At 35.8% G+C, this 417,521-nt stretch overlaps 5 protein-coding genes across 13 annotated transcripts; 2 read left to right on the top strand and 3 right to left on the bottom strand.

The window, feature by feature from the left end:
• Positions 1 to 22,426: 22,426 nt before the first annotated feature.
• LOC106138038 (twitchin) lies at positions 22,427 to 135,412 on the bottom strand. Of its 9 annotated transcripts, XM_060951486.1 has the most exons (152): positions 135,218 to 135,412; positions 130,119 to 130,349; positions 128,694 to 128,833; positions 127,072 to 127,093; positions 126,301 to 126,463; positions 125,316 to 125,457; positions 124,173 to 124,308; positions 123,887 to 124,090; positions 123,501 to 123,802; positions 122,692 to 123,318; positions 122,443 to 122,615; positions 122,148 to 122,321; positions 121,733 to 121,987; positions 121,419 to 121,541; positions 120,929 to 121,342; positions 120,499 to 120,600; positions 120,253 to 120,372; positions 120,000 to 120,170; positions 119,811 to 119,918; positions 119,622 to 119,723; positions 119,385 to 119,483; positions 119,206 to 119,298; positions 118,729 to 118,821; positions 118,537 to 118,620; positions 118,332 to 118,448; positions 118,136 to 118,231; positions 117,585 to 117,698; positions 117,376 to 117,447; positions 117,004 to 117,123; positions 116,318 to 116,422; positions 115,556 to 115,588; positions 114,987 to 115,049; positions 114,360 to 114,452; positions 113,786 to 113,836; positions 113,412 to 113,501; positions 113,217 to 113,312; positions 113,022 to 113,129; positions 112,885 to 112,932; positions 112,745 to 112,810; positions 112,609 to 112,662; positions 112,429 to 112,530; positions 112,252 to 112,335; positions 112,014 to 112,106; positions 111,744 to 111,827; positions 110,564 to 110,740; positions 110,048 to 110,251; positions 109,412 to 109,456; positions 102,843 to 102,987; positions 102,375 to 102,611; positions 101,751 to 101,887; positions 99,563 to 99,640; positions 98,365 to 98,490; positions 97,697 to 98,126; positions 97,330 to 97,435; positions 96,820 to 96,980; positions 96,168 to 96,306; positions 95,777 to 95,991; positions 95,037 to 95,368; positions 94,617 to 94,800; positions 94,049 to 94,173; positions 93,523 to 93,700; positions 92,831 to 92,955; positions 92,334 to 92,360; positions 90,273 to 90,432; positions 89,911 to 90,044; positions 89,527 to 89,698; positions 88,930 to 89,232; positions 88,247 to 88,355; positions 87,578 to 87,774; positions 87,107 to 87,248; positions 86,620 to 86,768; positions 85,857 to 86,014; positions 85,283 to 85,424; positions 84,538 to 84,677; positions 83,938 to 84,172; positions 83,352 to 83,558; positions 82,654 to 82,817; positions 82,084 to 82,219; positions 81,255 to 81,536; positions 80,659 to 80,856; positions 79,596 to 79,855; positions 78,954 to 79,104; positions 78,418 to 78,537; positions 77,868 to 78,029; positions 77,353 to 77,493; positions 76,710 to 76,868; positions 76,159 to 76,297; positions 75,554 to 75,717; positions 74,995 to 75,128; positions 74,322 to 74,501; positions 73,551 to 73,818; positions 72,939 to 73,099; positions 71,770 to 71,911; positions 71,303 to 71,411; positions 70,520 to 70,724; positions 69,934 to 70,201; positions 69,315 to 69,475; positions 68,956 to 69,100; positions 68,378 to 68,530; positions 67,872 to 68,000; positions 67,198 to 67,388; positions 66,693 to 66,807; positions 66,136 to 66,331; positions 65,485 to 65,703; positions 64,967 to 65,168; positions 64,413 to 64,557; positions 64,027 to 64,158; positions 63,374 to 63,587; positions 62,822 to 62,975; positions 62,308 to 62,544; positions 61,836 to 62,050; positions 61,169 to 61,388; positions 60,311 to 60,493; positions 55,481 to 60,067; positions 54,988 to 55,206; positions 54,503 to 54,670; positions 53,877 to 54,179; positions 53,301 to 53,495; positions 52,633 to 52,837; positions 52,028 to 52,186; positions 51,002 to 51,199; positions 50,143 to 50,286; positions 49,163 to 49,372; positions 48,520 to 48,875; positions 48,077 to 48,197; positions 47,430 to 47,627; positions 47,096 to 47,215; positions 46,478 to 46,642; positions 45,673 to 45,843; positions 45,032 to 45,148; positions 44,462 to 44,627; positions 43,693 to 43,853; positions 42,932 to 43,090; positions 41,888 to 41,926; positions 40,481 to 40,688; positions 39,998 to 40,184; positions 39,378 to 39,532; positions 38,916 to 39,068; positions 38,363 to 38,492; positions 37,900 to 37,999; positions 37,181 to 37,346; positions 36,721 to 36,845; positions 29,516 to 29,711; positions 27,959 to 28,128; positions 27,414 to 27,532; positions 26,840 to 26,990; positions 26,218 to 26,384; positions 25,520 to 25,658; positions 25,087 to 25,204; positions 24,419 to 24,555; positions 23,825 to 23,994; positions 22,427 to 23,236 (listed from the first exon to the last, which is right to left on the bottom strand). In XM_060951486.1, exons 2-152 carry the CDS (start codon positions 130,289 to 130,291, stop codon positions 23,030 to 23,032), a joined length of 28,641 nt encoding a protein of 9,546 aa, XP_060807469.1. In that variant the 5' UTR covers positions 130,292 to 130,349; positions 135,218 to 135,412; the 3' UTR covers positions 22,427 to 23,029. The 9 variants fall into 9 exon arrangements, with proteins under 9 accessions (XP_060807469.1, XP_060807471.1, XP_060807470.1 ...); XM_060951488.1 differs by lacking the exon at positions 120,499 to 120,600; XM_060951487.1 differs by lacking the exon at positions 117,376 to 117,447.
• Positions 135,413 to 156,579: 21,167 nt separating this feature from the next.
• LOC106138032 (uncharacterized) lies at positions 156,580 to 157,299 on the top strand. Its single transcript, XM_013339012.1, has one exon. The coding sequence runs from the start codon at positions 156,580 to 156,582 to the stop codon at positions 157,297 to 157,299; it is 720 nt and encodes a 239-aa protein (XP_013194466.1).
• A 6,473-nt stretch (positions 157,300 to 163,772) lies between these two features.
• Positions 163,773 to 261,244, bottom strand: LOC106138050 (transcriptional activator cubitus interruptus). Its single transcript, XM_013339064.2, has 20 exons — positions 260,968 to 261,244; positions 231,953 to 231,986; positions 219,614 to 220,002; positions 194,780 to 194,904; positions 176,438 to 176,530; positions 176,070 to 176,273; positions 175,726 to 175,912; positions 175,162 to 175,453; positions 174,700 to 174,894; positions 174,232 to 174,396; positions 173,824 to 173,941; positions 173,370 to 173,545; positions 172,477 to 172,575; positions 171,608 to 171,770; positions 171,362 to 171,482; positions 170,135 to 170,275; positions 169,514 to 169,604; positions 169,014 to 169,184; positions 168,236 to 168,376; positions 163,773 to 167,764 (listed from the first exon to the last, which is right to left on the bottom strand). The coding sequence occupies exons 3-20, from the start codon at positions 219,775 to 219,777 to the stop codon at positions 165,581 to 165,583; spliced, it is 4,830 nt and encodes a 1,609-aa protein (XP_013194518.2). The 5' UTR covers positions 219,778 to 220,002; positions 231,953 to 231,986; positions 260,968 to 261,244; the 3' UTR covers positions 163,773 to 165,580.
• Positions 261,245 to 262,712: 1,468 nt separating this feature from the next.
• LOC132903370 (uncharacterized) lies at positions 262,713 to 281,269 on the bottom strand. Its single transcript, XM_060951449.1, has 2 exons — positions 281,084 to 281,269; positions 262,713 to 263,267 (listed from the first exon to the last, which is right to left on the bottom strand). The coding sequence occupies exons 1-2, from the start codon at positions 281,267 to 281,269 to the stop codon at positions 262,713 to 262,715; spliced, it is 741 nt and encodes a 246-aa protein (XP_060807432.1).
• LOC106138048 (IQ motif and SEC7 domain-containing protein 2) lies at positions 276,187 to 416,673 on the top strand. Its single transcript, XM_060951468.1, has 23 exons — positions 276,187 to 276,452; positions 299,601 to 299,623; positions 341,040 to 341,370; positions 396,378 to 396,556; positions 397,807 to 397,945; positions 398,946 to 399,035; positions 400,485 to 400,705; positions 401,297 to 401,417; positions 401,883 to 402,012; positions 402,647 to 402,743; positions 403,110 to 403,260; positions 403,770 to 403,917; positions 404,180 to 404,353; positions 405,442 to 405,659; positions 406,487 to 406,667; positions 407,206 to 407,415; positions 407,867 to 408,004; positions 408,719 to 408,845; positions 409,454 to 409,654; positions 410,443 to 410,521; positions 411,247 to 411,377; positions 411,608 to 411,748; positions 412,200 to 416,673. The coding sequence occupies exons 3-23, from the start codon at positions 341,222 to 341,224 to the stop codon at positions 412,301 to 412,303; spliced, it is 3,129 nt and encodes a 1,042-aa protein (XP_060807451.1). The 5' UTR covers positions 276,187 to 276,452; positions 299,601 to 299,623; positions 341,040 to 341,221; the 3' UTR covers positions 412,304 to 416,673.
• Positions 416,674 to 417,521: the final 848 nt, after the last annotated feature.

Below are 417,521 nucleotides of genomic sequence, written 5' to 3' on the forward strand. Positions count from 1 at the left end.
TTGACTTAAATCTAGTCTTTATGTTACAGATGTCAGCCGTTTGTTGTTTAGACGCGATTGGCCCTATCACTTTCGTCGCTATCGGTCCTAGTCTTCCTATTTCAAATACATACATACATACATATTATCACGCCTTCCGTTGCGGGGTAGACAGAGCCAACAGTCTTGCTAAGGCCAAAAGGCCACGTTCAGCTGTATGGCTTAATGACAGGGCGTTATGATAGGTTTACGTTTAAAATAGTGACTGATTGCTAGCCCATCGCCCACAAGACGAATCCTAATTTATTAGGCTGTCCTTCAGTCGCCTTTTACGTCATCCATGAGAAAGATATGGAGTGGTTCTAAAATACCGAGAACCACACGGATCACATAGACAAAACAGAAACCCACTGATCTCAGTCTTTCATCCAGCCAAACATTTGTCCAAACATTGTCCCGCTGAGTGACTGCGTGCAGAAATAACGTTGACATTTACGGGGAATCGAACCCCGGTACTCACTAACTAGGAAACAGAAATCACCCAGATTTATTGGCGCACTTTGGCGGCTAAACAATCGCTTTAATGTCAGCACTGGCATTTTAATGTCTTCACTTTTTGTCTATTATTTTGGCAAGGATCACAATCAGTGAGGTTTTTTTTTATTAACAAACGCGTTTACGTCTTTATTACTTACAGGGTAGATACAGCAAATTTTCAAGGGACTTCTTAGCCACGTTTAGTAAAGGGAACATTTGATATTTGCGGTCTTTTTACAAATGAAATATTTCCAAAGTATGGTAATGGTTGTCGAGGGTTATATTATACATACTTAATTGCTTTCTGCATTAAAATACTGAATACATGAAATCTGTTTTTTTATTGAACAGCTAAACGTGGCCTGTCAGTCTTGCAAGAGTACTGACTCTGTCAACCCTTCATGGGATATAGACGTGATTATATGAATGTATGAATTCTTTTCTTATAGAAGTCCACAAAAGTCCAATGGGTTCACGCCCTTTTGAAATAATAGCGAAACTAGAAAGTATCCAAAATATTGCCTTACAGTGACCTTTTAACCCTTCAACAGCACAGGACACCAAAATTTCCAAGTGAGCTAACCGCAGAGTCATACTAATATGACATAAACATTACCCATACAACTCAAGCAGAATATTAATCGCAATCGAACCCTCTTAAAATACCTTTTAAAAATACTCCCCATATTAACATTTAATAACAATAACCTTTTCATAATTTCAAAAACAGAACGATCGAACAACTGTCTGAATACCAATCGCCAATATGAATCCTATAAAAATATTGGCTGGAAAAACTAGGAATCCCTATATGCCATATACAGTATCATTTTCGAAGTACGAACGCGTTAAACAAGCCGGCATAATAATCCTGTGTATGTGTGTGTGAGTTCCCAATGATACTTTCCACACATGAGTTGTTGCTCGTGTTAACAATAAATCATATGAATGTCTTGTGATCGGACTGTTGGTAGAGTTGTGGATGTATTTTATCGATATCGATCCACCGGTGATAGATTTTGTTTCGTTAAGTGAACGTTGTAAGTAACCCTTTTTTTGGCTGGCTCACATTCCATGGTTTTTTTGCAACCAAACTAGTTTAACTGTCTTAATTATATAAGTGAAATCTTCTTTCAGTCTTTCAGGACAAGGGATATATACATGACTATATGTATGAAATATTCACCGATTTTTTTTTACCATCAAGTCTAGTGTACTGCCACTTCAGCCTGATGATTTCCAAATTCATTTTTAATCTATAACTTAATTGTCGAGTACGGAATCCCTTTTTTAAAAGTAATCTTATTTTATGTTCTTATCCTATATCTAATATTAAATCTTAAACTATGTATGTAATAATACAGCAATAACGTAAATCACGATATCGATGAATCTCTGTGAAAAAACTGTTCGGTCCCATCACTATTGACGTCGATGTGCGCTCGTGTGCACGCGCAGCGTCGACGTGTGCGTATCATGTTGCATTTCTTTCTCGTATTGTAATTTATTAGTCTGTAACGAAGTTAATTATTGCGATTTTTGTATTAAACGTTGGAAATTATTTTTAGCCTTGCAGATGCGAGACTTTTTTACCAAGAAACAGCTCTTCGCCGACGGTTTATCGATACATTATATAAAGGGAATTTTAAAGTGAACCTTATGAGTTATACTGTCGTTCTTGGAATCGCGTGTATCTTCGCTGACGACATTTAATCATTCCGAGTTATTATTCGGCTCTGTTAATAAAATTTCGGAATTTTGGAAAACGTTTATCGATTTTTATTTTGTTTTATAAACCCGAAAATATCGATTATTAGGGCTAAACACAAAAGTTTGCTTCGTGATACTTACCTAAGTAAATTACACTGAGTTAGTTACGATAAATTTCAAAATAAATGGGATTTATATTTTTATTGATTAGAATTGAATGAAATCCGAAAAACACAAAGGCCTTTTTAAAAAAATCCTCTAGAAATACTCTAAAAATAACGTGAAAGCATAATAAAATTATTAAATTTCATCTTCTCACAAGAAACTTTCCGGGATATACCTGCCGATAATCTATAACCCTAAATTGACAAAAAATACTTAAATTGAAAAAAAAAACGCAACCGGATCAGATTTCAAAACACGCGGGGTTAAACCTAGTTCACAATATCTCAACCTCATCACTCAATGGGGTCACATTTTTGCCTTTTTTAAGTTTTTTTTGTGCGAAAAAGATAAAAGTACCACTTTTAAATGATCTATATTATAAAGGAGATAGATTGGGGTGCGTCGTGGGAACTCCTAGTTTTTAAATTCGTGAAATTGGGGTCGAGATCAAAGGACTATGATAATCTGCATTAGTATTGTTTAAGCAAGATTTATTTATCTTTTTATTATTTTTGGTAGAATGCGTCCTACTTAAACTATTCAATTCTTAAGGCTTCAATACGTTAAGCGTAATATTTTTTCGTTTTTTAAATTGGGGTTATTTTGCTTTATATTCCATTACTTTAGCCGTAAAGTTTTCGATAAGATAGATACTCGTAAGAATAAACCAATCCATACATCATCTTTACTTGGGAATTGAGTCTCGGTTGGATCCTCTCCTCTCTGAAGAGCAGCCAGGGGTTACGCAGGCCTGATTGGGTTAGTCAGGTTAACACGATGAGACCTCCGTCTGATCTCCACAATGCTTACATGAATTTAATCCATGATTGATTATGGTTGACACATCCAGATTTATCAATGTGCTGGTTTCCTCGCGATGTTTCCTTCTCACATCAGTCATCATAATAGTACCGTAGCTTCTTGTCTTCAACCTTCACCTAAACCATGAAGTAGTCCACAAAAATGATTTTAAGAGGAGGCACTTTACCGTTGAATCATATCACCACCGGATAAGCTCTGCAGCTCGATAAAAATTCAATTCGAGAAATAAAATACCTATGATATAGGTATAGGTATTTATTCATACGAACATCAATAACTCAAAAGTATCAATTTTATCCAACAATTTAACTCATTAAAATACTTCAATAAAAAAATAAAATCTACCCGTAAAATCACACAATCATTTGATTTCTTTATTGAATAATTGACATTCTTAACCCTGCGGCTAGTGACAATGCTAGTTGGTTCGAATTGACCCGGGGTCACACACGTATCAAGTTACAATAAAAGAAACACATTTCTGGAATCACACCTTTCGCAAGCATATCAAATTCAATACACAACTGACCTCTTTTTGTAAAATAGACCGAAGAAATAGTGACCCCTTTAGCCCTGAATGGATCGACTCCTGACCCCGGCCGACCTTTTTTGCTGTTTTTTGCTCGAGATGGTCAAAAAGGGGCATCTTAGCCACGATTGTGTACCGCGGACAATGGAATCTGATTGCGCGATGTAGAAAAACAACAATGACGAAAGAGACGCCTCAAAAAAGTTCGATATGTGTACATTTTTGACCATTAATAACTAATCTTGTATTATAATATGATATTTATTACTGAATATAGTCAAATTATTAATATTGAAGGTCAGAGACGAGGTTAATGTCGACAGTGATGGGATAACTAGCCGTAATGGAACGCATTAAAATGTCCGAAAAGCCGTTACTATAAATTTTACAACTTTTCAAAAGAACCAGATGACACAGCGCCTTTGTGCAAAACCGTTAAAGGTCTCCTACAATATCCATAAGTCTCAAATTACTGCAAACAGTTATAAATCAAAACGAGAAAAATTGTAAAAAAAGTATTATCTCACGAATCCCGCTTCCTAAAAGGGGTGAATTCGTCGATTTTTTTTTTAATAAAAAGAACGGTACCCTCTAAACAGTTAGACGAGTAAAAAAATACGGAAGACTTCGGAAAGGGCGTTTAAAAAGCGTATCTAACTCTTTCCCATGGGTCTTAACCTCGTCGCAATTTTTTTTTTATAAAAATTGAGACACCTTTGGCATCTTTCCCGTTTTTTTTGTGCAATTGTCAGCGTTTTTTTATTGCGCGGATGATCACAGGGCGAGGGTCCTGGCCTTTCATTGTGCTCCGTATTGCGCGTATTAAGATTCTGCAGGTGGGTCACACAAGGCATTTTTGGGTTACAAGCAATTTTTTTAATGACTTAGATTTGTTTTTAACTCGTGTATCAATAATATACCTTTAATTTCATTTATTTCACCTTTATATAAAATTTTAAATAGGTTTATAAAAAAATATGTTTTTAAGTATGAGTAAATTGGAAAAACAGCTTCAAATAAAGGTCAAGTAATTTCGTTTTGTTTGTAGGTTACATATTAATCAAATCTTTATTTGTAATACTTTTATGAGTGACTGACTGACAGACAACGCATAGTCTAGGCTGCTCAGTGTAGAAATAAAAATTTGGTATGTAGGGTCCTTGTGTAGTCAAGGGGTGCATTCACTTAGAAAGGATTCCGCGGGAACGGAAATTAACGGTAGATTTGGCTATACGCGGGTGAAGCCGCGGGCGTCCTCTAGTCTAAAAAAATAGCATGATATTTAAATAAACATATATAAATATATCTAATGTAATTACCAAATGAGACAACATTACCAACAAAACCGTCGATGTTTGAAACCTACTTACAACAAAACATTAATTTTTAAGTAAAACGCACGCAATGCGAAACAAAAATATAATTTCAAAAATCGAATGTTAACATCAATAGCGCCGCCCAATCGCGTACCCGCGGCAATGTCCAGTATCCGTCTAAAAACAGAATACGATCAGAATAGGTATAATTACAGTTTGGCTAACGCGCGCGCGAATTTTCCGAAAATTACGGTGCGCAAAAACCGGGGGTTTCGGAAACCAGTCGGGACGAAGTAAGTAATAATTGGATTTAATTGGCTATCGATGTGTGAAGTTATTCATTTGGAAATCTTTTGTGTAGTCGGCTTTTGGTGACAAAATCTATAGACATTCTAGATTTAAAATAAAATGATAGAACAAAATAGAGTTAAAAATATAGAGTCAAGAATATTTTTGGAATTGGAAGCTGGTTAAAGGCGACCCGTTGTGTGAATGTTCTCTTTGGTTTTCTTACTAATTAATTTTAATTAATCACAGTGACTTATTTTTGAAAAAAATTTATAGGTACTAATTGTTCACCAAGCAGTTGAACAATTCGTAACATGTGCCTATGAAGCTTTACTTGTTTTATGTTTGTCGGGGAAAGCGAGCTAATATGATATTATATGGACTAATATGTGGAGTCTGTGGACTTTTAATAAACATACTTACTTAGAACTTTGTTTTATCTATTCAATTCCCAAAAAATGTCTGGCAATAATTATAAAGTCTGAGTACAACACAAATAGCATCAAACTGGTTTTATTTAAAATTAAATTTCAAGCCTTTATTTGATATAAATTCGTGAGTTTATTTGTTAGTGGACAACAAATACCATCTATTTAGCTATTGGATGTAAAACTAATGAAATCAAATGGAATGCACACGTTTTGATGTGAATAAATAAAGCCTTAAAGAAAAGAAATTGCTTGCGCTATACGTGTGTCCCGCGACACAATCTACATAATCGCTTGAATGGAAGAAATCGCACACCCGTCTCTTTCACAGCTATTCCAAATATGAAAATAATAAAAATTTTTGCCGCGCAAAATAACCGACATAGTTTAGGAACAGACAAAAGTCACTTTTGTTTATATTTCGAATTTTTGAATTTCGTAAATTATTAAACGGTCGCGCGTCACATTTTTGATTTGGACATTTTTTTGCCGAGCCACGCCACTTTGAGGGAAGTAAAAATGAAATTAGTAACTCGCTCGCAAAGGCATCTGTCATTGTTGTAGGGCTGTAGGCTTTTTGCCAAACACATTGTGTATTCTGCGGATTGAACGCTTGTCTGATACAGTTTTGTCAAATAAATTTAGTATATTATAACATAACATATAATCACGTCTATATCCCTTGCGGTGTAAACAGTCGTCCAAAGGCTGAAAGGCCACATTCAACGATAAAATTGAGATTCAAATAGTGATAGGTAGCTAGCCCATCAAAGAGGAAGCACAAGTATATAAGCCTATTCCTTAGGACTTTACGACATCCATGGGAAAGAGGTGGAGCAGTCCTATACATAGTATAGTATAGTATAGTATAGTATAGTATAGTATAGTATAGTATAGTATACATAGTATTATGTTTATGCTTAAAGTTGTTATGGTATTTAGTTTTCTTGGTTTTGCATTTTCATAAAAAAAATATACAACTAACACTTTAATAAGAACTTCTGCAAAAGTTACCTAAAATTACCTAATAAAATGTTTATGCCACCTATTATGATATAGTATTAGTAGTGATGGTTCTAGTGATCTTGGGGACATAATTAAATTCATTTTATTTCGAGTATAATTACTCAATCAGCCGTTGGAAGTAGACCCCTGAACATAGGCCTCCCCAAATTTACTCAATGTTCTTTAATATTATTGTTTGTTTGTAATATCATTATTGTACATACGAAAGTACACTACACTACATAAAAATATAGTAAATGATATTATTTTACTAAAATTATATCACTGAAAATATATATTTTTATGCTTATTATGTCAGCTTATTAAAATAAAAGCTGTGCCAACGTCGAAATAGATAAAATCTCACAAAGTTCACGATCAAATTCTATACATTACACAAGCCAAGAAATGTGTCTTTTTATTCTTTTTTTTATCCCGCACCGGGCTGTAACGTGATTCTGCAGTTTTGTCAAAATATTACTTCGTTGCTTACACTTTTTTTTCACGGGCCGAAACTACCCCTTTTCACATTCAAAGGGTTACATTGTGAACAAACAACTGATATTTTTTAGAAGATTTCAGATAACGGTAATCACAACTTTGGTTTGATACATTTTACAATTCAATGTTGAATATGACGTAAAAAAAAACGATTGAATAAAAATAATCTTAAAGTAAAATGCGTAATACTATTCACATACGTAAATATAATCACGACTATATACCCGGGGTAGGCAGAGTCAACAGTTGTGAAATGAATGGATAGGCCACGTTTCAGCTGTTTAATGATAGAATTGAGATTCAAATGACATATTATATATAAAATATTCACAACTTTCACTAATTACTGTCTAGAACCGTAAATATTAAAACAGACACATCGTTCTTTTAAAGTCAGATAATTGAAACTCAAATGTGTCTACCGAAATTCTAACCAAGCTTAAATTACCTATCGCAAAGTAACTTTAAGCTTTATGCGTGTTAATCAACCTCTACTTTGAATCTGTCGGTCCAAAACAATTTTCATATCTTTTCTAGACTATTCTACCAGTACATTATAATATTTGAATCTACCATAGAACAGTGATGGGTTGCGTAGGTATCTATTTTGTATTAATATCATTATTAATTCTTCAAATGCGATATACTTACTTACTTAATTATCATTGAGTCACAACCTAGTCTGTCTAGTATCCGCTAGACGTGATACGGTTTTAAACTATGGAAAGGCACGGTTAAAGTAAATTAATACATTTCACCCATTAGCACAATCGCGGATTGCATATTCCAATGATTTTATGTAAATGCAGCGCAAACCGGATTAAGAATTCCTTAAGCGGAAAGAAAAATGGTTGACAAACCTCTATTTTTAATTATTTTATTTGATTCGTATCGGTGAAAACTCAGAGCGCGTTAAAGACAAAACCTTGGTATACTTACTTATTTTTATATATGTATTTAGTTAATCAGAACATAAATAAAACTTATATACATCAATGAAGACTATCTTATGAATATTTAATTAAGAAACGTGCGAATAAGTACGTACTATCCTACTTCATAGCTGTTGACACACGTAGCATTTGCAAAGCGTTGGCAGTTACAGCCATAAAGTACTCCAGAGTGAAAATATAATTTTATTTATTCATCATACAACATCGGGTGACTAAAAAGGAACTAGTTAGCCCGTTACTCTAATCCACATTTCGAAGTTCTTTATACATTTTCGAACTGTTTCGAAATTCAAAAGAACTATTCTCATTCGCTTCGCGTCGTGTTCTAAATATAAAAACTCTTTTTTGTCAAATATGGAAGGGTTAAACTTAAAACATTCTATTTTCGAATTCTTAAAAAGTTTACGTTGTATGGAATACGTCAAAACGTTCGTAGACGTAGTATGTGGAAAATCTGATAATGTTTCAACTATTTCGTCATAGTACTTCTATTGAATGCTTTTATGTATCGAGATAAATTTTTATCTACTTTTTCTTTCGATTTCCAGACAAACTTTGCGGCATTATTTATGCGAGAACATTTTGATTGGCACCTGTTGCTTACTTTAATTTCCCTTTAGAGTTTAGACTTTCAATATTATCTTCGTGGCATAAGTGACGAAAATTCCTTCCGAAAGTTTAGAATAAGAACTCATCTATTTCCCATGAGTTTCGTGAAAGTAATATAACCTCGTATTCTTCTTTTAGGCGATGGGTGAGCCAACTGTCACCAGGTATTCGCATCTCAATTCCATAATTAAGCCAATACAGCTGATTGTGGTCTTTCGAGTCTTTGCAACACTGTTAGCTCTGTCCACCCCGCTTGAGATAAAGACGTGATTACGTAAGTATTTGAGTTAAGTACATATGTTAATTGAATTTTATTATAGCTCGTTGTTTATGGTAACTCAATTTATCTTAAAATAACACATATACTATCTACTCCTTTTTCAAATGATATGAAAGTCACAGGAAGCAAGAGTTTTTGTCACTTCCACATACAGTGATTACCATACCTCCGTCCTATTCTATCTCGACCGAAACCTTTTGAATCGACAGTGACAGCTATACTAGTGGCGTTCTCAGGTGTGTTGACAATACCAGATGTTCGGAAGATGGCGGGCATATTACACAATTATGTTACTGTTTAATTATATTTTTTTTTCTTCACGTAGGCGTCAGACTTAGACAATCCGTTTGCAAGTCATGCCGGGGCCGTTACTTGCCCAATTCGAGTTGTTTATTCATTCGCGTAAAGAGGTTTAATTTAAATAAAAATAATTTATACATACTCCCACGTCGCGTTAGTTGGGTCTATTATTATAAAATTAAGAATTTGACTTAACTGACAACTGACTCAACATTTTAAAAGTCAGGTTATTTAGTAGGTATAGGTATTTGTATTTGTTTTTAGTGACATTGATTTACCATTCTTATTTCTGACCACATTCGAAGGGATGGATGGATTGTATTCGTGATAATAGTTATAAAGAATTATGTTTTAAGAAATCGCATGCGCAGCCAAACTGCCTAAATCCAGCTACAAAGCCCAGTTTAATCTCTAGCAGATGCGTCGCGCTCTAGTTTATAAACTACACAGCAGACGCCACATCAAAATGATTTAAACCCGCGGTTCAATTTTAAAATTTCAACAAAAGACCGAAATACAATATCTCATTATGTTAAAAAATCAATGAGAAAATACGAGATTTGACCCAAAAAAATACACCCTCTTGCAAAGGGTTATAGAGCGAGACGGAAAACATTTGTATACCGCGAGAAAGAGAGGAGAATAGCATTCAACCCTTTCACTGCACCTGGACCGCTTTTTGTACTCGGGTTTTTGTGCCGAAATTTAAAAAAGTGCAAAATTTAGTTTTGTTTGGGGTCAATATTGATTTTTGGTTAGAAATAAATGTGCTGCACAATACAAGTTCGTTATCTGGAACGGTTTAAATGAGGCCATTAGTTTGTGACCTTATAATAGATGTCAGATGTCGGTGTCGCAATTGATGCAGCTTTTGTAGGCTCCATTAGTGCTATAGCAATAATCAGAGTTTACATTTTGTACAATACAATAAAGTCCCATTCCATCACTTTGCCGTTGATGCTGTAAGAGGTTTTAAAGAGGACAAGGACTTTTACAATAATACATACATAGCAATATTGTCACTATAATGTTAGAAATCCTAACTTTTCTATATAGCAATAACTAGGGTCATTCTGGATCGGCCCAGGCTTGACGTCAGGGGTTGGTCGATGACCAGACAAAGTAAAGAAAAACCGTCGGAAAGTGGACCCCCGGGCACCATACAGCCCTGAAGATGTAACCGGAAACGCTTAACACAAGCGACTCCCGTCTGACCTCCCCGACCATGACAGGGAAGATTGCACCAGATAAATGTTTCTAGTCCCTTAGTCGCCTTTTACGACTTGCGTAGAAAGGAAAAAATATATTTAATACAAAAAAGAGTTAAAAATTCTAAAGTGCATACCACACATGACTAAATGATAGAAATGGGTTTGAGATTCAAATTGCTAGCTTGTCATTTATTAAGAGTTTTAAAATTGACAGTGTAGTGGCAACGTTCTTCCAAAAATCTGAGAATTTAAAGTCATGGGTTCGATCCCCGATTAGATAATAATGATGATGATAAAATATTATTATATAATTATAAACTTGGGATCCTTATTTAAACCGATGGGCTAACAACTTGTCACTATTTGAATAATTCTATCTTTAAGCCAAACAGCTGACTACCCTGCAAGGGATATGTATGTATGTATGATGATGAGTGTTTTAGTATAATTTTAAGTGATTGTGTTCATTTATTAATTACCATTTAAAGTTGCTCAATTTATATTAAACGATATTTACATTCGAAATAACTAAATCACTGGTAGAATTCCCAAAAGCAAGGTAGCTACTTGTACCCATTGATTCGAAACGAAAGAATCCAATTTCCCGCCAAAAAGAAACAGAAACGACTCAAAAAATATAAATTATAAATGAAAACATCACAATGAGAAAGATCGCGGGGTTAATGCAAGTCTGAGACACACAAAACATAGAGTACACAGATACAATGCTAGATGATAATATTTTTTTAGAATAAAAATGTTCCTCCTTCAATCCTCAGCATCCATCACAACCATTTATAGATACCTACGTACCTATTCTTCGTTTTATATTAACGGATTCTTGCTTAAAAATGTCAAAAAATTTAGTAATATAGGTGGGGTGCTTTATAAAAATATATTAATAAACTAAAGTAAGTACCTCACCACCTCAACTGTAAACTCGTAAAAAGTATCGATATAGTAGTATGCAAGAGAAAAAAACAGGTTATTTTTTGCATTTCATATTTGAAACGAAAACTAAAGTAAATTACATCCGCGCATCGATTGTGTCTAAGTTCATATAAAAATCTCTGCCGTTAGTCTGTAGTCTATCGCCGTTTGGAGACTTGATATTTGGCTCGTAAGTTCTGTAATAAACAATAATAGGTTTATACTAAATTAAGTCATGTAAAGTATGTAAGTATTTAGAGTGAAAAGCTTTTTTAATTACAACACAATCAAAAGAGCCAGAACTAAGAGACTATTTCAGTAAGCGGGAAAAGACTTGTCAAAGATGTAGTTGGAATCAAATGTCTTAGTGATCCTATCTGATTTCATCACCACAAAATTTTATCTCAATACATTTCAATATCATCTTGTACGACAACAATCACCTTCACGTAAATATAAATCCCATCGAAGCTTTATTTCTGTACTCTACATTTATTTGTCCCGGAGAGTTCGAAAAAAAGCGCAAAAGCGAGACAATCAAATGAGGGACGTACAAAAACGGGGATAAAAGGACAAAAAGTAAAATGGCGGATTGTTTTTAATTATCAAGTATCGGCATAAATCGATGTGCGTCGCCGTGGGCTGGCGGCCGGCACAGCGCTGCGAGGGATGCGCACGCGCAGTTGTTTTCTTTGCAGAAATAACTAGTACTATTGTAACTTCTGTTACTAGTAGTTAGTTACTTCGGCTTTATTTTTTCAATAATGTGAAATTTTACTTTATTATTAGCCTAAACAATAACTTAGCTTAAGTTAGATCGTTGTAATTCGAATGAGTGGTTTTGAACGAATGTTGAGTTGAATGAATTTCAAAAAGCTACTAAAAATACTTACTTCTTAACTTAACTTCTTTGGGGTCTTCACTATATTTCTTTCAAATTTTAAACAAATCGTTCTAGCTATTTCGTGGCCAAAATGTCGCATAGAGACTTTCTCCTTAACACTAGACTTTGATGAGAGGCTTGACTTCTGTGAGAAATTCCAGAAATAAAACGCCCGTAAAGAAATTCTAGACTACCAGATTTTATTAAAATCTACAATCGAATGTGAATATATTTGTTCCAAACAAAAAAATCTTTTCTATTTATAAATATGATATTAGCATAAGGAATATATTTTTTTACAGTTTCTCTACGATCGCTACTCCACTACACTCGTATTCCCAATTCATAAAATTCATATGTACAGCTAAGGAATCGAATGCTCCATATAATTTATATTTTACTTATAAATAAGAACATTGTTTTGGAGTGCGTCTGCGCGTCTGTTGCACTTTTGTCAAGGTATAAATAACTACGACGCGTCCAAGAGATCTAGATGAACTAATTTACTAATAGAATAAGAATTATCACATTAGATATTATTATAAACGGGACTTACATACATATTACGTCTTATATCCCTTACGGGGCTGACAGAGCCAACAGCCTCGAAAACCCTTTAAAGCCACGTTTAGCTGTATGGCTTACTGATGGAATTGAGATTCAAATGGTGTCAGGATGCTAGTCCATCGCCTTAAAGAAAATTCGTAAGTTTATTAGCATTTGGTTTGTTAGACTATTTTGATATACGGGACTGTATTATTAATTCTTCTCTCTCTTTCATCTCTCACGTTTGATCGAATAATTTAGTGCAATTCTTCGGAGTCCCAACAAAATTTGAAATAGATAAAACGTTACTTTTATTTGACCTAAGGTCTGACATTTTTTACAGATTTAAAATATACCTATATTTAATTGAATTTGCAATTTAGTAAGTTAAGTTTCTTATGTGGTAGTTCTGTGATAACAATATGTGGTAAATAAATAAATAATGTGATGTTTACCCGGCACAAATATAAAAAAGAACAGGATCGTAAAAGGCGACTAAGGGATAGGCTTTTAAATTTGGGACTCTTCATTTAGGCGATGGGCTAGCAACCTGTCGCTATTTTAATCTCAATTCCGTCATTTAGCTAAACATCGGTACGTGGCCTTTTAGTTTTTCAAGACTATTGGCTCTGTCTACCCCGCAAGATATATAGACGTGACTATATGTATGAATGCTACGTATAATATTTTTAAAAATAAAATGTTTGATTCCTTTGTTCTTTATAAAAGAGTACATTCAGGACACGTATACCAGCCATGGTTTCCAAAACCAGTTCATTATTTCAATAACTCCATAATCTGACATTTCCTAACCCGTGCACACACTGGCGGGGAAAAAAAAAACAAAATAAAAAACCTAAACCCCGACTGGCCCTTTTCAACCCAAATTCAATTTGAACTGGAATTTGTAGTTTTTTGAAAAATGATCAATGACAGCCTTACAATGACGGAATATCGTGCTCTGTAGGGTGACCAGATATGATTTTTTTGATCGTACAATTATAATATTAAATTCTTATGAATATATTTTTTACTTATGGGTACTTCATGTCTTCTTCTGCTCGTGTATTTGACGTCTTTCTTCGCGGTTCCTTACACTTTAGAATAGGACTAATCCTTTCCCATGGATTTCTTAAAAGACGGCTAAGGGACTTAGGATTCTTCTTGTAGACGATGGGCTAGCCACCTGTCACTTTACAGCTGAACTCGACTTTTCAGTCTTGTGAAGACTGTTGGCTCTGTCGTGGTACGGGGAGAAAGACGTGATTATATCACAATTTATGTGATTTGTCAAAAATACATCACTTATGGTCACCCTACCAAATCTCCTCGCGAGAAACAATAGACGGGGTCATCGCTCGAGATTATAAAATTTGAAGAAAGATCCTTTTCAACCGACCCGCGAGTTACGAGTCCCATCGATTTATGCTAATTCCCATATCGATACATCGATTTCGAAGAGCAATCGATTCGCGACGACTAGACTCGATTTGTTTCGATTATTGTGTATCGATTTGTGGACGCTCCGCGACTGGTGACGGTAAATTTTATGATCTGCCTTTTCTATTATAATTTCTATGTTAACGTACATACATATAAACACGTATTTATCCCTTTCGGGGTAGACAGAGCCAATAGTCTCGCGAAGACTGAAAAACCACCATAGTTGTACATTACTTAGGTCATATTGATGGTATTGTGACAGATTGCCTACCGCCTTAAAAGTAGAATTCCAATGTTTATGTAATGTGTCCATTCATTCATATGATCACGTCTATATCCCCTGCGGGGTAGATATAGCTTTATAGGCTACGTTTAACTGATAGCTGCTTAGCCCATCGCCTAAAAGAAGAATCCCATGTTAATAAGCATATCCCTTAGTCGCCTTTTAGGACATCCGTGGACAAGAGATGGAGTGGTCCTATTTTTTTCATATTGGTGCCGAGAACCACACGGCACTAATATCATAATTGTAGTTTATAACTTGCACTGATTGATGACTTTCTATTTACTCATAGGAATGCCCAGTGAATCCGCCCGTACCTAAATGTTAAAAAGAAAAGGTGTGATATACCTACCAGTAAAGCGAAATTTTAGACTCACAAAATATTAACTTTCCTAAACATCTATTATCCCAATACGTAGGTGATTCGCACTTGTAGACTCTCTCAGGCACAACTAATAAATTTATTTATGAAAATCAATGAATAAAAACTGAATAATCAATAAATGAAAAAAAGCCCTCAACAAAACAATGCGAGGGCAATTTACTTTATCATTTACATCTATTCAAGACATTAAATTGTAGATATAAAACAAGTTTAAAAGGGCTATTTTATGCGGGACTTTCATCTTTATTTCGTGAATGTTAAGGTCGTTAAGTGTGTAACACACTATGCTGGTATTATTGGTACATATCTAGGCATGTGTAAGATCACAATGAACCAAGTCTGAGACACGTTTAAATCAGTACGGACCGATCGCGCAAATAAACGAACGCCGCGGACGACGTAATAAAGTATTGTAAGTGCCGGAACAGAGGCAGCTGTGGAGTAGACTTGTAAGTTATATAGAACTAGAGGCCGCCCGCGACTTCGTCCGCATGGAAATTCTGGGATAAAAAGTGGCCTATGTGTTATTCTGGATATTTAACTAATCACATACAAAATTTCATCGTAATCGGTTAAGTAGTTTTTGCGTGAACGAATAACAAACATCCATACTGACATACTCACAAACTTTCGCATTAATAATATTTGTAGGATTTGCAACAAATAAAACACTTAAAAACTTGATTAAAACAATTCGAAATTCTATTGAAAATTCTCGTGTAAACCAAGGAATATAAAATGTATATAAAAATTGATAAATAAAAATAAATAAGCAGGGTTCGTGGTAAGTATGGACTGATGTGGACTTAAACCCCGAGAAAGAGGTTTAGCTGTAAAATATATAATCTATGAAACCACACCAAAGTTGAAAGCAATAACTACATTTGTATTCTCATCTTTTCCTCCTTTTTTTTCTTTTATACTACTAACCCAGGTGAAACTCCAGCCCAAATTCAGCCCCTAAGATTTCGACTGATATTATTTTCAACGACTGATTAAAATTAAAAAGTTTCTGTGTATCATTTATCTCTTATCGAGATGTAACTGAGCAAACGTAGGTATATTTTTATAATACTTGAAATTATTATTACGATTATTTATTGCATAGCGTATCTCCAGATTTTTTAGTCCTACTCCGAGAATCAAATAAGATATGGAAAAATTAACCACAAGGTGTGTTTCGTGTTTGTGAAACTGAGGGTTCCATATATATTTAGAATATAGGGATAATTGTTTTATGTTAAGATACTATTCATAAGACATATGTCCACGTTTAGCTGGATGGCTTAGTGTTGGAATTGGGATTCAAAGATTCAGGTCGCCAGCCCATCTACTCACTAGGTCACTCTTCTGTCACTAGGTGACAGAGTGACGTACAACAAAATAGTCCCCACTCATGGGTTTAGTGATTTTAAGTTAGGTATGTGGTCTAGGGGTGTCTTAAAAGAGGATTTTCCAAAATATTCGCAAAATGAACTGTTTTAGCTATAAGGCAGACGGAGTCGCGGGTTTTTCTAGTTTGAATAGTATATTTGATATTAATTTTAGGCGTTTTGATATTAATGCATCTTCGTTTTTAGACGTTAGGTCTCTGTTGGCTCCATAAGTGTATGAAAGAATTGAAAATTAAAGAATTTAATTATATTTTTTAGGCTTCTTTGACTAGTTTTTCATATATATAATAAAGTAGGTAATACGCCCAATATTTTGGCTTGTTCTTTGCGATCCGTCAGTCAGCCAGTAACGTAAGATATAGTTAATATAAATAATTCCAAATACAGATCCCTAATAATCAAGAAATGATTTGAACTTGCAAAACTGAGTTAAACTCGTGTAGCCTACTCTAAAAGTGCAGATAAAATAATGCATTTTCTTAATTGATGATGCACAGACACGTATAGCTTTTTATTATTTTTGTTATAAAATTGCTTTTGCTTTATACTTAGTGAATATTTAAATTTCTTCGAATATACGGAGCCGTGTGGTTCCCGGTACCAATAGAAAAAAGGATAGGACTATTCCTTTTTTTCCCATGGATGTCGTAAAGCGACTAAGGGATAGGCTTATAAAGTTGGAATTCTTATTTTAGACGACAGGCTAGCACCCTGACACTATTTGAATCTCAATTCTATCAATAAGCCAAACAGCTGAGCGTGGCATAACATCTTCTATAATAATTTGAAACTTTTAAGCAAATAAAATGATTAGTATTATCATTAGTATTGACAACAATGTTTTGTTGTTAATACTAACACATATCATTTTCACCTAGTTTGTTTTTCCATACAAGTCTAGTATTGAAGATAAAACGTAGGGCTGCTTCTTTTCTCGCGCAAATTGTAAAAGTCAATCAAGTAAGAGACTTATTAACTTGGGATATTTTTTAGTCTTCGAGTCTTGTTAGAAGTAATGTATCCACAGTGGGTCAAAAATTCCCAAGGTATGAAAGAAGTTTCCATACATTGTTTTTAATTAATAATAAGGTTTAATCAAAGCATACAACAAAAGCGAAATTAGAAAACATAAATTTTTGGTTAGGTATTAATGTCACGAGCAATTTTATTAAATTTTACTCTAATAAGAACTTTGGGTAGGTACTCTAATAAGAACTTACCTACTCATCAGCGTATAAGTATAAAGACGATTGATCGAACTAGAAAGAAGGCTACCTAGAAAAAAAGAATGTCATTGATATAGTCAACAAAACAGATTTGCTAATCGCTAATGTGAAAATTAGGAGGGGGGAGAGGGGATAATAGCTTATATAATTATGCATATTTGTGATTTATCTGAAAATATGTTTATTATTTTTAAATTCACTACAGCCATCTTCCAATCTTTGAAAATCTCGAAACGAATTTCTTTTTAAAAATAATACATTCGACGGGCCGAACTCATTTATAATACCAAGCGGAATAAAACAAAACGCATCTTTTTGAATTTTGACCGAAAACGGGCGATCCTGCGATAAATATCGAAATATGGAATGAGATATGATACTTTTTGTTTCCCGCTCCGTCGGGATCGTTCCTGGCTTTTATTTTTGATTTTAAGGCCTATTTTACACTAAATAAAATAATTAATATTTCACGGAGACAGATTACTTACAAAGCTGTTATACTTATATTATGCGTGTGTTCAGTACATTTTAGTCTGAAGGTATTTTTTGCTACCGGGCTTGAATTCTCTAGATAAAGAGCCTTTGCTTTTAACTTATATCGTTGGGTCATCGTGGCGTACCGGAACCTTTCTGACTTACTTGCAAAAGCATGAAAATTTGTAAACAGTCTTTTGAAGTCGGCTCTGTTCCCCTTGTAAGGGATAAAGACGTTTTTATAAGTCTATGTATTTATTTAAAGTCTAATTTATGTCTCCACCGTTGTGGCCACCTTGGCCGCAGCAGTGTGTCACGGGCCTTATCGTAATGGCGTCCGGAGCCCGGCTAACTGCGGTGCCTAGCGTGCCCATGCGCTACCGTTTTATTGACTATCAAACTATTAAGATTTTGGGAATGTGTGATACACAAATTTTATGTGCGCCCCGTCGACACGTCTGTCTGTTCATCTTAATTGGTCCGTTATGTTTTATGTACGGCGTTTGGACTTTTAATATGAGTTTTGAGATAATTTGATGACTGTTTAACTTAACATTTGGGTGTAAATGTCCTGAGATGTAAATAAAGAAGCTGTTTGGTAACAAATGTTGCCGCTTTTGATTTTTAATTTAGGAGAAGTATCTAATAAAGTTAATTAGTTAAACTTTATGAGTACGTAAGTAAATGTTGATAGATAAATACGTTTAATGCTCTTTTTCATTAATTCGTTATATACCGATTACATTCAAAGTTAAGTTGTAAGTATTTTACTGTATGTGAGATGTTTTACTACAACAAAACATAAAAAAAAAACAGGAAAAAGGAGATTACAAGTTTGTCATATCTTATTAATGTATCTAACAAATAAATTAAGCGGAAAATCAAAGCACGAGGTAAGTACCTATTGTAAAAAGTTAAAGCCATCTGGCAAACAAGTTTGTAGGTACGACGAGGCGTGACTTGTGTGGTGTGACGTACAGAGTTAAACAACCTGATATAATCATATATCTTATGTAATAGAACACAAATGCCGTGTGGTTCCCGGCACCATTAGAAAAAAGAATAGGACCACTACATCTCGTTCCCATGGATGTCGTAAAAGGCGACTAAGGGATAGGCTTACAAATATGGGATTCTTCTTTTAGGCGACAGGCTAGTAACCTGCCACTATTTGAACCTCAATTCTATATCATTAAGCCAAACAGCTGAACGTGGCCTATCAGTCTTTTTAAGACTGTTGGCTCTGTCTTCCCCGCAAGGGATATAGATGTGATAACATGTACGTATGTATGTATAGAACACAAAATAAAAATAGTGGTAGTACCTAAAAGTACCCGGTTCAGTAGCAAAATGGCTAAAAAGAAACATTATACCTACGTAGGTACCTACGTAGGTATCTACTTGGTTTCGATTTGAACGAAATCGATCAAATAGGTGGTTTAAGATATAGTTATGACAAACTAGTCCACATGGAATCATCGGCAAATTCATAAAAAGAATTATTACATTAGGTATTGTATTTTCTTACGAACTAAAAGCTTTACTGTTTGGTGGTTTGTTTTCTATTTCAACATTTTTCTCTCCATTGGTTTTCGACATTCTCCTTCATGATCCTGGGTATGGGCGAGTCAGGTTTTTACACGAAGCGACATCCATGCGCCCCATGCAGTGAAATCTAACTCATATTGGATCATGGTTACACATCCAGTTGCCTACTGCCTAAAAACATATTTACAGTCAAATTGAAAACCACCACTTTTTAAAAGACTAAATAATAATAAGGGTCGCACCTAAATAACGGCGATGGTGTCCGCACCCCATCATGTCTCGTTCCCGGCGGGAGCAGTATGGGGTCTGCTGAAAGCCGCTTTGCGACGATAAGGTCAAGAATAGGTACTCGAAACCGCCGAGCTTGCATGAAGAGAGTTATGAATGTGGATGAAGCGAAGGAAGTATGCAGGAATCGTGGCAATTGGAAGGACGTAGTCTCTGCCTACCTCTCCTGGAAAAAGGCATGACTTTATGTAAGTATGTATGTAAAGAGGTGTGTGCTTGCCAGATTTAAAAAGAAGTATCAATACAACCTACACTAATAACCAGAGAAAGGCGATTTCATCCGCTTATTGTACTCTGTAACACATTAACCGCTTGTTGATTTCATTGTCACAATTTTAAGGTGTTTTCCAGTTGATTGACTGAGCACGCTTTCTATAAGGTACACGGTTATAAAACACTTTTGATGACGTGGGAATTTCGGGAAATACTCTTTTAAGACAACCATTACAAGCAAACTATACTTGTATGTCGAATTTCAAGTTTGTAGACCCACCGGTATATTCTGTGTGATTATTCGATTAAAATAAATGAAAATACCTACATTTTTCTACTGATCATTGTAAAATGTATTCAGGATAAAACTGTGGCGACATCTCTACGCCACTCGTCACAACATCAAATCAAACAACTAATGTCAATCATTGCGAAGAAATTGACGCGCTCAACCAATAGCAGCGAAGTATCTAGAACGCGATTTCAAAGATTTCACGGATTGGAGCTATATATACAACCTCCGACACAACACCGTCGGAGCCGCGGTTCCCCAGGCATAACACCTAGCCTGGCGGAAGATCTTCCCTTTGGTGGCGGTCGAGCCGAATCATCGCTCCCGCTACAAAACCAATCATACCAAATGTTGAATATTCAGGAGCGAAAGTCCAACTTTTCGATCTATTTTGAGTATTAATCAACATTTTAATCCTTAATCTACAATCTATTTGACGTAAAAATAAAAAGGCAAGTACACACTTCATGTTACAAAATAACGAGTGTATGAAAAAAACACATTATACAATAAAGTCACTTTGAATTTTTTATTAATTAAAGTATCATTTTTAGACATAAGATTCTTATTCTAGTATAAGAAAACAAACAATAAAATATTATTTTTATTTCTATCGCAGCAAATAAACCTCAGTTAATTATTACCAACCTAATTAATAAGTACTTAAGTACTTAATAAAGCTGATTTGGAAATTACCCTGATCATGACCGAATTAAATAAAATTTGTGTCGTGCTCTTTTAAAGTCTTCGTTAATGATGAAAATAAGATCTTACGGTTCCTGGGTTGAACGTTTACACCTTCCATATTGGTCAGCGCGGCGGTTTCCGCCGCGTCACTTCACTACTCATCGCCTCAAAAAAGTAAAAAAAAAACCATCGTAACTCGTTCCGAGGATTTCATATTTTAAAATAAGTATCTGTTTTGAATAAAACACAAGTGCATAGTCACGTTTCGTGCTCGTATAACGTTTTTTGATTACATTTTTACTGATGCTAGTTCTGCCGATGCATCGGAAATTCATCTTTTATTTGATGTGAGATGCGTCCGGCCGATGTTTTGTGTTAAATCCTATTTTTTCGTTTTGTATCTATCTATATGTTAAGTTTAAATGGATTGGTCTCTCTCCCGACTTAATTCTATTGCATTCTACAACGATGTTCCAAATTGTTTCATTACCTACTAAAATATTCTTTTTAATCTGATTAATACTATGATTAAAATCAAATCAGTGCATTTGTACTATTGTGCATGTTGGATCCCTTACGGAATCTCCTAAAAAAGAAATCACATGTTTATTTGTTTTTACTTTTATTAACTTTTACATTCTGCCATAGAGAGTGGCAGTTAGCTACACGCTATGTTCCTTTTCTCTTCGCTACCAGCCTTTCTTGTCCTTGTGACTTATGAGTACCATAACGACCTAGAAGTCTTTTTCTTCCATCTGGCTTTAGTCCCGGTTGCATCCTCACCACTCTGGAAGAGTCTGGAGTATGGCTTTGACCATAGATCTTGGATTGGGTTAGTCAGTACCATAACTACCTGTAGTAATAAGTACCGTTAGTTTGAAATTCCCTTCTTAGTGCACAAGTGTATGTTGTTAAAAGCACTAGAAGAATGTGCAAATACCCTTAGTCTTTTTTTACGACATCCGTGGGAAAGAGATGGAGACCTCTGTTCTAAAGTGCCAAGAACCACACTGAACATAGGTAGCGTCAGGCAGATACAAAATTTACGTATGCGTCTAAGTTACAGAGCAATTATATGCTGTCTTCAGGGAACACTAAGCTTTGGATCAATCAAATACTGTAAAAATATATGTCAAGGTATGGATGGGTCAATCAGGAAAAAGGTCGTCTCATAGCACGTCTAAAATGAAACAACACTGCATAATTTTTAAGGTATACATATTTATTTATAAATTACGCTGTCACATGATATAAATTAAATTATGTACAATTAAATAATATAGTTAAATTTATATAAAAATAATATTACAGATCTCGTTCGGGTCGTGGGGACCTTTTCGGCAATATTTCATGGTGGCGCCAAAAATATTACCGAGAGAGTCAGAAACCCGACCGGGGTCCGTGCAACATTGATAAACTCAAGCTTAATTGTAAGGAAGCTGCGATTAAGACTGTTAGGCCAGGACGATAAATAAAATTAAACAAAAATGAAAATAACAACGGATAAATTCGACAATAAATAAATTAACATTCAATAGTTAACAGTGACTAGAGAGCAAGGATTCGATCGTCCGACTTCTCATAGGCATTCGATAGGGTGTAACACTTAACGATACTTAACGAATTAATAAATAATTTATATTATAAAAAAAAACTCCTTTTCACGCTTAGACTCCGAATTGTATAAAAATTATCTATACGCAGTAATCGTATCATTATCCAGTTTAAAATAAATTTTGGTTGGGAGTACCCCAAGGGTGTGACTTGGGTCCCATGTCAGTCCATGTATTTTTTCACATCTTATTTAAATATCCGCGACGTTAAGATAGAATGCCGCCAACGAGTCTCCCTTGGAGCCGACGGCGCGTGCTTGGTACTGTCCACTGTCTTCGGGCGTGCACTTGACGATTTCGAATCTGTACCTGGAGGTGCCGTCCATAGTGAACCTGTACCTGGGCGACGTCTCGTCGACTGGCTTGCCGTCCTTCAACCATTGGAGCTGGAGTGGTGGCTGGACAACAAATTGTGAAATTATTTTAGGAATATTTTAAACGAATCTTACTACATTGTTGTCATATTAGTTGATAGTAGAGGGGTTAATATGGTGTTCGGTTCGAAAAATGTATGCGTTGTATGGTTCAAATCTAACCGCGGCCATGTATCAATGACTCTTTACCGAGTTACGAATATTAGTTTTAGTAGTAAACTATGTTCCTACATAAAGGAAAAGCTAGGAGACACCTGCACTTTGAGGAAACTTGATTTGTAACCGTAATAAAAGTTAGGTAAATTTAGGTCCTTCAGTAGGCTCGCGGAGATCAGACAGGAGTCGCTTCTTGTAATAACCTATTCCAGGATCGCGCTGACAGGTAGAAAGCTGGACTCAACTAGGATAATAATTTTGAAGAGTAGCACATTCATTTGTCTTGTCTTCGTCCATTGACTCGTATAAAAGTATAATCATTCTCGACGTCTTACCAGGATTTCTTTGTCGGTATGGCCAAACATTCCTAACCCAGATACCCCCCTGCAGGTTAACGCAAGACCTGACAGCCATCATAGGCTTTCAACACACTCTTTTATAATAGAGAATAGCTACCTTATCCAGCTCAGCAGTGAAGACGGCCGGCTCCCCGCTGCAGACGGTGGTGGCTGCGGGGAACGCGGTGTACTGCGGGGTGGTCGGAGCCTCGCCGGGCACGCGCACCACCAGCGAGCAGCACGAGAACGATTCGCCGGCGTCATTGAACGCCTCGCATGTGTACACGCCTGTTAACAAATAAATTCATTCTTGTACAAAGGAAATGGTTAAAATAATGTGGTTTGAGGCAAAAGAACAACTCAATATTAGTGTTATTTGAGTTTGTTTGCTGAATAACACCGTGAACTGAACTAATTTTTACTAATAAAAGTAAAATAAACTATTCAATATTAGAAATAGATTAGAAACACTAAGCCGTTTTATAGTTCTAATAATTTTTCAATCTAACAAAACTTCTTGCTTAAAACACTGACACAAACAAAACGATTGGATTTTGTACTGCATTTGAAAAAGTACAAGTTAACTAAATAAAGTATTTAGTTCATATAGTAGTTAATTAATAAAGTAATCGATCAGTTCTTCAAGGCGATCTTTCAATTATGGAGTTCCTCAAGGTAGTAACTTAGGTCCTTCACAAATAACAAAACTTACCGGCGTCCTCAGGGAATATCTCAGCAATGCTCAGTTTGTGGATGTTAGCCTCGTTGGAGTATTGGAAGTCCTTGGAAGGCTTGATCTCCTTGTTGTTGTGCAACCACACCACGTCGAAACGCTCGGCGCCCGTGATTCTGAAATAATGTGATTAATTTGCATAAATTCATCAATCATTAAGCCGAACGTGGACTTTGTCTTTTTGAGACTATTGGTTCTCTATGCGCTGTAAGGATAAAGATGCGATAAATTATGTATATATAAGAAACTTTAATAGTGAATTGCTGATTTTGTTATAAAGTATACAATATTCTGATCTGGCTACACCATCGCGATTTTGCATTGTCAGATTGTCACGACAAATTTATGCAATATAGTTTTTGCTCTTGAGTTATTCCAATAAAAAGGTCGTTGACACATACTTATACTGGATACATAAGGGGCAGGTTTGGTTATTACCATCAATATTAGTCTAATGAAAACCAGGTGAGACCGCGAGTTGGTCTAAATAACGAATTCTGTCACCAAGTAAATTATCACTTCGATTAAATGTTTCAAAAGCAACAACAAACAGATCAAATATTTTACTTGGCAACTGATGAATTATTTAGTTAAAATAGGTATCGGAATGGCATCCAATCAATAGAAAAGCTTTATCCATCATGTACCTGCACGAAAGTGTGACCATGTCGCCATCTGTGACGATCTGCGAGACGGCGTGGTCGACTATCTTTGGCGGCTTGTCGCCTGCCTTGTGTGTCCCAGGCGCCGCGCTGCTGTCCATAGCTGTGAGAAAATTTAGGTTTTAGCTACTGATTATTATAGCTACTTAATATTGGGCCCAAAATGGTAATGAAAAAAATAAGTGTAAAAACATTTTTTTCCCCAAGGCGATCTTTAAATTAGGGAGCTCCACTAGGACCTAACCTAGGTCCAATGAAAACTAACAAAATTTTGTGATGCCTCCAGGTAACAAGGAAAGTAATTTTTAACTTGATTTATGTTGAAATTGAGGCTAGGAAATCCAAAATCATTTTTCTTTCTAATACGATTTTTTAATATGATATATTCTTAATGTTTATTTAAAGGTCGTCTACTCACGTTTGACGGAGACCTTGCACTTGGTCTCGACCTGGCCCTGACTGTTGATGGCCCTCAGCGAGTACTCCGCCTCGTCCTCGGGGAACACCTCGTTGATAGCCAGGGAGGCAACGCCGTTTTTGTACTTAAGGTCCACAACCTGTAATGAGAAATTCAAGTTACAGCTGACAATTCAGGCTTTCCATACTAACATAATTGAAAGAATAGATTTGTATGATGCTTTTATACTGTATAATTTAATACTGGTTAGTCCCGGTTGTGTCCCCTACTCAGGAGAGGAGCTTAGGGTTCGCCTGTGATGACGACTTTGGTGTGAGTAACCGAGATTCAATCTAACCCAGTTTGAACCTAGATTTCGCAATACAGTTTCCTTCAAATTAGTAGATGTACACAAAATGTAGTGCCGTGTGGTTTCCGGCACCAATACAAAAAAAAGAATAGGACCACTCCATCTCTTTCCCATGGATGTCGTAAAAGGCGACTTAGGGATAGGCTTACAAGATTCTTTTTTATTCGATGGGCTAGCAACCTGTCACTATTTGAATCTCAATTCTATCATTAAGCCAAAATATCTGAACGTGGCCATTCAGTGTTTTCAAGACTGTTAGCTCTGTTTACCCCGCAAGGGATACAGACGTGACCATATGTATGTATATGTATGTATGTATATATATGGTAATTGTAAAGTAGAAAGTGACCTCGGAGGAGTGCAGCGGCTTCCCGTTCTTGAACCACTCGACCCTGGGGTCGGGGTCGCCGCGCACGGCGCAGGAGAGCAGCAGCGGCGCGCCGTCCCGCGCGGCCAGCACGTCGGGCAGCGCGCGCGCAAACGACGGCGCGCACATTGTGGCGTCCGACGCCGGCACTGGGGGCAGAATCAGATTTGTTAGCTAACACCGCTGATAATCATGTCTTAAGCTAAGTTTCCTTGTATTTTGGGATATTTATTTAGAGTCATATAACATCCAGAGAGTTCATAGGATCACGAAAATCAATAGACAAATACTTAACGCCAGATAATGGCAAAAACATGGCAAAAAATAAGAAGTTAATTTTAATACATGGTTTTTCTATCCGAGGGATTATTTTTCCACAAAATGTTCTTTCTATACACGGGATACAAATATCTAAAAGAAATTAATAGTGAAAAAATGACACAACTCTTCGCTTTTAATACTGAATTGTCGTGTGCTTTGTAATTCTTTTAAAATCTTAACATGACATGTAATTTTTTGACATATGATTGACTATGTTTTCATCATCCTTTTCTGCAAAAAATTTTGTCACTGTTCATAAATAAAAAAAAATGGGAGTACTTACAAACTAATTCCTTAGTGGCACTCCTCGACCTCGATGAAGTGTCGGAGTCCAACTTAGGTCCGTACTTCTTCTTGGCGTCCACCGACGACTGCGGTGAATACTTGGGTCTCGGCGCGGCCGTGTGAGTCTTCGCTGGCGGGTCTATTGTCACCTGGTAAGGAAAGATGGATGATTGTTATTAAGAAAGTATTGCTTTCATTGTAATGGCTGTTTTCAAAATTATTTTCATTTAAAAATGCTTTATTACGTACGTCAATCTATTAAAATACTCTCGTAAGACTATGGATAAGTTTTAAATCATTATTGTAGCAAAATCTTTAATATAAATAAAGGAATCGTTTAAACTAGGAGATTTCTAAAATTCATGCCTGCAAAGCAGATGGCTTCGGCTAAAAATGAAAGGTATTTTGAAGGAAAAGTCTTAAAGAAATTAAATTTTAAAATTAGAAGGCTCATTTTGATATTGAGGATTTAATAACAAGTGACTATTGCTCTTTATTCAATGGAAATCTCTCCTTATCTATTTAAAAATCAATCTTTAGAACAAACATAAAGACTTAGCAGAAAACCTTACCTTAGTCTTGGTGATGATGGGCGGCGGTGCTGGTTTGATAGGTTTCTCGATGTACCGCCTGTCTCCGGAGTACAAGAAGTTGTGTGCCAGCTGCGCCTGCTCGGGGGACACTACCTCGCCTGGAAGTTATTACGACGGTGAGAAACATTGCTTTTTAGTTGCCAAAGGCAAAGAGAGTGAGGCTGTGGAAGCTTTGAATTTTTGGCAATATGAGTGGGAAACAAATACGACGATGAGAAATTATGATGAGAAACATAGGTTTTTATTACGATATGAGTAAAAAATAAACATTTATAATGAGACAAAGTTATCGTGCCTGTAGAATTTAGGTTAGTTTTAATGCCTTTGTTAAAATCTTACTGTCACAATAATTATTAAATTACTTCAGTTTATGAAAGTTTTATGCATTAAATAATGTTTACTATCATTCTAATAATGGCTATTTATTGTAATACACAAAAAAAATGTTTCTCATGTTGAAGGGTATCTGAGCCACATGAAGGCCAAATTTCAGGTGAACAATGATGAAAGGTGATGTCACATACCTTCAACGATGACCACGCAAGAGGTCTCGTCAGTGCCATGGATGTTGGTGGCGATGCAGGTGTACTTCCCGCTGTCTCCCGGCTGGCAGTCGATGATCTCCATCGTGACAACTCCATCGGCGTGAGTCATCGCGTAGTCGAACTTGGACAGCTCCTTTCTATCCTTGTACCTGTGGACAGATAGACAGATGTTGTCATTATCTTTACTCGGAAGGCAGACCACTGCAACCGGTAATACGCAAAGATGAGAAAGAGTTATTATAAATTTATTGATAACAACAAAAAGCTACTCTGTTCATGAGTGTACCAAAAGATGATGGCAAAACAAAGGTCACTACTGTTCCAGACTGACGACCACGAGTACTTTGCCAGGAAAACAAAACTAAAACTAATATAAATCTGACAATAACTATAAAAGAAGTAGAGATGTAGCAATTCACCATTCGCCAAAGACGTGGTCTCGATGTGTTCCTGTCCTGAGTGGGTTATAACGAGGGGGCGGCGCGGACCTGCATGACTCTTGTAGAAGTATACCAGCAGCTGTAAGAGTGGGCTCACCATTTGACGGTGGGCGTGGGCTTCCCGCTGAGGCAGCAAAGCAGCTTGCAGGTGTCCCGGACCAGCATGACTCTTGTAGAAGTATACCAGCAGCTGTAAGAGTGGGCTCACCATTTGACGGTGGGCGTGGGCTTCCCGCTGAGGCAGCAAAGCAGCTTGCAGGTGTCGCGGATCAGCATGACTCTTGTAGAAGTATACCAGCAGCTGTAAGAGTGGGCTCACCATTTGACGGTGGGCGTGGGCTTCCCGCTGAGGCAGCAAAGCAGCTTGCAGGTGTCGCGGATCAGCATGACTCTTGTAGAAGTATACCAGCAGCTGTAAGAGTGGGCTCACCATTTGACGGTGGGCGTGGGCTTCCCGCTGAGGCAGCAAAGCAGCTTGCAGGTGTCCCGGACCAGCATGACTCTTGTAGAAGTATACCAGCAGCTGTAAGAGTGGGCTCACCATTTGACGGTGGGCGTGGGCTTCCCGCTGAGGCAGCAAAGCAGCTTGCAGGTGTCGCGGATCAGCATGACTCTTGTAGAAGTATACCAGCAGCTGTAAGAGTGGGCTCACCATTTGACGGTGGGCGTGGGCTTCCCGCTGAGGCAGCAAAGCAGCTTGCAGGTGTCCCGGACCAGCATGACTCTTGTAGAAGTATACCAGCAGCTGTAAGAGTGGGCTCACCATTTGACGGTGGGCGTGGGCTTCCCGCTGAGGCAGCAAAGCAGCTTGCAGGTGTCGCGGATCAGCATGACTCTTGTAGAAGTATACCAGCAGCTGTAAGAGTGGGCTCACCATTTGACGGTGGGCGTGGGCTTCCCGCTGAGGCAGCAAAGCAGCTTGCAGGTGTCGCGGATCAGCATGACTCTTGTAGAAGTATACCAGCAGCTGTAAGAGTGGGCTCACCATTTGACGGTGGGCGTGGGCTTCCCGCTGAGGCAGCAAAGCAGCTTGCAGGTGTCGCGGATCAGCATGACTCTTGTAGAAGTATACCAGCAGCTGTAAGAGCGGGCTCACCATTTGACGGTGGGCGTGGGCTTCCCGCTGAGGCAGCAGAGCAGCTTGCAGGTGTCGCGGGCCTGCATGACACGCGGCCGCAGCTGGAACGTGAACACGGGCGCCGTCTCGCTGGATTCCTGCCAGAACGTGTACGGTAGGGCTTCGCGCCGCCGCGGCGCTTCGGGCAGGTGTTGGCGTTGTACCTTTGGTACCGCTGGAAGAGAAATTTCAGGATAAATATCGCTTAAAGCCTTAGTATTATCGTCCTAGATGTTGGCGTTGGACTTTGGGTTCCGCTGGAAGAGATCGTTCATTGCTAAGTACTTAAAGACTTGACTTTAAACTCGTAAATTTATATACTGGCGTAGGTTCTTGGACCCCTGTCATCGTCATTGTCTTTATAAAGCTCTTTAATTTAGAAACTAGTAAAAAAAGCAAGCAGTTAAAAAAGTTTTTATATTGGTTATAGACTGATCCGTTATCATCTTAGGTTCTGACGTTATACTTTGGAAACCGCTTGAACAGGATTATAATAGCCCACATACAATTCTAAGTAATAGAACTAGACTTTAGGACCCAATGGAAGGAAATGTTCAGGAAAGACAAATTCAGATACTATTAAAGGTTGTCTTGAAGTGTCGCTTATTATTTTTGGGATTTGTAAAATAAAAATACGGAGCTGTTTTTGAATAAAATTTGACTATAATTCGTAAATGGAAAAGAAAAAAACAAAAAACAATCGGACGCGTGCATTGCGTCAATGCGACTCAAAAGAGGATGAATAGGAGCTTCAACATGCCCCCGGGCGTTGAAAGCTATAGGTTCGAGCTTTCAACCCATCAAAGAAAATACTGGTAATGGGCATATTTTGCTAAATGCCCTGCGGATCACACCAGCTGCTGTTCTTATATCGGCGACGTGCGCGAAGCCATCAAGTCCAGGGTGAATTGCCACGACTCGTCCTAATCTCCATTTTAGCGGCGGGAGGTTATCATCCTTCACTAAAGTGTTCAGCTTCAGATTATCCTGATTAGTACGCCACTTTGTCCTTTACTGAAGTTCAGCTATATATTCTTTGCTCCAACGAGCCCAAAAATGCTGGCGTAATTGCTCAATTCGTTGAAATCTAGTCAAGTGATCAAAGGACTTAGTTTGGTAATCATCTTGTGGTAAGGATGTAAGAGGACGTCCAATAAGAAAATGGCCTGGAGTCAACGGAGAGAGGTCAGTAGGATCCGATGAGAGCGGTGTAATCGGCCGGGAGTTTAATACAGCTTCAATTTGTGTGAGCGTAGTGTATAATTCTTCATAAGTAAAATTACAATTGCCCAACACTCTATGCAAATGATACTTAGTCGACTTTACACCCGCTTCCCAGAAACCCACAAAATGGGGCGCGTGCGCGGGTATAAAATGAAAGTGAATGGATTCAGAAGCTGCACTATCACTCAAAGAATTACAGTTCTTTTTCAGAAATTCAGAAATTCCTTTATAAGCTCCAGTAAACGAGGTACCATTTTCTGAATAAAGATCGGTAGGTTTACCTCTACGAGAAATAAATCGACGCAATGCGAGTAAAAAATTGTTACTTGTGAGGTCACCAACTAACTCCAAGTGGATAGCTTTGCTGGTAAAACAAACAAATAGTGCAATATACACTTTCACTAACCTACAGCCACGACCTTGACGACTAGCACACATGAGTGGACCGGCATAATCTACTCCAACACTTTGAAATGGATAACCGTCTGGAATGATGCGCTGCTGTGGTAAATTTCCCATCAAAGGTGTAACAATTTTACCCTTCATACGCGTAAACATAACACAATTATGATAACAAGCTTTTGCTAAATTTCGACCACCAATAGGCCAATAAGTCTCCCTGATAGACGATAATAATAATTGGGGACCAGCATGCAGAAGCCGTTTGTGTTTATAATGAAACATTAATTTGGTGAAGACATGAGTGGACTGTATAAGTATAGGGTGCTTTTTATCAATAGAAAAGAGTCAGAGTTATCAATACGACCTCCGACTCGCATGAATTATTTTCATCTAAATAAATATTAAATTTAATGAGTTCACTTTTCTTAGGCAAACTCTGCTTATTTAAAAGTAAATAATATTCAGGTTTACTCTTTAACCTACGCTCTAAAGATAGAAGACAGTGCTTTGCTCGTGATACTGAATCTCATAAAGATTCATGAGCACCCTTTAAAGGTATACGTACGCAAAACCTACCGTCTTCAAGACGAGATGTGTTCTCGATAAAGTGTTTCTCACACATGTGTTCTTCAGGCGAATAATTAGGTGACTTAGCACTTACTTCCTCTAACTGCCAAAAACGCATTAAATCATGTTGAATATCAACTGCAGATTGAGTAGTTTCAGAATCAACATGTATGAAGTTGCACTTGATATGACATGCTTGCGTACTACTAGTGATGTACTTATCATAAATAGGACCTGAGATAACCCAACCTAACTTTGTCTCACATATAACTGGCTTCCCCTTACCTAGCCGTAATTGTTGTGTACCTAATAAATCCCAAAATAGATCACAACCAATTAATATATCAACCTCGGCAGGTTTATACCACATAGGGTCGGCCAAACAAATGTTAGGCGGAATTTCAAAATTAAAAATATTTATTTCAGAACGCGGCACACTACTAGTTATCGTAGGCAAAACAAAACAATTAATTTCGGAAGAAAAACTATTATCTAATGATGTCATCAGCGTATGACACGTTTTATTTACTGTCGAAACAGAATTGTTTATGCCAATGATTGAGCCAGTAACCTGACTAGTCTGTAAGCTCAACTGTTGACACAGTTTTTCAGTCATAAGACTTGATGTACTTCCACTGTCTAACACTGCACGCACAATATGCTCACGATTATTGTTATCGTATAATTTAATTAAAACAGTAGACAGAAGTACCTCGCAATGCCCGTTACATACATTTGCTGACAACGCAACGTCATTCGTATCGTTAGACGCGGGCTGTGGTGGAGAGGCGGACGATGATGTCTCAGACGGAGAGCTATTTCCCCGACGTGCCTGCTGATTTACATGAATAAGTGTATTATGGCGTCGTTTGCATACCTTGCAACCTGGTTTCTTACACGAGTTGGCAAAGTGCCCTCTTCGGAAACAATTAAAACATACTTTATAGCCAGGTAGCAAGTTCAAACGGGCCTCAGCAGTCAAAGCCAGAAACTGAGAACAATTATATAAGAAATGATTACCCTTGCACATAGGACAAGTCCTTTGGGTTGTTTCAGCATTCGACTGCTGACTAGAGTTACCTGGTACCGCCACCATAGACTTAATTTTAGGTGTAGACTTATTATATGACTGGTTACCACGTGACAACTCCAGTGTTTCTAATAAATCAGCGCGACTGCGAATAAATGTTAAAAAATCATCGAAAGTAATGGACCTGTTCGGATCCATACGTCCCTTGTATTCCTCCCACTCGCGGTAGGTCTTTTGATCTAATTTATGAGTAATGATATGAATCAAAAGTGTATCCCATTGCCTAACAGGTTCGTTCAAGGACTCAAGAGCACACAGATTTTTATTGACTTGATCAATTAATCGCTTTAACATAACAGATGACTCTTTTGTGATAGATTCAATATTAAATAAAGCTGAGACGTGATTTTGTAGTAAAAGACGTTTGTTATCAAACCTATCACACAAAAGCTTCCATGCAACTGCATAGTTGCTTGCGGAAAATTGTACTGATTGGATCACCACAGCAGCGGACCCCTCTAGAGAAGTGCGTAAATAGTGAAATTTATTTATTTCATCAATATCATCGTTATCATGTATGAGGCTCGTGAAAGTGTCTCGAAATTCCAAATAATTATCGTAAGAGCCACTAAATTTTGGAAGCTGTATTGTAGGTAACTTCACAAGACGGCGACTTGCACGAGAACCTTCCTCGCTGCCTGCGCTCAACAGCGGCATTGAGTTTGTTTGCGCGTGCAATATACCTTGAGCCCTAGCTATTTCTCTATAATATTGAGACTCAAACTCCTGTCGCTCAATAAAGTGGGCTTCAGGATTATCAACTACACATTCTAATTGTAATTGTACCTCGTCATACTGTTCAAACAACGATTCCATCTTACCAATACGCAACTGTAATTCTCTGGCGATCGCATCATCCAAAGTAATGCTTCTAAGTGAATCCAAGTAATTTATAAATGAAGTCAAACGCCCTTTAAAGCTAGCTCGCTTTTTAATGAGTTCCTTCTCGTTCGACATTCTGGGAAACGAGTGTTGTGAACCTGGAATTTATACAATGCAAAAGGTAAATAAGATCACAAGTACACGTATACTAATCACTATACAGCTGCTAACAAATCACGTTATATAATACAAATTTACGAGAATATCTAATTATTATAATTAGTCATCAAGTAAAAATAGAAAACTGTATTATAAAACTGCAAACTGCACAATGTATGTACTTAGTAATCTGTATTATTACAAGGTAAATAGCAACTTAATATTACCTTTTATTAAAATTGAACAGTAAAATATTTTTTAATTTTTACATTTAATTTACCTTTGCGTGAGAGGCAATGAAATATGTTGACATTAAACACAAATTAAACAATATTAAAAAATAAAACAGCTGTAAGTAAGCGACACATAAAAAATAGACTGATTTGAAATTGGAACGGAATGCGAAAAAATATGAACCCACGCGCGAAAATTAAATGATGTGAACAAACAATTTAAATTATCAATATTTCGCAAATTTTATAACGAATTAAACTAAATAATGTTGCTTTTATGCACGCAATACTCATTCAAGTACAATTTAGTCTTAATTCAACGAAATAATTGTAGAACAAAGTTACTACAAAATTGATTTTTGTTCACAGCGTAATGGGTATTTGAATGAAATAAATTGACCTAAATAAGTTATATAATATTAATAGAAACTTATTCACTAACCTGCTGGATGGAAAATACCTTAAGAGTGTTGGGTTATACTACCAATATTAAATGAATACGCTCAACACCACACAAAATATTTTCTTGCAAATGACTCCGCAGATTGTATGTAATGGCCAATTTTTCCGTCCAAACTTCCAGTCTTGATGGAGATTTTTCCAATAAATATATAAATAGCTGATTCTTAAAATGATATCCGGCTACGATCCTGGACCATGTCTTGAAGTGTCGCTTATTATTTTTGGGATTTGTAAAATAAAAATACGGAGCTGTTTTTGAATAAAATTTGACTATAATTCGTAAATGGAAAAGAAAAAAACAAAAAACAATCGGACGCGTGCATTGCGTCAATGCGACTCAAAAGAGGATGAATAGGAGCTTCAACAAAGGTATCATTTGACCATGTCGTTTCCTGAAAAGTAGAATAAGACTTTTCTTATATAATCCTCTGGATATCGTAGGACGCGACTTGAAAATACTCATAATTAACGCTTTCCTACTTTAGATCAATCCATTTTCAGTATTTTTCTACACACTCCATACCAAATTAAATTGTCTTTGTTGTGAACACAAACCATTTCGCTCTTCTTTAAGACTCTTAGATTTGAAGTTAACGACTTAGTTAACAATCGGAAATACGCTTTGATGAGATGAGTACACAAATAAAGCAAAACTATAGATATATTTAACAATGAGTCACCTCAAGTAGGCACAAACAAGGAAGCGCGCAGTCACTACTTGCAGCAAAACTTTAGTTCAAACAACGCTAGTCAGAATACAGACAGACGGACACTGTACAGATGCGTTTTGTATGCATCAGACGGGTGCCAATGAACTAGTATTAAAATAGAATAGTCGTGACCTAATTAGTGCTCGATTGTTCTAATGATTCAAGATGTGATTTCAATGCTAATTGCGGTTTCAAAAGATGTTTTTGTGAATGTTGAGTTATCTTTTTGGTCTTTCATCTATTCCTCCATCCGTGCAAAGTTACCATTTCATTACAATTAATCTCGATATGATTTTTATAAACTTAAGTTATGATGAACTAAACTTATGATTATGACTCTATCACTTAAGTTAACTATGCATTGTCCATTTATTATGGAACAAAATCTTGTATATATAATTTGATGGAGACTTGAAACGCTAGTTTTCACATTTTAACCATGATTAAAACCAAAGTCATAATATATTTTCTGAGTCCCGGATCATGGTCATGGAATAATCCTGGCTTCCTCCCCAGGGAAGACCACAACCGGGATGGGCAAACGCCAAAACCGTAATGACTGAACGTAGTCTTATATATACAAAATACGTAGCATTCCCGGAAAGGTAGGCAGAGACTACATTATTCCACTTGCCACCGATCCCTTTATTCTCTTTATCGCGACTAAATTTCTACGCATCCTACCTTTGAAGTGATGTATTTATAATGCAATGTGCTTGATGTATGCACTTTGTAATGAGGATTAACTGATCAAGTTGATATACACGTCTCTGTTACTCATTATTTACTGTCTCTGTTATTTATGAGCGTTCCGTGTAATTATAAATAATGGATCGGACATTTGCTGTCTACAAAACAATGTTTGAAGGTGTAAGTGGCTATGACATAAATTGTATGTAAAGTTTCTTGAATTTATTGCATAATATTACGAACATTGAATGTGGTAATTAATTATGTTATAGAAGTGTTGTATCAAACTTAAATAATTAGTAGGCACCAGATGCAAGTATTCGAATACTCTCATAAATGATAACGCCCGTAAAATTATGAAGAGAACCATTATAAATATGGTGCCTATAAGCATTTTATTAATAACTAGAAAACGCGACATCGACTGCGTATAACGCTTAATGTGGTTAATAACCGTTTCTGCGTAGAATTTCGGGAAATCCCCCAACCTCTAATGCACCGCTAGAGTACAAAAGGAAGATTCCTTGCACATTTCAAATGTTTAAGCCCAGCGGTTTGAGCTCTTCGTTGATATTGTCAGTCAATCAAAATCCTCTTTTACATATACAACCGCTTATTTTATACGTGATACAATAAATAGAAATAAATTTATTTATTTCACATAAATTAGGAAAAATAAAGGAATTAATCACATAAAGGAAGTATGCAGAGATCGTGGCAAGTGGAAAGATGTAGTCTCCGCCTACCCCTCCGGGAAAGAGGCGTGATTTATGTATGTATGTATGTATGTTCACATAAATTTGAGATTGATTTAAATCTACTCACGTTGTACGTTTAGGAAGACGACTTCCTCTCTGAAGCCGTAGTGGTTCTCAGCCCTGATGATGTACTCTCCGCGATCTTCCAGCTTGGCGCGGTTGATGATGAAGTAGTAGTCGTCGCCCGCGTATCTGTACGATAAAATATGATGATGAAATAATCGATACAAAGGTACCTATAATAGTGGAAGTTTGACAAGGTGAAGATTGTAGCTGAACGAGGTGATGACGATAATCATTACTTTTTTTCTTTTCTTAGTAAAAGGATTTTCGTCGTCGTAGAAGTAACTGGGACAAATGACAGGTGTATTATATGTACTTTTTGTGATACATTTATTGTATTTAGGTATGTCATCATTTCTCACATCCATACTCGTATGTCAAGTGGTTCCTTTTTAAAAAAAAAATACAACTTATTTGACGTTATATTTCTATGCGACCCGCTGTACATTGTAAAACACACTGACCTCTTCATAAACTTGACAGACTGCCTCAGCTCGTGGTTGTTCCTGGACCAGGTGACCGTAGGAGTTGCGCACGCGATGATGCGGCAGTACAGCTTCACCGACTGGCCCTCGTAGCAGAAAGCTGATTGTGGCTTGATCACGAACCGTGGCGCCGCCTGGCGACGATCTAGGGGACAAAATTATTTCAATCATTGTGTCAAAATTACAAGTCAAAATTACTGAGTAACTTACGAGTATATTCTCCCTCTCGTCACGTGATACGCCGATTTATTAATTCGCAGTTTTATCTTCCAAATTCGAGGCGTGAGCTATTGGAGACTTCGCAAATTGTGAAATCGTAAATACCATATTTTGAATTGCATATTACGCTACAACATTAATTTAATAGTAAATTCTTCTCTTTAATTTTTTTTTGGTTTTAACGAAGACTGGATTTACTCCATATTAACTCCATTTTAGGGTACAACATAGTACAGTGTTTTCAAAACTTTTACTGTAAACTTTGGTTGCTTTGGCTATATGATTGAAACATATTAAGCGTGACTATATCGCTTCAATCCGCGTTCTTCTTCTTAAATTTAAGAAAAAATTCTTGTAGGTGGAGTTAAGTGGAGCTTCCTCTATTAACTTTTGAAAAGCAGGTAACATTGAAACAGGTGGATATTTCTTTTATAAACTGCTTATTGGATAAATAAGCACAACAAAAACAACTGACTCACCGAATTGTCCGTCGTATATCTTCCATTTCTCGATGAGCAACTTCCTCAGGGAACTGTACTCGCTCAGCCTGCCGATGGGCAGCGCGAACGATGACCAGTTCTGAAACATAGAGGCACGTTTAATATGTGATGTTATATAATCCTACGGTGAGGAATACCGTCGTGAAGAAACGTGCTCATTCAGACAGGTTCTCCTGTAAATATTACGTAGATTAGACGGTCTCTTTTGCGGAGGATGCAACCGAGACTAGCGTCAGAAAGATAACGATGGCTCTAATAAAGTTGAAGAATCCAGTGTTTCGTAATTATTGAACTGAAACTGAAATCATAACATTTCGCTTGCCAGAGTCTAGCAAACATCGCTTCGTGCCCTTTCAAACTCTCTTCATGCAAGCTCGTCAATTTAGGGGTACTTCTGACCAGATCTTTTCTCTTTCCAACATTGGATGTGAAAGGTTCTCACCTCGTACTTCTCCCGGAGCCTGTTCCTCATGGCCTCGTACCTCCTGGCCTCGATGGTGGCGGTCCTGCCCGCGGCCGCGTCTCCGGCCAGCCACTTGTGCATCAGACACTCGTGGGCGGTCATACGTTTCCTGGTCAATTCAAACAAGGTTATGTTATTTTATGTATGATTATATTCTTCATGAATTGATATTAAATCAGATGATTTGCATTTAAGTACCAGTTCGTTCCAGGGTTTTCAAAGTACAGGAATATTCGTGATGCGTAGAATTAATAAGCGATCAACAAAAGCTAAAAAGGAACTCATGATCCACGTGGAAAACCTGACCGCTGATGAGGTCACAACGCGTTAAGATAGTATCCTTTTGGTGTTCCAAGACTTACTTTTAACCGGCCAGCTTCCAATGATTGGGCGTGCAGATAAAAGTTATCTCAGAACTCAAAATAAATCTTTACTAAGAAGTCTTTGTTAGTCTGTTACATATTTATGTTCGTCTTTGACCATGAACCTTACTGACTTACTAATAAAATGTGCACTTTCAGCAACAACTTACTCCTTGTTCTTCACCAGCAGCCTTCTGATGAAGTCCTTGGCGTCGTCGGAGACGTGCTGGAAGGCTTCCTCGTCAAACTCCCAGTCGCATGCTTTCACATTCTTCAGTGTTTCGATGTCGTTGTTACCGGCGAACGGTGATAGGCCGGACAGTCTGACGGACAAATGGTTTGTTACTTAAGACTTATTAGTCGTGAAAGTTTAGCAGATACGTTTAATTCTATGTTTTTTTATCACTGGCTTTAGGTTCAGATTATTTTTAAAAATTAAATGAGTAATGATAACGAAAAGCGTTAGGTAGATTTTGGCGCTGCGGCCAAGTCAAATATGATGATACAGCCCTAAATATCGTACCGTAAGAGACAATTCACACAAGGTGACTATGTATACAGAAAATCCGGGGTAGATAGTTTATCTGCTAATATAAAGGATAAAAAAATATATTAGGCTAAAATATACTTACAATACGTATGACAACACTCCCACAGCCCACATATCGGTGTAAAAGCCGACCGGTTCGCGTTCCACAATCTCGGGCGCCGCGAACTCCGCCGTTCCAGTCGATATTTTCACCACTTCGTTGGGATCCAGCTTCGTGGCGAGACCGAAGTCTATGATCTGTGGAACAGAATATTATTTTAACGTTAACATCGGAATACTAGGTAGGATGGATTATAGATAACTTTTTAAAGGAAAATGAAATTCAACCTGTATATTTTTTTAAGACAAGTGGAGAGAAACTGTTTCTTCACACAAGTCTTTTGCTCAGATCTGTTGGGAGAAGGAAATACAATTTGTTGGAAATTATTGTGTACCTCATGACGTCTATCCTAATTCTGGTCTCTGACTTGAGATCGAAATTAAGACATTATTCTGAACCCCAGAAGGGACAACCGGGTTAGTTCTAGAAGGATCATATTAGCTTGCTATGGCTATTATGGTTTGGCCGTTTGGCAACGAGATTTCTCGCAGCCGGTTCTCGTACTGGGGACATGAGAAACGCAAGTTTCTCGGCAACAAGATCGGTCTAACAAAACCATGGCAACCGTTGCTATGGCGTACAAGAAGGTTGTCTACACATACCTTGACGTCTGTGCCACTTCTGGTCTGACACATGACATTCTCCGGCTTGAGATCAAGGTGGAGGATGTTCTGCTCGTGCATATGTCTCACGCCTTCGCAGATCTGCCTCATATAGTGCGCGGCCTCGGCTTCGCTCATGCTATATCCTGGTTCGGTGATACGCTCGAATAGCTCGCCGCCGGATAGGCTGTGAAGAATGGTAGAGGTTATTTATTGACTTTGAAGATTTTAACAATATTGAGTAGAATTCGTTTTGCTGTAAGATACCAACAAGGCGGATTCTTTTCTAATTTATTTTTAAAATTTAAAGTGAAGAATCATAGCTGGAGTAGCCGTAGGGGTTTCCGACAAAACTCCATGTATTTACAAATCAGCATCATCTCTTTCATTATGGTGTCCTTCTTCATCGCTCCAGATAATACAATGAAAGGCTAACTTTAAGTCTCAGGATCGGCTAAGTTGTTAAAAATTCAAAATACTCACAACTCGAATATGAGCACCATTTCGTCATCATCTTCAAACGCGTCGTGCAAATTGATCAACTTCCTGTGGTGCAGCTGGTTCATTATATCTATCTCTTTCTTAATAAGCTCCTTCTCCATAGCTCCGGAGACGGGAATGAACTTGGCGGCGAAGTAGTTGCCCGTGGATCGCTCCCGGCAGCGGTGCACGACGCCGAACGCGCCTGTGCCTACAACGGTACACGGTTACCTCATGGCTTGGTTTATAGGGAAACTAAAGTTTATGCAGTACACCTGCAAAACATTTGCTTTCAAAAAGTACGTATGCAGTTTTGCTGGTGACAGTACAAAACGGTAATAGTTTGTCTATAAATGTGTTGGGCTTGAAGAGTCTCTATAGTGAGTAATAACAATGCCTACAAAGATGGACCGGCGTAGAATATGTTAAAATTGACGTGAATCAGAGGTAAATTTCTCTATGAAGTTGATCTAGAATTAATTTCTCAAAGAAAATTAACTAAACTAACTAAAGTTAAGGACCAACTGGACAACGCGCCGAGAATAAGCTAACTTTACGTAAATTAAATTAATCAAATAAACGATATCAAAGCTCCTATTCGTAAGAGGCCCATTGGATTCTTATTTCTCGATTAGTTGTTTCTCATATTGAGATAATGGCGGACAACTTTAGTCATTAAACACATGGACAATAAACTATTGCCGTTTTGTGACAACATTGTGACAAGGAAATCAAATGATTTAATTCCCTTTGAGTAAATCTACAGTGCCAATCAATGTGTAAAGGTAGACACGCATTCCTGTTAGGTATATATGTCCTTATAATAATAAATACTTGTATACGAATATTCTCAGTACAGTAACGTAAGCGCCAATCCGTGCATTCTACCAAACTGTTATAATTAGAGATAAAATGGAAATTTATCTCTTTATTCATATGATATTTTTCTAATATATCATATCACTACATGTCGTGAACGTAAGAAGTAGAATTTTTTAATAAGAAATAGTTCAAGTACTAAATTATATAGAACAAAAAAACTGGGTTTTTTTTTTCATCTAATTGCTGGATTTCTGAATAACAATATTAATTTAAAATAATAATTTTAATTTCAATATAGCTTTATCTAAAGCAATTTTTGTGCAGTACAAAATGTGAGAGGCAGAAAAATAAATGACATTTTATAAGAATCATTATATCCATACACAAGAGGTAAATTCAATCAGAATACATCCTTCATCGTAATCAAGACAAAATTGTATTTCTTACGGCCACAACATTGCATCCTAAAGATTGTGAAATCTTTGTAATTCTCATGCGAATCAAAACTTTAAATATCATAAATATAATATTGTGTGAGACAGAGAGATGCAGAGAGAGATAGCACTACATCGATCTATTCACACAGACCTCCGGCGCGCCTCCGTTTAGAAGCTCTCACGAAGTCACCTGCGAAATTGATCATTGTTTGTACGGATTTAAGGCTCAAAAACTACTGTTAGTATCATCTATGTTAATGAAAACCTTGCATTTAATACCGTGGATTTTTCAGAAATGATAATTTGATTTTGTAAGTATATGATCAACATTTGTTCTAGGAATTCAGTTATGTATGACCTTAGAGCCAGAAATAACACTTTTCTTTTCAATGTACAAAAACATATAATGTATATATCTTGATAGATCATACAAATTTTCAATCATCATCATTTTAAAATATTACTTACCTATACTCGTGAAAAATTTGTAAAAAGTTATCAAATTATCTCTATATCTCGTGCTATCAATTTAATGATACAATCAAAAATAACATTAACACTTTTATTACTATTATCATTTCTGAATAGGATTTTTTCCCAAGGAACTTCGTGAGTCTTTTTTAAACTATGTTTCGATTTAATGACATGCTTTTGGATCGTTTATAGTTTTTTCATACGATAATTTAAAAAAAAATACGATTAATTTAATCTTAACGTAATAAACTGTACAATTTGCATGCGTGAACAGCAAGAAGGTTGCGCACGACATAAGAATTAAGAAATTTTTCTACAAGCACATTTCAAGAGAATTAAATTTCAGTTATAAATGTCAGGGTTTGAAACAATGGATCTTACTCTCAAGCACATTTATACTGAAGTTTTCTCATTATTATTATGAAAAGCATTATATTTAGAAAAAAAAAATAAGAAAAAGACACGTTTTTATATGTACATTCGTCCATAAAATATAGCTACGCGTATATTGAAACATCACAAATCATCAAAAGGTGAAGATTACAAGATTTGCATCGTTATCTTAAAAAGTACGCCTAGAAAAATTTTTACACCATTAATTAAACCTTTTGTACCGCTAACACAGTAAACATTCACTGACAAAGAAAACACAGTACAAAAGCATACTTCTTAACATCACCTTAAAGTCTAAAGTAACATACAAATATGTCCAAAAACTCACCAATCTCCTCCAGTATATCGTATTTGTCGTACACCGAACAAGTGTTGATGTCGACCGGCTGCGGCACGTACTTGCTGTAAATGTCGAACACGTAGCTGTCGTAGTCTTTCACGGGCCCGTGGTCCGCGTTCGTGCGGATACGTTTGCCTGTTTCGTCCACTAGGGATAGAAAGAGAGAGGTATATATTTAGTTGTTGTCTTTGAAAACGCGGCAGTACTTACTATAAGATGGTTTATTGTGATGGTGTGAATACATTTGCCTGTTTCGTTCACTAGGGATAGAAAGAGAAAGGTATATATTTAGTTGTCTTTGAAAAGGCGGCAGTACTTGCTATAAGAATTGTGATGGTGTGAATACATTTGCCTGTTTCGTCTACTGAGGGTAGAAGGATATAAGTCAATAATATTTTTTAACGTACTGATAAAGTTAAAAACTACGTAAAAGAGGTAAATTCTTTAAATTAAAGACAGACATAAAGATATCAATTAAATCTTTTGGCGTTGGTTCAGATCGCAGTCTTCTTGGGTGCTGCACAGTTTCAATCTGACTTACCTTTTGTTGGATCGTAGTCATAACCAGACCGCGAGGTCCAATCCAGCAACAGGGACAAACGAAGGGAAATTATCCTTTTTCATCAACTTCTTTCTTAAGTCTTTGTTTTTGTCAAAAAAAAAAAAGACGAAATCAAAAAGAAATTCTTAAGTTCTCCCTGGGTGCTGCTAAATTCTTAATCCTCAAGTTGTGTTATTATTGAGCATACCTGGGTATTCCTTCTTCTTGAACTCCTTCTTCACCACTGCCTTGGTCTGCACCAGCGACGTGGGCTCGCTAGGCTCTGACCGGCCGTAGATGTTCTCGGCGTACACTCGGAACTCGTACTGTTTGCCCGGCACTAGGCCTGTGATCGCCATTGTTGTGAATCTGGAAAGAGTTATTGTTTATGTGCATTATTATTTTACGAGCTTGCATGAAGGAAGTTATGAATGTGGACGAAGCGAAAGAAGTGTGCAGGGATCGGGGCAAGTGGAATGTTGTAGTCTCTGTCTAACTGTCCGGGAAAGAGGCGTAATTTTATGTACTTATGTTTATTTTTTTGGACAATACAGTAAGTATTACAAACATTACAAAGTTGTTATCAGCCTGCTTGGGAACCTGCAATGTTTGCCTTTTGCAAAACTCAGCCTTATTATTGCCAAGCATTCTCCCTTCCTTGACTACATGACGACCACGGTCATTCTATCAAGGGTGTATCGATGGAGAAGTTATAAGCTATGGTCATTTCTTATGACGACATGGTGACTTATGAGTGAGATGGGTTTACTTATATTATGTAAGATCTCGAGGTCCAACTGTCCAAAAAGGAAGAATTAAATTCAGTCCTTATTTATCACTTATAATCGTCGTTTCATTTTACCAACAATAACTATGATACAGGAGTTGTCAGGTCATTAACGCAGAATGACTCCCGTCTGACCTCCCTTTTACCTTCTCCCTTAATGAATTTTCTATTACAATCCAGTTACTCATACCTGGTATTCCCGACTCGGATCCAGCTGGACATGGGATGCTCCCTCTTCTCCACCAGATAGTTGGTGATGTCTGATCCGCCGTCCCATACTGGTGCCTTCCAGCTTAGAGCCAGAGAGTCCACGCCTATGTTGTCTGTGGCCGGGAATCTTGGCGGGTCGGGACGATCTGGGATAAAAAATTATTATGAATAAGTGATCAGTTATCAAAATATTGGTTTGAATAGCGTGAATAATGTTTTAATTAGATGACAAAATAAAGCTTAAATTAACGACAATTTTTTTTGTTTATCGCTAGCAAACTGAATCTTTCTTATAAGAAAGGTGAGTAAAGGCCTTGACTCAAAGTTATATTTATATCTCCAATCAATTAAAACTTAGATTACTGACGTTTATTCATCGTCAGCGCCATCTATTTGAAAAACTTTTCAATGTATAAACAATTTTATAGATTACTTTCTAACACTGCATTATAAAAGTATATTTTTTATTAAGATCGTAAATTCCAAACGATAGATTCGTACTAGTAAGGCCATAGCATTAAGTAATACAGTTATAGTTCAATCAACTTACCGCTAATCTCAACATTAATGATGGCGGAATCCTGACCCAGTTCGTTCTCGGCGGTGATGCGGTAAGGGCCAGAGTCCAGTTTGCTGGCGTCGCGGATCGTCAAGATCGCGTGGCGTTCTGAAAGTGAAGTAAAAATGTTTGTATTAAGTTGAAAAGTAAAAAATATGGAGGAAGACCATTTCTTTGCTGAGATCATGAGCATTAAAGGAATAGAATGTTAAAACTTATAGTGAAAGGAGTTTCAATCACTTGCATACAACTACTTTAGAGGACTTAATAATGTCAACATTGCTTATGAGGCTATTGGAGAGCATTACACATACGGTATCTTAGTAGGTAGAAGGGTAAAACAACCTTTAAGTATCACATCAAAGAGAGAAGAGTCCTTCCTCTCCACATGGTAATGGATTTCCGACTCAAAGTCTTCTCTCTCTGACCCACTTGATCTTGCGCAGGGGGTGGCCAGGGAAATCTTGATGACCAGCATAAACAATTGGAGGGATCTCAACGACCTCACCTTTCCTCTCTTCTTGGTGATTAAGACCAAATTTTCTGACCTCTCTTTTTAAACGACATTATTCTATTAATAGGAAAACCTTACCGCCATCGCATAACTATTGAAGGGGTCTTAAAAATCTCACCTTTCCTCTCCACGTGGTAATGAAGACCAGACTCAATGACCTCTCCTTCTCTGACCCACGTGATCTTGGGCACGGGGTGACCGGTGAATGGAATCTTGATGACCACGTTCTCTCCCTTGTCGAAGTACGCTGTGACGCGGAACCGTGGTGGCACGTTCAGTTTTGGTGCGGCTGTGGAGAGCAAAAAATATAATTAGAATTATAGAAAAGTGTTAAGCAATACACCTTTATGTAACTTTGTGACGAGAGGAATAATAAGTTCTTCAAACTTATAGACATAACATCATTTGCCCTAAAACTCAGCCAGCTCTTAACAACAAAAGATAAACAAAGAGAGGTGGGGATACCTATTGATTGAGCTTATATTTCTTAAAAGAGGACGCTCGCGGCTGCGCTTGAGTTTTAAGAAATATCACCATAATTTCCTAACCACAAAAATTTGTCACACGTCAAATTTCAGACCCAGCGGTTTGAGCTGTGCGTTGATACGTCAATCAGTCATTCACATTCTTCTTTTATATAACTTGATTAAATGACAGCAGGACTGCAGCTGTTTCACTTAAGAGTTGAGATTAAAACAGTAACAGGTTGCTAGCCCATCGCCTAAAAGAGGAAGAATTTTCTATCGGTGCCAGAAACCACACGGCTTAATGTGTAGACATGCTCTAACTCTATCATTAATTTCTATCATTCATCTTAATAGCAGAATGTGGCCATTCACTCGTTTCAAGACTGCTGGCTCCACCCCGCAAGGGATATATACGTGACCATATGTATGTATGTATGTATGTACGCTTCAACTCACTCATGATGAGCAGCTCAGCCCTGGTGCTCTTGACGCCTGCCCTGTTGACAGCTCGGCACACGTACTCGTCCGCATCCTCGCCGAACACGTCCATCACGGTGAGGAAGTGGTTGTCGCCTTCCGACCAAATACGATGGCGGGGGCCGTTGGTTATTTCCCGAGCACCTGGGTAGACATGCAGAGGATTATGAGATTTCATATTGACCGAGAGTAACCTCAGGAGGGTGAGAGAGACAGATGTATGTGACACCTAATCATTGCTCACACGAATAAATAAATTGTCAGACTGATACTGTAACTTATCTGTCATCAAAGCATAGATATACATAACTATAAGGATAGAATACCCTTCATTGCACATAAATTGTAACAAAAAAAAACTTAACTTCTGCTAAAATGATGTATAAATGACGGCCTTATTGCATCATTAAAATTAGATTCATTTGTTGTTCATCTTCCATGTTCCAACAAGAATTAAGACCCTTACTTAATACCTTATTAGTGGAATTAACCGTAATAACTCCACAGCTACTTATGTCAAGATCCAAGAGAAGCGCCTTATGTCACCAGTGATATTAGCCTCAAGAATTCCTGGAGATGACAATGACGATGACTCACCCTTGTACCAAGTGATGGTAGGCTTTGGTGAACCGGTGATGGTGCATTGGAACTTGGCGTTGTGGTACTGGATGCAGTTGGCGTTCTTCAGCGGCTTCACGATCTCTGGTGGCGTGGCGGCTAAAAACAGAAAAGGATTTCTCTATAACAATAACATAAGAAAAAAATACGTGACTTGTGTCATTCCATCAATTAAAGTATAATTTTGTGTAAACTTTGGGGTTTTTTCTTCTCTATAACATAAAACACGGCTTCGTTCTAATTCGTAAGCCGAAAATCTTGCAGACTACTTCTAAATCAAGTGTGGGTAGTTCGGTTAGTTTAGGTTACTCACCCTTGGGGTCGACGACCTTGACCTCCTGGGAAGCAGAGCTAGGCGGCGATAGTCCAGCCTCGTTCTGCGCCGTGACTCTGAACTCGTACTGGCGGCCCTCGATCAAATGCGGGCAGTTCAGTTGGTTGGGCAGACATAAGGCGACGTTCACACGTTGCCATGTTGACGTGCCCACTTCACGTTTGTCGACCCAGTAGCCTGCGAAATATAGTTAAATTATATTAAGTAAATATCACCGGTGAGTTAGAACCCATGTATTAGTTTAAGTACCAACTTAAACATTTATGGTAAGGGAAAACATCGTGAGGAAACCTGTATCTTTGGATATTGTATAACAGTGATCATATGAGTCAATATCATATCAAATATACATTCCCACTTTTAGGTTCCCACTGCTAAAGTTGCGGAGGTCAAATGGGAGTCGCTTCACGTAAAATTAGTCCAGGATCATAAAGGTTGGTTTCATAGAGGTGAAGATGTAATCAAGACAAACGCCAGCAAAGAGGGAAGAGATGAATATTGAATTTTGCCTGTACACACAGAGAACTGAATAAATAAATAACTATATTATGTCATAAGGTGTGTCATGTTGACAGTATCATGGAGGGCAGATTATGTATGCATTTGTGATATAAAATGCATAATACCTTGTATCCTAGCCTCACCATCGCTGGCGGGCTTCTCCCACTCGAGGTGCACGAAGTCTCCGCCCACCTCCAGGATCTTGGGGACGCCGGGGGCTGATGGCGGGTCGAACGGTGCTTTGGCCTATTGTTACAAATCAAACGTCAAATTACAATTAGTAGAGTTACTTTCCGGTTATTTTATTTTTGAACAAATGGAAAACAAATTTATCTTAAAATATTTTTTTTAGTATCTTAAAATATTTTTTTTTTTGTTGGAAAATATTATGTTTTAATATCTAAGGTAGCAAAATGTTTGAGTATTGTAAAAATTTTCCAAATGCTACTAATGAAATGACAAATAGTTTATACGGCATTCTCTGATTCACAAATATCTCAGTTCCCTCAATCATAATAACTAAATGGATCTACATATCTGAACGTAGATAAACAAAATAAATTCTCACCTTAATCGGATTAGCGCCTTCCAAAGCCGGTCCTATTCCGTTCTCATTAGCGGCGTGTATCCTGAAGTTGTACTCCTGTCCCTCGGTCAATCCTTGCACCGTGAACCTCGTATCCCTAACCGAGGAAGCTATCGTAATCCACGTGGTTCCTGATGTATCGATACGTTCCACCACGTAGTGGGTAACAGGTAGACCCCCGTCGTAAGTGGGAGGTTTCCACGATAGGGTACACGAGTGCTTGGTGATGTCAGTGGTCTCCAACGGGCCTTGCGGAGGTCCTGGAAGCCCTGTCACGGTGACGGAGAACGTGTCCGATGTTTCTCCCGAGTTGTTCTTGATCGAAACCTTGTAAGTTCCTGTGGGAATGGTATTGAGTATTTTATTTAAGTGCTCTATGAAACATAACATTGATACATACATACACATGGTCACGTCTATATCCCTTGCGGGGTAGACAGAGCCAACAGTCTTGAAAAGACTGAATAGCCACGTTCAGCCATATGGCTTAATGATAGAATTGAGATTCAAATAGTGACAGGTTGCTAGCCCATCGCCTAAAAGAAGAAACCCAAGTTTTTAAGCCTAGCCTTTTTAAGCCATAACATTGATCATCTCCATAAATAATATTTTAAAATAAACTTACCCATATCATCTTTAGAAATGTCCTTGATAAAGATGAGGATGTAGTCATCGAACACGGTGAACTTGAGGTGCGGCGAGTCGGTGACCTTGTGGCCGTCCTTGGTGAGCGTGACGTCAGCCGGCTGGTCTCCGCTGTACAGGATCTTGATCTTGGTGTTGTCGTGCTCTGGCAAGTGGAGGTCGCCCGGCATTCTCGTGATGCGCGGTGGGTCTGGAATACAGAGTTTGTTTTAGTAACTTGATGGTACCAGTGGTAGGATACTTATAAAATACTAGCTGTCCCGGCAAACGTTGTTTTGCCATATAAATATTTTATAAGTAATTTGTAGTAAAAAAAAAATTAAATGTGGACAACCCTTTACATTTAGGGGTATGAAAAATAGATGTTAGCCGATTATCAGAACTACTGAATATGCATGCAAAATTTGGTTAAAATCGGTAAACCCGTTTCGGAGAAGTACGGAGACAAACATTGTGACACGAGAATTTTATATATAAGATTTAAAAACGAAGCTTCTAGATAGATGGAAATATTAGACGATCTAAATGGTTATGGACAACTCAAGATAGATAGAAGTGTAAAATGGCACGTAAATTAGAAGAAAGTCGCTTTGTATAACCTTACCCACTTCTTATGGGTATTTTGTATATATTTAGACCCCGGATAAAACAATTGAAATAAATATTCATTGTTTGAACTATGGCAATTGAACAGGCCGAAGTCTGTTAGATCGTGTCTGAATAAAACAGAATTTTGGCTCTTCAAGGCGTCGTCTTATTGTCGTCTAGTCTAATTTTTTTGATTGTCCTTTTTGTCAGTTTTGGTCATCTAAAATGTCAAGTCAAAGAGTGTGTTGGTCCATGGAGGCTGAACGGCCGCTACATCAATTATTATATAGTTCTCAACATATATAGACAGGAGTATAACGTTATTCCTTGAAACAATAAAAATTATAGACACGGCATGGAAATTAAACTCACTGCCAATCTTAAGATGTCCCGTGCAGTAGATGAAGCCGATGTTGTTGACGGCCTCGCAAGTGTAGTCTCCCTCGTCGGCGTCCGTCGCCTCCAGGATGTTCAGGCTGAGAGTGCCTTCGCGGGACTCCGCGATGAATCTAGTTCCTGAAAATTTAAAAAAAAAACAAACAGGATGAAATCGTGGAATTCGTAGAAAATTTATCTTGTAGGTGGTTTTTTTGTCTCTGTGAAATGTGTGATTACATAATAACCACGGGCATTATTAAATACGCACTTTTATATTTTAATGCTTAATTATTTATTTCAAAATAATAATAACGCATATCTTAGGCGGTTAAAAGCAGTTAAATAATTCTGTTGGATGCCATTTTTACATTGATTCTTTGAGATTTTTGTTTGTTGATCATCTATACTAATATTATAAAGCTGAAGAGTTTGTTTTTTTGAACGCGCTAATATCAAGAACTACTGGTTCGAATTGAAAAATTATTTTTGTGTTGAATAGACCATTTATCAAGGAAGGTTTTAGGCTATATTACATCACGCTACAATTTTAGGAGCGAAGAAATAATGGAAAATGTTAAAAAAAAACTTTTTTTTTCATCCTAGAGGGCTTCAATGACGCACAAAATAACTATTTCACGCGGACGAAGTCGCTGGCACTGCTAGTATTAGGTAAATTGTATTGACATATCACCGACAGAACCCTCCCACCACAAAGCCTGGGTCTTGGATGTTTATCTGCATTAGTATTTATTATAAAATATAGTATCGTTGAGTTAGTATCTCGTAACACAAGTTTCGAACTTACTTCGAGGCTAACTCAATCTGTGTAATTTGTCCAAAAAAAAAGGCTCACCCAGAACAATCTCCCTGCCATTCCTGAGCCACCTGCCGGTGGGTACCGGGTTGCCCGTGGCCACGCACTCAATAGTGAAGGGGCGGCCGAGCGGGGCGCACATGTGGGGGGGGATCATCTTCACCCACTCGGGCCTGGTGCCGCCGATCTCCTCGCCGGTTCTAACCGGGGTGGTGCACGATGACGGCTCCGATTTGCCTGTGAGAGGTTGATTTGGTCAATTAATCTGAGCAGGATAGGTCTAGCTGATATCTTTTTGTAAGGATGGCACATAAATTCGTGACTTGGAAAAAGGAGCACAATTAGAAGTGTTATACAGATGTTTAACGAGTTAAGGTAGCGAATAGAGATTATAATAGCTGAAGATGTACCATGGTCTGGTATGAGATGCTAGGTTATAAGCTATAAAGGCTATAGAAAAACTTAAATTCCCCAACACAACAACAACACTTTACTATGTTTTTTTTTTTATTCGGCCGACTTGATTTTGCGAGTCACTGCAAAGATTTCTTTATGATTCGAAGTGATTGACCTCGTAATCCCCATTTCTCCGAAATTAATTGCAGTTATATTAAATGCCGTGCCGTGTTTCCCGTAGTTCCCGGCACCAATAGAAGAAAGAATAGGACCACTCCATCTCTCTCCTATGGATGTCGTAAGAGGCGACTAAGGGGTAGGCTTATAAACTTGGGATTCTTCTTTTAGGCGATGGGCTAGCAACCTGTCACTATTTGAATCTCAATTCTATCATTAAGCCAAAAAGCTGAACGTGGCCATTCAATCTTTTCAAGATTTTTGGCTCTGTCTACCCCGCAAGGGACACAGACGTGACCATATTAATGTATGTATGTAATTTGCGAGTCACTGCAAAGATTTCTTTATGATTCGAAGTGATTGACCTCGTAATCCCCATTTCTCCGAAATTAATTGCAGTTATATTAAACGATAGCTTGCAAAGCATTGCGGTTAGTGTAAAGGCAACTACTATATTTGTCCTTTTATGTCATGATAAAAAGTGATAATCACCCGCGGCATTGACAGCTATAATCCTGAACTCGTAATCGGCCTTCTCCCCCAGGTTCATAGCGGTGAAGGTGGTGTCCTGGACATTGTAGTCGTTGCACTTCACCCACACCGAGCCGCCGACGTCGCGGCGCTCGATGATGTAGCCGGTTACGCGGGAGCCTGTGCGTTAGAAACGTACGGTTTATTATGAGTATACATTAATCACGCCTCTTTCCCAGAGTAGTAGGCAGAGATCTTGCCACTTCCTGTATACTTCTTTACATTCATAGCTCACTTCATGCAAGCGCGTCGGTTTCGGATACTCTTGACTTGTTCTTTGAAATAATAAAAAAGTTTCTATAAATTCGTATCAGACTCAGTTCAGATTTATTGCCTCTCTTGCCACTATTCCTGCAGTCGTATTGGTCATAATCATAAGGTATTTCAACATTGTTTATTTATTTATTTGGAAGACCAACAACCGTTTACAAAAAATAGCGTCACATATGTAAAACAAATGGTCAATTATAGGTCCTCACAGATTAGTTTATTTTAGTACGAACTTTTGCCATCAAATGGCGCATCCGAGCTGAGACCTATATTAGAACAGTGATATTAGTCCATACCTCCGTCGCTAGAGGGCGGGTCCCAGCTGAGGTCCACGTAGTTCCTGCCGACGCGGGCCACGCGGGGCGCGCGGGGCGCCAGCGGGGGCCCGCAGCGCGGCCGCACGCGGAAGCCGGACGACGACGCCGAGTGCTTGCTCCAGCCCGCGGCGTTCTTCGCGCGCACGCGGAACTCGTACTCGTGGCCGGCTTCTAAGTTGTAAGCCTGAAGGAGGAAAAAATTTATTAGGGTTTAAGAACTTTAGTGGTGCGTTAAGCAATTTCTGAACTAAATGTGACGAAAAATCTATATATATTTAATAGAAAAACCGAACTCTATCGTACAAGAAGACAAAACAAAGAACCAATTAACTGTATCATAAGGGTCATTTTACAAAATAACTGAATCTCAATTCTATCATTTAGCTGAACGTAGGCCACGTTCAGCTAAAGTATCAAGTATGTCAAGACTGTTATTATATGTATATGTATGAAAAGCGACATAGTAAGTTACAATAAAAGAGAAATGAAAGTTGTACTACGCTACAGACTGCTAAATGAAGGTAAAACAGTTAGTACAATAATTATTGCGAGTAACAGAAGGATATAGTCACGCCTTTAGAATTGCGAAGATTTTATTTCTCCACAACTATTGCAAAGATTCTGTACCTTTTAGTTGATTTCCTCACCTGATAATTACAGTCCTTGACCAGATAATCGGCGCCATTCCAGATGCCGTCCTGCACGTCTCTGAATTCGAGCTTGTATCCCTGTATCCTGGCCCCACCATCGGATCTTGGTCTATCCCATACCACGGTGGCTGTGGAGCCGTCCCAGTCCGTGACCCGAGGGGTTCCCGGGGGATCGGGGATCGTGAAGGGGAACTGTAAAGGTTATTTAGTTATTCAACAATTATTTGACGTACAACAATTGTGCCGTAAAGTTCTCGGCATCATCCAAAAAGAATAGGAACTCCATCTCTTTCCCATGAACGTCGTAAAAGGCGACTAAGGGCTATCCCTTATATTATTTTATATAGCTTCTCTTTTTTTAGGCGATGGGCTAGCTACCTTTCACTATTTGAATCTCAATTCTATCATTAAGCCCAATAGCTGAACGTTGCCAATCAGTCTTTTCAAACTATTGGCTCTGTCTACCCAACAAGGGATACCATATGTATATATGTATTTATTTTGTCATTGATGAACAAAACTCACGCCTTTCCTCTGAAAATGTTAATTTTATAGATCTATTCTAATATTTACCTTAGCAGTGATAGAATCGTCCATGGTCAGAGGATCTGACACTCCGTACTGATTCTCCGCCCTAACCCTGAAGGTGTACTTCCTATTAGGCTCCAAGCCCATCACATTGTAATGGCAATTCCTGACGAAGGAAGATATCTTGGTCCACACTCCGCTTCCGTCCATCTTCTCCACCACGTAGTTGGTGATGGGGGAGCCGCCATCATCGAGGGGCGGTCTCCAGGATAACGTGCATGTGTCTGGGGTGATGTCGTAGGCATCGAGAGGACCCACTGGTGGAGAAGGCTTGTCTACCACTAGCACCTGGAAATTGAAGGTTTTGTTTGTAATTTGATCGGAAATCTGTATAGTATTCAAAGCGATTTCGAAGTAGAACATATACCTAAATGATATCGACATTATTACATAAAAAGATTTAGTTCTAATTATTTCAAATACGATATTTATTTAAAAAAAATATTTTTATAAACAAATTCTCTTTAATATATGCACAAATTCTTTTTTTTTAGCAAAGTACGATAGGCTCAACCAATAATACGAACATTAATCATGACACACCTACAACTGCAAAATAACCTCAAAATGAGTTGGAAATCGAACCCAGGACACTACTCAAAACTACTTACTCTGCAAGTGGCACTATCGGAGCCCTCGCTGTTGATCAGCTGTATAGTATAGGAGCCGGTGTCTGATCTCTTGGCGCACGAGTTGAGGAAGACGGTGTCAATGTCTGACGTCACGAAGCGAATCCGGGCGTCAGGGAATACTTCCTCGTTGTTCACCATCCAGGACACCTGAATAAATATGTATGTTAGTACAATATCAAAAAACAAATACATTAACCCTCTTTCGGGATGTAGACTGTAATAAAAGTATTTTCGTCGCGAATTAATGAGACTACCGAAACAACTGAACTTAAAATCTGAAAAGGCATTTAGATTCCTTTTTTAGTGTAGGAAATACTTTAAAAACATTAACTTAGGATAATAAAGAAAAAAAGTAATAGGTGTCTAAGATGGCATCTGATAACGTAACTTTTAGACTCAAATCGCTGATAATTCTCAATATATGTATAATATACAAATAAGTTGAGAAGAATTATCACAACTACCTTAGGCCTCGGGTTGCCTGTGAAGGGCACGGTGATCTTGATCTCCTCTCCAGCGATGACCGTGATGTCTCTCAGACTCAAGTCGCTGGTGATCCTGGGGCAGTTCGGTGGGGCACAGGCTCTGATGGCGTCTGACGACTGGGAGTATGGTCCTTGGCCGGCCGCGTTGATGGCGGCCACGCGGAACTCGTATTCATGGTTCTCGATTAGACCCGTCACCTTAAGAAATTAAGTTAAAGTTAAAGTAAGTAGACGCATTGAGTACATCAAAACAAAACTCATGAGTAACAGATGATTTTACGTACCCTTTTTTTGAAGTAAGGTACTCAGTAAAAACTAAATTACATGTAAGGCATTTGATCTCAATTGCTTTCACTAAATTGTAGTAAAAACGGCCAAAAACTTAGGGTACAATTGAACTAATATGACAATAATAAAAGCCATTAATATACGCGAAGGTTTAGCAAATAAAGTAACATAATATCATCCTTACCTTGTAAGTAGTGTCGGGTATATGCGCATGAGACGCCTTCGTCCATTTGTCTTCCGTGATCAGTCTCTTTTCTACGACGTAACCCGTGATAGGAGAGCCACCATCGTGCCTTGGCTTGGTCCAGGTGATGGTAATACTGGACTCCGTGGTCTCCACGGACCTTGGCGCTCCAGGGGCACCAGGCGCGTCGAATGGATGTCTCGCCTTAATAGGCTCAGTTGTCTGAACAGGGTCCGATTGACCGTATTGATTCTCAGCCATTACCCTGAACTCATAATCCCTTCCAACAGCCAAGTTCTTCACGCGTAAGAACGGAGTGGTTACGTATCCGGATACTTTAGTCCAGTTAGGCGTACGCGCTTCGCGTTTTTCAACCACGTAGTTGGTAATTTCACCACCACCATTGTCTTTCGGGGGGTTCCAGTACAACGTGAGAGCTTCACCCTCGAATTCGTCAGCGCGAAGGTTCTCTGGCTTGCCAGGTCTATCCAGCACTCGTACATTGATCGTAGCTGTATCGTAACCCGATGGATTGCGAAGTTGTAGCCTGTATTGTCCGCCATCAGAACGTTTGGCGTTCTTGACAACGAGTGACGCAGATTCTGGTGTAATCTTCTGCGTCATTCTTGAGTCTCCGTCGACATCAAGAGGATTATCTTCAGCGAACCAAGAAGCGGTCGGTTGCGGGAATCCTGTGTATGGCACGTGGATAGAGAAGTCTTCTCCAGCACGAACAGTAATATCCCTGACTCCACTGAGATCCATGCAAGGCTTATTAGGCTGTTCAGCAATTGTGATGTCTGATGTTGGCTTGCTTGGATCTGAGCGTCCAACGTCGTTGACTGCAATGACTCGGAATTGATATTCTTCACCCTCCTTGAGTTTAGGAATGGTATGCACAAGGCTCGGGATTGGAACATCGTTGACGTCCTTCCAGTCCTTGTCGCCCTTAGCCTTCTGTTGGATTATGTAACCCTTAATCTTAGCTCCGCCATCGCTCTTTGGCGGTCTCCATGATAATGTGACAGAATCCTTAGTAACTCTGTCAGGTTTAGGCGCCTCTGGAGCACTGGGCTTAAGGCGTTGAGTCTGGGCTGTAATCGGTTCGGTTGGTTTGCTGGGTTTACCAGGACCAGCTTCGTTAACTGCAATGACGCGGAATTCATATCGGTTTCCTTCGCGCAAGTCCGATACTGTGTAACACGTATTAGGTGTAGGGTAGTTGTTGACCTTGACCCAATCACCTCCGCGTTCTCTCTTCTCAACGTAATAACCAGTGATGGGCTTACCGCCGCAGTTCGCAGGTGGCTGCCATTCCAGAGAGCAGCTATTAGCGCTGTATCCGGTAATCTTAGGTGTGTCAGGCGCATCTGGAGGATCGAATGGAGACTTCGCAACAACAGGTTTGCTCTCCAAAGGATCGGAAACTCCGTACAAGTTCTCAGCGCGTACTCTGAACAGATATTTCTTGCCTTCAGTCAAGTTCTTGACAGTGAACGAGCACTTCGGACAGAAACCGGCGACTGTTCGCCAATCGTTGACACCAAATTCTGCCACTTCGACGACGTATCCGGTGATTTCGCTGCCGCCGTCGTCCGTCGGCGGGTTCCATGTGAGACTGATGGAGTCGTGTGTGACAGGAGTGCAAATAAGAGGTCCTTTAGGCACTCCTGGCTTGTCGACGACGATAACTTCAATATCGGCAGAATCTTTACCATGTGCATTGCTGGCTGTGATCGTGTATTTTCCAGCGTCGTCTCTTGTAGATTTTTCAATGGAGAATTTAGTCTCATCGTTCTTTGTCTCTGTCGAAAGTCTGTGCGATGGTACAAGCGGGATCGATCCCTTGGTCCAGGAGATGGTTGGTGTGGGAGCACCAGAAATTGGAATGTTAATATTAATAGGTTCGCCAGCACGGACTTTGACCTTACGCCCGATGAGATGGTCTAAGTGTAGTTTTGGTTTCTCCTTCATAGGCTTGGCGATGAACACATTTGAAGGATCCGAAGGTTGACCAGGGCCTGCAGCGTTAACTGCCGACACTCTATATTCGTATTGGTGGCCATCTTGAACTCGGTCGTCTTCATATTCGTTGAATTTGACAGGGTCCTTATTCAGTTTTATCCAGCGGCCACTTGCCTTATCTCGTCTCTCAACGTCGTAACCAAGTATGTTCGACCCACCGTTGGAAATAGGCGAAGACCATTTGATCTTAATGTGGTCTTTATCAGCGGACACCAACTCTGGTTTACCAGGCTTACCAGGTACTGTGTATTGGTTCTTAGCGACAACAGCCCTGTCTGTTACCAGAGGCTCAGAACGTCCTTGTAAATTCTCAGCGAATACTCTAAACTCATACTTAGTTCCCTCTTGAAGTCTGGGTACAGTAGCGTGGTTGAATTTAGGATTGATATACGTAACAGCCGGTACCCATCCACCGCCGTGGGTGAGATCTCTCTTTTCAATGACGTAAGCTGTCAGTTCACTACCGCCATTATCCTTAGGTGGTTTCCAAGATAATGTGACGGACTGAGCCGTGATTTCTTCGTATTCGAATGGTGGCTGTGGTGGAGCCGGTACATCCAGAACAATAAGGTCGAAACTGCCTTCGTCCGATCCAGAGTCGTTCTTCAACATTAAATGGTATTTGCCTGCATCTGATCGCTTGCAGTTCACCGTATGGATAATCGTGTGATGACCGACAGATGTGACTGTTGTCCTCTCATTTGATAGAACTGGTTTGCCATCGCAAGTCCATTTAACCTCAGGAGTAGGCTCTCCAATAAAGTCCACGTCCAAATGGAAGATAAGTCCGGCCTTGATGCGGATTTCTTTAAGTGGCGTAATGATCTTTGGCGCCACAAATCTATCTTTAGCTGTAATGATATCTGAAGGCTCGCTAGGCTCTGATTGGCCTGCTTGGTTAACTGCGATAACTCTAAATTCATAATCTTGGCCTTCAACCAAATCAGGTACCGTAGCCTTATTCTTATTGGCTGGGACGTGCACTGCGTTAACCCAATAGGGGCTTCCTTTCTCCTTCTTTTGAATGATGTAGCCAGTGATAGGCGAGCCGCCATCAGATTTAGGCGTCGTCCATTGTAAGTCCACGTGGTCTTTGGACCAGTCAGTCGCCTCGGGTTTGCCAGGCGCCGACGGTTCATCGAATTCATTCTTAGCCACAATCGCGCGGTCTAATTCTAATGGCTCAGATTGACCAATAGCGTTAACAGCGCTAACCCTAAATAGATATTCCTTCATGTGGATCAATCTGGTCACTTGGTGAGAGAGGAAAGTACTCATTCCGGCGTCAGACCAGGTTCCACGTGTCAAATCCATCTTTTCAATGACGTAATGCAAGATCGGTGATCCGCCGTCGTCCAAAGGTACCTTCCAAGTAAGTGAGCAAGAATCTTTCGTGACGTCTGAAACGACCAAAGGTTTTTCCGGCCTCGAAGGCTTGTCCAATACAGTGACTTGGGCAGCTCCTGAGCACACTCCAAGGTCGTTCTTGAGGGTCAGTTTGTAAACGCCTCCGTCAGCTCTGACAGAGAATGGAATGTCTAGAATGACCCTGTTGTGCATAACTTGGATATCGATATGATCGTTGGGATGAACGACCTTTCCGTTGATCTGCCATTCGACCGTCGGTTTCGGCGCGGCCTCAATAGGGATTTCGTACTGTATTCTTTGACCAGCTTTGACTGTCTTGTCAGCCAAAAGCATTTTGTCAAAGTGCGGTGCGCAGAATCTGGCCTTAGCGACTTGAGGTGTGGATGCGTCACTAGGCTCGCCATTTCCTGCCTTGTTAACGGCGATGATTCTGAACTCGTATTCTTCGCCTTCGGTCAAGCCGGGCACAGTGGCAGTGGTCTGGTTTCCTGGTACGGTAGCGGCGACTTCCCAAGGTCCGTAACGCTTCTTGGCCTCGACAATGTAACCAGTGATGGGTGATCCGCCATCCTTCTTCGGTGGCACCCATTCCAGGTCCATATGATCCTTGTCCCAGTCTTTAACGACCGGTGTTCCAGGTTTGTCTGGGGTTCCATAGGGATCTTTAGCCGTAACGGGTTCGTGGCCAATAAGAGGCTGCGATTCGCCTTGCTTGTTGACAGCGCGTACCCTGAAGTTGTAGTCGTGACCTTCGATGAGATGGTCGATTCTGATGCTGCAAGCTTGGACTTCGCCTGCCGGGATCCACCGCAAGTTCTCTTGATCCATTTTCTCGACGACATAGTGCGTGATTTCGCTTCCGCCGTCATCCTTGGGCGGTTTCCAGCGCAACGTGCAGCCGGATTTGGTGATGTCATCGGCTCTTAGTGGACCCTCTGGTGGTAAGGGTACATCCAGAACAACGACTTTAACAGTGGCAGTGTCTGTTCCATTGTGGTTTTTGGCTTTGAGTGTGTAAGATCCGGCATCAGCGCGTTTGGCGTCGATGACTCGGAACTTGGTAGTGTGCGCGTCGTTGGTGATCTTGACGCGGTCGGTGTTGATGACGATGTTGTCGCCGTGGGTCCATTCCTTTGTGGGGGTGGGTTCTCCCGCCACTGGGACGTCCAGCTCGAAGTTCTGGCCGGCCTTGACCTGAAAGACAAAGGTGAAAATTTATTTAATTTTTGAGTACAGAATTTACTGTATTTTTCAACGGCAAACGTATATCTCGTTTTAAAATAGCAGAAAGAAAATATAATAATCCGAATAAGGTTTAATAAAGTCAAAATTTTGAAATGTTCTTTTTAAAATTCCCGGACACGGCTTTATTCACGATTTATAACTCTAAACCGAGTGTTATAAACAGATCTCTCACTAATAGTGCGAGAAATATACCTTGATATCAAACATGAAGTTTCTGTCGATATGTGGAGCCAGGTTCTTGGGTCTGGCGAGGTGGGGGGCGGTACTGTCGCTGGGCACTCCCGGACCGGCTTTGTTGACGGCCCGGACACGGAACTCGTACGTGTTGCCTTCGATTAGGTCCGGAACTTTGCCGGATGTTACATCGCCTTCGATCTGTGAAAATATCGTATGTTAATTTATGGTTCATTTTAAGTTTTTGGAAATGTATGAAAAATCATGATAATGTATATCAACAATTTTTTATCTAATCTACAGGGTATCTTTTTTTTTTAAATGTCTTGACTTTTTGGTCTCCTGAATCAGTTAAATATATTATTTAATAAATATCTCATATTTTTAATTTAAGACGAATATTCTAGTGTAATTCCTGTAGCCAATTTTACCCAAGAAAAATAGACTATCTCGACACGTTAGGTCTCTTTACGAGAATGTCCATTTAGTTCCTAAAGTCCTTAAATTTCCCGTTCACTAAATATACTTTTCCCCGATTGTCCCTTTCTTCCAGTGATAGACGATTTCGACAAATTACGTCAGTATACATACATACATATGGTCACGTCTATATCCCTTGCGGGGTAGACAGAGCCACCAGTCTTGAAAAGACTGAATGGCCATGTTCATGGCTATTTGGCTTAATGATAGAATTGAGATTTAAAAAGTGACAGGTTGTTAGCCCATCGCCTAAAAAAGAATCCCAAGTTTGTAAGCCTATCCCTTAATCGCCTTTTACGACATCCATGGGAGAGAGACGGAGTGGTTCTATTCTTTTTTGTATTGGTGCCGGGAACCACACGGCACGGCACTATTATAAAGAATTGATTGCATTACCTTAGCACACTCCTCCCAGTCGGGCGAGAACCTGTCCTTCTTCTCCACGACGTAGCCGGTGATGGGCGCGCCGCCGTCGCTGTCGGGCCGCGCCCACTCCAGCTCCACGAAGTCCCGGTCGAAGTCCCGGACGCGCGGCGTGCCCGGCTTGCCCGCCACGTCGTACGGGTTCTTGGCCTCCGTCGCGTGCGGCGTCGTCAGAGGCTCGGATTTGCCTTGCCTGTCAATATTTCATTATTGAGATACGATGTTTGTAGGTGTGCCGTGTAATCACCGTCACTTTTGAGAAAGACAACATAATCTTTTTCGAGAATAAACCAACTAAGGCGCAACGCCCATTTACAATGGCATATATAAAGTTGTTTTACTTCTCCGTTATTTGATAAGAATTTAACAATGTATTTCATCATGAAGCTAAGAGAACACAAACTATGATAAGCAAAATCTTAACATGAACTTTGAATGTATGTACTTTTCTCTCATCTTTACGTGTTTCCAGTAAATCCATATGCAGTTTGTTTTTCAATATTTCTTAATCCGTATTACTAGCGCCATCTGTCGCCACAACACATACATGTTCACAGACCGGAATACATTTCTTATTGGTCTATTCGCTATTAGTAATGTCAAAGTCCAAAAGTAATATACGCCATTTAATGTCACATACCTGTTTACAGCGCGGACTCTGAACTTGTATTTATGTCCTGGCTGCAGTCCGTCTACAGCTAAGCTTGTCTCTGGTCCGTCGGTTTCCCCGGCGGTTACCCATCTTCCAGTGGCCTCGTCCATTCTCTCCACGATGTATTTCTCTATGGGCTGACCACCATTGTCGGCTGGCGGGTTCCATGATAACTTGGCGCCGTGGGCGTGAACGTCTGACACCTGGGGAAATGAGGTTTAGAATTGTAATTAGATCTTGTCGGATTTTAATCCTATCCTCGCCACCAGACTTAATTTTGTACTACCTAAGCCATAAATGGCTAGAGAAATTTAAGAAATCAGTCTGACAGTCACCTATTTTCTCTATACAATCTGTAAAATACTTATCTAAGTAAATTCCACCGCTGCCACTATGAAGTAAAATCCCACAGCTGCCACCAAAAAATAAATGATACTTTAAAATATATTGAAAAAATTACCTTAAGCGGTCCTCCTGGCGGGCTGGGCACACTAAGAACGATGACTTCCACTTCAGCCACGTCTTTTCCGTTTACGTTTTCTGCAGTAATAGTGTATCGGCCGCTGTCGGCTCTGGTGGCCGCCTTGCAGTTCAGCTTCGTGTTGTAGTCGGAATGCTGGACCTTCATCTCGCCGCCAGACTTCACCTCTTTCTTGGCGAGGAACCATTTCGTTTCGGGCATCGGTTCGCCAGTGACCTGGGAATTATATAAAAGTTGGTAAGTTACACAATAAAAGTTGATTTGTTTTCAGTAAGTAGCTTTACATGATGAAAAGATTTCGCAATGGCTTATCAAGCTGGCCGGAAAATAAAAATCACTATATTATAATTCCTTACTTTCAACTAGAACGTTTATCCATTACTAAATGGAGAACTGGATCGGTTTTAGTCGCATCATGCCAGCACTTATTTCAAATTCTTTGTTGTGAATACGTATTTTCACATGACATGTCATTTATTGAAGACAATCCTACCTTGACATCGAACCCGAACTTCTGTCCGACTTTAATCTTGATGTCCACTAAGTTAGTGCGGTCGATCTTAGGCGCGAGGTTGCGTGGTTTCGCCACTATCGGGTGAGTACTGTCGCTCGGTTCGCCGGGGCCCGCTTTGTTCACCGCACGGACTCTGTACAAACATAAATAACATTTAAACTTTATATTAATTTAATAAAAAACAGGAAATCTGTTTAAAATAATGCTTCTTCAATAAAATGTTAATACTTTTAATATGCAGAAGTTAGATTCGGCAAGCAACCACTGACATAACAACAGGTTGGATGTATGCTGCTTTCAAAGGGTCATGATTGAGACGTGAGAAAGAAGTGATTGTAATACCTGTCCCATTGGTTCAACAAAGAGAAAGTCGATGTGGAGTGGCTAAAATATTCAACATATTTTTGGAGCTCACATTCACAACTCTACTTCCCCATTTACAGAGGCACGACAAACATTACAAACACCATAATATATAACTCAGAGACAGAGGTGGAAAAGTGATAGTAGAAACTAATTTAATTCTCTAACCTAAACTCATAAGTCTGTCCTTCAACTAAATCAGGAACAGTGCAGTTGGTCTGATTGGCTGGCACTTCTAGAGCCTTCTCCCAGTTGCCGAACTTGTCCTTCTTCTCCACCACGTAGCCCTCGATGGGGGCGCCACCGTCGGTGGTGGGCGGCGTCCATTTGAGGTCCACGTGGTCCTTGTCCCAGTCTGTCACGCTTGGTGTGCCGGGCGCGCCTGTAAAATTGTTTAAAATCAGCTTAAAACAGCTCCAAACAGCGACTTCGTTTGCGCAGAATTTAAATCAAACCACCCTTAATATGCTCTACGAGTAAATCCCCCAAAAAAACAGAATCGCATATTACAAATTGCTACCACACCACAAATAGCTTTAATGGGACATTCAGTTTCTTCACAATGAAAAATATGCAATTATGAATGGGCTATTCACACGGATACGAGGCATGTAAATTGTAATATCCTGATTGTTTCATAAATAAATAAGTTAAAGAGTTACTTGAGTTTTACTTTACATTACTTCTTCCTATATTTAATATGTCAGCTCTTGTCGATACAGTTAAGCCGTCCGCCATTATTTCTTTTGTATGTCATTATTTTTTTCGGTATGTTTGTACTTAACATATGTATATATACACATTTGCAATGGTAAACTCACCAGGCTCATCAAACGGATTCTTAGCGACGATGCTCTGTTCAGAAGTGAGGGGTTCTGACTCTCCCTCTGAATTAACAGCAGACACTCGGAAACGGTATTCTTTGCCAGGGGTCAGGCCAGTAACGTCACATTCTGAAAAATTAAGCGTAAATTTATTTAAGTCTTAGCGGAGATCTGGTAAATCATGTCTGTAAAGAAAAAGACTTCCTAATCAAAGAAAAGAACAAGGGAATGTATTTTGTCTGTCTCTTTCTAGAACAAAAAATAATAATTAATAGAATGTCTTTCCAGCTACTAGTAAAACCTATGATGATGATGGTACTTCTTCAGAAATTATGTTTGCTTTAAATCTAACGAATTCCTAAACAAATTCAAAATATACATACTGGGCTCTTCAGATCTAGCACAAGGCACCCAGCATCCCGTCTCCGTGTCCAGCTTGTCGATCTGGTAGTACTCGATGGGCGCGCCACCGTCGTCCTTCGGCCGCTTCCATTTCAGTGTAGCGCCCTCTTTGTGTACGTCCGAAATCTGAGGAGAAAATATATAAAGTATCTTATTTATAAAATTCTCGTGTCACAATGTTTGTCTCCGTACTCCTAAACATAAACATTATTTATATGGCAAAACAACGTTTACCGGGATAGCTAGTATGTACATATATTTTTACACCTGTGGTAAAAATTGTGTAAAAAAATAGTTCGAAATATCTCGCTTAATATGTTCTCTATCCTCCTTGTTATAGTGATGGAAATGTTCAATTTTAAGAACACGTTTCTAATGATAAGAGCTATCTATTGTTTGTCTTGTTTTGTAATAAGTGTAGAAACCTTAGCATGTAGAGAATTAAACTTGAAAGAGCAGGTCAGAGGAGTAAGGTCAAAAATCTAAATGTTGCTAAGTACATACATAATGTACCAAGTTTTTTAACAAGACTTACTTGCAATGGCCCCTCAGGTTTCAAAGGCTTATCAGTGACCAACACATTGATGGTGACTGTGTCCTTGCCGCTAGAGTTGACGGCTATGACAGTGTACTCCCCGGAGTCGTCGCGTTTGACAGGCCTGACCACCACCTTGGTGAAGTAGTCGGGACTGTCAATCATGACAGCCTTGGATGGACGGAGAGGAACGTTCTGGAATCTGGAAAGAAATGGAATTTTTACCCTTTAAATTCACAATAATTATTTAAGGTATCTTTTCATAACAATTTGTGATCAGTATTGAACCGAAATATTGTGAAGTGGGAGAATTTATTTAAGAGTTGAAGTAAGCCGTTATCAGTGACCACAGTTAAAAAATAAGACTCAGACCGATTAGAAAAAAATATTTTTGACCTGATTGAGAACATTTTTCTCGGAGTTTATTAAGTCTTTATATCGCTGAGGTCTCCTAACGATATTTGACTAAAGAAATCTAGAAATATTGTCAAAATTTAGTAAGAATTGAGGAGGTTTACCTCCAATCGACTGCCGGAGCGGGTTCGCCGGTGATGGCCGCCTCCATCTTGAGGGTGGATCCGGCCGAGATGGTGACGTCACGGAGGTGTCTCCTGTCGATCTTGGGCGCCAGGAACCTGGGTTTGGCGATGAAGTTCTTGCTGGCGTCAGAAGGTTTACTCTGACCCGCCTTGTTGATGGCGATCACTCGGAACTGATATTCGTTGCCTTCGATTAAGCTGTGAAAAAAAAAAATGTTAAATAAGAGACGAGGTAACAAAATTTATTTTGAATAAAAAAGCTAGTTAAGGTATAAGAGAAGTCCTCCACAATATAGCTAATAAAGAGCAACAGAGAGAAATAAACCATTGAAAACAAAAAAATTGGAGATAAAATTTGTATTTTATCTCCAATTTTCTTGTGATAAAGAAAATTGGAGATAAAATACAAATTTCATCTACAAGTAGAGTAGCATATAAACGGAATCTGTCGGAGGTTCCTACTTAATATTCACGTGGGTATTTGAGTATTTTCTAACACCTGGGGAAACGAAACAGATTACCCCTCTTCTTAGTTACTTGCTTATCTTCTATCTCCATGGAGCGTAGCATTGAGAAACAAATCTCCTCAACTTTACCTAATATCTTTTATAAAAACGTATAACAACTTACCCATTAACAGTAGCAGTAGGCGACGGCGTATGCGTCTCTATCGCCTTCTCCCACAGTGGACTATACTTGTCCTTCTTCTCCACGATGTAGCCAATGATGGGAGACCCGCCGTCCGATAGGGGAGGTTCCCACTTGAGGTCCACGTGCGTGGCCGACCAGTCGTCTGGGACTGGCGCCGATGGGGCTTCCGGTACAGCTGAGGGGGTAAATAAATAATTTAACACGCTTATGTTAACCAAACAACTCATTTTAAACTTAAAATATTCTTCAGGGTACACGTTAAGTGGATTCGTTTCCTTGCATATATCTGGAGTGTCATTTAATAGATCTTTCTAAAATCTTAAGACTTTTTATTTATATTTAGACGACTTTATATATATAAACGTCAAGAGTCCCCTTCTGAAGGTACGAATGATAACAATTTTAAAGAAACGTATACGTAAAAATTAAAAAGTAAAACCACAATTGGCACAAAAAATTTGGAAGTTGTTAAAATGTTTTAGTGTGATGGAAACATATTGGCGCTTTACTATGATCGGAGAGGTTATCATACTTACTGAATGGATCCTTGGCGACGATGGCGCCGAAGGTCTCCAAAGGTTCGGATTCGCCCTCCTTGTTCAAAGCCTTCACTCGGAACTTGTACTCGTGGCCAGGGATCAACCCGTCGACCTGTATAGAACAAAATGATTTAGATACTTACACAAAATCATGACTATTTCCTGAAAGCACAGACAGACACTGCAACGTCACATGACATGATACCTGCATACTGCTTTCGTCTCAGCTATATTCATAACGCTCTTCTTTCTCACTCCCACATCGTGGTCGTAACGAAACTGAGGTTCTCTTTACAGAAAGGAAACATGATAATCGCCAGGAGGATAATAATCGATGTAAGCATCGATGACTTCTAAAAACATCTGTATGTCTTAGCGAAGACTGCACACATCATAAATTTCTGATACTACCAAATCAATGTTTCAGTTCAATGTATGCAATTTTCAATAAATTTTTTTTTTACTTTTAGGTAATAAAATTCACAAAATAACTCTAACACACCTCCATCTCAGGCACATTGCCCAAGGTCTTGCCCACGGGCACCCAGTTTCCTGTCTCGGTATCGTATTTCTCCACCAGGTAAGCCTCGATGGGTTCTCCACCATCGTCCTTGGGCCTCTTCCATTTAAGTGTGCAGCCATCTTTGTGGATATCTGACACTTCTAGTGGGCCTTCTGGCTTCTCTGGTTTCGCTGTTAGATAAAAATAGTTTAGTTAGTTTGACGGCCTCTAAGGCTCAGCGGTAGTACGCTTGTCTGTGACACCGGAGGTCCTGGGTTCGAATCCCGGTCAAGGCATGATGAGAAAAAAACTTTTTCTGATTGTCCTGGGTCTTGGATGTTTATCTATATAAGTATTTATTATAAAATATAGTATCGTTGAGTTAGTATCTCGTAACACAAGTTTCGAACTTACTTCGAGGCTAACTCAATCAGTGTAATTTGTCCCGTATATATTTATTTATATTTATATTTATTTATTTATAAAAATAGTTAGGTTAGAGTAACTCGTTTTTGAAAACAAGAAAATATTACACATTGATATGAGTAAAGATAAAATGAGAATAATAGTAGGTTTAATTTCGTAATTTCTTTTCTTTAAATCAAAAATAATTTATGATGCGAGAGAGATAGGAAGAAAAAATAGAGAGGTAAATAAATAAAGAGATAACTTACATGTAACAATGATCTCCAATTCGGCTGTGTCTTGGCCGTATTTGTTGACGGCCTGAATCTTGTAAGTTCCAGAGTCCTTCCTGCGCGGACTTGAATGTTGATACTTGCTGAGATATGGAATCTCAACCACTGTGAAATTTAAATACTTATCAATAAATATGCGACACTCAATGGTCCACATTATTTTAGCCAGCAATAGAAGCATACAGATAATGAAAAAATTTTTGTGAATTTTGTGATATTTGTAATGAGGATCTACTCTGCCATATATCGTGATATGACGCAAAATTAAAACGCGGGGGCTATACAAACACTGGTAATGTTTGACTGTAAGGATAGGCGAGATTAGGGTACATTTTTCCACTTGCCATGATCCATGCATGCTTCTTTTGTTTCAACATTCATAACTCTTCAGCCAAGCTTGGCGGTTTTGGGTACTCCTGTCCTGACCTTTCACCAGGACATCCAAATGAAGTTCATATAAAACCTGTATTGAGTGTACTCACGCTTGAGCCCGTTCCCGCTGGAGACGGTCTTCCCGGCCAGCGACCAGCTGACGGCGGGCGCGGGCTCGCCGGACACCTTCACGTCCAGGGCGATGGGCTCGCCCTCGTGCACCTTGATGGTGCGCAAGTTGCGGCGGTCGATCTTTGGCGCCACTGTCGAAAGAACGTTATTTTCAAATATTTTTTTTTTGATTTGCAGGTTAATGGTGATGCTAGAGCTGTTAAGTGAAATTTTTCATATGCTGAAAATGAAAATCATCGTCATCCTCCCGCCTCTATTAGATATGGCGCCCATCATGTAGCGAATTCTTTATTTTTCTTGACAGTTTTCTACTACTGGAAAAAAAACTCATTAGGTAGTCCCGTTATCAATTGCGAGGGGAAGCTAAATTCAAGCCAATCAAGGCGGAAATATCTGGACGTGTTTGACCTCTAGTGGAGTCCAGGAAGATGACATATGATGAAGACGATTTTTTGGTAATATTTTAAACGAGATCTTCTTTGAACTAGTGGACAAAACTAACCGCTACACATTAAATTTCTTAGTCATGACAATGTAAAACAAAACAATAACTCACGTCTCCTAGGCTTGCAGACGACAGACTTGCTGGCATCGGAAGGTTCTCCCGGACCAGCCTCGTTGACCGCCTTCACACGGAACTCGTACTCCGTACCCTCGTCCAGGTTGGGGACGGTCGCCTTCTCATTGTCGTTCGGTCCCACCTTCAAATAATTAAGTAATATTGTTATAAAGAATGAAGATGTTATTGAGCTATCTTCTCTCGAGGAGTTTTCTTCTCCGCATTAACACTGCCATTTCGCGGAGCTTTTGCGAGGAGAGCGCTGTCTCCTTTTCAGTCTAATCATTTGAGTTCTATCATTTTTTTAAACTCAATATTATCAAATTGATAGCGAGAGTGCAAGAGAAACTACTTACTTCGCAAGCTTTCACCCACTTCGGTGAACCGACTTCCCTCTTCTCGATGATGTAGCCGGTGATGGGCGCGCCGCCATCCTTGATCGGCTTCTCCCACTTGAGGTCCACGTGGTCGCGGTCCCAGTCCACAACTTCAGGAGTTCCAGGTTTGCCGGGCTCGTCTGGGAAAGACATGTCGATATAAGAATAACATTTTCAATAACATTAACAGGGCTACATTGGTTTTCCAAGACGAAGAGGTACATAGGACTCAATCCTACAGCACATGATTGGAACCTGTTTCAAAGCCTTCATCATTTGATCAGTGCTTGTGCTGCTGCTTGTGCTAACAAGCACTGATCTCCAGAAGGCTTTGAAACAGGCAGAAAGTCTTGCTGTCTAAAGAGCGTTTGCTTAAGAAAACACTATATGGTAACAAAGACCCAAAGTCATAAAGATACTACTTAGAAGACATGATATTAATGATATACCTAAAATACTATACTATAGCTCAGACTTCCTGCATAGTTAGAATAAAATAGAAGTCAAAGCAGTTATAGGAACTTTCGGTCTTCCAGGCCAACGTTGATTAGAAACTTACATCACAGAATGCAGGTTTCCTTATAAGAAACAAACTTACCGAATGGATTCTTAGCAATGATGGAGTGATCTGCCTCCAGAGGTTCAGATTGTCCCTCATTATTGACGGCAGACACCCTGAACTTGTACTCGTGTCCAGGCACCAAGTTCTCTATCTCAGCCTTGGGATCCTTGGTCTTCATGGCCGGCATCCATCTTCCGGTTTCCGTGTCGAGTTTCTCCACGAGGTAGTGGTCGATGGGGGCGCCACCGTCGTCTACCGGTGGGTTCCATTTGAGCGTGCAGCCTTCCTTGTGGACGTCCGAGATCTGGGAAAGGAATTTAAAGTATGAAAACTAGAAAGTAGATTTGAATAACAGGACAAATTGATTATACTGATATTGTCCTTCTATTTCAGAAGAACCGTCAGTTATCAGATTTGGTTTAGAATAGAGGCGTCAAACCTACGTTTAAATTCTGTTCATGCTTTAAAAAATTGCTATTGAAAATATGTTAGAAATATCTAGAAGTACCTATTTCGAGCGGTCTCTCAGGCTCTGCGAAAACCCCCATTCCTTCCACTGCTCCCAGCTTTTAAAACATGAGACCCATTGGATTTGCTCATTTACAAAAGAGGGATCTATTACCTTGAGTGGTCCCTCAGGTTTGGCAGGAACATCCAGCACAATAACGTTGATGCTGGCCTCATCCCTTCCACTACTGTTCTCAGCCTTCAGAACGTAAGTGCCGCTGTGTTTCCTCGCGGCCACTACTACTGATAACTTGATCTTGTAGTCTTCAGCGTCCACGGTCAGGTCATCGCGGGTGGATAACCTTTCCTTGTTGTGGAACCTGGGAAAGATAATTGTTAAATTGAGTTTTTCAATTAAGACTCCGCCATAAAAGGTTATTTACCTACGGCTTCTGAAGGCAGAGCCAGATTAAAACGCGCTAATAGGATGGAAATATACAAAGGTGGCAGTAACCGTTCCTCTTAGTTGTTAGAAGTTTCTACGGATTGGAGCCATTCCGTTTGGCAGAAGCTCTACCCTTTATAGCGGAACGCTAAAATTGCTATCGCTATACTTTAACTCGACGACATTATTATCAACCCGCATCCCTTAAGACATTCAAAAGGTGTATTATATTTAAAACTAGCGACCTGCCCCGGCTTCGCACGGGTGCAAAATTATAAATGTTATTATACATAAAAACCTTCCTCTTGAATCACTCTACCTGTTACAAAAAACCGCATCAAAATACGTTGTACGTAATTTTAAAGATTTAAGCATACAGACAAACAGACTAAAATAGCGACTTTGTTTTATACTATGTAGTAATGCAAGGCAACAACAAATCCTTGAGTGATTTTTTTAAACATTATTGTACACCATATAAGGAAGCAATTAAGTATTGGGTAAATAATTCACCAAGTCTTGGTCGGCGGCGGTTCGCCGGACACCTTGACGTCCAGCCTGATGTGCTGGCCGGCCTTGATGGTGATGTCGCGCATGTTGGTGCGGTCGATCTTCGGCGCGGCTGTAACATAAAACAATGAGGTATACAAAATTATTCTTTATCACTGACCACAGAAGCTTGAGGTTCTTTCGAATTCTTTTTAATGTTCTGTTTCCTTGTTCTTTTAAGAACTTTATTGACGTTTTCGTTAATTTAAGAAACATGACCTTTCCATTCCGTTCCGGATTGAGTACCTCAGATTAACTGGTTCATGCCTCTGAGTAAATACATATAATAATAATAACCACACCTCTTTTTGTGAGGAGAATGCAAGTACTACATTTATCCATCTGTCCATGATTCATTCGTATAGCTTTCAAATAATCCACTTCCATCCTGAGTTGATCTCACACCAGAATGTAACCTCATAACATCTTACCGAATCTATCTTTGGCGAGCAGATTCTCGCTGGCCGCCGAAGGTTTCCCAGGGCCGGCTTTGTTGACCGCCTTCACCCTGAACTGGTATGTCTTGCCTTCGATCAGATCCGGGACCTTGGCCTCGGTCTTGTTGCCAGGAACCTGGGGAAAACACACAATCGTTTAAAACTAATCTTCTTCTTAATGCTGAAAAGGAAAAAGTGGTAAAAATTTTGTGTGAATGCATAGCTCTAACGGTTCTAACCACTGAATGGAAATCGTTGAAATTTGGCAAATATGAACACACTTAGTATGACAAAGGTATCTAGTACCGATTGAAGGCTTGAGAAAAACTAAACTGGAATTAAAGTTTTGAGTAAAAAATTGCTGGCATGAAAACAACAGATGACAAAACAAAAGCGTCCCAAAAATTAAACCAATCGAATGATAGAACAAAAAGGGATTAAATTTCCTAACTAAAAATTATATCATCACTAGGGCAATAAAATATTCCAATTTACTTCTAGGCTAATTCGATCTATGTTAGTTGTTCCATATAAAACATAACATAACATATAATCACGTCTATATCCCATGCGGGGTAGACAGAGCAGACAGTCTTCAAAAGACTGAAAGGCCATGTTTAGCTGCTCGGCTAAATGAAAGAATTGAATGTTCCATATACAGGGTGACATTTAAAACAACTGCATCCTTTTAAACACAGACTATACCCATGCTTCTGAGCCGTTTGAGCCTATTTTTATTTAAATTAAACGTCATCATTTTCACATTTACAAAACCCTCAAAAACTACGTCACACGCTTTATTAAAGACCAATACTCCAAAAAGAAATTAAAACTAAACATGTAAATAAATGCCTGAAAAATAAATTATTTTTCTAGTATCAAGATCAAGTATAGTACAGAGTTGTCGAGATCGCTCATCTGAATGAATTGTGTCGTTGACCTCTGAATCTTACGCGTCGCTTTTCCGCCGGCCGGTGTCATATGACGTATTTAGGATCGTGGATTTTGATACTTTTATTTTTATTTCGTACTTTCTGAAATATGAACCGATATTTTTCTTTTAACGTTTTTAAATAGCCTTTAGATGAGTACACTTAACAGTTAAATTTATGCAGTTGAATTAAAAGTCACCCTGTATATTAATTGAATAATGTGAGAGTTACCTCAGCAGCCTTGACCCACTTGCCGGTGTCCCTGTCCTTCTTCTCCACGATGTAGCCGGTGATGGGCGCGCCGCCGTCGCTGGCGGGCTTCTCCCACTTCAGCTCCACGTGCTCCTTGCTCCAGTCCTTGAACTCGGGCTTGCCGGGGGCGTCGGGTTCGCCTGGAGTACAAATTTATTTTAATATTATTATAGATATGTATAATTATTGTTTATTTGTTGTAAGTTTTATAAATGTTCATTATAATTATTTTATTTTGTGTAGGTATAAATATATTAATTTGATTCGACTCCACATAAAGTTCTCTGTCAGATCCAATGGTTAACAGGTCGATAATGCTTTAAGCATTAAGTCTGACAATTGTGCTATACATTTGTATTTTGTACTATAAAGTTAAAATAAATAAATACATATAAATTACTGTTACAAGTTTGAACGTAAGTATATTTTCATAACAAAATCAGAACTATATTATATAGGGATTTTTTCAATCAATTTGACTGTGGATTAACTATATTTTCTTAAGATTACCTTAGTAATTGGCTTAGAATAACCTGGTAAGTCCCAACTTTAATGAGTATTTTTAGCCTGCTAAGTTTTCTAACCACTCACCGTAAGGATTCTTGGCCGTGGTAGCACTCTCCGTAACCAGAGGCTCGCTCTCTCCCTCGGGATTGACGGCCTTCACCCGGAACATGTAGTCCTTGCCCTCGTTGAGCCCCGTGACGTCAGCCTCCGGGGTCTTCGTCGTACAGACCGGGACCCATCTCCCTGATTCGGTGTCCATTCGCTCGACGACGTAACTCTCGACGGGTTCCCCGCCGTCGTCCTCTGGAGGCTCCCATTTGAGCTTGCAGCCGTCGGCTTTTACGTCTGACACCTGGGAATATACACGTTATTTAAGAAATAGTTATCACCATTCCGAGGGTATCACGTCGATCGTGTAACCAATTTGCGTAAAAGTAAAGAAAAAAAAGAATTTATTCATAAGACACCAGACAGGTAGTACGGTGTTCCCGAAAGGGTACCCCCACAGTATAATGTTGGCTGTAAACAATGCGTCCCGCCTAGATGACCATTTTCACGATCCAGAAAAAGGTAAACCAGGTAATTCACCCAGGCTCCGGCTCGGACCCTCCAAACAATGACTCCAGTTGGTGAAGCCTATATAGGATCCCAACCAAGCCTGAACCATAGTAACCCAGTAAGTTTCATTCATGAGCAGTTTTTCTCATGATGATTTCTTTAATTATAAGTTACAAAGGAAATAGTAATTTGTACTTGACCTCGCTTTGGTTGAACCGGCTACCTTCAAAAATTAATACGACCGTGAATCATTTCTCATGTTCTTCATTAACAAATATACTAAAAAATCTGGCTAACCTTCAAAGGCCCTTTAGGCTTAGCGGGTTTGCTGACGACCTGCACTTCGATCTCAACAGTGTCAGTTCCCGAGTCGTTCTTGGCCGTCACCACGTATTTACCACCGTCGGCCCTCGTCAACTTCTGTAGGGCGAACGAGGTGTGGTAGTCTTTGTTTTCGATCTTCAGCCTTTCTTGGGCCTGGAATTGAGGAAAATTATTAGTTAATTGAAGGCTTTTCTGAAACTTTAAGGGTTCATGATTGTATATACATGCGTTTGTAACGCTTTCTCTTGCGATAATGGTGAAAAGAGTACAGTCAGTAGTAAGTTCTAATTTATTTACACTTATAATAAACGTAACGAATAAACTCAAACACTACTGAATTATGATTTTCTGACTTATGATGACTGATTTTCACGAAATTTGGCACAGATATAGAATAGAACTTCGGAAGTAACATAAGCTTTATACTTTTTTCTGGAATTACTCATGGCAGCGAAGCTAGCATTTTATAACTAGAATGTTTATCTGCTATAGGTTAATATTTCTTTTCATGACCGCTTTATCTGCCATTGTGTGCTAAAAATACATTGACTTTGGTGTTCCCGATTGCATCCTCAATTGCATTGATACCGGCTTGGAGTCCGCTGTCTTTTTCCTGCCTTTCCTATTCTGCCTTCAAATACTTTACCTTGAGCACTTCTCCGTTGAAGGTCCAGGTGATGGCGGGCTCCGGTTCTCCCTTGACGTCGGCCTCCATCTTGAGCGGCTGCCCGACCTTGATCTTGCGTTTCTGCAGGTTCTTGCGGTCGATGTGTGGTGCCACTGAAGAAAAAGAAACCATAAAATCATCTTCATCACATTCTTGGTCTTAAACATTCGTCCTTAATAGATATAGAAGTTCCAAAAAAGGGGACGAAATAAAAAAAATCAGTAATATTGTTTCGGGCACAGGTCAGATAATTTTTCAAGTACCAGCTTTACACCACTGAAACTTCAATTACGAAGTAACAAGCCAGTACGTAGGTGAAGTGGGACTGAATGAAAAATTTTAGATAAAGATACACAGGATTTAGGATTTTTTATTCAAAGAGTATGTCTCAATGATGAGGTCAAGTCCAAGAGTCCCCTCATATCTCATGAGGGGTATGCAGAGACTACATCGTTCCACTTGCGAGATCTTATACTCAGACTTAACTTTCGCTTTGGGATCTGAAGGAAGACATGACTGATGATGAAAGATGACTTACAGAACCGTGGCTTGGCGATGACCGACTTGCTGGGGTCCGAGGGCTCCCCGGGGCCCGCCTTGTTGACGGCGAGCACGCGGAACTCGTACTCGTGCCCCTCCTCCACGTCCGTCACGCGGCCGGCCGGGCGGTCGCCACTCGTGCGCAGGCACTCTTGCCACGATCTGACGGTGAATAGGACAACATTCATCATCATATTTGCGGGTGTCCAACGATACAAAACCGATAATAGTTATCGATACAATAATAATTAATAATACAGTCATATACTTAAATCCCGGCTGTCCGACATTTCTTTTGAGCTTTCACACTGCGCAAGTCAACAAATGCCAACGAAGGTTGTCACATACGATGGCAAGCGTTAATCGTACGCCAAATTTAGCTAGATAACTTCGTAGACATTCATTGGCCCGGTTAACAGATTAGTAAGTCTCCTTCTTTGCAAGCTATTAGCAACTGTACTTAATACCATGGGTCTATCATGTACATAGGTTTAGCTAGATGGCGCCAGTGTGTTCGCGTGACAAAATTGTGTCTTATACAGACCGTTCATTAAGAGACTTCCATCATTAAGTAATATGTGAATAAATAAAAGATGTTCTCACCGTCCTCCCTTCTCCCTCTTCTGTATGATGTAGCCGGTGATGGGCGCGCCGCCATCTTCTTTGGGCGGAGACCACTCCAGCTCCACAAAGTCTTTGTCCCAGTTGCGAGGCTCTGGACGACCTGGTTTGCCAGGCTCATCTGGAAAATCGTACGATATATGGTTAAAACTCTAAACTAGTAAGTCAGTTAATTACACCAAGCCACTCCCGTCTGACCTACCATTATCAGCTTTGATCATAATTTTTCCCCAGTTAAAAATGTTTATTACTTCATTCAACTCTTACGCACCCACAGGCAAAAAGATGATGTTCCCAAGAAATCGAAATATTGCAAACGTCTTCTTGATACTATAGAAATTCCTGCGCCTACCTCTCTTCTATTGATGTGTCCAGCACTCACTAACCCCGTAAAATCGAGCAATGAAGCGAAGAAAGTATATAGAGATCGTGGCAAGTGGAAAGAGGTAGTCTCTGCCTACCCCTCCGGGAAAGAGGCGTGATTTTATGTATGTATGTATCAAGAGCCCCTTATACTTAAAAGTGAGACTTACCGTAAGGATTCTTAGCAATGATCGGCTTCTCAGTCTCCAACTCCTCAGACTCTCCCTCCTTGTTGACAGCCTTCACCCGGAACTTGTAAGGCTTGCCTTCCGAGAGGCCGGTGATGTTGGCCTTGCAGTCCTTGGCCGTGCCGCACGGTATCCATTGACCTATAGGAACGTGACATTAATTTTAAAAAATCTGACGTTTCGGTGATTTCATCTGTCCAGTATTAAAAAAATGTCGCTAAACTGCATGTTCAGTAGCCGTGGCCTTCATTTTAAATGTAAATTTAAGTTCCCTTTTATCACCGGACCACTTAAATTACTTAAAATAAGGTGAAGAGCCCGGCGGTTCACCAGTGACTTTGATCCAGGATAAGTCTGGTATCGACAGAGTAATCTAACCCGATGTGGATCATAGTTACACAAATCTGCAGGTTTACTCGCAATGTTTTTCCTCTAAAACTAATTAACATTACTCCAAATTAGTCACTGGTAGTTACATGACCTTGGTAGCTTTTGATCATTTTCTTTTCAGCTTCTTTTTTATTTCAATTTATTTTTTTATTACTTGTACTTGTGCATCACGGTTTTTTATTCGGATACCTTAAAAATACATGTCATCTTATAGTGAAAATGAAAGTAAACTTGCCAGTAAGCGGGTCCAGTTTCTCGATCTCGTAATACTCGATGGGAGAGCCGCCGTCGTCTTCCGGTTTCTTCCAGGTCAACGTGCAGCCGTTCTTGGTGACGTCTGACACGTCCAATGGCCCTTTGGGTTTGGTCGGCTTGCCTATAAACATAGAAAGTAGTTAGTGTATCGCGAATGAGTAGAAAATATATGTTTTGACCTTTATTAGAAGTTAAGTTTCATCAGGTCTGTGCTATAATATAATCGCCTTTTACGACATCCATAGGAAAGAGAAGGAGTGGTCATATTCTTTTTTCTGGAGTGGTCCTATTCTTTTTTCTATTAGTGCCGGGAGCCACACGGCCTCAATCTTGTCTTCCTAACCTTCGATGAAAAGTCCAAATTTTAGGATCAAACCATTTTTTTTTTTCGAAATCATCAATTTTTCATATGTTTCATAGTTTTGAAGAAAAATAAAACTCTTACAATAAAACTTATCACTTTTTTCATGTTTCCAGACTGTTACAATGTCTTACCGAGTATAGATATTTCGACCTCGGCCTCGTCCTCGCCGACCTCGTTCTTGGCCCTGATGACGTAGACGCCGGTGTTGGCGCGCTTGCTCTTCGTCATCAGGAACTTGGTGTTGTAGTCCACGTTCACGATCTCCAGGTTCTCACCGTTCTTTAGCTCTTCACCTGTGATGAAGAAACAAGAGATATTAAAAAATATCAATTTTAATTTGACATCATTCATGAAAACGGAAAAAACTATTGCTATTTCACTTTTTATTATGACGTCAAACGGGATAGAGATAGTTCGTCGTTCGCCGCTTATACCATACTGAGAGGGCGGGGTGTCTGTTATGTCGTTTTTTACCCTCGCGCTTAAAATACAGTATGAGTTAAGTAAGTATTTTTGATGTTGATACGTGATACATTGTAACTGACGCTGTCAAAGAAGACACAGTGTAGGCTTATTCGCTGGTTTTTCTAAACTTTTACTTCAAACACAAAAAATATATAGCATTTTTTGACCTTAACGGTACAATTTAGAGGAATAAAGAAACAGAATTTGAACACAAACCCTTGAAGTGCCAAGTGACAGTGGCCGGGGGCTCCCCGAACACCTTGACGTCCAGCGAGACCGGAAGACCGGCCTTCACCGTCACCGGCTTCAGGTTCGTGCGGTCGATCCTCGGTTTCACTGTGGAAGAAGGAAGTTACATCAAAATGTGCATATCATCATTCTTTTGGAGTTTATCCCAGTTTCGTTCTCCCTGGGGAAGAGGCCAGGGTTGCGGCCCACGAAATGGGTAAGTCAAACGAGGAAAGAAGGGAACCTAGCCGAATTAGGTCGATTACACATTCAGTTTGCCCGAATGAACCCGTTTTCTTAGGATGTTTTCCCGCACAGTATAAGAATTGGTTAGCATTCAAACTAATGTACGTAATTAGGGATAGAGTATAAATTGTTATATTTAAGTATGACGGACTAAGCTTAGTAAATTTTGAAATCAGAACAACAATTTAGACACGATCAAAGTCATGCCCAAATATTGAAGTCATCTAATATCAAAACTATTTAAGATAGTGGACAAAATTTCTGTGAATTATACTTACAGAATCTTGGCTTGGCCGTGTGCCAATTGGTGTTTTCCGAAGGTTCCGATTGTCCAGCTTTGTTGATGGCGCGGATCCTGAACTGGTACTGGTTGCCCTCCTCCAGTTTAGGCACCGTGCCTTGGCAAACGTTGCCTTGGATTTCCACCGCCTGAATTATATAATTTTAATAATATATAAATATAATTTTACTATAAAATTGTACCTTAATTTTATAGTAAAATTATATTTATGCATAAGGGATGAAATCCTATAGGATTCTTGCACGATAAGAAAATAACGATTATAACAGTAGTATATTTTTGTTTTTATTTAGCTTAATACTTGCCGAAAAAAATAAATAGGAGAGATTTTTTTTTAGAGTGCTAATTTTAGTTGAAACGATTAAGCTTGCATTGTCAAATCGAATCAAATCTGGTGCCTGGTACTAAGTAACTTAAAAAACATCAATCAATAACATCTTCGTCATCCTAACATTTGTCCCGGATCAGATTTTCACTGGGAAAAAGAGAAGTTCATTTTATTTTAGTTCTCAATCTTATATTTTCGTGTTCTTAACCGCTTCCCTAACTGTTTGGCTTCAGAGTCCTATTTCTTTTTTTTTTTTTCAACCTACCATCAAACTACATCAAGATCACTCACCTTAACAAACTCTCCTCTATCTCTGTCCATGACCTCGATCACGTATCCCGTGATCGGCGCCCCGTTGTCCCTGATCGGCGGCTCCCACTTCAGCTTGGCGCTCTTCTCGTCCCAGTCCACGATGTCGGGCAGCCCCGGGGGGCACGGCACGTCGTACGGGTTCTTCGCCAGGGTTCCGTGGTCGGTCTCCAAGGGCTCCGACTCGCCCTCCTCGTTCAGTGCCTTCACCCTGAACTGGTAAGTGTGGCCTTGCTCCAAACCTGAACAATATGATTTGAATTGAAAGAAAATAAAATGAAGGCCACATCAACATCTATTCTTCAAGACTTACTAGTGACGGTGGCTTCTGTAACATCAATTCGAGTCGGGTCGATGTGCCGTGTGGTTCCCGGCACCAATGAAAAAATGAATAGGAACTCCATCTCGATTCCATGGATGTCGTAAAAGGCGACTAAGTTTTAGGCTTACAAATTTGGGATTCTTCTTTTAGGTAATGGACTAGCAATCTGTCACTATTTGAATCTTCCTCTTCAAATAGTTGTCTTGGCTCTGTCTACGTGACTACAATGTATGTATGTATCGACCCGACCTGACCCATTTCCCGGTCACCGGTACCATCCGGGAACCCATTTCCCGGCCAAACTATTCATCTTCTCTATATAAGTACACACTGGCAGACCGCCAGTATATTTGGATTTCTAACAAAGCCAGACTACCTCCTACTCTTCACGACTTACCAGTGACAGTAGCTTCAGTAGTATCCGGATCGATGGTGCCCGCCGGGACCCATTTCCCGGTCAAGGTGTCCATCTTCTCCAGCACGTAGGCGCTCAATGGCAGACCACCGATATGTTTGGATTTCTAACAAAGCCAGACTACCTCCTACTCTTCAGGACTCACCAGTGACAGTAGCTTCAGTAGTATCCGGATCGATGGTGCCCGCCGGGACCCATTTCCCGGTCAAGGTGTCCATCTTCTCCAGCTCGTAGGCGCTCAATGGCAGACCGCCGGTATATTTGGATTTCTAACAAAGCCAGACTACCTCCTACTCTTCAGGACTTACCAGTGACAGTAGCTTCAGTAGTGTCCGGATCGATGGTGCCCGCCGGGACCCATTTCCCGGTCAAGGTGTCCATCTTCTCCAGCACGTAGGCGCTCAGTGGCAGACCGCCGGTGTGTTTGGGTTTGTTCCACTTGAGTTTGGCGTGGTCTGCGTGCACGTCTGACACTTCCAGCGGGCCTTCTGGTTTGCCGGGCTTGTCTGGAAGGGGAAGGTATTATATTGATAAATATATAAATGGAAATTTAATTTGAAGAATTGGTGTCTGAAAGAGCGGATCTTGAATACTATTTGAGTTGTACTAGTCTTAATTGAAGCAACATTGGATTGCATCTATAGTCATCTATTGGAGTAGTAATAGATGCACTATCTTTACTAGTTGTAAAGATAGTGCACTAGTGCATGTAGTTTACTATTTGTAAAGATAGTGCATCTATAAATACTCCAAAAAACTGAAAGCTTTACTTATAAATTGTTCAAATGTGATATTCGCCGTCCAGTTAGTGCCGGTTCACCAGAAATATCTAGGCGAATGTCCAGGTCTTGGTTGAGACCTTGACTAATTCAATTGATTTAGCTACAAATCCAAAACGACTTACCCAAAACAGTGACTTCTACTGTAGCCTCATCGACTCCCGAGTCATTCTCCGCCTTCAGAGTGTAAACTCCAGTGTTCTGCCAAGTGGCTTCGAAGATCTGGAGCTTGGTGTTATAATCCTCGTTATCCAGCTTGATGCCAGGTCCGTTCTCCAGGACCTTCTTGGCGAAGGTCCAGGTCTTGGTTGGCGGGGGTTCACCCTTGATGTCGACGTCCAGTTTGACGGTCTGCCCGGCGCGGATGCGGATCGCGTGCATTTTGTCCCGGTTGATCCAGGGCTTCACTGTGGATTATATTAATTTATAATTAAGTTTCATAGATTTCAATTTTTATTGTAAATTAAAACGGGAGCGACTAAAATATTGTGTTTATGTGGATTTGATGGATTGGAGAGTTGCAGACTATTTTTTTCTCAAGAGATCAGCCTATTTCATAATGAAAATAAACACTTTTGGCAACACCTGGTTTTCGCTAATAGATGGCGTTACCGTAACAAAAGAAATTTCCATGAAAAGGAGATGAACTTAATGGACCGAAGAGAATCAACGGCCACTTTTCCCCGCGAGAAATCATTTTATTGCCTATAAAGATGGCGTCACCAATACAAAAATGTCACGAAAATTAAATGTAAGCTATAGTATAAAGTACTGAAAATTGGTGTATTGCTTGGACATCAAGCAATATTGTCACTGAGTTGCTGCCATTTTGTATTGTTGCGTGTGGTATGCACGCATGAATAGTTTTATCTATTTAAGCCAAATTTGTATTTTGAGTTATAAATGTATGTTTTTTAGCTACAAATAAAAAAGTATATGTATGTATTGACTCACAGAATCTGGCCTTGGCGACGTGCGGCTGCGTGGGCTCCCCGGGCTCGCCGGGGCCCGCCTTGTTGACGGCGCGCACGCGGAACTGGTACGTGTTGCCCTCCTTCAGCTCCGGCACGCGGGCTTCGCACTTCGGCGTCTGTAATGGTGGTTCAGATTAACAATTCCACTAACCCCTCACTCGTAAATAGGTCCGTATTGGATTCCATAAAAACGTTATGCGACACGATAAAATTTAAATGGTCAATTCAATCGTCCACTAAATGAACTTGGTGAAAAATATTTCATCCCATTTTAAATAAAATAAATTTTGATGGGTCATCGTGCACTAAGAAATAAGAAAATTTTGAAAAGATATTTCTCCCATATTTGCATATTCATAGGCATATTATTATATATCATATATCCACTTGCCGCAATTCCTTCATAATTTGCTTCAAATCAATCAATCAATGTACACCAACTGAGTTTTATTACTATTTTATTAGGATAAAATATTTTTATACATTTTTCATTTAATTAAGTCTTTCCCCCTGGTCATCCCCAATTCGATTAGTGTTTCAGAATACTGACGTCGGTAACGAGCGCCTCCTGCCAGGAGCCGAACTTCTCCTTCTTCTCGATGACGTAGCCGGTGATGGGCGCGCCGCCGTTGTTCTTGGGCGCCTCCCACTTCAGGTCCACGCGGTCCACGTCCCAGTCCTCGATCGTGGGCACCGACGGCTTGCCCGGAATATCTGAATAGGTAATCAATTGTGTCATATCAAAACAGGAAGATAATTACTGCATTAAATGTGCCGTGTGGTTCCCGGCATCAATACAAAAAAGAATAGGACCACTCCATCTCTTTCCCATGGATGTCGTAAAAGGCGACTAAGGGATAGGCTTATAAAATTGCGATCCTTTGTTTTAGGCGATGGGCTTGCAACCTGTCACTATTTGGATCTCAATTCCATCATTAAGCCGAGCAGCTGAATGTGGCCTTTTAGCCTTTTCGGGACTATTGGCTTTGTCTACCCCGTAAGGGATATAGACGTGACTATATGTATGTATGTATGTAAATTTCCGGTCCGGTTCCCGTCGATAATTGAATTTCATTTACGAAAAGTGATTAATTATGATCATTCCATTCTATCATCCTCTCTTATTTGTCTTTTCTCATTAACCCCTCCTGCTCGTTTACAGACATCACTCTTAAACTACTCCTCCCCTTCTTTAAAACCCTCTCCATCTCTGTGTAGTCAGTCTTGTCAACTCTCGTCTTCTCTTACCGTAAGGGTTCTTAGCGATGATGGAGTGGTCCGTCTTCAGGGGCTCGGACTCTCCCTCCTCGTTGACGGCCTTCACTCGGAACTCGTACTCCTCTCCCTCTTGCAACCCCTTGATCTCCATCTCCGTGTCGTCAGTCTTGCCGACGGGGACCCATCTGCCGGTGGCCTTGTTGAGTTTCTCCACCACGTAGCCGGTGACGGGTTTGCCTGGTGAAAAAACAATGAACAATCAATTCTATGTGATAAATCGAAGATAGATAAGACACTATTTTGCCAAGGGAATTCAGACTTTAAGGTTAAACATACATACCTACATACATACATAAAATCATTTCCACTTGCCACGATCTCTGCATACTTCCTTCGCTTCATCCACATTCATAACTCTCTTCATGCAAGCTCGGCGGTGTCGGGTACTTTTGACCTGACCCTTTACCAGGACGTCCTTAATTTGATCAAGATACGTTCGCCTAGGCCTTCCCACTCCGACCTTTCCCTCCACATTCTTTTTAAGGTTAAAGGCGCTGTAAAATGCACGCGTACAGGTGGCCCCTAATACGCGCGGGCAAAAACTGAACCAACTTACCACCATCATCTTCCGGCTTCTTCCACGCCAGCTTGCAACCAGATTTAGTGACATCAGCGACCTTCAGCGGCCCACCAGGTTTGCCCGGGGCAGACAGTATAGTTATCTCCACGTCTGCCTCATCAGAGCCGTGCTGATTGGTGGCCAGGATGCGGTATGTGCCAGTCATGGCGCGCACAGCTTCTTTGATGTCCAGCTTCGTGTTGTAGTCTACGTTGATGACGTTTTCTTTGACCTGGAGTAGGAAAAAAGTTAATTTTGTATCAGTGTGGCGCTAGTTCTGATTGCGCACTTCTTAAGGCATCAAGGCCATCTCTTGATTATATATCTGGCTTGATTGACTTTCTTCTGACCTCCGCAACTTTGACAACAAGTACGGACACAAGAGAACACAGAATCTCACTGAGCGAATCGTGTATTTGTGAATCTCAATAACCACTTTTAACTGTTCCTTATCTACGACTATTATTTTTTATAGCTGATAGTTAAGAAGTCCGGATTCAGCCTTAAAACAGTCCCTTCTCTAGCCGCATTCAGGTTTGTGTAGTCAACACAAGATACCAAGTTCTCACTAAAAAAAGTGCTGAATAATGGACCTACCTCCTTCTCTTCTCCCTTCCACTTCTGGAACCACTGCACCTGGGGCGCGGGTTCACCCTTGACGTTGACGTCGAAGAAGATCGGCTTTCCAGCTCTTACAGCCAGCGCCTTTAAGTTTGTACGGTCGATGCGAGGTTTCACTGCAAAACATATACATATTTGATGTAGACGATTATACGAGTAAGGCAATTCATTTGAAATTCCGTCATTGTCCGCTGAGAATTTTATTTACCTTGTTCTTTTATAAGAAATATAAATATTTTATGAATCTACTAGATAATATTTATTTAGTTAAAACGCGATAGACGATGTTGGGTCGGAGGTTGTATTTATGGTCCTATTCGTGAAATCTTTGTGATCGCTATTTAGACTCTTCGCTGCTATTGGCTGAGCGCATCATTTTCTTCGTTATGATGACAGTTGTTGTGTGACATCAATGATGTCGCCACACAGTGTTTTAAATTTTGTTAATGACATGTCATAGATCGTTTTATGAGCATATACAAAAAGACAATGTCTTTGCATTGCTTATGATAGTACTTATCAGCAGTATGAACAATTTTACCCATGAGGCATAGTCTTGATACTCTTAAAGTGATGTATTGGTAATGAGGTACCGTAATATGAGATGACATCCTAGCTAGTAAATGCTCTCCGCTTCTAAGGGAGAAATCTAAGAGAAACTATATCCAACATTGGCTTTTACGTTGCTGAGATGATGATGAAACATAAGCATGATACTCACGGGCCTTGTGCCTGATCATGGTCATCTTGGTGGGGTCCGAGGGCTCCGATTGGCCGGCCTTGTTGACGGCGATCACCCGGAACTGGTACTCGCTGCCCTCCGGCAGCCCCTCCACCTTCGCCGAGGTCTGAGAACCTGGCACCTGTCACAAATCATTCATCAATCATTAATATGTATATTAAAACATTTTTTGTTTCTTTTAGTGTGACTGATACAATACAAATAATTGGAAGTGTTCGGAGAATGACAGCGAATTTTGGCAGGTCAGAAGAGTTATTAAAAAAATAATGTCCGTAGACGCAGCGGACGAAGAAGACTGAGCTACGGGCATCATCTACTAATTGATGCTCCAGGTGTTCATACACTTACGTTGACAAAGTATACGACTTCTCTCTCGGCTTTTATATAAAGAAAATATAAAAATTACATCCTCGGTTGCATATCAGCACGTCATCACTGTTCCTAGCAACAATCCAGGTAGCCGGCAGGTAGTATAAAAAAAAATTTAAAAAAAAGTTGAAATTTCAAATCTGTTCCATTTTTAAAATCTGCAAAAAACAAAAACAAAACGCACCTCGGCGGCGTTCTCCCAGTCGCCGCCCTTGGGCTTCTTCTGCACGATGTACTTGAGCACGGGGGCGCCGCCATCGGCCCGCGGCGGCTCCCACTTGATGTCCGCGCTCTGGTTGTCGTGGTCCGCCACTTGCACGTTGGCGGGCTTGTCCGACACGTCTGAGACCAGAAAAGAATAACATTTTTAAACTCCGACATAATATGTTTGTCGTATTTTATATATTGTTCTATCAAAGCCTTTTTATTTGAAACATATATTGAGGGAGTCATGATACAATATTGAGTGCGACTGTGAAGCGAGAAGAGCTTCGTGGCGGCGGACTGGCAAAACGTCGTCCCTTAGTCGCTTTTTACGACATCCATGAGAAAGAGATGGAGTGGTGCTATTCTTTTTTGTATTGGTGCCAGGAACCACACGGCACATTGGTGGAACATTGATAGAATATTGGAACATTGATGGAAGAAATTCCAAATCTTGGTTCAGAAGTAACGAATTGAGCTGCATTGGGTGGGGGGCGTCAACCATATATAGATGGAATCCCTGCCCACGCCATATCGTTTAATGATGGAAATATAAAGAGCATTATACTATACTTTGATTCATACTTAATTTAACTAGAAAAGAGGTGCTGATAGTACTCAAACTTTTACTTATGACCTAGCTCTAAACCTGTTACCTCCATCTCTAAATAAATGTATACGCGACAAATTACACAGATGGAGTCAGCCTTTAAAGCTTTAAAGTAACTGATATATAATCTCACCGAAGGGATTCTTCGCGAGGGTAGCTCGCTCAGTCTCCAGCGGCTCGGAGTCGCCCTCGTCGTTGCAAGCTGTCACTCGGAACTTGTACTGGTGACCTGGCTCCAGGCCCGTCACCTCCATCTCCAGGGGCTTCTTGTCTCCGGCGACTCTGAAATGAATAAAAACAATTTCACATCCATCCGGAGCAGTTCTCAGTTTTGTCCTCCTTGGGCAAAAGCCTGGGTTAGCCTTTGACCAAATTTAACAGTTAAGGGCCAGGTTAAATCACATGGAGCGATCAGTTGGGTCATAGTCAGTCAGTCAGTCATAGCCTGAATGTGCTGTTTTCTCAGGATGTTTTCTCTCACCATAAAAATTAAATATACACAATTAAGAAAATTTGTCTTTATGGGATTCCAATCCTCCTAACGTCTTGATACTTGTAATTCTATTTGTGTATTGAAAGCGTTATAAGCTTGCTTTTTTTACAAATAAATAAATACTGACCTGCCCACTCTGACCCACTTTCCAGTGGCCATGTCCATCTTCTCCAGCTCGTACTCCTTGACGGGGGAGCCGCCGTCATCTTCAGGCTTCTCCCACCGCACTTTGCAGCCTTCCGCGTGGACGTCTGATACTTCCAGTGGACCTGGAAATTATAACACATTGAATCTACTGTTTTAAAATAAGATAAATTGGACCTTAAACTGAATAGCTCAAATTTTTTTTATCAAAGCAATTACAAATTTTAAATTTATTTAAAATTATTATAAGACTTATTTGATGACTATAGGACTGATTCGAAAGTACATTTTCAAACGAAAAAGGGAAATTCCAGCCTTTGTAATATGTGTACTTTAATGCTGCTTTTTATGAACAACAAAGTATAAAACATTGATGCGGTTTTACATGTAAGAAAGCTATTATGTAAAATTGATAAACTCTTCTATTCTTTATTGAAATCTGTTGCAAACGAACCTTTAGGAGCAGACGGCTTGCTAAGTACAGTGAGCTCCACGGTCTCCTCATCAAATCCATTGCAGTTCTCAGCCCTCAACTTGTACTTGCCAGTGTCACGTCTCACCGCATTCACTATGGTGAAGTCGGTGTGGTAATCTACATTCTCGATCTTGATGCGTTCGGTGTTAACCAGCTTTATGTTCTCGCGCCATGACCTAGGGGACAATAATAAGGAGTTAAAATCAAACTTTAACTTTTTGGTTGTGTGACATAGACATGTGTGTATCTAGTGAAAGTTTCACATATGAGAAAAGTAAGGTGAACATTGGGGGCATAGACACAAGAACACTTTGAATGTACCCTGCCATTGTTGCCATGTCCAGCATGTAGCATGGCATGTGCAATGCCCTTTTTACCATGCGTGTGAATCAATCGCTGACCCATTTCGGCGCAGGCGCCACTGTTAGGGCGTGGGAATAAGGTAAGCTAAGCTAGGTAAGCTAAGCATCACTGAAAATTAGATGCATCTCAATGGACTTAAAACTGATGATGTTACAGTTTACAAAGAGGAGGAAAGGGAATTGTTTGAAAGCAAAATAATAAAAGGGGCAGAACCAGGAACATGTACAAAGAAATGCTTTGATCAGCTTTTTTATACAAAAAAAAATGATAAGATTCAAAACTTACCAAGAGCACTCTGGTGGTGGTTCACCGATGACATCCACAGACCACTTGTGAGTGCGCCCGGCCTTGATGATCACCGACTTGAATGTGCTGCGCTCGATGCGAGGTTTCACTGTAAATAAACATGGCAGTTAAATTTTGTTGACATTACTTCTCCAGCAAAGGCTAAACATTTATTGTATGAAAAATTCTTAAGTGTACATTTATCTTCTTTAAGTTTTTAATTATTCACAGTATGTATGCACTGAAGCAATTGCTTCAATGTGTTTATAACAAGTCTCTTGAAAATTTTATTTTTTAATCTTTTTTTATTATTGAAGACCTGTAATTGGTTCTTAAATGTATATTTTAAAAGCTAATGATTGTAAAACTTGCTGTTGGGCATCCAAATTATAAAATAAAATAAATTACTCCGATAGTGAATCAGTATGGATGGATTAGGAAGTTGTGAAGACTTACAAGAAATAAGTTTGAATTTCAATTATAAATCTTAAGGTAATTAAGTTACTAAATAATTAAAGAATTATAGGCTTCTCTCAAAGTTTTCAATTAATTTTAGAAAATGAAGTAACTTAAGAAGTGAAATTCAGTGCCATGTACATACTCCAAGTAACATTGCACACTTTTACTTAATCTAAATTACTAATACTAGCTGTTAGCCGTGAATACCAACAAATACAACTTACAGTTCTTATGCTTGCAGAGATGGTTGTCAGTGGGTTGTGAAGCGTCACCGACTCCAGCCTTATTGTAGGCCTTCACTCTGAACTGATAGACCATTTTTTCCTTGAGGCCCTCAACCTTGTATTCCGTCTTCGTGTCCTCGGTCTTCACCACCTCAATCCAGTCTGCGGTGAACTTGTCTTTCATTTCCACGACGTATCCCAGGATGGGTCGCCCGCCGTTGTCAGAAGGCGCCTCCCATTGCAAAGTAGCGGACATGTTGTCGTAGTCTATTATGACTGGCTTGCTTGGCGCCTTTGGCGGGTCTAGAAATCATTTTTGCGATGAATATGTAATAAAAGAAGACGTGAAGAAAACCTAAATATTTTTGTTTACCGCCGGTGATCACAGCCGGCGATGTTTGTAAACAACAATTTGACAATAACTGTCAAAACTAATATATATGTCAAAAGAAAAACCTTAAAACATAATCGCGTTTTGTTCATTGCGTTCTTACTTGTATTTACATACTTGTTTGAGCAAGATTAACGCAAGAAAAATATTTGGGTATTTTCAAGTTTCTAATTTTCCTTTCTAACCAATTAACTAAAATGAATTACCGTATGGATTCTTAGCAACGATGAATCCTTCGGTCTCCAAAGGTTCAGATTCGCCCTCCTTGTTGACGGCGCGCACTCTAAACTTGTACTTGTGATTGGGGGTCAGGCCTTTGACTTGGAACTCTGTAGGATCTGGTCCAGTTTCACCACACGGCACCCAATTGCCAGTGTCCTGAAAATATTTCATACAAATCGTAGAACGTAAGTACAAAGAATTAATGCGAGTCTCAAGTTTTACCCGATTATACCCAAGTCAATAGTGCATCACACAAGCGTAACACTAGTGACATTTCCACATCAAATACCAATAGACCATACTCAAAAGCTATGTAAATAATGTATCTAAATAATGTTTATTTTGCAAATACCCTGGAACTCTCTTACCATGTCCATTTTTTCCAGTGTGTACCCAGTGATGTCTGATCCTTGCCATTCATCTGGTTTCTTCCATTTGACTGTGGCTTTTTCGGCGCGAATATCCACAACTTCGATGGGACCATTTGGTCTGTTGGGTTTGTCTATAGGAAAGAAACAAATATAGTAAAAAAAGATACATACCTAGATCGACATTTTTTTTTATTCATATTAACTAAAGTAAAAGTTCGGGAAACTATGAAGGTTATAACCAGATTAAGGAAATTCGGGCAGGTCTTAAATGCGTATATACCAAAAGAAAATGTCTAATAGTTCAAACACTATATCCATGCCTATTATTACTCGTATAATAGTCAAAGAATAGCTCTCACCAAGCACCACCACGTCAGCTATGCTCTCGCAGGTACCAGACGAGTTGGTAAGCACAAGTTTGTACTTCCCGCTGTCTGGTCTGCTGGTCTTCCTGACAGTAAGAACAGTGTTTCTCTCATACTTGTCGATGGTGATGCGGTCACCGTCGTCGTGGATCTCCTAAAATTGGAAAGTAAATTAAATCAGCATTTGTTCGGGATGGGAGTGTCTGATCGAATGTAATAATTTTGGTTGTGAGTGGTGAAAATGAGTGAAATTTTAAATAAAAATATCCCGTATATTTATTTATATTTGTATCTTCGCAAAAAATAATACTAAGATACTAAAATAAGAAATTTTAATGTCTTACCGGTTACCGCCATCTAGTGGCAAAATATAAAAATAATCTATTTACTGCCATCTAGGGACGAGTAATATAACTAATTAAAAATTGTCAACGCCATCTAGTGGAAAAAATATAACAATATTTACTGCCATCTAGTGATGAGTAATATAACTAGCAATAATTTATACTGCCATCTAGTGATTGAAATATAGTATTTTTATGAGAGACATCTTTGGACAACGAAGATGCAACCTCACCAAATAGATGGCGTCACTAATGATATAAATTTGTTACAGTTTCTCAAAGTGCCGTGTGGTTCCCGGCACCAATACGAAAAAGAATAGGACCACTCCATCTCTTTCACGTGGATGTCGTAAAAGGCGACTAAGGGATAGGCTTATAAAATTGCGATCCTTTTTTTTAGGCGATGGGCTTGCAACCTGTCACTATTTGGATCTCAATTCCATCATTAAGCAGAGCAGCTGAATGTGGCCATTCAGTCTTTTCGGGACTATTGGCTCTGTCTACCCCGCAAGGGATATAGACGTGACTATATGTATGTATGTATGTATGTTTCTCAAAGTTTTATTTATACTTCGGATTTCGTTGTTTTCATGTTATTAGTCAAGAGTGGAATACTGTAAAGTACTGATGGATGATTGATCAGACACGTCCCTTAAAGTAAGTACCGCACCGGCTTCACACCGGACGTAGGTAGGTACTTAGTAAATTGTAGTATTACAATTAAATTGTTACTCGTAATGTGGTTTGTTTGTATCTTTATTCATATTAGCCAAATTTTTTATATACTTTTATGATATTGATAGCGGCTCTCATGATTTTACTGACATAAATTTATTTTATACCATTTTTTCACTAAAACATCGTTGCGCGCCCGATGCCTTAGTTAAAAAAGAAAAACTGAAAGCACCTTATATGATTAAAATAATATGAATAAAAATACAATAAATTATAATATTGTTGAGTGGGTGTTAACACAATAACTTCTAATAAAATAAGCATTTCACCTACATAACATTTTCTGTAGGTAGGTATATTATGTTGTAAAACAGAAAGTTTCCACAACTTCTGTTTTGTGTCGCTACATACTTAAATAATAAATAATTTATAGTGCTTTGTGCATTTCTACGTGAAAATGCGAATGTAAATGATAACAACAAATTGTTTTGTGAATAAATTGTTAAAACATATAAAGCTTAGGATCGCAATTTTTTGCGATAGTAGAGAAATCAAAGCGTATGCTACTTGATATGTATGTTTTGTTTTCTTGATGTACACGGTAGCTAGACCTTCCAATTCTAAAAATCTTTGAAACTTTAGGGATCATTAAAGTTTTATAGATCTAGTGAACAATAAAGCATTTACTTACTTACTTTATACAGATAATATATGTAGTTAGGTAGGTAGGTACTTTAGATAGTTATAGGAATCCCTTTTTTCCATTCAGCAATTTTGTACTATTTTCTTTCGCTGATATGCGTTCTTTTTTCTAATTGTATTTCGTATCTTTGAGACCAGATTATGTCATAAACAGAATCCAAAAAGAAACATACGCTTCAATTAAAAATACTTCGACATATACTTAAAGTACAAGTGTATTCGGCAGTAGTATTTGTGTGTAGTGGTGTTAGCACATATGTATAGAGATATAATAGTAAATTGAGTATAGTTTAGAACATATAATAAATGAGACAACATTCATTTCAATCCTGACCTTCTCCGTGTACGGCTTTCCACGTTTCTTTTTGGGGAAAAAAAGTGAAATTACAGTTAGTACCTTTCTGTTCTCCGTAGTTGCGTAAAATAATATTGAAATATCAAGTTCTATTCGAAAGAAATAAATTGATCAAGTTAGACATTCAATTACCATATTTTTGTATATAATACTAGAATTAATTGCTCAATAATTGTATTACTATCCCCATTGAAATTATAACTATCTTCTTCAATTATATTTTCACTTAGTACATGAAAAATTTGGAAAATACAAATTTGCTTGTCTTGTTTATATGGGTACATATAATTTGGTATTTTCTTCGGCTATTAAAGTACCAAATATTTAATAGCAAGAAAGGGAAGTTATTAAAGGACACTAATTTGCGATTCACGGTGTGTATTTTCACCCGAACGCAAATATTGAGTAAAAGTGTGAACAACCAAATAAAAGGGGCCTAAGATAAAGATAAAAGTGGGTTTGGTGATGACACATACCTCTTCTCCCTTCATCCACTTGACCTCCGGCTCGGGCTCGCCTCCGTACTTGATGTCGAAGGCGATGACCTGTCCCTTCTTGATGATCATGTTCTGGAGACCCTCGCCGATGATGTACGGTTTCACTGTAAAATAATTTAAATTCAAAATTTTTATTCATTATTGTAAGATACTTCATATCGCTTTATAATTGTCAAAATAAATTACTTAAAACTAAGTTTACTGCCGCTTCCAAGGCGTCAGTGCAGAAGAAGCGGTAACAAACCGCACTGCAACATTTTTTTCAACAACGTCAAGTTCACAATTCGTCAATTGTCGTGTAAACTAAAATTAGCTTTTAAATTGCTGAACGTTTGAGAGGATAGAAAGCCGACAATAGTTATTGGTATAAATAAACTAAATAGAAAGGTTTGTTTCTTGTAGGAATATGAATAGAAAATAATATCAACTGTATTTTATCTATCTGAACAATTGCGGGCACAAATATAGAATAATTACTTGTAACGAAAGATCATAGTAACTATGACAAGAAATAGAGACCACAAATCGAGTTAAAACAGCTTTGAGTGCAATAATTGTTTAGAAACAGAATTTCTATTCAACAAAACATTCTTATTCTTAACTTCAAATAGTTACACTGTAGATAACAAATTTAAAGAACCAAAATATAGTAAAGACATTAGCCAACTCACCGAATCTGCACTTGGCAACAATGGGTTTGGTGGTGTCGCTGGGTTCACCAGGGCCGGCCTTGTTGATGGCGCGAACCCTGAACTCATACGTGCAGCCTTCCTTCAGGCCGTCCTGAGTCGCAGCCAGGCAGTCGCCGGGCACTTCTTTGCCGGTCACCCAGTCTTTGCCGAACTTCTCCTGTTTAGAGATGCATGAGTTAATGACAGAATGATGATGTTATAATCTAAGATGACTTCAAAAAGATAAGGATGTTGGTTCATATGTTTTAAATGTAATTGCACTCTCTTTCTTGTGCAAGATTTTACAAATAAACGAACAAAATAAACAAACTATTGATACCACCAGCCATGCATCTCCACTCCAGAAAACGATGCCATGAATGTGCGAAGAAAATGAATAAATTAAGAAAAAAATTTAAATTAAATAAATACCTCATTTTATAAATTCAATAAAATTGATTATATGTATGTAGACGGCAAACTACCAGAATGTTTGGATGATGATGATGATGCAGAGACAGCTTACCTTGTATTCAATAACGTAGCCGGTGATGGGTGCTCCGCCATCGTTATCAGGCTTCTGCCACTTGAGGTCGGCATGGTCCTTGTCCCAATCCGCCAGTTCCACGTTCTTGGGCTTGGACGGCTCATCTGGAGAAAGTTAATAATTTGTTGGAAAAATACTGATAAAAACAAAATCGGGTTTATGTTATCTGACTAACATAAAATAAAATTCGATCCTATAGGACTAGGTCAGTTCTCAAATAGAATATAGTTTACAAGACACTTGTAAAATTAAGGTCACTCGATTTTTTTTTATTATGTTCATTATATGAAGATAATAAAATAAAATCCAGTTACCTCGATAGTAGTGTAAAATGATTAAACTACCAAGTATATATTCATGATAGTGACGGAACAAATTGGAGCTATAACATACTTTTGTATTACAATTACTATATCAAATGCTCCTATATGCTCTATAATTTTGTGTACAATAGTGTACATAAATGAAAAAAATAATACTGTGACCGGCACCACCTCTACTATGGGAAAAAGTAACAAAGAAGAGGACGTTGGACTTTAAAACCCACCCCATGGATCCTTGGCCAGCACAGGTTTCCCGAACAGCCCAGGCTCACTGGGGCCGATCTTGTTGACGGCTCGGATCCTGAACTTATACGTCTTCTTGGCGATGAGATCCTCGACTTTGTACTTGAGTGGTTGACCTTGAGGCACTTCACCCACGTTATCCCATCCAGCTTTCAGAGACAGGTCCTGTCAAAATTAAATTTATAGAGATTTAAAATCATATTGTTGTAGGTATGTAACTAAAAATATTTAAAGATTAACAACGCGGTTTGCACTTTGTATCAAATCAACCAACCAATACAAAATCAAATCAAGGAACTGTTTATAAAATAAAAACAATTGTGAAATTAAATTTTAAACTAATTCAATTATGAGTAATTACATCATGGCATATTATAAAAAAAAAAAAATCCCACACACACCTGTCTTTCAATGATGTATTTGACTAATGGGGCGCCACCGTCATCTTGCGGCGCCTTCCACGTGACCAAGCACGACGTTTGGAACACCTCGGCCACATTCACGTCTTGGGGCGGCGTTGGAACACTCTGCATGGTGATTGTGACATCCTTAGAATCCTCTCCCTGTGCGTTAGACAATTTGATCTGGTATTTGCCAGAACCTTCCCTCGTTGGTTTCTTGATCTTGAACAGGACCTTCTCCTGCTCGACCACGGCTTCTACTTCCTTGACTGGTAATGCTTTACCATCCTTCCATAATTTAGCTTCGATTGGCGTTTGTCGGGTGCCAGTAACTGGTAATGAAAACAATCATGAATTATTTGTTTCATCCAAATTAGCAGAAAAAGGAACACAATGATAGATAGAAAGATAAACTGTTTATTCGACAGTGTTACCAACACAAACAAATATAACAATAACAAATCCATAAATTTTAATGGAGATTATGAAGAATGATCAATTGTTTGAAGTAGTCGTACCAACAAACTACAATATTATACATTACTACTTGTCCCGGCAAACGTTGTTTTGCCATATAAATAATGTTAACTAATTCCTAGTTAAAAAAAATGTTAAGGGTTGTCAACCCCTATCACTAAGGGGTATGAAAAATAGATGTTGTCCGATACTCAGACCTACTCAAAATGCTCAAAATACAAAAAGTCATGAGAATCGGTCAAGTCCCAAGAATAAGATCTTACCTTTATAAGGCACCTCAATGACAAACGGCTGTCCTGCGGGCCCGTAGAAATCTTCCGGGCACTCTATCGCGGGCTTGGACTCCCCCTTCTTGACCGTCAGCTTACAGGACGAGCTCAGTTTGCCGGACTCGCACAGGATTTCACCGTCGTCTTCCATCTCCAGTTTGTTGAAGATCAACTGGTGTTTGCCTCCACCCAGGTTCTTGATTTCGATTCTGATAATTATAAAAATTTTGTTGTATAATTTGAGTTTAACAAGTGAAATGTAATTTTTGGCAACAACAGTTTAATTCGAGGTTAAATTTATTGGTGCCGGAAACCACACGGCACTAAAGAAATAATATATTTATTATTAATTAAGTACTTATTGTAAGAGATGAAGTTATCTCACCTGTCATTAGGAACAATTGGTTGTCCGTTGAATGACCAAACGGCTTCAGCGGTCTGGTCCTGGAGTTCCACTTCCAACACAACCTTATCCCTCTCAATTGCTTCTGTGTCCTTCAACTTCTTGTTGAAGCGATTAGAGTCTACAACAAACATTTTAGGTTTATTGTTATAGAAAAAATACTTTCATTAATAAAGTTACAGTTTCATTTATAAAGTTACAGTTTCATTAACAAAGTTATAGTTTCATTAATAAAGTTACTTTCCTAACAAAAACCTTCAAAAGATCAAGTTTATAAAAACACTGCGATTTTGTTCATCTATATTGCTTGAAAAGAAATTCGGTTGATTACAACATCTTCTAATATTTAAAATGACACACCTTCCGCGTTCTTAAGATATCTTGAGACTGTTCAAAATTTTGTGATCCGTTTCTAGGTTTAGACAATAGACCATAAACCTAGCCCAGTTTTTGCCGGTTCACTAGTTACCAAATGCATTGATTTATACATATGTAAACACGAAGACAATGTCATGTATTTTTGGATTTTGATAATATTATAAAAAACCACTGAATTTCAGGATTAAGTAAGAAGGTAGTATAACATAACCTAGTATTCTAGAAAATACATTACTAATTCTGATGCAATACTTACAATTGACGATCAACTCGCACGTGGTCTCGTCGGCGTTGCTGGTACACTTGAAGTTGCCAGCGTCAGTGACCTTGGCGTCCTTGATGACGACCTTGCGCTTGCGACCCTCCTTCACGATCGTCACGCGTTTGTCTGTCTTCAACGGCTCACCGTTCTTGAACCTGTTATTTTTTATTAGGAATTTTAGTGATTGTCTTGTGAAGATGAGGTCCAAGGACCACCTTGTGTTTATTATTAATAATGTTTTCCTAATTTTATCAAAATTCATTTCTCTGCTATTGATGATAGTGTCCTAATTTTATCAAAATTTCTACAAAGTGGTTTTTAATAGCAGCAATGCCAATATAGTTTGATTTCATGTCTTTGTCAAAGGCTATGTCAGAAAAATGCTCATCATAGGTAATTATATTTAAGTAACAAAGGCAATCTGAATATTCTGTTGGGTGAAAGAGAGAGGGATTTGTCCCAAGAGTTTACCCATGAATCAATCTTTACAAGAGGAAATCTTACCATTGTACATCACCACCAGCGTCATCAAGCTCGCAGAGTAAAGTAATGGTGTCTTTCTCAATCGCCTGTTGCGATTTAAGCACCTTAGTAAACTTGTATGGGTATTCTGGAAATGAACACAATTTATTGAGACTGCATCACAATTTCATTACCATACAAATATCAAGCTTTATACAGACTAGGAAATTTTATGTGATAAATTTCAATCAGAAAGACAATGTTCTTCTATCTTACTGTAGACTTCGTGTCTGCACAATTGAACCGTCCTTTTGGAGCCCTTTTTGTGTAGAGGGGGCCGGACCCTTTCAAGACATAATGTTAAATATTATAGGTACTATATTTTCAAAGGGCGATTATTTAGACTCACCTACAATCTTAACATCAGTCTCAGTCTTGTCAGGCTGCTTTTCGATTCTACACGAATATTTGCCTGCATCTTCCAATTTAGCACTCTTAATAACGAGCTTGCACACTCCAGATAGGTCTTTAGATATCTGGAAATCTTCACCGTCTTCAATCTTGGAGTCTCCCTTCCACCAGGAGACGATAGCAAGACTGTTAGATACAGCGCATTCTAAGACTACTTCGTGTTTCGTGTATCCACTCGTAGTCTTCTTAAGCGGTTTCGTGAAGGTGTACGTAGGGTCAGGTTCGTCGACTTGCAAGAACGCCGTGCACGTGATCCCGCCTATTTCAATGGTGATTTTACCAGTGTCTTCTACTTTGGGATTCATGATGATCAGCTTGTAAGAATCTTGTTCGTTCGTCATTTTGTACTTGGATCCCGGGAATAACTCCTATGAATGAGATTAATTAATTTTGTTACTAATGTTTACCTACGTAAATCAATAAGATATTAGGGATCTGAGTTGACGTTACTTCTTTTTTAAATAACTTTGTATTCTTTCTTGTAACTGTGTAAATTTCTGTGCAGTAAAGATATAACTAACAAACAAACTCGTATTTTGAAACAATCAGTCACTCATATATTAATAAATTTAGTTATTTTACAGTAAAAAAACAATTTAAACTTACATCCTTACGGAAGAACCATTTCGGCTTTGCATTCGGCTTAGTAAAGATGGCTTCGAAGACCACCTTCTTATCCTTGCCTTCCTTAGCAAATTGATCAACGAGAGGTTTCAAGAATGACTCTTGTTTCTGAAAGAAATCGTGTCTATTAATGTACCAGTCGTGCGTTAAAATAATCAGGTGCTTCACAAGGGTGCTAGTTACAAAGCTTTGGTGCTGACGAAGATTCGTTGACGGACTCCCATGGTGGTCAACGTGACTTTAATGCAGAAAACTAACGTGTAGTAACCGAGGCGTTAGCATCAGCCATTCTTTCCTCATCACTTTAAATCAAAATACATGCGTCTGTACAAAAATAGTGTTTCATTTCCGAAGGTTTGTGCAGTTCCTTTTCCTTTTGCTCTTTCCTATTTTGTTCTTATGTCATCCGAAAATGAAAAGTTTAACTACTTGAAATGTTTTTTTGGAAAGAAGTGACGTGAAAGTTATAACGATTATGACAAAAAAACTTCTCATTTTAGGAATGTCAACATCGTAAAGTACCGTTAGATACCTATTGTAGTGCACTGCTAGATTTTTTGTAGAAAATTTACATTTAGTGCTAAATATAGATTTTGTCGAAGAAGTGCATTTGCGATAAGATAAGAAGTAGAGTTGCAGAAAAATATCACGGTTGTGCTAACTATACATTGAATATAAAGTGATTTTGTCGCTATAGATAATGATCAGGTAAAACTGAGTAATTATTGTTTTGTTTGAATATCCAATGATGAAAAGTTATGTGTAATTTTAAATCTATTTAGAGCCAAATAATTTATTGTTTACCGATTTCTCTAAATCTTCATTTTCCTGGTTTATTTCTATTATCTTCATAATGAGTGCTCTGGTTATTGTAAATCTAAATGATAAAGAAATGAAGTGTATTTAAGGCATACATTTTGAAGGCGTTACCTTTCTTTAAAAGCAATAATAATTATTTCGTGGTACATTCAATATTGTTCTCAATATTTTAAATCTTTTTTCTATAATGAAAATAACAATAAATAATTAACCATCAATATTTCATACAAAACACTTGACAGTTTTACATAATCATCCAACTAAAGTGAGAATTACAGTGTTTGTGCGACAAGTACGTATTCCGGTGATACAACACAAGATGCGCGTGTCATCTGTGCATTTATATTTTTCGGCCTCAAACCTCGTCTCTTTTGAACGAGTGCAGCACCGGCCAATCAGGGATCAGCTCCGCGAGCGATCGCCTTCGGTTATGGTGTCTCTATAAAACAGCCATCATCCTTAATAAACTCTTAAACTTTACCTTGCAATCAATTGGACCCTAAAATTTGCACACGCCTTTTTCACAAACCTTATAGCTCTAACAAACTTACGCAATTTCTTACCAGACTGGATTTTAACTGCCAATTATAATGTTTAACAAAAGCGTAACAATCTCACAATGGTCACCAAACATTATTATTATCAATATTCTGTGCTTATTACCAACAAAAACACATGTAAATATATCACGAGATTATTAAAAATCCAACATCTGCAAAACACCGGATGCATCAGCTGAAATTAATAATGATGTCAATGAAGAAAGAGGTCTAAATTTGGATATTAATGACGTGATAGAAGCTCCTTAATCCGACGTCAAGAACCTGGAAATTCAAAGAACGGACAAATCCCAAAAGAAAAATCACGTAATCATCAAATTCATTCCACTTACATTCCCTGAAAATTATGTGTAAGTTAAGAAACGTGAAGTGGTAATACAAAAACTTGTGCAAGTTATTTTAAAATTCAGTTTTAATGCATTGTTTATTTAAATCGCTCAGAAATTACCAGCCTCATGTCTTACAAAGGTAAATCTGTGTACTTTATGGTCATGGAAATGGTCAGCATTAGGTGATCTACATGAGTGAGGAGGATAACCTCGGAGGATAATTTTAGTTTAGTTATTTTATCATTCATTTTATAATTCCATTTATTTAAAAGAGTGTTTATGTCCTCTTGAAATTCTGAATGTTAAAATTTGTTCAAACTGCACTTTTTGGTACATTTTTTTCCATTATCTTTGTCATTATTTCAAAAGGGCACAATGCTCCCAGTTTTATCGTATGCTTTTAAATTTCCTTTTTATCGAACCTTAACTTTTACAGTCTCCATCAAAGCGGGCCAATCAGGTATCATTTCTCTTAGAGACATTCGTCTCCGTATTTCAAAGATACCCTAGAACCGACAATAGATGTTACTTATAAAATTAAGGTCATTATTTACGTTGGTAAGAAAGCCTTGATGATTTAGAGCAAAAGTAAAATCAAGCGTGATCTGCATGATATGGAACGTATGATTTGTTTGGTTACTGATGTCTTGCGGTAAGTAAATAAAGAACTATATTTTAGACGCGAGTCTCTAAGTTAGTAGCTATTACTGCGACTTATTTAAAATTTGTAAAAAACTTTTAATTTTTGTTACAAAATCTATAAATATGTAGTTTTATTCGCTATTTTTAGAGTGTCTTGGAATTTAAATAAACTGTTGAAGCTTAGTATTTATTGAATGTACTTACACAAAAAATGGTAAACACCGTTTTCATTAGCCATTGAGCCATGCTGTTAGAATTTATTGACAATATTGTAAGAAAATAAGCTTCACATGTGTCCTTTACGTGCCCAATGTAAATATGCCAATCAGACTTATGTCATTTTTATGTATTAAGACCTTATGACTTATATTTTCCTGTGCACGTTTTATCTTTTTGTTAAGCATTATTGATTTAACTTTTTAATAAGCATGCAAATATATTTTTATCTGATTTATTTATTTAATTTTATTATTTAATTTAAAGAGAGTATTAAGTCGAAAAAGATAACGAAACGAAGTCGAAAGAAGAAGAATTTATAGAAGTGGAAATAGAAGTTGAAATGTAAGATGGAATGAACGGTGATGCTGCAGTTTAGAATACCGAGGACCTTAATCCATGACCAGTGTCCAGAGCTGAGCTTATCAGCTGGGAATCTATACATCTCGACCCCTTCGGAAACAACCACTATGAAGCCGTCTTCTTCAAAATATCCAGTTTCTAAGCCCTAGAGATGCATACGATGTTATACAAAATGTCAAATATAAAAAAAAATTGTAAAAAGAAAGCCTTATTATTATTTAATCTAACTACTGGCATATTATAATTTGACATTTAAAAAAAATTGTTTATAAAATGTATTTATCTTAACCACAGATTACCTACTTTTCTGTAAAATTATAATAGCCAAAATAATGCTGATTTTATTTACTTTACCAAAAGTTACATAAGTGAAAATGACTTTTTGAACAACCGGTCTTTTAAAAATTAAAAAATCACACAATTAAAAATTTCATCTTACCTTTTCTACTTTCTTTAGTGGCGGAATTGGCTTGTCCACTTCTTTGAGGTCTCCCCAATCCGGGTCTTCCTTCTTCTCGCCCCATTTGGCGTACTTCCTCTTCTTGAGCATGGCACGGAAGTCCATACCACTGGAGTCTAAAGGTTATCATTAACATTAAATGACGATAAAGTACATACGAACCTACACAAAAATATGAATCATATCTTAGGACTTTTTATCGTTGTGTAAAAGCTAGTTCGGCATAATCATAAATGTCTATGCATGATACATACATAAATCACGCCTCTTTCCCGGAGGGATAGGCAGAGACCAATCTTTCCACTTGTCACGATCCTTGCATACTATGTATGATAGAAATTGTAATATTCTTTAACAACGATGTCGGGCGGGTCGCGATTTCAGCATGACTCAAAGTTAATAAACTCAAAAGAAAAAAAATATTGCTTTGAATTTGGTAGCACAATATAGTGAAAGTATATTGCAATCAGAAATTTGAGTGCAAATATTAAAAAAAAACTATGTATGTAAACTCCTCGTACTATTGCTATTTGGCGATACGTAATCCTGAAATTAGTTTTAGTTATTAAGCATCAAGTTTTTAAATAAGACCTTCAGACTCACCAGACACGTAAAGTTGCATCTCAGCAGAGTCTTCACCATGGATGTTGCTGACCACGACCTTGTATTTACCCTCATCGTTGGGCTTCACCTTTCTCATGCACAGCGTGATCAGACCGGTTTCACCATCAGTGATGAATTTGAAGCGGCCACCCTCGATGATCTCCGTGACCCCCTTGTAGAATTTGAATGTGGGAGGCGGGTTGCCTTCCACTTGTACCGTGAGATAGCCAGTTTGATCTGAACGACGTAATATATGTTTTGAAATATACCATAAAGTTCATATCTCTAATAATCTAACTTTTGAGTGATTATTTTCTTTCGTTTATTAGAACTATGATAATAATTGGTCTTAATATATTTGTCGCAATTATTGAAATGTTTACATTAAGTAGGTATTTTTTTTTAAAAGATAACCAATTATTTGATTCGTAACTAAGTAACACAAGTACGAAGATTTTATATACCAACCTTCGACGGCTGAATAGCTCTCTTGCACGTCCACAATAACAGGAGGTCCTTCATTGCCGATTGGTTTCAGCGGAACTGAAGGCTTGTTAATGAGATCTTCCAGATCCTGAACCGACGGCCTCCTGGCGTCTCCGGATTTTCGTCGCTACATCATCAAAGAGATCGTTATGTAAGGCAGGTGTGAGTGTAGACAGACAACATGTTAATCACGGAAAATCGTTTTTTTTTAAAGATTTCTATAGTTTCAGTTATTCACGCCAAAAACTTGAAAACAACAAATTAGAATTTTCACCATCTTTGTGTAATAAACGAATTTAATTGCTTAATACTTAAATTTTTTAAACAGATAAAAATTTTTCAAGTTATTATTTCAATTTACAAAGGCGTTATTAAAAAATTGTATACAACAATACAGAATTAATAGATAAAATAAAGGACATCAAAACCGTATAGTTACAAAACACTTATTAAATTTAGACCGCAATTCTTGCACTAGTAACCAAATACACGGTACAAATGTGTTATGACAGATGTGTTACATTCAAAACGTTAGCCAAATGACCTGACAATGAAGATCTGGACTTCCTGACAAATGCGGCACAAGTGCTGTGATGATATTTATCAAATTATGACAATGATTATAATATTTTCCAATCTTAAGCATCGGAGCAGCAATGAAACATTAGCGCATAATTATTTCTTACAAATATGCTTGAAATTGAGGAAATGGTAAACTGTTTAACTTGTAGCGTATACTAATTTCAACCCTACAATCAAAATGCTATTATACTCAATTATATATATTTGGATTGAAAAATATATATGTTTTCAAGAATTTCATCACTTTGGATGTCTGAACCAGTTTCTTTCTCTATAATTTGAGCTCCTTGATTTGGCACCTTATTCAGGTTCAGGTATGTTGGAAATTCGAAATTTTACTTTAAACTTTGGATGAAATTCAAAATGACAAATTTGGAGTATTAGAATTAGTCAAGGCGTAAACTAATTATTGCAATTACTCCGTGCAGCCTATTTACGTCTGAGTAATTTATGACATACATATGTATGTTAGAAGTTATCACCTAATTTATTAGCGAATATTAATATGAGTATTATAATAACTAACCAGGTGCCACTGGGTGATTTGTCATCATAAGAGTTATTACATCTCAGTTTCCATCTGCTGTATGTATAATTTAATCTTCTTAAGTATTACCCAAACTCGTTAAAAAGTTCAGGTGTAGTGATGAAATGCCTAGATAAATATTTGTTTGTAGATAAACAAATCCATTTAAATTTAAAGAGCGGTTTTCTAGGTCTAATGTCAGTTATGAACACATTTAATTAAGAAACACGCTAAGATGATCGCAAAGGACGTCCTGGTAAAGGGTCAGGTCAAAAGTACCCGAAACCGCCGAGCTTGTATGAAGAGAGTTATGAATGTGGACGAAGCGAAAGAAGTATGCAGAGATCGTGGCAAGTGGAAAGAGGTAGTCTCTGCCTACCCCTCCGGGAAAGAGGCGTGATTTTATGTATGTATGTATGTATGTATGATCGCAAAGGAATCTAAATAATACAAGCCGATGATTATTAAATGTAGAGAAAAAGGATCCTTGGACCCGAAAGTAATAAAACTGAGAAAGTAACGCATAGGTGAGTGAGGAGAGGACATGATCGCAAAGCAAAATTCTTACTTAATGGTAAAAAATAATTAAAATATTCAGAGACTACGTCTTAATCGCTTTTGGGATGATACCTATGTTAAGAAATTAAACATATAATAATTCTAAGTTTTAATGAAAAAGTATACATTATTAACTGGATTTTGTGTTTGATGTCCTTTAATATCTCATTTAACAATTAACATTCAACATATAAAGCCTTATTATTCTTCTACTTACCGGATCGGCAGCGGCACCTGCCTTTGGTTTAAGCGGAGCTAGTGGTTTCTTAGCCACTGCCGCCATGATATTAGTCACATAAAACTAAGATGCCACAATACATCCAAAATGATTGTCTTTTCCAGAAAAGTCTATAATAATCACAGCTTCATTATAAAATCACACATATTGTTCACTAAAATCACTAATATATTTAAAAAGTATTCTAAAAGCATCCTCAGTTTTCTTAAAATTATCCATTTTAAATGAAAGTTTAAATATTAAATGCTCTATTTTTATACGATTTCTTATTTTACTATTTTTTATGGATTTAGATTTTTTTAAGTCGTCGTAATTGTCGATTGGATATATTTCGTTAGTATCGTTCCATCTAAAAATGGGCGCGAATGTCAAAAGACTGAAGAAGGGGTCGTGCAGACGTGGTCGCCTAGCCTCGGAGGGGCGAGAGGTGTGCGCGGGGCAAGTACTTCTATTTGTGCACAGCACAAATCAGCAGACCAATTCAATTAATTATCAGATTAAGGTGAGCCACCAGTGCAGTGTTTTCCTAGACGACTGGTACGTGTATGTAAAGTTGGTCAGAAGTCTGCTGATTCAACGAGTCCATTGGCGGCGCCTGTAGGAACTCCAGTGCATGTCCAGTCGAATAAATCTATCCCCCGCTACTGTTAATTTGGCTGTCAATTTAGATGCCAATGATATTCTCGTTCAAGTCGCCTTGTCTATACCTAATCGGTTTTTAGTCGCATCGTGTAGTTTAAAGACATATTGACATTAGAGCGATGGTCTACAGTTGGCAGCTAAAGTTTGATCGTATCGAAAAATTTGTTAAGGGACGCGTATCGTTCTTGCTTCATAAATTAGATGAGATTGATTGCGTAAGAAAATGAGATTGATTGGCATCACCGTAGCGGACGTTTATAATTCAAGCATTGTCATCGCTGGCAAGAGACGCAATGCCTGAAATATCTGCATAGCTACATAGTTAGCAAGGTGATAGATTTTGAGACGAGCATCAAGGAATTGCATCTATTTATAGGTTTAACTCGTCGATATTTTTATCTGTTTATACCTTTCTTCTATAAAATTAGAGGAGAGACTAAAAATCATCTTTTAGCTTGTGTCCTGCCTAGAATTTCAGACTTGTGACTCTCGTTTTGTTTCAGATAGCTGTTCAAAAAACAAATATATTGTGTGATTCACCTGCCGAAGCTGTGATCGATTTAGAGAACTGATGGCTAAGAGTGACTGCAGTCCTGCCAAATATGCTTGACATTGTTGTATTATCCAAATATGCATAACAACACTCGTACATCGTCTGCATAGATGCCCACGCGCATTTTTAGGTAATTTTAAAATAAAATGTGTTTTATTAGAGGCACGTTATTTTTGGACATTCATTGGATATTGTTTGTTGAATTTATGCATTGAACAGAGCAGTGTTTTTGTAGCTCAGTAATTATTATTTTTTAAATAATATTCGATGTGTTTAATTGTAGTACTTATGTAAACATTTTATAATTAGTGAAGTTTTTAGATTAAGTTATTATATTTGATCTAAAACTATAAGTAAATGAAATGAATGGATTAGATTTTTTTTAATTTACGTCACTCGCCAAAATATTTTAACTACACCCTAAAATGTTCGTAAGTCTATTTTTACCTCATTTTAAATAGCATCTATTCAACAGACCATCACACGGTGACAGCTGGCCACGAGGAAGACTTATGTCTTTTTAACAATAGTTCGGCGGACATAATTCACCGGGGCTGGCAGGCCGTCACAGTTAAGGGTGAGAACGTTTCAAGATCAGCTCATAACGCTCTTGGCCTAATTTCTGCACTCATATTTATAAGAATAACAATCAATCATAATGCATCAGCACTGGCTGCGTCTAGTTCATTAAGAGCATCGCGTCATTGGCGGAGACGTGAACAGGTGTGCATCATTTGCTTTGCGCTTGCTCGGAAAATATTTTTATTTGTATTGCCAATGAGCTTTATTTTATATTTTTTGGACCTCGCATTAGAAATATAGTTTATAATTTTTTAACTAATCTAAATATTCAAACCCCTCAGTTTTGACATTCGAAAGGCATGTAGATTCTTCTTGTACCTCGTAAATTCCTGTGGGGAGGGAATTAACAGGTATTTTAATTATACGCGGGCGAACCCCAAGGTGTACACCATCGTAACTATTAATGGAAGAAAATATAGAAGAGTGTTTCAAAATTGGCTCTTCATTTAGTTTTTTTTATCAACTTAATTGAAGTTTATGATACGTACAAGTATACTAATTGAAATTATCATATGATCTGCTTAGTCAACAATAAACAAATAAATTTTACTTATTTTATTTGCGTCATAGCTACAACATTTGGCCGTAGATCCAAATTATTTATTGTTAATTATAGAATCTTTGTTTAGCTTCCGCTTCTATATTCAATGTGTTTGATTTATAATTATTGCGTGTGACATATTTAGATTTCGGCATCGTCTTGCTATTCAAGTTATTTGTTTCGCAACCTTGCAGTTTGTATGTTCTGTGGCATCTTTATGTAAACGTCCTTGATCTTTAACTAAAGTTGCTATTCCACTGAAAATCAATAAATATGTTAAATGTATTTTCCTAAATTGTATAAAGTTTAACGCTTATATCATCAGATCATGGAAGTTGAACATTATGACTATATTTATTTGGTGCTAAAGCAGGTAATTTTATTGCACTGAAATATATCGAAGTATCTTATGGAATCAACGAATATAGCATTCTTGTGCCCTTGATTATCATTACTTTACTAACGTGCACGGATAGGATTATAACATGAATATTTTATATGAAACATGCGACCATTTTTCTAAATTATTATAATGGTTATTATTTGGTACATAGTGTTATGCGTCAGTTGTTAGTAGCTTGTTTACGTATATACAATTCTTTTTGGTCCAAAAATGAATATGATCTTTTTTGACGTAATCTCAATACCAATCATAAAATGTGTGGTCATCTTATAATTGAGTTTTTTTTTCATATGTTTTTATTTACTTCAAATTAATCACTTGGGAAAAATACTATGTTAGCCACGTATCTAAAAGAGATTTTTTCTATAACATATAATCTAAACATATATATTTCACACATTGTATACCTCTTCCGCGAGTTCACCGGGCCTGCTGCGTTTCTTTTTTGGAAAAAAATATTCGTTTTAGTAACTCATTCTCTGTTAATGTAGTGAATAAATTAAAACTTAAAAAGGTGTCCTGTGCTAAATCGAGTTATTGTTTAATTATTTATTATGTATGAGTAATAAAAGGTGTTTGTGAGATGTGTAATTCGTGTGAGTGGTCTATCTCAAACAAATACTCAAATGTGTGTTGGTTCATGTTAGTTTCATAGTCTTGTAAGTTTGTTTTCACTTGTGCGAGTGTAAAACTTATATCTATAATACACATTTTAATATCATGTGGCAACTAGAATTATTGATTAGTGGAAATTAAAACTAAAACCAGTTATCGGGTTTAAGGAAAACTAAAGCCATTCCTAAAGAAATCTAAAAAGCAGTTAACTTGAGGTCAAATTTTAATATGCTGTCGTCTTATAAAAAAGACAATGCCTAAATAAAATTAACCTCGCATTAACAAAAACCAAACAATTTTCCAGCTAGTTCGTCTAAAGTTCTGCTGGACGGCAAAGCGGCAACTACTATGGGATATAAGAACATCTAAAGGGGTCTAAAAGAATTGAAAGAGTATCATAGTCTCTAAAGGAGGAAAGATTGGAGATCGTAGTATTTTCAGTAATTTTATCAATTTTGATGTCTCCAGTAATTCGCAGAAAGGGCAAACTATTTACTATTTTTTGATAGTAAATGTTTAAAAATTAAGTGGTGTGGGTGTAATTTATCAGTAAAATATTTGTAGTTGGATAAGACAAAGTTGTCCGTGATGTCAATGTAAAAATAAAAAAAGATAAAAATATAACAGTAAATAAAATTCAAAATGCTTGGCAAAGCGAGCAGCGTCCACCTAAACTGGCCAGATCCATTCGATCTCACCTTTTTGTCGTCTAAAACTTCTCCTGGACGCAATTTGGTGACCTGTTGTTAAAAAATATTGATAATATCCCCTTATATATTTTGATAATGAAGTGCCTATCTCTGCCGCCGAACCTGAATCCTATGCACCTACCTAAACGCTTATTATTCAGTGCAAAGGAATACCAGCATGTGCAAGAGTTATTACGTTACGTTTTGCGTTTTGTTATACAAGTTTTACATTGTTAGTGGCTTTCGTGACAGCACGATGTGAGCCATTTTTAAAGTGTGCTGAATCATCTGTAACTTCCTAAACCACGACCAATACTTGACCGTTATTATGTGCGGACGTGCCAACAAGCTGTGCAATTCGTGTGCGCGTCTTCACAATAATGTGCTGTTTAGATTTGGTGCTATTGACGACAAAACGTTTAACAAATCCCTGGATAATAACATACTCTCATTCGACATTTTCATTGATAACGATGTCCAGATTTATGTGATTATCCAGATACGCAATTGTGTTGTAAACCGCGTCAGATGCAAACGCATTAATTTTGAACGTTAAATCTTTATCACGGCAATGTAACGGACAGCATTCAAGTATACTTTTAGCATTTTTTTTTGCTTTTACCTTCTTCTCTTCGACCACCTCACCAGGTCTTAGTTTTCTATTTTCCTGTGGATTACGTTTTGTACGGTGTTTAATATCTCTACAATAAACATCGTCAGAATATTTTTGCTAGTTTTTGCTACCGAGTGGCTCTATAGTTCTAGAAGCGGGGAGCAAAGGATTCTATGAATAAAACCATTAAACTATATATTTTTGCTACTAAAGCAGTTGAATTGTAAAGCTTCATCTTTTTATAGATGATTGTGGTACTGGCAAATTTTGGAATTAAGGTCAAACTAATGTTAAGGGTTCGGCTTGAGAGAATAGGGTATCTAAACTACATAGGGAGACTAAATGTATTCAAGTAGGAATAACAAATTAAAAATACCAAAATCACTTTGAATGAAAAAAAATATTAAAAATTGTGCCTTCGTTATTGAATTGACTTTTGAAGATTTTGGTATTTTTATTTTAGTAAACGGTTTCTATGCTACATTTGGACGTCACAATATATAAATGTAAATGGACAAAAATATGTTCTTTTATTTTTCATACCTTATCGTATGTTGCTATTTCAAAACGTTGAAACTTAAATTCGTTGTAAAATTTTAAAAGATAAGTATATAGGTTATAGTTATTATTGTTGGCAATATATACCTCGTCGCTGATGATAAGCGAAGGTCGTCTTCCCATTTCCTCTGGTGGAGGAATGAGAGAACCTCGCCTTCCGACGGGAGCTCCGGGCACCAGTGATGGTTTCCTTGGCATCTCGGGTTTGGGAGATTTCTCGCGTATCACCTCGATCTTAGGTGCAGCCAGTTTCTCATCCGGCGCCTTAATTTCAGGTACTTTAGGAATTGGCTGCAAAAAACGACGTGTAAGATATTTTTGACACATAAACTTCCAATTATTCAGGAAAGAAAAGCTCTTAATTTTGTAACAAATCTTGAGTCGCTGATATTTCAGATTTGTATCGAATTTCAAGATGGAAAGAAAATTACAGAACACCGTGTTTTTTTGTGTAACGAGCATATGTAATACATGCTACATAATTAATGTATTTTATGTGGCATTCAAATTGGTCTTATAAATAATTTGATTTTAAAACCCGCTTTTATTAGCAATTGATTAGTTATATTCTGACTCATAAATTATAATCTTTGATTGTAATACCTTGTCTTTTTCTAGTTTGTCCCTAGTTGAAGGTGTTGGAGATATCTTCTCATATTTCTCAAGGTCAGGCCTGTCATAGTCGGCAATCTCGGGCAGATCCTCGGCCTTCTTCTTGACTGATGTGACCTTTGCCTTCTTTGCTTCTTCTTGTACTGTCTCTTCTTTGACTGCCACTTTCTGTAAGCGATGTAGTTAATTAGCTGTTTGTAAATTTGGTTTTTTCTTATTGATTTTGTTTTGACTCAGTATATTTCCATTTTTTGATTTTAAGTCTTTTACTGTAAATGAAAAAGACACTACTTTCTACTTTCACGTGAATGATAATGATTATTATAATACCAAATTATGCAATATCTAAAATATTAAGTTCTAGCTGTGCCCGTGACTTCATCCGAATAGTTATGTTATGTTTTTGGCCATCATTACAGCCCTCAAGGATTAAAATTTTTCCCGTTTTTTTTTTTCAAATTTTTCATTATTTCTTTGCTCTTTATAGTTGCAATGTGATGTTATATAGCCTAAAGCCTTCCTCGATAAATGGTCTATTCGACGCAAAAAGATTTTTCAATTCGAACTAGTAGTTCATGAGATTAGCGCATTGCATTATATGCATTACGTCATAACATAAAAAAAAATATTTTGAATTTCCTTGCTATAGTTTGGTGAACATATAAATTAATAAACTATCGTACCCCTAATTTACCTGAAATGCAATAAATACTTACTTTCACATTTGCTGTATTTATAAAAACAAAATATACAGTACAATTAAACTAGATACAGTGCAATATTGGAGTTACGGATCGTTAAAAAGCAAAGCAAAGCAGGAAGTTTGTAATTAACAATAAAAGCGTAGTAAAAAAGAGAGTGAAGTAACAACTATGTGCAAATATGGCATATTTTGTTAAGGACATTGATCTACCTAATAAACATTTACCTTGATACATTTATACTTACTCTTAAGTGTAAACTACCTACAATCTAACTACTACTGGTGCAAAATTATACTGTTATTAATAACTAATTGTTATTGTTCAAATAAATTGTCATTAACATATTTTTTTGCTACAACAATTGTTTTCTACTCGGTGCGTGTGCGAGGTGCTGTATCACATCAGAAAACTATAGGTGCATGTGCTGAAAAAAATATTGTGCCGTTCACAATCCACCCGGCCTATACCTCCTCAGGTGTTTCTGGGCTGCTAAAAGCGAGCTGTGGTATTTCGAGTGTTGCTGCTATAGGCTCGTCCACTATCCAATCAGCCTACAGAGTAAATTATATTAATGGCGACCATACGAAATCATTTGCAAATGTTAAACCAATCGTGTGTGCTGAATGAATTTGTGTGAAAGCCAATAATGTTGTGTAAGTTAGAATTTTGATGAGAGTCAAGAATGCGTTTAGTTGAAAGTCATTTGCTTGATTAGATGAATTTATTTGTGTGTCTACCTGAGGAGACCATGGTCTTCTTCGTGTCATTGTATCAGAGGGTTCTAGTAATGTTGGTTTATATTTGTCTTCCAATTCTGGTGCTTGTTCGGCCTGAAGATGTTTATGTTGTTTTAATAAAGATAGTAATTTAGAATATCGTTTATATTTCAAGTGATTTCTCGTTTATATCCAATATGTTCTTAATTATTTCAATATATATATATTAAAAAATAATAGTGAAGTATGTTCTGTGTACCTGTGGTATTTCTGGTATGACGTTCCATGAAAATGGAACCTCATTTTGTACTTCTTGTTTACCAGGTGTGCCAAGTTTTGGAACCTATCAAAGTATAGCAAATATTTGAAATTTGGAGTAAAAGTGAAAGTGTTTACAATAATGTGATAAGTATTTATTTGGACCGTGAAATTTTACCTCTTCATCTTGGAAAGGCTTTTTCTTCCCAGGGAAAAACGGTGACTGTACTGGTTTTCCTAGAGTTTCTGGTTTGGATTCCTCTACAAATATTTCCGGCTCCTAGTAAAATGTATTGTACGTTAGAAATTATTGAATTGTTGTAAATATTTAACTTTTTGAAAAGCAGTTTTTTATTACCTTTAACAACGGACTCTCTGAATGAGACTCGCCGTTTATTTCAAACTCGGGTTCCTAGGAAATTATTATAGGTATTTAAGGCATAATGTAAAATTATAAATATATATCAATATTAGAAATTTAAGCAAAATTTTACCTCAACATACGATTTCTTTCTTAAATGGAAAGGAGATTGCTTGGGAGTTAGAGGTGCCTCCGGTTCCTAATAAAATACTTAAAATTTAATTTGAAAATGTTAAAAAAAATAACAAACAAATATAAGGAGTATTTATATACCTTTGGTTTTTCAGATTCTGTTTCCGTAATTTCCTCTTTTTGGGTAACCTGATTAACGAACATATTTTTTTAATATTATAGTATAGACAAAAATATTAATTAATCTTCAGAGTTGCCTTGTATGTTTTAAAATTTACCTCTAATTTGCTTGGCCGTCGAGGAGATTCTGGCTCTTTTGGTTTATCGCCAGTCACTTTGGTTCTAGTTTCCGATTTTTCAGTAATTTCCGTGACTTTCTCTGTTTCCTAAATAGTATGATATGGTTTTTATTAATATTTTGATACGACATAAACTTGAAAATTTTTATCGTTTATATAATGTATTGATACTACCTCAATAGTTTTGCTTGGTCGACGCCTTTCAGTTGGTCTATCTTCTGGACCTGATTTCACGTCAGTTGTTTTGGTCTGAACTACCTTTGACGGTTCCTGATGTAAATATTTTTCTTTATTAATATCTATCATATATTTTGATTTACGAATTTAATTTTTAAGTGTGTGATTTGTATAGTGTAATAGTGTATATACCTGTGTGTCAGTTTTCGTAGGTCGCCATAATTCTGAAGGCTTATCGAACGATTCTGGTGTTACCTTCTCCTCTATCGTCTTTGCGTCATCCTATTTACAAAAACATTTTGTTACATCTGGTGCTTTCTATCGTTGTGTATCACTTTTTTTTAACATAGATTAACCACAAAAATCTATAATACATTCGTTATTTACTTGACACACTTCATCAAATAAGGTTGTTTGAAATTGAAACATAGAGTATTATTTACAAAAAGAAAATAGAATAGTATGTTTTTTCTCATATTCTATTCGGAAGGACAGAAAAAGATAAAGTTTTACATTTAGATACAGTACAGTAATGTTTCATGCATTGTGGATTCCCAGGGTCTTACCTTAAGTTTGATTTGGTTCAGTTCGCCTGATTCTGGTTCCTTAATGATGGTCTAAAAAAAGTTATTAGGAGTAATTAAGCGTAATAGGGGTAGCGTGTTTTCATTTGGATAATAAATAGTAATGCGTGTGTTTTGATTAAGTTACAGTGGTAATTTCTAATCTAGTACAGTGATAGGGCTAGTCATTACAGTGTTCAACTAATAATGATCTAAATCAAAAGGCTTCCAAATATTTTCAATGGGGATATTTTTGATAGCTGTATCTTTGCTGGAGAAAATAAAGCAGATGTTTCTGTGTAAGGTTCAAGGGTTCATCAAACACTCTTTGAAGCTGCAGGGTTTTGCAACATCTATTTCTAGCGGTTTGCGGTATGTGCTTGAATATTTAACAAAAGTCAAAAAGAATAAACTAATTTTTTTATGAAATCCAGTCAGTCTAAATGTTTTTAAAAACTCTCTCATCTGTTTGTTTTAAATTTGACATTTTGCTTTTATGAATTTAACTTTTCTTTCCCAATATGAACTTTTTTTTCATTAAAAGTTTACTGCTTTTAAATTTTTTAACCATATTTACCTTTTGAGCAGATTTTTTAAGGGCTGTAGTTTGTTGTTGCTCTGCCACCGATGATATTGATGACTTTCTGCTTTCAGCTGTTTCCTTTGTTAGCTACAGTTGCAAGGGAGAAAGTATAATTTTTTAATCTTGACATTTGATATCAAATAATTATCGCTATCAACGTTATTCTATTTCGAGATAAACTTGTAAAGGAAATTTTTCAACTTAGTTTCGATTGAGATCACAAAATTTTGATTGTTTATAATTTTTTTTTTATTAATTTGCGTACCCATCCTTTTTTTGTTTTAAATTGGTTGAACCACTTAGGTCACTTTTTTTTTTGTTTAATATATTACATTACGGGACAAATTACACAGATTGAGTTAGCCTCGAAGTAAGTTCGAGACTTGTGTTACGAGATAACAACTCAACGATACTATATTTTATAATAAATACATAGATAGATAAACATCCAAGACTCAGACCAATCAGAGAAAGTTCGTTTCTCATCATGCCCTGACCGGGATTCGAACCCGGGACCTCCGGTGTCACAGACAAGCGTAGTACCGCTGCGCCACAGCAGCCGCCGGTCACTATAATTTTAATAACTAAACTTAGGTTTACACCTAATAATTATGTACTTGCCTTGACTGCTTGGTTCTCAATGACTGAGCTCTTCCGGCTCTGTGTAGTAACCTCTTCTTTGACCTATAAATTTAAAACATAGTTAAGATGGCCCTAAATTATGTCATGTAGTCTATTTGTGTGACTTAATTTCAATGTGCATTATTTATAAAGTAAATTTGGCTTGTCTTTGGAAATACTGAACCGATAGCAAAAATTCTTTCACCTTTAGAAAATAAATTATCTGCGAGTTATAAATGCTATATATATGTACCACGGGAAAAGCCATAGTGGGCCACTTGTATTAAATATAGGTATACTAAATCACACCTCTCTTTCTTATAATAGCATGGTAGAACTTTTGGCTTTGGCAATCCTGGCAACCAGAAAGCTAAATTTTCATATTTTTTATACACAGCCACGTATCTTACGGAGTAGATAAAGCTAACGGCCAGAAGTTTAAAGGCCACGTTAAGCTTTATATCTTAAAGATAGAAAAGAGGTTCAGTTATGGCCACAGGTCGAAAATTAAGAATTAAAAAAAAATATAAGGTGTCAGTTGGAAAAATATTTTGTAAATTCGTACTTACCTCATTTTGAACGGATGTTCTCCTGCTTTCAGTCTAAAAGGGACAACATATAAAACAATTGATTAGCATAAAGAACAAAATATAGGTATTAAATGACACAAGGTTTCTCTATATTTTGTTAGGGGTATTTACAAATGAACAACATTTGATGGGGACAGCACAGTGCAAAAATAACATAAACCAAAATCATAAAATTTCGAAAATGATTTGGTTGCGAATTTTGTTCATTTTCGTAACATCATAAATAGGGCTATAATTACAGGAATGACGGATGCTTTGTATCATCAAAGGACACGAATGTAGGGTCAAGCTGTTATTAGGGTTCACACTTAGGGTTTCATTTATACCTTCACTTCTATTCGTTGAGTTTGTTGAGCCATCATTGTAACCTGTTTTATTTCAGAATTTTAAAAACTATAACATTTGACATCTTGCTAAACTACATGCACCCTTTTATATGTAATTTCACCGTGAGTTAAAATCACTACATAGTATAAAACAAAGTCGCTATTTTAGTCTATTTGTCTGTATGCTTAAATCTTTAAAAATAGGCAACGGATTTTGATGCGGTTTTTTGTAACAGGTAGAGTGATTCAAGAGGAAGGTTTTTATGTATAATAACATTTATAATTTTGCGGGGGCGGGTCGCTAGTTAATATAAAAATATGTTTTTATTTTTAATTATTACTATGTTAAAGTCTGTTTGTCAACGTTGTGTGAAGTACTGGAGTTGTATTTAAGTTAACATATCGCTCTATTTACCTTTTGTTCCTTTTCTTTCTTTTCTCGAACTGTGGGTGTTGGAGTTATCTTTTCATATTTTTCAAGAACCGGCCTTTCATAATCATCGACAAAGTCGAGTTCCATCTGAAATTTTATATAAAAAGTGAGATAAGGCAAAAATGTTGGTTGCATTAGCACTAGATAAAAGTCAATAGAAATTGTTTCCATAGTCCTTTACTTCAGTTTGATCTGAATATTATTGAGAAAATTCTACTAAATTTGCTACACTAAAAGCAGGCGTGATTTAGAAAAATATAAATTTGTGTAAAAGTATATCGGCTATATTATACCCCTAGTCGGAATTAAGATTCCTACAGATTACACAATCAAATTGAATAAGTCAAATGAAATCAGTATTATACTTACCAATATTTTCATCGCCATTAAAAGTAACATACAACGAAGACACACAAAGCATGCGACGTGCGACTCGAACAAATTAACAACCACGAAGAAACTGTTGACTTCCAAAACTCAAAAATCCAGTTGCGACCAAATCTGACAGTGCCTTTGATTAAGGATGTAAAATTGAAAGTGTTAGTGCTGGAAAAGTCGTCAATACATGGTGCTCACTGTACAAAGTATAAACATGATCAGGTGTACCAGAATAGAGAGAAACAATAGATAGCACTATAGGAGAATAAACATTTTGAAATCGTGATTACCCCGTCGTCAGTGTCTTTAGTTCCAGCTTCAGCTTTATTAGCTTTGCTTGTTGGCTTCTTAACAACTGTTTTCTTTAGCTGTGGTTTTTCGAATTTACCATCTTGTACAGTCAGAGGAGCCTAAACAATAAAAGCAAAAACGATTAACTACAAAGCTTAATTGTAAATATTAAGGACGCTTGTCATGTACTAGTTGCAGTTTAGTAATGCGCTGTGAACAAAATTATAAATAATGTGTTTAAAATCACACTTTCTCAATTAGATTAATCTACCAAAATATTAGTAAAAAGTTTTTAGTTATCTCAGCTTTTACACTTTTTAGTCCTGACTATGGTCATATGAAGCGAAAGCACTAAAACTCTAGACTTCTACCTCTTCTTCGTCATCTCCTTTCTTAACGACAGCTGGTTTTTTTACTTTGAGCTGTGCTGCTTCCGATCCCTCCTATTGAAAATTAATTATTTTCTTATTAACACTTATAAAGTGTCAAGTTCGATGTTTCAAAGCTATGTATTTAAAATTGGTTTCTTTCTTGAATATAACAATAAAGCTGAGATAAATAAAAGTGAAATGGTCAGTACCGTTGGTTTTTTCTTGGCAGGTGTTTTTTGTGTAAGGGAGGCTTCTTCGGGAGCGGTGGTATTGGTTTTGGTGCGAGGCTTCGTGAGACTGACAGCTTCCTCAGTGTCCTCACCCTAGCCACAATCACAATATGTTAAATGTGTAGAAATAAAAAGAATAAAGAAAGGCCACAGTACTTTGTGGCTTTAAAATGTAATGGAATAAATTCACATTCTCATAATGCTTTTTATCAAAATAAAAGATTTATACAAGTCTAAGTAAGTGTAAAGGTACAGTGATTATACATTGAATCTGTGACTGTAGCTATTTTATTTAATTTTGTGCTTTGCTACTTTTTTGCTATTATATTTATATTTATGCTGATACCTTAACCAAAATAAAAAGTCTCTTCAAAACGGGCGGTGCAGTAAATGCAATATTATTGTCGACGTTCAGAACTTCTGTCTGCGAATAATTTTGTAATTTTTAACTTTTTTCATGTATATTTTTATGTCTTTTTTACTCTATCGGAATTTAAACGAAGCGCTTTATATTGAAGTTTTCATAGTACCTTTGTGCCCTTGTCTTTAGGTGATGGTCTCTTAAGAGTTTTTTCCTCGACGATCTCTGGTTTCTTGACATTGAGTTTAGCCTCAGCTTGGTCTTCCTAAAGTGGTTATAATGATTTGTTTAAATATATTTTGTCACTATAAATGAATATTATTATTTATACAACTATAAGAAGTTTTTATTGAAAGTGTACGAACCGTTGGTTTAATTTCTGCTGGTGTTTTATGTGTGAGAGATACGTCTTCAGGTTCCTTTCCTGGCTTGCCTGGAACCTTTGGTTTGGACAAACTGACGCTTTCGTCAACGTCCATTGGCTAAGGAAACATTTAATATGTTAAGTTTTCATATAGTTCATGTATTATTAATAATTATTTGTATGAGTATGTTGGGTATAAGTCGTACCTCAGGTTTGTCTTTATCCTTAACAGAGCGTCGTCTAGCAGTGGCGGTGGCTGATGGCACTTCTTCTTCAGGTGCTTTGTCATCCTAATAAATAAATTTGTGTTATTGCTGTATTTTTTGTTTTATTTCAGTAACTTTGCGAAGCAGTATGCGTTTGTGTAAGCAGCTATAAAAGCTAGTATAGTGGTATACCTTTTTCTTTTTCTCAAGTGGTGTCGGTGTAATTTTCTCATATTTTTCAAGAACCGGTCTCTCGTAATCATCGACAAACTCATCTACGACGACCTTTAAAAATATAGTGACATGAGTATTTGAAAAGAATTTAGGTAATCGTGTGTTGTCGCCAAAAAATTATCAACGATTATGGTCATCCTTCCTTTTGCTGAAAATTATAACATAGAAAAGCAAAGCATAATTTTAACAGCTTTTGCCATGCAAAACGTTAAAGCGAGAACTACATACTTACGTCTGCTGGTTTCTTTAAATAACAATAACTGAAATATGAAAAAAATGCACCGCGAAGAGATTTAAGGAGAAAATTGTAAGAAGTGTCAAGTAAAGCTGGAATTCTGTGAAATTTAGTGTAGTGTTAAAGAAACAGAGGTGTGGAAAGTAAAGAAGTGCAATCAATTTTTTGAAAAGTTGTGTATTGTGTTTGTAGTTTTGTACCTCTTTCTCTTTGGTGGTTCGTTTTTTAGGTTCAGAAACATCTTTCTTAATTGTTTTTACTTTTGGCTTTTCATCTGGTTTTTTCTCTTCCTCCTAGTGAAAAATTATGAAATTATTAAGATTCAAGCTCCTTAAAAGACGACGATATGTTTTTTTTATTTAAAATAAATATTATGTACCTTATCCTTGGTAACAGGCCGTTTTCTAAGAGTTGGCACTTCCGGTTCGGGTTCCTTGTCTTTGGGTTTAATTTTTCCTTTCATTATATCGGTCTCATCCTATACATAAAATAGTATCTTTAATTTTGTTCCTACATAAAATAGAAGCTTTTATTTTTGTAACTATTATGTCACTTTATACTCTACTTTGCTTTAAATAAAGTACATAACTACATTTATAACAACACTGATATGTACCTGTGTCTCACTAGAACGACGTTTATCTTTAGGTGTAGGAGCTACTTTTTCATATTTCTCTAGTTCCGGACGTTCATAATCATCAACTAATTCAGGTTCCGCCTACAAATTTACAGTTAATTTTATTTAAATTTTATGGTTATTTAAAACTTTACTTCAAATTAACAAAAGTACCTTTATGAAGTATACCTGAACTCCATTCTGCTTTTTGTTTTTGTCAGTTGGAGTAGGCGTCATTTTATCATACTTTTCGAGATCAGGTCTTTCGTAGTCATCCACGAAGTCTGACTCCTCGGGCTAAACATAACGGATTATCATTTTATTAATTATGCATGTTTATTATATTGATATTATCTTACTACAATCGTTATTTTTTACCTTTTTGGCAGATTTTTTTATTTTAGCGACCTGTGGCTCTTCGGTTTTGTCTTCCGTAGGTTTGATCGGTGCCTTGGACAATTTCACTTTAGAAAGTTCATCTACAGGCTCCTCTGGTTTCGGGACACCTTTTTTGATACTGGATCGTCGAGATTCTGGTTTTTCTAGGACCTATATTTTTGGAATATTATTTAATTAGACAAAGTGATGTAAATTGTTTATGTTTATTTTTAGAAATAAACCTATGTTATACCTTTTCATCTTCCTTTGGCTCCACTTTTGTTTTTTTCTCTGGCACTGGAGCGGCGACTGATGGTTCTTCCTCACTATCTTGTTCACTTCTTATACTTTCTGATACGGACGCGCGTTTTGGCTGCTCGAACGTAATGTTATTTTATTTGTGTGAATATTTATCATAAAAATATGACTAATTGAAAAAAAATACAGTTTAATTTTAATTCATTGTAATGAGTTTTGGAGTGTAATGTAGTGTGATTACCTTCTGTGTGTCCTTTGTTTTTTTGTCGAGTGGCGTTGGTGTAATCTTTTCGTATTTCTCCAGCACTGGTCGCTCGTAATCATCGACGAACTCGAATTCATCCTAAGTTCAAATCAATTTTAGCACATCTATTTGTTAACACAACACTCACAACAAAAAATTACAATTAATAAAGTTATCACAATATGGCTATCGCTAAATTTATTTACATCGTTCACGCTCTGGAAAATGTAACTATATAACTACTACATATATTATGTTTTCTACTTCATAATATATATTTTTTTAACGTATGAAATTCAAAATTCTATATTCAGTATTAAGAGTTCGTTTTTTTTTCTATATAAAAGTACATTCATATCTATAGACAATTTTTTACTATAAGCTTTGTATGCATTGCGTTTGGATACAAAAACATTAATTTACTTACCTCATCTTTCTTTGCCACGACTTTCTTTTTAACAACCTTTTTCTTTTCTTCGGTTTTTTCAGTCTTTTTGCTAACTTCTTTCTTTTCTTCGACTGGTTCTTCTTTAGGTTTGACTGGTTTAAGTTTTGGAATGCCTTCAATTTTAGCCTCTTCAGTTTCGACCTTCTTCTTTTCGATTTTTTCAAGAAGGGATTTCTTTTCTTCCTCCGATTTTGCAGTTTTCTTCTCAAGAACTTTTTTAGTTTCTTCAATTTCTTGTTCGGCTTTTTTAGTTTCTTCTTTTTTGACGACTTTTTTGGCTTCGACCTTAGATTCAGTCTTCTTGGCCTCAATTTCAACCTCGTCTTTCTTTTCTTCTATTTTGACTTCTTCCTTTTTGGATACCTTCTTTGCAGATAGTTTCTTTTCTTCCTCCTATAGCAAATACATTCTCATTGTAGATTTTGATATTTCAGTAAAACGAATTTATTAATTTTATCAAAAAACTTACCTTTTTCTTTTCTTCAATGTGGTTTTCTTCGATTACAGATTTTTCTTCTACGATTGACATTTCTTCTTCTGACTCTTCAATAACGGTCTTTTCTTCTTCTTCCTCCTCCTCTTTCTTCTTTTTCTGAAATATCAAGATCCGTCAAAGCTCAATCAAAGTTAATATTAACCTTATTTTTTATGTGTAAATGTTGCAACAGTGCAATATTGTAACAGTTAATATATTATCTTATTTTATTCTTTTTACTTTCAGAATGTTTACTACTGATTTAAGTTTTATTTCAAAAAATGTAAGTTGCTTCAAATTAAGCTTACCTTTTCCTCAACTAAGGTCAAGTCCGCACTCGACTCGTCTTCGCCGAATTCGTTCTTGATGACAACTCTATAGTTGGCAACGTGCTTAGAGGAAACTTTCCGAATAATTATTCTTGCATTGGTGCCGTCGAACGATGTGTTCACCTCAGAAGAGTCCCTGATTACCGAAGAGTTCTTGTACCAAGTACATCTGCATGATTGATCAGATGTCTTAAGGACTGCGACAAATTCGGCTTCCTCGTTTTCTTTCTTGGCCTGATGATAAAAAATAATTATGTAGTCAAAAGTTTGCTTGCATTATATGTTGAAATTTAAATGTTTTCAATTGAAGCCCTGAGGTTGAAGCCTGAAGTCAAATTATGCATATTTTATTTTAAATAATCTTATGAAACTAAAAATCAAAATAATAACTTACCAAACTTCTGAAATGTTTGATGATCTGAGGTTTTTCTCCTTTTTCTTCTGGTATTTCCGTGATTTCAACTTGTTGTGATGTTGCCTCACCCTTTTCATTCTTAGCAACAAGTTTGTATGATCCTTTGTCATGTTGCGAAACATTTGAAATTTCCAATTTGACCGTGAATTCACCCTGAAATAAGAAATAATTACAAACTTGAAAGTGTGATACTTGACTTGATATATTTTTAATGCATATATTTAAAATCATAATAATGATTGAGGATTCGAGCCAGGTACTTTTTTATACTTACTTCTCTAAGAGGCTCGATGAGCACTGTATGTCTCGAGTCTTCTTTGACAGCATTAGCTTCCTTGAACCATGTACACGCAGGCGCAAATTTACTTAATACTTTACATTCAACAATAACAGTCTTCTTTTTAACTATCTTAATGATCTTTGGTTTTTCTTTGATAACTGGAATGACTGCAAACATAAAAAATCATTATAAGTTAATCGTCAAAACAAAAAAAAATCACAGAAGGAAAGTAAAATTACTTACTTTCAATATTGAGCGTAAGATTTGCATTGAGCTCTCCAAGTTCATTTTTAATGTTGCATTTATACAGTCCGGAGTCTTCAATACCAGGATCGATGAGTTCTAATACAATGGTGTAAATATCTTCTTTGACCTCGACCCTGGTTTTGATCTTCGACGAGTCCCTGATTTCTTTGCCTTCGTGGTACCAGACTATCGTTGGTTTAGGACTAGCTTTTACTTTACACCCCATTATTACAAGTTTGCCATTATCCTTAGATTGAATTGTGGGTTTCTCAACAAACGTCGGCCCCTCCCCTTCTGGTTCGGGCTCAGCTTCAATATTAAGGTTCAAATTGGCATTACTTTCACCATATTCGTTTTTGACGTGACAGCGGTAGGCGCCACCATCCGCTGCTGTCGGGTTGGTCAAAAGCAATACCAATTCATAAATATCCTCTCCCATTTCTGATGATTTAATTTCAATTTTACTGCTAGCCTTGATGACAGTCGTGCCTCTGTACCACGTTACTTCAGCCGCCGGCTTGGCTTTGCAAACACAACGCATGGTAATAAGAGTGCCATCTTCGTTGGGAATGATTCGGGGTTTCTCCACGAATGACGGTGCGAAACCATTTTCATCATCCCCACCTACAGAATAAAACAAAGTTATTATCAAAAGAATGCATGAGCTTGTTAAAATATTGCTACATGCAGCTTATAAGCTTTAAGCTTGTCATGCCACTGCTACTGTATGCGTACTTTGATATTACGGGATATTTATTTATTTTACCTACTAAATTTGAAATACTCTTTAATGTTGTTTTATTTACCTTGGAAGTTGAGAGCAATATTGGCATTACTCTCGCCAAACACGTTAAAAGCATTACACCTATAGTTACCACCGTCTTCTCTAGTGGGACTTAAAATTTCTAAGGTTAAATTAAATGTATCTTTTCCTATAGCCTTTCTAGACATCTTCATTTTAGCTCCATCTTTGATTTCTTTGTCTCCGTGGAACCATGTTATATCTGGCAAGGGATATGCTTCTAAAACACATTCCATAATAAGGACATCCCCTTCTTGTCTAATTGTAGGCTTTTTAGGAAATCTTGGCGCTTTTCCATCGGGAATTCTGTTTAAAAAATAAAAATTTAATGAAAATACTTTTTTCCCGTGAAAAGACAAGTATTTTAAATTTAAATGAATTATGCCTTACTTTGGTTTATCTCCACCTTCAAAGTTTAGATTTATTTTTGCAACGCCTTCACCATGTTTGTTTTTTGCCAAAGCCCTGTATTCTCCTCTATCCGAATTTTCTACGCCTATGATTTCTAGTCGCGCCATGTGGTATAACGATTGGTCCTCATCTAGTGTTATTTTATATCGACTGCTTTCTTTTATTAATTTTTTACCATGGTACCTGTCCCATAAATTAATTAATTAAGTTACTCACATTCAGTGCATTTTTAATCAATTATGAGATTATTGTTCATTAGTCTTACCATGCAATGGTTGGTTTCGGTTTGCCAACACATCTACATTCGAATGTGATTTTTGTACCATCTTCCGATTGCCTGATGACTGGTCTCTCCGTAAACGTTGGTTTGATATAGTCTTCAGGCACGGGCGCTTCGTCGCCTATGCCAGCCATCAAAGTTTAGTATCAATGTAATATAATAATATTATGACAATTTGCAGCTTTTCTCTTTTATAAAAATTTAAGATGTTTTCTTTCTTGTATGTGATAATGATCGCAATTTGAATTTAGATACGTTATATAGATAGAGTTAATTGAGATATATATAAGAATATATACATAAATATTGTAATAGTAATTTGGATTATACGGGATTATATTGTGAGAAATCCTCATTCAACTAATTTAGGTCTTAACAAACAGTACGCAGTACAGTTGCCTCTGTTAATCGTGGATTATTGTGCATTTGCGTAAGCACAAAATTGCAAAGAGACTTCTGACTAGAAAATATATTCTTGCGGGGTAAGTCTATGTTAATTAAAGCATATTGCAAACTAAATAAAATGTCATAAATATAAAAAAGATCTAAGACACTACAGGTACGTGCTTGATGAAAAATAATGAATTATAGGATGTGTGTAATATGAAGAATATAAATATTATTTACAAGATGTAAGTGTTGAGTGTTTGTGTGTAATATTTGTGAAAAGCAGATTTTGACACTAAGAAAACATCTTAAATTAAACATAGAAACATAAACGACTAGTACAATATTCGTAGTGTATTATGTAGAGTAATAAATAGGTATTCTGAAGGAATTAGTTGATGATTATACAAGCTTCGCTGCAAAGTCTACGTATACAATGAAAATTATATTTTTTGTCGGGATAAAGGATTAGAATCACACAAATAGCTGCAAAATGTTATAGATAAAGCATAATTTAATCTAAGTTTAAATTGTATGGGAAAATTTACTGATTATATAATATGCAGTATAATAATGAATCATGAAATTTAAGAAATACTGCATAATTATGACGTAAATCGTAATAATTTCCCGCAGTTATAATAAAATGTATTCTAATTTTTTTTGCTGATAAATTGAAAAACTAATTGTCAGTCATTGAGATAACAGTATTGATGACTTTGACAGTGTCACAATACTTACTGTCGAAGTTTAAGCTGATAGTGGCGTTACTTTCGCCGAGTTCGTTCTTGGCCGTCACTCTGTACTTCCCTGCGTCCTCTACGGTCACATTGTTGATCTCTAAAGCGGCATAATATGATTTTCCATCTTTGTTCACTGTTAACTGGAATGCGATAATAATAAAAAATAATTAATTAACTCGTTCTAGTGAAAGGCCTTATTAAGAATACACTTAACCGATTCACTTTACATTAAAAGATTGCTAAAAAAGACCCACAGTCTAACACAAGAAGCAGGTGGTCAACTTGGTGGTCTCCAAGTGGAAAGATGAAGAATCTGCCTAACCTTTCAGGGAAGATACACTTTAGTATTAATAACAAAATAAAAAGAAATGTAAAAGTATTTGCAATAAAAAAATAACTCCATCAGTAACACAAAATTAATAGACAGATTTAGGATGAAAGGTCATCGCGCGAAGCAGAAGCACCTGGCTGCTATCCTCGCCAAGTAGATCGGGGTCAAGGCCATCTCTAAGTACTTTTAAAACTGGAGCATCTCTAATGTGCTTTCTTATTTTTATTTCTACAACAGAATGCCAGGTCTACGGCATTCGGGTATGACGACCGCCTGTTCAGTGTCTTTGCCAATTACATAACCTGCTTCAAGTACAGTTGCCTCATTAGTGTCTACAAATATAACTGTCGAGAGTCCTTTTTTATCTTCCTCATTATAAAATATACTAATTGTATAATATTTTTTTCATTTTTTTATACCTAAGTAAAGTATTAATTTGATCAAAAAAGTTTGCAGTGGTTTCTGTCACTTGATCTACCGATAGGAAATCTTTCTTTAGAGAAAGTTATTATAATAATTTGACTTATTAATTTAAAAAAATTGTAAGAAAGACTCAACAAAAATATCAACCATCAGCCACGAAATAGTCCACCGTGAAACTCTATCACATTATAGATGATATGATAATGATGTAGCCACAGACGACATTTACCTTATGCCTCGCGTCGGGTTTGACCTCGACGGTGTTGTGGAACCAGGACACGGAGGGCACGGGCTCGGCCTCGATGCGGCACTCGAATATGAGCCGCTTGCCATCATCCTCCTGCCTGATGGCAGGCTTGCGCGCGAACGTAGGCGCTTTACCGTCCACTTGTCTGGAAAATTTTAGAATTTTGAGCATGAATAACGATCTTGGTCAAAAAGAGAATTGGTATGGAGTCCAAGAATGGAGCGTTTTAGAAAGAACAAATATATGGTAACCGTCCACTTGTCTGGAAAATTTTGGAATTTTGAGCTTGAATAACGATCTTGGTCATAAAGAGAATTCGTATGGAGTCAAGAATGGAGCGTTTTAGTAAGAACAAATATGTTGTAGCGCTACCGTGGTTCGGCTCATAAAAGCGGAAGGTGTGACCGACCCAAAGAAACTTTCAGTTATACCCGTACGGGCGGAATTATGGAAGGGGTGCGATGCTGATAGATCTTGGTCATAAGAGAGATTACTACAAAATTTTTATCGTTGACCTAGGTTGGTGGTTGGTAAAAATAGAATAAGTAAAAAATAGATAATCATATAGTATGTGAAGTAATATACTTTTTCAAGAAACTAATAATTAACTGATGTAACTTGTGATCTTATTTTTGAAAGTGGTTTTTTAAACTTGTAGCCAAAATCAGGATTAAATTGAAGTTATTGTTGAATTTTTTCATCTGATAACGTAACTTAAAATAACTAAAATGTTTATTATAAAATGTAACTTACTTTTGTTTTTCTTCGTCAGCGGCTGAAAAATACAAGAGAATGATTATTCAACGAAAATTTTATTAAGCGTTTTAATGGTATTCCGGATAATTTGTGTTGGGTGGTGTGAAATTAAAAATAGCTCTGATCGGGAATAGAATCACAGCACATTTTGTTTACAATTCAGATTACATCTACCAGACGTTCGGGATCATATTGGTGGTAATTCTAGAAATACACCTGTTTCATTGATTTTGTAGTAACTAAAAGCATTTATTTCACCTTGAAATTTTTGTAATATTCACATTTTCTGGGGATAAAAATAGTACTTGTACCAAAGTTCTTAAACATTCCAAGGAAATCAAATTAAAATCAATTATAAGAGCGATATGAATGTTTAAAAAAATAGTTTACTTGAGTCTCATGAAAAAATACGACACCTTAACCATATACTATGGTGCAGTGCACACAATAACATTACAATCAGATCGCGGCGGCGCAGGAGCAAATTTGTTGTGTGTTACCAGTACACCTGTTTCTCTCAGGGCGGTAGGGCTATAATAAACCAATGTTGTGGCCCATCAGTAAATAAAGTTTAGTTAGGAAATTGGCTGACATTTTCAAGATCTGATATAATTTGTCATAATGTTTGCAATACAGAAAGTGTTATTTCATCAGTCCATCATGAGAATAACGAAGCGCCTCTGACAATTCTGCCAAAGTATGGACGCACGGGACACGCACTAGCTTGCCAAGGGGCGTGGGTTCTACTCTCAACGCTACATTTTTTGTCCACATTTATTTCAGACGATGACTAATACTGTTATTTGTGAAGGTATTTTTATTGACCAGTATTGGATTACGGCCGAATATTGTGACAAATGTTGGGTTGTTTGTGACAATGTTCAGGTCAGTTTTATTTGGCAAAGTCTGTATATTTAGGGCATTTTCTACGTCAGACGCGTATGTGGGATGAATCACAATACAGAAATGTTTTCGTTTCAGTTTTACGTGTCCACGCTAAATCGGGCACAAATCATATATTGCTATAGTATATGAGATATCACGTAATGAATGCTTCGCTTCGCTAGAAACTACGTATTATGAGCAAAATTGCATTCAACATAATGCATTACATTGAATTGTTTCACCATCAACACTACCTTAAGATTGTATCAACTAAAAATTTGTATGATCTATTATGAATACAATGTAGGTTTTCAAATAAAAGAATCAGTAATGAATTATCAAAGTTTATTTTGACCTATGTAGAGAGTTAATGTTTGCGAATATAACAAATGATTCCATGGATGACGTAAAAGGCGACTAAGGGATAGGCTTACAAAATTGGTATTCTTTTTAGGCGATGGGCTAGCAACCTGTCACTATTTGAATCTCAATTCTATCATTAAGCCAAACAGCTGAACGTGGCCTATCAATCTTTTCAAGACTGTTAGCTCTGTCTACCCCTCAAGGAATATAGATGTGACCATATGTATGTATGAAGTAGAATGCATGAAGAGAGTTATGAATATAGATGAAGCGAAGGAAGTATGCAGAGATCGTGGCAAGTGGAAAGAGGTAGTTTATGCCTACCCCTCCGGGAAAGAGGCTTGATTTTATGTATGTATGTATGAACTTACGACTGAAGTTAAGGTTGATGGAGGCGGCCACCTCACCCATCTTGTTCTTGGCCTTAACTTTGTACAGTCCCGCGTCTGTCTCGATCACGTCGTCCAGCTCGAGCACCACCAGGAACTTGTTGTTGGCGATGCTCTGGATCCTGGAGATAACACACATGATGATGAAACAGCAAAGGTATTATCAATACCTATGAACCTATAATAAAATAACAAAAATGAAATTTCTGTACATTGAATATGTAGTAGAGAAGGAAAATTCGAAAGAAATAAACTCGGTCTCTCTCTCTCTCTCAATCTCTCTGTCTTTGTCTGTTTATTTGTTTGTACACGCAAATATCTGGAATTACTGGACGAATTCTAATTAAACTTTGTTATATAGCTATTAGGCCCAGGCAATGTATAGGCTATAAATGAGTTTGAAAACTGGAATACTAAAATATTTAAGCTGGACTTAATAATTGTGACTTAACCGATCGATATTGACACTTAATCTTTTCCTGATTGAAGCCAAAGAAGACGACGAAAGAAGAAGAATGAAAGGAAGGATGGGTACTACGCCGGGTAACATTTTGGGACCAAATTAAAGAACTTCATAATATCCTATTTCAAGGTGAATCATGGAAATGATTATCGAACGTGATTGAAGTCATTAGAATACATAAGCCAGATACGTGATAATTGTGACAAAGGGATACAAAGTCTCTGCTTTCTTTGCAAGAAAACATGTGTCGTTTACATGCGTTCTAGCGCCGTTCTAAACCCCGAGCTTTGAATGCGACATTTGAGAATGTAGTCAGAAAAACGCTATGTAAGAGGTTATAAGAGAAAACAAAAGAAAAATTAACAAAAAAAATTAAACGGCAGCACCTCAATAATCATGACTCCAAATTTGAATCTAGATAGCCATCAGCTGTTCTGTTGACATAGACATATAGTTTTTCGATTGCGCGTGCGCGCGTGCCAAGTGTGTCGTCTGAATATTGTACATCAAAGGAAGCCGCCACAAACCACGGACCAAGGTGATCGTCGGATCGTTGACCTAAAATACTTTTGTTTTTGATCGTATATTAACATGACTGTCGGTTCTATACGAACAGCTTGCAGAATGTCCACGGTGAGAAGACATTCGTCCAGATTTAAGGTTTAGGCCTAAAAACTAAATCACGCCAATCACTTAAATGGTTCATCCTTTTTTGTTATCAAAGCAATTGTGCTGATTGGTATTGACGAAGCCAACCAATGACATTAAATTTTTACACTTTTTTTTCCATTATCTTCCTGTCGTGAGTCCCAGTTCCATCCCCACTTCAGTAGACAGCATTGCGTTTATGACCAGCCCCATCTCTCTGGAGGAGAGGTGTGCCTATGACACTAACCTGGATTAGATAAGTTATAATATTATTACAACGGAAACATTATACAAACTTGAATTGAGTCCTGTTATCTTCTTTGAGCAGTTCATCGCTGCGGTACCACCAGATCTCGGGCTTCGGCGAGGCCAGCAACTGGCACTCGAAGACCAGCTTGTTGCCATCGTCTTCTTGGCGGAGCTGCGGCTTCTGGGTGAAGCTTGGGGCTAAGTCGTCTACCACCCCCATGGTGCTAGCTGTGGCTCATTACCGCGGCAAAGGTGTCCGGTTACTGGACGAACTGTTCCTGGGGGGGGAAGGTAGGTAACTTTATAATAAGTCCGCTTGAGTTTTCAGTTGACAGTTAGGCAATCATAGAAATGGTGATAGTTAGCCGCTCATTGTACATTTATACATATATACACGTCTGTATCCCTAGCGGGGTAGACAGAGCCAACAGTCTTCTTGATAGGCGACGTCAGTTGATTCGCTCAATGATAAATAAATAAATATATACGGGACAAATTACACAGATTGAGTTAGCCTCGAAGTAAGTTCGAAACTTGTGCTAACTCAACGATACTATATTTTATAATAAATACGTTTATAGATAAACATCCAAGACCCAGGCCATTCAGAGAAGGTTCGTTTCTCATCATGCCCTGGCCGGGATTCGAACCCGGGACCTCCGGTGACACAGACAAGCGCACTACCGCTGCGCCACAGAGGCCGTCAAATGATAAAATTGAGATTTATATAGTGACAGGTTGCTAGCCCACCTCCTAACATCCGACTCTACGTAATATTTTTACTGCTGTATCCGTCTCAAAATTTGTCATTACCGCCAACTTTAAAAAAATTAGTTTCATAGCCTTAACTGCATATAAAAAGAGGTTTTTTTGTTTGTAAATCGTTCATCAGGTTTTATTTTAAACTGTTGATCGTAAAAAATAAAATGTATGTAGTATTTTTTTGGGTTTATCATTCCTTTATGTTTTCTGTGTATCCACAGAGATCATTTGGTAAATAAAAAGCTTACAAACTTGGGATTCTTTTTTTAAGGCGATCGACTAGCAACCTGTCACTATTTGAATCTCAATTTTATTATCAAGCCAAAAAGCTGAACGTGGCCTATCAGTATTTTCAAGACTGTTGGCTCCGTCTACGCCGCATGGGATATAGACGTGACTATATGTATATATGTAAATTAAAGGTACATTCTTGCTATCGGGCAAAAACGGGCAGTGAATAATTTAACCTAATTTTGCGGTCCCGACAAAACAAACGTTACTACTTTACTTAGAAAATGTTTCTATTATCCTTTAAATATTTCTTTTTTGCTTTGCCTACGAATAAATTGAATACTTTATAACCTCGTTAGACCTATTATAAAATATGATCAATATATTGTTTGTTTGTTTGTTTGTTTGTAAACTCTTTATTGCACACACACACTCTTGTTATGCCTATTTTTGAGTAATTTCATTTATCTATATATATAAAACTCTTCCGTTACTGAGTGACTGACTGACAGACAACGCACAGTCGAAACTACTGGTCGTAGACAGCTGAAATTTGGAATGTAGGTTCCTTGGGATATGTAGGGGAGCACTAAGAAAGGATTTTTGGAAATTCAACCCCCAAGGGGGGGAAAAGGGGTAAAAACGTTTCTATGAAAAATCTTATTCCTTGGGTTTATAAACTTGAAACTTGGCATGAACACGTACATAGGCAAGTAAATATGTTTGACATTATAAGTTTTTTCAAACTACCCTCCAATCGTGATTTAGGGGGTGCGATTGGGTGACTGATTTATTAACGCACAGCCGAAACCGCTCGGTATAGGAGTCTGAGATTTTGAACAGAGGTTCCTTTAGTAACATAAGTGAGCACTAAGAAGGGATTTTTGAAATGTCAACCCCCAAGGGGGGGAAACGGGATAAACTGAGCCGGGGCTGCGGGAAAGTTCTAACGAGATACCGTGGCCCCGGAACGCAAAGGGCAACTGAAGGAACGAGGTGGGTTTTAGTCAGTAAAGGTCTGACACTCCCTTCCGTTCCACCCAGAGCGGGAGAGGTCATTTGATGATTTCCCATCCTTAAAAAAAAAGACTTTGTATGACAACTTTCAGTCGTCTCTTTAACATACATAATAACATACATAATTATGTACATACATGCATAACATTAATAACATCACGCCTTTAAATCCCTATTTTGTGTTAACACTACCCATACAAACAGCTAAAAGGAAACAAGTGAAAAGACGAAATTTGTCCGCATCCATTTTCACCTAAATTCTTAACGTTAGTGAGATTTACTTTGTATTATCAGGTCAACCTAATAGCCTCACATGTACGTATAACTTCGTAAGAATTTTCTTTCAACTCCTAACCGTTGAGGAGTTGTACCTTCCATCATCAGCTCATTCACATGGGATGATGACTATCAGACGCAAATACTTAAACAGAAGGAAATCCTGTAAGGCCTCTTCGTCCTATAAATCCTGTTTTTTTTTCTTTTGAGACGATGATTTTGTCTCGCTTTACTTTTTCTATATAGATTTGTATGTATACTAATATTATAAAGAGGAACAATCTATTTTTTTATATGTTTGTTTGTTTACACATGTAATCGATAAACTCCGAAACTACTGAATCGATTTCAAACATTCACCATTAGAAAGCTACATCATCCCTGAGTAACACAGGCTATATTTAATTCCAGTTGTAACAAGATTTCAGCCTGTGGAAGAAAAAGCCCTGTCGAGATCATTAAAAAACGCTATATATAACCGAATTACACGTGGGCGAAGCCGCGGGCGGAAAGCTAGTTTCACATAAAAATAATCTAATCTAAACTTCCAAAATAATTAGCATAATCCGATATCTCAAGATCATTTATTTGGTTTCATTCCGTTCCATTAACCTAAATAAAATTGTACTGGTAAACAAGATTTAAGTCTTCATTTTTAAATGTAAAATTTACACAATTACCTTAATGTTTAGAAATTTGTTGCATTTACCGATGGACTGCCCACAATCTTCAAATCTACATTCTCTCCTGTCCACTATCTTCAAATCTCACACTCAGGCATTTAAGTAAACTTGGTTTTCGTAATCTACTTACGAATAAGTGCTATGTAAGAAAACTTTTTTTCTGTATTCTTGAAATCTAGTTTATAATAAGCTATAGATACGTAAACATCAGGTGTTAAATGATTACGTCTTTATCTCTTAAGAGGTAGACAGAGCCGACATTCTTGAAAATATTGAAAGGCGACGTTCTGCTGAGAGGTTTAATGATAAAATTTAGATTCAAATACTGACAGGTTGCTAGCCTGTTGCCTAAAATATGAACCCCAAGCCTTTCACTTAGTCACCCTTTACGACATCCACGGGAAAGATATGGAGTGGTCCTATTCTAAAGTGCTGAGAGCCACACGGCATAAAATAAGAAACCCAAGTTTATTCCCTTGATTGATTTTTACAATTTGAACGGGAAGAGAACCAGCTGCAACACACATATGTGTTTTCTTCGTTACCAAAGTAAAGTAATATTTATTTATTTTCTCCATACAAATATTGGTGTTTTCTTACAGCTAAGAAGTTTTATAGGTATTCTAAATGAACACGAACCAAGTCATGAGGAGACTGGAGTCTTCCAATCCAGTACAGACGTTATTATCATGAATTAGGTAACATCGACACTCTTAAGTAGTTACATATTGAATTTTTGACATGCTTTTGGAGGTACGAGTAGATAAACAAATGAAATTTTGTCATCCCGCTATATTATTTTTGTTGTTACTTGTATGATATTGTAACTTTGTTGTTTGATGGTAAGAGATAATTTCAAAATCATGAAAATTCTTTCACTGTTATGCTAATTAAAATTTTTAACTATAGTCGTAGAATTTGAATTCGCATAATACAGTAGGAGAGAAAGGGCACAGTTAAAAGAAATTTGAATGTTTGTACACGCTAATCTTTGACCATGGATCCTAGGTTGGAGTCAGGTTTTTACCCAAAGCGACTCCCATCTGACCTCCGCAACCTTTGCTGGTAACCTTTGCTACCTGTATTGGAGTCATGGTGACACATCCAATTGCCTGAATGTGCAGGTTTCCTCACGGTGTTCACCGTAAGACTATGGAGAACCACGATTGTATAGCTTACATATAACAAATAAAGTTACATGAAATGGACAATCAACAAAGGGAAAACCTGCATTTTTGTATGGTTGTAACTTTCAAACCGCTTGTTTTATTATGTAGAATTTTAAATGGTATCTAGGCTCTGTCAATAGAATTGTTAAGTTCAGGAGGCAACACAATCGGTTAAGTCTTGGTTGCGATATTTAGGATTTTGGAAAACCAAATATCTTCGCGACGTTCAATTTCGCGGCGAACCAATTTAATATGGAAGGTTTTAAATGGTCTCGTGAACTTCACTGCACTACAGAATTTACTATATGAACCAAATTTCAAGAAAGATCTCCACTATTTTTTATTATATATACTCAATTGCAATTAGACGCCACGTCCATAACATTAATTATATTAAATCAAAAACGAATTTCCATGAAGAAACTGTAAACCTCTTCTGAAGTGAACACGGCCCAGTTGGTGAAAAATTTAATATTTGAGTTACAAATCTAATTTAAGCGTGATAATTTTCCGAATTGTTCTACGATAAAAAAAAATTGATCAATATCGATGGCAGTCTCTCTCTAACTCATACGAGTACGTATTCATTATTCAACTCAATCCGTAACGACAGCTGAAAGCTCAGCGTGAGTCAGAGTCGGTGGTGGGTTGCAGCGGTCAGCGCCATCTGCGAGACAAGGTGAAGTGTAAGCGAGTAGGTGTCCATGTCTTGTTGAAATTCCCTCAAGTGTGAAACGAACGTCTCGGCTATTTCTGTACGCCGAAGGCCTCAGAAACTGGACGTTTCAGCGCAAAACTTTTATAACTGCACTGTCTCACTTCCCACGATTATCTAACTTTTCGCCGCTCTAAAAATTTTATGATCTACTTTTTTTTCAAAGAAAAAATGTTCTTAAAGCAATAGTCAATAATGAATAATTATTGATAAATGTAATAAATTATAATTTGATGTTAAGTCAACATGTGATAGAGTCAATGTCAATGATGATATGAGAAAACATAACGTACCAAGATCGCCAAACAAAAATCCAATAAAAGCACGTATCACTTATGTCAGTGCACTCACACTTGAAACTCTACTAAAAATAGATGGTACTGATAAACAAAATAAAATTTATGAAGTAGACCGAGTTATCGAAGAAGTAGAAAGTGGACTCGTTAGAGGATTCGGTACCGGCGGCGGGACGCGTCGGTTCGTTTTCGAAATCGTAACTAAACTATGAAAATTTTGGCGACCAGCCGAGGCGGGCGGTCCGGAATTTGCGTGGGAGACTGCAACCATTGGATAACGTCGACTCGTCACGTTGTGACGTGGCTGTGCAGAGGTGTTTTCCGTTGAAGATAGAAATGATCTAACGGATTATTTAGCCCTTACTTAATCTCATGTGACCGGCGATTTGAATGCAATTAATATTAGTCAGTTCAGACAGGAAATTGCTTGAATATATTAAATTGACGAAGGCGTGAGCATCAGATGATTCCTTGCTAAAATAGGCACATCCCCATTTTGAAGTAGAGACGTTTGAGAATATAATGTGCATAAATACGATAAATTTTATAATCGCCTCATAACTGGCACATCTAAAACACTCAATGCACTGAAAGCATAATAAAAACCGTAAACAATGTATTTTTTTTAAATATTTTTAACATATTGCTGTAAATGAATAAACATACTCAAGGTTTTAAAAAGATATATTATGTTATATGAAAATGATATATGATGAAATTGTTGACAGAGATAGAATACATATGTATTTCAAATCAAAGTTGCAATATTTATTTTGAATAATGTCAGTTTAAGAAATATCTTCATCACGTCAAAAGTGATGGGATTTCAAGACCAAGTTCAGGTAGTTACTCTTACTTTATATTTGAAATACATATATATAAAAGGAAGGATCAATATAAACTAAAATGTTATTGTTCTGAACTAAACAAAAAATCGTATAAACTGTAAAGAAGAGAAGAAAAAGGGAGATGCAGGGAACTTTATTGTTACTTCCTGATTCTTTTTAAGACGTCATGAAAGGCAACAAAATAAGAATACTATATACCTATGATGATACCAAAATATTTAACATGATGTATAATGATAGAATCGAAACACCACGAGGCATCAGAAATTATGATGATTCAATCCCACAGATAGACAATACCGACATTGTTTTGCATGCTTCAAATATAATTCTGTCTACATGATTGAAGCTGCAATCTGGACGAAATTAGCTCGCATGACCTACATGCCTTATTTATAGAACTATCAACGCAACCCGTCTCGGTAGATTCACTTTATAGTGCATTGGCTTCCGTTTTACTCTTTATAGGTGTGTGCTTTTGACTCTCATGTTAAAATTTACTGTTGTTGGTGTATTCATACGACATCTAATAGCTACAACTACAAATTGAATCAGTAGTACCATTCCTGTTACAGATATAAGTTATTAAATTACATTATCATAGCAGATTTTAAAATAAAATTGGGTATAGAGAATTTAAACATTTTCATAAAACGCCGGTGTTTCAATAAAAAGCTGAGAAATCAGGAATGTTTTATGTCATCATATTGTTTTAACAGTAATAATTGTCAATGATTTGAATTATAATATTTACAAATGTGAATCTGAATCAAGTTCTTATATCTCAAATATAATAAAATGTTGAGAATTCCTTTTAGTTCTCAAATTCAACAACTTATTTTTATAAGCTTTTTTTTCTAAGAGCTGACTTGTTATGTACAATAATTTCACTTGTTGAAAAAGAGCTCAGTCAAGTTATGAATACACGATTTTTATTCTTGTTATTTGAGTCGTAAATTTCTCGTGTTGGCAGTTAGATCAGGTGATCTGTAAATCATGAAGTAAATATGGGATGGTTTATTATACTAATGGACTGTTTGGACAATGATGTATGACCAGACTTGTCCAGAGCTGCTGATTTAAAAGACGCGGAGAGCGCTCAATGTCACAAATCAATGATGAAATGTCAAGATCAAGACTCTAAATAAGTAAATGCCTATTTATCAATATTATAAATGATATAATGATACAGATATATGGTGTAGCAGAAGAACCTACGATCGTTCTTACCATGATGAGACCAATACTTCTGTCTACATCAGTTATGTACGATGCTTCTTCTTCTTCTTGCGTCGTAAACCTCATTACTGAGGGTCGTGAACTCCCCGGAGACAAGTCAGTTTAGAGCGCACTACGTCTCTCCACCCTGCCCGGTCCTTAGCGGTGTGGAGCGCCTCATGTAGGTCCTTATCCAGAGTCGAACGTATTTGGTCAGTCCATCTAAGTGGGCTACGTCCCCTTGATCGTTTCCCCTCTACCTTGCCGGTGATCATCAGCTGTTCCAAATTGTCGCCATCTTTGCGGGCTATGTGGCCAAAAAATTCCAGGATTCTTCGTAAACAGATGGTGGAAAGCCTAGTTTGGATGTTGAGTTCACGAAGAATAGACCTGTTTGTGCGAAATGCAGTCCATGGAATCTGGAGCATCTTTCTCCAGCACCACATCTCGAAAGCATCAATGCGGTTACGATCTGCTTGTTTTATAGTCCATGTTTCGGAGCCATAGCTAAAGATGCTAAATACTAAAGTGGTCACTAGCGAGATCTTCGTCTTCCGAGATATGTTGCGATCCTTCCAGATTCTTTCCAGTTGAGACATTGCATTTTTGGCCATGCCAATGCGTCTCCTGATCTCTTTTTCACATGAGCCTGTGTTACTAATATTAGCACCCAAGTAGATGAAATTATCCACCGTTTCCAGACCCAGAGCACCAGTCAGATGGAGTGAGTTGGCGCGGTCAACTACCATGACTTTGGTTTTAGAGTGGTTGATTTTGAGGCCCAAGTCCATGCTGATCTTTTGCATTTTAGTAAGGAGGCTCATCATCTCGGCCTCGTTAGCTGCCAACAAGGTTGTGTCATCAGCGTACCGGAGGTTTGTGATTCTGGTGCCGCCGATCGTGACACCACCTTCCCAGTTTTCCAGAGTCCGTCTGATGATATACTCTCCGTAGATATTAAATAGAACAGGGGATAATATACAACCTTGCCTGACGCCTTTTTCAAACTTAAAAGGCTTGGAAGTAGTTTTTTCGACCTTTACCTCACCCTGGCTGTATGTACGATGCATATGGGGTAAAATCAAAACACAACTAATACTAAAAGATTGTGTTAGTGTTAAGAGTTCCATCATCAGAAAAATAAAGAATGTATTCAAATTTACCACCAACAATCACAATAAATAACAAATTTGGTGCAGTTTATCACCAGCCCACAGTCAGATCACAGGAAACTGATTTCAAACAGTAGAATTAGTTCGTAAACAAAATGCTGCCCACTCTTATGATATTTTAGGCTTTGTAGCAACATCCGGTTCTTGAGAATTGTGAATTTAGCTCAAAGTAGAAACGAAAACGGAACGTCCGAAGAGGCTTTGACTGCGTTTTGTATAGCGCCTAGATTTACCAACTCCTTAATTTCTTAATATACATATATAAGAATTTATAATATAATGAATACCCGAAACCGCCGAGCTTGCATGAAGAGAGTTATGAATGTGGATGAAGCGAAGGAAGTATGCAGAGATCGTGGCAAGTGGAAAGAGATAGTCTCTGCCTACCCCTCCGGGAAAGAGGCGTGATTTTATGTATATAAGAATTTATTTTTAAATGTGTCAAGACATTACTCTTGTTCCCTTTCAATACTTTCACTCTCGAATAACTCAGTATTTTAGTGGTGTGTATTACTGAAACTGTTAGGATAATGTTAAATATGGGTTCTGACTCTTAATCAATGACGAACTTTTTCTACACTGTTCCTGAACTTCAATCATGTCATTGATATTTCACATGCTCTATATAGGTACTAAGTTTAACATATTTCTTGGAAACAGATGCAGCATTATGTTGTTATGATATTTTGATGACGGATTCTTTGCCTGATACCGGATCTTATGATAAGAATCAGAACTTGGTTCTTCTTTTCTGTTCTTTATAACGTAGGGCAGTACCTTTATTGAACTATTAATGACACAAGATATTAATTCCTCTTCTTCAGATATTTACCAGTATGTACATTATAATCACGTCTATATCCCTCATGGTGTAGACAGAGCCAACAGTCTTGAAAAGACTGAAAAGCCACGTTTACCTGTATGGAATAATTTATTAATTGAGATTCCAATAGGGACAGGTTGCTAGGCTATCGCCTAAAAGAAGAATCCCAAGTTCATGAGCTTTTCCCTTAGTCGCCTTTAATGACGTCTAAAGTGACGGAAACCACACGCCCAAAATATAATGGCGCTAATATAACTTTTTAACATTAATTGTGATTTATTTATAAAGAGTAAAAATGACCACCTGTAAAATTTCAGCAGCATATCAATTCGCCCGCAGACAGCAACCTTATATCAGAGCTATTTTAATTGTAAATTAAAATTTCACAACTCAGACGGCTGTCACGGCTGAACGTGGCTGAAATATTATAGTCAGGCGCTTGTGGCTCTTCAAACATTGACTGACATCACAGAGCATTGAACGATCTTCGTTGCTCTGTTGAGTGTTAAGCTAAAGTCTATTTTATGAATGCCAGATCAATGGATTTTGTAGAGATTTAATAAAGGGTCGCTGTTAGTGAATCGAACTAAGAACAGCGTACCATGATTCGGGATGTATAACCGGAAGGTTGGTAAAATTGGGTGCGAGCGTCGATGGTCGAACTCTTAAGATGCCTGGTTAAAACGCGTGATGCGTGGAAAGTCACAGGTTTAAATCCCTTCTCGGCCATGTAGACAGAGCCAATAGTCTTGAAAAGACTGATAGGCCACGTTCAGCTATTTGGCTTAATGATAGAATTGAGGTTCAAATAGTGACAGTTTGCTAGCCCATCGCCTAAAAAAAGAATCCTTAGTTTGTAAGCCTATCCTTTAGTCGCCTTTTACGACATACATGGGAAAATGATGAAGTCGCTTTTTTCTTTTTTCTATTGGCGCCGAGAACTACACGGCAAGCGTGAACACGACACTGATAAATTTCTGAACTTTGTAAATGTAATTGGCATTTAGATAGTTATAATGACGTTAGCAGTAACGAAATAAATGTTGTTTGGTTATTCCAGCCAGTTAAATAAATAAATAAATATATACGGGACAAATTACACAGATTGAGTTAGCCTCGAAGTTAGCTCGAAACTTGTGGTACGAGATATTAACTTTATTTAAAATAAATACTTATATAGATAAACATCCAAGACCTAGGCCAATCAGGGAAAGTTCGTTCCTCAACATGCCCTGGCCGGGATTCGAACCCGGGACCTCCGGTGACACAGGCAAGCGCACTACCTGCGCCACGCCGTCAGGCATTTAAGCATTGCAGCAAAGGGTGCAACTAGGAACACGCAAGAATAAGAGAGAAAGAGAGGTAAGTCCTAAAAAACATCGGAATCTAATAGAAAGATCTTCTATTTATAAGATAAGCCTTAAGATGTTGACCGGTTAATCGGTTTGACCATAGCAGACTTCGGTACTTGGCATTGTATCAACGAAATCTATCGATCATAGACTGGTAATTACAAGTTACATACTATATATAGACGGATAAAATATATGAGTGCATTACCACTTCTGTAAATGCCTTTTTTTTGAGTTATCATTAATTTTAATAAAATTTGATTGGGAGCTCCATTAGGTAAAGCATCCTCGAATACGCATACTACAGAAACGTTGTTTGAATAATTCCCCAAAAAATATGTATTAAATTCAGATTTTACAAAATGACGTAAGTAGAGTTACAAAATATTATAATTTAGGGGTGTCTGGCAAGGGGTTGCAACCATAGTACGTGTCTGGCAATGAGTAACGCGAGTTTGTGTATTATTACGGATAAAATATCAAAAAATTGAGCTTTACAAATTAATGAATTTCAGGTTGAAAGAAGTATACCTTTATTACCTGCTACCTGCCAAAGCAACCACTGCCTGAGTATCATAGGTGGGGATCGTTCCTACCTGTACTAGAGGCATATTTACAGAAATTTGCAGCTTTTACAAAATAAGGTATGTCTGGCGTTCACGGGCTCTTGGACTATTATGTTTTAACGCAGGCAGAGCTGCGGGAAAGAGCTAGTTCTTTTATATTTAATAAATAAACTTTTTTTTATTAAATAAACTTGTTATTTCATAACACAGATCGCAAAATGATCTTGCCGACCGCTTGTTTACGAATAACGATAAACTCGACGCGGATTGGCCAGCCATTTTGTTTACCTAGTTAATAGTTAGACATCTTGTTTTTGGAATCTCACTGGTTTGCTAGTGATAGTGTTTATTTAGCTAATAGTTGTTTGATTCGGGATCGGCGTTGATTGGTGATCGGTGATTTAGTAGTTAATAATATTTACGTACTTAATAGCTGAATTTGTATGTGTTCCCCGATCAGGTCAGCGCTTCTGAATTAATTGGACATGTTGACATACATTTAAAAATCGATATAGGACATCATCATGTTTAACTTAACAAATGGTAAATATAGGGGAATTTGATCCTTAAATTTTCACGTCTATGGTCATATTTTACTCAGAAGTGTGCGAGAATTCTACAAAATTAATTTTCGCACTTTTTTCGTTCTGTATCGGAGACATTTAGTTTTTTACTTTATAAATCTTAATATACCGATAAATCACATTACGAGCTACGCTACGTGTTAAAATACGACACCTCGATTGAGTCTTCTACGAAGTACTACGGCGTTTGCGCACTGCTACGACGTAGTACCGCTACGATTTCGGCGTAGCCGGTCAATCAAAAAAAAGTTTCACTCACGCGCTGTTTTACTTACGAATACGATGACAACTATTCAAATTCAAAAATTTTGTCTTTTATATTTTACTTGTAATTTTCATTTATGTAATAACGACTAAGGGACTTTTTAACCGAGCTCCGTGAATATCCCGAGGTCAGTGTGACAAAATACATATTGAGATACATATATATTATTGAAAACGCTCAACTTCTTACAGAAATACATTACGTTGCCAGGCAAATTAAAAAAATATCTTCATATGAATTAATCACACATTTTATTTAGAAACCTCGTGATGTCTCACGTTTCTGTCGACATTATAAATGATCATTTTAGCTAATTGTGTGACTTGTTTACTGAAACTTTGACACCACTCGCGACAAAGTGGTCGCCTACGTCATATTTTTTAGCTCATTGACTTATCCTGAAATTGTTGTAGAAATACAAAGTAAATTTACACGCGACTTTGCTCGCGTAAAACGAAAATGAGTTCCAGGAAGAATTTCGAATTTCTAGAAATAGAAACCCTCTCTTCATTCTACACTATTCTAGGCTACATATGGAATCTTAATGACACAGTTCATGACGGCCTTTGTGGCGCAGCGGTAGTACGCTTGTCTGTGACACCAGAGGTCCCGGGTTCGAATCCCGGCCAGGGCATGATGAGAAAAGAACTTTTTCTGATTGGCCTGGGTCTTGGATATTTATCTACATATATAAGTATTTATTATAAAATATAGTATCGTTAAGTTAGTAGCTCGTAACACAAGTGTCGAACTTACTTCGAGGCTAACTTAATCAGTGTAATTTGTCCCGTATATATTTATTTATTATTTATTTACTTTTCCACCTTCACCTCTACAAACCTTCAATGACGGGAGGAGTAACACCCTACAAAATCTCTTTAATGTGCCTTTTGTTCTGTAAAATTCAGCTCATATCCTGAGGAGGGATGACAATACACGTTACGCCTAGCGCAGCCATTTTCATTACCGAATGATCGCTCTTATCTTTTATCCTGAAGACTTCCGGAATTTTTGTTTCAATATTTGTTTCGCAGACATTTTGCATGTTTCCACATTATGTGACAGTAATCATTGGCATACACATACATATTACATATGGTCACGTCTATATCCCTTAGATAACCAACAGTCTTGAAAAGACTGATAGACCACGCTCAGCTATTTGGCTTAATGATAGAATTGAGATTCAAATAGTGACAGGTTGCTAGCCCATCGCCTAAAAATAGAATCACAAGTTTGTAAGCCTATCCCTTAGTCGCCTTTCACGACATCCATGGGATAGAAATGGAGTGGTCCTATTCTTTTTTGTACTGGTGCCCGGAACCACACGGCACTATAATAATTGACACTCGCTTTTAATTTGTTACGGACCCGAATACTGATAATTATGAAAATAACTTGTACTACTGTATAATGGCTGAAAATGTATACAGCCAGTACCTATTTTGACGATCGTCAGTTGTCAGTGTTTTGCGTCAAACTGTTGTAAAGTGCACGTGTATTACGGTTTTCGGCCTTGCAGCAGGTTACGAGACGTCTGAGTAATGTTTGTAACAATAACAGTAGGTATTGTTATTACAGTCGAAATAAATAATTAGTTTTGTAAGCTGCTTCTGTTCTTCAACACTAAACATGAATAAAGGATTATACATGCATATAGTTACGTTTATATTCCTTACGGTGCAGACAGTGCCTACAGTCTTGAAAAGACTGAAAGGCCACGTTCAGATGTATGGCTTCATGATGGAATTGAGATTCAAATAGTGACAGGTAGCTAGCCCATCGCCTACAAGAGGGATCCCATTTATAAGTCAATCCCTTAGTCGCCTATTACGACATCAATGGGAAAGATATGGAGAGGTTCTATTCTTAATTGGCGGAAACCACACGGCATACTTTTTACCTATTTGTTTATTGCACTAAAAGTTTAGGGCCATGCGCCGCAGGTATGTGAATATAACTGCAGTCGTTAAAATAGCTGTAAATTCAGTTCTAAACCAAGTTTATTACTCTCGATTTGAAACCGGTGATTCTCAGTATTATTAAAGAATCAGCTTTTGCCGGCAGCTTCGCTCGCGCTTATTTAGCGCCACCTACATAATTTATTTATAATTAAGTAGATATTGTAAGATCTGCACGAGTGAAAGCTCCACCTACAAAAGAATAAAAAAAATAGTAATAATAATAAAGATATACGGGACAAATTACACTGATTGAGTTAGCCTCGAAGTAAGTTCGAGACTTGTGATACGAGATACTAACTCAACGATACTATATATTTTATAATAAATACTTATATAGATAAACATCCAAGACCCAGGCCAATCAGAAAAAGTTATTTTCTCATCATGCCCTGGCCGGGATTTGAAACCGGGACCTCTGGTGTAACAGACAAGCATACTACCGCTGCGCCACAGACGCCGTCGTCAAAGAATACAGGTTATTGGTGCCGTCTTTTGTCATTATAGTCATCTCTGTGGAGAGGAGCCCTAGGTTTGCCTGGATTGGGTAAGTCAGATTGCAGGCGTATTAGATGTGCTATGAAGAAATGCCTAGACGAATCAGGGGCGGGAATGATGAATAAGGATGAAGCGAAAGATATATGCAGTTCTTATTAAACTATCGCAAAGCAATTTCTTTTATATATCTGGACATCTTTTATATTATCTGGACAGTTGATTACATATTTTAGTACCACATGCCGATAGTAAATTATAGGATTATGTCTGCCTCGTTAAAGTACAAAATGCAACTTTTATTAAAATGATCTTCATAATTAGATTTCATATTTCGTAACTTGTGACGGCGGCTTGGCTGCCTGCCATGGGGAAAGAGACAGTGTTATGTTTTTGAGTCAAGTGCGAGAGGGACAGGTGATAATCTTGTGTGAAAAATATTTATGCTAAGGCCTTCTTACTATGATTCGTCTATGAATAGTAACGGTTGGTTCGCGCGATTATTTTTGTTTCACGGATTGAAGGTTACCGTTCAGTTGGGTTTCGGTTTTGCTCAAGAATTTCTGGTTAATCGACTTGTTTATTCGTTGAAACCGATGTTTCCTGTTATTATTTGTAATTTCTTATTTAATTACTCAAAGATTTGCACGTAAATATTTCATGCGTTCTGTGGAAATGAAGCGGGGAATTTTTAAACGTTTTGTAAACTTAAACAAAATGTAACAGTGATGGAGAGATATTAATTTCTGTGTAAAAAGTTTGCTATATAATTCAACAACATATTTTCATGATGTCATAGAAAATCTTAATATTTTTTCTGAAAAATAAATTAATAATCAAAGTAAAACTTAGTAGTTTAATGAGGCAAAAAATTATTTCAAAAATTTGCAAACACAAAATTATATAGATACATACTTACATTAAATGTAATTACGTCCTTAACCCTTGCGGGGTAGACAAACTACACAATCTTCCACCTGTATGGCTTAATGACTAAATTTAGATTCAAATTTGACAGGTTGCTAGCCTTTAAGAAGAATCGCAAGTGTATTAGCCTTTCCTTTGATTGACTCCTACAATCTTTACGGGAAGGGAAGCAGCTGGCAGACATTATGATTTTTCTTCTCGTCTAGACCACACGAGAACTGCTGTGAGGTTTCCAGCACCAATAAGAAGAATTGTCATCCCCATCTCATTTTCATGGATGTTGTAAAAGGCGACTAAGGGAAATGCTTATAAACTTGGGATGCTTCTTTTAGGCGTTGGGCTAGCCTAACCTGTCACTATTTGAATCCAAATTCTATCGTTAAGCCAAACAGTTGAATGTGGCCTATCAGTCCTTTCAAGATAGTTAGCTCTGTCTACCCCGCAAGGAATATAGACGTGATTATACGTATGCATGTACACGAGCAGAGTCACGAGCGTACTCTAGTAAAAGTATATATTGATGACACTGTCTCTCTGATGACTGTCTCAAAAGGGAGTGTACTGTGCAGGGTCGTGTCAAATGAGACGTTGACACGACAGGTGAAGGTGCGATGTTCTGAACTTTATTTTGGTGCCAAATTAGCGCAAGTACAGTGGAGCACATAGAAAAATATACCAATTATTATTATCATTCCCATCGTGCATGCCTCTGCGCAAGGGAAAGCAACGCCATTACTCAATATGAAGGACCAATATTTATTGACTCACAAAAATTATTTAATATGTGCCGTGTGGTTCCCGGCACCAATAGAAAAAAGAATAGGACCACTCCATCTCTTTGCCATGGATGTCGTAAAATGCGACTAAGGGATATGCTTATAAACTTGGGATTCTCCTTTTAGGCGATGGGCTCGCAACCTGTCACTGTTTGAATCTCAATTCTATCTTAAAGCCATATAGCTGAATATGGCCTATCAGTCTTTTCAAGACTGTTGGCTCTGTCTACCCCGCAAAGGATATAGAAGTGATTATATGTATGTATGTATGTAAATTATTTAATCTTTCGGGAAATTCTATCTTAGTCCACAACTAGAGCACATAAGAAATCTTCATGCCAAGTTTAAAAGCTAGAAGACTCAGCGGTTTGGAGTGGGTGCTTACGAGTATATGTCATCCATATGTACTTGAATGGCATCTGTTTAAACTTTATGGGGGGGCCCAGGTTTCGGCCTATTTTGGTGTCTCCAATGTTCTTTCAAAATAAGATTTTAGTTAAGTCAAATTGTTATGTCACTACATAGTATAAAACAAAGTCGCTTTCTCTGTATGCTTAAATCTTTAAAACTACGCACTGGATTTTGATGCGATTTTTTTTAATAGATAGATTTATTCAACAGGAAGGTTTATATGTATAATCACATCCATTAAATAGTGGAGAAATACTGTTATTTTTGAGGTTTCTAATGTGATGTTATTAATTATTATATTTTATTCCGCTTACTTTGCAAATGACCCTACGAGATTTATCAAAATAATGCACTAATTATTTGTACACATTGAAAAGGTCTACAGAAAACTCCGCGATGGTATATGTCTATCTCTCATGGATATCCCACAATAACATTTTTTTTCATTTACTTTATACGACAAATTTTGAAGCGATTTTAACCAATACAGCATTAATCCTTATCCAATTAAATAGCTCTAATATATTGTTGATTTAATATAGATCTATATGTTCCTTTACAGCACGAGATTTAAATGAATATTTTCGTAGATATTACAGATTTAAAATTGCGGGAAGTAGCGCTTGCGGCGGTACTGGTAGACCGGGGCGGCGGCAGCGTGCCTATAAAAAGCTGTGAACGTTTGTATAAAGACATTCTGCAATGTAATAATTGTTGTAAAAATAAAATAAATAGTCACAGATTTTCTGTAGTGTATTTAGTATCAGCATTGCACCTGTGCGAAGCCGGAGCGGGTCGCTAGTACATGTATGTATATGTAATGTAATGTAATGTTTTTCTCAAACTTGTGAAGTAAATAAATAAATAAAGAAATATATTTATGTCCCAATCAGTTTCCGTTTATATAAGTATTTAGATAACATAATATAAAAAGAAACATCCTTTCAGTATGAAGTAAGCCTACTAACCTTATATGTGACAAGAGTATTCTCAAACATGGTACCATATTACCAAAATAAACTTCCTTCAAAACTTCAGGAGTTGTATACGAAAGATTTTAAAAAGTCTCCATATCTTTCTTATAGATATCGTAAAAGGCGACTAAGGGAATTGCTAATGAAGTTGGGATTCTTCTTGTAGGTGATGGGTCAGCGACCTGTCACTATTTGAATCTCAATTCCATTATTGAGCCCTACAGCTGAACGTGGCGCTCGTGGCCTTTCAGTCTTTACGGGACTATTGGCTCTATCTACCTCGTAAGGGATTAAGTCGTGATTATATGAATGTATAATGAAAATTGTTCAAATCGAAGATGTTCTAGCAAAAGTTCTGGTCAAGAGTACCCGAAACCGACGAGCTTGCATGAAGAGAGTTATGAATGTGGATGAAGTGAAAGAAACGCGTGGCAAGTGGAAAGATGTGGTCTCTGCCTACCCCTCTGGGAAACAGGCGTGATTTATTTATGTCTGTATGTATGTTGAAAATTATAAGCCGTTACTTCTTGGTCTTACTTTTATGAACAAGTGGACATTTAATTGCTATCATAATGGTCTATCACATTAACCCTGGTGATGCAAATTTATCACAGGCCGTGCAAGAATCTTGGCCGTCCAACCCTATTATCGAGGTTCTAAGAAATTAAATGGTTTGTGCAGTTCATAATGGCCGCTATCACGATTGGCAGCCTCCCAGTGTTGTTATATGTGAGATGACACATTCATTACATACACGTTATCTTTAACGGGGCAAACAGAGTCAATATACTAATTCAAAGTCACATAAACCTAAAAGTATGATGGGTGAGCTTACGGGATAGACAGAGTCACAGAAAGCCCTGTTTAGCCGTTGAAATTCAGTTATAGGGATAATTTAGAAGCCATTTTTTCCTTAGAATCTGGGCGAAAAGAGATGCAGTTATCAGACTAATATGTTTTTCCTTCGTTAACAGTCTAGAAAGCTATGGAATCAGGTGAATTCTTATATATTCCTAGCGTTTTTTTTGGTAAATGATCGAGGAGTGAAGATTGGACAAGTAAGGTTAGAGCCAAGAAACGACTCTCATTTAATAAGTATGTTAATTGACCCTAAAGTAGGATAATGCTTATATTTCATGATGCACAAAGAATTTGCTTCTATAAATGTTTTTTTTTAATTACAAAAAAAAATGCTATCTATTATTCTTTTTAAATGTTTCACTAACCGTTTTAGTTGAAATGCCTAAATTTAAAGACAAAATATTTTTCACTGTTTTATAACAAAAATACAAAACACTGGAACGTTCAGTGGTATGGCTTAATGATGGAATTGCGATTCAAATAGTGATGTAGAGACAAGTTACTAGCCCATCGCCTACAAGAAGAATCCCAACTATGAGCCTTTCCGTTTGTCGCCTTTTACGACATCCATTGAAAAGATATGGAGTTGTCCTATTCTAAAGTGCCAGGAACCACACGGCACTGTATTATATGTATGGATGAAGGACTTTATATTAAACTAGCTGTGCCCTCGACTTTGTCCGCGTCGATTAGTTATTTTGGGCATCATTGAAGCCCTCAAGGATAAATAATTTACCCCGTTTTTTTTTCACATTTTCCATTATTTCTTCGCTCCTAATAGTTGCAGCGTGATGTTATATAGCCTAAAGCCATCCTCGATAATTGGTCTATTTAATACAAAAATAATTTTTCAATTCAAACCAATAGTTTCTGAGATTAGCTCGTTCAAACAAACAAACTCTTCAGCTTTATAATATTAGTATAGATCATGAATCTTACCCGGTGACATACGCACATAAGATATCTTCCACATTCATTATTCCCTTCACGCTAGCTCGTCAGTTAAGGACCTTCTTTTTGACCTAGGATTATTGAGCAATAACATTTATTATCTCGCAAATTTATCAGACAATGAATAAATCATGAGATGTCATATCACGACATAAATTATGACTGTGAAGCATAATTGCATTGTAATATTAATTATGTTGATAGCCCCCTCAAATAGACGACATTGTTAGTTTCCTTTGGCTTTCTCTGTATCATGAGTTTTTTTGGTGATTCAATCATTATGGCGTTTGTCCTGGGTGTAAAGAATACATACATATAGTCACGTCTATATCCCTTGCGGGGTAGACAGAGCCAAGAATCTTGAAAAACACTGAAAGGCCACGTTCAGCTGTAAGGTTTAACAGTGAAGATGTAACAAACAAATTAACTTTTGCATTCATAATATTACCTTGACCCAAATAGTGTACTATTCACAGAGACTGGTGTATGTCATTAAATTATGGTTTATTTTACTGTCTCTGGTAAACAAGGATAAACACGAATTTACGAGTGTCATACTAATACTTGCGAAATACGAAACTTACTGCGGTGGAAACCTTGATTTATAAAGGAACTATATACGTTGAAATTTTAAAATTTGTAAATACACATAATTAAGATTATATTTCACATAAATATTTTGCCGTGTGGTTCCCGACACCAGTACAAAAAAGAATAGGACCACTCCATCTAGCTGAACGTGGCCATTCACTCTTTTCAAGACTGTTGCCTCTGTCTATCCCACAAGAGGTATAGACGTGACCATATGTATGTATAATATGAAAGACTAGCATTCGCTTGTGGCTCTGCCCGCGTGAAAGCCTTTGTCCTTCGTACTCCACGCTTTTAGTATGCAAAATTCCATGGAGTTCGTTTTAGTGGTGTTTGACGTGAAATAGACACAAATATACTTTCATATTTGCAATATTAGTATGGATTTTTGTAGATTTGAGGGATAGGCTTATAAACTTAGGATTCCTCTTTTAGGCGATGGGCTAGCAACCTGTCACTATTTGAATCTCGGTTCTATCATTAAGCCAAATAGCTGAACGTGGCCATTCAGTCTTTTCAAGACTGTTGGCTCTGTCTACCCCGCAAGGGATATAGACGTGATCATATGTATGTATGTATTTTTGTAATGCCTGATTGTTTACTATTAATTCAGGTTTCCAGTTACATTCATAATGATGTAAGGGGTCTTAAGTAACCTAAACCGATTCGAGAAAGGGATGGAACGGTCAACAGAACATTATAGAAAAAAACTTGGAAGCCACAGAATTAGAAACTCTATTAGAAGCTCTATAGAATTGAGATTATAATGAACTAAGCATTCAGAAATTCTAGAAAATAGTCCTAACTTGAAGTTGCAGAACACAGTGAAGACACCACGTGCATTATAAATTAAATGTTATACAGCAAATTCAATTCTTTGTTAGTGTTTAAGTCTCAACAATGTTGGTGCTTAATTTTATTCCATTGATAACTTATCAACATAAAGGCTTGGATAAAGACAAGATAAAAATTGATACCGTGTGGTTCTCGGCACCGATAGAAAAAATAATAGGACTACTCTTTCTTTGTCCCATGGATATCGTAAAAGGCGACTAAAGGATAGGCTTATAAACTTGGGATTTTTCTTTTAGGCGATGCGCTAGCTAGTTGTCACTTTTTGAATCTCAATTCTATCACTAAGCTAAACGTGGTATATTGGTCTATTCAAGACTGTTGACTCTGTTTACCCGGCAAGGGATATAGACGTATGTATGTATCACTGCCTTATCAAAGTGTGTGATACTAAACTGATGAAAAATAACCGGTTGTAGAAATTTGCTCTACCCACTCTGAGCTTTAGTACCTTGGAAGAAGGTAGGTAACTGTTTTACAACTATTGTGCAATAATTCATGAATTAGAATTTTATAATTTCCCTTAGTGAAAATATTACTTGTTGAATGTTTTACTAAAGTTAGGTGGTAAGTAAGTAAGTTGGTCTAAATTGTGTAATGGTAAGTCCATCAATTTATCAATAAATTTTTAATTCATCTATAATGCCTTGTGGTGTCGGGCACTTTAGAATAGAACCACTTCATATCTTACCCATTGATGTCGTAAAAGGCGACTAAGGGAAATCTTTAAAAACTTAGGGCGACGGGTTAGTAAACTGTCACTATTTAAATCTCAATTCTATCATAAACCCAAACAGCTGAACGTAGCCATTCAGTCTTTTCATGACTGTTGCGTCTGTCTACCCCGAAAGGAGGTATACCTATAAGACTTGACTATATGTATGTTTGTATTTTTATTTCAAGGAAGAGAAATATCTTTATTTATTTAGAGTTGCTCAGGTAAATTTCATACGTTTTAATATGGCATAACGGAAAGGTCGTTGAAGGAAATATGAATGCCATCAAAAGCATCCCGTAAAAAAAAAACTAAGTCTCGCAGCTCAGTCTTTCTACCATAAAGAGATCCATGTAATACAAATAAAAATAAATAAATAAATAAATACCAAGTCAGTTAATCTATTTAGTCTCTACTTAAAGGACCTTCTGTCTTAAGTTATTACATAAGTTATTATCATGCCAATATTAAAAATATTTTACGTTTTAAACAAATAGATCGACTTGGACAGATGTGTCTCAAACTTCGTTTCTGTTCCGATAGCATTCTTACACATGATGATCAATTTTAACCACCACAACGTTGCGATGTGAAAAAATAGCGAACATGGATAGATGAAATGCCAATGATAAAAGTTCGTAAACGGTATTTAGTGCAAAAATAAAAAAAAAACCTCTATAAGTAACAAAAAACACACGTTTTATATTTTAAGTAATGAGTTTATACGGGATTTCGTACTTTCTAGGTTATCACGTGACATGACATCTGAAATTAACTATTTTCAAAGATTTAGGGACCTTCCACAAACCTTATCATTCTCGAATTTCTAATTAGATTATTTTCAATTTATCAAGCCATTTTTACATTTCTTAAATGTAATTTTTTATTGCGAAAATTCAAAGCTAAGCATGACTAATTTTCTTATTTTTAGTTCAAAAATACATATCGAGCCACCTCTTATTAACTAGAACCTAGCTAATATATCTCCTTCCAAAGTTATCATATCTGAAACACATAAAATATCAAGCCGCATGCAAAGCACAATTTATAAATCGCGGCTTTTCCCTTCCCATTTGAAAATTTCTCAAACATAATTTCGCCGATTTTTCCACACAAAAGAGGTTATAGAGGCGTTGAAAAGCCGCGTGCGCCCGCGCACCCATCCCCGACGCGGCCAGCGCCTGCGCGCGCCCGCGCAGAATTACGCTCCCGACGACCGGTCAAAAATAGTCCGCCGTTCGCGCTGCATACAAAACTGGCGAGCTCCTTCGACGGCTTATCAAATTTCCCAACCTACACCCGCCCACGCGCCCCGCTCATGCATTAGTGTGTTAGCACCAAAGCCTTCCACTGCACCACACAAGCACTATTAATCGATTAAGAAACCCACTTCCACTTACACTGCGAGGACACTACACTGGCTCACTAACGCGGGACGGTACGCTCGCTTTCGGCGCCGGCCACTGCTAAACTGCTGCCGACCCTACTGGCGAGCCGACGCTCCAAAAATACTCAACATTGTGTACACAACACTTATAATACCAAAGATTTGGTATAAATCTCGAAAAGTTGATGAAAGTTAGTGGTTGGTCGTCGGAGCGGCCGCGGTAACTGCGCGCAGGGCGGCGTGTGACCCGCTTGTGCTGGCGGCTGGGCCACTGGCTAAATGTCGATCTTGAATTACTGCACTGCGGCTGAAACACGATTTCACTTTTTATAAAGATGCATTAGTCTTAATACAGTAGATATTTAAATTCAGAATTATTGAGTGACTCCCGTCTGACCAACGTTCCGTTATCTTGGATAACCAGATAACATATGTTCTATTTAAAAGTACTTAAATTAAGATCTGCTTGCGACGATCTCAACATATGTACTTCTTACCATTGACAGATGCTATTATACACATTTAAAATTTCATCAAAATCAGCGGTCTAAAGCTGTCATGTTACAAGCAAGACGCACAACGTACGTACATACAAAAATATATATATTTTCGCCCCAAGTTGATTGGTCGCATCTTCCGAAGCCTGATCGTGCAGGCTTCTTTATAATTGAAAATAATTCACTCACCTTTCACAATTCAACCTCGTGGGCAATTCTATTTTAACAAATCTCTAAAATTATTGTCACTATATTGTTAGCGGCCGTCTTTCTACCATATTTCAATCATCAGCTGTTGACGATGATAATTTGGCATGAATGTTCAGAAAAATATGCTGTTGTTTCCGTGATCTGACGTGTATAAAGTGAACGTGCAAATATTGTAGCCCTGACTGCTGAGAATGTTAGATAAGTCAGGAGGTAAATACGAGTTAAATTTGACACAAGCTGTTATTCTAATTACATGGTTTTGTTTCAGTTTTGTAAAGTCGATGTTTAAATCCTCCATCTTAACCTGCGAATGTCTTTTTACGCGATAACCAAAATAAAAATATAAATATTTCGCTTCAGATTTTTAAGGAAACTATCAGACTCATTGACGCATAAGTTTGTAAAAAACTTATGTTGTATATTACTACTTACTTACTTTTTTAATTATTAGAAACCTTTTCTATGAATAAGTCGAAATCTAATTTTATTATGAAAAATGCGATACCAACAAGACGCGTTTTTTAAAATAAAATTAATATTAAAAAGTGTAAGTAAAAGTTTATTCATATCACGTCTTTATCCCTTATGGCTTATAACTTATAAAATTTTATTTTGCTATATTACATGTGCAATCAGCCTTATAATCAGACTAATTAGCTGTTAGGAATGATAAACGCTTTCATCTTGAATGTTGGTCTGTTTCAGTCACAATGATCCACCCACGCCACCATACGTCTCTTCTTTTCTCCTAATTAGAATTAAATATAAACAGGTTTATATAAAACTACAGTACGTTAATTGAAACATCTCGTTTATTTCAGTTTCCGTGAAAATTAACAGTAGATAGATACACGGGCTCTGCTCAAAAATACCAACAAACTTCGAAGGTCTCAAATTCGATCCCCGGGCAGGTGCATCTTTTGATTTGGGTATATGTTTGTTTTGTTAGCGCACTGGCAGTTTATAAAAAAAGTTAATTTTAAGAGATGAGAGTCAATTGTTTTTTTCTCACATTACACACACAAAGTTAGAATTCATTTATGTTTATTTCAATGTTTTATGTTTTGTTTTACAATTTATTAACTTTACAAATTTTTGTGAGTGTTTAATTAACCAGTATATTTATGCAGTTCTTACAAAATATGGTTTCTTTGAATACATAGTAACTTGATAGTACGTTTTACTTATTATTATTTATTTACATAGTGTCGTGTGGTTTTCGGCACCAATATAATGCAACTTCATCAAAATAATAAAAAAGGACACTGACTTACTGATTGACCGACATAAACGCACAACTCTTACCGCTGGGTGAACAAAGAATAATTTCCATAATTTCCGCGAGAACTGAATTGTGAAAATGAATTTCAGTTCCCGCGGAAATTAGGAAAATTCTCTTTTAGGGCACCTTTAGAGCTGTACGTCGATGCATCAGTCAAAAAGTGAGTCAGTGTTCTCTTTTATAAAATTTTGAAGAAGATGAAGCATAATAAAGCTTATTATATTGCTTTTAAATAACTGTTTAATTCCTGAAAATATATTAGAACAAATCACCCATATTTTACATACACGTACATACATATAATCACATCTATATCCCTTGCGGGATAGACAGATCCAATAGTTTTAAAAAAAACTGATAGGCCACGTTCAGCATGTAAAAAATTAAGTATTCAAATTCATATCATATATTGAAAGATACCATATTAAGTAAGAAATACGTAAAGGTAGCCAAATCAGAAAAAACACCTGCCCGGGGTTCGAACCTGAGGCTTTCCTAAATTTGTTGGTATTCTTAAGCATAGCCGGTGTATTTATCTACTGTAAGAATTCCTTGCAAATATATACAGCCGTAATTAAAACCGTAACAGATCCAATAAATAAATCGACTTTATTGGACAAAACACGTGTCTGATCCCGACTAATTTTACGGTCTTTTAATAGCTTCCGTCTCGCTTCTTCCGATGTCTGCCTATTAATACTAGGTAATAGAAGTTTATTTTGGATTTAGCGGCATAGCTTATATTTTTCGATTTTACAGTTTAACAGAATACATGATAGGAATATCATGTATTCTATTAAATTATAAAGCTTTTCAGTATTTTCAAGACTGTTGGCTCTGTCTACCCCGCAAGGGATATAAAATTTTAATTTTACAAGAAACCCTTTTTGGAATAAGAAACCGAGAATGCAAGAATGCGGAATCACAAAAGTAGGTAAATATGTATGTACTTCAGAAATAATCTATAAATAGGAAGAGGACGCCATTAAGCTATGCTTTTCATTTGACATCATCTTAAAATTGTGACTTGAAAGCTTACATGCTGGTCTATTTGAATCTCAATTCTATCTTAAAGCCAAATAGCTGAACGTGGCCTATAAGTGTTTTCAAGACTGTTGGTTCTGTCTACCCCGCAAGGGATATAGACGTGATTATATGTATGTATGCTGGTCTAGAAAAAAAATAATGAGTGTTGCTGCTGCTTTCTTTCCTCGCAGATTGTAAAATTTAATAAGAGGTAAGGCAGGTAAGGCTATAAACATGGGATTCTTTTTTGAGGTGATGGGCTAGCTACATGTCACTATATGAATCTCCATTCCATAAGCTATTTACCTGACCGTAAACTTCCAGTTTTTTGAGAATGTTGGCTCTGTCTATTCCATAAGGGTTTAAGTGATATAAGAATGCTACGTTCACAATATAAGAAGAAGTAAAGTAATTTATCTCACCTGTAAGCATTGACTGACCTCATCACATTTGATGTCAAAGAAAAGAAATACAGTGTCAGAATCATCTCAACAAAATCAAAAGTCACAATACTCTGTACAAATGTCAAGATTCAAGCCTAAATAAGTGTGAAATTTTCATATAAAATGTAAAAACCCAAAAAAAAAGAAACAATCATGTAAAGTTGAAAGTGTTATGCTAATTGTCGTAGGACTCTTAAAGGTCCTGAAGGTGATGTTCAGTAGCACGTTCGCGGTAGCTTTCCTCAATATACCAAACCCGGTCCTAGCGTTGGGGGGCATCAAGAACTGGTCCCGGAAGGCCTTGTACAACAAGATCGACCTGTGCACGCAGGCCTGCTACAGCCAGATCATCCCCGGACTGTACCTGAGCAATGCAAGGGCTGCAGGAGACAAAAATGTTCTTAGACAGCTTGGCATCACCCATGTGCTCACCGTTGAGACTCGTCGACTACCACCGTCGACATTTGTCAACACCAACATCAGCACACTCTTCATTAGGGCCTACGACACTCCTCAAACCAATCTCCTGCCCTACTTCCCAATGGCCAATGCCTTCATCGAAGAAGGACTGCACAAAGGAAACGTCATCGTCCACTGCCATTTCGGAGTATCCCGCTCTGCTACTATTGTCATCGCCTATCTCATGGAGAAGTACAAGCTGACGTACCCTCAGGCGCACGCCTACGTGCGACAGAGACGGAAATTCATCAATCCTAACCCAGGATTTGTAGCGCAGTTGAAAGAGTACGAAAGATTGAACTACGACGTCAGTACTTTCCATAGATTTGGCGCATACGTGGATGTGAACGCTCGAAGGCATAAGTATAAAATAGCATCAGTAGCTGCCATTGTCTTTGGTATCATGGTGCCGATGGTTGTGTTGGTTGGTTGATCCTATTTTTATTGTTGCTGTGTATTAATAGAATAAAGTTTTTCACTCTAAATGAGTTTTATTGTTTCGTTTTCAGATGGCCATCCAGTACATTTTTTTCCTTTGATAGAAGATTGTTGGGAGGAATTCCACTTATGTCTTGAATGTAATAAATTAAATTTTATTTAAGTAGTAACTGAAAATCTTTTTAATAAATTCTTTTTTAACAATACCGGAAAAAATCTTAATTTTTATTTCAATCCCGAACTTTTAAGATTAGCCTGATAAACAAACCAAGTTTGGAAATTTTTGGTACACTAGTTGCATGCGCTTTTGTTCCTAAAATGTTCTCTTGTTTTATCGCTCATCTTCGCGTAGCTTCCTTCAAAGCTTTGGATGCGTTTAGTCTTCGCTTGCGTCATTCGTAAAAAGACATTGAATAGTTCTAGTTACTCTGCCGGAAACACGCCTACCATTTGCCGACTGAATACATTGGTAATATGTGCCCAGATGCATTATTTCTTAACAGTGTTGATTGGCAACCCTAGGTCCTATCTCACCATACTGAATTGACGAGTTGTGAACGAAGCAACTTGACCATCATTTGACTAGCTGAGAAAGTAGTTATCACGGCAAGTGGAAGATCTGGGAGTAGTCATTCTGAGAAGTGGTCATATTAGGCTATAAGTTGACCTGTACCCTAACAGCACGCACTTACTCTGTTGGTTATGACGCCAACTTCCAATGGATACCAGATCATTGATGACTACATTCATACTCAAATAACAACACGTAGAACTTTTCAACGTGTAATGTATAGCTGTGAGAGTATCGCGAAGCACCTGCGTTAACCTCTGCGCAAAAATAGACTCGCCCAAAATATCGAGCCAATTAATAGCGGACCAAGAAACAACAGAGATATGTGTTTGGCACTGGTTTCAGTTTCTTTTTATGCGAATACTAGCGCCGGGCCCCGGGTATGTCTATCTTAGATCACACAGACATAGGACAGATTATCAATAGAATCGTAAAGGAAGATAACATGCTTGCGCAATGCACTGCCACTGATAATTGCTCAATATATTGGAGGTAGCGAGTTCAGGTACTGCAGTAAGTAGGTATACGTGTTGTTTAGTTTTATCTAGATTGGATAGAAGGCTACTCTAAAATGCCGTGTGGTTTCCGGCACTTCATATTTTTAAGATATCGTAGAAGGCGGCTAATGCTTAAAATTTGAATTTTTCTTTGACGATGCGCTAGCAACCTATCACTATTTTAATCTTTATTACATCATAAAGTCATACAGCCGAACATGGCCTTTCAGGCTTTTCAAGATTGTTGGTTCTGACTTTCGCTCAAAGGATATAGCAACGTGACTATATGTATGTATTGATAGAAGATTTCAGGCTATCATCATTTGATTCGACATCGGGAGTCTACCCATGACCACAGTCCAGTAAGTAGTAATAACACGAAGCAACTAGACCTTACATCCTTGACCATGTAACCAGAGAATCTGGACAATGCTTAAATCATGCTTTGCTTATTCTATAATTTATCATTCATGCTTTAACATTCATAGAACAAGCAAAGCATGCATTCCATGCTTCGGAAGGCATAAACTGTGATTTTGGTTTTGTTAAGGCTTAATCGCATGGCCTCTGTGGCGCAGCGATAGTGCGCTTGTCTGTGATACCGGAGGTCCCGGGTTCGTATCCCGGTCAGGGCATGATGAGAAACGAACTTTGTCTGTTTGGCCTGGGTCTTGGATGTTTATCTATATAAGTATTTATTGTAAAATATAGTATCGTTGAGTTTGTATTTCGCAACATAAGTTTCGAACTATATCTAAGTCGCTTAATTCGTTAAGTTCGCTAATTTGTTTATCGCACAACATTCACATAATTTTTCATAGGCATAATTTCTGAGCCTTACAAAATCCTGCAAGGTTTTTCTTTAAATTTTCCAATAGGGACATGCCTTGACTTGGATGGCATGTAATACCACAGTGTTATTGGAGTCGCCAAGAGATAACACATCAAATTAGTCAAAGTCATAAGTGAGTCGAGGAGACAAATGTTTTGGAGCTCATTTAGAAGGATTATTTTTACATTGTTGTCACTGTTTACATTACGAAACTGTTCTTTTTTGTTTCCCGACTATTTTTGGGTTGGAGATAATTACAAAAGTTGGTATATTTCCTTACGAAATTCGCCATAAGAATTAATCTTAGTTTTGGAAAATAAGAGGATCTCGTGCCAGTCCTAAAAATAATAGATTGAGTGGATGTGGAAGGCGACCAAAAGATAAATAGTATCCCTAATTAAAGATTGTTTCGGCGTTTACGAGTTTACTAGAGAAATGCCCTCTTTGATATGGTTTTACCTTTTTTATATAGAAAATTTGGGCGTGTTCACACATCATCATCATCATTACAATTTTTTGATGTAACACTGACTAACTAGACTGATCTAAGGTAGTACACATACTACCTTAGACCCTTCAGTAGGTAAAACCTTATCAAAGAGGGCATTTCTCTTGTATTGAATGTACAAGACTGTATATCTAACTACAATGGAATAATCTAGAAATAGACTGCCTACCTACATTTATTGTATACCTAGGGGGAAGTCCCCCAGTGGCGGACACCTAAGGTTATTTCAAAATAAAACATAAAATATTCAAGGAATGTTTATAAAATTATGACTTATATTAGATAACAAAGTTAGAAATCAAATTAATTTAACAAAAATGCAACCTCTGCTAAAAAATAATGAATACTATCAAACAAACTTTGGTAACAAAAAACATAATTTTAAAAAGTGGCACCTAGTACCGGACGAATATTTGTGCACGCAACTGACACCAGTTTCATCACAGTTATAAATTCTTGAGGGTGTGAATGTTGTACTGTTTCATCAGCTTTTCAAGGTTGTCGTAGAAGAGATCCACTCGTGGTTTGTTAAATCCTACGGGGCGCATCATGCTTGTCGATTCCGGTGTTCTCAACGAAATGTCAGAATGCCTTTTCATGAAGTTGTAATTTTTTATTGCGACTTTTATTTTTTATTTATCAGCACTGCCTTTTTCTTTATTAAATCGATGAGGAATCTTCATGACTTCAGCTAAGTCGTATGCTAATTTTAGAAACTTCTTTTTCATGAGCGGCATGCATCTATTTGATAAATCTTTAATGTGGTCCACCAAGACTTCTTCATACTCTGCTGAGAAGGTGTTAGTGAATCTACCTAATTTTTTGTTTTTTTTTTTTTTTGTTTTTGTTTCATTGTTACTTCTTCTCGATTTAGGGCCTTTATTTAATGTATAGTGCTTTTAGGAATATTGTATCGCATTGCAGCTTGTCTTACACTCAGTTCTTTTGACATAACTTTATCAATAGCAGTTTGTAAGCTCTGTGGATCCCAGGATCCTTTCTTTTTCTTCTCTTCCATTTTAACTATCTTCTTTCTTTTATACTCTAAAACAAAATTAAATAATTAGAATAAAATACGTAATTTCTTACAAGAAATATCAATATGTTTACTGTCCGGCACTAAGGGACGACTTAGTGTCCGGTGCTAAGGGACACACATTTTCGTTTATTAGATGGTACCTACTAAAATTGTTTAAAAGATGTAATAATATTCTACCATTTTACGGATAACAATCGAGTACTGATTTTATCTTTGAATACCACTCAAATGTTAATGCATAAATATACTAGAATTACTTACATTGATATTTAGGTGACGCCGTGATTTCGAGCCTAAAACAGCAAATGGTTACTCCTGCCGCGGCCGTGTGCGTCGCTGGCGAAGCACGGCGCGTGATCTTGTACCTGTGTGCCCTAGCACCCCTTTCACTTGTATTTTGAATCGAACTGATTTGTACTCGCTTGAATAGTACGAGTGTCCGGCGCTAGCTGCCGTCCGGCGTTACGGGACTTCCCCCTACATGCAACAAAATTCGGTTTCACAATAGAATTTATTAGTCGCGGCCGGCAGTATTTTGGCGCGGGGGAAGAGGATTATCTTATACTTGATTTAGGAGGAACTGATGTATTTTTGGTAATCCCTGTAAAAATAACTTTTGTAAAATAGAGAACCGCCTTGAATCTAAAACCTCTTGTTTTGAAAATCGGTGAAATTTCTTTAACTTTCGCCTAACAGTTTCTTGAAATCCGCATCAAAATCGGTTCAGAGAAACGCGACATAATTAACATACATACAAATCTTGAAGAGACTAAAAGGCCACGTTCAGCTGTACGGCTTTATAATGAAATTGAGATTCATAGTGACAGGTTGCTAGAATCCCAAGTTTTATACCTTCCCTTTGTCGCCTTTTATGACAGAATGAGAAAGATATGAAGTGGTTCTTTTCTATAGTGCCGGAAACCACATTGCAAGTAAAAGAAAAAAGCACATTTAGTGAAAACTTTCCGTTCAATCACGTCAATATTCGTTCCTTCGCGGATGTCATAACATCCTCTCTAAGTACCTCCCAGACCATATAACAAACATATTTGTAACGTTGCAAATAAATTAACGTTTCCTCTTTCATAAGCATACCTCATGATCTATTTTTTAAAGATAAACATACCAGATCCAAGACAATAAAGATTTTTCTTTCTTTCTTTCTATAGGAAAAGTTCGTTAGCACCACTGCGGTACAAGTCCGGTAACCCGTAACATACGAATATTTATATATATTGATTTCATCGATTTCATTCAGGAACTATCACTCAGTTCATGTATTATGGAAGCCTGACGCACTCTTGTATTTTTAACCGCACGCGCATGACTGTTGTGCTGTGTTTGACCTACTTATATACGCATCTGTGATTTCGAAGTTTTCTTAAACTATTCACAAACGTTGATAAGGCGTTTGTCTTAGGAGTAGCCTATTTCTTAATCTCGGTCTCAAATCTAGGGAGTTCATGAATAGACAAATCACACAGGATCAGATTAAAAAACTTTAAACATCTGCTTTTCGTTCATTTATGTAGAGTAGGCTAGATAAATGGAATTTGATGAAATGAGGAACGTTTTGGCGAAATCAGGACAAGAGTAGCATAGAAGACCTTAGATTGTTGAATGTGTGTACATACGTACATTTACATAATGGTGTGTGCGTGTGATTCTTCTCGTAGATCAATGTAACATGCAGAGATCGTGGCAAGTAGAAAGAGGTAGTCTCTGCCTACCCCTCCGGGAAAGAGGCGTGATTTTATGTATGTATGTATGTATCAATATAATATTTTGTATTTTTGTTTTTAGCATCAAAAACTACTCGAGAGAATCCGATGACATTTGGCAACCATATATATTATACTCCCGGGAGTAACATGGGAAACTTTTGTTTTTGAAGCACATGGGTGTAGCTCCAGGTAAATATATTATTCTTCCATTTTCACAGCCTTTTCTGAATGTAGATTTTCAACAGTCTGTTATCGACTGTCGTGAAAACCTGACCTACCCACTCCAGAATCATGGTCACAGGCGCATCCTGGGCTTCTCCCTAGAGAGGTAAAGACCAGGACTAATGTCTGGACGATGAAGAAAAAGTTTGCATTGGTCCTCTTTAAAGAAACCAATAGACAATTCCCGCCTCGAGCTTGGTCATTTTTAACGCGTCTATTTTATTGATACCAAGTGCTGGCAACATCCGAAATAATATGGTTATTTCGATGTGATGACGTCACAGCGCGGTATGTAACGACAGAGCTATTCTCAGAATGCTGTTGTGAATTGAAAGTATTAAGCTATCCAATATTTTTTCAAGTGGTATACTAAATGTGCCGTGTGGTTCCCGGCACCATTTCAAAAAAGAATAGGACCACTCCATCTCTTTCCCACGGATGTCGTAAAAGGCGACTAAGGGATAGGCTTATAAACTTGGGATTCTTCTTTTAGGCGATGGGCTAGCAACCTGTCACTATTTGAATCTCAATTCTATCACTTAGCCAAACAGCTGAGCGTGGCCTATCAGTCTTTTCAAGACTGGTGGCTTTGTCTACCCCGCTAGGGATATAGACGTGATCATATGTATGTGTATGTAGGTATACTAAATCTTGGAGACTAAGACTTCTTTCTGTATTCGATCTTCCTCACCGATTAGAAATCTTGAATGATGATGTTATGAGTAGGTATTTATGAATAATTATGATCATGAGCGATTCTAAAACAGGTTGTTTTAAGTTTAATTACTTATTTACAATCATCTTGGTTACACGTTCAGTTTCCCAAATATGCAAACAAGTCATGAGTGATTCAAAATTCAAAAATTTTAGTATAGTGAATGACACATTGCTTCATTGAGGATCGAACTTGATAACTCTTGCTTACGAGTTGGTTGCCTCAACTACTGTACCACTAACTACTGTTGATGGAAAAATTAAGTTTCCTGTCGGGGACTCTCAACAAAGTGGACAAATAATAAAGCGGCTATTTATTTATTTATAAGAGAATTTAATAGTTTTATTAAAATATCGACACAATGTCTCGGCGTAATCTTAAAAACAGTATAAAACAATAATTTATTACAAAATACAGTACTTTCATTCTATTACATTTATTTGTGCGTTTTCATTTCATTAAATAAAATTTATCTACACAGCCTTATTCATAAACGTTATTTAAATTTCCAAACACACTTTAAGTCATACTTAAGAGAAATCGTATTAATAAATGCTGTTCAGAGTTAAACATCTTCTTAAACAGTGTCTTAAATTGCTGTTAGTTAAACAGCTTCGGACGCTTATTTAAGGGCTAAAGCTTTGTTGCTTAAGAAGTGGTCAAACAAAATATTATACATACACATATACATATAATCACGTCCATATCTCTTGCGGGGTAGACAAAGCCAACAGTCTTAAAAAGACTGATAAAGCATAATGATAGAATTGAGATTCAAACACAGGTTGCTGGTCTGTCGCCTAAAAGAAGAATCCCAAGTTTATAAGCCTATCTCTTAGTAGCGTTTTACGACATCCATGGGAAAGAGATGGAGTGGTCGAAAAAAAAACCGGAATTAATTAGTACACTGTTCATACGGCTACCAATTTACAACTTACCTAAAAACAAAACGCAACAAAGAAACTTAACTATTTATAAATGTTTGGTAAAAAATTAAGTATTGAAGTCAAAGAAAGTAGCAGTGACATTCATTACTTCTTTCTTTTTGTAAGAACAATACCAGATAAAATAAACCACTAAAGATAAAAACTACCACGATGTTGCCTGGGTAAAAATAAATAAGAGATGCTTAACTGAGACACGACTTAACGATTCACGGTTTTATGAATAACAAAATTTAAGGCACTGCTCTAATCATAATCAACGTCTTAGTTAATCCGTTCTTAACAGACACAGGCTCCGTCAAAGAATCTTAAGAGACATAGGATTTTTTATGAATAAGGCTGAAGTTCTTAATACTAGTAATCTCATAAAAGTCTAAACTAAGAGATTCTCTGTTTAATAACAATAAGTTCGTATTGCTTTAATTACATTCTGATTTATAAAACTAAAATTAAGTAACACTAATTCCAAAATTCCAACAACACTGTAAAAATTCTAGAAAAAATCTACTTTGTACAACTTTTCAATTAAATTCCTTAATGACTAATAATCTCAAAATTTCTAAATTACATAAGCCAAGTTCGTAAATACTAAAGTCATAATTTTACCGAAGGGTAAACAATTTCAGAGGCACTGATATTATCCCTTGTTGACAAAGGTTTTATGTACATGTACACGGGGCCACATAGAAAACTATACCATCAACCAAACGAAGATGGTATCCTTTTCTATGTTGCCCACTAATTAAAAGGCACTTTAAATTAATTCGTAAATTAACAGTCAACAGCACATTAACCGACCCAAATTCAATGCAAATTCGCCTCTTTATATGCGATTGACTGTACTTAAGAAAAAGCTTATTCTAATAATAATTTTACTCGTGGAAGACTTAATAGCAACATTAACAATATTTACACTGTACCCATCTATGTACGTGTCTTTTGCAAAGCGGATGATTAATTTACTACCATTAGTATAATTTTAAAAATAGTCAGTCTCCGTCAAAGAATTTCTACATTCCTCATTTTCTACATATCAAGAATTGTTTCACAAAACGTTTAATTATATTTATGGGCAAAATATTTATAATATGCACATATAGAGGTTATTCTGGGAACATAGAAAATAATGAATGTGATTTGGCACATAATGAACTATAACAAAAACATGACATTTTCAGCACCAAAATACTTAGACAAAAATAAGCTTACACGACCTAACACAACTTACTGGATCAATTGGAGGTACTGGTTTTCTTCATAAAACGAAGACAATGAAGTTTGGAGATCGTTCACAACCATATTATCACCTCCTTGGGGCGGGTGGGTGCTACTGGACACCATTTCTGAGCTCTTCCAATTTTCACAATTCTCCACGTATTCCAACGTCCTCTGGTAAGTTTCCTGACGCATTGTGCTACTCTGATTCTGATTTTTCTTTCTTCCATTCGTAGCTTCTATCTGTGATTGCGAGATGTCCCACACCTGAACATCTGCTTGGTTGTTCTGTCCTCTCAAACTATTCATGCTGCAGTCTGTCTGGTCGCCATTCTTCGCTATTTGGTTACAATTCATAGACATCCGAGTGCCATTAGGTTTTTGGCTACCAGTGGACATGTTTACTGAATTTTGAACGGACTTTTGGACGTTGTGCTTATTGAATTGGTTGCCTGGGTAGTCCCATTGATTGTAAGGCCTCTGGTGGTTGTAATATTGATTATTGTTCATCATAGCTTGGTTGTACTGATGATTGTTCTTCGGAGGCGGTGGGCCCATTACATTAGCAGCATTTACTACTGGGTTGTAAGGTGGAGGTGGTTGAGGGTATTGCATATTCTGATTAAACTGATTTTGCATTTGATTCTGCTGCTCACAATAGTTGTTCATCGTCCCTCTACTCATGTTACCACTATTGTCTACACTCATCCCTGATGACCTAGACATCTGTAAAGGATGTATTTGATTGTTTTGATTGTGGTACTGGACAGACTGCTGATGATAGTTTGTCACCTGGTTGTTATACGCCATGTTCGAGTTTTGAGGCATCTGGTGCATCACTGGCATCTGATTTTGATTATACTGTTGCATAACTGGGTATTGTTGCATTTGCTGCATATTGTGGTTGTGCATGTTAACATTTTGTTGTGGAATTTGATTTTGCTGCATTGGATAAGGAGGAACTGGATTGTAATTTTGGTTTGGGTATTGATTAGGAACGTTATTTCTAATAGGTACTTTTGAATTGCAATTTTGCCGATTATTCATATAATTCGGTGGTGCACCTTGCATTTGTTGATTTTGATTAAAGTTTACGTTCATCATGTTTTGATTCTGACCAACAGGAGAGTTCATAGGCACATTAGGAATGTTTTGAACCATTTGATTGGTTACATTTTGGGCCATTGAATTTTGTAATCCGGGATGCATAGGACTCGGCATACCATGACTCATAGGACTCGCTATATTTTGTGACACAGAACTTGCCATATTAACCATAGGACTTGACATATTTTGAGATAATGGACTGCCGATATTACTGTGCCTAGGGCTCATCACTATTTGATTTGGCGCCATTTGAGGACTCATTAAACTTTGCATACTCTGTGGACTCATAGCACTGTATTGCGGCGACATTACACTCATTACGCTTTGTGGACTCATAACGTTGTAAACACTTGGAGGGCTCATCACGTTATTGGGTAAATTGTGTGGACTCATTATACTCCGAGGAGACATTGCACTATGAGGAAGACTTTGGGGACTCATCATACTGTGTGGTAGACCTTGTGGGCTCATTATTGTTTGATTATTCATAACAATAGTTTTAGAATTCATGGAATTTTGCTTCTGAGATAGTGAATTGACTCTCATCCTATTAGATTGCTCCGTCTGATTTGCCGCCATACTCTGTAATGACTGTAATGGATTCGTTGAAACATTTAATGACTGCAATGGATTTGTTGAAACATTACTTGTAACTGGTTTGTAGTCTTGTTCACATTTTTCAGCATTTTCAGGTATTACTTGTTCTTGTAAAGTTATTTTATCATCAGGAGATTTTGTAGCTAATAAGGAGCCACTATTACCAGACATGCTAACGTCTAATGATCTTAAATCAACTGGAATATCACTTATATTGAGATCACTTCCTATGGCACCTAGATTTTTAAGTAGGGAATCGTCACTGGTTGCTACATCACCGATTTTATCACTGGAATTGTTTGTGTTTTGGATGTCACGTTCTTTGGTAGCGAGGTCATTGTCCTTGTTGGCTGCGTTGGATTCCGGTGCGTTGGTGGAGTCAGTTTTAGCTGGTGCTACCGATTCGGTTCCCAATATTGATTGGTTAAGATATTGCATCATTTCATCTGGTATCACCAGCTTGTTCTCCACCATTTCACCTTCAGCAACCTGCAAATTAACAATAACGTTAATAAGCTTCACTATTTTCGCATATCGATTGGATTCCCTTTTGAAGCTAAATACATCAATATAAAATAATAATAATTAAATTTTTAGGATAACAGTCAGAATACAACGCGCATGTAACTTTTTTTATTTGTTTCGGACGTTTCTAATGATCCGTGGTCACCGAGTAAGTCGGTATTATTTATAAATAGTAATAGTATTCAACTAGAAAGTTTAAAATCAGTAACAGTAAAAATAATTGCAAATGTTAAAAATGAATTGATACATACATACATACATACATAAACTCACGCCTCTTTCCCGGAGGGGTAGGCAGAGACTACCTCTTTCCACTTGCCACGATCCCTGCATACTTCCTTTGCTTCATCCACATTCATAACTCTCTTCATGCAAGCTCGGCGGTTTCGGGCACTTTTGAAATGAATTGATAACCAGGTTATTCGTATATTTTACCTGTTCCAGATTAACTTCTTGGTTGGGATGGTGGACCTGTGCAGTGGTGACAACCACGGTGGAAGTGGAGTTAGAACGGGAGTCCTTGTATGTCACTGTATCATGTTCGTCTTCCGTCTTGAAGGGGAACGAAGGATCAACCTAGAACATGTCATTGCCATTTAGAAACTCCATTATATTGGCATGAAAAATGGCATGAAAAATTGTTTAACTATATAATTAATCGACAAATTTTTCCTTTTTTTCGTTCATATAATCACGTCGATAGCTCTTGCAAAGTAGACAGAGCCGACAGTCTTGTAAGATTAAAATAGTGACAGATTGTTAGCCCATCGGAATACCAAGTTTATAAGCCTATCCCTTAGCCGCCTTTTACAACGTCCATGAGAACAAGAAGGAATGGTTCTTTTTCTATTTTCTTTCCTATTCTTTTTGGGAGTGGTGCCGGGTAACACAAGGCACTTTTATAAATCGTTCAATCAAGATCATGATTCAAGAAAAGTGCACATAAATAATTTCGAAAAATTGTTAGTCTATTTTTTTTATCGATGAAGGGCTTTGGCTTTGCTTTCGACATTGCCTTCATTCATAATGTATGATATTCAAGTACGCTACCTTGTGGGACACCACTATGTTTCTATTTAACAACTTGTATGGTTAATACTAAAGACAAAACCACGGAAAAAGCATCATGTTGGTTTTCAAAAAATGCGAATTAAGATGAGTAGGCGACCTATGAATTACATTCATTCAAATTTTATATTAAAATTGTATTCACCACATCATCAGTTGGGCAAGGATACGCCTGGTAGGCCTGGGTTTGGTCACTAAGGTTGGACTGCTCAGATAATCTCCTCGCTTCCTCTTTAACTTGAACGTTGGGGTCAAGCTCGAGGGCTAACTCCTCAGCCCTGACTTCGGAACAAGTCACCCCTCGTAGGAGAACCGCCTGAAATGAAAATTATATATATATATATATATTGAACTGTCAAGTCGTTCTTGTTAAATAGTTTAGTATCAATCTTAGCTCTCTTTAATTTTTGAATTTTCCCGGTTTTACCCTCCACTGTTAGCCCGCCTCTGATCTCTCTCTCTCTCTCTCCCTTTGTCTAGTTTTCGGCATCTTTAGATTTAAGTCCATTACTCGCATATCATCATCATATTCTAAGGTCATTAAATGTTTAATTTCTTTCCAATATCTAAACTCATTTCTCTTCGACAGGTGCAAAACACCACTAGGTCTAGGAGTATCGCTAGAAGGCTAAGGTTTATAATTACCTGGTTGCCTTGGGATGTTCTAACGGCTTGTACAGCAGCAAGAGCTGACGAAGGCGCTGGAGCATACCCTAAGCAAGATACTTGACTAGATCTAAAACAAAAATATGAAATGTTATACTGTAACAAAAATATAAAATGGTATACTATCCCTTATTTAAACTATGTAATATAAGACTTCAGTGCCGTGTCGTTTCCGGCTCTTTAGAATAGAACCTCCCATTTTTTTAACTTTAGCAAAAAAACTTGGGATTCCTCTTGTAGGCGATGGACTAGCAACCTGTCACTATTTGAATTCCATCATAGAATCATACAGCTGAATGTGGCCAATCAGACATTCATTCATTTATAAATTTAAGAGATTCTCTTTCTTTCTACCAAGGATGCGTGGTAATCGCTTCGCGTAAATATCTGACTTACCCAATCTAAGATTATGAACAAAAGGCCTACTACTCCTCTCCTGAGGTGAGGATGAAAGTGGAATTTATGCCAGGAGGAAAATGATCACTTGGGTAAAAACCTCCAAGAACCTCGCACCTTGACCGGTTAGAATTGGTAATTGTCTATCTTCTTTAAACTTCACTGCAAGATCAGTTACGCATCTTGAATTTACAGCTTACATACCTTCGACTGCTGTCTGGAGACAGCTGGTCATAGACGGCAGTGTGCTGGGTGACTAGTCTCTGTGTCGCGACTCCTGTCGTAGTGGCTACAGCCCCAGATACTACTGATGCTTGACTGCTCTTTCTAGATATGTCCGATGACCTGCAAGATAATATTCAGGTATTTGTAAGAATAAACATTTCTACGCTATGATTTAGGATTTTGGTTATTAATTACTGATCTATTTGCAAAAGCAGCTTCTGGTAAATTTCCAGTTTATGAGAACATTTTAGAAAAATGTTGGTTAACTCGTGTATACTCGTGCGAAAGGGTCAAAAATTATGGTGTTCTCTTTGACTGTCGGCCCTCATGGTACACGCAAGTGGCGGAAGTTAGCAGGAATAAATTCGCTCTAGCAAGATAACTCATAAGACTTAAAATTTTCATTCATTTCATTTCATTCCCAGTCATTAATTACTCTTTCCTTTCCTTTGCTGACTCATGGTATCTCAATCTTTCTGAAGATATACTTAATAAACTTGAGCGCCTTCAAAATTCCTGTATCAGGTTCATATTAGGCTTACGCAAATATGATAAAATCTTCTCTTTCCGTGCAAAACTCAAGTGGCTTCCAATCAGGCTTCGTCGCAACTATCCCATTCTCACACTGTTTTTTTCTGTACTTTTCATTCCTTTTACTCCTCATTATCTCAAAGAGCGCTTCACCTCTTTTCATCAGAATTTCAAACAGTCACATTTCCCGTAGTGTAATTCCCCTAGCCTCAATGCTCCTATCAATATGTTTGCAGCCTACTCTAACTCTAAGTACCCGTTGACATACGCACCTCACAAACAATAGTTACCATTAAAACGAACTTGAAGGAGAACTATCTTCATAACTTTGTCCATAATTATATTCATATCAAGCTATTTTATAAAGGTATATTGACTACGTATTTATTTATTGTGTGTATTATTTTATTTATTGTATGTAGTCTGTGTAAGTTTATATTTATAGTTTATGTATGTAGTTTATTTATTATATACTAATATCTGTTAGGTATGCTGCCCACCCGGTTTTATGTTTTACCTTTCACTACCCAAAGGTTGGCTGGAAGATATTGCTTAGCGGTAAGGCGGTCCGCCTTTGGGCAACATATTCATAATGTATGTTTCTACTACATATGTATTTTTATTGGCAAAAAAGATAATTTGTATTGTATTGTATAAAGGACGAAGACAAATTACCTGGCGCTATACAAACTGCTTCCCGACGAGATTCCGGAGTCCCGCCTTGCGTTTGGGGCTAGAGTCTTCAGCTCAACAGCCACATTGGTATTGCCAACCTCAGTTCTACCTGGCACGCCACCTGGTGGTAGAATAAATAAATAATTTCTTACGTCACAGCGAATTCCTAAGCAAAAGTATTGTTGAAAACTAGTAAGGCAGATGGTTCCCACTCATCTGCTCAAATTGAGATTCATCTATAATTACCTCCTCCTACATCAGCATGTCCCGGGGGCATCAATGCCCTTCCGATGCCCATCTTGTGCCCGAATCTAGGCGTGTGGTGGTGAGCCCGAGGCTCCCCTATAGCGACCATGGCACGAAGCATCAGTGGTAGTTGGCCCACTTCGCCAACCACTTCTTGTTCAACCTGGGAGAGGAAAAACATATAAGTTCTGATTGCCTTTCTAAAAACGAATTGGTGATAGGATTAAAATGGAACGGCTTCAAGAAATTCTGAGATTGGTGTGAGACTGACCAAAGTGCCAATTTAAGTAGATTACGGTAACGGTTTGCATTACAATTTATTTATAAAAAATACATAAAAGGAACTTTTAACTTAATTGATAATAGGTAGATACAGGTCTCCGGAAGGTTCTCTTAGAGGCGATAAAATAAAAGCTGACTAATATATCTTGTTAATAGTTCGAAACGAAATTGCAAGTAAGTAAAATATTTTATGGACACGTGCGGCGCCTAGCGATCCTCCTCGCTATTCGTCCCGACAAACTATTTGAAAAGTAGGTAAGTCAAACCCTACCGACTCATGTCGTAGAGAGTTGGCTAAAGACTGTTATTTCCTAACTACCATTAACAATCTAACACATAAACATAAATGTATACATACATACATACATACAATTACGCCTCTTTCCCGGAGGGGTAGGCAGAGACTACCTCTTTCCACTTGCCACGATCTCTGCACACTTCCTTCGCTTCATCCACATTCATAACTCTTTTCATACAAGCTCTTTATACATAAATGTATAATCATGTCTATATCCCTTGCGGGTTAGACAGAGCCAACAGTCATCAAAAGACTGAAAGGCCACGTCGAGTATTAGAGAGAAAAATACCTCTCCATCAAGTCTGAAATAAGGAGCTCCATTCTCGTCACTGAAGCCACCTAAACCAGCTCCTCCGAAGTCGATGTCGCCGCCGCATTGTGCAGAAAGCTGGAAGGCAATAAATCATTTAATGATCACGTTTTCTTATAGTCATATTATATCGGAAGTATGCAAGAAGTGAAAAGATGTAGCCAGTAACTCCCCTCTAAGAAACGGCCGTGATTTAACTACCATGTAATATTTTCCTCAATATCATCATTAAACCATCCAGCTAAACATAGACAAGAAATTATCAAAAGCGTTGACTATGTCCTGAGTTCCAGAAATATTTTGGTTAATCATAATCATTAATTTATTCCTTGAGTATTAATATTGAATGCTCTTTATTAATACAGTCTCCAGTTTTGATTTTGTCAGATTATTTATTAATAACGTTTCATGTTTCTGTGATTTCATTTGGGGCGTTATTTATTTTACTTCTAATGTAAAAAAAGACTTTGCCTGCAAACTTTTTAAAATAATTTTTTACATATTCTGTAAAACTGGGGTCAAAATTGTATTGTTTTTGGGCATATAAGTCATATAGTTTTTACTACTCTTGTGAATACCTAATGTAGCCTATTCACTAAACTGTAATCTATAACGAATTTTGACTTGTTTCAGCTTGACCAACGGAATGCTTAACTAATAATCACCAGAAACCACATTCTGGTACTTAAAATTAGGCTGAATCTATTCTAAAAAAAACATTTTGTTTAATCATTGGTTGATAAAACTCTAAAACGATTTTGAAATATATTTTTCTGCTTTATTGTAACGCTGCTGCGATAAATTTTGAATTTCTTAAAATCATATTGACAATAAGCATACAATAATTAAGCATATTCTCTTTTGTAAAAAACCTGATGTGCCGGCGTATGTAGACCCAAAGGCAGTGGAGAAGCTGGGCTTTCACTCTTGACTGAAGCAGACGAGGTGTGCCCTCTCACTCCAATGGGAACCCCTCCTTCTTCCGATCGAGGCGAGGATCCTGCTCCACCCCCACCGGATTCAGCGGAATCGTCTCCTCTACTGCATCCTGTTTCAATAAAATAAATGTTTTATCATCATAAATAGGTGAGATGGTTCTTTCTGATTTGGGATTCTCGGTCCACCTGACATACCAACGATAGTGTTATGCTTCTTGAGGCCGCTGGAAATGTGCGACTTGATGAGATTGCCATAAGCAAATTGACCTAGATGTGGTCATAATCAGTGATCGTTTCCTTATCTTTATGGTACTACCTCCAAAGATTTCAAGCTTGAGCTTGATTGGAATCGGAAAACTTTTTAGTACTTTATTAAATAATATCGTACCTTTGTGCTTCTTGCTGGCGTAGAACTCCGCTCCGTGGACCGTCTTGACGTGTTTTCTTAAGGACGAGGGATCAGTATATCTTTTTGTGCATCCTGGCGCTTTGCACACGTAAGGTTTCTGGAATTAAAAGTTAATAGGTCATCCCTGTCATCTAGCTCATTGGTCTTTTTAATTCATTACTTCCCGTCCTAAGCAGATCTTTTTATCAGTGGTAGGACGAACTATAATAAAATTGAGTATGAGGGAATCAACGTCAGATAAGTGGAAAATATAACATATTTAACAGTAAAGGATGATATATAAATAAATATTTTTTTTATTAGTAAAATTTATTTAAAAGCAATTGCAAATTGCAAATATTTTCTGTACATATCCCTGACAATAATAAGTAAGAAATTGACAAAAACCTCATTGCTGTGTGTTCTGTTCTGGTGCTTCGCCCGGTCGCTAGCATTGGAAAAAGCTTTCGCACACCCAGGGTACTCGCATGTGTAGGGTTTCTCTCCGGTGTGACTCCGTAAATGGGTCTTCAGGTTCTCCAATCGGGAGTACGCTTTACAGCAACCTTCAAACTGGAAGTAAAAATTTATATTCATCCAAACTTATAGAAAAGAATATAATAATGTTCACCAAAAAGTCCTGACATGGCATAATTTTGCAAAGACAAAAGTGGAGTAAGAAATCGGAAAATGGAAAATCATGTGGAGTCATGTTCCAATCTGCTCATGATTTTTTCAGGTATTAACACGGAGGTCAGACTGCTGACAATAATTGCCTGATGCACACATTTGGATCGTGGTCTTTCGAGGGCTCCGAGTCTGGCTCAGAGGGAGCACAGATTATAATAATAGAATGACAAAACTGTATTTACTTACAGTACACTTATGAGGTTTCTCCCCAGTATGCCTCCTCATATGCACCACCAGCATGTACTGAGCTTTGAAGGGTTTCTCATCCCTGGAGCAGCCGACCCAGCGGCAGACGAACGCCTTCTTGCTGGCGTGTATGTGGTCTGTGTTGATATGCCTGACCAAATCGTCTTGGGTTGGAAATTCCAGCTTACAATCCACCTGAAAAGTATTACAATATATCAATAAGTAATACTATCTTTTATCATCTTTATCCACAAACTTTCATGACCTATCTGTTTATCTATTTATCATCACACAACTGACAATGCAGTCAGAAATTTAATTATCAGTTCTTAGTTAGTGTTCTAAGCTACAGACACTATGTTCGTATAGATTTACTCTTCAAAATTCAACGGGATGAAACAAGCAGGAACACAGGTTGTTAAGTCAATCACTAAAATATTACAAATTTTCTTTACCACCTACCCAATGACAATTAGTTTCAATAAAATCCCCTGGTTCATCCTTCGAGTCCAGCCCATCATGGACCGTGCTCTCAGCGGCAGCAGACAGAGGTTTGTTACTGTATATCTCCCTGTTCATAACACTTGGCGGAGATTTTCTCTGGATGTTAGAGCTGTCTGCTTCCATGACGCTGGTGACTTCGGGCTGCTGTTGTGGCTGCTGGAGGTGCTGAGGGGGGGTGCCATCGAGGGTCAGTCCTGACCGGATGTCCACGGGACCCATCAAGAGTTGCGTCGGAGATGATATGTGAGATCTGGAAATATCATAGTACAAATTATGTAATTAGGGAAGTATTGCATTGTTATTATTTGGACTAGACAGCGGTCTTGTAAAAATTTACCAACAGTCACTGAAATCGTATATAATCTGAACGAATTCTGATTTCTGTGCAAACCACATTTTTTCCTATGAGTGAGTGTGAAGGGCAGCCCTTCTGTTAAGATAGTCTACATAAATTATGATGATAAACAAACACGCTCAAGAACATAACTACTTATACAACAGGTAGTCAAAGAACCTACATACCTATGAATGCCGGCGACCAGATGCGCATGCGCGGCATGTTGCGCCGCCGCAGCCGCCGCTTGCTGGTGCGCAGGGTCCAGCAGCATCCCTCCCGCCAGCACCCCGCTCCCCCCGACCACTCCCCCACGCGCTAGGAGCTGCTGCGCGAGCGACGCGTGGGAAAGAGATAGAGCTGGTGATATTGCCCCTGGAATTGAAAAATATACATTTAGAAACCAAAATATTTTAGTTGTTAGATTTCTTCCTTGAGGTTTGGGCAACTTTGTTATCATCTGTGAAGTCTATTGTTAATGACGCAATTAGGTAGAAGTATATTTTTGAGGAGATGATATGGGAAAAGTTACCAGCACTAAGGTGACCATAGCTCCCCGTGGAGGCAGCCGAAGGCGCTCTGACAGCCAAACTGGCAGGCGAAGCTCTGATGACGGCGGCCAAGTCCAAAGACTCAGCGGAGTATGGACTCCATGACACCGCTCGCTTGCGGTTAGCCGATGCTCCTAGAGCACCTCCAGATAGTCTTAATCTGGTCGGGGAGGCGATTCTTGAACCTGAAAAATATTATGTTTTCATAATGCATCGTATCAAATGAACGAAATCTTCAGGCCCTTCTCAGACAGCCAAATTTTTCTATTAAGTATGTGTTTCTTTTTGAAATATTTAATTTTTCGATAAATAAAGGCTTCACTATTATTATTGTTCTCAGTGAAGTTACCTTCTAAACTAAGTTGGAAGTCTTGACTGGCGAGGGTGCTGCCCGCGTGCAATTCTGGATGAAGACTGCGTGCAGCACTTAGGTATTCTAGACCTGAAACGAACAGAAATTAAATTTCAATCATAAGAACATATAGATCATGTACCAAATTTTTTTTTTGCCAATAATCACGCACGATACTTGAGTCTTGTTGGTAAATTATATATCGTTCTTTACCGGCTTGGTAGCCAAAGATCTTAAAAGAACAAAAATGTTACGTTTTTTTTTATTACTTTTGTTACTTCTTAACTCTTCAGTTGTAATTTAGATGTTTTAAACGGTCTTTATATGAATATTTATTTTAATACGCAGTTTTATTGAAAATTTACCTTATTGTTTAATATTTGTGCGTAAGCCTATATTATATATCAGATCTTTTTCCAAATATGTTTGATCAAATAGTAGACTGAATCAATCATATTAACAAAAACTCGCACAATTCAGATGAAATAATTTTACAGAAATAACTTAAGAACCTTATTAATAAATTACAGCTTTATTACATGTAATACTGCACAACATTGTACAATTTCGCGTGCAATATCAATATTCCAGTTTGGTCTATTGCAAATTGAGATGTCAACAAAACCAGTTTGAATACAAACTGCCTACTTAACGCAGAGCGGCGATAAATAATCGCCATGTATGTGTTTTATGGTCTATTTCTCGAAAACATATTATCAGCGACTTAATTTGGACTGTCCTAATATGTCCGAGATAATTGGACACCCGTCGTGTAAACGTTACGATTTTATTTATAGAGATTTTAATCTATTCATGCTTTGAAAAATATTGCGAATTTGGCATAAAAATTGTACACAGTTATTTATACTTGTCGAATGGTACACAGGACAGTTTAAGATCACACTTCTGAAAACTGGATACTATATGCTCGAACTTATGGAACTGATGCTTTTGGTAGAGTTAGTGAGTTCTACCAGTCACCTGCATTAAGTTAAACACAATGAGGACGCTCTGGTGAGAGCTCGTCTAAAACCGACAGTATACCGATAGAACATGGTAAGAGGAAAGATGTAGTCTCTGCCTACCCCTCCCGAGAAGTGACATTTTTATAGGTATGCAATAAAACTAGGTATGCTTAAATCCGGTTCGAATTTTAATGTATAAAGAACATATAACCATTTTAAGACAACCTTTATTTTTGGATGACTGAACAGTATCACAAATTATTTGAGACTTACCTAATAAAATTTATCAATGAATTAAATAACGTACCAACTAATCTAGATGTAGAAGCACCACATTATTAATACAATATAATTATCCAATTATAAAAATATATTTACAAAAAAAGTTAAGTGTGCCGTGTGGTTCCCGGCACCAATACAAAAAAGAATAGGACCACTCCATCTCTTCCCTATAGATGTCGTACAAGGCGACTAAGGGATAGGCTTACAAACTTGGGATTCTCTTTTTAGACGATGGGCTAGCAACCTCTTACTATTTGAATTTTAATTCTATTATTAAACCAAATAGCTGAACGTGGCCTATCAGTCTTTTCAAGACTATTGGCTCTGCCTACCCCACAAGGGATATAGACGTGACCATAGGTATGTATGTATGTAATAAAGTAAAGAAGCCGCACTAACAGTATCCACTAACTGCCCAATGATTAAATCTTAAACATTGATGGCTTGTAATTGCACATAATTAATCGATTCAATCAGGTCATCTTTTACCGCGAGGGTCCGAGCAATTTCTTAAATCATATACGATACGTTCGAAAACAAACACTCAGGGCGCAGACCCAAAAGAGAAAAAAACACTAGTGATTTGTCGATCACGGTTCTCTGCCGGTGTTCCGATCAAAGCGCTCATTTTAGCCCAAAATAATAGGTCCAGCTCAAAGGCGTGAGCGACCACCAATTTGCCGAATAACCAGCAAAATAAGACGAGAGAACGTTTCTCGAAAACCACACGAAAATAACGCATGTGGTCTCCTTTTGACGCGCCGCGGTGCGGTGGATCCCGAATTTTTATGTCTTCATCCATTGTGAGAAGCGATGTCGTCTGTCGTTGATAAAAAATATCATCGATCGAACGAAATAACTCGATTTCGAATTCCATTAGTGTGATGGTCACCCTAACGACATTGGTATAACCGCGCGCAAAAAGGTTATTCGAAAACTGTCCTTAATACTTTTTTAGATCGTTGAATATCGGTCGAGTTGGTTTTTGCTCGTTAGACGTACCGACTTTGAATTGATGTATTAATTCTTATCTGAGGCGATTGGGCGTAAAATTAGTATTTCGGCGTCTAGTGGTTCCGTGGTCACTTTAAGCGTTGAAATATGAATGTCAATGGTTGCGAGGGCGGCGTCTTTAGACGACTGTGACTTTGTTACCACGTATACTAATGAGCGTTAGTAAATTATGAGTTTCGGTTGTTATTCGAATGTGCGGCGAGATGAAGGCGTTACATGTGAATTTGTAATGGCGCTTGGTATTTTACTGCTATTAAATATTCAAGTTGGTATTAGATATAATATTTAAGTCTTGTCTCACGATTGTGGTTTTTAGGTCTATGGTTAACTTCCTTGGTTTTTATTTACCAACAAATTTATACATTAATATCGTTTTTTAATAATCAAACTATGCTTAATTAATTAGTCTGACTTAAAACTATGTCTGTTGTGAAGTTCATCAGCGTCATAATTTTCGAAACTGCAAGTTCAAATTTTAACTTTACTGATTTACAGACTAAAATTGATTTTTATTTAAAATGCTTTAATATATAAAATAGAGATCAAATTAGTGTGAAAATCGCCATAAAGAATTGCAAAATAGAATACTCAAAATACAACAAAACCACACTAACAATAAAAAACAAATTATTCTTTCGAATTCGAGCACCATGAGTGTTACAATGTCTGAAACCAACTTATTAAACCATCAAATGTCATAAAACGATTAGTAAAAACATTGAGGCTGCAAAAAAGCGTCTGATTCTTGGGCTACTAACGAGGTTTTTATGCTCTAATCAAAGGTTCGGAGTGATAGCAGGTAGTCTAACAGACATGTAACGAAGGGCGTCACAAAAAATAGATCACCGACTCCATAATTATAATAACCGAACTGTTATAATAGCGTGATGTTTTATTCATAAACCTTTGAATTCACCGACTTTTAGATTATGTGGTTTATATTTTATAAGTTTGTTAATATTTAGGCAATACAATATAATGTTTTGTTCGGCCATCAGATGTGTTTGTGCTTATTTTGCCTATTGAAATTAGCGCCTACAGTTATTTCATTATTATTAACGCTTATGCGAAACGAGTACGAAACTTTCAAAGGCAGAGCAGTGATAGATCTTCGAAACAACGCATGGTGAAAGATGAACATACATACATATAATCACGTCTTTATCCCTTACGGGTAAGACAGAGCCAAGTCTCGTAAAGAATGAAAGGCCTCGTTAAGCTGTATGACTGAATGATGGAATTATATAATAGATCATGTGATGTGAAAATCAAAGAGACCGACTACTTTGTAATATGTACGGAAATTTAATTAAATTCCTTAACCTTTGTATTCCTAATAACACGCAAATGGAGTTGCGGGCAACAGCTAGTCTAGAATACAGCAAAACAGATATATCTCCATTATACTTTTCTCTTCCAACGGCCTATTTTCATAACGATTTTCTGCCATAATAAGAAGCGATACATTAAAATAGATTAACTAACATCAGAAAGATGTAAATTAAAAAGTTAACAACATAATTTTATAACACAGAATACGTTGCCTTCTTTTTCACTCTTATGCATATACCTGATGGCCATCTCTCTCCAACGTCGTTTTCGAAGTATTTTGCCGGGCCATGATTTATTCATACAATTTTTGTTTGATTTTTGGATGGGATTCCTTGGAAGTGGTTTAAGGACTGTGGTTAAAGGCGCTGCCGGTTATTAAATGTGTGATTAATTCCTTCAAATTGGGTATGAAATTTGGTGGTTCAATCAATCAAGGCATCCTAAACGAATATTATGTCCGTTGGAACCATTTGTTAAGTCAAATGTCTTTTTTCGGTTATATCAAGATATCTACAGTAGCGATTGCGAAATTAATCTCTTTTTCATCAAGTATTTCTGATAACAATGTTAGCAGCGTGTGAATGACAGTGTGTGAGTGAGAAGGTTGGAGTATATGGTGACAAGGTCTAGTAAGAGCATGTATGCCGTGGGGCCTACAAATCTTCATTTTAAGAATTTGCGGGTTAGACAGAGCTAACAGTATAGTGCCATTCAAATAGAATGATATTTATATACATATTATTTAAAAAAAATCTTGCCGCTATATTAGTTTTCCTTGCGGTTTTGTGAAAGCATTTTATTATTCTTCTTTAAAAAAAATTTTTAAAGTACTTTTTTGATAGGTATATAATACTGGTAGGTACTATCAGCACTATCTACTAATAAAATTTACTGAGAGTTACTTCTTAATTAAGTGATAATTGAACATTCCAGAATATTTAAATGTAATTTATATCTTCACTAATTAAGACCCACTCAAAATAGGGGAAGCATCAAATCCAATATAAGATGAACTCTTACAGTTCATGATAATTTTGGAAACAGGAGTCAATTATTCCTGGTCGTTAAGTAGGAAAAAATGGGATGGTATAGCAGAAAGAGATAGCATCAGCAATCATAGACGAAAACACAGACATAGATTTATCTAGATGCCGCGAGATTTTATAAGTACTTTGTCTGCTTCATCGCCCAGTAAAATTTTCTGAACTATTTTATTTACCATCTCTTGTGATTTTGCATTAAACGAAATATTAAAATGTATATTTACAATACATACATAAAATTACGCCTCTAACCTGTTTCAGAGATTTTTATTAAGTGTAATGTAGTAATAATCTGTACCAAAAACTTAAATCTACCTAAAAGGTAAGCGAAATAAGGAAGAAAGAAAAAGAAGGATCTTATACCTTGTTAGACTTTTAGGTTGGGCTTTGCTTCTATAGAATTTTCATTAATAAAGTAGCTTTTGTTATTTCTAAACGTTAAGCCCAGCAAAATTTCATCAAAATTGGTGTAGAGTTTATTAATTACTAACAAAACAAAAAAGGCGGGTCTAACCATTCTACGTCTATGTGTGTGGAAGGAAATTTGAAACCGTAAGCTCTGCTTTTCCGGTCACATGTTCATATGATAATTACTTGTTAAGGGTATTTATTTTAATTGGTTTAAGAATAGATTGTTGGTTCCGTTCACATATTTTAAGTTGAAGATGTTTAATTGCCTTTATTGACTGTTGTCGTGATTTATGATGACAAAAATCCTTGAGTTGTTTATACTCGTAAGTATTTTAAAGTATGAGATATTACTATCAACTTTAAAAATTTTCTTTTTGTTTGTATCAAGTTAACTCAAAAAGTATTGGAACTATTTTGATGATTGTATAAATTAGTAGATTAGATCTCAATAAGTTACAAAAAATTTTGTTTCAGCAAATTCACAAAGCAGTATAAGTTTAGTGAGTGGTAAGTTTCGTATTTCGACCACCTTTTGGTAGAATTTACTGGTATTCATTTCAGCTATCTTATATTTTAAAACTTCGGTTTTTTTACAGTCAGAAAAGATTTCGAATAAAACAGTTCAGAAATGTGGCAAATGTCTATTTAATGATAAAAATAATTGTCTTTCTCGACAAAATATCTAAATTCACAAAATCAGACTAATCATAGAAAGCAGAATGTTTAAAGGGAACATAAATCAAGCCGGTTCCGCTCGTTTCCAAGAAACTTAATTAACAACTTAGCACATGTTTTTGCATCTGTGGTGTCCGCATATTTTGCCCGAATATACCCAAAACTGAACACGCTGAACACGAGGGACGAATTCTTTGCAAAAAAGCTAATATTTAATGTTTAAATCATTGTGGTTTGCAAATATTCTGAGTTAACGTGACATCTTTCTGTGTGTTTACCATTTCATGCCCCTAAGGCCCGCTTCCGATGACGTTGAAAAGTAAAAAAAAAACATAAAAAATGACGTATGGTTTTGACACATTGACGCCGCCTTCGATTTTAGTGGTGAAAAATTTTAATGAATCACTTTTGGAGTTTTTATCCTTAAGTCTCCTTCTCAGATGAATTCCATAGAAAAAAAATGTAGAGGTTTATTCAATGCATCGCTGAAACTACACCCTTAAAGAGGTTCTTATCCAATTAACCAAAATATCTTCCTTGACCCGAGACGAATCTTCAAATGAATAACACAACGGCTTAATCGGGGAAACAAAATCAATTTCCAACGCACAATTTCGTTTCCTAATCAAATTAAACACATATAGTGGTATAAAAAGGCTAAAGATAGTTATATCAAGCGCTAGGCAATTTACTCTATCGTGAAGATGTAAAAAACTTGAATCGAAGTTTTCTGGGAACAATTATGGACGTGTGGTGTGGGTGTTACCGATTGGTTTAAAGCAGGAGCGGAAGCGACTGTAGGATTCAATATTATTTTTGGGTTTGTAGGGTTCTGTACATTAAAGATTAAGGTGGTCCCCATACCCTAAAAGTGTTTCTTATGTATTATATTCGAACAATACTAATGACGGTAACATGAGACTTAATTTTTTATAGAATATTTACTTGTTTATTAATAACCCTTTATAATAAATAATTTAATAACAATAAAGAAACTAATAAGGGCAAAAGACCACGGAGAAGGAATCCCAAGGGGTGGTCGGACCAGGTAGCCGACGAACTCCAAATGCCGATGTCTCGAGCTTTCCATCATGCAAAAGACCGCAGATAGAGAAGCATGCTACAGCGCTTCTGTCTGAGTCACGATCCTCACTAGTGAGGGAACGACTTGAGGAGGAGCAATTATTGAAGTAATTAGTAATTTTTTATGCAATTTTTGGCTGCTTTTAAAAAACGTTATTGATTGATTTCTACACATGTAATTATTGATTTAATCGACATTAAAAACAGAAATCTTAAAATTGATATTCATCATTGATCATTTTTTTCTATAGAGCTTTGCAATTTCGAATATAAATAATTTTATTCAATTAAACATACGTTATTTCTTGTCCCGTCCCATTGGTCTTGGTAACATCCTTACCTTCCAAGGGAGCCGTCGAATGTGCAAAAACTGTAATTGATATGCTCAATGAAAATCTTATCATTCTATTTCATCACTTTTAAATATTGAAACGCTATCTCCTCTGACTTGTACCACACAAACGAAGCCTACGAACGAAACCCGTTCCCGATGTCTCAATCTCGGAGACCGGATCAATCAGCGGCCGGAGTTTTTTCACGGAGTGTGATTGGACAGGTTTCTCCTTCCTACAATTTGTAGATGGATAGTTTACTAATTTATGTCATTAAAGCTATACTTATACTCTCTTAAGCTAGCTTATAGCAGCTTGCTCCGCGTTAAACTTTAAATTGTCCCGTATTTCATCCGTGGAAATTTCCAAAAAGTAACGTGTTTTACCTCAGATCTTTGGTAATATTCATACAACATTTCGTCGAAATCGGAGTAAAGATTTAGTCGTGAAAGCGCAACAAGTAGACAAAAATTTGCAGCAAGGAAGAATGGTATAGATACTTGATACTCGTAATGAAAAAAAAAAACAGATGAGCGGACTTAAGACAAATTATATTGAAACGATCAAATTTAGCCGATCTTCACGAGAATTTTACCTCTTAATAAAAAATCTCAGGATAATCATGAAAATAATTTGTATTATCTTTGTTAAAAAATACATTAGCTTCATAAACATTATGAGCAATCAAATGTAAAGACGTCAGTTACTACTCACTCACTAAATAACTTGTAGTTATCAATTCAAATTACAACACAGTTATAATTCAATAAGTATAAGATCAAACAAAGCAACGAAAATACGTTATAAAATAAATTCGTCCATTAGTATCGACATACAAAAGGCTCGAACTGAGAAATTATCGCCATTAGTAGACCTCTAAGATGATATTTCACAGTAATATAGAATGGGCTCGACTCAGCAGGCCTTTGGTGCTGTATTAATATCGTCAATCATGGACATGTTACTTAGAATCAGTACAGATTGGCCGAGTGGATAGGAGAGTTAATTGACCATTGACTTTGATTATAAAGCTTGACCAGATATAAAATATACTTCAAAAATTAACAAATAAGCTGGCAATAAGAACCCGAAAAATAAGTACAATCCAACCCTATTAAATAGTCAGTCATGTTTATGACTCCTTTTACTTCTAAACATCTTACAAAACAAGTCGGTTTCTTGCCCTCATTAACAGGTGCTATATTTCTGACACTTTAGCAACCCTTAACTGTTCTTCTTCTCCCATCTGGCGTTCCATTAGACAGGAGCATTAGATAATGGTTGTCAGGTTTTCAGTTGCCGAATGTGTAAGTTTCTCACAGTAAGAGAATATTCGTGGCAGTGAAGACAAAATACATATTTACAATATATACACTACAGTATATTCATATAAAACCACGAAAAAGACATATTTTATTCCATTTTGCTTACAAGAGGCAGAAGAAGAACAATTTAATATCACATCTTTGCCTACACTAATCAGGCGTTTACAAATAGTTAAGTATATATTATTTTTATCAGTACTCGGACGATCGTTAAGACTTTTTGTGCCCACAACTCGTCCATTGTGAGAATTATCCTATAAAGCGGTACGAATAAAGGTAAATGATAAATTAGGTTTTAGTTTTACATTTATTTAACGCCCTTTATTATTGTAACCTGTTGAACAGGCCATATTAGATATTAATTTTTTGAAATCATGTTGAAAGGATTGAAAAGTGATTTTAAATTGATTGATTCGTATTAGTTTGAATAAACTTATCTGAAAACGGGAGTTGCTTTGGGTAAAAATCTAACTGACTTATCTCATCCATTTCCAACCTCCGGAGGATGCATACGCCAGGGGATCATGAAGTTGAAACAACTTCTAAAAAATTTCGCCTAATAGGGAATTAATTTGGGCTGTAGGTATGTGTACTTTTTACAAATCAATTATTTGTACCAGGATTAAGTGACAATTTGTTGGTTTGAAGGTATGCACTCGCTTTTTTAAATAATCCTTTCAACTATGCTTTGTTTGGCTGATATAAGAACTACGACAACTACAACAGTGCATCCTAACATGTTCATAAACAAGATGGCAATAATTGGCTGAAAATCGAGCAACATACAAAGAACACAAAAAATCCTTATTTTCAGTGTCATAAATAAAACTTTCTTTAAATCACTCGAGTGTAAGACCGGGTAAAAACGCCGACAAAAAAAAGGAAACCTGTATGTTAATCAGCTAACGTGCCTACAGTGACATCAAAAATTTGATTTGAAAAACGAAACGTAAAGCCATTAAATTAAAGGGCCCGAGATCAAAATTAAGCCTTCTTCGTTTAAAATGCATTAATCCGGTCACCTGTCATGCGCGGGCGCAGGCGCTGCATCCCTCTCTAAAACCCGTTCCGATCTCACTCTGGCCATGTCGTTGACAAAGATAAACTTTGAGACATACTCTTTTTGATAAACACGAGTAAATATGGTAAGCATAAAGGTAATTGTAATCACTAGATTCCGTATTCGACTCTTTTCAGTAAGTTACACAAATAACCTTTTTTTTTAATGAATGAAATTTAAAATCTGCCTATATTTTTTGTCTATAAAGTACACTTAATTTCTATTTATTTATTTATATTTTCATAAAAGTTATAGGTTACTTCCTAACATGAAATAATAAAAATAATCAGAGAAAGCCAACTAAAAGTCTCCAGGTCGAAAACAATTTAGGAGAAAGAAAAAGTCAAGAAAGGGGATAGCCCTAAAATACATAGATAAACATTTATAGATTTTATCACTTAGGAGGTAACGTAGTTACCTCGGTGCTAAAATATATATAAACTTTAATTTATCCATTAATTATATAGATCCAACAGGTAACAATAACACCTGTTCCTAAAAAGTTGCAGGGAATCCTAAAGTTAACTGGACGTATCAGCTTGGTCGTGACATTTCGTAAATTGGAATTGGTTGCAGAAATTTATTGGCAAGTAAAAAAGCAATCAATCTTCAGAAAGCCTCATTAAAGCCATGGGTCCCTTGACTGTAATTGACATTTAAAATTTAATTTATCCTTTGATTGACAGCTTCTAAGAGACATCCCGGAGTATGCACTCATATCTAATCGAGAGTTTTCGATTCTTTGACGTCTGTTATCGTTCTGTCCCTGTCGCTCGGTGGAGCGCGCGAGCCTTTTTCGTTTTTCACTTTGGGAGTAACATGAACTCTCAATCTCTCGCTCAGTTTTTACGCTCGGTTAAACGAGAGTCGGCTCTTAATTTACGATTATCGAATGATGAAGACATATACATGTATCGATTTAACCCCTATATGTGTGTACGGTTATAATAATTTTTCGGTACATCGACTTTTACGACACCTGAATTTAAAATTTTATTCCCCCACACTCGGACATGGAATTTCGCGAAATGGATATTATTGCGATCCGAGCTTTTGATTGCTTTGCATTTTTTGTTTTCATTTGTATGATATTAATATACGTAATAATGGTGTTTAGGTGTATTATTTTCGTGTTGATTGGCAGCAGCAAGCTTATGGCTTTATTAAATCGTTTCATAAGATCGCTTCGAGCAAAAACGAGATAGATGCAAATGTGGTGATTAACATTTCGATAAGAAATGCTGGCATAATGAAGGGCATCCGATGGGACAACTTTATTAAAAAGGCATTTACTACATGTAATTTACACTTCATTACACTAGACATCCTTGAACTGTTTTACATTTGATGCAGGCAAAATTTGCATTTTATGAAGACCGTAAACCATTACAGAATCAACAAGGTTTCTCTCGAAAGTACTCCGGCCGGCAACGCCATAGGACAAGAATGATAAGTCTACAAATTGAGTGAAAAAGTGTCCCAATGAACCTTTAAATTGTTGTCTATATAAGTCTCGGGAATACGTTTCCACTTCACATCATCATTCACGGTATTATCTGATGGGCTTACATCACCCGACTGTGATTCTTGAGTAGTTGTAACCAGAGTACAATTTACATTGTTTACATACTGGACATTGCTCGTTTTATTTGCATTCACTTGTTCAGCTTTAAGTAATGTTACAATACTACTTACTTCAGAAACTACAACTCTCTTACTGCAACTGTAAAGCTTGTTATTCCTTGTATCTTGATGCATGTTTGTTTCTGCGTTACGATTAACTTTATTGTCTTGTTATTAGAGTTTATTTTTGTATATTTTTCTGCCATCAACGGCACTTATTTGTTTTAAGGGGGCTTTATCACAGCACGTAGGCTCGATTTGAATAAAAATACAATTTATATGTGTCGAGGAGTTCGGTAAGGCAGTGTTGGGTTTCGGAGCCGGTCCGACGACTGGGCTCCCAATTTGCTGGTGCATTTCTGAGTAAGTTATTAAGTTTCGGCTTGTCACTTCAGTTGCGAAATTTTGCAACCCGACGATTTTGCGGGTTCATTTTATTAACGAACGCATCGGAGTGTATCTAGGGACCAATCCATTTTTATATTTATGTTGTTGCAAAGTGTGTACTTACTTGCAAATGTGGATGGATGAACGATAAATACAGATTTTGCTGAACCTGAATTATTATTATATGAGGTTTAAACGGAACGGACTTTGATTTTAAATAAAAGTAAATGGACCCAAGACACATACCAAATAGAAAAAGAAACGTTATCATTATGATTTGACCCAGGGGTGGAAGCTTGGACTTGCGGTTCACAGAGAGAACTCTACCACTACTTCAATTATGCCGTAATCTGATACAGGATTTTAACTATTAAAACAGTAGCTAATGATTCATTATCAATTAGGTAGTCTGATAAAATCTCAATATATTTGCATGTCATACAATCTCTACAGCTTTATCTATAACCTTGATCAATAATAACATTTTTTGTTCGTTTGCTTAATGTTATTGAACACAATCTATTTCTACATTCCTTGGATATATGTCTTCACTAGAGGCCGCCCGCGACTTCGTCCGCATGGAAACCCTATCAATCCCGCGGGAACTCTGGGATAAAAAGTAGCCTATGTGTTATTCTGGGTCTTCAGCTACCTACATACCAAATTTCATGGTAATCGGTTCAGTAGTTTTTGCGTGAAAGAGTAACAAACATCCATACATCCATACAAACTTTCGCCTTTATAATAGTAGTAGGATAGTAGTAGGATATAATAGTAGTAGGATTTACTGTCATTATTATTAACATCTCTTTCAGAAGGCATGTTGGAACTCAGTAGCTGTCGTTATAAATCAAACTTCGACTTAGTAAGAAGCAGGCGAGCATAACTTTTATAAAGTATTGATATTACAGAAGCTTTTATTGTACGCATGCTGAATTTATATTTTCTCAGCGTGTGAGTAGGTCTCCATAAAAACAAAAAGCAAAAACTAAAAAAATAATGAAAGGTGAGTGAGTTCAATTGAAGTGAAGGTCATGTGTCATGTGGTCAAATATAGGTTTGTGTGGTAGTGTATCAAGTCCATCCGATGCAGTAGACGAAACCCGAGCGTCTAGCGAACACATACTTCCAGTTACCTGGACGATATTATGCATCAATTTCAGTAGAGTCATTTACGTTGCGAAATATTTGAAAATGATTTTTTTTTATAATATTTATTGCGCTTTAGTATGTTTCTTGTTCAAACTTTTGAGCACTTATCTTGACTTTAAATTTAATTTAATTAAAAAATATTAAACACTATTTTTAATTAGTGGAGTTTTGATGGTTTAATATCTAATATTCAATCTATTGATAAATATGCGTTGCTAGAAGATCACCACAATTTCTAGATTCACGAGCTAAATCCAGATTTATTTCTATTGCATGTGACATCATTGGATAATAATTATATAGTTTGTTATTTTAACTCTTAAAAATTCATACATACAATCAATTGTATTAAAAAATGAACTCCAATAATGCGAGATACTAATCTTAGAATATACACACAAATTCAAATAAACTGATTTTAGAGTAAATTAAAATATCTTGTTAAGAGAACAAAAACACAATATATTCCTACAATGAAGTCATTAAGGCTGAGCTATTCATGGCTTGAATAAAATTAGTATCAAGGCGAATTCTTGCATTAATTGCACAGTTTTTGTGGAGCGGTAGATGCTTGTAGTATGAAGAACAATTTTTAAAATATTTAAGAATTTCTGAAATGTCGTATTGTATTTTTTATTAAAATTAAGCAGTTGGAATTTTTTTTTATATGACAAGAAGAAGAGAAGCATTTCATTTAAAATATTAATAGTATAATCACGATATTTTGAATATATCCACTTATTTTGGCATTGCCTTATACTGAAATCATTCATAACTTTACATTCCAATAAAGAGGAATACTGAAATATAATTCAGAAAATAAACTTCCTTATTTAAAAAAAATATCAATGCCTTTGTCCAGCAGTGATAAGTTTAAATAACAATACAAATGTTTCCAAGATTTTACTTCACTTCTGCATAAGACCTTGCAAAAAATAATATCGCACCTAATTGAGCGTTATCAAAGATGCAGGTTAGTCGTGTAAGCCGACTCCAGCTGCCGTCGAAAGTCGATACCTTGGCGATTTTTATATATTTTATTTTTAAAACAGTTTCGGGCGAAAACATTGAAAGGCTTGAGTTACTTGCGTGTACGTCGCTCGGAATTATATCGTTTTCCGTTTTAGTTAAGCCAAAAAATAAACGTACGGGTAAAAAGCCTATAGCCTAAACAGAGGATCTAAACTAAACATATAATAGAACTTATTAAAATTTACAGTTAATAGTACTAGCTTCGTGTCACATACTATTTACTTATCAATAATTAAATGGTTTCTCGCTTGTAATCTATAAGAATGTATAGACGCGTCCACATCGAATCGCTAATACGCGACGTAGGCGCAACCAGCTTATACCGTGCAGTCCATATGTTAGCGGCACAAGTGATGACATTACAGCGATCTCTAGAACAACACTAACTACTACATGCCAGAGAAATAAATAAAAAAGAGATTCCATCAATTTCATCATTCAATGTTTCTGTTAAAATTAAGGTCCTTTGTGCTATAAACCAAATTTTATTCATTAATAGTTTTCTAGAGTTATTAATATTGAAGACAGATTTACTTCAATTATCTAATCTAACTTTCATTCGATACATTTACTTTTGCTTGCATTCGTAACAAGTTAGTATTTCGTGACTTAAAAAAAATCTTTAATAGGCACGAAGGCATTCGTTTGCTGGCTCTATCTAGTAAATTTTTTATTGCATACTCTGAATGACCAAAATTGCGAGCCCTTTCATTGGAAGTGTATCTGAATTTCTGCGTCTTGTTTGATTTGAACGGTAAGTGCGAGTTTTACTCGAATGAACGAGTCAATTAAGCAAGTAAATGCGAATTAATATGGAATTGCTACTAAATTAAACTACGTTTTGCTACTTAGGCGTTTAGCAATCTGGACTCTTTCATAACTATGGTATTTTAATCAATGTTTAAGTGATATTATCATTTTACAATGCAGGTAGTCTGATAGATACCCACGTTACTGATGTCTTCATCTTGGGTTTAACATTATCAAGGACGACATTGGAACAGATGTCAACCACGGCGTGCAAGATCACTTGACCCACTTGTTAACGCAATATCAACGTCGCTGACAGTTATAACTTGGACCACGGGAATTACTAAGTTAATGCATATCATGACTCTGTTACGGTCGTAACAAAAGTTGACGGTGTTTTCTTATTAAGGATTATTGTAAGGTAACCTTAACCATATACGTTCTTGGGTTGCCTAAAGCTAGTTTTAGTCTGTAAGTTCAATGAAATAATATTTTGTCGCCTACAGTCGATGGCATATATAAATAAATAATAAAAAACGTTTATTTGCTCTTTACACAAATGTCCTTACTAACTAGTTAACAATATTGTGTTTAATCTATAAATGACATTGAAGTCATGCGAAGAATTAAAAGATATAAAGATTTTTTTCTGTTTTGTTTTCTATTTTTAAATCAACTTCTTAAAGCTTTCATAAAAAACATAGAGCTGCTTCTCCCTTCGCGCGGAATGTAAAAGTCAATTATGGGAGAGGCTAAGAACTTTTAGGTATAATCAGGTCACTATTTCTGAATCTGATTTTCATCATTCAGTTTTAACCTAGATTTTGACCGTTGTGACTAGTATAAAAATCTGATTTCTGTCTGTACTTCTAAAAGGCTTATATGAAATCATTCATGAATAGAGACGAAAGAACGAAGCAGGTATAGAAAGGTAAAATATCTTTCTAATCCTCCAAGAAAGAGGTGTGTTTATACGTACGTTCTTTAAAAAGAAAAAAATAAACCGTCTTGCTCACTGAAGTATCATGAAGTTCGCAATAGCCACGGCTTTACACTATCATCACAATTTATCAATAAAGTAAGGTGTTAATTAGGAATCGAACTCACGAACCTTTAGCTCGCTAACTTCAAACTCTAAATTAAAAATATACCTTCTTCACTAAAGAATACAGTTGAAAATTCAATGGCAGTTGTAACGATGATAGATAAGTGTAAGTGGCTATTAGAGAAAGAGCGTGCTAAGTCACGGGTTCGAATCCCGGTTTAACTAAGCCGTGATAGTCTGTTATTCCTTTTACGGTTTCTGTTGGTTTCTGTATTGAAATTTATATGGTTATCAAATCAATCAATGGCTGTCTGAGTGATGTGGTCCTTTAGCTATATCTGCAAGACTCTGGTGTCATTTTTGGGTTAATATACATACAATGCATACATTCAAGAAATCATGTCTCTATTTCAAAAATGCCCAATGGCCATGTTCAGCTTTGAATTGTGACAGTTTGATCACCTAAAAGAAGTATCCCAAGTTTATAGGTAAGCCTTTGTTCATTGAATTGAACTTCTGCTCTTTCAATATCTCCCCTCTTCTTTTCACTCATATCGTATTGCAAATGAGACTGGACAATTCTCAAATATATGTGGATGTGTGTTTGTGACTCTTTCACGCAAAAACTACTACATGGATTTTCATGAAATTTTGCAATAGTATAGCGCCATTGGAATAACATAAGAAATTAAAATATATAGAAATTTTAGGTGTACAAAGTCGCGGGCAACAACTACGAGTAGTATTCTAAAGAGAAAAGTTAAATGACATTGTGAAAATAATAAATATTGCTGAAATTGACCTTTCCCATTAGAACAGGGCTCTGTAAACCTCAAGTTTTAGGAGTTATGAATAATAAGTCTGGTGCATTCGTTATGGCGAACACGTCTGAGAATGCACGATTTGCTGTGCGGTGTATAGTTACAGGTTTATCATAGCAAATGGCAGGTACAGTTGGATAGAAAAAAAAACATCATGAGATCTTTAAAAATCCCGGAACATTTCAACAAATTTACTCATATTTACGCACGCACGCTGATAGTCGAAATGGCGTTCCCTCAAGAGTTATCTCTACTTTTCCCCATCATTAAATTTTAACGTCGGGAGCATATTTCAAAAAAGGAATCCTCAAAATTCGATAATTATTACTTTATAACTTCAAAACATACAAAATACAAGTGAAAGTATAATAGGCCTAGATTAAAATGCTTTTAAAGTCTGTTTCAATACCAAATTGATTATCTAACCGATCTTTTGAAATAAAATCTGACCGCATTGTGGCTTCCTCGACCACCTGATTAATGTTAGGGTTACACAGGCTATATTACACTAACTGATACTTATTAACATGAGCTTAACCACGTATTGGCGATTGATAAAAATGCGGTTGTGAGCATTTGCTCAGAGATACCTTCTTATTCTATTGGACTTTAAAATAAGGATCCTTTAAACCAGACAAATGGAGTCACAAATGAACCCCGGGTCCCATAGCATTGTGCTGGAAGATGCCAGCGGGAACATGTTAAGATGAGAGAAAGAGAGATAATATAGATTATATAGACTTCTACTGCTATATTTGGACAAAAACAGACAGGATCGTTTGGAAGAGAATCACGGTTGATGCTGGTAGTCACATCTCTCAGACACGAGTACACAACACGTAAGAGTATAGAAATAATGCCATGAAATTTTTTAACGTATTATTTAAGAAAATTTATAAGCGTATATGTATTTTTAAGTTATCGACTATCGTCATCTACAGAGAGATATTTAAAAGGTGAAAGAAATTACCAAAAGCGAAAATTGTTATCAGCCATTTTTCTTAAAATTCAAATAACACTCTGTGTTGAGTTTTCAAATAGAATTTTATGATTAGTTATTTATTAGTTGCTAGTTAATTGAACATACTAATATTAATCTCTCCGACTGTACTTGTAGGTGGTTCGCGCTAAACGCATTGAAGCGGGTGTCGTGTTAACTCTCATTGTTTAGCTTGTCTTAAGTTTTATATGGTTTTATGATTATTTCCAGATGCCATTGTCTGTCCATACGTGTACAACGATTGTGTATTAAATACTTGTGATATAATTAAACCATACACAAAACCATCATATAGCAATATACATATATATATATTATTATTTCTGAAATATGTCACTTGTGCCGTGTGGTTCCCAGCACCGTAAAAGGCGACTAAGGGATAGGCTTATAAACTTGGGATTCTTCTTCTAGGCGATGGGCTAGCAAGCCGTCACTGTTTGAATCTCAATTCTATCATTAAGCCAAATAGCTGAACGTGGCCTATCAGTCTTTTTAAGACTGTTGGCCTTGTCTACCCCGTAAGGGATAAAGACGTGATCATGTGTGTGTGTGTGTGTGTCACTTGTTCCACCATGGGACAACTCAACGGGACTAGTGGGATAACCGCTTAAGAGACTTCGATGCAAGTAACTGATGTGTAGGATAGAACAAAGTTATATCTGTACAGCAAAATTCATCTTTCTCAAGGTACATATATGAACCAGTTCGGCGAAAGGCTCTAGATATATTAAAAAAAGATTCTGACTGATTGACTGCCATACAGCGCACAGAACAAACCAATTTTGAGAAACTTGTAAAACTTATGTGGTCGAGGCGTGTTCTAAGAGATCATTACCTGGGGAAATACTTTCGATTGTTGCAGAAAATATATTTTTTCCATTTACCTAATACATACTTATATACATAAAACATATACATACATAAACATATACATACATAATACATATACATACATAATACATATACATACATAATACATATACATACATAAACATATACATACTCACCTCTCAGAGTGTTGGCGCCGTACAGCGGATGGTCGTATGGCACCGGCCGGTACGCGGGGTGGAGCGCCGCGAGGTAGCTCAGCTCCGTCGTGGCCCCCGCCGCCGCTGCTGCAGCCGCAGCCAGTCTGCGGGAGAGGACGGTGATATACGTTAAGGTTTCGGTCACAGCTATGTTATAGTAACTGTTGTTCGTCGTTAACTTGCGAAGGAGGACGTTGATAAACGTTAAGGTTTCGGTCATAGCTATTTTATAGTAACTAGTTGTTCGTCGTTAACTTAAGACTTAGGGAACACTTTCCATGTTTTACCAAATTGTGAATATATCAAAAACTATCTCTAACCACACCTATAATTCATTATGGTTACACATAGTATTGCGACAGCCATATGGTTCCCTGCACCATTCCATCTCTTTCCCATGGATGTCGTAAAAGCGACTAAGCGTATAGGTAGGTACATTATATAGTGCTGCACATTCAACTACCATGATCCTATAAGGATAAGGCGGCCCTATAAAGCCTTTTTTCACTTCATTTGTCTTTTACCTACTGACTACTACGTTCTTACACAGGAGCCTGAGGTCCACCTATAAGTAAGATCCAGTTATAGATATTTATCTATTCCTGGATCTTACTTATTCGTGGTCCTGACCTGACCGTACTGATTTCAGTAGCTAACTAGGTAGCTCCTACACGGACAATAATTGCACAGAAATACTGTTTTCATGTAATACAATAATTTTTTTCATACTATGATCACATATGCCTTAAACTATAAGCAAGGCTAGGACGCAATTCTCACAAAAAAATAACCACCAAACACTTAAACATTTTAAATTAAACAGTTGATAAATACGTTTTCCTTAAAAGAAAGTGCCAAAACGAGAGTAACTTGCAGCTAAAGCAATCTTGATTTAGCAATGACAGGGACACAGCTCAACCACAATACAAAGGCATTGGGTGAAGTTTCCAAGTTTTTTTTCCGTCCCTATTCAAGGCATTCGAAGTATGGAATAGGGATGTTACACTTTAGACTTCTATAGATCCGAAAAATCGTTGAATTTTAATTTGAATAAAGAATTAAGAAAACAAAGCGATATAAATGATGTAAATTGTTAGTTTAAGTGCTTAAGTTACTAACGGATACAGGCAAAAAAAATAAAGTAATTACACTTTCTGAAAAAGATTTTTCTGAAATTAGTCCGGAAGTTTTCAATTTGAGGTAAATTTAGGTACTAAAGTTTTGAACTATGTTAAAGAAAAGTCACAAAGACTTGGTGATAAAAAATTGAAAATAAAAGAGGACCTATTTTAAACTACACGGAAAAGATCTCTTCATGGATTCATATGAAATATACTTATTGGTAACTTTACCCAACACCGATTATTATTTATAATACTAATAGAAAATTAGCGTTTTATTTTTTGAAACCGATAAACCCAATACCTAATATTATCCGGTCAGAACTCCGGAATTTGTTACATCCCTATTATAATGGCTCAGCGCGAATCTCAAGGCTTTAGCAGTGGGGTTCCGTAAAAAGAGGATTGTATGCTCCGCTCCCATACTGTGACGTAATGTGTCTGGGTTCCACTGGACGTTCGCAGGCAAAAAACGTTAAGCAAACAACCGAGCGAGATATTCTCGATATTAAATGATATTGAGAGCAAAGAACCTATTAAGATGTTACTTGTTTAATTACATCATCGTAACGCTCAGTGCATTTTTAATAGTTTCAATGTAAGAATATAACAGATCGTTACAGATCGGTTCGAAATCAGCAAAAAGGCAAATTGGCTAAACGATGTTATTGTTCCCTAATAGATCAGCACAAACAATGCGCTCACTTTCCCACGTTTACTAGACAACCAAAACGAAGACCGCTGAAAGCGCAAACGCAACAAACAAAACACAATCGGCGCATGCGCAATGCGCTCAGTAATAAAATTATTAAACAAATCAAGCTCATAATAATGCGGCTTCAGAAAATTGTCGGGTGGGCTCGGAATAAAGAAATTATCCAACTTACCAGGCACGGATTGCGCCCCCGACCCAAACAAAGACGTTGCTGAGAAAAGAGAAAAAGAAATACCGGCCCGAATACAAAATAAATAAAACAAGTGCAAGAACATCGCGCGCGTTCGCCCGCGTGACGTCTTCATGTCCCCCGTCCCTGTCTCGCACGCCATCAAATAGCTTCAAACGCGAGTGCGAAAAGGAGAGCTGTATGGAAATGTTGATCTTCGAATAGGAAGAAAGTTTCCAATAACAGGATGAAACGAGTTTCAATCGATTTCGCGCGTACAATTTTATATTTTTAAATATTCAATGAAAAACAATTATTGTTAACAGCAATCAGAATGTAAAGAATATTTATAAAATGACAGTTTTGTCGTTCTTTTTTAACTGATTTTCTTTAGGAAACTTCCATTTTTACCTAAGTTTTAATTTAAGTATCGTTAGGATACAAGTTTACTTCATTGCCACAAAAAATGCACAAACACAATTCAGGCAAAAATATTTCGTGCATTTCAGCGCATCGCATTTACTGGCAATTGACATGAATTTTGTAGTACAGATCAAAAATAAAATATAAAAACTCAATGTCATCACACAAAATGCATTCACTTTTTTACAAATATGCAATAAATAATGCCCGGTGGCTGATAATTGACATTTACTTGTCGGCAAACAATTGTGAAATGCAATCCTCTGCTCCCATACAACTCAATCACGACATGAATGTTTCATGAAAACCAGTTAGGGTTACTGTACGCTTTGCACGGGAAAGCGTGTCTTCAGACTTTTTGCCGAATGACCAATTAGTGGTTAATGACTGCAACATTTCTGAACCAATTAATCCATACTTCAATCCTAATCCATAGTAATACAAATATTATCAAGAGTTAATATGCGTGCTTTTGTTAGTGTTTAAACTTTAAAATGTACTGATTTAGATGAAGAATCAAGAGTATAGTAGATAAGGGACGTTTTTTCGAAAATCCTTCGAAAAAAGTGTGATCGTGATAAAATGATTTTATTTGTTATGAAAGATTCCATTTGAACAACAAACGTAGTTGAGATAATTGTAACATTAATCAAAACACGCAATTAGGAAAAAGATTAAAAAAAATGTTGTTCACGATCTCTTAAATTAATAAATACAAATATATACGTTATTATATTTATACGTTCTTATATCTAAAGACGAACAAAAAATGTCAAAGAAATTAAGACTTGTACCAAAATTTTCATTTTAATATGACCTCCTTACATAGGTTAAAATTATGAAACTGGTTTTTTGTTATAGTTTAACATACAAAAATCTAATTTAATTCAGAATTTATCAAAACATCACAAATAAATTACGAAAACATTAAGTGTCAACGTGCAATATTTTCAAAGCTGTTAACTTGGCATCGCGTTCTCATCGCTATACCTGATAAATCAGGATTTGCTCGACAAATAACGTAAACTTAATTCACGGCTTAGCCCGAAGACAGATTTATTAAGGTTACGTCGAAATGTGGCCTTAAAAATGCTAAGCCCTTTCGGGAATTGTGAGAACCAGCGCGACAAAGAATGAATAGAGAGGAACATACAGGTTAAATTATTAAGAGATGTTTTGCGGTGAGGGAAAACATCGTGTGAAAATCGGACTTGCCGAATCTAGGCTCGTGGTTATGGGTCAACCCAGGGCCTAGAAGAATCTCTAGAAGAGCGAAACCACCGCCAGGAAGATTATTTTTTTTAAATACAAGAATTCAAATAATATGTCATCTTCTCAATTCTGAACTGTCTCGTAGGGTTTGAGCTCCTCTTCAGTTGAATACTAGGAGAATGATAATGATTTTAATAAATAAGAAATTGTGTTCTGTTAGTAAAAAGTTGGAAACATTGGTATTGGATATTTTCAGGAGTAATCTTTTGGTATCCAAATATATGAACCGCTAACCATCAGATAAGTTGCAAGTTGATTTTCTTATCATTTTTACAATACCAAAAATTAAACATTGTTTCCGAATTTTTGTAGCGTGATACAAGGACCAAAGATAATACATAAAATTTAACTAAAATTATGACAACATTAAAGTCCGGATTTAAATCTGACTGACATTCTGACGGCTCAATTAACACCGAACATGTATGAATCACGAGAAGTCAACCTTCTGAGAAGGTGGTCACCGCGGCAGGTGGTAGCCGAAATAGGAAAAACCAGTTAAAAATAAATAATGTATTGCTGTATTTGCTTGCTTTTTTCTTTACTAAAATAAAAAAATACCTAACAAAATACTAACATGGGTTTTATTCGTATTTTAAACCAGTATTTTTACAGTTGAAACACAACGTTTGGCACATGTCAATAGTTTTGCTCTGACAGCTAAGGTTATCTTTCCATCAAAATGAATGACGAAATACTTAGGAGTTTATCGAGAGATGATTGTATTTCTGTTCATCGTTTGAAAGATGTTTCAGCATTCAGAGGTTCTAGGATATGTTTTCCGACTGGTGAAAATCCGCCATTTGAACTATTACTGCCAAATGTATTACGATAGAACACATCAGAATGTACTAACCTGACCTTCTTACGTTTCATTATAAGAACTCGCTTGCTTATTTTGACAATCATATTCGTAATTTGAACAACTATTAAAATGGCACCTATCCAAATTATTCTTTGGGCACCTGCCATCTATATTTATGCCTCATTTCTAAACACGGGCTGAGGTATTTGAATAAAGGGTGAGGGTGAGTTTCCGTAATTATATAAAATATTCCGATTTCTGTGGCGTCTGTTCTGTTTTAATTTATAATCTGTGACAAAGGTCCAGCCATATTGGTTCGAGGATAATCATTATATGGATAGTTAAAGTGTTAATTGAAGCCTATTTACATCTGTCCTTGGCTCCCCTATTCAGATGTCCAATGGTTTATTAATGGTTTGTTTGTGCAATTATTATGTTTATTGTGTTAATTACTAAGACTTGTATAACTGTTAAATTGTTTATTAACTTTCTATAATTTAAAATTTAATCTACTTATTGAACACTAGCTAAGCCCGCGACTTCGTCTACGTGGAATAGTAATATTGGGCATCATTGAAGCCCTCAAGGATGAATAATTTACCCCGTTTTTTTCACATTTTCCATTACTTCTTTGCTCTTTATAGTTGCAGAGTGTGTTATATAGCCTAAAGCCTTCCTCGATAAATGTTCTATTCAACACAAAAATAATTTTGCAATTCGACCCAGTAGTTCCTGAGATTAGCGCGTTCAAACAAACAAACTCTTCAGCTTTATAATATTAGTATAGATTTGAAGAACGAATGTAAGCGAACATCAAGTAAATATGTAGATCAGTTATTTTGTGTAAAGTATTTTCATTTGAATGAAATGTAGAAGCAATTTCTAACGGAAAAAAATATAGAAAATGTTACATTATGACTAAAAAACCAGTAGTTTGCGTAACTTTACATGTTTCGGAATAATGTTTTGAATAGTTTATCAATTTGACACAATTGTTGACAAGTAATTAAGATAGGCAGTGGTCAGAGGTCAAGACTGGACCGCGTTAAATTCCGCGTGTTTTTGATATTATATTCGTTTTATTTTATTTTTATGTAAGAACATGCTTATTTTAATATTGCAATTTTCTGATAAATGATGTTCTGATGAAAGGTTAGGACAAGTGTCCTCATGTAGACTACATGCCCTGCCTATATGACCCAGACTAATCAGAAAAAGTTTGTTTTCTATGATCGAACCCCAGCCCTCTGTTACAGAGGTAGGCATACAACCACTGTGCCAAACAGGCCGCCATTAAAGCGTTAACCCCCGTTACATCATCATCTTTTTAAACAGGAGCATGAATGCGCCTTTGACCATGATTCTGCTTTGTCTAAGTTAGATTTTTACACGAATCGGCTCCCGTCTGACCTCGGCAACCTTTGCAGGGAAACCTAACCCATATTGTAACATGGTAAAAGCTGCAAATACAAAAAGAATAGGACCACTCCATCTCTTTCCCATGGATGTCGTAAAAGGCGACTAAGGGATAGGTTTACAAACTTGGGATTCTTTTTAAGGCGTTGGGCTAGCAACCGGTCACTATTTGAATCTCAATTCTATCATTAAGCCAAATAGCTGAACGTGGCCATTCAGTCTTTTCAAGACTGTTGGCTCTGTCTACCCCGCAAGGAATATAGACGTGACCATATGTATGTATGTATGTATATAAAAGCTGCACTAGATAACGGTTCTTATTCTATAACAACAGCTATTAATGTTAATTCAGCTCCGTAACATTAAGTGTTTTATTTGTTTGTAGATTGAGACATCTTGTGAGATATTATTTGTTTACAGCTTCTCCTTTATGGCTGTTTGTGGGGTCATGTCAATTATATAGACCTCAGGAGTCGAGAGTTAGATTTTTATTACATAATTAAGAGTTATGATCACTACGGTTGATATTAGAATGCACAGAATATACAGAACTGACTAGCAAACCTATTATATCAGTTGTCAGTATCTCAGCTTACATGAAGTTCGCTATCATAATATCGTCTTCACCTCGCTGAGGAGGAGCGATCCTAGATTGGATAAGTCAGGTTTTTGCACAAAGCGACCTTGGCTTGTCTTAGCTTCGCAAACCTTTAAGGGGAGCCTAAGCCATTGAATTATGATTAAAAATCCATAACAGAACCCATATTGGTTGTTGGTTGCAAGTTTGGTTGCTTGAATGTGCATTGTGCAGATTTCCTCATGATTTTTTTCAACATAGAGCTATTTCTTACGGTACGCTTGTTGATATCTAGTCTTTGTTATTCTAGAATCTTCCTGACCCATCAATAATTCTATATGTCTATACCTATGTCTACAATACTACTTCAGCTTAGTAGTGAAAATGGTAAAATTTGAATGAGATATGAGCTGATTGGCTACAACGTGACATAACTGCCAGCCAATCAGACGCCAATTAAACGCTTTGATTGAAAATACAAAGGTCATTTTAATACCACATCACGTGTAGATAAGATAGGTAAAATAAGAACTAAAAAAAAATAAACGTGCGCATGCGCACTAGACATCTCCTGTCGTGTAAGAGTAATTAAAGACATGTTCTCAATAATGTAAATTTTACTAATGCACTCCCAGATGGATCTGGTAATGGGCAGTATCATGATGATACTTAAAGCAAACTTTAGTAGGTTACATAGAAATGTTACATGCTGGTGTAATTGAGGAATTTGTAAAAACGATTGCTATTTTTTTAATATACGTTATATATCTTCACGCCATAAACCGATTAACCGGTCAAAGCTTAACGAGAACAGTTGCACAATCCAATCTCCTATTTAACCATTTTTACGACTAAAACGAACGCACAAATTGATATGACTATAAAAATATAGCTCCTACGGTTGAATATCACTAAATATAATGAGTTTATAGCTATTCCCGCATATGACTTGTGTCGAAATGTTTTTATGGCGATGCTTTATATTGATTTATAGTTTTATTCGGGTTTACGAGTTCACGTTTAATTGCTTTTGTTCTTAAATTACAGTATCATAGAATATTCGGATCATCTGCATCGTTAAGATGATTTCTTTCTATTGGAATATATCTTAAAAAATCTTCTTTAAGGCAATGGGTTAGAAGTCTGTCACTATCTCAAAATATACATACATACATACATACATACAATCACGTCTATATCCCTTGCGGGGTAGACAGAGCCTACAGTCTTGTAAAGACTGATAGGCCACGTTCAGCTATTTGGCTTTAAGATAGGATTGAGATTCAAATAGTGACAGGTTGCTAGCCCATCGCCTAAAAGGAGAATCCCAAGTTTATAAGCCTACCCCTTAGTCGGCTTTTACGACATCCATGGGAAAGAGATGGAGTGGTCCTATTCTTTTTTGTATTGGTGCCGGAAACCACACGGCACGGTAGCTGGTAATAAATTTTACTGTAGTTGTCAGGAGTAGCTACATACGTCAACATTATCTCTTGTTTACTGGTAATTAAGCAGAGGGCACAACTTAATGATAACATTATCTTAGTTTATGATTATTTAACTTAAAACTAGCTTTAGCAAAAGAATAGATAAGAATGCAATTTTAATCGTTGAAAAAATATTTGAAAATCTAAATTTTGGTCATTTTAAATGATATTTACATTAGACGTTGAACAGAATTTAAAGACAGCATAAAAACAGTAATAAATAATTAACGTACAGTCTAACGTCTAAATAAAAACAGGCAATAAACGCCCGAAATGGACTGCGTTAGCTTTTTAATCCATATGCAGCGAAAATAAACAAAATCGGGCAATGTAAACAATTGCCGGGCGCTGCGCACACGCACTGGAGGTGCTGGGTTCACGTTACTGTGTTATTTTCTTTTAATGCCTTTTTTAAATGGTCAAGTTTTCTAGGGATTTACAATTCACTTGTTTATAGACTCGTTTCATATTTAGATTGCGTGTCACGTGATGTGCTTGATTCGAGTGGGTAAGTTTATTTTATTTTGAAATTATTATGGCTCATTTTTTTTCACATTAATTGGTTTTCCTTATTTTTCAATTTCTTTTTGTAGCATTAGCACAGATAGTTATTTAATAAAAGCAGTTGTTTCTGTGGAATTTTTAGATTTTGACGAATTGAAAGCACTCAAGCTTACACAACCATTCAAACAAAATGGTTGTTTAGAAGAAGTATATATAGACCTCATTTTTCTTTCTTTTTATTAAAAAGAAAACTTCAATTGGAAACTCTTCTCTTTATCCTTTTTCCTATCCTATTCTAAGCTTCTTGAACCTGTTATCGAAATTGTAGTGATCACTTCGAAATAGTAAAAGCCATCAAATAACCTACAATCACATCGTTCGCAAATCTATGCACCATAAATAACATAATAGGACAAGAAAATATAATAAAGTGAAGAACCACAATTTCCTGCGGGTGTACTGACGTACAGTGCACTACAAAATTTGATGAACATCTTAGGCTTTATGCCTAAGGAATAAGACGTATATTTGGGTGGTTTCAAGGCGATATGTCGCAGTCCCTGGTACAAACTATATTGTGCCTGGGCGCTGACGGCTTTCTGTTTACAAATAAATCATCGAGCATTATTTTATTGGTGTGCCCGGTGTGTGCCGTGTGCTGGTCTTGTTGGTGTTGTCTCTTTGTGTCTGATAGATTTGATCCGGTGAAATTAAATTAGCGAGGATCGGTTGTGGATGGTGCAAATAGGACAGAGATCGGTGGTGGAGTGGTGAGACTCAAAACATATCAGTTCCAATAAAAGGTGTAAGGTTTGATTCTTACTGAGACTACGTAATAACAATTCATCTTTTCTGTATTACGTAAAAAATTAATTTAATATCTAGTTTAGAAAAAGCTTGAAAAATAAAGTGTTAACGTAACTAAAAAAACTTTTTCTACTAAATTAATTAAAAAAACTAGAGTCTTTTCAGGTTCAGAAGAAAAGGTAAAGATAGGCTACAAAGTAGATTACAATTTCGATGGACCGGCCAGGTGAAGGTTGCCCTTAATAGAATTTCTCTAGAGTAGTTACATAAAAGAAAACAAATTTTTACGAGGAATTACAAAATATTCAAAATCCGTGCCGCTGAACTTCTATAGACCATACAATAGAGAATATATTCTATGACAGCGACGAGAGACCAAATCAAAGGTCACAAGAGAAGTAAACCCAACGGACTCTAGCACGGTCATATCCGCCCGGCAGGTCATTGGACTACGTGAATTATGATGGGTCTATTTCGGGCTGCGGATGCGAGCCTCCTGAGGAAGACTTCCTTGTAGATAAGAAGGCGAGGATTGAAACTAATTGTTGATTTAGAAGTATTGATTACATGTAATTAGAATTATTATAAGTAAATATATTAAACGTAAAGAATAATTCATTCAACCATTCAGTCTTTTCAAGACTGTTGGCTCTGTCTACCCTGCATGGGATATAGACGTGATCATATGTATGTATGTAATAATTATTATTGTGCCGAATAATACCTGACACTTTACAGAAGAAATCTTGGTATGAGTCAGGTTTATAAACTTGGAATTTTACTTCGAGCGGTGGGCCGGCAAACTCTTTCTCTCTTGAGTCTTGAAAAAGGACTTTTTTCACGATTCTAACGATAAATTATATAGATAGATGTTTGTACTGTGGAACATTTTTCCTTCTGCAAATAAGTTCAAAAGGATTCCTTGTTTCCTTTTTATCTCAATAACCAATACAAATACTCCTTTTGCAAAAGTTGCACATAGATATCGTTATAATTTTATTAAGTAATCAATCGAAGGCTGGGGGCTATCTGCTTGACCTGAGATAAATGACATTATACTCGGTTCAATAGTACTTTCTGTTGCGGAATGCTCATTTGAATGCTTCCGAGTTTAATTACTCTTCGTCGAGAAACATTCCTTTTTATGTCGGTAAAATATCAAAAAACACGACACCTTTAACTTATATTTAAACTAGAGGCCGCCCGCGACTTCGTCCGCATGGAAACCCTATCAATCCCGCGGGAACTCTGGGATAAAAAGTAGCCCATGTGTTATTCTGGGTCATGAACTACTACATACCAAATTTCATCGTAATCGGTTCAGTAGTTTTTGCGTGAAAGAGTCACAAATAGCCATACTGACATCCTGACATACTCACAAACTTTCGCATTTATAATATTAGTAGGATAGGATGAAAGATCCAGGGCACAAGGAACCTCGGATGAAGATGAATCTTCTGGCCCAAAAATCTACGCAAAATGGTATAATTTCTATAAAAAAATAAAAATAAGCAATGCGCTTTTACAAAGTATCTCCTTAGTCTTAGTTCAATTTGATATTTTTTCTTTTATGTAAATAAATAAATTAATAAGTGAACTATTTCAAGTAGATGTCTTCAAAGTTCACCTAGCTATTATGATGGCCGACACTCATAATTGATTTTAGCACAGAAGATGACAAGACAATACAGTAACTCTTTATTGCACCACAATAAATTACAGCAAACTCACAATCATGTATTAAAAACATAGCAGCAAAAGGTGACCGTTACCGGAGAGTTGTGTATAAAACTTCACCCAGAGAAAACATTAGCAGGTAAATATCATCAACACTATTTGTATTTTTTTTAAATACACATAGATTGGACTCGTTCCTTACGTGTTCCTATTAAGTTATCATCCAAATGTAGGAAGACCGAGCCACGTGATATTAAATAAGGAACTGTTATATAGTAACCAAACATACATTATTTACATATACATATAAGCAAATGAACCTCATTTATCGATAAAAAATGCACATCGACAATTGATGCTTTGATCAACGTTCAATGAACTTGCGACCCATCTCACTTGAATCCATTACGTGTTCACTTAACTTTATCGCTAACTTGTCACCGAGTGCTAGCAATCTACGAGTAATTTAAACTCGGCATTTCAATATTCACAATGAACTTGGAGTGCCAATAGTCTTATGTGATGACTGACGCTTAAATAAGTTAGTATGAGTGCCTCCATTTTGCTAGAAAACATATACATACACATCTCCTTTAGATTATTTGATGGTTGACTGATAGAGATCCTTAATTGGGGTAAATCCGCCTTTAGATATTTCTGTTTTTTTATGTACTGTAAGTCTATTTCGTACAAACAAACAAGGGAATAAATAAACTTTGTTTCTTTAATAAAAAATTCAGTGTATTCCACCTCAAGCTGTCTGGTGTTATGGTGTCTAAGGTAGTGCATGCAAGCTCAAATAATACCTATTATTTTTGCCTTGAAAGTCCCTTAGTTGTAGTATCACTAATCAACCAATTTTTGAAGTTCACATAATTAAGGCTCTGTCCAGATCGTAGAGCAGAAAGATGTGAATACTTTCCGATTATGCACATTAAATTCTAGTAATTTTCTGAATAGATAAATACCAATTAAAGTTGATAGCATGCACTAAGTTAGGTTGAAATACGTTACTATAGTTAAGTGTAATGACGTGTTCTAAGTTTAATAGCCCAATGAAGTTAATATTACGGTATTAATTAAGTATATCTAAGTTGTTTTGCACTAGAATTAACGAACTGTGGAATTTAACTATAATGATAAGGCATAATTAAGAAAGATTAACGAAAATAACGTAGGTAGAATAAGAATATACTTTTATATTATATGGTTTATCATCCTCTTAAAGTTAGTCCTCACGTGCGTATGCGCACCTCGTATACATGTGCTCCGCGGTTGGTAACCACGATAACCACAATCCCCGATTGGTTAAGTCGAGTTTTTACACGAAACGACTCCCGTCTGAACTCCGCAACCTTTGTAGGGGAATCTAAACCATTGAATCAGTTACCTAAATGTGCAAGATTTTTCATATGTTTTCCATCGCCATAAGGGAGACCTTCGATTATCAATAAAACTTATGTACGGTATCTAAATGTTATAAAAGGGGACATTGATCGACAGATTGACAGATATTTTATTTATTTATTTAAACTTAAATAATGTACAATAGGCGGACTTAATGCCATAACATTTAATGGCATTCTCACCAGCCGAATCTTTAGTCCAACAGATCTACGTACCTACAGCCCAAACCGCTAGGCCGAGAGATATGAAATTTGGCATGTATTTACTTTTATAGTCTAGAGGTACAGAGGTGGACCCCGGGTCCTGAAGCTTTACAGTAGTAGGACCACGCAAAGATGAGAAAGCGGTGCACTAGAACAGAATGTCCCGAAAATCCCATAGCACGAGGTTTTCCTTTTTAAGCTAGCGTATTCGCGGCCGTACTTTTTAATTCAAGAAAATACTATAGTACTTAGTGGAACTATAAGGCAAATATATTCCAGCATAATTTCCTCTTAACTTACGACACACACCACAGGATTCATACGGGCTGTTTATGAGATATATATACTTTAGACAGGGCGCAGTAAAACAGGAATGAGTCGTAAAGGGCTCAGACATTTTTATTGGGACGCAGTTTACTGCGCGGACAGCCCTTGGGGGGGTTTGACCTTTAAGAATAACAAGGGATGCGTGGCGAGGTCAAAATGATTGAATAATAAATCTTAATTAACTTAACTTGTATTTAGGAAGAAGATAACTAATAGAAGAAATTTCTTAAGCTAAGAAGTGGCTTTGTACAAAACTTTTGCGCTCTTAACTTCTAGAACCTGGGCTAACTGAGCGGATCTCGATGTTTTTTTTAAATTGTTTCAAATGACGTAAGAAAAACCACAAAAAATAGATTTTGGTTAAAAATACGGGAATTTTTATATTATTAAATTTTATTTTCTTAGACGTGGTACCCAGTTAGATTGATCGTGATATTTTACCCCCGTGTGTCAGTCGTATTCTAAATTTCAACGGAATCATTCGACTCATATAACGTACAAGGGGTTTCATCCATGTTTTGTCTTTGTCTATGTCCAAATGCTCACTACCACAATCCATCTAGTTTGTAATTGATTCTGCGCCTATTCTGTTAAATCGGCAAGGGATGAAGCAGTGGATATGCGAATTTAAGTACAAAAGCACGCGGGCGATGCCGCGGGCGAAGGTAATTACATAAACAGGTTCAACCTTCACATGATATCTAAATAAGGTGCACCAGCCAACCGACCCACGCAAAAATAATGCAAATTTTATGCAACACCGAAAACTTCAAGTGGTAATGAAATTGTTAAAAAGTTTTTATGTCTTTTCACAAATGGACTCTCAATTTAATAAAAACTGTGTACTTGCTGTTAACTTGAATGGCTGAAGCCACAAGCGAAAGCGGGAAAACACATGTATGTTACATGTAAGTGCGCACACGCATACACACACACATAATCGAAATTACGACGGAGCCATAGCCTGAGTCAAAAGAGTCGAAGACACTCGAAGATCACCTTTAAGTTGGATTTAATCTATAACAGATTTTATTTTGGACATAGAATTCATGTGAGTGTGATACATAAAAGAAAAACAAAGTCAAAGTCGCCTTTAACTTGGACTATAATATTCATATTTATTTAATAAAGTTTACAAATGGTATTTTTATACCTTTCAAAAAAAATATATATACCTACGTCGTAACAAACAAGTATGACAGTAAAAATTGTAATTTATTTTAGCTCATTTACTCATAACATTTTGTTCAAAATTGATATGTTAAATTTATGGTTTTCGTTCAAAGTTATGGCAAGTACCTTAATTGAGTTACCCGGTGTATCTTTTTTTCGGGAAGAGAAGCAGCGTCACAAGACGATTTTTGTTTACAGAACACATCCACAACCCAGGTTATTAAAAAAACATTTGTCACTAAACTGGCCGGTAATAAAAAGACTACAAAGAAATATTCTTTTTTTAATCAAAAAAAGAAATACCATTTGTTGACGCCTATTTGCAAGAATTTTTCGTATCGAGGTCAGTGATGATATTAAATTGTTCTAAATACTACATGAACATAACCTTAATAGGACTGATACAGAAGCAAGATAAGGCTAAATACTCGTCATGTTCCAACCAAAAGATTTATTGTTTTCTTCAACAAGGCAGAATATACTCTAAATCATGCGTTTAGGGATTAAAATAAAACAGCCAAATTACGTAAAGAAAAGGTAGTTACTAAGAAAATGTTGTTTCAAAGTTAATTTTTAACCCCTCGTCAGCGCAGACATGCATAAACAAAACCCTGAACAAATTTAACCCTTCACGCGACTATATTTGTTCATTCTTATTTAGACGTATGGCTTAATTCATAAACGATACTTCATGTTCACGAGATGTCCCACAAGCTACAATTGAATCATTCTAAAGTTTTGAATCGAATTATAAAATTATTTTTATCAGTGACACAAATATTTTTGAAAGAAATATCTTTGCTTTGTTGCAAAATTTTAGCGGAAACTGCTATACTTTATTAAACCCTGTAATTTTTGTAAAATTACGTGAAGGGTCTTAACTGACTTCATTATGAAGACCAACAGTCGAGTCTATTTACAAGATTTGGCGACTGGTCTACATTGCGATACAAATGAGCCAATAAATAAGCAACGTCCGACGCCTACTAAGTTTCTGAGGCGAGACGCACCAGACGCTTTTATAATTAATGAGAGAAAAACGCATACAAAGCAGTAAAAGTGTCAACAGATGCAGATCAACATGTTTAATGTAGGTAGAAATCTAATTATAGTGGTTCCGTGTCGCCTAATTGTGTTACCTTACTTAAACATACATACATACATACATAAAATCACGTCAAATTCAAGAGACCGGTTTGGTACCTTCGTTGACAAAACGACAATTCTTAAACAAAGTGATCAATTAAAACAGTTTGAAAATAAAACAACTGTTTTGCATTAAACTGAATCATGTGATAAGATAAAGGAACGTTTCAAGATAAAGAAAACTAAATCTAAAATATTGTTTATTGTAAAATGGCATTTCAACATAATTTTATTGTCGAATTTTTTTTTTTCAATTACTATTAATTTTCATTTGTAATAACCAGATTTTTACGCTCTTCGCTGTCATTACCCGCTCAATCTTATGCCTTAACCGCTATCATTCTGTGATTGTTGTCTCTGTAAACACGTCAACAGGTGCGTGGTTTCCGAACGAACGCTTTGATAACGTATTGTGTTACAGTTACACTTTTGGACAACGTTCGGAAATGTAAATGGACTTGCAGACACATCATTAGGATGTTTGTTGAAGAAATTTTTTGTGAACTAGCACTGTACAATATCATATATATACAATACATATACATATACGTACATAATAAAGTCTTTATCTCTCACGGGGTAGACAGAGCCTCTCAATGTCGAAACCAGTGAAAGGCATCGTTCAGCTGTATGGCTATATGTGCAATGGATTAAAATTCCATTATACTATATACGCGCACTATTTTAACTGTTCAAACCCTTAGCACAAGACTTCACATCTTTACCCCTTATGGGCCAGACAGAACTTTAGTCCCGAAAATACTCGAATTTCAGATACGTTAAGCTTGTATCCAGCTGAACTATCCGGCACAATGATGGAACTGAGCTTCAGTGTAAGTTTCTCGATTATGTTTTGATAAGCTGTAGCACATTAAAGTTGAACGTTAAAGTTAGGTAATATGTTAGTTACCTTCTACAGATAAGGATTTGACTGAATAAAACAACAGATTCTCAATTTTTTCATTCCAGGAGGTTTTATTGCTTATTTATTTATATATTTATGTACGTCAATAAAAAAAAAATAGAATAGAATAGGTCCACGACAGGAAAATTTGAAGAAAGGCATTGGCCAGCGTACATAATAAGATATAAACTTACATAAACTTCCTTAATTTGTATTTCTCCCTAATCTTTGGTATAAAAACCAAACATTCCGGAAACGAGACTTCGCTTATACGATTTCCAAAGCCAATTTAATTTGTATACAAAATATAAGTCATAAAATACTGCACAATAGCTAAGTACATACTTCATTATTGGGCCTTCCGCGATAAACTGTTGCGACTTGCGACTTGCGACAAAATCGCGCCACTGCAATACGCGCGATTGTGTGCGACCAACCACCGTGGCGCATTTAATGTGATAAGGGTGCGTGTACACTGAATGACATTGAATAGCTTTAAGTCTTAGAATGATAGCTTGTGTCGTTCGTATGAAGAGTGTTAGTGGTCAAACAGTTAAAAGATGCCTGACTGAAAAAGCGATAGGTTTCAATCCAAGCACGGTCGTACTTAGCAATGACTCTTTTTTGAGTTATTACACTAGTTTGAGTGCTAACCGATGCTCGTGCGGCCAGGGAACACAAAACACATCGTGAGGAAACTGTACATTTAGAAAACTGGATATGTAACCATACTTCAGTATGGATTCCCTGCAAAGTTTTGATTCGAGTAATACTTCTAACAAAATATAATAATAAATTATTTTTTTGTTATGTAATCAAAGAAGTTATTTAAATATTAAAATGTGTACAATACTAAGAAAATCATTCCCCGTGGCACAGCATTTGTGTACTTACCTTTAGGTGCTAAGAAACAAAAACAGAAAAGTCTCGGTTACGTGTTTAACCTCCATTTTCAACGGGTTTTTATTCCTGGTCCTTTAATTAAAACCTTTTAAATCTGCTTCAGTGAGATTTGAACCCGACTGGTCCTGATTAAAAGGATTTACGTGTTTTGATTCCTTATAGATCGACATGACTTCAAATTAATCGATTATTTTCTTTCTTTTTTTTCCACGATTTGATTACTTGACATACACATACACAGATTGAGCTAGCCCAAAAGTTATAAATACTAATAATGTTAAACATCAGATAATATCTAATTAAATCAGAAAATAAACCATTTTTCATCAAGACCTGCTCGAGAATTGAACCCGGGTCAGCAACCAGCTGTGATTTAGAGACCAAAACAGTGCTACGACCAATTATTACGTCGCCTTCCTTAACTGATCTGAGTTTGAGTGCCTACTTCGTTATATTATTTTTACATGGAACCATAAAAAAGGGAATACTTTTTAAGATCAAAGTTTCTTGAAATACCCCCGGAGCCATAAACTTAGCAACAGCTTGTTTGTTTAGTTTCTGTTACTCGTACAATCTCAATTAGGGTCTATATTTGCACATTCAAATTGAAATTTTCAATTGCACAAAGTTAACTTACTATAAATTACTACTTAATCAGTCTGTCTGAATAAATATTATTCCATTTCATTGATATAAGGTTTGAAACCCACCTGCGATTAACGTCGCTTCCACGATCTATAGCTAGATCTAAGGCTAGGTTTCCATCAAAGCGGAGAGGCGAGGAAATGTATTTTGAATAACCAATCAGATTTCGTTATTTCTACATCTCTTCGCCTAGCTTCGGTAGAAATGGATCAAACTAAGTGGAGTGGATATGTCTAATGTATATCTATAAGAGCTAGATGTGTAGCGAAGAGCCGGGCGCGGTGCGGCATATCGGCCGCACTCCTATGCGATTCTGTAGACAGCGCTTCATTGAGTTTGAGCTACCGCCGTACACATCTCTTCTCAGTATGGAAACGGGGCTTAAGGCTGGCTACACACCTGCGTCTAATGAAGCTCAGATCATTCGACAAAAAGTATAGCTACTGTGCGCGCACGCAACATCGCATGTCGTGGATTATTTTTATTTTATCAACGGGTGCTACTGTTTGGCATTGGAATAAATAAAAACACCCTTTTCTTTTTGTATGAGTTAATGTTAATGTTCATCTCTTTTTGTGCAGGTTACCAGCACTTCAGGATAGGGCGGAAGAAAGTCTCTTTCTTGTCCATGTCGGAGAAGACGACTTAGGGAATTACCAATATCAATCTACCTTGGAAATATCTATGAAAAAGGACTGTCGTCTTAAAAAATATTAGATATGGAACGGTGGCAACTAAAAAAAAAGTAATTCATTCGTATAAACATGGCTTTGATTCTTGTAATTGTTGACTGTGCCTTCCCGCAAGAGATAAAGATGTGATATATATGTGTGTATGTTTAACATAACTCATATAAACACTACTTAATTGTGTCGTATTTTTATTCTAAAAATACAACGAAGTGGGAGTCCAGTTCAGATGACTGATTCGTTAACGATATGCAATTAACCTAAATAACAATTTCAAAGGAACGCCAAGTTTTTCACCGAGAAATTTCGAAATAGATATGTCACCTTCATAATATCACTAGGTTATTCCCGCAGCTTGAGTTCCCATGGGAATTTTGGGATAAACCCTTTTCTGTAGTTCTTTTTCAAGAATATGAGCTCTATCTACCCCGCATAGGATATTGACACGATTATTCTGAATTAATGAAAATCCCAAATCTCAGTTTTCTATGTCCAGTAGTTTCAAATAAGGTGTGTTGTTTGTTAGTCAGTCAGTAATTAATGCAAAAGTTTATTAATTAATGTCTTTGACATAAGTACCTATAACAAATATAAATGTATACTTTTTCCACTTAATAGAAGTAAGTGTAATTTAGTTAAAGTCATAAATATGATACATTCAAATCGGCCAAATGTATTTTTAATTAAGTTTTTGCGACCTTTCAAATGACTTTAATCGAGATTACGGTAAATCAATAACATGATTTGACATTAATATGTCAATTTATGATAATTGCTAACAGTTTTCTAGGAGAAGAGAAAAGTCTTTCCACTTACCACAATCCCTTCTTACCTCTTTCGTTTTACCCACATTAATTACTCCTCTAGCTAGGGAACTTTGGACCTGACCTTTCTCCAATACATTCACTATGTGATCAGACTTAAACTTAAGATTCTTCTTTCAGGTCATGGGCTAGCAACCTGTCACTGTCTGAATTTCAATTCCATCATCAAGCCATATTTCTGAACTGTTGCCTTTCAGTCTTTTAAAGACGGTTGACACTGTCTATCCCGTAAGAAATAAAGACGTAACGTATGTGTTTAGTTGACAGAATAACTAAATTTATCATCGGACAATGCCCTGTCGCCGGACGGCGTTGATGGTCAATTTATGACCGGAAGTTGTTTTATAGGAGCGATTGGACATTGGGAAGCTTCGGGGAGCTTTACGAAACTTTAGGGAAGGGACTTCGGGTAGGCAGGTAGCCATTTTTTGTTTGAACAAATTTTTGTTGTCTCAATTTGAGATTTTCAAATATTATCACAGGTTTAATGATAGTGCTAATGGCGGTTACCGGATACTGATACCATAATCATTGCGAAATTCTGAAGAATTAGTGTTATAGATTTGGATGTCATTATAGCTGTTATACTTAACAGAAACTACTAATTTTGCTCTAACCAAAATATAACTTTTACATTGGTTAATCTGGTGCAAGCTTCCATGCTTCAGTGTTTGCCAACTGCTTCTCTTCCCGTGAAAATTGTAAAAGCCAATCAACGGAAAGGCTTATAATCTAGGAATTGTTCTCGTAGGCGATTGGCTAGCAACCTATCCTTTTGCATCTCAGTTCCATCTTAAGATGTAAGACAATTTGCTAGCCCATCGCTAAAAGAAGAATCCCAAGCTTATTAGCTTATCCCTTAGTCGCATTTTACGATTCCATTGGAAAGAGATGGAGTGGTCGTTTTCTAAACGAAACTGATAATAAATGTATATTTAAAAATATATTTCACTATATTTAAAACTATTTCACTAACTGTATTAAAATACAGTTAGTGAAATAGTTTTCATAAGAGACCGCAGTGAATGCGTACCTTAAACAATTTAATTTTTAATCCAAAGAAAACAGTGCGGCGCTGATTTATTAGCGTCCCGCTGTGTTTGTTTGCATGCGAATATAAATGTCGAGAACTAATTAATGTTTTACGAGAAAGTGCGTGTAAGAAAAGATTTGATGTTTCCACGTGAAATAGTACGTACGGATTTATTTAGTGTGATCGAATAACCTTCGGTTAGTCGTGACGTTTTTTGGCAAAGTAGAATTATTTATATTTTCTTTTTTATACAAAAGTAGATGTTGTAGATGGTGAGTAAAGGGCAAAAGCACAAAGGAGTAGACAAGAGTACATCTTTCTTTTTCCCATTTATATTCCTTTTTAGCTTCAGTCACATTCATCAGTCCTTTCATGCAAACTCGTCGTTTATTAGTCGTTTGAATCTGAGATAGAGTGGATTGAAGATCAATCATAACCAACCACAAGATTCATGATTATTTTCACATGATTAAGTATTTTTAATCGTGAGTACATCATTACTCAACAATTTAAAAATGTATGAAACCACTGATTGAAACAAAAGTTGTTTTGTAACTTTTGGATGGTTTCCAATTCTTAGCAGGGAAACATGACATTGGATGAGTGATTTTCAAAATATATACAAGATCAAATAGGTGACGTTCTGGTCAAAGAACAGATGAAGAAACTAAGGAGTTTACATGAAAAGATTGATGAATGTGAATGAACCAAATGCATTGCAATATGCTTGGAACCCGAGGACTTTCCAATGTTTTTTAACTTTGTTTAGTTTTCGGCATAAGACAGTTTAAAGTCGAAAAGCATCAAGCACGCGATGAAAGTAACAATAAAGAAATTATAATCCAAAACACATTTATAGCTTCACAAGAAAATAAAATTTGAGATTATCGTAAGTCTGATTGGAACGAGCCAGAATGAAATAATAAGACACCGTCGTAAAAACTCATAAGGCACCGTCAAATTAATGTTATGACAACTACAACATGACAGCTAAGGAAGATTCGCTGATAGAGATACAATTCCTAATTACTTCGGACACTTCGAAATCGACTTTTTAGAACAATGGTTCAACCACACACGTCGTCCAATCACGCCGACTTTTGTCTTTACATCGATTATAATGGTTGGGGTTCTGCATTTTTTTTAGGTTTTATACAAAGAAGGAAGAACGGTTGATCTCTCAATTTGGTCTCTTCAGATTAGATCTTCATAAATGTCTTTGCAATGTGGACATTTCCTTATATACTATTAACTATTATCTTTCTCACTGGTTGCAGTCTTTACTACTACGCTTCGAACATTTCAAACACATTTCACATTTTATTAGCTTGAGAATCTTTGTCAACGGTTAGCTAGGATTTGTATTAAGCGTGATATAGGTATCTAAAATTATTAATATTACAAACAAATTCATTATTCTGTCGCCATATCCCAGTATCAACCCGCCGACTGGGATTCCTAATAACAAACGAAGTATGATTTTCACTTACTGATCTGCATATTTTTTTCTTTCAACCTATATTAAACCTAATGTTTGGACTCGCACATTTCAAAAGACGAACATTATTACACACTACGGATCTCTCACGACTTTAATCACACTCGCACTTGACCGATTTTTTCATCTCGATGATTTGTGAGGCAGGACGCAGTCACAATGACTCCGTAGTGGGATGCGGGCGGGAGAATAGCTCTTATTATGGCTGAAATGCTTTGTGTCGACACACATGTGTGAAACGAGAGATTTCTTGGGAAACCCGCCTTGAACGGCACTAGGAAGTTAGCGGCTGAAACAATGCCATCTTAACACAAAGCATGAATAGGAACCCATTATGGATATAATGTGTTCATATGTGTTAGTATTGTATGGTAACATTTTTTGAAGACCAAAACCTTAAATTATAACTAGATTTTCATCAAGTTGATGTTTTCAGAAGGGTTGAGTAACAAATTATATATTACTGAGCTTTAAATTTACTAGGCAGTAGGATGAGGATATTTCCTTGAAAGATCCAGCACCCAGCAGGAAATCTTATAGAAATATTGTAAGTTTTCAGTACACAACGTAATCGAACCACTGTTTTAACCAATATGCTTTCCAGTCAGTCAGTTTCCAAAGAAACTTAACAAACAATCTGAAAACGTTGAAGTAGAATTAATAGGTGAGCTGGCACGCGATACCAATCTATCAGTTCAAAGGCTCCGGCTTAATGAATCAAACGACAGGCGACTCGCAACACCTCTTTTGTGGCCGGACAAAATTGACTTTGACGGGGCGAACGGAGCCAAAATAACCAATCGTGTCCAACCCATTGTGCGTGCTATAAATAGATCAGTTGGAAATAAACACGTGGTGGCAATTATCGCAGCAGCGGGTTAAATGAGGCACCAAGGAACGTCGTTAATGGGCACGCCGAGCCGGAGGCATCCGGCTTCAGATCCGAATAGTGAGAATTCAGAAATGACTTTACAAGCACTGCTGTCGACTATGGCGCAACAAAAAGATGAAAAAACAAATATAAAATTTCGGTTGAGTTAGAATAAACGTCTTATTTTACAGATACTTAAGTGCTGTGAGGAGAAAAAGATTAAAAAAAGACATGGTTGCGCTAGAAATTGCGTTATCCATCTATACTCACATTATGATCCTTGAGGCACATAAAGTAAGAATCGCCTGACTTCCGAGAAAGCATGTATTTATGCTACCAATTTTATATCCGATTTTATATTCAACGTAACGAGTTACGCAATCACAATAAATAAGACGTAGATATAAAAAGTTTATTGCACGTGAGGGCCCTTAAATAAATTGAAGCCGCTGCAGCTCATCCATCTCTGTGTGAAAGATTTAGGGTACATCTACAGCTCCCTTCTTCATATACAAAACCTTTATTGATACTTCTTCAATAACAATGTATGAAATATTGCAACCGTGGCAGCGCACGATATACGAGTCGCATCAATCAGCGCGTTAAAATCAACTGTTTAGTAAATTAACATTTCACAATTTTAATTTCGAGTGCACGAGTGTAGAGGCTGGGCGTTTCTTGCGTCTGAGACATTAATCATCTCGTGGGCTCGAGCCTAGACCGCGCTATACATCATGAACCCTTTGAGATACGACTACTCATTTGTTGAAATGCATCGTCCGGCTTTTATTAACGTACTAACATTGTAAATGTCTCAATCCATTTGACGACTTCCTGCTCGTCACCAGTCAGGGGCTTGATTCAGGTGCACCGCGATCGGTTCCTCAACTTTACGATATAGTTTTATTGTGACCTGTTACAGAAGATTAATGTTGTCGTCAAATTGGTCGGCTTACGTGTCCGTTGTTGTGCAATAAATTATCATTAAGTAACACCTTGTCTCACCTGGACTCGGTTTTATGGGCTCTCGGCCGTAAACCACGGTTAATACGCCGAGTCTAATCTAATCTAAAAATTTCTACCTGCTCCCGATATAAATTCTAAAGTGGATGAACGTAAAAAAGATACTGAATTTGTAATAAACGTAATGGAATGGCAGATCGGTAAAGGTGCACTGAGCGAATGTGAATTTTATTGACGATGCATAAAAAACTGTTACTTTTTTAATTGAATGTGCGCCCAACAATGTTGGATGTATTGAAAAATTGTTGACTTGCAAAAAAGTAGTCCATGCAATTATGCAATAAAAGGTCTTGCATGTCCTCGTAATGCTTAATGAACCAGTGTAGCTTATAGGCCAAGCCAATAAACAGAACACAGATACTAGACGGCCGGATAACACGAAACGACCAACTCACTAAAGGACACTTGCATTTTGAGCGAATCATAATAAAATTACATATGTAGATGAATTCGTCGATATGAAAGCGGTTGGCCATTCGGATTATGATAAGTGAGGCACTAAAAAGGGAATAAACGTTGAAGTGTTGCCGGTATAAGAAATTGGCATAAGCAATGCGCAACAAACATGAATTTTCAAGTAAGCCATTACAAATGAAGTTTTAATATTTAATGGTAAATCGTATATTCCAATGAGGACGAGTTGAGGAGCGACTGGAATTATATTCATTCAGTTGCTGAATGCCAAGCGTTAAACATACACACCCCAATATTAACGAAAGCTGGTAAGTTACTATAATCAAGAGAGACATGTAAAATGATTCTGGATGATACATATAGTGCTTCCTTAAGCATTAAGTTTTATTGCTATGTCATACTTCTCACAAAAATAATTTCACTCCTCAAAACAATTGATTAAACTTTTAAATTTACATTAATTTTATCACAACAATAAATATTACATGAAATAGTTTGAAACTGCTTTTTGATTATAATTATTTTCAAATACATACTTTTTTTAAATAAGAAGAACACTCAGTTATTACCTAGTGGTAAAATATAGCAGCCATTGTTTATACTTGACTGTAAAGCAAGTCTTGCTTGTAAAATTTATATCTACAACAAATTTTTTATTTAATTTTTTTTTAAATGTAATTTTAATCTGATACTATACTTTCTTAGAATTGATAAATTATGTTATATATAACAAATTACATTTTTCAAAGCTCTTACTTATGTATATGGTATGGTACTCACTGCGCATGATGATGATAATGCGTGGCGTGGTGCATCGCCGTAGCCGGTGCCCCAGGCGGGGTCGAGGCATGGAAGGCTGCAAACGCCGACGGGAACTGAAGAGGCAAGAAACTACCACTTCCCGCAGTCCCAGGACCGCCCACCGATTCCCGATCAGGCATCATTCAAAATCCTAACACTTTAACATCATCTAGTTCTCCACACACAAATTTAAAATCACCGATTCCACTTATAACACCTAAGTCTCTTTCTTTAGCACCAATCAAGTCAACTCTAATCGTATGTTATGCATTTTCTTCTTCATTATCATTCTCTTATTGATCTTTATCGTTGTAACCTTCATTCTTTATCGACGTTCTGCTTTCTTGCACCATTCTTTTGTTTTGCACCTGAAACAAAGACGTAATTACTGTTAATTATATTACCTTGTTTAAATTCGGTAGTCGCGTTGGAATTACTAAATTAAAGAGTTTTTGTACCGTGTAAATACTTAATGCGTCTGACTTGCGTGTGCGCTTGTTATTTCTCAGCCCCTATTATACAAACTAAGAGGATCTTGGAAGTGAAACTTACAAAAATGTCACAAATAAAGTGCAATTTCAATTATGATTACAAATTAATCATAAGATCTAATCGAATTCTTCCGTTGTAAGTGACTGACTGTCAAACAACGGAACACCGTAACTACTAACCATGGGAAGGTAAAATAAGAATATACTATATGTGCGCAAGACTTTTAAAAATCACTAAGAGATGGTTTGTAGTAGTTACAGAAAGCCATAGTTATGGACGAAAGAAGGATTTTTTTTTAAAGTTTCCATCCGAGTTTACGTTATTTTGCCCCCATTATGTCTCCATTTTTGAAGTGAGGGAAACATGTAAACTGTTTTTGCCTGAGTATATCTTATGAAAATACCCATTTCAGGAGATGTTTGCAATGTAAAGAAGTATTTCATTAATTTTTTTAACGGTCTGTACCTAATTATAAAGGAAAAACAAAATACTATTTCAATAACTGGACAAGTACAAGAATCTTGCACCCGTGCACTTGGTAAATTTTAAACATACATTTTTAAAATACAATTGTGTCCTGCCGTAATTACTGCTTCCTTATCCTTAAGTTTATATAGCTTACTTAACATTGTTAAGATCTCTACATAAATAATAGTTGATAATATATTAATTTATCTCTATTTTATTTTATCCACTAGTTATTGTAGGGTTTTGATTTCAAGGGAGTATTCAAAAATCATTCCTTACTAGATACTTTCGTCACAACTTATCTACTACTAAATACTTTCGTCAAATTTCAGCGCAATTAATTAAAAATTTTCGACTTTGCATTAACAATTACGACCACGACCACTCTGACAAGAGTGTAACGCATAAGAAGAAGAAGATTAAGAATTATAACAATTAAAAGTCAAAGGTGGTATATAAATAAATATATATACCAACTTTGACTTTTATTCTTGAGATAAATACATAGATTAATGTATCTTAGAAAAAGCTATACTTAATTGTTGATACTTAATGCACCGGTTGCATCCGATGGTTGCAACAAATAGTCATCATAACAATTCAAGTCATATTATTTTATGCGACTTATGCCCACTGCAGGTAAAGCCACAACTCCACTAATTTGTTTTCTAAGCTACGCTATGTACAGCGAATGTGTGACGACAATTTATTTATAACATTGTTGAGCCTTAAAGGTCAAAAGTAAACCAAATGCTATAATAGCATTATCTACAAGGCGTGAATCTCAATCGAGATACTGAAATATACACAAATGTTGTGCACACACCTATAAAAGGTGCAAAATATCCCACAAAATAAATATCGAGAGCAGCAAAATTAAATCCCATCCAATATGTACTTGTTTTCCAACTGAACAATTAATATTATGAGCAGTACTTCCTTTTTTTTTTCATAATTTTTCTGATCTCTTCATTAATTTTAAACTTCTTGAACATAATAATCAAATACGTAGCTGTGCGCGTACGTAGCATATCTATGCGCAGTGATGGACGATCGCCTTTAACTGCACATATTTCTCATACTTAAGTGTTTGAACGTAGCTTAAGTAGTATTTTCTCGTTTTATGACCCAATCTTCTTCATGCAATAAAACCAAACTATACACTTACTGTTAATTTACGTAGCAAAAATACCTCGAATGGTGATTATCCAGTGGTATGATTTCGAATGGTATCAATTGTAGTTTTTATTCATAATTACTGGCTCTTATCTGCGACTTCGTCTTTTTTTATGAAATTTTTATTGCTTTTTTACTGTATAAAGTTATTTAGATCTAGGGGGATAAATATATCAGTAAAAAATTATAAGTTTTAAAAATAATTTCAAAAACTAAAACATTATCTTCATCATATTGTAAGTAATTTATTCATATTTAAAGAACTCAAAACTAGTCTTGCTCTCAAATAAAAAAGCATAACAAAAATCCCAACACTTCTCATCGAATCAAAACATAAATTTAATTAAAACTGTACAAAAGCTTAATTATGTCTTTTATAGTAACTCAGATACAATAACATTCATTTGCCATAATTATAGTGATGGGAAAGCAAGTTAATTACCCGAATCGACTTCGACAGCGTACCGGCATTCGGCAAAAAGTCGACAAATTGTCGCAAGTTGTCATTAGCACATACTGGAAATCGTCGCTTGGTGTTTACTAAAAGAGAACATGGGTCGAGGTTTATCATTGCGGTAAGAAATTCTCTTATACATTCACAATTTTTGAAGTCTGTTCTTGGACGGACGTATGTTTTTGATTATTTAATTGATGCTATTTTCGTTCCCCTTTATCATATTATAATTTTTATTCAAGATTGCTAAAAACGTTATTAAAATTATGTACGTTAAAGACTACTTTAAACTAAAAGAATATAGATAACTGCATCATTATGATAAACAAGATGATTTTGTCTTGTAACAAAACTGCCAAGTTAAACAAGTATCAAAATTAGTCTCCAGATTCTTAACATTTAACTTCCCAAATTCTAAATGTAAAGAACACAAAAGCAATTAAAATACTTGATGTCTCCATAAGGTATGGTTCATTAAGCATTCCCACAAACAAAATTGAAAACCCCAAGCTTAACCACGAGACACCATAAGTAGCGCATGAAAAAATTCCTAAGTAATTAATGAAGATGTGATTGTTTCGGACGTGACTGGAGCATTGTCCTCGGAAAGGGCACGCCGTCGTAATGAATCGATCGTAAAGCTCGATATCGATATATCGATACTCATTTTCATTGAATGAGATTTACGATGTTTGTGTATGCAAAATCAGAGTATCGTGTTTCATCGGCCATTCAAAAATCGAATTGTGAATTTTGAATGCGTTCGATTAATAAGGTGTTTTCTTTTTTATTGACTCGGCTTTGCAAGCGTCAAGTCATTTTAAGGTTTTATAGCGGTTGGTATTGGCAGCGGGTACAATTTGCATGTATTTTGTTTCGCTGTTGTGATATTTAATACTTACTTGGGTTTGTTTCAATCTATTTACACGGGAAAATGTCTCAGTTATTGTAATTTTTGAAACATAAAGACGCAAACTGCACATCTAAACTGAGACAGGTCACATTTTTTTAATGAAATATAGGTAAAGACTCTTGGTGTTATGACAAAAACGAATCATTCTTACACGAAGTAGTAATAGGTTACTATTGCTTTCATCATATTTATTTGATTTGAAATTCACAAATATTATGAAAAATATTCAGGTATTTTTAACAAATAAAGGAATATGATTTCCTTTTTATTCAATGAATATGTTTGAATCGAGGTGTAACAAAATCATCGATAAACAAATTCAAGATGGTCCATCCCTATTTCCAAATCGAAAGACGCGCATGCCGACGCTCTTAATACGGTTCTTAATAGCGATTTAATTGTTTTTAGCCGCCGAATCTCCAATGTCTTCCCGGAACCCACACCCAAAATACAAGTACTGGTTCTGGTTCTGGTCTTCTGCCAGACGTCAGATTTTATAACATTGTTGATATTTGTTTGTACGATACTTTGTTTAAGGATAATTAGACTCAATAGAATTCAGGTGTTATATCCATATAACTTTGTCTACCTGGGTACTCCGATAATGATAAAGACATGATATATGTGTAAGTCAATAACAATTAAATCTTGAAAAATAATTTCTTAGTGATCCAGTATGGGGGACAAGAGACATAGTTTTAAGCTATTTTAATACCTACTGATGCTTCTTCGAAACCAGATTATATTTTTTTAATATTACATATTATTAAAAGTTTTCTTCATATCCATCAACGGATTATATACATATATACATACATATGTATATTCACGGTTATATCCCTTGCGGGGTAGACAGAGCCAACAGTCTTAAAAACACTGATAAGCCACGTTCAGCTGTTTGGCTTAATAATAGAAATGAGATTCAAATAGTGACAGGTTGCTAGCCCATCGCCTAAAACAAGAATACCAAGTTTATAAGCCTAAGCCTAAGCCCGAACGAAAATGAATGGTCTTATTCTTCTTTTATTGATGCCGGGAACCACACGGCGCTACGAAATGAAAAATGTTGTGTAAATAAATATTCCAATATTGAAATTTAAAAAAAAAACTTTTTAAATCTCCGTAGTAAATATCCATAACACAAATATAATCTAAAATTTATGTTGACAAAACTATTTGAAATTATTATATTACAATCCAGTATATAGTATAAGCGAATGTAAATACAGCGTTTATCTCATTAATAAGCTATAATCAGGTCTTGAGTTACGGACATTCTGACACACCTCATTTTAAAGCAAATGCGACACATAAAGCTATAATACTATAATTTTATTATATTCGAAAATCTATTTCAAAATAATTTTATTGATATTTAAAGATATCCAATCATTATTTCAATAACACATTTATGATATTCTAAATTTCAAAATCAAAGAAATTTCAAAATTCGAGAAAAATTTAATCTGTGTCTTTGTTCCCGTGAAAAAAAAAACATTCGAATTGTTTAATTTCAAATTGCGAATAGATAAGTGCCTACTTAATTTATTTCATTGTCAACCATGGTGAGATATAAATCCTTGATTGCCTAATGCGATTCTTAATTTAAAATCAAATGACAATTAATTCAGGCCACGAAACGATGCCGAAACTGTCATAATACGGCATTAGAGTGCACAACCACGGAGTCATTCCTGCCGTATTACCGATAAGTCAGAACAATAGTGACACATTAATATGGCCTCTACTCGATCAGACGTGTGCTTGAACGCGAATCGGCTAATTAGAGAGCTGAGGCGACATATTTGCAAACCACATTGACTCAGAATTGTATGGACTTCTTGCAACAATCAGAGATGTTCATGAATGCGTGTTTTTATATGTATGTAAGGTGTGTCGTATAGATTTTATTGCCAAAACAAAGTGGTGTTTTAGTAATAAGTGTTCAAATTTTATTTCATTCCACCTAAGAACATGATATCTGTTGTACTTGTGAAAATGGCAACCACTTAACAAAAAGTATATAGACAATATCCAGGGCCAAAAGCTAGGTCAAAGGCTAGGTACTCCCCATGCTTTTCTCTTGATCTGATAATATAATGAAATACTAATGAATCGACTTATATTATTTCAATAGCTGGTTACGATTCTACATTTTTCATGTCGACCTGTGCCGCATATCATCACGACAACATAATAAACAATTGTAACGACCTCACCGGCTAGGCCTTTCATCGTGGACTTAGCATTCGCGGGGCGCCGCGCTAGGCCCTCATAAATTACAATGAGGCCCAGCCATATGGCCCTATCGGACGCGCACCAAAGGAGGTGCGTGCGTCCGGCTAGATTAGTCTAGGAACCTAGCGTTAGGATTAATATTTTAACTTATTTAAAGAGTGTAAATTTAAAATGTGGCTCCCGGCACCAATACAAAAAAGAATAGGACCACTCCATCTTTTTCCGATGGATGTCGTAAAAGGCGACTAAGGGATAGGCTTACAAACTTGGGATTCTTCTTTAGGCGATGGGCTAGCAACCTGTCACTAGTTGAATCTCAATTCTATCGTTAAGCCAAATAGCTGAACGTGGCCATTCAGTCTTGTCAAGACTGTTAGTTCTGTCTACCCCGCAAGGGATATAAACGTGACCATATGTATGTATGTATTTAAAGAGATGGTCCTATTACATTTAAGTGCCCGGAAACACGCTAATATAATGGCTAATGAGCTTGGGATTGTTCTTGTAGACGATGTGCAACCTGTCACTATTTAAATTTCAATTCTATCACCAAGCCATACAGCTGAACGAGGCCTTGCAGTCTTTTTGAAACTTTTTGTTAGCTCTGCCTATCCCGCCAGGGATGTAGATGTGACTGTTGGTATGTATTCATCTTAAAGGTGCCCATATTTGAGCTTTCCACCTTATGTTTACTCAGCTATCACTAGTATTATAATTTATTTATTTTTTAAGTTTTTCGTGGTGTCAACTTATTTGACGCATACCACTGAGTAATTACTGCATACACTGAGTTCGCATTCCTCCAAACTGTTTTTCACTACAACTCATCATAAAGATTGTAATACGTTGTTCGCTTGTAATATTATATCTTCTAGTATATAACAAGCGTGTCAAATAGATTTGCCAAGCTAATAACACCATTCATATTTCGCCCGGCGAACATATCTATGTAATAAAGTTATTTACAATGCGAATTATGTATTTACAGAGCAATATCGTGAAATATATGATAATTGCTGTCGTCAAAGAGACATAGTAAGGTATATTTATATGTGTGTTATTTCCGCTCTTTCGGCCAAAATAGTTGAAAAGCTTTTAAAGTGTGTTTTTTTTTTGATAGATACCCATAACTTTTAATTTTGACTTGTTCTTGATCGCCAAATTTTCACAGATTTGTTGTAAACATAATCATAAAAATAAAAGCCTTTAAAAATGTACAACCTCACTCTTGATTATTATATATCTTAGAGTTTCCACCTTCGACATTTCTTCCGTACCTTCGCCATACCTTCACCATACTAGAAACATGATGGCTACATAACATTTTATGACGCTACCATATTTAAAGCAATCTCTTTTCTTTCGTCACCACACAAAGTATTAAACTATGGTTGTTATGACATAGTAATAATTATCTAATTAGACATGCCAATTTTTCAAAGATTTACCAATGACATAATATTAATTAAAGCAACTACATATATCACCAAATGATTGGATATTGCAGACGCGTCGCCCCAGCTCATTCATAGTAACGCTTTATTTATGTTTCACTACTTTTATGGCCTTTGCCCGTCGACTCCTTAATGGCTTAACGCCTGCGATTCGGTGTCTACAAAATTAACAGTCAATGACTTAATGATCACACCAAATTCTACCCTATCTGTTCAGACATAAAAACCAATTTAATTTATACATAAATAGAAACATATTTAGCCTTTTTGGTTACCGTATTCTCGACACGGGCAAAGGAAGTATTATGTATAAATTTCAACTCGAACATAAAATAGGACAATAAAACTATATTTTAAATAAACTTTAACACGTCTACCTAGTTCTAAGTATAGATTAACAATAAAATTTGTTGATAACAGCTAACGCTGAATATTAATTGGCTTTCAATCAAATAAATAAATATATGTACATGGAACAAATAACACAGATTGAGTTAGCCCAAAACAAAGTAAGTTCGAGAAATATATGGGATACTAACTCACCGATACTAGACTTCCCAACACTTATACAGGAAAAAAAACACCCAAGTCAACAAAACAACCAATCAGAAAAGTTAATTTTCCATCATGACCTGATCGGGTATTGAACTCAGGATCTCTTGGTTCAGACTCGAGAATCCGACAACTGCGTCGAACAGGTCGTCAAAATATGAACCCTTTTCAAAGTATTTTCATTACCATTTGATTTTGTTTCAAAACCATTAATTCGGTATAACGCTGCCAACACATATTTTTCCCAACTTAGCTCCATCACTATTAATCGAAAAGAATCATCGGATGGCGCGGAGCCAACTCGATTTTTACCGATACAGGATCGATGACGTATTTATATTATTTTATATTTATTTGCAGCTAGAAATAAAACGTTTCACTTTTAACTCGCTCTATTCCGTCGAGAATCGAATCGATAAAACAAATTGAGTGGTCTGTTTCTAGACTGAAGAACTTACGATTATTTTTGTTTTTATTTTGTTTCAATATGTGTTTACAATCCATTGGGCCATGTGTTTTACAGCAGAGTAAAATGAATATGGATGAAGCGAAAGAAGTGTGCAGTGATCGTGGCAAGTGGAACGATGTAGTGTCTGTATACCCCACCAGGAAAAAGGTGTGATTTTATGTATGCATTGTACACATTTAAGTAAACATCTAGCGCCCAGGTCAATCGGAAAAAAAATATTTCTGACTGGGAATCGATCCCGTATACTAGTGAGACAAAGGCAAGCACTTCACCACTGCGCCTGAAAGGCCGACATGATCCACCAATATCTACTATTTGACATGAAGACTTAACACTATTCTTCGGAGCAACCGTTAAAATATGAATGAATTACAAAATCATTCAGAAGCCTTGTTAACATACGTACATGTATTCATTACACAAAATATTCACGTAACTAGATGATCCGTAGAAAATTCCTAATGTTTGTCTATCTGTCACCGTGGACTGATCGCCGGAACTGATCGGACATTTCAAAATATTTCAACAATGGACCAGCCTTCGGTACAGGCGTAGCAAAAATAAAGAATGTATAAAGGCAGTGAACATGCAAAGCGAAAATTTCAAAGTAGAATTAAAGATATTTTAGAAATGGAACGTATGGAACTATTTATTAAATCAAGTTTACTTTGATTTTCTCAGACGCCATTAAAATAAGCTACTTGTTTTATGTTTTATAACTCTATCGTTACTTTCAATGAATTAATAAACAGTACGTATGATTTGGCTGCTGGAGCTATGTTACTTGACATTTGAAAATATGTTTGAACATCCCTCCGAATAATCTCTTTGGAGTTGTATCATAAGAAATGAGCTATTGTTTCTGTACTTTCCATATTCTGTTGTACAAGTAACAATGGTTGATTTGAAAGTCTTCCTAAAGTTGAAGAAAAAATCTTACAATAACTGTTTTAGAGAGACCCAAAGACGAAGCAAATTAAAAAACGAAAGTAAAGTTACTACCTCTACAAAATTACATACTTATTTATTATGAATCACGTCTTTATCCCTTCCGGGGTAGACAGAGCCAGAAATCTTGAAAAGACATTAAGGCCACGTTCGCAGCTGTTTGGCTTAATGATAGAATTGAGATTCAAATAACAGGTTGCTAGCTATTGGTAAACAAACATCTACATACATTTATCAAGTCCCTCAATTTTTTTCTGTCTGTATGTGTGCGCAAAAAAAAACAATCACAAAAAATTAAATCATCAAAGCATATTAAATGTATGTATGTCATTCCAAACTTCGTTGAAGTTAAAATTTTAAATTTACTAGGTATTTATTATTATAAAATGACGTAGATTTGTGAAATGCGATTATAGTATGGAACAGGTGACAGTTAAAAAACTAAAAAAAAATGCATCCCGTAAAAACACTTTATTTTATTTTTTATTTGTACCCATTTATGAGTGGTTTGGTCAAATTGTCTTCTAGCAATATGTTAACCACAACTTGGCAATTTCATCTGTTTCAGTTGAATCTGTCTGCGGTTTAGCGAGTTCACGGTTAGTTTAACTAAAAAAAAACTATTCTATCGTCTAACCACAACTAAGCAAGTTAACTTTGTAAATTAACTAAGTGGTTACAAGATCATTTTAAGACTTAACTACTTAACTGATATGCGATCGGAAATATTTTGTTATTCGTTAACTGGTTTAAAAAAAATCTATTTATGACATCTTAACTTCTCCTTATTTTCAAGACTGTTGGATCTGTCTACCCTGTAAGAAATAGAGACGTGATATCCTTTAAAATATTCACGGTAATTCTTTGTCTTGAAATCTTTGATTGTTAGGATATTTAGTGATATTGTGTATCCCATTTTTAATTATTTATTTCATTTATCAATTAATCCTGGTGTGGACTACACTTTAACATAAATATCTAAGCGCCTTAAAAAATTAAAAGCTAGTATTAAACGCTGAATCTAATGTATTAACTTAATAGTTAAGACAGAATAGCATGCGTTGGAAAAAGGCGAAGGTATGAAAGAGGACAATAAATCGTGTGTCGCAGCCTTTATCTGGTTTCCGAGAAATATCTCAAAGGCATAGACTCAGGTATGGTAAACCCTATAGACCCCATAATGGAATGCAACGGGTCGTGATTTTCAAAACTTAAAAATACATATTTGAATTTAATTTCGTAAAATTCATTTAAAGGTACTTCAATTAAGAAAAGTTGTATTTTTGTATGTATAATATTTCATGTAATTTCATGAAATAAAGCTTGCGCATAAAAAGATGCATTTATGTAGCAAAAGAAGTATGCAGGGATCGTATTGAGTTGATGGATGCCTTTCTTCCTTTCTGCTCCAGGTATCACAGAAAGAAAGGAAAGGCAAGCAAGTAGCAATATGTAGGCTCTGTCTAGCCCCACGCGTAAGAGGCGTATTTATATGTATGAAATTACACTGTAGAAATTGCAACGTTGCTAAGTGAACAATATAATCCCATTACACTCTCAAACACGATCCAACACCTAATATAACTCACAACAAAATGCATTGGCGTGCAAAAAAAAACAACGCACATCCGGCGAGTACTTTTTGAAAAATTATAACGTTAACAGATATAGCACTTTTTAAAATATTAGAATTATTGTACGTTATAATGTCAATATTCTACAGCTCTTTTATATAATGATTGCAATGCAACTACCACTAATTTGCTGTGAATTTCTCGTGATAATAAATTCAAAGTAGACAATTTTAATCAAACTGTTCTGACTTTCATAATATTTCAAACAATTGAGAAAATAATGTTTTACTTAAAATTTTCATAAAATAAAGTAGTTTGTTTAACATAGATAAAATAATCCCTGCCTTTACTATGATTGACCACATCTGTACCCTCGTTATTTGAAGACATGGCAATGGCCGCGCTAAATGAACCCGGGACACGTAAACAAACAGGGATGATTTGATCAATCTGACATTCTCACTTGACAATTGGTATGAATAACAAATCATTTTGAATTAGAAGTGATGAAACTATATGATGACTGCTCGAGTATGCCCGCGGCTTCGCAAGCGTAAAAAGGAAAAAAACATGTTAATTTTGTCCTCGCGAGAATTTAAGCAAATTCACTTTTTATAAATAAAGTTAAGTTCTTTTACGTGAAACCACGTCTCCGTCAGCGCAAAGTAACAATAATGAGGTAAATATTTACAAGTATTTATTACGCATTGTTTCCTTTTGTATCCTTTCCTGAATTTCTGTTTATTTATACCGAATCAGTCCCTTACATTGTATAGCATACAATAAGTCACGCGCGCGTTTCTCATATAGAGAGTGTTTGGGAAATCGAACCGTTTTCTGAATAAATACTGCAAACCACAGAGCTTGAAAGTGGAGGAGGTTTTCTGCTCTGTGTTAAGGGTACCTACCAAGAATTTTAGACTTGGAGGCAACAAACGAAAAAGTCTTTAAATTTCTAGGAAAAAAGACAGTCTCTTTTTGAATTCTTTACACCAAATCTAAAAACTGTTAACTGACCGTTTGACACCCATCGAACATTAAAATAGCATTCGATTTTCCTAAGTATCTGTAAAATTTTATCAAGAAAAATTAATTGGTTCAATTATGAATAAATGCAATATAGGTAGGCATCTATAATCATTATATTTCTTAACATTGAGTACTAAAGCTGCTTAGTAGCTGTCGTGTACCTGAGAGATAAGAAGTGGCTAATTGTCAGTTATAAGTAATTAGTACTTGTTACAAGTTTAACAAGCAAGGTAAGTACAGCATGTTGAACCACTAAATAATGATGTTTAAAAGAAAATATAGTACAAGTACTTGCTAAGTAGGTAAGATTACTTGTTGCAGTGTTTACAGACGAAAGATGCTATTTTTGGTCAACTTATGTTCTGAGTTTGTTATAATGTTTTTGATTTGTGGTTAGTTCATAATTAATTTCACATTGTAATGATTATCCCCGCTGAAAACTGAAATAACAGCCCAAATAATCTCAATGTGAAAGTTTCTGAATATATTTTTAGCCAGTTTTTCCGGAACTGTAAATTTGTATAATTATTTAAACTACTTGAAAAACTTACCACTAAAAAATTACAGCATCACAACCACCTGTATCTGTAAAAAAGAAAATGTTTCGTAAATAATAAATTTTATTAATGTTTCATATTTGAAGTAATGAATAAATAAATATCAGATTGGTGCTTTTTGAATAGGACCTCATTTCTTTTACATTGATGTCGTTAACTAATATGGAATTTTTCTTGTAGGCTATGAGCTAGCAACCTGCCACTACATCGATCTCAATTTCTCAGACCTTTCAGTCTTTTCAAGACTGTTGGCTCTAACAAGTCCGCAAGGGATATAGACGTGATCATATGTACATATGTATGTATTACGCGAACAGTCATAGACATTTATCAACAAAAAATGTGTAATGCAACTTTACTTTCTTAGAAAACTTATAGCTGTATTTAACAATTTTAACAGTCTCTAAGCTTAATATCTTTAAAGCTTTTTACAAGTTTTCACTGTAAAATTTATATTTTATCTAACCACTAACCAAATTAGTCGAGTCTTTCATCGACATGCGAAATATATGACCACAATACGTCCGAGTGGATAGATTTATATCGACGATAGCACTAACAGGATATATTTATATATTCGCAAATATCTTCCAGACAGACAGGTCCTGGGGTCATAAACACATTGAGAAACAAGACGCGACAAGCCAAGGTACTGATTACAAAGAGTGGGTTTAACAAAGGTATTGGTGTAGTTGTAAAATTTCTAAGAGATCTCACAACTGGGTTCAGTTTAATAATGGATCCAAAATTTTTTATGTATGCTATTTTACTACATAGTATAAAGCGTAGTCGCTTACCGCGTCTGTCCAATTGGTGAGTAAGAAACCCTGTATAACCCTGATACATAGGTAAAGAAACATTGTGCCAAGATACGGAATAGTGACACTTTTTCCATTTAATATAAAACCTTTTGATTGTCTGGAAGAAATCCCGATTGGGAAGTCCGCCATTGTACATATTCTTCTTAATCCAATGACTGTTTTCTAATTTGTTAGAATTCTTTTTATGTGCAATTAACAGCTTCCTAACAAACAAACCTTTAAATTTATGACACATAAGAAGAAGCAATATAAGAAATAAGAAAAAATATACCTCTTCTATTGATTTTCTTAGGCCGCATCTACATATATAACTTTTTTCAGAATTGTTTACCATTGGGCATATGAACTAGTGTAAAGCCGAGATATGTAGCTAGCTTAGAAATTCCGTACAATGTCAACCCTATTAGTGCGAGCCAAAGGCCCACTAACCCTTGTAATTAAAGAGGACGAGTTGAGAAATAAAACAATTAGTATATAGAAATACATACATCTGCCAAAGCGAAATATACTTTCATCGCGTCGCAATAAAGAATTTGCAACGCAATATGTTTCTGGATCAGCGTGATAAGTTCCCGATTCGTTTATTTAATTGAATTACACCAGTGAGGCTAACAATTATCACAATTTGTTGGCCTCACTGGTGCTTTATTGTACACAATGCATCAGAAGATGAAGTGGAGGAGGAGAGGAGAGCGTGGAGAAAGATTTATTTTATTGTAAATTTGAGTATATTTTACCACAATCTTCGCAAGCAAAATAGCTTCTTACATTTTCCCCATACATACATCAATATTGCTCACCATCAGAGCCATCGTTCTTGAATAGATTCAAAATCCCAATGTATTCTTAACAGAACCAGCTTTTCTTCTGCACTGTCAATGTTCTGTGACTCGGACGAGTTTATTTCCGAGGATAAGATGATAAATAACCTCGGGTCCGCTTTTTACACAAGATGTCATTATCCAGCCGCGTCTATCTGGGAAAGGCACTCGATTAAGGATCGTAAAGAGATGCTGTTACCTCTGTGGTATGAGACAAAGAATTTTATTTGCAAAACATATCTACACTTATATAATGAAGAGAAGAGATTTCTTTTTTTTCTGACTATTAAACTCAAACTGTTCATTCTATCGTCTCCTACAAAATTAACAACAAAATTAGAAACTTTTTGGCCTTCATACCAATTCTCGGTTAAAAAGACTTCAACGATATAGCAATAAAAAATTGTGACTTCGTATCTCATGCTTGGCTAGGCATAGACACTAGATATTTAATATTCTTTTTGAGAATAGCAACTCTAAGTATTACGTCACTTGTATGTATGACAGCACAGCAGCGTAGCGTATGAATAATCGTGTGAGACTTGATTAGTGGAAGAGTACTAGTGTTTTTGTAATGTCATCACATTATCCAAATAGATGATAATCATCATCCTGGCATTAATCCATCACCTCTTTTTAGAGGAGCCTGGATTCTCCTGTAACTATGATCCTGAAGTGAGGTAAGTCATCATATCAGCCGTAGGAAGTTCACGGCTGAACATAAACCTCATGAATTTAACATTCCCCGCAGACTTCACCAGGTCGTGGGTCCATCTCGCGGAAGGCCGTTCTACTTTAAATTTATACATAGTGAGAAGTGAGTTAGTTATACGTAGCGAATACCCTTATTACCTACATAAGAACCTACCTCAGTTCGAGTCACGGTTACACATCCAATTATCTAAGTGGTTAGTGTCCTCACGCTATTTTCTTTTATCGTAGGCGCGCTAGCTATCAAATGAATGTTCTTACTTAAATAAAAAAATGTCGCCGATACCTCGGTGGGATTTGAATCTGTGACTTTGGAACGGGCGCACTTTTTTGAGATAACTTAACCTCTTAATCAAAATGGACGCCGAATCTTGATTGTCCAATCAAGATGACTTAATCTTAAAGAAATTTAGCACCCATCATGCTTGACCATAAATCCCGCGGCGCCTATTTAGGAAGACTGCATTCTAAACGATCGTATTGCTAAAGTCTGGTCTAGACAAAGACTAAGTAGGATGTAAGTAATATTAACATTTTAACTGAAAAAATATATACACATATATTATATCAGGTCTCTATCCCTTACCGGGTAGACAGAGCTTATTGTAACAAAGCTAGCTGGTTTAATCATATAATTCAAATTCAAGGATATTGAGAAGTTGCTAGCTTATCGCCTTAAAGAAGTGTAGCAAGTTTTTTAATCTTTCTCTTGTTTGACTGAGACAAGAAATACCTAACACACACACACATTCACGGAATAGACAGAGCCAATATCACGAGACTTGAAGACCTCGTTGAAATAGATGGTTTAATGATGAAATTAAATAAGATTTTAAATAAAGATTGAACTGAAATCAACGCAAATCCAATATTATCCAATTTTGAAATAGTTTATACCGACTTATTTTCTCAAGACTCGTTCTTTCTTTTAGTGTTAAAACACAAATAATTCAACAAAAAACATTAATTACAAGCCCTTTAGTTCTAAACAGTACGACCGGTTCTTGAAGGTGCAATGTTACCTCTAGATATTTCTAGATAGCAGTATCGGGCCCTGTAAGATCTTAATCTGGAGATGTATTAGCGCTGTCCTTTTCTTGTAGGTTAAGTTGAAAGACAGTGGCGTTTGTATTACTTTGAAATTATCCTTATTTTTTATTTGTTCCATGCTATAGCGGAAATGATTGTTTTCTTTTTCCAAGAAGAAATTGTAAATGTCAAAAGATAAATTAGATTTATTTGATGTATGCATGTGTATACTTTTTAAATTGTCCTGTTTCAAGTGATAAGTCGTAAAATCATAATGCGTTATCCAATATTTCATGAGGTCAAATTTCAATAAAAAATTGAACTTTTTTCACTTACGTATCTGGTTATAGGTGTTGTATATGTATACTCGTATGTATTACTCATTACATACATATGGAAATAAATTCAGATATAGAAACAAGTTGATTTTGCTAACAGCCTTTCATTTAAACTATCTTATATAGTTAAAGAAATGCCAAGACCTTAGACGTCAATTAAAAACTTTGTAACTTTGTTCATAAGTTTTATGTAGGAAAAAATAAATACCTATCTCTTAAAAAAAATGCCTCCTTCAAAACTCGCTATCGCCTCTAACTTTGACCACTAACACCGACGCTCCATACGAGTTCCTTAAACACTTATAAAGCATTGTGCTGGCATTTAATTAACCCTACAAGATTTATAGCACTCAGAGCACCAAGTGTCATTGGTGATATAGTGGCCCGAGCGGAGTGGCCCGAAGTGGCCCAAACCTGCCCCGGAATCGATTAAATATTGGGGTTAATTGAAATATTACATTATGATGTATGGATGGATTAACGAATGGTAATGTATTTTTTATTGCTTGATACGATTTTAATGATATGCAATAGTTGTTATTATTGTTAATGGTCGGATTTTCAGCTGTTTCCGTGGTTATGTTGACGTAAAAATATCGGTCTCGTAATTACTTTATTTTTCTTTTAGTATTAATATATAGAGGTAGTATAGTAATAGTGGAAAGAGGTAATCTCTGCCTACCCCTCCGGGAAAGAGGCGTGATTTTTATGTATGTATTAATATATAGTTTCTTTACTTGATTTAAGGTAACGAAAGAATGAGCGAAAAATTGTTTCGTATAGAATAATTTTGAAAACTTTCGCTTTCCTCCTAATAATTTTCATCAAGACATTTTTAAAGCAAGTTAAATAATAATCTTTACACATTTTTATAATTCGACACTTTTATGTTTTATTTTTTAAGTGCAATAAAGCGTTTACAAATAAACAAAAACTAATCTAACCAGAGATAGTGACTGGTTGCAAGCACATCACCTTAATAAAAATTCCCAAGTTTGTGTTAGCCTTGATTGACTTTTACAATATGCCAAGGTAGAGAACTTTGCTTTTACCTTGCTACCATACGAGCATACATAAAGCATTTATCTAATACAAAATATCGATTCAACTCCACTGAACTCATTGAAATTGATTACAAAATCGTTTTATATGCAAAACACTTAGGTTAATAATTACTTATGTGATTGGCAGTTATTTATATTACTTCTATAAAACTCATAGGCTTTTTGATCGCGGTATCGCCCCAAGCTACATCTATTGATGTAAAAATACATCGTTAATCGTTAACTCAACGTGTAATAATAACGACTTGTTTCCTGGTTTTTTAAAATGATGGATCATTTCATCAGAAATTGAAGTGACAATCGAATAGGCTTTAACTTATTATTGTAATCTTTTAATTTTGTCCAAGTAATTTCCTAATGCTGCCAAATTCTTGTTATTCCCGTTCCCGCGGGCATTTCGAGAAAGAGTACATTAGATTAGACTACCTACCTACCAAATTTTATCGCTCCAGACCCAGCGGTTCAGCCTGTTCGTTGTCTGACAGTCAGTCAGTCAAGCAGTCACTCAGTAAGGTAAAAGTTATTGTATAAATATTTTTTTTTTTTAAATGCTATTATTACCTTTCATATACTCTATAACCCTAAAACTATAACAGTTAAAATTCAGAGCCCAAAACATCTGTGACATTTTAACATTATTATTAAATAGTTACGGACGAGAAATAACGGCCACTTCATCTAATTTGTATAGTTATTGGTATTGGCACTTATTTATTCGCACCTGTCTTGAAAGCAGTAATTTTGAACAATTTTTCTTATCGTAAACTCATTTAGGTACAGAGGTATTATCGCTTTGAAAGCATTGAGTCTAAATAATTTTCATCATATTTTTGTGTATATTCTTTTGTAAAATATAAATAAAGTATATGAATGAAATTAAATTTTTAAATACACATTTTTAATCTATTCATCGACTGTGCAAGAAATGATTATGTTGCCATGGATCCTGTGACGGTCGTATTGACGAAGATTATGGAGGCGGTTAATATTGACCTTCTAACATGAAGTAAATGCTTTTTATAATTAAACTCTTGGGTCTTCTATAATAAACCGAGTACGTGTAGCGTCAAAATCTTTCTCCAGTTACCTTTGAGATCGAAATCATTTTATAAAAGGATAGAGAGAGAGAGCGACTGCTTTGCATATAAACACTTCATCTTAATAATAAATATGCTATTGATTGTAAAACTTGCTGTTGGTCATCCAAATATATAAATAAAAATAAAATAAATAAATAATAAAAATACTTTATGGATCAAGGTTTCTTGTCTTAATTTTTCTGCGAGACAGACATACAGAGTCTTATTTCTACACTCACAGTGTTTTGCGCCTAACTACCTGACCAATCGATGTGACAGTTTTCGTTTTTTTGAAACTTCAGGTGTACATGATTGACTACCTCGGTTCTTGTTATGGAAGGTGATTCATTAAAGTAAGGCTTTTTTTTAATTAACTTAGTAGTAGTAGCCAAGGGCTGGGTCACATTGACACGTAGATTATGATCCTAAAAAATCCTAAACACAATACTGATCTTATTTGGGGCTAACTCAATCCGGTATATATTTATTTATCATAGACAAACAATAAATAATCTTGCAGATGGAAAATTACGATCAGCGAAAAAGGATGCCGGGATCGTTGCAAGTGGAAAGTCTGTAAAAATGTTGTTCCTGCCTACTCCTCCACGAAAGAGGCGTGATTTTATGTAAGTATTCATTATTTGCCTTCGGCCTCAAGTGAAGTCATACGTTAATGGCATCCGATATCGATGCAATCTGCCGATACCGGGACCACACGACGAGCAAAACGATTCGCGAGTGATAACGATGGATCGAATACGGTAATCGATTGAGACTGCTCGTGAAATAGGGTGTTATAGTACCTGCAGTGTAGGAATTCCGAACCGATCCTGCGAGATACAATGAAGCTTGCTTGTTGATTTATTTAAAGGGATAAATTAAGATGTGAAGTTAAATACATTCAAAAGACATGTCAGCGGTTAAATAGTTTTAGAAAACCGTTTGAACTATTTATAAGCTACTATTGCAGTTTGTACTTAATTAGTTGTTTTGATATAATATAATTTATTTTTAACATTACTTACAACATAAAGTTAGTTCAACAAACAGGACCGCTACTTAGTTGTATGCATTGAAATAAGTAACTTTAAATTACAAGTAAGTTTTCTGAAGTATAATTATTCATAGTAGTAGAATTTAAATAACCTACCTGTAATTTAAAGTTCTAATTTGGCGAATCAAAAAAAGGTTTACTCTAAGGAGCAAATAACTTATGCATACTACTTAATAGAACTATAATTATGAGTCTGATCGGACAATCACACATAATTAACCTATTGGCTTTGAATAACCTATGAATAACCACTCATATTTGACGGAATAGTGATGCCAACGTCTCAGAAATAATCGATAAATTAACTTTGTGATTTAACAGTGATATCAATTGTGACGACGACAGAAAAAGCTATAAATTTCATCAATGCATTGTTGTGAATTTTAATTTGATGTATTTTTATTTTTATATCAACTACCAATTATTATATTATATAATACCATTAATTTATAATGTAAGGTTCAAACTTCAACTAAAAAGCAAAAAATTGCACAGTTTTTCGACCGATTATCCGAGTATCAGTAGTTACATATAAATTATTTTATTATCAATATTTTTTTCTAAATCATGTTATAATAACATGACGTTATCCATTTATTTAAATTTTATAAAGAAATTATATTTAAATTCAATTCAAATTCAATAATTTTATTAATTTTATGGTATTCTCCATATCACATAATAATTGTCCTATCTTTTGGTTTCACAACATTGGTTGACGTCAAATAAATCCAGAATACTCCAGAAAAAATACAGGAGTCAAACTTTTTCAATAAATTAACACTATTCTACTAACAAAATAAATAAATCTATTCTACAAAGATATTAGAAACAAATATAAAATCTATTGAAGATGCAATATTTCTACAAATTTTAGTGATGGGAAATAGCAGAATTATCGATAAATCGTGTAGCTGATCGCGGGCCACACGTAGCGCGATCGTGCCCGAGCTGCGCCTGCGCGCGTTTATTAAGTAGTGTACGTTTCAATTGCTCGACGTGTGCTCGGTATATTTATTGCACCTTTTCAATGGCTGAATAGAGATAAACACATGTTCTGCCCAGATTAATGTTGTTTTTGTCGATAGTCGCGGTTACATTGTTGCTATAAAATGTTTTTGTTTGAATGCGATGGGCGAACTTTGTCACAATTTTTCGTTTTGTTTTGTCATTTATTTTATGTGACTTATAGTGAATCTCAAACGTATATCTTAAACTCTATTCTATAAAAATGAACATGACCTTTCAGTCTTCAGGTTGGCCGCTGGTGCTGTCTATCCTGAGAGAGATATACTTCTTGTGAATTTATGAATTTAGGTTGATCCGAACACCATGAAAGCACTGAATGTTCAATCGATCTGAGCAATATGTAGGTTTTAAGATATCACCTGTCTCAGATATAAATAAAGTAACAATTAAATGAAGTTTTCCGTGACACCAAAAACATATTTTAATACTCTTACAAAACGGTAAACGTAATTACAAGGCGCAAAAACGTCGATTTCGATAACATATTGAAGACATATTTCACTGAATTTATGAGAGAAACCTCTGATTAAATCGTAATTTACAGACCTCCATGTTGACAGATTAACACTTTAAAGCCTTAAGGTATACTTGTGAAAAAGAGGGTAAAATATTATAAAGTACTCCTTGTAAGAATAAATGGTAAAACGGTAATTAACTTACTAAAATATTTCGATCGAAATACAACATGACAGTTAAAAGCCTCCGCAATCCAAAATTATAGTGAAAAAGGAGGAATAAAAATAGTAAGAGAACAAAAAAGACTGTCGGCTCTGTCTACCCCGCAAGGGATATAGACGGGACTATATGTATGTATTATGTATAAGAGAAAAGATAATTTCACAAGTTTTTTATTGGGTTCTCATTGGAACAAAAAGAATAATGAGTCCGCTCTATTATAGTCAACCCTATACAATCAAGGGATTTGTATGATTCGCAAAAGTAAACGAAATGCATAATGCAATATATCAAACATTGTCCAAAAAAACTAGAAAAATATATCTAAGTTTTGATTCATTGCGTCAAATTTTTGGAACCAATCCCCAAAAAATACGTCACTTCAGTAATATATGTACGTATTTCTGTATTCTCGTTGTTTATACCCGGGCCGCCTCAAAACATGAAATTGCACGGAAACTGCATACAGCTTGTCTGAAACTGAGCACATAATTACGTAATCACTCAGGACCGATTAAGGGAACAATTTCGATTGAGCATTATTATTAAACAGGTTCTAAACACATGTTTTGGGTAAGGGTGTTCGGATCCGGGGTTCGATTATTACGCAATCAAAAGAGTTCATACACACACATTTTACATCTTTATCCTTTACGGAGTAGACAGAGCACAGGTTTGCACTAGTGCTTGGCATAATTCAAGGACTTAATTAAAGAATTGGAATAAGAATCAAGTTGCTATCCCATCGCCTTGTTGAAGAATTCCAACTTTATAATTCTTTGTTATTTATTGGAATATCTTAAGTCAAACTGTATAATTACATTTTAATTTTGATATATAAATTTATTTTATATCGCTTATCAGTAATGATTTTAAAGAAAAGTCCAGTGGTAAAAAATTCAAATTCTTACGTTTCTTGTAAAATTTTTTCTCAACTAACAATGTATTCTGTATTTTATAAAATAAACCTTTACATTTCCTTACTCCAAGCTCAAGTTTCAACAATAACCAAAACTGCAAACGAGATGCAAGCTGAGTTTTTGCGAGTCAAGCTTTCCAAGATTCAGAGTGGCACGATTATAATGAAGCCATTACGGACAAGAACAAGCTTTTGGAAGCTCCGAGCAAGCTTTCGGTGGAAAAAATGGCCAAATCGCCGGAGGGATCACGTCGACAGACATGCTGTCTTGCCAGCGTAGAAAAAGAATTATGTTTTTTAAAACGCATTTTGCATCATAAATAATTTCTACGAACTTGTAGTAAGAGTAGTTTATTTCATAATTCTTTTAGAAAACGAAGATATAACAGTGTAATGTATTTTGAGTAATAACTCTCTCTCTATAATAATACTCTCTCCCTATAATAATAATAATAAATATATATATATAAATACGGTCAAATAAAAAGGTATATACGGTCTCGGCTAAGGTGTACAAGATCGTAGGTCAATCCCCTTTAAGAATTTTGATGATATAATAACGTACACATTCAGTTTATTTTCGATAGCTCTCAAAATATTAATTAATTGCTTCCTTATAAAGAAACGGCAACTCACGTCGTCATTACTCCAGGAACCCTTCTGAGCACAAATTAACAAATATAATGACAAAGCATAAAGTAAGAGCGTAGAGAAAAATATTTCTTAATCATCATACATCCGTTATTTGGACGTGTTTGAAAAGGTAAAGATGATTATTTCATTTCAAAATATAAGAAGGCATTGCGGAGATGTTTGTCTTTGTATAAGTTTGTATTATGGATCCCTTATAAAGGAAAAATATCATGAGCGTAGGTATATGAGAGGCTAATTACTTGGGAATCTTCTTTTAACCTAGCATATAAAATCTGATATTCAATCCAAGTTGGCTTCTGTCTACCCCGTCCTAAGAGACCTTCCATACTGGTCTGAAAATAACCTTGTTGATCGATCAAAAAATAATATTCAGTTTGACTTTCTGTTCATAGCATAACACAATTGGTCAGCTCAACCTTAACATCACGGAACAATTCATTAAAAATACCACATTAAATATCCAATTTTACCGACAGTGAGTATATTTTTAAGATTGTAAAAATTTTACATACTTATCCAACTCTTAATATTAATTGCAAAATGTTGTCTCGCAATATGTGTGTGTAATAATAATATTCTAAAAATGATTGATGATCCCGATCAAGCAGTGTCAACTTCACTATTTTAATTCCAGCATTCTTCAAGAACAGACCACGAAATTACCTTCGTCATCACGACCCCATCACACAAGTCATCAGAACATGTTAATCCAAGATCATTACGTTCGATAAAGACATGCGATGATTACCCTACAATGCTGGAGAAAAACGGCCAAGCGCGTGTCGTGCCAGGCGTAAGGTTCAGCAACTAAGTACTGTTAACAAAGAAAATTACATACATAAAAATTTTTGTAATGCCTAAAAGTAACTTTAAAACATGAACTTTATTTAAACGTTCTGGTCCTTCTAAAAAAGATAATATGTAAAATTTAAGATTAATGTTTATATACTGATAATTTAATACACAGAAATATAAAAAATATTATTCCCTTAAAAAGTAAAAATAAACAAATGATTAATCATGAACTATTTTTACGTTCAACTACAGAACCCTAAAATAAAATAATCAATTCGTGGGTACCATAAGAAAGCGACGAAACTACGCCCACGATGCCACAATCCGGCTCGAAGGACCATGGCATAATAAGGTAATTTGTAAACGAAAAAAACACTGGCATGGCACTTAATTAAGTCGATTGTCTCCGCTTTATATTCTGTGGCTATTAACAGATTTTTTCATCGTTGTATAGAAAAGGACTTGCCGAATGACTGACTCTACTTATCAAGTACTTGACTCATCAAATTATTTTCTAAAAATGAATTTTCAACAAAATCTATCAAGTAGTATGTAAATGTATCATATAATAACGTCTATATCCCTTGTGGGGTAGAGAGAGCCAAACATCTTGAAAAGACTGGAAAGTCACATTCAGCTGCTTAATGATGGAATTGAGATTCAAATAGTGACAGGTTGCTCGCCCATTGCCTACAAGAAGAATACCAAGTTTATTACCAATTTCCTTAGTCACGTATTTTAAATTGCCGGGAACCACACGGCACTAGTTTATTTTATTTCGACAATTTCAATGAAAATATGACGTTACGGAAGCCATTGACCGATTTTTAGCTTAATATCGTCTTGCTTTACTGAGTGACTGACAGACTAACAGACAGCGTACAGGCGCAACTAATATAGGTATAAAGCTCAAAGGCAAGTGCATCCCTTGAGAAGTATAAGGAATGGACTTGCCTTTGATATAAGATATGACGTCCTGAAACTTCCACCTCAATGGGATTCAAACGAGATTTTCATGGTCTGCGCCGTGAATTGAACATAATATAATACGACACTTTACCTTCACACAGCGGCAGTTCAATTCCACAAAAACAAGAACTAATCTAAACTAAATTATGTTCCCACTCTCCCATAGCCAGTAAACCCATTTAACGCGTGATTCCGTTTCGTAGTCACTCAGCGCTCCATATCAAAATCACATTAAGATGTCCAAAACCACATTACACGTACTTTAAACCAGCTATCTTGAGAACTACTAATAACTCAATCCTTACTAAATTATATAGAACTGGAGGGCCACATCACTATCATTACAGTCCGCGCGACTATGTGCGGTGCGACATTTGTTGTGTATCGGTGTGTACCAGTGTAAAAAATTATGTTTGATTATATTTTTTATAAAATACGAAAGATAGTGAATGAGGAGACATTTAAGAGGCTTCTAAACTGTCATAATTTTTTGAAAAACTAAATAGAAAGCGTTGCAAATTATTCTACATAATATTATTCGAAATCACAAAATGAGTGTATCCGCAATAGGCTTCAGATGTTTTAAAATATATTAGAAAAGATTCAAAGCGCAAGCGGTTAATAAATCTTAAAATGTCTGCAATAAACTCTAAAAAGACGGTGACCTCAAATACTGAACAATCGAAATCGTAATTGATACATAGAACTGACTCTGAAACAATTGATAAAGTGACAAGGGAAAAACAACAAACACATCGATCATTGCATCGGCGACCGCTTTATCAAGCCCACACATCGCCTCACTTACTTCAATCAATACAGTAGCCACTTAGCTCTCCTTCGTACTCGCTGTGTACCTATTAATTTGCGCACACAAATCGTGCGTACGTTCATTACATATATTCGTCACGTAATATATACCTGTTTCGTTCTCGGTTCTCGTTTTGTGCCACGCCCTAACGATTATTGTCGGGAAGAAAGCGAGCTCGCATTGTCGATAATGCTATGCCCAGCACTATGTAGTGTAGCTTTGTTTTCAACTCTTACGTTTTAATTTAAGGCTATTGAAGCTGTTTCTTCGGGCGTTTTATTGTGCGCTTGATTATAATAATAATTAGGTCCGTGGTGATTTATAATGGATTTCATAATTTATATCTTCTTTTAGTGTAAAAAGTTGTTTGTATTAGATACTTTTGAATTTTATGATACTTATAACTTATCTGCGTGTTTTGAGCTATCAACAATCATCTGATTAATAAATTGTATATGTTTTACTACTTATGCCATACAATAAAATAGAGTTCGTACTGTTTATAAAAAAATCTACTTAAATATAAATTTTCCCAGCCGATAACAATCAATAAAATCATTAAATTAATATCATGACTTTTGTGGAAGCTAATCAGCCAATTAGTCGACAATCTGCCTCGTCTGCTGTAATTTAAATAGATTAACATCGATATCGATAAATTCATATCTATGAGGCGAGTGACACTAATAAAATAAATTTAAACATGAACATTAACACACTCCTATACAAACAATTTTAATTAAAATTTTAGGTTTAAGGTTTTTCTTTCATGCCACTGAGATGCCAAATAAAGCCAAAGACAGACGAGGGATAGTTTTATCTTACTTTATATTGCAAGTATTTTATTACTTAACGTAACAATAATAAAATTCACTCGTTTATAAAAATCACATAGAATATATGCACCTACCATACAAAAATATCAAAACATGTGCTCAAAGCAAACTAAAAAACACGTGCTATCAATAAGTTGCATAAAAATAGTGGCAACATTACCAAAAGTATTCCAAATGCATTATTACGTCGATTCAGTGAGCACACAAGCAAATATTGACTGTTGAAGTTTGCCGTGACGGCTCGGCGCAGCTTACTGCCTACGACAATATTTGCTGTGCGCGCGCGCAAGTTCAGGGTTGCCAACAAGAACATTTTATTTACTTTCCTTTATTTCGTTGAAGTGTTAAACCAGGTTAACGAAAACATGATAAATAAATTTGGTTGTGCAGATCTCTTTTAAGTCACATCTCTTTTATGATGGAAATTCAAGGTTAGTGACAGGTTGCTAGCCCATCACCTAAAATAATATATTCCCTAGTTAATAGGCTAACGGGCGAAATGCTTATGACATAATTTTCGACAGATAGAAATATATCTTTTAATGCAATTTCTTTACTTTCTCCCTTCTGGATTACACCTCTTAGCTCTCCAGACATAACCGGGATAAGTTCCAGAATCGCAACTAATATTATAAATGCGAAAGTAAGTTTTTTTGTTTGTTTTCTCTTCACGTGTTTTTTAATGAAAGCGTTCTAGAAATTTTGGGTTAACATAAGTAAGTCTGCATAAGGACAAACATACTTAGTAGTACTTTTCATACCGGTAAAAACTAAAGGTCCCGTGATATTTGCAAAAAAATCTGTATTATTTTGTAGATGGCGCTAAATTGGCGCGGGCAAAGCTGCGAGTAATAGCTAGTAGAATTATAAATAAAAAATAATATCATACTAATGTTCAGCCATTACTTAAAACAGCTGCAAGCGTCGATGACATATTTGGTCGTAAGTCAGAAGCTACAATATAACGAGTTGTCATTTCAACAAATTGTCAAGCGTGTTTGTTTTAATTCCACGCTAAGGCGTGTTTACATAGGTGCAGATATATTATAGCAGAGCCTTATTTGTATTTGGGCTACGAATTTTATTATACACAATAGACTAGTGGTGTTTGATGAATTTTATGGTAAATGAGCGTGAACTTTAGATTGAGATAAGAAGTTTCAATATAGACACTAAGGAGTTTTATTTTAATGATTTTGTTGGGATAAATTTTTACCCGATTAACATACACATGTAACATCTGAATCCAATAACAAAAATTCTTTGTACATACAATTCAATCAACAATCACTGTCTTGTCTATTAAGACCTTTATTTAATATTTTAATCATCGGTACTTTCAATATTTTGACCTCATATTGCTTACGGCCATACAGACTGAGTTCAAATACAAATCATATCATATCAAATTTGCAACAAAAGGTTCGATAAGCATAATTCCATTTTGCATTTCCTTTCTAACGTGTTCTAACTTCGCTTTTCAAAATCGATCAAAAATAACACCAATTCCAAAAATCATAGTAAACAAACGGATGAGAAATATCAATACGCTACTGTTGGGCATTGCGTTTCTCAAACATTAAACATATTCCCAGAATCTGTTTTAGTACTCCTCCGATATATTGTGGGCAAACTTTATTTAACTACCGGTCTATGACTGAGAAGCTGTTGAAATTTGAACTCTATTATTTAGTGATAAGGTTGTTTTTAAGGAGAGTTTGCAAGTTAAGCATTTGTGGTCTCTAATTGACGAGTAGGTGTCGGCAGGACTGAATGGGATGTATTTCTGGACTAAGTTTGTACCTGCTTTGGTTTGTGGCTTTGAAGACTTAAGTAGTTTTAGCTACAACTACAACTATGGTGATGGTTTTTTTTCTCATTTATTTATTTGAAACTACAGGGATAAGGCAAAACTTAATGTCTTCTTCACGTTTAATATCCTTTACCTATAGTCGAAGACGATCAAAGAAATTCCAGAATTGAGATATTGGTTTCAGTAGATGTTAATTGGAATAGTATCTTCTAATTTCAAACGATAAAAAAACTAAAATAAGAAAAAGAAAAAATAAAATGTCTCATTACTATGTCTGTTGTAGCATAATTGTCGCAACCTTCTTAAGACCACATTTTCCACTCACGCAAAAGATTATGTATGCAACCTTTTGTTAACCCTTTGCAAACCGCACATAATACTCATAATTTTCGTAAATCCCCGCCTTCTATTGTCATCAGACATATTTAACCTGTCAGCGTATAGGGTCTCGAAGGCCCCAACAAAGGCTTTGGATTCACGACACTCAAATTTTGAGGACCACTTGGTCAAACAATAGCATATTTGGGATTAGGGATATTGTTCGGCAAAATGTCGATGACAATTTTGACAGCACTTTCCTAGGATCGGATTTTGAATAATTTTTTTTTGCTGAACAAGGATACAATGTGCATGCATGCTGAACATAAGTGGTCGCGTGGTTAACGTATTCTACTAAAATACACTTGCACTGATTCGTAAACAGCTAAGTACTAAGTAGCGACTGAAATGAGGGAAAACATTATGAGGATACCGGCCGTTTTAGGATCGCAACAGACGAGTATTTCTCCAGAACATTATTAGAGGCGGACCCAGGGCCTTCCCCAGAGAATATAGGACGCAACTCTTGGAAAACCAGGATGCTTACGTATTTTTTTTTACTTTCAATGTTTTGTGTTAAATTATAAATACCTCCACAAAATCGAGAGGAACTTCAAGAAAAAGTCATCACAATGCTATGTAAAACTTTTGTATTATTAATTTTGTGTAACCGTTATGTAAAACGATATTTTTTATCAATTGTGTATCCGTCCATTTTGAAATCAAGTCGTCTATATAACCCCTGTATACTATTAGTTATTATTGACAAGAAATACGACGGCAATCCAGCTACCTAACTAATCCTAAGTACTTATAACCTGACAATAAAACACGCAGACTTTTACGTCCAGATTTGAATTTGAACATAAATACTGTATCGCGGAGATATTTTACGATTATATATATCTTATAGAGCAAGTCGTAAATATGAAAGAGCAATTAATAATTTGCCTTGGGCACCGAGTCATAACGAACCAACCAATGTTATTATCGTGTTATATAGTCTACAATCGGCTAAATAAACCCTTGTGTACCATCTTCCTATTATTTTAATGGTATATTTTGGTATTTGGTGTAAGCGTTTATCCGGACTGTTAACTGTGAAAATGTCTTTAATGATAGTTGTGTTATGTTTGGTAATATCAGTGTTTTTAGTTAATATGCAACGATTTTTTTTTTATTTTTTTTTGACGGCCTTTAACATGGGCTTCTGAGAGGCTATACATAAAATGGCAAAAAGCATGTCATGGTTTTAAGTGTAATTTATATAGGTACTTAAACATAATATCAAATGTACGCGTGTCAAAACATGCATTTTATTTAATACTAGGCTACTATTTAGGCTAGGCTCAAAATTCTTAGTATATATAATTTTGAAAGTATTTTTTCGTCTGTCCGGCTGATAGCTTTCACGACTAAACCACCGAACCGAGTTTGGTAAAGTAGAGGTATATTTATCGTTAATTAACCGAGGTCAAACGGAGAAAAAGTAGTCTCACTCACTTTTTCTGAAAATAACCACGAAAGCGAAGCTCCGGGCAAACAATTAAATTGTGATATTACTTTTTTTATATTTACAGAGACTGTCCAAAGAGCGACCTAGATATAAAACAAACATTGTTCACTTCACATTGAACCAACTTCTCATATCCAAACAGTTGGGAATCGAACCGAAATACCATCGCCCACTCGCATTCCTAACCAAACTGGTTTGCGGGATTAAGTACTACTTACTCAACTTAATTAGAACCTTGACAATCATCTAGTTTGCTTGGTCGCTAACTTAGGCGCTAAGAACACATCAGGTACTAACCAACCATGCAATTTAGAGTTACGTCAAGGGTTTCGATGTGATTGTGAATATTATTTTATAAATTCTACTTCAATCTCTATTTTCAGTTATTTATTTTTTAAATGAAGATGTTAGCGCTTGCGCGTGGGAGGCATTCAATGTTAATGTTCTAATTATGCTAAATAAAACATTATGATTATATTAAAAGACACCATCTCCATATACGTCATTCATAATTATTCATTCATCTAAATTATAACATTTGATTAGTATATATTTAATTTATTGTTTATGACAAATATAATTAAGACATACATTACAGTGAAAGATATAATTGATAAAATTAGTTTAACTTCAACAAACACAAAAGAAGTTAGGTTCAAAAATTGTCTCCTAGTAATTACAAATCGTCGGACTTCTCTTGGAAAAACGAAAATATATCACCATAATTTTTGTAGTCACATAAAATGCCGTATAATATTTATAAGATATAATCCGTATTAAATGGAAAGAAACACGTTCATCTTGAACATTTAACAAGTTGCCAACAATGTAAATTAGTAGTATATTTTATATTTAACGTCTTTGTTTTGACATTCTCCAGAAAATTGTCGACCACGGTCGGTATTTTGGTATTTATATCTGTAATACAAATATCTGTGGAACTTGAAAGATAAGGAATTAATTATTTCCTCTTCATTGGGCTCTTTATACGTATATAAAGCTGGAATATACATAGTGTGTGTTATGGGACTATTTTAACACAACTTTTGGGATAGGCATTTGTCTATTTTGTTTTACTGTATTTTTGTGTTGTTTCGTGTGTAGAATAAAGATATAAATAACAAACAAACTTAATTTAAAAGATAAACTTTCAAGACCCACACCAGTCAGAATTAGTTCAATTTCTGTCATGACCTTACTGCGGACCGAATTCGGAACTGGTAACTTGAAGATACTATATTTCACAATAAATATGTCTATCCAAAACTCAGATCAATCTAATACAAGTTTTGCACCATGATTCTGACTGTTGAATTCGGAACAGAATCTAACATAAGATAGATACCAACCGATTCATTAGGATTTGTATAAACGATTAACGTTCTGTACCTTATAAGGTCTATAACAAGCGCATTCATGTGGGTGTAATGACTTCATTTTGGCTGGCAAGTTTATATTTTATACTATTTCATATTTTCTCCTTGCAAGTAAATGCAAAAGTTTCTTGTGTTTTTGTTTGAATATTCGTGTATTTACTTGATTAATCTTCTGGATATTTCGCATATATAAAGTCAAAATCACTGAAGAGTTCTCATCCTTTCCATCGAAAAAGGAACTGCGATAAAATACTTCAGGCCGAAGTGCGTGCTAGTAACTTATTTATATGAAAGTTACGAAACCAAAGTCTGGATAAGGACACGTCCACCCTGATCTTTTTTATCTTAAAAAAGCTAACAATACCAAAACGCATATAATCCAACGTTCACGTTACCTAAATCAACGTCAAGATAATAATAACGGACAAACAGACTGAGAGGCTGTTATTTAACCGAAAATAGGTCCTAATGATGTTGTAATAGAAGCTATTGGTGATGGTGAAGCTGGTCGTGAGGATGCAGTAGCTAGCAGAAGGACGCTAACTGGCAGGGTAAACTGTCATTATCACTTGGCTTAGAGGGCCATGTTTGGTCTGGCAGTGTTAGGAATGTTGAAGAAATGGTCGTTTTTTTGGCGTTCTGGTTCATTGGGACTTCTAGGAGCATTTTGGAGGATGAGTTTATCGTTCCATTATATTTTGTAACGAGAACGCAAACGAGGAAACATGGTATTTTTCACCATGAAAATTGTACTTACAAACCTATGGAAATTACAATATTTTTTAAATTTATTTAGGAGATACAATTTAGGATAAAACTCGAACAGAATGCCATTAATTCACAGTTAGGAACACATGAAAAGATTGGAAAGAAAACGAACGCAGAACATTCTCCACTTAATTGGCAATAAGAAGTCTACGAAGAAGACAGATATGAAACAAACAACACAATGACAAGAATCCCATATTGAGCCAGTTATAAAGTAAGTTCAAGACTTATATTTCGGGATACCAACTCGATACTATCGCATAGACACGATATTGTGTGATGTCCAACGATTTAATTTTTGACCAAGACCCAGGCCAATCAGAAAAGAAGATACTCGAAAAGACGAATTGTATCTTTGAAGCCTCTGAAATGACCCATCTTTAATTTCATGTTAAGCAATACACTAATGTTTAAATGTTTGTCTGGAGATCTGTCTGTCAGTCAGCATCCTGCAGATAACACTACACTTGATTGTTTAATCCTTTGTTTGATTTCCGGTACTCAAATGCTTAACTTGAGATAACTAAATGGGATCTATTTCTTTAAACGTATACCAGATATTAAATCTTTAACTAGTATTATATTGTGTTTCAATTAAAATAGTTAAGTTACATTGACAAATTTAATTAAAGAAAAGGCTTAAACTTGGTTTTTTACTTCGATGGATAGGCTTGCAATAGCAAGCTCTTCTGTCCGATTTTTTTTATTTTTTTATTTTCAGCAGGTTCCAAACTAAGAACACCATATTATACATACAAAGATAAACAAACATGCAAGACCTAAGTCGAATAACAAAGTTCGGTTTTATTTATTTTACACATTAATAATTAAAATGCCTTCTTCAGAATCTCAATCATTTAGCCATACAGCTAAATGTATCACTAATATTGTAAGACGTGCTTGTCTACCCCTAAAGCAGCATATATTGTATATAGCTTAATGAAGGTTATACAACAGCACAAGAACGTGTCGTCCACGGCATTAAGAAAACGATAATAAAAAATTATTCCTCGAATTTATCTAAAGTAGATCAGAAAATTTAAGAGTATCGCTTACGGTTTTGTCACGTCCCCAAAAACCGTAAATTACCGTTTGACAGGAGCACCTTGCGCTAAAGTCTTTTATATTTTTTTTTATATTTAAAGACCCAAGCATCGATTCGCAGAAAATGTGTCGAAAATCATTAAAAGTGTTCACAATAGGATTGTTGTGTGTTACCGAAACTAGTTTCACAGATATTGGTGTTAGAAAGAGATAAAAGGTGTATTTTGATGTCTAAATAGACACGTCAACGCAGGTAGAGGGCCTAAGGTTCGATTCTCGCAGACTTGTCATTAAAACGAGCCGCTGGGCGTCCAATGATTTGTACGATAAAGATTTTTTTACCGATTATTGAGAATTCTATCGAATATTGAGTTTTTTGTTGTAATTCTAGTTAATTTTATTTCTTTAGAAGATCAATCTTTGTTTGTCTTAAATGTTAGTTATTAGGCGTTTGAATCATAAATCAAAAAAGAAGCAACATTCGTGTAAGCATCATCACTACATAGTATAAAACAAAGTCGCCCATTTTGTCTGTAGTCCCTTCGTATGCATAAAACTTTAAAACTACGCAACGGATTTTGATGCGGTTTTCACTAATAGAAAGAGTATTTTCTCCGACAGGTTTTTATATATAATTGAAATACATTGAAACTATATTAGCTGAGTTATAGCGATTTATGTCCAAGAAGTCAGAAAAAAAATCTAATTGAAGATTGCATTTGTGCGTGCGCCGCTTATACCGTTGGATACAAGTAAGAACAATGTATAGCAAAAACATTGGTCTTTATTAGTTCTACAAAAAAGTCTGCGATGACATATATCCAGCTTTTTTATTTAAGTCACAAAAACTACTTTTCTGTATTAAAAAAACATTTAATTCGTTGGGTGATGTTTAACTGGTGATATAACCAATAATACATATATCCTTATCAAAATAAGTAAGTTCATCATCACGAGCATTTAATTTAGATTATTTTTGCAGTTTACAGTGTGTTATTTAGACATATAGTTTAGGAGATATCACGATATTAGTATTGCGGCACGGTACGGGCCGGCCGCGGCGGCGGGGGCAGCGTCCCTATAAAAACGGTACATAAAAAATAAATAATATTAAAAAGTAGGTACTACGACTTTGATCTATACATATAAGACAAAAAAAAATCTGTACATTACTTAAATATTTTTTCCAAAAACTGATAGGGGGGGCGATCAAAGAAGAGTCACAGAAACCAAAAAACATTTTAATATTTTAAACGCGGTTAAGGGAAAGAGAAGTTATTGTGAATTGAAAATTAGTATCCAATATGTGTTGGTGCGTTGACTGTATTTGTCGAAGTAGCGGGATACACGCAAACGAAGTTGCGCGGGTCAGCTAGTTAAACATAAAAAAAAAACATATCCGTTAACTTTAATTCCAACTATGTTCTTTTTTAAATCTGTTTTGCAGCTACTTCTTTTTAATACCACAAGCAGATTTATTTAATTTTCCATACGCTTCCCAGAGTCGTGACATCTTTTTGTACCAAATTTCAACAAAATGCATTTAATCCTTTAAGCGTGAATGCATAACAGAAAGACAAAACACTAACGAGCTTAATAAGAGGTAAGTACATATTAGTAGTGATGGGAGATATTTAGCAAATGTTTACCAATTTTTTTGAGATCAAAGGAACGCGTACCTTGGTACACTCCGCGTAAGTTTCACTTGGAAAAAATAGTATTCATGGTATTTATTACGTCGAAAATCTCAAAGTATTACATCCTATTGGAATCTCACAATAGGAATTCATTCTACCTGGCCGTCTTGTCTGCCCATTGTTCACTAACAAATCTCCAAGTTTTTTTTCAAACCCCTTGTTAGCAAGTCCTCGTATAGCCCTGAGGACAATGGGGGGTTACATATTTATAAGTGGGTAGGTAGGCGGAGATACAGGTGTTTTGTCTAAGCATCGAACTTCGTATCTTTCGTCTAAACATCTTAACCGACTTGATAACTTTATATTATTGTATTAAACTCATAATTGTTACTTTAATCGTTTTCTCCAAGCTGTCTGGTTGGTAGGAACACTGCAGTTCGTTCCTTTCTTAAGGTTTAAGGTAATTAGCTGACTTACATTCCATTTCCTTGTTCATGGCCATGGCCGAACCCCGGGGTCCTCTTTATGCGCATCATGACCTGGTATGTAATTTTTTTTAAAATGCACGTGTTTCTGACAATAATACATAATGTTAAAAAATGCTATATTCTGCATTCAAATAAAGCGATATAGCAAATAAAATTGTGATCTTTTACTCTCAAAATCATATTTAAAATTTCACAGTTGCTATCGTAGAAAATTGTATCGTCTTCGACATTTTTATTACTTTTTTTTGTCTCACGTCCGACGCACGGTGTATCAATCAAAATAGTGTTACGAGTACAACAAATAACTTTTTTGAGTATAACCAACGGACGCCAATTAGTTCTACCCGGCAAGATGGCTCTTTCGTCGACTTTTTTTGTTGGTTTTTATCTGTGGCCCCGGATTAGACCCGCTCCTGTTTATTACTAGGCTGACTGTACAAATATTTTGTACTCGTATTTTCTGGTCGTGTCACGGTCGCGTCGTATTTCGATTGCCTAGAAGAAATACTATGTTACGGATGTTAAAGATAATTAATATTTGTATTAGTTTTGTACCTTTCTGGGTTATTTCGCGATTATATGCAGCCTTCAAAGTTTGGTATCTGCTTCGTTCGGTTCCATTATCTTTTCTGATGAACAGAAACTTAACAGTCTTAATTTTCAATTAAATAGTTATTAGTAAGTGTGCGACACTGTATGCTATTTTTATGTATAGTGGTAATGGTAATTGAAAGACCGCTTATTTATGGGTACAATTATTTTATAGTTTTGTGGATTACCGGGTTTCCCTTCAGTTTTCCTTACATAAGATAAATATTATTCCATTCAGTTGATCTGATTTTTTTCTTCTTGAAGTTGAAGAAATTCTATGGGCTGTTTGTAAGTGAACCAAAAGACTCGCTTTTTTTTATTTCTGTTGCTTTCAAACCTTATCAGCATCTATATAAAAATTTAACATTAATTAAACCTACCGGAAATTCATAGTAAAAAATAATTGTCACTTTAATTTATTCAAAAACCCCCAAACGCCTTTCTCACGTGTCTGTTAATTTAATAAAAAAAAAGTCCTTTTTGGAATCCCCACAGATTATAATTGATGGCACAATGGTATTTGTTGAAGGTATAATTGATGGAGTTGTGAGAACAACATAGTTTTTACGGTATGGTACACCATGTATCATAGACCGCAGATAATAGTTGTAGTCGCGTCTTGTAATGCGACTAGAGAAACTATGGACACGATTATAATATTTTAGACAAATTAGTTATAATTATTTTAGTTTTACTTGTTTTTTTTTTAATTTTTATTTAACTTAGGCTGTAATAATGTTAGGCAAAACCCTTTTTCATTGTTGATCCTTCTCCTGACGTAAGTCCCGATGGTGTCCCGTCCTCTATAAAAAGAGCCCGGGTCCACATTTGGACACTCTGTGGCTGAATATTAAGGTACTCTTGTGGATATTATATGAGGCGAAAACATTTAAAAATCCTTTTAAACGGCAGCAGTGAGGTAGTTAGCCTATTCATTTATTGCATGAAAATTATTAGATATTGACAAGAAAATAATACATTTAAAGATGAAGCTGTGAAACAAACGGCCGTATCGGAAGTACGCTATAAAGAGCGAGAAAGACTGAACTACCGGACAAGCGCCTTATGCTCTAAACTCTTAACCCTAAACCGCTCCACGGCATTCCTGTGCCTTCGAATGTCTTCATCAAAGGCCGTGACCGCTGTTGACCCCACCCCGACCAGTTCTCCAGCCGAATAACTAAACGAGTTAACGATATAAGCGAAATTACCGCCGAGCCTTTTTTTCCTTATTTTTAGGGTCCTGTACTTCAATGGGAAAATCGAAATTACGGGCTGTTAATATCTTGGCAGAGAGGAAGACCAACAGTGAAATATTCTGATTTAATTAAAGAGTGAGTAAATAAAAATAATAGAGAACACTCTTATGATATGAGAGGAAGAATGCAATGGAGACGCCTATTAACTATAACAAATAATCAATTTAGATGGATTTATTTTTTAATTTAGACACTTGCCACCACTCTGGCATATTTCTTTCGCTTCATCCACATTCATACCTTTCTCCTTATTTATAAAGATATAATACTCAATACGACTAAAATAATCTTAAAATTTAAACGTATATATAATGCCAGTTTTCACTCCAACCCTATGAAATAAGATACACAAAATCTAAATTTATTTATATTTAAGAAAATGAACAGTAAGAAGATATTAATAATATCGGTACAACATATGTTAAATCACACAGCATCATTCTTAATTTTATGGAATTTTGAGATAAGTATAGTTTAAAGCTGAAAAATAACAAAGACAAAAATTAACAGCACATTACACTATAACAAATAACAATTTATCAAAATCAATACATTGTATCCCTTTCGATAATTCAAGCGGCAAAAACCGAGCAACGCCGCCGGGCGCGACTAGATGGACGTGTGTTTTGGTAATTGCTTAATCAGCTATTGAGTCTATGGTTCAAGTCGATGACCTATGTAAGGTTAACATCCATACATATAATAAAATTATTACTGGCCGATATATGTAGTGAAAGATATACCAAAAAACCAATATTAGGGATCTTATATGACGAATAGAAGGCAAAAATGTGGTATTTGGGCCTGCTGGAAGAAATTTCTCCAAAAATAAATAGTGCCCTTTTATTGAATTTCTCCTTATTTTAAGTTTTATTCTTATTTTCCTTGCATAAATATATAAATAAATAATATTTTTATTTTCAGTCCTGCTCCACTAAACTCAGAATAGTTTATAGTTTTGAGCGTATTTCTCGGATTAGAGCTTAATCCAACTTAAAATCTGGTATACAAAAAATTCTTCACTACAGATGTCAATATTTTTTAAGTGGACGAGCTCGCGGACTTCGTGTAGTGACAAATTTTGCCGCAGGAATACACTAGAAGAAGTCATATGAAAAAAATAATCAGCATATTTTATTGATAATGACTGAAATTCACGGTACTAGAGAAAAAAGTAATTAAAACAAGGTAAACTCCAATGATAATTGTAGTAATTAAAAAGAAAAGATGAAACCTTTCAATCCAATTCAAATCATCACTGATAATCAGTTATAAAGCAGTCGGCAAATGAAAGGCAAACATTTATATCACTTAGAAATCGTTGGTTATATCTGATGATCATTTCGAACAAATCATTACCCATCGGCTCGTGATCGCGGGGTCAAATCGTTACTTCATGGTGGCTATAGGGTTGACAACTAATCGAAATCATTTCGTAATAATTAAAATAGAAATACTAATATTATAAGGCGTTTGTCACTTTTTAAAAGCTAATCTCATAAATGCGAAGCCTTGACGAGCTGCTCGCTAATAAGGAATAAACCAGCTTTATAATATTACAATTAAACGTAACAAATTGTTACAAAATTGCTAATGTATGATGAATATTTTTAGTTTAATTTTTGTTGATGAAATTGCCGATTTGTATTCGTCTCATGTTTTCCAAGAGGTGAGAAATAACCGACATCTACTACTATATAACTACCCAGCTATCTTTAACTAAAAAATACGTTAAGCTATATGGCTTTTTGACAGGTTGCTTCGCCTTCAAGGCAATCTCAAAAAGCCTACTCATTGATTGAATTCATTTTATATATAAAATTCTCGTGTCACAATGTTCGTTCCCGTACTCCTCCGAAATGGCTTGACCGTCTCCAATGAAAATTTTTTGAGCATATTGAATAGGTCTGAGAATCATTCAACATCTATTTTTCATACCTCATATACATAAGGGTTGTCCACCCTTAAATTTTTTTTAAATTAGAAATTACTCAATAAATATATATACGGCAAAACAATGTTTGCCGGGACAGCCTATTTATAATATAAATCTACAGACTTGTATTTTGACAACCCTATCTTCGGTTATTGTCGTGCTTTGTCGATTGAGATCGTGAAATGTGAAATTATTATACAGAATTTGGCTTTTCGTTTAACGGATAATTACCTTGTATTGTAGCATGTAAGTATAATTTAATTCTACCCTTATAACATTTATGGATTTCAGTATGTTATGTATGAATATTTGCAGCATGCAGCATAAATATTCAGAACAAAAAAATTCACAAAATTAAATAGCAATAGATAAAAAAATACGTAATTGAACAAAAAAAGATCAGTCTTGAACCTATACCTTTAGCGAAATTTGTAGAAAAAGGTAAAGCGCAGCAAAGTCATAGACCTTAAAAGATACATACTCGTACGAATATCGTTTTAATCTTACACCTATAAAGCTTTAAATCATTTTTTAATTAACTCTGTGGACCGGTTCATTTATACGAATACATATAATTGCTAATAACAAAATTATATTCTCAGATTCATTGAACTCAATACTCGCATTATAAATTTTATGAATATTAATTAACAAGCCTACCTAATAAAACCATTTTGATGCCAAATAACTTGATGTTGAAATTTTTTATGAAAATAATTCAATTGATTAATATTATTTTGGTAGTGTTTTTATGGGGCTATAAAATATATTTTTTTTTATATTGCAAGATTATAATTTAGTTAAGCACAATGAGATAAATCTTTTTCGTATTTTTATGTGTAGTTGTTAATATTGTTTATAACAGTCATGAATGAATATTGAACACTTTTAAAATCCAAAGTTTAGGTCAAATGTTGTCTTAACCGATTTGCTTGTAGGAATGAAAAAGAAAATAAGTTTCGTTGTTAGTATAAATATGCTGTCTACAAGTAGTAGGTTAGAAACTAATCAATATAACTATACTGCATAGTGAAATGTTAAAGAAACTATTTCGACAAGTATAAAACCGTAATAAAGTGGACCCCCTTGGACCACGATCCGTACAAACATATAATCACGTCCATATCCCTTGCTGGGTAGGCAGAGCCAACCGTCTCAAAAAGACTGATAGGCCACTTTCAGCCGCAGAAGAAGAATCACCTTTTACGAGATCCATGGGAAAAAGATCGAGTAGTCCAATTCTTCTCTCATTGGTGCGTGGATCCCACATGACACATGTTCCAAGAGTTGTCAAATAAATTAACGATGCCATCTAGGTGGTATTTAGAAGGTAAAAGAAGAATAATATAACTTAACCTATCATAACAGAATAATATTAGATAAGTATAATGTTTCTCTCTAAATTCACTGCTGGATCTTGCACAATTTTCTTTTGTCGAGATAAGAGTCTTTATTATAATTAATATTTATTAAAATAAGGATTTTTTTTAATAAATTCAGAATAAAATGGACAGCAGAGCTCAGTTAAATAATCACTCAAGGATAAAGTATATGAAAAAAATTAACATCTAAAAATAATTCACTGCATTGAGGCAAATTAAAATAGTTTTCGCTTGACAATGTTGAAGCTGGACGCCCCTCGCCGAATCGCTAATTGAATGGTTATTATGTTAATTTTGCAGTAATTGCTTGGATATTTTTTTTTCTTATAAACCTAAATATATATAAGAGTCCATTAGATGTCCAATCGATTGGTATACCTACTAACCTACCTAGCCAAAACTACTTAATACGTTCTGTAGTTGTTAAACCTTATGAATCTGTGTTCTGCTTAATTTTGTTTGTTTGTTTGTAAACTCTTTATTACACATATTTTTTATTATTCATAGATATTGTCATAGTCTTTACGGTCTTATGATAGGTATTACACTTTTCTTGTGTTATTGTGGAGTACGTATTACTTGTGTGGGTTGCACCATACAACGATAACCAAACCTCAACAAGCTGCCAAATCTCCGATTAAGAAAAATATGTGTATAGGTATGTTGTGTGTATGTAAATGTCTAAATAACGAATTCAAATGTTAAGTCAACTTTTAAACTATAACCAAAGTTATGGTGAAATTTTGACTAACAAATTGTTCCACAAGAATATTTTATCATTCTTACCAAGTTTTCTATCATATCCGCTGTCACACGGTTTAAGCTGCAATAGCATTAAAGACCGATTAGAATACAAATTATTTAAATACGACATGGCATGGATATATACAATTTCCAGCTATTCCAGGGAAATACTAAAAACGTGACTGAACTGCAACAACGATGGCTCCCTAGTGACGGGACGCTTTGTTTTTAAACATACAAAAACTCAGTCCCTTTTCATTCTAAGAGGTGCAGGTACAAATGCCCATGGACCACATGTTCAATGATTTTGGACTGTTGCTAAAAAGAAAATGTCACTGCTCGAAGGACCAAATATTCCGTCGGCAGCAGAACGGTTAATTTATTTTCTATCTTGATTGAAATATCATTATATTTTTATATATCTAGAAAATGTTGCATTTGACAATTGATTTTTAGTAAAGCTACTTGAATGTGTATGTTTTATTTTCTAATGATCAATGAACACTTTAATGAAATAATGGGAGATACTTACTGTAATGTCCACCTCGATTTGCTAGGTCATCTTATGTCAAACTAAGTGTATCGCAGCGGTAGCAATCCATTCGCATAATAATAAATAAAGCACAGAACACATGTTCACTTGTCAATTTGTTGCTTAACAAACTTTTTAAGCACATACAAAATTCAAATCCAACATTCAGTCACTGCAATTGAACTTTAAACGTAAGTTTTCGTTTTCAAAAAAAAAAGTAAACGATTGTTTATTACAATAACGAATAAAAAAAAAGTTTGTACCGACGTGCGTCGCGGACGAGGCGCGGACGAATATAGGGATAGCGGGAGGACACTACCGCGCCGCCGGCAATTTCATCTCAATCTCGAACGTCGAAACGAGACAGTAACATGACAATAAACGATTGTAAGACGTCTGGAGCGAAAGAGACAACAGTTTTCTCATTATGCGCTCGTCGAACCTGACATTTTAGCATGCTGTCCCTTCCACACAGAAAGTTATTTCCGTACAAATTATATGCGGCCGTATTTGTTCTCTGTCCCATTCTTACGCGGATAGTGCTAACCAGATAATGTCTTAATCGCATTTTCTTAGCGCTATGCTGACTGATGTACTAACATAAACAATGATAATTCATGGATTTGCATGAACGATAAATGTTTTTTATTGAGTCAACTTCCACGCGCAGCTTATGCATGCATGCAATTCTGGGAGGTCCTGCATGTATTGCAATTAATACGCAAATTATCTTAAGAGACAAATTATGTTTTAGCATTTTAATGCCAGATCACATCAACTTATCGAGACTTACTTAATTTTTTTTCTGCATCATGTAGTAACGTGTAGTAACATACTTCGTGGTTTACAATTAACTCAATCTGTGTGTGTATTTGTCCCGTATATATAATTAGCCTGTGTCGTAAATTTCAAGAATGGCTTATTTTGATACTTTATTGCTTGTATAACCCCAAAAATATAATATTTCATGATAAAAATTATATTTAAAACACATATTTTAAGTTTAAAACAAATATTTTTAATCTGACGTAAAAACACAAGAAAGTGTCATGGCGTCGTGAATGACGTCACATAGTGGCAAGCGATTGTGTTCACTACGGCAAAAGTTGTTTTGTTTAAATAAAAATGGAAACTTCGTATTTTAAAAACTGTATAGTGCCTCAGTGTACAAATACAAATATAAAAACTTCGACTAAATTATTCATACGTTCCGGTCAACCAAAAAATGCGAAGAAAGTGGTTAAAGCTGGGATGGTGCTCATTGTTTGTTTATCAACAACATCGAGAATGTATTTTGTGAAGATCATTTAGATATAATATTGATAAAATATAAAGTAGTGACAACATATTCAACTTGTACATCTAAAGAACAACCAAAGCTTTACTTGTTTTAAAACAACAATGCAACATTTGTTTTGAGGTTAGAATGTCTCAAATTTGTATTATAACATAATACAAATTTGAGACATTCTAACCTTAAAACACAGCCTTTATATTTAATACTAACTGAACGGGCCGAGGGTCTGTCTGAGTCTTTGTCTAAATAAAAAAGAATTTTCCCGTTCAAGATACGTCTTGTCGTCTCGTCGTCTTATGGTCGTCTCCCCAGTGTCCTAGTCGATTGTCCTTTTTTTCACAGGCTGTCAGTCGGTTTTAGTCATCTAAAATGTTAAGTCAAAAAGTGGATTGTCCATGGAGGCTGAACGGCCGCTACATTCCCACCTCCAGTACCAGAAAGCTGGTACTCAAGTTGAGGAGCGGACGTCCAGCCGACACAACTTTGTCACAGGTCTAACGTAAAGTCCATGTCTTGTCTTGACTTGGGCCACACGGATCAGGCCGTCCTTGCCAGGAAAAACCTGATCGACTCTGCCAAGAGGCCACTGATTGCGGGGTAGTTGATCGTCAGCAATCACAACTAAGTCACCTACAATCAGTGGTCTGTCGTTGTCGCGGTACCATTTGTCACGTCGAGTCAAAGTCGGCAGGTACTCCTTTACCCAGCGCTTCCAAGTCAAGTCTGCAAGTCGCTGGGATTCCCTCCAGGTCCGTCTTAGTAGGTCATAATCAGTGAATACTCCAAAGGGATAGTCATGAGAGTCGGTTTTCATAAACAGAAAATCATTTGGTGTCAGAGGTAAGTCGTCATCATGGTCTAAAGGTACGTATGTCAAAGGTCTTGAGTTAATCATAAATTCAGTCTCAGCAAGCAACGTTAATAAAGTCTGGTCAGTCGGATTCCTAGTCTTAAGGGTCACCTTAAGGCTGGTCTTTACAGACCTTACTAAACGCTCCCCCCACTTGAACGGGCCGAGGGTCTATTTGTCTGGTCTGAATAAAATAAAAAAAGAATTTTCCCGTTCAAGATACGTCTTGTCGTCTCGTCCTCTTATGGTCGTCTCCTTAGTGTCCAAGTCGATTGTCCTTTTTTTCACAGTCTGTCAGTCGGTTTTAGTCATCTAAAATGTTAAGTCAAAAAGTGGATTGTCCATGGAGGCTGAACGGCCGCTACTACTAACCTCAAAATCTATTAATTGGTATACATTTCTTCAAATAATAATTGACCGCGTGCTAAAGTGAAATACAAGTGAAAATTAAAATAAGCAGTATTTAAGTATTGTTTAGGTATAGTATATGCATAGAGATTTTAACATTACGAAATTCCGATGAACAAAAGTCTGTGTTCGACGCGAAAACATTATAAGCATAACAGCGTCAATTTTAGCTAAATTATTGTTGTTCGCTTTGCTAAATCCAGGTTCCATGGCAGTTTATGCTAGTATTATTCGATGTAGGTAGAAATAACTCTCAACTTATCGAAAAATGATATTAATAGAAAATAAACAAAGTTACTTTTGCTGTTGTATTAAAAATTTGACCAAGCGTCAACAACAACAATGACGCATATCACCATGTGACGTAATACGTTCTGATTGGCGTTCACAGCGGAGGGGACCGGGGGGAAATTTATTTGATTTTAATTTGTAAAAATAACAATAATCTTAAATTTTTATGTGGAATTATTTCGGTTTTCCTTGTTTAAATATTGCTGTTTTAATTTACTTTTATTATTTACTTGTTTTAATTTACGCCTAGATACATTCATCCATTGGTTTCATTGTTAGTTGACACAGGCCTATTATATTTATTTATTTTTAAAATAAAAAAGGCTCAATAAAAAAGGTAAAATAATATTGAATCAAAGAGTAAATAGTAATAAGATATACCTTTATTGACCATAAAGTTGTTAAGAAGGCCATTCCACAAAAAAAGCAAACCCATTGATATAGTTAGAGACAATAAAGGGAGTACCTTAAACCTTACTTATTATTTTTGTTTGTAAAATGAAAGGCAAGTCGTAATTATATTTATTAGGACTTTATTTATATTAAACACTCATTTAGCCTAAAACAGATAAGGTGGCCAACAAGAATCTAACAAAGACTTATTTTTTTATGTCTTAGTTTCCTGATAGAGCTATGCGCATGATTTCATTTGGTCACTGAACATGTGTACTATTTTATCTATGACCAAAAACAAAATATTTGAAGTATCTTTTTCCTTAAATATTTAAAGATAAAAGATGCTATAAATTATCATTATTATTAATAACCACACAAAATAATTCAAGAACCAAATTTCGAATTAGGAGTACCCGTAATCGTCGAATAAGCATGAAAAGAGAAATGAGTGTGGAGGAAGTGGGAGAGGTCTGTAAGGATCGTAACAAGTGGAAATCCTTAGTCTCTGACTACCCCGATGGAAAACAGGCGTGATGTACGATGATAGTATGTATGTATGATGATTGTATGTATGTAGAAAATTATAGACAATTAGCAAGCGGTTGCAATAAATACATACTAATTTCATGACAAAATATCGAAAACCAATTAATTTTATTTTATTGATCCTGTAGTTATCACTCTGAGTAGTACATAATTGCATTACACAGCAGCTGTCTCATTTCTGCATTACAGCAAAAACACAAAATTAGTAGCTATTAATGCAATTTAGACGCAAGACTTTTTAACGTTGATAAAATTCACCTGTTGAAACTTAGTATCCATCCAAGTTACTAATTTGTTCCATCCACTGGATTTAAATGTCACGTCCCATGTTTAAACATAGGGGGCGGACTGATAATTATCTATTTGTGAAGTGGTGTGTAAATACTCAACGCGACTTGTTTGTGGTGCTGACTACTGAGCAAATGTTTGTCCAAAGATGACAGCGGTGGCTGGAGTGCGACAAATTTTCTGGGAAGATGGACAAAAATTCCTTAGACACACAGAAGCTGGTCTGATTCACGTGATAGCTTCGAGTAATGATATTGCCTTCGAGAAATGCAAAAGTCTACAGTTTTTGTTTTGGAAAATATAGTCATGCGCAAAAAGGAAGTGTACGCACTGGACCTTTTTTTTTAAATGGCTCTTTCTCACAAAGAGACATATTCATTTATTTTTGCATGCAATTTATAATTAAAGTTGCACCCTGACTTTCTTTCACTCCCCGGGACCGCCTGTCTTCATTCAGGAGTAAAAAGCTTAGGTAATAACAAAAAATCTGAAAAAAACCCCATGTTCATTATTTCTAATGACAGTACTAAATGAATATATACTTATAGTTGTTGGGAAAACTTGGGATTCCTTTTTAGGCGATGGGCTAGCAACCTGTCACTATTTGAATCTCAATTCTATCATTAAGCCAAATAGCTGAACGTGGCCATTCAGTCTTTTCAAGACTATTGGCTCTGTCTACCCCGTAAGGGATATAGACGTGACCATATGTATGTATTTCATGAGTAATGGATACGATCTCAGAAACCAGACTCACTAGATAAAGATGTTAATGGACCATCGCTACAATTAAACAAAATAAAAGTCACAATCCGCACTATCGTATACAAAGGAATGCTCTGTCAACTGCTTGCGTGAAATTGCTTCACCCGCAAAAGGTACAGTATGAATCATGCATTAGTTGCTTGAAGTCTTCGAAACTAACGTAGAGTGCAGCGCATGTCTTAATGCACTTCCAACAAAAAGAGAAAACCCGCTCGTATCGATAGAACGTGACAGTAACATCTTCACGAAAACATGTTAAACAACCTAACTTAGATCATTATTCAATTGGTTTTAATCTTTATCAGTGAAATAAATAGGGTTCATTTCCAATCATGATGTTGCTGTGAAGGATTTCAGAATCGAACCCGTTTTTGGTACGAATGAAATGCACCAAGAAAAGGGACGGGGCTACAAAAAGCAATCGCGGTAAAGCAACTAAACTCGAAAGCTCAAAGGACTTGTGCTGTATTTTGTTTTGTCTGAGAGAGATAACTTGATCAGCCTCACAATGTACTAAAGGTAGTAAAAATCGAGTTATAAGAATAATATAAAACTTATTCACCAAGACATAAGACTTAAAATTAGTTTTGAATAAAGAATTTATGACGTTCCGGTCTGGGCAAGACGCAAAAAGAACAATTTACAAGTTCGTCTGGCGCAAAAAGAGACAGGGGATGTTCCGAGGTATGAGTGAGGGAGACAGCGTACGCGTGGACCAAAGTTGGAGGCTGTGTATTTTTTCTGAGTTATTATGCCGGTTTCGATCTTTAATTAAGACATTTTGTGCATTTATAATGAAATAACAACATGAGTCAACTTTAAAAACACCTCGGAAACGCTGTGAAGTATTTGACCTGTTGAATGAATTATCTATACTTGAAGTAAATTTATTTTGGACTGTTTCCATATTCGTGCATTTGCTTTTACAGAAAATGTATAAAACAGTGTTTTACTCATTTAAGAAATAAATGCATAGGGTACTTAATAAAACAGTATTTAATACTTAATACTTGGCATTCTATATAAATAACATACCTAATTGTGAATGAGCACCCCGTCCATCGATCTTAGTGTCCGACATCTTCTCTCATCAAAGCAACTGTATCCTTAATTGTTTGCTTCAAAGCTCTGCGTCTGCTGAAGACAGTACACTCAAGCAAGATCGAACAAATCTTGTGAAGATTCTCCTCTTTTGGAAGTCTTTCCCTAACTCTTCTTCCTTCTGGCTTAAGATCCAGTTGCACAACTCTGAGAATCCCGAGATATGCTTTTGACTATGGATCCTGGATTGGGTGAGTTAGAAAACAACTTCCTCATGACCTCCGCAACCTTTGCAGGTAAACCTAACGCGTATTGGATCGATCACATGCCTGAATGTGCAGGTTTCCTCACGATGTTTTCCCTCACCATAAGACGTTCCCTTACTATTACCGAATTTATACCATATAGGGCACCCGTCTCATTGGCACCTTCACGATTGTCACATATCATAATCCAGCATTAGCCTTAGACGATTTTTTCACATTTATACTTGCGAAGATCACATGTTCTTCCTGCTTCAAGATTGTGTGTGATTGTAACTCTTTCAAGTAGTTTATACTACTTATCGGATTTTAATATCTACTTCTCTGTGAGGCGAGGATATAAGTGATGACGCTGATTCTCTTGTGTATAGGTATGAAAATTATTATATGTGCGTATTACCAGCCATACGCAAAGACTATTTTTAAAAATGCCATTTTAAAAATATAAATGGAACAACCAGGGTACGCGGGTTCAGTGTCATAAAAAACAGCGTAAAGACAGTAAATTTGCAACGACAATGCTTTTTTGACCACAAAACGTGTTAAAACGGAATTATTTTACAGGCAAAAGGTGCAAAAATAATTTAACTTATTTAAAAAAAACTAGGGTGTAAGTTTAGGGCCACACTTGGTCACGTATGTATGTGCCTGCCTTTCTCCATCACTTTCTTGTGGACGTCGTGACAGGCGACTAAGTGTAATATGTGTCCTAGTACAATAGCCATGACAATCAATCAAATCATTTACTAGTCCTTAATGTATAATAGAGAACTTAACGTATAAATAGGTACCTACATAATAGCTCTATAAATAAATTTTGGCCCTTTTTCTGAGAGGTAGGCAGAGTATATAGCCATTAGTATATTCCATCGCCGAATGGTCGGCCGAATCTTCTCTCCTAAAGACCTTCGGATATTTCTTATTGTGTAAAAATCCCAAACAATAAACAGTGCTGATAAAAGTTCTTCACGGCCGAAGCAAGACTAAGTTGTTCGGTTCAACACTTTAAGGACCATTCCATCTCTTTTTTAATGAAGTCTTAACTGAAGGACTTTCGTCCTAGTGTAGTGCATCAACCATAGACATTTTATAATAAACTTCGCATAGAACAAAATTTTTATGAAATATCATTACAGAATTATTATTATGAATTATGATTTTCTGTATTCCTCGAATGTAGCCGACACCTGCAAATTAGCTGACCAGCTAAGATATTGTGGAGCTGACAGGGAGAACCGTGGGACGTTGCCAGTCGCATAAACATTGGATACCTGAGGTGATAAGCAATATTTACAGTACTATATTATATACCTACATCTGTACTCATTATCATCAATATTATAAAGAGGAAACATTTGCATTTTTGTTGGTGCCGTGAGGTTCCCGGCACCAATAGAAAAAAGAATAGGACCACTTCAACTCTTTCCCATGGATGCCGTAAAAGGCGACTAAGGGATAGGCTTATAAACTTGAGATTCTACTTATAGGCGACGGTCTAGCAACCTGTCACTTTATATGAATCTCAATTCTTTCAGTAAGCCAAACAGCTGAACGAGGCCTATCAGTATTTTCAAGACTGTTGGCTCTGTCTACCCCGCAAGTGATATAGATGTGATTATATGTATGTATGTATGTATGTAATATGGAGGTAACAGAGACGGAACTTGACATTTCTAAATTGCCTTTGTGTGAACACACACAAGATCTAGCAAGCATGATATGGTACTTAAACTTAATAAAACTTATCAGTGGCATCATATTGGCCCTATAAAATATCGTCCGCCCACACAAAAGTAAATAATAGAGAGTCAACTCGCTATGATAATGGTAGAATGTTTTTGATACAGAAGAATTTCAAACATACCCTAAAGCATTTTTAATTTATTACACCCACTAACCTCTAACCAAATTTAGAATCCACAGCTTAACCGTGACTAACAAAAAAGTAATATTTGACCACGTAACGTCCAATTCTCACCCAAACCGGTCAGTGCCCAGAATAAGCGATCAGCGTTATGGGGTTAACATAAAACTCGAAAAAATAAACATTTTGATAAGAGTATGTGTCGCAGGCCCGCCGAGGAATTTATTTCAATCGATGGTTTAATAAAAAAAAGTCAAGATAGATTTGTTCCGCTTTGGACTTTGTTGTGAAGAATTTTATTTAATTATATAGACTTTTGCCCGGGAATTCCAAATAGTTCTTACTATTTCAGAATTAATTCTCATGAAGTCCAATCTTCACTCCAAACTTCATCAAAATCTAAGTGCTATTCGCATATGCCCAAAATAATACAAACTAGAATTATTCATATTCCTATTTCCAAATCGATTGTAAAAAAATAAACATTAGTATTACCTATATCTGCAACTATAATACAAACATTCCACCTTATTTATTTATTTGTACACTTTATAATGAGTACCCTAGCTGATTTAAGTTCTTGATGGCAACATTCACTAACACCCTTTTTGTAGCAATTCCCAGCTGACATACCTTTATTACTTTCATGGAATGTTCACTATCACAGTTCGTTTCGCCGCCAAGGAATTGTAATTACAAATAATTGTGTCGTAATTTTTGAACAAACGCCATTTACACACTCTGAAACGACTTGATTGTGTATTTTGCTGTTAATTGGCAATAAAAGCTTCTTTATTTCGGTTTCAGAAAAAATATTAAAGTCTTACCATGTTATAAATAAAATTACGCCAATACAAATATTTTATTGACGTAATTTTTTTTAGGTTGTGCGTAGACTATGAAATCCAAACTTGTCTCACATCTTTGTTAGAGGGAGTTCGATATGGGTCCTTTAATATCTTAAAGTCCGACTAGGAAGTCCGTGTTGCTCGAAATTTATCGTAAAAGTCCTTTAATAATAAAGTATCTATTCACTAAAGAATTAACGGATTAAAAGTGATCAGTATTCAATATTCATTAATATAATTATAATATGAGTTTACTCTCTATTTTATCGACATGGCCAATCCATCTCGACATACGCTTTTCAATTCTGGTCACTATATCCTCTTTCTCTCCACAAATGATGTTTTAAGAATATCTATTATACTTTCGATGCTCATAGCGAAATAAAAAAGGACAAAGGGAACATACCAACACGAGTATCGTGGGACCTCTCAATATACACCGCTATCGACTCACTATTTTATTGGCCTGCTCTGTGACACCTGGTCTGATTTCATTAAAAAATTAAGTAACAGTATCCTTCAAGATATTTTGTGTTTTTAAAAGTAAGTAAGTTTTAATAATTTAATGAAAAATTGTAAATCATAATGACAATCTTGACAAAAAACTAATCTTTTTCTGCTAATGAAAATAACCGTTTCAATTATAGGTTTTTGACCACGGTCCTATTGATTCACTAAGTATATTACAGCGACTCCTGACTCTCGTCCACTAGACGAACCAATCCAATCTTGTTTGACTAAGGAAGTGCTTATTCTATTAGTCGCCTCTTACGACATCAGCAGGACAAAGATGAAGTGGTCCACTCTAAGGTGAATGCATCGAAAAATTAAGATGAATTAAAAAAAAATCATTTGTTTGAATTACATAGTCATGATCATGACTATAGAACGTCGATGACTGAATGTTGTAAGGAAGACACATGGCACAATTTTATTCTGATAAAATCAAAAACCCCCAAAAATAAATTCAAGAATCGTTGTTACTAACTAAAAAATGAACTGCACCCTCAATAAAACCCAGATCATCAGAAAAAAATACATATCTATTTACATATAAATACATCTTCATCCCTTACAGAGTATAGTCTCTACAACAGCCAACAGTCTCGAAAAGACTGACAGGACACTTTCAGCTGTGTCGGAAAAAAAAATTCTCATTAAGACGTAATCAGGGATACCCGCGACCTGCAGCTCAAAGACGGCTCTAAACCAACCGTTGAAATCTGTAGAAAATTCTGTCAATGATACGATTATGATGATACTTCCACAAACAAGCTTCCGTATTTATGAACGGCAATGAATTTCGCAAGTGGTTATTGTATGTTTATTTAGCTTAGACCATGCACCTGCGTCGTATCAATTTACTAAATACTCAGTAGCGACGAAGAGTTAAAATGTTGTAGAGATGGCAACCAGAAAATAAAAATAATATTTGCAAAAGTAAGCTAGCGATCTCTGTGTCGATTAACAAATCGAAGTTCCTTCAATATTCAGATTAGTATAGAGTTCGTTCAAAATATTAAAAATACATTATTTATTAATGTATTTTTAATATTTAAAATAACATATATAATAAAGCGGTGACGAGTTTCTCTTTCATCTTAACTTTTCACTTTTGGTTTGACCTCGCTCTTTCTCCAAAGAGGACAACTTAGACATAAACGACAAGAGAATGATGATAGAAGGAGCCTTTGTTCTGCAAAACACAAATACTCTCAAACTTTTTATTTATATTATAGTATTAACTATGAGCTTCTATGTTGAAAATACAACATATTGTATGTACTTTCTAGTGCAAATTTGTAAAAACTAAAATCAACCACGGGTAAGATTACGAGTCCTCCTATCTCCAGGCTGAATGAACCGTGACACTCAAACAGTTGAAAGTGGCCTTTGAGTTTAATCCAGACTATTACTTCGGTACACCCTTTATAAAATGGGAGTTGCTGTATGTATGAATATTTAATCTTGCTGCAACTTCTATATTATTATATAGTCTATATCTGTATAGGATTCCGCCTACCGTTTACCAAGGGACGCGCATCGGACAAGCGCTGGCAAATGGGAACATGGGCCACTGGGTTTGTCCGTGATTAGGACGGGTAATGAAGTGTCTAATAGGTTTATACTTACTTCAGTTACTACTATAATACGCCAGTAAGTCCACTTAAAATTAAATGAAAGAATCGTTAATTTCCGTTCTAGTGGACATTTAGTGAAATCATTACTTATTGCGCTGCTAGTCGCCAGATAGACTGTGAAGCTAAGGGTCACTAGGTGGAGGTTTTGTACTAATTTATGCGAGTATGGACTTCTCTCCTAACAATACAGCACTAGGTAGTTGCCCTCTGCGCCCTGTACCTGATGAAAGCCACTATTAAACAGCAGAATTAAAAGCAGAAAATTTAGATATGTATCATCAAAACAAGAACACCCTTAGAGTACGTAATGAATCTAAAAGCCAAATTTCAAATCACTAGATTAAGCGGGCTAGGCTGTACGTGATATAGGCAAAATTTTGAATGAATTGAGAAGCGTTTTGTTGCAGGACCTTTGGATGGGTAAAGAAAATTACTGCTTTACATTTCCTAAGTGAAACCCACTAAATAATTAAATAATTCGAGGATATATTCTAGAAATCGAAATATTACTATCCAGATTTATATTGTAATACATTAATCCCAATAAACACATGAAATTGATACCCAAATGGAGTTCAATGAACATGATATTTATAATTGAATCATCTTAAATCGAAAACATGTCGGATCGAAACGCAATCGTAGATAACAGCAGGCACACTACACGAAAGAGACATGAAAATATAAAAATTATAAGTGTGAAAGAGGAAGGCAATATAAAGTCATAAATATTGCACAGTTGGAATCTCCTTACCCGATACTTTTTTCTTCAAAAACGAAGAACTCAAGTACATTCGGCGACACAAGTGTATTTCTGAGAAATCATATAAAAGCGTCCAAGGTTTGTCTTTTATTCTTAATACTTTTTGACAAAGGCGTACGGTAGGAGGGCTTAGTGGTATTAAAAGTAAAGAAAGTGTATTTAAGGGACATTTGTGTTTCAAAAGTCTATTGTAAGTTTTATCTTGACATTGTGCACTGTAAATTCTGATCATTGAACTGCATTGATTAGAAAACAAAAACAGTAATGAGCACTATTTAAGTGTAAGACGAACAACCGAATCTTTCCAGAAAATTGATTATGATCTCCACATCCCATATAAATTAAAAGTGTCTGATAATTAACCTCGTATTTATATTAATGAAAATGATTACATTTTTTATAGTATCGAATACATTTGAAAACTACTGGAAGCATGTAATTAGGTTGAGAGATAAAATAGACCGCCAGTCGGGAGTATTATTAGTTTTCTTTTTTTTTTAAGAATTAATGCTACAACATTAAAAAATTAAATTTATTTCGAACAGTCCCTGGCAAATATGATCATCTCATCATACACACATAGACTACTTTTATCAGAATAAAGTTTCTCTGTAGGACTGTACTTACGTTACTTATAGTAGGTACTACTTATTTTTTACATGTATTACGATAAAAAATTTATTTAAAACCATTTTCTGTATGCCATTACTTCTAGAACAAGCTAATAAATTCAAATAGCATTGGACGTCCAGCGGAGCACCCGACACCGCCGTATCAACGTTTTATTAATTCTGGGTACCTCTCATCGATTAGTCATAGCATTATCGGGTTAAGACGATATTTATCATTTTTAGGGATCAGCATACGGAACAAACCTGAGGGGTTAGTGCGAGTTTTACTCGATCGAAATGCGTCGAGCAAGTAATCACGAATTTGTATGGAATTGCATTAGTGCCATCGTGTTACCACTAGATGGCGCTGATCAGATCACAAACAATTCGCGTTTACTTGCTCTACACGTTTGATCGAGTAAAACTCGCACTAACCCCTCTGGTAGATATTATATTTTGTCCTATGTCCTTCTCCATACTCCACTTACACTAAGTAGATATCTTTATGTACCTATGTGTGCAAAATTTAAAATGTATCGGTTTAGTGGTTTTGTGTGACAAGCAAACACACTTTCACGTTATGGATGTTCGGATTTTCCACATTGTTCCATGTGATTTACAATAAACGAATTCGTCGTCGATAATTTTAAAACGGAACCTACAACAATTTCTTGTGTTCACTCTTCATTTATATTACATTGCTACCACAGTTTAAACTGACTTATTTGGAAGATACAAATTCTAATATTCAATAATAATATTACAAAGGCAGAATAATGTATGAGACGATTATCATTAAATTTTTTTTCTCACTTCGAATCAGATCGATTTAGCCTCCGACTACCCCATCCGAGACTCTCCGTAGGGTAAAAAGTAGAGCCAATTGTCTCGAAAAATCTCAAAAACTTCATCTAAATGACGTAAGTAATAATGAAATCAAGATTCAGATGGTAAAAAGATCCTCGTCAAAGGTCAATCGTCTAAAAATCGAATCGTACTACCTAAGTAGTATAAATTTATCTGGGACAAACGTGGAAAAATCTCTTTCGCATGTAAAAGATTGTGTCAACCTTGTGCTTCTCATGACGTAGAAGTCAATGCAAGAAATGGATTTTCAAATTCTTAGTAACCTAAACTTTTCGTCTAGTTTTGTCATATGGGATATATAGGTACGTGATATTAAGTGTGCTAACAGCTGATAGCTAAGAGAGTCGAGCCAGCTCTCGCAAGGCACGCGCGACGCTGTTTTTATCGCGCGAAAACCTAATCGCCTTTTCGCTTCTTATTATGATATATTATGAAACGGGAAAGCGATAGTTCTTCGCTCGACTAAACAGCATCGCGCGTGCCATGCTACAAGTTAAAAAAAAAGTTGTCTCTGGACACATATTAGATACTAGCTAATCCTGTGGGAAAGAGGTTTGATTTTATGTTTAAAACAAAAACTGAGATGACTTCCGCCCCAATGCATTAAGAAGACCCTGATTTACTCGTCCAGCAATAAATCCCGCAGGTTTTCCACAAACACGATTAGAAAAACGTGTTTGCCCGTGACGCGGTGGCGGCTATCTACTAATTATCACGTCTCGGCCGATAGAGATATTTTTGTTTTTTTTCTGCTCACCCACTTAATAACATTCTTAACGCTGCATAGAAAATACGTGGAGTCGCGCTTTTTAATCCGATTTTAAAACATTGGCGCGGAGTTTTATTTACGTGGGAATTCTAGCAAAGAGAAAGAATGGAGAAATGTTTATAAACATTTTCTTGGGGATAGGCGAAGAAACTGACACTACGGATCTCAATTATATCAGTGCACCGTCTAGCTTAGCGTGGCTTTTAAGTCCTGCGACTAGGTATTGACTCTGTTTCTGCTTTGTACCAATACTTAACACCTTTTTCCGGCATAGCAATATTTATATTGCACGAATTGCTCCCAATCACCGTTATTATTACCGGTAATGTCCAATTTCACTCCGTCATTACTTATGATTATGAATAAAACTGACATTATGTTTAATTTAAAACACGCAACAACCAACACTGTTCATAAAAATAAAAAGTAGACAAACAGCGCATCCACATATTTTTGTGTGCGCTAGACGCTAGCCGGTCGTCAAGGGCGGAAGTCCACCAAAACCGTTCATTTGGCCCGAAAACGACTCCCTTCTCACTCACCTCTTCACAGAAACTTTACGACTCAAAGAAAAAAAAACAAGAAATACTCGGCAACTTCCATTGGGAATGTTTCGTTTGGTAACTGGGTGAGTTGAAATATTTAAATAGCAATATAATAATTGGCTGTCTATTTATCTATTTTGATTATTTTGTTTTTTATCATACAAACACATACATATAGTCACAGCTATATCCCTTGCGGAGTAGACAGAGCCAACAATCTTGAAAAACTGAATAGATCCCTTAGTCGCTTTTTACGACATCCAAGGGAAATGGATGGAATGATCATATTCTTTTTTATATTTGTACCGGGAACCACACGGTACCTTTATTAAAAGTCTCATCAGCGTCATCTTACGACTATATTCGACTTTAAAAAAGGTATATATTAGTGGCAAGTAGATGGCAGATAAAAGCACTGCAAAGTTGACTATTTCTATTATTTTAGTACATAAAACGAACAACAGATACCACTTCAAATTCAAAAAGCGTATAGTTCGTTTCTTTCGGTATCCACAGATGGCGCTAATATAACCCGTCTAAAATAAGAAGAATGAACCATTCAGGTAATACTACAAACATGGAATCCCTTCTTAATTTTGATGGATAATAGTGAAAATTATATTGAACTCGATATTGTACAAAGCAGTGTCGCTGTCGAAGGCTCCAGTCAAAGTGGCAGTCTGTTGCCGATTTTGAGGCAGTTTGGTAAACATGTCAGTTGGTTCGCGAAGTGGATTTGTCTTGGAATACTATGAAGTGTGTTTTGTCTTAAATCGTGACTGAAATATGTAATAAATCTAAAATATAACAGCTGGAAATTCAAGTGCAGTGTTAGTTTGTGATTTTTGGTGGACAGTTTCTGTGTAAAATTGTGATTCAAGGCAGTAACATCGCTGCGATAAATTTCAAGTTCGCCGGCTTATCATGTTGTGGTGAGTGTTGTGTATGATCGATATTACACCCTTTTTAACTTAAATTGATCTCCTTTCCGAGTTAAACAACTATATAACGATCTTCTTAAAGTGTGTACAGCATAAATCGTTTGAATTTTAACAGAATTTTGATTGTTTTAAGTGTTCAAAGTCTACAGCTCAATATAAAGACAAATGTTGCTATGATTGCATTTGCGATTGTAACAAACGGTTTATGTTGTCTTCCCAGTGCATTTTTATTATTTCCGCCTAATTAGATACTTACTGGCATGTAATAATCAATTGGAATGAACGTGTAAATCATTGTTTACATGTTTCTATTCTACGCCTCGTGAGCTGCTTTTTGTTAAGTTTATTTCCTCAGATTTAATTCTTCGTTGCTTTTAATTTTTACCATATTTCTTTTAAATAAGCTGGTGTTTCATGATTCTTGAGGTATTTCACATAGTTATATAAAATATTATAAATCAATTTGAATCTGTCTAGAGTTACACAAATAAAAGAAAAACCGATGTAAGGTTCCGCAGATCAATTCATACAGAGAGACACACATTCAGGATATATTTTTCAAATGTATTAACTGAATTGAATTAGTTCTACTGTACTGTCAAGATAGATATAATAGATATTTTATGTAAGGTTTTATATTTTATAGAATGTATTTTCTTCGTATTGGTATTTAAGACCTAACTCTTATCAGTATAATTAGTAGAGCATCCTCAATTTATTTTTTTTTCCTACTAAGTACTTAAATTATAAACAAAATGCTAAATAATAGACAAGGAATTAATTACATATCTAAAATAATAATAAATTAATTTTCTAAAAAAATAAGTAGAAAGATATTAAAATTATCCCTCAAACCATATTAATAATAAACAATTTTTCATGTAAGATACAAATTAAATTCATAAAAGCATTAACAATTACAATGGAGCTATTACAGAAAAAGCTGTGCATTTAAATATGTTGGTCTTAACTTCATAGGTACTTAAGTATGACAATTTTAGAAGGTATTCTTTTACAGTATGTAATTATGTTTATGTTATATTTTACGGTATGTAAAAGAATTCCTTCTAAAATTGTCATTATCTTATATATAAAATTCTCGTGTCACAATGTTTGTTCCCATACTCCTCTGAAACAGCTTGACCGATTCTCATGAAATTTTGTGAGCATATTGAGTAGGTCTGAGAATCGGCCAACATCTATTTTTCATACCCCTTAGTGATAAGGGTTGTCCACCCTTAACATTATTTTAACTAGAAATTATTTAAAACTTATTTATAATGGCAAAACAACATTTGCCGGGACAGCTAGTTTCAGTATAAAATTCAGTGATACAGTAAGAAATTGCAGGGAATATTGTGATGTGAAAGATGTCACACAAATAGAAAAAGGAAAGGTTATCTAAGCAAAAAAATATTAGGCTAGTGTTAATGAAAACGTTGAAGGCCAAGACTTCATGGAAGGTCAAGAGTACAAACTGGTGAGCTTGCATTAAAGGTTTAAGAACATGGATGAAGCAAAAGTACCCGAAACCACCGAACTTGTATGAAGAGAGTTATGAATGTGGATGAAGCGAAGGAAGTATGCAGAGATTGTAGCAAGTGGAAAGAGGTAGTCTCTGCCTACCCCACCGGGAATGAGGCATGATTTTATGTATGTATGTATGTATGAAGCAAAAACAGTATGCATGTGTGGTTTCTGGAACTTTAGAATAAAAACACACAAATTCAAATTAATTTTTTTTCTCACTCCAAATCTTTTTCATGGTTGTCGTAAATGGCGACTAAGGGATAGACTTATAAACGTGGGTTTCCTCTTGTAGACGAGGGGTTGGCAACCTGTCACTATTTGAATTTTGGTTCCGGAATGGAGCCATACAGCCGAGCCTTTCAGTCTTTTCTGGACTTTTGGCTCCCAGGAAAGACCAAAATTATGGACGAAGAACCAATCTCCCCAATTTTGTCACCACGACGATATCGATTAAAAAATGCTCATTCAAGAAGTCCATAGAAAATAGAAGTGAGGTTGGCACATTACTTCCGAATTTAGAAACCCTATAGCCAGAAAATTGTGAAGTTGATGCTATTGAAGATATTATTGCAGTGCAGTTTGTTACCGCTTTTTCGGCACTGATGCTTTGGAAGCGGCACTAAACGTATAGCTTAAGTAAGTAATTTCTTTGACGTCAACCGATGTCGTGAAACCAAAAGATATGACAATTATTAAGTTAATATATACGAAATAATAAATAAGTAAAAAAAAATTACACCAATATTCTAATAAGATTAAATTTACCAATAATTTTTACGTTGAAAGTTCATGTCTTCAATGACAACAGTACCTAGACTGTGCTATGAGATCATTTACAACAAAGATCTGCCATGAACAAGTAAAACCTACTGGCATTTCATTAAAAAGTAAACGCATCGTTTAACTATCTCAACTATTGCTCAATTTACATACAAAAAGCATTATCTCTTTATATTTCTTAAATATTTAAGGTCGACGTTCTTCGCCCCTAATAAAATAAACTAGGCATGTAAAACTCATAAACTTCGGAATTATTTCAATATAGTTGGTACAAATTGCAAATAACTTGGAATTGTGTATTAATGTTTTAAAGCAATCGTCATGTACATTACTCTTTTTGTGCATATTACATACATATGATCACGTCTATATATATATGTTTTGCGAGGTAGACAGAGCCAACAGTCTTGAAAAGACTGAAAGGCCAGGTATGCCAAAAAGTAACAGGTTTCACATATCCCTGTACATATCTTGTACTCGTCATTATTTAATTCCAAATTCAAAAAAGATTTCTTTCGGAACAAAGAACAATGACATGATAATTAGTAGTAACACTAACTAATTTTTGGAACTATGAATTTGGAATTTAAACAGAATTAATCCAAGTACCGAATTTAAATAGTTTTTCCACAGAATTCGTTTCGTATCAGAATTTATACTGGGAACGGGAACCTACCAGTTCAACGCCCTTTCGTAGCTTTATTTTTTCTCGGTCTGTGCTATAAGCCGCACCGCACATGCGTCGTTAAAGGCCTTCAGACAATGCTATCTACACATCTGGGCCAGTGACGTCATTAACCCTCCACTTTATGGTCAAGTCGAGCTATGGGCATCGACGAAAGTTGCTTGGACGATTTTCTTGGACTATGTCATCGTGTTTTTAAAAAGGGAACTTATGAATCATAATATTTACAAACTTAACAAAACTCCACGCAGATTTTAAAAGTCAATCAAGAAAAAGGCTCAAAAGCAATATGACTCATTTGGACTTCAAATAAATTCTCTAGCTCTATGTAACCTTAAAAAATCTGAGATTGAAGTTTATGAATCAAAGTTTATATTATGCAACATTTTATAGGAACATTCTGCCTTTTATGGTTTGCCTATAATTATGGTTTTATCCCTGGTGGTCCTTTTCACCATCTATCTTTTGTTTATCGATGTAACATTCCCACCCAGACGGTTATTAAGGCCAAAAATTATGATGATCGAAAATCAATTTTATTACCCATTTCATTTTTATTCAGAGCAGGCTTTATACTGGCCAAATATATGATAGCTGTAAGTAATATAAAAACAAAACTAAACAAATGAAAAATATAATCAAACTCGTAATATTCTCTTGGCGTTCGGCTGCTTCCTCTAACCAACTAACCATGAGCCTGGATTGGGTAACTAAGTTAGGGATTTTACAAGAAGGTTCTGTCTTGTAACATCCGCACCACACCCAGCTTGGATCATATTTTAGCGACCCTAAAAGAAAGCCTGGTCATCTCCGTCGAAAGTGCTTCGCTTCCTGAGAGAGGATGGTTCGACTAATAAGAATCCAGCCTCGGCATAATTGCGGAGAAAAGAAGTCCTCAGATGGAGAATAAAGAAGGAGATCCCGTTGTATTAATGGTAATGGTATCGGTTGGCAATCAAAATAATATTATTCAGAAAAGAGTCATTGGAACTTTGGCCTTGTAACGGGCTTTTTAAGTCACATATGTACCTTAACCGCTTGACCACTGAAGCTCATCAAATATCAAAGTTTTGACACAAGACAGGACATTTTGCATTGAAACAAACTCTTAAAGACTTAATCATTTATCTTTTAAATACTTTGAAACTTTAGCCGCTTTTATCCACCCACTCACATATTTGCCCTTTGAAGAGGCTGTCACGGGATACCCTGGTAACGTTGGAAAACCCAAAGGACTGTCAACCCTTTTTGTCAAAGGCTATTTTAAAGAATTTGAGTTTTATTTATCTTGTAAAGTTGGAATGACAAAAGGAAACTACCTTCTAATTAGTCTAATTACTGATACAACAAATAAGGTTTTATAAATTGAAGTGCAATTTTTGATTTATGTTTTGTATACATGAGATTTTCATGGATTGTAGTATCTGAATCAGCAGCAGGAGTGTTTAATAATAATTTTTCATGATGAAGAAAACTCATGAAAAGAGCGAACATGGAGCATGGTTCAATCTAAGGAAAAAATATTCATTCAAAATGTTGTCAATTCTTTATTTTTATCGTGTGAAATAACCCTCATCTCCTCGCCTAGTCACGGGAAGCCTGATAGTTTTTTGGGACTAAAACCCACTGAATCCAGGTCAAACCGGATTGCTTCATATTCATGTCCAGCCATGATGATATCTGTCCATACTCCTAGACCGTAGTCATAAGCGAACCCTGGGTTCCTCTCCAAGCACGAAGCAATCGTCTCAGCGGAGCTAGGAGGATGATGACAATCATGAGATAAGGCCCTGTCCACACTGCGACATTTCATCGTGCGATTTTTACACGAACTTCATTGCTCTGTGTTTTACTCGCTCGAGAGAATGTCGGTCACTGTCTCATGCGGATACCGCTTTTACTGTCGGTACTGCGCCGTGACGTAAATTGCAATTTGGGTTCGACGACACACTGCACTGATTCGTGGTCTGACTTTGTAATGTAAAACTGCGTACACATTGGGCTAACTATTGGGTTGGTCCAGTCCTGAAGGTTTGGTAAAAGACCTAAGAGAAGAAGAAATAAGAAGAAGATATGATACCTACATTAGCCAATCTTCTTTGGCAGTCCACGGTTCTGTGTGTACGTAGCTTAATTCGATTATTCGAATACTTACGATACGAAATTATTCCAAATTCAAATTTTTAGATTTTACCTGCGGTTTCCATAAATAGCAAAAAATATTTCTTATTCCTTAAAAGTACTCAACCGTAAATCACAATCCCACAGGAACAATATATTACCAGGATGAAACGTTTACGACACAATCAACCTCAGTGGCATTTACATGTCTTACTTAACTCCTATTAAGTATAAATCATTTTAAGAATTCAGTTGATCATCTGGCATCTGCAGATGTAACATCTGACCTATATCATTTTATTCACTGGGATAAATATTCGGTTATTATACAACGCGTCACTCCTTTGCAACTAATTGCATTGCCCTACGTAAATTAACACTACAAAAACAGATACAGAACTAACTTCCATAAAGTTAATGTTACATAATTATCCTAATTACCGTGTCATGTGAGAGAAATGGCACAAGTTTTACGATGTTTTCACTCTGTGTCCCAAAAACGGCACCCGTTTACATGTAAATCACAAAATGACCAGAGTACAGGATAAAATAACTCTTAAAGTAGCTACCGTCCGCAAGTTTGGACTTCTAAAATAAAGAACAACTTTTAACACAAGCACGACCCAAACATCCTTTTGAAACGAAATTTAAAAAAGGAAATCTTTTTCATAAATCTTTTCTTACATACGTACAAATTACTGAAATTTTGGTTTGGTATTGTTTCATTTAGTGTCCTATATTGAACACAAATCAAACTCGCATTTAATCACACGAATCTTTTTTAATTCTTTTGTTTAAAACACAACACACTTCTCTTTTCCGGAGTAGTACGCTGAGACTACATCTTTCCACTTGCCATGATTCCTGCGTATTACTTTAGCTTCATCCAGATTCATCAGTCTCTTCTATAATCTCCTTATTTTATGTAACCATTGGGTGTGAAATCACCAGTCTTATTACCTTCTGGCTTTAAACCGAGACGCAAAACGAGGGTAATGACGTTGTGAAGATGCATCTGGCATTGTGAAGACTTTGATAGCTGAATGTAGATTAAGACCTTTGTAGATTGTTATCGATGCACAGTAGTAGTTCTATGTAGGGTCGAAATTATTTAATTTTAAATTCCGGTGACATAAATGTAGATCATTGTAGTTATTCTGAAATAGCTTTCAGTAATCTAAATAATATAGTTTGGTACGAGTACATGGCTATGCCTATAAGTATCTCTAAATTTGAACATACCTTGTTGCGGATATTTTTGTTTACCTACTTCACACAATACAATAATACAGGTTGATGTAGAAAAGGTTCAGTTAAAATAAATGTCTAAAATACTGAAAAATAAAACTACTTAAGTAAGTTAACGAAAGTCTTGGCGATGCATTTGAAGCTCATTTTAAAAAATGCGGCGTGAATAAATGCCCGGTGCCTATGAAGAGAGGTTTTTATAAACAGCTCTGTATTGAAAAAAGGGTGGCTATTGAGAATAAATAAATTATCAGTACCTAGTGTACCTAACACTCAAATTGTTTTATTTTTATTTTTAAAAAACTAATTTCGCTCAAATTGATCACTAAAGTATTAAAAGATCGGTTAAGTACATTTACATATCATGCCATACCTTAAACTTTATGAATTTTATTAAAATTATAAAAAAAATATGGAAACGAAGCTAGTTTTATAAATCCTCATAAAGCATAAACCCCAATACAAAGCTAGCGAATAAAATTTATGCACGGCACACAATTTGTCTGAACTGTTAAAGTATTCAGTTGGAAATTCGCAGAGCAAGTCATTGAGCACGAATTAATTTAAAACATCCCGTGAATTTCATAGCCGAAAGCATATTCCGAAATTATGTTTCGCTTGTATTCCTGAATAATCTGCTAAAATAACAGCAGGATTGCCATTTTCTTATTCTCAGGTCAAAGGTACTGTTTGGTTTTGGAACATAAATATATTTAAAAAAGGTTCGCTATTTACAAAAAACTGTTGATGATACCGATATTTGGCATTTCAGAATAAGATGAGGGAGGATAGCTTTAGTTGTAAGCAACGTTAAAAATTCTTTCGCAGGACACGACCACAAACTCAAGCTATCGAAAAATATGAACAAGTTACCGAAATTAAGGGAAACATGTGAATTCTGTCAAGAACTCAATTCCGTCGATTTTCCTGCACCGAGTTGAGTTCTTGATAAACTTTACGTGGGACCTAAACGTCGAGCTGTTGAAGGAAGAAAGCGAAGAATTTTACTTTGAAGAAAGAAGAACGACGTTTACTTATTTAAAAGACTTGAAGACTTCGTCACCTTATTAAAATAATTGGTTAACTTAATATGAGTTAGTGTTTCGAACACCATAATTTAACGCAAGATTTCTTATACTCGCAACGTTTGAAAACATTATGATTGCAATAAAGGTCAAAAATAAATTGCTTTATAAAATAAACAAGTTTGTGATAATAATACAACGTTCTTGACCAAAAAAGTCAAGTGCAATTATAGATAATCGTGTGAGAGTTCAACTGTTTACAATAGAATAGAATTACGATCTCGATCTTAGGACCGTATGATTTATAAAACGACCAAGTCATGTTGACCTCTTAGACACATCGTAACTAACTTATTTACACACAGCTCTTGGGAGGTATCGCGGCTCTAATTAAATTGGAACAGGTGTTTACCCGACCAGAGAATATAGAATTTTGTTAACGAATAAATTGTGTCAGAAGAGGGATCAATTAGACTTGGCCGGATAAACAATACTGTAGCCGAGGTAATAGCTGTTGCATCATCGTCATTCAATTGTTTGCGAAGTAGTACGTACTTGTTTCATTCATGTTTGCATTGACGAATTGCTAGCAGAAGAGTATTGTTTTTCTTTCAATTTATTTTCTGTTGTTAATGTTGTAACTCGATCTGCTCCAGAGGATTGAAATACGGAAGTTATTTGTGTTTTACTTAATAAAACAAACGTCATTGTCAAATAAATTATCATCTCACCACAAAGAGTCAAAAGAACAATTCCCTTAAAAGCTAACGTTTCTTGATAAACGTTAAATAAATAAATATATACACAAATAACACAAGTTGAATCAATAATTAGCACTTGTATATCCAGTTGTTATAATGTATCTCTTTGTAATTAAGTAAGGATAGAAGAATTAGGTAGTATTCATGTCAGAAACACTAGATATTTGCCTAGTTATAACATTTATCGTGGTAGATTTACGCAATTTATAGGTTGTGGTCTGCCATATTTACACTAGAGGGCACAATTATTGCACGCTAATATTGTTAACTCGTGTTTATTATTAGGATAATTCTACCTAACATAGGCGGTTCTACAGCCATGATGAAAGTTACCACATACGTCAGTACGAGTTTATCTGTAGGAGCTAGGTGGCTTTATAAACACCAACCAAATTTCTTAACAAATGTAAAACTGATTTATAAAACTGATTTAAAAAGCTTTAAAAAAAATCTTAAGTGAAATATGTTTTTTTTTTGCTATCTCATACACATTAGCAATAAACTGATTCTGTTGTGCAAGGAAAGTCATAATTTTAAGTATGAATTATAATCGGAAGCTTAATGTCCCACAAATAATAGTTTTTTTCTGATAATTTGCCGTTTAAAGGCACATAGCTTTGTCAGGTTCTTACGTCAATAGCAAATGGTTTAATATTGCCTTAAAAGAAGGCTTAAAAATATATCACACAAGGAATAATGATATACCAAAAATATATATCAAGGCATGCACAAAATGTCACTACTTGCCAAGAAATAAGCTTAAAATAAATACCGTGGTATATTAAGTTGAAGTAACACTGCCACCGTAAATTCTTGGCATGGCATTAATCTTGTACTTTCAACATTTAAACTGAAAAATGTCTCCAGCCCAGTTATTTTATACGAACACTCAGAAACGGTAAGACGACGTTTCAAAAATTCAAAAAAAAATGCTGTCGTTAAGAAGGACCGTTCAGGTAAAGTTTGATATTCTAGCTGAAGCTGAAAACATGCTGAGAGCTTGACACTAAGTCCGTTGCAGACATGACAACGTAATATGTAAGTAGTTGAAATACTAGTTTCTAGCGTGGCAAGGTGGTTAAAGTTGAGCAATAAATTTTATACCAATTTTTCGGAACTCATTTTAAAAACTCATTACTTTATCATGCGGGTGAACTTCATATACGAGCTGAAAGTCTTGTAAAATTGCTGCGCAACCAGATAAATAATCACGGAAATTCCAGACAATCAATATAATTACACCACTGAAATAGAAAAAGGCTATGTCAAGGTATAACAATAAATGAGGACCTAGAATAATAAAATGTGCTAGTGTGCTATGAAGTAAGTCGGTGGACTACAGAACATTGACAAATTTGCCGGCACGGGCACAATCGAAATAATCCTCCTATTCTTTTAGGCTTTTTCATGGGATAGTTTCAGATCAAAATTTTTGCAAGGGTGATCTAATACTACATCTTTATTAATTGCTAGCATATGTCCGCGGCTATGTTCGCGTAAAATAAAAATCCCGTTACAACCGTTTCTGTTATAATTTTGAAAAAGCTTGAAATGTATTCTGCCCAAAAAAGAGACATGCTGTAGGAAAGCAATAGCGTATTTCAACTACTACTCCAAGAAGTCTGCGTTTTCATCATTCAGTAAAGTAGTGTTTACTGATTTGTAGAGTGAGAAGTGTCGTTAAATTAACTCAGACTGACTTGGCCAGACATTCAGAATTGATTACTTTAACGTATCGAGAACTCTATAGCATAGCCTTTTGCTGCTATGTTTATAATACTTATAAATTAATTTATTGTGATGCAATGAAGAGTTGACTTGTATTATATTGCACTGTACATGTTTGCTCTTTGTTATCGTATCTCAGCCTCTGGCATTGATCATGCATAATTCTGGGATAAATTAGTAACCAGCCCACATGCTAGAAGCCTGATTATTTCATTGGAAGCTTTAGCCGCTTCCACAGGCCGCTTTGTATCAACCTGGATATATCGAGTTCTAACTCCAAACACTCCGAAATGTATCGGGCGACCTGTGTTTGGTTTGGTCAGAGCAATAAAGAGCATTGGTGATAAATCTACTACAATCAGGCGGAACAGGCCGACTGACCTATTACTTAGACGTGCGTTCATGATTGTACATTGTGGGTTTTCACAGATAAGTATTTGTCTGGTGTTCTGGGATTGATTGTTGTTCTGTGTAGCCAAGATAGAGCTTATGGTGATCTTGCTTGCTAAGATTAAATTACAAATGCTGGTGTATGTTTCTTGACCTCCTCAGTGCATCTTATATTAATACATCGTGAGGACCAATAGATATTTAATACAACCAGAAGGTACAAATATGGAGTGTACTGTCCATATTAAACATCTATAACTCGTGAGTGTGGTGTCGCTTTTATTGGTATTACATTTGCATTCGTATAGTATTAAGTTTTAAAAACATTTACATTACTTGGCAAATCACAAGATCTAATATTTTTAGCCACGTCGTCGTCTTTCTAGAAGTTAAACACAATTAAACAGAGTTTAATTATCTTCGTATACGCATAACTCGTACTCTTGGCGTCCTATTAAATCACTTCAAGCAAATTCATAATGATCACAATGATTAACAAGCCGATTATCGTTTTCACGCCCGCAAAAAAGACCACGCCAATTAGGTGTTGAAGCACGTGATTATAATTGGCCTGCAAATAGTATTAAGCGATGTTGCTGACATCTGTGTTATGAGGTGTGATAACTTTCTTCGGGTAAATTTGGTTTTAACTCAATTTGATTATATTTTATTTATCAAAAATAGCTACCTATTGATAAAGTTCGTCTCTTATTTGGATGATGAAAATTTTGAAAATTCTGTTTTAAAAAAGCTTATTGACCTTGCGTCTACGATGGTTAGTGGTAGTGATAAAAAAAGCAAGAGATTTTGTAGGTCAACCTCGTCACTATCTCTACTTCCTGATGTCGAATCTACACCCTATAAGAATCTTTTACTAAAAAGTATAAAAAAAACAAATTTATAATGCATCATGTATAAAATTCAATAAATAAAACGCACTTTAAAGTAATTGCAGCATTGCCCTTCTATGAATCAAAGTCTGACGTCGTCGAAGAAATGGAGTGCTCATAATAAAAGAGTCTCTGAAGGTATTGCCGTCACGTTTTACATTGCAACGTCGTCACATTGAAATTACTGAAGAGATTATTTACCCCAATGCAAGAATGGTTATTACTATTAACTATATATTATATACTAACTATGACGGCCTCTGTGGCGCAGCGGTAATACGCTTGTCTGTGACACTGGGGAGGTGCTGGGTTCGAATCCCGGCCAGGGCATGATGAGAAAAGAACTTTTTCTGATTGGCCTGGGTCTTGGATGTTTATCTAATAAGTATTTATAATAAAATATGAGTAAGTATCTCGTAACCCAAGTTTCGAACTTACTTCGAGGCTAACTCAATCTGTGTAATTTGTCCCGTATATATTTATTTATTAAGGATAATATTAACAAGTGTCACTTTTGTATCATACATGGTACTTACTTAGCAAAAATGAATTATTTACGATTAGTTTTCAGTAGTGTGGCGATATATTTTGAAGAGGTTTACGAAATTAGCCTAGAGGACTATTTAAGACCGTCGGTGGTCGAATCGGTAAAATGATTCCCACCTCGGCCATGTACGATCGCGTTCATATCTGCAGTCATAGTTTTAAAATTCTTACGGGTTAAAATAGCGTGCACTGTGGTTCCACTAGATACACACACACATGCATATTTTAAAGAATAAATATTCCATCAAATGAATACGGTCTTTAATACCAATGACTACTAAGTAAAACAGTTTATTATTCTATGACATATAACATAACAAAACAGAAAGAGACGGTAATCAACGATGGCCGAACTGGGCCCGATAATTGTCGATCGAGATATCGTCGTCTCTCATTATTTGAGATTATTTGCATAAGATTTGCCTATAGAGGGAAGCCTGCGACTGCCAGACTTATGTCATTTCAATAAGGTTGAAAGTTTGTCTGCACACGACCCTAACATAGGTAGTGGTTCCTTTGAAAGTGATTGGGTAGCAATTTTATTACTTCGTGTGAGCAAGTGAGATCTAAGATATATTAGATAATCTCGCTTGCTCACACTCGCTTGTTCTAGTTACTAGCGTTACTTGGATTCCGAAATTATTCAAGGATGTTTTTTGACTTTAAAAAAAAAATTCGTGTTACTGACAATTTTTAATGTTTCAAGGTGCCATTTGAACTAAGTAACTAACTGACTAACTAGCTAACTGATATCTAAGAATTACAATACCCGTGTCTTCAAACACGGAAATCAGCAAAAAATATTAAACAAGAGGGAGCAAAATAAAACATTCAATAATTAAAATTAGTAAATTTTATTGAAACAGTTTACCTATAGTTTTGTTTACATATTGATGATTATATAAAGCTATACATACAGCATATTACACTAATTGTATCATCTACTTATCTCCTGTTATTAAGGTTACAGCTTAATTATTCGTTTTCATAAAGAAAAGATATTGAAGCTGTCCTTAAAACACTATCTAAGTAATTAGTAGTTTTAATATAAACTGGCAGAACCTTTCACGCACTATATGGACTCGATGCACAGGGCAGTTGTCTTGCACAAATGATATTGTTGGCATATCATCAATCGGATAAATACACCGCACAGTTGGTAACATGGTTTCTTCCAGCACTTGCACATAATGAGCAGCTGTAGCGCGTCCTATCCACACCTGTTCCCCAGGTCCAGCAGCACTCATCCAGCCCCACATATTTATAGATATGCGTCCAGACTCCATCTTTGGGCCAAAATTTTTTTTTCTTCGTACCGAGTTGCATTTCTTCGCCATAAATGAAGCCTACCGTGTTGCGATGACGTAAACGAACTTTTCGTCCGTAAATATTGCTTTTTCCAGTCAAAATCCAAATACTGCCGAGCAAATTCAAAATGTTTTTGCTTATTTATTTTGGATAAATACGGCTTTCTTGCTGGCTGTCTGTGGTGTAGTCCCTCACGGTGCAAACTCGACGAACAGTAACCACTGATGTGTCGAACTGTTCCGCAAATGTTCTGGTCGGTATGAAGCCATTATTTTCGTACTGTTCCACCATGGATCTCCGCTGTGTGGCGTGTCGCTGTGTTGATTAGCGGACGACGGTCGCTGCGCGGCGACTTTTACTTACACTACCCTCTTCTTGATGGCGCGTTACCCAACGCTTTACCGCTTGTTGTTTATTGTGTTATTTGTGTGAATGTGTGAGTGATAGCGGTGAGTGCAAGCTATAAAGTTTTGCGAACTATGACTGCAATTATGAACGCGACCGTACCAATGACTATTTTCGAAATTTATGTACATACTAATGTACGTAAGAGCATCAGTTAGTATTCAAACTAACTATAGTTTCAAACTATATTAAAACTATAGTTAGTTTGAATACTAACTGATGCTCTTACGGTGAGGGAAAACATCGGGAGGTAACCTATAGGAACAAGACTGATGATATTATGAAATTAGTATTTTTCTATGATGTCAATGAAAAACGTGCAGAGACGAGAGATAATGTAGTCTTTCTCAAAGAATTAAGCCTTTATTCCTGGTAACTTTTAAGTGCATTGTCGAATAAAAGAGGATTAATGCTGAAGAAAAAAAACAAATCCAAGCCTCATTAGTGTCCAACTTACCCTTTCCGCAAATAAATTGCGCAAGTTGAAAGCAGGGCAGGGCATCTCGCAAAATGGTTCCATTACAACTGAGTGAAATATACTGGATTACTTGGGTACTGACTTAGTTTTAGCTTTCTAGAGTTAGTCTTCGGCTTCTTAAACCTAGTTTCGCTTTTAACAAAAACTTTAAGGTGCTGTAACAGAATAATGTTGCAGAAAGTTCTGTAGTGCATTCTCAACGGGCCATTAAAATCTCGGTAGCTACAAAGACACAATTATACCGAACAATCTTACTTAGACACTTTCAAGTCAAGAGTGACTAGTCATGTGGGCTTGCGTACATCTCGCTTATCATCAGGCAGATTGACGTGAAACGCGCGCGAAAATTTAAACTAAAAACACATAAGTCGTTGCATAAATAAAATCAGAACTAAACAAAAATTAGTCTTAGAAGAAAAACAAATTGGAAGATTTTCCGGAAATATCAGATTTTCATTCAAGTAATAATGCAAGACTCACATAACTGAATGTTACAAACATACATACATACATATAATCACGTCTATATCCCTTGCAAGGTAGACAGAGTCAACAGCCTTGAAAAGACTGATAGGCCAAGTTCAGCTGTTTTGCTTAATGAAAGAATTGAGATTCAAATAGTGACAGGTTGCTAGCCCATCGCCCTAAAGAAGAATCCCAAGTTTATTAGCCTGTCCCTTAGTCGCCTTTTACTACATCCATGGGACGAGATGGAGTGGTCCTATACTTTTTTTTATTGGTGCCGGGAACCACACGGCACACAATGTTACAAATAAAGATTTTTTTAAACATTGTTTAGTATGGTCAAGGCTAATAACCTTGTGGCTGAATCCGGTGATTAAACATGACGTTTAGTGATAAATTAATAGGATTTATGCACCTATTACCACATGGTCTCGTAAGAAGATTGCCTTGGTTTCAGTACGATGCCGACAAGTGAACCTCGAGGAATTCTTATCTTATCTTATGATACTAAATAATGGTAAGTGAGTTACACTTACCTTTGTCAGTTATCTATGTAGGTTAACGGTAGTGAAATATCAATAATAATGTTTTTTTTTACCGTGTAAGAAATTACAACGAAAAATTAATTTTCAGTTGTTGCTATTGACATGCATTTCACTATTCCTTACTACCTACTTAATAAACAGTTTTATTTTTATAGTAGAGTATTTGAAGCCGTAAGAACCAAAAGCACCGCAGATTTTATTTATTATACTTGTTTTTTTTTGATAATCAACAAATTCTAAAAGTTTGTTTATATATCTGTAAACATTGTTTCCTATGAAAAGAATATGTTATTTCATAAAACATTTATTCAAGTCTAATAATTTTCATCTGCTCAATCAAAATGATGTTTCTTAAAATAGCAACTCATTCACACATTCGCGTTTCGTTTCAATCCCGCGAAAAGGTCCAATTTGAACATCGCGTTGGTATCCATATTTAGTGAGCGGCTCCCACAGACGGCGATGACTCGATTTTTAATTTTACGCGGTTATGCCGTTATGCGCTGGCGCAGTTTTATTGTTCTGAGAAGCTTTTGGTTATTCGACTATTTTTAATAAAACTTTTGCGACGTCTAAACATAACCTTGTTCTTGACACATATCTTATGTTGACAATGACTCTCTTGCGCAGCCCAAATCGCTGAGTCTTGAGATTTGAATTTGGCACGTGGGTTCCTTATGTGGTCTAAGGGTGCATTAAGATAGGATTTTCCAAAATTGGAAGTTATGCTTTAACGTGATACGCGAGAGGAGCTTCGATACATAAAAATTAATAATTATTGTTCAAAAAAATCTGTACCTAAATCTTGATTACATTGCATTAAGGGCTTAAATTCAAGCGTCAGCCTGTAAATTTCTTGCTCAATAAAACTTCCAACAAAAATTGAAACAGTTTGAAAAGCGAAACATTTGAAATCAACCCAAGCGCTGAAATAATATTTTCTTTGAAACTCCGATAAGAAGTTCAATATTTTATGCGTGAATTGCTATCCAAAGAACTTCGCCTTGAAACTGACGGACGCCAGGAAACTCTAAACTTTCCGAAGTCTAAAAGCCGTAACGGACAATTTACCTTTGACATTGAGGGTACAATTTTTTTTCATAATTTATAATATTACCCTTGTTAATTCCGATCAACTCGCAGTCAGTTCATAGTCCAGGTATCTGTGTAGGTACTACTCACCCAGGACGGATAGAAAATGGATAAATTATTAGAATGGTATTAGAATAGTCTTATTCACGCGTCTTTGCATAATGTCTCCTTGGAAAAGTCATGTAAAAGACCGTTATGTGTCTGAAATACCTAGTAAGTATCATACTCAATCTTATATTAATGTTATTGTTTCAAATTCCCTATTTTTCCTAAAACCTCAATGTTTACGTTACTAGTTTGTAAACATTATGCGCCTAAGATTTACCACCGTCTGCATCTAAATATAAATAAACCATTGAAACATAAAATAATAGCGGTGCAGAAGTGTCATTCATACTTTATAAGGGCCCTATTGAACAAAGGTACGGATATAAAAAGATTTAGTATATGTTTTTAAAAATTGCTATCATCACGCTTCACGATTTTTCCTGAGAAGCTAATAAGTATCTATTTATTTTTATTTATATATGCACACAAAACGAAAATACAGGAGCATTAATGAATAAAATTCAGTACAAAGATGCTCCTTATTTCAATTCTCTTCCAGTAAATCCGTGAGAGGAGATATGTATGAATAATGGAGCAGTTTGGCGTATGCGTAAGATATTGATACCTATGTTAAAAAAGAAAAATATAGGAAACTGTTTCTTCAGATTTTGAATTACGCATTTGTATTCCTTCGTTTTGCATCAATAGTTCCTATGCTACTTTTACTTATTTGACGATCGAATGTATAAGTCATATAGTATTTTATGTATTATTCCAGGTTATAATTTATCTGTGTACTTAATTTTATCATAATCCGTTAGTTACATGTTTGCGTGAAGTGACAGACACACACACACATCTAAATTTTCGCATTTACAATATAAGTAAGACTGCCCCATTATTTTATACTTTTTGTGATGTGACTATTCTTAAATCTCGTTATTTTCTTACCAAAATGATGTTATCTCCGTCTAAATCTGGTGCATCGTTGCACCCGTATGCACTTGACAGATGAATCATGGCCGCGGCCACTGCACTCGCTCCGAATCGTGATTCGTGATTAAATCTTTTAGAGCTTACGATTCCTTTTCAAAGCTTTTGATATCAAAGTAAAGCTTTGATACACTCTTCTTGTTTTTATTCGATTGAAAGTTAAGTAGAAAATACTTATTAGAATATTTAAAAAACAAATCTATGACTTCGTAGAACTTTTGTAAAATCCAATTTACTTTATAACTAGTAACTTAGAGTTTCAAGAATTACAATTACGAAAAACATGTTTAATTGATGATGGACTGCTAGAGAAATAACTAAATGCCTTAATAACTATAAAACTATTTTCTTATAAAAACATTTAGATACTTAACCATATGTCCTCCAGTATTGGTTGCTTCAACATTACGTATCTTTAATCTGTCCACTGCATTTACAAAGCTAAAGTATTGACCTCTATAAATCTAAAAGAATTCAATTTAACGCCCAATATACAACAATGAGGACTGATAGTCATTCGTCTCGGTTGATGAAATGTAAAAGGTACAATAAATTTACGCTTGTTACAAACGGATGTATTTATTTCCAATGTTAAAGAGCTTCTATCGCAATTGCCATATCTTTGATTTTCATACAATGAGTTTTCAATCGAATAAATAAAAAATATTATTATTATCATATATCCGTCTAGGAGTGTCCTGGCGAATGATCGGGAAAGAGCTGTCTAACGCTCTGAGAAAGAGGCTTGATTTCGTTTTTATGTTTGATCGAAGAAATTCGTAAATTAATAGAGGTTGTTGCGTGTGGTTATCAACCCAGTTGTTTTCGTGTTTCGACACCTACGTGTCCACTTCACACTTTCATCAATTTGTTAGGCCTTCTAATCTAAAAATCTTGAGTCATTACGTTGTATTCTTTTATTTTGCAATTTCATTAGCAAGCGCGATAAAATCTTGTGTGGTTTGGTAACGTGTAATTTGTTAATTCTTTATTACGTCAAAACTTTATATAATAATTTCTCGCGTCTCTAGCTTTCTGTCCTACCTCGTAAAATGAATCATGAACGGACACATGCCAGTTACAATGGAGATCTACTCCGCGCGATAAAGCCGTGATAAATGTATGAATGATTCTTATAATAAAGAACATAAATCTCTGAATATGACTTTACTACCCGAAATAGACTAAGGGCGTTGAAATGTTAATCATTGAGGCAGAAGATACCACGTGCGTCGTATTATTGGGCTCAATATGTCTTCCAACATGGCAGAGTAAGGGAAGGGCGGACATGACATATAAGCTCGAATGACAAGGCGGCTTATAGAAAAGGAATAACCAAATATCGATCATTCTTGTTTGGAATTACCTTGGTAAAAATAGCTTTATCCCTTACGGGGTAGACAGAGCCATCTGTCCCAAAAAGACTGGAAGACCATGTTTCGCGGTATGGGCTAATAATGGAAATGAGGCTAGATAGCTCAAACAGAAAAAAAATGTTCTTAATTTCCTACTCGAACGCTTAGAAGATTTTCACAAGTTTTAATTCGAACATTATCAGCATTGCCCTGTCAAAAAAAATAAGTAATTTAATAAAAAATTATAGCACAGTACCTAATATAAAAATAAATAGCACTACATTACTAAATTTGTTTCACTTTATAGATAATAAACATTTGCAAAAATAAATAAACAAAATAACAGATGACAGAACGAATGACATTGTAGAACTACTTACATCAAATTGAACCTGAATTCCAAGCGATGTAACCCAGAGCTTGTTACCAAAAGCGTGCTTTGTCTTGTCTGTTAAACGTCTGTCGTAGCTTTCGCTAAATATTCTAGCACCCAGCCGCCGTCGCTGCAGGGTCCCCGACCACAAATTATTTTAGTTCACAGACCATAACAAAACATAGAGAATGCAACGTTTGCTATAAAACCTTAATGAGTTATTGTGAAATAACCATAAATATAACGTTTTGATGGGAGTAAATGTTTTACAATTTAAGATTAGTTATAACAGATTAGGGTTATCAAATACCTTTGATTATTTATATATGTATATTAACTAAACAGAGCGAATTTGTGGAATAAAAAGTACATATGTTTTTCGAGGCTATATATTATTTACGTCTACTATACAACAAAATTCGTGCCATAGTTTTTACGTGAACAAAACACACACATCCACAATTTATTACCTATAAAATTTTGCATAGGTAGGATACATGATAGATAGATAAAACTCTTTATTGCACCATAAGAGTAAAAGTTACAAAACAATATAAGTAACTACATGCTTATATTTTTTCTTCTATTGTTTCCCTTCATCCTTACGACAACTTTATCTTAAAATTTTTAATTTAAAATGATATAAGTTGACTTCATGAACCCCTCTGACAACTTTATTATAATGTCGTCTATTTACGTAGCAGCTCTCTTTTAGTTACAAGTTCAAAGTGCATATTAAAATGTATGCAAATCCAATGCTCTTGACTACGGCTTCGTCAGAGTTTTAGACCGAGTGTCAAGACTTAATTAGTGTTCATTTATTGCCTTTAGTGTCGCATCTGGCTAAATTAGATTCGTGATTTTAACATGCGCTAAAAATTTTTACTCTAGCGCATGGATGTTAAAATGTAGTTAATAAACTGATATTTAGCTTTTGTGCAGGTAGTTTATTTTAACTTATTGGAACTAATAACCTGACTTAGTTTGCTTTGAATTTAACGCATTGGAATTTACATGAGCGTCAATAGAATTCATCTTCCTTCGCGATTTTGTGAAAATATCTAAATTGGCTTACCTAGAAATTCTTTTGTTCTCCCGAAATTAACATGGCATTTATAAACATGCGACAAGAAAATAAAGCAAAAGTTGGAATATGGTCTAATTTAATATATAAAAAAACAATAACATTTTGGGCAATCAAAGGATAAAAGCAAAGAAATAAGAGTCCGTAAGGTCTTCGTAAGCCTTTTCCTGAATAACCTTGATAAATAACTTCTTTATTGTCATAACTTTCATTTTTATGTAAGAATATATATTATGTATGTAAAAATAATACAGAAAATATAGAAAAAAACTGATACAATTTCAAATCGAAGACACACGTGCATTTACGAGATAAAAATATTTAATGGAACTTACCCAAAGTCATGTTCAGAATGATTTATATGTTACTTGTTATCGCCCGCGCAAAAAGTGCCCTATCTCAATTCTCCATACTATTCACTATATGTGTATGCACAATTTCTTTCAGACCGTGGTTCCGTGGTTTTAAATGAAAAACGTGCAAACAAACCCTTTCTTTCTATTTAAAATATTTATTTATCAAACAGTGCCAAGAAAATAGTAATGGTTCCATTCTTTCATTATTTTTGTAATATATAGACACCGCGTGTGTTATTGATAGTTAGTTAAATTGGTATAATTACGCAATTAATATGGGGATCAGTTCGGACAAACGCCATTTGTAATGCATCCTTAATAGATAGTTGTGGTGTATTGAAAGTGAAGGTCCTTACATAATATATTAATTAGGTTCAAGTTCCTTTTCGGAAGGGTAGGCAGGGACTGAATCTATCCACCTGCTTCTCATTATTGCTTTATCTTTTTTGATCTTTTATGCAGTTTTGTCGGTTTAGGTTACAAGTGACCTGACCTTTCACCAGAACGTCCCGGATTTTGACATGCAAATCCGGAAGGGATACAGATGTGAAAATATGTTTGTATGGTTGTCATAATTAAAAATCTTTCACGAGTACTTATCTCCATACAAAGAAAATCGTTTAACCTCAAGTTATTCATCTAAATTAGGCATGGCTCGTCTCCACTTTCGCTTCCTCTTTTTTTGAGCGATTTTGCATAGACTTGTAAACGAAGTAATTAAAGGCAGAATGCGCTCATTTAGGCAGGCGAAACTTTCGGTAAGGGAAAGTCTATGAAATTAAGATGCTTTTTTACGCAATGGGGCTAGCAACCTGTCACTATGACATTCTCAATTCCATAGTCAAGCAGATACTTAATAACGGGTCTATTCTATAGACTTATCTACACTACTGATCTACTCAGGAAAGGATGATATTATGTCTATTATCGACTCGACAATCATAAAAATTAAAGCGATTATGAGGTCGTAGGTATCTAGTAAAGATATATCGAACTAGTTTTACTCAAAAGCATGCCAAAAGTCACAAGACTCAAATGATACAATTAACTGAATTTCTAATTAATGAAGGTAAAATTCATAGGTAGTTACAACTTGTTATCCCATCTCCTAAACGTAAAATCCATTTTATTAAAATGAGAAATATTCACAACAGTTAATTTAAAAGTAATAAAGAACAAAGAAACCCAAACCATACAGTAGCCATGCCCAGAAACTAAATGCAAGCCCAAATATTTCGCTGTATCGATCGTGGTGCACCCCGCGAATGCACTGCTTGCAGTAATCCATATCAGGGGCGTACTGCAGTTGTCATACAAAGTCTTTATAATCATCCACATAAAGACTATTTTGCGTTGATCGGAAATTAAAGGGGATTTACAACAAGGGTTTTGCCCCACGTGTAACATGCGTATTGCGTGATCAGTATTTGTCTGGAACGAGTTTTTTTTTAGTTTCAAGTAGTTCGACATTGCATTCATCTTGTAGACTGTTATGCTTAGGGGTCTCGTCTGCCGAATTTTTTGACATAAGCTATGGCCAGACAGACCACCTGCACACACAAAAGTCTTTATCACGTGGTAAAACAGAAACAAGCATCGGGAGGCCAGTCATTTGTTAAATGACTTACTATGATGAGGTTCAGAGACATTGTTATAAGTTATATTTAGCTTATAAGCGTTTACCTTGATACAGACAAACCGCTGGCATACACTTTGTTTTTCTTCGCTACCTGGCAACACTTTCAGTTTCTTTTCCATAGTTATTACTTTCATCTTCGCTGGTTATGCTATAAACTACTACTTCAGAGGTTGTCTGAACTCGAGCAAATAATTTATAGAGACAGAATTCTCGTGAATAATAAACATCTCGAATTCCCAACTTGGATTTCTGAGAACGTTTAAAACTAGTTACACTACCAACTATGTAGGAAATCGTCCCTTGTTGCTCAAAGTGTTTAAACGTTGTAATTTAGCAAAGTGCTGATAATTAATTATATAGTTGTATTGTGATGCTGATTTCGAAGTACTTAGTGCCGTTGAAAGTATCTTACAAGTATTAAACCTTTTGTGGCAAGCCCAATATGTGTGATTTGCCCTGCTTATTTAAACCTATTAAACAAATTATCATTTAACATACATACATATTATTACGTCTATATCTCTTACATGGTAAACAGAGCCAACAGTATTGAAAAGTCTGATAGGCCACATTCAGCTGTTTGACTTAATGATAGAATTAAATTTTATCACCCCGCTTATAATTATGAAATGTTTTATAATTGGGAAAATTTTTAAGTCAAAACTACCCATCGTTAACGGATTGGGATAAAACTTTGCACAGTTTATAGAACAGAAAAACACGTCTACAATTTTCACGCATGTGAATACGTAAACATGTGTTATAGTGACTCAGTTGCTTATAATCATTCGAAAACACGTTGTTCATGAAATAATGAATCATTTCTTTGCGTAGTACTTTACGTTCATCACCTTTAAAATCTGACATATTGTTTAAATTTTTGTATCGTTTCTCACATAAAATGTAAATCAATATCTGCGCGTACAGGCTCATCTTTTGTTCCCCATTTCAAATTCATCCACTGTGACATTGAGCTCATCCCCTCTTGTCTAATTGTCCGCAATAATAATACGCCGTACAATCGGGTCCACATTATGTGCACTTGTTCATTTGGACTGGACAAATATCGCTTTGTCTGCAGGAGATCAGATAGGGTCGCCTTTGTTTGCTTAAATTTCATTGCGTACGTACGGATATGTGTTTCCGATATTTTCTGGGTGTGTTATTGATATGCTAATGAAATTTGAAATGATATCAATATATCCTCCGTTTTGTTGAATCCTCCGTTTATTTTTTATCCAATTTTACAAATTATAAATATGTTTATTTATTTTTTATTACGTTTCTGTTTCAGGCAATGGTCGTAACTTCTACACGGTAAGTGAGCTGGAAACATAAGTAACATTAAGATACTGAAGGAAGAGTGTTCTGTAATTATTAACTCTTGTTATGTTTGTGAAAAACTTATCAGTCTTCAATTAAGCTTCAGTGAATCAAGTTTGTAGCTAATTACCTTAACGAATATCGAAATTACTTTAATTACAGTTCACAGAAGAAGTCTCTAATCTTAAGGTAAATAGCTGCCTTTGAAGATTAACACAGTTTCAATCATATTGAGACTCAGCTGAAAATATTTCATTATATTTCACCCTTTTCTTCACTTATCTAGTTGACTTCATTTGTTTTCTAAGAAGTTGAAAGTTTTTTTGGTTCTAAATTTGTCTTGATCACGTCTTTGCTCATTTAAATTTTTCTTCTGCCTATGCCTAATAGGAAACACCTACTATTCGGACACAAAATGCAATTGCATGCATGTCAGTGTTGTTTGAATGGCATATACATATGTTTATAAGGCGTGATGTTGCTTTGTCCCAATCTACCCAGATCTGCAAACTACAGTGGTTATAAAATTATACAACTTTCCATAGATCTAATGTACTAAGGTTCTTTTCTGTTTGCCACACTGTACATACTTAGGATAGAACTATTATTAATTTTATGGGCTGGAATATCATCTAGCGTAAACAATAGATTCCTAGTTGACGTTCCACTAATTTGACCAAACTTTGCCACCTCTGAACTTCAACCAAGCATACTTGCTTGTGTTAGCCCAGTTGCCAACTCTAGTGGTTCTCATATATCATCTGATCTTAAGTGTGATAGGGGTGTGCCAAATAGGAAATTCATCAAATTGTTCTTGGAATAGATTTACTAAAATTGCTTGGTTTTGGGAATATTTGATGTTGGTAGTATTTTGAAAGTCTTTTCTAAGATACGCAATGAAAATGGAGTTAAAGTATCTTTTTTTTTGCCGAAAACATAAGTCATATGTTCTTTTTATTTTGAAATAGGTTTTCCTACGCCTTCAAAAAGTTGAAAAGCTTAATTAGTTTTGCTGGCTTGATTGTCACTCGTGAATAAAGTCAGTCCATCGACGTCCAGTCTGATATATTTCTTCGCAAGAACCGAGCTGAAATTCAGTAAATTTCATTCAATGATGTAGCACTACATAACTCTAGCAACTTTTTGTTCTGTCAGCCCTAGTGTTGAGAATAGCCCAAGGCGATATTAATATGCAAGCCTATTCAATTATTCAATTTACTCGAATTAACACTGATATGGTATCGACTGGTGATCTCGCGTGTCTGATTAGCGAAGTCGGTAACATTAGTCTATGTGGCACAGTGGAACCTGCTAGCTTCGAAGAAAGGTCCCGGATTCAATATCTATTTAGGTTGATTGTTATCAACCGGCTCTAAAGGACTGGATTACTCTGTCTCTTCTCTATTTTCTTCATCAACCAACCGAATCATAATAACCTATTTAAAAAAATATTAACGTCTTTTGCACACTAAATATGGATAAATGTATTGATAAAGAATGCATTTAAGAAGTTCTGATATCTCTAACAAATAAAAACTCACAAACCCAGATCATATGAGTTTTACTGCTACATCAATGTAGTAAAATTAACCGGTGATTTGGTTAAGTAAACACAGATAAATGTTTATTTAAGTGGTTAATAAGCCTACATCATGGTTGTCAAACTGTTCTCTGTAGGGTTTACGGACATCCTATTCTAAGGTTTTGTCTGTGTCTGTTTCAAATATTCAACAGGAGTCTAATAGTTTTTGAGTTTATTGTTTGTTTGTTTGTAAACTCTTAATTGCACATAAAAAGAAATAAAAAAATTACAAAACAGTCATTGGATTTACATGTACAAGTACATGTACATTGGCTGACTTATTCCAATTGGGATTTTTCCAGTCATCCAAAATTTATTGTTTATTTTATTTGTAATTGTTTGTAACAATAGGAATTTATTATTTTTAAAAATATTAGTATGGATGACTAACATTCTCGCAAACGGCAATGTCAAGTCTAGTAACTTGACATTGTCATTTGAAAGAGCGTAGTAGGTATATTCTCTATATTTACATGACTAACATCCTATCTCGTATAAATCTTCGTTATCTGAACCTTTTATCTAGCTTGCATACATACTCGTAAATACTAGAGTGATACGTGGTAATACGTCTTTCTTATTTGAGCCATATTTAGTTCGGTGCAAATGTAATGTGGAAACCTTTTGCAGCTTCTATTGTTACCATTACCGTTGGTGGTCCCGTATTGATGTGGTTTGAGTTTTTGGTTCAAAATAACATATTTTTAATAAACACTATCTATTATTGTATCTACGTTCTGAAATTGTACAAGTTAATTAACATATGACGTTTAATTATAAGTTACTGTGTTAATGATTATTTGTTGCGTGATTTATTTGTACAGCAAGAGTAATTGCATTTGAATGAAACAATCACGTTTGACCAAAATTTCGAAATAGAGTACTTACAACAGCGAATACATATGTAAAAAAAAATATTTCTAATGAACAGAACTTATATCAAGATGTCAAAAGCAGATCAAAATAATCTCAAGCAGTACACAATTATTACAAAACTGATAAGGACGAAATGTTTTTCACGATGTTATATGTGATAAAATTGATTCAAAATTGAGCTAACTGGAGACAGTGATTTAAGTGTAACCAACCAGTCTTTTAACGAACAAAAAGTTATAAATAAGATGCGTGTAATAGTTTTACATTCATCAATGACCTTGATGAAAAGCTGTGACCCAACTGGCTCGGGTTCACTTCCTCTATACGCTTTCCTCATTTACAAATAGGTCAAGGTATTCCAGACCCGTTAAATAAAATATTATTCCGCGGCTACCCTGGGACCTATCCATTTTGCAATGTGATTTCAGCTGCGGTAAATTAAGATTTGAATTGTTTTTTCCTGGTGTTGTGGTGTTTCTTTTTGTACTTGAAAGAGAATTAACTTTTCTCACAGAGCTAAAGTTAAGTCAGACTGATCAGAGCATATAGTTTCGACCGCAAGTTGGTCAAAAATATCGTGACCATCAGTTTTATTGCTGCTTTGACCAAAGAATGATTTAATGAATGATTTCCCGGAATTATCATTGAAGAGAAGACTTTAATCTTTACCTTGTAAAGGTAAAGATTAAAGTTACTTGTAGTAAGTTGTACTTTAACTTGTAAAGGACGGTTACTAAACATAGATCCTTTATTAAGATTCGAATACCTATTAAAGTAAGTCGCAAGTAACACTATGTAATATCATGTTTAGGTCGGAAAGATATCTAGAGGCAATTTCCAACAAGTCCTTTAAGTTTTCCAATATTATCAACTTTCAAATAAACCTCATAACTCAAAAGCAATAGAAAGCTCCTTAAAGGGCTGCATGTTCTTTTGGCTTAAATGTTCGACATTTTTGAACAGAAATTTGTAAGTAGGCCTGCAAAAACATAAATCATAAAAATTTTGTTTACTTCATCTAGTTACTTAATGGAAATCATCTATTTAGTAGACTTATTAGCAAAACTTGTAACTTTTTCTATAATACTGCCCGGGGAAAGTCTACCTAAAGAAGGTAAATCAAGGCTAAAAAAATAGCAACAATATTTTTATCTGTAGCTTATGTTTACATTTAACATTAGATGTTACATCTTTTAAAATTCATGTAATCTAGCTAATACAGTAGCGGGCTCTTAATTCTTGGAAGGTAAAGCGATAACCCTTCATGACAGTGGCACCCGAGCATAAAATAGTTGCGGCTGGTGTCAACGGAGGCCCATTTATCTTAAGCCCTGTTGCGCTTTTATCGTCCTATAAGTCTGTTGTTTACTTTACACACGAAAGTGACACAGTAATTTTAAAAATTTTATCTGTATGTACTAATATATTAAATATTTTTCGAGGTGTTGAAGAAAGTAAGTCGGTAAATTCTAGAATAGGATCTTGAAATCGAAAGATAATCCGGGATCCTGAATTTGGCAACAAAGATAAATCCCTTATTCTTTCTTTGTCGTTACCTTTTGCCACTCTACGGGTCGGCTTTAATAATTTTACCACTATTGTGTATTATTATTATTGTAATAAAAATCGAAATATTATATTCAAAAAACCAAGAACCAAGGTGAATAATGAAATTCAATGATGATAGATATTGAGCACTTAAGTTAGAAACCATTTCAATGACGACATATTCAAAATACATTCTTCGTCCTGGCATTAGCCCTAAGTTCCTAACCGATATTGTATCCTGGTTACACATCCCGTTGGCTGAATGTGGTTTCGTCACGGTGTTTCCCTCACCTTAAGAGCATCGGTTAGCACTCAAACAAAGGTCACTCAGAAAAATGTATTTGTTAATAGCCGAGGTAGGATTTGAAGCGGTGCGCATCACGCATTTTAATTGGGCACCTTATCGATTAGACCACAGACGCTCCCAAAACCTTTAAAAATGACTTGTCCAAAATACATTATCATCATCTATTTATCGTCAGCAACTGTTCACCCTACTGGAACTGATGTTTACTCAACTCAATTGAATTTAATTGTTCACTGATTTCGTGTTTGTCTATGGTTCTGGCAATGTTGTCGGTTAATTTACTTGATTATTTAAACATTTCAGATAATCATTATGAGCTGGTCTTTCTTTGGATCATAATTAAGTAGATTATATTTAGTATGATTTATGACATTAGTAAGCAAATAAAAAAAATTATAACTCAGTTCTAACAATATGTTCAGTACAATCTTTATGTCAATCATATAGTTATTCAACATTTAATGACCACAATTAAAAGAGAAAGAATTTAATTATTAAAATTAATTTCAAGTGCATTATTGTCTTCGGGTTTCACTAGCCTAAGAGAATACGAACGCCTTATAATGTGTAGTAATGACGCGCTATATTTATTGAATTCTCCCCCTTTGATACGAGTACAGTGATGACGTCATTTGCCCATCCCTAGTCCCTCGGATTAACTACAACACGATGGTTCAAAATTATTTTGTTACCAGTAAGTAAAATTATGCTTAAAATCTTCCAATACTAGATATTCACCTTGACAATTTTTTTCATGTCCAATGAGCCTTTTCTGAGTAAAAAATATTTTTTATGATAACAAGTGAATTGATTCTATACATTTTTGCGATCTTAATTTTTCAGTCTTTCTTTTTATAGTTAATTAAAATTCAATTAAATGATCGGATTAGAAAAATAAAGGGGCTTGAATTTGGATCTTTTTCATATTTAGAGTTTTTTTTAAATATCTATGTTGATCAATTAACCATATAGATAATGCGGTCAACGGTGGTTTTAATTAGATCTTATGTTCAGGATATAATAAAAAATGTTAATCTTATTCCCAGGCCGATTAGAAAAAAAAATGTTTTGGATGATTTAATAACACAAGGCTCGAACTTACCTTAGGGTTAGCCCAATCTGTGAGATTTGTCCCTATTTATATTGAAAGAAAATTCTATCTTATCCCAGAATGAATGTTTCCAATCATATATGGTGCAAGTCATTCTTAATTCTTCATCCTCATCTTTCGTCAGCTAATGATCCCTTATTTGTGCTGCAAAGCTGCGAACATGCCAAAATATGTTGTAATTAATGTTAGGAAAACTATGTCAAGGGCAATAACGTCTATGAGATTACGGGGATGGTAGTAAACTTGGTGCTCTATGTGTTATTGATATTATGAGTGTAATGGAATCCCTTTGATCACATGTTGAGTTTAACCAAATTGTTGTTATGATATTAGGATTTCAAGTAAACATACACAAAAATCATCATTATTATCACTTATATTTTAAACTATTGAATTAACTTTTCAAGAAATTTTGACAAAACTTATGTCGCTGAAGTAAAAAAATATTTTGACAAGTCTGTTACAAACACAGTAATTGTAATAGTTGAAAATAAATCAATTTATGATTTTAAAGATCAATGATAATATGTAATAAATGGTAATTTTTACTAAAGCGTGCCCCCGTATTCCTTTTGATTTATAATTTCATGCTGCATTGAAAAGACAGTTTATTGGCTGGGATTATAAAAATGACAGTGAATTACGTTGAAACGTTTGTAGTGGCTTATTCGGGCTCTGTGAGATTTAGGTGCAGTTTATCCGTGGATTTGACCTTGTTTGTTTACGGTTTCTATCGAGGATAATCCCACAGGAACTGATGAGCTAAATTGGGGCCGTAAATTGTAATAAAATGGTGGTTACTTCTAATACGTTCTTATTCACCGAGACTTCGCAATTCACAAAAATCTTTAACAGTTATTTTTTTTAAAGGCGTCGTGCTAGCAACTGTCGCTTTCTTTGCATCTCAATTCCAATTAATACGCCATTTAGGACTTTAGGTCTTGTGATTATTGGTTTTGTCTTTCCCAGCATTGATAAATACGGGATATGCGGATGTGGATGTGTTTGATACATCCGAAATTGTGTTTCACTGAAATACATTTAATGCAATGTTCGCTGTATCTTTAATAAAGATCAAAATCCGTGACCCTCCGAAGTTCCGGGTGTACCGGAGACAGTAATCGGTATTTATTGGAGTAAAATTGACTGTTTTCGTGCCTTGTCCCCGTTAGCTGACAACCCTCGCAAATCACCTGTCTTGGGAATAGATGAGGATAGACCAAATGACGGTAGTTCGATAACGTCGGCCAGTTTAATAATAATGCAAAATTGATAGCGAATCAGTTACATTATGAATTGTAGCTCATAAGAACGGTGGATCCAAAGTAATCTTAATTAATAAAGATAAAATAACCTCTGAAGATTAAACATAACTTCATCAAACACGGAATATTATTTTTTTATCTGACAATTTTTCGTTTACAACTGACCGATACAATTTGGCAAACTATTTTGCCTCACTTCGCCCAAATAAACAAGCAAATAGCTGATATTTTTAAGCCAAAGCTTACACTCCATATTGGTCTGTCAAAAAGTACGAATCGACAGTATCGGTCCGTTTGCAATGACCGCTAAAACAAACAGAAAACTGCCAAAACAAACTCCAATATGGTAGTTTATTTGATATCCATGTTTCGGGGAGATCTGGATTCTGACAAAACTAAAACTTTAATTATTTGTTTCCTCTTTCCTCTCGTTAAAAATGTTGATGGGCATTTAAATTAAAAGGAACGTTGAAGACGCCTAAAGCATGTTGAAAAAAAATTCGCGCTAAATATGAAAAATTACGCGTTTGTGTCGTGTCTACGGCTTAAATTGGAAATCTTTTTACGTACGTACACAAATATGGAAAAAAAGTTTCCCGCCCTTACTGTCGATAAAATATCGTCAAGTGTGTGACGCCCTTGCGTCATCGTTTCGATTATTCAAATGCTTTTTATTTGAGGGGTAGGGTAGGTCCAGGAGCTCTTGACAAATTGCCCCCGGCCAGACTAGGGTTGATCGGTAAAAGGGATGGCTTAGGGGGCGTACAGTAAAGTATAACTAGGTCCTGCTTCATTACAAATGTTGTCTGCACTCGCAAAGACTAATGAACCTAGAGGGAAGAAAACATAGAATCAGTAATAAGTCTAAGACCCTTTAAGTTCTAAAGTAACAGTTTTATTTAACATCTGCCAGGTCTTCAGAAAATTCTCATCATTCTCAATTTCTATATTGTTTTAATAAAAGAAGATTTACAAAATTATACTCTTGGAGTAGTATTATAATATCTGCAAGATATATGTGCTGAATAAATGGAATCGCACATGGTTCCACCTTTACCAAGAATCTTTAACAAGTTTTTATTTTTATATACATGTTTTTATATTCTATTCATGAAATAAGCCATTAATCTTCTTGGATAAAAAATACAGTAATATACGCTTTTCTCAGACATTGGCACTGCGAGTCCAAAATATTTTTCTTACGACTCCCAAAACTTATAGCAGCATTCGTTTTATGAAAATTTATTCTCAATAAACCACTTTTCTGAGTTTAAAAGTTTTTTCTCCGACATTTATTTTGTTTGTATATTAGTAGTACCTAATAAAATTTTGTATACATCAGAAACCACTTCAATTTGGAAATCGACCTTTGAAAACAAAAGGTTTTCTGTTGAATATACGATAGCTTTGTTTTCTGTTTTCTTATCAAGTCTGTTTATGATGTTTGTCCCAGCTAGAGGGCTAAACAATAGTCTGTAGACCTACAGCCTGTCGCGACGGCAGCCATCATCCTTCCTACACTCCCTTCTTACTTACCCTTATAGTCATCAAAAACGATTTTTGAATCAACTGCCTCTAAAAACAAAGTCTATTTTCCAGTAACAAGAATCATTTGAATCAGGCATTTATACGTTTGAAACGATGTTGATCTTTAATGCAATAAGTTTAAGGGTGTTTATTTAGTAAACTATAGGTTTTAGGCGTGCGTAATGGAATATTGCTTTAGGTGCGCCCCGAGGCCCCACGTTGGGCGCCAGTTATGAGGTGTCGAGGGGCAATTTACGACGTTGAATGTTTGTTAACACTTCCTACGACAAACTTCCTTGTGTTTCTGTTATAAACATAATATTTTCCAGTTTTTGATAATTGATTCCAAGGTGTTGGATAAACATAGATTTTTAAAATAAATTTGATCAACCTTTGGTTTAATAACCTAAGTAGGTATTACACAGCCGAAGTGATAACAAACCCAATAAACGGAGAAAACATCGAAGAAAACTTGCTGTTCATTAAATTTGTTCCATTTTCTATTGGTTCTTCACTCATCAATCAACATCAGCAGAACCATCTGAATATTAAACTTCTAAATTTTCAATGGGCACGTGTTGTTTGCCTTAAAATTACAATAACCGTTTTCGAAACTCCATTAAAGTTACCTCCCGAAGTTATTGTTAGGGAATAGCAGGTTGAGGCTACGCAAACAAGTCTGTTTGAAACTCCTCATAAATACGCAAACGCTTTTAAGGTCGCGGGAATCCAACGAGGAGAATTTTGGAGAATAATATAAAGACGTGATAATTCTACTAAGTTGGTTTGGATTATATGTACAATTCAAATATAATAAGATAAAAAAATTACTACTGAAGTGGATATGAAGCTCTGCTTTTTTTCCGTCAAAGTAGTTAAGTGTAATAAAATAAGTAAGTAAAATAAATATCTAGTAGAAGCAGTATTTCCAAAAGAAGACAATAACCATCAAAAACATTGCCCAATTACACACACTTTCTGTCGCCTAATTACATGCTATTCATAGGTTTTAAACCATAAGATTGTAAACCAATCGGGTACCTATATGGAATTAATGCGCTCTCTATCTTTGAGGCTTATAATTTAATTTTTTATGATTTTTGTCACGAATCTAACTTGGTTTTTATTATACCTTGAAGCATTTAATGAATGACGATATGGCTAAGGATTATTGATAACTTTTATCGGTACCGATCTGATAAACACTGACGTAATAAAAGTGATAATGGAATGTACCGATGCCACTCAGATGCATTTCTTTAAAAGGAAAATCTATATCCAAATAGAAATTCGACGAGGCAAAGATAGCTAAAGGAAGTAGAGAAAGAGTTAATTGTTGTAAAAAGATCATAGGGTCTGAAATTCGTGTGTGTGTGTTTTGATTTGAAAGTGATAACGGTCTGAAAAAAGAATATAACCTAATTTAATCTTTAAAATATAAAAATACACAAGCAATGTACAAAACGAATAACTTTAATAATAATTATACAACTAAAACCGACAATTTCATACAAATTGTTTTAACACAAAACCCATTCGTTTTGTTTGGACCGTGAAATTAACTGGCAAATTTTCCATAATAACTACATTTTATAGATATAGTGTGTTCGTTAATAATCTAGTTCGCACGCAATTATGCTTAACCACGTTTGACAATATGGATGTGGAAATTATTATTTGTCGTCATTGAAAACATCCTGTTCGCTGGTATAACAAATAGCAATTATATCACAATTTTCCGGGAACTGTACCGCGGGTTGGCTATGGATAAAATAAACTCATGTGTACCGCTGACTTAGAATTTTATATTACAAAAGCTTATTTTTACTCAATTTGCGTAATCTTGTTTTCGTTTGATTTTTATGTTTACTGAAGTACTTTTCATGTATGTGTATTTTTTTGTTTTGGAGACACTCTTGTTGTTCCTATGGGCCGTAGCTACTTCGTACCTTTAGGATATTTTCAGAAAATTCTGATCAAATGATTTAATGTTGGTAAAGGAGAAATTAGCCGGTCAGTCATCCATTTCTTTGTGTGCCAAACCATTTATAAAATGGCGAATTTAAATAAAACTCTCTTTAATAGGTTCTATTCATAAAAAAATATGATGATTTTCATTATATCATATGAATAAAGTAGAAAGTCTAATTGGCCATTTAATATTTCAAATGCAAGTAAGTAGTAACTTAATGTAGCTTGAAAAAGGCATTAAATTCTCTACAAAGTGAATCGCTGAATCGAAGTAACTTAGCGTACCGTTAGCAAGAATGGTTTTGCAAGATTTTGCTTTTTAGTTCAAGTTTATTGATCCTACAATTTTCTTTGAAAATCGGTCTCTTTTAATAGAAGAGGAATTTAACAAAGGTTTTAAGTGAGGCAGAAGTACTGTAATTGTTCAGGATGTTAGTGGTTTTACGACCTGTGACCTGACCTGACCTGATAAGTCAGACATAACTGCTTATGTCGAAATTGAAATAGATCAACGAATGAATTATTCTTGCAAACTAAAAAAGAAATAAAATAAGAGTTACATATATTAAATTTTAAATTCATAATGGGCGGTCATATTTCTTAAAGTGCCCATTTGTAATCCAATTAGGCAAAATGGAATAAGACCATCTCTTTCTGTAAATGACTCAGCCGACAAACTTAGTACTTAAGAGTATTAATAATTTACAAGACGAGTGGTTGACAGGCAAGCAGCCGATTTTACAAAAAGGGTAAATTCTGGTGAAAGTACAAGTCACGAACAGATAGCCTAAAACGATAGGACTGCGTGAAAGGATTGTTGAATGTGGGTTTTTCAAGCGAAAGGAGTAGTCAAGGATCGTGGCATATTTCCAATGGGAAAGATCTATCGGAAAGAGGCGTACAATCATACATAGTATCACACATCCATTTGAGGTAGAGACTACATCTTTCCACTTGCCAAAGTCCCTACATACTTCTACATTAGGATGTCAGACGTAATCATATGTACACGAAAAGCTTTTATGAACGAAACTATTAAAAACGTCGTTTCTCCAGCGTTTCAAAAAATAACCCTTAAAAGCCTTATGTGCCATGATTTTTACGAAAACATCCCTTATTTATCTTCCAAGCAGGTAGAGCAACCTTCCTTTGGTCCCCCACGTCTATTTATGTTCGCGATTATTCTGCTGACGTATGTCCAATGACCCATATAGGCGTAGACCGGTTCTATTGATTTTCTCAGCCACGTGTGATTAATAAAGCCTTTTTTAATGTAAAAGTTATTATAAAAAGGAACAACCTTTGTTTTCTATATAGAAAATCAAACATCTTACAACGCGCGTTATAGCCTGAACAACTGTATAGCGAAGTGTATGATATCACAAAAAAAATATCGATGTAAGTAAAATCTACGTTAGATTATAATATTAGTTAAATGTTTTGGTTTGCTTGTGGTGTTTTTTCTCATTGCAAGTTATTATTTTATACTAGAGTACATCTCAAGTCAAGCACGGCCAGTAAACTACGTAGGAAATTGCTCGTAATCTACAAACAAAATCGCAATTTAGCGAGATATAAATGTAAACAAATCAGATTATGCGAAACAAACAGTCGGTCTGTATTATCTCATTTCCCGTCTTACCCGGGGAAAGAGCGTGGAATCTCTTTGTACCATTATCTAAGGTTGTTTTAAAGGGAAAATCAAAGAATTTTGATAATGAATATCTTGAGTGCCGTGTGGTTCCCGGCACCAATAAAAAAGATTAGGGCCTTTCCCATGGATGTCGTAAAAGGCGACCAAGGGATAAGCTTATAAAATTGGGGTTTTCTTTTAGGCGGTGGGCTAGCAACCCTATTTTAATCTCAATTGTATCACCTAGCCAAATAGCTGAACGTGGCCTTTCAGTCTTTTCAGACTGTTGGCTCGGTCTACACCGCAAGCAATATGGGCGTGACTATTTGTATGTATTATCTTGAATTACAGCTGTTTAGCTGGCTCTGTCTTCCCCTTAGGGGTTGTTATACAGATATGTTTCTGTGATAATGTAACAGTATATTTTCAAGCAGATAGGTACGTGGTCTGCTTCTTTCAGTTTACAGCGGACAAAGTCGCGGGCAACTGCTAGTTCTAAATAATGCCTCAATTTCTTATCTCTACAAGGATATAATGACATATACATGTATTTACTTACATACATAATTATATACCTACTTGCTCCTGTTTCAACGTCGCATTTCCTTCTGATCTCCCGCGCTTACGTTAAGGCAGCCAGCCATCTGAAATCACGTAATGAGATGCTTGAGAATTTCGTTTATGTAAAATTTTATGAATACGTACAATTATGCGAGAGATATGACGTCACATTTTCCCAAATAAACAGTATCAGGTAGGTAATTTGAGTTTGATATCTTAAAATTGACATAAACATACATTTCTCTTTCTCGTATGGATAAGCTTAGACTACATCTTCCCACTTGTCAGGATCCTTGCATACATTCATCCCAATCCCGACTAATTTTTAATGCAAAAGTAAGTTTATTTTTTTGTTATCTCTTAAAGCGTTATCTACTGAACCAACCTTTTTGAAATGCATATCTATACCAAATTACGAGTCTTAGAGTGAAGAAGGTGATAGAGTACTTTTCATCCCAGTAAGAACTAACCGATACGACCCGTGGTCACCGAGCGATTGAAAAAAAATTGGTAAGTATGATTTGTGAATAATTAATTGATGTTAATGCATTTCACGTGTAAATAACCATTTGCATGGACTCTTATAAACCTCACAAATACGGGTTAAACAAAATTAGTATGACCCCGAGGCAATCATTCAATTGTTCAATTGAGCTTTTGGCGTTGCGTACGCGCATCATTTGGATACAAATGGTTCGTGTCACCGTTGTTGATACAGGTTGAGGCCTGTGGGGATATTCCGTCGATAAGACCAATGTTTTCTTTCTCACTTATTTCTCAGATTTACTTATGTATACTCGTATACATAAGTTAAGTAGACAATTATGAGTGATATCAAACCAATCACATTTAGGTAGGTACTCATTTTCAGGTTATCATTTTCTTATTTGCATTTGACAGTTCCTGCATACTTTTGCTTCAGCCATGAGATTTTTCTTACTTTTTGTAAAAAAATTAACCTATTCTAGCAAATACTCTAAAATTCATTAGCCAACTTTTTTATACTATATTTTAATTCAAACTGCACTTTGGCGATCTCTGTGACGCAACGGAAGTTCGCTTTCTGTGACACAGGTTGTCCCGGGTTCGAATCCCTGCTAGGCATTTTTAAAAAGATGTTTTCTGATTGTTCTAGGTCTGAGGTGTTTATCAGCATAACTCAATCTGTGTAATTTGATCTATATATACTTCTTGTACGCAAGCTTCATAACGGGTTTCAGGTATGAATGACGGGCGGAGATGCGGGCATAATCTTGTATGTATGAATGAATGACATTCAATACAAACGCTTATCAACCAATGAAAAAAAGTGTCAATACTATAATTGCTTGTATTTATTGTATACAATTCTTACAATCATTTCTAACATCAATACGCCCATACGATCGCTTATGTCATCTGTCGATATGTAGGCGGAGTGCCACGACCTTTTGTGACCATTATACATGAAACCGTTAGCGTAAGGTAGTACAGTTTTATTATAACTTCATTGAGTTAATGTCTATATGTTTGGTAGTCACTGCATATGCTTATAAGAAAAAAAAACCAGTTATGTATATAATTTTTTTAGCAATCTACCTTTTTGTCGGACTAGTGGTGTTGCTTTGGTCCTTTTATCGTCTCATACGGCATGAAGGAAGTCTATCTTTGAAAAAATATGGATCTCCTATTTACGGGGTGGACAGAGACAATTGTAACGAATAGCCTAAATGGCCAGGTTCAGCTTGGACGTGATTCAGATAAGGACATTGCCTAAAAGGAGAATCCCAAGTTTATTTGTTTATGTCATCACTTCTAACATAATATCCTAATTGCATTATTACATTGCAAGTCTTTTACTGTGTTCTCTTACACAAGATTACTTAAGCAATGAGCATCAACAATTGAGTTACCATAATGACCGAGTTTTTGCCACATTGACACAGATTTCAGTGGCCATCCGTGCAACCCACACGCCAAATTAACTTAGGCTCTATGCTACTTGGCCATTAGGTCAAATAAACATACACCTACACCACTCGTGGAATTATGAAATCCGCAACTAATTTTATAATTAACCGTTTCGCTTACGAATCTAGTTTGTTTTGTAAATATATTTACACGAGATAACTGATACACTCCTTTGGAAATCTTTTAAAAACTAGAGAAATGGGATTATACTGATTGTTATTAATTACACGTTTCTGTAATATCTAATTGTTATATTACTGTTAAAGAACCTGTCACTATTTGAATCTCAATTCCATTATAACGCCAAACAGCTGAACGTGGTTTTTCGGTCTTTTAAAGACTGTTGGCTCTGTCTACTCCGTAAGGGATATAGACGTGATAATATGTATGGCTGTAAAAAACAAGGGCAAAAACAACTCTGCAGTCTCATCTTCTTCTTCCTCTTGGCTTTAGTCCTGGTTACATCCTCGCCTCCGGAGCGGACTCCTGTCGGAATGCGTGTGACCACAATTGATTGGGTAAGTCAGGTTTCAAGCGACTCCCGTCTGAACTTACCTTACTCCTCTGAAATATTTTCAAAGAAAAACCTTTTCCTAAATGAAGTATGGTCACCCATCCCATTGCCTAATGTCCAGGACCCGACGAAGTTATAAGACGAAGACGAAGTTATAAGTTAATATTGGAGTGGGACGCCTAGACGAACTTACCTTGATCAAATAGGGACGTTTTGACAATAGGTTCAGGTTAAGAGTACCCGAAAGCGACTAGTTTATATGAAGAGAGTTATGAATGTAGATGATGCGAAAGAAGTATTTAAGAATCATAGCAAGTGGAAAGACATAGTCTCTCACCAACTCCACTCCGGGAAAGAGGCGCATACATAAAGTATGTGTAGGTGTTTACTTTATTTCTAAGGCTATCCTTTTAGTCCATTCTCCTTTCTCAGTGATACATGCAGTCAAATGATATGGAAAAATTTGTACGGTTGGCTGCTTCCCTGACACCTCCAGTTAGTTAAGAGGTTCAAAGCGATTAGTCAAACACATCGTCATTTTTTGTATTACGATTTTTGTAACGTAATCAGATTGTTTATAACATACATGTAACAATTGAGTTACCATCGAGGTGGAGGTGTAACCTTGAACCAATACCAGTTAAGATCCCCTTAAAAGATCAGATAGGAGTCGCTCCGTGTAAAAACCTGACTTACCCCATCTCTAGGATCTATGGTCAATTGCGTTCGCCAGGCTCCTCTCCAGCTAGTTACAAATGTAGCCAGGAGGAAGAGGAACAATAGAGTCATCATCCTCATGATGTCCCGGTTGCATCCTTACCTCTCTTGAGAGTTGCCCGGTCTTCATATGACCCCGACCCTGGAATGGATAAGTCAGGTTACAAGCGACTCCCAACAACACCCAGCAACCTTAATCGTTTTTGTCTCGTATATACTTATATTAAAGTCTGATATCGTGTGATGTTTGGAGATGTCGCCTCAGGGTCAATCTCATATTGGTTTATGAAAACCATAGATATACCAAAATATAGATAGGTGGGAAATTTATTTCGATCACTGTTAGTTATATCGTTGACAAGACTCAAACATCGAATCGAGCATCGTCCCAGGACAATTGGATGTTGGAAAACTAAATTGCCTCGTCTAGTCTACTTCCAATATAACACGCGGTAAACCGCATTTGGAGATAACACGGAAGCCTCTTCAAATGTCCTGTTGTTTAGGGTTGCTCACTTGCAACATTGTTATTGCAACGGATTTCAAAGTTTTAGGTGAAACCACTTTATTAAATTTCTATCACCTCCTCCATAGACGTTAAATCAGCCAGTTTCATAACGTACTACTAATTCTTAAAAACATACTTGAATGTCACAGTTACGAAATTTCAAATTTCCAGCGAAAGAGCGTAAACCTAATGTTCGCCTGGCAGAGAATGCCCTGTAGCATTTACTCCACCTGTTGTACATTTTGCGTGTCTAAAATTCAAATAAATAAAGAAAAAGGCGCTAATCGGTCTCCTCTCTGGAGAGGTGAGATTTTAACCAGGACTATCGCCAGACAGATAATGTTTGTTACAGTTTTAAAAACTTCTATTATAAAGCTGGAACAGAACATTAATACTGTAAAGTGACGGTTAAACCGTTATCACATTTACTTCCTCCCCGATACTTAATGTAATAAACGCGATATTTGTTAAAAAAAAATACTCACAGCCCTGTCTCTCCCGTTCCACCCTCAAGTCTTCTTTGTTTCCGAGTAATATCCCGTTTTGTTAACTGCGAAAATGCTTTCATATAAAGTCTAGTGTTTAAAAGCTTAAACTTTGTCGGATTTTAGTATGACCTGAAAATGTAGGTACCTCTATTTATCTTTTTGTTCACTTTTTTTTTGCCGGTGTGTCTAAGCTTCGTTTTTTTGTACGTTAACAGAAAAGAGAAAATAATGGAGAACACTCATAAAACTACAGATAGGTTTTAAATGTAAGAAGAATAAAAATATATTTTTAAGTTTAACATGTATGTATTTATACTACGAGTATATCGTATGATCTCAACGGTTTATAAATAAATTTACATAATATATGATCACAATTCTTCTCTGGTAGGCAGAGACTGCACAATTTCCACTTTCCAAAATTCCTGCATATTTTTTTGCTGCTTCATCTTCATTCGTCAATCTTTTCATTGTAGCTCATGGTTGAGAGTACTCTTGACCTGGTCTTTTACAAGAGATCATCCTCTATTTCATCTAGGTACATTTAATCTATGAAAGTAAATCCAATCCTTCCTACGAATATAACAAATGCGAAAGTTGTTAAGATGTGTGACTATTTCTCGCTAAAACTATAACGAATGGATTTTCATGTAACGAAGTAATATAGCTTAGACATTTGAATAACGTAATAATTTTAAAAAAATTATGGATTGAAGGCGGACAAAGTAGAAACATAATATGTGTCTTTGAAATCAGGTCAGGTTATGAAAGTGGGTTAAAATTCAGAGTCTGACCTGAATTAAATAGACATAAGTGCATCAAGGTGAGTTGGAACCGTTTAAATAAATCACACAGAATTTTTAATTACTACATATAGAGTTTCTACTTTTAATAATTGTAAAATTAGTCAACCTTTAAATGTACTTAAATAGAAATCAATTTGTAGATTCTTTTATGGGAATAAAATATCTTTAACCATATGAAATTTCATATAGTTAAAGAAATGAAATTGACTCACTAGTTTCCACGTTTATCTCAAAGTTATGGTATGTAAGTGGAGTGTTCATACTGCAAACACCATAATCTTTATAATAATATGTTTTTCATACTCCACACTATATATAAATATATATAAAATTTCATGGATATCTATTCAGTTACTTTGATGTAAAATATAGACAAACACACAAAAAGACTCGCATTTATAATATGAATATGGATTATTTAAGTAGACTTGATTTCAAATTTACATGTAGATATCAAAGCGAGTTAAAACACACAAAAGAAACCGTTTCAATAAAAATCAAACAGAAATTTTAATTACTGCATGCTTGAGTTTCAACTTCAAATATTTTCATCATAAAACGGGAAATATTCGTAAACGAGTATTTCAGTTATTGACGGAAAATATTCGTTATATTTCAATTATTGGAAATCGTCTGTAAACCACGGCATCATCGGGCTTACCTTTCCCGTTTCAATTTCGGTTTGTTGTATAGGCATACAAAATGTTACTCGGATTAAAATACATTTCGGATATAATTTATTAAAATTGATGTACATGATGATGAAAGTTTTATATACTTTAATAATGTTTGTGATGACGAGTGGAAGTGTGTGCGTTTGTTACTCTTTCATAACTAGACGAATAATTTTCCGGAAAAATTTCAGTAATATTACATATTAGCTTAGCTAAGACATTGGAATAACAAAATAAGTTAAATTTGTAGAATATTAAGTCGGACGAACTCGCGGGCGGCAACTAGTAAGCAAAACAACGAAAACAACATTGCAGACATTTAGAAATGTGTGTTGAGGTTTAGTTACTTACATAATTAATGATCGTGTTATATATACTGTAAGATACTTCCAAAACCGAGTATAAGTAATAATGTAATCCATACGATTTTATTACTTTTAAACAAAGAAATATTACAATTTTAAGTGATGTTTTTTCGTCTTCTCGTTACGCTTTTATTTTTGCTGCCCTAAATCATAGTTGCGGAGGTTGCAACTCAGGTAACACGCAAACTTAAAAAATAATATTTTTGTAGGTACATTTTAATAAGAAACTAAAATCGTAAAATAATATTATTTATCTAACAGCAAAATGATGCTCGTTTAGTGTTTTGTCTTCTTATATATTTAATTTATTTGCCGAGATAATGTAATGGCGATAATTTAAGTGTATCCCAACATACACCTGCGCCCGTAATTCCTGGATCAGACGAAGGCCCCTCGATTGATAGGGTGACCAGGTATTAGTGAGGTAAATAGTTATTTATCTAGTTTCAATTTACTTTTTTTATTAAAAATATCAATCCTAATCTACTTTGATAAACTTTGCAAGGATGAGCAGGGATAGGCGGAGTCTATATTATTCATCTCGCCACAATATCTGCACTTTTATTTTGGCATTAAAATTATGTTCCTATCTAATAAACATCTAATTACTTTTCAATAAATTAAAACTTATATATTAAAACTACAAACTAAACTAAAATAAAATTAATATTAATTGTTCTTATAATATTATAAATTGACCTAAATATAAAAATGACACTTATTTAAAAAAAAAATGCTAGTCTCGATAGATCCAAGAACCGAGGACCCGGAAGGCTGGCAGCATTGCCTCGCTTACCTAATGGAAAATGATTATTTTTTCAGTGAGATGAAGACCACCCCTTACGAAACCTTAACGAACTCGAACTCTAATTAGACATTTTATTGACAGTACAGCCTTATTACAATAAGTTCAGCAATGGTAAAACCTTGTATATTGTACACATATTTAACTTTTTACCAAAAACTGTATGGTTACCCTATTTGATTTTACCCATGGGAGTTTAACTAAGGGAGGCACATCAATTATTCAGTTAGCTGTTTTTTGTTGTTTAATGGAAACGTTAATTAACATTCGTTTACTTAAAAAGCCAAAAACTGTTATATATGGGCTTGGAATATTATTTGTTTGGTGGGCGGCATGCAATGTCAACGTTCTTGTTGTATTCTGAACTGTCTAGAGTTATGTAGAGATATAACTGAACTATGAAGTTAATTTTTGAACACCGTACTAAACACGCGTTTAAAAAGTATACATAATAAGGCTAGCAAAAGCTAGTGCAACATAAGTATAGAAAAGTAAATGTTTATTGAATAAACTTTTAAATAAATTAAATTAAACTCTGAACTAGTTTCTAATATTCAAATTCAGCTTTAAATTCTTGAAACCCGATCGACACACTTCTTTCAAAGTCTATGTTTAAAAAAAACCACATGTTTACATCAGGTATGTGACAACGCACGCAAGAGCTAAACATTTTCCTTTTTTCCAAAAGCTATAACATTTTTTATTCCCTTATATTCGGTTTGCGTAGTCGTGTCCCGAATTTCAATGAATGTAACAGGAAAGAAAAAATTTCCTAATATTAACTGGCACTTGGTCTTTAGAAGAAGATGGATTTCATTCGATACTTTCAGAATGTAATTTGGAAGCGGAACAGAAGTGAATTTTGTAGAAGAAAACATAAGGAGTAATATAACGAGTACAGTCGCGATTGTTATTGGAATGAGAACTTATTTGATTGAAATTTTTGATTGTTTATAAATTTCTCATTTCATCAATAGGCTAGCGACCTATCACTATCACTTGAATCTTAATTCCAACATTAAATATACACATGGAAATTCCTCATCGTATCTTACAGTAAAAAAACCAAGAGCACGCACGAATACTGACATTATAATACTTACTAATTAAATTAGTGTTTAAACATCATGAGAAACGATTTGGCATAGCTCAACTGACACCTTTTACATTACTTATCATTGAACTTTATTGAATTGAATGACCACGAACCAGGCGTGGGGCAATCCGATAAAGAATAACACGGAGCAAAACCTCAAGTCAGAAATTTAGCAGTCGACAACTAAGGTCAATAATAATTACATTTTCTCGGCAACATTTAAAAACGTGTGTCCCCACAATATGACATTTCTGGTATTTTTTTTTTTGTGAATTAACTTGGAACTTCGCAATTGCTTCTGTATTGAGTAATTTAAACATCTTTTAAGGAAAATGGGAATCTTTATAATTTCATAATAAGCTGGTCTAACGAAGCTTTTGTTTAAGGTTGTACATAAGTTGGGAATTCTCTTATGAATATACATGAGTATGCTGAGCCTAATCTCGAAGTACTTCGCAATAACAATATTTTAATGTGGTTTTGATTTGTTCAAATTCTTGCGTAAATAGATTATACCAGTGCCATCACAAAATTGGATTATACGAGTTACCAAAATTCAGAACTATGGTACAAATATGGTCATGTCTATTACAAAGACTATATTTACGTTTTTCAGAATTCGATACTTTATGTTTCATATGTCTATTAAACTTCTATTGTGATGATTCGGTTGAAGGATATCTCTATTTACTTCCCACTTAAAGTAGGCATCGGATTTTATTGTTAGCAGAATAAGTTTGACCTGAAACAAAAACGTGTGCTAATTTCCCTTTAATTTTCTTTGATACCTTGATTTAGTTCACAACAAACTATTTAAACACCTAAACCACTTAACATGACACCTACTCCACAAGTCCGCCGTCCTTAATTTGAAAAGTTTTCCGTCACCCCCATTTTTAATTATATCGGCAACGACATCGCCTGCACGATAAAATTCTATATTAATTTTTATAGGCGCTGTAATTAAAGGTACGTCTTGAATCGTTCGGGGAGATTATAACTCGTATAAAAGTCTTAGGATATTTTTCGTTGGAAAGCTCTGGAAGTCTATGTAATTACTTTTTCAGAATTTCTTAAGGTAGTTTGCAATCTATTGTTCGTGTTTATAATTTTAATATTGTATTATATTTTTAATGCTCGAGTTCATTCAAATATATATATTTAACATTTAGCCAGCAATTTCATTCAAACTGCAAACAATTAATCAGTAATGACCTCACCTCCATCTGCTTGTTACACGTTACAATTCATACAACTTAAATAGTATATTTAAAAGTATTGCCAAGTTTTAGTTTGAGAAACTTTACCATTTTATTTAAACATATATTACGTTCTATGATGTACAGAACGTTCAGAGTCACTAGTCTCAAAAATACTCAAAGGTTCAGCTGTATGGTTTGATGATGGAATTTTGATTTAAATAGTGACAGTTGCTAGCCCGTCGCCCAATAAATGAATCCCAAGTTTATTCACCTGCCTATTAGTCCCCATTTCAGACATCCGTAAGAAAATGTTCTTATTCTAATATTATTTTAAAAGCAAGAAAATTTATAATTCTCCGCAAACCGCTCTGTCTCGTGTTACCTCAACAAATTTGGTCCCAATACCTTTGAGTGGCCGATATGAGCCGAGCATGCCCGTGACACATAATCTGCCTTTTAGCGTCGACAAGCGGCTAACCAATTACATTGTGTGCTTTGATCAGATAACCGATGTCCGTGCCCGTAGGAGATCGTCGATGTACGTTTGAATTTGCAATGCGGTCGGTCGTTTGTGAGGTTTATTGTCTGTCATCAAAGGGTTGGTTTATAAGATTTCTGTCAACAGCAATTGACTTAGTGCTTATATCTGGATCAGTAGTTGTGTAATCTCTAAAGTAATGAAGGAGTCTAAAGTATTAAGTACTGCAACACGTTTGCAAAACAATACACCTAGCAGAACACTAACCATCTTTTATCATGTAAAGTACTTAACTGGCAACCAATTTGTACCATGCATACCTCGTTCGATCGTTCAGTTCTGCGCTCTGTTCTGTGGTGTTGCATGTCTATCATCTATTGAAGTGATGACAATGAATATTCGATCAAAATCCAATCAAAGGGCAGAATTGAGGTCACAATTAATTTTGCAGATGGACCATCCAATATGGCCTGCGACCGACGGGCAAATCTGTTTGATGGTTGAATAGAGTTTGCTTTACCTAGTGTTATAGGACCAACCGGAGGTGTGATTGGTTCTGCAGAGGACGTATTAATTTTAACCTGTAGGCTGTAGGTTTTTGTTTGAAGCTGAACGTTTTTGGGTCAGTCGTTTGTGACATAATTTGTTTTTACTAAGCTATCTGTTATTAATACAGCTTGAATATATGACATGTGACTGGTTCAGCTGTGTAAAGCTAGAAGAATTTTAGATTCTTAAGAGGATTAATAATAAATATTACTTTTACAACATAGGATTTTAACCCGCACATCGTGTGTCCATTTATTGTCCAAAAAACTAGTAAAAAGATATATGTATGTGTTTTTCAATGCAATGCAAATTTTCTACAAAAATTATATTTTTGGCTACAAGCTGTAATCCCCCCAGAATGTCTATGTGCAAGAATGAGGAAGACTTATATTTAACTATTCAAGTCCGTACCGTCCATTGAGAAATTCCCTTGTCGAGAGGCAATTTTTCGTGCATCAGGGCATGCTCATGAAAAAAAGTTACATTAATATATAAACTTTAAAAGAAGTTTTGTTTTTGAATATTTTTGTATTAATTTATTACTGATTAAAATTTATTACTATTAACATCCACTTTAATTGTGAATCAGACTATTATATATAAATTGCTTAAAAAAGTTTTTGTTTGGGCACATTTAATACAATTTTAGTTTTGTGTAACATGATTTATCCCGTGAATACTTTTAAAAGACGACCATTTTGGTCCCAATTTACACTCCCCAAAAGGGGTGAAAATGTAAAACAACACTTGTCCACTTAGCTCTTGTTTATTTTTTATGACACTGACTTCCATATTGGTGTGTGGTTTCTTATGAGTCCTTGAAGTAGGAGCGTTATGTTTGTCTAACTTTAGGTGGAATATCTAACTTTTTTACCGTTTCGCTTGCAGCATACTTGTGATTTAAAATAGAAATGCACCAACCAAGCATTCTGAAGCAACTTAAAATATAAAACATAATCTAAAAAGCATAAAACATTCTACGGCCGATTTAATATCATCAGGATAGCCGATCATGAAATTGTGACGAATCTTTTCACAGCTTGTAAGATATCCATGCATGTTTCTTTATTAAGTAACCTCTGGAGCATTAAACCTAAATCTCAAAGGTAAGTAAGAATTGCTATAAGGACCTTAATCACACTAATCTCAAAATAGTTGGTTGTAACAATGCTCGTCAATATGTTTTCAATTAAGCAGTAAAAACTGTTATATTTCGAAATATTATACCTATTATTCATATTTCTATGGTCACAGTAGATGCAAAGTGCACAGGCGCAATCCACGTAAGCGACAATTTATTTTGGTATTACAGAAATAAAACCACAACGTACCACGCTTTCATAAGCTTAAGCTAAATACGTACATCAAAGACCCGAGTGCGTCCCTGGCTGCTTTGCAGGGTTGCCAACTATGATAATTTTAAATTAGTTTGTTACTTTGACGTTTTAGTTTGAATTTGTAGTAGATGTTTCTAGAATTAAATTAGCTGAACACTCTCTTTGGGTGTAGTAATTTGTGTTAATTTTGAAATCAAGAGAAGAAATACTTGAGGTACTTTGAGACTTACATACATACATAAAATCACGCCTCTTTCCCGGAGGGGTAGGCAGAGACTACCTCTTTCCACTTGCCACGATCTGAGACTTACCTCATTTTCAATTCGTTTTTAACGCGATCATGGTCATTTCTACTTTAATTTCAGTGACAACACCACTTGATAAATCTGTCCGTATACATATATGTATAATGTTTCCATTTTTTGCAATCAGTGGGTTCCACGGACCGTCATTCCCTCCCCTTCATATATCTATCCCAAGAGAACTATAACTTGTCGTACGCAACAACCCTAACATCTGACGTCACGTAGGGTCGCCTTTAATAATTATGTCAAATAATTCACAGGGACGGTCTACTATATTTTTTTAAGCTGTTGTCTTACATATTTCAACCGCATAGGTGAAATCTTTATATCAGAAGAGAGTGTTCGTATTATTTCTGTCTGTTGGTATGATTAAATAGCCGAATTAATTCATTGATATAAATTTCCTGAAATTGACAATAATCGTTGATATGCTAAGAAAGAACCTTGAAATATCACACGGAAACGCCAATTTTTTTTTTTATTTTATGTTAATTACTTATACATTGTGTTTTTATTTGTTTCAGGTATGTTTTGTGAATTTTCACACAAGAAACCAGTGGTTTGTTTATTGATGATCTTTCCTTCTTCTAAATTTATATGTACATATGTTATTTTCATCAAGTTTTGTCCGTAATGTAACTTTCAATCAGTCACGTGTCTTAAAAGTTGCTGTTATCTAAGCAAGGTACCATCTACTTTTGGGACTAATATATTCACCCCATAGGCCCATTGAGTTGTCCTAAGGTGGTACAACTGTGACGATTTCGTTAGTGTCACTTGGATCTACTGGGACATATATATCTGCCCACTTGTCCAACCCTGGGAGAACTTGATGGGACTAGTAAATTGGCGGCATCTTGCTGACTGATGTGTTATCCTTACTGTACAGGCAGGTTAATACAAGAAGGCATCGTATATGAAGCACCAAGGGAATGCTTAAAATGGATTGCCTGATTGATTAATCTGCTTTCATTCATCCTCTCTACATGACCGTTTGGTCATGTAGAAAAGATGATGATGAAAAGGATGAATGAAAGCAGGTTAACTATAAGCTAATGTACCAGTTTAAACGTTAGAAGTGTGCTTGTGTAGTGCTGATAAAATTAATAAATAATAAATACCTCAGGCAATAGAATAAAATTATACAAAGACTGGAAAATGTGGAGAGGTAAATGTAGAAAAGTAAAGCTTAAGCCCCAAATCACTATGGTACTGAGATTGCGCAAAGGTGAGAGAAAGGGAAAGCAATAGAATAAAATAAAAGAGCTAAAAACAGATGTGCAATATGTCACGAGTTCTGTTAATGCCAATGCAACCCTACTGCTTAATGCCTCGTTAACTGAATCAATATTTGCAATCGGATTATAGATACTCAATGTTGCACTATTCGTCTCTAATATGTTAGTAATGCTTTTAGCGTTAAATCCGCCTATTGTGCTATACCTATAACAGAATTTCGTGCAATAAAGTTTATATAAATAAAAATGTGCGTATGTGCTATTAAATTCACATAACGATTTTGATAAATAAAAGAGAAATGCAAGTCCCTTAAAGATTTTAACAAGTAAGTAGTTCCATTTGATAAAACTTGAAGTTTTGTGCGTGCTTCTATTTCTTTTTGTATTTTTCTTTGGTCAGATGAACACATATACTAAAGAAAAGAAAACAATTTTTTTTATCACGACAGATTTGGCATTATACATTCATCGTAATACATATTATGATGAATTAAATTTTTGATGTTATACATTGCTAACGTTTCAATAACGGGGTACATTATTGACTTGACCTTTCAGCACACGTTACAATGTTCTTCTATTCTTCTTCATATTCCACCCCATTTTACTACCTCTTAAAATTGACTGAACCCTCACGATGAAACAGAGTGATAGTAAAATTTTAACATAATGAAACAGCTGTTCAACACGTGTCAATGATTCATGGGAAAATCGCAGCAAACACGTCACTTCACAATGACTTGATTATCAAACATTAAAGTATTAGTTATAATCGTCGTAGCAAAACAAGGTTGATACTGATGACCCAAAGTGATCTTATATTTAGTGGCGGTAGTTATATTCTTTTTGGCGTTGGTCCTGGTCAAATCCTCACCCCGGGGTCACCGTAAGAGCATCGGTTAGCGCTCAAACTAAAGTATATTACTTCGAAAACAGTCATTGATACATAAACTAAGTAAGATTTGGAACTGTCAGCACCTTAATAGCCTACTTACATTTATGTGCTTATGAATTTCTATCAATAGTTTCATGATTATTGAAATGTCTAGAAATAATGTTTTTATCTTAGTACACACTTAGATCACTACTTGGCTTGCGGGTACCGTATTTATTTGGCTTCTGATACATAATAGATATTACCTATATCGATGGTTTGTTGTAATTCAAACAAACGAAATTCAGCGCCCGCAGGCTACACGCTAAGTAGGTCGATGCGGTTTTATGCCAAACATAAATTACATTATCAGCCTCCCTTTAGTTACATAATTTCATAAATGAATACTTTGACTTGCCTCAGTTATCAAAGCCGATGGAAAACCAACACAATCTGCCTACAAGACATGATCAAAATTTTAATTAGGTTTAACAATGTATTCAAATGATTTTGTTCACCCGGAGGCCACTTTTGTATTGTTTTTTTGTGATAATGTTATATCAGTGGTGTATTAGGTCCCAATTGATAAATGAATAAATAAGCTCGTCTTGTGTTTCGGGATAGCAAGTCAATGCTAGCTTCTTCCTCCTGGCATTAGTTCCGGAAACATCCGCACAGGACAGACAGGAGCCCGGAGTGTGCCTTTTGACCATGGTTGTAATATATATCTATATACCTACCCATATAGGTATATGTAATCGTATCAATAAGGTTTAAGTTCCCCTGCCTTTGCTGTTGCTTTATTGATACTTTGCGGATTTCAAGACGGGAGTCGCTTCGTGTAAAAACCTGACTTATTAACCGGGATTATCACCAAAAGGCGCACTTCAGGCTTTTCTTCTCAGAGGCAAGAGGTGAGGATGTACCCGGGACATGCCAGTACGAACAAGATAGATGAATATGGATAAAACCCAAGCCATCCATCCATCCAACAGTCTTTAAAACACTGAAGGGCGGCGTTCAGCTCTGTGGCTTAATAATCATTTCAATGGAAAGGTCCATTAGTAATAATGGTTAGAATTGATAATCCTAAAATTACGTGTGGCCTAAACACTTTCGGCTAATTGATGTTTGATTTGAATCTATTGAAACACGCTGTATTGAAATAGGAATTTTCATTACAAATTAATCGTTTGATATGAGGACTTCATACAAACATTAGGCAAATTTGAATTTAGTGTTATGGACACGTTTAGCAATTACTTCGTTTTTTTTTATAGTGAAACACTATGTTATTAATTACTGCTACGGACATGATTTCTGATTTTGGTCATAATAAATCGCTGGAAGGAGAAGGCCTAGACGAAGGTACCTTGATCAAATCAGGGACATCTGGCGAACGGTCAAGTCTACGATTGAGCTACTGATTTATCATCGTACAGTCCAAACTACTGGACCGATTGAGCTCAAATTTGGCATGTAGGTAGTTGCTATGATGTAGGCATCCTAAGGAAGGATTATTGGAAATCCCGCGAGAATGAGAGATAACAGGCGATTTACTCGGGCGGTGTCACGGATGTTCCTTAGTATTAATTATAATATGTAACACAGTAAGATTGGCCTCTGTGGCTCAGCGGTAGTACGCTTGTCTGTGACACCGGAGGTCCCGGGTTCGAATCCCGGCCAGGGCATGATGAGAAAAGAACTTTTTCTGATTGGCCTGGGTCTTGGATGTTTATCTATATAAGTATTTATTATAAAATATAGTATCGTTGAGTTAGTATCTCGTAACACAAGTCTCGAACTTACTTCGAGGCTAACTCAATCAGTGTAATTTGTCCCGTATATATTTATTTATTTATTTATCTTTCATCGATTTATTAATCTACACACATTCAAATCGGTCGATCATTGCCAGGTGCGCGCGCGCATCTGCCTACTGTTTATGAAGACAGCACGTGTGGTACATTGTGTAATGTTTTATGAACTCCAGACTGAGTACCGACAACATGTAAGATATATAAAAGTGCTTTTTCTGTCTTTAAAAAAGTATATTCTAATAAGTAATCGGTAATAAAAAAAAATTTTTAAGGACTCTTTATATCTCATCATTAATTAAAGACTTTAAATTATTTTAACTAAATGCAAAAAGACGAAGTTCTGATTAAGTCTAATAATTTGCAACCCATCGATGAATAACACAGTTCGATAAACTTATAATATAGTTTACATACTTCTATGGTTCGATATAAGAAGTTAATTCCATGAATTGATTATAAATATAACATAAAATAACTGTCTTTTGCAGTTTCCTTGTACGTTTATACTGATGCAGGCGATGTCACTATGATTCTAAACTAACATTCTAAACTAACATTTTCATCGCAAACCGCTCAACGGCACAGACACATAAATTCTAGTGTTTATTTTGCAGCATGCTTGTATAGCAGTACGACTTCTTCGTTTGAAATCCCTTTATATTTGTTTTAGTAATTTAAAGTGGTATTGTTACCGGTAGAGTAGAATAAGACCTTTCATGTGAACGACAAAAGGAATAAAACATATAAAATCTAATGGCTCGTTTTAAAAAAAGGTGGCTGACTTATAATTAATGTTGTTGCTAACCTTACTTTTTAAGAACTTTTGTTTCTTTTAGGAGTACTTAAATAAATTCAATAGGTTTTTTGCAAGTACAAGGAAGTTTAGTTTCTAATGAGAAAAAGAGAGCGAATGAGATATAGTGTACATTAAAATATAAATCTTATTTTTTTTTCCGCTATTGTAACTCCCGGTAACATCCTCACCCGTTAGAGGGGAGGCCGGTACATCTTCAACCATGATTCTGCATGATGTTAGTCAGATTTTCGTTTTGCACACAAGCGACTCCCGTCTGACCTCCGCGACCTTGGCAAGGGACCCTAACCCATATTGAATCTTAGTTACACATCCAGTTGCCTGAATTTGCAGGTTTCCTCACGATGTTTCCCCTCGCCGTAAGAGCTTTCAAATAATGGTTATACAATGGAGTATTTTGAATTTGTATCAGAAACGAACGCCATCACAGCCCCACGTTATTCGTATATATGTATGTATATGAACAATTTTGATTAATGACCACTAAACCTTTGTGTTTGTGATTTATTACCGGATCCTATTTGTATTCCTGAACCGGTAATAATGGTAATAATCCTAATAAGCGATCCTCGGTAGGATTTCAGTTTTCAGTACATACGTGGTTTTGGTAATATTTATTGGCTAGCAGCTTATGATCGGCCATCACGACGTAATAAACATTTTTTTTATTGTTTTGTTATTCGTAGCTAAACAATAAAAGTAGTTTTGTTTAAGTTAGTTTTCGGCGTCTTATCCTCATTTTATGTACTGTTATTTATTCTGTGCTATTGCCCTGCTGCAAAACCTTCTGCAGATGTGTTTGTGTAGTACCTAGCTTGCACAGCCTGGCGCACAGCGATAGTTTTTCGCGCGATAAAAACGGCATCGCCCGTTCCATAATATGGGGCAGGATATTTTACCTTAATTATCTCTATTAATTATTACTGTATTATAACGAATACGGTTTTGGTGATACATTGTTGACCAAGATTTTTTAAATTTGGCCTTTCAGAAGTGGTATTCGAGTCTTTTTCGAGGCTATGTTTATCCCGTAAGGAAAATCATATTCGCGGACTAAAACTCAACGAGCCAAGCTCAAAATCAGAACTGGCCCAAACACATAATTCACTTTGGCATATATGTATGTGAGCAAAACCTTCCTTCCTGGTTGCTAAATGAAAAATCGATATAACACGACTCATTCCAGTCTAGTGGATCGGTGCCATAACAAAAGGGGCCAATGAACCCGTGCACTACTGGCGGTCTGTCACTATCACCTGTTTTGTTTTCGGGATCGGCCGGGAATCCTGATTTTTATGTTCGTTAGTGGTCCTGAGAATTTTGTCACTTTTTGGGAGTAAACGGCTTTGAAACACTATTGTCAAAATAAAAAATATGTTTATATTTATTGATGTACACTCTACAGAACATAGGACATATGACCATGCCTCTTTCATGAAAAGGGTAGAAACTAACTCTTTTCACTTGCAGTGCATAGTATTGCTACATTAAATGAGTAAATTAAATTCATCAAACAATCGTCGGTGATGTTAGTGAAACGTGTCTTGTGAGGAAACTGAAATAATATCTAAGTATACCATTTTTATAAGTTTAAAAAAGAATCAAAAACTAGAAAATCGGTACGAAATTAAAATTTCTTAAGTAAAAAGTTAACCCGTAAAGTGACCCAAGAAACAATTTCATGGCAAGTCGAGCTAGTCTCATGTTACTCAGTTAAAATTCGCGATAGCCTGCCCTTTGTTGAACTTGCTAAGTTGAGTGACCTCTCACACCCACGCCTCAGCCTGTGAAACACGAGACCTGTATGTGTTTGTGTATGTTTGAAGCCTTAAGGCTTCTGTTTGTTTATGGAACTTGATTTGTTTATTTTTGCTCGCTTACATCTGTTTCTTAGAGTATTTACTCTAAAAAGATGACCTGTCATGAAAGATTGATGAATGTAAAGAAAGCAAGTTAAAAAGGTGGCGTCTCTACCTTTCCTTCTTTCTTCCTCTTGTTCTAAGTAACATATATATCCTCACCTCATTAAAGAGGAGCCCGGGGTGCGTCTTATGATCATGATCCTACATGACTCAAGAAAGTCAGATTTTTACGTGAATCATCATCACCATCTAACCTCTGCAACCTTTACAGATGAGTCTAACCCATATAGGATCAAAGTTATAAACATATTGTAGCCTGAATGTGCAGTTTTTTCACGATGTTTTTACTCCCTGTATGTTTATTAAATTGGACGTAATTCATTAAAAAAATAACATAAATTTGTCGTTCATGTAAAATGAGACAGGCATAAAACGACATTACTGTATTCCATCTGCGAATTTAACGCTGCAGATATATCTGCAGTGCGGTGTCCTGGAGAATCTGGGTAAATGCATGATTCTAATGTGTGTTGGGAATAACTTGGAAATTCCGAGTCGAAACCGCGTATTTTATGTCTCGAAATAGCATGAGCTCTGACTTTTGGATTTGTTACAGCTAGTTTTTATGTTTCATTAGCTTTTTTATTCTGATCATATTGTATGGGACTAAATTAAACACGATCAATATTGCTCAGGATCCCTTGCAGATGTTGCGGAGTTCAGATGGGAGTCGCTTCGTGTAAAAACCTGATTTACCCAGTTCAGAATAATGGTCAAAGGCGCACCTCCACCCGGTCACAGCCTCACCTCTGGAGGGCTGATCGGGACCGCCAGAACGAAGTACTTTATTAATAAAGAGTAAGTTGTCAGTGGAGTCGCCGCCTTTCTTCTCTTTTGCTTGTCAGTGCTTAAATCTGTTGGAAGTTCTCATTTCTGTTTTTTAGTCTTATTTCTTACCTTACCCTTTAACCTACCCTTTACCCTTTTCAAAATTCATCTCGGCCTTTTCGTCACTCTCCTAATTTTAACGTAGTTTCTCCTTATTTTAATTAGTTTTTAAAATAATTCTCTCCTACTTTCTTTATTCTGGTACTACTGCATTGGAAACTCAAATGCAACTTATTCTCTCTACCCTCCGCTGACACCACATCTATAAACTTTATTTTTACAAAAAATAAAAAATAAAAATAAATACAGAGCCACTAAAATCCTAAGTAAATACTGCGTCAAATATTTCACTATCACGTTTGGTCAACGTTCTCGATATAAAATTGTATTGATATTGCATTCCTTTCGGAAACTCGTGACCCTCAAAGGTATTTGATGGAAATCAAACCTATGTAAATATTCTCAGGATATATTAAAAGTATATATTTAAATAGGAGCTGTGAGCATGGGGTCAATAATGCTAATACGGGAAGGACAACTCAAGTCAAGGACACTGACCTTACAATAACTCCATATCCGACCTTTTATGGTATTTCACTTTTTGAAGCATTTTGAACCCTCGTTACTTTGTAATACGGTCTATTTTCATGTGAAACACTTCGGGTCGTACACGTCATCACCATTTTAGGCGGGATAGGAACATCCATTATAGGTTTAAGTTGTTGTAACGTAAAGGAGAAATTGTGTCAATGACGCATTTTTCCTTATAAAATATCCTAGTTGATGTTTACTTTTGGATATCTTCATGTATCTTAAATGTTGTGAAACTAACACAGATGTGATGTTTTATTATGTACAAATTTTCTTTTGTAATGATGACAAGAAACTTGGGAGAAGTTGATGAAGCTCTAAATAATGAAGGCATAGCTACTGTTTTTAATAGGTAGAATGTAAAGAAACGATTGTATTAAGTGGAAAGATGGAATCTCTATCAGAATTACTTTTTCATCTGTCATTTTCCAGTTGCATTCTCCTAGGGAAGGAGTTTTTAATCCAAAATTAATCCGATAGATCAAAATTCAGAAGAAAAAGGTCAGCGCTCCTTTACCCTGATAACAGAGGATGTCGAACGGATTATGTTACTCATATTCTATTGTTTTAAAGTTCGACTCTGTAAGCCCGTACCACCTCAAAACGTCTTTAGTAAATCGTAAATTAAATAATGTGAATTATCCGCAAGACCAGCAGCGCCGTTCCGTTCCACGTATGTTTTACTGCTCTGCGACAGCCCATATTTTAATTTTATCACTTAATAGACGGTTTACGTCGTTCGGAACGTCGCGCGACTGTTTTTAATGACATATTTGGACTTGAAATGCTCGTAATTCTAAGTTGTAAGTCTGTTCTGAATGTAAATTTAGTTTTGATGCGCCTTAATCTCTGATATACACGTTTACTTACTAGGTGAACGTGGCCAGTCTTTCCAATATTGTTGGCCTGTCTGCCCCGCAGGGGATATAAACGTGATTATATGTATGTATGTTATAGATAAGTAGCTTTAAGTTTGAAAATAGAACCTCAATATCTAATGTCAACACTTTGTCAGAGGATTAAGTACGGTTAACAAAAACACTCCATTTCCCCATATACGTTATACGAAGGAGGCTTTCAAACGAGAATTGTAAAGGACGTACCACACTCCTGTTTATAAATACTTAATTCGGACCAAAAAAGGCGGGAAAGTGGGTAATTCGCGCTCTCGGACCCAATGGTGTGGACGCGTACACTTGAATGCCCTTTGAAACGGCGGATTTTTGTGATAAACCTTAGCGGCTTTGTTGTACAGACCTTATATCATGTTTATGCAAAAATATATAATACCAACATAGTAAACTTTATGTTCAGGCATGGAGATAATAAGACACGATCTTGCTTTTCCCAAAGATGATAGGGTAGTAAACAACACAGTTTTAATTTACAGTTTTTTTTTATTGTACCTACGTGCTTTTGTAGTAATATAGTATCGTTAAGTTTGTATCTCGTATCACAAGTTTGTAACTTACTTCGAGGCTGACACAGTCTGTGTAATTTGTCCAGTACATATATATATATTTTTTTTTAAAAAAAAAAGCAACAATTAATTTCTTAAACGCACATTGCAGCGTTTTTGTTGGAATTTTGTAATTTAGGATTAACTAAATAGGGTTGGATCTAGACGAATGGACATACTTACAGTTTACGTCAATCAAATAAATTTTGTCTCATTAAAACTAATATTGTTAATATGCTTTTAGTTCAGTAGGTAATTAACTTTTGCTATTGATACTTTTATTTTTTCCAAATAAAAATTTCGAAACTAGCTTGCAATTTTACTCTAAATTATGATTGGCGCATTGTTGGTCCTTTGGTGCCAAGTTGACCGTGTGATGTCAGGATTTTTATTAAGAAAAATGTAATAGCTATATAAGCTCACTCACTTCCTTTCTTCTTATTAATTTTAATTAATATTATTTTTTTCCATAAAAATTTGTGTAATTTTCTTGCATATTGTTTATTTATCGCTTTGTTATCGCACTACCTTTCTGTAAAAAACTTGAAGTCAAGAATCACACTCATGAATAAAAAATATTCGGAGAAGGCGGAGAATGTGTTACTTATTCACTCGATATAAATAAGAATTATCCTATCTCAACCGATACGCGCTTTTTGATAGCGTGGGCTTAGAAAACAATACCTGTTACAACGACCTTTGAAGGATATTACTAAACAACGCATCGCTTTTAATCAATATTCATTATATTACTTTGTGCTCTTAGGTTTTCGTCCAAATAGTAACAATAATGTGGTTTACAAAACGCTGCCATTAAATTATAATACCTATCTTTGCGAAATATATTTTAAGATCACTGTTTAAAGATTTTTTTTTAATAATTGGGAGTTTCATAAATAAATCGAAGTATTTCTCTAAGTGCACCATTTTTAGGCGCATCTTTATTATTCCTTGGAGCACACTTTCCAAGTACGCTTCGGATATATATCGACGTTTCGAAATAAAAACGTAATGACGAGTCTGATATTATAGAAGTCGTTGACTATTTTTGGCTTTCTCATTGAGCAAACAACGCCTGGAATAAAGAAAAACAAGATTTCACTCTCAGGATAGCGTGTTGGAGATACGTGAATTTTTCATTGAATATTAATGCGCCGTTTTATTAGACAGTTCACTTCGGATGATGTACTTTTACTCAGGAGATCAGCACGTTAGTAATGAAACATAAACATTGGGTTTATGTTTGGCAACATTGTTCTAGAATAATAATTGATCTGTGTTTACTTTCGATCGTACCTTGATCGAATAAAGGGCGTTTTGGTGTAAGGTCAGTTAGCGTAAACCGATGAGCTTGTTTGAAAATTGTTAATGTTGATGAAGCAAAGGAAGTACCTATGAAGGGATCGTACCAACTTACATCATGAGCTAGGCATGCCAAGTGGAAACATGTAGTTCTGTGCCTTCTTCTCCAGTATAGAGGTGTGTTATGTATTAAGTACGTATGATTACGTTCGAATTCGGAAAATGCTTAGAAATTATAAGCTTATATTTCTCTCTCTTAACATTTAGTAAACCTGTTTGTTTTCAGACCGTTGGTCTGATACAAATCTAGGGTTAGATATTACTTATCTTATTCATCAATTGCTGTAAAAAGGTGATCAATCACAGTTATGACCATTGAAGATTCTAATATCTCGGCCTTTTTATTAGCATTGTTTTTTTACTTTGGAAGATGATGAAGAGAGTTATGAATGTGGACGAAGCGAAAGAAGTATGCAGAGATCGTGGCAAGTGGAAAGAGGTAGTCTCTGCCTACCCCTCCGGGAAAGAGGCGTGATTTTATGTATGTATGTATGTAAGATGATGGTACATTTTATTCTATTTTATTTAGAAACCATACGGCTGTTACTAAAATGTTTTGCAATTTTCTTAACATGTGACCGATATCTTACCATGATATCGTGACTATAGTAATATTTCATGTCATAGTAACGGTGTCAATGAAAAACCGTATTAATATGGCTATATTGTATCATTAGCTTTGTGATATGATGAGATCACGATATGATACATGTCGGAGCGATATTAGAATGTACGTTAGATGCTGATTTGAAGGTGAGGGAAAGCATGAAACCGGCACATTCGGGCAACAGGTTGTTCAAGGTTGCGGAGATTAGATGGGAACCGCTTCGTGTAAAAACCTGTGCTTACCTAATCCAGGATTGATTCGTAGGTAGAGGACGCGACCGGGACTTAAAGCTACACACGATGATGATGCTTTAAGATGATGTTTACGTCACGGAAGCCGGAAAAAGCGTTTTTTCCGGTTTTGGCTTTTAAGATCGATACGCTTTATACTGTACAATTTCCTTTTAATGAGAACCTGTTTTTGGACTCGATTAGAACCTAAAGTTTGCGATTGTACGTGCAACATTTAATGTAAAGTTATTGCAACCCGTGCCTATTTCATAGTGCTTATGTAGAATAGAAAATAATACAAAAAATATGTATATGTAATTTGCATTTTTAGATATAGTCTTTAGATTCTTGCATAATCCAACTTCGTTTTAAATTCTCTGCAAAGAAAATGAAAGTTAATCTTGTTTTGAATTAATTATCTCGCCTTGCTTTATGATCTAGACTTATTTGTTTAGAGAACCTTATTGAAATTATGAAACATTTCAAAGTCGAAGTCTATTCAAGGCTGTCGACCACCGGTTACCAAAACATGTTAGCCCGTTTCCTCTGGAGTAGTGAGAGTAATTGTAATCGTCGAATATGCATTAAAAGAGTAATGAGTGTGGAACAAGCGGGAGAAGTCTGTGAGGATCGTAGCAAATGGAAAATTTGAACTCATTTCAACTCAATTATCCACTGTTGAGAAATAAAGAATTATATACAATTTTTAAATGAATTTAGAAGCTAAATGCTGCTAGAAATCACAATTTTTATTATTAGCTTCCGGTTCGTAGTTAATTTTGAAAATAACGGCAATGTATGTTTATCATTTAAATACGAAAAAGTGTTATTGCCAGATTTATTGAGATCATTCATATCATATCAAAAACAATGTAAATGAAGATAATTCAGGTAAAGCTGTCATTGCAACCCGTCTACATAAACTTGGAAGATGGGCTAGCAACATGTCACTTTTTAATCCTTAATTCAATCTAAGCTTGTCCTGAAAAGACTATTGACTACTAAGGGATAAAATGTGATTATATGTATGTATGTCACTGTAATCAGATGTTATCTCCTTAATCGGAATTCTTACACATTTCTTAATTTTTATTTATTTTAAAAACAGAACTAATTGTACGACTATGCAGTATAACAGTTCCTGAAACACAGCGCCATCTATAAATCACTGGTTGGTATTCAACCCGCGTGGAGAGAAACTGCGCAAACGCATTCGTATTAGGAATGCGAGTAAAAGTATCCCGATGCGTCTTTAGGGTGGCCATGAGTCCAAATTTCGGTTAGGTTTGAAATATCGTCATTGAAATTAAAAGTGTTAATGATTATTTCCGTCGTTGATAATATTGTCTAAAAATAAAATAATGGAGATATTTTATTGCCATAAGCCATGAAATATATAAGCTATATTAATATTCCGAATAAACGCAATATTGCAATGTACAGCAACGATATTATTTGGTATCATTGAAGTACTAGATTTCTAGCACAATTGCGTGATGACACGATAATTTAAGTTACCTCGGTTATCTTGCACAAATTTTGCACACTTGCATACGTATTTAAGTAAAACATTGCGTGATTTGAATATTTTCTAAAGTTATTACAACTGATTGGATGTTTCATTTCGTGGAGCACGCAAGGTCTCGCTAAAGTAATCTAGGATTTAAATTTTTAAAAGATTCTTTTAAATACGGCTTGAAGAAACATATTCGCTTTATAAGATTTGTATTACTTTCTACGTATCGATTCAATTTTATTATTATTAAGGAAGCATGTTTTAGCGGTAGGAAAATAAGTGAGAATAACTTATTATTCAATCTTAAAAAAACTTAAAAAACCATATCTACAATAAATTTTCTCATTTATTGAAAATTGCACAAAAGTATAAAAAGTAGTAAGTATAATAATATATAATCAAACCAAGGTAAATTTATACATTTAAGTAAATTTTGACGAATAAAATTTACTTTTGATTTAATTTTGTGATGACCATTATATTTGTCACTCTACTCATACAAAAGGATTGTTTGTGTGGCGCCGACTCATGGTTTCACTTTCAAATTACGAAATTAGCGACATTAATTTTATTATCTTATAGTTTGTCGTCGTTATTAATTCACGAAATTCCTAACTTTGATTACTTTTCATTAGACTTAATCGAATTCCCTTTGTTTGACTGAGAGTAACACACAGAATTCAATTAGCGATTTCTTTCGTACTAAAATAATTACTTATTGCCAACTTTCGCTAACACAAACATGAGAAAATGTAAGTTTGTGTTCATTTTGTAGTACCCTACTACAAAATGCACACAAACTACTACATTTTACGTATATTGAGATAATATTTGAATCTCAATTCTATCATCAATCCAAACAGCTGAACGTGGCTTATCAGTATTTTCAAGACCGTTGGCACTGCCTATCCCGCAAGGGATATAGACGTGATTATATGTATGTATGTGTGTATTGATTTAAAAACATAACAGTTAACTTGAAGAAATGGAAATTGATATCTGACATCTAACGACGCATCGCTGAAACCACTGAACGGGTTTCACTGAGTTTTGGCATAAAGATAGCCATATAGATAGGCATCCTCAAACGGTTCTAATCATATCGAGATGGTAAGACTCAGTACCAGCGGTTTGCTTTTGCAGATAGCAGAAAAGGAATTCATGGATACCCAATCCAGAATTATGGTCAAACGCAACACCCTGGGCTCCTGTTTAAAGAGGTGAGGTTGTAAATTTACACCAAGAGGAAGCGGAAGAGAAAAGGCCCTCATAGTTCAGGGGAAGGATGGACAACTTCAGAGGTCGGGCTATTACGGTAGGGCATAAGTTTCGTGTTCCAACAAATTCACAGCAATAGTGGCAATCGAGGTACTTTACATACAAATCATCATCCACTTTCCGTTGTTCCCGGCGGCGTACTCACCTCTTTGAAGGAGAGCCCCTGAACTCCGCCGAATAGTTTACATACAAACGTAAAATCACGCCTCTTTCCTGTAGGGTTAGGCAGTGACTACATATTTCCACTTGCCACGATCCCTGCATACTTGTTGCGCTTCATCTACATTCATAATTCTTCATGCGAGCTCGTCGGTTCCGGGTACTCTTGACGTCAGGTCAACCTTGACCTGACTGTGAATTATCATTTATCTAAATTCTTTACAATTTCCTGTCGTGGGCCTGCTGGAAGGAATTTCTCTAGAAATAAGTAGTGCCCTTGTACTGAATTTCTCTTTATTTTAAGTTTTATTCTTATTTACCTTGATGTACATAAATATATAAATAAATAAACAAATAATAAAGTAAATTGAATACCGGAATTCGTATAATTTATAAATTACACAGATTCTTAATTGAAATTAGTGCAATGTTCTTCCTGCTATTACATTAAAAATTGCGTGGTCTTCGGAATGGAATGCCGGGAAATAAGTATACTTACCTACTATAAGAATGGCAAAGCGGGCGTATTCATTTTTAACCGTCTCGAAAAAGATGTTCTCAGTTTGATGACTTAATCATACGTTTATATTCAAATTATTTGTAAAATTGATGAAAATACTAACTACATATTCTAATCTCTGTAAGACAATTTGAATGCCTAAACTGCTTAGCACATAAACATGAGCATTAGTCATCGTCTTTACTCTTTCTTACATTGACATCGTGCTTGACGAACGGAACGGCATATCGTCATTCATTAAATTATTGAATACATACAACAATATGTTAATTGTCTTTTCTGTTATGCATAAATTAGTTTTATTAATGTGAAACAAACAGCGCCATCTGTATTTACGCGTTTAGATTTGCATCGATCAGCTGACACGTGCTGTCTACGTTTAATGTTTTTATGAACCATTCAAAGATGGCGCTAGTTATATTGTTCGCTACTTGCAATGAATTTCTTTTATATTATTAGAGTAAAAAATATTGCAATTAATGAAAACTTACACAATGGACATGAGGACCAAAAAATTAGTCAACTACTCTAGAATCTTCTGTAGAAGCAAGACATTTTTAATTTTGTTGTTAATTATCAATTTGTTTTAAAATCTGTTATTTTAAAACTGTTGCCAATTAAATCCTTCTTTTTTGAAGATGAATGATGAATTTAAATAAATACGGGACCCTAGGCCCCGAAGCACTTTGGTGGAGGGTACAATTGGGAATGCGCAACGATGAGAGAGAGAGAGAGAATCAAACATGCATGGGAAAAATCACCTTCTGACAAGTCGAGCTAGAGACAAAACCTCTTACATAAATGTCTCGTCTAATTGCTTCTGTTCAGATTCAGTCTGTCAGCACAATGCATAAAGATTGTAATTATCTAAACTGTGGAATTGTAATTGATTCATTTCTCACGAAAATTACTGTTGTCCGCGAGCATCAGCCAAGGCAAGATGGAGTAGATTGTGTATTAATTTTTGTATTTAAACTATTTTTCCCCGCTTACTATTGTATATATATTTATGATAAAATATTGTGTTAACCGAGGTATTTGAATTCAATTCCATGATTAAGCCATACTACAGCTGAACCTGGCCTTTCAGTATTTAAAGGTTTGTTACCTCTGTCTACCCTTAAGGGCTAAAGACATGATTATATGTATGTGTGTATCAGATAATTCATGGCAGCTGTTCAGTTGTTTGAGTACCTATATATTTTTACCAGTAATTTTTTTAATACATACATATATACATATAATCACGTCTATACCCTTGCGGGTAGACAGATTTAACAGTCTTGAAAAACCAGCTGTTGTTTGGCTTAATGATAGAATTCAGATTGAAATAGTGACTGACAGCTTGCTAGCATCGCCATTGCCTGAATCCTCAGTTTACAAGCCTATCCATTAGTTCCCTTTTACGAAATCCATGGGAAAGAGACGGAGTGGCTATTCTTTTTTCTATTGGTGCCGGGAACCACACGACATGGCAAAAATGTTAATACTTTGTCTTTTATCAAAATCATCCATGTAAACGACAGCATAATTACGCTTCACTGCTCTAATTTGTATATTTTCTAAGAAAGTTTATCCGATTATGGAAAGAGTCTTTCCATTGGGTCAGTTATGGAACCATAACTATTTTGACACTAATGTGTTTTGATCTTATCATGGAAAATATATCGCCGGACTAAGTAAGAACAAAAACAAGTTAAGATTTAAGATACGGTTATTCCTTATTTCACTTGGCCATTCCTATTTATTACAATATGCCTTTCTTTCTTGTCCCGTATATATTTATTTATATTTATTTATTTCTCTTGACACAATACGCAAGGGCGAAATAAAAGGCCGGTCTGTTTGCTGAAAACAACCAATAAAAGGGACTATTCCAGATATTTATGTCTATGTTATCATAACTCTCATAGTTGTGACTTCATACGCTTTCCGTTGTCAGAGTTTACGAACTGAATATTTGGGATACTGACTGCGCAATCCACATTTTCAAGCGAATGTATTTTCATTGTTTCAGATGCCGACGGTGTAGTATGTACGAGGGATTAGTGAAACGCTGAAATAAAATCGTGTTGCGAAGAGTTAAGCTCACATTCCTATTTAAAATTGTGCAGTTCGAAATTTAAAATGCGCGAGCGTGATTGGTCACCTCGCTGTGTGTTTAGTGATGTGCAGTGTTAGTTATCGATAGTCGTCAATATGGCGACGATGGATCTCACCAACGAGGTGATCCGACTGAGGGCGGAACTGGAGAAGGTGGCAGCTGAGCGGGATATGCTTCTATGCGAGGTGTCCAACTTGCGACGAGAGTTGGAACTCAGCCAGTTGAATAACTTACAGGATGACAGGTAAGTGATCTTATTAGTGGTTAAATGTACTTATATACGATGCCACGTTCTTTACTATCACATAACAAAGTACGTAACCGTTTCCTGGTAAACAAAAGGCTCTGCCTCCGTCTTGTGGGTCCTTTGAAAAGCTCGACAGTTCGTCGGAGACCTCTCACACCACTCTTTCAATTTGACGCAAGTCTTGAGAACTTGGCGTGTAAACAAGAATTATTTATCGTCGTCTTTTTCTTTAATTATTTCAATTAAAACATACATGGTATACAGAAACAGAATCAGGTTATAAAACCATGAACATAAACATTTTGATTTGCGACTTTCGTTTAAAAATCAGGTATTTTATCTACTTATCTCTTGTACCTTTTGTAAGTGTCAATTATAACCGCAACTCAAATTCACGTATAAATACATAATTTATTAAAAATTAGCATATTTTTCGGTTGACGAATTTCTGAATTGTCAGTAAGTTATATCGACAAACTGAAAATCGCTTTCTCCTGTACATAAGGCCGTGCACCCACGCATGCCTACTTCGTATTGTTCAGAATACGGCTTCCGCCGGCGCTGACGTCAGAAGGTCCTTCGCAAGTCTGAATACACCCTTTTGACGTTCTCCACAGAGTAAACGTCGAAAAGTAAACATGTATTATGTTCCTTATATATATCGGATTAGAGGTCAATCTGAAATGCATGTTGAAGACGTCATGGTATTCTTATGGTTATAGATTGACATGTGAAAGAATATTAGAAGTGTGACTATGGGACTTTTTTTGATCAAGTGGACTGAATGTTACTTCGATGTTATTTTCTATTAAGTTTTATTTCGGAATAATATACCTACAGTTACAAAATAAGTCTTACAAACTGAACATAATTGAATGAACACAATGAGGTAATAATGTCACCCAAAACGTTAGGTACTAACGTTTAAATCAGTTATTTTTAAACAAAAAATTGCCTCTACAAGTTTGATAAAAATTTTAAAATGATTAAGTTGAAAGAAGTGAGAAACACGTAATGAGAGACTTCACAAAAATGTTTAATAAGTATACGAGTATGTATGTGTTTCTTTTACGTTAATACCACTGATCCGATTTCCATGAAATATTGTACGATTCACGCGGACGGAGCTGCGGATGAAGCTAGTTAAATAATAAGTAAAGTAGTTATATATAAAAAGTTTAGCTCTGTTCTTTAAAAAGGTCCTCATATAAATTACGCAACAATTTTCCCAGTCAATAACGTACTAAGTGCTTTACTATGTCGTTTTGCGATGAACGTGTTTTCTTTCATAAGGGCATTACTTTCTACCTTTTGTGCCAGTATTCTTCGATAATATTTAGAATTAAAACGCACTCAAATTTCCAATAGAAGAAATAATAGATTTTCCCGCAAACTTCGTACGCGTGAAATTAAAAACTTATAAGTAAATATCGCAAAAGTAGAACTAATTATCAGGAATAAGCAATTTCCTATATCAACTGAAAACTGCTTCACACTTCGTTCTATAATGCTGGAATGGCATATTTGCATATTTATGGGAAAATGTCTAAAAATATAATAATTTTGAGTACTACATAAAATTTAGGTTCTCCTTTTTTTAAACTCTCTTGTGTTTAAATTGTTTTTTTTTTTTTGATATGGCATAATTTAAAGTACCTATGTATTAAAACTAAATGATAGAAAACATACAGATATGTTTCGGTAACCGTGTTGGGTTGGGTATAAGGTCATTCAGACCATTCAGTCACCTCTATATCCCTCGCGGGATATACAGAGCCAGCAGTTTCGAAAAGACTAAAAGGCCACGTTTAGCTGTATGACTTCATGATGGAATTAAAATTCAAATAGGTTGACCAATTAGATCGGAAAAAAAATATTTATACCCATGCTACTTACCTTTATTTTATAGGCGGTAAATAAATAAAATGCCTTAGTCAACGTAATGTCCAATAACTTAAAAAATCTCGAACCTTCCCTTTGAGCGAGGCGGGCGATCTCTAGGGAATACCTTTGTAAACGTACTTTGACAAAGGAAATGTAGGCCCAGTCACATACTACGAGTAAACAATTATTTAGACATTTCTACGATTCAACAGAATATTCTCCTGGGTATTTCAAAAGCAGGGTATAAAGAAATATAAAACCTGATAAAAAGCCTGTAATATGGGATATGGGTTCCTACATTAAATCAAAAATACTTTATTAAAATGTTATTGAGTTTTACCAAATTTCTGATAATTTTGACAACGTTATTTTTAGGTAAGTATCGATAAATTAAAATTTGACCTAAAATATAGCCAAGGCTAATAAGTGGTGTTGTTCACATTAAATTTAAGTTTACAGATAAAATTTATAACAAGAGCATTTCTCAAATTGATATTTTTATACCGTTATAAATTTCCAATTCAATTCACATTTTACTTTCGGCGCCATGTCATATTTATCTTGTTTAAACTTTTTTAAGGGCACCCTAGTAATAAAGGTCGTTAATCCTCGCTTTCACGTCATCAACCAATTGCATTCGAGAATATAATATTCTAATCGCAACTTTCATATGCAGTAATAAGTCGGCATTGTGTACATATGTTAAAAATTAAAAGATTACAGATATAACACGCTCAGCCGCTCGCTCTCTCGCAAAATTTCTCTTGCTTACAAAATGTATCAATTTTATAGAATATCGATTTATAAATATTAGTATTTTGAACGGCACCATAATTTTAATAATCAGCCAAAAACCACAGTTAAAGCCACTAAACCTGTGATCACCTCATTCTTCTTCGTCCTGAAGCTCGTCCCGATAACATCTTCACGTCTCTAGAGAGGATCCGGGGTGCGCCTTTACGAAAAAAATAAGTTGATTATTTGTGTTATAGTTCCGTGCCTTCAATATTTTTTAATTTCGCTCTGCATAGTAAAAGTTGTGATTGCGACTGTGAAAGTGAAATTTTCTCAATGAAAATAAACGCGGTGGTTATGCGATATATACATTATTATTGTTTAAAATGTTGTATTAATCATAAAACTTGACTTCCTTACTGAGTAAATTTAAGGAAGTTATTGACAGACAACCCACAATACGAAATATTCTTATGAACCAAATGTATCAAGACTGTACATTTTGATAAATTCAGGCGATAGTTTCCAGAAGTTAAAAGCACTTTAATTCAATTTATTTAAGTCATTCCGCCCACAGAAACGACTTTGGTAACTTAAAACAAAGTGTTTGTCACTTTTATAGAAGCGCTGTCATATGCTTCGTGTTTGTTTTAGTCAAGGGTTCTCAAAGTGTGAGACGCTATTATATATAATATCATTCATCTTGAACTGAATCATAAGAGTTCGTTATAAAACTAGAGTCTGTCGTAGTGTCAACGAAAAAAAAATCAACAATAAAAGGCAACATACGGTTTCAAAGAATTGAATAAATAAATAAATTTATACGGGACAAAATACAAAGATTGAGTTGAAATTGTGAGAACTCAGTGATAGCTGTCTAGTAAAAACGTAAAGAAGTATCATTAGTTTATTTATAATTGAAATAATAGATAACTTTTCCTTCGAAAAATACGGTAAAGATATATATGTGTTCCATCCATCTAGTCAACCAACTAATACGAAATAATAATTCTCCATTACAAAGCGGTAGCGCTGAAGTTTTAGTGTTCTTTATAGTTTTATAGTGGCACGGGGAACAACAGGTTTGAGTATCATTGGTCTAGTTGTATAAAGTGAAGTTCCTCCACCCACATTTTCACTACAATATTCCAACCAATCCCTCGGGATTGGTCATAAATCATCTGACTGCGAGTGGGTCGACATTGCGCTTCGTTTAAGGTCATGCTCCTTAGGGATGGATTTTATTAAGGAAAGGTCATTGGTGACTGTTTAAACAAGAAGGCAGCAATGAATAACCCGTTTTCTGGAGAAAAAATTGTGAGCAAATATTTCCTTCCTTTCCGTCCTTCTGTATCTTAAAAAGCATTTCTGGGTATCTTAAAAAGCAGCGAAATAATTGCAAAATCTAATTGTGCTTCAGAAAAATACAAGTAGGGTTGGTGGTAGTAGCTTGTCTTTATCTTAAAATGTAGACTTCATTTTTTGCTTCAATCCATTAACACCTTAAAATCCACACATAAGAAATCGCGGGTAACAGCTAGTCTTAAAATATTGCTTCTTCCTTAAAAATTGCTTGGCGTCTCCAAATCGCAGCGTCTCGTATATTATCTTGTCGGTGACATCACAATCTTTCCACATGAAGGTCAGTGTTACCAACTACCTGTGATCAAAGCGCTCTTTTGATGTAGAGTAATATTTTTTAGGATAAACTTCACGTTAGTGGTTTTCTAAGCTATGATGCCACAGACAGACAGTCAGACATGTCAAACTTACCTATAACCTCCCTCTTTTCCGTCGGGGGTTAAAAAGCGCTAGAGAGGCCAGATATGTTTGGTTGTTTTGATTTTCTGTTATTTTTAATTAAATAGCTTACATACATACATACATAATCATAACTTCTAAAATTACTCTTTTTTTTCCCGTAGGCGTAGGCACAGACTACATCATTCCACTTGCCACAATTTCTACATAATTTTTCGCCTCATCTCTCTCTTTAAAGCGTTCAAATACTGTGTAAATGGGTGATGGGCCCTAAGCTCCGAATTTGGAGTGCGGACATTGCCAAAAAAGCGGTAAAACTTGCTAAGTTGGCAACACCACTAAAGGTCAATCGTGTGCGGTAAGGTTATTGCAAGCTTTCGAAGGTTTCGTATTTGAGGATAGAGTTAGCATTTCCTCGATTAAATATTTTGCTGGTTTTGTAACTCAATTTATGGGTATTCATCTGAGAGACATTGGACGATCAAATTAATAGGTAACTCATTCATTTATATCATCATGTCTTTATCCCTTACGAGGTGGACAGAGCAGTCTTGAAAAAAACTGAAATCCAGCCAGCTAGATGGCTCAATATGAATACTCTAAATATCAAGTTAATTATTAGGCCAAACAATATTAATAGCATTCGAGTCTTGTGACTGTTGGCTCTGTCTATCCCGTATCGTATAGAGACGTGATATATGTGTGTTCTATTCTATTCAATTTACATCACCCGTCATTCCGTTCAACCCTTCCTCGGACAATCATTTATCACAAAACTCATCTATCATTCATAGCGTTCTGCTCTCTTATCAATATACTGCATTCTGTTACACTGAATACTCCGGTTCAATTTCCGCTTCATCCACATGCATAACTCTCTTCGTGCAAGTACATTTTCTTTCACATCACAACATTCCTTTATCGCGCTGTTTCTTATCTGGTCAGTCAATTTTTACATTTTAATGAACATTTCGTCATCTTTTCTTGGTTATGTAATACTTACGGCAGTATTTATTCTTTTCTGTCATCAAATTGTTTCCCATTTTTTTCATTCGGAGTTCATCAGCCCTGGTTTTAACTCAGGGTGCGCCTGAAAGAGTTAAAAATGAGAGTATAAAGTTTGGATTGTTTGAATTAGGTTTTTTATGTATCTAGACCAAGTTGCTATATAAGTACTAATTAATTATTAAATTATTAGACAATGGTAAAATGGGATTATGCGCAAAAGAGTAGCGTGCAAAAGATAGTATTTAATTGATTTATAGGTTGAATTAATAAAAAATAAAAATAAATAAGTCTACATATCCTACAACGTTCGGATTTAACTGTGAGGTCTATCCTTGTAACAACTCGTAAGTTAATTTGACGCATTTTCCCTTGTCATAACACGGGTAAGTGCATATTTGGGTCGCGCTGGAAGAGACAGTTCGGCGTTCCATATTGCCTTTGTATTGTCAACAACAATATTAAGTTTACAAAGCCTTGCAAGATAAAGCGAAGCTGTGAAAAAACATACTAAAAATTTAAAAAATCGTTTGACAGGGCCCCACGACTTTCGTATAAACTTCGGCATATTTGAAAATATTTTTTCAGCTTTAGGGACTAAGCAGAGCAGTTCGAGCGCTGGCCCAAATCTCAATTTGGTGTGGTTTCTTGCATTACAAGTTCGTGCAAAACCGCTTTTAAATAAACTAAGCTGCTTCTGAGCTGCGTTTGTTGTGCTCGGGTTTTTTAGCTGCATAGTTCAGATGGCTTGTACCAAAGAAGGACGCAACCGGGAACAACGTATTGATGATAAAAATTTTCTTTATATTGTTTATCGAAAGTCCCAATAAGAAGCCACGGCATTCTAGCAATTGTTTGCTTCATTTAGGTCCTCTTGTGAGCAAGATGTCGGCCGAGTTCCTCTGTATAGCACCAGAATCACACATAGTGTTACTGAAGAACTGCATAAATCATTGGCATGATATCAACACACCAAAACGAACGACCAACAATCAATACGGATCTGTACATAACGATGTTTTTCAAGTCGTGGCTGATTCAAGCAATCGTCTAGATAATACGAACATTTCAAAGTTTCTGTTTGTGCCACAAGTTCTAAGAGGGCCCTTAAAATCAGTTGAATAAACAATTCGCTTTACTTTTTCAGAACTTCCGAACAGAATTTCAAGTGGCTTTTACGTAATGGCGTAAATAATATTATTTGTTGCTACGAAATGGTATTTTATTTCTCATTATCAGAAAGTAATGTTTGGTCAAGAGTCTCAAGTAGACTCTGTTCTCCTGCAGCATTCTCTCACAGATTGTAAAAGTCAAACAAGGGAAAGGTTTACATAAAGTTGAATTTCTTTTAGGCGTTACACTAGTTCAGGCTATCTTTGAATCTCAATTCTATCATCAAGTCATCTATCTGGCCTTCGAGTCTTGAACTCTCCCCGTCAGGAAGATGTGATATGTGTATCTGTGAGTTGTTATTATGTCTTACTGATCCTCGCAGCATTATCTGATATCATAACAATGATTTACCAATCATAAAAGTAAAAGTGAGAAGATGAGATTACGCAAAGGTCTTGCTATTTTAATTTGAGGAATAGATGTCTCAATTACCGTTTATCAACGTTCTCCATTTCTGTATAGTGTATGACACCGACCAATGATTATAGCCAAATTGCTCACTTTAATTGTAGGTAGGTACGAGTAGTTTGAATGCAGTATCAGATTCTCTTTGAAACTATAATCTCGTCTCAGTCAGTATCGGATATATCAGAGTTATACTCGTAAGCTTTAAGCTTTAGGTAGTCGAGACAGAAGGTCAGTTAAGGAGACGATACGATTTCTGTATTGTACTTGAAAGATATTGCCAAAAAATAAATAGAATTGCTCTAATTTGAATGTGGTTTTCTTAGATGTTTTCGAATTAGTTCAACTTGAAAACTGCTGTGATCAAATTTCTCCCATCCCATCAAAAGTTGATTTATTCATCTTTCATCACCCAGTTGATATCACCTGGGTGATCGAATTCCACATTAGAGGTGAGCTTTAATACATTTTATGACGTGGTACATACAAAGTAAATCTCTTGGTGGGGTTAAAATTGACGACATATCCAAGGCACTTTGAATTTGCGTGGGCAGATTACTCGCTTTTGAGGTCAAAGGTTCCGAAGCTTTCGACCCCAAAGAATGTTTTTGATGAACCTTGCACGCGGAGATATTAACATATTTTTAACCTCTGACCTTTTATAAGTGGGTGTTATAAGGTTTATTATTATGATCTGCTTAAATTGAGATGGATATTTGACAGTTCCTTAACCACACTACCTAAATACATATGTATTTTTTACAATAATCTGTTGATTTCATTACATAGTTTTTATCAAACTTCGACAAAAAGATTGTACTGCTTGTTTTATCTCACTCAGTTATTATTACCTGTCTTTCTGGGATGTTGAGATTTATCATCTTTCAGAGCTATTCCGGGTAGTGAAGTCAGGGCATACACGAAATGACTCTCGTCTGACCTACGTGACTCCTAACCTTTTTTGGAACTTCGTCATTGCACTTAGTGAACGTGAACTAATTGTTTATTTCCTTAATAATCTCTAACGACATCCACCAAAGAAGATGAAGTGGTCTAATTTAATAGTGCCGGGAACCATACGACAGAATGTAGGGATAATACTTATCAAACTCATTTGAAATAGAGCTAGTTTAAACAGGTGTATATGACGCAGTTGTAATGTTTGCTATTATCAATGTCAATAATATTGATAACATATACTTTTTTCATATTTGATCGTGCTAGAAAGGCTCGTTTTCTCTGGACACCAGTTTTCTTTATCTCCCTAGTTACTAGTTAAACACTCCTAAATTATTCCACTGCTTTCGTCATCATACATAAAAATAGGAAAAAATTATAGAATTTAGGAAAAAATAATTGTTATATAGATACATATAGTACCTATAAAATATTTGCATATATGTATATAAACATCGTCACGCATGACATTAGTATGCTGACAGTACGTCTGAACAACGTGCCCTCGATACCGAACAAACAGATTGTGAAAAATTCTCGCGGGATATAATTGTGACACCAAGGGGTTTGTTGAACAACTAAGTTGGAAGAGATTCAGAAACTTTCTTTTTTTTGCGTATTTTTGGCCAACTGCGTGTTTACTGATGATATAATACAATGGCCGGTGTTATAGTTAGACACGTTGCTAATGCATTTACCTAAAGATATTTAGAGTAATGCTTAGTCACAAACTGGAATTGTTGTCAACCAAGGGATAGGCTAATAAAGTTAGCATTATTCCTTAAGGCGATGGGCGACCTGTTACTATTGAAATCTTAATTCCATCATTTATCATCATCATTTTTTATTTAAGTCGCAGATCTAAACATGGTCTTACAGTTATTTTGAAACTGCTGGCCCTGTCTACTCCGTAAGGGATAAAAACTTAATGTATGTATCCCTTGCTCTTTCTCTTTCATAATCGTACCGAGAACATAATGCTGTAATATATAAATTGCCCTCAATAATGTTTACAAATTTTAGCGGGAAATAACTGGGACGCCGCAAATTTGGGACGGCCGAGTTAAATAAGTTCTTATACCTGTAAAGTTAAGGTCCGAGTTAAAAACTAGACCAGCAATTATGCCATATCCCTTTATTCCTGTTTTATATTTCTTTAGACCTGTTAATAAGTATTACTAGTGTTCGCTTGCGTAAAATAAAAAATTACCTACCTCGTAATTTCCGTTCCCGAGGAATTTCAGGGCCTCACTTAAAACATGAAGTCGTCAATATGTGATACCTTGTGTACCATTTTGGAAGAAAAATCTATTTCTATCAGGTATTTTAATACTCCGCAGATATCAGCTAATAAGAGCTGTCGCCGCCGAGACCGGGGCCGAACGGGAAATAAGTCTAGCGGCTCGATTTCCCGCGGGAATCATGTGACAATCACTTAGGGATTAAATGTAGTACTCGTAATATATGATGTGAGTGAGACTAAATTCGCGGTATGTTCATCTGTAATCCTACTAATATTATAAATGCGAAAATTTGTAAGTATGTCAGTATGGATGTTTGTTAGTCTTTCACGCAAAAACTACTAAACCGATTACGATAAACTTTGGTATGTAGGTAGCTGAAGACCCAGAATAACATATAGGCTACTTATTATCCCGGAGTTCCTGAAGGATTGATAGGGTTTCCATGCGGACGAAGTCGGGCGGCCTCTAGTGTAATATATAATTTAAATGATATGTATTACCTTCCTTTCACCTTTCTACGACATTAAAGTATTAGACAAAAGATATCTTTTGTAACAAATATAATAAAGGATTATATATGGCGTGATAAATATGACCGTAAATCTGGGATAAAGTTTTCAGACGTTTAGTTATATATCAATATTCAAAGAACTGGAAACGCCCACATTTGCTTAGTATAAGAGAGCGTCACGTAATTATTTTTTTTTAAATTTGATAATTGGCAATTTTAATTTGGGACTAGTCTTAATTCATATTTCTGAAATGAAATGAAAATATAGTTTCTTTTCCACAAACACCATTTCTATAATTACATATATCATTACCCTATAAATTCAAAAGCCGGATTTTTACATTTTTACTGCTGAATATGTAGTTAGAAATAAAGAATAGTGGTAACCCGAAGTCCCCAATATATTTTGGATTTTTTTAAATAATAGTTACCGTAATGATTTTTTATTTGACTAAGTATATTCTATTAACAAAAAACTGTAATAACACAAATACCAAATATCTGAACGTGGCCTCAGAATTTATAGAATTACTTAGTAACGCACTTATTTTGAGATTTCCTATTTGACAAGAAATAGAAAAAAAAAAGTTTTTAATAAATAAAATTAAGAAGGCAAGAAAAAAAAACTGCTTACCTTTGTTCCACTGTATTAAATTTATTTATTCCGGTTTCTGCGTCCCCATCTCTCGTACTAAACCGCCACGTATAATAATATCCGCCCACTCTCTGTGTTCAATTCGGTGTCAATTTTCTTTATACCGGGAAAGTTTTAATGGAATTAACGTTCAAATGAGCCAATGTGAGGTTGAAATTGTTATAAATTTGCTTAAATTTGTTTTAATTATGGATTTATACAGGGTGAGGTATTATTGTTCAAGTTTGGAGATTGAACCGACGTGTCTTGAAAAGTAAGTTATTTTTTAATTTTAAATGGATAGCGACGTAGTTCATTTTTGACGTCTCTGTTTATCTCTGTGTAGTAGCTATAAAGCGGTAGTAGATATAATTAGATTTTTGTGACGTCTATAAGTGATGCCTTGTATTCAATTTTGAAAATAAATATATTCTACGTATCCTATTTTGTGTGTTATTTCTATGGCATCGTAGCCATCAGAAAATAGCTATTTATGTGGTGTATATTTTTATCGATTGCTTGTTGAGATGAGAGAAAACGTCTTGAAGAAACCTGCACATTCAGGCAACTGGGTTAACCATGATATATATGGTTTACATTATATATAGCAGAAGACAGTTACACTTTTGAATTGGAAGCGGAGGTCAGATAAGATTAATATCAAGAAGATGCTGATGATTAAGATAAAAAACGTTGGTATCATATCACAATATGACGTTTTGACAAAAGGTTAAGTCAAGAGTACGAAATCGTGGCAAGAAACGAAATAATACCTAGATGTAGTTTCTGCCTACCCTTCCGAGAAACAGGCATAGGTATTCAGATACCATACGAGATAGAGGATATGTATCAAATGAAAAAAACAAATGATTCTTTTCTACAATCTGCATTGAAATGCGGGAAGTATGATTAAAATAACGTTGTTATGCACTCGGTTGCATAAAATTGCATGTCTTGTACTCATGAAGCGACTAGCACGCGTATTGGGGACACGGTTATGTAACCATATGCTGTTGCACTTGACTTCGCTAGTACGGTACTTTGGTAGGAAGTCATTAGTGGCTTCAGGACTGGGTACTTTATGAATACGCTAGCAAATTCCCGCGAATTTGTATGGACAAGACGGAGTTAAGAAGTTTTTTTTTTCGACAAGAACAGAGAAATTCAGAGACCTTCAATATAGTTGATTCGGCAAAAGTTGTATCGTGTATTTTACACAATGCATGTTCTTTCTTTGGTTGACTACATTGATAAGATTACCTCTGTGACGCAGCGGTGGTGCGCTTGTCTGTCACAGTACAGATCCCTGGTTAGAATCCTGGTCAGAACCTGAAATAAAAGACATTCTGATTGGCCTTAGGCTAATTTTGGGCGATATAAGTATTTTTTATAAAATATAATACCGTTGAGATAATATCGTTAAACACATGTCTAACAAGAGAAGAAAGAATAAGAGGCTCAGAGAACTCAATAAAGAAAGCACATTAATTAGGTTATGTCAGTCTTTTAAAAGTTTCAACAAACGATTATCAAGAGCTTAACCATTTGCTCTCGATTACATAACATATACATATGACATATATATGTCAGAGCTGCTTTACTATAAGTGATGTAATATTACCTGTCCGCCGTTGCGTCACGGAAATAAGATCCAAGGATTACTTGCGATATATGTATATGATTTCTTGTACTTAACTATGGAGGTTCTCGCTTGATCTGTATTTCTAAATATATCAATAAGTTTTGTGTGTTCGAGGACAAAATGTATGTGTTAGTTTGGTTTTGATCGTTTATCTTTACGTCCGTAAACCACTTAAATATCCACTCGATGTGCTGATGATAAAATGGAATATATGGAATACTCCTTGGCTGATTGAAAAACGGCCAGACATGACTATGTCTTTCATTAACTCTGAGTCTGACTAGACCGCGACCTCATAACAACAAAACATAATATCTTGCCATTACTAAGTTAGTGTTGGTATGAAGACGTCTTGGCAACGTTGTGTTTTGTTTCTTTTTAAAACCACCTACAAATCGACAAGAAAGGATTCAACTCAGCAGAATACATAGTCACTGTTTATCTGTCTTTATGTCCAATTTACATTAAACAATTTATCAAACATGGGCCAACCTTTTTCTGGATATTCCCACGGAAACGAAGCCCCCTGACATTATCTAAAACACTATCTAAGCAAATCGGCTGTGAATTTATAAGGCCAGTTTGAAATAACTGTAACAGTTGTCCGACAACGGGCTAGTGACCAAGTTACAGCGTTAACTGGACGGACGTGAGGTGCGTACCGCGTGGCCATTCCCGACCGCAAAGTGATATACGGCCATATTGGTCCCATGAGATTTATTAACACGCTTGTGTAAGGGACCCGACGAAATATATAGCATTTTTGGGAAACTATGTTGTCAAAACTTAGAATTCGTTATCTACCTGAGGTAAACTTCTCCATTTTTATAAGTATGTATTTTGGTTTATCTCAGAGTGAGAGGGAAGGTAAGGACATTTGGAGTCATCAGTTCTTGTTTCCAAAGCAGATATAGGGTATCAAACTATAGTCCATTGAGAATATAATTTTTTTTACAACAATAAGACTCATCAAGACTTTTTTTTTCTTTAAGTACCTACTAAAAATAATTCACTATAGCTTAGTATTAAATAGTATAGTTATCTCAATGACAATAATATTTACCCAAGTATTCTACCCAGAATATAAATGTGTGGTAGTTAACTCTCGCCACAGACAAGTGAAGCAAGTTTTAAAAAGACTGTTACGTAGAGCGTATTGTTTACGAGAATTATGACGAAATTGAACTGCAAAGACGAACCGTGGCATGAGAAAACGATTGATGGAATCAAAGACAACATGAACGAACATGTAATTTTTTAATGTATGAAGTGACTGACATATCAACTCAAATTCCCTAGAAGTGGGGAGACTGAAATTTGGCGCTATGTTCTCATTATTGCAAACAAGCATTTATACTCGTAGATAAAAAGTTAATGAAAACCTTCTTCAGAAAGTCTTCCTTCCAAAATTTCAAACCGGATTAAAATCCATCTACGAATTTCCAAGATTAGCGCATACATACAGTCAGAGCAAAAATAGGGAGATTTTATAAAAAAAATATAGGTGTTAATTCTCTTGAAAACAATGTGTTTGCACCCGAAATCCAGCTGTTCCGGACTACAATCTGTCCGAAAGAAGGAATACTCGCACAGAAGTACAGTTAGCATGTAAAGTAACTACATAAATGAAGAACAAACGATTGAACGAAAATATCAGTTTAAGTATAACTTTTATAACAAGAAAAAAACAATTTATAAAAATCTCCCTTATTAAAATCGGTGCACAGATGGAACCAATGAAAGTACCGAACGCGGAATCGAATGTAGGAATGCAGCGGTGGCCGAGATTCCTATGTTAATGCTCTATAGCTGTCGACGCCTTAATGACCATCGCGGGCTGGTGTATGCAGTTGTGCATGGCTGTATCACCACGCAAATATTGATCTAATTTGCTTCTCTTTAAATACATTATTTTACATTACTCGGAGGGCACTTATCGAGTGACAGGTTTCTAGACCGTTCCCCAATTTGAAGAAGAAGTGTTGCTCAAAAAGAGAAGCAGTTGGCACACACTACGTCTCAATTCGCATCCAAACCTGCGTTTAACTTCTTGTCTAGAGTCTTGATTTGGAAAGTTAAAATTATTTATCATAGTCACTACAGAATACTGATACTCGTAGTAAAACTCAAAACTAGTAACCGTACGTAGATAAATAGATCTTTTATTCGAACCCATAATTTCGTTCCAATCGTGATCAATACTCATAATGCAGAACCACATAAACGTCTTGCTGCAATTAAAGTGTTGCAAGAATTTATTATATTTCACAAGTGCGTATACTTTTATACACGCCATTTGCACAACGGCGTTAGTGCAAACTGTAATTGATAATTGCACGTTGCTGAACTCTCATTGCATCAAACCATTAGCTGCCAAATGTACAGATCGGTACTTAAAAAATCTCTTACTTTCAAGTGTTTAGTCCTACGAATAATACTCCGGTCAATGCATGTCTCTCTTTATTACGAGGTTAACAGCTAGTCATAATACTTAAAACCCGTAGTGAAGAGTTAAGATATAGAGAGAATGAAAGATTGCTAGCCCATCACCTAAAAGAAGAAACTCATCGCCGACACTAACGTTAGGATGATGAATAACAGAGAAAACCTGACGAAAGAACAGCAAAGAAAGTATTTTCTTTTGGTAGAGTTGAACTTAATGGCACGTTTTTTTTGGTAATTGGTATAAGCCTACAACAGTTACCGGATGGAAAATACCAAAAATTTCGTATTTCCTCCCACATTGCAAAGCGTTTAATTTGAAAGCGAATTTTCCTAGAACTCTGTCCAGGCTAGAAGTTGATTAATTGTTTCATTTTCCTTTTTTCTGGCAGTCGGCTAGCAATTAGCGAAACGGGAGCTGAATGGTCAATTTATTTTTAAATTGTACTGGGAACCTGCCTATTTGGGAAAATATATTTGTAAACGGTTTCGCTCGAAAGTTTAAAGTGCAAATAAACATTCCATCCGATTTATGTTTGCGCATCAATATTGGTAAAACATGATGCATATTTGCTAGAAATCGAATATATTTTTATTTGGGAATAAAATATTTTTGTACTTCATACTTGCGTATCGTTACAATCTCAGCTGGTTGGCTCTAATATTCTGCTGCTGCTCTGCGGTCTGGTCACGTCAAGTTTTCATATATTCACTCGTCATCTAAATTTCTTGTCTGTCGTCAGCTGTTATATTAATCTTTGCCGTCCATCATCCGTCTGGCGTTATTCCAGTTGCGTCCACAGCTTCGGTCAGGTTTTACACCAAGCAACTCCCTATTCACCGCGGCATCACCTTGTAGTTCAGATTTACGGAACACATATAGGAACATATGTGAAACTCTCCTCACTATGTTTTTGGTTAATCAAACTTATATAAATCCGTAAGTACCTCAGTGGATTGGAAGCATTGGCACCTGTGCATCACCCTTCGTTTTTGTCAGAGACATTATCAACTCTGCGACCGACGCACGTCAATTACCTATTTTTTTATCTAGTTTAATTAACAGATGCTAACCCTAGTCTACCGGTCGGTGACCAGTGGCCTTCCAAGGCCATGCGGTCGACCCACTGTTACATTTACCCGGTTGTACGAAGTAACAACCGTTCAACTCGCGAACGGAGTTGTTCAACTAGGGTAACATCTAGTCTTAAACCAGTTAATCACTCGGCCTAGAAATCGTTGTGCATCGTTTATTAAGATGCTGATGGACTTCTTGTTCTATATAAATAGAGTCTACGTCGATGCGCCGTAGACTTAATATACTACTAGTATAGTAGTCTCAAAAGTATTACGTGGTAGTTCAACTTATTACCAAAACTAAACTATACTCAAAATGAGTAAGATTGATACCCTGTGTTCGAGTCATATTGTATTTAAAGTCATACTTAAATCGCAAAGTGGAATATTCAATAAGACGTCAATTCTATGTTAGGTAGGTACTACGCTAAAGTCAAAGAATTAGTTGTACTTACGGTAGGTTTTTTAAATAGGCCTGGGACCCGAAATGTTAATATTCTTCTAAAGACTTTACTAATCATTTAATAATATTAAATTGTTAAACAGTTCATGTATCAAAATCAAATCAGATGTGTCGTTTAGATAGTATACCATAAAATGTTCTTTTCGAATCATAATTATTAGTCAATGTGTTTCTAAAGATCTATTAAAATCAAATAGACTGGGACGAAACATGGATAGATAAAAGATAAATTCACGGATCGTGTTTATATTTTCTATTGATTCTTCTTTTTTCAGCATTATTTTTCCATCATTTGTGATCTTCTTGTTTTCTAGCGTAGGGTATGGCAACACCGACTTGACTTACTCACCGACGAATAATACAGTGCAATCGCATTCACAAAATACTTTTTAGTTCTTTTAGTTTTTGTCATCAGCGTATTTTATTGCTAAGCTACGTGATGATGCAAAAATATATTTTGTGAACAATTATCACATTTTTATAAATAAGGTGTATCACACAATTGGCGGACTAAATGCTAGAATCATTATCTACAAGTCAGCTTTTGACAAACAGATAATTTTAATGTGAAATCTTACTTACAAAAATGTATATATAAAAAAGAGGACGTCTTGATGTCTTTATTTTCGTATATTCACTGTTTTACGCCACTGATCTCGATCTGAGAACCGGTTCTGCAGCGTCCTTGTCCAACAAACAACGTTCACTTGTTGATCTATACCTCTTGCCCATTTCAGTAAACTGGTTGCAAATCACTATTATTATTATTTGCCTAAGATACGGGCCCATACATCCAATCGAAGACAGGGCATGTTACCTTACAAGGTATGGGTACTACCATTTGGCGTTTATACGTGGGTAAGAAGTAAATTGACGCGATTTTGTTGAGTTAGGTTTCTCAGTTGCACTCTTAAACACTAACTTATTTATAATTTAAAAATATTTCTTATTATAAAATATTAGGCGTTTGGTGGCCTCAGGGCATTAATTTAGAATGTGGCAATACGAAATTAAAAGTAATTGATCCAAAATACCCATTTTCTTAAAAAGATCACTAAAAAGCTTTTTTTTCTTTTTAATGAATCTTTTGAAGATTTATTAGTGCATTTTAAATTTCATATCGTAGGTGTTCATCAAAATAAAATGAAAATGAAATTAAAACCTATTAATATTCATTCTTTGATGTATTTATGATAACAGAGGAAACTAGTCTAAAACATTTAAAGTATTATGAAAGTTTTATAAGAAATCTCGCTTTCTAATCTTCACACCTAGGATGAGACTAATACGCGTAATAATTTGAATATTTGTCTGATAACGGAATACCATTATTCTGTTTACTGATAAAAAGTAACATCTAACTGCATTTATTGTTTGTTCATTTATGGTTCTTGTTTTACCATTTTTCTTCCTATTTACTATCGGTTTCCACGCATTTCTCAATTCCTGTGTGTCTTGACTTCCAAAATTTGTTTCAACATAAGTTGTCCTATCTGTGATTTTATAGAAAGCGTCGTTTGTGTGGTATATTTCCAAATAAACCATCTCTCTCTTTCTCAATTGCGTCTCTATCGCTTTGCCCAACATTGTTACTTCTTTTCAACATTCTTTTTCAATTTGTCCTGTCCTATTCATCCTCAGTTTTAAGTCCTTATATCATTTATGTTGCCGTCAAGTCATATTTATTTTACTATAAACGGCAGAAATTACATTTATTATCACACATAACAAGTCACGGAACATTAATAAAATGAGGCATCATATCAACCGCAGTGGCATTGACCTTCGTCGAAGTAAATCACCTTGAGTCTCCTATTGTTGGCATGCCGCATATTGTTTGTAGTCTGACGTATACCACGACAGATGGTACGGCAGAATAACTAGTGGACCTAGTTTATAGAAAACTTAAATTTTATGTACAATCAAGAAATAGGAGTATTTGACGAGATTAAAAACATGTGTGTGTTTTCCGGCGGTGTAGAAAAACCACCTTAATTACTTTCTTTTGATGTCACAGCAAGCAACTGAAGAAGCACTAATTGTTATAAATGAGTTCATTGAAATGATCGTGAATAGAACGTAGCCTTTCAGTTATCTGTCTGAAAGGCTCTGTCTACTGTCTGCCCCGTAAGGGATTAAGACGTGATTAAGTATATGTTTGCTTGTATTGAAATCTGTATATACTCAAATTTTACAAATTAAGGTTTTAATAGTATTATAGTATGTAAAATATTTCTTAAACTCCCGACATTAGACTAAACCTACTTGTAATTATTTCCTTTAATTAATATCCTTAAGATTATGTAGCAGGGTTTCATCGTTGCATTTTACGCAGTGTACAATTTTTGTGAGACCACAGCTAACACTTGGGTGTTTTATGTTATGAGGCTTCCGATATCAATTTCAGGAACAACAGATGAACAAAAAGGAAGACAGATGGTTGATGGTAACATCCGAAATAAAACGCCGAAATCTGCGTTTGACGCCAATTTAGATGCTAAGGCCATGGCGCCTATTTCACAATATGTAAGACCTTAAATTAACCTCGACTCCATTAATAAGTCATTGAAGATTTAATTTATTAATGATTAGTATATAATGTCTTAATCAATGTCAGAACTCTCCGCTCTATTGGTGAAGAGACATCGGTATTATTTCACCTGCAAAGTTGTCTGTCAAGGAAAGAAATTGACCAATCTTATAGAAAGCATTCCTCTTGTTTCTAAAGCTAAAGCAGCGCTTGATGCAGTTATAGTATTATTTATAAGAAACAGCTGTTTGGATGTAGACACAGTAAATGTCGCTTTTCCTGCAGCGGTCAAATCCGCTGCATGCGCCTGCGCCACACTTCCAGTCCAGTCGCTAACGGCGCGCCGCAAGGGCCGCACGTGTGTTTAGAATAATTTTCAAATAAACTGACAGTCGATAGTGTTCACGTCATCGGTGCGAGTGCTAGTGTTCAGTGTAAAAACAAATAAGTGATAAAACACTTGGACTTGCCCAAGGTTAAGACTGTGTCAGTGTTGCAAAAACTTGAGGATCTCAAGTGTTTTTCTCTGGACGATCGTCACGCGCGTTGACTCGTTTTTATATTGGTTTGCATTATTCTAATTGTCTTTATAATTATTTTCCATTGGTGGAAGGTCGTTCAAAACTTTATCATCTAAACTTCTTCATCTAAATATTTTATGTCAACAATGTTACGTCAGATGTATGCAAAAATTTGGTAATCTGCAAATATTTGAATACGAGTAATGTGCCTTATCTTCAGATAAAGCCACTGACTCATGATTAATACCGACTGCATTTAAACATCGTCTGAGTAGGAAGCTATAATGGCAATATGTTAAATCACCTTGAAAATTGATGTCGAAATGACAAAGTAGGTAGACGACAACACACGGAAAAGTCTAGTCTGAAACAATAGACTGACTTCGTTCAACAGTCGTTATGTCTTTCATACTTTAGCCATTGCATAATATTAACATAAAAATCGGAGAATGGCAAAATAGAAATGCATTTCTAGAATACAAAACTTATCTTGCTCTCCTCAAATTAATCCAGTTTTTTTTTCAATTCAAAACTATAAAAAGTAGTTAATAGTTCAGATGTAGTTTCAGTAGGGAAAGAGATAAAGAACTTCAGTATGGCTGAACTTTTTAGATATTGTTAATGATTATTCTATTTATATCTATTTGTACTATGTTTATAGAAACATATTCGTCATTCATGAAGATTCTAAAGCCTCCAACTTTATCTCCATTCTCACGGTTTATCTCTGAAATGGTGTTATCGAAACGTGAAAACATTCCGGAACTTGCGTTAGATTTATAGTGACAAGATAAATTCAAAATTGGGTCACATCACATACGTATCCGACGCTAACGAACCGTTTTCGGAAATAACAAAGAAAAGTCAATCCCAGCTAATTCATTTAATCCATAACTTTTCGTTAACGAGTGTGAAATAATTGTGTTACAATTACAACACTTCTTTGGAAATTATTACAAAGAAGAACTGACTTCAGTATGATATTGGATTGTGCAAATGTCTAATTTTAATAGGTATTTGTGTAATAAAGATTTCTAACAAAATAAGAAAAAAAAATGGCTTATGTTCGTGATTTTGAAGTTTATCTGGATTTGCCCAGCGAGAGTCAATTAAGTTTTCTATCATAATACCGTTATATCTTAGTAATAAAGTAAGTACATTTCGGTTTCATGATCTTTTGCTGAAATTCAACCGTGTGAAATCCTTTATATTTATCAAAGAACACCTGGCACAACAAAGCGTGTTTTGTTTTCACGAAGTTCGAATAAATCGCTCTATTGTGCCCCTGTGTATTCGCCTTAACCGATTCCCTGGCTGTGTTTGAATCATGTTCAAAATTGTAATAGAAAGTGCCTTGTGAATTTCTACTCTAAGTGAAACTTGGTATTTCTTTTTATTAAACTTTATTCCACTTAAAAATAAACTACAAGTGGATTTAAATTGTCAACATATGTCATTCCCTGGCATTGGAACCTTCGCCATGAAATTACCTTAAGCAATGAAGAATAACTAATTTAATTGGCTTTTTTTTGTTTCTTTTGGTTAAAGTTTGAGTGCAGTCAATCGTTAACTTGAATTATATCTTGAACATGAGCAGGTTCCTCATTATCTCATTGTATAAAGCCCAGCTTTTTGTTGTTCTGTTCAAAATGTCCATTGTAAATCTCAGTGAAACTATGACGGGCGGAAACGAAAAAAAAATATCAGTGTCATTTGAGACGGAAACACGCTTTTTGGTTTATTTCCAGACGTCTTAATAAAAGATTCCACGTTTCTACGTTTTGCTCCATGAGAGTTATTTCAGTTTAACGTTTCAAGTCTAGTTTTGTTATATCATAGCCAATTTTGCTTGCGTTAGCGCGTTCGGAGTTGTCGCTTTCAAATTTGTCATTCTCTGATAATTCGATGTAGAGTGAAGCATTTCTTAACATTTGCTTATTAGTGTTAACCTGACGGAATTGAAAGTGCAATAATTACCGATTTAAAATTATGATTTTCATAAATTGAAGTACCAATAGGCTTTTTAAGAATATAAAAAGCAAAAAAAATAGTTTTAAAGTAGTACCTACTTTCATAAGAAAGATGTTTTTCATTTTCGTGACTCTGTTTGAACCTACGCATTTGTGATGATAAGTTTATTTGTTGTGAATGGATAATTTATGCATAGCTTATTTTTATTTTTTTAACGTAATGATTCTTGGTAATTTATTTTGAAAATTAACCTTCAAAACACGTTTTTCACTGTAAGACATTTAATTTAGATATTCTCAGAAATGGGAGGCTTACAGAGAAACATAAAAAACAACATTTTGATTGCTAACTCTATAGTAGTGATATAATTAATAAATCCAAACTAGAATGTAATTTAAATATTTTACGAATAATTAGATCTTTCTGTTAGCGTTACATCATTACCTAATGGGCACTTTGCAAGGGAACCTAACTTATAATAGATCATGGTAAAAGCTGCATTAGATAAATGTGCCTATTCCCTTAGTCTCCTTTAACGAAATCTATGAGAAAGAGATGGACTAGTCCAATTTTAAAGTGCCGGAAACCACACGACACATCATTGTTGTTGTAAGTTCACCATTAATCTCCTCAAAATCACTTTCATTTTCTGAACTCCTTGATAAAATTTTTATGAAATGAAAATGTAATTGCCCTTTTGCGATTTACTGCTTTATTATCGGATTTACTTTCACCCAAATTATTATTTTTTTTTTCTTTTAACTTTTAGAGAAGTAGTAGAGTGGTCAATTTGAACATTATCCTTTCCAGAAAAGCAAATTCAAGAAAACTCTTTCATTAAAGCTGTTTTGTAGCCCCTGACAAGGTTCACATCACAAACGCCAGATGGCATACGGGGACAACATTTAAACCTGTTTTTCAAACACTGAATCACCTTTATTTTTGACCACACAGGTTGTCAAACCTGCAGTAACCTATTCTTATTAGAATATACTAAACGAAGTATCATTTAATGTGAAAAGACGTAATACAAATTACTATATAAGCATTCGATCTATCGTTTTCTTTTTAGTGATCGAATGAATAATAAAATAAATGTAAGAAATGGGCAATGTCGATCCTGTATATATACAGGATATATAATGGGTATTGCAACTTAATTGATACCGTCCCTTATAAGGTTAAAAATGCCACAACACGAGATCCCAAGTAAGGTGGATTTTGATGAAAGTATCGCCAGTATAAGGAACATGATTTGAATGATTCCCTAATCATTGACACACTGGAAATTTGAGAAGTCCTCCCAAGAAGTTCTAACCTTAATGGTTATTGCCTCTAACGAGGCATTGTTGTATTTGACGCATATTCCAGCCCGGCTTACTGAGAGCAACATTAGGAATGTTCTAGAATTTCTAAAAGCTTTGACGGTATTAAACTGACCCAAGTTTGAATTGTTGGGTAGCTACAACAGAATTCATCTGCCTAGATGAATTCTGTTGTAGCTACCAATCTATTGGGCATATGGAAATTCTTGGTGCCGATATAAACTGAGCATGGCCTTACGGTATTTTTAAGACTGTTGGCTCTGTCTACTCCGTAAGGGATAAAGTCGTGTTTTTATGTATGATATAAACTGATATCAATATTTTTTTTTGCGTAACTCTCACCTACTACTAGTTTTCAACTAAATCTAGCTCCCAATTCTTCTGTTACATTAGTTTGTAGGGTTGCCTGCTCAAACTTATCTTTTAATACGTTTTTGGTGGTCAATGTTTTTCAAAGCATGATTAATTATTTTACTTACAGCGATATTATGACTGACTAAAATATAAAGTAAAACTGTGCTTTGTTAGTGTGTACTTTGTACGAGTTTTCTACGTCATGCCTACGTGCTTTTTCATTAAACATCTTTTCACATATTTCATTGCTGTAGGTGCACAGGCAACATTTTTGTTAAGACTATTGTCTGGAAATCTATCAACAAGTTTGGACAACCCTAAAAGTTTGGACGTTTCAATTCCCCGGCGTCCGGCTTTTCCCGGATTTTCCGCCGTTTTGAAAGGCATACGAGCCCAATTGGGATTTTTTGGTCTTGTTCAGGATCGCAGACGTTGATTACAATTTGAGCCCGCAGTCGGATATGTTGACGATGTTATAGTTGATTTTTTTTTTTCAATGATTCTGTTAGATATCAGTAAAAACCGATAAAAATTCATTCAATTATATCAAATCTCAATACATTCTTACGAGATTGACAAATCCAACAGTGTCAAAAAGACTGAAAGGCTACGTTCAGTCAAGTGAATACTGTTTTATAAAGATTCTTTAAGTTTTTCTTCTACATAGAAATAAAATAAAATACAAATGTAGCTACAAAAATAACCACAGATGTAAATTAAGGTGAAAGCCATAAAAATAATCATTTTAAAGTGATCCCCAAAATAAAAGTACAAAGGTTCACTCAACTTAATATCAAGAAGATTATTTTAGTGACAGAACACTCTAATTTTCGGTTTAAATTAAAACAAAATGATGGATTACTGTAGCTTTAATACCAGGACTTTACAGGATAAAGGGGAGGCTATCATAATTAAAATAAAAGCGGCTTTTCTGGAATTATGTTGTAAGGCTCACCTCACAATTAATCCACTGGCATTGTTTGGCAAACCATATTTTTATTATTACACATTTCGGTTCTCTTTTTCTGTAATTCATACCTCGCATAATTTAATGATATGATATCTGCTCTCTTGATAATGTGTTCAGTCACACTGGTATACCTAAGCAGAAGGTCTGGGAACCTTGGTTTGGGAATGTTTATCCACATTTTCATCTAAAATCATATTTTTAGGTTGCTATGCTGCGATAATTGTGGATTTTATGATATTTCATAGGAAACCAAATTATTTATAATTAGGTATACACTCAGCTCGGTCACCGATTTACTGATGTTGAAAAAGGTAAATGTGCAATTGGCCTACAACACACCGTGCGGTGACATTTTCTTAAAAATACCTGTCAGCGTCAACCATCTGCCACAAGGGAACTTGGAGTGTCTTTTTAAGAGTTTTTGAAAGAAAACTCTTAAAAAGACCGATAATTTAGTGAAATGTTAAGGTACACAATGGGTATGTCAAGGTTGTTCTTAAAATAAACCAGCTAATCATACGAAAGAGGACACTGACTGACATATCAACGCATAGCATATATTAAAAATTACTGTAGACAGAACCCATAATCTGGAGAATTGAGATTCAGATAGTTACAGATTGCTAGCCCATCACCTAAAAGAAGAATCAAAAGTTTATAAGCTACTGAGAACATACTTTATAATAATTTATCAATGATCATGCTCAAATGGTGCAAAGTAAACTCTAATAGTGAAATAATCATTTGGAAACGTGCTGATCTTGGGACATTGCAAGGGTATTGGAAAATCGGTATAATTCAAGACAAATAGAGTAGATGAAATATAAATAAAAGGTGTAGTCTAGACATATGGACAATATTTGTTATTTTCATTCTCAGTTGTTTTTCTAAGCTGCTCCCCTTTTAAGCTGATTGAGTTAAAGATAACGACATCAAATTGAAAGATAATATGGTGTCTGACTTTAGTGAGTACATGGCTGTTAACTCCAATGTTAAGAATTTTATTTATTTCGCCCATTATCTTACGCGTTTGTTCCATCCTCATTTCTTTGGGGACGAGCCCGAGGTATGTTTTAGTCCACCATCCTGGAGTGGCCAAGTCGGTTTTTACGAGAAGCGACTCTCGACCTTTGTTGTCTGACCCATTGATACTCTCCATAACGTGGACCAATATCATCTTTTGTTTGGCCTTAGTTCTTGAGCTTTTTTGTTCACATTTTTTGTCTAACGTACTCGTATTGGAGTAGTTTTTGTGATCCAATCATATTGTGCCAGAGGAGTTTCATCTCCTTTAAATTTGAATTTAGCTGAAAGTTTTCTAATGACCTCCCACTTAATATCAGCCGTAAAATCATAACCCCAGCATTACAAAAATGAAAATACAACAGTACTTTCACACACATCTACTTTGTTATTCAATGCGGCGGGCAGTACGTAAATTTTGAGACAGTTCAAAGAAATGCTAGTTTACATTAACGAGCGAAGCGGAGTGACTTGAAGCGGAACTTTTATAATATAGTGTCGCTCATCCTTTTTAAGTATAATCAATCGCCTTTGATCATTGTAGGGTTGTCTTTCTCTAAGTATTTAATTAAAGTCGCATCTTTCTTTCCCGCAGCAGCATATTCTAGATTAAATTATCTGAGCAATTAATTTTTAAGTCGATGTTTTGGGATTCGGAAAATAATGGGTCCACGCAAAATTTAGTTAAATCGCGTCCGCTCCAACTGCTTCGACGTTAATAAATCCTTACCCTTACCTAACAGGAGCGCACCCAGGATCATCACAGGAATACAAATTGCAAAATTTACACTCGTTTATTTATCGTGCAGCGCCGAAATCGGAACTCCGCAATATGCATATTTGATAAGATACGGTAGGCGAATAAAAGCGGTTGTCTGAAGGTTCAGACTTCGAATTTTGTTTTGATATAAAAATTAATCATATCATGGATTAATACGATCTTTAGATAGCTTGTAAGATAAATATTTAATTTGTTTACCTGTATAATAAAATTGAATACGAACCGATTTTCCTTATCTGTATTTTGGTCTGATCCTGCTTCAATACATACTCGTAGTTTGCACTAGTAATTTTCATTCTCAGATTTTTTCCAGGCTCATCTTCTAACGTAATTTCGTTTTGCACACATGATATATATCTACAACATATAAATATTAGTCAGCCACAAACATGCTGCATTTCATAATGACGTTAACGTCCAGACTGAATCTAGTAGCCATTTTAATATATTTACCTCGTGCCATGTCTCGTGGGAGTTAAACCCGGAACTCTGTCTGTACTGTACTGTGTGCAACATATGTTTCAGTAATGCTGAATAATTTAATATTAATATGCCGTTCCAAGAATTATTTAAAATCAAACAAATCATTCTTATTTAAGTATTTTTTACTTTACGAAGTGAATTTGCTTTCTAACTGTCGTAAGTAATGAAAAAAGAATGCTGTCTGCCAAAAAAAAAACAGCAGTTTGTTTGTATTCCGACTGTATTTTTTGAAATTTAAAGTAGTTCAGATTTTACCATGATCCCATAAAAATTCCCTGCCAAAGTTACGGAGGCTAGGCAGGAGTCGCTTCGCGTTTAAACACCTGAGGCACTCAATCTAGGATCGTGGTCGTAAAGGCGGATCCGGGAATATTAGTAAAAAACAATATTTTGTATTGTTTTATATCGTTCTTATAAACACTTTATCATTGTATATGGTCACGTCTATATCCCTTGCGGGGTAGACAGAGCCAACAGTCTTGAAAAGACTGAATGGCCACGTTCAGCTAATAAATAGTGACAGGTTGCTAGCCCATCGCCCAAAAAAGAATCGCAAGTTTGTAAGCCTATCCTTTAGTCGCCTTTTACGACATCCATGGGAAAAAGATGGAGTGGTCCTATTCTTTTTTTTATTGGTGCCGGGAACCACACGGCACGATTTATCATTGTAATTGTACTTATTATATTTTTGATTTGGTTTGTGGCATTTATTTTATTCTCTCGTTATTAATATTCAGAACAGTTTAGATTCTACTTACTTCTTCTTACTTCTGTAAATTTAATTTGCAATTGTAATGAGATATTGTCGGGTATTATTTAAGTAAGTAATATTAATTCTGCGAGTAGTGTTGTGTATGTGTGTTTGTGTGAACAAATGAACTGAATTGAAGCTCTACTATTTGTACATGTAAAACTATATTTAATTTACGTTGGAGCCAATATATCAAAGTTTTAAAGCAACACGTCATAATTTTTATTTTTAAATAAAATATCAACGTATATATTTTTATTAGTTTTTATATAATATTCACATGTAAATAAAAATAAGGTTCTTCTCTTATTTAAAATAAAATTAAAATTTCAGTTTATGGTATTTTGTCTCTGTCAGTTGAAAATCTTAAGAATTTGAAAACGGTGGGACAGGAACCATTTTAACGTGACTTTCACCGGCAGATAATTGATATTCTTAAACTGCGCGAGAAAGAAATATCTTTACGGGAGGTATTACTTCACTTGGTAATAAATGCAAATATCTTTGTGTCAAAAGGTCAGAAGTTTAAATAATATTTACCGTCAATCAACGTCAGAGAAATTAATTGACTGTTTGAATGTGTTATCGTTTTTTTTCATATTTATGATGTAATGCAATAGATAGACTTGTTTACATCATAAGTATTGATTGTTAAACCGAACAATCAGGTCCACAAAGGGTACCAGATTTGCCAATGACCGGTGTCGAAAGAGACTCTGGGACAATGGCCGATTTGTCACGTTACGTCATTATGATCACAGATGGCGCTCTCACTTTCTCGAAACAGTTACGACCGTTCGAAAAGTAACTGTCTCAATTATTGGTGTGATTTGAGAATAGGTGAAAATGTAAGTTTTTTTTTCGCATAAAAATATGAAAGCGAATGTTATAAAAGTCAGTTGAGGAGATAATTGTGTTTTAATTAAAGGACAAACCACAGATCGAGATCTAGTCCCTTGGTAATTTTATACACCTAATTGTGTTTCTATGCTCATCTTCAATAATAAGTTTCGTAACTTTTAAATTGATATTAATTTCATACATAACATAAACGATCACGTTTGTCTGCACTGTTAATAACAAGAAAATTATACTCTGCGCCTCTCTCTCCCAGAACAAGGTACCTACTTTACAAATGGATTCCCAACTTTCTCAATTTGCACCATAAAGCCATATAGCTGAGCGTGGTCTTTTCATGACTGCTGGCTTTATCTACCCCTCAAGGGATTGCCCAATTTTAAATTTATTTCAAACTTTTCAATTTCGAGGAAGTATTGTTCCAACTTACAAAACGCGACCTCACGGTAATAAATAAAAATACGTTACCTTGTCCAAAAGATTACTCTTAAAAGTAAAGGCAAGGTTACTAGACCTTCGAACCATACGAGGGTGTGGGTTGATGTTGGTATGTACAAATGTTGGCAAACAAGTCATTTGTGGAAATTTAAAAAAGGCGTACCTATGTCGAAAGTTTGGTTGCACAAAATTTCAATATCGTCTGCAAGTAAGGTATAATAAAATTTTGACAAAACATTAACGAGTATATATCTTCTGCTTTGGCAATTTCGGAATTTACAATATGTCATTAGTGTTTGATAGGTATAACATTAGATAAACAAAGGAGAATGTGGTTTTAGTAGCTCTTGCTTAAAATCTTCAAGGTATTTTATCTACATATAGGATTTGTAGTTATTTTTCAAACTTATTTAATTACATACATACATACCAAACTCACGCCTCTTTCCCCTAGGGGTAGGCAGAGACCACATCTTTCCACTTGCCACGATCCCTGCATGCTTATTTAATTGTCGTGCAAAAGACAGATTTTGTCAATTGACAAGTCTAATCTAATTTTAAGGTATGTTTTTGCAGACTCCAAAAATATTAAAAAGATTCCTATTAAAGAGTAATTTTAAACAAATGATACATTAGAAGACTCCGAAAAAGAATTTGAACTCACAAAGATGATACCTGATACTCTGTATCGACCTGCGAGAGTGTAGGTCATTGCTGTGACCTTGGGGGCCGGTTGATGAGGCCACACCGGTTTTCGGCATTCCAAAGGGCGAAATGTTAGGTAACTCTCGACTACTGTAGAAAAAAGAAAGTGATGGTTTGTCAGTGTAATTCCTATATATCTATACTAATATTATAAAGCTGAAGAGTTTGTTTGTTTAAACGCGCTAATCTCAGGAACTTTTGGTTCGAATTGAAAAATTCTTTTTGCGATGAATATACCATTTACCGAGGAAGGCTTTAGGCTATACCTATAACATCACGCTGCAACTATTCAGAGCGAAGGAATAATGGAAAATGGGAAAAAAGACGGGGAAAATTATTTAAATATTCATCCTTGAGGGCTTCAATGATGCCCAAAATTACTATTCCACGCGGATGAAGTCGCGGGAACAGCTAGTATATATATGGACAGAAACTACTTACACAATAATTTGAAGAAATTAGGTACACTTACAAACTATCACTCTCTTTTCTACATTAGTCGAGAGTTACCTAATATACGTGATATATGTAGTAGTATCATAACGTTCCCCACACAATATTTGAATTTTTATGTGGTAAGTAAATTAATAAATTGACTAGTAACAGTAAAATCTTTTAGTCGCCTCATAGATATACTTTAGGTAGAGGAAAGTGGGTAGTCGGGACATTATAGAACGTAGTTGGCCTATATTTTCCATGTGTTTATTTCTACTTTTTATATGCATATGATTAGTTAGAAATTTTCAGGAGTATGAGTCACGAACGTAAATAATACAGATGTCATGAAACTTTTTATCACAATGATAAAAGATTCATTTTTCACGTCAAGAATTCCTAATCTGTCATGATGGTAAAGTAAACAATTGTACAACGTTTATCTTCTAACCTAAATATTCTAGATTCCGATGGAAATATTTTCAACAAGTTTTTCCCAGTTGCCACGAAATTCGGGTTATGATAACACTCAGGTTTAAAATTATGAGTTCTGAGTGAGATAATAGGGATGTGGACTGTACTCAAATAAGTATAAAATTTTACCACGAAAAGGTAGTTTCTATAGTAAAAATAATAAAAAACACAATATTTTCCTCAATAAACAAGGGATTATTTTTTTATTTAATAAAATGTAATTAAATATTTCACCCTCAAGTCACGTGACAATGAACACCAATCAAAATGCGTGATGTCACGCGTTGCAATACAAGAATTTTCGCTGTCAAATACTTTGGTGTTTGTTGATATTTGGATCATATTATTACCGTGATTACCGTCCGATTATCTTAGCCACGGAAATACTTTGTGTAGAATGAGTCTGTTCTTTTTCTCTTTCACATTCTGCTATTGATTCCAATCTTTGCCTTTTAACTGCTAATAGTCGAGTTATTATGTTTTCGGTTCGTCTTTTCTATCGGGTTGACATGCAAACTTTCTTGGCACACAACCTGCTCTCAGCCTGATCTGGGATACTGTGCCCATCAAATGATATTCTGGATAATTCTCCATATCATTGGCAACTATAATGAAACTACGAATCATTGTTTACTTTATTTCTAACCTGAAAATTCGAGATTTCGTCTTTGAAAACTTAAGAGTTAAATTATTTAATACAAGTAAATGTAACAAATATTATCAAACTTACATCAAAATGATCCTCACAGAAATACATTTTACTTTGTGTAGATACAAGTGCCGGATCTCGACGGGCTAATTGAAGCCAATTTTTCAGCATCGTTTTTGTACGTGGAACGTGAATAAACAGTTTTTCAGGTGTTTTAATAGTTGTAATTTTACACTGCGGCACCGCACAATATTTATAAAATTTTGAATTTATATTATTATCACACAACTATGAAATAACTATTCATTGCATACAACTTCGACAATATTTTATAACGCGTGACATCACAGCGGCCGTTTGACAGGTATCCGCGTTTTAGCGCGAAATTTTAAATGGAATTTTAAATAAATTATTTTAAAGGTATTACTTCAAATAAAAAAATAATAATAAATAGTTTGGGTTATATTTGGTACTTATGCATGGTTTTAAACACTTTCCCAAAAATAGTCCACATCCCTATTCTAATGAGTATTTCACAGTCGTCCTAGTTCCCAATAAAAAATATCTTTGAATATAAAATATTTTATTCGGGTTTGCGGAAAACTATGTGTTCACTTCTAGCTAGAGTTTTTCTATCTATTTGACTTTCATATAATTTTATATGGCTGTATTCAACATTATGAGTATGTACTAAACTAACATTGCTAGTTAAAAAAATACACGATTACAATAAAAGTTGACAATTGCCTTTTACGTTTATATTATACTTACACCTTTGTGTATATAACGCTACTTTTTTCCACGACTTCGTCCGCGTGGTTTCTTTTTTCGCAATAAAGCCTCAGGGTCAACTCTACCTTTGTACCAAATTTCATCAAAATCGGTTTACTCAACCGAGTTTAGGCGTGAAAGCGTAACAGACAGAGTTACTATTGCATTTATAACATAAGTGGGGATTGATAAAAATAATTTACTAACAGCTTATTCCTTGGATGATTTCATATATAAGTTTAATCTCCAAAAAAGATAGAATTGAATACACGTGCCCATCTGTAGCACGGGTTGCACCTATGTGGGTTGCTGTAACCGTAATTTTGTTTATCTTAAACTGTTTAACTTTCAACACCATGTGGCCCATTTTGTGTACAATGTAAAAGCTTTTATCTTTGTATACTAAGTTAGATATAGTACTGCAACTACTTTTATCATTCTGATAATTCTCAAAACTAGTAACAAGTTTTACAACAAGAAGTAGATATATAGGGCTAGGCGTACAAACTTGGGATTCTTCTTTTAGTCGATGGGCTGGCAACTTGTCACTATTTGAATCTCAATTCTATCTTAAAGCCAAATAGCTGAATGTGGCCTATCAGTCTTTACAAGACTGTTGGCTCTGTCTACCCCGCAAGGGATATAGACGTGATAATATGTATGTATGTATGTAAGTAGATATATCATCTATTTAGCATTTAATTTTGTTTGTATCAGTAACATGGTTGTGTTCAGTCTGGTAAATACGCTGATCGCGTTATCTCCATGACGTCTCTGAAGTGGGAAACTTAATCAGGTCGGATGTTTTTAAAACTACATACACATACATATGCTCATGTCTATATCCCTTGCGGGGTAGACAGAGCCAACAGTCTTGAAAAGACTGAATGGCCACGTTCAGCTATTTGGCTTAATGATAGAATTGAGATTCAAATAGTGACAGGTTGCTAGCCCATCGCCTAAAAAAGAATCCCAAGTTTGTAAGCCTACCCCCTTTTTGAAACTAAGTAGCTATAAATTCGATTTATCAAAACAAAAAAACCGACATAAATTAATTATTTGTTTGTTCAAAGTTTATAAAACGCATCTATTCTTGCTCTCTCCTCCGAGGAACGCTTATTTTAACTAGATTCATTATTACTGCCTTGTCGACAACGGACGCTGTGTTAGCAACACCTTTTGTGGCAGGTGCTTAGTGCGAGCGATTCGGGTTAATTAGTCGCTATTTTCGTCTACGTATGTTGTAATTTTAAATGTTACACTTAATTTGTTATCCGAATAATATAAATTGCTGTTTTAAATTTTACTTTTCTGTTCTCCTTTAAATTTTTTTCGTTATTTTCCGATTATTCTGATCGAGTATGTTATCGGTAAAACTGCATACAATAAAAAACCTGGGCGACCGAGAAAAAAGGTTGCATTTTAAATAATCGAATTTTTCCCAGACATGCACCCATATTTTTAATTTCAACGAAATTGTTAGAGCCGTTTTCGAAAACGCAAGTTAATTGCTCGTTTAGTAGTAAAAGCTCGTGTAATAATAGGATGAGTATTCTGATTGCGTAGATAGCTGTATTACTCGTAACCTTTTAAATTACAGTTGTAAGTTTTATTATTTCCTTTCTGCCATATTTTTTGTAGTATTCATGAATTTCTTCTACGTCCATTTCTTTTTGACTTTCTCGCCATTTCTGTTTATTGTGCCTTTCTTGTCAATTCATCGTTACAGCACAAAACGCTATTGGTCCATGCTTACTGTTCTTATTTATGTCTGCAATGGATTATAGAAAGTTGTGGCTAATGATGATTACAGCTACTACACAACGACAAGAATTTGCGTCATTATACTTGTGCTATATTCTTTACATGTTAGTGACCTCTGCTTGAAAGATATTCCATCAATTTTCTTCATCGCCGGTCCGCCTTTTGTCCATATACATACTCGTATAATAAAATTGTGACTGACGGTGTCTGGTACTTTGAAGATATTGCCAAAAACTATGCCAAAAATGTAAACTCTCCCTATCTCTCTAAGGCGCGGGACAGACGCAAGCGGCGTGGCGCGCATCGCATCACTTCCCATGGATGTCGTATAAGGCGACTAAAAGATAGGCTTACAAACTTGGGATTCCGTTGTAGGCGATGGGCTAGCAACCTGTCAGTATTTTAATCTCAATTGTATCATTAGGCCAAATAGCTGAACGCGGCAGTCTTTTCAAGACTGTTGGCTCTGTCTACCCCGCAAGGTATATAGACGTGACCATATGTATGTATGCAATATTACCGAATTAAGCAGCACCTTTACACAATTCAATGGCAGCATCTTCGCACGCTGTTACATGGCTGATATGCATGACCGTGTTATGTGAAACAATAGGTTATAAGGAATTGATCATGACACGCGACAAACGAACGTTTTTATAGAGGTTTGCAACGTTTTTTTTTATTTAGTTATGGCAACATTGTCTTCGTAACTAATAATGCTTTTTTATACAGGTTTGCAACGTTTTTTTATTTAGTTATGGCAACATTGTCTTCGTAAGTAATAATGCTTTATATAAAGTGAATTACTATTTGGCTTTCCTTTATCAAGATCTTGTTATACATGCATACATGTACCGGAGGGGTAGGTAGAGACTACATCTTTCCGCTTGTTGCGATCCCTTCATTCTTTTTTCGCTTTGTTCACATTCATAACTCTCTTAATGCGTGCTCGTCGGTTTCAGGTAGGTACTCTCGACTAAACGGTTAGAGGTTAACTAGCCGGAACATCCCTTATTTGATCAAGGCACATCTTATTCTACTTTATTATATCTTATAGCTTCTGTGCTGATCTGGTTGCGTAAAGAAAACATAGTGTGTGCCAGCTGCTTCTCTTCCCATGCAGTAGTAAGTCAATTAAGGGAAAAGCTTATAAAATAAACTTGGTTTTTTTTAGGCGATGGATAAGCAAACTGTCGCTATATAAATCTCAATTCTATCATGAAGCCATTTAGCTGAACGTGCACTCTCAGTATTTTCGAGACTTGGCTCTATCTACCCCGTGAGGGATAAAGACTTGATTATCTATATGTATTTTAAAGTTTCCATCTATTACCAGATTAATTAGTATGCAGTGATGATTCTGTGGTTGCGAAGGTTAGAATTGCCGGTGAACACATTGACTCAGCGCCATCTATGTATATGGTCAGTTTAATCATTGCTTATGTACCTACTTGGCTCGTGTGTCATCATGATTGTATCGCTTCTCCTTTCATGGATACAATATTGCAATCCTTCTATGGTTTATATTGTTGTGAACACGTTTATAAATTTGAGTAATCAAAAGTTATTAAATGAGAAAGTAATAAGTACTTTATTTTTTATAAACCATGAATTTTTATAAAAAGGACGTTATGATTCATATTCCTTTAGTCGCCATTTACTCTATTCTAAAGTGCCGGGGACCATACGGCACAAATGTTTGAGTATGCGTCCGATATGAATTATTTGCTGAATTCTACAAGTATTTATAACAATATCTCCCAGTTGTACATACTCAGTCTTTCAGTGATAAACATGAAATTGCATGTATTTACCTCCTATGTAATTATTGGGCACGTTTTCTCTGCGCGTGAACACATGAACTCAGATAATAATATTAGGGTTGTCACTTTCTCGTTTTTAATCGCTAGGTACCCTAAATGGACGAGTTCTTATAAAATTATATTTTGTACATAAAGCTAACGTTCGAGTTTCACTCGCTTACAAATAGACAATGAATTTAAAATGACTATTTCAAATTTAATGTCTTGTATTGTTTCTTATTTTTTTAGCCCGCTCCATGACCACGGACTTAATAAACTGCGAGTTTATGTTTACTTTTTGCAGACGAAGGAGTCTTAGAGAACAAATTGTAACCTCAAGAGTTATTTTCATGTAAGCGATGACCCTATTTCGTGCATAAAATGCGTGAGGTCACGGTCTACTTGCCACTTTCATATGTTTACAGCCGCACGCTTCATGCCGCCTTAGAGCGCCTTGACAATGTATGGCTTATTTCTGTACTGTGTCCGACTTTTAGCACATGATGTCTAGAAAAATAATCTCTGCTGCTGCTCTTCAAAACAAAAGCAAAATATTACTATTCGTCCTTATATCCATGTCACTAAGAGATTTTTTAAGACTAGTTTATCAAAATAGCGATAAGTTCATCGTTTTATATCAATCACAAGGGTAAATACGTTAATATTTTTTCGTTAAACTCTGTGTATCATTTCAAAAATAGAATTCTCCGAATTAATTTGAAAATGGAATGGCCTTTTATTCGTCCACGCGGCTATGAATTTTTAAATGTCATCGAATGAAATAAATTTTTCGTAAGTAAATATTTATTTGGAAAATGGCCAGCCCTGCGCGGACCGCGTGAATTCGCAACAAAATACACGTGAACACTTGCACCCACAGCTCGCACCTCACTACTTGACACATGTGTGATCCCATATCTTTATCGGTCGGGGTATCACATATTACAATTAATATAAATGTATTAGCTTCAAATATAATTGTTGTTAGACAGATTTTTGTATTCGTTACTGGCGTTACGTTAGTTCCATTCTATCCGATGTCGATCAATCGATTTGGGTATGTCAGGTTTAAACGACTCCCAATGACCACCGCCTTTTCCTTTTCCACCGCGGTTTCCTCACGATATTTTCCCACGCCATAAGAGCGTCTGATTACCTTGCAATAGCAATCAAACGAATGACTTATTGTAAGTATTTGAATTTACTTGCAAATCTCACTAAGCAGGTATGCAGTTATGCTTGCTAAGACAAGGCAGCTAATTAAGAACGTTTGTTTTAAAAGATTAAAAAAATCCATTTTGCTATCCTACATACATACATACATATGATCACGTCTATATCCCTAGCGGGGCAGACAGAGCCACCAGTCTTGAAAAGACTGATAGGCCACGCTCAGCTGTTTGGCTTAGTGATAGAATTGAGATTCAAATAGTGACAGGTTGCTAGCCCATCGCCTAAAAGAGGAATCCCAAGTTTATAAGCCTAATTGCTAAGCTAAATTTCAATAAAAACTTAATTGATAAACCATTTGCAGGTTTTCCCAGAACTCGCTTCAAATGTTCACACTTCTGTGAGTACAATGTACAATGAAGTCATCTCATTACATTGTGATACCACAAATAGCTCCATGTATGGTTTGACATAAAAGACAACATCTAAAACCAGACATTTCCTCCAAATGAAAATATACTTAAATGTTTTGACATAAAATTCCTTATTTGCGGTTTTCGTGACATAATAGGTGCTATTTATTGTAATACATGATCGTTGTCGTGTTTTTCAAACCATCGTTTGTTGAATTGGGCCTTAGCTGCGTCATATTTAGGTATAGTTTTGCTTGACATTATATATAAATTAGACATGTTATAAAAGCCTACTGCTATATGGCAAATCTATAAGATAAATATAATCGTATGTCTTTATTTGTTAAATCTTTATAGAGCTTATACTTGTGTGTATACAAAATAAGGGAAATATTATATAGTTTTGAAATTGTTCATATTCCGAATTGTAATGATTTTATTTAAATTTTTTAATTACCGTAAATTCTGTGGAAATAAAAAAAGTCAGGTAAAGTTCCTTGATAAAAATCAGACCAGTGCAAAAAACTACCCGGTGCCGGCACATAACATGTTCGTTTTTTACATTTAGTATTAATATTTCTAACTACGTTAACATACAAAAATTCCAGCGAAAAAGTGCTTTTAATTAAATTTTCCGAACGAAAGCAGTAAAAACTGAAACATGCAAAACGACCTAACGCCAGTTTCGGTACGTTCCAAACTTATTCCCACTCCTAAAATTGTTATTTAAATGTCGCTCTTACAGCCGTAACAATAAAATTCAATTTTATTGCCGTAAACGAGAGTTCTACATTGTAAAATATGTTTTAACGAACATTTAATTAAAGTTTCGATTGCCGTGTCGATTAATATGGTTGATTGTTTTGCGATTGTGTGTTTTATGTGTTTGGCAACAAAGGTAGTTTTTTTAATGAGTGGGTATTGTGGTACTCGGCGACATCTCCGTATCGGCCAGTATCGGATCGCCTGATTACGTATGGTGCGTGACGTAAGCGGTAGCGATAAGCAAAGTAAGGTGTTGTTTACAAAATGAAAATGGTCATGAACTGTGGTGCTTATGAAACTGTCTGACTTTTATAAAACTAGGTATTATTAGGTAGTTGACTTTAATAAGATAGTGCACGTTTCTAATCAATTTGTACCGCAATATACTCGTATTTGTTGAATACACAACATGTCCTCGAATTATACAAACATGATAACGCTTCCTTTCCGAAGGTGACAATCTGTGCATCACTTCATTAAACTTATGGAAATGAGAATTTATTTAATAGTAATGTTGCGTACATTACTATTAAATAAATTCTCTAATAAATATTTAATATAACCACGACATCTTATAACTTGACCACGGCGCTTTATTGGTCTCGAAGGCCACTTACGGACCTTTAGTAGGTAGTATACCTTAATTTTAGTTCACCAGGCAAACGGTTTAGTGAAACTAAACAAATTAACGGAGAAAATATGTATGTAAGTGAATGTGAAATTTTTGATATTCGAAAAAGTGAGAGTATTTGTGTATTAAGAGTGGTATTATAATTAACATAAGTGGTATTTCAAATATTTACGCTTGAATAAATTTTAATACATAAATCAAAGAAATTGAGCTATCTTGGTAAATAAATATGTCCGCAAGTATTTGATTAAGACAAATTTTTACGTCTTGCATTTGAAAACTTACGAAATTGTAATTTATTGTTTATTATTATTATTTTTAAATATACTTAAAATATCATGTGAACAAAATATTTAAAAAGGTTTGTGTATTCATTAAAGAAAAAGGACTTACAAACTTTTAAGCAACTTACGAGTATAATTGAAACAATTGTTTACTGACATTAAGTAGAATTGTTAAATATTCACCACAATATATATCGATTTAATCATAAAATATAAACATGGGATATCTCTTTCCTAATTCTCGTTGTATTTACTATAACCAAAAACAAATCTATATTTGGCAAGTAAAAACAATTTCATTTTATAAAAAAGAACACCCAAAAACAACAACCCGCACTCGATAAGTCTGCACTCGATTTCGCAAGCGGTTAATTCGATAAACTTCAACTCGATTCGGTCTGTTGAGGCGAAAGAGGGAAGTGACGCAAGGTCGAACACAGATTATGTCAATTAATGTCAGCTGATCGGAATTTTTTTTCAACGTGTTCAGGTTTCACAGCGCTTAATGTCAAGAGCAGGCAATTATGTTGGCGATTCGTAAACAACTTTATCGCAATAAAGTAATTTATCACAAAAAAAAAACTTGTAATTCAAAACATACTTAAAATCCTTTCCTAAAAGATTTTATGCTAGTCTCATCTATTTTTAGCTTTAGTTTTTCTTAATATATTGGGGTTATTATGTCTGGTCATAGTTACACATTTGTTGTTTTAGTCATACGTCCAATTTATTTTATTTTTATTTTATTGCTAATGTTCTGAATTTTATTAGATAGGATAAAAATAAAGGTCGCAATATTGTCCAGGTTTAAGAAACAATCTAAGTAGTAATACTCCATGTAGATAAATATTGTCTGTTTGATTCTACTTTCTTACCACCACACAATACGTCAATTTTTATATTATTTCTACAATTCTGCACCTAACATTTGAACACCTATTGTGTGAGTTCATCAACCTCTTTTTGACTTTCCATGACTTCTGCTTCACCGATAAAGCCTAATCGAACAGACATCACGTGCTCAGTTACATGATCATAAAATTGTTTACTTACTTTAACATCACAAATGTTATCATACTTACTTAAAAAAAGTTAATTAAAATATACACTGATTTAGAATCCACGATTTAGGTGACTTTCATTCTAGTTTTCGTTAAAATTAGAATCTTTCGGTTCGATTTTCAGTAATGGATTTCCAGGTCGGAGCCTATGTAAAGATTGGTAGCAAGCAATACTACAAACTTACAATGGTACATCGTCAAGATAGGATTGGCGTTTGGATTCACGCATCAGTTCACACGGCGACGTGTTCTTATTTCACTTATACATTTATGTTTATCACTAAACGTATAAGTTTCGTTCCGACTGTTAGGTGGAGTGTGAATACCATTTATTTTTGAGGTTAATCGTGTTACTTGGTGATAATGAGAAATGTTTTTACATTTTATATCTACAACACTATCTGTTGCTTGTTTTGCTTTGGCTTGAAATTTAATGTTATACCTATTCGTGTTACAAAGAAGACTTCATTTTTTTAGTTATCTCGTACTTAATTAGACCTCAAGTTTTGTGCGGTTCTGTATTAATTTTTAGGTACCTATATTTTTTTCACTAGAATCACATTCACGAGCCAATACTATAAATCCTGTCTTAATATCCAGAATACAAAACCGCTTTCGGGGAATATCACCACTTTACGTGACCGTGGACGTTCCCACGGGTCGACTTTTTCTTTTTTTCGTGTCTTATTGCTTCTTATTTGGTGTAATATCTGGGTCTAAATGATGTGGTTGAGTCTTTATTTCTATTTGTTTGTGTTTATTATCCTTTTTCCTCCTTCATTATTTTACCATTAAAATAAAATGTTGTTTTTGGTGATGGCAGACATAATGCAGTTGTGTAGTGATAGAGAAAGATCAATGCAAACTATAAATATTTTGTTAGGCTGATTACATGACAAGTTGAATTTTAAAGCCTTTAACTTGTCACTGCCTGAGATTCTGTAGTAGAGTAAAGAATGGTTACTTTTGACTGTCGAGTGACATACTCACGATATATTACGCTCCAGCAGTATATTATGGCGGCCCAATTTCCGAAATTAGATTCCGGCTCTAAGTAGCGATGTTGCGGATAATTCTTAGATTCGAGCTCGCTGGCCTTCTTATTTTTCTTGTTTCCTCCGTAATCCATTAAAGAGATTCCGATATATTTTGGTTCAGTGCTTTTGTGTTAACCAAGGAAATGTCAGCTTATGTGATTGAAGTTGTTTAGATCTTTTCTTCTAATTAATCTGTTTATTGAAACGTGGATTGCTCAAACGGGTTTGTTACTCGTGACGTGCCAACTTGTTGCGGTTAATAAAGACGAAGCCGAAAATTATCATGTCATTAGCCACTTACTAAATGAGAAAATGTAAAACAATACAATGATAGGAATTGTTGTTAGCAACAATATCAAAATTGTCATGACGTTTTACGTGATTTGTAACCAATTCTTTTTTATTTGCATCAATGCAGAATGCCTTGATGATGAAAATGATTGATTGATTGAAAATGATTCATATCAAAATTGTGCCGTTACATTTAGCTGTAGATAAGATTTTCATGTCGATCATTTTGACATTGATATTCAGTACTTACCTCAGCAATTATCATATCAACTAGTTCGTTCAGCACCCTCCGGGAATCGATGCTAGGTTTCTGACATACAAATGATCTCATTCGATTGTGTTTATCTTGCGATTCTATTCAGTACCATAGCAACATTAACTTTGATTGAGCAAATACTGAATGAGAATGTAAGGTTACTTAATCAATAAAGTTTGTAAATTTTCTTCTTTTGATGGGTTGCCCTGCTCTGTTGTCCATACTTGTATCTCGTATTTTTCTCGATGAGTTTGGCAGAGAATACATCTTTCCAATTGCCATCGTTTTATCGTTGACGTTTAATTCTGATCAACTTCTTACAATTTGTTTTCTGATGTCATCAAACCTAATGTATAAAATCGTGTTGTCGTAAATTCTGAGAGTTAGTATTTATTTGCTCCAGTTTCTTTCACTGATACTGCCAGCAATCTTATCTCGGAATCTCGAAACTTTTTGTTTGAAAACTACTGTGAATCTAAAACAAAGATGCAATGCAATATTTGGTTATGTCTTAATCAGGATTGCTATATGACGACATTGCTATGTCAACACTACTCTATGAGAATGAATATGATAAACAATATTTTGAAAATGTCATTGAACTATTGAATTTACGTTCAAATAGAGTCAATAAACTACTTACATTACAGTGTGTTTTGTTCGTTTGCTCATATCAGATTTGAAATTTGAGAGTTTCAAGAGGCAGTTCTAAGACATAAGTTTATTTCTTAACAGCCAATGAGTATTGATTATCATTGAGTATGATATTACAAACATTAGACTTTACACTGGGATTGAAAGCTTATTTCATTTTGTAGTGTAATAATGACCTTTCATCATCATTATTACATACAAACATACACGTCTATATCCCTTGCAGGGTAGACAGAGCCAACAGTCTTGAAAAGACTGAATGGCCACGTTCAGCTATTTGGATTAATGATAGAATTGAGATTCAAATAGTGACAGGGTGCTAGCCCATCGCTTAAAAATAATCCCAAGTTTGTAAGCCTATCCCTTAGTCGCCTTTTACGACATCCATGGGAAAGAGATAGAGAGGGATCATCATTATTTTAATTTTCTTTTCTAAACTATAATCTTTTACACACAGTAGTTCTACAGAAGCTAATATGCTAAGCAGGACATCTGATTCTTACGTATATGAGCAAATAATTTGAAGAGCTTGTAGCCATAAATTTGTTACTATGTGTAGCTTTACCTACTAAATGTATTCAAGGTTCGAGCTCACATTACTCCATATCGGATACTTCACGCTCCATTTTGTTCGTCTCAGATATTGTTTTCGTGCAAAGTTAAAACCAGTTCTGTTCATTGTCTCTTTGTAAGAGTAATTTGATTGACACGACCTCATTGACTGTCTTCGCTTCCAGTTTCAATATTGGTATTTAAAGCACCTTTGTCTGTGATACATTGTTGGTTTATCTTCATTTGTTAGTTATCCAAGTCTTTGAAGAAGTTATGAAGTTTTTAACTATATCCAAATATATTCTCTTTCATAAATGCAACAAAACTAATACTAATGTCGTTCTGCTTGCAAAACTATTAATTTGTAATGAATCACAATATTTTCTTTGGCATATTTACAAGAATAAAATTACAGTTTAAACATTAAATGATAATAACCATTTAGTTTCTAGTAAACTCAGAAATGCATTGAAAATTATCATTCGATGACATGGCAAGACGCATCAAGTTTGCATTACTGGAGTCCGGTATAAAATCATAGACATGTGGTTTGTTTGTAAATAACAATATTAATAAATGGGTTTTACGATATTGGGAAAAAGAAGGAAATATTTTTTGTAAATCTCTAATTTTTTCGGCGTTGTGTCGCTGATAAGAGTATGTCTGTCTGTCGAAACCTGCAACTTTGGAGGTGCCATATTTATTTTAAAATTCAATCTGATTACAAGCAGGTACATTGAGGGCAAAATGATAATGCCAAAAAGATACTTCGGTTTCATTTTAATGAATCTCATTAAGTTTCCTTAAACCTGTACGCCTTCTCATCTAGAACTACTCGCATTTGCATTTTTTATTTAATTTTTGTATACAAACAGTCATTTGTTTTCTTTTCACCATAGTAGCAAAATATGCAGAACAGTTAGTGTCATATAAATTAGTCATAACGACTCCACTAATGGAACGATTACATAATGCACCGTTTCGATTTATAGTCTATGCGAGTAACGATCGCCGAGACTTAATTGTCTTTTTATTATAGGAGCACATTTATTTTCAAATAATTTATTTAGTGAACATCAAAAGAAAACATTTTAAATTCCTCTAAGACTTACACTAAAAAAGTAATTAAGTGAAAATAATCGAATTACAATTTCAATTGAATTTGGAACATATTAATAAATGTATTCCATACTGTACGTTGCCAGGATTTTTAATATTATGGAAGTGAGTTGAGTTTCGGGAAGTGGAAAGTGAGTGAATTTGTCCAAAGTGGCTAAGTCAGAGTCCCGTTTAGTGTTAGTGGGAGAAGGAGAGGGTGATGGATGCTGTTCATGCTCTGGCATGAGGGTGGATCTTGGCGGAGTTCTCCTTGAAGCTGCTAAACTGACGAGGTCCTGGTTCTGCCAGAAGCCTGGTTACGGGTGAGTGATAGGTTAAAGAAGATAATATTATCCCGCTTTTTATGAAACTTGTAGATCGCTGCGAACTTAGACCTCGCGAACATCTTCTTTTATCATTTTGATGCCCTACGAACATAAAAAATCATCACGTATTTACAATTTCATCAAAATCAAACTAACGGTTCAAAAGTTTTTGCGTTCTTACAAACTTACATACAAAAAATGTATTTCGCCTCAAGTTGATTGGTAAATTTGTTCATTAACGTTGTTTAAATTCTCAATCTCAGAGTCAGCACAAAGTAACCATAATGTTGAACTGTGATTTTGACGCCGGTGTGAAAAAATAGATTATAAAAATTATATATTTAACATTTGTCACAAAGGTCACGCTGTATTTTATAGACTGTTAAACATAAACCTATTGAAATTTGTAAAAATAAACTCAATGGAAAAACAATTAAAAAATAAAAATTCACGTACATTTTCGTTTATATTTTAAGTTTGTATCTCTAGTATAGAAATGCTACCCATTAAGAAGGTACAAACTTAATTTCAATACTACCATAGACGTTAACCTACTCTTATAATTGAGTTTGATTCCCACGATGTAATATTTGGGTAATAACTGGAGTTAGAATAATTTTCCGATACTAGGAATAAGTGAAACTTAAATACAGATAAGTGTATGGGAACGTAATTGAGTATTTTGAAGTTCAGCTTAACATAGTACTCGTATGTACATAGTCCCATGTGAACGATGCTTCTTTCAAAATATTTTATTAAAACTACTTTAACATTTTAGTTACGTTTTTTATCACTTGTACGTTATTTTTTCTAATCATTACGATCACATCTTATATTGAATTATTTTTTAAGCGACGTTGTAGCAACTGAACTGAAATTCAATAATCTATTGGAAAAGTAATTATGCAGTTATCTGTCTTCTGTATATTTTTGAGACTATTGGCCCTGTCTTCCTCGGTTATATGTAACTTGTATGTATTATACCAATCTAAGAATTAACTTTTGGTTAAGTTTTAATTGTTCTTTTTAAATTGAAAATTTGGACATTATTTCATTTAAATATTAACCATACGAGTAAAAACTTAAAAACATTGTTCTCGACAAAACTTTTAGCTGAAACAACTACAAATTTGCATAAATACAATTGCGTCCGCATCCCAGAAAATGATAAATGCATCTTACTGCATCTCAAGTGCAGTTTATTTATCAAATGGACCGCGACATCCCCTCCATTGTCGGGTGGGGGGTGGCTCCATTCAACTGTTGATTAATGCGGCTGAATGCACCGACCTACTTTCTTTGCAGCAAAATCGCTGTTAGTTAAAGTGGGCACGGCGAGATTGCAAAAATATGGGTTGTGGCTCTCATTACCCTCTTTAGTGCGCCATTTTGAGGGTAGTTTTAAATTTTTTGCGCTGACGTAGGTTTTCATTTTGGTTTAACAATTTTTTTTTAATTATTAATGAAACTCCCTTTATAGTACCAAAGAAAAATACTAAGAACAGTTAAATAACATCAAGAGAAAGGCTTATACTTGGTTGGGAATCTTTTTTCAGATTTTGTAATCAGCTTTTTTTGTCTTTTGAAATATAAAAACAAGACGAGCTGACATTTTAATTAAAATCATTGAAAAAGAAACATTGAAACTAACAAGTTGGGCAAATTCTAATGAATTTAATTAATAGTTCAATGTTCTACATTCATTTACATAAAGAAAATTCTTATCAAGTAGAATAGTGTATTGTAAGCTTGTAAGGCGAAGTATATGAAACTAATGTATTTTGTTAACGCTCCATGAAGAATTAGAATTAGATAAACTAGCGAAGAAGAATCACTTCGAAATTCTTTTGAACGATATTTTTACAAATACTTATGTTAATAATCAAGGACGTCCTGGTGAAAGGTCAGGTCAAAAGTACCCGAAATCGACAAGCTTATATGAAGAGAATTATGAATGTGGATGAAGCGAAAGAAGTGTATAAGGATCGTGGCAAGTGGACAGATGTAGTCTCTGCCTGGGCCTCCGGGAAGGAGGTGTGATTATATTTATGTACGAGTATGTATAATGTATATGTTAATAAGAATTTGTAAATTACTCCAACCCAAACAACGGTCGTGAGCCTGTTTGAAATTAGCCAGTGACACGAAAACGGTATTTTTCTAAATATTTAACTTTATACCTTATCACTGACTCATAAAGTTTATCTTTGCGGTGGGTGAATATCAACCACTGCCTTATAAAGGCTTTGGTAACAGAGCCTTCTAAGTTCTAAGTAAACCGCAGAGCAAACAGGAATATTAAACTTCGATGAACAAGATTCCGCACGCGGATTTTCTCACAATTAGCAAGTAGTTAGTAGTAGCTGTAAGGTCAGGTCAGGAGAACATTAAAACGGAGTACTTTGTCGAAGAGCATGATGAATTTGAATGAAATGAAAGAAGATTTATTAACCAATTTATTATATTTTTGAAAGCAAACTTTAAAATTTTGGCGGCCTCTGTGGTACTGCGGTAGTCCGCTTGTCTGTGACGGTTCGAATCCCGGCCAGGGCATGATGAGCTTGTGTCTTGGATGTTTATCTATATAAGTACCACACACCGAGTATTTGAATTTGAATTTTCGTAAGATTGAAGAAATGGACTGAACCCTAGCTTTTATACTCTGGCACAAACAGCACGGCTACTAATTGTACCCTCAAATTATTCGATGAGCTTAAGTAATTTCATTATAAACATAAATCTCTGAAATGAGTAGTAAATTAAATTGTAATCCCTTTTGGGAGGGAAACATATCTAATTACAGGGAGGACAAAAATTTATGAACAAATTCTTCTGCGCGTGAAATCGCGTTGTTCTATTTTATCCTGAAACACCCTGTATTCTAATCAATCATAGTCACTTATCGTCAATGTGAACGTTTTATTTTTCACGGCTACGTAAAGCCCAATTTATTATTCTGATGGTACGTCAATTTCATATTTTCACTGGCCTTCGTCAAAGGATATAATAGAAAAATCGGTCAAGTGTTAGTTGGATTTGTGTTTGGAGGGTTCATTTTATTTTCAACGACATTATCCTATACATCAATACTTTGTTCATTTGGTATCTTTTTATTATCTTTACGTGTTCTTAGTTGCATCCTCCGCCAAAATGCTTCAACACCTTTCCTAAATTGTGCATCTATCCTTTGATAGATTTTGATTAAACATTGTGCATCTTTGAGTCCGTATGCCACGATCCCTGTTTAAATCTCTTGCTTCATCTGCTGCTTCATCATTCATCAATCATGCAAGCTCATTGGTTTAAGCCAAAGGAAAATAACAACATGATTATGGCAAATTCAAGCAATACCAAGCGGTTGTGGTTTCATAATAAGCCGATTGGCAAGCCTCCAGGGACACTAACGAATGTAGTGCCCCTCTGATATCTAGAACAAGCCTAGCGAAATAGGACACGGCAGCAGACTGAGGTCGTGTCTGGATGTATGTATCTGCAAAGAGTTTAAAATTCACTATCTTATTACTGACACTCTCCCTTAACATAGCATTTTACTTTTACATTTACTAAGTATTGCTTGAGGCTAACTTTTTCTGTAATTTGTACTGTATATTGATTTACTAATTTATGTAAGTACACAGAAAACATCGAGACAAATAATGACAAGAAATAAAATTACATAGGTTCTGCTTATTTCAAAAGAAATCTTTCCAGCAGACCCGAGATAGGAGACATAATGGAAAGGGTGACAGGCGTGTACTCCACTCACACAACTATATATATTTAATTTATTTAGTTTAAAGTACACAGCTTTATGGCCCCGGGTCTACCTAAGGTTAGGTACATTATAATTCTTATAAAGAGCTACTAACGTCTGATCTCCACACGGCTCATAGGCTAGACTAGGAGTTACTGTAACCCTATTGTATACACCACATACATATCATTTAACCATCTGTTTTTTTATTACAAAAAATTGCATTTTCAGCCCTATGCTCCAAAGCCTTAAGTTCTAATCACAGTAATTGATGATATGCTGTGAAATAATTTGTCAAGGGGTTTACGGTAAGCCTCTTATCTGACACTGAAGCTCCATAAAGGTATATCGATGTACAATATGCTATTATTCACCTTAAACTACATATGATCGGAGGACAATAAGTTCTAGAGGTTATTCGTATTTTGAGAGACGGACATGAAGTTTCTTGAACAAATATTGAGTTTAGGTATTTGTCCCAGTTTAATCTCTCAATACCGTTTCTCTTTTTATAGGAGCCTTTTCTATGGTTGTTCTTGTCATTCTTCACTTTAAGCTTTTGTTCTAAGATAAGCTGATATCAAATGGGTATTATGCGAATATTTGTATATATATTGACGGCCTTTGTGGCGTGGTAGTGCGCTTGTCTGTGATACCGGAGGTCCCGGGTTCTCGAATCCCGGCCAGGGCATGATGAGAAACAAACTTTTTCTGATTGGCCTGGGTCTTGGTTGTTTATCTATAAAAGTATATTATTATTATAGTTATATCTTTGAGTTAAAGAGAATACATTTCTTCCTTGTTTAAAAACTTATAACTTTTGTAATATAACTAATGATTGCTTGGTGCTCGTAACTCTGATACTCGTAAACAGCTAACTTACTCGTTTCCTCTCAATTTTCTACATGAAATCATACTGATTAAAGTCAAATGGTTAGCTGGAAATTAGATGCAAGCATCGTTTTGCGCTATCAAAGTAAAAACTTCGCACCGTGACACTTCTTAAACCCATTAGCGAAGTAGTTCTATCTCTTTGCTAGAGCACCCAACCTTAAGGAAGTTGGTTTAATCAAAGTTTATAGAAACTGTCGCCGGAAGAATGCACCTTTTTGCTGATAACGACTTTCACGAACTAATTTGAAAAGGACAGAAGGTGGATTAGAAATTAGTAAGATGAAGAATTTAATAAAAAATGTTATTACATCCTTTTATCCTACTAACATAACAAAATGCGAAAGTTTCTAAGAAGTAACTATAAGACACACATGTTTCTCTTTCTAGCAAAAACTACTTATCGGGTGTTCATGAAACTTTTCAGTGATATAGCTTAAACAAGAAATAGAATAGCTTGGAGAAGAATAGAATTTTTTTTGCTTTTGATATTAAAAACATGGAATATCATAATAAATTAAAATTTTGAGAATTAAGGCGGGCCAAATCGCGAACATATGATAGATTGAAACGCGATTTTGACGTCGTATGTGTTCATCATTATTTTTTTAAGTTGCATTATCAACTAATATTAGAATGAAATTTATTTATCACTTGACTTCAATGGTGAAGATACTCTTAATGTTTAATTATTACTTAAGAGTCAGAAACATCAACTACCGCCTTATTAGGGAACCCAATACAAAGTAATTATTCTCCTCTTGTTATGCCTGCAAATAGACCTCTGACCCATGGAAAGCCAGGGTTGGTCAAAGGACACCGGGGCGACCAAAAGGTTAATAATGCCAGGTTTTGATTAATCGTCCTGTGGGTCATTTATTATCGGGATTTGCCCTGTTCACCTTCAAAATTTTTTTGGAGAAAATAAGTATCGAATCATCCAATGTATCGTTTGTATATTGTCCTCTTAAATATTACTATTATTGATGTTCTATCATTAGTTCCACCAGTAAGCCAAAATATTGTAATATCTCTTCCTTTTGTATTAGAAGTTAAGACCAAAGGTCTGTATAACAGATAAAATATTATTTTGTCACACAAATTAAGTTATTGAAACATATTTTGGCCCTATTTCATATAAGATAGGTAACCTTCATCCACATTCATCAATCTTTTAATGCTAAGATGTAATGTATGTCGGTAAAAAAGAATAAAACATACTCCATTTGAAGCATCTACCTTTGGCATGTTCCCAAGCTCAAATTGGCAGGCTTCGAGGCGCAAATTAGACAGCAGTAAAAATTTATTGTCCTCCTAATGATGCACATTACGTGTTTGTCCGGGATTAAACCGGGAACCGAGTGTGTTTTTTACCAGGGGTTCTGAACAAAGGGGGATGTTTTGTACCCCTGATGATATTGTCTGGTAAATGAACTTACACTCGCAAGTGGACGGTTTGTTTCTGAATTGCGTCTAGAATTATCTATGGTTTGTAGTTGTCAGTTACTTATTAATATAAAGTGGTTATGTTATCCAACCTAGAGGTACGGGTGTCGCTTCTTGTAAAATCCTGACTTATCTATCCTGACAGGATCATGGTTATGAGGCGACTCTTCTCCAGAGATGGAAGGATGTGGCCAGGACTAACGCCAGAAGAAGCGTGATGCGAAAGCTCGTATTTTTCCGCAGACATGTACCAATGACTCTTCTCTGAGTTAGATAGTATATTAGTTTTATATTGCCAAACGATGCCCTTGAAAATATCGTGAGAAGGAAGAAGACTTTATTCCTATAATTAAATGTGTTTTTATAGTACAGTCAAATCGACTAATCGGCCAGTCTAGTAACGTTACATTGAAACTAAACTAGAAAAAGAAGTACCAGTAAACTTTTGTATAACGATATGTGGTTAACGGAGTTTATACCGGCGAGTTGACATAGAGTTAGACTTGCAGAGAGGACATTTTTAATAATATCACCTAGTATTAACGTATTACTTTACGTATATTGGCATAAAGCTGATTTAGTGTTTTATTTATTTGATTGCTAAAATTAACTTTTGAAAATCATAGAAGAACGAAGTTCTGAATAAAGAGACAAACATAAAAGTTGCTCTTAAAGTTAATAAATCCACTCTTAAAATTATGTAAACGGGAAAGAATAGTTCTTTTTAGTCTGGTGTTTCAATTCATTTGAATTGAACCGTGTGGTTGCCGGCACTAAAGAAAAGACCATTTCATCTCTTTCCCATGGATGGCGTAAATAAGGGATAGGCTTAAAATAAGGCTAAACTTGGGATTCTTCTTGTAATCTTTGTAGTTGTTCTTGGGATTCTATCATTAAGCCAAATAGCTGAACGTGGCCATTCAGTCCTTTTAAGACTGTTGGACTTTGAAGACCATATGTATGTATGTATGTATTCTTCTTGTAGTACATGTTTCAATCAAATACGTAGTTGACCTACGTAATGTCTTCATTTTTAATAAACCAACCAAAGTCAAGTCTTGTTATTTAAACGCAATGATCCTCCTCGTTTGTAGATCGCTATGCAGTTTCCAATATGCGAGACTGCAGTTTCTGAGTTTTGAACAATGTTTGACTCGTTAGTTCGGTGTTGCCAGTACTGATGTTGGAGTTTAGAGTTATAAGGGGGTTAACTATGGCTTGGAGTATAATCCTGCGTTACGTCAGTTGTTTTAAGGTTTATCTGCACTTCAATGAGAGGGTTCTAAAAGATTAAGTCGTATAGTCTAAAGTGAAGTTATTAATTATGCATGTTCTGTCATCCGCTCATGTGGCATGTTTAATAATATATTTCACTCTATCAGCTTGATCTTTCTACTTCAGTACAAGGGCACTACTTATTTCTATAGATTTTTTTTCCAGCAGGCCCACGACATTTCATGTCACTTTTTAACAATAGTTATTACCCTCTATGAGCTAGTTGCCTATTTACTGAAACACTAGAAGGCAATTTGGAAGCAATTTGCGCGACATTAGTTCTATCAATATTTTGTATATTATACTATGCAACGAACTCCTTTTTGTATTTTTTTATTTAAATTTTCATTGACTGACTAATCTTCTATTTCACGTCATACTATGGTTTCAACAAAGATTTGGAGTAAACATCAATAACGCAAAGAAAAGCGTTGCAACTCCTTCAGCTTTTACAGTTAAATCATCTTCATAACCCAGTTGCAACACTTTTCGTTGCAAACTAATAATTTCCCTCTGTTCCGTTTTCTAGTCACGCTTATGTATATAACTATTACATTGTCATAACTATAGTTAACAGATCGCTAACCGAAGAAATTGCAGCCTTTCTTGTACTTTCTCTACGTGAATTACAATCCTATTATTGGCTTACTGACCTAAAGAAATCTTTTACAACATCTCCAAACTTGTTGTTTAATTAATAACTGGCTTCAAAGACTGGCTGGTTGTTTGTGTGTTCGTAAAAAGTAAATATTAGAGATAGACACGTACTGAAAGAAATAGGCGTGGTCAACACGAGAATAGCTAAGTGTAAGTGTTATTGTAGTGTTAGTGTCCAATCTAGAACTTTACTTACAGACTATCCGAAACGGTGTGTAGGCCAAGCCTAGTTTTTTCGGAAAATCGACCAGCCCTCCTGGAAAAACTTAAAACGTACATCTCTTGGAAATAAAAGCCTGACAATGTTACTCCTCCCTGCTAGCTTCACTAAAACTTAAAGCTTTTTATGTGGTCATTACGAAAAATCAGTATAAAATTAGTTACCTACTCCAACTTCCTAAGTGACGTTGATATAATCCTTAAATCCTTCTTCTCAAAAAATATGACAAAGTAGCAGCCTCTCAGCCCTCCCAGTACAAAGTACAAATAGGAACATTAAGTGGTTATTTACAATGATTCTGGGTTACACAGTGGCCAGCGATACGGTAGTGCGCGGTCATTGTCAAGGTGGGTGCGTTTGCGCGTGCGCATCCGACCGGTACTATCGTGAACAAAAGTGCTTTGGCCATTTTTTGCTACTCGTCGCAATTGTAAGTGAGGTTAGCTTAAAATTCGTCTACCACGCTTTTAAACTTGGGATTCTTCTTTTAGGCAATAGGCTAACAGCCTGTCACTATTTGAATCTCAATCCATCATTTAGCGATCTTGCTGAACGTGGCCATTTTGAGACTGATTAGTTCTGTCTACTTCCTAAGGAATTAATAGCGCCTTCCTAAAGATTTTTTTAATGACCACGACTCTCAGCGACTTGTAAACTATTCTATAGGTTGATTCGAATTGAACATTCGAAATGTTTGTTTAACAGAAATCTTTGAAAAGTACTTAAATTAAAATTTTATTACAGTAACGTTAAGGGTTTATTTTTTAATCTCAGTTTGATTCATAATATTGATGGTCGCGACAGTACAGCACATATGAAACTGTAATATTTGTACGCTTCGTCGATCCCTCGCTACTTGCTAATAAGTAGGTAATATTATCATATTTCTCTAGCCTGTTAAGTTGTTTGTAAAAACAAGTTGTTTTCTGTTGGGTGGAGAGATTCAATCGTGAAAATTTGATATTAAATATCTAAGAGCCTCCTCGTTTTGCGGATGCTAAGCACACGACTATTGAAAAGTAGGCGCTTAAGTTAGAGAAGAAATTAATTGATTTCATGATTTAATTGATTCTTCAAACTACTGCCTAAGTAAGATAATTTGAAGAAAATTCAAACAAATTTATAAACAAGTACTCGTAAATAATTCGAAACTTTGTTCTTAGTGTGCGTTTGAAAACAATTTCTTGTGAAATATCCTTATAAATATTATGACATTTGTGTTTTCGGATAATTCTTTTCATTGGAAAGTTCTAACAGAAATTCTTCACAATTTAGATGTCATATTTTTAATTTAAATAAGAGTGCCTGGGATTGCGTCTAAAAAAAGCCAGGCAAGGAAAAAATAACTCGCTATTATTAAAAACGTTATAAAAATGATAAATGCCGGCCGCATTCATTTCAAGAAACAAAGTCCACAATAAAAAGCTTGGAGAGCTTTTCATAAGCCTCTTACACAACTTGCCCTGGATTCGCGGCGCAAACATTTGATTTAGATAAAATTAAGATTTATAATCTCCGTAATCAGTTTGTATATTATCTTTTATACTTTTCATCACCATAATATAAGTAAGTCTTCACTGATGAACTATAGTGAATTAGTGAACCTTTCATCCAGAGCGTGCTTTAATGGAAATGACCAGAAAAAAATATTTATCGCATGTTTACATCAACAAAACTAGGTGTCCCTTTATGTATGTATGTACATTTACGACGTAGGTTAAAAGATGTTTCAGGTTAACAAAAAGCTTACATACGTGTATTTACGGAGCTTACATGTTGTAGAGTAATAATTATATACTTATTTAACGTCGTCATACAATAACTGCATGAAAAACTTATGGGAAATCTACACATTCGTGGATAGCTTTAGTTTATAATATATGTATCTGTTAAATACTACTCTCGCGAACACAACACATGTTTACAAAACTGTAATTAACGCAAAAGAAACTATACTGATTTTGTAGCCTTACAAACTTTAAAATTACTCTTCTTTCAAAATTCATCAAAATAATACCTACGGTTTAAAAGAAATCGCGTTACATTTATATACACATAAATTAATTTTCGCCCCAAATTGATTGGAAGATCGTCCCAATTATTTGAAATTTGCTAAAAATATGTGTGTTTTAAATGACTATATAAACGTTTATTCTATTCAGTCTTTTTCCTCGACCACGTCTCTTCAACACAGCGACTGGACATCAATAATGCATAGTGTTTACCAACAAGATGCATTCTTCGCCAGCTATCTGGCGTTTGACTTTCTCTTTGCTTGCAAAACAGACACACTTCGATAAGATCTTTGCATATATATTCTATATGTTAGTATTTTCTCTGCCCATTTAAGACATACATCACGTGTTTATCACCCATAGAGCATATTGAACAAATAGTCTCGACAAGATTCAACTGAATGACCAGGAAATGATATTTAGATAGACTAATGCATTGCCTTAATCAGGAATCATCAGCTAATCAGGGATAACACCATTTTGAGCTGATCAAATTTTTTGGTTATCTTGCAAGACTAATTGAACATAAGTTGTACTAATAAAATGGTCACGAACCACCAACTTTTAACGAAGTCGTAAATATCCATGGTGTTCAATAAATTGTATTTTGTTGGTAACAACAACACTTCACAAGATTTCGTTGAAACTATTGGATCTAGAGTTTATTTTTTTATCACGTTTATATTCCTTGCGGAATAGAAAGAGCCAACAGTCTTTGAAAAGACTGATAGGCCACGTTCAGCTGTTTGGCTTAATTGTACAATTAAGATACATATATGTAGTGACAGGTTGCTAGCCCATCGCCTAAAAGAAGAATCCCAAGTTTATAAGCCTATCCCTTAGCCGCCTTTTACGGCATCATGGGAAAGTGATGGAGTGGTCTAATTCTTTTTTCTATCGGTGCCGGGCACCACACGGTTTATTTAATTAGTACAAATCAAAAGGATCACGTTTCATTAGATTATTAAAAAAACACGTCTGAACTCTGACCGTTTATGCTAATTCTGACATTTATGCTTATCAGAATAAATTTTATTAGCCATATCTGTTGGCATTTGAATTTGGTCACATATTTCATTGTCCTATGTATGTATATGAAAAAAATCATCTGCCATTATAATTTTATTCCACGAGAATAGATTTCCAGTTAGCAGATGGCCCATTGCCGGAGCAGGTGCTAAGTCGGATGGTCTCATGTTCTATTTTTACATGTAATGAACGCATAACTTGTATGGATTTATTCAGTTAAATATACCAGTTTTAGTTAAGTAGGTATATCAATGTATGTTTTTGGCATCTGCAAAGATTGTTGATATTTAATGAACATTATTACATTATATTAAGTCAATGATACTCAATTTTTATTTGGAAAATCTAATAGATAAGGATAATAATCCAATATTTAACAATAAACATTAAAATTCAGGCCCGTACGAAAAGATAGATTATTATCCACATTGTTATGACTGAAAACCGCATGATTCGGACGCCAGGGAATGTATATTTATATTGTGACCGCATATACCTATATCAGTATAAAGTCTTATTTACAGTTTAAAAGTTATATTTACTCTGCAACTAGTAAACCATAAAACATGACAACTCAATGAAACAGTTAACATCGCTATGACCGAAACAAATACTGACCTCAACCATTTCTTTGACCACAGCTTCTCACAGAAAGTGGACGAGGAGGACGGCGGCGGCGGGGTGGCCCTTCACCCACCCGACGGCTTCTACTCCCACAGCCACTCCATCCACAGCGGCCACCATGCCCACCACGCTGAACCAGACCGTGGATACATGGAGGGCAACAGATACGTCACGGCTGTGCATCGACCAATGCCTGGTGAGTTGACAGCACCTAACCTTGATATGCTATGGTAACATGTGGTGTATGGCATCAATAATCATCGTCATCCCACTGCCTTAATCCTCTTTCTTCTTTAGGAGGCAGTGGTGCGCCTTTGGCAATGATTCTGTATTGGGTAAGTCAGGTTTTTTATACGAAGCGACTCCCGTCTGACCTCCGAAACTTTGCAACGGAACTTAACCTGTATTGGGTCATGGTAACGCATCCAATTCCCCAAGTTTCCTCATGATGTTCACTTTCCTCATTTTGGCATTGATTAGCAATCAAACTAACAACTTAGGATTTGAACATGTGCCTCCCTTTGCATAACGCATTTTAAATTAGGCGCCTTTTTATTTCGACCACCGATTCTCAAAGAGTAGAAGTCGCCATTAAGTTGAAGTGGTAATAAACCTCCCATAAGCAGGCAACAGGAAAGCTATGGATTTCCGCCAGTGAAAGTAACTGTTAGTCTGTTACATAAAAATGGCGATACTCAGTCGTGCTTGGTTATACGGGCGATTTATCTTTTTGTTTGTATTCATTATTCATTTTAAAAAAAAGTCTGTTGGAAAGCAGAAATGGATTATGAAGCAGTTTTTACAAATATTTATTATTTCCTTGTTCATCAAATTATCATTATACAGTAGAAATCAAATGCCGATATTTAAAAAAGTTATATCATTATCTATTTACTAGTTTTCGTCTAGAATATAACATTATCATCCCAATAAACTTTTCATTAGTGTAAAATAACGGCTAATCTGACAAATTTATTTTAAAAAAAAGGTTAAACAAAAGTGTTCAAAATTTAAGAACATAGACGCCAAAAGCATGGAAAGATTTCTTGGTGACAGAGAGCAGTTTGCCTGTTCCCTTCTTATTAATAGCATAAAAAATCTATAACAGCAACTCTCTCCCATGTGATTGCTTCTGTTTAGACAGAAAACTCTGTCGTCAAACTGTGGCTTTGTTAAAATAGTGTGGGGAAATGCCATCACTAATTTCCTACGTTTAAATAACTGTTAGCGTCATGATTGGTAGTATCGTGTTACTGCACTATTTTGCTGCTTAACAGACTGACAACGATTATTAGTAATATCCAAATCATTAGCGTAGCTCAACCACTTCTCGCCTTCTATCTTCGAAGGAATTTTGACTGGTTTAATAACGCCATTAATTGAATTAAAATTACATTGATTGAGAAATACCTGGTCGTTTCCAACACACCTTTGTCTGTATTCCAGCATTAAACCACTCTAATTCGTCATGCTCATCAGCTTCCAACGCGTCGTCGGTGGTGTGCGCGGGCGCAGCCGAACCCGCACCGCCGCTGTACATTGCGGCCCCGCCAGAGGGTTTCGGCCTCGCTGTTCATACAAACAGGTGAGTTATATTATCAATTTGTATTTATTTTTATTATTACAAAACATGTAAAGGGTGAATATAAAGTGTAGGGTTTTTTCCACCTTTCAATTTTTACATTATTTATTATATTTATTTATATATTTTCCATTTAACGGGATAATTGTAATAAGGACACACTTCGTCTTAGTTCTGTTAAAATTGCCTTCTCTATGAAATTTCTTTAATTGATCTTCTTATTTCTCACGTTTTCCTACTGAGCTTTTTGCAATTTCAGGTTTGCTACGAAACCATTTTATTTACATACAAATCCCACGGCCGGACAAAGGCTTCTTTTGTCTTTACATTTGGCAATTTCTCTCATACTTGTAGTTCTCAGCTGCGCAGACAGCTTATGCTCCAGCGCCCGGGTTTGTTTTTGTACTCATTCAACAACGTATGCGTAAGATTCAAGGTTTAAAACATAGTGATTCTATTTTCTCAGTTTTGTATCTGAAATAAATTATCCGATTTGATCATCGATATGATGTTATTTGGTAACATGTGTCCATCCCTAGCTGACATATTTGCATTGGACATGAAATGAAAGCCCTTCAGGCGCAATAACGTCGAGGCTTTGCTTTGCCGGTGTATTTTTACAGCGGTTTGATGCAAAATTGTAATGCTCCCATTTACACTTTGATTTGTTCTATAATTTTCATTTATATGGCACACAAAAATAAATAATACAGTACAGCGTTTCACCCTCAAATTACTATAAAGTAGTAAAAAGTATTAATATGAATATTCGAAAATGAAAAGTTTTACTAAGATCCTTTTTGTTTGTAGATACAGTGTAGTGTGTTATGTTAATTTATATATTTTTGTACTCGTAACATATATAAAAAAAAATGTTTTCTTTGTATTTTATATGTTCTTCTTTCAGTATAATTTTTCGGTGATTGGATTATTCAACTCTGTGTAAATAACAACAATATACTTTTTTGTAATATTATTTTATTTATTCATATTGCTTCCGTAGGCGTGGGACAGACGTCTCCATCATTGGGACCACAGGGATTACTCAAAAAGAACAGAGTTTACCCCAAAAAAGGGGTAAATTGACGAGAGGGTATGTCCCCGAACCTACAATGTCATGTGTACCTCCTAAGCTTAACACTTAACTGTCCTTGAGCTAAGATATAACTTTACCCTTCGTAAAAAAATAATTAATTAAACTTAATAAAGCATGACCCTTGGAAGTTGTATATTTTACGAGAGCTACATTGTTTGATGTGAACACAAGAAAAAGCCGGTGGAAGCCCAGCTTCTGAATAAATATTGCCACAATGTAAACTGCGTCGGACTTTCTGAAATGTTCAGTATAAAATGTAATATTACAGCAGAAAAAGACGTGGAAGTTCAACAAAAGAGGTACATTTAATATCTGCTAAATTGTTCAGGTAGCGCTCACAAGGCAAATAAGTGTAAATGTAATAAAGTTATTTATTTAATAAAATTAATTGCATTGTTTAACTATGAAATTATATTATTTTATTGATTTTGGGTTGTATTGAATTGCATTTAATGAGATAGATGCACGTTTGGTGCATATGTCTGACGCTGATTCGACCTCTTATTATTTTGTGTTCACATTAAAAATGAGCTAACTAATCAAATAAACTGAATTAATAATAAAATGCTTTCCTAACTGCTTTGAATTGATTGAGGCATGTCGTTGAAAGTCACAAAGCAAATAAAAAAAAAACATCAGTATTTTAACATTTCGAAAATATCACGAGTAGTTCAATTACTGTCCTTCCTACTTAATATTTAAGATAAATTCTGTGTAGAATTTGATAACTTTTGTCGATTATGTTAAAGCGAATGTCATACCAATTTGCATCCCACAAGTTGATCAGACTCAAATGCCTTATTCATATCCTTTGTTGTACAGTGAACTCAATAGAATACACCACCTTCGTTAACTAGGAATATATCTATGTAGATGATCATCTATCCTATAATGTACATGTAAATCTATCAATACTATTTCGACAAATCCTTCAAGATTCTGTACATTGTTATGCTAAGTCTACATGACTTTTTTGTGGAACTATATACTTAAAACGTTTTATCTCTTATAATACCTGATTTGTAAGAAGAATGCTTACTTAATTTATAATTTGTAAGCATGTGTTCAAATTGAAAATTGTTTTATGATGAAAATTTGATTAGAAGTGAACGGCGTAGTCTTTGGAGCGATCATGTAATCTAAACAAAATTAACATACAAGTACCCTTTACTTTGTAGTAAATTGTTCCTAATGGAGTCCCGCACATTACTATACAAATATAAAAATTAACCTAAGAAAAGGAATAATTATATGAATTCTCCATCCTTTTCTTTTTATCTTCAAGGTTTACCGCGAAGTAAGAAAGAAATGGAAGATGAGATATGTAACTTATTAACTTACCCGTATTAAATCGACCCTGGATTATTGCACAGTTGTTTGAAATCCTAACCCTATCGTAATCTTAAACTTTTTTAACTTATTTATCAATGACTCTAACCCTTCCAGCCGTTATGAAATGTCCCAAGACTTACTGGACAAGCAAGTTGAGATCCTAGAGAGGAGGTACGGAGGCTTGAGGGCTCGGAGGGCGGCGGTCACCATCCAACGGGCGTTCAGGAGGCGACAGCTGTTGAAGAAGTTTAGTGCCATCACCGCCATGGCGAAGGCGGCCGATTCCACCAACAGGAGGATGCAGGACGGGTCTGATCATGGCCAACTAGTCAATGGTAAGAATATTGTGGCGTTTTTCTCTAAACGTATCCAGTTGTCTGGGGGGAAGTTTTCTTCTAGTTTGGATTGAATTAATGTTATTTTTGGGACTTTTCAGTTGCACCCTTCGCCGCTGTTTCAGGGTCTATTGGGTCCACCGGACTGGAACATCAAAAATGTTAATAATTATAAACACCCATTTATTTATTATCTTTAAAATTGCCACTGCCAAATCTTACAATTTTCAAATCTTCTTGACGATAGAAGGGAGAAAATTTGGAAATTGACGACATAATTTTTAGACACTTTTTCCCTTTCAAGTATTTTCGAACGCAGGTTTCTTTTCTTCTGGTTCCTAACAATTCTTCTTTCTCTTGGCTTTATTCCCGTTTGTATTCTCACCACTCTGGAGTAAAGCCCGGAGTATACCTTTGACCATGGATCCTTTATTGGATGAGTCAGGTTTTTAAACAAAGCGACTCCCGTTGACGTCCGCAACCTTTGCATTGGAACCTAAACCGTATTGGATCGATGGTTACACATCCAGTTGCCTAAATGTGCAGGTTGCCTCACGATGATTCCTAACGATTGTGCTGGTATTATTTCAGGTACGGATATCTACGCAAACACAAAAATGCAGAAGAGCCCCGCTGGTCAGGAGAAGATGATGGCTCTCACCAGACCAATGCGGTCCATGTCGCTGCGAGAGAGACATGATATGGACATAAGGTCAGTCTTACCGTTTCCTCTCTTAAGATGCTCTTGCTATGATCCAAACTGGGTTAGATTCTTCTGTTGTCATGTTCATGAGGAGGTTTCGTGTACTTCTCTCACTAACTCACTCCTCCATCTTGAGTCTCCATCACAGGCAGATCCCGAAGTCCTTCCAAGAGAGGATGCACCAGCCGGTGTGGAGACCGTTTGATATTGTGAAGTTGACGTTGTTGTAGAAAATGCTACAGTGCAGTTTGTTACCGCTTCTTCTGCACTGACGCCTTGGAAGCGGCAGTAAACTTAGTTTTAAATAATTTATTTGACGTCAACCAATGTTGTTAAACCATACGTTTTGACAATTATTAAGCGATATGAAGTATCCTATAATAATGAATAAAAATTTTGAATTTGAATTTTATCATTTTCGTAAAAAATAATTTCTTCCACTACTATAATTTTAATAAAATTTTATCACCACAGCAATCACCTACAATTGGACGCTCAAAACGACGTGGAAGCCATGGTGGCCAGGGTCCAGCATTCGGCCCATCAGATCCACATGATTGCCCAGGACATGCCCCATCTCCATCGCGGCGATGCTGATAGTGGGGTACGTCAATCATATTGTTATCATCATTTCAGCCTCATGAAGCCCAGGACAATCCTAATGATTACCTTTTTCCGCCAATCTTAATTAAGTCGTCTTATCGGCTACTGTGTGAATTTTCCTACAGATATAGTGTCTATTACTATTCTATACGTACTGGCATACACAAGTCTGGAGGACTTCAAACCATTTGCACCAGTGAACTTACTAATTTTTATATATAACTGTAGTCTCCTGTAGGTGCCGTGTGGTTCCCTGCACCAATACAAAAAAGAATAGGACCACTCCATCTCTTTCCCATGGATGTCGTAAAAGGCGACTAAGCGATGGGCTAGCAACCTGTCACTATTTGAATCTCAATCCTATCTTAAAGCCAAATAGCTGAAGGTGGCCTATCAGTATTTACAAGACTGTAGGCTCTGTCTACCCCGCAAGGGAAATAGACGTGATTATATATATATGTATGTATAACTGTAGTCTCACTGATTCAATCCAAGATCGTGACGATAAACATAACCTGGGTTCCTCCATAGGTACAACAAACGCCAGAAGTACGAGATGGTGATATCTTAGCGAAACATTTTTCTCGCAAGGTCGCAAGATCAATCAATAATAGACTCTATTACCTACGCTACAGGTGTGCGGCTGCTCTGTCAGCGGGTCCGTGACCAACATATCGACGTCCTCTTCGCACAATGAATCTCTACATAACCATCAGTTGCTGAACAATACAGGTAATGATAAAAGTGCTTTCATATACCTATAGTTTTAATGATGAGAGTAAGCCATCCCAGTATTGAGCAATTGTCGGCCTAACTGCCACCATTTTTTTTTATTAATTTAATGTGTGATATCTGCCTTGTATGTTCGCTAGAATGAATATTAATTACAACAAAAAATGTTTTCGAAGGGAAAAAGGAAGGGCAAAATATTATATATAGCTAATCGAACCCAATACGTTTTTAAATTTGAAACGTTGGTATACTGTTTAATTTGATGTATCGTTTGAAACCGTATAAAAGTTAATTTCAAAGAAATTTCCTCCATGAAAACCATGATCCTTACTCCTACTTAATTTTACATACACTTTTTAAATCTAGGTCCAATCTACGGCAACCTCTTGTCTTCGGGCGGGAAACCCATATCGTCTCCTACGGCGAGGCAGCAGCAGCAACTGGCCGCCATACAGGCCGCCAACGCCAGGAGACTTCCACCAGAAGTACCCAAGAGAACCAGTTCTATTACACTTAAGTATGTTACATTTTGAAGGTATAGGCTTTTTTTTAGAAACTTTAATGATGTCATGTTAAATCAATAAATAGTTTTTAGTTAAATATGGTCCAAAATTACTTATCTTACGACGAGAATAAATGGCGAATGGATTGTTTCATAAGTTGGTTATCCATTTAGTAAATGGCAGTTTTAATTACAGTATCATAAATCTTTCACTTGTCCCTGTTGCGTTTGGCTCGACCCGGATCTTTAACATTTCAACAAGAGAAATTTTACCAAGTGCGCAAAAATTTACACAAAAGTGGAAAAAAATGTGTGTGAAATCCTGCACAATACATTCTCAACATGTTCATTAAAACGAAGCATTGATACTTAAGCAACGAATTTAAACTCTGTACCTTTCAGCTTATAAGTATGTACCACAGCCACTCCATCACCCATGCACCAACTCTGTTTATTTCTGACAAGCTTTTTTTACCTCTTAAAGGTTCTCCTTCTCACAACTCATGGAAAATATTGTCTTTCAGCGCGGAAAGCCCAGTGTCCCTCCGCCGGGCGGAATGCGGGGGTGCGGTGGTGCGCGGGGGGTCAATGTCTTCAGTGCAGTCGTCATCGTCTTCCTCGTCACAGGAACACCGCCACCATTACCACCAGCCTTATCAGCCGAGAGCTCCGGTGAGAAGATAATAGAGATACACATATACATACATACATAAAATCATACCTTTTTTTCCGGAGGGGTAGGTAGAGACTACATGTTTCCTTTCATCATACGATATATATATGTATTAACCTATTAATATGTACCTCAAAGATTTAACATATTTGTACTCTTACACACCCTTTTAAAATGTACAGAAAAGAAACGAATGTAAAAAAATTTTGACAATCGAATTACTTTGGTCTGTAATGAGTGAATGAAATGTAACCGTTCCAGGAGCCTCACGTGCACATAGCGGAGCAGCACTTCCAGCACCAGCGCTCGGCGTCGGGCCCCGCGCTGGAGGGCGCCGAGCGCTACGCCGTGTGGAAGCGGCAGGACGCGCCGCCCTACTACGACGCCTGCTGCCAGCCGCGCCACGACCACGTCCAGATCCAGCAGCCGCCCAAGGTAACTTTGTGTACAACGTCATCTGTCTCCGCTTCTACTTTGGAATTAAAATAAAAGAATTCATACTGCGTGCTGATGTATATTCGGAGTACAACGACATCTGTCTACGCTTCTACTGGACGTATACTTTGGAATTAAAATAAAAAAATGCATACTGCGTGCTGATGTATATTCGGAAAAAGGAATAACGTTTAACGTTTAATTAATAACGTTTATTTGCTCTTCACAAAAATGTTCTTATTAACTAGTTAACAATAATGTGTTTAATCTTTAAATGACATTGAAGTCCTGCGAAGAGCTAAGTTCCTGAAAAAGGTCCAGGTGGACCTGTGGAAGAAAGTAAATTGCAAATGTCAGATTTTACAAATATATAATATAACGCCATCTAGTTGTTGCCTTGGGTACTAAATGCTGCCCGCCAAAATAGCACATCGAGGTGCTTTTTAGTGTTATTCATTGATTAAAATAGATGGCGCGCAACATCATCAGAAAGATTAACGCTGACCAACTATAGAGGTAGCAGACATCTTGAATCAGCACACATCTGTAATATACTTTACCAAATACTCACAGTCATTATCTTCCTCTTAAGCATTTGTCCTAATTAGAGAGCAGTCGGGCTTTGACCAGCGTTCAGGAAAAAGAGTCGAGTAATTACATCATCATCATTTGAATGTATTTTCTTCAATTGCTTTCTTAGAGGTACTGCTTTCAAACCAACTGACCACTAGGTCGCTAAGTATTGTGATAAGGAAGTTACCTGTCGCTATTTTAATTCCAGTTCCATCATTTACCTATACAAATGAACATGGTCTTTCAGTCTTTTTCATACTGTAGGCTCTGTCTGACCCCGTAAGGGAAAGACGTGATAAAATGTTATATGTTCAGCCAAAATTGACGGCCTCTGTGGCGCAGCGGTAGTGCGCTTGTCTGTGACACCGGAGGTCCCGGGTTCGAATCCCGGCCAGGGCATGATGAGCAACGACCTTTCTCTGATTGGCCTGGGTCTTGGATGTTAAAAAATTGATGATGATGAAAAAAAAAAAAAAAAACAAAAACGCCGTTTTAAACAATTTTTCTTTTTTCAGGTATCAGAAACGGTGCGCAAGCGTCAATACCGCGTCGGCCTGAACCTCTTCAACAAGAAGCCTGAGCGAGGCATCGCTTACCTGATCTCGCGAGGGTTCCTGGAGAATTCCCCGCGAGGTGTCGCCAGGTTCCTCATCACGAGGAAGGGCCTGAGCAAGCAGATGATAGGGGAATATCTGGGGAATCTGCAGAACCCCTTCAATATGGCTGTTTTGGAGTTAGTATCATTTAAGATTATTAATAAATTTTTCACAAGATTTAGGAATTTCACGTTATTCTCTCTCTCTCTTATCAATGCATCTATGGCAATGGTAAGCTGATTTCTTAAAAGATCGGTTTTCTAAAAATTATATTAGTGTTTCCGAATACTTTTTAATATTTAAAACCAGTTTTTTTTGTTCAATTATAAATCACATGTTATGTCGTAATTTGTTCGTTACGCACCAAAGTTCTTACATTGATTTCTGCCACGCACGGTTCAATCGATGCTGTGTTGTCAGAGCTTTGATAATAACTCAATTTAAGGAGACACAATTACACTTGAAAGTTTTGGATTCTATTAATACTCGTATTTTATAACGTGTTATTAATTAATATACATACATAACGTCTATATCCCTTGTGGGGTAGACAGAGCCAACAGTCTTGAAAAGACTGAATGGCCACGTTCAGCTATTTGGCTTAATGATAGAATTGAGATCCAAATAGTGACAGGTTGCTAGCCCTAAGCCTAAAAAAAGAATCCCAAGTTTCTAAGCCTATCCCTTAGCCGCTTTTTACGACATCCATGGAAAAAAAATGGAGTGATCCTATTCTTTTTTTGTATCGGTACCTTTGAACCGCACGGCACAATAGTAATTAAATTAAATATAAGTAAATTAGTTAGCTTGCATGAAGAGAGTTATGAATGTGGATGAAGCGAAGGAAATATGCAGAGATCGTGGCAAGTGGAAAGAGGTAGTTTCTGCCTACCCCTCCGGGAATGAGGCGTGATTTTGTGTATGTATGTATGTATCAATTAAATATGTTCAATTCATATTCCAGGTGTTTCGTGAACGAGCTGGACCTCTCCGGCATGGCTGTGGACGTGGCGCTCCGCCGGTACCAGGCGCACTTCCGGCTGCCGGGCGAAGCGCAGAAGATAGAGAGATTGGTCGAGGCCTTCGCGAGGCGATACTGCGTGTGTAACACAGACTTCGTGCAGAGACTTCGCACGCAAGATACGGTGGGTTTGGAAATGTTTTATGTTGAAATTTTGATGTTTAAAATTAGAAGACTTTTACACAAAACAGAAGATGGAAAGATTAATAGAGGCTTTTGCTAAGCGATACTGTGAGTTTGGTCGGTTACTTTAAAGACTTTATTCAAATTAGAAAATTAATAAATGTCAGTAGAATCGCAGAAAATTTTGAGACTGGTTGACGATTTGTGAAGAGACTTATCGGAATGTAAATAAAAAAATAAGAAGACTGCAGCCTAGTTTGCTCAACTCTCTACAAATGCGGATGGCATTGGCACTATATGGTTTTGGTCATAATATGAGGTTTTTACACTGATGCGTAAAGCGAGCCGGGACCGACTCCGCTAAGGTAGCGACCATTATCTTATATATTTTTATGTAAATACTTACCTATGAAAATATCTTGTCAAATGCGGATTATTCCTAATTTCTTATTCACAATTACGAAATCCTCGTCCAAAAGATAAAATTTCGATACATTAATACGATAAACTGTTGCATTTTAACTATTCTTCAATTCCAGATATTCGTGCTGGCGTTCGCCATAATAATGTTGAACACCGACCTCCACACTCCCAACTTGAAGCCCGAGGCGCGGATGTCTCTCGACGATTTCGTACGCAACCTCCGCGGTATAGACGACTGCGGTGACATAGACCGGGATATGCTGGCCGGCATATACGAGAGGGTCAAGTCCAGCGAGTTTAGACCCGGCAGCGACCATGTTACTCAGGTAATAGAATAGAACAGAAGAGATTTATTTTCAAAATTGGATACAAGGTATCACTAAGTGACGTCACGTCATTTAAATCTAATTATATCTACTACCATTTCCCAAGCGCATGTGAAGAAGAAGCGGTGGAACAAAGTACACTGCAGCATTTTTACAGGACGTCAATTTATTGACAATTATAGATAGAGAAATTGAATCTAAATCTTGGACGAATATTTCTCTACCATAAAAAAATGTTTCCAATTTCCCGGTGATTCCAGCTTAATGTTAGGAAGAGGGCGCTGTAAAAAAAAATAATCTATGACTTTATAATATATTGAGACTTAATCTCTCAAGATGAACAATATTATATAGAATTGTAATTTATTCTTCTCGATTAATTGTTGCAGCCTTATGTTCAAGTGTATTCATATGCCAAATTGTCCATAAATTTTGCCTATTCTATTTGCAGGTGATGAAAGTCCAGGCCACAATAGTGGGTAAGAAGCCCCACTTGGCTCTACCACACAGAAGGCTGGTCTGTTACTGTCGTCTCTATGAAATACCCGACATACACAAGAAGGAGAGGCCTGGAGTACATCAGAGAGAGGTATGTTATTAGACAATCAATCAATACATATTGGATGTGCCGTGTGGTTACCGGCTGTATGAAATAGGACCGCTCTATCACTGTTCCATGGATGAGGTATAAGGCGACTAAGGGAATAGGCGCAAAGTTAAATAAAACACTGTGTGCCAGTTGCATTTCTTCCCGTGTAGCTTGTGAAAGTCAATTAAAGGAAAAGTTAATAAAATGGGATCCTTCTTAAAGGCAATGGACTAGCAACCTGTTACTATCTATGAATCAATAATATTAGATTTTCATTTCATTTTCAAAGACATAATCCAAACGTCACATTCGAGTATTGTAACTTTTAGCTCTGTCTACTTCGTAAGGAATTTAGCCGTAAAATCTGTGTATACTGGACTGTAACAAAGTTTAAAGTCGCAGGAACATTTTGGATGCGCGCAGTTTCGAACCCGACCAAATAATGAAGTCTAACAAAAATAAACATCAGAATCGTATAGGCTTATGTATAAGTACTGTTTTTTTTAAATCAAATTTATACGATACGATTTACACCGATATGAGTCAGCCTCAAAGTAATTTCGAGACTTGTATCAAACTCAACGATACTATTATAATAAAGATGTATGTATATACATAGTCACATCCAAGTTCCAGGCCAATCAGAAAAATTTCATTTCTCATTATACTGTTTAAAGAATTACCTAATTCAAACCATCAACCATTTTTTCTCAGGTGTTCCTCTTCAACGACCTGCTGGTGATCACGAAGATCTTCAGCAAGAAGAAGTCCTCTGTCACGTACACGTTCCGGCAGTCGTTCCCGCTGTGCGGCATGTCGGTCAACTTGTTCGCCGTGCCACGTGAGTGTCCGTTATTCATCTCCAATATTGTATATAATTTTATATATAACTTTTTACATACATATGATCACGTCTATATCCCTAGCGGGGTAGACTGAGCCACCAGTCTTGAAAAGACTGATAGGCCACGCTCAGCTGTTTGGCTGGAATAGAGATTCAAATAGTGATAGGTTGCTAGCCCATCGCCTAAAAGAGGAATCCCAAGTTTATAAGCCTATCCCTTAGTCGACTTTTACGACATCCGTGGGAAAGAGATGGAGTGGTGGATATAACTTTTTATAACAAAAAAATACCGGACAGTTTAAATATTTCGTATGCAAATTGTGAAAGTCGGTCAAGTAAAAGTCTTCCCGCCCTCTATCGTAAACGCGATTACATTGCATACTCGAATTAGGTAGAGTAGATACGAAACCCAGTTTTCCTATAGGTAATTTCACAGCAAGTTTCTCGTTTGGGTTAGACGTTTCTCAAACATATTTACCTTTATATTAGCCTGTTATCGTTAATAACCAAATCATGCAATTACGCAAGTCATGGCATTAGGAATAATTATACTCGTACATAATTTTTTTGCAATAAAGTTAAATTAAAGATAAATATAATTTCAGATTATCCATTCGGCATTCGTCTCTCGCGCCGCGTGGACGGCCGCCGCCTGGCGACCTTCAACGCTCGCAACGAGCACGACCGCTGCAAGTTCGCGGAGGACCTGCGCGAGAGCATCGCCGAAATGGACGAGATGGAGGCCATGAGGATCGAGGGGGAACTTAACAGGGGCAAGGGGAGGGGCACAGGGAATAATAGGGGAGGTAAGGTGTTATATTATCACTACCAAATCCTCTCTGCTTGATAAGGAAGTTTCTTCCTGGTATGTCTTTAAGACCGCTGCAAGTTTGCGGGGGATCTGCGCGAGAGCATCGCCGAAATGGACGAGATGGAAGCCATAAGGATCGAGGGGGAACTTAACAGGGGCAAGGGGAGGGGCACAGGGAATAATATGGGAGGTAAGATGTTATATTATCACTACCAAATCCTCTCTGCTTGATAAGGAAGTTTCTTCCTGGTATGTCTATAAGACTGCTGCAAGTTTGCGGAGGACCTGCGCGAGAGCATCGCCGAAATGGACGAGATGGAAGCCATGAGGATCGAGGGGGAACTTAACAGGGGCAAGGGGAGGGGCACAGGGAATAATAGGGGAGGTAAGATGTTATATTATCACTACCAAATCCTTTCTGCTTAATAAGGAAGTTTCTTCCTGGTATGTCTATAAGACTGCTGCAAGTTTGCGGGGGACCTGCGCTAGAGCATCGAAATGGACGAGATGGAAGCCATGAGAATCGAGGGGGAACTTAACAGGGGCAAGGGGAGGGGCACAGGATAAAATAGAAGTAAGATGTCAAATTGTATTTATCAGACCATTTCTGCCTAGATTGAAGTTTCATAGCTTCATCAGTGGTCAGAGGCAACTGAAACATAACAAATACACATCATGTGTGCCATATTTTACGGAGATGTCTAATTCGGATTATATTTGGCGCTGTCAATCAAAACAAATAAACGATTTTCATTAACTCGACCAATTTATTAATTGTTTCAGTGATGGAGAATAGAGACAGCGGTGTGGCTGACGTGGAGATTGACCATCAGCAGTGCATGGACCACGTGCATATGCATGGGTAAGCATACAAATAAATTGAAATCAAATTGTGTGGAATATGAAAGGGAAAATATTACCGATGTATTAAACGCCATAAACTTAATTGATAACTTTTAAACAGAGGTGTTTCTTAGTTTGATTGCTATTAGCTGATACTTTTTACGTTAAGGGAAAATGTGATGAAACCTGCACATTCAGGGAAATGGACTAAACCATGATCCATTAGTGATTAGGTTTAATGCAAAAGTTGTTAAGGTCAGCAGGGGAGTCGCTGCTTTTAAAAACAATTCAGAATCATGATCATGCCGTACCTCGGGCTACTTTTCGGATATGTGAAGATGCAACTAACATAATGAAGTACTTGTTTAATACTAATGCATGTTATAACTCCATAATAATATTTGACTAAGTTAAAAAAAAATATTCGTTATTATAGGATACTTCATATCGCTTAATAATTGTCATATCTTTTGGTTTCACAACATTGGTTGACGTCAAATAAATTACTTAAAACAAGGTTTACTGCCGCTTCCAAAGCGTCAGCGTAAGGGATAGGTTATAAACTTTGTATCCTTTTTTTAGGCGACGGGCTAGTAACCTGTCACTTTATTAATTTCAATTCTGTCATTAAGGCAAACAGCTGAACGTGGCCTATCAGTCTTTTCAAAGACTGTCTACCTAATACCCCGCAAGCGATATAGACGTGATTATATATAAAACTGTATTTTATTTCCCCACTCGCAGCGTGGTGGTGCCCCCGCCGCCGTCGTGCCCGGCACCGGCGGCCCCGCCGCGGCCGGCGCACCACCCGCCGCCCACCACCATCATCAAGCGGAACGTGCTCTCCAACTCGCTCGTCGACATCAACGATCCTGGTACCTATCATATTATTATTATTGTTGATCTAAAATATTAAAACTACCGCCTGTTTCACCCGCAATTTTTATATGTTTTTGATGAAATTTGCCACAAGGACTATAACATCACTAGGACTAGTTAGGTACTAGACTAGTTACTAAAATAATTCAGTTTGCATCTCGGATGATGAGATTTACGTTGAATATATTGACAATTTTTTATCATTCAACCATTATTTTTTTAACAGTGGCATTAGCAGCTGAACGCCTACAGCGGCGAGGATCAGTGGGCTCCCTGGACAGCGGGATGTCGGTGTCCTTCCAGCAAGGGAGCCGCAACGCTCTGCACGCCACTTCACCCAGACACCCCACAGACCAGCGGTCACCAGGTACATTACCGATTGTACTTTTTTTATTCTCTTTCCCTTTTGAACTACTTCCGGGCGTGCCAGAGAGAGTAAATTAAAAAAGAAACCACTATTGCACAATGAAGTGCTATGACATACAGAATTACGCATGTAACGGGACACCAAGCCAAAAGCGAGGCATCTAGTAACTTTGACTTTAGCCTTTTCAATAGATACTTTGCTTTATCTGACCCATTCAGGGATAAAGATGTTGTTATTTGTATGTATTTGTAAATGTACACTTGTGAGAGACATTTCCTAAGGAATTATTATAATGACAGCTGTCAATGTCATTCTCGCTTTGTTGCTCGTACTTCTTGTTTGTTTATTCTTAATTCCATTACCGTCCTGTTGTCATTCAAATCAAGCTATAATAAAGAAATATCGCGGAGATTGACTATAAAATATGTCTTTTTATAAATCTCCTTTGCAGGTCGTCTCTTCGGCGGAATTTTCCCAGGACGTATCAGAAAATTGAGCGCCTCCGGAGTACCGGATACGAAGCACGGACAAGTCGGAAAGAGCACAGAGGTTTAAACCAAATTGGCTAACCGGAGTATTGATTAATCCTTACCGGGAAAAACCTTTATTTTCCAAGAAAATCTATTTGAACGACACATGATAAATTGTTATTTTAAATCTTGTTGTGTATGAATGTGCATTACCTGTTGCACTGAACAGAAAATTTGTCAAAATGTAATTTCTTGATATCTAACTTAAATCAAGTCATTCAACTGAATAAATGAATTGTCAGAAAATATTATCATTGAAATATGGTCATGTGCAAAATCTGTCAGAATGACGTTCTCATTTCTTGATTAAATCATAATAACTTATTCAAATGAATGAACGAAATGTATGAATTGTGAAAGGTTTCACTCAAGTATCGAAATGTGGGTCCATGTTTGGGAGTAGACATTTGTTAGAACGGTGTGGGTTACGAATTAGCGAATGAAAGATTTGATATTCCATTTTCAAAAGTAGTTCTTGTTATCATTCAAATAGAGTTTGAACTTGAATGGCTGATTGACGTACTTACGACGTCTGTTATGAATTCTATATATGAATGTCTGGAAATATGTTTTTGATAAAAATTATTTTTTATTATTATACGACGGTTAAGGTCTGAATACACGAACATAAAAGATTTAAAAAGTTAGATGATTTGTATGATTATGCCTTTTTAGGCATCTATTTATTGTCTTTAAAATGTCTTTATTTTACTTATTCTTATCACCTGGTATATATTTAATTACTAGCAAAAACACTTATGGCTTTGTTACATAAATTCATAGAACAACTTTAACTTTGGGTCGGTGTTCGGATCTTTACTGGGTAAAAATAAATATTTTAACAGGCTAATATATATATAGGTATATTTGCCCAAAATATAGGGATTTTGAAGTAATCATATAACTTTGATTTGATGCTGAATTGACTTAGAGAAAAGGGAAAGGACTGTAATAAAAAAATGATTATGGAAGGTTTAAAAATACATGATTATGACGATTTAGTTGCACGTTACCAGATGCCACGAAGTATTAAATTTCTTTATTATAGAGGAATTAATAAATTTTATCTTAGCGTTCGTGGATTCGTATTTTCTTTAGAATAATTGTACATACGTTTCAGATAGATTCCATAGGGAGCAACAGTAGGATCACATTTATTTTTCAAGCACAAAAGCAATAAAAATTTCTATAGTAACAATTACATCACAGTAATAAATATAAAATATATTTAATGAATACGAATTTATTCACTATTGTTGATGAATTTTATTAGCTTTATAGGTCATTTGAAGAGTTTTAAAATAGGCTAGTTCACTCCTTCGAGTTGAAAATCTCGAAATTCGTTAAAGTAGGCGTCTAGTCTTTTGGTGCATTTGTCCAAATAATAAAATATATAGTCTATATAAGAATCTTCCTTGTCCTATTCATTTCCGACTGATAAAGGCTGCTTTTCGATCTATATATGACGTTTGTTTTGTCTATCTGTTCGTATTGTCAATGTTACCGCTCTTTTCCCTTGTATTACCATGATGTATACCTATGAATAGTTATAAGTATTTATAATTACGATGACGGCCGATCTGTGAGCTATTTTTTTCGGAAACCACAAGAAAACCGGCAGGAATATGAAAATTATCGGATTCCTTTGTCTTTGGGAGTATACCTAATGAAGTATTTGTTAAAATGGGCATTAATATTATCGACTACTAGGAAAATATCGCGCATATTTGTTTTATATGGCGCCATAAGTCGCAAGACATACCGCCCACGAGCGAGCGAGCAATGCAAGCGAGGCAAAGAAAGCTGCGTCAGCTGTCAGCTGCGAAATAACTTTTATAAGTAGATTAATTTTAACAAAATTATTTAAAAAATAGTTTGAAAAGAAGTGAAAAATGATCGCTCGCTCGCTTACATGTATAGTCAACGGCAGAGAAACGTGACCGATCATACAAACTATGAGTTCGGTTTTTTGCAGATGACTGTATACCTACCTAACTATAGATTTGTCCATTTTGTCCCTGTACAAATCGCGGTCGGCCAAAAGTGTTGACTAATTAAAATTTAACTAACTACTTAACTGTTGACTTTTTACCGGTTAGTAGGCTTGTTGTTTCTACTGTTTGATACGTGGGTAGATAGATAAGAAATAAACCGTCTATTGAGAATGGTTTCCTGACTTTCCTCTTACACTAAAGAAGCTGATTTCGAAGACTTTATTTTCGTCTTAACTTAATAAAGATTATTTCGAAGAATAATTTTTTTTTCTTTACTAAGATATTGTCGAAGAATTCTACGAAGATTTGTTATAATTAATTGAAATTAATTAGATGAATTATTCAAAGTGGAATATAATTGTACCCAAAGATGATGTAATCAATTGTACCTTTTATCATATTCTTTCTTATATTCAAAATACAAGATTTCTTTCCTGTTACTGAATCTCCATTTCTATAAATGTTATATATGAAGATAATCTTCATGAAATGCAGTACATTCGATCACGAATGTAATTATTTCAAATGTGTCGTCTCTTTTTCTTTTCAAAGTAAAATTAAGAAGGTATGTACTAAAAATCGTCTATGCTTATAAAAAATTGTAATGCATGACAAAAGGAAGGAATTGATAAACGTTTTTCGTTGTATTTAAGCCCTTTTATTATATGGTGTGATAAGGTCGATATTACGTAATTATGGTAATGGGCTGGTGGTTTTTCCCTTTTTTTATTGAATTATAAACTAAATAATTAATGATTTCGGTTAATTAAGGTGATTCATCCAACCTGGGTAAGGTTTTCCTGATAACAAGGTCATGGAGGTCAGACTGGGGTCGCTTCATGTATAATCAATTGCGGAGAAACTTGACCCATGGTCTTCGAAAAACCGGCCGATGTTTATTCCCGGGTCGTGTGTAAATTTTTTCTCGGGCGTATTTCAAGCGGGATGCGTCGATATTCTCTAGGAATATAATTTTGTGATAGTTTTGACGTGTTCCGATTAATATAAAACGTAAACCAGTTTTAAATACGTAGTACTACTATCTTGAGTCGCGTGCATTGCTTAATTTTCATTCAACAAAGTTTTGATTTGGAAATAAAATCTCCATATCGCGTCTTATAAATTTTTTTGCACTTAAGAACATAAAGTGAGAAATTCATGTTTTTTTTTTTTACTTTAAAACCAATCAGAAATAGACAATGTGACCTATCTTCTTTTGCGAAATTGTATTGAAATCCATGTAATGTAATGTTATGTCTGCCATCATATGTTCAAAAATATATGGAGTCCATAGAACACTATCTTACCGATAACCATACTACTTATGAGAAATGAATTGTTAAACATTTTTAATTTTAAGTTTGTACATTATAATTTAGGTATCATAAGAGTATAAAATGCATTAAATATATTAATCGGAGCTCGTCAGTTATGTTTGTGTGTAATGCTTTTGTAAATTTCGCTTGAAACCAAAGATGTAATTTTTTGTGTTCAAATTTACCACTTGGGTTCATTGTAAATCGACATTGTGGGTAAAATGTGTGTATTTTGCTGACAGTACACAGTTTAATATATATTTGGTATAAATTATCTTATAAAGATGTTAACTTCAGCTTGAACCTATAAAGGTAACGTTATTAAGGTCTATTTTCACACATCAGTATCTTGTTATGTCCGGAATATAAAAAACCGTCTATCACACTAGTCCTGTTGAAATGTCTCATAGTGGGAAAACTGAGCTAACTTTTTTAGTGTCACTTGTCCCATTTGACTACTGGGACACTTGTCCTACCCCACTATGCCCTGGACAGCTCAATGGAACTAGTGGGACAGACGAAATAAAGCAAATATCATGGCATACTTTATATATGGATCCGATCACACACGTCTGTATCAGCGCCGATCACTTTTCTGTACGTAATATATCCAAAAAGTAACGATATTTTTAAGCTATTGACGAGCTCCGGATATGACTTTGATATGTAAGGATAGACCCAAAAAAGAAAGTGGTAAAATTTCAATAATTGTTTACTGTCTTTCTGAAAATGACAGTCCATTTTGTGCCACTCCAGTATAACAATTGGGTTTTCGAATAAAATTTGTACCTCTGCCATTTCTTAAACCTATCTCTGAAGTGTATATTTTTTAGTTTAATTTAACTCTTGTCTGTAACATACTAACTTATTAACATGTATGTATATTAAAGAACATTTCTAATATATATCCTTTAGTTATATAATTGTTACATACGTTAGTGTAAGCAATAAGCGCGTTCGCGTCACCTTGTATGTTGTATGATAAGTTGTTGATGCTACAGAAGTCACTTACAATAGTTTTATTTAAATAAAAAAAACAATGAAAATGTATTTATTTATTAAATATGAATTAACATTCATGATGATGACTGTTGTTTTATTTAAATTAAAACCACACAATGCTGTAGTAATTTCAATAACACATTAAATAATAGGGACTACTTAACTGATGTAAAAGAAACTATAACAAAACAAGTTCGCTTTTGTTTCAATTTTGAAAAAGTTATTACTTAGTTAATTACTCTCGTCAGACTAGTAGGTACTATAAGCAAGTCGGTATTATTCAGACAAAAAGTAAAATTTGACAAAAAACATGACGATAGCTATTTATAGCGAAGCAAAATGGTATCCTTGTACCTATGGCTGTTCAGCTGATCCCTCATAAATTCTGAAATTGTTATCATAATTAGATATCGTGAGAAGCTTCTTGATTGTCCGCTGGTTATAAATAATTACAGAAACAAAAGAACTTGGTTAAAAAAAACAATTTCTACTTTATCTTTAGTGTGTTCGTCACACTCGGAGAAAAGTACCTACACTATAAGGTTTTCTCTCCACCGATAAAAGTTAGCTTTCAAATAAAGATCTTTAGTAACAAAGTCACAGAAATCAAGTTAGTTTCCACAGTAATAAACAACTTTTTAACCAATCCCGGGTCCTTTTCCTGTATAAATAGTAGTAGGTACTAGGCACAGATATTAACTTCGGTTCCCAATTCCGTCATTAAGCCGTAATCTGAACTTGGCCCTTCAATATTCTCGAGTTTTTGGCTCTGTCTACCCCGCAAGGGATAAAGACTTGATTATGTGTAGGAATGTATGAGTAAGTAACCTAGGGACATAACAAGGTACCTATACAACGTAATTAACTTACTGCGACATATAATTATGTGGTAGTACTTCCTACCTATGTAGATGTTACCGTACCTCAGGTA

This window comes from Amyelois transitella, chromosome 25 (assembly GCF_032362555.1).
Source record: "Amyelois transitella isolate CPQ chromosome 25, ilAmyTran1.1, whole genome shotgun sequence".
Lineage (NCBI taxonomy): Eukaryota > Metazoa > Arthropoda > Insecta > Lepidoptera > Pyralidae > Amyelois > Amyelois transitella.

Coding starts and splice junctions, on each gene's coding strand:
- LOC106138050 (XM_013339064.2), bottom strand. CDS start 219,777: ATGATGCCTGATCGGGAATCGGTGGGCGGTCCTGGGACTGCGGGAAGT. Junction 175,454..175,725: donor CTGGTCGCCGGCATTCATAG/GTATGTAGGTTC, acceptor TGATATTTCCAG/ATCTCACATATCATCTCCGA. Junction 173,942..174,231: donor ACAGAACACACAGCAATGAG/GTTTTTGTCAAT, acceptor TTTTAATTCCAG/AAACCTTACGTGTGCAAAGC.
- LOC132903370 (XM_060951449.1), bottom strand. CDS start 281,269: ATGAAATGTCGCAGTGTGGACAGGGCCTTATCTCATGATTGTCATCAT. Junction 263,268..281,083: donor TCCGGTTTGACCTGGATTCA/GTGGGTTTTAGT, acceptor GGCCCGTTCAAG/TGGGGGGAGCGTTTAGTAAG.
- LOC106138032 (XM_013339012.1), top strand. CDS start 156,580: ATGCTAATTGTCGTAGGACTCTTAAAGGTCCTGAAGGTGATGTTCAGT.
- LOC106138038 (XM_060951486.1), bottom strand. CDS start 130,291: ATGGGGGTGGTAGACGACTTAGCCCCAAGCTTCACCCAGAAGCCGCAG. Junction 65,169..65,484: donor GCTCCGGCAGTCGATTGGAG/GTAAACCTCCTC, acceptor ATTTCTTTCCAG/ATTCCAGAACGTTCCTCTCC. Junction 50,287..51,001: donor TGGCAGGGAGATTGTTCTGG/GTGAGCCTTTTT, acceptor TTAAATTTTCAG/GAACTAGATTCATCGCGGAG.
- LOC106138048 (XM_060951468.1), top strand. CDS start 341,222: ATGGCGACGATGGATCTCACCAACGAGGTGATCCGACTGAGGGCGGAA. Junction 400,706..401,296: donor TCATGGCCAACTAGTCAATG/GTAAGAATATTG, acceptor GTATTATTTCAG/GTACGGATATCTACGCAAAC. Junction 411,749..412,199: donor CACAGACCAGCGGTCACCAG/GTACATTACCGA, acceptor TCTCCTTTGCAG/GTCGTCTCTTCGGCGGAATT.